The 470,725-nt window shown below is 30.8% G+C and overlaps 15 protein-coding genes and 5 long non-coding RNA genes across 55 annotated transcripts in view; 9 read left to right on the top strand and 11 right to left on the bottom strand.

The window, feature by feature from the left end:
• nAChRa7 (nicotinic acetylcholine receptor alpha7 subunit) overlaps positions 1–195,758 on the bottom strand; it is a 197,253-nt gene extending 1,495 nt beyond the window's left edge. Inside the window, exons 1-11 of one of the 2 annotated variants that reach the window (XM_086914715.1) lie at positions 194,720–195,758; positions 120,489–120,631; positions 53,643–53,687; positions 31,959–32,068; positions 11,886–12,066; positions 9,644–9,719; positions 6,613–6,807; positions 4,925–5,011; positions 3,691–3,800; positions 2,281–2,389; positions 1,150–1,547 (exon numbers count right to left, since the gene is read on the bottom strand). In XM_086914715.1, coding sequence (XP_086770841.1) covers positions 1,150–1,547; positions 2,281–2,389; positions 3,691–3,800; positions 4,925–5,011; positions 6,613–6,807; positions 9,644–9,719; positions 11,886–12,066; positions 31,959–32,068; positions 53,643–53,687; positions 120,489–120,631; positions 194,720–194,765 — 1,500 coding nt within the window. In that variant the 5' untranslated portion in view covers positions 194,766–195,758. The remainder of the gene's footprint in view (positions 1–1,149; positions 1,548–2,280; positions 2,390–3,690; positions 3,801–4,924; positions 5,012–6,612; positions 6,808–9,643; positions 9,720–11,885; positions 12,067–31,958; positions 32,069–53,642; positions 53,688–120,488; positions 120,632–194,719) is intronic. The other variant, XM_086914717.1, reaches the window with a different exon arrangement.
• LOC147656537 (uncharacterized) lies at positions 47,990–189,550 on the top strand. Its single transcript, XR_015294285.1, has 3 exons — positions 47,990–48,478; positions 73,879–73,948; positions 188,953–189,550. It is a non-coding gene; the product is annotated as an uncharacterized LOC147656537 (long non-coding RNA).
• A 5,374-nt stretch (positions 195,759–201,132) lies between the features above and the next one.
• LOC147656536 (uncharacterized) lies at positions 201,133–202,147 on the bottom strand. The gene is made up of 2 exons (XR_015294284.1): positions 201,750–202,147; positions 201,133–201,639 (listed from the first exon to the last, which is right to left on the bottom strand). It is a non-coding gene; the product is annotated as an uncharacterized LOC147656536 (long non-coding RNA).
• A 10,156-nt stretch (positions 202,148–212,303) lies between these two features.
• On the bottom strand, positions 212,304–214,356 carry ND-B16.6 (NADH dehydrogenase (ubiquinone) B16.6 subunit). The gene is made up of 3 exons (XM_003697478.4): positions 214,126–214,356; positions 213,447–213,597; positions 212,304–212,655 (listed from the first exon to the last, which is right to left on the bottom strand). Exons 1-3 carry the CDS (start codon positions 214,223–214,225, stop codon positions 212,448–212,450), a joined length of 459 nt encoding a protein of 152 aa, XP_003697526.3. The 5' UTR covers positions 214,226–214,356; the 3' UTR covers positions 212,304–212,447.
• A 571-nt stretch (positions 214,357–214,927) lies between these two features.
• Positions 214,928–216,934, bottom strand: LOC100868025 (B-cell receptor-associated protein 31). Its single transcript, XM_012491779.3, has 3 exons — positions 216,481–216,934; positions 215,714–216,019; positions 214,928–215,623 (listed from the first exon to the last, which is right to left on the bottom strand). The coding sequence occupies exons 2-3, from the start codon at positions 215,979–215,981 to the stop codon at positions 215,199–215,201; spliced, it is 693 nt and encodes a 230-aa protein (XP_012347233.3). The 5' UTR covers positions 215,982–216,019; positions 216,481–216,934; the 3' UTR covers positions 214,928–215,198.
• On the top strand, positions 216,612–221,266 carry Chchd3 (Coiled-coil-helix-coiled-coil-helix domain containing 3). 9 transcript variants are annotated; one of them, XM_086914709.1, is made up of 4 exons: positions 216,612–216,938; positions 217,030–217,107; positions 218,054–218,562; positions 220,995–221,266. In XM_086914709.1, exons 3-4 carry the CDS (start codon positions 218,163–218,165, stop codon positions 221,165–221,167), a joined length of 573 nt encoding a protein of 190 aa, XP_086770835.1. In that variant the 5' UTR covers positions 216,612–216,938; positions 217,030–217,107; positions 218,054–218,162; the 3' UTR covers positions 221,168–221,266. The 9 variants fall into 9 exon arrangements, with proteins under 9 accessions (XP_086770835.1, XP_031774922.2, XP_086770832.1 ...); XM_086914714.1 differs by having other exon boundaries at positions 216,901–216,938; positions 217,030–217,120; XM_031919062.2 differs by lacking the exon at positions 217,030–217,107 and having other exon boundaries at positions 216,645–216,938.
• Positions 221,267–223,096: 1,830 nt separating this feature from the next.
• Positions 223,097–226,443, top strand: LOC100867786 (B-cell receptor-associated protein 31). The gene is made up of 3 exons (XM_031919061.2): positions 223,097–223,226; positions 224,263–224,549; positions 224,705–226,443. Exons 2-3 carry the CDS (start codon positions 224,282–224,284, stop codon positions 225,127–225,129), a joined length of 693 nt encoding a protein of 230 aa, XP_031774921.2. The 5' UTR covers positions 223,097–223,226; positions 224,263–224,281; the 3' UTR covers positions 225,130–226,443.
• Positions 226,444–227,366: 923 nt separating this feature from the next.
• LOC100872436 (uncharacterized) lies at positions 227,367–231,067 on the top strand. Of its 6 annotated transcripts, none has more exons than XM_086914700.1 (5): positions 227,367–227,665; positions 227,986–228,331; positions 228,646–228,685; positions 228,754–229,504; positions 229,598–231,067. In XM_086914700.1, the coding sequence occupies exons 3-5, from the start codon at positions 228,662–228,664 to the stop codon at positions 230,788–230,790; spliced, it is 1,968 nt and encodes a 655-aa protein (XP_086770826.1). In that variant the 5' UTR covers positions 227,367–227,665; positions 227,986–228,331; positions 228,646–228,661; the 3' UTR covers positions 230,791–231,067. The 6 variants fall into 6 exon arrangements, with proteins under 6 accessions (XP_086770826.1, XP_086770829.1, XP_086770831.1 ...); XM_086914703.1 differs by having other exon boundaries at positions 227,374–227,665; positions 228,096–228,331; XM_031919122.2 differs by having other exon boundaries at positions 227,560–227,665; positions 228,224–228,331.
• Liprin-gamma (liprin protein kazrin) lies at positions 229,549–386,613 on the bottom strand. 8 transcript variants are annotated; one of them, XR_015294281.1, is made up of 18 exons: positions 386,225–386,613; positions 375,463–375,601; positions 299,811–299,959; positions 290,765–290,877; positions 265,594–266,011; positions 263,717–264,079; positions 262,564–262,952; positions 255,120–255,326; positions 253,246–253,606; positions 250,942–251,031; positions 248,898–249,114; positions 248,153–248,420; positions 246,986–247,333; positions 246,543–246,666; positions 246,252–246,396; positions 242,502–242,691; positions 240,426–240,629; positions 235,372–235,510 (listed from the first exon to the last, which is right to left on the bottom strand). XR_015294281.1 is itself a non-coding variant. In XM_086914691.1 (17 exons), the coding sequence occupies exons 3-17, from the start codon at positions 299,902–299,904 to the stop codon at positions 235,277–235,279; spliced, it is 3,561 nt and encodes a 1,186-aa protein (XP_086770817.1). In that variant the 5' UTR covers positions 299,905–299,959; positions 375,463–375,601; positions 386,225–386,613; the 3' UTR covers positions 229,549–235,276. The 8 variants fall into 8 exon arrangements, 7 of the variants coding, with proteins under 7 accessions (XP_086770817.1, XP_086770821.1, XP_086770824.1 ...); XM_086914691.1 differs by lacking the exon at positions 240,426–240,629 and having other exon boundaries at positions 229,549–235,510; XM_086914695.1 differs by lacking the exons at positions 240,426–240,629; positions 250,942–251,031 and having other exon boundaries at positions 229,549–235,510.
• Positions 316,978–319,917, top strand: LOC116415068 (uncharacterized). 2 transcript variants are annotated; one of them, XR_015294282.1, is made up of 3 exons: positions 316,978–317,026; positions 318,241–318,410; positions 319,199–319,792. It is a non-coding gene; the product is annotated as an uncharacterized LOC116415068 (long non-coding RNA). The 2 variants fall into 2 exon arrangements; XR_015294283.1 differs by lacking the exon at positions 316,978–317,026 and adding an exon at positions 317,581–318,136 and having other exon boundaries at positions 319,199–319,917.
• LOC147656535 (uncharacterized) lies at positions 331,245–336,246 on the top strand. The gene is made up of 3 exons (XR_015294286.1): positions 331,245–331,455; positions 331,567–331,721; positions 335,614–336,246. It is a non-coding gene; the product is annotated as an uncharacterized LOC147656535 (long non-coding RNA).
• Positions 386,614–388,382: 1,769 nt separating the features above from the next.
• GatA (glutamyl-tRNA(Gln) amidotransferase subunit A, mitochondrial) lies at positions 388,383–390,483 on the bottom strand. Its single transcript, XM_003697473.4, has 3 exons — positions 390,278–390,483; positions 389,485–390,057; positions 388,383–389,431 (listed from the first exon to the last, which is right to left on the bottom strand). The coding sequence occupies exons 2-3, from the start codon at positions 390,008–390,010 to the stop codon at positions 388,401–388,403; spliced, it is 1,557 nt and encodes a 518-aa protein (XP_003697521.2). The 5' UTR covers positions 390,011–390,057; positions 390,278–390,483; the 3' UTR covers positions 388,383–388,400.
• Positions 390,484–391,165: 682 nt separating this feature from the next.
• eIF3b (eukaryotic translation initiation factor 3 subunit B) lies at positions 391,166–395,006 on the top strand. Its single transcript, XM_086914685.1, has 11 exons — positions 391,166–391,677; positions 391,899–392,094; positions 392,174–392,486; positions 392,665–393,021; positions 393,109–393,251; positions 393,327–393,462; positions 393,534–393,729; positions 393,830–394,010; positions 394,083–394,323; positions 394,394–394,502; positions 394,585–395,006. The coding sequence occupies exons 1-11, from the start codon at positions 391,542–391,544 to the stop codon at positions 394,683–394,685; spliced, it is 2,109 nt and encodes a 702-aa protein (XP_086770811.1). The 5' UTR covers positions 391,166–391,541; the 3' UTR covers positions 394,686–395,006.
• A 163-nt stretch (positions 395,007–395,169) lies between these two features.
• Positions 395,170–398,715, bottom strand: PGS1 (Phosphatidylglycerophosphate synthase 1). 4 transcript variants are annotated; one of them, XM_086914687.1, is made up of 8 exons: positions 398,350–398,715; positions 397,095–397,290; positions 396,904–397,026; positions 396,547–396,824; positions 396,191–396,462; positions 395,883–396,119; positions 395,601–395,810; positions 395,170–395,517 (listed from the first exon to the last, which is right to left on the bottom strand). In XM_086914687.1, coding segments are annotated over exons 1-8 (1,521 nt in total). In that variant the 5' UTR covers positions 398,352–398,715; the 3' UTR covers positions 395,170–395,314. The 4 variants fall into 4 exon arrangements, with proteins under 4 accessions (XP_086770813.1, XP_086770814.1, XP_086770815.1 ...); XM_086914688.1 differs by having other exon boundaries at positions 398,493–398,592; XM_086914689.1 differs by having other exon boundaries at positions 398,489–398,588.
• Positions 398,716–398,731: 16 nt separating this feature from the next.
• On the top strand, positions 398,732–404,238 carry EndoB (SH3 domain containing GRB2 like, endophilin-B). Of its 4 annotated transcripts, XM_012491770.2 has the most exons (9): positions 398,732–398,926; positions 399,717–399,858; positions 399,971–400,099; positions 400,192–400,354; positions 400,428–400,491; positions 400,581–400,616; positions 400,964–401,154; positions 402,610–402,745; positions 403,739–404,238. In XM_012491770.2, exons 1-9 carry the CDS (start codon positions 398,864–398,866, stop codon positions 403,850–403,852), a joined length of 1,038 nt encoding a protein of 345 aa, XP_012347224.1. In that variant the 5' UTR covers positions 398,732–398,863; the 3' UTR covers positions 403,853–404,238. The 4 variants fall into 4 exon arrangements, with proteins under 4 accessions (XP_012347224.1, XP_012347226.1, XP_012347225.1 ...); XM_012491772.3 differs by lacking the exon at positions 403,739–404,238 and having other exon boundaries at positions 398,740–398,926; positions 401,597–403,576; XM_012491771.2 differs by lacking the exon at positions 400,581–400,616 and having other exon boundaries at positions 398,766–398,926.
• Positions 404,239–404,263: 25 nt separating this feature from the next.
• Positions 404,264–405,947, bottom strand: RpS18 (ribosomal protein S18). The gene is made up of 4 exons (XM_003697469.4): positions 405,568–405,947; positions 405,009–405,194; positions 404,773–404,874; positions 404,264–404,472 (listed from the first exon to the last, which is right to left on the bottom strand). The coding sequence occupies exons 1-4, from the start codon at positions 405,568–405,570 to the stop codon at positions 404,305–404,307; spliced, it is 459 nt and encodes a 152-aa protein (XP_003697517.1). The 5' UTR covers positions 405,571–405,947; the 3' UTR covers positions 404,264–404,304.
• LOC147656534 (uncharacterized) lies at positions 405,649–458,961 on the top strand. The gene is made up of 3 exons (XR_015294280.1): positions 405,649–406,544; positions 406,947–407,077; positions 458,495–458,961. It is a non-coding gene; the product is annotated as an uncharacterized LOC147656534 (long non-coding RNA).
• On the bottom strand, positions 432,672–436,763 carry eve (segmentation protein even-skipped). Its single transcript, XM_086914728.1, has 3 exons — positions 436,548–436,763; positions 434,474–434,655; positions 432,672–433,442 (listed from the first exon to the last, which is right to left on the bottom strand). The coding sequence occupies exons 1-3, from the start codon at positions 436,693–436,695 to the stop codon at positions 432,672–432,674; spliced, it is 1,101 nt and encodes a 366-aa protein (XP_086770854.1). The 5' UTR covers positions 436,696–436,763.
• Positions 458,962–464,400: 5,439 nt separating the features above from the next.
• zetaCOP (COPI coat complex subunit zeta) lies at positions 464,401–465,934 on the bottom strand. 7 transcript variants are annotated; one of them, XM_012491805.3, is made up of 7 exons: positions 465,816–465,902; positions 465,616–465,725; positions 465,158–465,403; positions 464,936–465,069; positions 464,766–464,856; positions 464,623–464,631; positions 464,401–464,532 (listed from the first exon to the last, which is right to left on the bottom strand). In XM_012491805.3, the coding sequence occupies exons 2-7, from the start codon at positions 465,700–465,702 to the stop codon at positions 464,485–464,487; spliced, it is 615 nt and encodes a 204-aa protein (XP_012347259.1). In that variant the 5' UTR covers positions 465,703–465,725; positions 465,816–465,902; the 3' UTR covers positions 464,401–464,484. The 7 variants fall into 7 exon arrangements, 5 of the variants coding, with proteins under 5 accessions (XP_012347259.1, XP_012347260.1, XP_012347261.1 ...); XR_015294279.1 differs by having other exon boundaries at positions 464,456–464,532; positions 464,924–465,069; positions 465,816–465,897; XR_015294278.1 differs by lacking the exon at positions 464,623–464,631 and having other exon boundaries at positions 464,924–465,069; positions 465,816–465,897.
• A 295-nt stretch (positions 465,935–466,229) lies between these two features.
• Positions 466,230–469,315, bottom strand: Sqor (Sulfide quinone oxidoreductase). 2 transcript variants are annotated; one of them, XM_086914681.1, is made up of 9 exons: positions 469,062–469,315; positions 468,224–468,338; positions 468,002–468,110; positions 467,692–467,916; positions 467,421–467,621; positions 467,112–467,321; positions 466,834–467,020; positions 466,529–466,775; positions 466,230–466,422 (listed from the first exon to the last, which is right to left on the bottom strand). In XM_086914681.1, exons 2-9 carry the CDS (start codon positions 468,334–468,336, stop codon positions 466,350–466,352), a joined length of 1,365 nt encoding a protein of 454 aa, XP_086770807.1. In that variant the 5' UTR covers positions 468,337–468,338; positions 469,062–469,315; the 3' UTR covers positions 466,230–466,349. The 2 variants fall into 2 exon arrangements, with proteins under 2 accessions (XP_086770807.1, XP_031774942.2); XM_031919082.2 differs by having other exon boundaries at positions 469,206–469,308.
• Between the last annotated feature and the right edge of the window lie 1,410 nt (positions 469,316–470,725).

Below are 470,725 nucleotides of genomic sequence, written 5' to 3'. Positions count from 1 at the left end.
TTGCCTAATGCTTAAAATATTCCAAAAAATAAAAAGAAAATATTAAATATTAACATTTTAATTAAAAGCTTCAATATTGAAATACTTGAATGCTTCCATCTTGGTATCCACCAAGTATTAACAACGAACATTTCCCATTGAAATGCTGTTTAGTCGTTTTTAGATAGAAGAAGCAAATGTACAAGAGAATTCTCGAAACTTGTTCGAATATGACCAAATCCAATTGTCTACAATTGTCCCTATCGAATAGCGTCACCATCGTATAAGAAGTTTCCATCTAAATGCTTTTGCATAATTATAAGCAACGATAGATCTTGTATGTTTGACTTTCTCGTGTAAGTCTCGACCCGAGGTATAGACTGGCTTTAACAATCCTGCACAAACACTGGTCCAAGAGAGAGAAATGGTTTCATGTTCGTCGACACGCCACGATATACGTGTCCCTCCTATTATGATACTTACACATAATACTTACAAGAAAGTTTCCGCACTTACAAGTAAATTAAAACGAGTGTACACTTGGTAATTAGTCGGAGACCGTGTATATTTCGCAAGAGAACTCGCTAATTGTCATCCTTGTTATTATTAAATGGACGACACTTCTTTCTATTGAAAATAAAGCAGCGAGTCTCAAGTCTGTAAACGTTCAAGTGTTTAAGAGCGCATACGTTTCCTTATGAAAGAGGAGAACGAATTAGTGGCCTAACGAGTTCCTAATTCCTTTCAAAGTTCACCGTGCTATGCCGTGCTAGTTTCTAAGCGTGAATAAAGCTCCACTTGAAAGTTTGAATAAAAATTCGTTAAAAATTCTAAATAATCTTCAAGTAAAAATAAGAAGTGAGAATTTTAGTGTTGTTGAAAAGATTCAGTCGCCTGAAATGTGTTAGAGATTACAAAAATTCACTTCCCACTGTTCTTTTGTAATTTACCCTTAAAATTATATGATTGTACAAATATGATATCAATTCTCGTTTATCCATCGAATCATCTTAGCATCTTTTTTAATCTCCATACGTTAAAAAATAAAAACAGTAAACCCATAGTACTTCTATCTGACACAAAATAGAAATAGATACGCTATTTTTTTGAAAAAAAAAAAAAAAATATATACAATCGTCAGATGACAAAATTGATTGGATTGCGACGTACCTTAATCTCTTTGAGGATCATCATGAGCTCGTTTCGGGCGCAGAAACACGCGTTTTGAAGTATCGTTTCGACCTGAGGGCCAGGCGTCTCTGGCGGATGCGGATGATGATGCGGCGTGTGACCAATCTGAATCGCTGCCGGATAAGAGGAGTGTGCCAGTGGCGTTGAGTGTTGATGATGCGGCGTTGCAGCGTGGCTGTGATGATGATGGGGGGTCGCGTGTATGTGACTGTGCCCGTGGCCCATCGTGTGATGGTGGGGGCCAGGGGTACTGTACACGTTGTTCAACAGATTATTGTGGGACGCCAGAGCGTTGTCCTCGAGGTCCAGGACATTCGCTAGGAGGGACTTGCTGCTCCTTTGACGAAGCTCCAGATCACCGTGACTCTTGCCAGCACCTGCGCCCGTGAATTGGTATGATAAATGGCCGGCAAGAATGATGGCCAATCAACTTTGATGTTATTATATAAATTTGGAAATGTGATAGAAGATTGAAAAGAAGAATAAATTGATGAACACTGTATTATCTTAAATATTAATTAGCTTAATTTTTGAAAATTCTTTTGATTTTATAGATATAATAGGAAGATTATATGACTAATTTGATAAAATTAATAATAAAGAAATTGATGATTAATGGGAGATGTATGGATATAGCAATTTACAATAAGGAAATATTTTGAATACAATAATAGTGTATGTACAGCATTATCTGTTATAAGAATAGTTAAAGTAAAATAAACAAGGGAAAGGATTTCTTAATTTTGTATATAAATATGAGAATAAGAAATAAATAAAAAGAGAGAATATCTTGTGTATATACAATAAATATACAATCTGTAAAAGAATGGATAGGGATGGTGAATTAAGAAGAAATGGATGATTGATTTCTGGCAACATTTCACTTTCTTCTTAATCTCTTATTGCTTGTACACACATGCACACGACTTGGAAACAAGTCAGGCGTGTTTTCAGGAGTATTATTCTGTGATTCACGTTTTTCAGTGAGAGTGGCTGAGAACTTGGTGTTCGTGTGACGCATTAAAACACATTGAAACACTTATACAAATATAAATAAGTAGTAAATGTTGTCAGTACTTGTGTCGATGCTTTTTCGTGTCACTAAATTACCGGTGACTGGAGACGGTTTTTGAGATTTTTGCGCCTCCCTCTCTTCCTTATCACTTGGTCGTGACATACGAAGTATACAAGGCAGCCAATAAAGGAATACCACTTTCACCTGAAAGTTTGAAGCGAAGATCTATAATAAATAAATTGCTGTACGTTGCTCGCTTCCAAATAATTACTTTAATTACTTTTATTTGGATGAAGATGAAATATAATATAAGAGAAAATAACAAATTGATTTTCTGATGTTATAGAAGAGAGAGAGAAAAAAAAAAATTAAGGATTTAATAGCGCATGGCGTTTATGAGATTCTCAAAATCCAAAGGATATGGTAGACAATAAAATAGGTGGACGAGGTGGAAGCTTAGTATCCAGTTAACGACCAAAGTAAACCTGAAGTGTACTTGGAAGCACATGAGCTCACGCTAATTGAAGTCACATATACGGGATGGGATCATCCAAGAAACCACTTCGCACAGTGAGGATAGAGAAAACGAGGAAAATCCTCGAATTTTAGTCATAAGAAATAAAATGAAATGTATTTCATTAAACTTTCATTATAATTTCATATATATATATATATACGCATATTTTCTAGATATAAATAATTCATAAATTTATTTGAATAATTTGTTAAAAAAAGAAATTCTTTGAAATATATTTTTGAGCATGGTCAATTGACACATTCGCATTTGTCGAGGAAAATTTATGTTATTTCAAATGCTGTTTTTGCTGATATTTTGCCGCTGACGTAATTTTATATCATTTGTTCCTTTGATCTTTCTCATGTGTTTAAAATTTAATACTTTCTCTCTTCGAATTTATAACGAGAAAATCTTTTAATTTATTCTTAATTTATCGTATATTGTTAATGATTAATCTAAAATTTATTAACAATAAATATTGTAATTCTTAGTGGCAGAAGAATGCAACAACTGTTAACAATCCCATTCGAGCAAGTTTAAAAGTCAAATTTAATTTAAAACCAATAATGTATTTGAAAATACAAATAATCAATTCTTTTTTAAAATAATACATTTTTTAAATTCCAAATTATTCAAATAAAAAGTTATTCCGAATAATTGTGAATTAAATAACACATGTTACAAACAATATTTCAAACAACAATGTTATTTTAAACATTGTATTCACGTTTTTGAATCTTTTTTTCTAACATAAAAAAAAAAAAAAGAATTGACCTTGTTTTCGAGTCACAATTTTACAATATGATCACAATCAATCGATATCACAGCTTTGAAGATAACTTAAATAATTCAAAAATCTTTGTTTTACTCGAAAAACAAACAACTGGAAAACAAAGCAAATTTTCTCATCATTTTCTTATGCAGAATCTACGTTCGAGTCAATTCTTTTAAATTTCCACCAACAAAGTAAATTAATAACTCAACTTACCCATTCAGACATTTCGTGAGTGTCAGCATTCCGGTGATGGTAATTTAAAATAAGAATGGTGCTGACAACACTGCTGGCCACCATAAACATAATACAGTTGAAGTACGTTCCTGTGGAAACATGAGATGAGATTCAAAAAAACTATGACCGATTCGAAAACGATTCGTTCATCGATCATTCAGAGACCACACACAGATCGATTCGGATCAATTCTGAATCGAAATATCAATCAATAGCAATTTCGCCCTTCCCAATCAAGATGTCAATGGACGTTTGTCGTCCGATCTCTTACCACTGTCAACCAACTAATACTACTACTACTACTACTACTACTACAACTGTCACTCGAATCGAGCTCTGACTGCAATAGACGACGGTCGGGGATAAAGGACTGCGTACAATAAGCCTCACATTACGATGTGCCGGCCAGATGTACGTCTGATCCAAGACGTCTCTGTATAGATCTCTACGAGGAGGGGGTTGTACACGAAACACGGAAGAATTTTCATAGGAATATAGCCTCGACTCGATTCTCCTCGACAACAATGTGGAATTTTTTTTTCCCACATTGAAAGGTAACGACTTGTAAATGGAGATGAAATCGGATGGAGAGATCGACTTTGCTTTTTCTTTAAGTTGCGCTATCGTTCCGAAGTTTGGGATTATATGTAACTGGAATTGAAAAAGTTTGAGTCAGAATTATCCTCGATGAAAGAAAATTCAAACGTAAAAAATGATTCTTATTATAGGTATACAAGTTTTTCTCGTTGAAATATACTCTGATGTTAAAGTATTCAATCGAGATACCAGGTCATTAAAAAACGGTAATTTTCAAAAAGTATATACCTTCTAAGAGCCATTTTCGCCGAGTTATAAGTTATTTAGGGACAAAGACGAACGAGAAGATACAATTTTCTGACAAAGAAACGTTGAAATGTTCGAGGGAATGACGGACAAAGGGAGATCGTGCGCGTATATTTCATTCCTCAGCGGGCTCCAATCCAAATTTTCAACGAGAAACCGCACGTTGAGAAACCGTACGAAACTGAAAAGACCGAATCCGCTGAATCATCTCCCAAAAGAATTCCATTTTTCCAAACTTTTATCTTACATCCGTCTCGTCTCTCAAATATTTGAAATACTTTCTTCTTTCTATTTGTTATTAATCATCGAGTGAACCGAAGAAAAATCTTGACCCTATCTCGGTTGAAAGGACGAAAATTGACAGGCTTACCCAGCAGAGGCACGGCGTCCGAAGTCGCTGGCATTGTCTCGGCCACCATATTCAGGAACACAGTGAGGGACAAGAGGATGGTTACCCCTGCAAAAGAGGTTCGTTCGACCAATTAATTATCACCAACGAGATTAATCAACAACAAGGAGGAGAGACTGATCATGAGAGCTCTAATTAAAAATATTATAAAAGATCTTTTGATCTCTCGTAACTTTTTTACTTGGCTTGAAACATTCGAAATTTAAACGTTCCAGTATCGACAAGATATTTTAAATATAGTGGACAGATTGCTGAATAAATGGGAAACTAAAGTGTAACGGATACGTTCGTTAAAAGATGAAACTAAATTTTGAAAAAAATTATACAATCTCTCGTATTATTAATTTCTCTCGTTTAACTGTTGAAACAGTTTGATGTTTACGGCCGTATTTATAAAGGAAAATTTCACGTATTCGGGCGTAAAACCACGAAGGGTCGATCGATAAACCGGTGTATTTCATGAATATCTATGATCGACATCGACGCGGCGGCAATCTCCCATACAATTCAATACGTTACGAGAACTTGGACTGAATCTAATCACGTGAGCTGTTATAGCGTGCTCCCCAAGCCTGCAAGGAATTGCAATTATGCTAGCAAGCGATTTCAACTTGCTGGAAGTGAGTAATCATCGGAATCTCGGCTTGGACTTATAATGAAATAATGCGATGGCTTTGTGAACGCATCGATATCAACATTCTTCGACTTTTCGTCCCGATTTTTTATTAATGATTTATTTAAGAAACGTTTACAATTTGGCTTTAAATTTAAAAGTTTATCAAAATTATTTTTATCTTTTTTACTCTATCTATTTCATTGATATTATATTATAAGAATTATAATAGAATTCATAGTTAATAATTTAATTTCAAATGAATTCTTGATTATTTTTAATTTATTTTTTTTCTGTTTGTGTATTAGAATTATCTTTAGTTGTTAGAATAAATTATAAATTTGATCATCAGAGCTTAAATATAATAGATTTAATTAATTTATAGAAAACATAAGTAGATAAATAATATTTTTTCATTTACATATTTTTAATGATAATAATATTAATTTTGTATGTATTATTTTTTTTCTTTTCTTTTTTGTTAAAAGTAAAAATTTAAATATAATTATTGGTAATTTAATTATATTTATTTTTATTCTTATGGATTAATTTTATTAACTTTATGAATTTTTGGATTAACTTTTTATTCTTTAAATTTTTTATTCATAATTTTTAAATTTATTAGTATCTTATTTATTTTATGAACTAGGATTATTATTATTATTTTTTTTTTTTTATAGTAGTAGAATGAGGATAGAGGAGAGAAAATCGATGATTACCTGGATTTTATTTAATATTTTTTTCAGCAATAGTTTTTTCTTTACCAATATTATATATAATATTTATTGAACGTAGATCAATATTTTTTTTTTTATTAATATAAATAAGCTCAATATAACATAATAAAGCTCATGTCGAAGCTCCTTATTATGGGTCAATTTGACAATAGTATCAAATTATTATTTTAAAATTTTTTAAAAACGGATCGACTAAAAACATCCTCGCCACTCTTTCTTATTAGAAATTGTTTGACCAGCAACAATAATCGTTTCAACAAATGGAAATGGAACCTTTAACAATGGTTTACCCAACTCACCTAGAGATAGTTTCTCGCCGGAATCGGGTGGCAAGGTGAATCCCAGAACGGCCATGCTGGCAATCAGGACACATGGCACGATCAGGTTGAAGAAATAGTAAAGAGTCCGCCTTCTGATGATCACCACGAACGTTATATCTATATACGGTTCTGGGCAGCAATTGTAATAAATTTCGTTTCTTTTGCCGGGCACCCCTGTAAACGAAAAGACGAAGAGATATTTAAAAGGCAAATCACTACGGTGAAGAAGAACGAACGAACTTGGACAGACTCTGATAACTCGAATAGAATAGAATCAAAACGATCTCGAATAAAAGAGATTCGAGGATTAATATTTTTCAGTTTCTGTATTGGCATCCACCAAAATTAAATTTGACGTTCAATTTTTGCGTTTAAGAGAAAGGGAAGAGGCGAATGTACGTAAGAAGTTAAATTTTGTTCTATCAGTTTTTAACGATGAGTGGATGGATAAAGCAGGCGGCGTCGTATAATTGCTCCGAGATATCGTTGATTGTAGATGTAAATTTCGACTCGATCTTCTTTGAATAAAGGGGTATAGGAATAATGCATTCAAATATATGCTGAATATATTCGATTCACGATATAAGATTTCGCTTCTATTCCATATAAACACGAGGGGAAAAAATAAATGAAATAAACGAACAAAATTATAATTTCACTGAATTCGAAATTCTCTGAAACTCGAATTATAAAATAATTCATCTAAACGCGTGATAAATAATTCACACAGATTTTCACACGGATTATCCAGATTCTCCGAATTCGAAGGTAAAATAATTCATGGGTGAAAAACGATGATAAACCATTCGCACTCGAGCCACGAATAATTTAAACCTGTTCAAAGTTCGAGCACAGGCTCAATTTTAAATTTGGTGGAAAACAGAGAGCTCGTGGAAAAAAATAATAATAAAGAGAAAGAAAAAAAGGGTAGATCGAATAGCGATGACTCGACTGTTTCACCCAACAGCTTGCGCTATTGTGAAGTGAAGTGAAGCGAGGCGGTGACTTCATTTTCGAGTGTTCCTTCGATTATAGCCACACACTCTGCTCGCCTCACTTAAGATGATACGTTTCTGCCTTTCTTTCATAAGCTATCTATGCATGCCGCGTATGCATGTACGTGCATTACGCGAATACGTGCATCCCGGAAATACACAAGCTACGTGGCCGTGCACAACGTGACATTTTTATTCTACAATTTGCATTTTCCGCTGTCTACTAGGTGTTATCTACCTGGAAGATGTATTATTCGCGGGGAACGCACGTTTCACTTCTTTCTTTATTTTTTTTATTTTGTTGTATTAGAATGTCGCGTGTGCTCTCTGGACGCTCTGGAAAATTGATATCCCTCGGCAGGATATCGCGAATGTGGATAGATTTGTCCTGGAATTCGAAAGAATCCGTGTGCGATTCTCCAGAGCCACTCTGGAGAATTGATATTCTTCAAGAAATTGAAATTGTAAGAAGTTGTAAGAAGAATTAAACAGACGATTGTGACTTTGCAATGATGACATCATTTTATGATCAACGTTACAAATACATTACTTTTTTAGTATCAAGCAATCTTATTAAAAATATTTTTATTCTTATTTAACGCGACAAAAAACATTTAAAAAGTTGCTTGGATGATGAAAGCAGAACATATTTTTTTCTTGTACATTTTGAAATGGAATACTCTCTGTATTAATTTAATTAAATTAGAAAAATTCGATCAATTAGATACGCTTCTTCACAGAAATTTGTAATAATTTTTTGATTAATTCGACTTTAATTTTCAAGTCACTGTCATCAAAATATCGAAATGAATTTTGGATTATTTATTCATTGATATAAAAAAAAAAAAAAAAAAGAATTAATCGTGAAACACTCGTAAAATTTACATTCCTTTCGACGAAAGCAAATTAAACGTTTCTGAAAGTCAGTTGACAATTTTCCAGTTTTCCAATCGGGAAATATGCAGTGTTCGCTTCCATTGAAGGAAGATTCTGTTCAAGGCAAACATTGCGCAGTATGGAAGTAAATAATTCAGCATGCGACTACGCTAATGATGCATTATTAAGGAACCTTATTCTGTCATTATTTGTCGAAATCCTATTAAAAATTCCGGTCAAATATTCCCTTCTTCGTTCGCGGTTAAAAATTTGTAATTTTCCAAAATTTAAAATCACGCATCTTAAAAGTATGAAGAAGAATTAAAATATATATTGGATAATAAATCTAGACGGATATGTATTTGAATAATATTTTCTTGAAAAAAGAAAAGCTTTATCTTATCATTGAATTCGACGAATTATCATTGAAATTAACAAACGATTAACAAATAAGATCAGAAATAATCACTTCTTTATTTTATTTAAGTATTATAAGCTAATTTATATTTCTAATTATCTACTTTGCTAATAAACAAAAGTTCTTAAACTACTTTTCTTGCATTTATTTCTGCGAGAAAGAACTCTCCACTTTTCTAATAAGCTATCCCTCTGGCTAGCGCCCTCTGGCGACAAAATACATTAATTTACACGCGCCAATTCAGAAAGAGCGTGGTTACACCTCCAACAATTTCGCGCTTCCAAAAACATTTTTCAACCGAACATCATCGATCTCATTCGCTCGAGAAAGTTTTCTTTTTTCAGCAATTAAGAACACGTTCCATTCAGACGAATCTTATATTAAAATAAGATTCGCTCGAGCATTTGTGATCGAAATAAATTTGGAATCCAGAGAGAACACGGGGAATTAATTTCCCGAGTGTGAATTCGAAAACGTTACGAATCACCCTGTAACTCCTCCCCTTCCTCGATGAAAATCTGGATTAGACAAAGCCAATGGTAGTAAGATGCAGAAGCCTGTGTCGGCCGTGAAATGAAAACGATTGATCGCGCGTGAATGGAGAACTCTGTGCACAAGAGGGGAGGAGGGGGATTTTAGAATTGCTAATCGTTCGAGGAAGCCGCCTTCAAGCCGTGTGTGGAGACGAATACCTACCCGATAAGGGGTTGTAAAAACTCACCCAACAGATCCCACTCGCCGTTGGTGATGAAACTGCTGATGTCACCTCCGGCCTCGTCTTGCAGTTGCAGATCCAACTGTTGAAAATTTATTACCGCCGATTAGGGGAGAGTTATTATCGCCGCAGTGCGCAACAGTTAGCGTGTTTCTTTTTTTTTCAGAAAATTGGAATTAGAAATTTGTATTTTAATCTTAAAGTAGCGATGAAATATATTAATAATAAAAGTGTTCTTAATTTAAATATACAATGTTTGAAAATATTTTCGCACGAATTTTCATTATTTTACGTTAAAGATAGATAAAATATAGATGTATTAGGCAAGACGTGGCGAAATTAATTGCCTGTCGAATGCGATACGCTGTATAAAGTTGCCTCGATATCGAGTTGCGATCGACGTCCCGTGTCGGAAAAAGTAAAGGGGAAATGATCGATAGGGACCCCTCGAATGCGTTGCACACCAAATCGAAGGAGAGCGTTCTACGTTCTCTCCCCCTTCGCTACTTCGTTCTGCTTATTGTCCTCCTTAATGAACCCTCAGGCATTCTCGAATTCCGTGTAATTCGCATCCTCAATTTTAATTATTCAGAATGATCGCGCGGGCGACAAATGAAGACGACGAATCTTCCATTCCGCCTTCGGTTTCAAATTTTATTTTTAAACACGGATGTATTATCGATAATAATTTTTAACGAAACAAATCTCTCATCGAGAGATCGAATAAATTAGTTTGATTTGTTTCAAAAAAAAAAAAAAAAAAAGAATCGCATTAACATTGACATAATTTTTAAAAAAATCAAAAATAACAAAGAAATGTAATGATAATTTGAAAGGTAAACGATTATGTAAAAGTTATCGAAAAATATTTAAAAATCGATAAGTGAGAAGAATAAGTGGGTGTCCGTTCCATAAGTTGTCACGTGATGTTGAAACGTCGAAGAAAATTTGGCTGAAACAGCAAGAGGCGAGAAACTGCATTTACCAGAGAATTCTCATTGCGCGTTTATTGTTACGCGAAATCCACGAATCACGAAATTTTCAACGACTTCTCTCGAAATAATGTTTTCCGGAAACGTCCCCCTTCCCTCCCCCACCCCACATTTACATTACTCCGACCGAAAAAGGCTGCGCGGACACTTTAACGAAATTAACGGTTTATGAGATTAAACGGAGGAGAGTGCTCCCCTTGAAAAGGTACATTTCGATTCTTTAAATCCCATTCACTTCGTATTACGCATAATTGCCGCATAAATTTCGTAGCCCAGAAGTCGATGAAAGTTTATGTAACCGGGGTAAATTAAATCGGGGACTCGGCTCCTCTTCATAAATTGAAACAAAGGGGATAATCTGTTCGAAACAATTTTATTTAAATCTTCTCCCTTCTTCCTTTTACCTACGATCGCGCACGCGTTGATTTGAAACCGGAAGAGTGACTCTTTTTAAAAAAGAATTAGAAACAACAAAGAAATAATGATAATTTGGAATAATTTATATTGGAAAATAGTTATGTTTTTTTATTAAAAGTTATCGAAAAATACTTGGATAAATAAGCCGAATCTTGGCTGGGATAGCCAATATTCTCCGGCAAACAGAGTGTAATCGAAAGGTTTAACAAACCTTTTGAAAAGATGGTTAAAGAATATTCTCAAATTTTCTCGAAATGACCGATATAAAATGCGTTGATCGTAAGAATTACACTTCTCAATACTTGAAAAATATAAATAACAACTCGAATAATTCAAAAAACTTTCGTACAAATGAAACTAATAAAATATCAACGAAAAACCGTAAGGCGGGAAATTCAAATAAATCACCAATGGTGTGGTACAATTTCTATGTAACAAAATATTATTCACAATTTTCGAGATGCATCTCTCCTCTCGAACCATTCAAAGAGCAAATAGATTCATCGAATTTCTCCTTCCTTAACAACATCCTTAACATCCTTTCCTACCAAAGACACGACTAAATCATCAGTCATGAATTAAATAACCAGTTTTAAAAACTCGGCATTAAAGACTCACACGATACATATATATATATATATATAGATATATATATTTAATTTCCATTAAATCGACTGCTCTTTCAACGTTTCAAAGTGAAAACCATCCGAGTTAAAGCGAGATACTTGGAAAAGCGTGGCATCTCGACCGTAGCCGAGGGAATTTTTAAACGCATGGCAAACGGAATGGCAGAAGAAACGGATCTGTGCCGACCCATTTACCAGTGTTGCCGCCCCTACCTGAAAGCCGTCGTACGTCCAGGAGCCGAATTTCATCTCGCAGCGTTGATCGTCAAAGGGGAACCAGGTAATGTCTATCTTGCAAGTGCTCTTGAATATGCCGGGCGGCACGTATAAGCAGGTCCCATTGTTCTTCACAACGACGTTCGTCGGATAAGTGCCGTCGAACCCTTCGTCCGCGCTGTAACCAACCATTATTTCACGTTAAACGAGGGTTTGATTGGTTTCTCGACAACGAACGACAAATAGACCGCCGTTCCTCCACCCATATCGATTCTCAAGTTTTACGAATTTAATTCATTCCGTTTCTTTTTTTTGAAGATGTTTTCAAGACTTTTTTAAATTCTCTCGAAAAGTTTGTTCAAGACGATTTTTTTTTCTTTTGTTGTACGCTCTCTTTACGGATAAATGGTAATTTTCCAAAGGCTGTTCCAATTATCGAATAAAGTAGCGACTATATCCGGTGTTAAAATTTGTCGCGTGAGTTTGCAGAGAGATGTTTATGCGGCATCTTTTCACCAGTTGTTGAATGCAAGAAGATATAGGAGGAAGGGCCTATTTTGACTCTTTTGTCTCTAACGATCCTTTGTTCTCGGGCCAGGTGTTTCCGAAAATTAAAATATCGAATTACGCCACATCGCAGTTGCCAATTTTCTTCCCTCGCGCGATCGATCGATGTGGCGCTTAATTCGACGTTTCCTCTTAAACAACGTGTTAAAGCGATATTTGATCGCCAAGATTGAATCGAATTCAATCGAAAACGAACAATTTTCTTCGTAACAAATATTTGAAATATATTATTTAGAAAGGAATTCATCGTCGTAAAAATTTTATTCAAGAATAATTAATCCAAACGTTTCGTGTAAAATTAATATAATATAATTTGAATAGAAACGTCATGAAAATTATTTTTGTTAATTCACAGCTGGGCCTCGTTCATCAAAAACAAATCGATTCTCCCCCGAAGAATTTTACAATCGATGGAATAAAATGTTCGATATTATTACCTTTTTATCATCGCTGTCCATCACGCTATACGTTATAAATTGATAAATCTCTTTGCCTACTTATCTTTCCATTTGCGGAAGAGAAATTTAACAATAAAGAAACGTCTGCCTCGAAACGATAAATTCTAATTGCCAGACAGCCGCAATGATTTATTCCTCCCGTGGCATGCGCCACGTGAATCGTAGTTATCGAAAGTAATAAATTTATTATCCATTTAGAAACGTTTTGCAATCATCGAGGTTCTTTTTGCACGCGAGCGAGAGAGAGAGAGAGAGAGAGGGTGTAATTAAAAATCCCTCCCCCTCCCCCCCTGTGTAAAGAGAGGATGTCAGAGAAATTTTATTCTTCGTTTAGAATTGATCAATCTTGAATATTAACGAGGACGAAGGAATCACGTAGAAGCAATAATTTAAAAGTTAAGAGGAATGTCGAAGAGGAAATATTATAATTTCGACGGATTAGTCAGATATTGGCTAACTTTTGAAAGGAAAAAGTGGATTCTTTTTTTTTAACGAATAATAAAATTATGACAGATTATACTGGAAATAAATTATGGTGGATGATCGAAAATTGTTCGATTAATGGATAAATTTTATTATACTTAATCAATTAATTACTTTTAGTTATATAAATTAAGAAATTTCTCTTCGAAACGAGCAAATCCTCCTTCTTCCCTTTCCTTTATTAAAATAATTATTAAACGTTAAATAAAATTTAAATTGATACTCGAGTAATTGATATGATTAATTATTGTTTATGATTTTCTATGGATTATTCGTGTCACTGTCAGGTATCAAATCATTGTCGGTCACTTTGTAGATCCACAACTCCGAGTTGACAAGTTAATTAGAGAAAATTTCAACCAACTCCTTTGTAATATCATTTCTATAAGCAAAACTATGTTTCAAACTTATTGTTATATGTAATAAAATTATAATGCCATTCTATTCATCGTGATCGTGATCATTTTTCCATACACAAGTTGCTCCATGTTTCCACTTTCAATGACGTGTAACACGGATAGAACCATCAAGTAAGCTGTGACGTTGATCTATCGGCGAAAAACTCCTTCAAGTGTCTACATCGAAGCTTCCTCTCGTCATAACTTTTTTCTTATATTTTCTTACTAATGTCACATTTATATGATAAAGTCTATCATACTCTAAGATTAATTTTCAAAATGATAAGTTTTCAAACAAAAAATTTCATAAATTTATAATACTGAAATCAAAGTATGAAATGTTTCAGTGCAACGAAATACATTCAAAATTTATACCTGATTTCCATCTTTCAAGTAAAATTTTAAACATACGAATTTTGAGATTTTTGTGAATGAAAATTTGTGAAATTTTTATAACCGTTTTTTTATAACGAATATAGGCATATTGTTGATCTATACTACTTGACTCATAAACTAATATCAATATAAAATTAAACTAATTGTTTCTCATTACATATAATACACGAAAATGATCGGAGGATCGAAAAAACGTTACGTATCACTAAGCTTCTCATTTGTTCCATCATTGATTTAATCAATTAGATAAACACAAAAACATACTTTCTTCTGCTATATTTTCTATGTTTCTCTTTGTTAATTTATTTTGTTCTTACCAAGCGATACATCTATATTTATTCAGACATAACAGACAATTGACTTAGAAACAATTTTTTCCACAATAAGAAAAGAGATCCCTCGTTTGGAGGGTAAAATTACAAAAAATACATTACCAAAATTTAATTGAATTAACAACGCATCGTATTTTAAACGGAAGAATATCTACGTCTGAAAGCGTATAACTGACGAATTGGATGAAAGTAAACGGGGCAAAGCCAGAGGTATGCAGTTTTGTAACATTCGGATTAACAGGGGGAATCGTGTGTGTGTGTCGAATATTGGCAAATTCTCTTCCCCCCCACTTCAGTCGAGGGTAATTCAAAACTTCAAACCAAAGCAATCATTAGAGGGAACGGTGAGCATTGAACCGAGAACCATCTAACTTACAGGTTTGATCTCCTTCGCCCTTTCAGCCTGCTTCATTTAACCACAGTGGAGGCAACAAATCGGGAATTATTGGAAAGTCAGAGGAAAGATAGATTGCTCGACTCGCTATCTTTCTGCATCCCAACTCATCCGATCTCGCGAATTTCGTCCGAATTGATTTGGAAAAGTCGCGTCTTTGTGCTGCGCGAAACTATCTCTGTCGGCTAATTAATTCTTCTCCAAAGGGAATTTAAATCTTCACAAACGAACGGATTCCCCATAAATTGTCCTCCTCCGATAAATTCGTTTCAATTAATTACGTTAATTCATAATATTCCCTCCGAAGGAAACCGTTATATATTTTCAAATCGAACTTTCCTTTCGTGCGCCTTAACGTTTCGCAACAAACAGATCACAAAGTGTCTCATCGTGAATCAAATCTTTCAGAATCGAAAGTCGACACAACTTACGAATACATTCACGAATATGCACAAACAAACAACCCCCGCCTAACCGTCAAGAGTTCCGTTCGAAATAAAATCTTGCATTCGATCGATCCAACTCTCCCCAAAAGAGGATTCCTTCCTCCTTTCCTCCCCCCTTCCAAAAAAAAAATCACACCAGCATTCTCTCGTCTCTATTTATCCGCGTAATTGCGAGGAATTCGCACGGAAAATTCGCCAAGGAAGGGGTGGTGGTGGCGAGATGACCCGCTCGAGTACCGTTGATGAACACACGGCGAAACTGCTCCACCTAGGAGCCACCGACAGAGTTCTCTTCTCGATCATTGTTTCTACCCCCTATCTCCTTCCCTCTCTTTGTGTGCGCGCACAGGGAAATATGATTTTGAATGGGGGGATGCATCGGTACGATTCCACGGATATAAGGCGAGGGGGAGTATATACGTAATACACTCCCGCATCCACAGCCCGGCTAAGGATTGGTTGGAAGCTGGCCAGTTGGCCGCAACCCAATCCGTTATTTCATTCTTTTTGAATCCACCCTCGTGCCTCACCCTTTGCCACACCCACGGCCCTACCCTTTCACACTACCCTCCTCCCCCAGCGAGCCACAAGCGGCCGCCCTTTGACGAAAATTAAATTCCCATCTTTGGCGACCGTTCCTCGCCTCGCACGACGATAATGCACGTTGTGGATGGATGGGCGAGGGATTAGTATCGATTCAACGTTTAAACGGAGGCCTAAAGCGTTGGTGACACGCTCGAAACAGGTGTAAGGAGGGAGGGGCGATTTGTAATTTTAATGGGGAGCCCGGAGCCTGATTCGGAAAGTGCGATGAATACGACGATTGGATTTCTGGTGGTGGATGTGATTAGCGGTCAAAAATTAATTTTAATCGTTGAATATGTTGAGAATAAAACTTAAGAAATAATACTTCTCTCCAACGAAAGTTGGAAGTTAGTTAATTAAACAATTGCTAATAATTGTTGATAATTTTCATTCAACGCTGTTAAATGAACACGTGATTTCGACGGGGAAAAAGAAATAAACATTTCAATTCCTCTGATTGCTCGAGTTTTCCGGCCGGTTGGCGGGAAACAATCCGGGATGTTGCCCGTGAAACCCCCGCCTCAGTCAAGTCCGTTTTCGATTATTAGGTCACCGACGTCGATCGATCACGTCTTCGTTTTCATTTTTAAACGCCGCCAATCATATTTGGCGTACATTAAGGGGCGCATTAACAATTCACCACCGACAAGCCTCGACTCGATGCTCTCTCTCTCTCTCTCTCTCTCTCTCTCCCCCAAACAAGAAGAGAGAGAGAGTGGAAAGAGAAAAAAATTTCATTTCATAAAGTTCGTGCCTTTCGACGATCGACAGCCATCGCTCGATGAATATACACGCGGTGGATGCACGACTGGATCCCAGACCCGTTATTTGTACGAGCCAAGTCCGTCCAGGTAAATAGTTTCGGTTCATCGACCTTCAAACCCTTTCCGACCGGCACTCGAACTGCTTCGTGTATTCGTGGGTGCACACAGGAAGCCGGAAAATCGAAAGGCAAGAGGGGGATACGTGATCGGGATATATAGCCCCTGGAATGGAGGGGGAAAAGGGGTTGCAATTGGGTTTCTTTGTGTCGCGCTATTTCCATCCGCGAGTTTTTCGAAAAAAAAGTAAAAAAGAGAGAGAGAGAAGTAAGATTAACCCTTGATCAAGGGGGAGGTGAAAATTTTTCCAAATTAGAAAAATTGGATCTTTCAATTTCTCTCGATATTTTTTTCCACGACCGTGAACGTCTTTCCAAACTCTAAGAGAGGGAACGAGTGCAGTTTACACGAATCGAATTTGATTCCGTTCATTTGGTGAGAACGAACTTTCATCGAGAGGGGAATAAAGGAGAGAGACAGAGGCGGTTGGGGATTTCTTTCGCGAATTAAATTACTGGGAATGATATTAAAGGGGCGATGATGCGGAAAAACGGATAAAGAGGAAAGTGAAGCTTTTTCACGTTGTTACGAAATATTAATCGTGTTGTGTTGTGAAGAGAAGGGGACAAAGAACGAAGACGATATTTTTATTTTTCTCTTAAAAAAAGTCGCATATTTTATGAATATTAGAAAACGAATCAGACACGAGGATAGATAAATCTTCGATTTGCTCTTTGTAATTACTACGTATATTGAAATTCGAATCGAATTATTCTTGCAATTAATGTCAAGACTGGTGTTGAATTCTCGTTAATGAAGATCTATGTCATTTCAATAGAATCCATCACGTTTCGTAAGAATGGTTTATTTCAGATTCCAATTGATCAGAGAATTTCGAGAAGGAATCATCTAATTTTATTATACGTGTGACATTTACGCAAATGAAATTTGTCTCTCTTCTTTAAAAGAAACTTCTTTGAAAAGGATAATTTTTAAATATCACTTTTAAGAGATACACGGCGTCAAGCGGACGAGATAAGGAAAAGAGTGTTTTCGCGCCAGCTGGTGAAGTGAAATGCAAATTGAGCGTAAGGTGCTTAAGCTTCCCGTGGGCAAGTTCGAGAAATAGAATGCCATGTGTTAAAACGATCGCCTCTTACGATAGCGTGACGTTTAAAAATCACTACGTCGGATTTTCTCTCGTTTCGGAATATCGCCGTTGTGAAATGTAACTGTGAATTAAATAAAACTGTTTGGGCCAAGACACCATTGCCGATCTCGAAACTCTTCGTAGTAACTGGCTGCGCAGATATAACTCCATTATTGCACGACATTTGGCAAAGCTGCAAGATAGTTCTCGAAAATGTTCTCGTATCAACCGAGATTTTTCCCCGCCCGTGAAAAATCGCTTCGAAAAAAGATCAAACTGTTCTCCCCTCGTTGTTCAACCCTTCTCGACGTTTCGTCGGAGGCGAACTTTTATTTCTCTTATCTTTTATGCTTGTCCAGGCTGAACGTATTAAAAAAATTTTATATCCATCTAAATATTCTTTTTTTTTTTTTTTTTTTAAGTAATATAAGAAGAATTGAACGCGGTTTATATATATTTTTTAATCATTTCGATTTGTAGATATTTGATAAATAAAAACTGATAAATACATGGATCTTTTAATCGACTCGAAATTTGAGGTTTGACTAAATTTATTTTTATTACTTTTTCCGCGATAGATATTCCACGGCTATCGATTTTGTGTCCCAGAAATCCATTGGTCCGAAAGTTATGCATGTTTAAAATTTGGCACTCTTGAACCACTGTGGTTCAAACCACTAGGTTAAGTCATATTAAGTAAGGTTACGTTAGATTAATTTGTTGCAGTCACGTTAACGTGATCCTGCAAAAGATTGGATAAAAGATAGAGGTCGTTTTGACGATAATAAATTTGATAATATTTCTTATCTCCATTTTTATTCTATCTTCTCACGATACTTGAGAAAAAAAAAAAGATTCTGTCGAAAATAAGAGGTAAATGGTAGAAAGGGAAATTCCAATCGATAATTTGCCAATATGCTTCCTTGTACTTTACAAGTTGCCAGAATCAAGAATCGTTCTAAAAGTGATGCATTACAGTTTGAAGAGTATAAAGTTGAGGAACAAGCTGTTGCAACTTTCTCGGCTGAAATAAATAAGCCGGGAAGAGTGGAGAGAGCTCAGGACGGAAATATTATCCGAAAACTGATAGTTGACGATAAAGTATGCAGAATCTTATGAAAAGAATATTTCTGAAAGGTTGGACAAATCGAGACACCGTATTCGATATCACTCTCAAATATTTAGTACACCATCGCTCGTTTATCTATCTGGCTTTTATGACGAAACATCGTGCGAAATTATAGCAATACGAGCCGATCGCATTTTTCACGATCCGAGCAACCATTATCTATTTATATTGAAAACAGTATCTGTTTAAATATTTCTAAACTATTGTTTCCTCGTTTTCCATCTATTTTTTCCACTCGTTATTGTCTTCTATTATTATCTTTTCATCGATATACGTAATAGTTTTAATTAAAAGTGTTTCGATGCTCGATCTTAATAAAACTAAATAGAAAGTGTCGACACTAAAGATATCAGTTCTGAAAGTACTTTACAAAAGTACTATGGAGATTGAATACATATGAATTTTCAATCGGATGTTGTTGGATTATCTCGAGTGCGTGTATACTGTGAGAGCAAACATGAATCGATACGCTAAGAAAAGTAAACAAAGTTAGGAGAGTATACAGTAGTCATTTATTTGGCAATACTTTTTTCTTTGTTGTTAAAAGTTCATTTAAATAATGCCTTTCGTTTAAATAAAACTTGATTTTGAATAGATAAGTTTTATTACAAGTTTTTACTTGTCCATATTTAATAGATATAAAAAAATATAGAACTTTGTATAAAATGTTTCATCTACTTGTAAAACATATTCAAATATTCGAACGAAATTGTATGGAAAACATAAAACTTTAATGATAACAGAGATTTCACTGTTTTAAAGACATCTATCAAAAAAATTACAATTAATGATCACACAATTTTATTGAAAATAATTAGATAAATAATAGTGTTCAAAAAAAAAAATCCGGAAATTTATAAAACGATTAAAGTTCGTTTCGAAATATAGTATTTTTTTCTTTTTTTTTTTTTCATTTTTAAATCAATTACTCGAATCGAATCCCGTGAGAAATATTCAGATTTTCAGGATTCGAAAGCAATTTGGATGCAATCGTGACTGCATAAATTAGTACCCATTCCCCGAATGTTCGTTAAAGGAAGGATCAATTAAACGTTCGCGTTCACTCGGAACAAATCTTGTACTCGTTTTACAAGGAACCGTGTCGAAAGTTACAAGTAGATACGTTCATAAGTACTTCGAGAAAAAATATTTTCAAAATCTGAACAGACTCGAAATTTCCTTACTTTTTATTGAAATTTCTACAAGAAGTAATATACAGTGGATTTTTCACGAGACAGTCGATACTAACCCAATGCTATTTATTTTTCTACATTGTCATTAAACAAATTAATACAATCTTTAAGATACCAAGAAAGAAAGAAATTCTGCGATTTCCTTACCTACACAATTATAACTATTTACAAATTGCAAAAATATATATTCGAATCACCCTATTATTCCAAATCGAAGCGAGAATTTTCTTAGACAAGCATCCACCTCGAAACCACCGTATATATATCCGTCACCCTGACGAATTCCACCTGCTCGATCGTATGCGCGATATCTCTGCGCCACTGTTCGCGTTCACGAGTCTGAAAACCACTTAATCTTCGTCGGGGAGAGCGATGGACAGAGGCCGCTAGAATTCGGAATTGCACGAATCCTAACCCGATATATATACGTATATATATATATATATCGCCTGGAAACGTCCTGGAAACGATCTCTCAATACCTAATTACTGGAAAGTCATGCGGCCATGCCTAGCCAAACTGATTTAGGCCTCAATAAGCCGTGGTCGAGAGACCTGGCCGCCCTCTTTCCTCCTCCTTTGGATCCGGTTGGCCGCATTCCACCACTTTGAAAACGGTAATTGAAGTGCTTCTGGATCCCTTCTTCCCCCCCTCCACGCCGATGGCGAAACACTATTTACAGTTCGGCACACGTTTGTCAGACGTTTGACGAGGGGAAATTTATGGAAGGCCTGCGGGAATCTCCCCGATCTCGAGGAGGTATATATATATATATATGTATATACGAGGCCTCGGCGAAATACGTGTAATCAAATTTATGGCGGTATCCAAGGTTCTGGCATTGGGCGGATTCGGTTCTGATTATGAACGTGTTTTAAAGGTTTTGGAGGTTTAACAATATATATTATTGTACGTTGTAATTTTTATTCGAAGAGAAGAAGAATAATTCGTTTTGCGAGGCATCGAGTCTGTAGACTCTATGTGAAGATTGAAATTTATTCGTTAATTGTTTCTTTTATGATAGAATGATGGAAACGATGGTGTTTCGATTAGAGCTAATAAAAATAATTCTTAAACGAAGAATTACTCACATTAGCCCTTTAAAATTGTAAACAAAAAGAAATTCTTGAAGTAATTGGAATTAATTAAACCGGTTAAATCAACCATGATCGTCCAAATCGTTCGATATCACTTAGTATAAACTAAATTCTCCAATCTGACAAAATAAATTAAGCTTAACCTCCAAATACGATACACGCAAAGAATAATTGCGAAGCTTAAGCTTTCGGAAAGCAGCAAGAAAAAAATAAGAGGAGGGAGCGCGAAATTTAAAAAAAAAAAAAAAAAAAAAAAAAACACAACAACGACGGAAAATATCAACGTTGGCCGGCCGGGATTAAACTTTTCGTCGACCGCACGACACGGAGGGATACACGGCCCAGATGCACGTGTGGCGGCGATTAACAGGACGAAATTTCGGCCCCCCTTTCGGCCGGGAGATTTGGGTGACCGCATATCGATTAGCACGGCAATCGAAACGCTGTAAAAGTTGAGGCATCGGGCGGTTCATTACGTGGCCGCAAACAGGACAGTAGGACATGACGGTTTTCCAAGGAAGGAAACGAGAATATATATATATATATACATACGAGGCAAAAGAGGGGGTCCAGGGGATAGGATAGGATTTAATCTGCTTTGGCTTGAATTTCAAAATACGCGATGGCTAATGCATATTGCCTTTGGCTCCGTTCCAACTTCCCTATGCGGTCGAACCTCCGCTACTACTTTTCCTTCCCCCCTCCCTCCCCCCACGCCCTTCCTCTCGCCCGATCTCTCGCTCTCACCTCTCCTCCTCTCTGTTCCTCGTCTGACGGACGTAAACTCATTTTGTCATCGCATCAACTCACGGCCGCACACACAACTCACTCCCCTCCCCCTTTTCTCTTTTCCCCGAGTTATTCGGTTCAAACGATATTTATGCCGCGTTAATCGGACGCGTCTCCTTCACGTGTGCATCCACGGTTGTCATCCAACGGCCGGTGTTCCTGACGCTCGGCCCAATATCGAGTCCCCCCTCCCCGGAAGTCGGTCGTGCGGCACGAAATCCCCACCTAAATGGATAACTTGTTCACGGTTACTTCCCCTACAGACCTGGCGAGAGGCAACCGATAGATGGATCGTGATGGCTTGCTCGAACGTACGTGGAAGCGCACGGCGCGTGTCATTGGATCCGGATTAGGCGATTTGTTTTAAAAAAATTATACCATTGGAAAAAGAAACAAAATGTATTTTGTAAGGAAGATATAAGAATTTTAATTACGCAGAATACGTGATCACGATGAATCTTTAATATATCTTCATAACATTTTTGCATAAATGAATATGTGTATTTTAGGAAATTTTGATTCATAATTTATTCATAATTTTTTTAATTGTGTTAATACCGCAAATGAAATGTAATAGAAATATTGGTATAATTGATTGTCTGGTTAACATGCGGACTAGTGATTCATAGAGATCGAGGAAAAATTCGATTAACAGCGATTGAATTGTCCTACCGGGAACAAGCTTAATGCGTTTAGGATCATTTGTTCCGGCCGGAAAATGGCCGGTAATAGTCTCATCAGGGACCATTCTCATCCGGAAAATGCTATGATTGCGTTTTTGCACCCTATGCGTTCTGCATGCAGAAATACGTCGTTGGAAATAACGCGACTTTTAAATTCCGCGGGGAATTTATTTAATTTAAATTTAAGAAAAAAAAAAAAAAAGGAGAAAGAGAAAATTCTAATCGTTTAATCGAGGATGAAATTAATTATTCGAAAATCTTACAAATGAATTATTTTTCGACATCCTTTCTCAATCTTTCAACCTTAACTTACTTAATTTATTTAATCAAGTTTATCTCGATTATTGTCACTCCCCTTTATCCATATAACGGCTTAATAAATTAAACCACGATTGTCGAGCACGGTATTTATTATATAACATCCACCCGAAAACGAGTTGAAAAGTTTCTCTTTGAGATAACTTCGTAATTATCTGGTCACCAAGCTTTTAATCCCCTTCAACGAGTTCAAGTTTTTAACGCGTTTGTCCAAAGATTAAAAACTTTTCCATCCACCACCACTTTCTAATCTCTTGATCTCTCGATAAATATATTCCATCGATATATAAGAAAAAAATCGCTTGCACAGAATTCGAGAAATCGAAAGATAAGACGACAAGTGGAGTGGAAACGTGGAATTTGAAAATCCATCCACGCGAGCGAGATCGTTTCGAAAAAATGATAGCCTACGTAACGAAGCCCCCGAGGTCAATAAATCCTGTCGCTCATTAATTCTTTTTTTCTCTCCACTCGTGTTTACCAAAGTTGCTCGTGGCCTAATTAGCGAATTTCGCGCCGCGCGCTGAGCACAAAAGACACAACGTCGCGAAACATTGGTTTGCTGACGATGGAAAGTGGAACAAAAGTCGTTTAACGCTCGCTATGCGGGCTGACCAATTAACGAATAATTGATGGACGAAACGAAATTTTTGACCAACGCAACGTTCTTCCGTCGAATCGTTGCCGCGATCATTCATCACGAAGATCGTTCTCGAATTTGCAAGTTCTTTCTGTGAGATGTATAGGCACCATTCAAGGTATTAATTATGTGAACTTTAATATTTACGATAATAATTTTAGATTATTAAGTTTTCAGTGAAAACTCTCGGAAATTACGCAATTTTTCCAATAGAAAATTCACAAATTATAAATTGATCGGATCATAAATTATTCTCCCACGATTAAACGGCGAGTCGGATTCAATAATCGGATTTTTGATTAACATTAAACAACATCTCGAACAACATTTCGTGAATAAATCATTTCGGAGGAATACAATGAAATACAAAAGTGTCGAAATATAAATTAAATTATGCACGATTCGATGATTACGTGCAAAAAATATTTATTTTTCTGCCGAAATAAATTCATACGAAACAATTTTTACTCGTCATTTGATTCAGATCGAACTTTAAAGCACGATCCAATTATCAAATCATCCTACGACTCGTGTTAATTCGTTAACAGAAGGAACAATTTTGCTTCAAGCCCCGCTATTAAACGAGCGCTAATCCGTGTGCACAGATTCCGGCGCAAACAATGAAGAATAATCGAATCTAAAACAGCATTGCGCGAACGTTAAACACGATTAAATTGGAAGAAGCGTGTCCTAATAAATTTTAAAGCGACTACAAATATTTAAATACATATATATATATATTATATTTTAGTTTAATTAATTTAATTTAATTTACACCATTATAATACTCAAACTTCGACTGTTCGAAACTTTTCAATTGAAATCCATCACGATTTACCATAAATTGATCATGCATATAATTCGTACTAAACATCCGTATTCTCGAGTAATCCATCACCTGGTATTCCGGTATAATATATTTTGAGAAAGGAAGAAGGGAGAAATCGCAACGATAAACAGGAGAAAGAAGAAAGAGTGGCAAAATATGGTAATTAAATTGGAAGGAATTTTTAGGAGCGATTAAATGTGTAAACGTTGGTGGTAAGTTGGATGTAAGGAAGAAATTGCAATTGGTGGAAAGATGGAAAAAGGCTCGAATCGTGCCAAGATCGAAGGTGGTAATTAACCGAGAAGAGAATTTATGAAAATCGTGTTACAGAATATATATATATATATGTAATTTGGAAAGCATGTTGGATGCAGGCGAGAAATATAGCGACGGTAAATATTCGTTTATTTGTCGGGACAAGCCGGTTGCGAATGAAAAGTCATCGATTGGCAATGTTTATTTGTATGGAAATTAGGGGAAGCGCATTATGCAAATTGTTCGTTTGTATCGACCAATATTATGTTGTATCGTGTAATTTAATTTTTGTTTCGAGAAGTAAACGAGTATTGCAAAAAGAAAAAAAAAAGAAAAAAACGGGGCAAAAGTCGAATTTATGGATAGATAATTTAAACTAATTTCGAGGAAATGTAATTTAAAATTATTGTAATCGTTGCGAATTGCAACAATGGTCAAAATTTAAATTATGACCAGAACAATTATTTTAGATTAGATTATTATTATTATTAAACTTGAAAATAAAACTTGCTATACAAAATGTCGATCGAGATGTTTTCATCGAGTTGTATGTCAGTAAGAGAGAGATAAAATTATTAGATCTCGCTCTATCTTCATCCCATTTCTAAATTAATAAACTTAAATTGCTCATAATTTAATAAATAAACTTCCTCCAACATTTTGTACCAACTTTTGTTTCGATCTCTAAAATCGATCCTCCAAAAGATGATGGATCAGGAATGTGTTGAACATTTTAGGTTAGGTTTAACCTCGATTAAAGTTTAAAGTTATTTTTTATCCCATTCACTAAGGAAAATTTAAATTAGAATTAATCTGGAATGAAATATAAATTTCTATCTTGGAAAATCAATAAAATGACATGACTGTATATATTTCTTATTGCTATAATCCATGCACTATTATATTATCCCATTCTTCCATATGAATTGATAATGGAAATAGTTTAACGCGACAGCATGGTAGACGTTATGCGATAAAATGGAAAATTAACACACAAATTAAATTACTATTTCACACGTGGCTTGTAAAAATATGACCACGTTTGCGTTAATAAATAAAACTTGAGTAAATTCGGTAAATATTCTACGTTTATAAAAATGAAAAATTATATAATTATCTTTCTCTTCTCATCCGATACATTTATCATTTTGATCGCGTAAAATTTATCCATCAATTAATTTTGCAGATCAACAATAATTGTGGAAATGTAAAACCGTAAAATTATTTTAAAACTTTCCACGTTAGAAAGAAACTATGCTTATTTTCGTTAGTAATGTTCAGCAATTACACTAAAATGGATGAAATTTCATCTCTTACGTTCCTTCCATTCATTTGGATAAAACATTCATACATATAAATTACGAATCGTTGTAGATACACACAACGTATATTTCAAACATCGTTATCTTACAATGCCTGGCACATTATAATTCAACTGTGTTATTTATTATGGACGAGCAAGCTAAGTTTATGCAACGTTCTTACCAAAGAGCTGCGAAACTAGATAAATTCTACGTCAATTTTTAGTGGCATCCGGTAAGTTTATACCTCGCGTCACATCATTCTTCTAATTTTAAAGAATTTTTGTCCCACCATTTAATTTCATTTTCTCGTTCGTATCTTTTCAAATAAATTTTTGCATTCCTCTCTTTCTTTTAAAATAAATAACATTAAATCGTCTTGTAAGTAAATTGTCGAAAGAATCATCAACTATAGAAATCAAAATCAAATTGTCACGTAAACAAAAGATTATCTTTACGACAACTGCAATGACGGAAAAAATTAAATGTAATATAATATAAATTTGTCAATATTCTGTTAAATCTGGCAAACTTTTAAAGAGATCGGATCACAAAAAGTAAATAAGTTAAACTTTTTCAATTTGCAAAAAAAGGAAAACTCTTTCCATTTCCTTCATAGGATATTATATCTCCCTTAATAATTAATCGATTCTCCCGAGTATACCGATTTATTCAACAAAATTACCGATTGTAGCAGATTCTCGAAACCACGAACGTATACGTGGGCCACGTACGTGCCGATCAGTGTAGGATACGTGAGGTAACAGTCGATTCCAGCTAAAATACCCTCGCGTGAAATTCGATCACGTTGCGATCGAGCAAAACGATGACAATTTTATTTTCGTTTTACCTATAAATTGCTCGTCGCTTAAATGAAAATACCAATATGTGAAATAGAGTTATGGGCTCGTCCACTCGTTTCTTCCAACAATCGGTTGAATATCGATCGATGCGAAGAACGCGCATCTCTGTTTTACAAGCGATTTAGATTAAAATTTGATAGAAAAATCTTTCGCATAATTTCGCAGAATTTTAATTGGATATAATAATAATCCAATACAGGATTCTGTATTTTTACGAATTGCATAACAACTCTATTTACAGTGATAATTCACAGTAAATAAACAGAATTATCCAATTATATTATCGAGAAGAAATGTTACCTTGCACTTGGCGAAATTATGTTGGGACAATGGATCGTATTTGTAAATACATACGGCAGGTAATCCGTCTGGAACGAGGATTCACTGCAAATTGTGTCTCATTCTCGCCAACTTACTTTATTATACCACACGGTCCAAGCTTATCTCCCCGTTACTTTTAACGACACGATGCCGTAATTGCCGTGTTTCAAATTTACTTTAATTAATTACGGGAATTTAGAAATTTATTTAACGCCGCGTTTCCAAGGAATATAAAACTACCAACAGTTATTAAGTCGAAATAATTCATTTGTGTCCTGTATATATTTTCATACATCCACAATTATAACGTGCAATTATATATATATACACACCCATTGAATAGATAAAAACTAACTAAATAAACGTTATATCGTTCATCGTAAGGAAAAACTGTTTGTCCAAAGATGGATCTTCCATCCCGTTCCAAATTTTATTATATCCTTTTCCGTTAAACTGTTTACGGTTTACGAGCTATTATCTTCTGTCGCGCAAAAGAAACTCGACACTCGGCGGAACGGTTTACAAAACTCCGGGGCAGAGAAGTTAATAACAGAGCGGTGTACGATTTCTAGTTGTCAAGATGCCAAAACCGTTTCAAAAGCTGTCTGAGAAGCGCGAAAAAGCGTGGCGGAACATCCACGCACACGCAGACTGAAAAATCAACGTTTTAATCATTTTAAAATATCTCTTAACGATAATAAATGAAATTATAATGATATAAAAAAATTTCTCGCTTCCAAGCCCTCCTCCCTCTGTGATCTATTCTCAACTTCGACCGTTGAGAAGTCTGTTCCCCCACGTTTCCGCTTCTCGCCGGAAGTGAATCGGCGACGCCTCTTGAAACCGAACTTTTTAATTCGACAAATAGATCGGGCCGATACATTACCTACTTAAAAACAATAGGGGGGCCGCGAGCGTTTCCCGACAATATATTTTCCCGCGCAACGAGGGGAGGAGGAGGAGGAGGATACTTTTCCTGATTCTCTTTAAATGGTGGCGGTGGCTTTGTTTTTAATGCGACTGACCCACTTGGCCCGGCGTCCCACTTTTGCCCCGCACCACTTCTGATAGTTCAGGAATTTAGATCGTTCTTAACGGATCGGCTGTCTCGATAAACTTTTTCGTTTTTTTTAACTCTATCTTCGTCGAAAAAGCGTAAAACAGATCGAGGAGAAATGATTTTTTTTAATCTCCTTCTTCGGATTACGACAGTTTTGATTGGTGTTTTGGAATTTTAGGGGCGAGCGAAAATTCGTGTCTGTTCATCGACGAAAATGTCGATACTTGTCTTTACGGACAGCGACACTTTTCTATTAATGATTGCGCAAAGTTTTACAAATTATGAAAGTTGTACGATGAAGTTTGTCAAAGTTGCAAGAACATAGAAAGAAAAAAATGATGTATTCTCTTGTAACGAAGGAGACTCGCTCTTCATCCTTTCAATTCTAATCTGGAAAATTAATAATTTTCTTCTGTTTCTCTTTTCCAACCTCTTACTTAACGTATAATCCCAACACTTACAAACAAGAAGAATATACATAAGCACACCGATCGATATTTCACACGAGCATGCATTAAAACGCGTATATATGCAGCACCTACCGAACGGAATGGATCAACATTGTTCAAGTCGTTTACGAGCAACTTTGCCATCCGCTCAATTGCAAAACAGGATTACAAAGGAGCGTACACGTGGAACAAAATCGCGAGAAAATATATATATATATATCGTTCGAACGTGGCGCAACGTAATAAACGAGAACGTCTGGTTCTTGGTCGGTTGAAAAGTGGAGCGCACGAGGAACGCGGCGACAAAGCGGCTAATTGATCGATCCTCCATTCACCCGCGCGACCATCCTCGAGAACGATCGGTGTTTAGCGCCAAGATTAATATTGGCCCCTGCGTTTCACGCCAATTGTACGGCGGAAGTTGGCCAACGACCACTCGCTTTTAATCTATGGCACCACGTATATGGAATAACGTTGCGATATCGTTGTGAAATTAACAGAAGGACCGGGAGAAATTTTGGAAATAAACTCGAAGCCGCGGTGAAACACGCGTATCAATACACGCGGGTTTGGAGGAGGTAGCGATGGACTCGAGTGTATCGCGAGCGTTGTTCAAGGATCGATTCGAATCTTTCTTAATTGCAACTAGTTTCATATATTCGAACTATATCGTAAATTAAACAATGAGGAGATTAAAATAAAATTCGTTCGTTTCAATATTTGTAGATATTGTTTTGAAATTGTTAAGCATTTAAACAATTTATTCATAATATATTTTAAATTACCTATTGTGAAACTGTTTATCTGAATTTATCAGGATAAATTCCATTCGTTTCCACGCGTACGAACTTTCTGCAAGTTGTGGAAGCAAACATTGTTCATTGAACGATTAAATATTAATAAATAATTGCCATTGTTTTAACAAAAAGTTGTTCAATTTTCATTTTAATTGCAATTAAAATCTCAAAAAAAAGAAAAAATTACTAATAATTCGACATTATCTAAAAAACTATATATACAACGCGTTCAAGGATGAATGAACAAGACAATGATCTTCTCGAGTCACTACGTGATTGTATGCAAATAATGTGGTAATTGTGAACGAGGTTGGATTTTCATTTGCAATTAGTTACGTGTTCCTTGTGCACGATCGATTAAAGCAACGGATTTGATAGGTTCTCAGGAACGTTTAACAGAGACAGAGGTTTCTAAAAGTGAATCTGGCACGATATTACGTAGCTACGCGTTAATATCGGTTCTGCCGTGTATACACGTAATTACGCATCGGTGTCTGGTAAACATGTGGTCGTGCGTTAAATAATGCAGGGAAAATAGTAGCCACCGTTGCAATTAAAGTGGCGTTTGTATTAATGAGACCGATTAACAATTATCAGTATGTTATTAATCAATGTTAATATGTGTACAATCAATGCCGTGTCCTCGAAATAATCATAACACTGCTCACTGTTGATTAAATAATTTATATTACCATTTCGATCTAAATTGATCTATCTTCTGGAAATTATTTGGAATAACAGCTCGTAGCTTTTTTTTTTTAGTTTTTAAGATTATTTCGTACGAGAATAATGTACGTAATATGTAAATGATTGCAAGTAAAATATAACGAGTAGGAATAAAGATTAATTTTATAATTTTAATGGTCGATTTGTTGGTAGAGTGATTGATTATAATTAAAATAATGTCTAGAATCTAGATATCTTTTTAATTTCTAATATTATTTGATACAAGAATAATCGACCAGTTATATTTATTTAAATTGTATTAGATAATAGAATTTATTTCTAGTTTCCTTGGTTCAATTTTGAGAATGCTCAAGCTATATATATAAATACTACATTTGTAATACAAGTTTGTTTATACAAAAAGATAGTATATATTCGATATATCAGATGACTAAAATTATGTAAAATAAATCAATTTTAAATCGAAATCGCGTAATTAATCAGACGATGATTCATTTTCAAGGAAGCTTTTCTCAAAGATGAATAGAGAGGATTAACAATTAGGCAAATCGATTAGTTAATCTACCGACATGTTCCACGATCCTATCCTAATTCTGTATTGATGCTAGATAGGATCAATTACGAAAACATGCTTACGTAATCCATACTTCCAATTTACATACACTAGCATCTGGTGCAACTTGCTAAATATGCTAAGAAATTTGGCGACAGTATATCAGCAAGTAAACGTGTATATGCAAAACACTATCCATTTTACGTGGATAGGAAGAGAACTTACTCCATCTATATCACTAGTAGTCTCTTTTGTGTGTTAAAGAAGAAGAATCATTGCCAGTTCCATAAAATGCTATACATATAGATTTTAAGAAGAAAATTTTGGAAAATTTTCATTTTAGTAGATCAATTCTTCTTATTCCTAACATTTCATTATTTATTTATTACTTGAAATTTTTTGATCTTATCTTATTTGTATTATTACGTAGAATTCGTGTAAAAGCTATGTAACAACTTATATGACTGACTATATGTTTAAGAAAACCTTAATATTATTTCTTTCTATTCAATATATTCAATTTTTTAATAAAGAAAATATAGATAAACTTGTGGTGTTGATACTGAAAGAAAAATCCTATCTAAAATTATTTAAGAAAATTCTATTTTATTGCTCTTGCTGTATAAACGAAGTTGATACCAATGAAGTTTGAATGAAGTTTGAATGAAGTTTATCCTAGAGAAAGGAATTTTTATTTCTACAACTCGAGAGACCAGAAATGAAATTTCTTTCTTTATTTATAGAAAGATTTCATTGAAAACAAGTTTTTACAAGTTATCGTAAAATCAATAAGTATTATATAGACAGTAATGCATTTCTTTTTATGTCGAGATATTTAAATTATTTTCAATTTCTTAAAAAATGTAATGTATAATTCCAACAAAATCACGTTAATTATTAAAAAAAGAAAAGAGCGAGAGAGAGAGAAATACACATATTAGATTTATTTCAAGAAAAACTTATGTAAGCTTTGTGAAAGATATTGCAATGTCCGAAATACCTTTACTTATGAGCATGCACGATATAAAACAGATTGCACTATGAATATTAAACAGATGAAGGCAGCGTTAAATTACCTGTTATACATGAGTACGTCAGGCTTCCAAAGTCTGTGTGGTGGGATCCTGAGGTCTCTCACTCCCCCATAATCTGACACATTCCATCTCATGTTCACATCATTCCATTCCTGTAATTGAAAAAAGCTTATTTTAAAACATCTCTTAAGAATTTTTCATCAAATCATTATATCTCACTCTATTGATTCAATAATAAAATTGCACGTATAAAGAATAATAATCTCAATTTCAATATTAGAATATTAGAATTTATAAAGCATCCATATTTGCCCTTTTATTTTATTTTTTACTTTACAGTATTTTATCTTCATATTTTCATTATTTCTTTAACACATCACGTTGAATGGATAGAAAAGATTCTAATTTTAAATGCAAAAATAATTATTCAAGTGATTAACTAATCACTGATTATTAAATTTAAAAATTGGGTAAAGCATTTATTCTTTTTTTAATACTATTCTAATTTGATAAAATTTCGATGTTTCATCACTCTTTTCCAATTTTTCACGGATTTATTTAAAGGAGAAATAGAGAAACGGGGGCGACGTTACATAAAATTCATTTTAAGAAATGTACTTTCTACTTGTTAAACTCTGTTAAACAACTTGTACACTTGCCCTTTTTCGCATAGACCATGCACTGTCGATTCCACGGTGCTAATATCTTTTACAGGCAAGCTTTCGTGAAAATTTTCCCGACTTTCGCTCAGAGTTTGCGCAACTTTGCGGAAAATACGAGGCGATTTGGCAAGTTGCAAAGTTTTGGCGGTATTCTTTACTTTGTTACTTCGACCTTTACTAGCCAAGACAAGTAAAGATACGAACAGTTAACCGGCAAAGCTGTATTATAGCATGCTATCGATCCATTAGGGTGTTTTTGCGAAACAGCGAATTTAACGCTCAAATGAAATCAAGTTTATATACTCGACGTGATTTTTAGCCAACGTGATTTATTTGCGTGTTTAAATACATTTTTATCATTCAGAATTTGAAATAATCAATTTTAAAGTTTATTACTTTCAATCTTTGATTCTTAAATTTGTACCATTAATCATTGCAGGGATATATCACTTTTAATTTAATATAATTATATATATTATTTTTATCAAGGATTGAAATATTTTGATTAAATGAATATTATATTTCTAATCTAGAATGTAAAATGTAAATATAAAAAGATTCTTCATCTTTTCACGAATCAAAAAAATCAATTACTCTTGGCAAATAATTTTTCTTTTCCGTCCAATCGAGTGATAAAAATGTTGGAATTATTTCGACGATTATCAAACGAAGAAAAGAAATATTTTCATCGGATGGAGTGAAATCGACACTCGTCCAGTATTTGTCCGCAGGAATGCCCGATCTGTTTCGTGCACGCCATTAGATTCACACCCATTAGTCACCAACTCCCGATTGATTAGCCACTGATGGAGTACACCGGCGGATAATTAATAATGGCCACTGTGCTCGATGGTTTACGTGGCACGCATAGGCCGTTTATTATATATCCATTTCCACGCATCGACACAGAGAACCTCGACACTCCTATTATGTAACGAAATTGGTTCACAGTTGATAGCTCAAAGCCGACACGAAGGAAAGAGAAGAAGTAACAAAGAAGAGGATCGTCGATTATACCAGCATTAATTCGATGTTATACGAATCTTTCGTGTAACGTAAGGAGAAATCAAAAATTTTATCGTCATATATATATATATAGAGAGAGAGAATTGAAGCGTAATTGAAATCAATTTTTGTTTCATCCGGATATCTCGATCGATTGCCCAGATATGACGATTCGAAAGTTTTCACACCGCTCAACATGGCGCGGGGATTATGAATGGGCCCGTGACCCACTGACCTACATTGTTTCCTAGGGAAACGCGTACTACGTTTTTTCAGGGACCACGTCTGTCGCTCGTCTGCAGTTTGGGATAGGTCGGTGAAAGGAGGCGCGAGAGGTCCGAGCGAGCGATTAAAAATTACGCTTTTGTTCGAACGACGATATCTCGGGAACCGGAAGTCGTATCGAGACAAGGAGGGAGGCGTTTTAAAGAGTAAGGCCTCGCGTTTCTAACGATCGTTCGCTCGTTGTCCGGAAATCATTATCTTCCGAGTTATAGCGGTTCGAGTTTTTCTTAATTTTAATCGGCAAAATGGTTGAAAATATTATCGTTCCCTCTACACGACGATACCCCAGGAAGTTGTATCGAGAAACAGGCGATTATTTAATTCATTCTTTCATTCCGAAGAGCGAGGAATCGTTATTCTCGCTCGAATCGGTTTAATGTTTCTGAAAGAATGTTATCTCTTACTTTAACGATTACATTATTTTCGAATATAAATTTTTGTGTATTCTATGTGTTATTATTATTATTATTATTATTATTGTTGTTATTATGTACGCATAATATAAAGTGAATAATATGCACCAAAGTCTACTTTTAATAATATTTCCTGTATAATAAATTGACTAAACGTAAATTATTTTAAGAAGAGACGACACATTCCCTCCTCTCTGTTTTACTTAGGGAATGGATTACAAAGCATGGATTAGATTATTTGCGAGAAAACTGAGAAATGTTCGTCCCTTTGAAATGGAGACGAACAACGTCAATGTATGCGGAGGAAAGGTCGAAATAAAAGTAGAATCGAATGAGAAGGGGATCGTAAAAGAAAAACTGGAGAAAATTTCCAGCAAAATGCTTTTTCATCGATTCACTTAATGCAAGTGAGAGATCTACCTATTCTCGCGGGGCCTGGCCCGGACATTTTTCCAGTTTTCAAGTTGAACGATCAATCTTGCAACCCCGAACTTTCTTCAACAAATAATCAATTTCTTTGAATACGATTTAAATTGAGTTCAACTTGTTATCAAAAGATTTCTTTCATTTTTTCAATTATATAAGAGAGAAGTGAATTTTTGTGTTTCGTTACATTGTAATATCACAAATATTACAATAAAATATATATGAATAATTTGTCGATTTGATAAAAATTTTCCCTTCCCTTCATTTTTAAAACAACAAGTTTACACCAGGACGAAGAGAGATTTTCATTTTCTCATACATGTCTGATGTATTACATATATTATTCAACGTGTAGAGCATGAAAACACGAAATTATACGAAATACGTTTTTACGATAGCCAAGAAAAAGATACCCGAGGATAAGCTTGGGTGAATCAAGAGCTCTCTCTCTCTCTCTCTCTCTCTTCTCCCCCCGAATATCATACAGGTTCTTGCACAAAATCGCAAATTTTCAGAGGCGTCCACATCTCACCTATATTTGCAGACAATTCGAAATGTAAATTGAACGGGGCGATAAGGAAACGAATTCAAAGCGCACGAATTAGGTGATATAAATGCGGCCGGGCAAGCGAAAATCCCGAGTTTAATGATTTTCATGCCCTGCCCAACCATAATTCCAAAACTTTGCCCCAATTTTCGCCGGAGGAAGGACCGGTCACGATTTCAACCCTTGCAATATTAATAAACATAAAACTCGGAGTGGCTCCTCGGATTCAATGTCGATCGGCCACCTAATCAAAAACGCTCGACCGATTTTCCTGGGTGGAAAATCGAAGAAAGAGCTTGGAGGATAAAAGCTTCGGAAATTACGATATTAATCGTGACTCGTCTCAAAAATGATTTGTCTCTCGTTTGGGAATGGATTTGTAAATTCGCTAAAAAACGAAGAAATTTCGAATTATTCGAGACCTGTTTACCAACAACTTTGTATCATCGACTCCGACCCCGTTGAAATTTCCTCTTCGAATTCGGATTTTCATCTGCTGGCACAGATTCCAACGTTGAGCGAAAAGAAAAAATCTCGGCGAGGCACGTCCGCGTGAATTCGCCCCTGGCAGGGCTGGGAATCTTGGCAATTTCGATTATCGCCGCTTCGAATCCCAACTATTCCGATCGTTCGTTCCGTGGAACGCGAATAAGATCAACAGATTTGTCATTTGGATCCATCGGCATACCGATTCGTCGTCCTCCATCTTTTGAAAGAAAGATTGGATCGAGAACAGTGCGAGTTATGCTCCTCGTTATTCAAAAGATAAATAAGGCCGAGGAAAAAGAGAAAAGAAGAAGAGTAATAACGGAAGAAAAAAATATAAATATATTATACTGTAATTATATTTTGATTCTATCACGATTGCGTTAATCCAATTCCACATATCTCGATTTTTCATCTCATTCTGATGTATTCTTGTTTAATCATTCGAATTAAGAAAAAATTGCAACAGACACATACTATGCTCTGTAAATATTCTGTGCGATTATGATGAAAAAGAAATGAATTTAAATTAGATAAAAAAATTAAAAGAAGAAGAAAACGAATATGTAAAAAATAAACAACGATGCGTTGCAATCTGAATGATACAAAAATTGGATACATGTTACAGTTACTTTTAAAAAATTTATTTATTATTCTGAAAATAAAATCAGAAGAAAAATATATCTCTTTATTATTACGTTTGATGTAATTTTTAATATCATTTAAAAAATATATATGTATACATAGATACATAACATGTTAACAATTAATAATTATTATTAATCTAACATAATTTTTTTAATTTATTCGCCCGAAGTTCGAATTCATTCTACTCGTCGGTCAATCTTTTTCTAATCATCTCGTTTTATCCACTTGTGTCTGATAGATCTGTTATCCCCTTTATTTCAATGTAACCTAACCTATTCGACTCGTTATCGACACACGTTCTACTTGTCTATCATAATTGTATCGTTCTACTTAACCGATCGTAGCCACAATTGTCTTAATCCACTTGCTGATGACTCTTTCATTCCACCCGCGTGTGAACACATAACTCGTTTAACTTGTCTCTTAACATTTGGGTCACGTAGATTTTTACGTTTTTCCTTGAATTTTTATTATCCCGCGTTAATTTTTCATTTTTAAGCGTTGCAGCACGCTATCTGTCCGTTGAACTCTCGTTGGGCAACATTTTTCTGGTAATTTTGAGAGAGAATGGCAAGCACGAAAGTGGTGAAGAAGTGGTGATATTTCTAATGAAATTGAAAGCTCCCGGAAAAGATATCCTCAAAAACAGAGCGAAATAAGATATACGTGTCAATTCTGCCAAGGGTGAATGTTTTGCAAAATATCACACTCGTGAGAAACACAGTTTGTAAAATTTTATCAAGATAAATGAAATAGCTATCCTTTTTTTGATTTTGAAATAAATGAAAATTTTATTACACTCGTTATTAACATGAAAATAATTTTGATGGTTAAATTCAAGAAACAAATGACAAAGTATTAAAAGCAAGAAGGTAGGGGCTTGCTAATGCCAAGACGCGATTAACGATAACAGTCAATTTCAAGGATGACGCCAATTATAAAATTCACGGGACATTAAACGCTTGTTCCCTCTAATCTGCGTAACCTTCTCTCGAATCCATGACCTTAAGACTCGTCCAATAAAAAGCTCGTCGAAAATCGACGAACTGTGACTAACCAGTTGTACTACATTTTCGCGTGATTTAACTTCTGATTGGTAATACTGGTCCTCCCCCAAACTGGTCGAAAATCGAAAAGTGTGTTTGGACTCGAATTTTTCCAAACTGTCACAAGTGTTATTATTTTTATTCGAATCAGCAAACGTGTTGGAATGTAGAAGAATATTATTCTCGAACTTTAACCCTTTTGAAGAAAACTTGAAAAATACATATAACGTTTATAAATAAGTGATCTCTGGAGCCAAAGTCAATTAGCCAGAACAAAAGTGGAAAAATCCTTTGCTATTTTTAACATTTATAACATTTGAACAGAAACATAGGAAAGAAAACATTGTGACAAGAATATACGCATAATAATAAAATACAGGTGCAAAGTTTATTTTGATATAAGATTCGCTACAACACGGTTAATTAATTTTGTATCGAAATCGTGTTATTAAAGCATCACAAGAGAATTAATTACTTTTTCAACTTTTTCTTACTTCTCTCTCAGTTCACTCCCTCCATTCGTAAGTTTTCACGTTTGCGTTGAGATATCACTCGATCAAGGAGCAATGTTGCAGCGAAAAGAGAAGGAAAAAAGCCGGCAAATTCGAAAACCGTGTCAACGAAAAATTTTTAATCAAACTTCACCCGCTCCACAAACATTCGCATCGATAATCCTTCTTAAACGGCCTCTCAATCGCTTAAAATCCTCGCCAGGCCTTCAGGTTCGAACCTTTGGCAGAGTGTACACACAAACTAGAGAGAGCCTGATTATTCGGATTCACCCCCGGAATTGGGGCACCAGTTTCGAACTATCCAAGAACTTCGTTTAAAGTGCTGCGGGCAAGATTCTTTTGCATCTTCCTCTTCGAGAACTCTTTATATTACCTTCCCTGAATTACCTTCGAAAGCATTAACTGTTTAATGACATGGTCTATTTCCCTCTGGTGTATTAAAAAAAAGAAAGGAAAAAAAAAAAAAAAAAAAAGAAACATTTTGAATTTCGTTTTAATGGCTCTTAATACTCCAACTTTTTCCCCTCCTCCTCCCTCTTTCCTCTTTTTCCCTTCTTACTTCAAGCACCGCGGGGATGTTGAAGCCATAATTTACAACATTCGAGGATATTAAAGGAAGATAAAATGTCGTGAGAATATCTGAGCTCTAGTCTCTTCAGAAGGTAACCGGATCGCTGGTTTCGCAACTAATTTTAAGTCTCCATTCTCCCCGTTGAAGGACGTAATTAGAGCGTTTCCCAAAGTTCGTCGAAACGACGATGAGGGGATTATGTTGGAATGTTAAGCCGTTGGGATACTTCAACCCTTTTCTTCCCTCCCCGATTGGATTTTCTTCCGTAAAAAAAAAAAAAAAAAAAAAAAAGAAAAATGACGAAACGATCCTCCGCTCGAAAATTTTCGATCGTACGAATAAATCGTTTGGACGATGAGAATTCGATCGAGACTCGACGAATAAATTTTAAAAATCGTGTTATTTTTATTTTATCGATACGAAGGCATGAATTTATATCGTTTTAATAATTAAAAAAAAAAAAAAATTAAGCGATCTGTATTTTGAAAAATGTTTCTATTAAAAAAAAAAAAAAAAAAAAAAAAAAAAGATACGAAATAATCGATGTATCAATTAAATTGTTTACTCTTCCTTGTCATTATTTTTGTTGTGTATATAATCAACAGCCGCTGTTGTAATAAAAGAAAACGGTTTATCGATCGTTTGTTTATCAAAGTTGCGTGTTATTTATTTAATCTTCTTTCATTATAAACCGCAACTGTGATAATTTAATTTTAAATCTCGCGACTTTTAAAATTATATTATTTATAAAATGAATTTGTAATAACCGATATTATTAATTATGATAAATTATTGGAAAGAAGAGTATCTTAGAGAGAGAGGAAAAAGATATTATATGTCACGCATCAATAATATTAATATCGACGAGATATATAAAAATCGAGAATTAAACGAAATATCTCAGAAATTTTCAACGAACAAATTTCTTTCAACGCGACGACGAAAGAATCTACGAATTTTTTCAAAGATTCGTTCAAAGTTTATATTCAACAGCCTATATTTTTCGTGTAAACTGATTATTTCCAAGATATTCCACGTTCTGAGAAAACGTTTGCCCTGGAAATATCATCGATTTCAAAGCCACGCTTCTCCTTTCCTCGGATGACTGACCCAATTAAACCATGCGACGAACTTCGTCATGGATCGAGGGTGGCGACACCGCCTCAGAGATCGTTAAACCCTCGTTGTGTTTATTCTTTCGTAAAGGAAAAAAGGAGAAAAAAGAAAGGGGAATTAGAACAGAGAGATCGACTCGACGCGGCCTTTCTCAAAATATTAATGCTTTAAATCCATTATGGATAGCTCGTTGTGAACGCTTTTATGCTCGCCTCAATGAAGCGGAGAACACGTATGTATACAACAACTGGGACGAAAAGAATGATGAGAAGATGGGTTCGAGTATAATCGCGATCGTACAAATCGCATAGTTTCGCCAAGTTTAGCGAAAGTTTGAAGGGGAAGGAATGATAAATAAATAAGTACGGAGTTGTCATCTTTGGATGAAAAATTAATAATAAGAAGATTGTGAAATTTTACATACGAAAGATTGACAAAGAATTAAAAACGTATTATTTTATCAGATATTCGTAATCATCCGTACAATGGCGAAAGATTAATGAATGAAATAGTCTTTAACGAGTTGATTAACGTTTCTGGAGCGTGGTGAATACGTGGCATGAACACTCTCATCAATATGTACATTCGGCTCAATATGTATAATCATTCGTCAAAACGATCGTTTAAACCATCGGTTCTTGATAAGCACAAATGCACATATGCATCCCCTATCGGTTTAATCGTACTTTACGAGCAGATTGCATACACGCGATTGATCGTTCAGAATTGGAACCGTAACGATCCTTGATTCTGCCCGAAATAACGAAATCCATCGTTAATTGAAAAACCATCGAACCACCCTTTATATATTTTTAATACGCGACTCGGCCGAGGCTTAATCGAACCACGACACCGAGCCACGAAAAATCTCTTCATTGTTATCTCGAGAAACGGGTCGGATCCAGCAATCGACGAGATGGAAAAAAGTGAGAGATAAACGAGCGAGGGATGTATTTATGATAATAAATCGAGACTTTTCGACTGTTGGGAAATTTTTTTTCAAATAAAAACCCTGAGATGTGATAATCATTGTAAAAATTCTTCTGTGATCGGTCAGTAATTAGAAAATTTTTTTATAAAGAAATATGAAGTTGATCGGATGGAAAAATTATTAATAATTACGAGACGTTGTAATTTGAAAATAAAAAAAATTTTTGTTGAAAATAAAAAAAAACTTGTGAAAAAATATTTCTCGACAGATTTCGCGAAATAATTTAATATGTTTAACACTTTATTAACAATAATACAATTTAATGACGAAACTGAAATAAAGGATTTTCAATTCTTAAAGAATAAGATAAAGGTAAAAAGTTCAGAGATAATGCGGACGATGAATATTAATCTTAGTGTAACTGTATAATACTTTATAATTCCGACGAAGATAAAAGTATCATCACTTGCTATATGTTTCTATCTCTTTAACGAATTGTAATTTTTAATATGCGCGGTGGTGCTCTTTGAAAATTCATGTTCCGCTTTGACTTTGTTTCTTGGATTCGTTGATAATTACACGTCTCTCTTTCTTTATCATCATTTTTGTATTTTCTCGAAAATGCGCGCACGAATATTTCATCTTATTTCGTTCTACTAATTCATTTCATTTTTTTTTTTTTCCATTTTAGCTAGAAATATTCTCGTATGTAAATATTTTATGATTAACTTTTCGTGCCACTTACAAATTTAATATGATTTATAACGAACAATGAATAATTCGTATTAATCTACGCGTGATATTTATTTACCAAAAAAAAAAAAAAAAAAAAAATCATGCAATTTTTGTTTTCATTTTAACTAGATAAATATCTTTGTTGCAAAAGTATTAAACATTTGTCTTATTAATTTAATAGTATAAATAAATTTCTGTCAATAAAACTTTAATCTATGAAAATAACGTAGCGTATAAGATTTTAATTTATTTTATTAACAAATAATGTGAGAAAAATTTTTCAGAGAAATCAAATTTTTAAATTATATTATATTCTAATTCTTGCTTTTAACAATATATACATTAGAATACTTAAAAAATCAATTTTAAATATTGATATACAAAAATATCACTTGAATTTTATTTATTAAAAACTATAAACAATTAAATTTTGGAATTTTTCAAAAATTTCTCACGAATATATTAGCATCCTACTTTCACTATCCTGTTTCAAAAAACTTTCAAACTTTTATTTGACATTACAATAAATTTCAATTTCTCATCCTTATCCAGTTTCTATCTATCTCTTTCGATTAAAAAATTGACTGTATTAAAAACACATTGTAGACACGATGATGCGCGTGTGAAAATATATTCAATTTGCACGGTGGTATTCTGTGCAATTTCTATCATGTTCGTGCACGTGTGGCGCAGAAAAAAGGAAACGGAAATGGCGGTACGTAAAACCGCTGAGTAACTTTGCGCCAATATAAACCACGTCAAAGTGAAATTGAGCCGGGCACGTAAAGATAGGTTGTTTCGCGCCCTCTCCAAGTTTCACAACCGCTCCACGATTTCTTATCTTGACGAATACCTCGATCGAACGAGGAATTCAACGAGGATTCCCCGTGTTTTCTAATTCGAATTATGGATGATGGAACGTTATTCGAATTAAATTAAATTAATATCAGACGTTAATTACTCGATATCTTTTTCTTGTTTAGCGTAATTACAGTTCGATGGGATATCGTACGAATGACTTTTCGATAATAGGAAAAAAAGGAGAGTGGGGAGAATATGGAAATGAAGTAATTAATACCGCTCGTTAATTATCGGAATTTTATCGAAATTCGTGTATATTTGAGGTTTGAAAAAAATTGAAATATTGGAAAATTTTATCATCTGAGAAATCTCTAATTTATCATTTGATGGATCTTATAGTTTCTAGAATGTCTTTTTTAATTTTCGTCAATCTGCATTGACGAACTACGTTTATTTTACATCAAATATATTGGATGAAGTTTTTCTGAATAGTTTCCTATTTTTGAGAAAAATCCTTGCTACTTTTACATAACTAGAATGCGGATATTTATACATTTGTGAGAAATTTTAATAGTATAAAAGAGCCCACAATATGCAAATATACGCGGAAAGATGATGATATTTAGAGAATGATCAATATTTCCATTTTTATAATTCAATCTCTGGGAAATGAATTATACGAATTTGCATAAATATTCGCAGTTCTACTTAAAATGTATCAAAACACCGAGTGAAATTAAAATTTTCGTTTTTATTAAAAAAAAAAAAAAAAAATCCATTAGAAAATTAACACTCGAAATACCACAGTCAGTGTGGTTATTTTCTAGCCTGGAATTTACATTTTTGCCTCATATATAAAAAATCGTAAAAAAAAGCCTTAATTTTAAAATTATGAACGAAAGGAAATCGACTTTTCTTTTTTGGATCCAAAAGCAATCATGCAATCATGTTAAACGAGTGTATCACCGGACGGATCGAAGACGATCCACGGGGTTCGAATTTTGCACCTTCGCTTTACAATGCGTTACTGGCTTTTGATCAGGGAAGGACGAGCTCGTGGCATAACTCAATTCTCGTCGAGAGCTAGTTAATACACTCTCGATTGCTTGTGTGACCCGAATTTACCCCCAAAGTGCCACCTATACGTATAAGGAATATTTGCTCGCTTCTCTGCGGATGCCAAATCGTTTGAGGAGGAAACATGCTTCTCCTAAATAAATATTAGTAATAGGACCCCTTGTATTTTCCCCAGCGGATAAAATTAGTATACTGACGCATCATCGATCGATCTTCCAATTCAAAATTTTTATTTAAAAATTCCAACACGATATCTTATGATACTTTAGTCTTTTTAATTCAATAGATTTGAGTTTAACAGATTCTCGTAGGAATCAACGTAACTTTTTATTAGATAAACATCTTGTGTGCTAAATATATATTATATATATGAGATTAAAGATACCTAATTAGATTTATTTAAAAGTTTCTTTCATATATTTTGCATAAAAGTTAACTTAAGAGAGAACTTCGATAAATTTGAAATTTTTTTAAAACTTTGAAGGATCGTAAAGCGTCTCAGCGAGAGCTATAAATTAAAATTATTTGAACATCACATTTGTTCGACTTTAACTGAGCGCACGTATCTAAAAATTTAAAAGTTATTAAATAATCCTTTTTATTGGATTTTATAAAGCGTAGAACAATAATTTTCATTTTTTCATATTTTTATAATATAACTGTACGAAAAAATAATAAAGAGACCTGAAATCCTTTTTTCTAAAAATTTTATTTTCATTCTGAAAAACTGAATTGCAGCCAAGAAATTGCCCGGTAATTATTTAATGAGTGTCTCTACAAATCTGCAAAGATTCGAATAAATTGGAATTTTTATCGAAATTCTCCTGTATCTAAAAATAAAAAATAAAAAGAGGATAATTATTTTTGATCGAAATATTAATTTAATTTTCATTCTTTCTTAGAAGAAGAAGAAGAAGAAGAAGAAGAAGAAATGGATACGATAATTTCGAGCTGCAGAAAATTATTATAATAAAGAAAGAAGAGGTTTATAATTAACGCTATGATCGAAGAAAGAACGAAGAAAGACAGATGATCGTAAATTTAACCTTATCAGAAAATTGCAGTTAAACGAATCACGGTTCTAAAATGATCAAGGACTATGCAGAAGCAGAAATTGAGAATTGAGTTTAATTTAACTTTCATTTAAACGAAATTCTAAGGATAAAACTTTCTGGAATTTATCTTTGATCTCCATTTACTGATAATCCTTTTAAACTGAGAATCCTTTTAAATCAAGAAAATCACTCATACTACACAGTCACCATGAATTAAAGTGATTTTGGTTTTATCTCAATTCTATTTGTGAATTTCCTTGATTAAGATAAACAGTCTAATCAATTTTTATTCATCTTACGAATCATTGCAATAATTTTTTTTTTCAAAATAATTAGTTAATCAAAAACCTAATCTTTGAAATTTTATCGAATCACTATGCATACAATTACAAATATTAAAAGCATTAAGTTATTATATTGTGAAAAATTAAAAACAGAATACATAAACGAAAAAACAATTTATTAATGACAAAGATTTTCTTCTGTATTCCCTTCGATATTTTCGATTTCATCTTTTAAAAATTGATGCAAGAAAGAAAAAGATAAAACCAAAAGAATATTTAATTATCAAATCTCTTTCCAAATCCCAATCTTGAGGAACAAAATTAAAAGATATCTTCAAATTATTTAATAAGTTTCAAATCGTCGCTTGTATCGTTTGCATTCGTTTCATAAATACTATTTGACACAAATTGGATACACATTTTGCATTTCGTGTGGCGACGCGACACCAATTAAAACGTAATAGGCGTGTTATGCCAATCAAACGACAGTATTTCTTTAATCGTACACGCACTACATAAGATGACTACTCGTTGATTTGAGCCGATAACATATCAAACTGATAAAGTGCCCTCGATCCTCTATAGAATATCAGTCTATCTCAATTGACAGTGGCAGGTACATTAACGAACCTAATCAAACGAGGATTCTAGACGTCTGCGGTGCTTCTGACTCATCTTGTCCTGTCGTTGATAGCCGATAGTTGGCAGTCGCAATTGCACATTCGTGAACGTGACACGAAACGAACTAATTGACAATTTGGAAACGAATAGAAAAAAACAGGAAACGACGGATATATAAATTCGTTGTAAAAATCAACTATTTCGAAAATCAAATAAGAAAAAAATCGATAACCAGTTCGTCGTAACGCTAATCTAAACAAAAGTTTAATCCATTCGCAAGCTGCGAACAATAAAACGCGAGGAACAATAAAAATCTTTAATGAAATACGCCTAATGAAAGCCGATACGATAAAATGCCAAGATTTTGCAAACGTAAAACCGAGTACTATTTACGTTTCGTTCGTCTTGAAAAAAGGGGGTTACTCATTGCGGAAAAAACAGAAAAGGAGGAGAAAAAGGGGAGGGGAAATGTTGTGTTAAGAGAGACCTATTAGAGATACTCCTTTCTCTCCCCAATCCCTCTTTCTTACTCCCCTCAATCCATCTTTCTTACCCGTCTCCTCTTTAGGGTGAACGCACAAAACTGGGGTGAGAAACGGAAATAGAAACGCGATGGGGGCTAACAGAAGGGTGGGGCGAGGGAGGGTAATAGCGAGATGGTAAAGAGGAAAAGAGAGTGCACCTAGCGCTGACTTGGCTCATAATACCATAGAACCGTTAAAGCTCACAGACACGCGAGTCTACTCCGCCTACTCGAGACTGTGCTCCACTCTTTTCTCCACTGGAGGCCAAGAAGTTACACCCCACCACGAGAAGTTCGTTTCTGCGATCGTGGATTTTCACGTAACTACGACTACGCGAATGCACTTCAGCCTATCTCGAAACTACTTGGTTGATGCGCCCTCCCGATCGAACCGCTTCTGAATTCTGAATTTCGCCAAAGTAGGCTAGTACCTCGTGAAACTAATTTTGACCGGAAAAACATTTTTCTTACCATTGACAGGATAAGAACCGGGGATGGTGAAAGGTTTCGTGACGGTGAAAGGTTAATCTTCCGCCTCGAATAAAAGTCGAGATACCGTTCCCTTTGATCCAACGTGAGGAATCGGATTTGTTTTTACGAGATGGTTAATTTTGTATGAATATTAGGATTTTTTGCGATATGTGTAGATGTAAATAATTGCTTTTCAAGAGGTTATAAATTTTTATAAATACGGATGGAAAATAAGTAGTACTATTAAACATGAAATATGATACACGATCAACAATTAAAAATTATCGTTACGATTAAATATAAATGTTTTGAATATGTATTTCTTTTTTAAATAAATGGTAAACTATACTCAAAATGTATTATCGTTTCGAACAAATAAAAAATTTATATCATCTAACAATAGGCGTTAATCTAGATCTTTTAAAATATATTGCTAAGTCAAAAAATTTAAAAGAATTCGAGAAATGATGCATTGGAAAATAAAAATACATGAAATGAAATGATAATTAAATTATACAGTAATAATGAATTATACAATCGAATGAAAATATGTCGATTAACAAATGAGAAGATCGTTTTATCGTTCGTAAATTGAAATCACGTGAAATTGAGGGACGAATGAAATAACTTCGAAATAATGAAACGAATCTGCCGAATCTGTTCTCCCGATATTCAATCTTTCCAAACAAAACTAAAGGATCGGATATATAATATTAAAATTTCAATTACGAAGGAAATTACAAGACGAGTTCTTCAAATTCAATAGCCGATAAATTCGATATCAATTTGGTGATAGAACATCCTTGAACGTTAATTGAATCACGTGTCAATGTATTGTCTACAAGTATATTTATTCACCGAAATAACTGTACTTCAATTATTTGAACATATTGGAATAATTGGAATTAAATCCTTTTATATCTTATATTATTTTGATTATTAAAAATATCGAATATCTTTGTGTCGAATTTTATTTCAAGTTTGATAAAATATTTGTAAAACGATGAAATCACTAGACGAATATATAAATCTCAATTAAATATATAAATATATTTTTTATTAATTTTGCGTTATATATATTATTTGAATAACTAAAAAATATTTCAGCAAAATACATTATACATAATTATATTAATTGGTTTTATATTTTTCTTTCATGTATTGATTGTAATTTTTATGCTTCACACGAAATAAAGTTCTCAGAAAGCTTCCATCTTATACGTATATTATTTTCGCTTCAAGTGATTTATAAACTCCATTACAGAAGTAATGGAAAATTGTAAAACTTTCTTTAAGAACAAGAAATCACTTTTCCCTTGAAAACCGAATAAGAAATACTTGAAAGAAATTATTTTATACTGTCGTAATGAAAATATTGTTGAAATATGAATAAAATAATTTCCTAATAATCAACAAGAAGACATCTTTTGTTTCATATAAATTTCTATTTGTATCGTACCCTTAAAAAATAAGAATTTTAAAGATTGAAAAGTCTTACCATATTGTATCTGCATGTCGATCTGCTGTCGAAAGTAGTTCATTTATCCTTATTGAAATCACACAATTAAATACACTAATAATATAAAAATTTTAACAGAAAGACACAAACACCACACTTTCACTGGCAATTATTTCAAACAACTAAGAAGTCCTTCTTCACGGAAGTTCTTCTTGCTACGAAAGTCAAATGAGTGACTGAATATATACAAATCAATTAAATATATATAATTATATATCTCCATATATACATATTTTCAATTTAAAAAACTATTACATATTTTTAAAAAATATATAAATAATTTAATTTATAAATTATAATTTAATAATAAATATATAATTTAAATAAATTGTATCTTACATGATTAACGTATTAAGTTCAAACAAGATACAGGTGGCGTTCTATGGCGTCTAAATTGGCTGAGTGTAGTGTAGTTTGTCGTGCTTCGAGTGATACAAATTCAGATATATTGTGAATATCGTTCAAAACAAAGACGAAAATAAAGTGAACGTAATTAGGCAAAAATTCCAAGAACATAAGTATATACTTCCTTATCGAGAATTCGGTATCAACAAAACAAATGCTGTTTGTATTCTTTTCTTTCGAAGTGTTCAATTAGACATTCTTTCCGGTCGTTGCGCAGTAATATAAAACGTGGCGTCGAATATGTCTTTCTGGCGTCTAACATTTATTTTATAAATTTGATACAAAATATTTCGTGAAAAAAAGTGTTTGTAAATTGGTTTTGTGAACAACTTTGAGTGAAAATGATGGAGAAAAAACGTGGAAAGTATGAAGAATGAATACCTGATGATTCTTGTAACCTGATTGATAAAACATCTTATCTTGGTGAGTACATCATAATTATATATATTCATAAACTTGCAAATTCATAAATCATTTAAATAATTTTTTTATATATTCTTTTATAATATAAGATATAAAAGCATAAGTAATATACATTTATATTGAAATAATTTATATGTTTGGTTAGAAATTCGATTACGTCATAAATTCTGAGTTTAGCGAATTATATATCAAATACATTTAAAAAGAAAAAATTAAACATAGCTATGAATATGATATGTGCATATATATAGAAGTACGTATTATATTCATGAAATATTTTAAAATTGGCATTTCGAATGTCTGCCATTGTATATATGTTTCATCAGATTATGATACAAAGATAATATATGTAATATATTAAAAAATTTTTATAAATTCTAAGCATTAGAATAATATAGAGAAATACAGAAAAATTTATAAACCAATTTTTTTATATTGTAATTACAACTATTATTTAGCATTTATAAAAGAGTGAATAATTTGTTCATTCTTTTTTTTTTTTATTAATTTATTTTCGTCAAAATTAAATTCTAAAAGTCTTCAACTGTTATTTATATTATCTTATACTTTTCTAAACTTGACGGTACTTTTCGTTTAAATCTTCTTTTTCATTTTTCATTGAAATCTAATACTTTCGAAATACATAACCTTACCTACAATGTATACTATATATATATATATATATATATATATATATATATATATATACTATATATATTATTTAAGAGTTCATTTTTTTCGCTATATAATTTTATCTTTTAAGATTATCAAATTAAAAAGATTATCTAAAAAAAAAAAAAAAAAGAAAAGAAATAAAATGAAATTCTATTTCTTCATCGATTAAATCGAATTAAATTATTTTATATATATTTGTATAATATATTCTTTGATATAAATATAGTTAAAATTACGAAGTAAAATATATATATTTTTTATGTTTGTGTCAGATCTCTTAGAAAAATATGTTCTTATTAACAAGATTTTCTCGCTTAATTTGCTTGCTGCATATAATCGATACAATAAAAAACTTTGAAAAAAAACTTACGGGTAAAATATTACAAAAAAAAAAAAAAAACTGAAAAATTCTTTTTATTCTAAATTAATCAAATAACGATAGAATAATTTCAGAAGAAAATCTTGTTTAAATTAAATAGTAGAATATTTAAAATCATTTTTCAAATTAAAATATTCGATATAAAATATCATATATTTTAAATAATAAATAATTTAATTCGAATATTGATAAGAATTTTAAATTTGATGTAGAATATTTAAATTTGTCATCTGAAATTTTCAACAACCTAATATTTCGATTACTATGCAGAATAAATTAAGATTGATGTTTATAAACCGATTAAAGCTTCTTCCAAAGGATGATGTCCACCTTCTGTCAGAACTTGTATAGTATATAGTCGTCCAACTTGGTAATTACGGTATAAATATAGCATAGTTTATATGCTGTAACATATTAGAATCTTTAATAAGTAATCAATGTATGACCAGCTGACATGGAATCTCTTGCACATATGCAAATTATGCGACGTTTCGTCGCATGTCGCTTACTACGTATTTCTCGTATGTCAATGTGTTGGTATGCCGTGAAGGGGATATGCAGAAATATGCTATGTATCTTTGCATTCTCTACCCCATGACCTCAATGAAAACTATGCAAATGCAGCGTAACAGTAGTTGATATAGTTGATTCAATGAAAGCGAAGCAATCTTGGATACGAGGTGCATAATATCTATTGCATTTCAAATTTTCCGTATTAATCCGCAAATATCATCAAGTTAAAATGTAACTTTTTTTCTTTGTTTATAAGATTCTTTTTCTTGATTTTTAAAAAAATTTTTTTTTACATTTTTATTCAAATAGTTCTTCACTGTTGTTAAATTAAATTATTATTACCTACGATAGGATAGATTATTTATTGTCAAAATATATATTTATTTTATTTTTATATTGAAAATTATGTCGATAACATTTCGAATTGAAAATTGTAATTTATTTTAATTTGAAGTTGACCCAAAGAAAATTAATATTATGTCATCTATCACAAAGACTCGTTTTCCTTATTAAAGTATCTGTTTATTTAATTTTGTATATTGGAAGTGTTTAATGAATTACACGTGTACTTGATGTTTGATACATGATTACGGTTTTCAATCTTCCATATTGATTCTTTCTGGAAAATAGCAATTCAAATAAATAATTTTAAATTTTACATTCTCGATTTTAATATTAACATAAATTTTGCAATATCGTATACCAAAATTTTAAACATATTATTTCTTTTAAAATTAGAATGGAATACATAACTTACAAAATATATATAATTCCACACATTTATATTCTCTTTTGAAACAATTATTCGTTCAATTCTTTTTCGCTAAAGTCATTCTTTATGAATAATCGAAACAGTTTTCAATTCAATTCAACGTGTTCTATATATATGAAATTCTATATCACAATTTTCATATTTTTATAAAAATATTTCGTAACTTTAATTCTAATCGTACGATTAATATTACTTCATGCCTTGCTGAGTTATTGCGGAGGAACATTTGATTCCGATTGTCCCCTTCTTCTTGGCTGAGACACAAATGTATTTGATAGAAATGCTATCAGAAAAATATGTAGGACGTGGTTTCGATACGTGAAAACGTCAAACATATCTTGAATATCTCCAAGTCTTATCTCGAAGTTGTTGAATATCTCAGCGACTTATATTCAAAAAGATATCAGGCGGTGCAAGTCAAGTGCAGCTGTGCGTTAAGTTCACTCCCTTACTACTCGTGCACTTGACATCCAAGGGTAGACGAAAAAAGAGACGAAACTTTTTTTTTTTTTATTTGTTCATACCGTACACTATCGCGAAAAAGTTTGGAAGCATTTGGAATTTTTTTTTTTTTTTCTTAAATAATCGATAATATATTTTTATTATACGAAAGAAATATCGAACAAAAATAATATTTATTTCGCGAATTTTGAAAATTTTTTTTCTTCTAGATTTTTTATCGTTCTAATAATTTCTCTTTTAACTTTTACATCGAAAAATATGTGTGTTTTTTTCGTGAAGATAAAAGTGAGCGTAATAAAATCGAAGTATTCATAAAATCGAAGGAGATAAAGAAAATTGTAGAAATTTATACGGATTTAATTTTCAAAAGATCTTGCATTATTTGTTTGCATTACTCGATCACGTGATTGATCACGTTGATGCAGTAATGGTATTTTATATAATGGAGTTAATGAACAATTACGACGTTTCTCTCTCTTCTTTGATTATTCGTTATGGTGTATTATTGATTTCTTCTTCATTATAATTACTGTTCAAGAATAATCGATACTACTACTACTTTTATTTTTAAGGAAATTTTTAAGTATTGAATATTTCTATACTTATGTTAAGACTTTGGAGTTTCTAATGATATTTTAATAAAAATATGAAAAAATAACTCCATCTGTTGAAGCTAAATTAAAATAACAAGCTTTTTATTCGTTTCCTGAAAAATTTTACTTTTCTGCGGATATTAAAACAAAATTGTACACTTTAAAAAGTGAAAGTTGATCTTATTCGAATTTTGTATACATTTTTTAAAATTTTTTAAAACAAAACATTTGTTTTCAAATTCGATTTAAAAAAACAAAACAAAATAAATGAATAAAATTGCACATTAACGATACAAGAGAGAAAGAAAAAAAAAAATCTCTCGATTGAACATACATTAGCGCTCATATTCATTTCGAATCCCTTCGTCTCGATGATCTCGAAATCATCGTCCCATTTGTTCGTACAATTTATCAACGTCGGTGATCATCCCAAATATTAATCTCGGATCAGGGAAGGGGCTCGAGCGTGTTTCTACATTCCCGTTTTTAATTGTTAATATAGATCGGGGCGAAATGGCCGATTCGTCGATCGAGCCAAAAACATCATCGGCGAATCGTTAACTGCGAATTTGGGTCATCGCAAAGCTTCATGACGCAGGCATTGATAGAGGTTGTGGATGAGGGCGAGGATTGACGAGGCATAAGCCGTTGGAAATGAGCAACGACAAGCGTTTTAAAGTGCGGTTCGAAACCTCCTGAAAGGAAATATTACGGCGGGTCTACCCTAATAAGGGTGCGCCACTTCACCCTCTCCAACAGGGAGTACCTGTTGCCCGTGCCTCTATTAATAGTTCTAGTTGATAAGAATCTGTTGTGACCACGATTCCAACTTCCAAAATAATACCACGTGATGTTTTCTCGAACTTGATTTTCTCGAATTATTGGAATTCGTATCGTAGAAGTCTTCTGTGGAAATCTCAAGTAAAAAAATAGCGTCGGTTCAATGTTGGAAGAATTTGGACAATCTGCGATCTTTAGTTATTATTATTAAGTTTTGTGATTAGGAATTTTATTTCGTAAAATTGAAAATTCCACGACGAACTTTATTTGGTTGTTAAAAATTTTTCTCGAAAAGCAAATAGGAATTTGTGTGATCATGGTTGATTCGAGTATTTTTCTTTCAAGTTTTGTATTATAAATATTCGAAACAGTTCTTAATAGTAAGAATTTGTATAATCTACGATCAGTCAGGATAGTAATTATTGTTAATTGGAATATTGGGTTCGATCTAATATTATCGTTAGAAACTATACTGAATTGCTAGAAATTTGTATGGTCAACAATTATCGAAGATGGTAATCGTAGTTAATTCGAATATTGGCTATTGTAATCCGTAATTAGAAATCGAAATATCACACGCTTCTCTTATGTTATGTTAAAGATTCACTAGTTGAAAAAATTTTAATTTCGAAAGAAATTTACGTAATTTTATTTCTTCTTCTTCTTTTTGTTTTTTACATTTGAAATATAAATTAATGGATTTACATTATTCGATTCTTTTATTATCAAAAATTCTTTATTCGATAATTTTCATCTTTCAATTAATTCGTTAAACGGTGGTTTTATTATATTTCTCTCTCAATAATACAATTTTTTCATGGTCTCGTTCTTTTTTTTTTTTTTTTTTTTTTTTAATTAATCAGTCAATGAGAATTATTCAACATCGATATTAAATTTTGATTGCAATTGCCGCGTAAAATTAGCTCGTATTTTTCCTACTACAGGTTCGCAAAGCTTTTCGTTATATTCGTGATACATTAAATAACTCACCAATTTTAACCAGAGATTCGTGATGAGCAATTGGTTCTTTTCGTCCTGAAACAAAAAAAAAAAAAGATCATCAATTATACGACGACGTTTGAAAATCCTACTCGTGCCTAAAGTTATTTATATTCGAGAAATGGTAATTAAAATATTAGTAATTAAAAAATTATAATAGAGTCGTACATACGTAAACGAACTTTCTTCCTTCGTGTCCCCGATAATTCAATTAATTAGTCAATTCGGATGTATCTAGTTAAATTCACTCATCATGAACAAAGATTATTATTTCAAAAATTTTGGTTGATTCGAAAATATAGTTTTATCCCCGTCTCACATCTCTCTCACTTTATCCAACGTAAACTTCAATCGTTCATAAACGAATCTCAATAGTCATTTTTCCATGGCAAACTTTCGTGTTCATCTTCCATTGTGTAAAATATATCTTCCGCACGATCGAAATTATCACGTTCCCTTTTTCGATTTTTAAATGATCTATCTACACTTCTCCTGAGGATTCGAAATAAAATCGAAGATTTCGTGGGATAAAGTTTTTCACGAATAAAGCTCGTCTTCTCGGCTTGCTCGTTAACTTATTTATTGGGATTACCAACTGGGTCGAGGCAATTAATAAAACGCAATAAGCTGCGTCTTTGCTCCGACCGGTCAGGTTGGGGAGGAAAGGAAAATAACGAAAGCGAAAAATATCCCGACCTCGATAATTACCTCGTAATCGTTTACCGAATTACACACGCGATTTATGATATCCCCGTGGATTTTTCGTGGTTCGATCGATCAAGGGAAGCAATTACCCCCGATACAATCGGCTCGTAAAATCGACGCTAAGTTCTGAGGAATATTCTTCTCTCCCTTTCTTCCCAACTTTCGTTATATCGTTTCTTCTAATTTAGAATCATTGGCAACACGATTGAAAAGCTGACGTGGCAAGCTCGTTTTCCACTCTTCTCGTTTTCTTCTTCTTTTTTTTAACTACGTATTTTTACTCGATTCAATAGGAAATTTTTGATATTTATTTTCAATTGGAATCTGATTCTTTCGTCATCGATTATCTTTTTTCCCTCGAAATAAATTCCTTTTTTTTTTCTTCTTCTTCCCCCTCAGAGACACACTTTTTGCCCCGCCCTTTTTTTTTTAATATCGCAATTTCTCCTCGGACATTCTCGCCACCCGAAAACCCCTTTCCGGATATTTCTTTTCACCGCGGTATCTTTTTCTACGCTGCTCTTCAACCCCTTCTTGCGTTCCTCTTTTTTTTTTTTCTATTGTTCGAATTCCTCCCCCGAGAAGGTCGCTGTAATTTCGTTTACAATCCACAACCAGTAATCCTCCATAGTAGGATTACAAATGTAGAAGCTTTTCTAAGTCTCCTATTTCATCACGATGGGTTTGGTATTACCCAGGGGAAATCCAGAATAGATTATTTCCTATTATCTGGGGGGAGGAGGGGGGTGTTTTGTTCACGGAAATGGCCGAGACTCGGAAGGAAGGAACATTCGCACTGCGCGAGGATAGATGATTTTGGAAAAATTAATTTACTCGAATCGACAACTTCAGACGATCTCTCGATGAATTTTTGAAAGAAGGTTAAGGTTTATAATATGTCGAATATTAAAATCTGCATTGCTGCTCTATGCTAATATTCTTATTTTTCTTGTACTGCATCCTCTATTTTTATCACTATTTTCCTTCTCTCTGTCGTCAATTTCTTAACGAATAGAAATAAAACTTGGAAGAAACTTGGAAAATAATATTTCGACTGTCAAACTCAAATGTGACGCTCTAATTTGAGATAAAAGAATCTAATCATTCGATATGTATATTGTTACACATTTTATGAGATTGTACATAAATAAATATTGTTCGAATCGATCCAAATGGAGAGTCATCAAAGGGTTAAGAGAAAAGGCGAAGGATCGATTTAAACCTTGATCATAAAAATAAATTTTTTTACTTTAACACAAGCATTCTATATTAATTACACATTTGACAGAATTCGAGAATCCATTTGATTAATTTTTAACTTCGAGAAAGTAAAATTCTTTTGGACGAAATTTCTAATGTAATTTTTTTCCTTTACCTCTACCTGATTATTCATTAATCGGCACAGAATATATTTATTATAATGCGAATTTGCGCAACATATGTTAATTGCAGATAAAGCATAACTGGTTGTGTTCCTTCATTTCTGAAATAGCATCACACGAATGATTGGATCGGGACAAACATTGTCTATTAGGGCGGATTATGGAATGGTCGAACAAAACTTAAGCTTGGTTTAGCATTTGGTTTACCGCCGGATCGGCGCCCTGATAATGTTAGGCTAGATTTAAATTGACCCGAACCCCTTTCCTGTATAACAACATCAGAGAAAATTAAGGATCGCACTTTGCAACGAAAATAAGAGAGAATAAGAACGTTACGAATAATTGTCAAAAAAAATTCTTGCCTTTGATTATCGTCTCACTTTGTTCCATGACTTATTAATTATTCTCTGTGAGAAGACAGTGGATTAGATCAGCTTCCATATTTCATGAGATTTAATTCTTTATTAAGACTTAATACTAATTTTTTATAATATAATTTTAATTTTTAAAAATAAATAAATAAGATAAAAGATTTTAGAAGTTAAATTTAAACTTCTTTCGAATTATTCGTTTATAAACAATCCTCGATGATATAATAATTTAATAAAGAATGATAAAAAAAAATGATTCACCCTTTTTTTGGATTAAACGAGTCTTAAATATTTTACAAGCGTTATTATCCCCATCCATCTCGCATCGCAACGGTTAACAATCGATGCTCCATCTTGTTTCTGTCGCAGTAGGACAGTTTCTCGGGTCCATTTTGAAGGAAAGTATCGGGTCGGTACCCGGCTTATCCCTTTCCTCGCCTCTGTGATAAACTGTTTTTCGATAATTGGATCTTATCGTTTCGCTCTCCAAAACCTCTTCCAAACAGCCCGCCAAATCATTCTAAATCTTTCGTGGCCGGGCATTCGTTTCGTGTATATTTAACATCCGGTTAAAACTTTTCATCGCTGTTAATTCGACCGCCCGTGAAACAGATCTTCTTATCGCTTCAATTCCCATTCGAAGGGAAAATTGGTTTTTGTATATTTTGATACTCGACTTTAATATCCAATCCAAATTAATTAAAAGTAGTTCTCTTCCTTTCATTCAGACTTTTAATGAAGAAAATCGAGATTTCGTGTAAAACGTAAGTTTTCTTTCACCAGAATCGCGACGAAAAAGATATAAAACTTGTTGATTTGAAAATGATTGCGCGAATGCAAAAAAAAAAAAAAAAAAGATATAAAAAAATGATTTATATGACACGTAAAAAATATTGGCCAAATTGATTTCTGACAAGCGAATGAGTTACGAGTTAATAGAATGAGATATAATTCAACAACTACGTCTAAAAATTATAGAAAAATTCGCGTACAAAAATATTAAATTAATAACTTCGTTAGTGAAGTTACAAGAATGCTTACTGAATGCTAGAAAGGAGAAGGAACGAAGATAAAATCGTCCAGGATCCTCGAAATCCTCCAAAAAATGTACATTTCCATCGCGTAATACCGTTTATCGAGGGGCAAAATTATTTTCCGATTTGCATTCACAATTTGAAAATTGATTGTAAACGAAATTTCTCTTTATCTCTCGTTCTCATTCTCCTGCAAAAGAGTCCAAAAGGTGGCTTTTCCCTCTCTCCAATTTTTCCCCAAATTTCCAAAAGCTTGCCGAGTCCAAAGTCTGTGGAAGAAAGTTTAAACGAGAGGCGGTGGTGAGTTCAACAACGTCGTTGCACGTTCGTCTTTAACGAGGGGGAGGAGAGTGGGGGGAGGGGATGTGTGGAAGAAGAAGAAGAAGAAGAAGTAAATAGAAAGAATTTTGACCACGAGAGGGGAGGAATAGCCTCGGCTGCCAAGAAAGAGACTCTGACGGACGAAAAACTCGTTTGTCTTTCTTCTGTCCGCTTCCTGCGCTTTTTCCCCCGGTTTCTTGGCATCGTCGTTCAACCGTCGTCCGAGGATGTAAATGAACAGCGGGCTCTTTTCCGCTCGCGAATAAGCGGGGGGAGACAAACGTTATTTATGCCGACGTAATATCGCGGAATTTATTCGCGAACTCTCACAAAGGATCCTTTAACGCGATATATATTTTGTTCAGGTTTCGGCGAGAGATGGAATAAATCTGTCTGGGGAGATTCTCCAATGCTTTAAAATGTTTCTGCGCGTCGCACCTCGACGGGGAACGGTTTCGTGTGGATGTAAGGGACACGCCAGTGAATATGACGTGAATATAATAGAAAACGAATAATTCTTAACTTTTGTATATTGTGAATACGAAAGGAGAGATAACAAGATAGCGGTTGCAAGAAGTTATTTGACAGGAATGAAAATATAATGCACAGTGAATATTATCAATTGTACAACATTATTTAATTTTATTTAATTTCTCATTTCAATAATTTTCTGATAAAAGAAGGAATAGGAAACTATTTGATAGGCAGAAGAAAGGAAATAGTATTAGTTGTTGCATATGAATAGATTTCACAATTATAATCATTTAGAATTTATAGAGTGAATATATCATCAATAGCTTTATTATATGAGATATTCAATTCATTATTTAATTTCTCATTTCAATAATTTTCTGATAAAAGAAGGAATAAGAAACTATTTGATAGATAGAAGAAAGGAAATAATATTAGTTGTTGCATATGATATAGATTTCACAAGTATGTATAATAATTAAGAATTTAGAATGACTAAATGTATTATGAATTGCTTTATCACATAAGATATTCAATTCATTATTTATTTTCTGATAAAAGAAAGAATAAAATAGTTGTAAGAAGCTATTTGATAGGCAGAAGAAATTGCATCATCAATTTATCATATAAGATATTCAATTCATTATTTAATTTTTAATTTCAATAATTTTCTGATAAAAGAAGGAATAGGAAACTATTTGATAGGCAGAAGAAAGGAAATAGTATTAGTTGTTGCATATGAATAGATTTCACAAGTATAATCATTTAGAATTTATAGAGTGAATATATCATCAATAGCTTTATTATATGAGATATTCAATTCATTATTTAATTTCTCATTTCAATAATTTTCTGATAAAAGAAGGAATAAGAAACTATTTGATAGATAGAAGAAAGGAAATAATATTAGTTGTTGCATATGATATAGATTTCACAAGTATGTATAATAATTTAGAATGACTAAATGTATTATGAATTGCTTTATCACATAAGATATTCAATTCATTATTTATTTTCTGATAAAAGAAAGAATAAAATAGTTGTAAGAAGCTATTTGATAGGCAGAAGAAATTGTATCATCAATTTATCATATAAGATATTCAATTCATTATTTAATTTCTCATTTCAATAATTTTCTGATAAAAGAAGGAATAAGAAACTATTTGATAGATAGAAGAAAGGAAATAATATTAGTTGTTGCATATGATATAGATTTCACAAGTATGTATAATAATTTAGAATGACTAAATGTATTATGAATTGCTTTATCACATAAGATTATTTAATTTTATTTAATTTCTGATTTCAATAATTTTCTAATAAAAGAAAGAATAAGAAGTTATTTGATAGGCAGAAAAAAAGAAATAATATTAGTTGTTGCATATGAATAGATTTCACAAGTATATATAATCATTTAGAATTTAGAATGAGTAAATGTATCATGAATTGCTTTATCATATAAGATATTCAATTCATTATTTAATTTTTAAAAGAGAGAATAAGAAACTATTTGATAGACAGAAGGAAGGAAATAATATCAGTTGTTGCATATGAAATGATAGATTTCACAAGTATGTATAATCTTTTGGAATTTAGAGTGAGTAAATGTATAGATGTTTAATTCATTATTTAATTTCTGATTTCAATAATTTTCTGATAACAATTTTCTAAACTTGAAGTACAATATTCAAATATTAATTAATATATATATATATATATATACAATTTATAGTTATATCAACTATTCAATTTCAAATTTGGAGAATCACATGCATGCATCAATCTAATATAATCATATCAATTTAATATTCCTATATGTTAACATTTGGATTGAGGATCACAATGATATAATTCAAATCTTATGATTATGCTATAATTTCAACCTTATTTTAACTGATACTTCAATATATATTAATTACAAATTAAAGCCACTATTGAAAACAATAAAAATATAAACTTCTCTTAAAATTTGACTCCATGATTCTAATCGTATTATAAAAAATATGCAATACAAACAACGAACTCTCGAAAAGTCTCGAAATTTACATTTAATTTCGATTATAATTTAACCTGCTTTTTTTTTCTTTATTTTTTTATTTGTTTACCAAGTAAGCAAAAATAGGCCTCGCGATAACGTTGCGCGATAACGTTGTAAATTTATTCAAGAAAGAAGTTCTCTGTTGTACGATTTTGTTATCGGTTATTCGATTCGATTTGAATATATATTCAAGGGGCCACTTGAAAGTTTGATTTATGCCCCGATCTCCCCCTACAATTTATTCAGATTATTCCGATTTTATGGAACGGTCAGAATCTGTTCTGGCGGAGAGCGAACATCGCCGCGGAGCATTGCGGTCATTTCAATCACCGCCCACAAACTCTGTAACGTGTACAAGAGAATCTTGATATCGCTGCTACTCGAAACTCTGTCCGCTCCTTCCCAGATTCCCCCTGACCTAAATTATTATCCTTTAATAAGGAATTTATTTCTGATTTGGGCATCGATCTTTCTGAACGCGTTTTCGCTCGCCAAACTGTTATTATTTTGGATATATAGAGATTTGCAAAGGTATATTTGAATATACATTGACGAGAATTTATAAAATAAATTTTCATTTCAAATATTTATCACAATTACACGGTTACTTTCTTCAAGCTATTCTTTACAAACGAGAAAATTGATTAATCATCCAATTTGCAATTTTCTCAAGGATATTATAATTATAATATAACCGATCGTAAGCAAATATGAAAGTTGAAAAGTTTTGTTTCTGAAATCGATTCCTGATAACGAATCAATAAATTTTACAAGAGAACACAAAACCATTGAGAAACTTCCTGAAACATTGGATAAAATTAAAAATCCGCCCCGATTAAAAATTTAAATAAAATCGAGACGTCGCGGTGGTCGAATTTGAAGGCGAAGTGGCGTGTAATTTCCAAATCAATGGGCGCCCCTTGACAAAGCCGGGGGGAGACGACTTTGCGAGGAATTTGCGACTCGAATCCAGCCCGAAAACTCCTCTGGGAACATGAATCGCAAATTCGTCTTTACCGCCTCGCATCCCTAAGTTATAGCACGCCTGATACATATATACACGTAACGAAATCGTCTCTGAGGATATCTTTTTACCCCGTGCAACGCAATACCCCTCTCCCCTTCGTGGAAAGTGAAAATCCCTCTTCGAAAATGCGTGCTGAAAATTTCAAAGGTTTGGAAGTCTGTTCGAGAATTACACGCTATTCGTGTGTTATATATTTTTGCCTCGATATTATTCCCGTCATGAAACTTTTTCCTCGATGGTGCACCAACGTCTTTTCATTTCAGTAGGGAAATATTCGAGAGATGTTAAAAATTCAAAAAGCAGGAGACAGAGAGAGAGAGAGAGAGAGAGAGAGAGAGAGGAACGTGTGTGCAAATTCTTGGAAAATTACCGATCCCATTCTCTGAAAACGATTTTCTCCATTTTATCGATGGGATAAGGGGGGATGGAGGCACACGAAAGATTGACAAATTGTAGAGAACACGCGTAGACGCTTCTTAAAGCTTTGTAGGTCAGGATGCATTGTTTGTCAGGATGGATGAAATGGTATGCGTGTAACAGGGTAACGTGTTGTAGTAGTCATTTGGGGAATGCCATAACGTCGCGTGGTCAATTTGCGTGTTCAGTGCTATGATCAGGGGCGGATGATCAAAGGGCGGAGCGACCTCCATTCTCCCGGATACCGATCATCCTATTCTCGATCGTTCGTTAAAATAGTTTAAGCCCAGCGTTGATTTATCGCCCCGTGGAAATATGGGCGAGTTATGCGAGTATAATTTAAAATAAGGAGGGGGGGGGGGAGGGATCCCGATTTTGGGATTAATTCCTTCTATAAAATGCCGTTGTTATTCGTTACTTTCAACTTTCGTTTCGTTAAAATCGAGTGAAGGAGGAAAATATGAGTTATATTTGGTTAAATTTCTAAATAATCTGAGGAATTCTCGTTAAAAAAATTCTTTTTCCTCATCGCACGCGAAGAGAGAATTTAAGGTATTTGAACTCGACCTTATTTTTTTCGCGTGGTGACTGAAAAAGAAATAAATTTAACAAGTTTAATTTTCTATTGTTATATCATATTGTAATTCTTTTCTCCTTTTCTTGGTTACTGCAATTTTGATGATACGTAATTTTGTAACGAGTATGTACAATATATCTTGCAATCTTCACTCTTGAATTATTTCAACTGAAAAAATTCCACGAATGTTCACTTCAGAGAAAAGAACTTGCGAAATGACATTTATAAACGCGAGGGATGAAATTCTTTGGATTTGCTCGAAGTTTGATTGAAATCTTCGACAGATGTATCGATCCTGGGAGTGGGAGTAATTCCGCCTTGAGACTCGATGAAGATGCCCTGTCAATAGTCGATGTCACTATCAAATTAGAGCTGGCGAACTGCATTTCACTCACTGTCATCGCGGACATTTCTACGTCTTGGCGATAATTGATGAAGAGTTAGCCAGATAAACGAACGGCGATTATCACGATTGTGATAACGAATTCATTCTCTCTTATTTGTTGTATCCTCTCTTCGATAATTTTCGAAATGCAAAAGTTTATCAATGATGATGGATATGATTCACCAAACAAATGGTTCGATTTTTACAAAAAAAGCTATTTCATTCTTTCACGCGATAATGAAGAAAATTATATATTTGATGCTCGAAAACGAGGCAAGGATATCGAATTTACGATCGAAAATAAATAAATCTGATGAAACGTTGCTTAAAATCGTGTGTAAAATGATATTTTACAGTAACATGATACATCTTGACAACAAGACAAAACAACTTGTGAAAATTTCACTGTACAGATTCATTCAATCCCGGAAATCCGTAAAACGTAGTTTAAATCTGGGCTGCGTAAATCACGTTTGTGATTCAAATCCGTGCGTGCGGAATCGTGGATATTTGAATTTCAATTTATCACGGCGGTGGAGCCTTCTCCCCTGCTCGAGTCTCAAGTTCTGGTCACCGGATACAATAGGAATGCCAACTGATTTACAGTTTTAATAGGTTCCCGAAGTTGGGAAATGCAGGCGGTGTTTGCCAGCAACGTGGCAGACTGTTGCGAATTATATTTGTGAGGGGGGGGAGTCGATTTCGTCAAAGTGGGATCTCGAATTCCGTGAAACATCGCGAATAATGCGAAATTAGTCCACGTTTTTGCTCGAAAATAAGTCTGTTGTTGAGTTTAATTGCCTCTATCGTTTCGTGTTTTCGTGTTCGTTTATTTCTCATATTTGAAGACGTGTATCTTTCAGTAAAAAAAAAATTTGTATTCCAAAGTCAAATTTGGATTACTGTTGTTATTATGAATAAAAAATTTTTGCTTCTATATCTCTTTTGAGAGGGGAAAAGAAAGTTACGCTCAATCTGGATCCCCTTTGATATCCATCCATGAATTGATAAATAATTAAATGTCATCACAATAAGTCAAGAGTGATTTCTTGGCTGGGTAATTTTATATGAGAAATATTTTCTTCATCCTTATCGATTTTGAATTTAAAATTTTTAAGGAAACCGTCTCGAGTTAGTATTGCTTTGACTGTTAAACAGAATTTACTCCGACTCCAAACTCGGGCTGTGAAACCACCGTCTCTCGTGTCTAACTAGAAGTTACACTTGTTCTACCGAGAATGTGTTCGTGTTCCATCGCCTTCTATTCGCGCCCCCCTTTTTCTTGTAAACCACGGCTTTGTTACTTGTGGTTTTGGTTAACACCTGTAGATTTGCGCGTGACAATTATTCTGTCTTCACTTTTGTCTTCGCAGAAAGGAAGAGTTTGGGATGAAACTTTCTTTCTTTCTTTTTTCAATAAAAGAAGAGAAGAGAAAAAGATTTATTTGATCCGATCCACGTGAGCTTGTTTGTTGAAACTTCAAGCAATGTTTTTATACGAAATTTGTGGTAAACAGACTTGCAAACGATAAACTTGATGACGTCGGTTAATACAACAAATTTTAACAGATCTTTATTCTAGAAATGGCGAAGGGATATATCGAAGATTGAATTTGTGCTTTTACAAATTTGTTTTGAGGGTTGACACGTTGTATGATGAGATTTTTCTTTAATTTGGTAAATGCAAGTCCTAGTGCAATAGCAGTAAACTACAATTTAACGGATCATAGTCTCTTATACTCTAGTAAATCCTAATCTAGTAAATCCTTGTCTACTAAATTCCAGTCAGATCCTAAATCTGCTAATCTTCCACCAAATGTAGATTCTAATCTAGATCTACTCTAGATTCTAGATCTAATAAAATCTAAGATAATTCAAAAGAGTCTGATTTAACGCTGTAATTAAAAATTGGACGAAAAATAAATATTAACCAAAATTGATCAATAACTTAAATCTGATCTAAGTAAACTCTATGCTATTCAGATCCGCCCCTTTGATAAATCTTCAATTAAAAGATTAAAATCCTAATCTAAACGGTATGAATTTTTCATTTCTTTGAAATGAACGTTGAAGCAATCTAAGCCACTAGTAACTTAAATCCGAACACTAGCCATCTAGTGAACTCTAGATCTTAATCTAGTAAATTTTTGTTTAAAGAGCCCTAATCTAACACGCATCGCTGGATCAAGTTTCCCCTTCGTCTTTCGTGTGCATACCATATCCTTTCCATTTATTTTTTCCCCAAGATACGTCAAAGGAGTGCGCGAATATGCGAAAATTGTAAAGTAAGCACGGAAATGTTCCCCGGCCTTGCATTTCTGGTAGATGGGCCGAATGTTAATTTTTGTTTTAGAGAACTCTCGGACAAAGAGGATGGAATTACCATGGCAATTTCCCCGGGGCAACGTAAAAGTCTTGTAACTGTGCCACCGTGTGCTTTCCCTTCCGAGTCCCTGCCTCTCGTTTTTTTTTTTTTTTTTTTTCCTTTCTTTTTTTCTTTCTTTTTTTTTTTTCCTTCTCCCCTCTTCCTTGCCAGGCTTCATACTTGAAAAAAGCTGAAGCGTCGTGTATAAGTGAGCAACAAGTTGAACAATTAATGCTCGAGAAGTAAATAAGTACGAAATAAGCGTGTCGGGTATTCCATGAGCAGAGCCGATGAAATAACGTTCACACCTCTCTTCGAAAATTAATTTTCTCTTCTCGGATCATTAAGAATCCGATCTGAAATTTTGTTTACGTCGTTTCTCTAAATCTCTATAAATCCTTTCTTGGATTCCCCATTTTTCAATCTCCATTTTCATTTCTCGAATAATCTTCGTACATCTTGAACTCGCATAAGGAGCCAGATTACCAGCAATGTCTGGGATTATTATTACACCATCGGATTACTTTTCATTTTTGTTCGCGCAAGAAATTTTTACAATGCGAATTTTTGTCGATTGCCTGTTTTTTTTTTCCCAAGATTGGCGAGAGTTTTCAATTATTCCATTCCGCTAATAATTTCTCCTCTTTGCAAACTTTCCTTTTGTTCTAAATTTACTTTCCGCCACTTAACTCGTTTCCGGTGGAACGGTTCAATTATAAATCAGGATCCCGTATTTGAGTTTCGAGATCTCTTTCGAGGAAGAGGTCCCACGATCGCTTTTAAATCGTGGCAACGATAAAGGGAAAGGATCCCGCATATTTTTCCCCCTTTCAGACATTTCCTGTGACCCGTTTTCCGCCTTCTAACCTTGAGCGAAAATTTCAAATTCCCGCTCAACGAATTTCTCCCACTTTGGCCGGCCACTATTTCACCCCGTGTCGGCCATTCCGCAAGATTAACCCCGCGAGTTTAAATCCAACGCCCAACTTGAGATCCGTGCATCGTTCTCGAGAAGTGATTTCGTGAAAATTAAACGGTGTCGCGGTTAAAAATATCGCGCTTTCGTTCCGCGTTCGAGGATGGAAAGTTCGAAAACTGCCAAGATTTTTATTATCTCGCCGATTTGTAAATGTAAAATTATCGTTGAATTTTTATGCTTGCGAAATCTATAATATCACGATACAGTACAACAAAAAGTATAAATATTAAATTTTTAAAGTGTTGTAACAAATTCAATTCAAAGTTTGGAAGCAAGTTTAACGTAACAAATTCTTTGTTGTGGCTTTGTTTAATTATTTCAGTAATATAAAGTATCATTATCTCGAAATTACAAGAATTCGTTTTTTTCTTTTTTTTTTTATTTTACTTTCTCCGAGAGATGTAATCCATGCAACAGAAAAAAGAAAGAAGATTAAGATCGATTAAAAAGATAACAAGGATTATTATCATTATTATCATCATAATACGGATGTGCAAAATAAAAATATTACGTTGGTATATAAAAAGGAAAAAAATTTATCTCAATCTCGCCCTCAACCCTTTCGAGTGATTCACCCCGAAAGAGGAGGAAACGAATCGCGGAGATCGAACGGATGAACTGCAATCAATTCGTTAAGAAGTCGCTTGCAACGGGGCACTGTTTTCGAAAGAGAGAAGAGGGCGGCGCGTCCGATGCAGGAGGTTGATTCAAGTTCACACAATCACAGCTCTTCACCCGCCGCTGTATCGCGCTCAAAGTTCCTCTTAAACTCTAAACATAAGTTTGGAAACAAGTTGGAAGTAGAGGCGGTGTGTCCCTAGCCGAATCGAGGTGGCTGCCGTGAGCAGACTTCGTTTTCCAGAATTAAACTCTCCACTCTCTCGGACGAGGATGGAACGAGATAAGATTTATTCCCGTTCGAAATTTATCGCGATAAACGAGAGAAAGCACGTCATTTCGAATTGGAATGCAAATTGTTGCACAGAATGTTATTATATTAATATAATGAGATTAATTCAGTGTGGATCGCTCGTGATTTTGAAGACTGTTTCTGAATGAACGACGAAAATTTTTCTCTCAACTCCGAGAAGCAACATTTGTGAATATTGAGAAAAGAAATCACGGTTACGTCAGATAAATGTTCAGAAATTCGAGGATGATAACGCGAGGTGAATAACAACAGCTCGAAATTATTCGCAGAGATTATCCTTGGCCGCGGTTGAATTAACGGATGGAAAACTCGTCGTGGACGACGCCAGCTGTGCATACCCAATTTTGATTTTCCTTTCTTTCTTTTTTTTTTTTTTTTTGTATCAACGCGAGATCGTTGACAATGGCTCGCTTTACGTAAATTCACGATCGAAATTTTGATCGAAAGTTAGTTGGCCCGCAGCTGTTGCAATAATTTGGAAAGTTGCTTCTGCTTGGTCAAACGTGCAATCAGTATCACTGGCGAAACTGGTATTCTGTTAACGATCGGGCAAATGAATTACGGGCGATGCTTGCGCGGAATACGAAAATTCAAGGCGTTGAAAAAGATAATTGCATCGTGATAATTTGTTAGAAATTACCCCCGAAAACACACGCTCTTTGCAAAAAGGCGATTCCAGCATTTTCATTAGCACACAAAATTAAATTTCGTTTCTATCGTTGCGATAATGATAGAAAATAATAGAAAGCTCGAATGTCGAATTTATGCAGAAATTTTTAAATTTTATCGAAGAAAATATTAATTATTTATTCTGGTTAATTACGTTGTCCAGTCTTTATAGCCGTTCGAAATAGCGCGAGTTAATTTATATTTCAAGTATGCCGTGGCCAAACTCACAGAGATTCCGCTCTCTATCGTAAGCATTCACGGTATCTTTGTAATCTCATCGCCGGAACGAAGACGTGCCTCCTATTTCGCTTGATGTAAAGATGAAATTTTGCTCACGTTCCTTTGATCGTTCTCGCGCTTTTCCAGGTATTAACGTCGTCTGTATTACTTATGGAACAATAATTCCTTTGTTTCAATCCGTGCGGGATCGTCTGCGATTGCGCCTTAATTGCTATGAAAATTTCACCCATGTTTCCGCCCATCATCCGTATCCGGCTGATTGTTAATACGCGCGTTCTGTGCACAATTTTTGTCTTAACCTTTTTGGAAATTGGAATTTTTCCTGTCAATGTCGAGGTGAACATTTAGGTGATTCTTCTTTCCAGATTTTTCTCTCCTTTTCTCCCTTATCGTTTAAAGGTGGAGCGTATCTTTATTTTATTTTATTATACGTAGAAGAGCACGTTTCCGTTATTAAACGATTTCTAAGAACTTAATTTCGAAGGTATTATCTATATTTTATGTATCTGCGATTAGATACAATATTTTACAAATATCGAACTTTATACCAAACACGGATTTGAATTGAACAACAAAGAAAGCGATGATAAAATTTGAAAAAGATTGAATCTATCGTACGATTACACGAGAAATTCAAGAAGATTGCACGTGCCAATAATTAATATATGAATAAGAAAAAGAAACACCGCTCGATTTTCGATAACAGAATACTTGGAAATCCTGTTAGCATTTCCAAACTTTCACTTATCCATAAGAGATTGTGCGTTAAAATAATCGATATCTGAGTGATAGATCATTTTAACGGTCACTCTTCTAAGTTGAAAAAATACTTAACGTTATTTAAAAAAAAATTCCACTTTCTATTCGCAATAAATGTTATATGAGTTCATAAACAATATGTTTATGAAATAAAAAATTGTAACGTTATTTTTCACAAAGTATGATATCTTATAATATTTTATTATCGATCCAGTTGTGTTGTGGAAGTCTTTTGTTTGATGAAACTAGATGATATTAGATTCGCACAAATGCGGATGATAATGATGGCCCAATCCTTATTTAGAAACAGAAGCTTTCTAAAAAGCTTGGAAAAGAAGAGAGAAAAGTGGATGAATACGGTTCACCTCCCCCCTGATGGATTTCATCGATCGCGTGGAGGGCAATAAGATTAATCACGGGTATTCGGTATTCACAGGGTTGGCCGGCTATACGAGGGAAGACAAAATTTTCGACCGATTAATTATTCGAAAGTTTTGCCGGCCAATACTTGGGATTGCGGTCCAAATATTCGCGTTCGATCGTCGCTTGGTATTCCATGAAATTCAGTTTTTCTCCTCCCCTTTGGAGAATTTTCCTTTTAATTAGACCCATCCGCTGAACTGTCCGCTGAACTGTTCTTGCAATTTCGTGGAACTGGAAGGAGCGTGTGAATTTTTTATAATTGGAACGTTTGTATCTTTAATTTTTAAATCGATGCGAACGGATTTGTGTTTGTGACGTGACGGCGGCATTCGTTGAAAGAAACTAAAGACAAGGAACTTGTTTTTTTACACAACTTTTGGAGGAAAATGTCGCGTAAGACGTGGATAACGAAATCAATGATAATCGTTGTATAACTTTTTTTTTTTTTTTTTCATAAAACTATAAAACTCTTGATTAATCCACGTAAACGCTTATTATTTAATATAATTTCTTGTGGTATTTTAAGAAAAAAGTGTACTTTCGAATTGATGAAACAAAAGCGTGAGCTTTGTGATAAAAAGTTTGTTAACAGTGTAATTCTATTTTAGGAATATTTTTCTGCGAATGTGTTCAAAATTATAAGAGTTGAGGATTGTACTGGTTAAATTCAGAATAAACATGGTATGCAGTAAAATTAAATTAATAACGAAATAGCTTTAATGTTGTTCTCGAAAACTCAAAAATAATAAGGAAAAATAACAAAATAATGATAAATGAAATGGAACAAAATAATAAAATTTAATCCGTGGAATGTATAATTTTTCCAAATGAGTTTATATTATTTCTTCGTTTCTTTATTTTACACTTTGCTATTTTATTTTGCTATTCTCTCAGAATATCCTCAAGTTTTAATGTTTTTAAAATTTTTATTTCTTCGTGACGATGAGCATTATTTAAAGTTTCGAGAATTCGAGAATGATAAATAGTTATTCCATTGAGAATTAATTACGAAGAATTTAAAATATAAGAAATAATTGCAACTTAATCTTCATTCTATTGAATTAATAATTTTGTATAAAGAAAAAAAAATTACGTGAGCATACGGAATGTGTTGCCTGGAATCCTGACGAATTAAGTGAAATCCGACCATCATTAGTCGGACAAAAACTCTTCGAACGAATCAATAAATAAATCATTCGAATAAAATTTATCTCTCGGATCAATCATTTCTTTTTTTTTAATCTCAGAGAAAAATTTCACATTCACGTACGTAGAATTAATTTTATTATTGCAAACAATTTTATCGATCGTATTTAAACACACAAGATCAATTTCTTGTTTTATTTTCTTTCCTTTTTCTCTTTTTAACACTACCTTCTTACACACACACACACACGCATTTCATTCTATATTATATGTAACCATTAATAAAAATTATTAATACGATCGAAATTGTATTCAAATCAAACGATAAAAGTATCCTTTCCAGAAGAAAATAGCCGGGGGATGGTTAATCCATTTTTTCTTTCCTATTTTCCCCCTCCTCTCCCCCTCTTTTTCCTCCGGATATTAGTTATTCTTTAAACTTTAATTAAAATGTTTATATAGGACGAGTTACGAAGGCACGTTTTTAGGGAAATACAGAAGTTGCAACAACAATGTAAAGAAACTTTAATCTGTGGCGTACACGTCAGATAAGGGGAAGAAGAAGAAGAAGGAAAAAAGGAAGAAAAATGAAAAAAAAAGAAAAGCATTTTATTACCTTGTTTTAGAGGACGGTTCTGACGGAAAATCGAAACGCTCGTTACGAACAAATAGAGCATTCTGCCATCACGCGGAAAAAAGTTTTCCATTAGGATGGGGATGATAATTAGCAAAGGTGGCGTCCCACTTTTTCTTTTTTTTTTTTTTTTTTTTTTTTTCAGTCGAAATATCGAATGCGAATTATTAAAATCGATGACACGATTCAAGTAAACGGAGAAATGGTTTAACTAATTCAATTTAATCCCGTTGGATGGCCAGAATCGAGTGAACTTTCTAATTTTCTGAACGAATTTTTATAACAACGCCACGTGTTATCCCGGTTCTTCTTTCGATTTCGGTCAATGGATAGTTAATTTCTCTAATAGAATTTTTCAACGCTCTTCCCGCCTAAAGATATTTTCATTCTAATATCCGATTAAAGAACTGACGGATAAGGAATTTTGATTTTTCAGATTTTAACAGATAAGCTTAAAATATCAGTTTATCGCAGTTGAAACGCAGATAATTTAATAAACGAAATATTAATCGATCGAAGGGATAAAATATTCGAACGTGCGTTGGAAATGTTCGAAAGTTTCCTTAAAAATTTTGGACGTAGTAGCGGAGAAAAAAAGAAAAAATTGAAAAAGAAGAAAGGATAACGACAGTAATCCCGGATAAAATTTAATCCATAATACACCGAATTTCGATCGGTGTTGATTCAACGATATTTGTTACGCCAGTTTTTAAGTGTCAAATTCGTCAATTTCGTTTTGCTCGTTCGGGAAAAGACAATCATGAGAATAATAAAATCGTGCGCGCATATCTCTGATATCTCCACCGATATCGTCCACCATCGTTTCGTTGTTTTAAAGTCTGTCAATCAATGTCGGCGAATTTTTCTCTCGATCATAGATATACGGAAAAAAAAAAAAAAAAGAAAATCTTGTGACGGATATTAGAAAGAAGAAAAAGAAGATGAAATAAAATAGAAAATATATCGCTAAATTTTTCGAACAATATGTAAAATATTTATTTGGCAAAGTCAATGTACGATTCTTTTATTTTTCTTTCTATCCTTGGACTGCGATATTACTTTTTTTCGAAAGTGTAGCGATTTTCTTCCAATCAAATCTTATATTATATTGTGATAAATAATTTAGACTTGCAATTTTAATCTTCTAACGTTAATTGTTGAATAATCTCGGAAAAGGGCCCAGGCTATTTACCTGTCTGAAAATCATCAAGCGCAACAACAAATTTATCCTATTAACAAACACGTATACACGAATATCGTATGTGCATCTTTACGTATCATTTGCATATATGTATATTAATAAAAATTATTATAAATATTTGCACGCGCGAAAAGAATTTAACTCCGCGTCAAACACCACTTTCGCAAACATTTCTCCTGTTTTCCCGAATAAAAAAAGAAGCAGAACGTAAAACCCGTGTTTATCCGCACCACAACAACAACAACAACAATTTACAAACACTTCTTCAACAAAACGCAAAGGAAATAATAACAATTCGAAATCCACGTGCTCGACTCGATTCCCTCCTCCAAGAATTAAATCAGCAGAGATGGAACGTTCCGTGGTGGAATTAACTTTAAAGACGTTGGAAAATCAATTCCGCCGCTAAAACCAGGCGAAGAAATTTCCTCGTGGCGAAATTCCAATCACGTGTCCGAGTGCTCGCCAAACGGGAAGATCTCGAAGTCATTTCTTCGGGATCTTTCGAAGGCCCACCAAGTTTCGAATGGACGGGAGAGAAAACCGCGTTAAATCCTCGAAGGAGAGGAGGAGGACGAGTCTCGTTGCCTTGGATCAGATGTGTCTTTCTCCTCGACGAAAGGAAAAATTAATCGCATACTTCGTCAAACGTTTCGGGGAGCAAGTTTTCATCAACTGGACCAGCCCTTTTCTTAATTAAAAATTCGCTATCAAAACCGGCGGTACGTGCCTTGAGCCGGTTCTTCACACTCCCCCTTTCGAGCGCGATGCCTCGTCAAGTGTTGGTGGGATTATAGATGCGCGGAGAATCGAGAAGTGAGACATTGGGGTTATTTTCTTATGATGATCTGAATTTTACATTGTACTTTTTGATGAGTTAAGAAAGATACTCTTATTCACGAGATTTTAATATAAAAATTTACTACTATTTTTCATCTTCTTTGCATTTCTTAACGAATAGAAATAATTTCATTTCACAATACAGCAAAATAATATTTCTATTGTCAGAATGTAGCTCGATCTAATTTCACGTAAAAAAACCATTCTACGAGATCACACGTAAAGAGGTTAGGAAGAATCGAGCAGGAATAAATATTGAAATCGAATTGGTTACACTCGTTACTGCTTGGAAAGTGTGTGTCACCGTGGCTTGCAACTTTTCGTTTTAATCGACTTAGCCGGGCAATTTCGTTTCAACAGGTCTTGTGCGTTAATCAAAACTTTCTTAGAATTAGCCAGCGTAATTGGTAGATATGCGGCGACTGTGATAAGCTTCGCTCGGTGTTTCCGCCGCCCTTGTTCTGCTTTACCCCAACCGGCCATATTTCAACCCCTCCACCCCCTCGTACACGTTATTTACCCCGAACAAGGACGGTGCCGCGTTGTACGGTAAATATAATTAGCGCCACTACCTATGGGTGCACGTTTCAGGTGATACGAGCGAAACGAAGTTGCTTCTCGATCTGCTCCTTATTACGCTTGCAGTTCGAAAAATCCAGAGAGAGAGAGAGAGAGAGAAGGAAAATATTAAATAAGGAGGATGATGGAGGAGCAGGAGAGGGGATTTTTTATTCTTATTTTAACACGTTCGTCGGCCAGCGTGATTTCCTGAGTAGTAGTTTTAATATTTTATATATTTTAAAATATTAAAATTTAGTCGGGATATATTTGTATATATTAGTTCTTATTAGTCTCTTAGTTTTCATTAACTAATTCTGAATTAGTTGTTTTCAGTGCCTCTATTTCTAATTCTTCGCTCCCTACTTCGTTCGTTTCCAAAGTCGATTTTAAATATTTTGAATATAAGCAACTCTAATTGGCAACTCAGTTCTATGTTATCGATGGAAATTTGTAAAAAAAAAAGAATTGTCCCTCTTTTCTATTTTTCTTAAATTTTGAATTATGCGATTCCAAAGTATATTTTATATTTACATTTCAGTGCTTATTAAATTTCTTTTAAAATTCTGTTTCAACTTACATTCCATTCACTTACATTACACATTAGTAAATGTGTGTATAATATAATTACATTTTATATGTATACATAAATCTATATATGTGTGTTAATGAGTTTCTTGTTGTTTGAAAAATCGGAGAGAAATAAGTACGATTTTTTAAATATGATTTTTTAAATATGATTCGTTTCTTTCAGATGGTTCAGTTCCATCGAGGAGCTTCTTCACGTCGATTCATAGATGAAGTAACTACAATCGACAGTTTGAGTGAGTAGTATCAATTTATAACTTGTATCCTAGCGAAGTTTATTCGTCGAGAACCAATACACTCTGCTCCGTTCAATCGGTCATATTCCTCATTTTAAACCTCTTTTATCTCTGATCCATCCCCGCAGGCATAAAATATGTACGCAGATTTGACATTTTATTCGCGTCTGTTACGATAAGTTGTTGCGTACCTTCCATTTTCGAACGGTAAATAAAAAATATATAGTGAGAATTATCAAGATCAACGTTTAAAGAAATTAATTCAGTGTATCAGTTATTTTATTAATCCTGATTTAAACGTTTAATATTCCTCGAGATATAGTGAAATTTATTTATATACGAGCGAAATTCGTTTCCTTTTTTCAATACGAATGGAATAATCGTATTTATAATTCAATCATTCGAGTAAAAAATTAATTTACGAAATTGTTTCTGAATTACACATCTCGAAGAAAATATTGAAAAAGTTGAGTTAAGCTCGCAGTGAAAAGGTTGAATAAATGGTGAGATGATTTTTAAAAAGGCACTGAATTAATATTTAAATCTAATCAATCGTGAATAATCGATGAAGAAAATTCACGAAAATTGGTAAGAAAAGGATCATCAATATCTTTCCTTTCTGTTTTCCGCCTCTCATTTTAGAGTAGCACTTTATTTTCCGCTGGAAAAGAGGTATACGCCGATTGGTTCTCAGTCTAATACTATCTTCCGCCCCTTTTTCTTCTTTTCTTTCTTCCTTTCCGTGTAAAGGGAATAAGGTTTCGGTTCCAATCTGATATTTTGTTGCGACGTGGATGGATTTACACGAGGATTCTGTCTTTTTCGGATAGAAAAAAAAAAAAAAAAAAGAAAGAAAAAAGATTAAATATAACTATAAAAATATATAATTCGTGATGTTGACATGCAATTTTGTTCAATCGTCTTTTGAATAATTTTTTACCTAATTAATTCTAATCCACCGATTTTTCTTGGTGGATATTTGTTCAACAAAGAAAGAAAATTTTTTTCAGCGATTCTTTCAGCTTTTATGACGAATGGAACGAAGGTAAGGACGCTTTTTAATACATAATTTTTCACGATCGAAATGCATTTAAGCCATTCTATTATTTCATAATCTGATCATTATTCGATACTTTTCGATATTTTTTATTTTTACGAAAAGAAATCTGATTAAAAATTCGAGATATTTTGCGCCCTTCCAGCAAGTGAAAAATTATTCTTCCACTCCAATCTTCCACACACTTGATAATCATTACCTCGATCGAATCAACTTCGTTAATTGCAAATTTGCATAACGTGTTTACATCTCCTATATTTCGACGAGTAAATGCTATTATTTCCCCTATATCGGGCGAGTCTCGTTCACGTTCGACTTACGTAGAACGAAAGATATAAATGCGCGAAATTTAACGCATTTCTGCACACAGGTGCATTGAGAGTCGATGTAGTATCAGGTGGCGAGCTCGAAAGTAAACTGATTTTATATCGAATTACGAGTAACAACGTTCCGCCACGCCGCAGTTGTACGTGAAAAATTACCCGGATTATACTCAGAAACATCGAAACACGTAGCATCCATCCCCCGGCGGGAATTCGACGGGGCTTATTGAATCTTTCAATGCATTCGCCCGTTACCCGTATCTGTCTCTAACAGCCTCTTTTCCAGCTTTTATATTGATTATCCGTTTCAATGAAATCCGGTACGTGGAAGAATTTAATAAACCACCGTTATCATCGGTCGATAACTACGAAATATTTTTTCCCTCCTCTGCGATTTCCCTCCCCCTCCTCGAAAAGACAGAGGAGACGTGGACAAATTGGAAAACTTTCTGGAAAAATGAACCGTGAATCGTGGTAATATGCTTTGAAAGTTTTGGTTCCCTTTTTTTCTTTTTTTTTTTGGAAATAGAGAGAAGAATAGAGTGGATGAAGATGCATTGTATGCTTGAGCAGAATTTAGATTAGAACTAATAGTTTGGTGTATACACGAAATAATATGAGAAACGATCTTAGATGTTATAATTTATCGAAGTTGTATTATTTTTCGAATGAAAAGGCATATATGTTTGTCATTGCTGTTTCGTCAAGTTTTCGAAACAAGTTTTTTTTTTTTTTTTAAATTTTATTCCGTGTCTACTTAATTTCTGCATGTAGAATAACCTCATTTTCCAAGCAGGAAAAATAATTAAAGAAACGTTGCGAAAAAGAAGCCATAAATCTATTAGATTTAATAACCTAACCTATAAAACTTTAGAAAGCTTCTTTATCATTACTTCCAACGTTCCATAATTTGACAAGTCTCTCTCGTTAAAAATCTTGTGGAAAATAACGAAGTCTTTCGCAAATCTGCAAGGATCTCTTTAGAAAGAGATCGTCTTTATTTATTTATTTCGATCGTTCAGAATTGAATACAAGCCTCTCGTTGAAGACAAAATGGGAGGGAAAATATTCAAATTTCTTCGAAAACGAATCAACCTCGAATCTTATGGCTGGAATGAAAGCCCGTTGATAAAACGTCGCTTATTTGCCGGACCATTCGAACAGAGTTTACCGCATGGCGTAGATACGACGTTTGTAACGTTGCAAACGGCCCACAATAGCGTCACGTGTATCAGAAATAGAACCGGTGTTTGCATGCAGCTATTTTGTATTCCATTGAAAATTTCGCGCGACCGTAGCACTCTTGCTCGTTGTTCAGATTCAAAAGAACTGTACTACAGAACTAAATCGGTTAAACGTATTTCTCGCGTTGCTAACCCAGACTGCGCTCTCTACCGAGTGTTTTTTAAATCCTCTGCAAGAGAACAGGCGAGTATTAAGTATTTTCAATCACTATTTATTTTTCGATCGTTTCATCCCAGTGATTCTCAACTTTAAAAATTATTTTATTACATTTTCTTTTTACATTTCTTATAAAATTAGCCTCTTCCTAAAAAAAAAAAAAAAAAAAAAAAAAATCCTTGCCACTGAACGCTCATACATATGCTAATTTTACGAAATATATTATAGATCGATAAATAAAATTTTTTTAATTCATCTTATTAGCGTTAGTGTGCCGCCAAATTCTTCAAGTTTTATTTTAAAAGAAGGATGAGAACCACTGCTTTAGTCTTATATACAGCTTATGTTTTTCTATACACAGGAGATTTAGATTTAAACTGTTAGACTGATTTCGTTTACAAATTAATATCACGACGATGTTAATCGCTATATATTTCTATGTATTTTTCTTCCCTCGATGAAAAATTCCAAATATCCATCTTCCCATTTTTACGTACGGTCATACGTACACAGAACGTGTTAAATTAGCCATAGTTTATTTCCCGGTTGTCGGGTACACGCGAGACCACAGTTTGGCCGTGCATATTCAGATATCCCTCGATCACGGTTTGAAAATGTCGCAGCGTGGTGCCAAGCACCATCGACACGGTGTAACACGGTTTGAATGTGGCTTCCGTCACGCGGGGGGAGGGGGTGGAAAACGACGAGAAAGACAGGGCCCCCTGATTTTCAAACGGAGTCGAGATATTTCTGAATTTGGACGCAATCGATAATTCGCATCATTGGCGGAATGCCAATCGACATAATTTATGGAACGGGTCGTGGCTCGATGCGGAACCCCAGCTCTCCTCCCCTCCCCGTTTAATGAAATTATTGATTTATTTACACTCGCGTTGTTAACGTGCGATTAATTTGGCCAACTCGACTCGACGTTGGATTTATGCAGATCTCGCGCGAGGAGATTTCACTCGAGTATCCCCCGCGCGGCGATTTTGAATTGTGCATTGCTCGATTCATTGGTCACAGAGAAAGAAATTGTATGGTTATTTTATTTAACGAAGAAAGAAGAAGCTTACTTCATAATCTTCCATCTGCTTTTGTACGTGAAATATAAATAGTATTAGTTTATATTGTAAGAATTCATGGTTTTTGTAATAGTAATAGTGGTGGATGATTATTGTTCTGTTGTTTTATTATTTTTCTTTGGTCTAATATGTTATTTCCGGACGACTCGACGATTGTTAAGTATTATCAGTTGGTACAAATGGACGTGTCACAATAGCATCTAATTATCTATAAATGTAACAGTTTAATGCGAAGTTTTCAAGCGAAATGGGTGTTATTTATTCGCTAATGATGTTGAAGTAACGCGTTAAAAATGTACGGTGAATGGCCTATTTTCCATTCTTTTGAAGATTTTTGAATAGTCAATTGCCATAATTGTATCATCTAACATTTTATTAATTTGTTTAACGAGTTCAAAAGTACGAATTCTTATATAATAAAAACTTGGTAGCTTTGTATACAAAAACCTGGAAGAGTTAAAAAGTAAATGAAATTGTTTAATTAACTACTTAAATTTCAACTTAGAAATATCATTATCATTGAATTTCCTTTCTAATTTTCAAAACAATTAATCGATTCATCTCATACAAATCTTCCGTCCATCCATCTTTCAATCGTGTTAAAGATTAAACGAGTAATTTAACGAGTTGACTCGAGTGACGAATCAATTACCGGTTGCCTCCACTTTGGCCATTTAACCCTCTGGACGCTTAACTACAAAGGGTACAAAGTCATCGAGAGGTGCACGAGAGATAATCCTGTGTTAACGAGTCGAGGATTCAGAAAAGAATATCTAACTACCTTTATTTGACTGTACAATAATTGCAACCTTTCCTCCTCTCTTTTCCTCGACGCGTGAAATTTTAAATAATAAATCTACGAAATTTATGAATACCTCCGTAAAAATGATAATCACATCCGCTCAAAAATTGGGATCTTAAATCACCCAATGGAATATCGTCAAGCTGTTCCTCTTTGAACGTTGATTCGTATATTTTTAACTTTATTCTCGTTTCCTTTCGTTTTCATACGTTTTCATACGCGCGTTAGGGCGATCGATTTCCAATATCGAAATAAGAATCTTCGGGATTAGCAAGCTTTATTAAATATTTGGCATTCCCTGATTTTAATATTCCACATTCCTCCTCCTGTATCTGATGTCACAGTATATTAATTTACATTTCCAACTTGTTCATCTTTTCACGGCCGATATTTTTGAAATTTCTGGCAGGGAAGTGGAGCAATAAAAAAAGGAAAGGAAAGGAAAGGAAAGAGAAGAAAAGAATATGGAACATCCCGTACGTACAATGGCGGTTTCTTTTCTTTTTATTTCATATCTCGTGCGCTTTTTTTCAAACTTCCTTCCCACGCTGTTTACAAACTTTCGCGAGTATCAAAAAAGAAAAAAAAAAAAAAAAATTACGTTTCCCACATGGAATACTCGTTTTCATGAAAAAAAATTTCTGCCTCGTTTTAACGTCTCTCTAAAATGGATGGAATGGATGGAACAAAAATGGAATCTCGTTACGAGATATCGAACGATTCCTGATTTCGACGAAAACACGTTGTTTTTGATCTTACAACGATTGTTCTGCCCATTTTTGCAGAAGAGAAAAAGACTCATTGATGCCTTTAGATGTCTCACTTTTCAAAATTTTCACTAACGAATATACTCGATCGATTCGAATATTCACGTTTGGAACCGCGAATAAATTTATAGCTCGGGTTGGAGGAATGGCGTCGGTCGTGCAGACGGTGGTTTGCGGTTCAACAGAGTTAAGAATACGTGATTGTTCTGCGTGTGATACGACAATTTTCCTGATTTTAATTGTTTCGTGTGAATAATTCCCTTGATTGATTCTGTTTCCATTCGGATAAAAATTAAACTTAAATAAATAAACGTATCATCATTTTTCTACGTTCTTTTCATTCTCCTCAAAAGAGTTGTGATTAAACTTTGATCTTGTTGTCGAAATTTTCACGGGGCTGTTTACCCCCGTTGATAACCCCGGCGGACATTAAATTGCATTAAATAGCATGCGCGTCTCAAAGGATTCCGTGATCCAGATCATTAGCTCAGGTTGCATGAAGTTTCACAGGAGCAGCAGGGTATTTCACGCTTCCCTGACGCTTCCAAATTAATGATTACGGCTAAATTGGCCTTTGACACGTTTCAAATTTTAAAAGACAACGATGTGGAACAGGCGAGCAATAGTCGTGCCACGTGGCTCGTATCTCGTCATTAAAGAATGTGATCTTTCGTAGAATTATTTTTAAGTTATTCATCCTGATCTACAATTGAGACGATATTAGGGTGTCCCAATGTTCAAAATTGCTTCAAAATTTTGCTTGCTTGCAAAATATTCCTCGAGATGCGTTTTTACTTTGAACCATTGTTTATTGTGACGCTATTTTTTAATAAATGACAAATAACAGTTTCAAAACTTCGCAAATAACAATACTTTAATTACAATGTTGTGACCGCCTAAAAGTAAATTTAATCATAAGAAACCCTCATCTTGAATCAATATCTAATAGGAAAATACTTACTCTAAAAATTAATTAAAAAATTCTGCATGGTTTAGACGCTTTCTTATTGGTACAAACACGTCACTATCACACGTTATCACAAAATTATTAAATCTTACTTCAAAAACTAAAGTACAAAATCACTAGCAGTTAGTTTGTTTTGCAACGTAGAATCGTGATTGGAATTGACAAAAATTCATTCTAATTCGTAACGTTTAGCTTTGGCCAAGATTTTCACTTCACGAATTTTCACTTCGTTGTAGTACAGAGAGGGGTTAACAGCATAGTTAAAAGTCATTCTTCTAACGTGTTGCAAAAGAAACTTACGAGACATACTCTAATAATATTAACTCTTTGCATGAAGTAATATGAACAAAATTTATTAATTCTTTTTTAAACTTTAACACAAAATTGGTAAAATATTATTTCGAATTCTACGTGTCTCCTTAAACTTGATCTTCAGAAGGAATGTGCATTTTGCAAATCATTTGCAAATTCCCACGATCCATTCCAATCGTATTGTTCGAACATTGCGTTAAGTCTTATCTCCGCGTGACAAGGAAAAATGTTATTATCGCGAGGAATGAGGAATAGCCTTTCCCCCTCCCCTCGTTGCTCAACCTTTTCGCGTTTGGCGGCAGAGGTTAAACGGAAATATTAAATTTTCGAGGGGGTATTGTCTCGAACGGGCAAATGGTTTCAATTAAACGGGAGGCAACGAAGGAAATTTTTCTCTCATGCATATTAACGAACCCATTGTAAAAGGGTTTACAGCATGTTAGATCTGAAATGGAACGGAGTAATCAAAGAGAGTTCTGATAGTATATTATTCATGAGAGAATCGGGAGAATTTATGCAAAGTTATACTACACCGTTTTTCACCGTTTGAAAATCAAAAAAAAAAAAAAAAGAAGAAGAAGAAGAAAAAAATGGTACAAAAAGGGAAACGCAACACATTTCCGATCTGAGCGGGTCGTGTGACGTGTTGTGAAATATTCAAATTTTCGAAAACGATTATAAAACGTGGATCCAAAGTGTGTCGAATAATTTTTGAAAGGATCCTATTAATTGTCGCGATATTAATTAGAACAAGTACAAGAATCGAGAGGAGGCTCCGTCTCTTCTGTCCATTAGTTTAATCCACTGTTCGTGAGTGTTTTCTTGTATAACTCGCGGGCAGATCACAATAGGCGCTGTTTCGATAATGGACCGTGTAAAAACGGTGGAGCAAAAAAGTTGGGAAGCGAGACAAGTTTCGAACTTTTCCAACGGAAGAAGGAACGCACACTTTTCCAATCTCCTGCCTTTTCAATGTCCTCTCCCCCCATTTTCGATCCCCGCTCAAATCGAACTGAGTTAATTTTTTATTAATCGATTCTTCGATTTTTTACTACAATTTTGCTATACAAGCATACTTTTATAAAGAATAAATTCTTCACGAATGGAAATCTTCGAAGAAGAGGGAGCAAATATATCGAAGAGTTTTAATTTCGGCGCGAGATGTCTTATCGGAAATTCTTATGGAAAAGTCAGCAGCTGGAATTTCAGGAAGGAAGAATTGCGCGTTGCAGTTGTCCCGGGATTGTCGCGTCGAACGCAAGTTCGAAGGGGTTGATTTCGCATTGGGGGCACGTAGCATTCCTTGCTTCTCCCCGTTTTGGCCCCGTTTCGACGAAGGCGGCGAAATCTTGCATCCCGAAAACGGGTGTTTAGCCGAATGCCAACTTCATATTTTTCTTTGCCCGATGTTTGCGTCCCGCTTTTCCGTCCTGGCGTGGCGCAGTGTGACGGGGCAAAGGGGTACGATCACACATGAGCAATCAAAGTGGCGGAGATGGTGAAATGGAAATCTCGAAGGGAGGATGGAATATTTCGCCCTTTCTAAATAATAATAATAATAATAATAATAGTGTTTCCATTGTTTAAATTGTGATTGGAGCTATTATCGCTATTGGTGATCAAGTAGAAAATTTGAGCTCTTTTAGTGAAAGCTATTAAAATTAAATTTCATCTACCAAAACAAGTTACAAAACGTATTATTATCGATAAATCACCAACTCGATTTAAAATAATTGTTCAACTCTATTCCTGATCTGAAAGATTTTATTTTTATATAATAAATTATTGAACAATAAGAAATTAACCCATCCTAATATTATTAGGACTTAAAATTAATAAATACATGGAAGCCAGAAATAAAATTATTAAATAAGAAAAAATCGAATAAAGATGACAAGTTTTTAATTATTTATTGTTCGTGTAAATAATATAAATTATTTAACGAGTTTATATGCAACTATTTCGTTTCATCTTGCTTGGTTTGGTTTGGATATCTTGTCATAATTAATACAATACTATGTTTAATTAAATAACACAATTCTTGTGTTTAATTCTGATCAAATCGTTTATATTTTATTTGTGAAATTGAAACTCATTAAAGAAAAATGAATGAATGATTGGAGAATAATAATAATTTGATAGAATTTGCAAGGAATTTTATTTTTATTCGTCAAGGAAATATTTAGAAATTTCTAAATGTAGACGTATGAAACAAAAAAGAAGAATTATGATTTACGTTGTGTAAAATATTACATTTGAATTATCAAGATTTATTAAAAAGAAACTTTTTCGCTTATTATTACCTCAAATTAAATCGTGGTTTTATTTTTAATCGCAATTGATGTTGTTAAGTAATCGAATTAATATCGAGTTAAATTCGCTTTTCATCGCGAAAAATAAATCTTACTCGACAATTGGCGGTTTCGTGCCAGTACAGAACATCGTGTTACAAACGTAGAACATGAAATTTTATTTTTATTAGTTGGTCATAGCAAGATTAATCGAATCCCATAACAAATTTTCCTCCCTCGCGTTTAACCACACCTTTTTCCGTGCTATGGAGTTGTTGAGAAAATAATTCATCGCGATTGCGCAGTGTTCATGGAAGAAAATATAATATTCTTAATATAATTCATCGGTGCGAGTTCGTTAAAAATTCTGAAAATGTTCATGGACAAATGGAAGATTCGTGTATGAAATTTTACAATTGACTGGTTGAAAAATAAAGATTGACGAGATATTTTTGTTTTGCGAAAAATCAAAAAAAATCTCGCCCCTCTCTCCTTGGATTGGCAAAAAAGGAAAATGCATAGAATAAATTTTCAAATATTCACGTTGATTTTTACATTATGAATATCGATTCTTCGATAATGAAAAAGGAAAAATTGCTGAGAAAAATATTTCAAGAAGAAATTTTCGTTCCTTACTTTACGATTCTTTTTCTATTATCTTTATCTTTGCTTACTTGGTACTCAAATTTCTAAAAATGTATGATTCTCGACGTCGTAAAATATAAATTCTGCATACTTCGTAACACACGTAGAGTAATCAACAGTATCCTTTTTCGCTGAAAAATCTTCTTTCTTTTGCACGACGTGGCTCTCCTTTTCCATTAATGACCAAGCAAAAACGAAACTCATCGAGCTTCCTTCCCTCTCTTTCGAGACTTTTAGTCAGGAAATTTTGCCAGAATTGCCGCATGAGGGCAAATAGCCTTTCTCTTGGTCTGCACGCGGTAAACATAAAGGTGATTATCAAGCAGATTGTCCGAGTTAATAGTTTTTTCAATTACGAGTAGATTTTTAGTGACTCTTTGGCTCTTTTATATTCCTTTTCTATATCGTTAAAATTCGTTTTTGAAACTTTGTAGACAGTGCACGAAATGACTGCACTGGAATTAACATTCTTAGAAATATAAATATTATTCCTTAACAATCGTTACTCTTCAATTTGTTAATTTTAAATAACGATTAAAGAGTTTTACTTACAATACAAATTCTATTTTAACTATTAATCGAATTGTACTTTTTATATTTGCTTCCAATTCTTCGAGTTTCACAAAATATTAAACGAAATATGGTATAAAATTTATGATAACTTTGACAATTTTTCAATTTCATAATTGATCCCAAAAATCAGATATTTTATTGGAAAATTGTCAACACAATTAAAAATTAATCTTTTTCCACTCTTAAATACACGAATTTGGAGACTGTTAATATCAACATCGTGTGATAATTAATCAAATATATTCCTCTGGGTTCTCAACTTTGAGAAGATTGACATTGGAGATAGATACAAATCCCCCCAAAAAATAACGATAAATAAAAAGAAAAGTAATTGTCGCTACATCATTCGTGAATTCAGTTGGCGATAATTCGATCTGATTTCGAGGATTACGAGGCTGCAAAAAAAAAAAAAAAAAAAAAGATACACGCGTATATATATCCTGTGGTATAAAGTGTGCGCAGAGTGTATTGCGATAGAAGTTTTATACACCGCGAAATCCGCAACTCGTGCAATCATGAAATTAAATTTTGACCAGGGATATTTAACATTCCCTGTTATCACGCTCTGTTTTGCGTGTGGCGGGCTGATTGAAAGAGTTTGATGGAGAAAAAGGAGAGAGGAGCGGAGGCTGGTGGGCATTTGCATATCACTGGCCAGTTTCGAGATTTTTTCCCCCCGCTGCCATTTGCATTCTAATTGAACGAAGGATATGAAATAACGATGGAACGATTTAATCATCAAATTGTGCGATCATAGTTGGAAAAATTCTTCTAATGCGAAATTATTGTGGAATCGACACTTTTGAAAATTTTAACGAGCAAAGATTCATCGAGTCGCAAAATAAGTCTTCTGAATTTTAATGCAGTTAGAAACATGAAAGATATTACGAGATAGGTTCACCGATATTTTTATTTGACATGCCGTTGAATATTAAGTTTCAAAGGCATTTAAAAATTAATCGACACATCCACGAAGTTGTGTGAAATAATTTAAAAGTATAAATACAGTTTTTTCAATATATATATATATAGCACAGATCGATGTCGAATTTTAAAAGTTTCTCCTTCTCAATAAAACGCGAGAAACGCGATTTATTATGTTTTTCTTCCCCTCTTTTTTATTCGAACAGGCAGAAATAACAAAACTGTGAAATATTCAATTCGATCGTGACTTTTATATAATACAAACTTCGACGAAAATATCCACGTGTATTCCTATATAATCAGACAATTGATTTCTCATTAAGAGATAGTATATTTTCACAATTGTTGGAAATAGAATTTATTTCTGCACCGATTTCCAAAAAAAAAAAAAAATCTCTCTTTCAACGACAATGATTTACGAATAAAGATGCGTGAAGATGTTGCGCGAAACAAAGGCCCCATCACCAGGCGTGTTCCCAGGTTATTAAATTCTATGTAATCAAAAACGCGGCGTGTCGCTGTCTTCCACGTTTCAAAACGTGAAAGAATGGGTGACAGGGCCTGTGGGGAATACCCGCGTTGAGTAATGAGAACTCAAGAAGGCATCAATTGCACACCAGAAATTTTTCGATAATGCTTTTCCGCGCTACGCGTTCATAAACGTGTCATAATTTTTCAACAATTCATCGGAGGACTCGTTCCTCCTTTTGTCCCCTTTTGCCCCATTTCCACGCTGTTCCTCGATTCTTCCTCATCCTTTTTCGCGCGCGAATTAAATAATTCGAGTCGTTTAATCATCTCTTCGAAAAACAATTTCTCACGAGAAGAGATTTCTTTATTTTTATTTCGAAATATTTCTGCGTAATCTAAACGTCTATATTCATAAGAGGTTTAAAAATATGATTGGAATGTCTTAATATTCCTTCTGAAACAGTTAAAGTTTTATTGAACCAAAAAATCGCCAAAACTTTATATTTGGCGTATTAAATGATACTAAACTCGTATATGAGAAACAATCCAACTTAAGAGATTTTACTTCTTGCTTTCTTTTTAAGTTTATATTCTCTACTTTCAATTGTTACAAGAACAAAAAAAAAAAAAAAGAACTAACAGTAAATACTGAAGAATATGTTGTAGAAAAGTTTGAAAACGGTCGATTTAATTGTTAAAAGAATGCGACATAGCCGATCGATATCCACTCCCCGATTTAAATTAATATCAAACAAGTTCCGCTGAGTTTCGAAAGGGACGTAAGAGGAGGAGGAGGAGGGAGAGACAGGGAGGAGAGAAACGGCGAGGACAGGCCTGTAGGGAGTTGGTCGAGGTAATAAGAATTCAAGCCAGTAATTACACACTGGAGACTTTTCCACCCCTTTGTTACGCTCTTCCAGCTCTCCGCAGGGAGAAAGGAGGGGGTTAACGAATAGGTGTCCGCCGCTGTTCTAAGAAACAAGGAGGTCGCCCGTTCGAGGGGATCCCTTCTTCACGCACCACCCCCTCCCCAACGAGCCTCGCGCTCCAAAAACCCCGACCAAGCTTCCCCTTGATTTCAAGAGATCGTGGCCGGCTTGGTCCACGAAATGGCCTCCCCCTTTCTTTTCTTCCTCTCTCTCGAGCCATCGATTTTTACTTTTCGATATAAAAGAATCGCGAAAAAAATACAGTGATATGATTCGATGGAAAAATCGATCGATCTTTGAAAAATTCGAATTCCACGCATCTGTAATCAAATATCATCGGAGGGGAACGTTAAACTCGTACACTTTATCTAACATTCCATTCCCCTCTCTCCTCTATCCTTATTTCCCCCTTGATCCCTGGATACAGGTGGATCAAAATTGCATCGGTCCTCGCTCTCCCTCTCTCTCTCTCTCTCTCTCTCTCTCTGGGAATTGGAAACCGCATTCAATCCCAAATAACAACCGTCCATCGATCGTCGGCCACCCGGTTTAATGAGATCAATGAGCATGCGTCACTGTCTACCTGTCTACAGGAGGCGTTTCCAGCCCCTCTTCTCGTCTTTTTTTTTTCTCTCTTCGCGCGAGATCAGCAGAGTTTCGTTTCAAATTAGAGCCGGGAACAGAGAGAGGGATCATCCCTCTCCTCTTCTCATTTGCATGCCCCCGCTGCCTCAGCAATACAACCAGCCACCCCTCTCAAGGACACGCTCTCTCTCTCTCTCTCTCAGGCTTTAATACGACGATGAATAAATGGTTTGACCATCGCTTGGTGTCCCTACGCGCGATACACACGTTTATTTGTTAAATTATGAGTAAGAAGAAATTGGAGACGAATGCAGGCAGATCGAATATTAATGTATCCTGCGTATATACATCGCCCCTTTTGTTGTAATATTTATTTTCCAAGCTTAAATCTAAAGAATCGAACGTGCGATATTTGCCTTCATCGAAAAATCGCGCACATTGAGAAATCGTAAATTAAATTGCCAGAATCAGATGGATATTAGAGTTTCGAAAGCAGTTGCAGGTGGAAACTTGGATTTGCATCGAGGCACGAGAATAATTAAATGTAATGCCTATACTCGATTGATCCGTCGTCGAAAAGTTTCGAATTAGGCGAAGCAAGTAAATAAGATATCCTCGATGAATGCAGTTTTCCAAGTTCTGGTTCCGTGGTGGACGTGGAATATATTTACGTCCCCTTTACTGCTTCGTGATTTATATTAGCTGTCGCGAATTTTGGAATTTTTGAATTTTCGAGAAGGTAGAACGTTCACCCCCCCTAGAAGGGTGTATGGGAAAGAAGATAAAGGAAATGTAGGTCGAAGCTTATTTTTCAAGTTAAATTTCTTCTGTCTTGACTCGAGTTTTTCGCTGGAGGATTTCGTGCGTCTTTTCGTAAATAAATAAATAAAAGGTTGCTCGAACGCAAACGCGCGCCGTCGAATCATCGAAATGTTGACTTGCTTAAACTTTGTTCTCTCGTCGCATATTCGATGATGTAATGTTGCAATTGTTACTAGATCAAAATTAAAGTATAATTTGCAGATATTTATTTGTTATGATAAATGTTGAGAACGAGAAATAAGGTCAGGTGCAAGATAATGGATATTTTGAAGAAAATCAAATTTTACATAGGGATATTTATTGTATAAATTAAAATTACTCGTTGATTGATAATTAAATAATTTCAAAGAAAGATTTAATTTCTCGCAATCTCACCGCAGTTGTGTATTCTTTCTCTTTTACTTGAAGACATTTTCAAGACAATTTCCTCTATCTAAAATCTTGGATAACCACGTGTCTACTTTTCTTCCATCCTAATCTCGAGCATTCCAGCTTCTCTAACGCTCAATCATTCCCTACAAATATTTACACAGAATGTTCTTGCTCTCGTAAGTGTCTACACGACAAAAATAGAGAGTTTTACTTTTTCTAATAACTAATTAAAATTTGAATTTTTGCCTATTTTGAAATATCAACGAAATATCAAAAAAATCCAAGATGAAAAATTATTTCCAACTCCTTTTTCAATTCGAATAGAATCTTCGTTTCCAACCACCCCTCCAATTTATCCAGAAATTTAAGAGAACGAGCGAAACATTGGAAACAGTACACCGAATATCAAAAGCTTGTGGAAATCCGAAGTTTTAAACAGCGGATCATAACCGCAATTAAATATTATTGCGCTGGTAAATTAAGCACCGAGAGAAAGAGAATTAAAAGATCCGGAATAGGATTTCTTCCCTTTGTCCATTCATTGTTGCGTTACTGGCTCGCGAAGGTGCTTGTTTTCGAGGCTTGTTAACCACGTGTATCGCACTGAAAAAGAATTCGTGACGCGGTGTTAATAGCGTAGCGAAGAATTCACAGCTTGAACACGCACAGAAGATGGCTACTTCGTAAGAGGGACACGAGTCGGCTCGAGGAGGACAGCGTTGTGGAAGAGAGAGAGAGAGAGAGAGAGAGAGAGAAAAGAAAATAAAGCTTTCGTCGAGCTTTTCACGATATGTTTTCGTACAGTATCTTGAGTACTTTCTTTGGGGAATAGGATTTTCTTTGTGACATTTTGTCCTATAATTTGGAAAATTCCATAAGAAAGTTTGATTAGACTTATTCTTTTAATTCGAGTTGGATGTAAAAATTTCTTATTAGCAATTTCAAGATTATAAATGATTTTTGTGCATTTAAAAATACGAGGCTGGTCGAAGTAGAAGAAAACAGATGATCGTGCATGAATAACTTGATTCCAGATTAACGATATTACGATTATTTTAAAAATCCATTCTATCATATTGAGCATTGCATACGCTCCGATAACATTGTATTATAAGCAAGAACTTCCATTAATTATAGTTTAATGTGAAGAAAAAGTGATTCATCTCTTGTGCAAGTAGCCTAAGTGAAAGAAGAAGAGAGAAAAAAGAAATGGTGGCATTGTTATTATACGTGGTGTACAGAAGAAAATTGACCCTCGAGGATCTTATGACTCTGAGCCATTTTTCATCCGGTTCACTTAACGGTTCACCGTTAATTAGTTGATAAAAATTAATTGAATTTAAATTGATCGCTTTCCATTATGCTCGAGCAAATACAATTGCACGAGAGAGGAAGAGGAAGGATCTTATGAAATAAAAACTTGTTATACAATAAATGTTCACAACAAAGTTATATTAATTGAAAATTAACTTCAATTGCTCTCAGAAATTGTTCTCGGAAAAATTCTCGTTCAGCACACGTGTTCCTTGTCGACCATCTAACGAAGTTTCGCGTTGATACCAGATTTGCCGCGCACAAACATTCTTTTCGTTCCAAGCAAAACTGGATCGTTCAAATCTGATAGGTGCACCACACATCTATAAATACAGACAGGGCTCGGTGAACTTGCGCCGGTGAAACTTTAATGACTTTTTGTACCCTCCAGCCAACCGCTTTATTTTAAGGGAACTGTAAATAACTGTAGGCTCTCTGTCTCAAAAGTTTCTCCTCTTTTTTTTTTTTTTTTTTATTTCGTCAAATCTAATTTTCTATTCGTCATTTGGTAGAGGTCGTTGGAAAAAAGCGGCTGTGAATAAATAATCGCGAATCTGGTCGATCGATCATCGAGCCGTGGAAATATGTTGTATGTAGGAAATGATTTAATGGAGGATATTTTAGCAATGGCGATTACATTGTTACGTCGTAGGATTTTGATGTTTCATTTTTTGCAGTCGTGTTAATTGGAAACTTGAAATTTTCCAATAGAAAGATATTTGTATAGTTTACATAGATATTTATTAATTGAATCAAAGTACGTGTATTAAATTTCTTATCATTTAATACCACTTTTGTGCAGCTATTAAAATATAAAATACTTGAAAAAAATCTTAGTTCCAAAATAACTTATTTAAAACTAAATTATAAAAACTAAATGATATTATAATTATCTTATAATTATTAAATCAGAAATTGGATTTATGACTTTCTCTTTGTGGCTCTTATATTAGATTCTACTTGTCATATAATGAATATTTGCATATATTCTTTCCAATAGTCATAATCTTTCATTTTCATATCAAATTTTAATATGAAAGTACTATTAAATAATAAGAAACTTAATATATATATATATATACTTTGATTCGATTATTATTTATGTAAATGATACAATACAAAAAAAATTATTTTCATTGAATAAAGTATTCAAAATTCTATTACTATTTGTCCAACCATTTGTATTGTAATAAATACGAGAAATATGTGAAAAAAAAAAGAAATGACATTTGAATACTTAATTTAGCGACTATCTTGCTCGTGATGTGATTTTAATTCTCTAAATCTCGATAATTCAATTTTTGATCGATTCGAGTTACATAAGTTGCGTTATCGAGAGTTGCAAGAAAAGTTGCAAACTGCTTTGAAACTACTGCTCCCGTGCAATTTATTTTTTTCCTTTGGCTATAAATTATCGAGCAGAACCTTGCTCTTGTTGTGAAATATCTCCTCGATTAAAATATAAAAAATTATCGCAACTTTCGCGTCTCCCCTGATCTCGAATGAAAAATTGTTACGAGTTCGATGCAACTCTGAACGCGCAATATTAAAATTTTAACGACAAAAACGTGAGAAAATTAAACATTCTTCTTTATAAAATCTGCATATCCACAAGATCGAAATATTCTTGATACGCAAGAATATGCAAGAATAAATAATCCCATTCGAGGAGAAATGAAATTTTTCGCCATGTTTATTCCCCTCCATGCTGCAACGAACAGTAACAACAGCGCCACAATCCCTTAATCACGGTTCATGAAAGAAAGATCAGCACGAAGTCGCATTAAAAGTACATTAAGAAGAATTACTCGCGCCCTTTAAATTATGGAACACGTCTGAATTTTCCATCGTTCGATTATCCAAAAAAAAAAAAAAAAAAAAGAAGGAATGGCCGAATCCAAAAACGATCGAGAGAGAGAGAGAGAGCGAGAAATTAACGAACTTTCGTCGAAGGAGGAACACTTTCGTTGCTTCTCTCTCATTTTCCAGACGATTATTCGGCCAGGTCGGTCTCCATGACCCACTTGAAATTTACGCTTTTAAGGAGGAAGTTTCGAAGGTCTCGACCGCGGCGAATATTCAACGGGACCAACTGTTAAGCGCCCAAAGACACGATTCCACGTCCGTGTAACTGTGCAATTCACTCGATTCCAGAATGTGTTTCACCTTGCCATTACATATCGTTACACTTGGAGAGACTTGGTGTGTTCTCTTCGATTTTTTTAACCGATTTTTCGAATACAATTATTCGTCCAATTCTTCGAAAGAAATTTGTCAAATCGTTTCTGGAGCAACGATTGTTACACAGTTACGTTGTTTAAATAAATAGAATGGTGAGCTTGGCAACGTGGTTCGATACGAATGAAGAACTTTCACAAAATTTCGTCCGCATTTATTTTTGTATAATTTTAATAATAAACTTGAAAAATCAAAACTTCATTTTCATATAATATATTTCTGAAAGATTAGATATTTAAAATTTAATTTTTATTTGTATAGAGAGACATATCTTGTTTAGCTTTTTTTTTTTTTTTTTTTTTTGCCGCATCGTTATGTTTCTCGCATCTCGAACAGTTTCTCGTAGTTTTCTAACCTTTGCAATTTATTTTACTTGACAAATTTTTCGCACGTACGAAAATATCTGAATTTGTTGATAGCGTTGCATGGTTTTCTCCTTTCCAGTACGTGATTTCTCGTTCAATAAAATCGTACAATTTTAAAAATTATCCATCTCGAATTTCATTCTATTCCGAATATTTTCTTTTAGAATTTATATACATAATATTCCTTCGTGTTCGTGGAATTTTATTTTCCTCTCCCTCGATTAAATCGCGAGGGTTAAAGGCTTAACAAATAGCCTAGCTCGTTCATCGATCGGCGATCAATGTCGACCAGATCGTAAATAGATTTAAACTTACTTGGTTGGAATGCAGCTTATCCTTTCCCTTCGTTTCTTCAGCCCTTTAATCCTCGTAAATTAGTTTGTCGTGAAATCAAGCGGATTTCTAACTTCTACTTTTACCTTGGACCAGATCGTCCGATTTAAATGTTCAATCCAGCGTTTCCCAATTTTTTTCACGGAGTGAAAAAAAAATTTCCTGGACAGCCAATATGGAAACTGGTTATGGAGATGAATTACGAGAGGAAATTTTGTTTTTTTTTTTTTTTTTTTTTTTTGTCGAAGAGAAACGAAGAGAGCGAATTTGTAAAATATTCGAAATTTACGATATTCGATATTTTAATCCGATTGGATTATGGTCGATGAGATAGATTTGAATTATCATTCGCAATTTTTTTTTTTTTTTGTAAATTCGTTATATTTTTATTACATTACGAAGAAATAAGCCTTTTTTTAATTTATATTTTAAAAATTGTGGAAATAAACTTTATTACGATTTAATATTTGTAGACTTGTGTGTGAAAAAAAAAATTACAGTTTTGGAAAAACTGCAGGGGAAGGTGGATAAAAAGTTTCGTATTTAAAAACGTATTTTAAAATTTGCGTAAAATAAATAAATTACATCAATAATTTTATACAAAATTTTTGTATATCGATAAATATTCGATCATTTCCCACCAGAAGAATTTCATCCATCGTTGTAATTTCGACGACACGCAATTTGAACGCGCAAAGAAATCGTCAATCAAGTGGCAACTTTCCCGGATAACTCTGCGGAACAGGAGTTCTTCGGTGTTCGACAATTTCGTCTTCTGTTGAAGCTCGTTAAACTCGTTAAATGATTTTTAAATGGAAATAAACTTGGTGGCACATTTCTGGTGGTTATGGACCGACCATCTCTCCCTTGCCCGAGTCAATTATAAAAGTTCCACCCGATTGTATCGTAAAACTGATAACTTCGTTTCAGCCTGGAAGGTGATTTAAACATTCGTCTAATTGACGAGTTTCGCCGCTTTTTTCTCCCTTTTAGAAAATAATTTTGAATATTCAACGATCCTAACGATTATTAATTATCGATCTCGAAAGTTGACCGAGAAAAAGTAATAATTCACGCAAATCATCGATTGTCCATCGATTTTCCAATACGTTCCAAAAAGTGGCGATAAGACAAATATGATATTTGCTTCAATGAAATTAATCTTCATAAATGTTCAATTAAAAATTGAAAAAAAAAAAAAAAGAAAAAACATTTCACACGAGATAAATATTATATTCTTAAAATATATCGATATCCAGGTAAAAATCCATCTCTTCGATTCAGAGAAGAGAGAGAGAGAGAGAGAGCCTGTTTAAGAGATACAATTGTTTGTAGACGACGATGGAATGATATTCCGCGCGTCAAAGCTTTTACACGGGGGAGGGGAGAGCCTTGTTTGAGGACGTGGAGTGACAGGGAGCAAACAGCGTGACGATACCACGATAAAAGATGATTAAGTGCTATTCCAGCAAAAACTTGCTCTATATATATATAAATATATATATTGCATATTTTAATTGCATCGCGGTTAATTAATCGCCAAACGCAAAGAGACAAAAGGCTTTTAAAAGACGGGAGGGGGGGAATGTCCTTTGTTCCTAAAAAAACGTTTCTTGTTAACGTTTACACAAGTAAAAGTTTTCTTTAATAAGCTTGGCCAAACGACAGTCGTGTTACGAATTATTTAAATACAATTTCTTCCTCCCCTTCCCTCAGTCATTTCTTGCGCATCTTTCACGAGAATTGTTTAATCTTTTATACATATGTTTTTCTTCGTCGAGAATTCGAGTCGTGTACGAATATAAAATCGAGAGATTCTTCTGAGAATTTAATCAAGATCAAGGTGTGAAGCATCCATCGTTATTATTATATAAGGAGAATTATTAACGAGGAGAAGGAATTTTCTAGAAATGTTACGAAAATTGTGATCTTAACTTTTTGGCCGAGGAATTTTGGAGATGGGAAACGATTTCAACGGGTGTACGTGTTCAAGGAAGGAACAATTAAACGCGTAACACCGGTGATCAGATTTAATTAGATCACGTCAGAATTGAGGGTATTCCGGCGAAACATAGCAATGGACACACGTTTGTTGCTTTTCACGCGATTATGATTCGGAATAGATTAACCGTTATATGTATAGGCGCGTATAATGCAACGCTACTTGTATTTCCAGGTGTATGTCATCTATTTGCTAATTACTAATGGTAGACAGCGAGTTGGTCCATACATATACACGTTGGATAAGCCTGAAACTCGACCAGAGTAAACTCCTATTTCACTTATACCGTGGATATGTTTATTAAGCAACGTTGATGAATGTAAAGTTGGTTGGATTAAAACTGCTGTAATTTGTCCAACTTTTCCTGTCTATTCGATAGGGAAAATTTCAAAAATTAACGTTACCATTATTGTTTGAATAAATAATAATGGAATATTCGTAGAAGGTTGATTCTGTAGGAACCGAAACAAAAGTATAGCGTTTTATTTATTAAATTGTAAGCAACGAAGAATTTTAACCTGTTGTTTCACGAACGTTGTTATTAACCTTTTATATGGCTAGTATTTCGTTTATATTTACCCAAAATAAAAGTTCGTCAAACTGTATTAATTATTGATTAGTACACTTTTATTAGTGCTTTTAACGTATCGCGAAAAATTTGCAAAACTTGGTCGATTAAATGCAGGGAGCAACTCGTTATTTATCTCACATCCAGATTTAATTCCATCTCCGCGGGATATCTCGCTTATTAATTTTTCTTTTTTTCGAATTGGGACGAACTTTCGCAATTGGGTTCGCGATCTGAAAATTATTCGTTAACAACCAAACTTTTGTTAATATTACAACGAAATTTTTCAAATTCGCTGTTCCTCTCGCGAAACTTGCATTCGATGTTAGAATACTCGTTTCCACGATTAATCAGAAGCGAATTTTCATCCTGTCCTGACTCGTGCCTCGCCAATTTATGCAAATATCGCGTGGATATGCACTTTCTCACTTCTGAGCACAGCCTGAACGAAACTCTCCCTCTCTCTCTCTCTCTGATGATCGTGTGGATACACGAGTATACTACTACCTGTCTACTAATTACTGGCGCTGGAACAGTGCCTTGGTCCAGATCCTGAGGTAAGATATCCCCTCGTATGAAACCATACGTCAAACCAGCCGATTGTAATAACACTTCGACGCTATAACGCGCGCATATCTGAACGCATACACGCGTAATATTCGCGGTTACGCGTGTATGCGTGTGAACAGAAATGGAACGCGATTGTTAATTGCGCGGTTCTCGAACAATTTCCAAACGGTTTTCACCTGCGTGGAAAAAGTCTCTGTGCGTATAGTTCTCCATTGTGTCGTATTTTCCACGGGGAATCGATTGAATTTTTATTCATTCGGATTAATTCAAGAATGAAGAGGCCGGGGTTTTTCATGCATCGAGATATCTTTGGAGAGACTTTTTTTTTTTTTTTTTTCGATTGGAGCAGAATTTTTCGATGACGAGTAAATAATAATAATAATAATAAATAATAGTGGGGGTTAAATAAGCTTTAAGTTTGTTCTGGAATAGAATCGATAATATGGTATGATATTCGGTTAGTTAGAGGTAGATTGTTTAGAAGTTTCTCTTGGTATATGAAATTTGATACGCATTCTTCAATTTCCAAGTATCTTTATTCTATTTCTAACAAATGAAATTCAGAAATAGAATATTATATTTAATAGTGGAGTATTAATAAATTTGAGATAGATTTTGAATTTTTTGAATTTAAAGTATCTTTATTCCGTATAACAAAAGAAATTCAAAATCAGAAATAGAATGTTATATTTAATAATCTCTAATGGTAGAGTATTTAAATATTAGACGTTAAATTTGAGATAAGATTTGACGTTTTTGAATTTAAAGTATCTTTATTCCATAAGACATAACAAAAGAAATTGAAAATCAAAAATAATAGATAAACAGAGATAAATTTTGAATTTTCTTTTAAAGTATCTCTCCTCTACTCGTAATAAAAGACAAATTCAAAATCAGATCTCTAATAGCAGAGTGTACATTTAAACATTAGACGTTAAATTTGTGATAATTTTTTCCAAAAAAAAAAGACGAAAGATTCAAACTTGGAATTCAAATATAAAAATCGATCATTATTCGATCGATTCTTTGTTATGCTATAAATTCTCTTCAACAATCTTAATAAACATAATATTTCGAAATTTTCGAAAAAGTGAAACGAGGTAAATAAAATTATCGTACGTTTTAATCATTCTTAACGAAACACTTACGAAGAGATAATCGATCGATCGATTTGTAGTAAATGAAACGTCGGGATAAGAGTTGGTCCAAGGATTAAAACGTAATCTAGGAGGGGGCTTGAAATTGAAATCCGGTAAATCAGATCCAGAGAATGAATCGTATATACTATCATTTCCTAGGAATTCAAGCAGCGATCCTTCAGCTCCTATCAGTTTGAGCGAATCGCTCTGTAAAGGTAATCGGCGTATTTGGTATTCCTTTCATTGCGTGGATTGGAAGATCATGATTCAAAGCTTGTGTGGATACACGTCGAACTCGATTCGACGAAACAGCCAGAGCATCGTCGTGGATCGAAATTTTAATCCCGATCTCTGATCGATTTCTTCGATAATTTTATTTATGCTTTTAAGATATCAGCTCAAAGAAAGATTCATTTTTCATAAAGTTTCTACGAAAGATTGATGTTGTTGCAAATATTGAAAAGTATATATATATATATATATAAGAAAGAAAAATGTGGAGACGATGCAATTTTTTAATCACGAACTTTTTGTTAATTTACTCGAATTTTATAAATTGATGGATTTCCCGGTAAATTTACAGTTGTACTTCGCGACTTCTCTGTCCATTGTCAATTAACGACGAGGTTCTTGCAATTTTAAAAAGGGTTTATCGACTGCGGTCGATGTACCTGGCTCGTAATAAGGGAAAAAATACGAGATACTCTGGTTCTGGAATCAACGCGTTTTAATTTAAGTAAAATTTCGTGAGACCGTTCTAATTAAATATTTCGTTCGTTTTGTTTCGCAATTGTTCCTCTCGCTTCCTGTACATCTTAAATTCTGGTTCTGGTTTTCCATTCGAGAAAGATGGGTTAAGTTTGTGGTGGATAAAGTCTATAAATCGTCCAACTTTAACTTGGGCCGGTCGGTGTAATTAAAGACAGCATTCCAGGATCAAACTATCTCGAAGTACTGCTTCAAGTTGAACAGGAAAGAATCCGTGATAAATCGTGATCGTTTTGAGAAGAAGAACGGATGAATCGTTGTCACAATCTCGCTTACTTCGAACGAAATGGCGATAATTTGCCAATCTTTTTTCTCAGAGATGAGAGAATCGATTCTATATTTAAAAAAATCATCGAACGATGGAAGAGGAAAACGTTGTTTTAAACAATTTTAAATAATAATAAGAAAAGAAAGGGATCTCAAGATTTTACAATCAACACAAGTTCTATAACAAGTAATATCTTTGACATTCGCAAGTTAATTCAAGATTGCCAACAAAACGATATCTAATCAACAGAGATTGTTTTAAACAAATTTTCAATGTTTGTATCAATTATTAAAATCGTTATTCGTAAGAATTCTGATAAATAATAGTCGGAGAGAGAGAGAGAGAAATAATTTTTCAAATCTTTCTTCCCTTCTACTCTTCCTTTCATAAAACTGAAATTCCTCTCTTCTCTTCCTTTCTTTTTTTTTTTACAAACCATTTACAAACGCGTCTCATAAAATTTTCTTACCATCTCGTAAACTATTCTCTCAGTGTCTGGTGGGAATTAGATTTTTGGCAAGCAGTAAAAAGTATAACGTCGTCGGAATGTACATACTCGAGCGTGAAGATCCTCGAAATCCTCTCGCACTTGAAAGTGAAGAATTCGTTTCAATGCGCTCTGCGATCCTTGTTTAAACTGGCAAAATCAAATTTGCAAAGAGACGTTTGTTTCTACCACCGCGTGTAATTTCACATTTTCGTGTTTCATTTGTCACGACATGACACGAGTGGGATAATAATTTCATCGTAATTTTCATTCTGGACAACGAAATTGAAGAAAATTCGAAGAGAGAGAATTTCCAAGAAATTTCCTCCGCCTCTTTTCGAATTTTCAATCGAGAACGTTGTTTCTCGTTTCGTTTCGTGAACGTGCAACGATTAATTAAGGGATTAATAAGGAAATCGCATCGATAGAAATCGATTGGCCAAAAATTGTCGATCGCCCAGGAGGAAAGTGAATTCTCTCGGACGATTAGTCAAAGAAAATTAGAAAATTCGGAAATTCGAGGAAGGAAATAATTTATTATCGTGGCGAGATTCCAGAGAAATGGAGGGGGGGGGGACTTTTTAAGGAGAGGAGAAAAATGGACGCGGTGACGCAATTAGTCTTCCATATCATTTGTTTTATCGCCTTTCCCTCTGTCGATTTTCCGTTTTTGCTCGACACAAATTTTCGTCAAATTATTTCCACGCGTTCTGCTCGAACGAAATTATTCTTCGCTTGCAATTTCTCATTTCGATCTTATGGAAATTATTTTTTAATTTTAATTATTAATTTTAACGATACAATGAAATAAATGGATATGGATATATATTTTTGAAGAATCAGTAACTTTATCGCGTATCTATATTTATTTATCGATACTTTCCCATTTCAATGTTACGTGAGAACAATTTTTTGTTTCGATATTCAAATTCGTATTGGAATTTCTTTTCAAGTTTTATTTGGAAATTCGATATCGATTTATTTAATTATTACGAAAGAAGATATTTCACGAATTCCTAAAAATTCCTTTATTTTCAAAAGTGTGTACGTACAAACTTCCTTACCATAAATTTACCACAAATTCGTCGATCGTTTCGTTGACAAAAGTTTCTTTTCAATTAACTCTATCTGTGTCAAAGACGATACGAAAGTGGCACGCGTCAGAAGAAATGTTCCTCTTCGATCAACTTTTTTATCCGCAATATCCTTCTTGAAATTTCCTAGCAAGCTTCGAATCCCACGAATTCTAACCCCGTCTTAGACTTGAAGTCTAAGAAAAGTGTAAGATGTATCAATTCCAATTTCTTCGAATTCGGCGGTTATTTTTACAAAATGTTTGTTGAAGATGATAAAATAAACGAGAGGATGCGAAAAACTTTCTCGCGGATAAAAAGAGTGCAGGAAATAAATCCGTGGCGGTATAAACCGAAGTAAAACAGCACGAAGGCCGTAAAGAGGGCTTCTTAAAATTTTAACGACCACTTAGAACTAATAGAAATTTCTATCTCCACCAGTTCCACCTAATTCGTCGTCCTTCGTGTGTTTTAAAGGGAGGGAAGAAAATTTCGAATCCTGACAAAAATAACATATTTTTCAACTGACTCGTTCAAACTTCACTCGATTTCCATTCGTAATATTTCGAAAAATGTGGATTTCTCAAATTTATTTTCTTAATTGAGAACATTTTTCAATTAAAAAATGCACAAGGAAATAATATACTTTTTTAATAAAAATTTTAATTTCTTCATTCAGAGCCGAGCATTTGCTTTTTACCCTGAGTTTATAAAATATATATGTACAAGATGTAACTTATCTTTTTGCCTTTTCTTGGACGGATTGTTCGTCGCTGGATGTTATTCGTTGCTGCTCACGACGTATAATGGATAAACAGTTTCCATATCGCGGAAACCAGGTTAATGGTGGACGACTTAGTCATATTCAGCTCGAACGGTATCGCGTTTATCTGGGATGGCTACTTAATGCCCGATAATATCTCTACATATGTGTCGACATACACGACGACACGTTGTAACGTAATTCTTGCAGAGGATATAGCAGTAAATAACTCGTGTTATTGAAAATGGAGCGCGCGAAAAAAAAATCGGAAAATTTTTTAAACGAATAATTACTTGCGATATAAGTAAAAAAATTCGATGATAAAATTTTTCCCCTCTAAAGAATTTTATTTTATTCATTAATCTCGCTTCCTTATTAAAGCAAGCTCTCTCTCTCTCTCTTTCTCTCTCCTTTATTAAACTTCTTCTTTTATAGAGTCTGCGACAGTGGTTCTCAACTCTTTTCTTCGTACACTGTTAATAAATTTAAAAAAATTTGGCGGCTCATTAAGATAAATTAAAAGAATTTTCTTTGATTCATTGATCGATTTTACCTATTATAATATATTTCCAAGCAAAATTAGCCAAGAAGGGTTAAATTTTATAGAAAGCATAAGAAGAATAAATTACCACCATTCCGCATCCTGTAAGATGTCACTGCCTCTTCAAAATGATCGAATGTAGCGTCGATCGATAAAGGAATGTAAGAAAAATAAATAATCTTCGTTTCAGAGAATAAAAAAATAAATCCACCACCACAATCATTTTTCGTACTCAGCTCAACCCTTTATCGAACGTTCCATCCACCTGAACGATCATCCTCCATCTATCCCAACACACGCTTTCGAGCGGGAATTCCGAAAAATCATCGTTATTGTCGTATTCACGTAACTCGTTTCGATCAACTGGCATTTATCGATCGCCGTGAAGTGAAATTGCCCTCGTCTCCTTAAACGTCGACGCCGCTGGCTGGCGTCCCTGCATTCTTGCCCGAAGATAAACAGTTCCAAAGTTAACGTCCTCCCCCCTCCCCTCCCCCTATCTATCTGATCTCGTCGCCTCTCCGCTCATATCGAGTTTTCACATCGAAATGGGAAGCACGGAGATCCGAAGTTGGAGGGGGAGGGGGGTTCGAGTTCACCGACTTCCCTTTGATCCGGGAGGCGGGAAGTTTAAGAGCGGGATTATTTCCCGTGGGAACAATTTGTGGGGGGCTGGAACCGGCCTCGAATAATTTTGACGCGATGCTAAAAATCTGCGGCCAGCTAAGAGGAGGAGGAGGAGGTTCAAAGCAGATGCAGGTTCTCTCTTTTCTCTTTTGATCATTCGTTTTAAATCTTGAAATTAAAAGTGTGTATGGTTTTATTTGTTGCAAATTGAAAAATCGAGTATGATCCTTTCATTGGTGAACACATGAAAATTGTTACAATTTTTAATCATGCGTGAACGAGTGTGTAATGAAACCTTGTTATAAAGTTTTCGAGGGATTAGATGTTGAACGATATCGGGGAAGTTAAAATTGAATTTCTCTCCAATGTATGTCTCGCCGCGATACTTTCATGGCATGGAAAAATTTGAACTTTCTCCGAGTTAAACGGATATTCAAATTATGCTCGACGTGACAAAGGAGAATTTAACCGAGAATTTCGAGTATTGGGATTAAATTTGCCTGTATTTGAATTGATAGAACTTGTTTCTATCCGTATGGATTTATCTTTTTTAATTAGGTTTCGCGTCGATCCAGTTCGCGCATTTTAAATCGAAGTACGAAATCATGTTCTTTCTCTTTCTCTCTCTCTCTATATATATATATATATTTTTCTCTCCCTCGTCGTGCTCTCATTTGGAGACAGGTTAAGCAACACCAGCGTAGGGAAACCAATGTCCAATCGCTTGTGACCGAGCCGTATTTCATTGATTAGAACGTACAAGGCTGTGTTTCATCAGGAAATCCGGCTCCCTATAACGTTTAAATGCGATTCCATCACGAGTGGAACGAGTGGAAGCGTTATTTGGTGTTTTTCAATTTCGCGCTGCCGTACATCCGGCGAGTTGTGCAGATCGATCGATCCCCCCCTCAACGTGATTATTGCTCCAAGGTGGTGGATACACACGCTCTCCCTTCGTTTCGTCAATTAGAATTCTTCTTTTTTTTTTTCACCGCGCTTCGAACTCTTCGAGGCAAAGAAATTTAAAAAAAGAGGGGAACGAAGCTTGAACTTTCGTCGAAAAATTATCCCCCCTTTTCTTGCACGTACAATATTTTTAATAATAAATTTTATAGTTATTATATTGAATTAATTAGATTAATTATTCGACGATTATCAGCAAATTTAATTTTAACACCATCAGGAATTTTCAACGTGTGTGATAAATGGTGTGACAAAGAAGAGAAACAAAGTTCAGCCTTTTCGCTCGATTCCTGTCTCGACAAATTTTCCTTCAAGACATTTATCAATATAAAATAACCGCAATATTCTTTGGCAAATTATTTTATCCTCGACATGCACAAGAATATTTCCATATTCTTCGTCGAAATTAACGTCAAATATGAAGCTATATATTGTGTCAGCAACATAGTCTAATAGTTTCCGAAATCTGAAAACTTGCTCGTTATCTCGCACCTCCCCCCTTTATAAAAGCCCCCCTCCCCTTCCATATATATATATAGCTTGGCTACAAGTTCGCCCAACAACATGTTGAAGTAATTCGCACGCCGGGAACGTATATAACTTGCGATACAAGGGGTAATTATAGTCTTGCTCGTTGGTCACGTTGGTTCGATGCGGAACCAATTTGATAAAGGATGCGGCATTCACGCGTTTTAAGGATCCAAAAAGAGAGGTGTGTGCGAGGATTGTCACGTATTTCACGAGAAGCGAGGGGTGAAAAAGAAGTTTTGCCAGCTATTTCGACACGGATATTGTGCAGTGAACAAAATATCGCGCGCGTGACGATAACATTAGTGGTAAATGGGTCAACGGGGTAGTTTTATATATATATTTCGAAAATTCGAAAGGAAGCTACCTCGATAGAAATTGGGAAAGAAACGAGACTTGAGAACTTGTTTTCGAGTTGAAATACAAAAGATGTTATTGCAATCTTTGTATAAAGCGACTCGATTAACGGCGTGTTTGTTTTAAATTAATTAATTAAAATTAAGAGACAAAATTTCTTTTATTCTTGTCTACTTTTCTCTGCATTTAACGCGATTTTTACGAAATTTATATAATCAGCATCTCCATTAAATTAAAGCCAATCAATTCGTTCGTACGAAGTCGATGTTCTCGAAAGGAGAAGAGAATTGATTAAGGTGGAAGAAGAAGGGATCATTAGATCGCGATTGGCGTGCGGATTGCATCGGTTTCGATCGATGATTGATGGCAGAGCCTCCTCTGCATTGCACGTGCATCGACGTGCCGAGACAAACGACCTTGTTCGTGGATCGTGTCCGTGGAGGGGGAGAAGCGTTCCTCGAGCGTAGGAAATTGAAGTTGCCTTCGTGGACTCTCTCATTCGAGCGGCCATTCGATGATGGAACGTGTTATTTGCATGTAGAGCGGAGATTTTGAGATTTTTCTTTTTTTTTGGAACGAAATAAAACGATTGATGGATAGGGGAATGATTTGGGGCAAAACTTTTGTAAGAATTGGAGTAGAATTGTAATTCTCTCGAATGTTACATCGCTCGATCTTTCATTTTATCGCGCTATTATTATTCATTGTTAAAAAATTTGAATGGGTGGAAAAGAGGAAAGAACGAAAAGTTTGGCCATAAATAATGAGGAAATGTTGTAAAAATTAAACTTAATAGTAACAATTATAATAATAAAAAGTTTTTCTTCAAATTATGATCAAATTTCATTATTTCCATGGTCAGTATACATTACAGCTAATTTTATTAATTATATCATTATCATTATTACACCATTACATTTCTTGCTGGAGCTATTATTATATTATTATTTGATCGAAATTTTAACACACCATTTTTTTCATCCAATATGGAAATGACGATCCTATTTATATCAACATCTTTATTCCGGTCATCTTTTTTGATCATCCAGAAGTTGATATTTTAATTTTACCAGATTTTGGATTAATTTCTCAAATTGTAATAAATGAAAGAGGAAAAAAATTAATTTTTGAAAATTTTGGAATAATTTATGCAATATTAGGTTTTTAGGTTTTATTATTTCAGCTAATCGTATATTTATTGTTGGACTAGTACTACTGTTGTCGATACACGAGCTTATTTTACTTTTCAGCAACGATAATTATTGCTGTTTTTAGGTGATTAGCAACATATCGTGGAGAAGAATTAAAATTAAACATTTCTGTTCTATGATCATTTATTTTATTATTATTGGTGTAAATTTTACCTTCTTCCCTCGACACTTTTTAGAACTAATGTCTGTATCTCGACGTTATTCAGATTACCCTGATTCATATATTATTGTTGAAATTCAATTTCTTCAATTGGATCTTCAATTATGTCAGTAAATAGATTGATTTTTTTAAATTTTTATTATTTTAGAAAGGATAACATCAAAACGATTAATATTATTTAAATTTAATCAGATTACGTTTTTTTTTTTTTTTTTTTACCAACAAAAGAAGAATAAAAATAGATTTTTAAAAATAGAGAATCGAGTATGAAAATTATGCACACTCGTTATTAAAAAGAGAATTATAATCGAATGATAATTTCGAGAAGATACGAAGTGTTTCTATTTTTCTTGTTTTTAAATTGTTCCAATACCAATGTTGGTAAAATTACCAGAACACCGGCCAGTTTTAGCCCGGCCTTCATATTACAGGTGTTTAATCAAATGTAGCGTTCAGTCTTTCGTACGAAAAAGGTCGGCAGGGGATTGCACGCGTGAAAAATTTATTTATACACGGTAAAGTCTCGTTATTCTGCGATTTTAATTGATTTGAGGAACGATCTGAGGATCGAATTCTTAAATCAATAATTATGGAAATTTATTTCCTATTTTACACTCCAGAAGAGACTGTCCTTTAATTTATATCGTTTTATATCGTTTAAATTTTATTTAAAAAAAAAACAATCGATGTTCGCAAATAAATTTTCTATTTTTAAATTTTTGTAAATGTCGTTTACGCAATTATCCACGCGAATCCAATGATTTTCGAGATATAATATTCAAGATCTGTTGTCGCAAGCTGTTAAAAAAATAAAAGAGTTTTTTACAAAACTTACGAACGAAGAATTCAAAATGAAATCGCTCGTTTTCGTTCACCTTCAGCGAAGGTTCTTAGAATTTTCTTCTTTCTGCAACATTCTCGATTGAAAAATCTTATCTACGAAGGAATCGTAGAAAAGAAGGAGAGTAAAAGTTGATGTCTGTATGTGTTGTTTCTTTGTCTATTTCCGCGATACGTTTGAATACAAGATTGCAGATAAGTTTGTACATCAAACGCAACAAGTGGCCACGTATCACGTGGCAACGTGAAATGTCGATAAAATGGCACCTCCCCCTGTACGCGATTTTGATATAGATTGGAAAACCACTTAAACTCAATGATTATTAAACATCGCTATAATTTATGCCCGTTCATTTCTGTTTTCAAACCGACCAATTATCACTTCGATCCATCGATAATCTGCCTGTTGTGACCTGAATGAATATCCTTTTCATTCGTTTCTCCCATATTTGTGTCACAAACTTTTCTATATGATAGTAGCATAAAAATTAATTTCACCTTGTGTTTATTTCGACAGATGCAATTAAGACAAATAATAATAAATTGTCGCTTGTATAAAGTGTGAAATACAATTTAAACAAATTTTAACATTGTTTACAATATATTAGAAAGAAAAATTCAAGAAAATTTCAAGATACGTGATATAATTTGAATATATGAAGCTCGTGCAATAACAATGCAAATTTTTTGATATCTCGATATATCAAATGTTGGGCCATTTATGACTGTTACACTCTCTTCAAAAGAATTTTTGAACATTTCGTTGCTTGTTGTATATGCTTTTGTATTGTTGGCTCGTACCCCGTTGAATTTTTCATTAAGTTTGAATGCAGCATGCGCCAGTTGCACAAATGCAGTTTGCTTCAATAAACCATTCTACGCACCATTCTCCTTACATCATTATTATTATTCCTACTCTCGTTACTTCTTCGAATGATTCTTAAAAAATAATTATCGTTTAAAAGAAACATGGCGTGTGTAAGAAGGAAATTTCGAGACACGATATCCCCTTAAGAATAACAGCAATTCCGGCCAAGAAGTCAAACGAAGATCGGAAGATCGATTGGCCGAGCGGAGATAAACTTGACTTGACAAGTTTGCACGAATACACAAAACTTTCCACCCTCCCAACTTGTCGAAGACGGTTTGCCTCCTGAACCTGGCGGCTCAGCCATCCTCAGTGCCACCGAATTTCTCCTCGACTTTGTCAATTAATTAAGTGATTTTTCTTCAAAAATAAATCCGATGTATTATTTTTCTATATTCCATCGAAGAAGGATGTTCTCGAAATTTCCACAACGAATTTTTCTTAATCGTAATAGAGAAAGGAGTAGTTCGAATTAATGGTTACAATCGCTTGCAAGCTTTTGCTTTTGCACAATGATATTAATTTTTGCTAATAGATTTGATTGAATTAGAATGTATTTATTTTCATTTTGAATCTGCTATTCGAAGCGTATTTTTTGTGAACAGATTCTGCTTCTTCCAGTTCCTCAAGGAAAAGGCGCGTTGAAAAATATATATAGCGATAAAATTTTGAGATTTTAGATTTCTGCGATAATTGTACCGTCCAACATTTGATTTTAGCGAAATATTTTTTCTTAGAGCTGTTCTAAAGGTAGAGTCAAAGGGTTAAATGTCTGGAGAGAATGATAAAATTGAATCGGCAAGACCTAGAGCGTCTATTTTCCATCGATTGTTTAATGGAACAGTTGCAGGAAACAGAGCATTAAGCTGATTACCTACGCGAATACGAGCTGATACATTAAACCTAATTTCATTCGAGTATAACCGAGCGTGAGCACAAAATGGCCGCGTGTTTTTCCACTTCCGATTTTTCGATATTAACTTGGCTCGAAAACTTTTGGAACGGAACGTTTGAAAATGGCCGAGCTCGGTGAAGTTGATTCAACTAAACCTCGAGAAGATTAATAGATTGTCCTCTCAGTTTAACCAAATATACAGGATTATATCAACCTTTCTGACGGATTAACGAGTGTTGATTTTATCAAAATTCGATTGAATCGGTAGAAAAGGAATGTGTGGCTGCAGGATTTGAGATTAAGAGAATAAGAGAAATTGATTGTTCGAGAATTATTTTAAAAAAGTTAAATGCGAATGGTATTCAGACAAATGGAAATATCCAAATTTGATATTGAAATTGGTGAAAAATCGAAGAAAAATAGCGCGCGATCTTTCTCAAATCGAAAACGAGTCGAAGCGTTTTCCATCGACGTGGTCGTAATAATGGAAGAGAATAATATAGAAAATTGTTCCATTTAAGGGGAACTGACCCCTGTTCTTCGAAAGGGCGAAGCGAAAACCGGCGCAAAGGATAATTCAGAAGGGCGCCTCGTTGACGTTTAATCCATGTTTTTGCCTTTCTTCCTTGATATTAACCCCACTCCACGGTATTGAATCCCTTTGTCAGCTTCTTCCAGTTTGTTTTCTTCCCGGTTATCCACCGTATTTTTTTGTTTCTTTTCGAAGAACATCGCCATCTTCTCGAATCTTTTCTTTCAACAATTCAACAATTCCAATTCCATTCTTCGATTCGATTCGGATAATAATTTGCGTGAAATTTGTGTTGAAAATTGTTGCTTCGTTATATTCGATGAATTGTCAAGACAAACGGTGGAGGGCATTCATAGGATATTGGATCGAAGAGACGAATTTTCGTAATTGAATTATTCCTTTTGAAATCGTACAATCATCTAACGGGAAAAGATTAACATTCTTCTCTGCTTTGCTTCGAATGTCCAAGTTGCAAGTTTCACGAATAAATTTAAAGAGAAAATTCTATGATTAACCTTATATATAAGAAGTATACGTTTAAATATTTTCGAACACATCTGAAGCATTGTTAAACGTTGGAAAATGTATATAAAATTCGCTTCAATTAATTCACGAAACAAATTATTCAAGTTACGTTAATTAAAATATCTACACGATGGAGAAAGAAACGAAGGAGAAGAAGATAGAAGGATAAAACGTCTTTCCTTTAAGAAATTTCCAAATGGTTCTCGAGCGTTTCTCCCTCCACACACTCTCTCTCTCTCTCTCTCTCGACCGCCACTTTATTTCCGATTATCGTTCAACAGCCGGGAAAATACAGGCACTAATCGATTAGCATCGAATAGTAATATCACTCGAGAGAGGCCTCCCTCGGGTATCGCTGACGTGTAATTAGGCACGCTTTCGAGAACTCGAGGCTCGATACCTCGACGCCAACAATGCGTTTCTTACGAGGCATTCAGATCTTTCTCCCCAACAGCACACCCGTGCTCGCCCGTGCAAAACACGTACGTATTTTCACGATGACCCGGTGCAACCAGCTGCATCGATTTCTTGTCCCATTGAATTTTTTCTTTTTTTTTTTTTTTTCTTCTCTACGCATCACTTTCTCTCTTCCTTCCTCTTTTTTTAGAAGAAACAATCGTGCTATAAGTGGAATTATATTGATCGATACGATTCGATTCCTCGTTCGATCACTGTTGGATTTAATAGCTGGATGATGGGTTTTGAGAGTGTTGACGAACTTGCTGAATTTTGGAATTCGATAACCGGGTTATAATTAATTTAATCCCAGTGTTCTTGTCGGACGCGCGTATCGAACGAAACGAGGAAATAGGGAGAGAAGGAGGGGGGGTATTAGGAAAAAGGAAGTAATTAAGGATTAAATTGGTTAACTCGAATCGAGTGCGAGTTTAAACTAGGTAGTTTAAATTCCAATAATACTGGTCTGGGCTATTAATTTTCTTGATACTCGGGTGAAATATCGAAATATCGTCATTATATATCATGATTTGTAAATTGGATGGAATTGATAAAAAATATTAGGCTTTTTTTTTGTATTCTCGTCCGATTCCTGCCTCGACAAATTTTTCTTTAAGACATTTACCAATAACTATAATATTTGCGTGCGTAATAAAAGTAACATTCTTCCACAAATATTCTTTCTTCCTCGTTTATTGCGAATTTAAAATGGAAAGAAAATTACTACTCGCAAGAATCCTTGCATTTCTCTTCGAAAATTTATCGAAATGCAGATAAAACTTATCTCACGACACATTATTTAATTGCCAGACACGGCAAATTATCTCCCCCGAATTATTTTATCCTCGATAAAATTCGGAGCCAGAGTGCAATTTCCCACGAAATCGTGGAAAATGGCGCAGATATCGTGGATAACTGAGCCACGAAATTTGATACAGCTCAACCCTGCGCAACTTATCCCTTATTGCGACCCAGGGTTCCAGTGATCTCCGGCTGGTACGTGTCGGTCACGCGCCAACGCCTTTCGAATCTGAGACACGTGTGTGTAGGTGCGTGTGTGTGTGTGTGCGTTTATACGGGACGTGGAAGGAAGGATCCGCATTGCCAGCCATAAATTCAGCAGCCAGCGACAGCCTCGATTCTTGGTTTTAATCTTTAAAGCTCACGCGGCTATATATTATTCGACAACTGCGTATTTGCATATTTTCGTCGCCATTTCAGGGAGTGGTTGCTCCCTGTTTGCCTCGATTCGAATATTATTTGAACTCGCGTGATTTACCACGCGTTGTACAACATATAATTTTATCTTGCGACAGAAGAGAGGATTCGAGATTTACATGGATGGAAATGAAAATAATCTTTCTTTTCTTTTCGAAAAATTTGATTTTGAAAAATCTGCCCGATTGCAATTGTGAAATTAATTATCAAATTTCTATCATTATTCCTCTTTCCCACATAATTTCAATCAGAAATCTGTACAGTTTACAATTTTATTTATCGATATATTTTGAAAAGTAATATTGAAATTTTATATTCATATATAATCCATTATTTAGTTTACATACTTGCGAACATATCATATGAAATTATTGTTGTTCGTTTGTAATGCAAAAGTTAGAATTTCTAGAAAATTCAATTACAAATATATGGAAAATCAATTTTAATCTCTTTTATATCCGTTAAAAAATATTTAATTTTTCGATCTACCTTTTTTTTTTTTTTTTTTTTTTTCCATCACTCTATATTATAGCGGCTATAAAAAGTATTTGCACATACCCCTATTTTCCAATGAAGCATTTTCCATCCCGTTCTACATTTCATTTTCACACTATTTCAAACTTTAATAAAACTAACGTTCTAAATCGATACCGAAACGAAACTACGGAAATACACGATATAATAGCTACTTAAAAAAATTCAATCAATCGAATCTAAAAATTATTATCGAACAAATATACAACTTGACTTTTTTTTTTTTTTAACTCTCTCCTCACTTTTCCTTACATTCGATAATTTAACAATCGTTGTTAAATTATCAACGAAACGTCCGATTAAATTGATATTTCACGGCCGTCCATTATATAAAAAAAGAAAAGAAAAAAAAAAAAATACGACGCTAATATAAAATCGTTACAACGTTGCCGTTGTACCGGCAAGACACGCGAGGTACGATGATATTTTATTTCGAATCGTTAGCCACGAAATCGATTAGCAGCCGGCGGACGTCGTGGTTTCGTTTCTCCGCGCTAAATAATTTTCGAGCGTTGCACGGCGAGGGAAATAGGGGAGGGGGAGGGGGAGGGGAGGAGGAGGCGAGGGGCGGAGAATAAATTTCCGGGGACGGCCACACGGGTCACACGCTCGCAGCCTTCGTGATGTGGGATAACTTACAGACGCAGTGGATGGCGGAGGAGGAGGGGGTCGGTTTATACAGATCACGTACGGCCTCGAATGGACGAGTAAAGTTTCGGGATTCACTTTCCATTCTCCTATCCCGGTTTTAAGCCAATTTCTGCTATAACAAATATTGCAAGTTAGTCGCACACCGCTGAGTTTATCGTGCGAGGTGGAGGGGGATGTAGTTAACGAAAACCGACACGATTTTCGAGCGCGAGGGAGGGAGGGAGGTCCATCGTTGTTACCTACCTGAATTTCGAATTCCGAGCGAAAGGACGAATTGTTTGAAAGAGAGGAGGAGGAGAATAAGTAGAACGAAGCGATCATAAGGCGGGCGGGCATAAATGACACGAGAGGGGATAAGGTGGCTATAAGAGTTGTTGTCGGAGCGAATGGATAATATCGAGAATAAGTGTATTACGAATATCGTTCGATCGATGTCGAATGAATTGGAGGAAGATTTGTTCGAAATAAGTGAAATGGCACGCTTTATGGTCGGACGATACGAATGTATTTTTATAATATTTCCCTTTCTTTTTGATCCTTACCGAGATATATACCGATGATATAACCGTTATATATATATATATACGTGGTGGTGGAGGATGGGTGATGAAGATTGTCCGTAGAGAGGAGCCAAAACCGCCGTAAGCATACGGAAAATTAGATATCACGGGGCGCAGCCAGTTAATTCGACGTATGGCATGGCCCGAAAACTTTTTGCGGTACGTGACGGGGCATAGCAAGCAGAGCTGCGAATGCAGTTCGCCATCGCCGCTATTGCCGGTGCACGTTGCGCATTTCCTACTCGAACAAATCCACTTTGCAACCTCGTTTCTGTGCTGGCGCATCCTTGACGCTATGCGTCATCCGTACGTATCCGCCATGGAAATGAGAAACCGATATCAAGAAGAATCTTCTTCGCTACTTCTCCTACTTCGTCCACCGTTAACAGGATCCCTTTCATGCGAAATTAGATTCTATTCCAGAGCCCCTACTCTGGCTGGCTTCTTCCTCCTCGAGTGTGTATATATATATATATTTACGTGGAATTTCATCCTGTGCGCTCGATCGTATTGGACGTCGAGCTTGGACGATTTTTGCAAAATTTCGGAACCGATTTTTGTTGCCGGACCGAACGTTTTGTTTGTATCCATATTCCTTGTAATTTAATTTCATCGTTTCGAATGAAATGAAATTTGGTTTGAATGTTAATTTTGTAATATGGTATCATGGGAATGTAGTTTATATCTAATAGCATTGGTCTACTTATTATTACTTTCTATGTAGAATTGAAATTGCAAAATTTTGCATTTTATCTTCGTTATTCAAATATCGAATACGAATATAGTCAGTAGAATTGGTCAACGATTTATCGGACGTGCTTTTATTACGGATTTGTAATTTTCGAGAACGATTTTCAAAAAATTTGTTTCTATTGATTAATGAATTGATTGTATTTATAATTTATATTTTAGTAGAATTGGTCTATGATTAGCGACACATTGGCAAGTTTATTTCATAAGATTTTGTTATTATTGATTTACTTTCTATATGCAGAATTGAAATTATAAAAAGTAGCTTCTATAGAAGGGATAGGATGATCATTTTATTTTACTTTCGTTATTCAAATATCTCTAATATCGAACACGAATATGTCAGTAGAATTGGTCAACGATTTATCGGACGTGCTTTTATTACGGATTTGTAATTTTCGAGAACGATTTTCAAAAAACTTGTTTCTATTGATTAATGAATTGATTGCATTTATAATTTAGTAGTAACTAGTAGAATTGGTCTATGATTGGCGAGACATTGGCAAGTTTATTTCATAAAATTTTGTTATTATTGGATAGGATGATCGCTTTATTTTATTTTCGTTATTCGAATAACTTTCTAACATCGAATATGTTATACATCAGTAGAATTGGTCAACGATTTATCAGGCGTGCCTTCATTCTTCGTTACGGATTATTAGTAATTTTCGAGAACGATTTTCAAAAAATTTGTTTCTATTGATTAATGAATTGATTGTATTTATAATTTATATTTTAGTAGAATTGGTCTATGATTGGCGAGACATTGCCAAGTTTATTTCATAAGATTTTGTTATTATTGATTTACTTTCTATATGCAGAATTGAAATTATAAAAAGTAGCTTCTATAAAAGGGGTAGATCATTTTATTTTATTTTCTTTATTCAAATATCTCTAATATCGAACACGAATATACTAGTAAAATTAGTCAATGATTTATCAGCCATGCTTTTATTATTCGTTAACGGATTTGTAATTTTCGATTTTCAAAAAATTTGTATCTATTAATTAGTGAATTAATTATATTTACATTTACGCATAAAATCAATCTCACAGCGTCCAGATATCAAAAAACTATAGTAAAACTATTAATTCTCTCTCCCTTCGAAAGCAATAATTTCTCGAGAAAGAATTTTTCGATTCAATTTAAGTCGCTTCTACTTCTGTCTCCTTCCATTTCTGTTTCTTTGACTGCAAAGCAAGTCTCGCGGAATTCATTCGCGGCTGTTACTTTGACGCGTTCCTTTTTCTCTCTCTCTCTCTCTCTCTCTCTCTCTCTCTTCGAAAGTCCACCCGAGGAATTTATCTTTCATAAAAAGACGTTGCACGCGTAATCCTCGACAAAGGTCCCAACAGGGTCCTTAGCCGAGTGCCAAAACCAAAAATTCTTCAAAGGGGAATGCTTGAAGGTATCGTCAGAATTTCGCCCAACCCCGAGGATTTTTTCGTGAGATTTCAAAGATTGCTGCTCGAGGATGCTAGTTTTCGTCAAAGCGCACTTGAAATTTTCCCTTCCCCTTTTCCCTTCATCCACGCACATCCTCCTTTCAACGTTTCTTTGAAAAATAACACGGACCAGTCCCTTATTCGAGGTTGAATGCAAAAACATTGCAAAACATCGTCTCTTTCTTTCTTTCTTTCTTTTTTTTTTATGAGGTTGGATCGCGAAGAATTATACTTCTTGTTTCACTAGCTTTTCGCCACGGTTGGAGTGGCGAGAACCGTTTTGAGAAAAGCGCGGGAAACTTAAAGTGTCTGTGTTGCAGAACTTTTGCTCGCTTCTGTCGCACTTCCTTTTGTGCGCGAAAAAGAAGCAGCAAAGAGATGTAAAGACGCCATGAAAGGATTGTACGGAACAAAAGTATTGATGCATCAAACAAGGAAGGGGTAATTAACGCTCAAATTTTTTTTAAACTCTTTTTTTTTTTTCTCTTGCGGATCTTTTGAACAATTGAATAAGATTCAATTCGGATAACACTTATTAAAAAACACTTATTTTCTTTGAAAAAATAAGGTGAAGAATAGATTAATTCCTCTTTTTATCCCTCTTTTGTATTTGCTTTTCAAAATGAAATGCTAGCTTTTTGATTGATTAAATTTAGATTATGTGAAGTTTAGGATGGTAGGCTACCCTTATTTTTTATAAAAAGAATTTATTACTTCATACGAGAAAAAAATGATTATGCTCATATTCGAAAGATAGTCAAAACCATCTGACTGTCGTAATACTTTTTGAGCTTAAATAGATATGGAAAATACGTTTTTGAAAAAAAAAAAAAATATAGAGCGGATAAATTTATAAATTTGCGAAAAGAGACCGATCTTGACCGATTTCTAAAGATTTTTCGACTACTATGACTCACACCCATAAGATATTTTCGTAATTTTGCAAAAGAAAAGATTACAAAAATTTTTTTAATTAATCGCGTGTTTATACTAAAAGAGCTTTCTCTCTCTCTCTCTCTCTCTCTCTCTCTCTCTCTCTCTCTTTCTTCTTGCGCTTAAACGCTATTATTTGCTACAAACTACGCCAAGTATCCCTGGTTACCATGGATTTCCATACCATAAATATTTCAGTATTCAGAAGTTGAGTCCGAATACATTTAAACTTATACAAAGTGATGCATGGTTAATTCGTATTCATTGAGTATATCGTTACAATAGCTTCAATTTGTTCAGTATAATACGAGCGTAATTAGAATACACAGAGGTATAAATTATTCAGATCCCTTAATGCTGGTATCAGTAATGATAAGGAGCAGCGATCAAAATTATTGTGAAATTTCCTCGAGATGCAAATATTAATACAATAAATACGAAATGTGCGAGTAATAAGTATTGGAGTATTGCACGAATCAACGCTTATCCTTTTTATTCTACACGAACGTTATTGTTTATAAAATATTAATTTTACCGGAAACACGTTTTCTTCTTTTTTATATTTTACAACATCAAGTAAAGTAACAATGTTTGAGGATTTATTTCAAGTATTATCCCCCAATATCTAGTAGAAAAATAAGCACGTTTGAAAGAAGAACAAAAATATATTTATTCATACTTATTTGTAAACTCGCTTATTCAATTATAATAAAAAAATTGAAATAATTTCTTTCTTATTTTCTTCTCGTCAAATCGCAGCTCCAATCATTTCCAATATTTATTATACACAATATACCCGAAAAAATATTTCAAATTCGAATTTATTCGATTTTAATTATCACGATTATCTAAGCGTCTTCTTACATGGAAAGCGGAATCGGTTTACGACGATGCATTTATCCGTGAGCCAAACTCATTGTCAGATAAGCTAAGCCTGAGGAAATGTTCTAAAACACACATATATATATAGCAGGCATCGACAATAACGACTTAAGTTTCTCTTGCTTGAGAGAGAGAGAGGTTGGTAAAGCGTGCACAGCCTAGGAATAGTTGAAACTTGGCTAATCTTCGGACCTGAGTATTGTCCCTATCGCAGAAAGGGAAACTCGCGTTCCCTCGACAATAAACCGTGGTTTAACCGTGGTGTTACGGTGCGTCATGCATTCGACGCGCTCGATTAACAGAACTTTGTCTCTCGGACATTTCTAAATAACATATGAAAAAAAAAAAACAAACAAACAAACGAGTTTAATCGTTTAATTGTACGATATATATAATTACTCGTAAAAAAGAAACTCCAACAAAGAAACTGTAACCGTCTGTAAAAGATTAAGAAGATCGAAAGGTGAAATTCGACGAATCGCAAGCGGGATCAGACAGAGCGAAATAATTTTCTGGAGCAATTAAATAAAAAGAAGAGAAGGGGGGAGGAAAAATCTCGAGTCGAATCGCGATTGTTGTAATGCTCCCGCTGGAGAAAGGTCACGAGGGGGTGGAACAAAAGGGACGGCCACGCTGTGGACGGACACGATAAACGAGGAGGGGGAGGGGGGGGAACAATGCACGCGTGCGCTTCGAAAATTCGCGATATTGCCTTTCGACCTCCGCCAGGAGGAGGAGGAAGCCTCGTTTCCGCGTTGCCACGGTTCACGGAAATGAAAAGTTTCCTGGATCGCGGTGGACACCCGTTAAATATCGCGCCAGGAGGGGGTGGATCATTTTCAGGGGGAGCAGGAAGGTGAGTGGATTACCGGTGCAATTCGATTCGACGTGTGTCGCGCATTTACAAGTGTTCAGGAGTAATAATAATCGAAGTGGATATTTCGAAGGGAGAGCTTCTGTTTTATTAAATTTAATTCATTTATAGTGTAGGATTTAAGTGAATAATCAATGATTAAGGAATAAGAAAGGGATCAGAAGTTTACTTTCAGTGTAATTTGTACGTTTATGTAAAATATAAAATATCGGGTGTTCATTAAAGGATTATTTGCCTGAGGTACTACGAGTTTCTTTGTCGTTGCACGTATTTTCAATTCTTGGTAGTTGGAAGTAATTAGAAGTAGTTGAAATTAACGAACGAGAAGAACGAATGATACTTGATTCCCTCAATTTTCCAATAAAATTTGATAATACTTACTTAATATAATCCGATTAAACTTTTACCCCCCTCCCCTTGTTATTACGTCAACGCTATTCATCCGTATTACTCATAGTTGAACGCATTATATACTAATTTCTCTAATCTATTAGTTTCCCAAGTCCGTGTATACAATTCTGCAGCGATACGGTTCCTCTATTAATATATTAACCGGATACGTCTAAACTCGTCGTAAACTACTCGACATTTTGATACTTCGGAGAGCCATCAACTGGATGGAGAACATTGAAGCCGAGAGCTTGATTTTCAGTAATAATCGACGCGATTAACGATGAAATTCCCTCGTGATGATTAAAATATTATTATTACATTTACACTACTTTATGTAAGTCGAGTTTTATCAATCAAAAACGAACGTTCAAAACCTTGCTCGATCAACGACAAAAATATATTGGATTCGAATATAAGATGTCAAAATTAATTCAACGTGCGAGATGAAGCAAAGTGTATTGTGTGTATAAATAATTTTACTGCTTACAACTTTAAAGGTGAGTTTCATCTCCTCATTTCCCGTCGAAAAATCAATTATATTCCATATTATATATCCGCATAAATTTTTATTGAAATCAGAATCGATTAAATTTTCTTAAGCTGCTGTACATATGTATACAGGGTGTTAATATATATTCATGGAACATCTTTAGAGGATCGATTCTAGAGAGCGAAACAAACGTTCGGTGTACACCAAAATTAATAGTTCCTCGATATTTTCGTTCGTCTAGAATATCGTCTCGATATCTTTTCCTTTTTCCTAATAAAGAAAACTCACCATTTCGAGCCAATTAATATTGAGCAATAATTGGCCCGGGAAAATTGATTTTCTCCGCGTGATATCCGGTTTTAAGGGTTACAACCATGCTCGGCCATTACCAAAATCTACGAAGCAATTACATGGCGCACGACGAATCTGGGCACAATAGACGACACTGTTAACCCAGCTTCTAATTACACGTAAAACCGGCAGTGCTGTCTCTACTCTGAAATCCTCCCCCCAATCCTCCCTTTGACGCTGTTCTCAACGTCACAACGGTTTTCTTTTTTCTTAGACATATCCACCGATCAATTGCTGGACAAGGAAACAAAATTGTTATCCTCGATCTCTTGCAGGAAAATTCTGCATATAACGCCGTGTCGGAATTGGAGATTCTCGAATTACGGGAGAGGAAAATCGAATTGGCCAAACTAGCAGGGCCTTCGTTCGATAATTTACAAGGATTAACCGGTGAAACCGGCGGCGCATCCGAACGATGATTGATGAGGGGGCGTAAGTGCGTCCCGTGTACCGGCAATGAACACTTCCGTTCCGTCAATTTCGTCGCGCCCATCATCGTGTGTACAACACACGAATATCCGTAATATCGCTCTTTGTTCCTTTTTAACGTCGTTCGTGCATTGGAAATCGAGGGATGCACGATGTTCGAAAGCGTTGTATACGGCTCTGTTCGCGAGGTGTGCTATTTTTTTCCTTTTCTCTCTCTCTCTCTCTCTCTCTCTGTGTGTGTGCACGCGTTTATCGAAGCCCCGGTTTCGTTTGGAAAAAAGGACGCGATACGTTTCTAATTACGAGAGCCGCGTTTGGGTACATCGATCTTTGGCCATTGACACGCGACTTTTTATTACTTTTTTCTCTTTTTTTTTCCCCAGCGATATCCTGTTTTTAGATTTAGAATTGTGGGAATGGAAAGGAATTTTCGATCGATTGTTAACCCTTTCGAGATTAAATATTTCGAACTTCGAAAGTAAGTGGTTTGTAGAGGATTTTGTAGAGACAAGAGAAAGTGAGATTATTATTGGAAACGATATGTTATGTGATTTTTCCAGGAGCTAAAAATATGAGAAGATGATTTATCGAAGAAATGAAGTGTATGTTAAAAAAGGACAGAGAGATAGAGACTTGAATTCGTTTTGAACGAAATGATTGCATTCATTGTTAAGGAAAATCTTGAAAGGGTTATTAAGATATTAAGTTAACTTATTTACTTTCGTAATTTGGTTGATTTAATTAGGTTCGATCGTTTTCTTTGGAAATTATAGAATCTTTTTCGTCAAAAATGCACAAAGACGAAACGAAACTTTTCGAGGTTAAAATTTTTAACTTTTCCCCGATATATGAAATATATTTGCTTATTTTACTTTGTTTTTCACGTCTATCAAGATGTTTCTATTCATATATCGTTTCGTGTTTATATTATATTTGATCTACAACAATTTGAAAAATTTTGCACGATGAAAAAAAAGATTAAGTAACAATATAAAAAAAAAAAAAATGTACTTCTTATTCATTTCATTAACTTTTATATACGTTTTCGAGTAATTTTGTTTATAAATACGTTGATCATTGTTTGATTTTATTATATACAATGATACTTTTAATATTACATATCGTATATATTATCAAGATTTGAGATATTTTTAGGTTATGTTCTGGATTACGATAGCGTTATATCGGTCACGTTATGGCAGCTAGAACTTCAATTAGAATTAATCCAGTCCACGTTATTCTTTAATACCGATTAAATTTTAATGAAAATTTGGTCGTCGTAAGATTATCAACGCCTTGACAGCCACGTCTTTATCCGAACATAACCTAAATTTACCTCGAACCTCAGAAACCGTACTGCTCGTGCGTATAATGTGAAAAAATTTGTTTGTACACAAATCTCTAAAACTAAAAATATGATTATATAATACGTTTCCAAAGAAAATTACTCAAAGCATTGATCTCGACATACGTTTCAAGATTAATCGAAATCTACGATACGTTGTAATATATTATACTAATATATTTGTGGACAATTTTTTTAAGAAATCGATTCTCGAAACAAACGTTGATACGCGAAAATATCGATCGGATATTATTATTGTATCGGATAGAGGATACGATATTAAAATTCACTTAATCAAATTAAATTGCTCGTAACGATCATTCTCGCGTATCAATATTTTTCACATTTTACGTTTCGACTCTCGAAAAAATCGTTCACAAATATTGTATTCGAAAAAGAAGGACCAAAAAAAAAAAAAAAAGAAAGAAAACAGCCTATAATAAGTATAACAAACCTAATCGATTAATCTAAAGTAATACCTTCGTTTCAATTACAAAACTCATCATGCAGGGTGTATGTATAATAATAATAATAATAATAATAATAATCTTTATTATTAATCATTACTTGTATAAACAAAATTACGGTAAAAGGTAAAAACATGCAGATAGGAGTGTCAAGAAAACTGATCGTGCTACTCGATATAATAAAGCAGAAAGCAAATGCAAAAAGGACGTTCTGTCTATTGCAACTCACTTAACTCGCACCTCGATTAAAAGAACGAAACCCAAAAAATGTTTGGGGTCTCATCACACGTTTTTTTTTTTTTTTTTTTTTTTTTTTTTTTTTTTTTTTTTTACATCTTGCATCATTGGATAGTATACTCTATCGGTAATCACATGTGTGCGGTGTGCGTGTTACGTTAGAGAGAAGGTCTTTTTTTTTTTTTTTCTTTTTCTTTTTCTTTTTTTTTTTTTTTCTTTTCTGTACAGAGGAAAGTTTTTTAAGTGGCTGTTTGAAAACTTACAACGTCGATTATTTGCATTAGTGTAAGGCCAAAGCTCAACACGAGGGGCTCGGACTCATTGCCAACCGGACGCTCCAGCACGTTGTATGTATCCAGCAGGTCGTTTAGCAGCCGTTTCTCGTGAGAACCGCCGTTTACCAGCCCTGACCAATTATCATTTTTTCAGTCAACTTTGTGCATACCACGATTTTCAACCACTTTGAGCAACCCTCGACTAGCCTCGTCGACTTCTCGAGTCCTTCCGCGGTCCACGCTTCCACTCTTTTCAAAAGAATTACCAAGTTCTCCCTTTGTTCCGAAATTCGCGAAAGAAGAGAAGAAGACGGAATTTTTCTTTTTTTTTTTTTTTTCTTTTTCATATGCAAGAAGAATAGAGGGATCGATTCGATTTTTGCTTCGAAGATTATAGATTTCATTCGGATCGTAGTGACATTGTATTCGGTTTTTCTTTTTTTTTTTTTTTTTTCTTCTTCTTTTTGGAATTGAATGTGTGATTCAGAATTTTGTAGAGAGCTTGCTTGTTATATATATATATACGTGGAACACGGAATGTTAGTCAGCGTGGTTCAAAGTGTGCATGTTCAGAATGTTACATAGGCCCCTTTTAACAAGAATGTAGATATCGTTTCTTCGAGAATGGAGAAATCTTGTGTAAGCGTGTATATGGAAAAATTATATAAATACATTTTTGCTAGAAAGGGGCAGAGAGTAATTGTCTCGAGGATATGCTTGCTTGCATGGATAGATTCTACCTGTGAATCATAGAAAGAATCATTGGCTCCGCTCCGAAAAAAAAAAATAATTATGATCCTCCTCCTGTATAAATAATGATCACGTGTAATCGAGGAAAAAAAAAAAAAGAAAAAAAGGAATAGAAATAAAAGATAATCAAGAAAAATTGATTGTCCAGAGGAGCTGTATAATTTATGTAGTTTTTTTCATCGACTGGGCCCTCGTCCTATCATCGACGTCGTATCGCTTCGTTATCGACGGAAAGAAACAAAAGAAAAGGAAAAAAATAACGACGTCTTAAAGAACGTTTGTCTTCCTTCGAGTTACCCCTCTCTCTCTCTCTCTCTCTCTGTTCAGTCGCTTTTAAGAGTCACCCCACGGTGAAGTTGTGGACTACTTTTCGCGAATATACAACTTCGTAATCTCTCTCTCTCTCTCTCATCCCCTTTGTTCCTCTCTCAATCCCTTTGCACTTTTGTCTCTCTTTCTCCTGTTCGTCCTGTTGCAGGAGAAACTGTTCGATATCGCGTCCTGTGAGACGAATCGTATTAAGGAGTTGGCTGAATCAACTCTAATATTGCCTTCCTTCGATGCGGAAGTATTTTGTAAAAAAAAAAAGGTCGCTAAGAGAATTCGAAGAAGAAATTCTTTTCAAACAATATTTCCATCGGGTAGGTGTTTTTTATTCGATATTTATTCTCGAAACAGATAAATCGAGGAAATTGTTGAGCGTGCATGAATTTCAAATCTCGTTGCGTTTGTTATTCGAGAAATGGAATTATAATTTTATGTTATTTGTCAAATTTATTTGTTAGAAATCAAAGCCAGTCGGAGAATATAAAAAAAATTATTCGTTTCTTGATTTTTATTTTTGCGAAAATTTGGAAATATTTGTACATTTCGTGTCCATCGTATCCAGAATTTTCAAGAGTAATTATATTTATTTATATCGCGAAAAGAAATCGCTTGCAGAACATCGTGTGTACACAACTCAATTTATTCTCTATTACGCTTTCTTTTTCCTCAAAAATCTCGTTAATTATACTTTATTTAAATTTCAATAAACCGACGAGGAGGAGGAATAAATTTCAAATGTAAAAAAAAAAAAGAAAAATCCACTTTAAAACCATTTTTCCTTAAAATTGGCGTTCTCAAGTTTTGCCGCTAAATTCTCACAAACTGCCTCTTCCTCTCAGCTCATTCCAAATCTCAATCTAGACCCAATCTACACTAAACTCTCGGCCAACTTCTCGGCGCACGAATTTCCTCCTCCTCGTTTCTGAAAATACACACGTATGCGTTCAAAATTCCCTTTTCAATCTCCCAGACGTGGATGAATTCGAATTTGTGAGAAAAAAGAACTTTGAAAAAAAAAAATAATTAAAATACATATAAATAATAAATAATTCAGAATATTCCAGCCTACCCAACATATATATATATTAGACATAATCGAGTAGAACGAGGTACATCTTCGATTATAACATCTTCGCATCTCGAAGTTCTTTCAAAAGCAATTCGAATCGCGAGAATTCCATTCACGGAGGAGGAGGATACGTCGCATTTGGCACGCTGCAAATCGCAACGTGGAACGATCGACGTTGGGAGGAGCTAGTCGCACGCATATTCGTGTCGCGATACGAAATATTGGAGTGGAAAGGAGAAGTCGGTAAATTTCGAAATGTTCGTGGAAAGATTTGATTGTTTCTGGTTTTTTTTTTCTCTTTTTTTCGATACGCGTATAGACATTCGATGTAATTGATGGTACAAAAAAAAAAAAGACAAAATTTTGCTGATTTTTCGAGTGTAGAACGAGATCTATTCGAAATTTTGAGAAAATCGTGTTCAAAGATTCCTGGAATAAATTTTTTTTAAAAAGAAAGAAATTTGTTTACACAAATTTTTTGCACACATTGAACTATATCTCTGTATATGTATATGTATTTTTAGAAAGAAAAAAAAAATTATCTATCTCACGAGCAATTATTTTGCAACGCGTATAATAAATTCGATATTATTATTTACATGAGTGACGAAACTTTTTAACTTTCGAACGATAAATTTATATAAATTCATGCAAACAGAGCGGAATGGAAAAGAAAGAATAACCGTTTGTTTGCAAATATACGAAGGAAAAATAAATATTTCTCTTTACGTTCTTTTCATAATGGAACATTTGGTCTTTTTTCCCCGACAGCGCAAACAAGATACAACGAAACATTTGCCGTTCATTGTTTCGAGAGGACGTGCTCGGTAATTGGATTCACGAATGCGAATTGAATATGTAAAGCTGGTTAAAGAGGGAAAGCTTGCTTTCGAGAGTTTCGAGAGATTGTTCGAGAAGACGTCGAGAAGATTTTCCAAATCGACGATACTTCTTCTTCTTCTTGTGGGGAGGTTAAGGAAAATATGCCTTGTTCTTTCGTAAATTCATCTCCTCCTTTTTTTTTTCTAATTTTTCACAAAGAAAAGTTTTCACAAACGAAAGTTGCAATACCACTTTTAGATAGATATCTTGTACTGGATCATTTCATAGTAAATAATTTCGCTTTAAAGGGATAAAGTTTCGAAATATAATTTCGATATGTTAATCATTATTTTCTATGAGAGAATCCTTGTTTGATATACTTGATTCAATTTTTTTAATTTCTAATTAAAAAACTTGTTTAACATTCCGTATTTATTTAAGGAATTTATATTATATTTTCCTTTAATTTTATATTTTAAATTTTTAATTTCGGCGTGATTATCGTAAATGGAAATGGAAATTTGACATAATTTTTTTTTTTTGATCGTTCTCACATTATGAGAAGTGAGAAATATAAAGAGATGTTAATGGTGGCATACGAATGATGCCATGGTTCCTGCATTTCTCTGAGAAGGGAGGGAGAGAAAGGAAGAAAGAAGAAGGAAGAAAAAAATGCCATTATCGGAATCGAACCATTTTCACGCCGATAATTTTACCGCAGAATGAAGTCCGTTCTCGGTGAATGCGCCGTTCCACTGGACGAAACAATAGGGTGCAATCGACCCATTTTCATTAACACGATCATATTTCATAAGACGCATTTCATAAATGCGGCATTAGTAAACAGGAAATGAACGGCAGACAAATTTTTTTTTTTTCTCTCCTCGACTATATGTGGAGCAGAAAATCAGATCGTTTAAAAAATTAATCAAAAATAATTTTTTCCAACGATTGAGGGGAGGGGGGGAGAAAAAATTCTTTCCCCACGTTCGAACGAATATTTATATAAGAATAATATGAATTTATCTTTCGAAGAGATCGTTGTTTACAGAATATCGAATAAAAACAGAGATTTGAACAAACACATTTTTATTTTGGAAATATAGAAAATTAGGAGAGAGAAATGTCTTTTTCCTTTTTTTTTTTTTTTTTTATAAACGCAAAGAAGGACGAATCTTGCTCTTAAATGCGTGTCTAAAAAATTCCTCAATTAACATAAACATTTTACCTTAATATTTTTTTCTTAAACATCTCTTGAAATCTATTACTTTTATTTTTATCTTAAATCATATACTTTACTGCAAAAATTGTTTCCACTTCTCCTCGATCGAAATCAAAGTTTATTTCCGTAATTCATCGAAATGGAATGAAAATGATTTTTCTTCAAAGTGTTCAATTTCTTCCCTTATAAAGCATAAATTTAAATCGAAATTTACACGCACAATTTATCATACGAAACTTTCCTTGGCATTTCTTTGCACCCACCCCCGAAACTTTCGAACCCTTCGATCAAAAGTTGCATTGCATTGGAAATTGGGCCTGCCCTCTCGTCACGTCTCGCCAAACGATGTTTGCACAGGCTCGATTAATGGAGAGGTTCAGCTCCCCGGATAGAGAAGGTTCAGGAATTCATACACGCGACTCGCGCACAGTCTGTGAGATTTATGGCCTCCCTGGGGATCGAAGAGAGGGCCTTTATCTCGTGAAAAGGATCAGATGGAGGAGTAACCTTATGAACGAGGATCGAAAGACGTCCCCGTGATTTCTTTATCACAGAATTATTTCGAAAGTTTCTTTCTTTCGAGAAAATGCCAGCTTATGCCACTTATCTGCTTTCAACTCACATTTTCTTCGAAGCTTATTTAAAAATAATATTCGTTCAACATTGTCACAGCCAACTTCGTAAGAAAAATTTCATTGGTTGTCGTTCACGTTCAATGAATAATCAACCTCTTGAAGTCATTTTGAAGGACGAAACGACGAATGTTTCAAAGTTTGCATGATTTTTCTTTCCTTTCCGAATAAACAAGAGACTCGATAAAACGAGACTGATGGATCGTTTGGCACACGTAACACAGAGAGCAACCCCCCCTCCCCTCGTCTACAAATTGTATAATAATTTTTTCACGGTGAGCTGAAAAATCGCGACGCTTTATACGGCAACTTGTGAGGGGGGGCCGTGATTTTTCTGCAACACGCCCCGTGAATTCTTGCGAGGATTTGAGTTATGGGGCCGGCCGGGACGTAACGTTCCATATTTTTTCGCCGCCCGCGTAAATAAAGATCAAGCGGGGAAGTTGCGCTGCTCTAAGCATATCGAGGGAAGAGAAATGGATTCGGTGATGCGCGAGAAGATTTATGGATCCGTTTTCGGATTATACGCGCACTTTATACGAAACGTTAACTTTCGTGTCGATGTGCGTGATCCTTTAATTTTATTAATGGTGTCAGCGTTATGGGAATTTTTATATTTAAAAATAATAATCTCTTCATTGAGGAGTATCTCATGAATGTGCAGATATCGGTGTTTTGATCGAGAAGTATTTTTATGTTGAATTTAAAATTTAATGGTTGTAATAATTAATAGTATTAATAATAATTTCGTTCAAAAAGAAAGTGGAAAGGAGGAGAAAAGAAGATTCTTAACGATATTTATTGGTTCTCTTTTTTTATCTATTTGTAACCGTTCTGAGAAATTAAAGAAGCAAAAAGAATGTTTCGAAGATGAAACGAATTACTTTAGTGATACATCATATCTTAAGTGGAATATACAATTTTCCATAGGATACACGTGCTCTTCAAAGTATCTCTCGTGAGATTTAACAGAGTCTAATACCTTCTTTGAACCGTTCTCTGCTTGTGAACAGAATAAGAACGTTTTCTTTTCTTATTATCTTCGTCTGATAATATTTCTACGGAAGGATAGTTTCTTTCAAGCGAAATAAATGCGAACACATTATGTCAAACGATAGCTATTATGAGTCGGAGAAATATTGTTCTTGTATCCGATCTTGTATGTAAGGAGAAATATAAACGCTCTTTGCCCGAACAAGATGCATTTTTCGAATCGAAGAGATGATGAATGTTAAAATTTGTGATGAGATTTCAACGATAAAATTTTAATAATTTTTTACATTAGATTCGACACGAGATTTGATTAATAAGTTTGAGCTTTCAATTAATTTGTGATGAATAAATATTGGAATAAATACAACGGTGTTTGCTTACCTAAAATATTAATTTCCAATTAAAATGAGCTTTTAAATTCACCAAAGTGCAACGTAATGTTTCGTATAGTACGACGTTTTAAATCGTGTGAAATAAAAAGCCACGTCATTATAACGCCTCCAGAATCGCGTTGTTACGTTTCATCCCTGTTAAAAATTTCAAGGATCCACCAAAAGGACCTGGTGGGGTAGGTTAACGAGCTGTAAAGACAATAGATGCTAATTGAAACTTTCCATATAATTTTAACCGATATACACATTTTATAATTATACTTGGTGTATTCAATGTTTATAATCGAGTCCATAATTGTAAATTGCTCGAAACGAAATTTACAAATATGCGATTGTTATTAAAGATATTAAGCATTAATGCTCTGCAAGCTGACAGTTTGATAGAAAAATAATTTTCCAACATTTTCACGAGGCGATTACAATTTTTTTCACGAAACATGTATAGAAAAGAATAATTGTATTTTTGTTTCAAACTTCATCCTATAATTTCTTTTATCTCGTTTTAACCTCGTTTGTTAAGATTACATCTCTTTAATTGAAAAATAAGCATCGAACTTGATACAGTGTTTTTCTTTTTTTGGCAAATCTCTCTCCAATATCGCGAGTTGAAATTCACGATAACCGAATTTTCACAAGGAATAATAGGCCGATGGTTGGATCGATAATATCCCTATATCACGATGATTTATCGATATGAGTTCGCGAAAGGGTAAAAACATTCGAACGAAAATTAATTTCCCATAACACGTTCAAAAGGATATTGACCGATCCGAGATAAAAGCAATTTGGAGCAAATGTTATTAAGGAGTGGTAAATGATACAAGAGCTACAAGATTTTAGCGAGAGAATATTTTTTCCTTTTATTCCAACGGTTATATCACTTTTCACTCAAACAAAAAAATCTCCACGAATTAAACGAATTTCAAATATTAGATTTTGATTATTACCTCCATCATTGATTCTTCTATTAATAAGAAATCTATTTTATCCAGGAACTGTTTATCCACCATTATCTGCTTATTTATATCACCATCTGTAGATTTTGCAATTTTTTCGTTACGCGTGTCAGGAATTTCATCAATTATAGGTTCATTAAATTTAACAGTAACAATTATAATAATAAAAAATTTTTCTTTAAATTATGATCAGATCTCATTATTTCCATGATCGGTGTTTATTACAGCTATTTTACTTGTTATATCATTACCAGTTCTTGCTGGAGGATCCTATTTTTATTTATATCAACATTTATTTTGATTTCTTGGTCATCCAGAGGTTTATATTTCAATTTTACCAGGATTTCGTCTAATTTCTCAGATTGTAATAAACGAAAGAGGGGAAAAAAGGAATTTTTGGTAATTTAGGAATAATTTGTGCAATATCAGGAATTGGATTTTTTCATTGCTTGAGCTCATCGTATATTTACAGCTTATTAATGCTGTACCAACAGGAATTAAAGTTTTCAGATGATTAGCAACATAGAAAAGATACACCCAAAATAAATTTCAAATAAAAATTAATTTTCCAAGACGAGCATTCCTCCGTTTTTTCGCGGATTGTTTGAAACCTCGCTGGAGAGATTTTTTTTTTTTTTTCGACCAAAGGCCGATTAAAAATTTTTCAAGCCTTTGAACATACGTGGCACCGGTTAATACCCGCACACGGAGGAGGCCGGCCGACTCTTCCACGGTACAAGAGGCCGAGAGTGGTAATATTTCATGTCCGGTTGGACACAAAGTAACGATCCATGGAAACGTGTAGCGGTTCTGTCAAGGCTACGTGTCCCCAACAGCGGGGGCCAGCCTGTCAGGATTATCAGGAGGGGGACGATTTCCGCAGAGATCGGTTTCGCCAGCCTCGAGTAGTTTTCTGCAGGAAATGTGTTGGACTCGTGTCGTCAACATCGAGAATTTTGTTGCAAGAGGAGGAGATTCGAACGAAGATATAAGATTTGATATTCAATTATTTCAATTGTAATCGCGTCGCCGCCATTATCGAAATGTAATAATCGATCTCGCGTTTGAAATCGTTTGAAAAAATTGTTGGAGAAAATAAAATTGTTTCTTTTCCTGTGTGCGTGTGTGTGTGGGATTTCGTTGCACGAAATGATGGAAATCAATATTAATGGCGTTACAAGCGTACAAATGGTAGCTTCGAATGGAAATGGTGGCTCGGTCTTGAACTTGTTGTCTCCTTAAATTAAAATTAACGACGATAATATCTTATATTTAACACGTTTTCGTTTGCAATTAGTGCACTGGCTCGGCATGATTAAACGCAGAAACCATCACGTCCCTTCTTTATTTCAATTAATTCGTAATCGTAAACAACCGGTTACGAGCAATTTTCTCGTTATTAAATCGTGCTTATTCATAATCTGCACTTGGCTTCTATTTAAAATTAAAAATTCCTTCCTTCCTTTAGAAATTCAATTTTTAAATTTAGTTGTATATTGTCGTCGTATACGTTATTTCGTACATTTGTTTCGATCTCAAAAATTATTATGTATCGTCGATACAATTAAAATATTAATTCATAAATAAACCTTAACGATTCCTATTATAAATAAGCCCAACTGTCTTAAACAACTGTCGAATAATAATAAAATTCATCGGAATTTTCAGTCGAAAGGGCCAGAAGAAACTCGGTTTTCGAATTTTGTGCCGAAATTACGGGATAATCGGGGCGCGGATTTGTTTATTAAACCACGTTTCACGGAGGCGGAAAAATTAATCGACTGTATTATCGCGTTTTTGTTATTCTGCAAGCGGTGTATAACACGCTAATTGAACACGGCGCAAACAGTTTTCGCGACGGAACCGACCTGACGGAACCGTTTATTCACGCCAGTTTGCCACGTGTTAAACGTGGCAACCTTGTCACGCAACGTCACGGCACCTCGTCACGCCGACCGAAATTGTGTGTGTACTGGGTGTTTTGGGACGAGAAGTAATTCGAAATTTTTGCCCGGTGAAGCGAACGATTTTTAATATTGAGAAAAAAATTTTTTCTACAACGAAATTTGGTAAAAGTCTCGTCCTGTTTCTTTGTCCTTTCTTTTTTTTTTTTCAATAAATTCTGAATATTTAAATAATTCGTAGAAAATAATCGATACGAATTGTTATATTCGTGATAATCCGAAATTTAATAACCTCTATTAAACACATCGCTCGAAAGCTTCTATATTTACCGTCGGTTCCTAGACCAACAATTTACCGTTTCAATTAACTCTATAATTACAAATCACCGTTCTTGACGTACGAATCGCCGAGGCAAGAACACTTGATGGCCGAAATTCGCTCTCGCGTCAACCAACTCGAAATTCTTCCATCGAAATATCGTGATTTCCCGTGATCGTGATTTATCGATTTTACGAATAAAATGTAAGATTTTATTAGGAAAAAGAAATTGTTGAAATTTGGTTGCTCGAAAATTTGCTTCCACCATTTTAATTACAGTCGACAAAGAAAATGGAGATAGAAAATTTTATTCTTCCAATTTATTTATATCGCGAAAAATAGAATCTTATGTTATTTAATTTTTTAAATAAAAATGTTAAATTTCTGAATTTCTTCTCAACTTGCATTCGCTATTTGCATTCGTGAATAAGGAATTCGTCGGGCAATTTCGAAATCCAGTCAACAACTCGACGCTTCACATTTGGCATATACCCTGTGGGTTTCTTCACACGTTTGCTCTTCCAACTTGCTCTCCATAGGAGACTCTCTCTAGAGAAGCGTTTGAAGAGCAGTAATGGAAGAGCAGACAAGAATTATGAAATGAATTGATACGCGAATTGCGACGTATATTTTCTTTTTTTTTAAATCCAAAATAAATATCGCGTAATCAAGTATCTTTCTTATTGAATCCCAATATTTTATTTTTCGCCCCAAAAATCCGACTTTTCTCATATTTCGAACACGTCGAAAGAAAAGTTTTATCACGTGATTATTCACATCCAACTATAAATAACGGGCTTGCGTTGTTCTCCAGTTTCGTTTGCTGGATAAAAGAGAAAAGTTTAAAAAAAAGAGTTACGTAAGTGAGATAAACGTACCTAGTTTCTGCCACTTTGTCGCATTGCAAAGTTGACTTTCATAAATCTCGAGATTCGGTTTATTAAAGAATGATATCGGTTGATTATTGTTATATCGTGTTCGAGATTAGATCATTCCTCGAAAATTGGAATGATGTTTGAATGATGCATTGTATACATTGATCGCAAAATTTAAAATAGAGGAAAAAAGGAAGAGAGGAAAGGATGGAAGAGTAAAAACTGATTGCATAACAATATTGTAACGATTCTTATAATTGAGATGAAAAAAAAGAAAAAAGATAATTTAAGAGAGAGAACAGACTTGTATAATGTGCATCTTGTTAACATGTTGCGTATGATTAAATTTTAATGAAAATTTACATTTACATATATAACTTTTTGATCTTGTCATGGAAAATATTATGAGTTGTATCAAAATTTCAAGTTACAAGATTTGTCATTCCGTTATGAAAACAGTTCGGTTGCAAAAAAGTTTTATTTCCTTAAAGAAATCGAGTTTTTTTGCTCCATGTGCAACTACATTATGCTCGTGTAATAAACTTTAATTAAAATCAAACTTTTTGAATTAATCGAATTTTCTCACTATAAATTAAACAATTATTAAAAAAAAATTGAACGTCCATGCGAGATAATTTATTTTTCACGAAGAAAGTTTTTAACAAAAATATTTACTGTACCCTCGAAATTATCATTAGAGTGTCGAGCAACGATATGACAAATTAATAAAATCAATATATCTGCTCGAACGTGAAAGATATTTACACGGAATTGAAATAATTGAAAAAAAGTTGGATGCACTGTGGTGAATCAATTTGCTCCTGACCTCGAAGAAGCATTAACGCTAACCCAATATACTGGATAAATATAAATGTCAATTAAAATTGTAACTTCTTGTTTAAAAGCTTCCCCCAACATCTTATCGTACCAAAGTAAGAATTAGCAGTGTCAAGGAGAATAAAGAAACATGTATACATATATATATATATATACACCATTCGAGGAAACGAATCGTGGAAACCGTGAATGTGCCGCAAAGTGTTCTCTAGGACGCCTTTAAAGTGATTACAAGGCCGCAAAACTCGTTACGGGAGGAGTTGCAGCGTGAAAACCGCACTCCAAAGAAAGAAATTGATTTAAAACTTCTGTTACTCTTGGTATATAGCAAGCCACGATGGCTAGTTGTCTGCGACGTACTTTGCTGTAATTGTGAGCTCAATTAAGGAACAGGTGAAAGAACTCGATTACTTCCCCGACCGAAAAGAATCTTCCCGGCCAAGTCGTTTCATCGAATATCGCCCACGATTTAACCTAATCTAATCTAATCTGGATCGTTTGTGCCCAAAATTTCATTCTCGTTTCGAGTTCCAATTCAAGGAGATGTTTAACTTTGGATATTTTGCGAACGATTGTCTAACAAATCGTTTGTTTCAAACTTTTAAAATAGTTGTGTATTTTGCTTTGAATAATTTGCGTCTGTTTCTACATCTGTAGATCTGTATGTACGTTTACATAATTGCAAATTAAACATCTTCGATCTGAGTAATGGAATAAAGAACAGTGACGAGTATTTCAACATTTTTTAGATTTTTGAAGAGAAGTTATGACAGTAAAAAAAAATAATATGCATAAATAATTCAGAGTGCCTACAAAGAAAATTGATAGGATGAATTATAGTGCCTTTGGGGACGTCATTTTTTCCAGGGAGATGTCACGTGATCGAGTGAATATAGACGAAAAAAAAATAATATCTGGTTTAATTTTCGCATAATAATTTTACACGATAATTTTTTCATCAATATATCCTTTGTTCTTTTATTCCTTTGCGAAAGATTGAATTCTTTTTCGAAAGAATTTGAAACGTGGCATCGGTTATAATGGCTTAATTGCATCCAATTTTCCTTTGGAAATTGTGCGCGGAAGATATCGTCTAACGACATTTCCATGACGAACAATGCTCGTACGCGGTGTTGTTATGGCGTGTAATATCGCGAATTAAATCCTTTGTTAAGAACTCGTGAAAGCTTGCACGCATCTCCTTTGCTTCTGGTCAAATGGATTACAACGTGTAATTAGATATCGCGGCAAAATTTTTTTCCCCTTCCTAATCTTCCATCTCAAATTTCCTCTGTGAAAATTCACTTAGCCGCAAATTATCCGTCAGCGTCTATTTTCAAATACGAAAGGATCCTTTGGATATCTCTATATAGATATTTCCCATCGAAATCGATGTTTCTCGTTTTCATTGAATGCATCTTTGTTCGAATAGGAGAATAGTTTTTTCCCCACAAATGTACAAATTGAATTGTACACAAGTTTTTCGATAAAACGAAATTCTTTAATTTAACTCGCAATCGATAAATTTCAAACGATTTTGATAATTCGATCAACTTAAATATATTTTTGATATTTTGAAAAATAAGTTTATCACTCTCATATTAAATTAAATAATTCAAGAATTTAAGAATTTATGATACATTTGGACGAACTTTTATTATTTCTTTGGGATTTTTGTTGATTTTTTGACATAAAATTTATCCATATTCTAATTAAAATGTTGGAAATCAGCCTTTTGCTGCGATTTATATGCGATCGATGCGCACTCTTGCGTCCTTTTTAATTTACTAAGTTACTGCTTTTAAAATTCACTTCAAAGTAAAATTCGTTCAAAAATTTACAATTATGAGAAATTGTTGAAATCTAATTTTTCCTTTTTTCTGCAAAATTCCAATATGTCGATGCTTTGAAATAAATTCGCAAAAATTTTGCACACGATACATTTATCGAGAAACGTCAAAGCGAAATATGGGGAGAAAATTTTTTTCAAAATAAAAAGTGTCTTACGCGGTAGAATATCTTCGTCTCGTAACAAATATATAGCAAATAGACGCCGTCGTGTTATCGTAAACTTGAGTAGTCTGACGTGACCGTGTTATCTTGAACACATCCAATGCCATGCTCTCGTGGGAGCGGGAAGAATTTTCGCCAAGGCATCGCGTACATCTCTTGAAATCTGAAGGATATTTCAAACTTTGCCCGAACCTGTATTTCACCTTTTCATTCGGTAATAATATATCGAAAAGGAGTTGTGAATATTAAAATAGCTTGGCACATCCATCTTTGATTAAAACAATTCCATCAATTCCAACGAAACCAATCTTTGACATTAAATATTCTTAAACGAAAATAAAAAAAATTTTCACAATCTGTTTTATCTAAATACGAGAGAAATATATTTTAAGAAGGAAAGAATATTCTCACAAATGTTTGCGTAAAAAGACGCAATTATTCGGGTATAATTTATTGTCGAATCTTCGTTCTTTTAAACGAAATTATTTAATTCTGTGTAATGCAATCAATCGATTTCGCAATTCATTTCGAAACATCATTATTTTAGATTTTTATACTTAGTTTGCTTCACTTCGAATTAAAATCAGATCATCAATCTATGAAAAATTATTAATATTGCACAATGTATCTCCTTGTACCAAATAATTTTTGTCAAGAAATTGTTTTTATAATATTGTTTAAAATTATTTCAATCTATTTAGATAAAATAGATACTTTGTATGTCTGAAAATAATTTATTTCATCCCCTTGAATCCCTTTGAATATTTTTTTTCTTTTTTAATTTATTGTTATTAAATAAAATGAAACGAGAACTTTATTTTTATTAAAGAGATTAATTTGATTCGTTGATTGTAATCTTTTGGAATCTTTAAATCGTATTATGTATTCAAAGGATATCTTCTTTGCTCTTACTTCGAAATAAAATGGAGGATAAAGAATTCGAATCCAAATGAAGTAACACATGCGTTACCAAGTACTTTGAAACAAGTAGTTTCCATTAGAAACATTCATAGGGGAAGAGAATCTCTTGTTATGCATCGTGGAAAATTTAATTTTTGAGAAAAACCAAGTTTTATTGTTTGTGTTCTTTCTGAGAAAAGAGACTTCATTTTTGAAAAACTTGTTGCGAAAAAAATACAACATTTATCCTGTTATTTATATTTCTTCGCGTTTAAAAATTTCGAGCAAAAGATTTGTGGAAATCTTGAGAATCGTATTAAACGTTTCATTTGGTCAGATATTAATTTCGAATAAATTTAATCGGTTTATTTCATTTCATTTTCTGAAATTATATCCTGTCAAAATTGACTTTATAATAATACATTATAATACAGATTTTTCTCTCGATGAGCAATCATAAAACCACGATAATCCAGCATAAGTGTTCAGTAATCACCTCCACTATTGTTTCTATAGCTTCTCTTGATACACAAAACGAGTGATACGTTTATTCAACTCTCAGCCCCGTTTCACTCACTTCTCTTCTATATATGTGAAAAAAATACAAAAAAAAAAAAAAAACTCCCAGCTGTGAATGAACAATATCACGATTAGCCTTTAAACGCTGTCATACATGAAATTTTATCCCAAACAAATAATTGGTTTCATATAAAATCTTTTGATGATAAGAATTAAATTTTGATTACTCGCTACACAAATATCCGAATAGAGTGTCGATTTGTTTATTATCCGTTGCTTATTTTATGGACAATTATAACGAACAAGTAGTGCAAAGTACGCGTGATCAGGCAAGTGTGCATGCATCACAGTTTCTTTGCTCGTTCGAAAAATTCGAAAAGAGAATGAAAGTAGATGAATTGAGTGTATATTTTATCTGAATTTCAATTGTTTATATTTATGATCTTGTCAATCAAACTTGTAATCATTGTAATCAAACTTGAAAATTTTTAACAATATTAGCATTGAAACTTTAATTGTTAACACGATATTTTTTTTTTTACTTTTAAAACTTCGTTCTTTGTACATCCATGGAATTTTCACGAAGCTTCAGTTTCACTGTTGAACTATTTTAAACTATACTATATAAAGAATAATTTAATTATTGGCAAATGCATTTTGTGTTCATAAAGTTGCAGCAGCTTATGAACATGCTTTGCCATTTTAAAAATTCCAATATTAAAAAAAAAAGAAAAAAAACTATCTGCATACGTGTACACATAACTGTCTGCGTATAGACAACACAATTTTCATGAACTTTCGCACAGTCCTATAATAAATCACGAGACTTAAAATAATTAAAAGTATCCATCAAGAAGATTTAAGATGATCGTGATTTTATCGGATAGCAGAAGTAGAAGTACAAGTAGACGAAAAAAAACGTGTTATAATAATTCAATTGATCTTATCAGGGACTTAAAAATCGAATTTTTGAAATTCCTCGAATAATATTCATTTTTTTTTTTTTTCATCGATTCAAATGAGAAATTAAAAACGAATTCACACCACATTCTTCTTAATTACCTATATACAAATTCCTAATTTTATTTATTTTCTTTACTTAATTACTTTTAATTGCTCGTTTATCTCGTTAATAAATCCATTTTTAATTAAATTTGATCTTAAATTTAAAAAAAAAACTTCGAAAACATTAAGAAAATGAAGTTAGTCATCATTTCTTCCTATTATCGTAATTTTCAATTTTCATGATCGTTTTACTTTCCACCACGCGGGTTTAAATTTATCGATCATCTAAACACGAGATCGAACAGAAATGCTGAATATTCGGAAATAAGCGGAAGAGTTCATTTGGCGCGTTCACGTCGAAGAAGGGAAAAATACAGTTATAGAGCGATCCATTCGGTATAAATCCCGCCTGTTTCAAATGTAAATTCGCACGAGGTGAAAGCGACTCGTGTCTACGGCCAGGTGCTACGTAAATGTGACAGCGGAGAGCATAAAATTTCCCCCGTGCGATCGCGATAGGGGAGCACGTTCCTCGTGAAAACTTTGCTACGCCCATACGGTGATACATCTTTCTCCAATGCTAAAATATATTGTCCTCCCGAGATAAATATTTGCGTGGAAAGGTCTGCCTTTGGATAAATCTCGATGATCTGAGTGGGATTATACGCGTCGATGTTGCAAATTTTTCAGCAGATAAATTTAATCTTGAAAAAGAATCGTGCAGTTCCAGTTTTTCACTCTGGTGTATTATTTATTTATTTATTTACTTTTTATATTTATAAACGTTGTCGTTTCATTCTGAGGGAAACTTTCTATTTTGTAAATTGCGGCAAATAAGTAAGATATGTCGCCATTGCGAATTGAACTAGGAAACTTAACCCTTTTGCATTAACACTTTTACTTGTTCGATTTTTACTTTTATCTATTCAGATCGACGACGCAACGCAATTCAGAATTTTTCATTTCGAAAGGAATAAAAGATCGAAGGAATACGATTTTTACGTCGTTCATAAATTCGCAAGAAGAGGAGAGTTATGTTGAGAAAAGAGAGAGAGAGAGAGAGAGAGAATATTCCGTTGAAAGTGATTCCTTTCCCATTATTTAATCGAGCAATGATAAATTGTTAAAAAGCCAGTTAACTTAAACCCGTGGATTGCGCATCGATCGCGCATTATGAATTTAATGCCGAGGAAAATAAGAAATGGAGGAACAAAAGTGAATCAACGTGGTTTTTTTTTCCAGTCGAGCGAAGAGCATCGATCGATTTTTCTAGTATAATTGTGAGAGCAGTTCAATTAACATGAATTTTAACGTTAATCGATTTACCTTAAAATTTATACTTTAATTTCAACGATTTTGGCGGCCACTTTGGTGACACTTTTAAAACGAGGAATGGAATGGAAGTATAGTCTGAAACAAAAATACATATGAAAGGGAGAATGACGATGACAGCAGTAATTAAGGAGATAAAAATCATATTGCTTAAAAAAGATATTCTTGTTAACTGTAGATTTTCGTTGAATAAATTTTGAGCAGTTCTATTAATTTTTCCTTGCTTAAAATAATATTGTTAATAATACCAACATTATTTGACTTGTTGCAAATTCGTAGAAATAAATAATAGCTCGAACAATTTGTAATCTTGAATCTTCGTTTCACATTTTTGTGGGTGTAATCTTTCAGAAGAAGAAGAAGAAGAAGAAGAGGATAAAAAATCTCCGGAATCTTCGATCGACGAAACGAATCGGAGAAAATTTACGCGATAAATTCAGGATCTTCTGTTTATTTAAAACTATTTATCAAATCGACGAGGTAAACCAAGTTGGCTGTTTCAGCCTCTGGAAATCGCATCACGATTCTCGAGAAGATTTATCCGTAATCTCTTTTGAAAATCAAGAAAGTGCAGGTCTCTGATCAATCGAAATCCTCTTATATTTGATATTTGACTAATCCGAGTGGTTAGAAAATTTAATTGCTTTCGACAAGTCAATCTTGTGATGCAAGTTTAATCATATCTTCAATTTTATTCTCTAATTGCTCCAATTTCCCCATTATATTTGACTTTTCATACGTATTCTCACGAAGTACGTATTTGGATAACTTTTTTTCTCGAGAGGAATTTTTCGAAAATTATTAAAAGATAAACGAGAATCTTGAATCTTTCTATATTATCTTATATGATAAAAAAAAAATATATAAAAGAATTCATTGAACTTGGACAATATTTCAAAATTTAGGCAAGAAGGAAATTGGTTAAAAATTGGTTGTCAATCGATCGTGATATCGTTAAAATCCAATTGAAATTTCGAAAAGTTCGGGATAGGAAGAGGAACAGTATTCAATTCCCTTCTGAATCGAGTAAAAAGAGGAATCTTCCTGCGAAAGGATCGAATTGACGTGAGTGCTCGTCTATCGCGATGCACTCTCGCGGCAGCAGATTTCTCGTTTTATTATCCGCAAGTTTTCCACTCCTCCAGCGAATCTTGTTGATACGTTGCTTGGAAAAAAAAAAAAAAAGAAAGAAAGAAAACTGACTTCCTCGGCTGTGAAAACGGATTAAACCGTCTTTACAGTTGTAACAAAACACCTCCTCTTTTCCATTTCTTCTCTATCCTCGAATTCGTTGAACGAGATCTCTCAATAGAAGCATATTTACACGAAAGTTTCGTTTAAAATGATCTTGATTGTTGTGATGCAGAAAATTTTATCTCTTATTCGTCAATATCAAAAGTTTGTATATCGTTGTTGAAAATGAAAAATGTTAACAATCTGCTCGAAATATATTCCAATGCGTTTCTACTCGAAAACTTTTATGTAAATTTTCTAATTCTTCCAAATCATTATCAAAGAAACGAATAATATCACTTATCAATAAATTGTAGAAAATATTTGTACAATTATTACGGTTAATTGTCATTCTCATCTAAGATTCTTATCGATCGTTAAACAGGGATTAAGATCTCCGTTGATCAAAAGTTACACGGTTAGACGGAAGTGGAAGTTTGTGGCAGGGTATGGCCACACTCGAAGCTAAACGGTTTTCCATTTACTTTGGCTGTTGACAGCAACATATTACTCAGCCGATCCCTCTCTCCACCCATACGACGAAATTTCTTCTCCCGATGACTTCCTATCGCTGTCCTAGACAGGAGTCTATCTCCGTGGCAATAAATCATCGAACGCTTTTCAACCTCGTCGCACGAGATTTTCAGCCCGCGGATATTACTTTAGAATTTTGCGGTCCCACTTGGCTGCAATCGTGTCAAAGTTTGCAAATTGCATCTTTTCAAGCGGTGATCATTTAATGCAGCAGCGAGATTTCGATATTTTACTTCATGTTGATTTGTTCTACAAGTTTTTCTTTTTTTTTTTTTTCAAATTATATGTCGAAGAGCTTTTTTTGGTTAAAAGTTTCGATAAAAATGGTTTGTTTGGCAATCTCGATTACTTTGAAAGTATTGTGGCTTTGAAAAACTTAGGTGAACTTCAATGATAATAAGATATTACGCATCAATATACATCAAACGTTTGAATTTTATTAAAAAAAAAAAAAATGTCGAAAAGTATTGCGAATGAAAATCGCTTGACGACAATTTTTCACAAGGAAAAAAAGATGAAATTTATGTCAACAAATGCTTTGAGAATTATAAATAGTTAAAAAAAGAGAGCTTGAAATAATTTTAATGTAAATATCCCTTAAGCGAAAAATAATTGGATGAATTTTTGAAAATTGAAATTTCACGCTCGTGTAAATTTTATATAAGTAATATCTGTATAAAAAATATTTATTTATATATATATGTATATGTTGTTGCATGAAAACAGTTCTTCCATAATGTATTTTTATTCGCACAATAGTTATTTAATTATATTTACACGATTATTTACACGAGACTAATTAATTTATTAAACGATACGAATATTCTTGCGAGGAGCGGAGAGCAACACGTCCGTTCTGCTCCGCGTCCCGAACACGACTCCGTTAAATCGATATTTTGAATATCAATGTCGCCGTTTTCTGTGCGTCCCCTGTTCGTCGAAGCTCGATTTAATAATCGAAATAATAATCTTTCTAAAATATAATGGAAATAATTATTTATATATTTTGTCTCGTTATTATTATTATTATATTAAAGTATCTTTTTCAAGTATCTTTTTTCTATTTTAAATATTAAATATATTTTTAGATATTTTTAGAGGTTTTTTTGATAAATTCACCGATATTTTCGATTAAAAAAAAAGTTTTGTTTGGCGATGGAATTAAAAGGGATTAATAACGAATTAAAGCAATATATTAAAAATTATTGTGATTTGATTAAGATATTATTTCATTGCATAGAGTTTCTTTTTATTTTACAGAGTTTTCTTAATGAAGGACCAGTCAAAGAAAAGAATACGTTTAAATTTTATCAACAACGTTAATATTTAGATGGATAATTAATTAGATAAATTCCTTATAAAATTGTCATTATTCAAATTTTGCCTGTTTACAAATTATATAAAATTTATTTTTTTAAATGACAAGAACGGAAATAACTCTATATCTTAATGAGTTTTCGATTAAAGAATTAAATATTATTTCACCAAAACGATCAAGTTTCAATTTTCCAAAATATTTTACATTTTCCTTCGATCGAACAAAGATACGACATGTATAAAAATGTTCAATCAGTTTGCCAAACAATAATTAATTAAGACCCGAGATAAATAGTCTTTTAAATTACAAAGAAACAGTCTTATTTTTATCACGACCTGATAAAATAATAAAACACACCCGGTTTCAGCGGCGTCAAACAAATCCCCTCCCCTCTGAAACAAAATCGTCCCCAATTTCAATTACAGCCCACTGTCAATAGATCTCTCCCCCAAAATCGATCCGGATATTTGCAACAGGGTTTGCGTAACATTCGGTTGAATCGATGGCCGAGGTTCAATAGGAAGCGTCATCGATGTAATCGCTCGACAAATCCCGCGTCGAAAATTCTAATTCATGAATGGTGGCTGTAATACGAATAACATTACGCAATTTAAAATGAAATCAATCCATCATGCATGATGATCACTCTCCATCGTCGTCGCCTTAAGCCCCTCGTGTCTCAAAAATTTCATTTTCATCGAATATTGAATACGACAATTGCACCGTTTTCAACATTTTTCAATCTTGCTCGGGTCGAGCAAGATGAGCGAGTTACGACGATCGAACAAATGGATGGAACGAGTAGAATGGAAACGTAACTGGAATATGTAGAGTGTGACAACCGTGATAAGTAGATTGAGACGGTCTTGGTCAAACAAGAGAGGAGAGGCGCGACTTACATAAATGGAAGGAAAGGGAATCGTTGTCGAATACAGCAATCATAATCAGACTTAATTCTTAGTTATTAATTAGATGAGAGGATAGAATGATCAAATAAGCGAGATGTAACAGAAAATAGAAGGAGTGGATAAAGGCGATGGTGGCGCCGAAAGAACGAATACGACGTTTCCATACGGCCGCTCCCATACACAAGTGGAATAAAATAATTTTAGGCAAACGTGATCAATTAGTGAAGCAGAGCGAAACGATCAAAAATAAAACTGAGACGAATCGTACGATAATCGACAAAACAAATTGAATTCATCGTAATTTTCCTTTTTTTGCACACCGACGTGCAATTCATCTTTCTTCGAAATTTTTCTCGCCTTTGACTCTTAGCGAGTGAATCCTCGCAGAGGGATTGAAAGTGGACGAAGGAAAGTTTTGGTGAAAATCGTGCTCTAATTTATGTTGGATTAAGATCATCGGCTTTGCATTGAATTAAGAGTGGGAAGGTATTAAATATCTTGATTCTTTTTTTTTTTTTCCTTTCTTTTTTAGAATATTAAATTTTAAAAATCGACTTTGATGGTTATATTTCAACAATATTTCGGTTCTGTTCTGTATTTGTAATTAAAGTTAGTTGGCTAAAATTAGCATTCTAGGTACTCAAAATTCGTCAAGATCAGAACAATTCTTATTAAATATGCTTTCTGCAATATTGAAGCAATTTTTTAATTATTACATCGAAATCGTCTCTCTCGTAGATCCCTTAATTCCATCGAGAGAAAGTTTATTAATTTTCTCGATTTTAATTTTCGAATTTTCAACTTTGTAATCCGTGAAATCGAACAGCCTAACTTTTAACCCCATCCTTTAACTTGTAACCAAACACGCAAAAGTTCAAGTTTCTAATCTCGTTACGTGGTATAAATATCGTCTAACAACAGTGGATTGTGCCGTAACACGATTAAAAAAGTATCGTGCGCATAATTTAACGAATTAAAACAATTGCATTGTTCCTTTGTTGCTCAGAGTGTTATAAATCGCGACAGAAATCTTCGCTCATGAATGAAACGTTATTAGAACAAGGGTTAGGCCAGGAGCAGGTTTTCTCCAGAGGAGAAATTACGTGTATATTGGGTAATCAGAATCTTCATATACGTTTCAGAAACGCGTGTTTTTAATAAATAATAATTTGACAACCCGAGAATCGAGATATTTTCGATAAGATAATAGATAAGCTTGATTTAAAATCGTAAAAAGTATTGGAAATAATTATTTATATGATAATTGTGTAAATATTAATTTTAACACAATAGAAAACATTTGCTTGAAAATTGTAATTTAATAATTGTTTAAAACAATATTTTATAAATTATACGGATTATTTATTCGATAAACAAATTATAAGAAATTATAAGAAAATAGAGATTAAATAAAATAAAAGCGTCGAAACGGTGAAAGGTCAGATCAAGATCGTTTCTTGAAGGGTTCATTTGAAAACTTGGAACAGTAACGGCTGAAGATAGTTAAACACGGAAGACTATATTGCCGTCCAAGTGTATCGCTAAGGGCAGTAAACTGAGCAGAGAGGAGGAGGGATTGCATGTTTGCAAAGAGTGGCCGACTAGCTAACACTGGATGGCAGAATTTGAGTCAAACAAAGTTTCACTTCTAACTTAACAAACAAAAATGTCTTCGTACACAGGGTTGCGGCTTCCATTCACGCGATTATTTACAAACGCGGCCTCCAAATTAATTTTCCGCTTTGAAAGAGATTGATTTTATTCCGGACGATGAAATTGGATGAAAAATAAATTTCAGACAGAGAAAGATAATTCTATTCGAATTTTTTGACAATCGTGGCGAAGCTTATCGTAATCGATTTCACAGAATTTCATTGAAAAATGATAATCGTTTGTTTCACATCGCGATAGAAATTTTTAATTTTCGTTCGATCGATTGGAATTATTAAAGATTGATATTTATTATCTTCTATCTAGAAAAATGAGGTTGGACACGAGCGAATGAGTACTCGTTCAACCACTGATTTAATTTTTTCACTTAAAAATTTGTCCAACATCTTTGACAATCATCGTCAAACCTGAAAAAATTAAATTCGCTTCACTGTTATATATAATAATCTCATAGTCGAAAAAGTTACCAGATACAATAGGCGATAAAGTAGGGATACCGTTTACGGGCCAAGATTGCAATCTGCCGAGCTTTAACCCTCTTCCATTCCTTGCTTTTTTCTCCCCCCCACGAGGCAGCTTGTACCGCCTCGTAAATCCCTTATGACTCACTGTCAACGACCATCAACCACCGCATCATAATGGCTATTGATCCTCCCCGTAATCAATATCTAAAATTATCAAGATAATAATAGCTTGTCATCAAGTTTAACGCGTAGAAGCCTCCTTGGAAGTTGATAGTTATCGACAATATAATATTCGAAACCGCAACGCAACGTGGTTCAGGTTCAGCGCGATAACTTCAGTGCTGCAGTGTTAACGACACGAGATGGCTTCTTCTTCTTCTTTTTTTGTTTCTCGTGAAAGGCAAAAAAGTCCCTAGGGGGAACTAGCGACTTTATCGAATGTTTCTCAACAAATTATACTCGATAGATTCGTATCGAACACGTTTCATACTTAATTAATCGCTGAAAGCTTGTAAAAATCGTTAGAGCCTCAGTTCTATATATATAATATATTGCAATTTATCGAAACGACAAGTTACAATATCATATAGTAAAAGATAAAAATATTTCGATATCACGATTTTAAATTCGTTCGAAATGAAAATCACTCGAATAATTTTTCCAGAAAAAAAAAAAAAAAAAAGAAATCCATTCTCTACGTTCCCCTTGCCTCGTGGAGGGAGAGACAGAAGAAAGCTCCCTTCCCCCCGATCCGAGCAATATCTTCGACAAACGGAGTGAAAAGACAGAGGCAACGGGACAGATAGCCGAGGCATCTTCCTCGATCAGGCCTTCGGAACAGTTATTGGCTTTCCCCCCCTCGTTACACCGCCTCTTTTCGACCAATAACACGGAAACGTCCGGCGCAGCTACGGACGTTACGCGGGGAAAAATTGATCTCTCGACGTTGCTGGGCAGCCCGGTGGAAAAAATAAGGGGGAGGTGGAAAAACAGAGTACGCGATCCTCGATGGAGCAGAACGTTTAATGCCATATTTCACCGTTGCTCCGAAACAGTCGCCAAGAGACGCGAAACGACTGGATCGATATCCGCCTTATTCCTTTCGCTGTTTCCACGTTTCATCCTTCCTCTTTCTTTTCTTCTTCTTCTTTTTCCCTTCTGCTTTTGAGGAACCGCGCGACATCGAACGTGCTTATGCAAACGGATCGGCTGCCGGTGTTCGTGACGTTAATGCAAGGAAGTTGAACGCCTGTGGCTCTTTATCTTGGAGAGAATGGCACGCCAGGTGGCTAGGAATCGAGGGGGAAAAATTAGCGCGATTAACTGGTACTTCGATCGTATTTTTCTTCTCCACTTCTTTGGAGAATTCTGCCCATCCATGTGATTGATAAATTTGAAATTGAAGGTTATCAAGGAGGTTATATTAAGGGATTTTTAGATGAAAGAATTATCCAAGTTTCGCGAGATTTATTATTAGCTTGTTTATTAATTGTCTGTATGGATTATAGTGTATCAACTATTCGATCGTAGTAATAGTTTTTGCATGTATGAAATGTATGGATTTATAATTAAAAGTATATACATACTCGTTCATACGTTTTAAGCATACGAATTAATAATATTCGCATTGTTAAAAGTTGTTTCCTCGATCGCGTGATTCCGTGTCTGTCATCACGCAACATCGACGAAAGTATAATCTGCTCGTAGATACGATTGTGCGATTTCAATTTTGATTTAATTTCTAGTTCCATTGCCAACCTCCGCTGTCTTGTTGTCCTCATTCTCTAATGTCACGGCTCGATATCGTCCCGATAACCGACGCAATAATTGTCCTCGCAACGATTTGATTCGACCATTGTATATAATTTCTACGAATTTGCCGGCACATTGTGAACGAAAACAGATTGAATTTCAAATTCTTCAACAAACGATGTACTTGTGTAAATTCTAATTCTAACTAGTTTTTTAAGCTTTATTTGCTTGTAGAAGTTTAAATTAAGTATTTTTGTACTTATATCTCTTAACTCACGTTGCAACGTAACATTAAACATTTATTTCGATATTGATTTAGATCTTCGAGCAGTTTTTGGAATTAATATTAATATATTAATGCTTTCAACAAAATTTTATAATGATAATAACGATATGTGTCTCGTAAAACGTGTAAAATTGTTCCTATTTTAAAGACGATATTTTTAAAAAAAAAAAATAGCTAGATCAGACAGATTGAAAGTATTTTTTGCCAATCTTCGTCCCTTCACTTTGATTTTCAACCTTGGCCGAGGAAAAAACTGGGAAGAAGATTCGCCGTATAATAATATTCCCGAGTTTTTTCCTCGGTCAGAATTAAATTATCGAAGAAATAACCGGAAAGTTTCTTCTCAATTTACACAGTTATTCGTTTCGTAGAAATTTTATACGAATATATGGAGATCTGGCATAAAATTCCATCGATTAGCCTAAATAAAGTGCACCTTCTTAAGGTGGAAATTGGTGGAAGGTGTATCAGACATCGAATGTGGTTTCAAGCAACGAAGGATCGACTTTACCGTGAATTACAGGGCGTGGAAAACGTTTTCGATTCTTTATATAAATTCCACCGCTGCAATGAAACTTCACCGGGGCGAAATATATTTTATCCGGGGTTTTATCCGCTGGAAAACATTATCCCTTTCTTAACAGTTTCGTGTTGCAACGAGCGAACTTCAACTTTTCGTTCGATCCAAGTAGAAGGAATTTTATTTTTAGAGGTGAAAAATTTATTTTTGTGCTACGTAGAAGAGAATTTTTTCTTAATGGATTTTTCTTGCAAATTTATTTAATTTAATTTATGCCTAAACGATATTAATTTTGGTAATGAAAATTATTGGAATTGTGAGTATTATTATTAAACAGATTTTAATGTTAATGTTACGTTTGATAATGAATAAGATTTCACATTTAAAAACAAAAATTGAGTGAAAGAGAAGTCTATGATTCATAACTCGGATCATTAATGTTGTTAATAACAGTTGAGAGGTTTTTACAGAAGTAATAAAGTATTTCTTTAAATGTAATCTATTCCAATTCTATTCTAAAATATGAAATAAATTTAAACAAATAATATTTCAAGATATTTTTCATTTCTTCTTCCTTAGCTCTCGAGCATCAAAAATTGAAAAATTGAATTGAATTTTTGTAATAACCTAAAAGTTAATGATTTAAAGTATTGTTATTCGAAATATTTTTCACATTTCACAATTTCTTCTACTTTATTCTCCTTTATATTTCTTATATATCAATAAAATTTCAAAATACTATTTCTATTATTATCTCAAATTGAAAGCTTGAAATTTATCATTTATCAAAATCCCTGTAGAAAATAAAAATATTTATTTCTATTTATCCGTTTCAAAAATCCATTTTCCCCTGAAAAGATTGTCGCAAAAGTGAAACCACGTAACATACGATGATACTTGGAACTCGTACGTCATCGATACCATTTAGTATCACGGCACAGATCTCTAAAGGATTTGCCATAGCCAAATCCAAAAGAGCATTTGATCCTCTTTGTTATACCGTGCCTCCAATCCCGGGGAAAAAAAATCGCCATGGAATATCCTCCCCCCTTTCTTCACTCTCGAATTCCAATTGTTCATCTACCGCGAGCAAACTGTGAACACGAGCGAAAATTCCATCTACAATGTGTTGCGTTTAAACGAGGAACGAGAGCGAGATATCTCTCGAGAAGATTGAGGTTAGGAAGAAAGAGATGGAAATAATGTTCGATGAACGTTATTTAAATGACAAAAGATTAGATTCACGTTAGATTTTTATTTTATCGATAATTTTTCCATATTATTATTATTATTATTATTATTATGGATAAGTTAGAATTAGATCTCTTTTGCCTAACGTGTTTTTCGATCACAAACATTAATCGAAACATTAATGATTTTCAACAATAAACTTAATACTTCTTCGTAACTGAAACAATAAGCTACATAAATGCATTACATCGTTAAAAAGAAAAAAAAAATGGTACCTTTTATATAACCGGTGATGGGCAAAATTTAATAGTCGAAGTTACTTCGATAATTCATTGTCCAAAACGGAAATAATAATAACGGATCTACTGTAATAGCTGCGGCTCGTTATTCAAGCATTTTAATAAGTAATTACTTAAAGTAACTGTGTAAATGTTCACCAACATTTTTAATACCACCAACCTGTCTGTATACAACCAATTTTTTCCTTTTTCTCACACAATCTCTCGAGACGTTGAACCGAGCATCGACAACAGGAGTACCGTTAACGAGGCGGCGAATTTTCGCGGTGAAAAACTGCGTGTGACCTGTGAGAAAATCGGGAGGGTAACAAGCCGAGGAAAAATTATCTCGTCGGGGGGCCATTTACATTTTTATCTCCTCGTAGACTCTCCACCAAGATTTATCTTGAAGGAGAGTCCTAGATTCGCGGACAATTTAGGCGGAAGGGGAGAAAATTCCTTTCTCTCCCCCGTTTTTTCTTCTCATCCTCGGTCGTGGAACACTGTTACGCGCTAGTGTTGGCAAACAGGGTTGGGCCGATAAAATTCTGGTAATAGCGTGGATTAGAGCCGCTTCTACTACGAGCAAGAATAATATCCACTCTCTCCGAGCGACAATTACGGGAAAGTGGCTGAAAGCCCACGGTGGCCTCCTCCGTTCCGATGAATATTGGATTCCCCCAGATTTGGTAACTTTTACGCGCCTAGGGTGGCAGCTCTAACGGGTGAAGTAACTCGGATAAAACGATCTCGCTGAAAATCGCGCGAATCATCGGTAACGTCGCGATTTTTCTTACCGGATGAGTAGTCCGATGGCGTTCGTTTAATCATCGAGGAAGGAAAATTTTCGATTTTCTTTAATGAGGTAAGATTGAGATGGTTTATTTGGAGATGGGAGGATTAAAGTTTTTACGTATATGCAAAAGTATTTGAAATGAGTAGATTCGAATTTGGTTTTCATTGTATTTGGTTCAAGTTTATTCCCTGTCGGATGTATCACAATTTCGAAACATTTCGTATACTTTTCAGTCTTTCGGTTTGTGTTAATTAACTCTTCCTGTAACGTAGAATTACTTTGCAAAGATAGATTGTATCCGTAAGAAAATTTACTTTGAAACTTGGCTTTAGTTCGATTCTAGATTGTGTTGCAGCTCTCAGTTAAATGTAAAATTGTAATAATATCAGGTTTGAATTTGAATTCTATTCTTTGATAGGTACAATTCTTTTTTCGTAATATATTGTATAGTTATACGAGTATCAAACGATAAACTTAATTAAAAGTATCTTCATCCTTGTGTTTGCGACACATTAATAAATTAAATCCTCTATTAATTTTTGCTCGATAATCTTCAATCTTTCTAAATACTTCCAAACCCTTCGATATATAATTAATTTCAAAAGAAACAAAGTTTCAACTTAACAAACTTCCCTCCCAAAATTCATCCTTGTCCATATAATTTTTACTTTCATCTCGTTGAGAATTTTCGAAACGCATGAAAGACTTGAAAGAAAAGCTTCGAGCAAGAATCCACGAAAAATTACCGACATAACGTATTCTGCCGGTGGAAAAATCCAGGACGCCAAGTGATCTTGTAATAATCGCACGGTTTTACTCCGCTGGCTCGCGATTCCTGGCCGCAACAATGCTACAAGAAACACTAATCCATGCTATTACGTTGGTGGAAAGATATCATGGAAGTGGTGAGACCGCAATCATTCCTTCAGGTTGGAAGAGGAAATGGCAACGAGTACAAAGAACGGTAAAGTTTTCGTGTCGTGAGAGGATCTGGGTCAGTCCAGGCAAATATTTCAGAGATGTGTGACGAAATAAAGATGTCGGGAAGAAAGTTTTCTCCGCTTCTCCGTGTTTTTTGCCGGCCGTTGAACCGGAATTTCGCCGGTTTTTCGAGATATGTATATACACACACACACACACACACACACACACACACAGCCATTTCCCATTTTCTCGAGGATCATTCTAAAGCTCACTCGGCCACGTTTTATTTCCGCTAAAAGCTTAATTAACTGTACAATAATATATCATCGAGTAATCAAATTTTACATTGCTTGTTAAGCTCTTCGAGAAGCTTTTGCGGATATTTCGTTTATACGAATTAACGAAAATAATAATCCTTTTGATATTTATATAATACAGTTCCAAATTCGAAAAAAATTGAAACAAAGATTTATCCGTGCAATTAACTATAATTAATCGATATACTTTTTTTTTAATTTTAAATAAAGTTAATAATTTCGTAAGCAGTTTTTTTTTTACTTTCGTTATAAATCTGGATCTGCCTCTCCTCTCAGGTTACAAATCGAACCTCGATTGATTGATTTCGAACGTTTATAAAAATATTAAAAATTTTAGAAAATTATTTCGTCTATTTCGAAATTGACACGTTTTATAAATATTGAAGCGTATCACGTTTTATCAACATTAAACATATTTTTCGTCGCGCCCACGTGTGATATTTGAAAAAAAAAAAAAAAAAAAAACGCGAAGCGAAACGGCATAAAATGAGCACATAAATCTAGAAATATCTGAAAGTGGATCGACATATATTTTCTTGTTATCTGTTGGCATTTTTAAATTTGTTACATTTACTTTTGCCGACAATTCCTCAACATGGACAAAATATTCTTTAAAAAAAAAAAAAAAAGGGAAGAAGAAAAAACTCATATTCTCCATATTTTATTCAGTAATTCGTTCCAAAATTTCAGCTTTAAATAACGTAATAATGGCATAACTATTAAAAAAAAGAAATAATGAAAACTGAAACGTATTAAAAATATTATTTCGCTAAATGTTAAATACATGTTTAACTTGAAATATTTTTTTGTAATTTGATCAATTTATTTTTTTAAAATATCTTGCTTCAGTTGTGATGGAATGAGCTAAAATTGTCATTGACTATATTAAATCATAAAATAAAATAAACATAAGAGATTATAGAAAATTACCAAACGTTCCATTTTCCTTAGACGCCAAAAATAGATCGAGAATCTTTTACATTTTATGCTGTATAAAATAAACTTCGGATATATCGTGTTATAAATGTTAAAATATTTGCTTGTTCCAAGTACTATCATATAGAATTGCTACTATTCCATATAATACACTTTGAATACGGATCGAAAAATAAAAATATTCCTTCGTCCAATTGCCATCCCAAAAATTGTATTTCCTGAATAAACTCATCCGAATATGATACGCGATAAATTTAAGAATTTTCCAAGAAAACGTTCGCAATTCGTTCCCAGACGCCTTTATCACCTCACCTTCGCTCCATAAACGCGAGACAATATGCGAGAAAGCAGGGAGGAAGCTTTTGTTAGATAGCACTCGTTCAAAACCGCGATGGTCATCCTAAAATTAGAGCGCGCCACTCGTTCCTAATAAAACCTTTCTCACACTCTAGCGAGAAACAAGCAAAAACGAAACAAACTAATCCCTCTCGACGCACAAATAACCCTTTAATCCGACAAGTTCGAAATTTCCTTGATATCCTTTGCTTCCTTCGATGCGAGAGTACGTAGAAGATTGAGAAAAATAGCATGGATGGAAAGCACGTGGTGGAAACGAGAGAGAGAGAGGATAACCGGTGGGGTGAGAGAGATAACCGCTCGTCTATCTCACTTCGCAGTTTCTCTCGCGTCATTGCGCCAGATCGAATCAATTTTCCTTGTCGACTTCCGTTCTCGTTCGCGACCCCGTTACCACGGCCACGAGATCTTTCGTGGAAAATCCGCGATAGTTCATGGTTTTTCCCCCCTTTCTCTCTCTCTCTCTCTCTGTCTGAGAAGATGAGAATATTTTCTCTCTTTTTCTCGCCACGTCTATTTCTAAGGGGAGTCTATATTCAAGTTCACGATCTTTTTATCACCTATTCTTCGCCGTAAAAGTTATTATTTTTTAATCGAAAAGAAGAAGAAGGAATTAACAAAGTTTCTCTCCATTTATTCCTCTCTTTTCTTTCTCTCCTTCTCCTTTCTCCATCCGTCATAATACCACTTTTCGAGAAGACGATTGCGAGAAGATGATTGAAAAGAAACTCACGACCTTCTCCTTCTCTCCTTCCCTACCCCGCCCCCCTCCCCTATTTTCTGTCTACCGTATAATATCCCTCTCTATCTTTCCAACCCCCTGAAAAGTGAAGGAAAAGGGGGAGAAGACTCAGCAAGTTTTTCTCCACCTATTCTTCTCTCTCTCTCTCTCTCTCTCTCTATCCATCACTATAATATCACGCTCTATCTTTTCAACCCCTTACGAAAAAACGAACGAAAGGAGAGAAAGAGGCTCAGCAGAAATTTACTTTCTCTCTCTTCCATCACGCTCTATCCTTATCCACGCTCTCCAGAGAAGAATCTGTGTGAGAAGAATCAAAGAAAAAAAAAAAAAAAAGAAAGAAACAGATATTTTTTTTCCATTCCTATTCTCCTTATTTTCTCTCTCTCTCTCTCCCTCCCTCCATCCTTCACAATATCACGAGAGAAAGGTAACGAAAGGGAGAGGAGAGAGAGAGAGGGATCGCCAAATCTGGCCTGCTACGATAAGAGCAAACGGGGACATAAGGGGGTGAGAAGTGGGTGAAGAAGGGTGAGCGTACGAGAGAGAGGACGCTGCGAAATGGTTTCGTCTGACTTGACAAGGTTTTGTACATTTGTTAATTAGACCTCCTTGTTACGCGCGATGCTTTTTTTTCTGCTCGTTTGCTAGCCCGTCCTTTTTCTTTAACCCCTTCGTTGCAGCACGATGAACTACTTTTTCTTTTATTTCTTTTTTTTTTCTTTCTTTCTTTCTTCCTTTCTGCCCTTTTTTTTATTTTTTCGCTCGTACACGATCCGGAATTTTTTTTTCGGGAACGCGAGACAAGAAACTTTTAATCCATGATTATTTTCATCGTAGGGGGTAGTGGTCGACGCTCTGATTTGGAGAATTTTTAATTCGTACGGGGTGGAATAATGGATGGAGGATTGTAAGTATTTGTGTAAATCCTTTGTTTCAAATTGAATGAAAAAGTTTTAGATGAAGGTTTTACATATAAAAAAAATGTAACTTTTGATGATACATTATGGTTGTTAATTGCTATTAATATCATTAATATCTTATTAATTATAAGTTAATTATTATAATTACACGTGAATAATAAATTGAATTTAGAAAAAAGTTCTTTTATTTATGTATAAATTTTTTTTCTTTTTAAAGTGAGCTTAATATACGTAAATACACATATAAAATATCTTGTGTTAATTGTTGCAAATATGTGAAGATAATATTGTATTGTAATAATAAAAATAAATAAGCATTTTTTTATTTGTATCATGGATATATGTAAAAATTTAGTAGATTTGTTATTAATAATCATAATTAAAAATTTGATGATATCTTAAGAGAGCTCGACAATGTTGGATGATGACTATCAAACTGAAGTTGAATTATTTCTCGAAATAAACCATAAACGTTTGGTAAAAATATTTGTCAATGTTATAATTTTATTTATATAATTACTTTAAAATGTTATAAATAAATTTATTTGAATACTTACAACATTACAACAGAATAACATTATTGATCTATCTATCTTTCGAGATTCTAGTAAATGTTTCTTGCATCCCGTGCAGCTGGTAAAACATTGACTTATATCGAACTTATGCAGTACCAGGTGCAACATTCTCCAAACAAACACGAATACGAAGAATGGGAAAAGGCGCGTGCTATGCATTGTTCCGACACGTAAGATCGCAAAGTGCATTACTTCGAAGCAACCATAAGGTGCTCCATCTTGAAGCCGAAGGTGTTTCTAAGCAATTTACATGATATATAGAAGCAAGTGGATGCACTTCGTGTTTCTGCATATACGAAATTTGTTTTTGCAATTGCGAACCCCTCCGAATAACCGAGATATTCCTACTAGAATTTGGGAACGCCATCAAATAATAAAATCGTTCCATAACTAATATTATTTTCAACGGAAGAAACGATCGATATTTATTTACTTTATCCGTCCCCTCCATTCTTCCTCCATTTTTAACTTTTATCTTTTTAATCAACTTCGATTTCTATACAATTATCACATTGGTAAAGGAAAATTTTGGCGATTTGCCAATCCTTTATTTTTTTTTTTTTTTTCCAATCTTTCTTCTACGAATTATACAATTGTGACAAAACTCTCTATTAAAACGAGACTGAAATTTTTACATTTCGGGAAAACAACGGGAAAAGCAACCGTAATTCCTCTCTGTTTCATTCCTCGAGAATCGAAGAAATCCTCTTTGCCTCCTCAACCTCCTCCTTATCCTGAAATTCGCTTAAGAAGACACTAGAAGTAACCACAAAACTCGTTCGATCGATTGAACGTGTCGTTCAAAAGGGAAACCTGGTGTTTGATATTCCACCCTCCGCGTGTATAAACGCGCGATTCAACCGACTTGGTATAATTTCCCTTCGCTGAAATCCGCCATCGTGCACGCGATCCCCAGGAGAAATTACTTTTAAAAATTACACCTGAGCACCGTTTTGCACCCTCACCACGATTCTTGCTTCGAGGAGAAAAGCGATCGCTTCAATCGAGACCGGTTGCACCGCTCCCACCTCGGGCTGGGTAACGAGCATCGATTTGATCGATTGTGAAAATTCTACGAGGTGGAAAATTAGTTATAAAGGAGGCCGGATCAAATCTCGAGCCGGCGAGATGTCGATTCATTTCAATTTTAAAACGACGTCTCTAAGTATAATTAAATAAAACACGTTTATTATTTTTGCCAAGTTCAATTGTATCATGATCATGCATATGATATGATAATGAGACAGACAAAAAACGAATATCATACTATCTGATTATAAAATAATCTTTGTTACGATCGATAACATATTGAGGTAATTTTCTCATTCCCGTTCTTAAATGTTGGAAATATATCGTTTCACTTCGTAATCTCCTCCTTCCTTTAAAAGTAATGAAAATAAGAAGAAGAGATTCTGCAAAAATTAAGTGCAAACGAAAGAACACGCGTAACGAAAGTAAGATAGTAATAGAAATCTACACGAAACTCGAGAACTTCTTTAAACGTTCCGTATAATGGAGATCGACTTTCGTATTGATTCTCTACTTGACTCGAAAGATCTTCTAATCTACTTCAATACTTCAAACACATAGTCGATGCGTACATCTTTTAATTAAAATTGATCTTTAAATATAAATTTCTCCAAAGAACCGAAGAATGGAAATTGAACTTAAGCAAATTTCGAGTTGTAAAGAATTATAAAATTCCTTTTGCACCGCGATCAAAATTACATCACGGAGCTTCAATAAATCGAAGAGCTTTATAAAAGATTCCGAGATCCCAGGAGGGAAAGAAGAGAGAGAAAAGAAAAAGCAGCGACGAAAATTCAATTTATTTCGTTTTCTTACATCGAATAGTAATTCCAGATTCCACGTGCAAGCCAATATATCTCACGTCGTTGCGTCTTCCGCGTCATTGGATCCGGTCGAATGATTCCCCTCTTGAACCATGCTCGCTTCCTCCAAGCAACCGGAAGCATGGAATTCCGCGAGAAACCATACTTTATATATATATATATAACATAACGTTTCCTCTTCGCGAATTTTCGAGAATGCGACTCGTGCTCGCCGGCCCGGGAAATCGAATTCGTACTTTCCGTTCCATCATGCGGATCCCGCATATTTATTTCTAATTCCACCGAATTAGCCACGTTTCAGCATAGTAAATCCTCGGCTAAATCCTGTTACACTGATAACAGAGACGTATCTCGAAGTAATTTTTTTCTTGGAGAGATATTTGTTTGGAGTTGTGACGTATTTTGGATATATCGTTGTTGTCTCGAATATTTCGAAGTTCGTGGTTCGATTGTAAGGTTTTTGTGAAATTGAAAATCGCATCGAGTGGAAAGTTTTTTAGAAGTTGTTAATTCTTAAAATTTTTTGCTCGAATTTTCTTCTGCGAAGAAAAATTAATACGACACGAAATTTCTTTTTAAATTAAAAGAGCTTTTCGAGGATCTTTTATCGAATATCTTTGAGATTGTTGTTAAGCTTTCTTCGTGTAAAACTTGGATGAAATTTATTTCAAATAAATGCTGATTATTGTACAGTGATTTGGTCAATCAACGAAATTTGTGGAAAATCGAATATTTGGAAATTCATGGTAAAACTGTGAATAAGTAATATTGAAAATTTTGATTCAAAGAAATAATAATAAATACGAATAACAAGCAATGCGATAAATAATTTTCGTGAATTGATTAATAAATCACTTAATTGTGAACGCAATGATTTATTATTCTGAATCATTGAATAACACGAAAATATATTATTAACTTTTTAAAAACTACTGATTGATTATTTTTTAAAAATGATTAAAAAATTCTTTAAATTCTTACATTTTCATCTTGTTCTTGTTCATCGCTTCTAAGTTTCGTTCTAAAAACTTGGTACGAATTTTTTCCATAAAGAAGCGAAATAAAGAGATAAGAATTCTCTGGAACTAAATAAAATGTAATTCGGTGGGAAACACGGAATTTGAAATTTAAATAATTTAAATAAAAATCAAATGTAATGAAAACAAATTACGATTTCATTTTATTATATCCCCAAAAATTCAAAGGGAGAAAAATGTATTCGTGGGCAAATATTATTTGAAATATAATGTTAATAAAAATGCAATTCCCTCTTTTTTGTTTAAATATTCAACGCAAAGTGAGGATAACCTTTAGCCCTACAATGAAGAATTAACATACCTCTGCTTGATGAATCATATGCATTGTTTTATATATATACGAAGAAAATAAACCGCAACGAAATGCCGTGTCATGCATATGCAAAATTCGGTGCAATTTAAATTGTAATATATTACCATATAAGAAGTGTTGCACAATATCCAAATATTGGCCATCTGCGTGACTTTACATTTTTTTTCATTTTAACGTTATAAATTTCATTCCATCCATTCATAAAGGATTAAAATTAAGATCGAGGCAATTATCCAATTAAGTTGTTCGTAACAAACAATTTCTTTGTACTACAGATCGTAAATATTTGAGGAAAAGGGAAAGAAAATATGATTACAAAAGAAAATAATATACGAGACACATAATATAGATAAGATGAAAATAATTAATTCATCCGAATCTTGTTCGAAGAAATCAGATACTATTAATCCGTCTTTGATGGATTATCAAATTAATTTCAACTTCAAACGAGATTTCAATTTACTTCGGAAAATAGATTCAAATCCGATTTCACAAAATCAAATTTTTCTTCGCGAGGAGATTCATCGTTACTTCTAAATTAATAACGTAACTATATAAATGTTACTATCAGACAGATGATTATAAATAGAACACTACTCTCGAATTTTTGCGTGTTGAACAAAAAAAAAAAAAGAAGAATATTCAAAATGAAATTTTAAATCCCACCATCCTCCTCCTCCTCCTCCTCTCGAATCATGGTCGTCAAACCATGAGCAAAAATCCACCGATCTGTCCCCGTCCCTCTTATACGTAAGAACAACTCCCGATACAAATCACCGATTCTTTACGACCTCGTTGAATCCATGTAAACACGCTCGTTTCGATCCATCCTCTTGGCCGTGCCGTATGTTCCAACCAGTGGGACCACGCTCAGAGCATACATACATATACGCGCGCACACACACACACGAAACGAAGGAGGAACAGAAACGGGGAAGCAATAACCCTCTCCTCCTCGAGAGTGCATCGACTTCCAACCACCGAAATATATCCCTTCACAGCGGTCTGTCTCGCCCGCCCGCCTTACCGAGGGGATCAAAAGACGACGACTGGGCGGATGCGCGAGGAGACAGAGAGAGAGAAAGAGAGAGACGAGGAAAGGAGAAGGAGAGAGAGAGAGAGAGAGAGAGAAAAGAGAAAGAAGAGGGAGGGAGAGGAGGGAGTGTAACACGGAGGAGAGGAAGATACGGTTGGAGATCTCGTCTGGGGCCCATTGTTGGCCCTTTGTTTCGCGTAGCCAGGGGACGCGGATATCGCGAAACAATGCCCGAGCCTTCGAGCAACGCCGTGGAAGGGACCGGGCAAAGGGGCGGGGAGAAAAAAGGCGGACATGGGCGGTTGGAGGGGGAGGGGGCAGCGGAGTAGACGCGAAACACACGGATGGACAGTCGACGGGGGAGGGAGGAGGTATAAGTAGGGGAATAGGAGAGGGAATGTATCGTTGGCACGATGCAAACGAGCGGAAAAATGCCGGGTTGCGAGATGCGGTCTCGCTTCTGGTACGAATTCAATAAGAAAAAGAGGTGGACGCGGTGTGTGTGGGACGGCATTCAGTTTCGAAATCAAGCGGCGCTTCCTCTTGCCAAAACCTTCACGGCGAATCGATAGTCCAGTAGGTCACGTCGGCATGGAAAAACTGTGCCAAAACCTTTTCTTTCCCGTCCAGCTTGTATCTTTGTCGTTACGTATCTCTATCCGCCCCTCTTTGCGCCGTTCCACTCCCTTCTCCCTCTTTCACGTCGTTTAGCGCGTCTTTTCACCTTGATGTTCCTCCTTTTTTCTTTTTTTTTTTTTTTCTTCTTCTTCTTTGCTTCTTTTTTTTTTTTTTTTTTGCTTTTAAGACACGTTTTGGAGTTGGTTCCTTTTTTTTTTTTTTTTTTTTTTTGGTTTATGATCTCGAAACTCTCTTGAATGGCGAGAAACGGCGAGACATTTCGTGAATTGGGGAAGAGTGTAGTAGAAATTCAACATCGGTTTCGATTTGGTGATGTATCTGTCATTGTGTTTCTTCTTTTTTTTTTTTTTTTTTTTCTTCTTTTTACTCTCTTTTGGCGCAGTGCATTTTGCTGCGTTCCATTTTTTGTTCTATTTAATCACGACGCGTGAATGTTTTAAAATCGTTCGTGTTATATCGTTGTGAATAATAGAGGGGGATAGAAAAATATACAGGGTATGGTAGAAAAGTATGTTTTTTTCTTTTCTTTTCTTTTTATGATTTGAAAATACTATAATTTTTGTTCGCATGCAATTCTCCTTTTACACGAAAGGAATTTTAAAAATTCTAAAATTATTTTCTCAACATTGTTATTGTTATTCTCGCCACGAATCCCAGTTTAATTTACGAAGAAGATATTCTTAATGATGCAAAGTTGGTAACGATAAAGCTGTACGTTTCCCTTTACAGAGCTTAACAAACCTCTTATCCGTGGTTCTATTTGCTAAGGTTGCCAAGGCGCCACAAATATCTCGAGTGTCTTTGATCTTCCGATATCGATTAGTCGAAAAAAATAAAGTGAAAAAATGAAGCTACACCTTGTTAAGAAATTCGCGCGTTGTGTTGATTGATCCACAAAGTTACAAAAGAAGTTGTTGATAGCACTTCAGTTGTTGCAGCACGGAAGATACTTACGGATGCAAACGATATTTATTAACTTGAGGAAGACTTAATCGTTTTTCAAATTCTTCCTTAGATATTTATCTTAAATCTATTCCGCCAAGTTCAATTACACATATTTTTAAATCCAAATTTAAAAAGATTTGTACAAGATTCGTTCATTTTGTCTAATTCAATACTTTCAATTGATAGAATTGCAAGCAGAAAATATTCTTATATAGTTTATATCGTTATCCACATTTATTAATGTTCAAATCTACTTGCGATACACTTAAACCCATCACTACTTTATTTATTATTCGAGATTTATCACCTTCTGCTAAATTTGTCAATTTACAATATCACGCTGTTGTAGAGAAATATTATTGCGCCTTCGTAATTGGTAGAAGCTGTAATGGAACGTTGATTACACGTTCCTGTTCTCGAAGGCATATTTTACTATGCAAATTTTTAATTGTTGGAAATTCATATTCCAGCACGATCTCGATCTCTCTCGTTCTTCATTATGATTCAACTTTTTTTATTTGAATTTAAATAAATAATTATGTGTATTCTCGTGTAAATTTTATTATTTATCATAATTGTTCGTAAATTTATAGTGATTCATTACATTTTAATCTCGCATATTTATGATTTATCCAATAATTAAATTGTACAGTATTTGTAAATTATAAACTACACGACTTTAACTAAACTGGTCGGGATATATCATTATACAATTTTTCGAATAATAGAGACTCACTTGCTACCTCTAATTATTGCCACGAGTTTCGATAATAAAGGTTCGTATACGATCGATTCATAAACATTTAATTGTATCGCGTGTTCGTATAAACTGAAAATATGCTCGAATAATAGATAGTTCATTTATGCGTTCATTGTAACTGATGAACAAAAATTTTCTATTATTCCAATATATAAATGCAAAATTGATTCAGAAAGATAAAATTTGCTAAAAATTAAATTAAATATTTCAAATATAAATTTACATTCATCTCATAGAACGATATGTACTGTTGATAACTTATTTTATATTTCGAATAAAAAAAAAGAAATAATTCGCATCGTCATCGACAGATGCCAATATTTATTTTCACACCTCCAATTTTTATAAAAATATTAATTTACATTAATTTTTCTCCAAAAAAGGATGATACTTTGTAAGAGAAATACATTTGTAAGAAATAAATTAATTATTTTTAAATCCATAAATTCATCCGTTCGAATAATTCGTTCTACTGCAATAATTTTAAATAAACATCGAAAGTATCCTAAAAATTACCAGATCGAGATACGAAAACATTCGAAGAATCCCCTAAAAACGTCTAAGAACAAGAATTGCGATAAAAGAATTTCATTCGTTCATATTAGACCAAGAGTTCGTCGACCATAAAAACTTCGAGATATTTGTCCATTTTATTATATTTCGAAATAAGTTACTGCAGTGAGAGGAGCACGGACGCCAGGGGAAAAAAAGAACAGAATAAGTTACATATATAGAAAGAGAGAGAGAGAGAGAGAGAAGGATGCGTGCGAACGAGAAAGAAAGGGAAATAATGAGCGAAACTCTTTTCTTCGCTTGAGTTCAATGCGAGAAACATGGAATAATTCCAGTTCTCGTATCCATTCGATAATTGTAAAAATTAGCAGGGTAAACGACCGTTACGAGCGAAAGAATTGGGGCAAATAATTGGATTAGGAGTCGTTCCACGTTTATTGTTATGTACTCCGTGAAGGGGGGACGGAAGTCGAGTTGAAGAATATCTTTACGTGTGATTTCGTTAACCCGAATTGAGACCGAACGTTTGTCATTTCTCTCGGAAAGATAATTTCGAAATTAATATTTTTTCCAATGGAATGGAAAAATAAAAATTATTGATTATTTCATAATAGCGAAAGAAACTTGATTTTGATCCTCTAGATATTGTTGGAAAGTTTCTATAAATTCAAAAATTATTTTTAATTGAATTTATTGATTGAAATTTATTAGTACTTCAAAGTGATTCAAGTTCTTTTCTAAGAAGAAAGATAAAAGAAAATTAATAGAATTATTGACATGGTAAAATTTTAATTTTTGAGTTAAAAAAGTTAGTTTTTTAAATCTTTCGTGTAATGATTATAATATTAAACGTAAGAAATTTATTATATTATATTGAAATACGTAAAATAAAAATACATTTAATTTATAATTTTTAAATAAATTTGAAAATTTTGGATGCAACGACTTCAGGTCATTCCGATGAATCATAAAAATCAATCATGTTTGATGGAATTTCGAAAACAGACATAATTGCGATGAAAAATGAAAGAGGTTTTATCCTTGCGAAATTCATGTTCGCGGATAAATCGAAAGCGCGTGAGGAGTGGAGATAAGAAAATTGATTTTCACGGTGGTTGAATTCGATTGAAAATCGTAAATCGTAATTTGTAAACAGAAATTCTCGCGATACTTTGATCTATCGAGATGATTTCGGTTAGAAAATTCAATTTCAATATGAATCCGATACAAGAAAGAATCTAAAAGTCATCTGGGTAGTTGAGAGAAGACAGAGAATAGAGAATAATAAAGTTAGAAGAGGAAATAAAAGTTTAAGCGCTGTCGTGCTATTGCTTCGAAATAAACTTTTAGAAAAACTTGCTCGTAAAAGTGATCCGAAGAACTTTTAAATATTATCTAATTATTAATAATTACTTTTTATCTTATTTTAATTTTACTATATTGCTAATTTTACTCTGTTACAATTATTATATATCAACCTCCCTCGCCGAACTTTTAAATAGGAAAAACTTTTATAACGAAAAAAAAAATTTTTTGAAAATTAATAGATTTTATATTGCAGAAGATGAAAAATTCTATTTCAAGGAAGAAAGACTTTATAAAAGAGATCTAAAGTAACTATTTAATTATAATTAATATATTTCAAATAAGAATTAATTAATAAAGATTAATTATCCTTTAAATCAGATCTTTTGTTATTAAGAGGGAAGAAGAGAAATCAAGTTAGGTATTGAAAAAAATTCAATTTTAAAATTAAAAGAGATCTAAAGAATCTTTGTCAGTATCATTTATTGTGAATTATTTTTATTTTACGTTGTTTAAACTCGTGCAATATTAATTTCACTTTATTCTTTGGTTGATTATTTGGAAGAATATTTATACCGATAGATAGAATTTTTCAAAGTTTAGTGGATCATTTGTTGCGTAAAAAAAAAAAAAAAAAAAAGATGACGACAAATGGTAAAAAAAAAACTTAATTTCAAGAAATGCTGAAAGCTCGTGATAGAATGGCAGAGAAGAGAAAGAGGGGAGGAATAAAGCGAGGAAAATATATGGATCTTCTTCTTCTTCGAAAGAAGGTCTGTTCTTGAACGCCACTTTGGGGTATGTCGCTGGTTCACCCTCGATTGTCTTGTTTTTGTGTGTGCTTACGAGCGATATCTTTGCTCTTTCGACAACAGCCCTATCCTGTCCACAGAGTCGAACTGATTCTTCAATCTCGAGAAGAAGTCAAGCGTTTTTCCTCGAATTTTTCCCGAATTCTTTGATACTTTTTTCGCTCATTGAAGAGAATATACAGCGCCAGTAATAATAAATTGATTTTATTCCGCGAGATGTAATCGATTTTTTCTGTATAAACTCTTCACGAAACAAATGCAACAGAAGTTGGTGGGTTCAATATTTGTGATCACACAACTTTAAATTTTTAACAAGAATTAGAATAGAATTTAATATCCGTAATTTTATTTATTCATGTATTATTATCGACTGACAAGTGTGTATCGTGTAAAAACTTGATCGTTTAAAAATTGATGAAAGCACTCTCTCAATTTTCGATCCGAACAATGAGTCCAAATAAAGAAAAATTCTTCGATCAATTGACCAGAGGGAGGCCTTCGATCTCTTAACGTGCAATATTATGTGGTCATTTAACCTTTTAATGTGCAACAAATTTTTTTAAAAGCTGTTAGAGGGAAAAGAGTCGACCTCTTGACATTTCAAATCCCTATATCCGCATTCAAGATATTTATCTCGAGATATAACGCCAATAATCTAAATAGAATTCTCGAAATATTATTATAAACAATTAAATTCCACGTACAATCACGAAAGATCAGATTATATTAGAATATTTTAAACATAAAGTTAAAAGCAAAAAAAAAAAAAAATATTTCTTTCGTGGTAATATCGACGCAAGATGCATCCCAAACGAAACATTATTTCCTCCTTCTATTCGCAGCTTTCCATCAATCCACGTGTCATCGTTCGAATAAAACATATTTATTTATAACGCAATCAATCGCCGTCAATGCCCGTTCCAACATGAAACGAAGACACAGACATCGAAAGAGAGAGAGAGAGAGAAAGAGAATTTTCCAAACTCTGGAACACGACTATGGGAACAGCTGCTGTTTATGATGGCTATATATATATATATATATAACGTATGCATGTACGTTTGCCCTGTAAATTTAGTTCCATCTGGCGAATATACCTATATATATATAATATACACGCATACACAAGTCGAGGACAAAAGAATCTCTCATCCTTGAAAGGAACTGATCGAGTGTGATGCAAAGAAGGGAGGGAGAAAGAGAGAGAGAGAGAGTGGAAACATCCGCGTCTCTCGAGTTTATACCCCCGTTGAGCTTATCGGATAACCATAAGTTTCACACAGATCAAAGCCCCGACCCGTTCATCGCCAGTGTTGGCACGCTCCGGACACGTGAATCTAATGATGGCTCGTCATAAAGTCTGGAGAAGCTGACTGAAAGAGGAAACTTTCCCTCCTGAAAGAGGGAAAAATGATGCGCTCGACGTTGCATCTTTCCGCCCCCTCCGCCTGTTTTCGATCGCCACTTCAACCTGTATTTTACGATCCGTTTCCTCCTTCTTCTTTGGCGGTATTAATATACCAAACGCCGCGCTCCCTTCAATTTGCATTCCTCGAACAATGTCGTAAGTACAACGTTCCTTGGAATCGATATAAAAATGGATATAAAGTGGTTGGTGTATAAAGTGCGCGGAGAGTTTACTTTGCGGCGACGAAGGGGATCGTAAACATTTTTCCTGTCCCTGGGAGTGGAATAGTAGATCGAATTGATCGGATGAATCAATTTAAAGATTAAACAATTTCATATTCGTATTATAATTTGTATCGAATCGAAAACAAACAGCAAAATGATCACTTAAACTTTGTATAACTCGATACTACAGTATAATAAGTTTGAAATTTAACATGTGAAATAATAAAACGCACGGAACATCGTTCTACGTTCATGGAGTTACGATATTTACTATATAAATTTCGGCATAATTGGAATTAACTAGAATATACGCTAGCGTGTATATATAATTCGAGGCACAAATATTATATTCGTTCAATGTGCTACGCGAGTGCATTTTTGATAAGGGAAAAAAATTTCATTCGCGGGGTTGGAAAGAAAGTATCAGTAACCTTTTGGGGAGAAAGCTGAAAGCAGATAAGGAATGGTTATTAAATATTGACGAGAAGATGGAGAATGTGGGGCATACCTTTAACAGAAATTGCGCTCTTTTTAAAAGCGAAACCTCGTTTCGACCGCGAAAACGGTTAATACGCGCGATATTGCATACAAACGAACGGTTCCAACTTTTTTTTTTTTTTCTTTTTTTCTTTGAAGCAACGTTTCATCTCGGTTGATTGACTACGAAGTACTTCCCGTAGACCCGATCTACACTATCGATCGGCCCTCGAACGGCGAAAGATGGTCGAGCTTTCTTTCTTACGATGAACAGCAGAAAATTCATTCGCCGCTGATTCGGGAACCGACCTCGTTTCCCACGCGAATAAATTGTAATCGTCGTTGTCGTCGGCGCGATCGGTGCGAATCAGACGCTTGGGAATCGGTCGGTAAGGAAGAGTGCAAGAGACCTAAATCGATGTTAGTCTCGAGTTTCGATGTTCGAGGCTGGGTGATGAGTCGCGTTACTCGGTCGATGACACTAGACCGTCTTCGAAAGGTCTGAATGGCAGAAACTTTTCACCGGTTAATGACACTTGGTTGAGATCGATCCACGTCCCACCCGTTGGATGGAACATCGTCACGAAGTTAATAAGGAAATTGATAAAGGGGATTCTTTCTCGAACGTGATTACCTTATCAATTGGGTAACGATACTTAAGATTTGAATTGATATTTAAATCGAGTGACGATAAAAGTTAGTAAGAAATTTTTCCCTTCCACGTGTAATTAATTAGCAACCGATATTAGATATTATTATTCAATTGATAACTAATAAAAAAAATTACGCAAAATTTTTAAATATATATTTTTATAAACTAGTTACTAAAGAAATTAAATAAATCTTATAGTAAAATTGTGTAAAATTCTTTTTCTAATCCTTAAAATGCAAACAAACTATAATCCCAATGGATGGAACAAGTCCAATCATTCAGAAGTTTTCACCCTCAAAGTTTAATTGAACAAAAATAACTATCTCGTTGATGAAACAGAAGCAAATGGAGATTTACATGATAAATAAGGCAAGAACAAAGATTTCTTCTAATCTGATCTTTTGATGGAATTTCAATGATATACACTTGAATACACTTTTAATCGAATTGATAACAGCAGAGACATGAAACAAAAGGAATCGTTGCCAAACTTTCTTTTTCAGTTTTACAGGCATCTACCATTAGAAACCTTTCGATAAATCGAGACGAATAGCGATGGGATTAAACATATCGCGAGTATTCAAACATTAACAAATTAGATTGTAAAAATAGAGTAACAGATTCATTTCAATATCGAAATATTTATAAATAGATAGTTTCAAAATTATTATTACTATTATTCTAATAAAATATTCTTACCGGACAAACTTTTGAATTTCGATTTGAATTTATAAATACATTTATTCCCATATACCGAATCAGGATACATGAATTTTATTAACAGATTGCGAGTATTAAAATCAAATTTTGATGAGCACGATTAAAGAAATGAAACTTAAGCAGAGATTTGTATAAATCTTCAAATATCATAATGCATACTATATTTTGTAAATGCATTCGCAATTTAGGATCAAAAGGATCATTATATGTAGAAATGTAGAAATGTAGAGAATGAATAATTAATCATTTTATAATTAATAATTTTTAGTAGCTAATATTTAGCAATGGCTATAATAATGAACGTATTTTATTCAATATTATACCTAATATTATTTATTAGATACATGAATAATTAATTGTATTGTATTTCAATTATAATATTCGAGTCCTATGAATCTTTCGCATCGAATTCAACCTTGAATTTATTATCTACGTATGATCCCATTATTAATTGAAACGTACGTTTCATTAGGTCGATCGAAAGGATTAAAGTATTGAACGTGTTCTCACATTATACCATGGAAGTATAGAGAGAATAAACACAGATAGATAATTTTAAAACTTGATGAATAAAGTTTTCACATTTGTTCTAATTTTATACACAACTCGATCCCATCACTAGCAACGAGAACACATCCTCGTTGACAAGATAGGTGGAGGTTTGATGCAGAAGGCAGAAGCAAATGGAGAAAAATAAAATATGTCTTTCGTGTTTCCTTTCAAGAATTCTCGTCCTTTGCTCTCCCGCATTGTGAAATTCAATCGATCGATTCGATGATGAAGAAGATGGCTGGAGGAGAAAGAGAAAAGGGACGCAATGAGGCAATCGAGAGGATGATAATATCGATATCGATCCTTGTGATTCCTTCCCTCTAAAATCTCTCCTACCCTTACTTTGAAAAATTACTGCTACGCTTTGAAAAATTACCCCTCTTTTCCTTCGAGAATCGATATATAATTGGGGAAGAGGGTTCTTTCCCCTCCTGGTAATTTCTCTGATAAAATTTGCTATCAATCCGTGTAATACGTATTTGAAGGCCTGGTAACTTCGTTTTGATTTTGCTCCTCGAATCATATTGTTCTCACATTCTTTTTCACTGATTTATTTCTAGTTTTTTTTTTTTTTGTTTATTGTTTCTTTTTTTCTTCTTTGCCTCAGCGATTCGGAATCAATATGAATTTATTCATCGATGGTGTACCATAATTAAAGAGTGTCTACTCCATTCTTTCTCGAAATTATATTCACTGAGCTAATGAAATATTTCATAAAATTACAACAATAGTTCTTTATCAGTGGATTCGATCTTTCTTTGTTTCGCTTTTTACATCGTAAACTATTTAAACTTTTTCATAATTCCATCATTTTATTCGCATTGCTTTTAAAAAAAAAGCAGTAATTTCTTTTAAATCATTTTTCTACGTTAATAAAATAGTTTAGATATTGATTAAATTAATATTAAAAAATATTTGAAATTGTTCAAATATTGATTGTCTGTGTTTGAAATATTTCGAATGTACTCAAAATTTTCGAAAAATTCATCACTTCTCTTATAAGTCTATTTATCTTAATTAACATTAGATAACTTATATTTAAATTATACGTCTAATTTCAAAATGAATTTATGTAAAAATGAATGAGACTATAATTTTTTTTCCAAGCTTTCCCTAAAATCGTTATTTTAATGAAGAAATAATTTTTAAAAAATTAGAATGACACTTATTATTTCTCTTTTCAATAAATATCAATAATATACTTTGATGAAGTAAAAATAACATCGTAGGAACATCTACAATTTCGAATAACTTTATTGAATCTTCCATTTTCGAATGAAATTAAAAAAACAAAATCTCATTACTCACATATTGTTCGTTTACACCAAAAACCACTAACAAATCGCATCTTTGATGAAAAGCTTCTTTCAAAAAATCAAAATTTCGAGTTTCTTTCGAAAAAATTGTTCGTGCAGCAAGTAAGTCGTTCAAACTCGTTAAATTAGAAAATCTCATTCTGGAGCAAAATATCAAATACCATTTCTCTCCCCTTCCCTTATACTCGCAACACGAGTTCTTACTCTAACCTCAGCGACCTCCCCGATTCTGCAATATTCAGTAGCTGTCTTCGACGTCGCCCTAATTTGTGGCGTCGGTCTTGTTGCTCGATGCTTGTTGATCAGTCGTGGAAAACACGTGAGAGCTTTGCTTCTCAAGTCTAAGAAGCCTTTCAGGCTTCACCTGAACCCCCTTCGATTGATCCTAGATATCAGACATAAGTTGCAACGAACTATCCGTTAACAAATGTTTCTTCGTTACTATTTTAAGACTTAAAATCGACGAAAAATAATAATCAATTTGTAAGAAAGTTCCAACTACTATTGCAAAAATTTGAATGTAAACGAATTTAAACAACTTTTGTGATGCAAAAATATAGTATAAAATATTCTAGTTGCGGCGTTGAAGTTGAAGGGAACCGAGTTCGTCTTTGAGCCGAAATCGTTACATCTCGTAGAATTTTTTCATAGAGTTTATTGTTGCATCAAATCGTTTTCAACAGGCGATAGATTTAAGGAATTTCAAATTCGAATAAGCCAATAACTAACGATGCATTAAATTTGAGGACACAACGAAATATCGATATAGGATTCAGCTGCGAATATCGTATCGTTTTTCTATAGGCAAAGAGGCAAAAGGAAAACGAGAGAGAAATAGAATGAGACGGCTCTATCTCTCTGTCACTCGGCCGCCTTCATTCATTCCTGTCTGTTTCTGTTTCACTTTGTCCAACTTCGATTGCTCGTAACTTAATAAATAACGCTAGATCGATCGATTTTCATTTGAAATTTCTCTATATCAAACACGTATAATATTATTAATCCTGAAATATTCTCCAAGTTGAGAGAACTTTCTCTACTTTCTGCGTCCTCCCCCCCCTTTTTATTTCAAATTATTTTAAATATAAGTTAATTAAAGCGAAACATTCGCATCTCATCAAACTGCTCGTACCAAGATTTTCCAAACAGGCATTGAACCTGGAAAATAACACATCTCGTTAAAATATATGCAACAACGTTTCAAAAAAAAAAACTTTTGCCATCGATACCACAATGACACGCTCGAACAGAAAGGAAAGAGAAGGAGGGAGGATGTTTTGTCTAGCCACATTCGACGACCCACCTTCGACGTCCTCTCGTGTGTTTCCGCCTCGCGATTCCCGCGATGTGCACACACACACACACACACACACACACATGCGCGGAGGGGAATCGATCCGCGCGACGAGGCTAGGTTTCTTTCAAGGGAGTTAGAAAAGAACGGTCACCGACCCTTGACATTCCTGGAGACAGGAGTGGCTGCAAGTTTTATGCGCTCGCCGCCTTTTCCTTTTCAACCGTGCGTGCACCACACGGCTGCTCTATCGAAGGCCGTGCATTATCGACCACCTAACCAGCCTTTCGAACTCGTTCACCTTCCCCTCAACTCGCACGCACTAATTTTTTTTTTTTTTTTTTTTTTTTTAAGGTCATCGAGCCCCGCCCTCCATCGCGAGAAAATCAATGGAAAATGGTAATTTTTGATTAGTTGGGAATCCATTTCGAGGGTGAAATTGATGATTATTATTCGATCAGAAAATACGTTGGAGAGTCGCTCTTCGGAGGTGATCTTTTTTCCTTTAGAAAAATAATTGTTGAAAGTTTTATGGTGAATTAGGAAGTACTTTTTTCTTTTTTTTTTTTTGGAAATGGACTCGAGAGTGAAAAGTAAAAAGTGGAAACAAAGCGGAGGAATGTAATTTTAGAATTCAGAATTTTAGGATTCGATTGATAAAATTAATAAAATGAATAAGATATGAATATAGATATATATATATATATATATTGTTTAAATATCGAAAGTGAAAATTACATACAATATCCATCGTTTCGCGAATTTTAACGGATAGCAGCGAGGTATTGAAAGCGAAATTTGAAAGTAAAATTCTCGACAGTTGCTCTCCAGAGTTAATTTTCGCAAGTGAATTATGGAATGGGGGATAATTCGCGAGAATTTTACTCTTCTCTCCCTTAGGATACAAGGTATTATCTGTTTGATAGTGAAACTTTCGAGAGGGATACATTGAAAAGTTTCCTTTCCCCCTGAAATTATTCTCGATTCAATGTTCGAAAAAAGTCGAGAATAATTCTCAAAATCCTTCCACGAATATATCACTTCGAATATATATTTTCGAATATTGCCGAAGATATACGGTCGATATAATTTTTTTAAATCATTTTCAAGCGTGCAAAACATTTCGTTCCTCTTATTTTCCGTATAAATATACAAAGATAAAACATTTTGCGGAGAGAGAGAGAGAGAGAGAGAGGAAAAAAACAATACAGGAATTCCATTATTTCCGTAGATACATTTTTAATGGAATATATTTCAACGACGTTGGTAAAATTTTTTATCCCGTTGAACACAGATAACACGAATTGTTCGCTAAAAAACGTAGCCATTCCTCGTCGAAACGATTAAATGACCGATACGAAATGCTAATAGCGTATCGAGACGCTGTAGTAAGCTTTTTGAATTACTCGTCGGGGTGACCCCGTTTTTACCGTTCTACTTTTCCCTCTCCTCGCTGTAGAATCCGCTGTACATATTCAACCATTGTTGCGTATAGAATAGTAATCCTTCCACATTCGAACGTGTTCGAACGTTTTTTCCAAAAGAATTTTTCAAAGACTCTATCGTGTCATCTGAATTATTCATTGTGATTACGAAAAGGTCTATCGATCATGATGATTTTCCTAATATATCTTTGAACGTTGATTCGTCGCGAAAATTTTATTTGCGATCGTCGTTGTGAGTTCGTGCAAACCGGTTAAATGAATTTTTATGTATAATTTCGATCTTTGGTGTTAAAGAAATTATTTTATGTTCATTAAAAAGTCATCGAGTTGGATTTATTTTTCCTTTTTCTTTCTTTCTTTTTTTTTTTCACTCGAAATATACGCGTGTAAATGGAATACAAGGATTTTTTTACAATTCTCAAATATTATCTCTCGCCGCGTTTCACTTTCGATTCATATTCGTTACAAAAAAAAAAAAAAAAAAAAAAAGGAAAAGAATGGGGAAAAAAATCACGAGGCACAGAAAACGGTATATCCAATGTTCCCATACATAACTCACGAACGATGGAAAGTGATATAGATCGTTTCAGAACCGAGCCACAGATTTAATCTTCTATGAATCTAGATTAGTTTCGAGATAGAAAAAAAAAAAAAAAAAAAAAAAATTATACATCCTCGCGAAAACTTTCGAGTTTGTACTATCTCGTGTATATACTTGATGTATCCTCTAATAATAGAATTTTTTTTTTTTGTTATTTTTTTTTTCTTCAATAAGCCTGAAAGGCAAGCATCGTAATTTTACGAATAAGAAAATTAAAGCCCCGCTTCAACGTGGGATGCTAATGAATTAATTCACGTTACACGTCGATAAACATATTAACGAGATTGCGCTGCGACGAAATGCAAACGGACTATTAAATAATCATCCATAATGATCATAATAAAAATAAAAAAAAAAAACAAAGATAATTGCACAAAAGAATATGATAAGAGAGAATTTTATAACGGGCAATCGTTTGATGAGAATTTCATTTTGATTTGGTTTTTTTAAATTAATTTAAAAATTCTACAAAAAAGAAAAGTGTATAAAGTCTGAATTACTCCTCTCTAATTACGTTGGAAAATATTTGGAAATGTTTTTTACGATGAGTTCCAAATGCTTGGAAACATTTAGTTTTTAATTTATCAAATATATATATTTTACCATATCATGGTAAATTACCCACCGAGTTTCGTTTTTTTTTTTTTTATAAAAATATGAAATTTTATATTTTTGAGATTACAAAGAGAATTGAGAGAGAGTGAGAGAGAGAGAGAGAGAGAAATTAGCGGAAAAACGATGACGAGAGGATTTAAGAGGTTAGTACTCATCGAATCAACCGTTTTGCGAGTTGCAAATTGGAAAAGCTGAGTCAACCGTGTCCAATATTTTTTACCAAGCGCGTCGGATGCAATTCTCGAAGCCGGTTCGAATATGCATCGGTCGTGCATAGGATCCAATTCCCCGGGAACGAGAGGAGGAAGCTTTGGAGTCTTTTGTTTTGCCCCGGCGGAGTGGAACTTCTGTAACAAGTGCCCTCCCACGAGGAACTTTTGATAAAATCTTCAGGAACCGGGTCCCTGTTATTATATTACGGTTATCCTCTCCCGGCGTCCGTGTATCCGACATTGGCCACTGTTATCAACATTGTCGTAGTGCAGTCGTCGAACGAATCTCGCCGAGGCCACGTTAGATTTACATACAGAGTCAATATGGAGGAGCAAGAGAAATATGTGTATCGTGCATGTTTGACGTGAAAGACGTTTCAACTTCTCTGTGTGAAATTCATTGTTTTATACGCGTTCTATTGCTCTGTGAATATTGGAAAAGGTTTGGAAAAGCTTTTTTGTGATCCAAATACTTGCAAGGTTTTTTTTTTTTTTTTTTTTTTTATTTTATTTTCTTTTCTTCCCATTGAAGGTATATAGAAAGAAAAACATATGATGCTTTGGAGAATTTTGTAATAGTCATTTAACATGTTAATAATTAATTTTTGATGAGAATTTAAAAACTCTGTATTCTAATCTCATTGCTCTGTGAATATTGGAAAAGGTTTGAAAATGTTGATTTTTTATTTTTATGTAATAAAAATTACCCTGCATCAGATATGAAATATCATCTACAAGATATTATGATCCAAATATATCTTGTCTTCGATAACAAGTTTAATAAAATAATGTCAATATTCTGCAAATTGTGAATGTGAAATGTAAATGAATAATTAATTCGACTTAATATAAAAATTTAAAAATAATTAGCCTTGTTGTTAGTTTCTAATATTATTCTTCTATATTTTCATTCTACAAAGACTATCACTTTTTCTCAAGTAATAAGAGATTAAAGGAAAACTTTTCTTTTCGCTAATGGGCTAATTTTTCAAACTACACACCTTTTGCTCCGTTTGCCTCGACGAAACGAAAATCCTTGTCTCGTCGTCGTAACTAAAATGCATGGCAGTGAACGATTCTAATGTCCTCTTTCTTCAAACGGCTGAGGGACATCCTTAATGCAAAGATGCGACGATGATAAATTGAAAGTGAAGTATATACACAGGGAAGGAGAAAGGGGAATACCTTAATCGTGAATGGCGTTATACAGCAAGTTGTGCTGTATAATTTTCCTCGGTTATAAAAATGGAATTGGAATTTGCATAAGGTGACACGTTTAAACTTTTGTGTTGTGAACATCGAAGGTGGCATCAATTAATATTAATTTTTCCAAGTGAAAATTTTAACAGTTATCGACAAGCTGCTTTAAAAAAATCTTACAGTAACTCGTGGATCACGTGTCATTTCATTTTAAAAAATACACCTGTCTCTCACATCTATACAAATCCTATAAATGAATATTGACATTTAATTAATTCATTTTGATTTACCTTTTTTTTTTATTCGCGCCAAAAGAAATAATAAAAATAAGTATCGATTTATTGGCTCCATACTCAAGTGGATCTCTCTCCAAGAGTAGTCAGTGTGTACTATTAACGCAAACCAAAATGATAAATTAAAATGGCTCACCCTATATATAATTCGTATCGTTTTCGCAACTAATTACAACTTTGGCAACATATTATTCCATTCAGACTTCAAAGAGCTTGAAAATGACCAGGACGCAATCAGAGGATGATCTGACCGACACTTCAATCAAAGACAATCAACTAATGACTACAATCGCCGTTGGCGAAAATATTAAAGATCCTTTATCTCGGTTCGCGGAGAGCTGATCACGGAACGAAACAGTATCTTTCATCGTGCCAGGCTACATTCATTTTCTTTTCCCCTTCTTTTTTTTTTTTTCTCTCCTTTTTTTCCTCCTCGAGAAATTCCTCCTCCTTTGGCATGGAGCTACGTATTTCTTCGCCGACTAAAAAGTAAGCCCCGCTCAACAATCGATATCTTCCCTCTTTCCTTCCCGGAAACTTCGCGGCACTTTTTTCCGCTTCTTCGTTTTCACATTTTTCCTCTCCCATTCCTCTTTTTTTTCTCATTATTCCTTTTTTCTTCTTCTTCTTCTTCTTCGAATCGGTCATCACTTGCAAAAAACGATACAAATTCCTCGTCGATTTCAGTGATCTTGAAACGTGTGTGTTGTCAAGGTCGTTATTCTGAACAACTTTTCCCCATCGCGTGTTACCATCGGTCGGTATTAGTTCACGAGATATATTTGGAAACAACTTTCGTCGAATCTACTTTACAAATACACCCATCGTGGCACAGACAGTTTAACTTAACGCTTATATTTCTTATATAACCTGGCTCCGTAGAAAGAAAAGAATTAATGAATCATAGATTAGATTAGGTTACTCTTTTTTATTTATATGTATGAAATAATTGAATTATAGGTTAAGTTAGGTTAATGAATATAATCGCACGAGCATTTTTACGTATTTATTTTAATTAGCAGTGAAATTTTTACTATTCTTTAGTAAGTAATTTTTAAAATAATACTTCCATAAAGAAAAATCCATTTATATAAATTATAATCTCTTCACTTTAAATGTGTACAATAAAATGCTTATCCCACACCCTCTTGTTCTCTCTTACTCTGACTAGAATACTCCTCCCAGAATAAAAATCTTCAATCTTTGCTGGATTTCGTGGCGTTCAATCGTTCCCTCTTGTAAATAATTACCCCGGCCGACACAATGCACTCATCCTAATTTCTGGTGCGCGGGCGTGCATCCGATCGTTTCGAGGCAGATTGCTTCCATTACGAGGTATGTCGCCTATGCCGACAGAAACAAGATGGAAAACACGAGATTACGCGATACCCACGAGCCGAAGGAGCCGACGTCGTCTATCTTGCCCGGCCTGATATCGAGTCAGCTATCGATTACCGAGATCTTCCGGCCAGGTTTATAAGCGGTTTCCACGAGGGATGGGGGAGTCGAGGGGGAGGGAGGAATTGAGAAATTGCCGGAACGATCGCGACCAATCTGCATATTTAGAAACAATACAGTATTTCGAGGGCCTGTGAATATTTAATGTGGATTGGTAATTGCCCGCTTTGCGATTAATTCAGCTCGTGAGGTAAGGGTGGAGAGATAATTTTAAGTAAGTGTCGATAAGTAATTTTAATCATTGGCTCATGGATTTTTATTACGTAAATAAAAGTGAATTTAACGCAATTGGTTGATTAATTATATTTTTTGAGTAGTGAATGAATAAAATTCGAAATGATAATGGGATTTTTTTTATGCAGAAAAATGTGTTTAAATATTCAATACGTAAAAATGATTGATGATGTGTGTAAAAATTATGTTAAAAATATTGAGTTTAAATATCAGTTTAAATTACGTACATCGTACACAAGTTTCTCTTTATCTATTAAATTCTACGCATAAAAATAAAATATGTCGTGTCGAACGATATTTATATATACAAATACACACGATGAAAAATATTTATTTTGAAACGTAACAAATGAGAATAATAATAATAATTGAAATAACATTTTTTTCTTATAAATAAATAAATAAATAAATATTATCGTTAGACTACGGATGTTTAAATACAATACGCAAAAATATATCCAAGATGAATATTATTCTCGACAATATATTCATTTCAGACACGAGTTTACGTAAATATCCATAATCCAGTTATTATTTTTTCCACTTGAAAATTGTCCTCTTGGACAAGAGCGAACGATTACTTATCCAACAACACACGTATCATTTTTAAACCGCTTAAAAACCGTCATATTGCAAAACGTCTCGTATCTTGGTGTAGATTCGAAAGGGTTGTGTGTCTGGCTGTCACCGAGGGGAGAAAAAAAACACGGACGTATAACCGCGAGAGAAAGGAAGCGAGTCACAGTGGGCTGCCGTCACTGGAGAAGAGAGACATTGACGTGGAATCGATAAACGTCTATCTCGCTCCCGTCCGCATGGCTGACAATTAAATTCTCGTATGAATGGTCAGCCCGGTGTTCTCATAACGTACAATGGGACAGGGGATCAATTTCCAGCCAGCCAAAAGTGAAGAGGTTCGGAGGTAGGGGGGTTTTAAAACATTTCTTAAACGGTTTCCAAAAAAAGGGAGAAGATCTGACGTGTACAGAATAATCGAGGATACGTAATCCTCCTCTTTGTTTCCATTTTACCATTCTCTATTTCGTCTTATTATTGCTTGCTATGAGATATAGTCGAAGAAAAAGATAATCGAGAACAATAGTACAAATAATTTTCCGTATCTGTTAATCCGAGTTATCTATCTGAGTCGTGTTAAAATTTACGAAAAGAAAAAAAAAAAAAACGATCTGGAAATGATTTTGATGAAAAAAAAACTTTCTAAACTACCGAACCAAAAATCCTCGGCGACGATTCAGCCGCATAAAAATCGATCCATGCGCCAATTCAAATGGGATCATCTGCATCCGCATCGTACCATTTTGTTGGCGGCAATTATTCGAAACAAAGGACACAAAACGTGTAGAGGCATGGCGTGTAACCGCCGATAAAGTAGAGAGAGAGAGAGAGTGAGAGGGATAAAAAAAAATGGGGAGGAAAGAAGGGGAGTGGATGAAATGACAGAGTGCGACACTCGATCGGTAAACCGCAGAAAGGGATTTGCGTGTGTCTCGTGTGGGCTGTCACGCCGTTCGAAAAATCGAACTCGGTTCACGTATGTGTGTGTGTGTGTGTGTGTGAACAAACGTGTATGAATTCAACATCGAGACATCAGCCGATATTTAACTATGTCAGATTGTAAGCTGTTGCACCGGAAACCCGGTGATAAAGCTTCCTCTCCCTTCCCCTCCCTGAAACTCACTTCGAAACTAACTATTTGCTCATATTGGGTCCCATTACGATCTGCATGGAACTTGGACAAGCAAAGCGGGCGGGAAGTTATAGGGCTGCGTGTTCGCGTTTCATGGGGTACCACGTTAATGGCGAGGCGTGTCGTTGATAGAGGCCTTTCTTGATATTACACCAGGCCTGCGTTCTCGATAAGCAAGCTGTGCATTCGATTGGAAAATACGAGTAACGTTTTTGAAATTTATTCTTGAAAATTATCGTCGATTCGTTGAAAGAATACTTTCCCTCCCCCCCTCCTTTATGTATAAGTAAAAGGATCGTATAAACTTTCTCTAATGAAATGTTATATTAGATTATGTAACAGAGAGGAATTATATTTAATCGCAAGTTGTAAAAAATTAACGAACGAATTAGATCTCTCGTTTTCTTTTTTTTAAATTACGACAATAAGCTACTTTACTTAATTAATTTAACATTATTAACACGGTTCACGGGCGAAGGTTCAATTTTTTTTTTTTTCTCAAAATATCAATTTGTCGAAAGTTAAAAATTCGATCGAAAATAAGGAATACTTGTTCGTACGTTATACGCGAGAGATTCATGATATGTAATAAAATCTAATCGAATCCTCTAATCAATGGTTAATAATCGTAATGTTAACCGTTAATTCAGAAATTTTCTCGTGAATCCGTGTGGATCAATAAATACGCATAAAGGGGAGCTATTCGGCTCGGGTTCGCGTATCATGGGGCATTTAATATCAAGGATATTACTCCTTGGAAGGATATCAGCGTTCGAAAATGGGGGTTGGGCGTATTAGAAATGTGAATGAGTCGGATAAATTGATAAGAACCGATGGAAAATAATCTTTCGGATACGTTGTATCGTTCCCGGAGAAGCGAAACGGTTTTCAGTTGGAATCCGTCTTCATGGATCAATAATACCTTTCTTGAAAGCCAGCTATGAGTGGTAAATGGGACGATCTTCCGATCCTTCGAAGTACCTTTCCCTGTAAAGCCATCCAAGCTTTGTAATACATCATTGGCGTAAAGTTTCATGCCCTTTAACACGAAATATACGTGTAACTATTAAAGGGTGAAGAGATTCTTGCTGATCACGCGAGCCTGTCGTTTCTGTAATAACTTCTTGTCTTTTGTTCCCTCTTTATTTATTGGACGATTGGCACGTTACAAATGTTTTAATAAAAAAAAAAAACTACCGAATATTAATAAATTTTGACGTGCGATTAGATTCGTTTAAAGTTTAAATTCAATTATTAAATGAAAAATTTGAATTGTCTTGTTTGAATTATTATGTTGCATTTTACTTTGGTAAAAAGTCGTAAAAATGAACTGAATTTCTAATATTATAAATTTTTAACAATCGCTAATGGAAATTAATTTGAATTTTGAGATTGGTATCGAATGAATTAAAATAAGAGATAGAATTTAAAATTATCGAATATGTACACTGTTGTATTTATAAAGAGATACGACTGGTCAGACAATATAATCAAGGAAATAGTATAAATTAGTTGTTAATAATTTATGGTTTAAATAGAATTAAATAATTAATATAGTTATATAGGTCAATCGTTGGTCGGATAACAAAACAAATATCGAACAAGTTATGGAGAGACAAGTAGTATAAATCAATCCTTTGTCAGCCAAATAAAATACGACCAGTCATTGGCAAGTAGTAATGTAAACCATTCATGAATTGGCTTAGTGATACAAGTCAATCCTTTGTCACTCGAGTAGTCTTACATGAGACAATATCATTGGCAGAGAAAAGGCAATAGATCGATGATAGATCGTTAGATAATTCAAATAAGATAAATCGCACAACTAAACAAATAGTATAAATTAATTTTCTTGTTATTTAAATAAAATAAAACAGTCATTGTCATGTAAATACTAATATATCAATCCAAGACAATAGACAATGATAAAAATAAGATAGTTATTTATAACAATTTATAGTCGAGCTACTATTGTTTATTAATACGAAGAAAATAAAATTTCAACAACTTGCAACGCTAATCTGTGAACAATTGATTTAAATGTGATCGATTTGTAATCGAATTCAATTCGCGATAATAATTCACGGGGAACCAATTCATGACCAGGGAAATTTCCATGGGCTTTCCAAGATATTCGTCGACGAGGCTGATTTATCGGCGGAAGATAAAAATGCGCGTTTAATGGCAACCGAATTTATGAATACTGATCGCTAAATTAAGCGTTTTCGGTATCAAATATCGCGGTTAAGGAAAATTTAATTAACGTCCGTGTCCCCGCTGACGAACTCCTCCTCTCTCTAAAAAACCAGAGGGACAAAACCAAAATTGCAAAAACACTCTCCTCCGACATTATCTCCTCTGAACTTTTCCAAGAGATTTTTTTCTCCATGCATATTTACCCCAATTCGATCGCTTTTTTAATGCGCCTTTGACATTTCGCGCATCATGGATATTTTCACCGCGAGGTGAAATAAAAGAGAAAAGAAAACAGGATATTTTTTCTTCGACCAATCGAAATATTTCGTCGTCATTCGTTTTCATTATTGAGAAGGATTATTTTCGCGGTTCAATTTGACACGATTTTCAAAATTAACCGTTCGATGGGCGACAGAGGATCGGATCGAATTGTCTGACGCTTTTTTCGGCCGGTTTTTATCAGACGGCGGGCGAGTTCTTCAGACGATAGCAGTAAATATTCAGTTGTGTCGCGGCTAAAAAAAGACTCGATTCTTTCTTTAAAGCAAACCCCGTCCTGCCATTCAAGATGATGAATCAAGTTGGAATTATGCTTGGAGAAATTCGAGGAACGAATGAGCCGTTTCGTTTTCTCAAGCGAAATCGGAAGTTAAACTTTCGCATCTTCGATTTTCGAATCTTAATTTTGTGATCGATAATGAAACGAGTATACAAATCTCTGAATTTCTAAGAAAGAAGTCTTATTATTATACTGATGAAAAATCAGGAAAAAAATATAATTCAAATAAGTTTTTAATCGAGGAATGTAGGTTTCGAAATTAAAATAGAATTTTTAAAAAGTGAAAATTGACAAATGACAAGTCAAAAAAATTTATTAAATGTATGTTTTCCTAAGTTAATTTAATGTTGTAACAAAAATTAAATACAATGGAAAGAAGATGAATACTTTTTAATTTCCAAGAAAAGTTTTCGCGCGATTTCCAAAAAAAGGAAAAATTATAACTATAAACGAGCTTTTTTTTAAAATATTCGAAGTGAAACGGTGCGTGAGAAAAATTGAAACAGAATTTTTGAAAAGAATTAAACGGGTAATTAATCATTTTTAAATATCTGGCTGGTAGATTTAAACGATTTGCGGAAAAATAAGGTTTTTTCAGTAATAACCCCCTCAAAACAGAATCAATCAAGATATCCTTAGCCTGCTTCGATCCAACGACGCCGTAACTGTCGATAAAATTACAGGGATCCCAGGGCTCGTTCTACGGAGTAAAAAAGCTGTGTACATGGCATAAACGATGTCGATAAAGTAATATTAGCATTTAGCGCGATCCGATAACTCACCCCTGGCAATTTCAGCGAATTTCTTCCGTTCATGGTAATTTACTGATGGGATCAGTTGATCTAACGGTAAATATTTTCACAAACAATTTTTATTTGCGGTGAAATTATATATACGGACATTTATTTTTGGAAATTTAATGAAAACCACCTCATCTTTTCTCCATCTTTCGAAATTCCTTGAAAAAGATTATATCTTCGTGTTTTCTTCGAAGCAAAATAATCTTCTTTCGCCAAGAAAAGGATAATTAAGCTTAATTTTTAATGCAACTTTTTTGAAACGTGTGATTAAATTGTCCGTTTGTAATTATTTTGGTTGAAGAACACGTTTGCAATAGAATGCAATAGAACGAAATTTATTAAAAGTAATTTTTGTATATGAAATACAAAATGGAAATGTTAAATTGATGAGTACAAAACGTGCGGAATGAAAGTAATAAAAATACAGTTCATCAAACTTTTACATTTATTATGAAGAGCGATAGCGGTGAAAAATCAAAAAGTGACAGTTGGAAGAAATTATTTGGCCGACAAAAGTTCCGGGGGGAAAAAATTCGTTATTGCGAATTCATAAAGAAATAAAGATTATCTTTTTTTTTTTTTTTTTTTTTTTTTTAATATTTCCTATCTAATATTTGTTGTGATGTTTTCACGTTTCATATCTGCAATTGCTTTTATGAATGTTGACATTAAAATTATTAATTGTATATCCAACAAAGATTTTCCCTGTTTTCTCTTTGATAAAAAAAAAATTTTTAATCATTCCTTTTTTTTTTTTTTGTTTCATATCAAAGCAATTGTAATGTTTGCGTTTGATATTTTATCATAACATTTTTTAATCTACAATTTATATTTTTTCTATAATGAATTTCATATATTGTTTCTTTCAGCCAGAGACTTCTTTTTAAAAATGATTATACAATTTTTCTTATAAAATATTGTTCCTTTTTGATTATGTTTCAGTTACAAGTCGAATATTTAAATATCTTGAGGACAAAAAAAAATATTTCCAACAAAAGTTAATCAATTATCAATCCGATCTAAAAACTGCATCATTATAAATTAGGAAAAAAGTAATCATTGAAGACAAATTTCAACATCTTTGAATCGAGAAATTAACATTTAAACGGTAATTTTCTTATAAAGAAAATGAAATCATTCTTAAAAGAAAGAAAAGGAAACATAATATCATTTTACTTTTGCCATAATTCCATTTCATTCAAATGAGAATCAAAACAACACAAAATTTATCAAAAAAGTCATATTCAATATCACGAAGAGCATATTTTCATAATTAAATTCTATCCCAATAAGTAATTATTCCACTACTACTATCATTATAATTATTAATTATTACCCGCGCGTGAAACGCATTAATATAATGATTAATACAATTTGCGAATAAATTTCGTTCCAAGACTTTTAAATTTTAAAAATTATGATTCCATTTTTTTTTTCAAATAAATTGCAAATAATATACAGTGAAATCTATCGTTACAAATTTCTTTCGTATTCGTATATATATTTTCCCCCTCCCCCCCCCAAAAAACAACCATTCTCGTTCGAACAACCATTTCTCTCTAAACTCTAAGGTATTCACGTAACGAAATAGTTTGGGTAACCCGAGAAGCCATGAACCGCTCACCTTTCTATCGCGATCGCAACGACATCCCAATCGACGACGAAATTACAGCGATCGTAACGAGAGCTGGAGGGGGGAGGTGGGTCATAGTTCGTGGTAAGACACAATGGCGGATCGGTGTGCTCGCTCGAATGCTCGAGGAGAAATAGCTTGGAACATTGTTAATCCGAAGTTGATGTATATACGCGCAGGATTTGAAACGTCGTTGCAGACCAAGGGAAGAAGAAAAAGAAGAGGAGGAGGAGGTGGAGGAGGAGGAATGATGGCTCTGAAGAAAACGGCTGATGGAATGGATAAACTGTTTTCCTGTTTCAAATAAATGTGATTGCATTTGGACGAGTGAACAAAAAGAAATTATGTGAAAAAATATCGAGAAAAAATATTTTCAGATCGTTTGACGATGAACTTTCTAACTTGATCGATTGAAAATTATCGATTAAGAATTAATTTTAATCGAGAAATTATTCCTGTTAATATTTGCTCTTTTAAAATATAAACATCTTCTTGTGCAACAATTTTGTAAATAAATTGTATATCAAAAGTAAATTGCAGATTAATTATTGATTACAATATATTTTATTAAGTTCTAAGTTTTGGATTGGGTGTAAAATAATATTGTATTCATTTTGTATTTTGTTCAAGAATTTTAAAATCTATTTTAAATTTAAAAAAATACAAAAATTGACAATATAGATACTTTATTAAATATAGAAGTTTTTGATACAATAATACAATATCGAACAAATTTTAATTTTTGTTAACGCAATAATTAATATAATATTTAATTAATTTGAACTGAAATACTTTACAAAATTATTCGTACATTACATTGACACATTATCAAGAATTCGAAACTTTTAATTAAAATAGAAAAGAATAATCTTTCTCCAACGCGCTTCGATTTTTCAGTTCGTGACACCTACAAGTAATTAACCCAATCTATTTTTATAATAAAAATATTATCACACGACGAGTATTATACTCGATGAAATGAGGAAATGTCAACGTTTTTACTTCACCCTTAAACTGATATAACATTTCCAGGTATTATTATTATAATACTATTATTATTATTATAATCCCTATTACTATGTTCTTAAATAACCAAGACACGTTTCGTATTAAAATTCCAATATCTATTTCTGTTAATTAAATAATAATCGAATGGAAAATTTTACTTTCGACCACACTTTTAATGTATAAAATATAATTATTCCTCGACAATTTCCAATTTCTTTTACCCATTCATCGCGATCATAAGATCTCGGGTAGAAGATATTCACACCAAATTTCAATACCAAACTTTGCACTTCGGATAATGAGTTTCGTTACATGTATAAAAGAGATCTAATTTTAAAGCCTCAAAAAAAAAAAAAAAAAAAAAATAAGGAATCGAGACGCAACACAACGCAATAAAACCTTTATTTTCCTTTTGCAAAATGGAGACGGATCAGCCACGATGAAAAAGAATAAAAAAATAGGAGAAATTAGGGAAACGAAATATTTTCGCGGATAAAGGAGAACGAAAAATTGCGACGTAGAGGAAAAACATTGAGGAAATCCGATTGAACGGCGAGTGAAGTGAAAGTTTAACGCAAAATCGGAAGGGACAAAGGTGAAAAGATCGTGGAAAAATTGGTTGAATTACAGAGGAACGATAGATACAGAGGGAAGACACGAAAAAGGAGATGAAAAGAATCGGTGAGGCAGAGAAGAAGAGGAGGAGGAGGAAGATGGTATAAGAGGAAAGGAAAAATAAAGGAAAAATAAACTGAGAGTATGCACGCCGTGTAGTAGTTAAAATGCAACGTTTGAAATTTTAACGACTCCCATTTCAAAAAAGGAACGGCCAGAAATCTCAGAGCTCGTTTCCTCCCCTAACATGACGATATTTTGCCAAGGGATTTGACCAATGCTCCTCTATGTATCTCCATCTTATTTCTTCATGATTAGATGTGAAAAATCACCATGGGGAAATCTTTGCCCCTTTACATCGACAACAATTTCACGCCACGTTTCATTCTCGTTGACACTTGGACAATTTTACAGTTTTAAAGCGAAAGGATGTGACGTGCAAAACTTTCAAAGCAACACTTGGTTAAAAAGGGACAGCTTGATAAATTAAGATGTGGAATTTTGTGAAATTTAGTTTTATTAAAGAGAAAAATTAGATTATTTTTCATGTTTCTCGGGAAAATAATATAAATCCGTCAAAGAAGTAGAAGGGGACAATCATTTGTCAACGAACAAGTAGTATAGATCAATCATTCTATTCTTAAGACAAGTAGAATGGGCTGGTTATTTCTTTGACAAGTAAGAATGAATTAATTATGGTCAAATAGTAGTGTGAGTTTATTATTCGTGTCTTAAGTAGTACAAATGAATTATTTATTGGGCAAGAAATTTCTTTTAAAAATAAGACAAAATAGATAGATTTTGAACGATTATTTATCGAACTAACGTTTGAAATAATAACAAAAAATAGAAATTCGAATTATTTTTAATATTTTGAACGTTTAATTGCTTTCACTCCTTTCGAATTTTACATCGAAGAATCTTAAGTAAATAATTTCACAGATTTATGCTAAAAGCTAAAAGCTCCAAATTAAAAATAATGATAATAAGAATCGCATTTTCTTCGATCGATAAATTGATGCTACTTATTTTACAATTTAAAAAATGCTGAAAAGTCGAATTTCATTTTTAAATTAATCAAAAATTTTGATATTTTTATCTCTTCCTTAAATAAGATTTTTTTTGGCACGAACGTTCAATGTGTTAAGCTGTTCTTGTGCCCGCAAAAAGCCACAATAGGCCGGAAAAAAGCTCGTGGTATTCCCAGACGCAACAGGGAAAGGAGCGTGGGAGTTCACGTGATTTATTTACAGCTTCCTCGAGGTATGTTAATGATACTTATATACTACAAAAAAAAAAAAAGAAAAAAAAAGAAAAAAAAATTACATTTCCTGATCGAAAAAAATTAACATACACGTAAAACATCTCATTTCCAGATGTCCATAAATGTTTGATATAAAAAATATATATATATATATTTGTGGCGTTTAAAAAATTTAATTCCTCTCGAAAAGCTGGTCGAAAAAAAAGAAAAGAAAAGAAAAAAAAGAAATAAAATCTCGTGGAAATTAACTTTGGAATATCAAGGGGATGTTTTTTAACGTTACCTACCCCAGGCTCGTTTTTTTCTTTTTTATTTTCATTATCCTTTCCCGTTCCTTTGAATAATTAAAACACGATATTTCCACGCCGCGAATCTATCCACGTCGTGTTGTTTTTCACTGTTATAAAAAATGTATTTACAAAACCAATTTAGACAACCGAAAAGCTCGTCGTCATGATTTTCGGCCATCTCGTCAACACAGGTCTTTCAAATTTTCATCAAAGCCTCGAAACGGATCGTTGATCGTTTCGACGTTTTAACGAGGTAAAACCTCATATAAAGCCTTCCTGTTAACGGATCGAGGACGAAACTAAGATGTATAAAAATCACGGAGCCCGATAAAATTTTTATTATCTTGGAATAAAACTCGAATGCTGGTGAGGATAATAACAGGATAACAGTTCTCTTCTTCGAAAGGAACGCAGGAACGACCGAAAGATACATAAATGAATGAAAAATAGGGTAATGTCCTGGCGGTATTATTGCTTGCAATAGTCAAATAATTTTTCGAGATCCTCGTTCTCTTGTCGATGGGGACAGAAATTCTCCATTCTCGTATAAATGACATGGTTTTTCGAATATTAATTGATCATTCAATGTTCAAGGCTTTTAGCAAAAATTGATGATTGATCACGCAGAAAATCGATTTATTTTGTTATTTAATAAGTATCGAGTTTGTAGAAATGATGAATTTATAATATTTATTGAGATAAATATCTTAATTATATATTCTAATCAGTTATTTATAATATATTTAAGAATACATTGTTAAACAAAGAATTAATTAAAAAAACAATTAATTTCTTACTTGTAAAAAAAAGAAAAAAAAATATATATCGAAGTTATAAAAAAAAATCACTGTTCAATTATTGTAAGTTTCATTGATCATTTTCATTGAGAATAAGAATAAGATAGTCATGATGGAACAAGTAGGCTAAGACAGTCAACAAGTAGTATAAATCAATCATATACTCGAGAAGTAAAATAAGAGAATCATGATCAAAGAAGAAAATAAATAAAAACTTGGGTAACTTGCCGAAGTAGTATAGAGTTGTTTATTTGCTATTCAAGTGATATAGATCAATCATTCATAAGAGAAGAAGAATAGATCGGGTTATTTCTTTGAGAAGCGAAATAAGACAGTCGTGATAAAACAAGTAGATCAAGACACAAGAAAAAGTTCTTTTATTCAGACAAATGGTATAAATCAATCATTACTGTTATAAAGTAAAATAGGTCAATCACTTTTGTTCGAGTTATCAAATCGTATTTGTCTGATTGTATTTATGTTTATACGTTTGTTGCTTGATTTTTTTCTCAACGAGAAAAAATAATAAATGAAAATATCTGCTTTGAAGTAATTGACATTATGAAATTATTCCTTCAAATTAAGCTATTAAGAACGTATTTTAATTAAAAAGAACTTTTTCGTTTAGCAATGGAGACAGCTAAAAATAAATTAAAATTATTTCTGTTGTTTTAAATTAATCCAATTTTATACGTTGTATATGTTACATAAAATAGAGATTAAAATTAGTTATATGAAAATATGATTTTACAGAAATAAATGTATCTAAAACACTTTTTTGACATCTTTATTCTTTTTGTAATTTAGATATTAAATAACAATCATTTTTTTTTTAACAAAAATAAAAGACTACATATAGATTCATAAAACGTGGCGTACATTAATGAAAAAATAATGGTATTAAAACAAAATATTTAAAACATTCTGTTCCCAGAATAAACATCGAAATTACATTTTTTATAGATTTGTAAAACACATAAAATGAAAATTTTACATTACAATGCAATGTTTATAAGTTATCTATCATCACGAATTGTACCATTTTGTTATTAAAGTTAAATTGATAAACAACAAAATAACAAAATGATTTATTCTTTTACAACTTTTTTATAAATAATTAGAATAAAGATCATAACGTTTAAATGAAAATTGCTACTAATCACTGAAAAAAAAAACGAAATTAATAAATGTTGTAGAGATGAAAGCCTTGAGCATCACTTATATCCCTATTTGTTACACTTAATCGTATTTGATAAAAAATTAAGCAAAAATTTCGGACATCAAAGGAGGAAAATTTCATCTAATTTCTCCATATATCTGATTTAAAAAAAAATATAAGAAAAAGGGAAAACCTTAAATCACAAATAAATTCATCAAAGAGAGCTAAATATTAAAAATTCTCCCTATTGTGTAAAAATTCTATCGGGTGTGTCTATAATTCGTTCAAATAAATATGGGGAAAAAACAGTTGAAATCCATTTAAAAATAGCAATCATGGGATACAAACTACCAAAAATATTTTTATTTTTCGTGTCTAAAATGTACTCGATAAAAAATTCGGCCATCAAAAAAGCGCAACCGCATTTAACCTCGACGAGGAAATGAAATTCCTTTTTATACGTATACACATATATCTCGTCTAAAAATATTAAAGAAACGAAAAGCAATTAATCAATTTGATAAATCTACCAAAGGTATTGGAATCAAATTAACTCGAATGTATCAATAATAAAACATACATATTGCACATTAATTCCAATTGATATAAAATATAGTCGACTAAAAATTATTCGAAATTTAATTCAAATTTATACCCTCGAAAACACAAATTTCATCGATTCACGATCCATTACGATCAAAACCTTGTTACCATCCTACAACCTTTCTATTCTAAACTTCCCCTCCCTCTCCTTGACGAACAAAAAGATCATTAACATCCTCAGAATTAATTTAACGTGTAACAAAATCGATTAATAAAAAATTAAGATCGATACGTGTTAAACGATTGTCCCACATTTTCTCAATGACAAAACTGTGCAATTGGGTCGCAAAAAAAAGTAACGCAAAAAGAAAAACAGCAGAATTGAATAACCGCGATAACAAATCGGCAAAATTCCCTCGTCTACCTGTAAAAATCCGATTTGGGAGGGGAGAAAGGAAGGGCAAAAAAAATATCGAAAAAAAAAAAAAAAAAAGAAGTTGGTCAACGATGGAACCCGTTAAAGGCAGCGGTTGCGGTAGGGAAAACGGGCAGCGGCTGAAAGCTTGTTTTCCCGGAGCTTCTCGCAGCGTTTGGCACAGTTTTCACTCTTGACGTGCATGATCGCGCCTGTCGAAAGAGCCACGCGCGCGACAAACGAGGCAGAAAGAGAGGGTGAAAGACTCCGTCGCTGTGAGCGTGATTCTCTCGCTTCGGCATATACATTCACCTTGTTTCTCTTTTTATATGTGTGTCTACATATAATAAATATATATATATATATTGCAGTCGTGCGTGTGCTCGATGCATCAGCACGAGTGTTAAGGCCACCTCTCTCGTGCAGTGTCCTCCGCTTTTCGAGCTGTGGTAGGCGCGCGCGCTCGATACTCGGCTGTTCTACACCCACACAAGTGTATCCACCCACACGCGTGCACGATTACGCACGGAAGATAGACCAGGCGCGTACTGGCAACGTCTGGATGCTGAATGCTGGGCCAGAATGGGGCAAAAATTTCAAGAGTGAAGTTAACTCGATTGATAATTAATTATTCATAATAACTGCAGTTAACTGCAGTGTCTGAGGGTTAATATGTAATAGTAGATATGAATAAATGTTAATTGCTGTGATTTCTTTTCAATTTTTGTCGAATTGGAAAACAAATAATAAGTAAGTATTTCCATTTCCAAAAAAAAAGGGAAGAAATGAAAAGTATAAGTTATTTTTGGAAATAACGTTCAAATGATTTTTATACGAATAGAAAGAGTTAATCGTTATTTACATTTAAAATATTAATTTTATTTGCTACTTCTCGTCGTATAAGTAAAAATTTCTTCCTCTTTATTCAAAATTTTAATTAATTAATTTTTTTTTTTCAGCTCGTCCAATTCCATCGTACACACGCGGAATATAAGGAGGTGAAAAGCGATACACCACGAGGAGGCCACGAACCGCGCTCCAATCATCGACGTTTGCGGGGAGCTAGCTGCCGCTCTTACCGCGTGATGCAACGTCGTGACAGACAGTGGATATATGCGATTCAGTAGTATGAGTAGACGATTGCAGATCCGATGCTCGGAAACAGTCCCCCCAGAGTGGTCTGGAGCATCGACTCTCGTGATCGTCGAGGCTTCGATTGGTCAGCCGGGTGGTACTCGATGTCCCCGGTGCCGTTTGAAATAAAGCGGGAGAGACCTCGAGTATAATGATGGAGGAATGAGAAGTATTATGATAAACAGTGAGGCAATCATTTTTTTTTTCTTTCCTTTTCTTTTTGTTTTGTTTTGTGTTTCTAGTACGATTGAGCATCATACGATTGCGTATATTGTCGAATTAATCAATTTGGATAAAATTGATATAATTGTTTTTAAGTAAATTTACATGATATATATTTTGAAATGTAAATCAAAACACTATTTTGTATTTAGATAATTTGATCGAAATTTCGATAATGAAGACGTTTTGTTATATCTTTAATTTTGTTTTTTTTTATAATTTGAGATGATCTTAAATTAGTTCGTGATTAATTAAGGAATAATTTTTATTTGAATGAGTTGAGAAAGAAGAGGGAAATTATATTTTATGATGTATAATTTTTGTATATTTAAAATTAATTATATTAATTAGTAAATATCTTTCTTTAATGGATGAGAAATTTTATGGAAAATGCAAGGCAATAATTTTTCCTTTCCTTTTCTTTTTTCTCTTTTTTATATTTTTTAGATTTTTAATATTTTTAATTCTATTGAGAAATCTCTAGTCGGCGGCACAGCAGGTCAAACAAATTTTAATGAATCAAACTTTTAATCTAGATTTCATTTATTTAGATATGGAGATTATTTAAATATGCAGACATGAATTAAATTAGAATTTTTTCTCTCATAAATATAAAATTCATCCATATTATGTTTCGTAACTTTTAAACAGTTTTGTGTAAGCAAATACACTGTCTTTGAAAGAATTCAGAATACTTTCCCTATATGAATTTAAATTAGGTTATAACAAACATGAAACACGCTGAATTGTTACGTACATCTGTTTCTAAAATATTAAAATTAATACGAATTACTATAAATATATATATATCTTACATAAAATTTGCAATATTGCGAATTGTCATTTATCAATTTATTAAAAAAAGAGCTTAAAAACAATTTTAAATAATAAATTAGTCGACATTTTCATTATTTTAAAATTAAAGAGGAAACGGTTATTAATTTAATTATTCATTAAATAAAATATTATATATTATATATATATATATAATAACAAATAGTATATTATTGCTAAGTAAATTACTTTCAAGTTAGATAAGATAAAAACAATCAACTTATCCCTTCGAAAATATTGCATTACTTTTCTATTGTCAGGGAATTAGAAAAAAACTTTTAAAAAAATATGACATATACGAAAACGAGTATCGTCCAATGTATCTTGCAACTTTTACCGAACGTTTAACCATCCAATGTATCTTTCTACTTTTACCAATGTTCCGTGCAAATAATGGGTCAGCTTTTATACACCCGTTACGAATGTTAACTTCGTTCCTATCGTTGCGCCGAACGTATCGTCGCCTCTTGGTCTCGCTATTTAATCGCCGGACGATAAAGCCGTCTCGAAATTTATGTTTCATTGTTGCCCTCCCCATTTTTACCGACTGATCGCGCCACGCTCGTATTTCGCGCCACGAGGAATTGACACATCTACGTGTACGTGTAGAAGCGTACGTGATGAAACGATTTTTCCATTTCTTTTTTTTTTTTTTCTCTCTCTCGAAAGATGAAAAGCGATTTCTCACGTTAAGTTTATGCTTGCCCCGTGTACAGGGGAGGAGTTTTACATAGATCGTGAAAAAGCACCGCGTGTCTTCGGTTTCCATTGCCGGTTATTTGCGGTAGGAAAACGACGAATCTGACTGATAATGGAATGTTTAATATCGTTAACGTAGCCAACACTCGATCTTCGTTTCTTTGTGTTTCTCGTCGGAATGTTTGTCGAGGGGGTCGTTTAATTTTTTGTATCTTCCGTGAAAGATCGATTGGGGAGTGTATCTCGTGAAAATTGAGGATGATTTATCGCGTAGAATGTATCGATAGTGAAATTGCGTTATCTTGTTGGAATTGGAGGTTGGTCTTGTAGAAATACGAAATACATGAAGGAAAATGTGTGTTGTGTATTATGATATTTATTAGTGTATAAGAATTAATGTGAACAAACTTTCTTGTTGAAAGATTTTAATATTGATTTGATTGAAAAAGATTTGATATTGATTGAAAAGAATAATTGCGAGGGAAAATTGAAAGTATGGGGTTAAAAAACTCGAAAAAAGAAACACGAGGAGAGAAATTAAAAAGGAAAGATAAATCTTTTTGATAAAAGATTTTAATATTAATTAATTAAGCGATGAAAAAAGATTCGGAATAATTAATTAGTTAATATAAAAATATGTTTAAAAGGAAATATTGAAAATATCCGGAAAAAAGAAAGATATATATATATATAATTAAGAAATATGGAGTGAAAAAATTCGAAGAACAAAAAATTCAAAGGATTAAAAAATGAATTTATAATTAGCTTTTATTATTAAATTCATTATTTTATATTTCAGATATATTTTGCAAAACGAAAGTAATGAACGAGAATATATGAACTTGAATCATATTTCTTTTATTTCTTAATTTTACCTACTTTTTTTTTTTTTTCAAATAGCAACCTTGAGTCATTCTCAATTTATACCATAAGTATAAAACCAAGAAATTTATATTCCTATACCTATTTGTTAAGAAGTTTGTTTTTTTGTCAGTGTCAAAGGTCGAATTCTAATGATCATAGTATCGCTATAATTGGTATGTTTAGCATTCAATTGGGCAACTCGTGTTTCATACGTACGTAATATGCGTACGAACGTGTTTAATACGTATACATATGTATACACAATGTTTAGTATATGCATTGTACATGATCCATATATATATATATGGATGAATTTGAAACCTTGTTAGGAAATTTACAGATACGATTGCAAATCGAAATTTCGTAAATATAAATTTTTTTTCTCAAAAGGGAAGAAATTCTTCATTTTCGTTCCCTTTGTTACGTCTATTTATATTTTAAGATATAAAAATTTGCAAACATTTGCAAATTCTTCTTACATAATAACATTATATAAAAAAAACTTTTATCATTGTTTTTCTTTATGACAATATTAAAACAACTAGAATTCTAGTGAATTTTGAGGAACACGAGTCAGCTGATTTTCCTTTTCAATGTAAAATTAAAGGATTCACAACGAAAATGATCTTTGTCAAGAATTTTTATTTTTCTCTCAGAGGGATAGAAAAATACTCTCTCTTTTATTAAAATATTCGTTACGGATTATTACAAAATTGAGGGACTAAGTGAAAAACAGGCGTATACTGCGTTTTCATAATCATTTAAAAGAAAGAAAAACAAGGAAAATTTTACTTTTACAAGAAATACTGTACAAAATCATATTTCTTTTGAGCGCACGATTCACAATTCAATTGTGAATTGTAGAAATCATTGTAGAAATATTGTAGAATAGACAAATAAAAAATGGAATGAAATAATAGTAGAAAAAAAAAAAAAAAAAAGAAAATGAAATTGATACATGTGCCCTCGATTCTTTGAAATTTCAACATAACAGCAAAACACTAGAAAGTTTGAAATTGAACAAATAAAACAATGTTTAAAAAAAGGGCAAAATCGATACGTATCTCTCAATTTTTATATCAAAATATAACAAAAATTACTTCCGTGTAAACTTATGAGACTTAATCACAAAATTTGTCTTCAATTGTCATTTTCGTGGCAAAACTTCAATTCTATTATCTATCGTCAACTTGTCACAACGATCACGAGATAATTACCAATAACATGATATCGGTCAATCGATGCAAAAATTTCGCCCCGAAATTTCCTGACAACATTCCAAATGCGCATCAAGGAGCAAGAATAAAATATCCTTTCGTAATTCCTCCCTCGATTTCGTTCATAATCGAGCAGGCCCGAGCACAGTGACAGGTCTCTGGTAAACCGCGTGGGCGAGTCGTACACGGGAAAATCCTTTTCTACGCCCACGCCGTGGCGATTGTACACGCAAGAGAGAATGAGAAAGAGGAATGGAAAGAGGAGAGAAGACGATAGGGGATGGATCATGGTATCCCAATTAATCAAACGGTTCTGTGTATCGCGTCAAATTAAAATCTACCTCGTTGGACACCCTTTGTCCATCTTCTTTTTTCTTTTTTTTTTTTTTTTTTTTTTAACAAAGAAAAGACAATCGTGAGCTACGTTCAGAGGGGGGGAGAAAAGAGAAATCAAGGAGAGATCGAGATTGGTCGAGAGAAAAATTTAACAAAAATATCGGCCGTGTTGGGTGTGCAAATATTTATACAGAGCGGTGATTTCGGTGCCGTAGTATGTACGTTCAGTCTGCTGCGTGCTAACGAGAGTGTGGGTGCGCGCACGTCACGCAGAAAGTGCCGCGAATGACGTCAGGATGCCAACACGTTACGTACGTGGTAAAGCAACACCTTCAACCCGGGCTCATTTGAAAATCGCTACGCGTCTTGAACACTGGCGACGATAACGAACTCGAAACGGGCCGAACATTGAACCTGTCCGCTATAATGCTCAAAGTGACGCACACGTTTCGTTCGCGCAGACGTTCAAATAGAATTTTCGTCGACGATATAACGCGTTGACACGAGCCGAATGTCTAATCGAAACGAGCTGTCATCCACGACGGTGTATATACGAGACGAGGAAGAAGTGATTTTATGTATAATAAACGATTCTCACAGATATCTCCTCCTTGCGGAGTGGCTTTCCTCTCGATATTGACACGTATCACTGAAAATATCTATTTCTTTTTTTTTTTTATTGTAATCAATAAAAGAGAGATTGCGGCTCGTAAATATTAGAGAGCCGTGTTATAAATCAGCCTCTCGTTCCAATCCGCCCGATTGTAGGAAATTGGTTGACACAACAACGCGCGCGCAAATCGTTCAGATCGGACGTGTAAAGATTGCCTTGACAAACTATTCACTATTTCCACGAGGAAGGAATACATGGTTCCAGCTCGATATCGTCGCGGTTTAAAGAGTTCGAGAGTTTAGTTTATGAGTTTTGTTGATGTGGAAGATAAAAACTTGTGTCCTACGGTGAGAAGCTCGTGGCATACAGAGACCCGTCTCGTGCGTTTCGCGTCGTGCTTCGAAGAGACCGAGGGAGAAGAAAAAATAACAAGTTAGACGAATGCGAAGTAGTAGGCAGACAGAAAGAGAGACAGACAGAAACGAGAGCAGGAAACGGTGAAAGTAAACCGGCGCCAAAGAGAAAAGAAAAAAAAGAGAGAGAGAGAGAGAGAGAGAAAAGAAAAACACGGAGAAAGAGGAATCAAAGAAAATATGATCAGAATTTAAGTGGAAAAGCACCCGGTTTTTACCGTACGCGTCGCGAGAAAAGCGATCGTCTCTAGGACGAGAGCACGATGAAAAATAGGTATATATATTTCCCTGGTGTCGCGACGAAGATTTCATCTTATATAAATATTTATATTTACGTACGTGTGCGTGTATTCAGAATAGAAACACGGATGGATCGTTGTCCGATCCAACTCACCCGATGCAGCCAGGGCTATAGCCGCCATGAGAGTCCAACGTCTCATGTTTGCGCGATAGAGGAATCGGAGCAGCTCGCTCCTTCCTCGATCACCACCACCTCCGCCACCACCGGCTTCTTCTCCGCCTCCTCCACCTCCTCACTGTTCGGTTGTCCTCGCACGTGGCTGCAAACGCGTTGAACAGGAACGGTACCAGCTGGATCCCGTGTTGCGTAGGCACTGAGATGATTATTTACGTTTACGCGAATGAAATTTCGACCGTGGAGGCCTTCAGTTTTCTCTCAGGGTCCACCTGAACGTACGTGCCTCGAGCACGGCAATGGCATCGTTTTCGCTCTATCAGGGGCACGTGACAGCCTCCGTGCACCTGCGGCGTGTCCCCGCGCGTACACCTTGCACGCACTAAGCTTCGCCTCGGTTGTGCCTTCGTGCGGCATCGTTGGGCATCGAGGACATCTCTTCTCCTCTCTTACCCACTCGTTGCGCTCGTTCTCTCTTTTGCCTCGGCTCGATTTTCACACAACTCCTTTCTTTCCAACCCCCTTTTCCTCTCACCCAACCCTTCACGCCTTCACCCACCAGATGAATATTCTCTCTCCCTCCCCGAATTCGAGAGAAGCAACAGACCGCACCAAGTCGCGGAGACGCGATGGTTATACACGAGAAAACGAGTCGCCACGGCTCACGGACGCGTCCGTCTGTCGGTGAGCCAGCTCATTCGACCGAGTTTCCCGATAACCGAGCTTTTCCGCGCCGCCGTCCGATCCCCGCCGATTCTCAGAGCGCGTCTGACTGTCAGCACCGTGACGCTGAAACCACGGTTAACATCCTTCTGTGATCCGCACGGGATCGATGATGGTTATCACGAACGAACGGATGTTGCCGACCGTTTCCCCCAAATGTCCTCGAGCGTCCCCGTATCTGTTGTCACAGGGTTGTCAGATGCGCCCTCGCCGGCGACCAACGCTGGACTGATTCTCATTTGGCTGCAGCGCCGCGCGGTATCGCCGCCTCGGCTCTCTTTGGCGCTAGCGCTCTGTGTGGCCTACCGCCACCGATGTCGCTCCTCTCGCTTCAACCGCGGCCTATCCTCTCGCTCTCGTCTTCCCTCTCTGTCCGCCCAACGCCGCCTCTCTCTTTCTCTCTCTCTCTCTCTCTCTCTCTCCGCCCTTTCCCTTTCCCTCTCCTTCCCGCCGTTCTCGCTCACCCTGCCCCCTCCTCGAGCGGCCCACATCCGCGCATCGTGGGGTGGCATGGTATACCATGCGGTACAATCCCCTTCCGCCGTTCTCTCGTCGGGAGTTTCCCTCTTCGTCCCGCTGCTATAGTGCATGCCAACATCGCCGGAGAAGAGAGAATCGTTACTATGGCGAGATCAATATGATAGGACGGCGCATGCCTCGGTATCCTTATACTTGAACCCTTCGCTTTCTCCGTCTCGCTCGCTCCACCGTGTACCACGAGCGGCTACTCGTCCCGCTCCTTGCTCGTCTTTCTCCTTCTTCATCCTTCGCTCTCCCCTCCAATTGGCGCAGCTCTCGCACGCTCCATCGTCCCCTCTCGCTCTGCACAACGATGCGCGACGAGGAGAGGTTGAGTGTGCTAGACCATAGGTAAGCGCGGCGTTGACTTAAGTCGCTTCAGTCAACAGAGGACCGTATGCGGGAGGATACCGTTTTCTCTCCTCAGAGTCCTCTTAACGCCCCGATGCCTCGATTCCTTTTTGTGCCTATCTCGAATATCGTTTATGTTTCGGATCCTTTCTCTTCATACGTGAACCTTCTCGATATATGGACGCCCTTGTTGGAGAAAGAGCAACAACGAGATCTAGAAATGATTCCCTCGAACTAGGCATCCCTCTATCCCGAGTGATTGATCTCGATCCCCGATACTGTTTCATCCGCCTCTGATCTGTCGATGACTGCTATTGCTGTTGTTTTCTGTACCGAATGTCTCTTGCATCGAAATCGTTCCGCAAAACTGGCTGATTGATCGATCGGATTGAATTTTGGTTTTGCCATTCGACTCGTAGATATCGGGATTAATTTAGGGAGATTGCTTTATTTGAATCGAGTGTAGGATATAGTGGAGCGTGATCTAGAGGGTATAATAAAATTTTTGAGATGTTAGATTGTCTTATAAACAATATCGTTTTAACAGGGCAGTTTTAATTAATGTAAATAATCGTTTATTGTTAATTCTGCAATGGTATAACGAAATTATTGGATATTCCTAATGGGATATTCAAATATCGCTTGATTATTTTTCGATATCTAATTATGTAGAAATAGTTATTTGAAAATATACTAATGAATTTTTTTCGAATTTTTTCCATGCAAAGATATTAAAGATCCAAATCTAAAAAAACTATTCGATGGATTGAAAAAATAATGTATTATTGTAAAATTAACTTTTAAAATAAAATTAAATCGTCAGATTGAAATATTGTAACATGATTTTTATAACATGTAATCTTGATAAAGAATGAATAATTAACAAACTGTAAACAAAATTTTGTCCACAATAAAAGAAAATTTATTTGACATTTGATCATATCCCACCCAATGTTCTATTATTTTTTAGTATAAAATTTTTTAAATGGCTAAATTCTTCATTTTTAAAATGAAGATTATATTAATTAACATTAAATTTGTGACAAATCTTTAAAACTTAGATTTTTAATTTTATTTCTTACGAGATAAAATACTTTATAAAATAATCGAAAGTTGAAATTAGAATGAACAGAAATTAGAATTGATGGTGGATATCCATTTTATTTATTAAAAAATTATTTCTAAAATTGCAATTGCTTTCAACGTAAAATTAAGTTTCAATTGTGAAAATCATTATTTTTCCTTTTTAAAAACGCTAATTATTTCCTCAAATGTTCCTGTTGAAAATATAAAATAACATATAATATTAAAAATAATTAAAAATATTTTATTGCAATTATTCGCTGAATTATTACACGATTTCAGCTTCGATTGGTTCACAATATTTTTCTCATTAATTGTAAAATATGTAAAACATATATTGTATACTTATAGTATATATATGTAAATGCAAGTACAAATACATGTATATTATATTTTATATAAAATTTTTATATAAAATATAAAACAAAAGTCGTTCAAAATAATTGTGATAGAACGATTCTCTTCGAGAGTTCATCTTTAGAAAATTTGCGCCATAAAGGAGTGCCGCATCTGCGGTAAATTGCAGCATTTTTGTTATTAATTTTTCAAGCTTTACAGTGCTCCAATTTGGTTTCGAGCCACTTCCCTCTCGACCGGTATATTTTATATTCCTTCAGTGTTCGAAGGTGAACACAGTGTTCATATTATCCAATTGTTCGCAATATACTTATATTAAGCGGAATTTCTTCGGAATTAATATTATTTAAAACGTTGCAAAATTTATACCATAACATTTTTTCAAGTAATCTTCTGCAATTTTAATAACAACTCAATACTCAATAATCCCATTTTTAGCTTAAAATCGCAGTATCTTGGTTACTTTTACACACCTTCTAGTTTTTCCAAGTTTTTCCTTTTCGTTTTCACTCTTACACTTGATTTTGTTATTCAAAAAAGATTCTGCTTTAATCTTAATTAGACGTATCTCTGTCATCATTTACATTTAAAATTTTACAAGTTTTGGAATTTTTTAGTGATTTACAATTAAATCTTTCGAAAATATAAATATAATTTCATGTAGCTATACATAGCTACATATCTCAGTTTTTATTATTGAAAAAATAATATCATGGATCATTAAAGTAAATCTAATATAACAAGATTCGCATTGATCAATTTCTTATTATTTATATAAACATGACAAATATCGTAATATTGAATAAAATTATAATAAAATACTCGAACAGCAAAAAGAAATTCTTCCACAGTGAAAATCTTCGAAATTAAAATTGAACTGGTTCTACTGGTTATATTCTAGCATTCGTTAACAAATCGGCATACTTGATTCCACCATTACTGATGCGCCATGAAAGAATCAACGGTCCCAGAAACCAGCTTTGTGGTTAACAGCTTCCGAGTGGCGTGCTTAGCACTTGTCAATACTCCTTAACGCTACGCTGCTCAAACTCCCTTTTGTTCCTTTTCCCCCTGTCGATCTTTCTACTTCGTTCGTACGATTTGTGCACGAGTGGCTGACGACCTGTTCTTCAACGTAGATGGCGCTCGATGGACACGATTGCAAGAGAAATCGAGCATCGATCGATCGAATGACGATGGTATGTAGTTAAAGATTTTTACAGCGATTTTTCGAGAACAGGATCCCGAGGCATTCCAATTATATCCACCTTTGAATATAGAAGTGGATATGAATGGAAAATAGCAATGTAAAATTAATCGAATTGAAGATATTATATTGTTATATCAATATTCACAATATAAATAAGAATTCCAAATTCAAATTTCTATATCCAAAATTATTTTTACAATGGAAAGAAAACAAAAATTTAATTAATATACTATAATTTAATCAAACAGCTTAAAATATAATCTATTTTAAAAGGTAATTTTTATTAAATTTTAAAAATAGAAAAGAGGAATTTTCGTTTCTTCATATTAAACAGATATATTTCAATTATGTGCAACTATGTGTTAATGTGATATTGAAATTTTATATCGAGAAATCGATCTAAATGTTAAAGAATGTTAAAAGAATTCTCTTTGGGATTCTTTTTGAGATATTTGAATTCTTCGCATCTCTTTTCAATCCAATCATTTCATTCGCGTAATAATTTGGTCAATAATTTGACTAAAATCTTTAAATTCATCCAAAAAACGTATTTTTTTTTTCAAGGATTAATCCTTGAATAGGATAGGAATAAAAGGAAAAAACCGACAGGACTTTCTGACTGACCTAACATGGTAGTACGCTTCTGAATACACCTCGAATAGAGAATCTTCCTTTTATTGTTTGGGATGAAATTTGTTCTATTTTTTTCCTACCGATGAAAAATATGAGTGGAGAGATGGTTTCGTTTTGTTTTAATGCGCGGCTTGAGCCCTTATTGTTCGCTGACGTTTAGATGTTGCGTCAATACATGTTTTACGTAGATTTTGATGTTTGCACGAAATATTGATGCGTGCTACTTACCAAGTATTTGAACATCATTTTATATCTAAGAGATAATGGTGATTGCGGATTCCTCTTGATTATTAAAATTCTCGTTCAATAAAATTTAATTTCTCAATTTTTATTTATCACAAAATTAATTCGGCAAAATTCGTGATTTTACTTATCTTTGGAATCAAAATTGTGGAACAGTGGTGGCTCGATCAAAAAATATCTTGTCTCAGAAGATTCAAAGTTGATTCAAAATTTTTCTTATCTAATTAATATCATCGTTATTGTGTCAAATGATCCAGCCATGATTAATATAAACAAAATTTGGTTATATTTATATTTATATCGTTTCATTTAAGAATAATATACAAAGAAAAATTAATATGTTTTGATTCAGTAAAATAATATTAAATTAAACAAGTGGGATTACGAAATAAAAATTAAAAAATAAAGATTAAAATTACTAAACTTGATAGATATTCATATTAAATATAAATGTTAAATAAATTTTTCATTTCATTTTTAAAATACGTAAGATGAAAATATTTATTATCAATCAATACTTGTTCGATTATAACATAATTAAAACAATCATGTGGATATAATTCATTATACGATATATATCTTTAGTATCTTCTTTATCAAGTATTTGTTATCTATTTTATAAGTGATGCTAATGCGGTAATAAATAGACACATGTGCAAACTGTTTATCATAAATATTGAAATTTTAGAGGGGTTCACGATTAGTAATTCTCATCATTGATATTATTACGTATTCATTGTGCAATGAATAAACATTGCATCATTTAGCAATAAACATTAATGAAACAAAATAATGGAGGATTATCTCTACGTTTTTAATCAAGTAATTAACAAACGTATAAAATATTTCTTTGTTATACAATTTTTTCTCAATAATTATTTCACTATTTGCACGTTATACATTTGCTCTTTTTTTTTTTTTTATAAAAATAAATTAATTTCATACAATCAAAGTCTGAATTTTATTCGTTTGAAAGTAATTGATAATGTTTTATATATTTATTTCGTTGATATTTATATTTGTCTCCAATTTTTATCGAAATTATTAATACTCGTCGTTTATTCCACACTTCGTCGGATCATGATTGACAAACAAACGTTTGTTTCTTTCAACAGACACACGCTATCAACGATTATTACCTGAATATTCTCGATATTATCGATTATCAGATATTGCCAGTATCCTCGTGGTTGAGACGTTGGAGCAGTATAACACTAACAGAACGCTAATTAACGTGAATGCTGATAAAGGATGTAAATCATCGAATAAAAACGAAAATCGAATTTTTATTTATTATTTTTATGTATCTCTTAATTATATGATTATTTTTTAATAGGAAGAAAATATATACAAATGTGAAAATATTTTTTTAAAAATATTTAAAAATTGTTGTAAAAGAATTTTGTCGATAAAGATAAACTTTATTAATTCTTGAAATAAATTTGGATGAAGAATGGTAACAGAATATATTGACGTTTAATTAATTCCTTTCAATTTCAATTTTGTTTAATTCTTTCGTTTAAATGTTGTAGACTTATCTTTTCCAAAATATTATTTCTTTTGAAAAATAAATTATCTATATAACATAGACGGTCGATGTATCAATTTTACGAACCATTTTTAAAATTAACCATTTTTCAAACTTTTTTCTTTAATATGATCTTAAAAGAATTTTATATCCATTGTTATGAATGCAAATTTAAACATTCATATTGAAAAATCATGATACTTCGACTGTGAGCCAGTGCATTTACGCGCCATCTTGCAATCCTGTTATGAACTATATTCAAAAGAAAAGAGTTATCGCTATTGTACAATTTCTTTAAGTGACAAATTTTATAATAATATTTATATCAAATTATATTATTTCTTATCGCAATTATTACTTACTTAGAATATTGTTGATATTTGATATTTTATATTTTGTACGAGTTTCATCAAATTTTTTGTATCTAAAATTTTTAGTTTCACATGGCCAATTATTATTAAAGCAGAAACTAAGAAGATTGGAGATAACTATACTTGGAAAATTATAGCTGCAATTTGGTATTAATAGTTAACAACTCTGTTGAAGTTGGCCACAGTTTTCACGATGGTGTTTAAAAGTTGCAATATCTTTTCATGTTTGCAAAAAGAATTTCTTTTTTGCCAAAATCATAGATCGTAAAATGAGATTGTATCAAATTATCTTCATAATCTTGAATGCTTTTGCAAAAATTCTGCTGTAAACTGCTTTTTTTTATTTCTTTTCATTAAGTTGATTTCGTAATTTTGCATATTTTTTATGTCTAAAAAATGAGAAAAATTTCTTTATGAGATATTCTTAATGCAATGATAGTAAATTGTGATAAGTAGATCTACTAAAATTTCAGATCTTTTATTCGTAAATTATTAAACTTTTTATTCGTTCCACTTTTTTTAATTTTTAAAAATTCTTTATTTCTTCATTAATTTTATAAATTATTGTTCTCAGAAAATAATGATTCTTTTCTAGAAGTAATTTTGAAAATTTTAAACTAAATTTAAAAAATGTATAAATTAAAAAAATTTATCACTTTGCAAGAATTAATTTAATTTACTCGTCATGAACATCGTTAAAATATAAAATTAAAAAAAGACAGGAAGAAAGTATTATAATTAATAATAGAATAAAAATTAAACAGTTAAAAAAAAAATTAAAACTTCAAAGCTGTTGTAATGCATAAATTAAAAATGAATCTTACAGAACTAATTTTTAAAATGTAAAAATGACCATACAAAATATTAAAACATTTTAAAAGCGATCTATCAAGATAAAAAAATATCCAATATAAGCAAGAAATTAAATTTTATCGCATACTCACATCAAACAACAAATCATTTTCCTTCGTTAAAAAAAATTTAAAAAAAAAAAGTATCTTTTAAAAATCATCTTATTACCTAACGAAACAAAGTTTCTCCACTCGTCTCGCGAAAATAACGAAACTGACTTCACTCCCCAAAAAAGGAATCACAAGCTGAGTACGCGTCAACTAGATACCTTCCTCCTTCGTTCGCTATATAAATCAAAATTACTTTCAATCGTTCGGACAGTTTCATTAAAAACACTCTGAACCAGGTCATCGATGAGCTTCGACACCCAAGTTTACCGCTTTGCCTTTCAACTTCCTGCCGGTGTGTCACGCGCACGACGACATAGCACTTAAAAATGAGCGCTATATGCGCTGGCCTTTTATTTTAGTTTCACGAAAGAGGGGAGGAAAAAAAGAAAGAGAGAGAGAGAGAGTAAAAAAGGAAGGGAAAGACATCTGACACCGTGAATTCGGGTCGTTCCTGTGTAATTTGACAGTATCCGGCCTAAAAGGCTTTGCAACGTCTTCGATGATCCGTTTTCCGCGGTGTTGAATCACGGAGGACGTACCTTCTTCTTCGTAACATTGCCAGAGACCTTGATATTTAGGTGAAACGGGAGGATAAACCAAAGGATTTGAAAGGAAGTGGCAAAATTACTTAACTTCGACTTATTCGAGACTTGATTTTACAGTTTCACGAGTAGTTGAGAAGCTTTTGGTACGCATAGATACACGTGGTTCATTAAGGGAATGTAGATAAAATTGAATATTTCGACACGAGTGACGAATTTAATTACTCGAATGACGTGAATTGTATCGTGAAAATTTTCCGTTAGTTATTTTTTTGTAGAAGAAATTTTTCAAATGCTTTTTGAATAAATATTTTTGTGTGTATTTATTATCCAAGATACGTTTTTAAATTATCGCACTTTTTTTCATTGAATTATTCATCTTCGTTTAATTGCTTAAATTTATTTTCGCTTTCTGTATTCACGCTAGAACTACTAAAATAAAACTACTGTAATAAAATCGTTTACACACGTCGTTTGAATATTCATGAAAAAAAGAAAAAAAAAAAAAAACAGAATTTTTAGAACGCGCGATATCTTGGCGAGGTAAAAAAAAAAAAGTGTTTAATCGTAATCTGGAAAATAAGTGTATTATAAATATTAGATTAGATCAGTCCCTTTCCATTATTCATTATTATTTGAAAATCTTTGAGTATCATAAAATAATATCTTATAATGCATTGCTATCTGAAGAAAAACGATAAGTCTTTAGTTATGTTATCCGGAAACGAATGCCTTCTTAAATATAATATCGAATGAATTTTTAAAGCTCGTACAATTTAAAAAAATATTCGACCGAATTTCCATATCGACGATCGTCACGACATCGAATAAAATAGCATTTGTATCCAGTAAGAGTTTTATAATTCATACTCGTAAATCAAACTTTATCACACCCTTGTCTCACTCGCTTTTGAAGATCAACTACGTGTCTCTGGTACACGAGGAGCATATGAATCTTGAACTAAGAATCTTTTCCTCTTTTTCCTGTATCCCATGTTTTATCATTTCCATCATATGATTTTTTATATTTTAATATTTTCCTGTCCAATTGTTAATACATATAACTTGAATTGAAATTTTATTTATTTTTAATAAAAACAATTTTGCAAACATATTAATATCAATTATCTATTACAATAAAATAAATATCGAATATACTTGTAATTATCATATTTATTTTTAACTTAAAATAGTTTAAGAATGGCTTAAGAATTTTATTGTAAATTAAAATTTTTTATCGTGGTCATTGTATTGTATATAAAAAAAAAAAAAAAGACAATAAAATTTTTCCTTCTTCATTCTATTCCTTTCTAAAATCTACCACTTACGAAAAAAAACATTAAGCGCGAAGATCTTATATATTTCAAGAAATACAAGCAATCGATAAAAACGGAGTTCAATATTAAAAAAAGAATATTTAACTTTCTAAAAATTCTAAAAATTTCACCTAGAATTACCCTGGTATTCAATCAACGGTTATCCACGTGTCGACACAGAATTCACGAAAAAAATTGCTACGTACCCACTAACTTATGGACAAGAGTGTACACAGACATTCCATCTTACGAATCGATCATTCTAAAATGAAATTTTCCGAGATCAAAGAAAGGCAATATCCAACCCGATAAATTTTTACCAACGAATAACTTTCAGCTTGCAATTCTGAAATATATATTGCATCGTAAAGTAAAACTATTTCTCTTATTTTTATTGTCGGCCTAACAAAGCGCCAAAGGTGCAGGAAAATTCGTCGAGTGTCGAGGAAACGTATCACCCTAATAGGTGAAATTTTCTGGAAGAGGATAGAGTGTTAGAAGCCGAGGGATGAGGGAGAGAGTGAGCGTTCTTTGCCATTCGTCGAGCACATTTATCAGAAAAAGTCACTTGGATAAGAAACGACTAGTGTTTGCACGTTGCACACAAAGCAACGATGCCCTGGTGTGTTAGATGACGAATGAACTGAAATAGATGACTTTCGCGGTCGGATTCCGCAAAAAGTTGGCGCGAAGACATTAATAACGGATCATTTTCACGAAAATTTTAATCGCTGTTTCAAAATCCGAGAATTTATCAATGTACAGCAAAATTTATGGTTTTTGGTGTATCAAGTGTCTGCCATAGCTTCCGGGCAATAGACATAAGTGTTCAAGAAGACTTTGGAATACTTTAGAATATTTATTCTATTTTTCTTTTTTTCTGTTTTTGAATATATAATCGTATTAATATAAAATTTTAAATGTGTGAAACAATCGAATTTTATGACTTATTTTAATTTAAAAATTTAATTAAAACAATACTTGATCAAGCATTCGTGTTATTTCAGCTATTAAAACAAGAAAAATGAGATGTATTTTTCAATCCATAATTATGGAATTGTATTGTATTTAAATTATTTTTTCAATATTATGAACATTCGTCTAATCTAACCTAACCTAATCATATAATAATATGATTAAAAAAATGAATATCGAATTTGTCTCTTTATCTTATTCACAATTAATCTTTCAAGGAAATAAATGAAATATAATAACATTTTTTTTAAATATCTACTTGTTGCGACAATTGTCGAGCGTTGCAATCCATAATACATACATTATAACAGATAATTTAATAAACTGTTATAAAACTCGAGATTGAGATTATTAACATTCATTTCTTTTCACATTATTAGACGATATTTTCTCTTTACTTTCTCATTCCATCCGTTTACGAAATACTTTATTCCGTTTTTCAAGCGGATCGAAGCGGGCACGTTTCACAATGAATTGTTGAAAATGCAATTTTGAGATCGTTCTGGCCGTGTGACAAGTCACACAGGGATTGAAAAGGATCAGCGGGTAAGGCAGTAAAGGCGTGTTTCTTTTAAAACGCGGCGAAAAAGTAGTAGGTCGAGCGAAACGAAGTAATATGGTAGCACTTCGTGCCTGCACGATGGCGATGTTACACGGCCAATCGGAGAAAAGAGATACCGGAACGATTTATCATGTCCCGCATGGTCCGTGTCGTACATTTTCTTCCCTCCTCTTTCCTTCTTACATCTATCGATACTACCTTTCCGTTTTATGGGATCATATCGAGCGCTTCGAAGCGGAAAATTTCATCGCAAGTTTGCCAAAAATAGGATGACATTTTTTTCATAATAATTTGGAAAAAATATTTTTAAAATATAATAATGGATTTACGTGTACGTAACCTGTGATATAACGAAAAATTCGAAAGAGAGAAAAAAAAAAATGAACGAAAAGCGAAATAAAAATAAAAATGATGATGATAATAATAATAATAATAATAATAATGAAAATATAAAAATTATACAACATTATATTGGCACAGTAAAAAAAAGAAGATATAATGTTAGGATTATAAAAATTGATTTTTCATGAAGCTTAGAATGAGTTAAGAATTTCATTTCAAATGTGACTCAAAGTTATGTATTTTAGATTTCTATAATACAATATGTGTATAATTTCTATGTTATTTTCTTATTATAGAAATAGATAAATCCAGTGAGTGAAATGATTCTACATGTTACATGTATTCTAGAATATATATTTAATGTTACAATTAGTAATTTAAGTACTCACAAATAGAAATTTATTCAATTAAACCTATATAATTATGTATTTTCATTTTTTCAATATGAATGGGCTGTAAAAATTCCTTGCTTACTATAATCCCTTGCGTATGATTTAATTAGACCAATATTGCAATTTTTTGAATATTTATTTTTATAAAAAAATTATTTAAAAATCTTTTCTTTATTAAGTATAACTTAAAAAAAAAAATAAATCATTATTCGCAGAATTAATCTATAATAAACAAATATGGTTTATTATTAATTATCTGTTATATTTAAAATATAAAGTAGAAATAATTTTAAAATTTTCTCAAATCTTCATTTAAATAGTAGATATAATAATAATAATATTAAAAATATTAATTCTTTTTAATGTAAGATAATTAAGATAATATATAATTATGATATAAGAAGTGAAAAATACGTATATATTTTCATACTTCATGATATAATAAATTTTATGGATTATTATAATCAACAAAATGATAAAAAGTTATAACACGTACTTTTCTTTCCTCATCATAATTTTTAACGCAAGATGAGAATTATGAAAGTTTCTGATAAACGATAAGCAAGACGAGAATTCGTGTAATATAATAGTTCATTGCTATAACGCATTTATCTCGACTAATGAAGTTTAAAGGTGACGACGTAACGTGTTTTTTAACGAATATCTTTAAATTATTTTTCTCTATCCTGATATTTAACACGAGCTGCATAATAATTAAATACATTATATCTGATAATCTTGAATGATCTTGCTACTTTTGTAAATCTTGCTTTATAAACATTTTGAAATAATAAATGAATAAATTTATTTTAAAATTTATATGACAAATAATGATTATTATAGAAATTGTAGAAATTTTGCAATAATTTATAAATTTTCGTTTTAAATATCATATCAAGATCAGATTTTTTAAAATTATTTCGCAGATTTCTCATGGAATATCAGTCAATTATACATATAAGAGAATATAATACAATTTAAAATTAAATGGCTACTTAATTTAATAATTTTTTTTCTAGTTAAGAAACAATTAAAATTGTATTGCTGAAACATTTCTGTTTAAAAAAGATGGAAAGGTTTATATTATTAAATTTCTTGTAATTGCCTATACATCAACTGATGTCCATGTGAAATTTCATTTTCATTTTTAAAGGATAGAGATATATGTTTGTTTCACTTTTCAATGACGACTGCTTTTTATTTTATACGAAAAAGTAATTTCTTTCGTGATAAAAAGAAGAATTAAATGTGTTCAGAAAATTGAAGTTCTTTATATTCTTCTCATAATAATAATTTTCTACAACGATAATTGAAGATACAAGGGTGAAATTAATTAATTTTTAAAAAAAATTAAAATTTTGTAAAAATATCCAGTTAAATTATAACAATCATAATCGAATTTATAATAATTTTCTTACTGATATTAGAAAATATTTTCACTGCAAAATTTAAATTTATATTTTTTTCAGTTTACAATCAATTTATAGACCTTCACAATTAAAATTATGTGATTATGTGGTATGTATATTTGAAGAGTGTGAAGGATTTCTATTTAATAGAATTGACGGAAATTAACATTGAAAGATAAAGGAACAGAAATAGTGAATATTCAGCATCTAGGAAAACTGTCGAATATCTTTTGGAGGCTATTAAACTTTTCCAATTTGAGGGGAAAATTCGCGCGGAAACTTTTCTTCAAGTGCTCATTCTAAACTCTCGCCTGGCGAGCATTTATGATGTCTGTAATTACTCCGTATTGAATGGGAGCAACAAATACAACCTTCTGTGCAGCTCATTTTCAGCTAGAATTACTCATTGCATTAATATTTAACCGATACTCAAAAAAAATTTTATATTTTCATAAAAATCATATTTAAGTTTTATATTTTAATAAAAGTCATCTATGGATATACGAAAAACATTTTTTGACAACTAGAAAAATTTAATATTGAGAATTAAATTATAGAACCACTAAATAATATAAATAAAAAATTGCACACATAGATGGAAGACAAATATATTGAATACTAATCAATAAAAATTTATATTCAAACAATTAATTTCCTTTCTTTTTTTTTTTTTTCAGAAAAAAAGACAAAATGATGATAAACTTAATAATGTAACAAAATGAAATATTTTTTTTGAAGTTTTAAAAATAAAATTCAAAATTTATTCTTTGAACTATCATTTTTAACAAAATGTAATCAAAGTGTTTGTTGTAATCTATCAAAATTAAATTTTAATAATGATTACATCTTGTCAAAAAAATTATTATTGAATTTATGTGTATTATATTTTGTTACAAATATCTGAGAATATTATATTTAGTAAGAAAAAGAAATAATTTTATAATTTTCGTTTAAAATATAAAACATAAAAATGAAGTTATTAGATGATTTCATAGATGATGAAATGAAAATTTGAATTGAAAATGATAGATAGAAATGATTATTTAATAATTCGTAAATGAATATTGAAAATTGTAATTCCAAAAATCTAATAAATATAATACTAATAATTCATAAAATTGTTCAAAAATCATTAATGATGTAGAAATCACCTTTGAAAGTTAGAAAAAACTATTTAACTATTAAAATCGTAATTAAATTCTATACCACTTCTCAAAATCATACAATCTAAAACATTTTCAAAAAAAAAATAAAAAAAAATTAATTCACAAACGAAAACGAAAAGATTTTTTTCTCCTTTTTATTATAAAATACATGATTATATATAGTGAAAAAATTTTAAATTGATATAATTTATAAAATAACAAAATTTTGAATAAATGATAATAACTTAGAACGAAATTATTTTGTATACTAAAAAAAAATACCAAAGGAAAATAAGAAAAATTTCTATTTTAAGAAATTTTTAAAAACGATATAATTCAATTCTTATAAAAGAAAATATAAGAAAACTTCTATTTTGAGAAATTAACAATAAAAAATAATTGCCATTTGTTTAATCAAATTAGGATAGAAATTGTTTATGAAAACTAGTTTTTCAAGATTCTCATTTTTCGTATTCATTTGTCGAGGAAAAGAATCATCGACATTGTAATTTAGAAATTGTTATATATTTCAAAGAATGATCTTTCCTTCTTTCTAAGACTTTTTATTATTTCTCTGATTAATTTATTTCTTATGACTAATCATTCTTGTTACATCCAAAGTTCATAAACTTATGATAATCCTTAAATGACCCATAAAAATATTGTGACACATTTATTTAGTTATTAAATTATTGTATTTAGAATATTGTAATCAATTTTACATTTATTTCATTATAATATTTTTCTGTATAAATATTGTTTCAGTATTTCTACATTATTCTTCATATTTTTCATATATTTTTCATATATTTATTTATATTTTTTTGTATTAATTTTTTTTAACAACTGATTATTTAATATAATTCTATCAGTTATATAGATTTCTTAGATATTTTATTTGTATTTTGTATAAAAGTTTTATAAAAACATGAGCTAATAGGATCATTCAAAATCAGGAAAATATAAAAAAAGAAACTATAGAATATCAGTAATCTAAAAAATGTAGATTAATATGAAATATAAAGGACACATGTCTGCAAACTAAAATAAACGCGTTGTTTAAAGCCCACGAGCCATCAATTTATATTATTTCAATATTATTTATTTTACGATATATATACGATTGGAATTAATAAATATATATTTGGAAAAATTTGCAAAATCAAAAAATTGTTAAAATTATAATAAACATTAGATATTCAAAAATCATACTTATATAATAATATTGAAATTTAATTTCGATATGGTTCAGAACTTAAAGTTCTTTTTCTTAAATTTTCTTAAACAAGCAATTGACAATATAAAAAGTATGAAAGAGAGATAATCTAAAATAAATTTCCACAAATTAATTTCCACAAGTTTCATGAAGAAATGAAATCAAGGACATATTCTTAATTTCTCAACAATGAAAATAATTGTTGGATATTTATATTATAGATTATTTCAAGTATTTATCTTTGAGAATATAACATTTGAAAAAATGAAAAAATTCTAGAATAAATACATGTGAAAATGGATAATATAAAATCAAGAAGAAATTTTATAAATGAACTCGATGTAAAATTAAGAATAAAATCACTATGAAATTAATAATGATTATATCTTAATACTTAATACTTAATACTTAATATATATCTAATACAGTTCTTTTTTTTCCCTACTTTGGAGAATACTTTGAAAAAAAATGGTAAAAGTAATAAATTATTGGTAAAATTAATGAATTAGTTCAATTTCTCATCCGTTATTTGTTTTCTCACATCTACTTACGTATCATATGAATTATAATGTCAGTTCACTAATTATATTATTTTTTCTCACTTTTTCTCACTAAAAAGAAAATTTTAGTTTAATAACTGTACTATTTTCTTTTCACAGAAAAAAAGAATTTTCCTTTTCATGAATTCTACTAAGAACGATGTTATAGATAAATTTGATGCGAAATTGCAAAGTTATTGGAAATTTTTGAAATTGCGCAGATGAAATAATGTTACTAGAAAATAAAAAAAATTATAAATGAAACTCAAAACAAGTTGTAAGAAAAGTTAATTTTTAGATGAACTTGAAAAATAAAAATGAAGAGATACAGAATTGGCATTTATTATATATTATAATTCATTTATAGATATTGAAATCCAGTGAATCTGATATAAAATCGTAGTAAAATTAGTAAAATTGTCTTATAAAATTGTTTAACTATAATTAAAATTGCTTGTATTAAATGTTAGAGTTCGATTTAATTTAATTTATTCAGTAACATGTATTCAGTAATATATATGATTCGATTCGATTTAGTAATATTTGTATATATATATTGTTTATTAAAAATTTTTTTAGTGTAAGTTCGATCTATTATATTCTAATCTATTACTATTTAATTTTTATTATTAATTAATTATCTTATCTTTTTTTTTTTTACTATTTTTACATTTCAAGTATTATTAAATATATAAAATTATAAATTTTGATCAAATTTTATTGCTTGATCGTAAATATTTCAATTTCTCTAAAAAATAATTTTTTCAATCAATCTATCCATTAACTAATTTTAAAATAAGTTAATTAATATTTAATTATTATAATTAAATATTATTATAATTAATTATTATAATTAAATATTATTATAATTAATTATTATAATAATAAAATATTTAATATAATAAAATATTTAAAATATTTAACATATCATTTTAAGCAATTTTTTTCATTATATCAATGATCAATTTTAATTTTCGAGTTATATATTAATAACATTTCAATTATTAGAATTAGATAAAAAAAATTAATTAATAAATTTATAATTTTTTTCTTTTTAATTTTTCATAAACATCTCACTGAATTCAATATATAATATTGAAATAATTATAATATGCAACATAAAAAATATACAATAAAATCAATTATTATATTTACTGTTATTTTATTATTTATTGTTATATATATAATATATTATATATATATATATTTGTTATATTTATAATAATATGATTTTATTAATTATTTAATATAGGAAACTACTTTTTACAAATTCTTAATAAATAATTTATTTATCCTAACAAATAAGAATAAGTTTGTATTGGATAATCTTTAGGAGATATATAAGTATATATCTCTATAGGTAAAGGCTCAATATACGTATCTTCTGGTAATGATTCATATATTGGTGTTCCAAAGAATGTACCTACTTCCCAATATGGAAAATCCTTCATTACATCGGTTTCTATCTCTCGCAATCGCTTCATATGTTTTAATATTCTGTAATTAGATAAAGAATTATATATATGATTTTTAAAAATTTTTAAAAACAAACTATAATTATATAATACATATTATGTCAAAAATATATATGAAATATCAAAATAATATTAAAATAAATATCAAAATAATTTTAAAATAAAAATAATTTTAAAATTAATGTTTAGATATTAATTGAATGATTCAAAATATTTTTGAAACTAAAACAATAGTAATAAATAAGAATAATCTAATAATAGTTTAATTTTAAATAAAATTGCTTTCCAAAACACTTAAATATAAATAAAAGAAATTTAATAAACAAAAATTCAAGATAAAGATATTTTATATAAGAATAAATATTTTTCTGAATATCAAGATATAAAAAATAAAAATTTATAAATGTTATCTCTTATTTCTTTTTTTAAGCATTTAAAATAATAGTTTAATAATTGAAAAAAAGAAAAAAATATTGAATTATAATCAGAATATGACACATAATTATTTATTGTAAATATTTAAAAAAAACAATGATAAAAGTTCAATTTATAGAAATAAATTTCAGGTTCCTATGAATTCAAATTGAAAAGATAAAATAATTCAAAATGATTAATATATAATTTGAATTAAAGTTTATATTTTAGCATATGGAAATTTTTACAATAAAATGAAAAAATTTACAAAATTATACTAATGAGTTATAAAAATAAAATATTAATAATACACATAATTACAATAATAAATATAACAAATAATATAATTTCTATAAAATATTTTCTAAAAATAAATTATACAAAAATAATTATACTTACGCTCTATCTCTTTCTGCATATAAAATAGGAATTGTAGCTAATTCTTGACTTTTTGCTTCAATATTATTTTGTCTAACTTCTTTCCAATTTTGATAGTAAAGAGGAAATCCAAATACATTAACAGCCACAAATATTCCCATACTCAAACGACCTAAAATTTTTTAAAAAATAATTTACCAACAAATCATTATTAGTCATAATATTATTTTTAATAAATATATATTAAAAAATAAATAAAACTAACTTTAATATTAAATATTTTATTGAATATTTATTTCTTTTTTCTATCAAAATCACTATTATTAGCTTTTTCGTATTCTATTATTATGTAAAAACTCATTGAAAGAACAATATTAAAATTTTTCTTATAAATAAATTTTTATAAAAAAATATATAAAATATGAAAATATTATAAAATTGATGCAAAAATTATTTTTTAAAATTTTCAAATTTATTGAATATTTTATAATTATTATAATCAAAATATATAAAATACATCGTACATATACATATATGTGGTAAATATATAAATTTTTAAAAGAATTATTTATATATTTTTAACAAATTAAATGGCTTATATATAATGGCTTATAATTTTAACAATTTTAACATATTACTAAAAAAACATTGCATAGAAATAATATGTTAGATAATGAACGATATAGATTGTAGGTTATACCTGTGAATAAAGTACGTAGTTTAGTTCGTGTTATTTGAAAAGGAGCATATCCTCCCTTAGGAGGTAAATCTTGAGTAAATCCTTCTTTAGGTGCAGACATTTCTGATAATTTAAATTTTTGGACAAATAAAAAACGATAAATTCACAAAAATGAATGGCATAACTTTCACCCTAAACGATCTCACATAAGACTAAGACACTAGCATCACTAGTGATTATTTTAAAAATTATTTTATATTATCAGTAAGTATTTATTTAAATAGATTTTTTCTTTTCTTATACTTAAAATTCAAAATCATTATTTCGTAAATTATAAATTTATATAAATATTTATATATAATTAATTATATGAAAAAATAAAATATTAAATTAATGATTTTTAAACTAATTTCAACTAATTTATATAATTTCAATTTTTTTTAATTTTTCTTTCTTATTTTTATTCTATTCTTATTAATTATTTATATAATTATGATTTTTAAATTACTAATTATATTTTATTTAATATTTTATTATATATTATATTTATTTAATATATTATTATATATAAAATATTAATATATTATATCATAAAATTTTAATTAATATATTTTTAAACTAAATATCCAATTAAATAATAAATATATATTAAAATATTATACTTATTTAACATAATCTAGTTTTATATATAGTTTTAGATAAAATTATGTTTATATATATATATATATATTAATTTAAAATTAATAATATATTATACATAAATAATACATTTATAATAATATATAGTATAGATATCTAGATAAAATGTATTCATTAAGGATAATTTTATTATATTTTCAAAAAAATATATTTAAATATATATTTCATACAAATTATACATAATCTTATAACATAGAATAATTTAAAGATAAATGTTTAATAATTTATTTATCTTATTATCTACTGAGTATATTATATAATATTAAACCTAATTATAACATAATTATAACAGTATTATATAATATTATATATGAATTGCAACATTTTATATAATAAAATAATAAATGACAAAAAATTAAGAGAAAAACAAAAAATTAAATATCATTTAATATCATTTAATCACTTTTCTTATCACCGCTTGATTGAAGACATTTACTATGTTCATCATTTAATCGATCATATTCTTTAGCAAGCGATTCAGCTTGAGATTTAATAGTTTCTTTATCTTTCTTTTCTTTTATAATCTGATCTTCTAATTCTTTATTTTTTGTTTGTAATTCTTTAATTTGATTTTTCCATTCTGCTATTTCTTCATTGTGAGCTTCATTAAAGTCATTCTGTGCATTTTCTGCTTTTTGTGATAGTAAATGTTTTGCTGTTGTAGTTGCAGATTGAGCTTGTCGCATAGCTGCTTCATTTTGGGCTAATAAAATAGCTTGTGCAGAAATTAAAGTAACAAGACGTCGTATAACAAGACTTAAAAACAATGCAAAACCACATATATAAAAGTTTCGTTGTGCTCTAAATAATCTCATATTACCTATATAAAATAATGTAATAACATTATAATTAAATTCTTAAAATAAATAAAATATTATGTATTATATAGTGAAAATATAAATATACATACCTTGCATTTCAGTGTCCAAATGATATTCTTTATGTTCAGTACTTGTAGAATATTTTCGCATTTCTCTAATAGCATCCAATAAAAACAAAACTAATATTCCAAGTAAAAGTAAAAAAAAAAACGATGCTTGGTTACTTAATCTTTTTAAAAATTTAGATTTAAAAAATCTTTGCCATGTTAAAGGTGAAATAATTGGTAATAATAATAATAAAACTACTAAAATTTCAACATATAAAAATCCAGCTATTAAAGTCCATTGCAAACTCATGTTTTTTAGTTATTTTAATATCTAATCTACTTTAATATCTAAAAAAAACCACAAAAACATTATTTCATTTTTATTTTTATTTTATTAAATATCATGCATAATATAAAAATCATAAAATAGTAAAAATATACAATTTAATATATATACATATAGATATATATATGTAATATTAAAATTTTTTTGCTTTAAATAAAAATTATATATTTAAATAAAATTCAATGAAATTATATATTTATTTTTCTCTTTTTTTACAATATAATTATACTACATTCAAATGACTATATATAGCAATAAAAAATAAAATTAAAGTTAAAAATAAATTTTATCTATTTAAAACAATTATTGCATCTATAAATACTATCTAAATCATAAGTAATATTTATACATTTATTGTTATTATTATATATTTATATTTATATTTATATTTTATTTTTTTATATTTATATTTAATATAATAGAACTTAAAAATAATTTTAATATATTTTAAAAATTAACTGACCTTTAATTGTAGATATATATCTTGATTTATGCCTAGGATTATCAAAATAATTTAGTAATTTATATAAAGAACTGTGACAAGGACCTTTAAATTTTTTAATCAAAAAATCAATATATTGTGAATTTAGTAAACATTTAAGATTTACTTCATGTGAATTGGTGTTCATGAAATGTTAAACCATCTGCTTATTAAAGTGCGCGAGAAATTGAAAACAACTATTTTTCTTTGTGCTGTGACAATTCTCATTATTATTTTATGAACACTGATATTAACGTGGACTGTCATTAGGCAACATTTTTTTGGAAAGCAAAAAACTTACGATACTTTCAAAATGTGATAAGATTTTATTATCTAAATTTAGATCGCTAGCACTGCTCGTTATACATTTTGGGTACTAGCGTGTTTATAGAAACAGTAGACAAGCAGTGATCGCAATTAATACATGTGTTATCATGGATGTATGTATATGAACAAAATTCAATGTAACCACAATTTTTATTAATATTTCGGAAACTAATAAATAGCTAAAGTCAAAAGTTTATATTACAGTCTATCTCCCCTCCCTATCACCCTTCTTAAATTTCAAGTCCATCAGTTACCAGTGCTTCGGAAATAAAGCGAATCTGCGTAATTATTTTTTGTAATAAATAATTATATTATTAAGTATTCTATCTTTCTATTTAAAACTATTTAAACTATATGTTTAAAGAGAAATTGATATTTATGTTTGCAATTCATATATTTATAACAAAAAATTTTAATATTACGAGAGAAATTGTAAACTTACCTTTATAACAAAATTTTTATCACCATACGATATGTATAGAAGTTATATATTTTCTACTTTAGAATACATTTAAATATTGTAGTGTATAATAACATAATAGAAAAGTAATCTTTGATATGTAAGTGTAATATTTTTTATTACATGTTTAAAAATAATTATTTTTTTAAATATTTTAAATGTTCTAATCATAATAAATAAAACACTAAATTTAATTGATATTGTTCTAAAATATAAAAATTTTCATATTATAATAACCTTATTAATTAGATTAATCTTATTAACAAAAACTTTTAGTTCCTACATTCGTATAGTAATCAAACAAGAATATAGAAATAAAATGATATATATATATATATATATATATTTGCTGTCATATATAGTTACTAACATTAATTTTAATTCTGTTAATATTCAATTATTGAAACAAAGAAAGAATGTATAAATATTTACATATCATATATATCATTACATAAAATTTGGAAAAAATAACAATAAATTCTAAAAAAGTAACAAAAAAAATTATGTTGATATTTACAAAAATCTTTTAACAAGTATATAACAATGCAGTTTTACAACTATGATTGAAAAATATTGTATAAGTATATAAACATTTAAATAATTTCTAAAAATATAATTCTATATCAATGTATATTAATATTATATGTATAAAATTATATTTATAAAAATATACTTTTGAAGTTCAAATATTAATATATTTTAAAAATATTAAATAAAATATATTATTCATATTTTTTAGGTAATAAATATATTTTCTATATTTTTCAGGTAATTAATTTTATATTTCATTCAATGAAAACAAAACTTGTCTTATTAAAGATAAAAATTTAAAAAACATCAGGTGTGAATTTATTAAAAATAAGTTTAAACTGTTAATATGGGTTCTGGACAAAGTGCACGCAAACTTACTATAAATAATGAAGAAATAGATGTTATAGAAATATCAGAGTCTGTTGTGGAGCGATTAACTCAAAAAATGAATGAAGAAAAACCTAATGTAGCAAATGAAGTAAGATCTGCTACTTTAACAGATTCTAAAAAGACTGCATCTTCACAATTATCTCAGAGTGATATACCGGTAAATGCTGGATATCCTGTATATCAGCCACAATTAACTTTAACTGCTCTTCAAATACAGCAACAGAAAGAAAAAGAATTTCGAAATCAGGATAATTATTGGCAAAAACGTTTGCAGGATTTGGAACAAAAACATTCAGAAATTAATAATATTATTAATGCAGAATATAAAAAAGCTGCAGAGCAATTAAATGCCAGTGGTATGTATAAAGTTATTTATTATTTTTTAAAATATAAATAATTTATAAATAATCCTTTTTTTTAGTTTATAACAATTAAAACATAAACTTTTTAATTTTTTAAATGTTATAAATATTTTAATTATTAAATTTATTCACTAAATTTTAAATTATTTTTGTTGTATGTATGTGTGTCTATTTTTTAATCAAGTTTCATAATTTATTAAATTAAAAATAAAATATTTAATTATATATTTAATTATAAATTATTAATTATAAACCATTTGTTCTCAAAAATAAACAAAAACAAAATTTAAATTTCTATATATTTTAAGTGAATATTAATTATTATATAATAGTAAGTTGTTATATAAAAAATATTTTAAAATATTAAACAGTATAAGTATAATATTTTTTATAATTAAAATCATTTGAATTGTATTTTACAATTATACAAGTTTTTTAATTTCAGTTTTGTAAAGCTGATATTCTTGGTATTTTATTCATAAAGATGAAAATTGTATTTTTATACACTATATTAAAAAAAGAAGAACTTAATTATTTTAAAAATGTTAGCAAATCAGTGAAAGGATTTGAAATAAACTAAAGTTATAAAATAATATAATGATATAATGATATAATATAATAATATAATGAAAATCATAAAATTTTTTAAGATTTTAAATAATTGAAACAAGATTTTCTCAGAAAATAAGTCTAATGTGATAATTCAATATAATTTTTTGATTATAAAAAAATTTATATATTATTAATCTCATCTTTATTTTTTATATTTTTGGTTTTCTTCTCCCTTTTTCACTTTCTTCTTCGAATTTATCACTTTCTTACTCTATTTCCTCTGTCATTTATTATTCTAGTATTTTGCATATCTTCATTCTATATCAACATCATTTTCTAGATACCTAATTCATATAATTCATATTTTTTTTTCTTCTATTTCTATCCATATCCAATCTATTTATTATATTTTTAGATATTCTGAAAAGTTTATACTTCCAATTGTCATGAAATTTAAAGAGAAAAAGAAGAAAAGGAAGATGGATAGATATATGTATCTTCTATATGTATCTTCTCTTCTTATTTTAAATTCTCTATTTTTAATTGGTTGTATTTGTTTAATCATTCATTCTTTTTTTTAAATATTATTTCTTATTTTATCTGTTTTCTCTTGTTTGCTCATTAATTTTATCTGTTTCAATCTTTCTTCATATTTCTAATTTGAATTTCTTTTCTTTTTTTTGCATTTTGTTTAGTATTATATCTGGGTATATATCTATCCAAATTAGACATCATCTTATATATTTTAATTATCTTTTTCAGTTTGCTTTTTTCCTTCTACCCGTACTGTTCCATCCCATAAATCATCATGTTCCTTACAAGATAATTGAATATGATCATTCTTCTTAAATTTGTACTTAAAGTACTTTTTCCTTATGCTCCACACTTGTATGGCTGCCAAATTTTTTTCTACCTCAGAAGATGTAAGTCTACTTCAATTTTATCCCCAGGTATACAAATTCGTTTACTATTTCTAATTCTAACTCTTTGCATCTCCTTACATTACTTTTTCTTATTTACTTTTAACTTTTATCTTTACTAAAAACTACATATTATTTTTAATTTCCTCATAATATCACACTCTACAACATTCTAACAAAAATAATTCAATAAATATTATTGATATAATTTATAATAGAATAATCTTTATAAATTTAAATATGTTTCAAGAAAGTTTTTAAAAATATAAAATTTAAATTATAGAAAAAAATAAATTTTTTTCAGGAAAAATAAAAAGGTTTAAATAGAAATAATTCATAAAAATAAAATTATTAATAGAATATTTAATTATTAAATTTTTTTTAAGAATATAATAAGTATATATCATTATATAATTTATGAAACTTTAATGAAACAATTAAACAATTGCTTCATTAGATTGAATTAATAAAATTCAGTATTTTAATTATAATTTTTTCATATTTTAATATTTATAATAGTTATATAATCATACATTTATTTATATTTATTTATATTTATTATATATTATTATTAATATATATATAATATTTTTCATATGGTATATTTTATAAATTAAATAATTATTAAATAATATATATATAAATAATATATATTAAATAATTATTTATTATATATACACATGCATACATATATAGATAAATTATATATTATTATTATTATTATTATTATTATTATTATTATTATTATTATTATTTATTAATATATTCATGAGACAACTTTTGAAGTTGATTCTGAAAATTAAATAAATATAAAAATATCAATTGAAACTTATTTATTAAATTATAAGCAATTTAAGTTTATGTTTAAAAGATAATAAATGTAAATATAAGAAACTTATATTAACATTATATATTATAAAAATTAAATTAATTTCTTTATTGTTTTTTTTACAGATAAGGATGGCATAAATGCTCAAGATTCTATTCAACCATGTAAAAGCAATTCTGATAAAGTGTTCAAATGTTATCAAGATTATCCTAAAGAAATTTTAAACTGTTCTAATTTAGTTGAAGAATTTTCTAATTGTGTAGATCAACGCCGAGCACAAGTGATTGCAGCACGTTAACGTATTTTAATATTAAATCATTGATAGTCTAACCAAATGTAATGTAATTTAATAATAAATTTTAGTTTTTGAAAATAAATTATACAATATATAATCAGATTTTGAAAAATTATTTTTACAATATTACTAATAATAAATATTTTAAAAAATTTAAACAATATAATACTAAGTTTAATCAATAAAAATTACTTAATTAAAATTAAGAAAAGAAAAAAACAACTGTGAAGTGTTTAATATCAATAATTTTAAAATTATTAATGTTAAAATATTATAGAATATTTCTTTTAACTGTAAATAATGGAATATTATAATTTTGTATTAACAAAATATTATTTTATGTTAAAATTTAATAACCAGAAATATAATACAATTATGTTAATAATTATATATTACTATTATACTATATTTAATATTCATCTTATAGATATATACATATTTATAAAATTTAATGTAATTGCATTATATTTTTGTAAATATTTTAAAAATTAAAATTAACGATTAAACAACAATTATATATAGAGAGACAAAAATTATTTAAAATATATAAAATATTTATATATTTAAAAATAATCAAAATTCATGACGTCACATATTCATAGATTAACTGAGTTTTGTTTGAAATCGGTCATTATTTATCGAGTTACATACATAACAATTTAAAGAACTTAATAACTTAATAACAATTAAAGAATTTAAATAGTTTCGAGAAAAATATATTTCAATGAAGTTTTAAAATATTTATAATCTGAATTTTTTTAATTTTCTCATAATAATTATTAAAATTCATATATCTTACAAGGATTATTCCAATCTTTGAAGATAAACAACAATATATAATAGAGATTCCCGTATCCGAACTAATATATTATATAAGAGAGACAAAAGGAATCGGATAATAGAACAATTACTTTTTTTTGCATTAAATTTCATTTATTTAAATAGAAATGAACAAAATTAACAATTTTTTTCAACATTTAAGAGTCCCATATTATTTGAGCCACTAAGTCATTTCACTAAGTCATCATAAATTTTTTATTGTAAACAACTACATAGAATTACATTCCCGTTACACCTTAAACCATCGAACCATCCACCATTCTTTGCACTTTCACCATTTTCAAGATCTTTAATTATTTTATATTTTTCTTCAATAGTTAAAACTATATGTTTTTGTTTACTTTATACTTTGCCATTATGATATCGTTTTTTGCTTCAGATTAAATTGATATGATTACATTTAATCGGCCGAATACAAGAAAATATTTATTGTATTTATGTTATAATCTAAATATACTGTATATAAACATCGCTACGAAACGTTCTGTAGACAGACATACGGATAATAAAACGTCTTTATATTAGAGTATTTGAATAATGGGAAATCTTTACTGTATATCAATATATATAAATTATTGTGCTGTTCATGCATCTCATGAATATTGCAAATATATTATTGTAACATTATATTCACATTTATTACTGATTGATACATGTACTTGTTTTATGTTTTAAAAATATTAAGTTTATCAAAATCAACTAATAATATCTACATTTTGTTCAAATATCTTTTTTTACATATAGCAAATCTGGAAAATTTATATTTATCCCTATAAATGATTTGCTAACACTCTATGGTTTTTTTTTTAGATTTTCTTGAATTGAATATTATAAATGTTTTATTTTCTAAAGCATAATACTGATAAAAGAATTTGCTAAAACAAATCTATAGAGAAGTTTATCACTTTTGCCCTACATATACTAGTAATTAGTATAGTTACTAGTATATTAAATATTTACTACTTACGTCCATTATAATGACAAAGCAATTTTATTATATTTAATTATATGTACATACACACACACACACACACACACACACACACACATATATATATTAGAGTCCAGATAATCCAATCATTTATATCTTATGTACAGTTTAGATCACATATGAAAGAGCCGGTGATAGAAACATACATTCCAAGTCTGACGTCTGTCTTACATTAGTTTTAATTACGTTATTTTATTCAGAATTTTAGAATAATATTTGAATTAATTGCCGGTATGTATCTTTTAATATTATTTTTACTAAAATAATATAATTTTTAAAATTACTCAAAATATAATACAATAATTATTGTTAAATTTACTATATCATTGCAATTTTTATCAGTTTAGTACTTTAAGACTAAATGTATTACAAATATTAAAATTATCAATGTATTACTTAGGTAATATTTTAACTTGAAATATTTTCATGAAATATTATAAATTAATAAAAATTCATTTTATTTTTTTAAAATATAAATAATTAAATATAAATGTATTATATAATTTTTAATAAATTAAAAGATTAGATAAAATATATAATTCAAATAAATTTATAATATTGGCTATTCTGATGATAAATCAATATTTTTTTCACAGATATTTAGTTAAAATATTTATATATATAGTTAAAATATAGGTTAGGTTAGATTTTGAATGTAAAATAGTTTTGATTATAAATATCATTTCTAATATATATATATTTAAAGATATTCAAAATAATTTTAATAGATAATGTTTATCCTTTCAAGTTTTATTAATATTTATACTAAGAGTTTGAAAATAATTTTTATTATAATTATTTAAAATAAAAAATTGATTAAAGTTAAATAGTTATAATAAAAGTTAAATAATAAATAGTTGAATAATTAATATTTTATCAGAATAATAAAATAGAGATTATATTTTAAAAAAATATTTCATTAAAGTCAGTAGAACTTTTATTAAAAAATTTCATTGTTACATAAAAAAATTTTAACATTGCATTATGCTATAAATTTGATCATTAAATTTTTATTCAAATTTAATGATTTAATTTATTTAATATTAAAATATTAAAGAAAATATAAAATTACTAAATTTTTTTATAAATAAATTTTAATGAAATTACTCAATAATATTTATTCAAATTAAAAAATATAGAAAATGAATATTTAATTTAATATTTACTAAATTAGTTTAAGTTTTATTTATTATAAATATTTGTATTTATTTTTGTAATTTATAATCTTTTTTCGTATTTATAATAATTTTTTCTTGGAATTTTTTAGATGTGTTTAAATTAAAACAATGAGTTTGCAATGGACTTTAGTTGCTGCATTTCTTTATATTGAAATTGCAGTAGTATTATTATTGGTTTTGCCAATAATTTCTGCACCAAGATGGCAAAAGTTTTTTAAATCTAAATTTTTAAAAAGATTAAGTAATCAAGCATCAATTTATTTTTTAATTTTAATTGCAATATTAGTTTTGTTTTTATTAGATGCCATTAGAGAAATACGAAAATATTCTATAATTGATGAACATAAAGAACATCATTTAGATGCTGAAATGCAAGGTATATTTATATTTTTATTATATTATTACATTATATTAGTACATTATTACATATTATTATAATATTACATAAATTATATACATATATTATATATATTTTATCTATTTTAAAAATTTAATTTAATTATAATGTTGTCATATTATTTTATATTTTAGGTAACATGAGATTATTCAGAGCAGAACGGAATTTTTATATATCTGGTTTTGCATTGTTTTTATGTCTTGTTATACAAAGGCTTGTGATTTTAATTTCTACACAAGCTACTTTATTAGCACAAAATGAAGCAGCTATACGACAAGCACAATCTGCAACTACCACAGCAAAGCAATTATTGTCACAAAAAACAGAAAGTACACAGAATGACTTAAATGAAGTTCACAATGAAGAGATAGTAGAATGGAAAAATCAAATTAAAAACTTACAAACAAAAAATAGAGAATTGGAAGATCAGCTTATAAAAGAAAAGAAAGATAAAGAAGCTTTGAAATCTCAAGCTGAATCACTTGCTAAAGAATATGATCGATTAAATGATGAATATAATAATCGTCTTCAATCAAATGGTGATAAGAAAAGTGATTAAATATTTTATTTTATTATTTTTTTATTTTTAATTTTAGTTATATTTTTCAATTTTAAATTTTATTATTATATTTTGAGGTGATAACTTTTATTGTAGGGGAAAATAATTGTTCTAAACTATTATATATATATGGAAAATTCTAACCGAAATAGTTTTAAAAAATTAAAATAATTTTAAAGCATATTATTTTGATTCTAATAGTTCAAAATTTATTATATATTATTTATAATATATATATTGTTTATATAAAATATTGTACTAATTTATATGTATTAAATATACACTTGTATATTGATACAATATTTAGTATACAATATAAGTTATAATATATAATTATTGTTAATTTCTTTCATGAATTATAAGTCGAAGACTTATAATATAAGAATATTATAACTATTTAAAATTTATTTTTTTATAATTAGTATATAGAAAAGAATATTTATTTTTAAAAAGTTTGTCGAAAGGGATTAAACGATATTTTATTTTATTTTTCTTTTTGTTAATTATTTATTCAGTTTTTATATAAAATTTTTTGTTAGTGATGATTTTAGCAGATATCGGAGCTGATGACCATCAAGAGTTTGAATTTGAAAAGATCACTAATTGAAAAACTATTATAATTATTATAAATAACAATTAAAAATATATGTGTCTATATATAATATCAACAATTTTAGAATATTTCATGTTTTAAATTTGCCAGATACAAAAGAAAATTCTATTATATAAAATTTGGTTAGCGGTGGATTTAGTAGCTTAAAATTGATAATCATGACAGATTATTATGCGTGCTAATTATGAATTAATGTAGTTTTTATTATTTTTTGAAAAAAATATGTTGTTATAGAATTATACAAAGCTGTGTGCAAAGAGAAATCCTTAATATTTTCAAATATAAAAATTATTTTTTTTGAACTTATTAGCAGAATAATTTTTCTTTTAAAACATAAAAAAAACTATTTTAGAAATACATTATCAAAAATTAAATAATGGCATTATTACGTAAAGTTAAAAGTATAATTAACAATATATAAAATAAGAAAAAAAATTCATGAAACAAAAAAAAATTTGTTTAATATAATAACTGTTTGTAAAAAATATAATTAGTGTTTTTAATAACTTTGCTTATTTTTATGCTCTAATATATAATATATAATATTTTTGTACATCTATTGTTGTTTTTATGTTATTATATTTAAATTATATGCAGTCTTATTTCATATGCATATTTATTATATTTCATATTTTATATAATATTAAATTTTTTTGATTTTATATATTTAAAATATATAAAAATATATAAAACTAATTGAATTCTTGTATGAATATTTTGTGTTTCTATCCCAAAATCCCAAAAACTATATTGCTTAAGAACTTTTTTAAATTCACCGCTTAATAATTCATTGATTATATTGAAATTGAATATTTTATATTATTTTATATTATATATGTATATTATAGATATTATATATATATTATATATTATATATATAATAAAAAATATGAAATAAATTGAACAAGTTGTAAAGAAGTATATGTTATATTTTGAGCGATGTGATTCTATAAATAAAACCATAGATGCAAAATAAACAATTCTTTTGAAAATGTCATTTATTACGGATCAAATACTATTCGATTGGCTCTATTTTTGAATAACATAGAGACAAGTTTTTTTTTTAGAGAAAACACGATGTGCGAAAGACTTAAAATAGCGGAAAATCATAAAGTGATTGATCAAGCAACAATATTTAAAAAAAAAAAATAAAATATGATATGTCTTATTTTGGCATTAAGCTATTGTGAACACATCTAGAATCATATAAAATATGCTTTAATTTACTATTATTATAGTTATAATTTACTATAATTATATATACTATATTTAATTATTTTAATATTACATGTATGTATTTATTTTAAAATTACTAATATAAAGTAATATGCGATTCATTATTTCGATTAATATTTAAATTTAAATTTAAATTTTGTTATTGTTAAATCACTGTCACTATTTAAAATATTTATAAAATCACTTTTTGCGATGTTAGCAAAATTTTCACTATCATCAACAACGTTTAATATTTTTTTTTGACATTTTTAAAAGTATTTTTTTAATATTTTTTAAAAAAATATATCTATATCTATATCCAAATGCCAAGAAAATTAGTCGCGCGTAGCCCGATCGTCGTATCATGTCTCTCACATAGGTTGTCTAGGGTTGTCTAGGTTTGTTTAGGGTTTGGCCTGATCGTACATCGTATTATGTTTCTCACATGATATTATAAGTTAAGAGATTAGTCATTTTAATTATCATGTTTAATATTATAGAAAAAATAAATAATTGTAAATAATAATATTGTATATTCTATTTAATCTTAAAAATATTTTAAGATTAATTTAAATATGATTATTTTTAAATCGTCGAAAGAGCATTTTATGAATATATAATTTATGACTACAAGATTTGTTTTGTTTTGTCCAAGAGGATGGCAGGTTATGACATCAAGATTTGGTGTAAATTTGGTGTCAAAAATTGGTATAAGATTTATTATTTATTTTGGTACAGAGATATATACCCATACCTCGCTTTACGATCTAAATACGTTCCGGAAAAGTTAAGCGAAAAGCCATATAACTCGTACAAATTCAATTGGATTTGTTCAAATTTTTTATAAAATAATATAGTTTTTAATTCATAAAATATTTTTTTGGCCATATAACGAAATTATGGAGCGTAAATCGAAAAAATGCCATAATTAAAAAAGGGAGTTCTAGCGAAATACTATATAAAGAGTGGCCGTATAACGAGGTATAGGTATATTTGAATTTATAATGAAATTTGACGTTAATTTGTAGATATTGGGTATTAATTTGATGCTATGTTGTAACCAAATTTTTTGAATAAAAAATACTCGATTTTTAAAAACATGTTAGCTAATAAAAATTTCATTTCTTATATTTGATAGTATTTGTAAATGAAAATGAGATTCTATTACTTATTTTTATGGTTTTATTACATTTAATAACTAAAAAAAAAAAAATATTTGCAATAAGTTTTCATGTAATGAAATATTTGTAAAATGCAATTATGCAGATATATAATATAATATTAATATATATCCTATTAATCACTATAAAAATCATTAAAAAGGAGATTTATCCTTTTTCATGAGCTCTAATGGAATTTAAAATATAACTAAAAGTAAGTATTTTCACATGAAAAAATATATATTTAAATGTATATTATATATATCTAAAAATTGATTTTAATTTGAAAGTGATATTTTATTATTATTTATATGTTTAAACAATAGTCATTGACATTGGTATATATTTGTTGCTCATAAATATAATTGTACTTATTATTAACTATAATTATGATATAAAAAATATTATTTTTAATGATAATTTATATTTACATAATTATATATTTTCTTTAATATATTATAATTAGAGATTATTTATTTATAAGAGATATTATTTAAATTAGTTTATATAAAAATTTATTCTGTTTAGATTTTTTAAAATAAATATGGCTACTTCAAATGATGAAAAGGTAAATTTGCATATTTCTTGTTATTAATTTATTATTATATTGTCAAAATTATATTTTCATTTTATTAGATAGAAGCAATAAAATTTGCTAAAGAATATCATCAAAATTATTATGAACTTCTTCCTGATTGGTTTCAATATGATTTTGAAAATTATGAACTTATAAGACATAAAATTGGATATGCTTTATTTGGTCTTCCTAAAATAGATATAGACACTGACATTTCAAATATTTCTATAAGTACAAATGATAATAATCAATCAGATTATATATTTAAAAAAATAATATATGACAAAACAATGTGCAAAGTTATAAATACAATATATGAGAAGATAATAAAATATGGAAAAGACAACAATAATAGTTCTATATATATTGGAATTATATTTAATATAATATTTTTACAAACAAAAGTTTCACAGAAATCTAATGAAAAAGATAATATATCAAGTAAAGAGAATAATAACATATGTGTTTTACCAATATTTAAATTAAAAACATTACAATATGGTACATGGTATATTGATAATGAGGGCAGAATTTATAAAACTTGGAAAGATTACATATCAAACAATACATTACCTCCGTGTACTATGATTTTACCAAAAAATGGTTTATATCAATGTAATCCAAATTATAAAGTAACAGAATATTTTTCAAGTGTATGGATTGAAATATTAGATTCTCCTGCTTGTACTTTTAAAAATAAAGTTCTTAAGGGCGTTGATGTTGCTGTAAATGCAATGTCCATAGTTACTAGTATCGGACTTAGTGCTGCTAGCTTTTTAACACCTATTGGACCAACTATTCTTACTGCAGGTACGAGTTATTTTATTTATGAATAAATAAAATAATTTATCATATACTTTTTATATTCATATATTTTTATTTGATTGATATTTTGATTGCTAGGTATAATTCATGGTGGAATTTGTGGAACATGGATTATTGCTAGAAATTCACAAAAATTAATAGATCTTGCTACACATAAACAATCCATCAATCCTATAAATAAAAATGCATTCTCTGCTTGGTTTGAAGTAAGTAGTACAGCTTTAACATTAGGAGCAAATAGTGGAAGTATGCTTATCTCAAAAGCTCTTTCAAGAGGCTGTACTATAAGTGCTGCAGCTAAAGTAGCTTATAATTCTGTGATATTGAGCAATTTAACTGTGAATGGTGCTGGTATAATTTACCAGGGATATCGTTTAATTGAAAAATATCAGATGGAAAAAAATGTTGATTTTTTGGATATAGCTATCTTTACTTCACAAATTTTATTCTTTAGTAATGTTTTAATAAAAACCAAATTAGCTAGTGAACTCATAATATCATCTAAAGGTACTATTCTTGAAAGACTCAAAAATGTTTTACGAGTTAATCGTTTAAAACAGGAATTTAATAAAATAAATGCATACAGTACTAAAGACATGCAAAATAAATCTGAAAGTATTATATATAAGATAAAAGAATTTGCTAACAAAGAAGATTTCTTAAATAGTTTAAGTAAAATGAATTGGAACAATAAATTTTCAATAAAATATCAGAATGGCAATATTGTTATAAATAATAAAATATTTATACATCCTATTCAGTTTACGACTCACTTATTGACGATTGGTGCAGTCGCATTTAATTTAATAGATCCACATTCATCGATAGTATCTAAGGAAAGAAATTATATAATGATTAATTTAAAAATTCTAATAAAACAATTGTTAAAAAATTTTTATGTAGAAAAACAATATTCAGATGAAATAATTCCCGATGTTAATTATTTTAACGAAATATTACAAGAAATAAAATACATGGATAACCCGGTTGATGTATTAACTAAGTGTTTCAAAATTGCTGTAACTATAGTAGAACATTGCAATGATCCCCGGCAATTCTTATGTGATGCTGTTTATTTCTTATGGACATATTGTAAAGGAAATTTAAAAGAATATGGTATAAACACCAATACTACTTCTAAGAACAAAATATTTAATGAATTAGCAAGAATTGTTATGTTTTTATATGAATGTATTGAGGTAATAGCCAATGAATTATTTTCAGCTTTTTATGCGTATATATCAACCACAAAACCCGAAATTAATAATTAAAATAGTCATGTTAAGTGATAATTAGATGCAGATATATGCATATATATATGCATCTATACAAAATTTAAATATATAAAAATCTATAGAATACATATTACATGTAAAAAAAATACATAAATGTACAAAATATGCACTATGATATTTGGAATATGATATTTATGAAACAAATTATTGTATTTAAATAAAATGATTTATTTATTTTATTTTTAATTTTTATACGATTCATATGATGATCTGAAAATAAATAAAAAAAAAAAATTTTATTTTTTGCACAGAAGTGAAGGCATTCGTTTATTTCATTTCTCCCAAATATTTAAATACAACTCACACAAATATATACAGACGATACTGAGCACATTTACAATTGATTCATCTGATCATTGGTCACATTATCATTTAAGAGATATTCATAAAGCAAATGTTACAATTGTTATCAATTTAAAAAATATGGATCGTATCGTAATATCGTATAAGTGCAAGTTAATAATAAATTAAAAACTGACAAAATACTCGAATACAGCTTGTATCACGTAATATTAAAAATCATCGTCGAATGAATAGGACTGCATTCTTGGCCTTCTGAACTTAAAAAATTCGTAATAAAATTAGTCGAAGAAATTTATGACATTTTACGAATTATCAAATTTTCATCACATATATAACATTTGAAGAACGTGTACTGTCCCGCGAATAAATTCATGAAACATCGTTGCCCATCGAATCTTATTTAATTATGTATTGACGAGATATGTGACGTTATAACCTAAATTAATTTATTCAAATAAATTACTTAGGTATATAACAGACAAACGAATAAATTACACCTTTAAAGTATTAATTCGTCATTTATCGATCACTAAATGACGATAATACTGATCCACGGATTAAACGAATTTTCGGATCGAGAAAAATTTAATCTAATCGTATAATTTATAACCGAATATAAATATATAATATAAAAAATTCTACGAATAAATATTAATTATTGAAATTTTTTTTTATCTACAAAATATATCGTTTCGTTACACAAGCGTAATTAAGAATAAATCTTGACGTGCGATTCGATTCCGGCAATTTTCTTTAAACATGAGTCAAAATATTTGACGTTGATATTAATTATTATAATTGTTTTATAATAATTAATACCGTATACACACGGCGTATATAAATACATCGTTGATTATAATCGGCACATGCACGCTTTTTCTTTTTTTTTTTTTGTTTTTAACAATTATATAATTAATTACATCATAACACGTATTTTTTAAACGATGATCACCATTCGAACTCTGGTGTTATACACTTCTGTAAATAATATTACTTAATTCGCTTATCTATCGTTTATTCGCAAACATCATTTACCTATGTGCGTTGGAAGAGATAAAAGAAAAAAATATTTTATCTCTTTCTCTCGCATATATCTGCACTATTTCGTTTCGTTATATATTATGTACAAGTATCACGGAAACGAGAGTGCAAAAAAAAATAGGTTTCTTGAATAAGATTATGCACGATTTGTATTCGCAAAAATGCAGAAATGTATATGTGTATATCATATTTCGATTATTTTCTTTTCTTATTTCTTTTTCTTTTTTTTCCTTTTTTTTCTTTTTTTTTTTGTCTTTTTTTTTTACATTAAAACTGACTGCAGCTTGGTCATCGATTTATTTTTAGCTAACTATTCTAAATTTTTTCGTCGATAAATAAAATAGGTTTTTACCTATTCTGCTTTGTGATTTCTCCTGAGAAACAGCGATTGGAATGTATATATATATATATATATATATATATATATACGTGTGTTCATTGAATCTGTATTGAACGTGTTCGAATGTAATAAATTTGATGGAAGCCCCTGCATGCTTCTATTTCTTTGATTTTTGCAATTTTAGTAAATAGGGGTAAGTAGATTTTACTTGCAATCGAATCATTAAATATTGTTACTATCAATATTATCAATATTAAATAATATTTATATATTATATTTAATATGTATATTATTTATATTAATATTAATTAGAATAATTATTATTAATATTGATAATATTAATTATCAACATTTTTATAGGAATAATATATCAATTAGGATGTACAGAGTATCTTAATTACTTGATGAATTTTTTTTTAATCCTTTGAGCTTTTATTTCAAAAGATCGAGAGCTTCCAAATTCGAACAACAGTCTTATAATTAATTCCAGAATTCAATGCTGATTAAATAACTTTCTAATATTATGTGAAAAGATGATTGATATTATGTGCACGAACGCGGCTATTGATTATATTATTATACAAATGAAAATTTTGAAATGGAATGAGGAATAAAATTCGAACTCGAAAAATCGCACAATTGATGTACAAAGTATAATTCTTTTTTCTAATTGGTCGTATAAAACTTCGTTAAAATATGTGTTTAAAAAAAATAGAATAGAAGATAAAGCAAAGAGTAAAAATATAATTAAAATATACTATTACAATAAAAATATAATAAAATATTGTAAATATATTGTAAATATATTCTCAAATAAACATTATATTTAAACAAAGTAATTTTTTTCATTTTTCTCAATGAATAATTTTATTATTTGATATATTTATGAGAATTTTTTTTTTTAAAATTCAACAAATTGTAACTTTTTTTCTGTCTATAAAATAAAACAAAAAATCAATCAAATATTCAAATATTTAATTCAAATATTCTGATTATTCATAATAACTTTTTCAACTTTTAAATTTTGTTTAATTTTGAAATTTTGTTTATTTTTTCTTTTTTAAATGAGAATTCTTTTTCTCTCAAATGAACAAATTTTTTTCTTTAAATATTTATTTATGACAATTGACTATAAAATGAAACTCAATGAACATTAATCTATTATTAAATTAAAACTTTAAACATTTAATATGCATCAATCTAATACTTTTAGTGCTTATACACGCAATAAAAATGTAAAACAATATATTAAAAATCGGGAATTCCCAAGTAAATAAATTTATTATTAATTAATAATTTATACCAAGATATTCATATCATTATATTATATCAACATATTCGTAAATGAGATGACGAATTAACTCGTTTAATGGATTAAATACTATAAAACTGGTTTTAGATATACATATTTTGGAGTGCATTTAATTAATTTATAGGATAATTCGTGATATTAAAATTAATCGAAATTAGATGGAAATTAGATGTCTCTTCGTGACAATGTTTCAAATCCTTCGAGAGTTTTAATACTTAATAAACGACCCGAGTCGAGGTTTTTTGTTAAAGTCTCTTTCATACGATAGATCGAGTTTCTTTTCGACTAATCATACTTTCGAACGTTCGAAATAGATGATTATTATTCTTATGTCCCCATATAGGCACAACAGGTTCTTTCATTCAAGTTTGCCGATTGTTACACAATTATTTTGATCGTATTATTTTTCGATGCCACGATATGATACTATTAAAATTAATTAACCCTTTCACCTTTATCGAAATTATTTTAATAATGTTAATCTGTAATACAATATAATCGATAATTTGAATTATTATTTATGTTAATTTTATTATTATTAACAAAAATATAATTTGTGTTTTTACATCTACTTATATTCTATAACAGAATATAAATTATTTGTACGAAATAAGGATGATAATATAGGATTAACAATATGCTTTATGATCTTTTAAATAGGTTATATATACTATAAACATTATGTATTTGGAATTTGTTTTATAATAAAAAATATGAAATTCTCTTTTAATTGAATTAAAGATTTCGAATGATTTAAAAGGATTGTTGCGATCATCCTCTCAGATGATATATAATTTAATATTAAAGTACATTATAAATAATAAATGTATCATACAAAGTCAAGCACGAGTCAAATTACAAATATAATAACACAATAACAAGACAAATCATCTCGAAAAATCATCTCGAAAATGTACATCGATTCAAATCATAAACCATCGATTTCATTGGTGAAAGAGTTAAGGTTCATCATCAATCATCCAGCGATCCCAGTTCCAAGCTAAATCACAGCTCGAGTAACACCCGATTTCTCACCAACGAAGAATACACGATATAATAAATAATCCGCCGTTGGAAAAAAACGCGAGATCGAATCGATTCGTCACGAATCGTCATCGTATATAATAACACGCCACCGTGTACATTCTCGAAGCCAGCTAAGCTAGATAAGTCCTCGGCTTTGGATTGCCGGAATCGTCTTTCGTGGTGCACGACCAGGCTTCCTCGGCCAAGCTTCCGTATCTTTGAACACCAGGAAACGGCGGCCCGGTGCTTTGCGGCGAGTAATAGCCGCCCTTCAACTGATAATAGTTACCAGCAGTAGCCTGTTGATATTGGTACTGGTCGCCGTGTAGAACGTTGCTGTAGCCTGAATACGAGCCATACTGGGAGGAAGAATACGATGAGGAGTATCCCCGCTCGCTCAGGCTTCTGTAAGGCCCCGAATGTTGGGGCCTACCCTCCTGTCAAACGGGGGTGCTCACCGCAGCGCTCGTTATATAGTCGATGTCGCCTATGCTCTTCACCCTACGGTGTCTCTTGTTGCCTGTGATGGGTCTGGGTGGCAGTTGCGGGGGTGGCGGTGAGTTGCTCCTGGCGCTGCTCATGTACTGGCTGGCGAGGCTTCCGGTGTCCGACGAAGACGATGGCGAGGCCTTTTCGCTCCTCGGTCGTAGACCAAACGCTCTGCTCAACGATCCCTGTTGAGGATTGAATTGAATTAGTTAGTTGAACATGAGTGGAATTTTTCAACATGGTGGCCTCCATTTTTAACATGGGAAATACGGTAGGTCTCATATTGAAATATATATTTGGAGGGGAGAGGGGAGAAATATTTTTTCCATTTGAGACATTTTTGTGGGGCTATCGAAGAAAAATTTACTGTAATTCCTGGATAATATTGAACATTTTTTTAATATATAATGATTTCCATTCCATGTATTCCAATTTTACGAACGACCATTTAACAGAAACTTTATTCGTTTCTAAGAAATGATCAAATTTAATTCAATTTAAAAGATACATCATTTGATGTAATAATGATATCGTGATAAAATACGAATGGAAAGATTTTAATATTTTTTAGATTAAAAGAGAATAGAGGATTAAATTTTTCTTACGATGATAAATACATTGAAATGTTTAGAAAATTTCATTTATAAATGGAAATCATTATTTCTTCAAAATTTTTCCTTTCGATTATTCTATTAAATATATATATATATATTATTGTTCAATTATGTCTAGGATACTACAGAAATTTTTCAACTGTGCTGGTATAGAGGCCTACTATATTTCGAAAGATCAGTGGATCTCGACTTCCTCGAGGGGACGATGCTACGAGCAAACGAGCTATTGAGGTGTTCAAGATGCTGGATCTGTGAAATTTGAGAATATGTATGGAAAAATGATTGTTTGTAGCTGAATTGGTTGAGTCTGCAGTTTCGAAATGTTTCGAAACTAAATTTTTTTTCATAACGTTCGTTCCCTTTGTTTTTTTTCAAAAGAGGTTCGAGAATTCCTGTTACTTATGTAAGTTTCGAAACAGTTTCGTTGGAAAAAGGTAAAGGGGACAATGAGGGATGATTGAGTGCGATCAGAAGCTAAGGATGCATGTGCAACGACAAAGTAAACAAAAAAGTTTCTACTTTTTATTATTCTAATTTTTTTTTTTTTTAAATTGCTCGACTAATTTATCGAATAACATAGGTCACGATCTTGCAAGATTGAAAGGCTAATAATAATTCATCACACTAAAAAATTCATTTCGACAATCGGTCATTCATTCATTGAAAAAAGGATAACTAGAGAAAGATTAAGAGAACTAAAGAAATGATTACAATTTTCCAAAAAGGGAGAGAAAAGAAAACAAGCAATGGAAATTAAAGTATCTTGCATGTAATGAAAAAGAAGAATTAATCAAAAATTGGCTAATGTAATTATTGTGCAAAAATTTTCTATCTATCTTATTGATTTTATAATAGTAATTAAATAGATGGATATATTTTTTGGAAGTTTCTTTATATGTTATGTACAAATTTATTTTGGAAACTATAATGAAGAAATTAATAAAAAAAAAAAGAACTTAAAAATTACTTTTTTGATTACTAAGAAATTAAAATCATTAAGAAAGAAAAGAAGCAAAATCATATAATATACTTATTTTAGAAAATATTTCAATACATAAAATTAAATAACATTATGCGTGTCTTCCATTCATTTAAAAATAAGATATAGAAATAAATACTTTTTATTATAGTAATACATAATAATCAAAAATGTTTATATTCATACAAAAATACATTGTACATTTTTTTATTCCATGGAACTTTATAAAATTATTCCTTATACAATCGACTAAATTAATTTAACAAAAATCTTTCTACTTATTATTAATAATAAAATAATTTTATTATTGATAATAAAATTTCAATAATTTATATCATATTTATTAAATTCTGATTAGCCAATTTTGATGTGATTATATTTATATAAAAAATTCTAAAAAAAAAAAAAAAAGGACACAATTTAAAATCGATAATCACAACTACTATGAAATAATTCATAAAGGGAAAGATTGCAAGAAAAGAATCAAATGTATCAGTCATATACGCAAGTAGATTATGACAGGCATACCTGTGAGCTCTTCCACGACAACTAGTAAAGGACGAAACAAGGCGGATTAAGAACCCACATCGTGAATTCCACATTGAAATCATCAATTTATATTTACACAATAGCTCGTCATTGTTATAATCGGTTATCTTTAAATTGCTAAAAATTCGAGCGTTCGTACGTTTTTGCCTTTTATATCCTGTTCTCTCTCTCTCTCTCTCTCTCTCTCTCTCTCTCTCTCTCTCTCTCTCTCTCTCTTTACCCCTTTCTTATTCACTACAATAATCAACTCTTAAAAACAGGACACTCTCAGGTTAACATACATGAAAAAGGAGAATGTGATAATCGATAATCGTTGCTTTTGTATGTACAGAGTATACAATGTGGCGGCGATGCATCAGCCTTTTAAAAGAAAATTTATCACGTAATTGTTAATTGATAATTAAAAATCGGCGACACTTTCGTATCGTAGTTCATCGAACATTCTAATTAAAAATTAAAATTATAAATGATAATTATTTAAATAAAAATGGAAGAAAAAAAAATTGAATTCAAATTTTCGCCTCAATTCTATCTTTACTTTTATACAAAATTATACTAATTGATGAATTATTTTTAATTGAGATTGTTGAGTCGTAAATAAACTAAAAAAAATAATGTTAAATTATACCATAAATTATTATTATATGGTTTTTATCATAAAAATAATTATCATAGAATATGATAATTAAAATAAAATATTTAAAAATCAATTGATTTGATCTTATGGATCATTCGCGATCGAATTGAAATATAGATTGAATTATTATTTTTGATCGATCAATTTTCCAAAAAAAAAAAAAAGAAAATGAGAGATTGAAATTAAAAAAAAAAAAAAAATTGCATTTCTATAAGATTCGATGAATTACGATAAAAATATATTCAATAGTTCGTATAGCTCATTAAATTTGACTAGATTAAGCTCATCTTTTGCGAATTTCCACGATGACGTGCTATAATATATTAATTCGCTGCATTCGTATTCGAGGAGAATCGTCAACGATGGTTTACAAGTTTTACAAAGATAGATAATTAAAAGATAGATAATTACAAGGGTCGACTGTTTGCGTAATTCCTACAAATGCAGGCGATACGATTACGCTCGTACCCTGAATCTCAGTCTTTTTCTTTTCTTTTTTCTTTGATTTTTTTTTTGAAGAACAATTCCAAATTATATCGAAATCGAAAAAAGAAACGAGGTTTATCTCTCAGGCTCGTCGGACTGACGACGAAAATTTTCCACGAATTTTCACTCGATCTTTTCGTATATCACATCCCCGCAAGAAAAATGTTACGAAAATATTTATTGTTTTTCGGAAAAGCAAAAATAATAACATATTTTTTAGAGATCATTCTGAACAATATATGTTATACAAGGTGTTAATATATTCATGGGAAACTTGATCCATCTCGCTTCTAATATAAACTTCGTAAACTTATAACTTAATTAATAAGCCTCAATTGGAATTTTTATTTGTTTGTTTTGAGTTTTCTGAGAATTGACATTCTAAAAAAATTATCTCACGAATACTACACATATCATGAATTAATTCTTCTTTCTATGAGAAATATGGAAGTGATATAAATTATAAATAATCAAATATATTCAAGCTGTTTAATTTTTAATTATATTTATTTATTTTTATGTTTTATATTGATGTTATAGTATACATTAGACACGTAAAATTTAAGATTTTTTCTTTTTGTACACTTCTTTAAATTTTTTTGTATGGATCGTCATCAATCAGTGTAAAATATTCCAGAATATCTTGAAAATGAATTAAACCATGATAATATATTTTTTACTCAAAATGATCTCTTGAATATACTGGTAAAATTTACTGATTTTATCCGAATATCCTGTGAATATGAAACATGCATTATATCAACTCCATTCAGCTTTCTAATTATTTAATTCTTAAACGATTAAGAAATTAAATTGAATAAAGCGTTAAATTTTTTTCTTAGAAAATAGAATAGAATCAATTCGAGTGATTTATATCACTATAGATATTATTAAACAAAATTAAAATAATAATTATCTTAAATATCGATTAATTTAGATTAAGTTAAATCGTACTTTAATGGATGAGAAGATATTTCACGCAATGAAATGAAATGAGAATTGAAAATTCGTTTATCCAGTGACAATTCTCTTGTGGAAGTGTGATATGGGATTACGACCATCACGTCAAATTGTTGTAAACGTCGTGTACACTCATTTCGACTCGTATTTTCGAAGTCCGTACGATCGAGGTCGAGATCCATGAGAATCGTCTGCATCTCAGCCGAGTGTCCAATTAATTATAACATCGAAACGAACATTAAAACACACTTGAATGAATTAATCGAACATTTTTTCAGACACTTCGCTAAAATCCAGACATTTGAAATTTACGAGGGGACATCCGAGAGGGCGCGAAGGATGTCCCCCCGTTTTGAAGAATGCTCTAAGACATGTGCATGAATATCTACTATGCTTTCAATAAAAGATCGCGATGAATTGCTCCCGTGAAAAGTATTTATTCGAAACGATCAGGATATTTTTGAATTTTCAAAAATTAATATACGTTGAAATTCTATTTATGAATGTATATTTAAATACATAACCCGCACAGTAGCAATCATCGTTTCCTTTATTCATTCCTTCACAACTGTTCTCTCGAAGCTTCCTCGCGCATATTAATTTCATTTCATAATTTCAAACTTGAAAATTCAATTGTAAGAAAAAATAATAAATAATAATAATAAAAAAGGAAAAAGGATTGAAAACGTAATTTCTTATAACTCGGGCAGAGGAAACTTCGAAGGGAAACGCAACCTGAATCAGGTCAAAACTCATCATTAGGGGCCCCTATATGACGATATATTGATGTACACGCGTGGCGAAAGGAACGATGAATTGATACAGATCTAGATACACATATACGTATATAATGAATATATACATATATACCGAACCTTTTTCAAGTAAAGAAGACTGCAGGTCTGCGACGATCCACAGGATGCAGGGACAATGATTAACGTTAGGTTAAGCACATAGCTCACAGCTTTTTAACCCTTATCGCGTTTAAGAATCGGTCACACTTGTAGCTATAGAATAGTCTCTATTTTCTGCATCCTTCATTTCGAAATCGTTAATCCTTGGTTCACGTGGAAGAACGACTAGAAATTTAATATACATATTTTCCTTTTTTATTTCCCCCATTTTCTCACTGGATCTCTTCGTGTTTCGTAACGACGAGCTTCGTGATGTTTTTGATTATAGCCAATAATGAATAAAGCTTGATGCTTGCGTGATATTTAGCCGTTAATAAAATAGTGATGTTCTTGGCCAGCTTTGTTGGTATAGCTATTCCAGATATATATATATATATATACGTATATATATATATTCTCTTGCGTCTATATCTACAAAGTGTACGCTACTTTCGATAAGGATTAAAGTTATTATTCGAGGTGATATCAAGAAAGGGAACTTTTTTTTTTTTCTTTTTTTTATCTGGTGGAAAATACTGCGCGAGCGTCCTTAACTAAGCGATGCCATGCAATCGTGCCAATGAGAAAATCAAACGAATAAAGAAATCGATATATGTATATACTATACATATATATATATATATATACACAAACGAAACGATGAGAAGAAATTAACGATGAATGATAATTTAGAAACGTGTATGAAAATTCTTAATCAGCAGTGGCTCGACTTGTTGTGAATGATGGAAAAGAAAAATATTAATGTTTTGAATAATAAACACATGATTGATCGATCGAACAACTGCTGTAAAAATGATCATTACTTGGCTATGCAATATTTGTCAATGATGGCTCTCAAAATTTGTAATTTGTTTCACTACTTTTTCAAAATATTTTATTATACGTAACGATTTCATTAATATAATCGAACATTGTCGAAAGTCATCTATGACTGTAATGATGATGATGATGATGATGATGATAATAATAATGATAATAATAATAATAATGATAATGATAATAATAATAATAATAACAATAATAATGATGATGATGATGATGATGATGATTACGATGCCTTTCAAAGCAGATCGCTTTTGATCGAATTTACTTTTTTTGTAATATCAAAGTATGAATATTCTCTAATTAATATTATTCAATATCATATAAAATTTTTATAACATTAATAACACTTGGAAATATCATCAGGAATAATATTATTTTTAAATAAATGCATTTATCAAGACTGAAAATCTTTCTCATTAAAATATTCTTTGTTTCATCTCGATACGACTTTTCGTTTCCGAGATATCATCGTTCAAAGCGAATAGTATTTTTTGGCAATTCGTTATCGCTGTCTTACTCGCGCGATCGGATTTCTCGCTCTTATACACGGCGCTGACCTATCCCAAGCTCCGCGAGCATATAGCGGTTAAATGCAAACAGTTGAGTCAGCGTTTTCTTTTACTATTACTACTAGTTGCACGTATTTCTAGGAAGAAATGTAGGTTATCGCCGCCGTTCATTACATTTCACAACGATTCTTTAAAAATTAAATAACTCAAGAACGAATTGAGTTATCAACATGAAACAAAATTTTGCCAAAATAATAATTCTAATAATGTAATCGGTTTTAAACATAATCTACGAACGAAACGAAAAGATATTTCGTGTTTTCTTACTACTGTTATCAGCGAATCTATATTTAAATTAAAATCAAGCAAAATAAAAATTATGAAAAAAAAAAAGAAGAAGAAAGAATCTAAACGATCAATGATTAGCGAAGAAATTTGTTTCGATTTAAAAATTTAAATCGATCAATAATTCACAACGTATCTACTACTTTTCTAATCGCAATATTAGAAAGAAAACGAGAAATAAATAAAGGAAAAGACGAATTAAAAACCAAGGGAAAAAACGAGCGATCTGCAGAGAAGGAATCGTGTCCTGCATGAGGAAGAATAACAAGGAGGAAAATAAACGATAATAAAAATACCACCGAGTCCCCGGTGCAGTGGTGAATGGACCAGGTGTCTTTGAATCTATACGGTACGTTACCCTGAGGCTGGATCTGCGTCTATCGACCGTGCCCGAGTGATTGGCCGTCATGTGTAGGGCGGACAGGGAGCTCTGATGATGCTGGAGATGCAGCGCCCTGCTTCCACGACCGAGGCTACCACCCGCGCTCACTGTGCTCATAGGACGGCCACCTCCGGTGCTGTTCCTCGGGACCACCTCCAGCTGACTTCTACGCACACGCACACCACGCGTTCATGCACGCCTTTCTGCGCGTACGCACACGCATCCTGACCGCTTATATCCACACACCTTGGCGACACCGCGGACACACACACGTTCGTTCGGCACGTTTTGCAGCGAACCTCTCTCCCATGTTTCAATTTTATCCTTTATTCTCTTTCTTTTCTATCTACATTGCTTTGCTTAACCTTCAACTTTCCCCTTATCTTTTTTTCCATTTCTTGTTTCTCTGAGCACAAAGGAGTGTGAAGCTATGAAGGAAGAAGTGAAATTTGCGATTGTGATCCGTTTAACACGTTCCACTGAGTTACGTTTTATTAGCAACGAAGTAAGAGGTAATTTTCAATAAAGTAACTTTGCATATTTGCTTATATAGCTTTTATGTAGGATGTTTGGTAAGATAGAAAATTTAAGGAGAGATTGAAACAAACGCAAAAATTGATATTGCAAAAAGCTTATTCGAGTTATAAGTATAATTTTGTATCAGATGAAGGGATAGAAAATTAGAGATAGATCTTTGAAATTACTTTTCAAATTTTGTATCTACTTCATCCAGATAATCTGTATGATCCGTAAATGCATTTTACAAAAGTTTGAATGTATAAAAATTGTATAAAAATCTGTGTGAATATGAAATATATAAAATATTCAAAATATAGTGTGATTTTAAAATTCTTCCTTTTTTAAACGTGAAACGTGTTAATATTCGGCAAGAACAAGTTATAAAATTTTAAAAATAAAAATTTCTATTGTATAAATTTGAGAATAATAGATAGATGTATAATAAAAATATTCTAAAAAAAAGTATGGGACTGTTGTATACAAAAGTTTTTAGCAGATGTGAAGAACATTTGGAGAAATTTCGTATTTCTCTGATTGTGAAAAGGGCGGAACTTGATGGAAATTCAGAAGGAAATTGCGAGATTGAGTTTAAAGTTTGCTATCCAATAATAATAAATCCTTTTTAAAGTGAAAAATTTTACTAAGGAACAGTGCGAGGGATAAATACGTAAAAGGATACGTTTGGATGCAGATAAAGTTACTTTGAAACTCTGTGTCTTGGCACACAAAATATATCAACGTGATCAACGTGGATGGTACTTGGCAATTGAACAGTGGCTCGCTGCAAGTGCTCGACAATAGAGAACGAGATATGTATCATAATGAATATCTAGTTACAACATAAATATACATACACAAGCATTTTGTGCACCATCGATATATAAGAATGTATCATATGTTTACTGGATACGCAGGGCCGTTCACGAGGGATCGACCGAGGCGCATCGAGCGTTGCTGGTCAGTCGATTGGAATAAAACACCGAACAGTCAAAAAAATGTAAATATCAAATTAGAAAAAGATGAAAGGAGCCATAATGCATACTGGTGTAATCCGTGACAATTCTATCGCCCCTTCAAGCCTTACACTTTAATCTCTCCCCATCCCCTTTTTAATCTCAACTTGAAAAGAAACTGGATTATCCAATTTATCTCTACCCGTTAAATATATTCATACACGCTCTGAAATCTTTTCACTATTAATATTATCTAATCGAATTCCAAGTAATTGACAGAGATCGGACACACAGAGATTGGAAGAAGAACAAGAAAGTCCAATTTAAGAAAGCTCAATCTTTAATCCCTAAGAATTAGTCTTAAGAATAGCTTCGCCATGAATTACACCAGGATTACTAATATTAAACGTGTGCTGTACATAGCGCAGTGCAGTGCAGGCAGCAGCTGTGGGCTACGGCTCAGCTATGAGAGACATTACCGATGGATCCGCGATCGAGTGGACTGCAGACCCAGCGAATCGCTGCGGTGCCGAGTACAATGTTATATTCAATAAGAAGAATTCCATCGAGTATATTGCATATGTTTGTATATGTACATTATGTCGAGATTGTACTGTACTGTATATACGTGTGTGTATTCCCGATATATCCAAGTATGGCGTGTGTATTACGGATGAGTACTTACATACTAGGCACCGGTCCCGGTTAAGCGATCCCGACCGTTCATTTTATACGGGCTGTTTCGCCAAAGCGGTCGAGATTGCTTGGACAGGCAATGCACATTTACCTCTTTATTTTATTAGCTCTTTTTCTTTCTCTTTTATCTTTTAAACTCAACTGTGTTTTCAGCATCGTCATGTCAGTGCTCGTCTCCTACTCCTAACATCTTTATGATATGTATGTATAACGTCAAGTCTGTCGAAATGAACAGTTACCATATCTTATTCTAACCTGTGCAGAATGATTCTAAAAATTGGAGCAAGCAACTCGAGTTTTCTTTTCTTTTTTTTCTTTTTTATTATATCGTGTCTCAGCATTGGAAACATTGTATTCGAAGGATCGATAAAATGCTCGATGACCCCAATTTTTAAAATATATCTCTGTATATAAAGTAAAGTATCTTTTTTGAAGAAACTGAATATTGAGTTTTATAAGGGGTAATCGTGATTTAATCTTACTTTATCTTGTGCACACCGCTGCGTTACTGTGATCCTTAAAACACTTGATTATTTACAATAATCTCGATAATTTTATTTAAAAAAAATGCTTCGACTGGAAGCATGAAATTCTTAATATCAACCCTAATGATATTAATGCAAATTACTTTTTTTTTTTTTTTTTAAGCTCGCCCGTTACTATGTACAATCCTCGAAGATAGGAAGTATCATTTATATCGATTAAACTATCAATAATATCCTTTCGAACGTGAACATCAACGAATTTAAATATCAAATCGGTAGAAACCCTGAAAATGTGAGGCCTATCGAGTCGTATATGTATAATAACAACAGTTTTCTTTAAAGCTAAATCGTTACTTTGCAAAACACATAAATGTTATTATTCGAGCGATTATTTCAATGTTCTTCGTTTCCTCACTCTTTAATTATCCATTGTAAAATTTGCGAAGATTAGAGAAATAACGTTACGTAGGTACTCGCGTTTTGATCGTCTCTATGCGTATAAACTAACTAACTAACTATTTCGTATAGATAATTGACAATATTTCAGCGACAATTCCTAAAGTATCTTATTTTTCCGTTAAATCGCGGTAGAAAATGATCCACGAGATTCTCTATCCTATTCTTTACCAAGCGAAATTTCGATTTAATCGATGCACTTATCGCTACGAAGCGACTTCCTCTCTAAAATGTACTGGCATGCTGCGATATTAGATTGTCAAAAGTTAGATGTCTGCTCGATTCTGAAAGAGGGAGGGTCGCAGCATCTCTCGAGAATTTCTACAATTTTACACGTTTCCCTAAATTGAATTAAATTAATTATTGTTCCACTGTCAAAGTCGTCCGGTTTATTTTGATTCGTTTAATGTGATTAACGACACAGTGAAATATTTGTTAGCGTGAGTTGGATAGCAACCTGTCGAGGAAAAGAAAGAATTAATTGAAATGTGAGCACGAAGACGAAGGATGAATCGTGTTTATCGACGTCGATCTCGTTTTGCCGAACGAGGAACGACGTTTATGTCGATTAGTGAGCGTTGTCCAATGTGGCCTCTGGATGATAGTAGACTGAGTACCTTGCTGGAACGACGAGGGCTTCCAACTCGGCGGTGAGGTGTCGTCTGATCATCTGTTTAGCTGGCGGTATACCCAGAGCTGTGGCCATCGTATCGCCGGTGAAGGATGGTTCTAGCACGACCAGGGCACCATGCACACCTGAATCTGTATTAAAACAGATTAAACATGTTTTTAACCAAAATTTCTTTATTGCTTAACATATAATAAAGATGAAACTTTTTTGAGAAATCGACGATTTTATATTCTATTCTTGTGATATTTGTAAGGATTAGTTAGTAGAAGGCTACTACCTTTTAAATTCTCTGCATATTCGGTCAGATCGATGTTCCTCGCCCACCGAATGAACCTTTGGTTCGTCCAAACTAGAGGATCCGTATCCACTTGTTCGCACTGGTGTCTTCTGACTGCGAGTGCCTATTAATAAAATACGAATCGAAGCGTTTCTCATTATATTATCCGTTTAAACAGAACACACTCCTAACGCTGAATTAATTTCGAATAAATAATCTTGAATTAATAATTCTAAATCAATTTATAATATAAAAGATTTGTAACTATATAGTACATTTCTTAAAAAATTAACATCAATATTATTATTTTGCAATTTACTTTTCACAAAATAAAAATTAGTTATTTTCTATAGAATTAAAGAAGAAAAAGAAAATATATAGCTTTTAAAATGTAACTTGTACTTGATTCAACTTAATATAACATTAAATATATGTGTTCTCACCTGACGATCGTAGTTCAACATTCGCAACAGATGAATTCCGTGCACGATACTGGCCTGATGAAATTTCCTGGTCACCCCGAGCAACTTCTCAAGTTCCTTTTTACTCAGATGATCGAGCATCCGTGCGTCCACCATGTTAGTCGCGAAACTTTCGGAATATTGAGCGAGTCCAAGGTCAGGCAACCATTCCGAGCTGACCCAAGTGTGACCCAATTGAGCAATGCACGGGTATCGAACGAGGCTCGGATGTCGATGCTCTTCGATGGCTAAACGAAGTTTCTTCCTGTGAAGGGGATGTGTCACTCCGAGCCCGGCTTCTAATTCTGCGTCACTCAGCTCCAGTAAAACCTGGAAAAAGTATTATAATCGAATAACGTAGAATTTAGTTTATTCTAAAGGGTTATATATAGGAAATTATCAATATTATAATTAATTTTTAATGATTTTATTTAATTGGTTTTATGTTAGTTTTTCAGGTAAAGTTAAGTTAGAGTTTTGTGAAAAGTTTAAATGACATTTTTATTATTAGATTGTGGATTTTTATGCAAGATATATATATATATATTATTACAAATTATGTATTTTTATTTATCAATACAATGATTTTTTGACAAATTATTTATCTAAAAATGAATACAAAACTTCAATCATATTGATTCAAAAATCCTGTCTCAAAATTCGATACATTTAAATCACTATTTCATTTTACTTTATTTTTTATATATATTTTGATAAAAGAGAAAAATTCGATTAGAGAAAAGAAATATCTGATATAGTTGTTTATATTCTGTTTGTTTAAAATGTATAAAAGATATGATATGAGAGATAAATATTTGGATAAAAATCCTAAACAATCTATTGTTTAATTCATTGAAGAATCATTAAAAAGACCACAAGTTCTCCAACATTGGATATTCGATTCAAAATTAATTCAAATTAAATAATTCAACAATATCTATTACAAACTCTGATATTATTAAAATTTAATTGTTTTACAAGTTCTAAATATACCAATCTTATAATAAACTCCAAAGTTTTATCGATTTTCAATTATACAGACATGTTATTCTTGGAGCAACAGTATCTTATTTATATCTTCCAGAACACAAGAGACGAAAGAAACGTCTCATTCAATATACAGAATTGCGTTCAATTTTTCATTCTCACCTTCCCGGATTTAACGTTTTCAGCGCATCGTGGACCATACTGTGGCATACCAAGGGCAACCTCCAACCACGCCAACACAGTCGGTGCCCTCCATCGTTCCATGGGCACGGATGCGGCTTCTCTTAGCAAACGGAGCTTCTCCGCGTAGCCCTCCTCCGTGAGCGGTGACCATGATCTGTAGGGGTCGAAGCCGTCAGAGCCCTCGTTACTTCCGCTTCCGCCGCTCGAGTTGTTCGCTGCCTTTCGATGCCGCGTACGGGCGAACACTCTGAAAATCGAGACGAAGAAACTGTCCTTGAGCTAAGAAGATGCTACACACTTCTGTGAAAGCACTAAGACTCGAAACTCGATATTTCATTCGTTCTAATCGAATCGAAGAGAAATTGTAAAGAATGAGCGTTTAGAATGAGTCTTATAACTAGTCTATTGGAGAGTTGAGAAAGGAGAAGTACGAAATGTCTTCCATATATATATTTTGATAGATAGAATTTAAGAAAGATTGTAAATCGCGTCAACCGATTTTATAACGATATTAATTGGATAAAATCTTTTATAAAATAATTTCAAAAGTAAAAAGAAAATTCGTAGCCTTCGTTGTATTTAATAAAACAATATTAAACAGACAAAATCGCCATTTCCTTCGAGTTAATTTATGTAAATTCAAAGATGATCCAAATACATGACGATTGGCAAGATGTTAATCCTGTCGAATCGATGGGTTATTATATAAATGCGGTGCCCTCACCTCGAAATAGAGCCCCAAGTGCCTCCACGAGTAGCAGAGGAGCGTGAATGGGCGGCAGGTGCCGCGACAGGTGTGTTTTGCTTGTTTCTTCTCGGTTCTGATTCCAACGGGCTTGACAATTGTTCCACCGATCGCGATAACGAGGAATTGTCCATAGACCTCGAGAAAGCGTTCAGAGGTGACAACGTCGGGCTGCAATCCTTCGGCGTTGTCGCTGCTAAAAAATACAAAATCAACGACAGATGTGAATTTTTAGATCAAATTGATGAATTCTTTTCTACATGGTTCGAACGTTACGTGTATTAAAAATTTCCTATTTAATTCGACATGATAATGTATCACGAATGCGCAGAATTTTAATGTATTTGTGAGGATCCATACACTTGTGAAGGGTCTAAAGACCAAAGTAAACGCAAAAGTTGGTAGAGGTTCATTTATTAAATTACGAGTAATTGAAGTTGAGAAAGATAGAGTGAAATACTTCTCGTTCCCCCTTCGTTTAAGGCAAATTGCTTAATTGATAATTTAATTAATAAACCTCGATCGATATTTTAATATACATGTTTCTACTTTGGATCACTTAATTATATATTAAGATACCACTTTTTTAAAAAAACTTTTATTATATTTTCTGATTGTGCTCGAAGAATAAAGACAAAAAAATATCTTTTTGAATACATCTTTAATTTGAATCCTTTATACTTCGTCTCTATTCCTCGAATATTATCAGAATGTAGAAAAAAATATCCTTTCTTCGTTTTTATTCTCTTCAATTTCTCCTGGTGAAATGAAAATACACAAGATACGTCATATGATTCAATGATTTTCGTTGCCTAAATGAACGAATGATCAAAAATGACCGAGACAATAAGAATTAACAAGCATACTTGTAGCTTGTCTTTTCCTTTGACGAATTTTCCTTTCATCATACGCGCTTCACAACACTCGATGCAACATAAAGAACACGCACAGCTGTGTTGCTGCATAATATTTCTGCACGAAAGGAGAATCAAAATTTCGTTGGCATTTGGCTGGTATTTCGCTTCATCATCGAGGCAGACCGTTTTCAGAGCTTAGATATTCGTCGAGGCAGGACGAAGGATCTGATGAGATTACGATGAAAGTTCAGAGGAGGAGTTTCAGGAGACGGAGTGAAATGAAAATAAATTTGTAATCGAATTAACGGAAAGCGAGACTGCAATTTTCCGGAATTAAATACAAGTGGAGAATACAAATGTATATCGTTAGCAATATAACGCGTTGCATTTTGATTTTGCAATGAATATTCTTGGCCGGTAAGCGCATCCGGATATTATGAAATATTTCTCACTGTTCCAACACGTGCATGCGCATGCATCGCATCATACAACGCACAATTAACTGATTGTTAGAGCGAAACCACGACATAAATGGACCTTTAATATTAATTGTTTGCCGGATTGAATGGATAAATAAACGAATAACGGCAGAGATTGCAACTCTTACGATCAATGACCACCGATTGCTTTCAAAGCAACCATGAACATTACTATCTTAAAGAATTTCGCAATTTTCTTTAAGGGAAATTATTTTCCTTTAAATGATCGATAACAGTTTTTATAATATAATTTTTCATTAAATTTTATATATATATATATATAATAGTAAAATATTGATCAAATTTTTATAATGTCAATATTTAAATCCATCTCGTACATTATTCGATCCTGCCCCCTATCACGAATTTCAAGCAACGATCGTTTCCAGACGAAGGAAGAAGCGTACATTCAAATCGTAAAAAACAGAGCCGAATAAATAATCGAGAAGAAGAAGAAGAAGAAAGAAACACAGTTTGCAGGATGCTAGATAGTATTAACAGACAAAGAGAGAAACACACAGAAACAGAGAAAAAGAGAGAAAAGAGAAGCAAAGGAGTTGTTCGGTTCAAAGGGAAAAGAAAGAGAGAAAAAATACAAAAAAGAGAGAGAGAGAGATAAAAGGAGGACGACGATGAAGATACGGACAGGAAGAGACGACGATCAACGATTTATGTTTGGACACTTACACTGGTACATGTGGGATGGTGCAATGGAGGAAACCACGGAGATGCTGTCCATGTCGAGGCCGCTTCCCTCGACCGTAATTGTCGGTGTGCCTGCGCGGAAATATATAAGTAAAAAAAAAAAGTATTGCGTTCGAGATCGACGTCACTTCTCCGCCTCTGTATTTATTCTTCTGGAGTATATGGGGTGTAGAAAAAGGGAAATTGGAGAGGAACGATTTCAACTTTCAATCTCTATTATTCATAACACGCCTCTTGTTTTTTTGAATTCGAATAGGAAACGGTTCGTCATTTAAAATCGAAATTGCCTAAACTAAGATTGGATAGAAAATTAGAATGATTGTATATTGGATAAATAGACGAGGTTATGGATTATTTTTTTAAATTGGAAAATTTGTTTATTGGAAAAATAGGTTAAGAAAATTTGTGTAATGTAAATTTGTTAAGATTTCAGAAAACGATCTCTCGTTTAAAATTGCTTGTTTGTTTTTTATGTTGCATATTTCGATCGCAGCGAGTGCATGTACCTTACAATTTTTAATAAATAACATTTAAAATGCAATAATGCAATAATGTTTGATCGAAATAATTATTTAGCTTATATATCTACAGCTTTTTGATTTTATCAAAGCTACGTCAAAAGCTGTTTCGATGTTGTAAAGGGACTCAATCTGTCGATGGTTTAATAAACAAATAAATCTTTTTGTCAGACGCAGAAATTTCAAAATATCAAAAAATATCCACTTTAAAATTTTATATTAATTTTATATCAACACACAAGAAAAAATTATGATAAACTTATTTTCCTTGATCTTTGTTAATTTTTATGCTATCTGGACTTAAGGAATAATTTTTCAACTACAAAAATATAAATTTTTAAAAAAATAAATGAAATAAAGTTTATTTGAAATTTGGTAAAGATTCAATGAAACGCATCAAAATTATATGAAAACATATATTTTGATAATAAAAGATAGCTTCGCAATATTTTCAAATTAAGATCTGAAAAGTTTTTAATTTTAAATCTGAAACGAAAGAATTACGAGATTTATAATATCTAAATAATAATAAATCCTTTTATTATCCCCTTGCTCTATAATTTAATACAAAAACGTTGGATTATAAATTACTATATCATTCAAACTCTCGTTTATAATTTACATCTTTCAAAATTCTCTCTCTTTGAAAATCCACGAGTTGACATCTCGAAGACATCGTAATAAGTGTTAAGATATTGAACACAAAATATTAAACAAGAAACCACATCGTAAAGTAATTATAAAAGTAAAAAAGAAAATTTTATTCATCATATAAAAATATATAGATCTCCTCTCTGACAAACACGGAAAGATTTACACGATGGATTGGGATTAAATATTTTGTGTAACGTCTAATTCAGGATCCGTGCACATGCATCACAATCACAGCACGTACTGTGCGTTTGTTCTAAACCAAATCGATCAATCGTGCGCTTTAATGCACAGCCACGAGGATTGGTTGAATAATATACGAAGTAAATGCACTCGATTAACCGGCCACCTTCGATTAGCATTCGTGGCTGGTCCTTTTCTTCTCTCTCTCTCTCTCTCTCTCTCTCTTCCTCGACGAATCGACGGATGCGCCGTAATGCGCTTTAACAAGACGATTAATCTCGCCGATCGTTGCACCTTAAGCGCAAGAAATCATCGTGATCTAACCGCTCGACACTCTGATGAATAATAATGGCGATTGTATTATACACGGGATAGCTTAGCGACAGGAATGCTACCTCATTTCCTCGAGGAAGAGGGTGGATCACAATGGCTCAGATTCTTGATGAATAATGCGGAAACATATAAAAACACGATTCTTATTACGTCGATGCATATTAAATTGAATCGAATTATAATTATCAACCCTTAAATCTATATCGAAAATTTTTCTCGATTTCAATATTAAAATCTTGGAATCCAAATTAATAACTGATACGTTTAAAAACGCTGTCTAGTTGAATTCGAAAATCTTAAATTTGATTTAAGAAGATATTTAATCGGTATTAAAAACCTATTTCTAACTAGTTAATACAATCGAATGGACATCGAACAATATGCACAGATATTAACGCAAATTTACAATGAAATAAAATAATTTCAAATTATAATTATTCTTGAAGTTAAAAAAAAATAAATAAATAAATAATATTGAATTAAATATTTTTCTTGCAATTATTAAATAAATTAATATCCGTTTCAACGTACGAATTTTTACCCAACTTTCGTTAGAATTCATACACACGCAACGAATAAAATAAAAGATATAACGCCTTACCATCTGTGGTGGAGTCGGAAAGATTTCCACCCACGCTGGTCGCGCCGCCGCTCTCCCTGTCGCTGGATCCACGAACTCCGCTATCCGCGCTGCAGCTTCCTCGATCGCCCGCCTGCCCGCCGGAAGAGCCCGCACCTGCCGCATTGCCGACGTTCCCAACGGTCACCCCCAGCTCTGTGCTGCCCAACGGCGGCTGAGAATTCATATGAGGGATGATGCCACAGCCACCGCCACCGCTGCTGCTTCCTGCGCCCGGTGTCGCGGCCCCATTCACGCTGCCCCTCGGGAACGAGACCAAGGATTCCTGGTCGCTCAAGCAGATACCACCGCCACCACCTCTTTCCGCCAATTGACGCTGCAACTGTACGTAACAGTGTTGTAATTGTGCTCGAGACGATATATCAGACAATTCTTTGGATTGTGTAAATTGAACGAGGGGAAAAATATAATTTTGTGAATGGAAAAAATGGAAAGAATCACGTGTGAAAAAAATTATTAGTTTAGATAGAGATATTTTAATTTTAATTTTGTAAAATCTTATTTAAGACGAGGAAAACATGAACGAAAAAGAGTATCGTTTCACATAATACTTTTTGAAAATTTATAAAGTCGAAGTATTTTTTAGTAATCATTTTTTAGTCATATAATTATTCGAAGGGATCGTGCTACACGATTCATCTTTCAATACTTGAATATCAAAATTTAATAATTGAAGGAATATAGTTAAAATTTAACAATTTATAAGTTTGTTATAAAAATTAACTCAAGTTGCTAAATGGATATACGTTATAGAAAAGTAAATAAATCTGTTAATCAATCCATCCGTATTGACTTTTGCTCGGTTCAATTTACCATCGCGTATCGATCGCGGTATAGTTAAACCGAAACTCTAAACTAGAAATTTTCGGCTCGTGCGTGACTTTCAGTCGACATCCCATCAGTTTTAAACTCGTTACTCGTCAGACCGTTTATGCACAGCGTGAAGAAGAACAATTTCAGGAGCCTCAAAGCGGGCTCACCCCTCGTTTAATTGCATGTGAAGAGATGCTTCTTACCTAACTGCACGTAATAATATTAACATCAATCGTATTTCGAATAAAAATAGCATGATTCAGTAGTAACAATTATTTTTAGGAATATTTAGATGGGAAAGTGAAAGGTTTTTTTTTATATAGATCGTCAATGATGTAAACGATGAATCGAAGCGTGAATTGCTTGTGTAACATGTAAATTTACATTAACCTTTCTCGTTCAACTATTCGAGAATCTAGCGGCGAAAGAAACAAGGGAAAATGCATTTAGCAGTTTCCACGTGGTGGAAAAATTTCTTTGATGCTTCTAGGAGGAAAAGTGTGTTAATAATGAGATTTCGATTTTTTTTTTTATTATCGAAATTATTATAAATAGAATTATTATAACAATTTTAATACACGTGACACATTGCGATTAAACGAATTTAAATTTATCATTCGTAAATAATACTTCTCCTTTCATGCATGAAACGAAAGAACAAAAAAAGAAAAAGACAATTTAAAGAAAAATCCCCCTCAAAATTTAGCCGAATTAGCAGTTCAGGCCCGTTTCTCCCGAAAGCTGAGTCAACGAAATTCGAGCAAATAATCCAAAGTAAGCTAAGCGACCGTCATTGCGTAAACACGAGAAAAAAATGTTACTGCTGACTCGAGGGAATCGCCGTTTTTTTTCTCTCTTTGCAAAACACTTGAACACACAACCCGGTAAAAGAGATTAAATTCATCAACCCGACTCCCCATGGCGCGCAATAATGCGCATGTAGGGGGACACGTAACCGGCTCGAGAAAGAAAGAAAGAAAGGAGAAAAGAAGAAAAGAGGAGGAGAGGAAAAAAGGGCTCACCTCTTTTATAGTCGCGTGTGCGTGCGAAAGGGCGGCCTCTTTGTCGGCCAAACTAGCCGCGAGGCTGAGACTTCGATCGGCCTCGTCCCTTGCAGCCCTCAGAAGGCTCCAACGTTCCCTCTCCCTCTCGCGCTCGCGCTCCTCCGAAGGTATGCCGACTCCTTGCTGTTGAAGGCGTCCTAAAGTCGCCTCGTTCTCTCGCATCCGCTGTAATCAACGGTCAAAGAGACCCATATCCGGGCAGTAATTCCACCCGAGAACCACCACCGTTTAACAATGCATGCAGCACGCGCACAAAGTGTCAAAGAGTCCCTTTGAAACAGTCGGAAACAACAGTGCGCAATGTGTGATTAAAAGTTGAGAGCCGGAGAGCGAGTAATTATAGCGAGGAGGTCGCCGCGAAATCGTTCTGCGTTCGTTTCTTGATTAATTGGGTTTGAGTGTGGCAGATATGCTTTCGAGAAATACGTTCTTTTTTTTTTTTTTGAGTAAGTTTGTTCAGTATTATCTAAGAATTTGTTAAGGCTTGGAAAGACAATTAAAGAGCATTGAAAACAAGTTTGATATCCTAGTTTCAAACGAGATGAGAATAACATGAATATCTAGAGATTTTAAAAGTCCTAGGGTTAGTAAAATATCTAACGAGTTTCCCCTAGATCTTACGCCGTTAAATCTTTTAAATCGAGCGTAGCGACATCTTTACATAGATTTCTGAAACTAGTGATTAATCACAAAGATTAATATTAAAATATTACTTGATATCACTGAATATTCCTGAGAATATGTTTCCTTAAATGATTCTTAATTGTTTATTTTTTACAATATTTTCGAAAAGTTGAACCTAACCTAAAAGAATCAATAAAGAATCTCCCGTACGTTAGAATTACCAACTTTTCCGACAGAGAATTTCCCCTAGATCTTTTTTCAACACGGTTGATCGACAACACGGTAACACGATACAGGTGCAACTTGTCGCTTATTTACAGGTGTCGTGTAGCTTCGCCTATTAGCCGCTAGGATATCGGCTACGGAGAACTTAATCCACTTATCTCTCCCTCGGGCGCAAGGAAGTTCACGGTACGTATAACAGGTGTTGCTGCTGGTTTATCGGTTAAAGTTTGGGACAACGCGATTACTGCCACTCCAACGGGTCGGTCAGGTGTTGCCCGTTGGCGGGTCAACATTTTCGAGTTAAAAACTATCGATGCATCGCTGGTCACACAGCTTTGCCGGCTGTCGCGTGGAAAATTGTTTGCGTGCGCGTGTGAAAGTTACGAAAAGTTTCGTGTATGCCCAAAATCTCGAATTTTAATCCATTTAACGGCTACAATATTCACGATATTAATATATTCGTGGGACACCTTTCGAAGATTGGATTACAGACGTGAAAGTTAACACGAGGCTTGTTTTATTAATCTAATCTAATTTCACTGAAATTTAAAATTGAGATTATGCTTCGAAGTATATAAAATACATGTGTAAGGTTTATCAAAATAAATGGTGTTTGCCAAAAGAAAAAGTGAAATTGAAATTTTGTAGAAATAAAGTTTTCCATTTTTCAAAATTATTTCAAATCTCATCCAAGTTGTTTCAAAATTGGATTTTTAAATCAATTGCTAGACAAATTCATTGATTTCAAATATATGGATGTCTTCTATAGTTCACTCTATTTCTGAATGATAGTTCTATTTTGAAAATTACATTAGTAGACACGAATATAAATCGCATCATTTCTAAGAATTCACATTTATGACCGTTTTGGCAGGATTCTACGACAAAGAAATTCTTGTAGACGATTAACGATGTAAAAAGAATCTTGGAAGATTGCCTTTTATAAAAGGTTCTATCGCTGTTATTTTAACCTTTGCAAAGATTGCTGGATCGTTATATTTTTTTCTATCGTTATTAATTGTAAAAAAAATTTATAAGAAGTTGTTCATATTGGAAATTTTGTTCTCAAAATTAAATTCTTTTTTAAATTTAGTAACAAGTATTAGTTATTATTATACAAGATGTTGTTTACTTATGAAAGTTACTTAAATTTCTAAGTGATCTTTAAAGCAAAAGAAATGTTATTTTAATAAAATTTAAATTAAACTCTTTTAAATTACAAACTGACTTAAATCTCATATTCAAGTCATAAAATTCGTGATAGCATTTATATTTCATGACTTGCGGATTTTTATGCGAGTACATACTTTTTTTTTTTATCAAGATTATGTATTTTTCATAGTTTATACGTTACATATTTTTCTTCTCATATCAATTCTGTTTGCTGATAATTTATAATATTCCAAATGGTTGCACGAATCAATATTTGCAAATATTTTGTGAGTGGCATCTCTATAGCAAGATCAGAACAAATATTGGTACTCAAGCAAATTTAAATTATTAAATTATTCCATTTCATCTTGTGATGCAGCATTTTACAAATGAATTTTCACAAATAAAATTATACGAATTTATCAATGAAAATTTTTTGTAATGCCAATTTGCCACATATAATATATATCTATTGCTCGAAATGCTATTGTCTCCCATAATTTTGTTTAATTTTTAATATATTAATTATAATTACAAAACAATCATTACACTTTACACCTTCATCCACAGTCTCTAATTTTTCTTTAAAAAAATTTCTTCGTACATCTGCAAACAAACTTTATATTTATAATTTAACATATCAAGATTAATTTAATTAAAAACTAAATCCATTTCAAAAGTGTCGAACGAATATAAAATTAATCATTCAATCCGACGCAACCTCCAAAATTTAATCAATCTTCGACAACTTATTCCAATTTCGAAGATTTTACGTTCGTTCTAAAACGTGTTCCTAATTCATTATGCAAATGTTGCACGTTTATCACCAAGGCGTCTCCGCAATAATCAATTCCGCTTAAATGCAAGGGGAAAACAGGGTGTATACATCGAGGATAAAAGAGCACAACGAAGATTTCCACGCGCGGAACGGTGTCACGTCGTCGCTGATGAAGTGGATTATGCACGATGCGACAAGACGCGGAAGAGGATAAAACGGGGGAAAATTGAAGAACCGTGGCCAGGGGCCGGGGGGGGGGGGGATCCGTCCTAAGATCTCGAAGCAACCAGCATTCCCTTTCATGTCTTATTATGCAGAGGCACGAACACACATTGGAAAATGTCTTACGACTCTTGTCGACCATGTTTAACGCGGGAATATTAAAATGCGACCGATGATTCTTTACAGCCTGGTTTCTCTCCTTATTAATTCAATCAAAGGCCTTTCTTATTCTAACGAATCAGTTGAGGGAAGAATTGATAAAAATTTAAAAATTTTAAGTTTCTTTTTTCATGATTTTACTTATCACTCATGTTTGAAACAATTGTTGTTTGAGTTTGAATATTTTTATTTGAAAATCAAAGATGAAATTGTTATAAGTAACTTTTAAATGTCTATTGTAACATTTATTATAGCAATAATTTTTGAATAAAACAAAAAATTTTAAAAGAAAAATGTTATTATTCAAAGAATTAATCTTGTAGCTTAACAAAGATAAAGAATACATAAAGAATTACCATTCAACAAATTTTCTCACGGGGATTAATCAAATTGGTGTCTCGTTGGCTTCCGTAGTTTTGTTTTTCGAAACGACATCACTATGCTCTTTCGGCTTATAAAGGATATTTACGATCGTTAATATAAAACATGGATATTGGATATTAAAGTTTGTCTTTCTCCTTACAGAGGATCGTGCATGATGCATCGTCGTGTCCTTATGAAAATCCTTTCTCTCCGACCAACCGGAAACTCATCGACAGGCTGCCAGAGCTTTTTTGCAAAGAAACATTAAACGGTCGATCTCGCGATACGTGCCGTTATTAATCTTCTCTCTTCTCTTTTTCCCGTGTGCAAGAGGCCGTTCACGGGAGAGGAATGAAAAGAGAAAGGAGGAAGGAAGAGATTTTCAATTTTCCTACCAAATACTTTAAGCGGCATGTTTTGTACTTCGTTTTTCTTATCCTCATCGCTCGTTCTTACTTGGATAGATTATATTATATATACAGGATGACCCAAAAATAACTGGATTAATTGGAGATTCCCGAGGTGATTTTAAGCGAATATTTTCAAAAATATTTTTTTTTTTGCAAAAGTATTCGTTTCGACTTTGTTAACGAGTTATTAACAAAAAACACTGGAGCGTGTAATCTAGTCGAGTAGCGATGGCTACGTGCCGCCATTGAGCACGAACAAATCCAAGCAACGAGCACGTGACGAAGAAAGTGTTTGAATATAAGAAATGTTTTTTTATCGGTAAGAAAAATTATATCAAATTGTATTACGAACAGATATACAAATGTCTAAGTATAAATATATAAATTTCAAATATCATTCATAATGATCCTTTACAATGGTAATTTTTTTTAGAAATTAGGCAAAAAATTATAGAATTATCTTACAATCATAGTGAAAATTTTTACAATATTTTAGTGAATAGTAAATTTTGTAAGGTTTTCATTTTTTAATTGTCTTAAATTTGTCTTTAAATTCACAATCACTTTAAATTGTTACATTTCAATTTGCAATAAAATTTAAAGGTATTTCATATGGCCAGGTTCTTTCGATATTCAATTATTTTGAATTTATTTAAGGTTAAACAAAAAGATATTTTACACTGATAATACATAATATATAAATAAAAAGTGATTAATTAAAGGTGAACGATTAATAAATCCACTTTTAAATTTTAAAACACGAAAAATATTGAAAATCGTGATTGGTCCTAATTTTTTCTGGCTCTCCCCATCTACGTCACACGAAGAATTACGTCACAAGAACATCGTTTACAACCATTTTACACCCACGATCTCAAGAACGATCTTACCATTTATCCGTTTTATTATCCACCACTTGGAATTATCGAGAAAAAAAATACGAACACCGAAAAGGTGATGGCTACGTTCCAGGCTACGGATCCACGTTTATTTACGGCCGGAAATCGGCGCGGGTTGTTCATTTGCCGGAATTGGAATGAGCGACGACGTTGCGTCGGGTCGTCGCCATTGCAACGATAACGGTGTCGAGAAAATGAGAAATTCCAGCGAGTTTAATGAAAGTATTTAACAGGCAAAATTGCTGTACCGGTTTCCGTGTTTCCAACCCGCGAACCGGAAGTCGACGTGGGCCACGGATGAAAATTGAAAATTGCGTTTTCGCCGGGTATTCGTTAAATAAATTCTTTTTTTTTTCTTTCTTTCTTTTTTTTTTTTTTTTTTTTGCGCGCGCGCGCGTTAAACTCGAGAGAGTTATTTTTCTCTTCGACTAATAACGTCGGGTCATAACGCGGCCGCGTCGAGATATTTAAAAAAATACTTGGAGCGTTAAACATCCTATTAGTTCTGTTTAATTATACTTTCTTTTTTTTTTTTTTTTAACGAAGTTTACGGACGGTGGGGGCTCGAATCTTTTGAATCGAATGGAATTTAAATTGAAAGGATGTTGCTTTTGTTCGGACGATATTTTTGTTGGTAAAAAAAAAACTCTGTTCGAGTATTGTATGGATTGGATGAACGATTGTTTTTAAATATAAATCTTTTCTATCTTTTTTAAGATATCTCATTCTTTCTTCAAAATAGTAATCGAAGTTTTTGTGAAAGAAATGTGCAATAACGATCTGTCGTCCCATCTTCCTTGATTTTTTTTAGTATTCTATTTTTCAAAATGATTTGTATGCAAAATATTTAAGATGAAATTCAATTTTTAGGGAGAAAGTTATTTAATTATTCGATGCATAATTGTAAAAATATATTTTGTATATATAAAAGAAATCAATAAAAATTATCAAATAAATTTTAACATCATAAATAAAAGAATTTTTGTGACGATTTAATATAATGAAGATATTCTAGAATTTTTTCAGATTTCTTAAGATTCAAGAACAATTAAAAAGTTGTAGATATGAATAATCCAGATTAGTGTAAAAAATATATTTTCTAATAAAAATTTTAATTATGATCATTGTTATAATAATTGAGTAAAATGAAAAAATTAAATTTTAAAGAAAAGAATTTTAAATTGTTATAGGAATATCACATCAAATTGTTAAATTGAATTTTTACAATTTGAAAATTAGACAAAATTGCAAATTTTGAGTTATTATTTTATTCTTGTGACATACAAAATGTTTGAAGAAAGAGATGATTCTAGAAAATAACTAAGTTGATGTGCAAAAAATATTGGTTTAAATTATATTATAATTTAATGAAGAAATTTCATCTTCTATTAGATGGAGCAATGCATCTAGTATAAAATTGAATTTATTTATAATTTAATAAATAAGCTTCTAGCATCTTCACCATCAATTTTCAATTTTTATAACTCTTAGTATTTTTTTCTGCTTCATTCAAATATTCTATAAATATTTTTTATATCAAAATATGTATATCAAACACATTGGTGGATAGAATATCATAGTAAGTCACATAGAAAAAATTTTGAAAGATAATATTTAAAAAAATAACAATTTTCTTTATATATTTTTCAATTTTATTGTATTGTATTGATTTTAGAATTTAAAAAAATTTTTAAATTTATATTCTCAGCCTTCCAATTATGCGAGTATAATTATATTCAATAAAAAACAACATTAATTTTATCAAAAACATTTATATATTTTTAATTTTATATATATATATATATATAGAAATGAATATCAAAATCCATAATTTTGATAAGTTTGACTTCTACTGTCAAATAAATATTGTAAATGTTTTTAAAAATACAAAATATAATTCAGAATTAAAATATGAAATATTAGTTAAAACTAGTATTTTCCAGTTTTTTTAAGTTAAAACTCTCTTATATAATACTCAAATGACTCATAATTCTCTTTCTTTCTTCATATAAGACAAAGAAAATTAAAAAAAGTTAATATTTATTAACTTTATTCAGAGAATGATTAGCAGCATTGCTTTTTGAGTTAATTGGCGAAAAGATCGTTTCTATAGAACACATGGTAAAAAATAATTACATTAATTCTTTCTTATGCGTCATACACATGTGACACCAGTTTCTTTTCTCATATTGCGTTTTTTAATTTTCTTTAGGATTGCATGATAAGAAACACTTTTGTATATTTTAGACAACGAAAAATTGTGTTGTAACACATCGCTTTTGATTATTTTAAAATTACTTTCTTTCTTGATTAACAAAAATTATTCCACCATTAATTAAAAATTAACTGTTCAAAAATCAATTTGCGACTTGCAAGAAAAAACTCACTCGCAGATATAAAAGTAAGAACCAAATTAAAAATAAGATTCTACGAATTTATTTATCTAACGATTCTCTTATTTCCGGATTATTTTCTTTTTTTTTCTCACGCATCATGAAAGAGCAACCACGTTTCTCAGCACAGCGTTGCACGCATGCAAAAGCAAATTTTTCTACGAGAAAGAGTATTACCTGTTCGTAGTTCCTGATAAAGTCCCGTAATTCTCGCTCCTTGTCCTCGAGGGTGCCGTAGAGTGCTTTCATTTGATTAAGAAGATCGAACTTTTCAGCCTTGAGCCTCTTGCGATCGGCCTTAAGTGCCTGGAGGGCTTCTTTGGCGTGTTGCAGTTCCATTTCAAGAGCAACAAATCGTGCCTCGTCCTCGAGTGCCGCATCCTCGGAGCCAACCTCGCCGCGTGCCGCTCCGCTGAATAGCAATCTTCTCAATCTGGCTACCTCAGCTACCAAACGTTCGTTCTCGAGCCGTAGCCGCCTCGTGCTGGCCAATTCCACCGAACCGGTGCTACCTCCCCCGCCATGAATGTTTGATAATCTCGATGCTACCAATGGATCACCGATTCCTGAATGAAATATCGATATTTATTACGCCCCCAAATATAAAAATCGTGTATTTAAATTTAAAATGTGAAACGTGGCTTTCTGACGAATCAAACAAGCAAGTAGTAGGAATATAAAATCTTGGCCACTTGAGTAGAATTTAAACAAAATATAAAAGTTTGTGAAAGTTTGCTTGATCGATTTTATTGACAAATCAATTTGCTAGTTATGGGCAAAGATGAATATCTTGTACATTTTCGAAAAAAAAACGAAGGAGGAATAAATGCTTATAAACGATATAAAGTAAAATAAAAAAAAAAAAATACAGATTCCCAATAAAACAAACAAAAATTCGCAAGTTGAGAGGAACCAGCCGAGGGGCGGGGCAAGATTCAAAGAAAACAAATTCCCAATAAAAGAAGCAAGAAAGCTTCTTCCCCCTCAAAGAACTCTCAACCCGTTTCCCATCTCGCACCTTTGTTTGTTAAAAAAAAACAAAACGAAAGCAAGCATCCTGCACACCTCAAGAATGCGTTCAAAGAATCTTTCGATCAACTCATATCGTTTCATTTCGATAATCCATCGAAATCTCGAAAAAGCCCTTTTCCTCTCCCTCGTTCCTTTCCACCGTCGAAAAAAGAAAAAAAGAACGTGGTGACAGACAAACGTTTATCTCAAGTTCAGCTCCGTTTAATTCCGTCGGAGAAGCGTTCGTTGGAACAATCAACGAGCGCAGCCAAGGGGCTGAAAGGGAAGGGTTTCCATAATTAAATGCAGGGTTACCCACCCAGGGAATTAGCCGGCGACGAGGGTCTGCTGCCCGGGGCTGGTCCAGGTGGTTCATTGTCCTCCTCGGCCCTCGCATCGCCGTCCACGAGATCCTTGTCGATGTCCTTCTCGTGCTCGTTCATCTCCTTGGATCGCAGCGAGTCGCGATTCGTCGATATCCGAAGCCTCTCCACGCTGGATCGATCGGTGGCGCCGCGGTGAAAGAACGCCCTGTTGCTGGATCCTCGGTCGGGGCTCGCGCTTCCGGAACGGGAGTCCACGCTTCCGCCGGAACCCCCGAGTCGGGTCTTCTCCAGCGCGGGGGCGTACGGCCGCCGAGCCTTCTCGCTCGGGCTGCGACTCGGCGAGCCATTCCGTTTCTCTGGAAAATTGGTCAATGGTCTTTGAAAATTCGTTTTTGATGATTCAATAGGTTTTGGATAGTTTGTGGGAATAACGAAGTTTATGTGGGTTATTGGAAATTTATTTAGGTTTGCTGGAAATAGGTGTTTGTTAAATGATTACTTATTTTATTTTGATTATATTGTCAGTGATTATATTGGACTGGAATTGGAATAATTTGAAATGAAAATTTTCTTTCTCAGTGCTTTAATATTATAGAGGTATTTATTTTTTCTTTAGGAATTTTTTGAGATATGTTTGTGAATTGAATTTATTTTAATAATTTGAATATTAATCCGTATTTGTGGAAGTGAATTAATTGATAAGAATTTTGGAAATATGAATGAATTTTCTATAAATAGTATATGTGAAAATTTTTCAAATTTAGAAATTGCGTGAAAATATAATAATTTTTAATATTTATATGTCTACTTTATAATCTCTTTCTTGGTCTTAGAATAAATGGATCGGAAAAGTTCCAAGTCTCGGGAAAATAGTGGCTCATGGGTGGTCATAAAAATGACATCAAGTAACTGTGTGATACATATAGAAAGTACAATATGTTCCAGAAATCGAGATAAAGTTTTAACCATGAACTATGCATGAACACTACTTTTGACTTATACTATGCAACTTTCAACAAAGAATTACGTATGTCGCCAACATTTATGGAAAAACTTTTGATACAAATATTTTCTTGTTATATTGAATTCTCTATGCTATTTCTGTATACTACATTTATCAAATAATATAATGTTCAGTAATCGAGAATATGTTAAAATGTATTAAAATTCTTGAATCTTATTTTATTTTTTTTTTCCAAAAGATTAATAAGATTAATAAGAGATGACTTTTAAAAATTTGATTTTTCTATGGAAAATATCTATTGTAAAATTTTAAAAGTGAACTCTACAGTTCAATTAATAATAATCTTTTAACTTTTTAATATTATTAACTGTTTAAATTTCATAAAAATACCAATATACATCTAACAAAAATACATATAGTAACATCTTAATATCAATAAAAAATAAACCTGACATTTCTAAAACATCAATCAAAACCACAAATTTCCTCGCACAAATAACTTTCACTTTCATCCAATATAATAAAAAAATCTCTCACCAATCAAAAACAATGAAATTCCAAAATTCAAATCTATAAGATTAATCCTTTTTTTCTATTCACATTAAGTTTGAAATCTTTTACCAATCATAAGCAACAGAACTCAAATTCCAAATGACAAACTTATACAATTAATCTTCTCCTTGCTAAAACCTAAAACCAATTCTTCTTTCAAAAATCAAATTTCTCATTAGAAGCAACAGAACTCAAATTTCAAATGACAAATCGAGAATCGATCCACAGGATTAGCTCTTAACAATCATAAGCAATAGAATTAAAATTCCAAATGATAAACTGATCCTTCCTTTTGTAGAGAACGATATAAAAAGCAATCAGAAGAAAATTATAACAAAATTCCAATCGAGAAACCTATAGGGCTTGCACGTCGATCGATGGGACTGGTCCTCTCCTTCCTGTCCACGGGGCTGGTTCTCTTATCGATGGGGCTGGCCGATTTGTCGCTGGCCGAGCTCCTCTTCTCCACGGGGCTGCTTCCGGCGCTCAGCCTTTTCCCTTCCTCCTGCGACTGTTGTTGCTGCGAATTGTCGCCACCCTCTTGTCCGGGGCTGCCGCCATTGTTCGCAGCGTTCACGTTGTTGTTGCTCGTGTTACCACCACCGTTGTTGTTCCCAGCTCCGTTGTTATTGTTCAACACGACCGGCAAAGCGCCACGGACGTCCCTCAGCTCGCCTCGAAGCGTGGCGCACTCGCCCCTCGCCCGTTCCAGCTCCCCGTCAAGCCGGGCGCCCGTCGCTGCGTTCTCCTCCACCATCACGCGAAATTTTGCCTGGAAACCGAGGGGACGTTAGACGCTGGCCGAAAGTGGGAAAGGGGCGAAGGTGAATGCTGGTCGAAAGGGGGTGAATGTTAATTCCTCGGTAATGAGCAGCAGCAGCAGGAGGAGGAGGAGGAGGAGGATCTTGTTATCCCCAGGAAAGAATTATTCGTTCTATTGTGCCGGGTGGATGCGAAATCTGAGTTTAAGTTGACGGGAGTATGAAGAATGGATTTTGTTCGTAATTAGGGATTTTGTAGGTAATGATAATTGATGTAAGGAATATTGCATATATTTGTAATGGTGATGTGATATGAAAATTGAATTTGATATTGGTATATATCTGAAGATAAAAAGTTTAAATGTATTGTAGAATAGAAGAAAACGATTATTTTTATATAATAACAATTTAAGAAATAAGATTTTTGAGTTATGAGATATCTATAATGTTACATGATATATCTAATGTATCGGTGATAGATCAATTTAATTCATTTCAACTTTGTGCAATAAAACTTATTATAATACTGTTGTCGTTAAATAATTATGTTCATTCATTATATGTTCATATAAAATTAAAAATTGTCTTGTTTTGTGTTCAACTGCTAATATTTTGAAATTATGTAAACATCGTGTATCATAAAATAAATTTATTATAAAAGTTGTATAAAAGCCATTTATCTTAGAGACTCCAAAGACCAACATAACTTTCCTATCAACTTATATATAATAATATACTGATATCATCCCTGTCAGAGACAAGAATCTAAGTCTTCTGGAGTAAGGACGTGAGATGAATTTCTTTATAATTTAATTGTTTCTAAGTTTTTAAAAGTATTCTAAAAAATACGTAAGATTTTTAATCTTAGTTTAAAAGGTGAAAGAATAGAGGTTCAAACATTTTAGATATATTGAAAAAAATGCTAGGACATTGTAACTAAAGAGTAAGTATTATATTATTATATGTGATACAATTTTTTATTTGAGAAAACTTTGATTAAAGTTAAATTTATACTGTACTTATATGAAATACAGCGAACGATGTAATATGGTATTCGACTAGTATCGATCTTTTGATGAATTTTAGACTTGGCAATAAAATTTTCTAGTTAATTCTTTGAACCATAAAATTTATAACTTCGAGTACGTAATAAAACAAGTAATAATAGAGTTTCACTACCATTGAAAGTATTGATTCCTCGATATCTATCCATGTGAGACATGGATAAAATAAATATTTACTATTTTATTATTTACTTTTTTTATTACTGATCTCTACTGTTATTATTTCAGAAATTATTGTATTTCACAAAATACGAGATTTATCTATTTTTTTTAAAACGAAGATTTTAAAAAATTGCAGTTTTAAAGAATCGCTAAAAATATTATATTAATTTTTCAAAAATAATAAAGGAAAACGCTTTCTTCTTTATTTGAAGTCCTTAGATAAAAGAGGAATACGGAGAATTAAATTAAAATCATTAATGCATCGAGTTTCGAAAAAAAAAAACAAAAATTGAAATTCGACATGACCCAAAAATCTTCTTCCTCCTCACAAAGAATCAAAAATCTTCTGGTAAAAATCAATCTGCTCGGCAAACGTCAACTTTCATCACTCAAGATCTTAATAAACATACATCATGAAGAACCTATCATCGAAAAACTTCCAATAAAATTTCGTCTAAACTTAATCAAAAGTTTTCTACGAATTTCCAGGTTTGTCCAGGTAAAATAATGGACGCAAATCCTTAGGTATTTGCTTAGGTATAATCAACGTGAAGGAAGAAAAAATGCAAAAAAAAAAAAAGAGGAACGAAGGAGACAAGAAGAAACGATTAAGCGAAAAAGAAAGAAAGAGAGAGAAAGAAAGTATTGAAAGTTCCATGAAGTTCCGACAGGGGTCTATAACGGTCCCTGGAAACTACGTTATGCACCGACGTTTTGCCAAGTTACGAAAACGTTAATGCCGGAATCGAAAATAAAACGAACAAACACCGATACAGAGATAAAAGTACAGAGTTAAAAGTTTACTACGACGCGGAGCCGTGCAATATTTAATAAGTCTACTGTGGTGACCGTGGAACACGAATCTCATTGTAAGCTCCCTATTATACCGGTCGTTCCAAAACCTCTTTGCGCATGGTTATATTAACTGTACGCAGAAGTTCGTGCCTGGTTTCCCTCGACACGTGATCCCAGTCACGGAACAAAAAATCGCACGTATGTTTAACGTGTGCTTGTCCTGTGAATCGACGATAATAGACGTGGACGAAAGGAAGAAAGTGAAATAAGGTATTGAAGCCAAATTTTTATAGATTAATTTATCGATGAATGAAGTTTTTGAGAATGAGAATTTCACGTATTATTGGTTGATCGATTAATATTGAAGTTTTCAATGTGAGAATTTATTTCGATTGGAGGTGGTGTAATATTCGATTGGTTTCTATCGAATAAATTTTGACATTTTTGTTTTATTTTGATTTATCAAAAATGAAATCTGTAACTCGAAAATTGAATTGAAATAAATAACAATAAATTCAATATATGAATATTCGATCGCTTTTTGGAAAAATCGTAATAGAAAAGTGAAATTATCGAAAGAATTTTTAGATTTTTATTAATTATTAGTTTTATAGTTTTTTTATAGTTTCATTCGATCAAAAAAGAAGATTTTAAAATAATTATTGAAAATAAATAATCGTTGATTAATATGATTGTATTTGATAAATATAAATATTCAATTAATTTTTGAAAAATAAGTGATTATAGAGACTATTATCTTTTTGCAAAATCTATTTTAATTGTCGAACGATATATTAATCTTTAAAGAGGGTATTCAATGACAATTGAAGTAAGGCAGTGATGTGACCAAGTCTCTAGATAAAGCCAATTCTCAGGAATTATCGTAGAAACTCTCGAATGGAATAATAGATAGGATCTCTCTTGTTCTGGCTAACTCGGCAGCTAGTCCATTGAGATAGGTCAATGATTATGGAATGTAGTTGGTGCGGTTAGATGGGAATATTGAAACGGCCATCATAGGGATGTCTGAAAGGCACGGTAACCGAAATCAATAAAGCATAGTATGATGCTTGACCTTCGAATATCGAGCATCTTCCATTGCACAAACAATTTTTATGCCTTTATATTATCATTGAAAACTTAATCTTGCAAATAAACTTACGAATTCTTAATGATAAATTTAATGCTAATTTGAAAAATGAAAAATATAGATCAAACATTAGATACAATAATTTTATAAACTTTTAATAATCGAAATATGAGACAAAACTTTTAAATAATTTAATAAATATCTCGAAACACACATTTTCTCTTTTACATATAAACTTTCTATCTTACTAACAATAAACTTCACAATAGTCCTCAATATAAATATGAGACAAAATTTGTAAACAATTTAAATTATCTAATTTTTTAAACGCCTACTTTCTCTTTACTATCTCGCTATTCAGACTTCACATTTATATTTTATAAATCCTCGATATAACTCAAATATGAGATAAAATTTTTAAATAAATATCATAACTCTCAACCCTCTCATTCCAATCGAATTTTTCATTGCGAATTCCTCGCAGGCAAAAGCAATTAATCATCACAGAGGGTGAAAGAAACAACTGTCTCGATCTCGTTACACGGTCAACGACGTTTGATCATAATCCTCGTAACAGGTTGATCAACCAGTCGAGATTGCATTTTCGATCAGATAAGAAGCAAAAAAGGGAAGAGAGAATAAAGGCAGAGAGAGAGAGAGAGAGAGAGATTTGATGGGCAGCGGTGAACCAGCACCGTTGGCCAAGTTCCAGAGACACAAAAGGGTAGCCGGTGAGGATAAAGGCATCGCGAACTTGTTGCGTTCCCAGAGGCGCCTTCCGTTTTCCTTTCGTCGCACCAAAGCCACCCTGACGACTGTATTCACGCCCTTTTCACACCCTTGAATCGTAGGATCGTCGATAAATTTCTGTTCAATGGAGCTAGCTTCGCGTAACTATCTCTACGACAGGTTTTCGCCACTGGTCTTTTGATCTTTAATCTCTTAATCCTTTATATCTCTCATTTTTATTTTTCAGAAATTGATAGTACTGGCTTGAGGATACGCGTAGATTAAATTAAAGATTCTATTTAATTTCTATTACTTTTTAACGAAGAATTAAGTTTGAATCTTTTTTATTTAATTTCCATCTCCTTTTCTTCCTTTTCAAAATCGATAATATATCGAGTTGAGGAATTTGAATATGGAAATGGATATATAAAGAGACACAAAATATTCATAATATGTATGTCATGATATTTAAGTAATGAAACGAATTTTTATTTAAATCTTTATTTTCATAAAAATTTGATTTTGCATAAAAATTCGTAACGTTTTAGTCGAGTTTAATAAATTACAGACATTCATAATATAACGACAAATAAATCAATTTCAATTTTAATTTTTCAAACGAAAAATGTAAATCACGAGACTCGTAAAAGTTAAAAATGATAATGTTGGGAAGAATTACAAAGAAGTTCTATTCCGTGTAATTCTAACAATTCGAGAATTTTTATCTCGCAAGAGAATAAATAATTCATACAAGCATTCTTCCGTATTACTTATCCTCGCTTTAATTCCAATTTAGATCAGACATGGAATACAAATTTTATGGAAAAATATCGGATAACCAATGCACCCTTGGGGATTATGGGGTAATTATGATCGAAGGGTCTGGAGTTACGTCTGCGACGACAACAGAGTTCAATCTGATTTCTACGAGAGATTTTCATCTCGTGGCGCAACGCGCCATGAAATATGCATTACATCCGCGATTTTACGCTCGTATTGAATTACATTGGTGTTGACTTTTCTATCCATCTTTATCACACAGATTTCCTGTCTACGAATATGTACTGTAATATTGAATCTCTGTGACCATTGCGTATTATAATTAAATAATTATAATAGTTTACGAGAATTTTAGGACAATATTCATTTTTAATAAAATTTTCCAAGGTCATTGCATCAGGACAAGTAAATTTCGATACAATTTCTATAGATATTCTACAATTTTATTCAATTAGTTGCACTATTGTATTTGTATAATTAAACATACTATTATACATATAAACAAATTTAATCATATTCTAAATAAAACTTTTAGTTATATGATGTAATACCTGTTGAGTTCAAAGTTTGAACAGTTTATGATAGTTTTTCAGATATAATAATTCATTGTGAAAATTGTGAAAAAAAACTTTTATATAATTATAATTCTGTGTAGATTAATTTACACTTTCAAAATACTATATTTGCATATATTTTACTAACATATTGCTGCTTGGCATCGACATTGTGCCAAAAACCATAATAATTAATTAATAAGATCCATTTAACGTTTTCAAAAAGTATAAATTTTAAAAATCCTCTTCTCGAGAGTTTACATTTTGAGTGTAATTGCCATTGCCAAGCAGAGAATATTAGTCGGACATCTATCGAATTTGTTTTTTTTAGCAAAATCTAGTTTTTTAACAATGACCACAATACCACAATGGACAAAGCACGAAGAAGACAAACTATGGTTATAGCTTGCCACACGACTTCGTCACAATGCTGCTTGTGCTCTACACGTTCAAGGAGCATACACACACGTACACACACGTTGCAGCATCCGCGGTTAAACGTTAGGTTGCCAAGGGTGGTTATCAGCAGTTTGCTTCGGTATATAGGTCAACGTTTCAGAGATTACACATCTTTCATGGGAAATAAAACCTTCGGTGGTTCTGCAATCGAGCCGATATGCGGTTGATGGTATCGACGTTATCGAGAAACCGAAGAATCGATATCGTTCCGCTGTGCTTTTCTTTCTAATTGATAAACTAACCGACGAGATGCAGTTTCTGGTATGGCCTGGTATTGTGACTTGAGCAAATCGAACTGTGAAATACACGTGTCGATTAAACTCTTCGATTAATATTTTGAAAAAAGGTTTGAATTGGGTTAAAATTGCACGGTAGAGGAGGTAAAAAAGAATATACGAGAGTCAAGCTTTTTAATTGGAATTGTTATACATATTAAATGTAGAAATGTAAAAATGATTGTTATTTCTTATGATAAAGAAACTTTTTTGAAACGTGCAATAAATGCGTAATTTATATCATGATATATTTTTTAATAATGAAAAAAGTTATTTTTATAAATACTTTAGATTTTTTTAAATTTTGTAAAAGATAGTTTTGAATTATTACAAGAGTGAAGTTTTAATATTTTTCTTTTTTTAATCTCAGTTTTATATTTCAAAATATAAATTGAGTAAGTTAAGAGATTTCTTGGAAAGTGATAATTTTCATTGTTCCATTTCAAATCTAGTTCAAATTTCTTCATCCATAATTATTTTGACTAAATAATATAATTTAATTAATTAAACAATTTATAAGAGTAATAATTTTAAGTATCTTGACAAATTTTTCGATCAAATTCTATTCGCTATAAAATATTATTTCTATGAATGAAATAATAATTTTATTTCATAATTTAGTAATTTTATCTTGTTGCACAATATTGAAGTGAAAAAGAGAAAAGATGAAAGAAATACGTAAAGCTTTTTAGCTTTTTAGTTATATTTTAGGTTTCAGGAGGTTAGGTCTTTTGAGAATTCTGTTGGCGTGAATCCTTCTGGGAAATGTAGGATAGTTGCCACAATTTATTACGTATGATGTAGAAAATTCAAGATCTTTCTGAATATAATTTTATCACATTATTTTTTTTGAACTGCTAAAATTGAAATCTATTCTGCATGCATTTTAATTCTTATTTTAAATTTTTATTAAATATCTTCTCGTTGCATAGTAAATATTACTTTTCAGATAATATTTCATTCAATAAATATCACTTGTTTTTTAAATATTTTTGTCAAAGTAATTTTAAACAACCAATTCATTCTCAAAATTTTCAATTAATTCTAAAGATAAATTTTTTAATATCGAAATACACGATAAATATTTAATCCTTTAGAAATCAAATTATCAAATTCATATATACACATATTTTTCAAAGATTTTTAATTAATAAACTTTGATTTTATTTCTTCATTTGAATTTCATTGTTTTTTAACAATACTTTATTATTTAAAATTCTATTTCTAATCGTGACGTCACGTTTCAAGTTATCAATTGACATTTTTCATCTCATTTCTTGACGATGGAGAAACACTTCACATTTTCTACATTTTAAAATTTTTCGTATAAAATATATTCGTATGCAATATATTGCCTTACTCAATTTTTACAAAATGTCATGTTAAAAAATGTTCTGCAATCGTCACAGCGAATACGAAATGATAAAAATTACGAATTTCATTTCCCTTATTTCAAATTTCTACATTTTTTCACGCCATTTTTCAATTGGCTGACATACTGAAAGGAAAATTCGTTCGAAAAGCATTCAGATACAAAAAATTTGCGCGAGAAATGTTCTACATATTACAACGTACGATGCGGTATAATTATCATGTTGCATAGAGCAAGGGAAATAAGGGTTGAACGAGCAAAAACTAAGAGGAGCTGTCGGATAAGGAAAGAGGGGGAACATTGCTGGAACCACTCGAATTTATGAAATTGCAATTTCAGCCACGAGTTTCATCGCACCCGAAGCAATTTATCTCGTAACGCGGCCAAGGAAACTAATCCTTTTCCTTATTCCCTTGGATTTTCTTTCTACTGACAATCTTAAGGATCCTTTGCGAAATTTAATTAGCGAATGTATCTTGGAGAGAGGAGAAAGAAGAAAGGAGGTACATGTACATTATGCATATTAAAAAAAAAAAAAAAAAAAATCTGGAAAAATTTTAAGAAAAAAGATAATAACGGTGGGAAGAAAAATATGAGGATTTTGTAATGTATACAATTTATTTTTAAATGATAAATGTAACCTCTGTATCTGTTATTTTTAAGCCTTGAATTTTACGAGAAGAGGAAAAGTTTAGAGTAAAAAGAAGATAAACAAGAAACGTGTATTTCTACGTTTAATAAAATTAAAATTACTCAAACATTATTTTTCATTAATTGTACTTCATTAATTAAATTCATTGCATTACTGTTTCGTCTCTAATGTTGTCTTTTCTCTTTACCATTCAGATGATCTTCTTGGAGATTATTGATTGAACGTGAATCTAAATTATATACTATATAAATATTTGAAATCATTTTCTTAGTTAGCTATATTTCATTTTATTTATTTTAATAATGATAATAATAGATTTTACTCGAAAAAAAATTTCTGGGCTAACAAATTTCTAATCTGAACTTTTTTTTTTATAGTTTTGGATTATATAGTAATCTATAAATATATTCTAGATTCTTTATTCCTAAGATTTTTGGAAATAAGTGATAATCGATATAATTTCTCTTAAGTAGATAATTTAGATTAAGTAAATATATCATACTTAATTAATAATTTATTATTTAAACAACAATTTATTATTCAAAAACTTTATTATATTACACAAATGACGTGTGAATTTACAGAACAGATATCCAATACTTAGTTTCTTAGAAGAAACTTTTTATCATAAAAATATATATTTCTGAGAATCTAACAAATAAAATAAAATTCCTACAAGATCTAAATAGTTTCGATTATTTTGCTTATAGTTCTTCACAACAATAGTCACTGAAATTGTCATTGTTCCAACAGTTACGCAATAAGTATTCATTTCGCTGTGTGGTGCCAAGACACATTTAATTCCGGGCAGAATACACGAAAAGCATAGTTGTACGTATAAAGTACGGAAGAATTATGGCCATTCATAACCGCGGGAGCTTAGAGAATTAACAGGAACGAGGCTGCGTGACACGAAACAACAGGAAACGTGGACCGCCATGCTATTTAAATCATACGTCCCTTGACGAGGCTCTAATCTAGGTCAAACTCAAATTACACGCGACAAAGTATCTCGTGGTGTAATTTCCACAAACATTATCATGTATCCCGATGCATCGGTTAGGAAATGTTAAATTCGAGAAAAGGTCGAAAGAAGATTTGATAATACTTGATAAAAAGTATCGCAGTGTGATTTAATTTTTTTTCTTAAAAATTAGATAAATAGAGGAAATAATATGTGAGATCTCTATATATGAAAAAAATTTCCATTAGAAATTTCCAATGTGTTTTAATATTTAATACAATTTTTCTGTTAATTTTTTGAGAGGCGCATGTGCATATAGGTTTAATTTTCTTTTTAATTTTTTAAAAGTATTTCAAAATATGTTCATTGTTATATTTTAAATAAACTTTATAACTGTATATTTGTTCTTCATCGTCGTAATTAATTATAATCGAATCTGATGAAACGTATTGAAATTAATTTGCATTCATGAGTGAATGCAAGTAATTAAAATGTAACATTATCTATAATTTTCTTAAATTAATAATTTTTTTCATTCGTTACATTTCCTCAATGAAATAAGATATTTTCCAGACAAAATATCCTCTTGAATCCTTTCCTTTCATCCCTTGTATTTAATTAACCTTCACGAATCATTCTGTCTCTTCGACATTTTATTGTTTTATTATTTTTTTTTTCTATTTATTATCTTTTTTCAATATAATTAAAAAACTGCTCTCATAATTAACATCACAGTTTTTAATAATAAAATATTAATATCAATGTACTACAATGCATAAGATAGTGAGAAAATATAGATAATAATATAAAAAGTAGGTAAATACAGTTAATATTATATATAGATTATATAACATAAAAATTGAAATTATATTTATTTTAATTATTACGTTGATTGAATTATAGCCTTTATCTTTTTTTAATGTATAATATATTGGTTAGCTAGTTACATATATAAATAGCATCGACAGCTAAAATTAATTACTAATTTGAGATTACATTGGTATTTGAATTTGTTTTCATAGTTTAACAGCTGATATTAATATTAATTTAACTAAAATTAATTATATAATTTGAAATTGCGTTAACATTTAATGTATTTCTTTTTTATTTATATTTATTTATTTGAATTTTATCAATGTAATTATAATATTAAATATTAAAATTATTAAACTGGTATCATTTAAATTTATAATAATAATACTTTTCTCAATGCCAACAACATTATTCATTGTTAACGTTATAAATATATTATATAAGTAAATAATATTTATTGTTTCTAGCTACTTTCTGCTAAACAAAGATACAAGAAAAACAAAAAAAGTTGAAAGATTTGAAAGAAATCTAAAATATTCAAAATTAGAAAAGAGTAATTATATGGTATCCTCATAATTTTATAAAAATATTATTTAGTGGTTAAAAATACCACTTGTTGCATCTAAATTTATATATAAAAATAACACATTTGCATCGAATCATGTATTGTTATAACAAAATATAATTGGTATAATTTGAAAAACAAAAAATTTATTGGCTATTTAAAGAATAAATATTTTTCAAATTGATGAAATTAATTTGATAAAAAATATGTAGAATCATTATTTACAAGTGAAATTATTTAATTGATATTTCTAATTATAAAATCAAACTTTAAAGCTTGAAATTATATTTCTATAAATTGATACATTGGAGGAATGAAGTTGACAATCTCCTTATCATACTAACATTATTTATTCTTGATTATCTATTATAATCACACATAATCACAATTTAAAACAAAACAAAGAAATTAATTTATAAAGATTAAGTAATATCTCTCTAAAAATTTCAAGAAATGATTTCTTTTCATAATACCTATTAAATTCAACTCAATTGTTTTCCCTTCACTTTCCACCTTCCAATTTTCACAAATAATTTAATTAATCTAAATTACACATCACATGGGTAAGTTCGAAAACAATTTACGAGTCAAATAAAGAAACATAAACTGGAATCTTCCCCTCTGCCAAAAGTGAACAGAGCCAAGGAAGAGTAAACGCCACGATCAATCCAATTAATTCCTCCCGACTAAATCCCTCGCTTAGAAGGCCATCGTCAAAGGCCATCTTCTCGCAACGATTCTTGTAATTCCAGAAATTACTTTTCCTTATTCCGGATATTCGGCTGGATTTCCGCATTCTCGCGATTCATCGGCGCAATTAAGAAGGGCGGGGGTGGAAATTAACGCGTATAACCGGATGTGCCAGTTTAATGCCGAATCGACGGGGGTTGGGAATCTCGGCGAAGACACGATGACATTTGCGCTTCTCGAAAACAATTGAATCGGTGGCCGCCGTTAATTGGAGGAGGTTGGCTCCCGCATTTATTACAGAAAACGTCGTAATCATTGCGAAACGACGTGCTCTCTGCACTCTTGGCCGTCTTCTCAGCCACGTTCCCGTTTCTCCCCAACCCTCCTCCTCTTCAACCCTTCAAGTGTACGCCTCTTTTGCGCTCGTTTCATCCTCTACTTTCGACCTCTGGGTTAAACCATACCTCCTCCACATTGTGGTTTCAATGGGCGCGGTCTCAATGGGGTTTTTTACCCTTTCGTTGTGTTTTAAATTGGGCGTACGAGAAATTGGGAGAGTAATGCGATCTGATGAGTTTCTTTCTCGCCAAGATGGAAACACGTTGCGGTTCCCTAAGTATTTGGGGTAATTTGATAAGGATGTGTGCATGTGTAAGGGAACAGGTCTTGTGCAGGATCTGGGGCGTTGATATATGTGTGTGTGTGAAGCGATTAAAGTAACGAGGTTGATTGAAAAATTTTTGTTACGATGTTTTTCATCTTTTAAACGTTCTAACGTTGTGACTATTTTATGTATCGTATAATGTGATATAATAATGAGAAGATAGGAATAGTATGGTTGGTATTAAGACACAAAGAAAACAAAATAATGATGAAGTATAAATTTATTATGAAGAAAAAAAAGAATTAGTTCTCATAAAAGTCTTAAATTATTTCATGCAATTTTGAAAGCTGCTTCTTGCAAATTTTATTGTATCCTACAAAACTATTAATAATTGTGAATAATTGTTAAATAGTATATCTTGGTCGTTGATTCTTTTTAATAACTTAAAGAGTTAAGAAGTTAAGTATGTTTTTTAAATAGTTTTTTGTATAAAAAATAAAGTAGTATTATTTAATCTCATTTATATTCATTATTAATGTATCAATTTTGTTTACATAAACTAGATAAAAAATGCTTTTTGAAAATCTCATTTCTTTTGTATTTAGTTTACGCAATAAAATTGACATAATTTTCGAATGATTAATGAACCATATTATTAACGAAAATATTGGACAAAAAATATGAATATATTTTAAAATATAAACTGTAAATTATTTAAATAAAAATCTAATACTAAATATAATTTATTCGTCTCCCCAATTTTTATTAAAAATAAATTTTCTCATTTATTCACCGTTTTATAAATGATCCATATGATATTACAAAAATATATACAAATTAACAAACAGGAAGATTAAAAAGATATTGCAAAGAGCACAGAAAAATATAAAAAAAAAAACATTATAAAAAAACATAATAATACTACAACAGTAAAAACAATGAACTTAACATATTCAACATGAATAAATAAAAAGACATACATTATTTTCTTGTTTTTCGCATTTATCAAACAGTATTCCATATTTACTCTTTGAAATATTTTTCTCAATATTTTATCTCAACATTTCATCATCCCCATAATATACACGTCATATTTCATTTCTTGTTTAATATTATCCGTTATTTCGTGCACGAATGCAGAAAATTCGATAAATCTAACTCGAAGAAATTCTTCAGTATACCTAAAATACATTTTAATATCAAGCTTTAATATCTTTTCTCATCCATGCGACACGAATTAAATCCGAAAACTCTGGTGACCTCGTTTCCTGAATGGATCTTCCACCTATTTTTCACGATTGTATCGACCATAAAGGGATTTTGCAAGTACTTTTTGCAAGCTACGTGGTGAACAGTAATGATGGATTCAAATTCAAAGAAATTTACTTCAGAGGATTATTATTTAGAAATAGTAAAATATAATTGTTCCTTTTGGTAAGTTATTGATAAGTATTTGATCCTTGTAAAATGTTAGAATAAGTTTCGAAAGTATAAATAAAATTTTGAATATCAATAGATGACCTTGAATGACTTTAGAATATTTAGATTGATGAACTCGTATTGTTAGAAATCTATTTAAATAAAAATAAAAATATTGAAAAATAAAACAATTTTAATAATTTAGAAAATAATGGATCGCTTCAAATGGAACATTTTATATTATACTCATTTATACTCATACTTATAAAGCAGTTATTGTTATAAAATAAATCGAATTATAAGAAATCAAAAAGAAAAAAAAAAATTATAAACAATAAATAGAATTACTGTAATTTTATTTTAATTCTCGAACTTATGTTCTCAAAAATAATATTCGATTTACAATATAATTTCATTAAAGAAAAATAAAAATATTATTTCATGAAACAGATGTGTAATATCATTTATTAATATACAATCAAATTACAATATGGAAGACCTAACTATGTTAAACCTATGTTAACCTAACCTAACCTAACTAATTTACGCTCGTTCCCATCACTACCGAACAAGAACGCGCTACTTTTACATTTATTAATATACAATCAAATTACACTATGGAAGACAATATAAAAAAAATTGGTTTTAAATAAATCGAGAATTTCTAATAAAACTCCACCAATGTTCGATCCCAATCGAAAGTATCCCTATTTCACGTTTCGAAGTGAAACCATCTGTTAACCTAACCTAACTTATTTACGCTCGCTCCCATCACTACCGAACAAGAACAAGTGCTACTTTTACAAGAATGCAACGCGATTCGAAACGAATGTGTAACGAGATGGAGGAATCGAGGATTCGTCGTTGGCAGTGGGAGTTAATTATAGACATCGGGCGCATAATTTCGGCCCGCGTTAAGTTTATACTCATCTGTCACGCTCTGAAAAGGTTCATTGCACCCGGGGGTTAGACCGTGCGCCGACTGATACGGCCACAGTTTGCGAATTTGCAATTAAATGTTTCGCCCTTCGTAACTCGTTGCAGAGAATTATGCTAGCACGCCTTTGCTTGCTATAACTAAGAGGGAGGGGGAGAAGAGGGGGTGGGGTGTGCACGCTTTGATCTCCTTTCCCGCGCTTAACGCTTTGCCTGGCGAAGTTATATTGCGACAATAACGCGAAATTTTGCTTTGTTATTTTAACTGCCAATTATTCTTATGAAGTTTAATAACAAATATGTTATTTTGTCTCTTTATCTTGGGCATGTAGTTTTTTTACATTTCTTTGAATGCGAGAAAAATGTTGTTTTAGATTATATAATTTGATTATGTAATTTATTAAAGGAGCAATAATTAATTTGAGATTAAAACTATTGAATGAAATGTTTGAATTGATCAGGGAGAAAGTTTTGAAAGTTTAATAACGAGTATGTTGGTAACTTTATATCTTTTCATTCTGTCAATAGATTTGGGTATAAACAAAATTTTTAATAAATAAGGATGATTTAAAAGATGAAATAAAAAGAAATTATTGATTATTCGATCGGAATATAGAATTTTGGAGATTTAATAATGAATATAACTATTATATATAATTTTGTGTCTTTTAATCTTCCATAAAAGTTGAATTCTTTTGAAATATAAGAGAAATATTAATTTTAAATATTGAAGAAAAGATGCTATTAAGCGAAAATGTTAGGAATTTTTATTTGAATTTTGGAATATTGGAAGAATTTTATATGAATCTGAATTTTATGATGTTGATAAAAAAAATTTAATAAAGAACATATTACAACTAATTTTATGCTTTTTCATTCTTTCAAAAAATTTATCATGAATGAAATACCTGAGAATCTACAAAAATATCTCTTATTAATCATTGCAAGACTCACAGTATACACTGAAGAATTTAACCATTAAACTGATTCTTAATTATCCTAAAATTAATTCTCTTAAACTATTATACCATTAATCATTATTCGATAAAAATAATTTAACTTCACTATTGATAATTCTCAACTAAATTAAAAATATAAATTCTGTAAAATTACAATTTGCAATTTACAATAAATCAATATTTCTTATATCAAAACATTTTAAATAAAATAATTACAATACTTCAACAATTGATAAACTTTGTCATCAACTTTATTAAAATAAGAGAACGAAAAAGTGAAAAGATGAAAGAGTATATTTTGACAGATCTTAATTTGATGGCTAGAAGATTCGATCCAAGCATTTTTGCCCATTACTCCACACCATATGCACGACGTGTATATGGCCCATATGAAATGCATTATACCGAACGATCGATTCCGTTGCATATTCAACGGCGCTCGAGAGAGAGAGAGAGAGAGAGAGAGAGAGAGAGAGAGAGAGAGAGAGAAGCGGAGAAAGCTAAAGGTGTATTGTTAACGCGCGTATAAAGTGCCGCGTGCTCGGTAAACATATCGGGAAAAGACTACTGGGTCACGATGTCTACTGCCTTTTTAATCAGGTGCATTATCACCGTCGTAATTTCCACGCGAAATGCGTTCTAATGTATTAGCGCGATGATTTCCGTTTCCGTTGCGAACCCGTGCTAAAATTCCCCGGGGAAGTGGCCTCCTCGAACACGAAGACGTGTGAGATGTAAGGAAGAAATTTGCGGTGCGGATCGGGAAAGTGCTGGTTATACGGAAGCGGGTAAATGGAAACCGATGGAGTAAAATTTTTCACCAGCGAAACTGGTGCTTTTTGAGAGCGAAAATTATACGTGTAGTTGGATGGTAAAAAGACTTTTTCTTTTATTTTTAATGGAAATTTTGATGTAGATGTATAATTGTTACATTATTCGATGGAATAAAATTTTAAATTAAATAGTTTTTAAAGTTAAACTATCCTATAGATAGGTATAAATTTTGTAGATAAAATCGTAAGAATAATCATAAAATTTCAATAGCTAGAATATCGAAGTATGAATCTTGAATCAAGATATAATATGAATTTTATTAATATCTCACAAGGATCTCGTTGGAGATATATTTTGCTGCGAATTCCAATAAATTTGCATATTAAGTATTAATGATTAGAGAAAAAGATTTTATGAATGAGAATATGAAAATTATATTGATTTTCAATACGAAAAGTATCTCTTTTGATCTCTTGAATTAATTCTGAATTGACGTAACAAAAATTGAATTTTTTTATAGAAATATTTTGTAACGATATGTAATATCAATAAATTTACAATTTCAAAGTTAAAAATATATAGGATATTAACGATATAAATTATATCTTCATAAATTATATTATAATATTATGTTAAATTTTAATATAAAAAAAAATGTATTTTTCATATAACGATTCGTATTAATATTTGAACATCAATATATGATATATGAAATTATTACTCTGTATATTATCTGTAAATATACTCTGTATATTTGTTCATAACTTTATTAAATTAAATAATAGCGGACATTTAATATCACAAAAATATTTGAATACAACAGTTTATTTGTGTAATGTACAACATTTATAAAAATAAATACGAAATTTGTATGTTTTGTATATATATATTAATTTTCATTATTATTTAATTTTTTTTTATTGTTCAAAAAGACTATACGTATCATACAAATTAAATATATATTTTTAATAGCAATATATTAAAAAACAATCAATAAAACTATTACAGAATAATAATCTCACATACATATCTAAATATTAATTCGAGCCATTTTTGATAAATTAATCTAGTTTTGAAATGTAATATATATATTTAAATGTTATCATTATAAATGTTATCGACAAATTATTAAATCAAGTAAAACTTTTACAAACGATACATCAAAAGCCAATTAAACGAATTGCACAAAGAAGTAATATAAGCAGAGATATCTTTCGAGAAGAAGAAATAGAAGAAAAAAATATAAAAGAGATAAAAGACGAAGAAAAATGCTCCTGGTAAACAATATTCTGCTTGAACGTGCCAGAAATGTTAATTTTCTCGCGGATCATGCACACCATTAAATGAGCAATTCTCTGTTTCGTTTTAGGGAAAGAGGAATCCAGAAAGAGAGTCCACGTTTCAAATGCAAATAGAAACACGCCTTACTTTCGAGCTTAGCACTTTTCAGAGGAACTTTCGCGTTCGATAAAGAGTTCCGAAAAGCAATTTGACGAGTTGCAGCGACGCGGTGTGGCGCGTCTTGCAAACAGAAAGGAATAAGTATGACGCGAATGATGAAGACGAGCCACAAATTATATGTAAAAGGGAATTTCACACTTTACAAGTTCCACGGGACAAATTGTGATTAAAGTTGTGTATGCTACGAATTATATTTGTGTCTTGGGCTAAATTTCTTGCTTGCTTTGAAGACAATTGTCGTGATGGAAATTATTTCTTCTTTGAAATATTTTAACGAGATAATTAATAGGTTAAGTTAATAGATTATATACAGAATATATTTGTGAGTTACTTTTGTATGTATCTTTTGAAATATTGATTTTACAAACAAATACAAAAATTGTTATACAAAAATGTCGATTAAAGTTTATTTATTAAGTTATAAACAATTTAATTTTGTGTTAGATAAAGTTAATAGAGATAGTATCACATCTAATTAATTTCATCCTTATAATAATTCTTAACCGACATTTTTATATATCAATTTTTATTTATTCTATAAAATTAACACCTTATATTATTATTATAGCATCATTATTTATTGATTGATCACATTAAATTAATATAAAAATTAATAAAAATTGGAATACATTATTTAAGATATAAAGCTACAAGAAAAGTTAATAAATTTATTTAAGCGTTATGTAATATTATTTATCGATATTAGATATTTAATGTAAAAGTAAAAAAGAGATTTATATATTTTTGATAAATATTCATTTTTCATTAGATAGTTTAAATTTTTGAATAATTCATTAAATAGTAGAATAGTAGTTGAATAGGCAATTTGTGTAGAACAACTGGATCACACTTGTGATCATCTATAAGGAAACAATTCCCTTTTCTTGATGATTACTGATTACAATTAGCAGCTTAAAGAACGTAGAATGTAAGGTTTTTATACTTCGTATTTCCCGTAGCTATTCACGAAAGGGATAGAGAAGGATGTATACACAGATAGACAGGTAGATAAAGAAGAGATGAATGTGCATATAGAGGAGAGTTTCGAGTGGTCTTTTTCCTTCGTGGCCTGATTCAACTCGCTTCACCGTTGCAAAAATAAAAGAATGCAAATTTAATTACCGGAGTACTCGACAGGGATACCATTTCACCGGTACATATACCCATGACATTTCCCGAAATTTTAATTGAAATTAATCTTGTCACCATATTTCACCGTGTTCATCCCTTTTTGCAAGATATCCCAACGTTGGCCCGCGTGTAATGTTATTATATAATATTACGGTGAACAAGAATGCCAAAGTGATTCGCGTTAATTGACACGACAGCCACGATATAAATGGATAAATTACCCCTTTTAGTAACGCTTTAATTTTTTTCGCCCTCTGAACATCGATTTAATTATTCCTTCGTTCTTCACATTTAAAGGTGGTGCAAATACATAGTAAAATGAACGAAATTCAATTTAATTTTGATAATATTTTCGTAATTTTTAAAAAAAAAAAAAAACTTTATTTCATATGTAATTAATAAGTAATACAAATATATTTTTGTCTCGTTCGTTCTTAAAAGAATATCGTCAAAATTGAAAGAAATCCATTAAACTAGATCCGGATTATCAATTTTGTAATTGTAATTTTAAAATAAAAAATAAATATAAAATACAAGAAAAAAAAAAAGAAAAGAGAAAATTCTCTCTAATTTTTTCAATTATACACTAAATAGTTGTTATTTCCGCTCGAATAATCACGAATGTACGAAAAAAGAGAGAAAGAAAAATCAAATTAATGCGTTACAGTTTGCGGGGCTCGATTCTTCGCGTGCGTGAATTCACGCGTCATGCGAGTATTATGCGTGCCCTAACATTGGCCGTAATGGATTAACCCCCTTTCGGATGAGCCTTTCATACAGAATCGTATTCCGAACGCGATTCTCTGTTGCATGGAAGAAAATGTCATCCATCACTGGGTCTCGAAACTGCTCGCTCCAATGTGTTCGAGAAAAGGCTTGACAGACGAACAGGATTCGTGTTCAACATAAGCCGATTTGATAGGGAAAAGAAGTGTCTGTATCCGTTTCGCAGCACGTACAGTTAGAGATACGGTTACTGGAACGAAATTGTACAGAGTGATTCAGAAATGCACGTCTATACTTTAAGTGAATTTTACATTAAGTTAGGATGAATAATTGTACATAAGATAAAACGAATCATATAAACATATATGTCAATTTAATTTTTTAATTATGTATGTCTTCAAAAAATATAAATATTCAAAATGCCCGCCTTATGCTTTAATAGAGCCATTTTTTAAATAATATTAGCGAATCGATCGGTTACATTTATAAGTAATAAATCTCTTTTTTTTTTTAATTTTATAATTTTGCGTAAAATAGAAACAATCAGATGATTTTGAAATTTCTCTATTTCATTAAAATTTTAAAATTTTTATCATTGTGTAAGAGAATTTATTAATACTGATCATATTTTGATAATTACAAAGATTTGATAATATTAATTACATTGTCTAAATAATCTTCAAATAATCACATTGTTTATTTGTATATAATAAAAATCTAATGGTTGAAATCAGATTACTATATCAAAATTTTCTTTAATCATTCATGATTCGTACAGAACATACGTACGAACGTATGTCGTTCTTTATTCATTTTAATGTATTTCATTCTTTGAAATATGGACATGTATTTATGAATCACCTTGTATATATATTCGGTTCTTCAAGGATAAGTAGTATTAGGCTGTCACTGAACAGACAACGTCGATTCTACTAGAAATGCTAATATAAACATCTGCATCTGTTGACTTTTAAATTTTTATTTATTAGCTTTTATTAGCATTTAGAAAATTTTTGTGTCAATTATTCTTTATAACTTTTTATTTTTATTTAACGAAATTAATACGTATTTAACGAATTATCACGAGTTTGAAAAACATATAGAATTAAAGAAAATCGAATAATCTGATCCCATATATTTTTAGAATAATAACAAATAACAAGAGAATTAAAATTAAAGGAAAATTCTTGCATAAAAATGATTAAAAAGATAAATTTAAATTGTGAATTCTTTAGATTTTCTTTAGATTTCTTTTTTGTTTATGCCAATTATTTATAATACGAATTTAAATTCATCTTTACGAATTTTTAATTTCTATATTTTTTTTTTTTTTTTTGAAAATAATTCTTTACTCTATCAAAAATGGACGATACGTGGAAGATCAGATCTCAAGATTTTCTAGAGAAATTTTATAACATCGTTACACCACCACCAAAATCCATTTACTCCACGATCAATTGCAATTCCATTATCAAAAAATAATTTCTCGAATCGCAATTGAAGCGCTGTCGCGAATTCCAAGCAGCAATAATTAAAATAAATTCCCAAGATTGTTCGAGAAATTTTCAAGCAAATTGTGAAGCGTCCTCGTATCCATAAAATCGGGAAATGTATACGGTGAAAAATGGGAAGGAAAGAGAAGAAAAAGAAGGGACGATTCACCGAGAAGCAGTGGTAGGATACCACTTAGCAGCTCGATGAATACGCGCCACACGAGGAAAAGGTTGGGAAAGAGTGGAAACGGGGATGGAACGGAAGAGCGTCTCCTGATTTTGCATTTTTCATTTCAGGTTCCCTTCGGATGAAAACGCATTAACTGGTACACGAATAGAGCGTGAATCATGCTTACATTCCACGCGGACCAACGGTGCATGCAGGAAGCAGTGGACTCGAAATAATAATAACAATACAAACGGCAATTTGTGTACACGGTTAAGCAAGAATGTGGAAAGAGGGGCAAAAGATATATGATTAAATTTTTTTATTCCCCTTTTCAACATTACTCCATTTGCCTGATGTTCTATATATTGCATCGTATATTGGTGACTTTTGATGTTCAGTGAAAATAGAAAATAGAATTTTAATCAAAATATATCTTTAAAATAATAGTATTCTTTTGGTATTAATACGTGTTATTAAGTAATTAGAATTTTTAAATATAACTATAAATTTTTGAAATTACAATATAATATAGAGTAGAACGATTGAATATTTATAATAATAAAATATGTATAATATCCTTAAATTTATTCCTAATTTATAAAATATAACAATTTGAAGAAAGAAAGAAAACAATCGATCGTTCACAATCAACCACAACGAATAAATATTTATAATAAAAGCGGTACATCGATATCCTTAGTTTAATATAAATAAAAAATGAAGCAAATAAGATTATTTGAACAGAGAAAACAAAGGGATTAAATTTCTCGATCTTTCTTCGACTTTCTTTTACTCCAATACAACGAGATGTGAATTTAAGTTAATTAAAAAAAAATCGATTGTCACGATTTTAAATTCGAGTGTAGTTTCACTCCCTTTCTCCACCTCAATATTTCTCATCTGTGCTATTGATCATTCCGCCGGCAAGATTGAAAATGTGTCTTCCCCTCGTACAATTTCCGCCACGTCCTCGTTTTCGTCTGGGACATCTTTTTGTTAATTTCAGAAAGAATTGTCCCGCGAATTTTTACAGGGAGAATCGTGACCAGAAAGCAAGGCGATAGCTCTGTTGACCGGAATAAAGCAGAAGAGGAGGCGAAGAAGGAACGGTAATGGTATTAAAGATCGCGCTTGGCTGGGCATCGATGTCTGATTAGTTATTGACTTGTACCACTTCTTCTTAGTTTCCAACGGGAAATCACCGCTGTGAGAAAATCTCTGTCCGTGCAACAAATTATTATCTAATTTTGGAATTATTTCTGCCACTGTAGCGTCCAGCATTCGTTTCTTTGCCAAGATTTTGTTCTTCGAACAAATAAATCGATGGATAATAGTGGTTGTTGAGCAATTAAAAGAATTAAAATTCAAAATTGTTTTTTTCGGTCAGACAGTTAAATTGTTTTATTGAAATTATTTTATATAATTTCGAAATATTTTATATTGTTATTTTCTTCCTTTTGTAATTTGTAATTTCATATTAATTCTCTATTTCATGTATTATTTAAATGTTTATTCTACTGTGTGTTAAAATACGTTATTGGATTATTCGGATAAAGATGGTATAATGTGTTAATATATCTTTAAAATTAAAAATATATTATAAAAATATGTTGAGGCTTATTTATTAAATTATAAGCAATTTAATCAGCAATAACGATTAATGATAAATAACTAACAAAAGAGAAATATTAATTTCCAAAAAACGAAGGAAAAAGCAGAAGTGAAAACACTTCAAAAAGAAATTAGGCACACACTTTCGAAATGAATATTACACACGCTCGTGCGATACACCGTTAAATTCTAAAGACTCGATTTACCTGATAAATTAATTTACCTGAACACTCCAGAAAGAAAAAAGAACACTATCATCGTTTTCCACGTGTCAACAACGATCCTAACAGATCCTATCCCACATCCTATCGAACAATGGGCCGAGACCCGATTTGATTTTCGAACAAAGAACGCATCCCCCCGAATCGAAACATCAACAACCCACGATCCCACAATCCAATGGAACTAATTACTAATCACGTGTCCGCCGTTTAATCGTGTTAATTTCGGACTAACCGCAACGGCCAGACAAGATTCGTCGGATAACCGTGTTTAACCGTGCGAATGTGATCCGCGACGTTTCGTTAATTGCCTCCGCCTTCATTTCCTTCAATTTTTATCATTTTTCCCGGCCACGGGATGCAATTCGCAGCCGAATGCCCGTGGGCAAAGGGTGGAGGAGGGAGGGGAGGGTGAAAACGTTGGAGAGTCAAATGGGGGAATGTTGAGGGGAGGAAAAAAAAAAAAAGAAGAGGGAGGAAAAGGAAAACAAACGAGAGGAAAAAATTCACGAATTCGTGAGACGTGTTGGTTTATTTCATTTTGGGTGGAAAATTTATAGGCACAGAGTGTTTGGATCGATCCTTTGGAAGATTTTGAAAAGTATCGAGAAATTATTATTATTTGGTTGGTTTCTTTTTTTTTTTTTGGTAATTAAACGATATAAGTTTTCTAAATTTCGAATTGTCTGACGGAATAACGCGTTTTGATTTATGTGTATTACATTGTGCATTAGTCGATTTAAAATAAAGTCTGGTCAGAGAAGTGATTCATAAATATATTTCTTATTCTTCGGAGGAAATGATATTTCTTGCTTTTCTTGCAGAGTGCATGCTTCACCATGTTCCACGACCAGTTTTTTCCCTTCGAATTCATTACTCTGAATATCGGAGCAAATAACATATTACACTCTTCTTATGAAACGAGATGTAACAAATATTTGAATCAAAGTTGTAAATCATTCAATGGATATGGATATCATTTGATAGAAGAGATATTTAAAATAAAGTTATATAAAAGACATATATATGTATATATAAGGTCAACGTGGTAGGTAGCTTTTTTTTATCTTTTCAAATATATCGTAATGATTTTATATTATATTTTGAATTTACAATTTTATCTTTATTTTATGTTAGCTCAATTAATCAAGATTATTTTATCACGTTGTATCGCAATGAACGATTCATTTTAAAAATTTTATTCATTTCCTTTCAAACTTTCGTGAATATTTTTCATTAATTAATTTCCAAGATATTCGGCTGGATCGATTCAAATTGGACGGGCCGTGTCAATCGAGGGAGGGGGAGGGGGCAATGGTTGAATTGGCCGTTTTAATTAAATCAATAATAAAAGGATAAATAAACTGCGTGATTCCGCGCGGACGAGTCCCCCTCCTACCTCCTCCTCCTCCTCCTCCCCCCCCTCCGCCCCCGATTTTCGCGCGATGGAACTCGTTACACGAGTCGATGATGATGATTAAACGGGAACGGCGTTGAAGTGTATCCGATATACCTATATAAATTTTTCATATATCAACCCCCGATGGATTATTGATTCGATGATTCGCGAGTGATTATTAAAAGCACGGGGGAGGGTGGGGGGAGGGGAGGGGGGAAGAGGAAAAATATCATCGGGATCCGCTCGATTTATGCATATTAATATTAATATTCGTAATTCACGAAATGTGGAGGGACACACTCGAGATCCGATTTATTAATATTTGAATATTTCCACCATTCGTTGATAATTCACATCGGTGAAAACGATCGGTATTAATTTCGATATTTATGTAATGTTTAATTAAGAGTGAAGATATTTGATTCTTTCATTCGGTTCAAAGTGTGTTTTATCGAATGCTCGGAAGTTTAATTTATTAATATTTGTAATCTGTGAACGGGGAACATTTTGAGTAGGTATTTAATTGTTCATCGTATCATTATATTTCACGGTTAATTTATCGGTGTCTATTTATGATTATTCGTTATAAGACTTTAATTTTATAGTTATATACACATTTTAAAAATAAATTGTTCTATCAACAATAAATGTATTTGATCCTTTAGTTTCAATTAAAAGTATATATTTAAATATTAATATTTAAATACGATAAAAATCATCATCAATCGGATAATTACTAAAATTCAAAAATTGTTATTTAAAATAAGCTGGTTATTTAAAATTTGTAATTTGTAATTATGAAAAAATTGTTATTAATAAATTTGGAAAATTTTTTCTTTTTTCACTGTATAAAATATATACACTGTGTGAAATATCGAAAGTAAATGAGGGACTCACCTGTGCATCTGCGAGGATGCGTCGCATCAAAGCCAAGGTGGGGTGCGTTGTGAGGTCATCCTGGAGGGCAAGTGCTTCACCTTCTTTGTTTAAGCGGTTTAAAGTATTGAGGGCTGAAACAGAATACAAACAACCTCATAACGTCATCTGGCGCAATGGATATAAATAAAAGAGTATATCAGAATAAAAGATACATATCGCACACTTGTTCCAACATAATTTAAAATTTACAATTTTTGATTTATTGAGATATAGAAAAAAAGAAGGAGGAAAAAAAAATATTGTTGCCTTTTTAATATACTTTTTCAATATGATTTTATTATGAGATATTTTTATAACGGATCAAATTATTTGAAGTCGTTTTCTTTTAAAATTAAGTAAGTCTTTTCAGTTTTTATCGTTGCAGCATGTGTGCACAATACGAAAGAGATGAGAAATACAAAGAATGAAGAAAGCAAAAGCGAAATTCTACGTACAAATTTTACTATTTTCTCGCTACTTTTATTTGAAATGTAATAAATTATAAGTTTTACAAATTTCATGGTAAGATTCGTAATAATAAAAAAATTGGTCTTTTAATTCTGATTTTGAAATTTATTATATATTTCAATATTTTATTTCGATTTAAATGAATTTTACGAATCATTTTTTTTTCAAATTAATAGAGGAGAGGAGAAATTTTTCTGAAATTTAAAAATAATTTACGCTGTTTTATAAGAATTTAAACAAGCGAAAAATTCAAACTTGGAACTTCTTCAACCCTTAAGTGAACTTCACAATAACCTCAATCTAACGTCCCAATTTCCAGCATTAAGAGACTTTAATTATTTTCCTACATTTTTTTTAACCTTTAAACGATTGCAAAAAAGCATCGCCATTCTTCTTTTTATCGCATATAGCGTTATATCGAGAGTTCATTTCACAGATTCTTTCGTTTCTTAACTTCAAAATAATTAATTTTTGTAACATTATTGCATATTTTACATTCGTGTTAACTTATGGAAAATAAATTATTGTATATCTTTAAATATAATAGCTAATATCAATAAAGAATTAATAAAATAATTAATATCTAGAAAATGTTGCAAGTATATATGATAACAAAGTAATTTTTTTCTTGTCTTCCTAAAAAATATTTTCATTTAAAGTAATAGAGATATTTTTTTTATCTCAATATTAATTCACCATGGAGCAATAAGTCTTCTTCCTTTATGGCGAAGCCACAGATGTATTTTCATATTTTATGCTGATTCAAGCCATTGAATTGAATCAAAATAAATAATAATATCTAAGGATACTAAACTTTTATTTATCTTTTTTTATGTTAAAGCTTTGAATATTAATTGGGTTTCTAAAGCAAAGGAAAAAGGCTTCTAATTTGTCAAATTATTATATTATTAAGACTTATGAAAATTAATTTTTATTCGAAAAATTTGAAAAAAATTTCCTTCATCCTATAATTGCGAAAAATATTTATTAATTTCTCATAAAATCGATCAAACCGCTTTAATCAACCGTATCTATCGAGTTTGTTAGTCAAAGGTTACCACGAAAAACTCGATACTAACTACAAAGTCTTATGAATGTTCAATAAAGCAAAACTTTACTGAAAGTTTAAACGATCATAAATAATTTCAAACACTTATAGATCAATGAATTTCACTCAACATGTTGTGCCCGTTTAATTAATAAAGTTTATACAGGCTTTTGTCGAACAATGATTTATAATATAGTCCATTCTCAAGAGATTTTCAATAGATTAAAATAGATGCCTTATTCATATTTTATATAATGATATATTTATAATATTCGTAAAATTTACTCGTAAATTTTTGTTTGTTTCATTTCAAATTTATTATTTCTATTATATTTACACTTATAAAATTTCATTAATTCAATAATTCAATAAAAACAGTCTAGATATTTAATACAACATAATTATTGATTGAACAATTGTTAGAATCTTTTATTTTGTATGTATGTAATAATAGTTTGTTCTATAATTTATGTTTTGAATTATAACATTTATAATTATAATGACACTAATAACATAACAAAAAGTTTTCATGGAATTTTACCATTAAATTATATGAAAATTGCCTGTATTTAAATTTAATTTATAAAAACGTACGAACATAAATTACCTTACAACCAGATATTTTCCAATCTTTTTTTCAAACAACTTTTTTTCCTCGTTCATTCTCATAATTACACAGCAATGTATTTTTAGCAGAGCGAAATAAATATAACATTTCACGTTTTAATAAAAGTTTTTAATAAATACGAAACATTTAATGAATCTTTAATATTTTCTCAATATTCGATCCAATAAATTACAAGTTATTTTCATTGAAATAAGTTGGTAAGTGTTGAAAATTTTATCACTACAAAACTTAATATATAATCTTTAAAGTTCTTTTTAGAAACGAGAACAAATATTATTTTACCAACCAATTTATAACAAATTACATCGAGATTTATTTATGCATCTACATAAAAATTTGAACGTATAAGTAAATCTAGAGAATGCGTATCTTTCTCAAAAACATTGGATGAAAAATGGACGAATTTGCTCCCTCCTCGCGCAAATTTGAAATCATAATCGAGCCAAGGGCATGGGATCCCTGCCAGCAAGATGGCCGTCGTCTCGTTCATCTCGCATTACCTTTACCGAAGTCGTTGCTGCGACGGGATAATTGAATTCTCGAAGCATGGTGCTCGTGGCGCGAAGGTGGAAAGGCCCGAGGGGCTGCCAAACTGTTATCGACAAGTTCGTGAGAGAAGCTCGTTTCGGGTACAAGGGCAGAGGACGTGGCATCCTTTTCTCACACGTGCCCTCGTATATCGGCGTCCGACTTTCTCTCGAATGCGCTTTGATGTGGAAGTCGTGCGAGGGAGAAACTTCCGGTTCGAAATCGTTCGAGACCGTTTGACTCGTTTCGAAAGGATTTCCAAAGCGTTCAAAGTGATCACGACCGTTTGTGATTTTCCATCCTACCCGTTCGTGGTGGAAAGTTGCAAACGCGTGATACTTCGTCGTATAAACTCGTAGAGAACTCGATTTCGTCGTTTCAGATCCCGCGATTCTAAAATGATCTTTCTGCGATTTTCGAAGGAAATTCGAGGCAATTGAGATTGCGAGGAGAAGACTGGAAATTGATATGAATATTGGAAATACTCAAAAAATCGATCGAAATAAGGTTTAGTCGGTGATGATTTCAACTTTTCCATTTGTGAAAATTTTCCTCTTGGCTTTGTTAACGTGTTTGTTAGCGAAAAACGCTGGCCAATCACAGGGCGTGTACTTGAACGAACAATCGAAGTAACATGTGTCGAGTTCGACGATTCGCCAACGGTTCATATTCGACATAATTGGCGTGACAAATCTATGTGCTTTGTGTTTCTTTTTTTTTTTATTAACAATTGGTTGGAGATGAAAATTTTTGTAAAAATGAAAAAGTTGCTTGAAATGATCTCAGGAAATTTATTTATATAATTTTTATTTTAATGAAACTTTATCTGTATATTTGGAGCATTATGAATTATATATAAAGTGTTTTTCTTTTCAAGTTTCAACATCTTTTCGTATTTTGAATACTGAAACTTTGGTAAAATTTTAGTGAAAAATTAGAAAATTGAAATAGATTAGGTATATAACATTAAATTAGAACGCTGAAATCGAGTTAAAAAGTTAAAAGTTAGGTGGAAGTTCGAAATTTTGGATCGAGATGAATAAGGCATTTGAAGAATTTGATATTCAAATAAGTTAGAAACTTAGAAATTGAAATTGATTGGAAATATGATGCCAAGCTAGAATATTAAAATCTGTTGGGAGTATATGGGAATATGGGAATTGAAATTATAAGAGAGTTCGAAGTTTTGGTAATAGAGATGAATTTGAAGAGTTAGATATTGAAACGAAATTTGAAGGTAGAAATGAATCGAAAATTTACAGTTTTGAAAGTTGAAATGAATTAGAAATGTAATATCAAACTGAAACATTAAATTTAGAATTGAAGTGAATTAAAAATATAATAATAAGCATGGACGTTAATTGCATAAACGCGAAAGGAATGGGAATGGAAATTATGAAAGAGTTTAAAATTTTGAAAATAGAGACAAATAGTGCATTTATGATGGATTACACTATTAAAATAAATTGTAAATTCAGAATTTATAATTTTAAAATTTAAATATGTAATTATGCGAGAGTTTATAAATAGAATTTTAAATATTGAAACAAGTTAAGAGTTTAGAAATAAATTAGAAATAAATTGAAAATTTACAATTCTGGGAATTGAAGTGGATTGGAAATATGATATCAAGCTAGAAATAGCTTGGATATGTAATGTTATGAAAAATTGAAATTATTGAAGAGTTTGAAATTTTAGAAATTAAAGTGTAATAGGGCATTTGAAGGGTGAAACATTGAGTCGGAAATTTAGACTAAATTGAAAATTCAAAATTTTGGAAGTTTAAAATGAAAATAGGATATTAAACCAGAACACAGAAATCGGTTGAATGCGTAGGATTATGGTAATAGAAATTACGAGATAGTTTGAAGTTTCGAAATTGGACATTCAGAGGTGAGTTAGATATGAGTTAGAAAATTTTGAGAAATACATTGAGAATTTGAAATTGAAATTGGTTGGAAATTACAATTATTTGAGAATTTAAACTTTTGGAAGAGTGAAATTCGGTGGATTTGAAAATTGGAAAATTGTTAAAATTTGGTGAATACGGTGAAATGGGTGAAATTTTTGAAAATTAAGTAACTTTTTTATCATTTATGTTTCGAGAAGTTATTGCAATAATATTATTGGATTCATTATTTTGTAATACAATAAAGTATTCATTGTAATTAGAAATACAAATTTTATTTATTTATTTTTTGTATAATAAACGAGAAACTAAAATAATATCAAAATTAAAATATTTGGATAGTTATCGTACTTCATTAACACGTAATTGTATTTTAGAATTATTGAAATTACTTGGAAGTTTAATATATTTGTGGAAAATTGGAAATTTAGAGAATCAGATATTGAAATGAACTCGAAATTACTGTAAATCCAAAGCTAGAAACCAATTCTAGTTATAAACGTAGAAACTTGGAAATTTGCAGGGCTTGCAGAAAGTAGAATGTATAGAATATATATATATATATAGGGCTTCGGTTGAATAAAAAATAAGTTGGAAATATCTATTTTTGATTGAAATTGGAAAACTAAAAAAAAAAAAACGAATATTGAAAGCAATTAAATATTTCAAAAGTCAAGTCAATAAAAAAAAAATTGTATAAATTGAAAAAGATAGAAAAAGACACAAATGTAATAATGTGTAACAATGTGTATAAAATTTAATTGTAAATTCTATGTGTTTCACTATGAAGTTTCTTATTAATATTATATGTAACAAGTATATATTCTTTGTAATTTGACGTATAAAATTTTGTTAATAATTTACATAGAGATTAATAATAAAGTAAATTTGGGAACATTGAAAATCCAAATTTCATTAAAAATTTTCATACATGATATTGAAATGAAGACAATGATATGACATACATATATATAAAACTGAGAATTCATGAATAAAATAAGGTGATGAATGATAAAAGCAGTTCATAAAACAATAAAATAACAATTACTTATGCAAATAATAATCGACATAATCGTATGATCAAAGATATTTTGCAAATATCTGAAGGAAATTGAGTATAAAAATATAAAATAAATATAAAAAACAAAGATACAATTTATTCCGATTCATTTTGTGATTTTTTTAAAAACCGGAGAATTTATATTATTATAAAAATTTGAAAATATTAATAATAATTTAAACTATATTATATTTTTAATTGCAATATAATGATAAAAAGTAAAATAGTATCATAAAGATACTTGATATTTATTATTGAATAATAAAATAGATTTTAATCTGTATAGAAATCTGTAGCAATGTATCTGTTGCTAAGGGAAACAGTAAAAATATAAAATATCCTTATTTTTCTTCCTCAACTCCAATCTCAAATATAATTATCAAGTATTCAAGTATCATAAAATTTCTCGATCGATCATCCAATTACATTCTATGAATATTTTTCGGGCAAAGTTTCATCCCGTGGAAAGATTCTGACCTCTGGTAATTTCATTTTCCACCTTGTCGGACGAAACAAATAATTCACAAGGTAATTGCATTAAGTTTATCCCGCTCGCACCTACGCCCTAGATGTAACATCCTTTCATCAAGAAGTTGCTCGTACCGAGTAATTAAGCGACGAGATAAGAAATTCGTTTCGTTGCGTGGAGCGCAACGAACCTTTAACATTCTGGCTTAATTAATTTTCAAATTCGAGCAATTACAGTATGGCCGAAAGCGAACAGCCGCCAATTACACGTGCAACGAAGTTACTCGAGAATTTTCTCTCGCGTGAAAAAGATTGTCGTTTTTGACAAGATTGAAAATCAAATGTTTATTAATATCTTGACTTTTATTCCTGTTTTTTTTTTCTTTAAGCACGATAATATTTTTACCCGTTATTAAATAATAAGATTTGGAGGATATTTTTGGATTTAAATATTAATATCGTTTCTCAGGAAATTAAATTTCGTATTTTCAGGACAGCTTGGAGTAAGTTTTAAAAAAGGAAACTGTAACGTTTTATTCTATGGATTCGAAGATGCTTGGATCGTTAATATTGCATGGAAGTATCAAATAGGAGAATATTTGTTGTACGATATTTTGGTTAGATCACGTTTGCATCGAGATTTATAAGAAATTTTATATTTTAATTTCGTTAAAGTATGAATTAAAGTTTGCCGAAACTACGGCAAATTTTATTCTCTAATATTTTGCCACAGCAAACTTTATCTTTTTTATTTGCAGCGAGATTTACGTGATAATTCTACGTTTTTAAATAATATTGACTTTGCCATCGTATGGATTCAAAAATTTCTACGTTTTAAATATTAACATATTAACATTAAATATTATACGAACTATTCAAAGATTGACAGCACATTTTCATATGATATTTCATTTTATCGTTGTATCTGAATTTAAAAATACATTATTACATTTTCTTATATTTTCATAAAAATATTAGAATATTTGGATTAGACTTATCCAAAATATGCAAAAATTTTTTTTCGGTCACATTTTCCCCAATTTAACCGATTAATTCCAGTTACTCGTCTATTATTGAGTTTACATTCCACAAATAATAAATAGAAAATTTTAAATTTTAACAAAAAACGACTATTAAATCGAATTGTCCACCCATGTGAACAATGTCACGTGTTATACGTGAGATATACATTAAGAAAATGAATCGTCAATTAAATTAGTAATAAATTATTTTTGCCCATAGAAAACTTGGAACAAGTTTAAAAATCATGATCCTTTATTTTTATTTTCCATCTATATTCCTTTATAACAGTTTCTCGTTTGCACTTAAGTAAGACGGCGAAGTACACGCATCGGGTTACGGTCAGGCATTAAAGCACATAAAGGACTTACGTAGGCAACCCTCCCAGTCGGTATATAGGTCTACGTGCAAACACGCGAGCACGTTAAGTGCGCTTGCAGCACGAGGTCGGTATGAGACCAGCAGGGAACCGCGAAGGGGTTAGTCTGATATATGGGATAGCCCGATATTATACGGCTGTGCACAGCCGGAGGAATATTCTTTACGATCTTTCATGGAAAATGAAACCTATTCAATACTTCAAGATATGACGAAAGGTGAATGGTGAACTTTTGGCGCGCGATTCAAACGGTGCACGTTGATGGAAGCTGTATTCTGATAGTATCTGACAGTAATTTCAGCGTTTGTTAATATTTAGTATGCAAATGTTTAATGTTTCGTTTGATACGAAAACAGAATTATTGTTTGTAAGAGAAATACGATATTTTTTTTTTGTAGATTCCAGTTAAATAAGTGAAGGAATGTTTAACGTGACCATTTAAATATTTGCGAATATTTATGCAATTTTGGTTATGCGATTCAATGGTTTTTTCTTACATGAAAATTACTAAATTAATAAATATTCGTATGGAATGTATATTTTGTTTGATTCGAAAACAGAAATGGTTTATAAAAGAAACAAAATGAATGTTTTTTTGGAGAATAAAATTAAAGGATGGATCATCTAATTTGAAAATATTTTTTATTACAGGAAAAGAGGAGAATCTATTTATTAAATCGAAATATATAAATAGTGAAATATTAATTAGATTATTATTATTCTTAAATAGAATAAAGTTTTTATAGATTTAAATTAAGAAATTAAGGCAATTACAACTTAATTATTTCAATTATTTTTACTATATTAATACATCGATTAAGATCCTTTTTTATTATACAAGGATCTTCAAGAGATGACATTGAAGTTTTTCTACATTATTCTTTTCCTTTTTTAAATAAACCTCTTCGAGGTTATCTATTTACGTGTACGCTTGTGTACATCTTTTATCCATTTTCTCCTTAAGCTTAACAAAATAGTGATGCGAAAAATAAATTGAAAATTAATTAAAAATAAACAAGAAGGCAAGAAGAAATGAACGTTACTTTTTCAAAATCGTATCGAAAATAATTAAAAATCTCCATCAATCTCGATGATCCATCTTATACAACTCCATTCCATCTCTGATAGAAACAAACAACATTAATCATGAATATAAATAAAAAAAATACGATGATAGCGACAATATTAAAGTGAAATGAATTAAAAAGAAAAAAAAAAAAGGAACAAGAAGAAAAATTAGAAAACATAATAAATCAACAAAGCGACAATTACATATTCTTTCCTCCCAACAAAGAACGCGATTCTCTCGATTTCTCGCAAGCGATTCACCCCTTTTCTTTTTTTTTTTTTTTAGAAAAGCCACTTATTAGAACAACTCCTCGCAGTTTCACCACTGCGTCCACTACCAAGTTTATCGTGCTTTATGAGGTAGCAACGGCCAATCACCAAAAAAGCCCCATGTGCACCGCGTATGTAATGTAATCCCTGTGCCAATTTATTTTCCCCGCAAAACTCACCTTCCTCGAAGGGTTGCGCCCGTTTAGCGAACGCCCTCGAGAAAACGCCGCGCGGCTTCGAGGCATCCACGCCGTTTTCTACGGCTGCGCTCATTTTTCTGAGTGGTCCTTCACGGAGCTTGTATTGCCGGGATGGATAAAGGGACCATCTGAAATTGACGTGACACTCTACATCTTTGTCTAGAAAAACCGCGAGGTATACGAAGCGAGAGCTTTAAATAGGAATCTCCATTCGGCCCTGTAATCATTTTCTCACTCAATTAATTAATTGATCGTATAAATTCTGAGAGAGAGACAGAGAGAGAGAGAGAGAGAGAGAGAGAGAGAGAGAGAGAGGAAATTTCTTTGTAGACTATTTATTCAAAGAAAGAGGAATGAAAAACTTATAATTCGAAAGTCATTTGAATGGTAAACGTAATATGAAATTATTTTCTATACAATTCGAAAGAACGTTGGAATGATTAATTATGATTTATTAGTTTATTACGAATAATGAGGCATGTTTTCTCTTATTTATTATTCCTTTTTGCATCATTTACCATTTGAATTTCCTAATTCGTTTCATAACAATGGAAAAGCAACATTTCCTAAGCACGATTTCCAGTTAATGTCCAGGAAATGAAAAAATTAATTTCGTTTCACATATATTATTTTCAATTACACGTGTAATCTATTCTTCTCGTAACAATGACTGCAATCTATTGCTCTGCTACGTGTCATCTTGCCAGACAAACAATGCGTTACATTACATCACGATGGATATTCGCACAATATACCCGTTAATTGCCATTCTTCAATTAAGAATTTCTACTTTAATTAAATGCAGATCATCTGATTATGGGGAAGGGATTACAACGAAGAACCGTCAAAGATGGAAAGTAACAAAGGGTGAAATCATTGCGTTCTATGTTCTCTTCTTTACGTCATTTAAGTTAAATAAGTCGCCTTCATAAATTTTCATACTGCAAATATTCTACGATTAATGAAATATCCTTGCAAAGGTAAAACTTGCTTACAAAGATATCGCTTTGTAACGATAAAAATTAATAACTTTAATATTACTTTTACTTAAGGGACAAAATGTTAAATACAGTTAAGAACACTAATAAGAATTTTATCACTAATAAGAAATATGATTATTGATTGATAAAAGAGATTTAATTTAACGAATATATAATCCTATATAAGAAAGATTCTTCAGAAAAGGAGATCAATGGGTAATTGTAATTAACAGATAGCCTATGATACTCAATGATTTAAATAAGATTATCACTTTAATTATATTTCAACATATATTGTAGTTAAATTTTCATTTTATTATTTATAGTTCTTTTTTTATTGCTATGTTGATGGATTAAAACAAAATTATAACTGAATTATAATAAAATATTTAAAACCGATATATCACACAATAAACATAAAGTCGAATAGATGTCTGAAATAGTTATACGAATCTCTAAAATTGGAATTATGTCAGAAACCACATCTACTTCTAAATAATCTGATACAAAAATTTGTAATATATAAAGTTATAAAAAATATATCAAGTATTTAGACTTAAAATTTTCCAATAAAAAATTAAATTGAAAATATTTAATCGATCCTGTATTTAATTGCTTAACAATTACGTGAAACTGACTAATATTTACGTATAGGCTGAAAGCCTGATAAGTCTTATTTATCGACTAGTCGTAATCATTATAATACAAGCTTTGACAATTTATAGCTATAGCTAGGAGGGGACAACATCCCCTAAAAAGGAAGCTTATACCTCCCCTACATTACGAGGGCACTGTGTGCATTTCGCTCCCCCCTTCGAGGAGAAACACGATATTCGATCGTCATAATTTATGATTCTCGATATTCGATCGTTCGATAAATCTTCGTTGCGTACGGTCAAATTTGCTCATTGATTTATATTTAGCATTTGGAAGTCACAGGAAGAATAGCTTAGAATCTAAGGAAAGAAAAATTATTTATTTTCTCTTTTGAATTGATAAATAATGCATAAGCATTTTTATAAATTTTTAACTATTAAATTATTTAACGTTTTGTAATCAATACGTTTTATGCATTTAATTTATATTTCAAATTTGCCGAGACTTATTAAAAGAAATTTTAAGTTTTATATCATGTTTGCATTTTCGTTTCTTCATATAGTATGCATAGTAATTTAACAAATTTTAAAATGCTTTATTGCACAATATTAATATTATTTTATGTAACAATCTGTTTAATTAATATTTACAGTTAGACATTCATTAGTGATTCACGAAATCACATGATCATTTAATTATTCAAACAATCATAAAATAGCCATACATTATATGTATATATAATAGTAATAAACATAGTATAATAGGATAAAAATTGTTCAGATGATTATAAACAGTTATCATCAATAATAAATGAATGAGTTATATTAATATGGCAATAAATAAGTCATAAATAAGAGAACACGAATTTAATGATAATTTAAAGAGCCACGAATAGATTAGAATTAAGGTGAATGGAAATAAACGTTAGAGCAAATATACAAACATGTTACAAAATGGGCGAGTAATTTCGATTATTACGGACAAACGGCTGCTGTTGTCACGTTTATTCAAGCCGTAGCTATTTCTAATGTGCCACGACCCCCCGGAGTTCAATTCTGAAATGGACATATACTGGTTTGCCGATCCCTTTTGTCAAACGGAGGGAGCGCTCGGTGGATGACAGTTTCATCTACAGAATCGAGACCAAAGCTTGTACGAAATACCGATTTCTCTTCTTTTTACCCGATAAAAATTTTGTCTGGTATTTATCCATAAAATATTATATGTTAAATGTACATATAATATAACAAAAATCTAATTTTTAAATGTTTCATAATTACGAATATTACATTATAAAATATAAACCGAATACTTAAAAACTTTATAACAAAAGTTTTTTAATTTTTATTCAAAAAATGTTTTTACTCTTCTTTATTGTTATTTCTATGAAGATGCATTACATTATGCTATTTAACCTTGTATTCTTGTTATTATTATTTACTTTAACATATACAATTAACAAATAAAATAATTTACAAGAATTTTCATAATATGCATAAGTATATCTAGACAACATAACCTCAAAGTGTACACAACTCAAGATATTAACATATTAAATATAATTTCGATTGAAGCAGGTAGCATTTCTACGTGTATACAAGAAGAAAAGAGTTTACGTTAATAAAATTTAAGAAACTTTCCTCTCTCGTTTAACGAAAAAGCACAAAATTCAAAGTTCGAACCGAACGAAAGGAAATATATATTCGATTCTCGAGGACGAAACAAATAATCTCGACCGCGAGGTAAAGGAAGGAAAATCTCGTTAGAAAATTCCATTTTTGCGCAAACAGCGAAAAGCTCACGCGTATATATACGATTCCACCGGTATCCATGCTATTCCATCGACTTGTGTGGAATGCAAGTTGCGACGTCGGATCCTTTCTCTGTCAAAACTTTCAGAATGGATGATAATTCTTGAAACAGAAGCACCTGATATACGTGAACGCGAGGCGAAAACTCGCGAGACGTAAATTTCGTGGATTGGCTTTATACCAGTTCGCTTGTACTTCGTTGCCGGGGGATTTGAAGTGTAAAGTTGCTTCTTTGTCAATTCATCTGGATATACAGATATACAGTACGTGCGAAGGGTATGAAGGAAAGATTAACGAGATTTCCCCTAGGAATCGATGTACGTATTGCATTTCGAATAAGAAATCGTGAGTTTATTATTAATTTTTAAACGATTTATTTATTTCGTTAATCCTTTCGTCGTAGATATATATATATATATATATAGATGTACTTTAATGCATCAATATTAAAAGTTTTTTCTATCGTTTTTCTGTTATTAAATTAATTATATTAAATTTTTATACTCATAAGAGAGTACTACGAAATGATATAAAGTTTAATGTATAAACTTGTATACCTAATTAAGTAGCATGGAATTAGTATGTAAATAATATACAATGTTATTATTATCTAATATTATTGTAGTTATAAATACACACATATATGAAAGTGTAATAATATTATATTGAAATTATGTAACATTAACAGCAAGTAATTAATATTAAAATAACGCAATAAATACAATGATTTACATTATTCTTCCTTTGTGTGTAAATAAATTGCATACAATAGACTATATACCATTATTATTCTTCAGATAGATAAAGTTTTACGTATAATTAAAAGGCAAGAAACGAAAAGTTAATTTTAGTTAAACTTATTTCTATCTCTTTTTCACAAATAGAAAATATAAATACGTATAAAGCAACTTAATATGTATAGAAAAACTTAACGATGCATTAAAAATAGGAAATTGCTAAAGGATAAATAAATTATCAAGTTTAAATTATTGACAAGTTAAATGATGAGTTAATACTGTTATTTTTATTTATCCTTGAACTTTTTATAGTAAAAATATCAATATTTTTAAATAGGTTAACAAACAATTATTGATATGGATTATCGAAGCAAGGAAGTGAACTTTAAAAAGAAAATACTACTAAAATAAGATAAATGTATATTCTATTTGTGTAAAATATCAAGTTTCTATTTTCTCACATAATACATTCTTAAACACAAAAAAAAGAACAACCATGCTGTACAGAAGTTTGTTATTACAATAATTAAAATAGAAGAAAACTTCAAAAACTAAAAGCAAACTATTAATTATTATTGCTTTAATAAATATAACGAACACATTGTTACACGTATTCGCATTCTAAATTTATTAATCTTATTACAGAGTAAAAAATTAGATGAAAGTTACTTGATTTCATTAATAATCTAATCATTTTTTTTCTACACATAGAAAAAGTATTAAGATGAACTTTATTTATTTTTTTTTTCTTTTTAATGGAATGTTTTATCATTTCCTTAACTTATAAAGAAATTTCAAGTTTATATCCAATTTCAAACGTCATGAAATATCACCTTGCAACGAAGGTTTTAACTTTTTAATCGTATTAAAACGAAATTATAAAAGTATCTCGTAATACTTTATAAATTATACGACGTAATACAACTATACTTACAATTACAATTACAATTTACCGCCCATTACATTCCAAAGATAACAAAGAATCAAAGATGAATAAATTTTATTTCAAAGTATTATTTCCGTTTAAAAGAAAAAGTACGTATTCTCAGATCTTGGTACGTACAAATACGATAAAGACAAATCACAATCGCCTGTGGAACATTAATTCTGAAATATACATCGCAGATTCCCACTATCTCAACAAGAATAGGGTGGATAATGCCTATGTAATTTGTATTTACGAGCCTCTGCAGAGCCATTGCATCGCATTGCTCAATGGACCACACATCCTTTTAAAAGAATTATATCGATCGGTCGGACAAAAGGCGAAGGGAAGGGAATGATCCATGATTTTCTCCAGTGACACGAGAAATTCCTCGTTGGAAAATCTTCACTGCGATTTTCTTCCTTTCTTTCTTTCTTTCTTTTTTTTTTTATTCCTTTCCTTTTATTCGAATCTCATTAACAGAAATAGGTTTGCCAGGTATGGATCAGCCAGAGAGCATGATTTGCACTAAGGTTTCGCGACATAAGTGCAATATCTAGGCCGACCAATCCTTGAGGAAAGTCAAATTAGAATTAATACGATTAAGAAATGGTAAACGGCCGTCGTTTCTCTTATTCAGTTATGTTATATAAATATTTTTCTCCTTGTTTATAATAGAAAAGTCAGATTAAATATTAATAATAGCATAATGCAATGTGATATGAGTGGTTAAATGCGTTTATCAATACATATTTGCGTGGAGATTAGTTTTAGAAGTCTACGAAAATATTGAAACTTATTTACCATTGTTTATTTAATTTAATTTTTGTTAGCCTCTAGAATCGATTCCACAAAATAATGTAAATTTAAAGAGTTAAAAAATTGGATATTACAATTTTTATTTATTGTTTTCAGAAGAACAAGAAGATACTTTGTTCAATAGAATATTTAAATTCTTTTTTCACAAATTTTGTATCGTACAAAATATTTCTTTTTTACATTCGTGCGAATCTAGATCTCATCATTGTTTTAAAATTGAAAACGGATATTTCTTTTTATTAGCCATGAATTTATCTCGCTATAGACGAGAAACTAGATTTATTATCCCGAATAAATTATTTTATCTTCTTTAAATATCTGGGTTAATTATTTTTCGAGTTGTATAATTACATCTGTACACTGCAGAAGCTCAACAGACGAGAATAAAGCCCTTCGAAATAGGTAGGAAACGCTCGAGTCCTCAAACTTAATCCCAGTACACCATTAACAATTAATTAGCGACCTCTATAGCATATTCCCTTGTATTACGTTCGCTAAATAGAAATAGGTCGTGCAAAGAAAGTTTTCCGTTCAATCTTTTTCCAACCTTTTCGAGAAAGACCCTTTCTTTTATTCAAGGAATCCTCGCTCCAATATCTGGATTCGGGTTAGATTTGGGTTACAAGTCTGCACTTGTACTCGTAAAAGGTACAAAGGATTAAATTTTTGAACGGAATTTATATCGATCATTATGCTCCTCTATCTCGTATTCATCGAAGGAAATGTTTTAATTCAAAGAGAAATGGTAGTGAGATAAAAAAAAGTATAAGAATATCAATAAAGTATTAGCAAAAAAAAAAAAAAGATAATAAAATTTGTAAATATCAATCTTAAATTTGTAAAAATTTTAAAGATACTTTCAACTTCAATTGTAAATATACTTTCGAAAGAGTGGAATGTCGATTTGTCTTAATTTTATTTATTTGTACAATTATCGTATAATTCAATAATTGTATGAATATCGAGAATATTCTTCATTTGATTTGATAGAAAGGGAATTAAATAAAAATAGATTGATTGTTACAAAAAAGAAATCTCAGATAAACAGATCGATAAAAGATAACTCATTGATAGATTTATTTCTTGTACGTGTTCGAGGAATGCTGTTATCGTATTCCGTGCTACACGCGTAATCTCATTTAATATTCATGAGATTCTGTTTAATTATCAGAGCTGTAGACCGTTCTTGCAATCTTGCGAGTGTAAAGTTACATTTAAATAAACAGAAAAAAGCTTTTCCCCAACATTTCTTTTTCTTTTTCACGTGTTTCAATCGTTTAAGTAGTTGAAAGCTACCATGATAAGAAAATTACTCGTTACAGTGTCTTTTAAATAATCGAGATCTTATGAAGAAGATCTGTCATTAAAATATCCAATGACGATTTGTTCCTTTTTATATAGAGATATCTTATTTTATAAATATTTTCAATGATAGGTTATTTACATGTGAATATATATTATTTATTATTATTTTGATTTTAAACTAATTATAAATTAATTGATTCATGAAATATAGAATATCAATGTATATATGTTTATCTTCAATTTTGTAACAAAGATTCGTTGAGAGATTTTATCAAAATGTACCAATTATTATCGATATTATTTTCAAAAAGATTTCTTCCTTTGTTCTTCTTAACGTTTTAAAAAATTCTTTATAACATTAATTTAGACTTTAATAGCAATAATAATTGCTACAATATTCACTCTTTAATATATTCTACGATGAGGAAATTAAGAAACTTCACTTTCCTTAAGAAAAGTGAAACGAGGAATTTTAATTAAAAATTATAACGACTTTCTTTCCGCGAAAAAATCACGAATATTTTGTTTAGTTTATTCTTGATAAAAAAAATGAAAAATATAAAATATACAGTAGATATAAGCTAACATATTCAAAGAATTAATAAACTTAACGAACTTAAGTTAGGTTAGAATTTATATAACCTCGAAAAGTTCTTTCGCGAAATTATTATAATATCTATAGCATTAATATTCAATCAGAATTAGCAAAAGTCAGATTCTACAATTGGAAAAACTTTAAATTTTTAATCGCTAGTTATAATATATTTAACGTAATAATTTTAAGCACCACCCATTACAAGGTTGAAATTATCACACGTTTACAACTAACAATGTCGTATAACCTCAAACTGAGAAAAAGAAAAAAGAATATATAAGGATCCTCTTAAAGAGTTTTCTTTGCGTTTTAGAAGAACATTTCATCTTTGTGCCTTCTCTTTCATTTCTGTTTGAGCAAAAACACGAGATGGAAGAGAGAATGAAATTTGAAAAAGGAGATGGAAGAAAGAATTCGGATGGAGCGTGTAAGAGAATCACGTCGTGGATTCCGCCTAATGCAAAAGTAACGTAATAATTAGCGGGTGGGTAGCTCGCTAATTAAGGAGAAAGCAGAAGGAATAAAAGACTGCCTCGTTTTACCGGGGATAGTTAAAACGCCGCTTTCGTTCGCGCCTATTTTCCTCAACTTTTCCTATGTTTGTTCTTTCCACGCCTATTCGGGTGCATCCGACACCTATTCCTTTGACAACTCGACGCCATTGAATCATCATAATTGTCGTTGAAAAGGAAAAATACAACGGACAATTCGACAGCTGTACAAAAACTATATATTTATGAATTTTATAATGTGAAAAAATTGGCATTGTGTTCTAAATCACAAAAAGGTAAAGATATTAGGAAAAATTCGACAATTAAATTTAGAAAATAAAAAATTTACAAATTTTAACTTGGTAATAACTTTTAAAATAAAATACAAGATTCAAGGAATTAGATTTTAAAAAATAGCAAAAATAAAAAGTTATGAAAATATTACAACAAAAAATATATATTTCTTAAATTTTCAATTTAATACTTTCAGAGTATACCGTTTTTAAACATAATCCTTGAAAATAAGATCAAAATTTCATAAAAATCGATTCCATTAATCAAAACGAGTTTTAGTCGCGAGATTAAATTTTTCTACTATTCTAAATTTCAATTAATTTTTCCATTTCGAAGCAAAGATAAATTCAAACTTATCAAATTAAATTTAATGTAATAATAATAATAATTACAATACTTATCGATGTTTTAAATTTGAACTTAACTTAATTGATACAAAAGAATAATGGAGGAATAAATTGTCCAGGAAATGAAGATCAAGAGATCAAATATGGAACAGGAAATTAGAATCAGAGTGAAGAAGGACAAAGATGTCTGCATAGAGGAACAGTGCACTTAAGCTCGAAGAAGGAATTCACGATCAGAGTGGTGTTCTCGATCAACCTGCTTGATTTATGTCGCACGAGAACAATAAGCGTTGGAACAATCTGTCTCGCTCGAAAGAGCATTCAGGATGAGCCTTAACGGTGAAAGCCGGACCGGAAGGATCGACGATCCGTGACCACCGACACGACAATGCAAACGGTACCTAAATCTTTTCCTAGCAGAAAATGCACACCGATACTTTCAACGCGACATTATCATTTCGATGGGGAGAAGATTTGTAGGATAATAACGATTACAAAGTGATATAAATAAAATTGTGAATTATTTTATCTATTATGCAATTATTTATTTGTTCGGATTTTTAAACTTCTGATTTTAGAATTTTTGCCATTTTTAAACTCCCAATTTTGAAACTTTTAAATTTTTAGGTTAGGTTAGATTATTTTTCTGATTCTTTAGATTCTTCTTCTGTTAAAAAAAATTGTTAAATCAATTATTTTAGATTATTATAATCTTCCATAATATAAATATATATATATTGACACATTTTCGAATCTATTAATTAATAAAAACCTCGTAATTTGTTATCTTCAATCATACCTGTTTTAATAAAACATATCGTATTTTCCAAAATCTTAAATTAAACTTCCTCCTCTCTTTATCTTTTTCTCCAATATTATCCATTACATTATTACATCGAGTCAAAAATAAAATGTACTCTGATACGATCATTGATCGAGTAAGGCAATTATCTGCAAACTGTATCTGCAAAAACTCTTTATAGCTATAATATAAAGTCCGTTGGTGTGACACGAGATGAGAGAAAGGTAAGAGGAAAAAAAAAAAAAAAAAGAAAGAAAAAAAGAAGAGAAATGGAAAGGTGCAGAGATACTGGCGCACATTTAACGGATGAGAGAAAAATGACATGGACGTGAAACAGAGATGAGTGAGGGAGAGCGCAGCCACAAAATTCATGAATATTTATACCGTGGTTATATCGTAGGCAGTAGCATGCGCTGAAATAAAAAAAAAAAAAAAAAAGAAGAAACGAGTTGAACGAAGCGCAAACGCAGAAACTAGTTGGCACACCTTATAAAATGATTTTAAATTTAAATATTTATAAATTCTAGATAAAACGAAAATAATTAGTTATTTATTACTTTATGTTTCTCTTTATTAAATTTACGTGCGTATAAAATTTAGAAAAACTTGTGATCCTCTCCTAAAGAAATTATTGTTATAGACTAATATTATATCCTAGTATTCTATTTCGGATTTGTTTGATTCAATAAAATTTATTCTATCATTTACGAAATAATACCAATATTTATTAATTATATCTATTAACATTTTAATATTTGCAAGTTAATTATTATCAAGATTAATTATAATCAAGATAGTTAAATTTGTAAAATCATCCAATTTAATTTCGAAAATTTTTTTAATGTTGTAATTGTATTTGAACAATTGACTTTCTAATTTACAATTTATGTATTATTTGTACAATTTATATATTATCTATAGTTACAACAAATCGTTTAACCAAAAATAGACGAATAAATGATTTCCAAAACGATCAAAAGTCGTTCAAATTTGATTGTTATCGTATTTACAATTTTGACCAATTTGAGATCAATCAACTCGATTTCAAAATTTGGTTAATGTAAACAATGGTTTTATAATGATGAAAACAAACAATTTATCACCCTCGAATCGATAACTTGATTTAGTATTCATAATATATAACGAATCGAACACTTCTCTAATTATTACAATTATTAGCTTTTATTAAGGTAATTATTATTAAATCTAAATTCGTTGCAATGATTGAATTAATAGTTGATTATAATACTGATTACGAGTCGTTATCGATAATAGAACCTTTTCATAATTTTAAGAACAATTACAATAAAATACGTAAAGAAAAATTAGCCAAAAGTTTCAAGTATATCTTTGACAAATAACATATTTATATTTCTTCTAATCTTCTTCTAAACCTCTATTTTAAATTTACACATTGTCATAACCTAACAATTACTTTTCACACCATATTTATTTCCCATATAAAGAGAACATGTTATAATAATACAAAAGAAAAATAAGAAAAATTATAAAATTATATATATTAAAAATTAGCCAAATTCAAGTATACGTTTGGCAAATAACATATTTTAAATTACACATTGCCATAACCTAATAATTTCCTATCCTACGTTATTTCCCACATAATAATAGCCAACCACTAAAAAACAACTTAAATCACACACACTTCAAATATCGACGAATATCGAAAATAATTAGCCTCCTTAAATCAAAGCTGATCGATCGTCATCAATTTTTCATCATCCGTATCATCGTCACCACGTTTTCCTCTCCAGGATAAATTTAATACATAGTTCGAGTTCACACACGGATGATGCTTTATCACGATGCATCGTGAAAGCTCGTTCCCTGGAAGATGCACTAAATTGCTTCTTAATTGCTCGCCACCAACTTGCCTCTCTACGTGTATACACGTGTTTGCCCCTTCCTCCCCGTGTACACCGTATGCACAAGCGAATGAACGAGGGACGACGAGGACGGCACGAAGAGGAAGAAAGGAAGAAAGAGAGAGAAAAAGGGAAGAAAGCTTGTATGCAAATACGTTGCATCGTTCGGCGCACGAAAGGTATACGGCGTATATACGAAGTTTGATCGTGTTTATGTGATTGGTCGCTTCAAAAGGCGTGGGAGACGAAGCAATTACGATGTCGGGATCCAATCTGATTATATTGTTCATTTCCTTAATGAAACTGGCATTATCTTAGAAATTATAGATTAAGGCTTGCTCACAATTAGTTTAACATTCAGCTCAATCGTTAACTGATTGTCGAGCCTTGTTTTATGGGCTGTGATATTTATTTGTACGAATACGTGTGAGAATGCTAAAGGATGCGCGAGGAATCATTTTCTTGTATCGTATTTGAATAGTAATTGACTTTTCTTCATCGTTGCCTTTGTCTTGCAAAATTCGTTAAAAATATAGGATAATGTCATTCCTATTTTTTTTTTTTCATATCACAAATATATTTAATGCTTGTATTTCGTGCATTCTCTAAGAATCCTCATACACGCCATTTTTTTCATCGCACATTCAATTTGCGTGTGTGATAAATATATCTATATTTATAATATTTATTTTTTTCCAAGAATTATTTGATCTAGAAAGATGTAATTTGTAAACATTGAGAGAAAATTGGATACGATATTTAATTTAATTTAATTATAACACTAATTAACAATATTAAATCTTTATAGAAACTTTGATCACAATATAAATTCTCAGGAAATTATATGTACATATCTATTGATAAACCTCTTCCTGGAAGTCAGAAAGTTCGCCAGTACATAGCGGAAGTACGGTTCGTGAGTTCATTAATAAACATATGGGCCTAATTATACGGAACACAAATTGAACGAGTGATATAGATGCGTTCGTATAAAATTCTCTTCTAATTTCACTTGTATATTCATTGTTATATTCATCCTCGTATATAATCGATAACCAAAATTATTCATAATCGAACGAAGAATGAAAAGATTTATCATAACATTATTAATTGATCTCTCTTAATTTGAATTAAATTAAAACGAAAAATAGTAATAGCGAATAATAAATGTTAACCATTGATAACTGCCAAGTGTAAAATATATCGTTTTTCAAAAAAAATTTCGACTTGAATTCTTTCACGAATCAACTTTCATAAAATATTAATCTTTCCTCCTCCAAAAAAAAGTTCGATGGTATCTGTCAGATCGATAAAAATATTCATTTCCACTATCAAAAAAAAAAAAAAAAAAAAAAAAAAGGATTAAAATTTCATAAAACCTCCATTCCCAATTTTCACAACAACAAATTCCACGTATGTACGTTTTAATCGTACGACCATCCACTTTCGCATCCGGCATCAATTCTCTTGTATACGTGTACACGAAATATGATACCCCTGATACGACACATGTATTAAATGTCGGCGGTGGTTCGATCAGTGTACAACGCGACACGAACGATTTCCGGTCTCCGTAAATCCGAAACGGAAGATTAGTGCCCATCTGGGGATGTTAAACTGCGCAAAACGTGCACCGTGATTGCAGGAAGCGAACGCACGTGACGCACAATGACAGGCGATACAGTTCGTACGCTGTGCCTTCGCTGAATGTGTGAATATTGTATGAACCTGTTGTGTATAGGAAGTTCATCATGCTGTCACAGCGTGTTTCGATTTTTTTTTTTTTTTTTTTTTTTACGAAGCACGCCTCGTATCGAGAAATTTTCGTAAAATTTCTCGAAAACGAGTAAGATTAATCGGTTGGAATTTTGTATATACGAGTTTTTCCTTTTTGAATAATATTAAAATTATAATCGAAAACACTTTCAAACCACAAATTAGAGCAATTGATTGCTAATAAATTCATTGATAATGAAATCATCTTAGATTCCAATATGAATTTGAGCGATTTTGAAATAAGCATATATAATTTAATTGAGTATTAGATTGAAAATACTTTCTCTCTCTCTTTTCGTATTATGCAAAATTATTGCAATCAAACTTTCTTCCCTAAACGTGTTCTAAAAAAATTACCATGTAAAAATTAGAAATTCTAATTAAGAATCAAGAATTATACGTCATATTCCTCGAAGAAATTACATTTCATCAACCTATTATTTCATTTCATTATTCCATACCACTGTATACACATAATTTCCATTTTAATACTTGTTCATCGACTTGAACAAGTAACATTTCCGAGGCCCCAATTTTACAAGCAACGAACAACCAAAGTTGCCGATCGTTTTCGAAAACGTGGAAACATATGATAAACTAACTGATTTAACGCGATAAATCTTGCGCAAGTCTTCTCGACAAAGAGAAGTTTTCCAAAATTCCATCTCGTGTTTCATCCATTAGCGCTCTCACGTTCGAAACTCAGGTGTTCGAGTTGGAAAATATGCAAATGAGCACAAGACACATCGCAAGAGTAAAAGCAGCATGGTGTGGAAATTGAAGGGGGAACGGGTTGCGTCATATCCTCGTCGCGGCATTGAAAACGAGCAAAAGTACCGCGGGCCATTTAAGGTACTTGTCCCGTCGTGTTCCCGTTTTACGGTAAAGGTTGCGCTCTCGCAACACCTGGTGAAGGTTTCCAGGGTGAACAAACGTACGCGGCGTGATCGAAACGTGATCTTTGATTTTTTTTTTTTTTTTTTGAAGGTCTTCGCGACAAGGTTGACACGATTCCGTTTTCCTTTTTTTGATTGGGAATTAACGTAAAAAGAAGATCGATTAAATAAATATATCGAAGATGGAGTCGAAAATTTTGTTCGATCGTTATTTAAGGCAAATCGAAACGAAATGAAACTGAGATTGAGAGGTTGACGATTCAGTTTGACGATAGTCTGTTAAATAACGGAGAAGAAAGTCTAAGACAATCTAGTATTTTATATTGGAATGGAAAAAGAGTGTTTGCAGACGAATGATGAAGATACATTAAATTGGTAAATGAACTTTTCTTGTGCTTTTAGATATTCGGTGTCAGGATTAATCTTATGGAACGAAAATTGCTGCATGAAAATTAAATGAAAGTATACAAAATATTTAAATTCAATAATTATTTAAGTTTAGCTCCCTAGAAGAAGATTGTTTCCATAAAAATCTATATCTATTTTAAATTGAAATATGCTATTGTAAGATTTCAGAAATCAAAAAAATTGAATTTTTCTTTGCCACTTTGCAAAGACAAAGTGAAACTTCCAGTTCACTTCTAGTTCTCTCGAGTTTCGAGTTATATATTTGACGAAGCTTCGATTAAACTTTAACTTTTCATTTCCTGACTGGATATTTCATCGATAAAAATGAAACACAGACTTTTTGAATCTTATGAAATATATATCTAAATTAACAATTTCTCCAATAATTCTCTTCTCTCTTTGGAAAATAATCAATCCACTGAAATAAAACCGACGATCTGTCGAAACTCTCGTGAATTTATTCGAATTATAAAAGATGTATATACCAAAATTCAACCACGATCGAACGCGCCTTACCCTTACACGTCATCTTAAGTTCCCGATACACACTCCTTGTGTGGAGAAGTTACACGCGTTTCACCCCTAATTTATACCGATGGCGAAATTCAGACAGCCCCCGTTCCTCGAAAGATCGCAGAGACACAACGAAGAGAATAAGTAATGGATGTAAATACAACGAGAAATCCCTACGGGCGGTGACGTTCCCCGGGATCGATATGCAGATACCCGATTCTCATAAATATTAATCAAAGCTTCTGTACATTCCGGCCCATCTCGATTTTCCACTCGGTCGTTTCTTTATTATTACCTTTATTGTCGTATCTTGCCATCTCCTCTCTCTCTCTCTTTCTTTCTCATCGATTAACATGGAGGAAATTGAAGAAAAAAAAAAAAAAAAAAAAAAAAGGAAAGAAGAGACGTAATGTTGCATCTTATCGCGCGGAGGAAGTGTCGACCGAGATTCCACTTCCGAGCATATCGATTTTTCGGTGACACGTAGCTGGAGAGGAGCCGTGACACCGGTAAATTCTAATAAATATTTATCGCCCTGTAAAGCGGCATGCAAATACGCACATGCACGGTGGAATCTCGATTATCGAAATACGTGTTAACTTCCGGTTATCTGAACATTCGACAACGTGAAATCCCGAGGATTTCTTTCGTTTCGATCAAGTTTACACTCGAGGGAAGATTGATTGGTAATTAAAGTGGATGAAATAATGATGAGTAAGTTGAATGAGGGTATATTTGATCGAATAGGCTGGGGATTAATTAAATGGTATTCTGATATTGATGGATGTCGAAGGTGAAATGTGTTTGGAGGACGCAAAAAAAAAAAAAGAAAATATATATATATATGAATCGATTGAGGTTCATTTGTTGAATATCATGAGCAATCGGATTAGATGAGAGGAGAGAGGGTGGTTCAAATATTTCAATTGCTTGCAATTTGATAAAATAATTATTTTAATCTTTTTAAAATTGATCTCCTCAAAGATGTTCCACGAACGTTGATATTAATATATTTTATTATATTACTGTCTACGAGCAAATTCCAATTGATTATTATCACGATTTAAAATTGAGAATAGTGAAAACATTTCTGAGAAGGTTGCGAGCAAGCAAGAGCGAAGATGTGAACATGTTTAATCCTCATTCATCTCGGGTATATAATTAATCTGAGGACGACGATGAGCGAAGTCGAGGGATAAAAATAAATGTACTCTTATATAAAATACAGTTTTGTATATAATGTAAACTAGATTAAGAAATAATGCACAGCCTGAAAGGAATTTTAAATTTATATAAGTGCATTGACCCACTTCCACATTTATATAGACGCGCCATGAATTTTATTATAATTTTAAATTTTATTACAATCTCTTTCACTCGAGAAAAGTGCATTCGATTAACTTTCTGTACGGGATTTTAAATTTTCCTCTTTTTATAAAAAGTAAAATTATATAATCCCCTGTTAATATTTTTATTGGCGTTAATACGATGAGAAATTATTATTATTAATAATAATAATATCGTAACAGATTATCGATTATTATTATGACAAGTTTAATTTATAAAAAAGGAATTAAAAGATCAGGTTAAAAATCAAAAGCAAGAGGAATTGCGATTTTCATATTAAATAATAATAAACGAATAGGATTAAAGGGCAATTATATACGTAGATCGAATAAATTCAATTTGCAACTACTCATTGTAAATGCAATTCAACCAATTTCATTTTCTCGCCAAAACAATAAAACTAATCTAAGAAAGGGACAGGAAGACATTTGAATATAAGAACAAAAATAAGAGAATCTATACATAAAACCTGTACATAAAACTAAAAGTAAGAAACACGCAATAAGAGTGGCACAAAGCCATCCAATAAAGAACGAGAAAGACGTCACACGACTCGTAAACGAACGAGACGTACCCAACAGGAGGACGTTTCGCGACGTTTATCAGTTCGAACTTGACGACCAGATAAAACGAGCAAACGCGTCGACGCGAGGATATATATACCGGGTGGGTAGTAAATAAAAGCATATCCGTGTCGTACTTCAGCGTAGAACACATGGGAAGAAATACTATTTAACCGAGGATAGAATTTCACATAGATTGGATTAAAAGATTACATATTACAAGGATTATAAAAATATTGTATTAAAAGTGCTGTTAAAATTTAATCTGATTTAATCTAGAGAGATTAACGAAGAAAGAAAGAAAAATAGAGAAAATCATCTGTTCATTTGTATTGTTATTTTTATTATAAACAAAAGAACAAACTAATAATTTTTTAAGTACCACCAAATTTTATCAACTTCCAAGTATCATTTTTAATTTGTATTTCTATAATCTTATTAACAATTCATGCGATTTCATCATGATCTTAAAATATCGATACGTATTTACAAATCATCTATATATATAAAAAGAAAAAAAAGATTGGAAGAAAGAAGTAAACATTCTCTAACACTATCTTTTTTAATTTATATTTTCACGATCTTTGTGATTTCATCATCAATTGAACAGTGTTCTTAAAGCACCGATACGCACTTACGAATCACCCTGTATAGAAAAAAAATAGAGAAGCAAAGTTGGAAGGAAGAAACGAACGTTCCACAAAGACACGATCTTTTTTAATTTATATTTTCATGACACGTATTTCATTATCGATTGAACAGTGTTCTTAAAATATCGATACTTACGAATCACTCTATATAAAAAAAAAAAAATAAAGAAGTAAGATTAAAAGTCACATTCCAGAAAGACTTTTTTTAATTCATATTTTCGTGATCTTCGTGACACGTATCTCCCGATTTCATCATCAATTAAAGTACGCACTTACGAATCACCCTGTATAAAAAGAAGAAAGATAGAGAAGGAAGAAGTCACCGGTGAACATTCCACGAAGGCACGGCTCATCCAGAGCAGAATCGTTCCCACGGTTCGCGAATCCGCTTGGAACACCACGCCGCTCCTCCTCCAATCGCGTTTCCACTTCCGTTCATCTTAGTAATTATTCATTGATGCGGAAACACAATTTAAAAGCGCGACACTTTCCTCTCCGCTCGAGAAGGGGGGAACGGATTAGGCTGTAAATCGTTTAGCCGATGAATGGAGGCACGGTGTCGGGTACGTTGATTGGTGTTTATCAATTCACGTGTCACGATTTTGGTTAGCGGGTCTGGGACAATGATAAACGTATATTCTTTCATGGATTGTTATTATTATTATAGTTGGTGGTGATGATAACCTTGGTCATGCATTGACGGGTATGGTAGGAGATGGTAGAAGAACGTTCTGTGACATGCGTGATGCAAACGATGTGGAATGGATGATATAATTGCACAGATAATGATATCTTGTGTTACAATGTTCGTACATCGTGATGCGTAAGAGATTATTGGTACGTATATTCATTTCTATTGATAAATTTATTGTTTTTCCTTTATATCTGATTTATTCAACGTAGACAATTATTCCTAAGTTGAATAATATTTGCAAAAATATTTATAAATAGCGATCAACTGTTTTCTTTGTCTTTCAGAATTCCATATTTTCCTTCAATCTCCATTATTTTATTTTTCAAAATTACTTTGCAAATCCGTCAATTAACACATAATCTAATTTTCTAATAATTTTCAATCGATAAATTTTACAGAAACTGTAAGAAGGAAGATATAAAATAAAAAATAAATAAGACTACATATTTCTTAATGTTTGACCACTACAATCGCAATAACAAAAAGCATTTATTGTGCATAAAAGTAGCTTATTGTGATTAAACTGTGTTTGAATATTTACGATATAAATAATCAATTCGATCGAGGTATAGAGTAATAATTTCTGATGTATAAATGATGGCCGAATATCAATGCAAATCATTGTACTATAAAGAGGAAAGATGAACATGAATTCGATTGACAGATTTGAATATAGGATCGTTCGTGATAAATACATTCATTCATTCATCGTTGTTATTATTAACCTTATCTATATCGAAGATAATAGAAGAATACTTTGTGAAAAAATTATAAGTGTGAATTTTTTGAAAACTAAAAATTTCTATTACGATTTAATTAATTTTAATCATTTCCAACTTATTATTGTTATTTCCATTTTTTTTAATTGGCCAAAAGAAGATCGTGACGTAGATAAATAAGTTCCCTTTGTATGAAATGTTTTTACTTTCAGAAGGAAATAAGAATCTATGGAAAATGAAGAGATTAAAAAGTCAGGTAAAAGGATTTTAATGTGTATCTGAAACTGGATGGAAGTACTGGATGGAAATATAGAAGTTTAATTTAAGGAAAAGTGAGAATAAGAAGTAATAAAAGGAAGACATTAAAGTCAAATCGAAGAAAAGGAAAATTGCAACGCAACAGGGCAAATAAATGAATTTCTTTTCCGCGAAGTTTAATTTCTTGCAAAACAGAAATAGGTAATAGGAAAAATAAATAATTAAAAAGTCGAAGAAGGTAAAAGATTGTACCGTAAAAGATGGGGGAGTAAAGTTAGTAAAGTAAATGAATCGAGACGAGAAAAGTAAGTTGGAAATATGGAATAATATCTTTTCATACAAAGATTATTTTTCTAGAAAATAATAATGAAACATAAGAAAATAAAGGAAATTAAATTCAGATATCCAGTCACGAAAAATCTAATATAATATTCTATCTTCTTATTTTTTCAACCTAGTTTACATAATGAATTGAAAAAATATTCCTTCTTCATTATGGATACCTAGAACTGTTACACGATTTTTTAATAAAATTTTCTAAAAAGACATATCACAATCATACCTTCTATCTAATTTGCATAAAATAATTATCAAATATTTGTTATAAAATAAAAGTAATAGTAGATAGAAATCTATTAATATGCAATAAAGATATCAGTTTATCTGAAAGCTTTTATTATATTCATTATCTTCATCTTTCCAATTTTGCACAAACGGAAAATCTGATAGGAAATAAATTGTTTTACTTTTGTGAAATAAATCAACTTAAAATCAATTGTAAGTATTACAAACGAAACAATCAAGGTATAAAGTTGTGAATAGATTTTATATCTCAATTACACAGACATAAATCACGTTTGTTTCATAAATATACACGCATAAAGATCTAAATCAGACATTCCATATCGTAGATTTATTTCTGATATTGCAACAACTGATAATCGTACGATGACAAGATATATTTAAAGTGAAAAGTATTTTTCAATTATTTTCATATTCTAAAAATTACTAAAAAGCATCTTGATTAGAGAAATAAATTCTAAGTAAAATCAATTATCCTTTGAACAAATATATCTATAATTGATTCCAATAATGATAAATTCACAATACATTTTCGTATTTGTTATCATAAATTAAAAATATTCCCTATTCTAGTTTATCGAAGAAAAAACTTTTGGTAATAATTTTTACTTTGGTAATAACAGATATATATATATGCACACTGTAAAATATAACAAACCATTATTATAATTTCCAAATTTTTTCCATATAATAGTTTTTCAAAACGAACATTATTTGCATAAATAATTTTTCCAATTTTTCTCTTTATTAATTAAAATATAATTTCAATTTAAAAGAGTAGCAAGATTGGTAATCCCGTTGCTCTCAGGCAATTACCAGTTCCATCGAAGGGAATGCAATTTAAGGACGCGTTTTTCTCGTAATCCAGGGACAAAGATGCGCTATTTGCTGGAGCAAATAGAAATGGAAAAAGTAGACGAAGCAGTCGTAGTACATTTATCAGCAGAGTCACATTTACGATGCCCAGAAGTCTGAAACTCGATTGACGAGAAACAAAGTGGTGGCGATTCTTATATCCACCTCTTCCTTTTTTCGTTTTCGCCACCTCCTCTCGCAATTTCATCCCACTTCTCACACGTTTTTAATATCTTAGTCTCCATCAACTTCCTCGTATCTTCTCACTGTCATCCTTTCTACAATCTTTTGTAATCTCGTAATCTACTTTCTACGATTGTGTCCACCCACGTCTCTTGTTCTTCTTCTCATCTCTTCATTTCTTCCCGTATTTTTTATTCCGAATTTTTTTTATTTTAAGAAAAAGAATTATATTATTGTCGTCCTTTTGGAAATTTTTCTGTGCTTTTAACAATTGATAATTTCTGATCTTTTCTTGTTTTCGTGTTTTTGATTTTCCCAATCAAAATTTCTACTATTTTTTTTAAATCTTCCTTTTATCATTACACCCAATATTTTTCTTCCACTTTTCTTTCCCACTCGATATTCCACTCGTTTTCTTCGCCATCGACTCGTTCTAAAATTTCGCCCCGTTTAACTCTTCCACCAATTTTTCTCTCCAACGTCTCTTTATTCTCCCTTTTACTCGATTCCCAATATTCTACAATATTCCGTTTATATTTTATACGTTTCTGATACTCTTTTTCTTACTTTCCCTTATCTACACGATCCCAGTTCCATTATTTCGACGATATATTTTCCACCATTCCTTCCTTTTTTTTTACTTTATATTTCCCGCCTTTCGCGGGAAATCCTTCCCCAATTTCATTTCTTATCTTCTTTTTCCTTCATTTCTATCCCTTTCTCTCTTTCCACTCGATGTTCTCTCTTAATTTCTCCCTCTCTCTCTCTCTCTCTCCCTTATACGTAATATTGTTTATTCTCTCCCGTTCACCAGATCCACTTGTAACCCATTGAAACAACCACGACACGATGAGAGAGCAGTGACACACACGAGTTTAAATCGAATCTTTCCCTACGGATGTGGCGAGCAAGATACGTGGTATCGATCGAATTGCGAGGAGGGGACGATACGATCGAGACAAATAACATAGAATTGTACGTGTATTTAAAATTCTTCGCGCCTCGAGCGAAGTGGGTAGAGATAAAGGAAATTATCGTGGAACGAGCGAAGGCGATGGAAATTAGATCGATATCGTGTAGATGGATGCGTGAAATTTATTTCTGTGACACGTGTTTTTTCTTCCTCCCCAATATTTTCCACAAATTTAATATATTTAACGCATAGTGTTATAAAATATTTTTGGATTAAAATGCATCGTTCAGTTATTGTTGGACTCTTTCAAGAAATGAAACAACAATTTGTCTTATGTTACTTTATATACGTACGTAGAATTTCAATACTTTCGTGGAACATTTTTGGAGAATAAAAAATTTAAAATATGATAATAATAAAGTACTTGTAATTTATTAAATTTGTTTCGCTTTTTCTTGAGCAATAAAATCTAGATGTGTAATTATCGACGAGTGATATCGTTGCGGAATTAATTAAATGAAAAAATGTCCTTGTATTAACTCGCTTCCGTTTTGTGAATCCACTTGTGTCCCATCGAGAACTGGCGGAGGGGAATCTTGCCACGCAAAAGATAATGATGAAACAAGAGGGTGACATTTGGCTAAACGAAAGTATCTGAATGCTATTATTTTACAAAGAAATTCGTTTGATTGGAAAGTTGTATTTGCAATTTCATGATTCCCAAAATTTCAGAATTGTTCAAAATTCTGTTTAATAAGAAATTTCGATAAAAAATTAATAAATTTCATTAACAAGTAAAAATATGTTTAAATTTACTTTCCACAAAAATTTCAACGACTCGAATTTTTTTTCGAGAGGGATATGCTTGCACAAAGTTCTCTTTAATTTCCACGTAACATGTTTACTTTCCAACTTACGTTTCAAACAATTCAAAGGAATGAATTAAAATTTCTTTCCCCTCAAAGAATATTTCATCATTCGCTTGATAATTGAAATATCATGATTGAAAAAAAAAAAAAAAAAAGGAACATCTATAACTCACGAATTATATACCATCATTTCTTTTTTGTCATCCCACAGCCTCGACTGTTCCAAGAAGAAGATTTCTTGAAGTGGATGGACCGTAAATAATAACGTTTCACTTGAAAGCCACGATTCGTGCCACGCTGTTAAAACGTATCGGGGCGTAACCGAATCCTGCAGCCAGTTTCGATGAGATTACACCATGGTACACCGTTTTCATTGATTAAAAAGAAAAAAGGAAGAAGAAGAAAAAAGAAAAAAAAAAAAAATCACGAGATGCATTGTTAATCCCGGTAACAAGATTGAAATCGATCGAGATAAAGCAAACATCCCGAGCCGTTTCATTCCGTGTGCGCATTAAAAAGAAGAAAGGGAGGGGAGAAAAACGAGAAAAATACCAATATTTACGTATAACATTCACGTTGCGACGACGATTGTCAATTTATAAAACGATTACATCTTTTTGCAATAAATTTTTCTCGATCGATCGATATTTTCATTTAAATATGAAACGGAATGGGAGGTTCGATCAAATGTTATGAACACGCCAATGCCAATTGCACACAGTATCTTCTTTTTCAAATGCGTACCCATCCTCAAACAAATCCGCCGTTGTGTTTTGTCGCAACGTATATAAGACTGCAAACATGCTCATATTCGACTAATATTTGCCCCGGGCAAATAAAAAACTCAGCATTTCCGATACGTCTTCTTTGTAACACGGATAAAGCGAGACAAGGTATCTCTGCCACGTCGATTTTATATGAAACGCGATACGAAATATTTAATTTTCATTGTAAACGTTGGAATCGACGAAGCGTACAGTCGAACGCTCTGGATTTAATTTGAAGAGGGAGAACGATGTAATGTGTGTTTTACATTAAGAACGAGATAAATACAACGAAAAGGAGGATGTAAAAATTTGTATTATAAATTATTTTGTCACTTTTTTTACAGTAGAGAAAATTAAATTTCTATTCTATTCCGATCGAAACTGGAAAAGGTTTAAATATTTCTTCTTTGCCGATTTCTTCACAAACACCGTGCGTACAATTTTAATTTTCGTTTGATTCAAACGAATGATTTCGCAAGATATGAAAACAATGGCCAGATACATTTACTCTTTTCAGATATTTCAAAATGTTTTTCGACATCGTCCGTTTAATATTTATGATATAACTTTTTTCTCTTAGCTTCAATAAATTCGTCGAATTTAAAAATTTCATCACCCGTGCAACATTTTCTCCGATTTCCTCAATCGTTTTCTCATGAAAGATCACAAACGCGAATAACAGAATTTCAGTTTCACTTTTTAAAGGAAAAGAAAAATGGCACGCAATAGGTGTAAAATTGCACGATAAATTTAGAAATACCACCACTTTACACTATCTTCCAATCTATGGAATTGATCGAAGTAACTTCTCTTCATTTTTTCACGTGAAATATCTTTCGAAGCAATATCTTCTTCCAAGAACTTTTTAAAAGGAAGCTTCAATCCGTTAACGCTATAATAAAACTTCAAAAATTATTATTATTTCGATTCTTTTAAAATATGAAAATGTATAATAATAAGTGTTCACACAAGGTTCTGTAATTTAATAAAATTCATTTCATCAATTTTTCATCAATTAAACGTAGAACGATTGCAATTATCTTCTAACTAACGTTTGAATAAGATTATTCGAAAGATCGACTTTAGGGAGAGCCATTTCGCTGAAGATTCTCGTTCCCGATATACACAATTCGAAACGAGTTTAAGACACATGAGTAGGACGCCTACGTTTGCACTTGGACTATACGATCCTACACACGTCGAGAAGGAAACTCGACGACTTGTAACGAAATGCAGTTTGTACGTTGTATAGGAAATTTTCACGCTCGAAGAAAATTGCCCTTGAAACATCTCTAGGATTAAAACGATATTATTATTATACACGACACAGTTTCTGAAAATCGTAAAAATGGGATATTAAAAAAAAAAAAAAAAAAAAGAAGAGAGAGAAGAAAAATTATTTCAAGCAGCTCATTTCGAATTCAAAGCGAGATTCGAAAATATTTTTTAGGATTGTTACAATTGTACATTTCATTTTACGTATTTTATTTTTTAATCTATCTTATTATTAGATTTAATTCCTAACTCTTACATTTATATTTGACATTTTTAAGATCGACTCAAAATTCTTTATCCTTTCGTCGAAAGATTGTCGCGCGAAAATAAAAAATCCTCAAACATAAGGCTATTTTAAAGACTATTTAGAAAATCGTTTCCCGGAAGATAAAAAAAAAACCGATACTATTTATCCAATTTGCTAAAGGACAAAAGAAGAAAAAAGAAAAAAAACGCATATTCAATCTCTGAAAAACCAAAACGACATCGTAATCTTCGAATCGAGGGAAATTAAACGTCAAAACCAAAAAACCAAACACGCCAGATTCGAAAACACGAGGGTGGACAACGAGAAAGACTCGAGGATTTGGAGAAAATTTCATCGAACACGTATTTCATTACATTCACCGTTGTAGGAAGGCAATTTTCGACGAAGAAAATTCGAGCAAACGAACCATGGAAAAATTCCATGTACACGATACGTTGCCCCGAGCCGAATTCCGTTAGGAAGATTAATTGGATATCTCTCTCTCTCTCTCTCTCTCTCTTTTCTCCTCCGTTAAAATACACGCCAAGGAGACCTTTTCAAAGCTCTCGAACCTTCATCGGTTTCTCCATCGGTTGATGCCATATATTCGCCTCACGTACCTTTTTCACGATCGTAGGGAGATCGATCCGCACTGTTAAACCGCACTCTACGAATCGTCACCGTGTAAATATCGACAAAGGGATACGCAAACCATGGACGAAAAGGAAACAGTGCCGCGATAGAAAGAGTGGCGCACGACACGAGCACCGGTTCGTCGACGACTGAGGACAGCGGAGGCGAGATGATGTCGGCCGACCTGACTGGGCCCTACATCGGGCCCTCCGCGTGGTGGGGGAGTCCCCTCGTTTCCAGAAGCGCCACGATCGTGGCAGGGTTACCTGCTGTCGGGGAGTTAAGGAACGGCCGAGGTACGCCGAGTTATTATTAAGGTTATTATCGTCATTATTCGACCCGGTTTTCGCCTGCCTCTCGTCCACCATTCGGATAGAATTCGATGAATTGGCTTTTCTCTTTACGGGGATACGAATGATAAGCAAGGGGATTTTAAATATTTGATGGTTAGTAAGTTGTGCAATAAGAATTCGTTTGGGTTTATTTAAAATTGTTTGGACGTTCAATATGTTTTTCCTTGGAAGGAAATGTATTATCAAGGAATTTTAAGAATGTGAATATCTGAGATAAGAGTTTACGATGACAGAATATTAATGCTTGAGAAATTATCATTAAAATGATAATATGCAGATTGAAATGATTTGTTCTTACGAAATTATTATTAGAATAACAATTAAAAGATTAAAATTCGTAGTACTAAAATAATTAAGGAATCATTATCGAAATGAAAAGGAAAAAATGAAACCTTGGAATTGAAAAATTTTTATTCATCACAGAAAATATCTATATTCCTTCGAAAGTATAACAATCACGTATAGAATCGATAATCGACGGAAATTGAATCTGCAAAACATCGGATCGTTTGGAGAAAAAGGGTCGCAAACAAAAGACTCGTTCGCAGATATTGACAATGAGGCATTAACAAGCGGTCGTATTATTTGATTAACTTGGCGTGCAATTGGGAAAAGCTAGAGAATGCGTATCCTTGATATTAAAAGCCAGGATAAATCCTCGCGGCTTTTAATTAAACTGAATCGCCTTTCGAGGCGCAGATGTTTCGATTTTAAAACGAAGGCGAATATACATGTCTTGTGACAAAGCAAAAAGAGGAAGAAAAAAATAAATAAATAAAACAAAATAAGATAAAAGAAAGTGAGAGAGAGAGAAGGAAAATAATAGAAAAGAGAGAAAAAAAGAAGGGAGAGTAACATTGCAAACACCTGAGCCGAGACCGGTTCACGATATCCACTACCTGACGCCAAACAATACATTATTGTGGGTGCACACCCGTGTCAGCTTGCATTCACGAATGTACACACACGGAACATTTCATTCGCGCCTCTGCTATACATTTTTCCAGTGTTAATGTAACGACGATACCGCGGATCGAATGGCGGCCATTGTCTCTCTTGATCATTCTCTCCACGACGTGCATTATGTTTCCACGCGTTACAAGTTGCGTTACCATCGTACGAATTCACGTATTTATGATGCTTTTTTTTCTTTTTTTTTTTTTTTCCATTTCATCTCGTATCTTCTTCAATCCAGGTCACTCCCTAGCCCAGTGATTTCTTTTTTTATTCCTCGAGGAATTTAAAAGTATAGCGATTTAGTATTTGTAAAATTGTACTTGTTTACGATTAATTTATTCTAGAACTTATTCATGGATATATTCTCGGTTCCAAGCGTGTTGTGTCATTTAATAGTGTTTTAGCGGTGTCGTGAATATTTGATACTATAAAATGAAAATGTAGAATATAATGGAGGAGCAATCATCGTGAGAGTTTCTTTAGAAAAATATTTTTGCTCTGGTGTTGGCGAAGGAAAAGAAATTTTCGTATTAATAATTGAAACATTTAGAATTTCATCGCGTGTCGTTATACTCGAAAAGGTGTATAATAATTGTAGAATTAGCAGGAAAAATAAATTCATCATTTGGATAGGGATACGATTGTCTTGTAATTCATTTAAGTAATTACCCAATTAAAAAACTTTCTTTTAAAAGAAAGTAAGGAAATTAGAAAGCTAAGGAAACTAGAGAAACTTTTAATAAAGAATTGCATTCTAAGATTTTTTCTTTTTTTTTTTCGACTTCTTGAACTGATAATTCTTATGGATTTGAAGTGATGAATGAAATAGTGCTATAAAGAGAAAAATTGTTTTAATGAATATCGGTGTTTCGAAGAAACTACCAAACCAAACTTCCTATGTCATCAACCCTCCATTTTGATTATTCAATTAAGATCCTTTTAAATTTCTTCAGTTTCAAAATTCAAAGAATCACTTGTTTACTCTTTACACTTTCTTATATCAAAATTAATTCAATTTCTAAATTATTAATTATTAAAAAAAATTTCTTCATAATAAGAATCAAGATAGAAAGGCATACGTTTAAGAGAAACCTCCCTGATTTTTGTTATTTATGTAATATTAAAGGCCATTCTGTTTGTTCGGTTCTTGCTGTGATTTAGAGCGATTCCTATTATACCTTTCAATCTCTTACCTTACCTGGGATACGAGAATACGTATGAATTGAAAAATAAGAGGAAAAGCTGAAGAATTTTTTTTTTTCATTGAAATGAAACTTCTTGAATGGATCACACTCACCATATGTGTCCATATATCTAGAGCTTACCAACTTCTTAGAACTTAAAATTCTAGCTTTCTTCAAAGAGATTGGCGTACATACATACCTGAAACATAAAGGAATAATTAGTCAGTTTTTTTATTTTATTTAAAATATTTATTCGAAGATATTATCTTTCACGTGTTACTGCGACAACAAAATGTGACGTGTATCTTTTTATCACAGAGTAAATATTTTTATCGAAACAAGATGTGAATCGAGCTTGATAAAGAAAATAATAAATTATAAAATACAAATAGCTGCTTATATTATGAATTAATGACTTTTTTTTTTTTGAGAATACTTTTTTGCTCTAATATTTTCTAAAAAAAAAAAAAGATTCAACAGATATTTATAGAAAATAATGATTTTTTTTGTTGGAAGCTAATTTTATCTAATTTTATCTTCTCCTGAACTTTTCTGAAATAATTAACTAACAGAATAACAGAAATAAAATTTTTTTTGAAATTTGGACACTCTTCAACAATTTCTAAAAAGAAGAATCTTAGAATCTTTGATGAAGATCTTTTCGAAGAAGAATTCAGGTTACAATCAAATAAATTATACAACCCATCTAATTATAAGTCTTAACAACCATTTGTAAATATCCATATCCAACAACAGATTTGTATAAGAATAATTCTTCACTTTATTCACGTTACTTATTTTTCTATCATAGCCCATGGCCATCCAATCGAACAGTTCGCGGCGAACAAATTGGGCAAATATCCCGGTAAAACTAATTCCTCCGTCAATAAGATTTGCGTTATCGGCACTGCAAGACTCTCCGCTAATTCTCAAGCTGCTCGAGCCCTCTCGACTTCCTCGATCTTCTCTCCTCAACCCTTATCTCAAGTAGAAAGTGGCAACGAGGCGCGGTGCCAGCTCGAGCCAATGCTTTTCCAATAAGCTTGCTGAAATTCTGTACGAACGAGAGGTTTGAACCGTCGAAAACGGAGAATTCGAGAGAGGAGAATGTTGGGGAGGGGGAGAAAGGAAAGGAGAAAAGGATGGATCTGACTTGAATAATGCACCGCGCGTATATCCTTCGTCGGACTCCTCTTGTGTCTCTTTGGACTTTCGACAACAGCGTGAATCAGCTTTCGCGAATTTCTTATCCCCTTTGTCTGTTCTAACCCTCGTGGCTGTCAGAAAGAGCAGGTTGATTTTTAAAAGGTGGAAGGAAGGAAATTGCTGGCCAACTTTTTGGTCCATACGCTCTTTGGAATTAAATTTGGCTCGTTACTTTTTTATCAAGGTTGTTTGATGGATGAGAAGGATAAATTGTACGTTTGAAAGATGATGAAAAGGTGAAAAATATGCGATAAGGTAAAAGAGAAGAGGTATACATTTTTTGTGAAATATCTTTCGAAGGTTCGTTCTAGAATTATAATTAAAGAATCTAAATGAAATAATGATCTTAAACACGATATAAAAATAATATTAAAAATGAAAATAAAGTGTCTGAAATATATTCTAAATTTTTAACTCTTCTTATCTTCTTAATTCTAACAACAATATGATGATAAATAAATATATAAAAGAATTCTATATGTTCATGGTAAGCAAATTGGATTTGCTCGTTGAAATCCTCTGACAAAGAAGTCGATGACTGCCATTAAAGAAAAATATGAACTATTTAGCTATCATATTTTCGAGTGATAATTACTTATTCTTAATTCTTTTTACAAAGATAAGATATAAGAACGATCAAACATTCACGTTTGTGAAATTTTAATATCACGTCAAGATGGACTTCCTTGCCAAAAAAGCAACCAAGTTAACGTGTTAAAAGATGAATAATATAATGGCGTCAGTTCTTGACACTTATTGGCGCAAAATTCAAGCGTCTTCCCTCGGTAATAGTGGGCTGACAAGGGGTAATAAAGTTTATGAGAAACATGTGTAGTGGTATAGTAAATATCGACATAGGAGAAAAGAACACAGCAGCGCATCGATGGCTTTGTGAATTTAAGTGCACTCGTATTTATGTACCTACAAATTATACAGGACACTGTGAAATGTTCGAAACCACCCATACATAAATCGATATGTCCATTCTCCGGGGAGAAGCTGTAAATTTAGAGCACATTATCGATTGATCTTAACATCAGGATCACAGTCACCCTCGCCATTATGCTAATAACGCAATTCATTTTCATGGAATTAAATGTTTAATCTCTAATAAAAGAACAGTTGTTAATAAGAATAAAAACGTATTAAAAATTAAATAATATCATCACCTATAAAATATAGAGAAAGAAATAAGTGATACACAGTTAATATGAAAAAAAGTTATAATAATGTGTTTGGATATTATTATAAATTATTGAAGATATGATTATAATGAATTTATTCGAGTTACTCAAGTTAATAGAATCAATTTCATTTACGATATTCATCTCTCTTCAAACTTTTAATTAATAGAGAACTAATTATATTAATAAAAACTAAGAAATTTCATTCATCATTGACTTATATTAAAGCCAAAAAAGAAGATTCTTTTGCATGCAAGATATTTCATGTATCCTTTTATTTAAAAAAAAAAAAAAAAAAAAAAAACAACTTTGAAAAAAGAAATTTACAAATAAATTCTGCAATTACATTAATCACAGAAAATAAAACAACTAAAACAACGTCCACGAAATCCAATAACAAATTTCACCCATCATCATCTTATCGAAACCGAAACAGAAGCACCCAAGGTCCCGTTGCCTTTCTCCAAAAAGAAGGAGACCAAGAACCGATACGTATTTTTAAGGGCTATCAGTGTCTCGGAACGTGGCTTCCTCCCTTCCCTTTTCGAAAAGAGCCTGGCGATCTCCAGATGGGCTCGTTAAACATTGCCCACGGAAAACAAGCCCACCCCTCTTGTCCCTCGTAGCAAATGGTACAAGGTTTCGAGGAGCAGCTGTCGTTCCACGGTAAAAACCACGGAGGCAACCAAGAACGTTCTCCTCATGCTCCTTGCGAGCATCTGTATAGACTTACATACACAGCTTGTATCCGGAGGACGATGTGCGCGCGCATCCTATTGGCGAGGTCGGTACGGAAGGTAACTTCACCACCTATGAATAACATGGAGGTGTTTAACGAGATCCGACACGTTTCACGTACTTGTGAACTACCCACGCTCGATTTTCTCGTCACTGAGAGATAACGTTTGCACCTATATGCACGAGACATCCTAGAATATAGAGTTGGTCGTGAATCGTGAATGAAACGAAGCGACATTTTCCTTCGACGTTGTACTCGTGAAATGTAAGTAGTAGATACTACGTAATTCAAGCGTGAGAAATATTTATATACTGTATGTACATGTGAATTGATGTTTGCGAGAAAAGTTCTTAACGAATTTCCAATATTTGATAGGTATGTAGAACGAGTAAAGATATAATAGACTAGGTATATGCATGCAGAGGGGATTTAAGTTAGATTGCAAATGGAATATAGAGATTCTGTGAAACGGAAAGTATATATCAATGGGATATATAATACCATCTGGAAGAATCAGAACATAAGGATCTGTACGTATTTTGTAGAATAATTTTACTAAAATGTTATATGTTATTCAGAATTCAATTTGATTTTATTCGATATTTAATAAATTTTATATCAACTTATTTACCAACAAGATACTTTAAAATCTTTTAATTTACAATTATAATACGTGCAAATAACATAGCGCAATTTAATAATATAATATTTCACTGTGAAACTAGTTTTTGAAATGTTATATTCTAGTTCCATATAGTGATATAGCTTGAATAAATTTACAAACAAGTTTGATAATCAATGTATTAATACATTAATTATGATTAGGCATCAGATTTATAATTAAGTATTTATAAGTTTCTAATAATTAGTTTAATTCAAATACCACGCGTGAAAAAATGAATCCATATTCGCATATTAATATTGTAGAAAGTAAGTACCTACATTGAATAATATAATGATATAGATCGGGATTATATTGGCAATTATAAATTGACGAGGAGATTTTAATTAAGATTTATTATTGGATTTTAATCATAATTTCATTATTCAAATAGTACATAAAGGCGTAGATAATAATTAATTAAATTTAAAATTAACAAATGAATAAATACGAAAACAATGTATAGAATATAAAACAAATTTATATGTTTATTTAAATACTTTCAAAGATTGATATAATCTTAAATATTAATGCATATTTATATAACGTATCAATGTGCATTTGTCGTTAATTGATTTTACAAATTTTTTTAAAAATTATAATGACGATTTCCCGTAAAATTTCATTTTTCTTAAATAATATTTAAAATTATATTGATATTCTAACTGAATCACAGTTAAATTATGTGCACCGTATTTTTCATTGATCCATAAATGGAAGAATAATCTTTTGTTTTCACTTGTACGATTCTTCGAAATAATGGTATCACATGAAAATAATTGCAAACATACGCGTATCACACAAATGCAGTATTGTATTATTTTTCAATAGACGTTGAATCAAAGCTAACAGTCATATCTACTTTTATACATATTATGGATTAGTGAATAGAAAGACGTTCTTTTGTCTTTCCTAAATACATGCAAAATGCACACATGTTTGAAATAATAACGTGCCTTGAGAATACTTGCAAATTTTGAGGTTAACACATTCTATATTCACTGCAACCAAACTGGATTAAGGTTAAGATATGATGTAATTTTGTCACTCATCCGTGGATAGAATAATAGTTAACGTTTTCGCCTTCCGTGTTTAATACATAATGATACTCCATGGGAATACTGGTAAACGTTAAGATTAAGTGCAATATTTCAGGTTTTCTAAAGGGAATCGTATATCTGGAAACTGCCTTTTGTCCTCGTTGAACGTATATAATATATCTGTAAAGTTTTGTTTGACTATTTCTCGATAGAATACTCGCACATTTTTGAGATTAAACACAAGATTCTAATAGAGAATAAATCGAAATTAACATTTCTCGTTGATCCATGAGAGATCTAACTTTTACGACAGAGAAAGATTAGCGTACAATGCATTATCTTTTATTGGAAAATTTACTGAATTTTCAGTAATTTTGTGAAGAGACAAATTTGTTGTTGAACTTTTCAGAAAAATAACTTTTTATTGGAAAAATCTGTTTGGAAATTTTAAATTCCAGCGTTTCTAGTAATAATATTTGAAAAATTAATTTTCAACTCGTGAACTTTCAATTTTCAAATTTTCAAATATACGATAGACTAAAAACTAAATCATATAAAAGAAAATAAATATCTTCTCCATGATAATTGACCGTTTATCCAAGAGATAAATTACACGTCATATAATGGTCGAAGCAGAATAACGAGAAATAAGATACGAAGGAACGTTTCGATTCCTATTTCGTTAAATCCTTCTGGAACGGATTAAACGGAGAGCCATGAGATTCAATTTGAAATGAGGGGGAAAAAGAAAAAAAAAAATGGTTCCCGTGGGAAACTGGGAGGAAAAACATAACAATAATCCATCGGCGGGAGTCGAAAAGTAGCTTCGCGTGTCGTTAATTCTCATTGTGCCGTTCCGAGGCGATTAACGAGTTCGATAAATTGGAACGAGAATGTGTGTGGCAAATGGATTAATACCGGTTGCAATTTCGAGGCGGATATACGAGAAGACGACCATTCGAGGGAAATTCGTTATTTATGAATTCGGAAACGCCTGAAATCCGAAAGGTCCAGGTGAAGCTACGAGGCACCACCTGCTGCCTTCAGGGACGGTCTACGCGGGCCACTACGTGGGTCCCTTGTCCAAGATTCGTGAAAAACTGCCCCTCGTTCCGGGCCTCGAACACCTGCACGCCGAAAATTACTTGGCAAATATCGCAACCATTCACGAGGACGGAATATTTCTAAAAACGTTCTTCTCGAAACACTTTTGCGTCTTCGATTGATAATGTTTCGCGTATTAAACAATGCAAATATTGAAAACGTAAATTTTGAAAGATTGTTAATTAATTATCGTGGCTTTGAAATTTGAAATTGTTTCGAATTAATGGTTCATGAACGATACAACAGTATTTTTGAAGAATTCTAAATTCTAGAAATGAAAATTTGATGTAGCAGTTGAAACTTATTTATTAAACATTTGAAGTTGGACTTTCTATCTCCGTTTCGTTTAATACAATATAAACTTAAAACGCTTAATAATAATTTGATAATTAAGTTTAATTACAATTTTCATTTCGATTTGATAAATATAAAAGTTAATAATATATTATTCTAAAGTAAACATTAAAATAAGGATTGATTGGAATTGTTTGCTTTACATCTATTTATTTGCGGAAGTATTAAATGGTAAAAAATGAGGAGGATAAAATCTGATCTTTCGAAGAGTCTGATTATTCTTCTAGATTCTTTATAACAATTGTAAATAATTAATCGAGGAGGGGAAGGAAAAAGATAGAAGATGAAGTTTCGTAATTGAGCAAAAGCTCGATTACGAAGCTTCAAATACTTTCTCGGGTTAAAGACAAATTTAATCGTTCAGTAGTGAATTAATTTATCCCGAGACAGAAGCAAAATAAATTCCTTGGAGCGAGCTAAGCTCGATCGTAATGAAGATATCGATCGCTTTGTGACCGTCTTTTCTTCCCTTATCGTCAACTCGAATACTCTTGTTTTAATTACGCGTGATTTATTCCTGTAATTATGGATTCCAAGTCCCTGTCAAAGTTTCGATAAACGATAAACAATTTATTAATTATAATAACAATTATCACACTTCTATAGAAACGATACAAATCGTGAAATTTCTATTTTTTAAATAATAATGTTATATAATAATGTTGAAATGCCGTATTGCTTATAAGTGTAATATTTCGATAAAAGATGTCGCATATTTAATTAAAACGTAATTAAATTAAATTGTTGTATTCAATTTAAAATAATGAATGTCTAATAATCTATTTAGACGGTTAATTAATATACTAAAATTGCATTAATCATGAATTAAAGTTGCTGATAATAATTAAATTGGATCGATGATATAATTTGAAAAGCAATCGATCTCGTAATAAATCTACATAAACACATACATTTTTTAACAGTTAGAAAATAATTATTGGAATTTCAAAATTCCATCAATTATCAAAGAACAATTATTAAAGAAACAAACAAATCACCAAAAATTTCCTATTAAATATAAATAAATTTTTGCTTTTTCGCTGTATATTTCAAAAGTTCAAAAATTATTTTTAACGAATTTTCCCTTGTTACACATTACTTGTACCAAACGACTTGAAAAAAAAGGATCCGAACAAACCGATCTCCGTAAGACCGATCACCTTTTCGACTAATTCGAAAAGAAAGCAATAAACGCTGCGTATTTGCGTAACAACGAAAGCATTCGAGCTTTCCCCGTGTACACGTCACGTTTATTACTTTCAGACTCGTCAGACGCAATATCCTCTGTTCCATCGCTTTGCGTAACTTCACGAGGCGATGGCAAAAGGTCGGCGTTACTCTTGAACGAAATGAAACGAAGGAAAAGCTGGAAGAAAGGAAAATGGAGAGGAGGAAAACTGGGGAATCCACCGGATATCGTATTTTCTCGCAATGCATTACACCAGACTCTCTCTTTCTCGCCCTCTCGTCTCTCTTTGTTTCACCCTCGAACGACGCCCTTTTCGTTGGATCCTGTACCTCTGGCACGAGTGGAAATGAGGTTAGGGGAGAATGACTAAGTGCGCGCGAGGGGTTAGGTCATGTGAAGAAGGCTGATCGAGGGGTGGGATCGAGCTTTCCTGAAATTTCCCTAAGACTCGTTTAACCTCCTTCTAAGGCCTTCGAACGACGTGTTCTCCGGTAAAAGGGAGAGAGAAAAAAGAATTTGCATGGAAAGAAGAGAATTGACGATAATAAGTATGCAAAGGAGTCGTAGATTTTCATATGAAACACAACTATTTGTTATTGCAATTCGAAGTTGAATGTATCATGATCATTTAAAAATTAATTAAATTTAACAATTTGTTTGCAAGTTTTTTAACGTGACAATTTAATAAATTATTTTGATTATAATGATTTGAATTTTGAAAATTTTTCACTCTCCTTGTCTTCCATACGATAAAATTAATCTGTACATTTGTATACGAATTAATAATAATAATAATTAAATTATCCCATTCTACGGAATGGTATGCAATTTTAATATGAAACATTTTTTCAAATAATAATTTTCAATTTAAATATCCGTATATTTTATTCTTTCTATTTATCGCTGCTATTAATTTTAATGAAATATATCGTAATTACAATTTAATTACAATTTTAGTATGACGTTTTAAATTAATAAAGTTAATATTTCAAGTTTAATCGAGGGGAATTTATTTAATTAAAATGAAATCCATCATAATTTACACGACATTCTAACGAAGTACAAACCCTTCTTCCTCGTTAGTTTTACAAAACTTATAACCAATATTTTAAATAACTTATAAAACAATCTTTTTCTCTTCTCTTTTCTGTCAATAAGTTACATCGACGTTCTCTCTACTGTCATATATAATAAACATAAATCAATATTTGTCGTTCGAAATTAAAGTATTCGTCATAAATAGATTGCAGATGTTCTACTAAACTAATATAACTCGTCAAACGATCAAATTTTCACGTAGATTCCATTTTCCATTTTAACGATGAAAATATAAATTTACCAAAACCAATATGATCATAAATAAATAAATATTCTTATCAAGAATCTTGTTTACGCGTGAGAAAGCATTGACGATTGATTACGCAATTATGACCAAACGTTTAATCCTTTTTCCGATTTTTTTTTTTGCCTCGTTTCCAATCTCGTCGCAATCACCGTCGAATTTCCGGCAAAATCAGCCTGCTTTTCCGACTCGACGCCCGTTTCCATCGACGTGTTTTCGAGCCACCCTATATTCGATGGCGAGGGTGGTTGGAAAATCGAGGGGTGGAACAGGGTGACTAACTGCACGAGCATGGAGGAGGGTGGCTAAGAGTACTTGCCGCGAATACCAAGTGTCTCTAATACAGGGTGTCCCCACGAAATATTTGTGGCACACAGCTCCACTATCGCGAATCCTCCCCTTCTCACTCATGTTTTTAATGGGTTCGTGTTTCTGGTCTTCTTACACCCCGGATCGAAGGAATCGTAATATAAATTACACTCGAAGAATAACAAGGGTCCAATATTGGCGCAATATCCAATTAAATATTAACTTTATCGAGAAAATTCACCCTAAAATTTATATAACGATATTTATCTTCGAATACAACATATCTTTTCGCTAGTATAATTGCATTTATTAATTATTATATTTTCTAAATTTATTGTTGAAATGTTTTATACTTCTTCTTTTGAAAAATCTTTCTATATTTCTTACTTGGCCAGTTACACAATTACATTGTAAACATATGCAAAATTATGAGATAAAATGAAAAATATAGTTTATTATTTACAGAAAATTATTCTTAAAATTCATAATATCGAGTTAAAATAAGAAAATGATAATAAATTATAATCTTCTTTTCGTAAAGGTAAGAGGAAATCAATTACAGCGACAGAGTTAATCTCAAGTCGAAGAAATTTATCTTTCGGTTAACGGTCCAGCAATATGGATCTGAAAGCATAATCCATCAGGGACGTATGTATCAACAGCGTTGAATGGAGCCACGTAACACTCGGCACGTGAAGAACACACGACCCTCGCACCCTCCATTCTTCCCCCGTGTCGATTCGCTTCTCATTCGTCCCTTTGTCTATCAGCTTCCTCTCACTCGGATTCCGGATACCTTTCTGTTATTCTATTACTGTTTTAAGGCCACGTATAAGATTTCACGTATGAAAATGATTATTTCAAACTCTTCAAATTCACTAGCCTGTTTCAATTATTAGAATTTACTTATTTGAATTGAAATGAAATGGAAAAAATATTATTTCTTTTAGAAATCTATTCTTGATTTAAATAAAAAAAAAAATTCTTAATTTTTGATCGATATTATTGCGAATTGTTCGTAAGCTATAAAAAAAAAAAAAAAAAAATTGAACGATTTAAAGAAGTTACATATGATGTTACAATAATTTTTATTTCATAAATGGATACTTGGAAAATAATTATCGTTGCAATTTTTGTTTTAACATCGACGAAGAGAATTTTATAAAATTGAATCACTACATTCTTACTCTACACATTGTGCAATATATCTCGTTAAAAAATAAAGTTCTTCAATATCAATTAATATTCACGAAGATTCATCATCGGCGAAACGTCACTTACATTCATTCCTTTGTGGATAAACGCGTAATACAAACGCGTGAAATTGATTTATTAGACAGAAACTGATGAACGACTCGTTCCCTGCATTACTTTGCAGAAACTGGTCTGCCGTTAACAACGCGACACAAGGGACAGTTCCATGACTCACCCTGAATGTCCCCCTCATTCTCATAGAAATGTGACTTTCGAAAACTCTGACACATCGAAAAATTATAGGATACAATAACAAATACACGCGTATTATCGAATAGTAAAGTGATTGCACTAATAGTCGAGTCATTTCATCAAAGAAGAAATTTCCATTGAATCTTCAGATGAATTGAAATAGAAATCTGTTTATTCAAATGATAAATTGATAAATACATATATCTGTGTATTAATCTTGAAATGATTGCAATAGAAGTTTTCTTCATTCAAGATGATTATATAAATAATGAATTGATAAATAAATATATTTGTAGAGTAATAATTAAAAACGATTGAAATCAGTTTTTCAAAGGTATATGATGAATCGAATGATTATAATAGAAACTTTTCTTATTTAGGTAATAAATTATTGGTTAACAAACTTTCTAAAGCAACATAATTCTATTCATTTCTGTTTTGAATTGAACACGTGGTGATTTTAAGCATTTTTTAGCAATAATGCATGTAATAAATAATTTAGAAAATAGAGAAATTTGTGTACATATATTTACTTTATTATAATATAAGCAATTATCTGGATATAAATTGAGAGAAATCTTCTTCTTTTATTTTTTTTTTTTTTCTTTTTTTTTTTCATGAAATGTAAATCATAAACACATATTTCTCACAGAGATTTTCTACGTAAAGAATTTATATAGAGTAGAAATAATGCTAAATATTTCCAATCTTTTCAATATATTTCTATCGATTTTGATTTGATTTTTCAATTATTCACATTATGCACATAACATTCGTCGTAATATTATTTCTAATATTTACCAAAGATATCAATATCTGGCACAAATTTGTTTTGCCACTTGATTGACATTCAATATCTCCATTTAATTCTTCAATTATTCGAAATTAATTTTTTTCCAAAGTTCATCACGCATTGTATTTACTTTTTGAATTTTTACTCGTCATTTTGATAAAATCATACCAATATTGATACATTTAATATTTTTAACTGCATTTCTTTCTATTATATAACAATTGTACATCCTACAACTCGTCATTTTTTTTTTTTTTTTTTTCGATATTTATAAAACAAATTTCAATAGTCGTTCACAACGCAAGATTCGTCGCTTACGCGTTATATCAATGCATTCAATATTTCCAACCCTTTAATTACAAATCTCTTTTGGACGATAAACAATCGTACCGCCGTTTCATATTTACCCTTCGAATTTTCGGGATTCGTGAAACGAAATGTCAATGATCGTGTTCGATACGTGTTACTCCGCTTGCTTTCGAAACACCCTATAGACCAAGCCACCCCACCGCCAGATATTGATTTAGTATTAGCAGAAAGAGAGAGAGAGAGAGAGAGAGAGAGAGAATGAGAGCCCTCCACCATACAACAGAACCATTCTGTCGGTCTCATTTCTGCCATTCAACCGGCGTGTTCGCCGCTTTTTTCGAAAATGAATTCGACAAAGCGTGCATCGATCACAATTCCACGTGTTTGTAGGCTTACTTCCGGCTAACCACTTTCCTCCACTTTTCCCTCCCCCCCCCCCATTTCTTCTCTCTCCGTCTCCACAGGATTTGTCTGCGTTTACTTTCCTCCATCCAATCCACTTTTAAATACTTTTGGACTTTAATGTTCCATCCAGACTATCTGACGATGAAACTTCAATTTTTGACTGGTTTTTGTTTCGAAAGTATGTATTATTCGGGGAAGAGTTTCAAGTTCCTTATGATTTTGAAATTAATATCGGTTTTATGAGTGCAAAAGTGAATCAATTTGTTATAATATAGTATGAATGCAACGTTTATTTCAAAAATATATCAAATCCTGATTGATTTTCTATTTTGATTGTCTTTAATATAAAAAAATAGTTTCTTTGTTTCCTAAATGTATGCATATATATATATATATAAAATTGCAAATTTGATGGCTATAATCATCATCATTTGCATCAATTGGCTAAATAAAAATCAAAATAAAATTATACAAAAGACTCCTCGGATATCAATACTCTCTTTTTTGATAAAATATTAAGAAATTGATCCATCTTCTCTTGATACAATCCACTAAATTTAAATCAAAATTGCATCGAGCCTGTTCCATCACTGCTACAAGAAAATTTTTCACAAACTTCTTGTATCGATGCTTCTTCACAAGTGTCTATTTGTACCCGATTCCATCATAATTTCGTGGAAGAAGAAATCTTAGAAGAAAAATTTAATTCAATTTCTCTTCTCCGCGTTACGATCGTGTGATCCAGGGGAGGAACGTGGCAATAATGATAAAAATAATCGAGAATGTAGAGGCGGCCAACGCGATGCCTCCCGGCTATGGTCACGTATCCACTCGGTTCACAAGAACGAAAACTCGGGCCATATCGGAGCGCAGATTCCTACGTTCTTTGAGAACGATGGACTTTTACAAGTGAGTACGGTCACAGGGAAGGGATAACTTTTCCAATCGCTGTGGAGATTCAATTTACCAAAGGACAGCGATATCGAGGCGTTTTAATCGAAATGAAGGGAGACTCGAAATCCTTGGAAAGTTTTGATGATCGATCGAATTACGAATTTTCGAAATTCTTATTTATTCGATGTTTTAAGTTATTAAATTGACGAAAATTGTATCTGCAGATATTGTACGTGAGATTTTTTATTTAATTTATTCTAAATTTTCTCTAATAGATTGGAATTTTAGATCAATTATTTATATTAAAAAACACACTCACGTATATTAATGTAATTTTTGGAAAATAATTATTCGAAAATCTGCATATATAATTTAAGGTCAGTGATTTCGTAGATCTGTCTTTTATGATCAAATTATTAGTATTTTCGCAGAAAAGAATTATATTTATCATTTAGTTATTTAATAAAGCTAACTAACTAGTACTGTTGCAAACGTAGAAAGATTAATAAAAACTTTTCGATTTTAACAAAAAAAGTAATGACTTAAATATATGAAAATTTGTAGAAATTGTTTTCAAAAGTTAAAGAATGAAACAATGAGTAAGAGAAAATTTTGAACGTTCGTGTAGTGAAATATCATATTTATCGTATATTACTAATATTTACCATACTTGTGTAATAGAAGGAAAAATCAAAAAGTGAAGAGATCTTTTGATCTTCTAATTAAACGAGAACGAGAGCATTAATTGCGCTGCAATTAATTATACCCTTCAAAAGCATCATTGTGTGTTCAGATTAAATGTAAATCCTTTTTCTTTTTTTTTGCTTTGCCTTCTTTTCTTGTGATTTATTATCCCTAATTCCCTAAAAAAATACTTCTTTGTTTTAATTATCTAATTTTAATTACTTAAAAGGGAAATCAAAACAAATTTCTTTCAAAGTTTCCAGCTTAATGAAAAATTAAAAAATTCTCGTTACATATTATTATAATGATAAACATAATGGTGCAAGAAAATCGAAAATGGATGTGTAGAAAAGAAAAACCAATTATGTGGAAAATTTTTTTTTCTTGGAAAAATACATCGATCCCAAATATTACCCCTCGATTATCATTCTAACTTGAAAAACGTTCCAAGATTTCTTTGCTCGAGGAAAAAACAGTATATCTTCGAGAGGAATTAAGAAATTTCTTCGATCACGATAATTTTTCATCCCTAGAGACATTCCAAAATCTTTTCCATTCGATATCATTGTTATTTCTTAAGAAAAAAGAAGCATTTGAATTAAATCTAAATGACTCCATCAACGTGACAATACGAGATTTAAAAATACCGTGGCAAAGGATTGAAGGATCAAAGGAAATGCAATCTTAAAAAAAAAAAAAAAAACCAATTATTTTCCTCATAATTCAACCTGAATGTTGATCGATGTTTGCATTGCAAGAACAACGTTTTTTCGTGTTCTTAACATCGGTATAGAATAGCCAGGTGATGGCAATCCACGGAGCAGAAAGGCACGCGAAATTGAAAAGATTCTCCTCGATTTTTCCTCCCTGCATTCCTCGTGAACAGGGCGCAGGGAATCCGAGGATTTTCAATCCTCTTCGGGATGCACGATTTCACCTGACGAAGCGGAACGATTATCCTTACTACGGAGAAAATATATGCCGAGGAGAGGCACAAGCTTATGCTTGTGTGTGGCACAACTATTTTCTCTACAAGTGGATTCGTTCTAAAAATTCTTTCTTGAAAGATGAAAGAAAGCTTGTCGAAAAATCGTAATAGATGATGGCAATATCATTGGTGTAATACTTTATACGGTCGATTTAATACACTTGTTCGAAAGTCACAGGGTAGATTGTAGATTATTCAACTCGTGGAAAATAGAATTTTTGTAAATATGATTAAAGAAATGGAGAGATTTAGAGATTTGTCTCTATTCTTCAAATAGAATGTTATATTTTATGCGTGCATTTTATATATATATTTTCTATAAACGCATAAGATATTGCATAAAATGAAATGTATTTAATTAACATTTTATTCAAAACATGAAGTACTTCTTGGTCTTGATAAAACTTTAGCTTGTATAACTTGAAATATCAGATTGAGTAATTTCTTTTCATAATTTTTGTTTTTTGTATTTGTTATAAGACTTTTAAATGTAGGTAAGATTTGTAATGTGATTTAATTTTCTCTGATATGAAAAATTCTGCTGAGATAAATAATGATGATTCAATTAGTAAAAGCTTCTTCAAAATTATTAATAATTTTTAATAATATCCGTGGCAGCAAATTTCTAATATTATATTCTTCTTTGAAAATATTTTAAAACTTTAGAAAATTACAGAAATATTGTATAATTTTACAATAAGTACATATTCCATCTCTAATATATCATATACTATAAATAGAATTTTTCCTTAAATTCTTGTAATAAATCGTGAAACATGATAAACATTTTCTTTGAATATTCTTAAAATTCAAATAAATTTTCCATTACTCTTTCGAACATAAAATACAAATTTATTCAACACAAGTATCTAGAATAAACAGAATTATAATTTTTAATTATAAACTTAAACTATTATTTTTCATGGACAAAGAAAAAAGAAACGAAAGTCTAACAGACTAACCTTCCAATATTTCCAAATAAAAGAATAAGAAGAAACACAATACATGGCAATCATAAATCACACATATATGACATTTTTCGATATCATTCACGAAATTGAGATGAATTTTCATTCGTTTCCACGTAAAATTGATTATTTAAACCATCATTTAATCCTGCATGGCTCCAAACCGCAAACCCGATTAATATTTCAATCCTGCTATTAGACAATATTAAATACGATATTCCATTACGTTGCACGCGTAGTATTCGAGAAACACTTGTTTGTGTTCGAGGCTGTATCCCCATTTATCGGGGAAATCTCTCCGTTTTCGTTTGTTCTGCTCGAAACAACGGTTCGCGATACATGGATTTCCGTGCACGAATGATACTTTCGTTTCAGTCAATAACAGTGTTTATGCCACGAATTCATTTCATCTATGTATCACCGTTCATTCAACACGACGTTATTTCCCTGGACGATCTTTCCCTTCGATTGAGATGATTCTCGTCGAGTAAAAGAGTTCTTTCTTTCTTTCATTGAAAGAGATCGAATTGTTTTAATAACGTGAATAACGTGATATTTGTTTTCGATAGATTTTAAATTTTTGTGGAGGTATAGAATATTGCTTGTGATGGAATTTTTCTTTTGAAGGAGAGGAATGAAGAAGGAAGAATTGAAAATTTAAATTTGAAAAATGGTTTTTAAAAAACTGTTGATAATTTAATTCTGATGATGATTGATCATTCATTTTAGTTTTTCTTTTAAAAATAAAATTAAAAATGTAACAAAAAGTTCATTCATCCAAAGTAAATTTATTTATCCAAAAAGTATTGAATGTATTCGATGAAAGCAATTATATTTTTTTTTTAATATAAATAAGTATAATATGAGTCGTGAATTTAATAAATTTAGAAGGTATTTTTGAAATAATGATAATAATAAAATTTTGGAAATTTATAAATGTTACTAAACATTGAACGAAATGGAGAAAAAAGTATCTATATTACTCGACTATTTACTGATTTTGACTTATTTTTTATTATCATAAAAATAAATTAAATTTAAAGTTTAAATTATTAAATCTAAATTTGTGTGTGATTATAACACGCATTAAAGATAACGATAAATTTCAAAAAAATTTGAAAACATTAAAACTGAAGAAAAATATAACTATTAGTCTAGAAAATACGCGTTTTACCAGGAAAGGTAATCAAATTTGTAGCTGAACGAGAAATTTTTTTCGTATTTTCCCTTTTTGTTAATTTTCAAAATATACATTTCAAGAGAGAAACCGCTGAAGAATTTAAATTTAGATTTTTCTTCTTCTCTAAAAATCGTTATGGCATATGACTTCGTTTCACATGCCATTAGAAGTCGTTAATAAATTTTGAAAATCTTCTATCTATAAAATATAAGCTAATTTAATTAATATCTACCTAATTTTTTGATAATCTCGCAAACTTGGATTTATATACAAAAAAAAAAAATCTATAACCAATTTGTTTATCAATCACTCGTAGCAATAGAATTTCAATTAGAAACCATGGCCGTGCGTTGAAAGTGAAAAAATGGAAACGAGAGTTCTGATTTATTTTCATCCCTCCTTTTCCCTGTCCAATTTCACACGAACAAGTGCTTTTTCCTCAGAAGCATCATATGGAACTAATTTAGATATAAAGAGAAAAATGGTATTGCGCAGCAAGTCAATTTCCTTGCTATGGACTTATCTTTTTTAAAGAAGAAAAAGAAAAGAAAAAGAGAAAAGAAGAAGAAGATGAAGAGAAGAAAAAATAACAGTAACAGATTCGCGTGGAGGATGAAAATCCTCGTGAATTTACGAGCTCGGTGGAACAACGAAATTCACAGCCGTGAAATGGAAGAAGAAGACGAAACGTTTCGAATGGCAATCGCGTTTGTTTCCTGAGAAGAAGGAACAGATGGAGAAAGAGGGTAATCCTTGGATAATCCTAATCGACGGATTACCACCTCGGAGGGTGCGAATGGTTCATTCAACTTTCCATAACAATTTAATGGCGATCTACTTCCATTATTTATATTTCGACGTAACGTATTCAAGGGTGAATTTTAATCCTTTGGATAAAATATATAATGATAAGAAATTTGTAATAATAATAAATTTCATTATATACTTTAGTTATCCATATATGTATAATATTTTAATAACAATTTTACTTTCATGATTTGTAGCTTTATAAATTTTATTAATGTTTACAAATGCAAGGGTGAATTTTAATTCTTTGACTGTATGAAGAAATAACGTAATGATATAATAAGTAATTTGTAATAACGATAAACTTTATTTAATTATTTTAATTTTCTATACATAATGTTTTAACGACGGTTTCAATGACTTTCATGATTTGTATCTTTATAAATTTATTTTGCAAATGCAAAGATGAATTTTAATCTTTTGACTGTATGAAGAAATAATATGATATGACGTAATAATTAATGAATATATCATGAAAGTTACAAATTTCAGTTAATATTAATATAGTAATAAAGTTTCGTTTAGTTGTATGATTCATTATTTTCCATAATGTTTTAATGATAATTTAATTCTGTAATTTATATTTCTGCACGTGAGAGATATAATGAAAAACAAACACACGTGTATTACAATTTATTTTCTACCATTATTTTGTTTGTCATTGTAAACTGAATTTTGCAAATAAAATTTTATGAAAATTTGTTACTCACTATTTAATTTATGAATCAATTAAAATAAATAAAAAGTCTATTTAATTATAATTCTAATTAAACTTTCTATAAAAACATACGTTGGCTTAAATTCTGATAATCTGTTCTGTTTTCCATTGGATTTTTCAAATACATTTGAATTTTAATCAATTAATATTAATAATAAATTTTCGTTATATATATTTATACAGTTGGTACAAAAATTATTATAATTAGATTATGCAAATTCATATTTTCATTAGCACAATAAGAAAAAAAGAACATGAAAGAAGATTTCATTTATCCTCTGAACGTCATAATAATATTTTATCTAAGGAAATGAAGGAGAGAAGGGAAAAATATATTACATACATATATTAAATTTCATTGAATTTCGCTTAAAAAAATACTTTCGTATAATTGATTCGATGTTATCAAAACAAAATTTGATAAAAACTTTTCGTTCAAAAAAAAATAACAAATGTGTACAAATGCTTTTTGCAACCATTGTAGATACAATATTAAATGTTATACAATCCAGAGAGAGAAACCAAACCAAAAAAATATATTCTCAATTTTTCATTCAGTCGAAAAAATATTTTCGTTTATCGAGAAATTTTTTTCCCGCAAGATCGAAAAAAAGAGAGAAAAAGTAGAAAATTTATTTCCACGAGAAATTTTCATCTCGCAAAATCGAAAAAAACTTTTTCGCTTTACAAAAGACGAAACAACAAACATTTCAAACGCAATCAACGTCACTCGAAAATTCCTTTCCACCTAAAAGAACGTCTCCTAAAAATTACATTCCTCTTCCTATCTATATATATGGCATTCTTTAAATTATTCTAATAAGCCAGGATAGGTGAACACGTCGGAAAACATTTCCAGGTCATGGCGTAGAGACATGGAGACGTAAAAATATTCGCGACAGAGGGAGAGATTCTTTTGCATTTTTCAACGAAACAACGTGGAGGAGAGGAAAATTAGTTGAAGGGAGAAGAATCATTTTCACGCTACATTTTGAAATATTCAAAGGATAAGTAATGGAGAATTTCTTTCAATGGCCTACGATTAACGATGATCAATAATATTGGTGATATTATTATCAATATAATCAAATAATTGTCAATATTGTTATTATTGTTATTATTGTTAGGATAAACATCGGTATTATAACATTATTGTATTATAATTAATATTGTAATGTTATTATTAATATTATCAATCGATCATTGGGAATAATGATCTTTTCGTTAAAAAAAATCTTGTCCAATGTAAGAGCAGAGTAAAAAATACTTTTATTTCTTTTGTACGTGAAATAATTCAAAACATAATGCAACATAATGCACAATTCTTGGGAAAATAATTCTTCTCTTTAACTGGTATTCAGTACAAAGTGCACAAGTTGTATCTTACGAATTAACTTTTATCCAATGGACTTTTGTCCAATTTTTCCTTTGGATTTTTGAACGAGATAGATATTTTAAGAAAGACATTGCATACCTCGCTCTTCGTAACGGATATAATGCGTATTTGTGTTTTTTTATAAACAAAAAATTTTAAACCGAAAGATATTCGCGTTTTGTCAAAATTCGGAATGTCTACTGATTTTAAACAATGCCAGAATCACAATACCTGCGAGATTTCAAGCAAAACAGACAGAACAAACACGGTGTGGTAGACAAAAGCGTAGCTGGCGGCCTTAAAGCCAGTCTATATATAACTGACAGAGAAAATTTTGTTTTTATTTCTATTTCATTTGATGTTGCGTTAACCGCTTGCCTCAATTATTAGACAATATTCAGAAGAACGCTCACCTTTTCATAGTTTTGATTGGTGTGCAGAGTAAGAAACCTCTTAACCTATTTCTTTAGCTCCATTTAATTGTACATAATACAATAATATTCATAATTTGATTGTACATTGAGTTAATTCCAAGGTATCTTTTCTTATATATATATAAATGATAATACTGTAAGGATACAATGCTCTTAATTCTTCAGTATCATCTTCTGTAAACTCTGTTTTTTGTATTACTTTCTCTAATAAAATTTACTCTTTTCATCAAACTAATAGCAATCTGAAATAAGCATGAAATTCTGTTTCAGAAATAAACTGTATGAAAAAGTTATTGTTTCTACAGTTTCTACTATTGTTTCTAATTAAATAATACATGAAGAATGTATATGTGTACGTTCTGTAAGCAAAAAAGAAAAAAAATTCCAACTCAATCACAATCAATCTTCATGGTTAATGAAGTTAAGTGTTTAATATATTTGGCATTAAGAATGCAAAAGTTTAAAGATTTTTTCTTACTGCTGTTAAGAACTGTTGTAAATATATTAATATTAATATATTAAAATTTTATCTGCTTATCTGCTCACAAGTTGCATCAATAAAGATAGAATATTTCTATTTTCTTCATGCTGGTTCAGAACCATTGTATTGCAATAGTTCAGCTATTGTTTCTCTAGCTATTGGCTCTATGGATTATTTATTAACGTGGCTTTCATATTGAATTGAATCTATAAGATGAATATACAGGCTAAAGAGGTCAAATGTCACCGCTCTGTTACACGATTTGCAAAAATGGAAGATCTCGTTTGTCGAGCAAATATTGATAGATTAATTTCATATACATATACGTCCAATTCTTGATCTTTTAATTCATCTCTCTAAGAATAAGTAAAGCACGATCTTTTGAATAAATTGTACCCGTGCCACAATTTGAAAATAATGAAAAATAAAATACAATTTTTGGTGCAGTTCATGGATAATTCGTTGGCCCATATTTCAGTTCAGATTAGATGTGGAGGAACGATACATAGTCTGCACTTACATAGACTACGTGCATAATCTACTGGCATTGCTCGACTGACAGACAATGTACGCGAGCAATGTCTCAGAGGATGAGCACCTTAACTGCAGCAGAGGATTAATATCTAATCTATAAAACTTAAACCCAATACAAACAGCCGTTTATATTAGCGCAAACTAATTTCCTTTTGACGTAGACTGCGATGGATCATTGATAAAATTTTGAACAACAATAATAATAATAACGACATACGAATATTATTCGTATTGGTAAAATTGATTCATTAAAACAAATTGTTCAAATATTTAAATTCAAATTGTTTAAATGTAATGTAATTTGATTAATAATTTATTACATAAACGATACATTTTCACATAGATAAATGTTAAAAATACATAATATTATAAAAGCCAATATTTCTTTATTAATTATAACATAAGATCATCATACGATTGTTCAATTATCATTATACGTAGAACCAAGAAGCAAATATAGATGTTTCCTTGTCACATATTTACAACGAAAATTAGAAATTATCTTGTTGCCCCGTTTGTAACAATTACAACCACACAGCGTTAATTGATGCAAATGAGAGGCGTCGAAGAGGATTTATTATGGCGACAGGGCATTCGTTATTCACCGTTCGCGGTGAAACCAGGCCGAACGTCCGTTATCCGTCGTTCCGATTTTACTCTCAGGATCTATCGATCGAAACCGGGCTACGCTTCGATCTCCGGCTGACTTAGCTCTTCCTTCGACATACCGATCAAACTGGTTCAACCAGGCGTATAGACGTATCTTCGTGACGAGCAACCGTGTACGCGATTAGGCTCGCGATGAGATAAAGCTCGCCGATTTAACCTACAACGCGATCCATTCGTGTTTATCGATCTGCGTATAGGGAAACTTTGGGTGTGCTCAAGTAGGTTATAAACGGAGAATCAGATTCTACTAGTGGAATAAGATTAAGATGAAGAACGAGATTCTTTTTTTTTTTTTTTTTTTTTTTTGGAATCTTGTTAATAAACTATTTAAATTATTCAAATTAATTATTTAAATTTAACGAGAAAAAGATTGTTGAGATGAAAGAGGAAAGGATAACAGCTTCCGCTACCGTCCAGCAAAAGTAAAAAAATTTTGTCACTTTAATCGCTGAACGTTGCCTCGTAATCTCGTCAACCAAAAGAAATACTTCGAACGTGTTACGTTTTACTCCAGTTTTTCTCTGCAAGTATACAACCTTCTCGACTCGAGTCGAGTACTGGTTCGTCGTGATTATCGAGAAGCCAGAGTTGCCTCGTATCCTGGTGATACATTGACATACGGAGAAGAGGGGAAATGTGGAAAAAATCCTGCGGAGAGAGAGAGAGAGAGAGAGTCGCTCGAGTATCCTTTGGTATGCGTTTAACCCTCGAAAAAAAAAAGGGAAAGAAAAAGGATGGGGGAGAGAAAGAAATTCATCGTGAATCCACTTTTAGAGAAAACGACTTCCGGGGAGAGGGGGTAAGGCAGGTTCAAAAGGCTCGAGTATTGTTTACCCTGACGTGGGGTGGCCTCGGGGAGAGGAAAAAAGGAGGAAAGAGAGAGGAGAAAAATTCGACTCGTGCGATAAAGGGATGACAAGGAAGGGCTGCCTCGAGTGCCTGACTTTTCCCCCCCTCCTCCTTTTCTTCCTATTCCGCGAATGAAAGGCGTGTAAACGAATGAAAATGAGAGGGGGTATTGGACCTCGTTCCTCGCGATTCTTGTCCGTTTTTCCTGGGGCGACGTGGAGGATCGAGCGATTCCAAGAAGGTTAAGATCGATTACTCGTTCGACGGGTAATTGAAGGTAGAGATGGATCCAGTGAGTGTTAATAATGTTCTCTTGTAAAGGGAATCATTCTAAAAAAACAAATTGTTAAATTTGAGGAAGATACGGGATGAATTATTTTAATACTTTAATAATTTAGAAAGAAGAAAATTCAAGAATAAATAAGAGCGTGACAAACACCGCTCAAACGTTTCATTCTCGAAATATGAAAAGCTCGTCTATGTAATCACATCTCGATCGACCACGAAACTTTCTCGAAACGCGATTTCACCCTTGAACGGGGAGCGCCTTGTATCCTCGCGCGCACGAGGCGAAAGTTAGGGGCCGTGCCCTATGCCCCTGGCTTCCGCCTGGACACGGAGAGAAGAAAAAAGGAAAGGAAAAGCATGACTACAGAACTATTCACACTGGATCCCGCAACCACCACCACCACCAAAGCCAACTCTCTCTCTCTCTCTCTCCTCCTCGAGTCACCTCCTCTACTTCCGCATATTGCATATACAAGCAAACGCAGCGTGTCCATAAAGCGACTCCCACGCAAACGTTTTTCCACGTCTGCACGCGTGGGTGTCTGCATGCACGAGGAAAAGGATGCGGGGTGGTGGTTCACAAACCAGGTAGGGGTTTAGTTTAGGAGGAGGGGCTGTTGGTTCGGGTCCCTCCACAGCTGCACCACCACCACAATCCTACTCCCGCAGGGGCGGAACTCGATAGACTGAGGGGGATGGGGGGTTGCCTGTGCTCGTGGATCAATACCAGGGCGGGTTGCAGGGCGTGCAGGGGTTGCTTGTGGCACGCGCATACGCTGCTGTTGGTGGGACAAGGACAGCGATTGCCCCGTTCGATGGAAGAGAGAGGGAGAGAGGGCGAAGAGAAGGAAGGAGGATCGGACGAGTGTGGAACTGTTGATTCGCGTTTGAAATACTCGGCTCGGTTTTAAAGCGATTTCGCTAGTTTATTAAGGATCGGGGGATGATATCCTCGCGTGCCTCCCAACCTTCCGAGCCTCCTTCGGAATCGGCTAGTGCCTGGCACTGCCATCACGCTATCGAGAGCGGATTACGGCGAGGGTTGGTTCGAACGACGCTTGCTGACGTATGCTCGCTTCATGATCACACTTCGAAATGCTGGGTATTTTTTGAGTTACGGGGATATTTAGGAAACCTAAAAATTTGTATTTTCCTATAAATTTATAAATTTACGATTTTCCAAGGATTTAAGCGATTTGATCGATTTTACGGCCTCGTTAACACTCGACATTTCCGTTAATTAATCCGTGCTCAATAAGCTACTTTCGAAAATTGCTCGCACGTATATTCAGATTTTCGGCAACTAACGACGTGTTTATCTACGTCGAAACGTTTTTTAATAAATTAAGTTATAACGGTGAAATATGTTGAACAAGGAGGTGGGTAACGAAAAAAAGAGAATATAACATTCAATTCAACAAATTAAATCAATAAATTTAATTGAAAACGAAATTTTCAGACGATCAATCGATTTATCTGGGAAATGTCGAGGAAAATCGATTTTGATTTTGAAATTCTAACGATACACGTTCACAATTTAATTTTGGCAGCGAATATGTTTGACGATGTTCGACAAGAGTGCAATATTTTTCGAGGAGAAGGAGAGAAAGAAGGAGAGATTTTTATCGACGTCAATTTCTGAAACGAGGTGTATCCTTGTTAGGGGGAGACCATTCAAAAGAACGTTCGTGTGTAATGAGACATGTGCCCTTTAGCCGTGCAGCGCATAGAAGTGCAGTACACCCTTGTCAGTATCAATAGACACGTTTTCCCTCTAACAGAGCCAACTGTGTTCCTCTTACCTCAATTTTCCTTTGCCTACTATATTTTCATTTCAGAATCTCGGTACAGGCAAAGAAGGCAAAGTACGTAGAAATTTTACAACGTGACAATTTTCCTACTCCCTTTGTAAACAATATCTTGAGCGAGTAAAATGACATTTGTAGTATTATATTGTATAGTATTATATCCTATTTGTTAAAGTTTTGTTGTATAAAAAAATATATATATTACAGTGATTAAAATTATTATTGATACGTCTGTGGCGTTGATTTCGAATTAGTAATAAAAATTGAAAAGGAAAAATTTTATTCGATGCGAAAGGTGATTCGGTTTTAAGATAAATGATTTTTCGCAACGTAGCCTAGATTTAAATTTAGCGCGAATGAACTTGTTATGAGTGCAATTCTATGCTCTATAGGGAGGAAAATAAACGTAGCGGTGGAGAGACAATAACGAAATTGTCCATAGTCCAACTTAACTTCGTTTCAACTTCGAAGTACATTGAACAAATCGTAACAACGACTATTCCCTGCTTATCGAACCGAAATTTCGCCGAAACTTGTCCCGAAAACAAGCTCTTTAATTCCAACCGATTGTCAACTTGAATCAGGCAAAACTATGCGTGCTCACAATATGATTATATAGCTATGTGTAGACAGATTTGCTGTATAGAATTATTTCAATTCAAACACGATATTTTCTTTTAAAGAAATTTAATAAATTTCCCAGCTACGCTTTAAATTCGTTTTTGAATTATTATATATTATTATATAATTTTTAAATATAGTTTTATCTAAAAAAATGTGATTAATATTACTGAAAATAATGTAACGAATATTTATTGTAAAATGTTTCGAAAATTGATTTTAACAAGTTTGTTGATACAATTTTTTTGATAATTCAAACGATTTATTAAAGATCATATACATTTTTTATATTTATTTATATCTTACGTTAAATCAAAACGAAATCTTTAGCTAAAAATTTTCAACATTAAAGATCGACCTTACAATTCACTACACCGTAATTTACAAATAAATTACTTTTCCATTTCAACAATAACTCATTAAAACTTTTAATAAACGCTCCTCCTTAATCCCTAATCCCACCTTACCCTCTTACCACCACCAATTTAAACGGACCACCGCGAAACAAGGGAAAGGAGAAACATCCCCCATTAAACAAACGTAAACGCGCGTAAAAAAACGCGAGAAGATGTTAAAACTCGCGGGTCGGCCTCGACCCCGTGCCCACCCAGCATAACGTTCAGGTGACCATAAAATCGTGGCCATACCCTTCTTTTCACCACGCTGATCCACGCTCAGGTATTAGCTCTAAGCCGCTTTACGAGCCGCGCGACAGTGAAAGAAGAAGGCAAAGCACGGGGAACGAGCACGATTCGACACTAACGCGGAAGCAAAGGAGGGGAAAAAAAAAGGAGGGGAAAGGGAACACGACGACGAATGGGAACAAGGAAGGAGGGTGAGGTCCGCTGAAACGACCTGTAGGGTACGCGGTCTTGGGATACCTGTGGCTCCACGCGACCATCGCATCGATGCCTCTTTTTCTCTCTCTCTCTCTCTCTGCCTTTGTCCGTCTTTCCTCTTTTTTTTGCTTCCTTTCGCTACCCTTTCCATCGAACAGCTCCTCTTTCACCGCGTCACACAAGTCGACGCGAGCATTATCGTATAATGCGAATATCGACCGCAGATATTCGAACACGAGTTTTTTTGGCCGGTGAGGATGGCCTTTTCTTTTTTTGTATTTTTTTTTTTTTTTTTTTGGATATTTGAAAGGTGCGCAATTTTGATTGGAGAAAAATTAAATTTGCGAAGGATGTGTGGGTAGAACTTTGCCCTGGAGGAAATTAAAGTTTCGAATGGGTTTCAAATTTTTCTATTTTTCTAATATTCTTGAATACCTTTTTCTCCTTTTTTTAATTTTCAAAGGCCAAAATATCGAATAAGTTGTTAAATTCTTCTATTTTCTAAACTAAAATGTAAAAATGTTCTTTCCTTTATTTTTTTACGATGAATTCATTTTTCGATTGTATTAAGTTAATTTTCATGATTTTTTTTTTTTTAAATATGTTATATTTATTAGAGGATGTTTGTACCTATTTTTATTTTTTAACAAAGCATTTTTTTTAAATAAACGCAAATTTTTTTATATCAAATATCGATGTGAAAATGTAATATGAAATGTAATATTTAATAAATAGTATGTAAATGGTATGATATATTTTTTATATTTAGCCTCTATATACATCTACATAAAGTTCAATAAAAAATCTAATTTTGTATTAAAATTGTTTTATAATATAGGCAATAAAAGTATTTTTAAATTTTCAAATTGAAGTTCTCTTTTTTTTTTTTTTATTATGGTGTGGTGTCGATATTTTTCCGTTCTTTGATCTATTTATAAACGATTGTACGTGTCTATCTAAAAACATTGGACCCGCGTGAATAAATAAACGGATAAATTCAACAATCAAAACATGAAATGTGAAACATGAAAAACTATACATCGAGATTTATTAATCAAAGTGAAGTATTTACGAGGCACGACTGAAATTTCGCGGTCGAAATTCGATCGCTTCATTCATTTTGGTGATTGCGATTGACCAAATTGTTAATATTCTTTCGATCGTGATTGTTAGCAAAACAAATGTTACAAACAATGTCGCGCAATCCTCGTTTTCATTTTTTTCCCAGTAAATGAATGAATAAGAATTGCGTATTTTCTTTGTATACGTATTTCCATGTGCGTTTATTATCCTATAATTGCCCACGAGAAAGTAATGATTTCTTGTTACTTAAATCGTACATTAATTTTATATAATACACTTTCGAGGCCGATCGTAAATTCTTGAGGTAAGATCGAAATAAAAATTGAATTTTTTATTTATTTAGATCAAAAAATATATGTCAACGATTCATATTACTTATATTAAACAATTAAAATTAAAAAATTACGATTACATATGTGGATGGAAGATAATTAATGAAGAAAATGGATTTTAGAATTTAATAAGAGAAATTGAGAAATTGAAATTATAAAATATAAAAAAGTTTTCGAATCTTGAAATCTGTCCGCTATTTTTATGATTTAAAATTTTTGAAATACACAAATAACTTACGAGAATATTTTAACCATATGAATTTATTCTTATTTAATTAACAATAGTTAATAATTCAATTGTAAACTTTATATTTATTTTAAATAATACAATTTTATCATTCCATTACAGCGTGGAGAATAAAATAAAGATTCTTAAAAGATAAATTTCTTGTGCAAAAAACCAAAGGAAGAATTTCAAAAATTTTTAAATTCCAAGAATTTCAAGAGATCGTGAAATCTTAAATTCGAATTTTATGAATTTAAAAATCCAATTTTGATTCATCTTTGAAAAAGAATATCGAAAGAAATTATATAACTAATAAAATTTAAAATCTTTAATACAAAATGCAAGCGCAACAAAATTTTCGTCATGAGAATTATAAATAAATAAAATAATATAGAAACAAAATCGGAAAGAATAGATGAATTTCGTAGAAAAGAAAGTAATCGGTCCGAAATCGAACTCAATATTTCAAAAGAACAAAGGCCTATCGAGTGCAACGACGACCTCGATATCGCCATAAATGGGGTAGTTTCCAATCAGGTCGTCTTACGTCGAATTTCCAAGTTTTAATCAGGCTAGATTACGTTTCTATCAATCTGGAAGATCCTCGACGTGAAAATCGTTTGGAAAAGTTGCATAGAAATTTCATTAAGATCGCATTTCATGGCAAAATGAAGTACAGCAATTAACGATTGTTTCATCGAATATCTGATAAGGCAAAAGTTATTATTTAAGCTTTTACTATTCAACAGCGTGATCGAAAATTAAAAGCAATTTTTACGATATTCTAATATTGATCTATTAAACTGTAATAAAATTCCTTATGAAAATAAAACTTTTACATTTTCTGGAATAAAATTTAAAATTATTGTAAACGATATATATCTGTGACAAAGAGTGACAAATTTTACTCGAAATTAAAATAAAAAATAACTATTCATTTCGAATTGTTATTTCCAATATTGTCTATTCATTTATTTTAAAAGAAATAAAAGTCAAAGTAATTCAAAATAAAAGTTATAACATTGTATGCAATATAAATATATGGTGATTATCCAAATATAGTGGTTAAACAAGTTTAAATTAAATATTTGGTAATATTCATTTTTATTTTTTAGTCAAATTCTAAACATATAAAATAAAATTATTTAAAATACCATCTCAAATTATCTAATTATTTATTAATGTTTCAAGAAATATAATTTTCGAATATCTGGTCTGCTGTAATATCATAGTTATTCTTTTGATCGAAGTATAAATACGGTGATAAAAAAAATTACAATTCTATTACGTGTCAACGTCTTTACGAGGAATAATTTAATACGGAAAAGAGGGACTTTGATGAATAACAAAATAGCAGAGGTTAATGGGACGATAAAGATATACTTTTTTTCCCTGGGAATTTACTAGCGAAAAGAAAAATGAAAATTTTTTACTATGGTTGAATTATTAATACTAATTAATTTCTTACAACAAGAAGATGAAAGTAGTTTCATCACGCGTTCATTATTTTTCTTTTCGAATTTATGAAGTTTTAATGATGTCAAAGTTGTCACATTCTTTATATAAATTGAACCATTTCTTTTAGGGACGATTTTAACGATCAAAAAGCTTAATTATATCGATAATAAAACGAACATTTTTAGAAATTAGGAGAAAGACATGATCTGTAAACATTTTACTTTATTATAAATTGGTTGTTGTTATTATTTTGTTATCTATATTCTTCCTATATTTATATCGTTATTTTCTAATATTTGTATAGCAATACGAAAAATTATATTTTTGATCTGCAAGCATTTAGATAAAAATTCAAAAATATTCATGATATTTTTTTTAATAAAAAATATCTTTATGAATATTGTTAATTTTCATATTAAGAAACAAAAATTAATTTCTTCAGTTTCATATGAAATAAAAAATTTATATCGCAGTATTATTTATATGTTGTGACACTGGAAAAAATCGTACTATCTATCTTTATTTCTTTCAGAGGCAAAAATTTTCTCATTTTTATAATAAAAAATATGCATATCAAATTCGCTCTTTTCCATGTATTAGTCCATTTTGTAGTCCAAATATCAATATATTTTCATTTTTATTCATTTTTCACACTATAAAATATTCATACCAATATTACAAGCTTGATCCAAACTTTCAAAATTTTAAATTCTCAAATTTATTCCAGATTCATGTTAAATTTAAAATCGTAATTCTGAAAATTACATCAAAAATTTAAAATTCTGATTTCAAAAATTTTATACTCTCAACTTCGTCCCAAAATTCACTTTAAATTTAAAATAGTAATTCTCTAAAAATTACCTCAAATTTAAAATTTAAAATTCATACGAAGCAAAATCATACAAATTTGCAACTAAACACTACTTTGACCAAGAAGGATTCTTAGTCGGAATACTTTCTGATCTCGACTAGTTCTGGTCTCTGGACTTTAGAACCGACAGGGTCAATTATCGTGCAATTTATAACATCCTTTGAGAGCAACATCAATGCATAGCACTGTGAATCCAAGCATGTGCTTGCGGAAAGCCTTCGAATAACATCGTGGATGCATATGTGATCGGGCTGAGTGCATCTTTCGGTTCCTCGCCTCGAACGAACCAACACTGTCTGACTGGAAACACATTTTCCCGATCGAGATTTCCTCGAGTCATCCACCATCTTAAATATTTGCACGCGTTCGAATATGAGCGTTTCAAAGAGTTTTTCTGATCTCTCGATCATGCGAAATATTCACGATGATTTTTGGTTGACAGGGTAAGAGATCGATTACAATATATTTTGAATTTCGTTGTTATTTTCAATAGTTGTTTCATATCAAATTTTTGATTTGCAATATAATTATATTTGTATAATAATTTTTGAATAAGTATCGATAATAAAATTTAAAAATTTCAATGTCACCAAGATACCATACGAAAATTTAATTGGTCAAGCTTTTACAATCATTCCTTAAAATTTGTTGCATGCGAAAAATTGAATCTTTCTATAATGTAGAAAGTTATAAGTCGAATGAATTAATCCATTAATAATTTTTTTAAATTATACAATTATAAAAATTAAAATTAAAAATAAATAAATTTATAAATTGATTTTATTGTTATACATATGCATTGTCTTTTCTTATAACATTTACTTCTAATAATATTATAAGATATATTTTCTTTCATTTAAAATACCATTGCTATTTCTTTCATTCATTAATTTTATATTTTAACCTATCCACTTACAATTTATTCACATTTTTTTAAATCATATTAATATGCATAGAATAAAATTTCATTCATCAGTAACGACGAAAAATATAAATCTACTTTTTTTTTTTTTTTTTAATATCTTAATGAGATTGTTTCGATGCAGAGAAAATCCAAAATAAAATTATAATTGTAAAAATCAGATGTGACTTAACAAATTCTTCTTCTATTTCATTAATAATATTAATCGTTAAAATTCTTCTTTTCACAAAAATAGAAGCTTTCTCAGTTGTCAAAATATTTATGTATTATGTTCTCTAAAAATTATATCAAAAATTAAATTACGATATCCACGATTAAGTTCTTTTTTTAAATTGATAAAACATATTTACACGGATCGATAAAAAAACCTCAGAAAAAAAAAAGAAACAATAAAAAAAAAAAAGAAAATATCTCTTCCGTTAGCAAAACCAAGTTACGAAATTCGCACGATGAAGATTCGGACAAAAGACAGAACGTTCGATAAATTAATATCGAGTAATTAGTTTGAAACTCGTAATTAATAACTTAACTCTCGGCTCATCGGATCTGGGTCACCGTTGATGCAATTACATTTAATTTCGTTACAACTTCGGAAACATTAACGCTTCACCTAGCGCGAACTCGAGAGAGTAAGCGGCAGTCGTTCGCAATCGGCTGAAATCTTCGATTCTTTTGCCTCTTTAACGATTAATAATTCCAACGTCTTGCAATTTCATACGTTTGACATTCGTCACAAGTCACAGTGATAATAATACTACGACAGAACTTTCATCATGCAATATTTTAATATATCAATGTTTTGTCAACCAAACATTCAATTATCCGCGCTATTTTTACTTATTTACTATTTCATAATAATGCAAATAGATATCTATATCTTAGACCAATGTAGAAAATAATATTTAATTTAAAATCATGTATGAATTGAAACTACTATATAACGTTTATCAATTATTGAAACATTAATATAACTCAAATTAATATAAAATGTTTTAAATAAAAATCGAAAATACTTATTTCAATAGTAAGTACGTTTTATTTTAATTCTATATTCTATTTCTACTCATAACAAATTTTACGTTAAACATAACGTATCGAAATTAGAAATTAAAGAGCGATGGGGATACACGCAGATATCGGAAGATCCACTGATCGTTAAAAACGGACAGGGATGGAGAATTGCTTGCAAGATGAATACACCTCATCTGTACATTGAAAAATTCCGGTAAGCTTAGCATAAAATGAACCGAGAAGCAAATTCAAAAATCGAAAACTCTAAAATACCTTCCTCCTTCGACAATTTCAATTCTGGAATATCCACAATTCCCGGTTTTGTTTGATAAGAAAACAAAACAAATGAAAAACGTGCGCGATGAATAAATAAAGCGTCTGAAATTTCGTTGCGTTTCGAAATTATCCATACATGTGCACCACCCATACACACGCGTCTTTGCATCACGCATCAACGGATGGACGGGCAAGAAATTAATTACTTTTTTTGCCGGCGACCACGGATCCGCTCGCGTGTCGTTTTACAGTCGGCGATCAAAAACCACCGAAAACCGCCCGCCTCTCTTTATTCGACCATCGAAATTACGGTGTACTCTATCCGGGCACAAAAATTCACCGCACCTCCCCCTCCCCCAATCCTTCCCGCGATTAAGTCAGCCGATGCGCTTTGACATTCGAGCACACTGCCAATAAACTTGATCCTTCATCGATACAGGCTTCCGTTTTACAGGTATTTTACGATTTTTTTTTTTTCCTTTTTTTCTTTTAAGGACGACGATCGTCGCGTCTCTCCGCTTTAATTTTTGAAGTGGATTTTCCCTTCCCTTTGAATTATTAATATTTTTTAACTCCTGTCTTATCTAGGATTAGGTATTAAAAATATATTTTTATTAAGAAATTTTTGTAACGCTTAAGACAATTAGTTTTAAATTTTAAAATTCTCAGGTTAAAGTTTATTCGTTATATTTTGACGGCAACTTTCTTCTATATACAGTACATTTCAGATTATTGCACATATAAAGTGTATCTATTGGATGAATTCGATCGAAAATATTAAGAAGAATAATTTAAAAAGATAATTTAAAAATTAACTCAAACATGTAATGAAACATCTACATACAAACCGTTCGTATAAATTTCGATATTCTTTTCGCAAACGTTTCGAAGAAGAAAATTAGGTTTGACGAAGATTTACGCAAAAGTAAAACGATTCTTAGGTAAAAGCACCTGCCGTGATGCCCGGTAGTATCCTACGAGCCAATTTATCCAGGTGGAAGATCGGCGATCATCTTGGCTCGCGTGCATCAGCCGTTCATGATGCACGTGCGCGCGCTGGTATAAGCCGAGAGGGTGCAGGATGACTGCATCCCCCGCACGAAACGTAAACGAAACTTAAATGAATACCTAAATTCCCCGAGTCACGCGAAACACTGGATCGTTCTGAGCATTGACTTTTACGTTTTTAAATAACTTTGCTGTTCGTTAACAACTTAACTTTATTTTATTGCTACGTTCCGGAGGGAATTTTCTGGTTTGAATAAATATTACTGCGAAAATTTCTTGTTTCTGACGAAAACAGTTTAAAAGTTTATTTACGTTTAATTGTCGTAAGGAGATTTTGCAAATTCGAATGATGTAATTATAAAAATGCATCTTTGAAAGATTTTCTGTGAAAAAATGTTATTTTTCTGATGTTTTTTTTTTTTTTTTTTTTTCGAATAGATTGTTTTTGAGACGGCTTGAAAGTAAAGAATTTCATGGCTCTGTTCGTTCGAAATATGTGAATCGTTTCGTTCGATGCTTTCAAAATTAGAAGTCAATTGTATTAATTTTGGATGGTACGAAGTGTGTGAAAATGATTTGAATATTAAATTGCTCTAAATTTTGTTGCTTTCAAGGAACTTTCGTTAGAAATTCTGATTATGAAATATGGAAATAGAATGCACAGTATATCCTGAGTCTTAATTATTCAGAAGAATTTTAATAACGAATGAATTTTCATCTGGGAGAAGCAAGAGTTAAGTGGTAAATTTTCTTAATCTTTAAATTTTTAAATTTAATCTTCGTATATTTTCATAAAATTATCTTTAAGTTTCGAAAATTATTGAAAGATTTTTACGAAGAAAAATAAATAATTTTCATTTATACTTCAAATATCAATCATTATATAGAACAATACTCGAAAATGCTATTCAATTTAAAAAATTCTCTTTTATTCATTAATTGTACAAACAGCCAAACTAACAAATTAGAATTTTTCTCTTTCACCAAGCCAAATTTCTAAACAATTCCAAATACTATTTCAAATTGATAAAAATAAAAACATAAAAATAAAAAAAAAAAAACAAGGAGAAAGATATCTCTCGTGTAAAACGAAATAACCAAAAGATACTATCGAAACATAATTTCAATCTACACTTCATCAAGCAATGCCCTTTCGTCGGCTACACTCATTTAGATATTAATTCCCTTCACCATCTTTATCATCCTAATTGTCGATCCTCGCTACCGTGTCTCATAATTTAGATACAAAATGCCATTGTCTCGTGTATGACGTAATCGTTATCTTTTAAGAACGAAAGGGTTAAGGGCGGTGATTACAGCTGGCAGGAACAACGCTGATAGATCGTATGTCCCAAGGGTGTAAAACACTCCCTCCTCAAGAGGAGTGCAAGTACCTTCAACGGGTGAACAAGCATGATGCTGCAGCAAGTCTAAAGCGCTATCTAGATTCACCATCCCTTTAATTACACCTTCTACGAAAGAGGTGGCCTTTTTTATTTTTCCCTTCGAAAAAAGAAGGGGGAGGGAGGAGGAATATTGGGGCTTCCAAACCTTCCAAATCTCATGCGTATGATTTTATATTTTTTTTTTTCTGTATTTTAACGTAACTTCTGATGTATTCTTTTTTTTTAACGTAACGAATTTTTATTAGTCAAATCTCTTACTTTCTTAAAAATATTCGAAATCTCGTATGGAAAATTTCGTAGAAATATTAGAAAATTCAATTTTTAACGAATAAATGTAAGAAAAAAATGTTACAGATATTAATAAAGTTAATTTTTTGATTATTTAGACAGATATTCAATCAATTACTATATGAATACATGAATTTGAAATTGTTCGTTATTCAAATTACTTGATTTCAATTTGAAATCGCTCACAATTAATAGAACTGATTATCGTTAAAATTTTAACCCATTCTGTATCAATAAATATTCAAATTACAAAAATAAAATGTTATCTTGCAAAATGTAATTCTATATTCGCCATATTTATATCCCATTTCCTATTATAAAATCCTATAACAGGGATGATGATATAACACAGGATTAATATACAAATTGTAGAGAAGGAATGTTCCTGTCATCGACAGGATCGAAATGGATGCAATCGAGAAAATTGCCGGGTTATCGATTTCACCCTCGTATCAGTAGGGGATGCTGGATAGGAAATGCAAAGTTAACGTGAAGGAATCTTCCGGTCTAACGCCGGCTGGCGTAGTTGCACGCCACCAAAATAAATTTTCGCGATACCTGCCAGATAGCGACGTTATTGCAGATTTTTTCTGGAAGAAATACTGGTAGATTATTGAAATCCCACATTCTTTTTTCTCCGTCATTCATTCCATCGTTACTAACGTTCCTTTATTTTTATGTTAGATATGTTTGCTATTTATTCATTTTTAGACTTAGATTAAAAAGATGACAAAATCTTTGTTGTTCATTTTATTTTTATTTTTATGCTGCTTCTATGCTATTTAATTTAATATATTGATAAAGATACCGATGATAACGAGGTATGTACAAAAATCTTTTTATAGGAAAATTCATCTACCTTGGAGAATCTGATTTTAATGAAAATACGTGTATAATAGATTATGCATACAGCAATTTATTTTTTAAATTGAAAATCTATTTGAGCATGTGAAATCAATTTCACATTTTGTATATTGTCTTCCTAGAATTATTTTTATAACAGGATAAAATGGAGCATTAAAATCTAATTATTTTAAAGTTTAAAATTTCGTCTCGTTGTCATTACGAAGATAATACTTTGAGGTTTGATTTCCAAGTAACTCGAAATAATATTCCATGAATAAAAGAATTATATTGATATATAACTCGTTATGGTTTAAAATGTACGAAGATTTTTGTGATTGATTGTATAATTAATTAATTATGATATAAAAAATGTATATAACAATTTTTCTTGTTTAGAAAATTATTAACAAGAAATAACCGTGAACTGTTCAATTAATTTAGGATTTTAATTAGCAACAACAGTCCATCACTGGTGCAATATGTTAAGAGCAATCGTACAGATTCTCTGCTTCAAACTTTCTTCCATTCCGTTATCGCCGGTATTCCATCGGAAAACTTTGGCAATTCGCTGGATTTATCATCGAATCCCTATTCTTATTCTTACCCCAACCGACTTTAAAATTTACTACCACGATCGTTTCTCTTAAATAATCCCCCAAAGTGTTTCGTCTTGATTTCGTTTGAATATCGATCTTCTTCTCACAGGATTTATCAACGAGCGGAAACTTGATAAGAAGATAATGCCCCTCTGTCTCTGTCAATTATTTTACGAGTTATTAACTCTCTCCTCGACTGTGTGCTATCGATAATTCAACGTCTTAAATATTTGCAAATCGATATATCACGATCTATTCTATATCTTGAAGAATAATATCTAATTTTTCTAATTTAAGTGAAAATATTTTTGCGAATTTAATCATTTGATGCATGATTAACGAATAAACAAAGAAAGCAATTAATGATTTTCAAATATTCGTAAATTTTTTTCCGCGTTTGTCATATCAATTCTACGGAAGCCGTTGTGTGTTTGACAGATCGAGATCAAGCTTTTAAAAATTCGCGAAGCAACGAGAATTCTCACCGATTCTCTCCGTTATCGAAAATTCATCAACGAATGCGAAATTTCCAATATTTTTCCTATCGCATATCTCATTAAATCGTATCACAGATCGCACTGCATAAAAAAAAATATAGACATCAATTTAGGAAAGATACGATATTGTAAATCGAGAAATTTTATTCTGATTATCGTGTTATAGATAAAAGAAACTTTTTTTTTTTAGAAAATCTACCTTATCCACTTTCGATAAAAATACCAATTTAATAAATGCCTCATACATGGCGGATAAAAATAAATATTCTATAATTTTAAGATTTTTAAAATTTCGAGATATTATAAAAGAATCGGTTCGACGTATAAAAAATAATTTTTTTAAAAATTGCTATTGAATCTACAAATGAAAATTTCTACAAATAGCAATATTTGAAGTCCCTTTTTTTTTTTTTTTTTTTTTTTATATTTAAATGAACTAATAACTTCTAACTATTTCAAAAAGAAAAAAAAAACATTCGAATCGTTTGCAATTTTAGAAAAAATAAAAAAAAAATACTGTATTATTATTTAATGACATTGTATCCCGTGTTAAAACAACATTCGGTTCCTAATTCGGGTGGGAATCACTCGCCACTGTAATTAACCCGAAACTCACCATTACGAATGAGTAGGATATTCGTCGAACAAATGGGAGCGACACGGTCCGACGCGCTTCTGATTTACAGGGCCGCAATCAACGCGCGATTAGCGGGCGCATGAAACATCGGAGAGGATGCCGTTTCAACAACGATACGAAAACAATTGGCCACGATTCGAAGACTATTCGATCGAGTCGATCGAATGGAAGCCGCGAAAATCCCTTGGTTAAGAGGGGGGGGGAAACGGTGCGGTGCCCGATCGACCGAGAAGGGTGGTTATTTTCGACGCACCGTTTTAGACTCGATTTCAGGGGGTTCGAAATGAACGTGATCCGTGTAAACGGGGGGGTGAAGAAACTGTTCAATCTGTTGGCGACCCCGTAATTATCGAAGGGTTCCGTGTGTCGAGGGTGGAAGAGTATCGGTATGGGTCAAAAGTAAATTGAAACCGTGGATTAAAATTTTTTTACTTAACTGCCTTGTAATACTTTGTTGCACGAAAAGTGGGATTTTGTTCTTTTTATAATTAATTCAGGCGAATGAAAGGATTCTTTTTGCCTCTTTTTCTAGATAATGATGAGATGAGTACAATTGAAATGATGGAGTGAGAGAGAATATGAATTAATAGAAGAAATTTATTTTTTGTTCTTATTTATATATATATATTATGCTATATTTTATTATAGAAAGTCTTTTAATTTTTATTTTTCTCATTTTTTTTCAAAATATTCTTCTTCTTTTCTGAATCATTCGATGAAGGGATAATCAGAAACACTATCATTACGTTTCTTAACGCGGGCAATTACAAGGATGAATAGTGAAAACCGGGGAATAAAAGCGGAACATTTCACAAACAAGCTATTGAATTTCCCAATCGATGGCCAAGAAACCAACTACTTTTTCACCACACAGAGCCAATTGGGTATCAAGCCGTAAATTCACCTCTGGCCAAGTTTAAAAAGCATTCTGCGCCATTGGCACGATTCTCAATGAGGAAAGCTGCGTTTCTCCGGAATGATCGGCCCGCGAATCGTTAATTGGATAGGGCAGAATAGCTCGAGAGAACTCTTGATCCAACTTTGGAGAGATCGTTCGATAGGAAAAAGCAGACCGGTTTTACGATTCGAGGAAAGAAAGAAAGAAAGAATTGTCCAAGGAAATAACTGCCAAATAATTGTTTCAATTCAATTTCTTCATTGTCACTTCGGGAGATAAACATACATCTTTTTCTATTAAAAAAATATTTTTGAGTTTTTTTAGGCACGTTATTTGCCATTAGTATTTGGAAAATTATCGAAATGCAAAGATGAATATTTTATCTTTAATGATTGCGATTGAAGCGATGCAAATATTTGAATTTAGAATTCAAGAATTGGTACTTCGATTCAAAAGCTACTTTTTTTATTGTCGTTGATGGTTTTCAAATTTTTTTGTTTTTAAAAATGGAACGATTCAGACACTTAAAATTATATAATAAAATAAACAACAATTACAACATTTATATAATTTTTTTTAACATCCCAACCTTTCAACCTTTTCAAAATCACGAAGTACTATTAATTTTAAATTTACAAAATGTCATTAAGAATACAATAACGATAAAGATACGCATAATCATATTTCATCTTTGATTAAGAATTATACAAAATTCTAACTAGAAAATTCTTTTAAAAAATTATTAAATATAGATTATTAAAAAAACTGTAACCGGATATTATTTCTCCCATCCGTCCAAACTCCCATTATGTAATCTCGTTCCTCGTTAAGGGGTTCAAGGAGAAAAAAAATTGCAACCCTCAAACGGTGCAGCCTCCACCGCCCTCGTGACAAGAAAATATTTTCTCTATCCGGCTTGTAAACACCGACCAAGATTAAACCGTGGGTCTCTCTGTTCAAGGGTAACTTTTGGAGGATTGTTGGCACGGTGGAGAGGAGGACGACGAGTGAATCAATGGAGGTTGATTGGCCTGGTCGACCTTCCGCGCGTCGGAGGTTGGCCGATTACATGGTCCATCGTATAACTACAGGCCACAATGACACCCGTGATTTTCGACTTGAACGAGGCGGGGTGCACGTGCGTGGTGGCCGGTTTTTCAAGGGCCGAAAAGCGCCCTTCTATACGCCACGAATCTCTGTGTGCGCAATGCACAATGCCGCGATAAAATCTCGCATTGGAACAACCAACCAACCCCCTCGTCAAGGGAATGCTAATTCGTTTTGTAACGAAGAATTCGGTTCAGGTGTACGCGCACCTCATTCGATTACAGTTCGTTGCTATCATTGAATTTGTGGGGATTCAATCTGCCAGCCTTTCCACCATATATACGGATTCCTGATTCACCTGTTTCGAGTTCCGGTACTTCTATCAGTCTATCGTAAAAATTTTTCCTCTTGTTGGTTTTTGGATTATTTTTTTGTATAGAATTTTATTTCAGCATCGTTATATTTTTATTTTTTGAGCATTATTTTTCAATTATTAGGTTAAATTATTAGGTTCTTCTCATTGGGAAAGGGAAATACACGATGGATGATTTGCTCTAAATTTGTATGGCTGTAAAATAATATTTTTATGCTCTGTAAAACGATTTTATACTTTTCTTTCTGGATCGATTCGTTTATTGCACTTGCAATCTTGGAAAGACATTTGTACCACGCGAAAATATAAAACGTGTAGAACTACAGTTGCACGATTTCTATAAAACTTTCACCCCTTTTTCATCGTTTATTTTTTATCATTCTATTCGTAAGACTTATTATTATTGTAAATATTATTATTGTTTTTTTAATGGAATGACATAAAATTTTTAAAACTAACTCGTTCTTATTAACAAAAATAATTAATATTAATTAACTGCACTCAATTCAAATAATCTTATCGTCACGTGTCAAAAACTAACAAACGAAATTTTATACGACCAATCTTCATCAAAATTAAACCAACGATTTCAAAACGAGCTTGTCACGGTGCAACTTCAACGAAGTATTGATTAACATCTCGAGAATTGAAAAAATTTTTTCCCGAAATAAAACCGGTTTGCACCTCGAATGAATTTTTATTAAACAACAAAGATCGTATTAAAAATTTCGACACGGTTATCGTATGTACTAGAGACCAATATCCCATTTTGATCCAACGATGTACATGTAATATATGTACATACACGATGTTTTAGCTGAAACTAAGTACCTCAATGCTCGTTACCACATGCTTCGCGGTAATAGATGACCGCTCGTTTTGTGGTAACCCATTAAACTGTACACGATAATGAAATCACTTGCCGCTGCAACGTACCGTATCAAACGGAAGAATACATAGAAGAATACACAGAAGATGGAAATATTGTATTAACAAGAAATATCGAGCAATATAATTTATATTATATATGTGTTTTATATATGTTTCTTGATAAATCGATACGCACAGACGGAGAAGAGAACTGATTGATACTGAAGAAGAAATTCTTCTTCAGTGAAGAATCGAGTAAAGGCACGTTTGTATGAGTTGAATTCTTGACAGTGACCTAATTTAGACACGATATATCGATTCTCAATATGGGTTCCGTTCTTCAAGCTACAAATAACTTTTGCAATTCAATGATGTTGGTTTATCGGGAAACGTATATTTTATTAACACCATGTAATTAATTTGAAAGTCGAATACTCATTTATCTATTTATACTTTAAACATATCGTATATTAATATTAAATATACTTATTTTATTAAGCAACAAAAAACTGTTAATGAAACTGTTAACTGTTTGTCAAGTTTAAATTTTTCACATCACATAATAAATTTCATCGTTCATAACTGTTACTAATTTTTATATTTGATGAAATAAATTTTATAATATTAATGAAACAGTACTCAAGTTTATTCATTCGAGCTTCGTGTTAATATCTATTTAAATATTCTTTCGCGTTACTTAAATATTAAATTTTTAATCGGTTTTTTCCACATTTGTGAAATCAGCCATTTCATTTATGCGATAACTCACAACAACCGTGGAGTATTAATTAAAAAAATTAACTTATGATTCTAATTATCGATCGAGCATATTCAAAATCTAGTTTTCAATTACGTTTAAACGCGTAATGCGTTACGCGATAATGAATTAATCCAATTCTTTCGATTTTTTATTCTACGAACATTCCACAAGCATTTCCTGTCTACAAAAGGATCAGTTAACGAGATTACATTAAAATTACATTAAAAATTATCTTATTTCACACGCTTAAATGTCTTTGCAATTCATTTTAAAAGGATTAAATATATTTAATTGGATTGTTATAGGAGGAAATTCCGGGAACAAAAGGGGGCACGCGTCGATAAAATTTTATGGTAGAAAATTTCACGTTTAGAATTACAGAAGACCGCTTATTCTTGTTCGTGGAATTACACGGAAGAGTGAAAGCGGTTTTGAACGATGAATTTCAAGACGTGTAACGTAAAACCGTGAAAAATTCGTCCGTGCGGGCAGTGGCCACTTTCCACACACCGGAAACCTTTCATTGCCGACAATTCAGACAATTCGTCGGTGACAGGTCGGATTTGTTGCGGCCCGTTTATAATTCCTGGTGTTAGCGCACAATTTGATGACGTAATTGAATTTTCGTATTATCATTATCATGCGTCACGTGACGCTCGCTTTCCGATTTAGATGACCCAAAAAATTCGCTTTAACCGATTATTCCTATCGGGTTCAAGTGAAACTTCGCTATAATATAACCTAACCTATATCTTCAAATATAAACGACACGAGTATAATAATTAACGAAATAAAGAAACAGAATGTTATTAAATTTAGGAGCAATTCTTATGGAGTTCAAGCGGAACGACGTTATACAATAATTTAACCTGTATTTTAAATTAATAAACCTAACCTATATCATGACTCTTGAAAAAAAAGAGAATTTTTTTAAATTTAAATTAATTTGTTTTTTTTTTTTTTGAGAATTTGGAAATTTTGCTTTGGAATTTTTTTCTAAAATAAGAATATAATTCGTTTTATTTTAAGGTTTCTTTATTTATGTTTATTTTATCGTTAAGAAAAAAATTTGAGAAGAATTATTTAATCGATCTTATTATAATCTAACAATGAAATTGGCAATATTTTATTATATATAAATGTTTTGAAATGTAATAAGCATCGATGATTAAAATTACATTACTAGGTATGATGAAAATAATTAGATATGTATAATTACGTTTCTGTTTTAATGAAACCTTAATATTAATTCTGTCGAGAACATCTGTACACTTTAAATTACAAAAACAAATAATCTGAAACCTGTTAATTTGACTAGTTAATTGTAATAATAATGTTAATTACGCTATATTTTCTACTTCTCTCTCTCTCTATTATAATTTATTACACAAATAAAAAAGTATTAAAAAAAAAAAAAAAATATGAAATTTCATTTTGAAAAATTTCAAATTTTGCATTCTTAACCCTTCTTTTCCAATTATGGATTAGTATTATTAATAAAATTTTGCAAAATTTCACAAATTACGAGTCAATTATTCCATTTAATATAAAATTATAGAAATTACAAAAATCTATGATCCACAATGTTTGACGCGTCAAATTATAATTAAATCATACTCTTTAGAGAAATTGTGTATTATTTTTCACAGAAATTAAAAATTTAAAATAATGTTTTTTCATCCTCTTAATATTTTCACATTTTACTCCAACTAGTAACCCTATCCGTTTTCATTTCCATGAAATTATTATACTTCCGTGAACGATTCCGATGTAAATATTCATATTGAAATGCAGAGATTTTGTTTTGACTGTTAGCTTTGATATTTTTAATAGAAGGAAGAAATACAGTAATATAAATAACAGCAATAAATAAATGCTGTATAAAAGATATATACACACATAATATGAAACATATTATAAGGATAATAAAACATTCCGATAATGGAATATTCGAATGATAAAGAGTTCGAATAATGGATGTTGTAATGAGATCTGGTTTTACGTTTGTTTTTCGTTTGTAACTCGAAATGTTACGTTTCATTTTTCCTCTAACAAGAACATTTATACTATTATTAATACGAAATGAAGCTTATTACGAAGCTTTATTTTATCAGCAAAACTATACGATGCAATGACAATTAGCTGATAAAAAAAAACAGTTTTCTACATTTTGAAGATTATTAGATTATTAGATAAACTAAAAGTAATTCAATATTTTATTAAATAAATTACCATTGTATTATTATACTTGTTGTACATTATATATATTTTCTCTTAAAAATTCTAATTGCAATAATTTTATCTTGTTATTTTCTATCTCAATCTTGTTTTTTGTCAGAATATTATTAGAATATAATACTGAATAGACAAAGTATGTAGAAAAATTGTGGAATGTTTTTCATTTTTTCATATTAATAATACTACAATAATGTTCTCCGTTATTAATCCAAATTTTATAATTTTAATGAGAATTTATTCTTAATTGTCATCATCAAACAACTTATTAATTTCAAACGATAGTAACACTATTCATAATATATCTTCAGAATCTCTAAAAATCTTTTAATCAATTCATTTATTTTTTCAAAAGATTGTAAAGCATTCTGTTTTAACGATGACTAAAAACAAATATTCACTAAAATTATCGGCGCACACAAGCTATGAATCATGTAATCGTAAAATTTGAAGTAATAATAGAAGAATACTAACACTAATAGAAAAGAATAGTAGCCGCGATATCAGAAAACAAAAAACATTCCACAAACTTTTTGTCCCGTATCTCTATATCCTTTTTCAAATTCTTTCTCGTAAAACAAAACATTCTAACGTTTAACCCTAACAAACGACGACGAATTTCTCTTTCGCCTTAAATCTAATTTTCAAAATCCACCTTCAAAAATTACTCTCGAGAGTGAACTTCTTCACCATCAAAAAACATTGTCAAGTAAAATAAAATATCACCACCGAAGACAGATATTAATTTTCTTTTTCACTTAGATTTCAACTCAGACACGCATCTCAGAGGCGTTTCGATCGTGGAATCGGCACAAGTAGCGCGGTATAAAAAAATGGAACAAACGGAGACTCACCGAGGCCGAGCAGATTGTAGCAAAGGTGACACAATAGCCATCGACACCACAGGAAAACCCTCGGTTTGCCGCGTTTCGACGCGGCCACGGTCATTGTTTCGCGCTCGTTGTTTTTACTCGAGGATAGTTCCGCCTTAAAGTGTTCAGCCTATGCCTGTTCCACGCATAGAAGAACCACGCACTGAGATGGCCCACATATTAAACAGCGGCATATCGCCCGGCCTGATGCATAATGTTGAACCATTGGGAGAGAGCGGTGTAAAGAGAAAAGGAGGAAGAGCGTGTGCACGACGCGGAGGGACAGGGATGGAAGAGCGAAGGAACGAGCCCGTATGATTCCCCTACTTGCGAACGAATGAATGACGCCATTCGTTAAATTGCGACTAAGATCCGGATGTGTCGAATATCGAGTGTTCGTCAAGGCTTTGGGAAACGCTGGGATGTTTCACCCCCTCTCGCGTTAAGTGTCGCGACGATTCCGTAACGAATAATGCAAGATACGACGAGTCTGTGTGAATACGTCTTCCGTGGAAAGATTTCGAGAGATGTGCGTGTGTGCAGAACATTTTGAAAATGGATAGAAGAGGTAAATATTTTTGTTTAGTGGAACTTTTTAAACTTCTCGTTGAAATGGTAATTACAAATGTATGTTTCAAATTAAGTTATAATAAATAGTTGGTACTTCATACGAGAAATTTAGAGTATCTCGTTAAAATTAAAGGAGAGAATGGTATTTCAAATTATTAATTCAATTTAAAGAGTGCTCCTGTGCCAACAGGAAATAGCAACATATACGAATGGAAAAGAAGACTAGAGCAAACATCGCGTGACTTGTCGTTATAAGTTTATGACGCGGGAGCATGCACTTTATAGAACGTATTATCGTACTAATATCCTTGTCTCTAAAAGCAAAAAAAAAAAAAAAAAACTCGAATCCTCTGCGTGTTGAAGAAAATTTTCGCGGCCCCCATTCGAGAAATAGAAAGCAATACAGTCTCACTTAATGATGAAGAAAAATTGTTGAAGAAAAATTCTCCGATTTATAGATCGTTCTTAATTTCTTTCGAAATTAATATTGTTATAAGAGAAACGTTATTAAACGTTATAACGAGAATTGTAATTTTTGTTTTCTCTGGTACATATATTTGCACGATAAATCGTACAATTCTTTTTTTTTTGTTGAAATAGTGAAGAAACAATAAATGATAAATTAAAAAGGGAAATGATTCTAATTGTAATATATCAAGAAAATATATATATATATATAATTGACAAGTTCATGAAGTTTTGTAAAAAATTAAATGAAGAGTATTTTCGATATTTTTTTGACAAAACTACGTATTTAATTTGAAATGAAGATATCTTTTTAACAACACGATTTAAAGCATATTGAATGTTCCTAATCCTTTGAAATTTATACAATAGAAATAGAAATTTGAGAAAATAATTTTTAACACAAAGATATTTCACATTTTTCCAATATATATAAGGAAGATTTCATCTTGAAGAGTCAATCAATTAATTCTATTGTAAAAGTCATTTACCATCTGTTTCTCATCTGTTCAACCTTCGTTTGAAAGCAATAAACGAAAAGCTTGATTCGAAACTTGGACGAGAAAATCGATATTTAATAAGAATATTTTTAATATTAATTTCAATGCTATTTCAGATACTATATAATGATTATGACTAGATGGCTAATGCGTGTTTGAAACACGATATTACCGGAAGACATTTTATGCCAGATCGAACAAGTAATACTAGACTTGTGGTCTCACCGCGGATCTAAAGAAAAATTCTAAGTCAAAGATTGATTAATCCAGTTTTCACTAATGCAGAATCATTAATTTTAAGCGAAAAATTAAAATAGTTTCTTCGTCGAATATTTCTAACAGATTCTTTCCATCTACAAAAATATTTTACTTTCTTTCTTTTTAAAGAATAAAAATTTTTCTATTTTTTGTATTAAATGTTGATTATATAATCATTATCCTCATGGTTTTAATACGTTCAATATATTTCTCAAAATTATTTAACCCTTTTAAGACAGATATTTTTTTTTTTTTTTTAACAACGAATATTATAATAGTATGAATAAAAATTTTAATATACAATGCAAATAAATGCAAGCCGAATTTCAAAAATGGCCAATTTAAAAAATAAAAATAATTTATATTCTTTTAAAATTTTCTTAACTGCAAGAAATTATTCTGAAAAATTTATATTAATACAAATTTCCATGAATCATATTAAATTATAGACTTATTCATAATCTGTACAAGAATATATTTCTAATGTTTCTAGCATGCAGATAAGTAACAACTTAAAACCGATTTTGAGATGGGTATTAAATAATACATTTAAATAATTTATCGTGAATTTGAGTAATACTTTATAATAATTGAAAAAAAAAAGAGTTAAATTGTTAAGTCAAATTTTCAAAACTAAAAAATTATTAAACTTATGCCCCAATGTATGTTAATAATATCAGAAAAATTATAACAATTTTCTGATCTTTAAAAAAAAAAAAACTCATTTTATTGTTCTATTAATCTCAAAAGGGTTAAAATTACCGGGCATTATAATTACATCTTTCCGGTTCCAATTGCATGAAATCATATTGTTAGTGAAATATTAAGATTCTGACAGATTATTAGACAGATGATACAACGTCCTTAAAATACTTACCTAGTTATTATTTCGCAGAGCACAAAAATGTGGTGATTACTTCAGATGATTTCTACACGTTGCGATGAGTTCACAACCGCGAAACAAGACACTCTGGTACACAACTACACTGGCCACCGACATCAGAAGTGGTTTCTTCCTGGATAAAAATGCATTGTTAGTACAAAGTGTATCAGAATTCATCTTCGATAATATACAAAATAAATTAGAAAGATTTAAAAAAACGTTTTGCTTTTATGAATCTTTTATTTAATCTCAATACTTTTTTATTAAGTATTGTGTATAAAAAAGTGGTTATGAAATATTTACATTTATATTTAATTAGAATTTAAACTGATTAAATATAATTTTTTAAAAATCAGATAATTAATTTTGATTACATTTCTAATAAAAGTCAATTAATATTACCAAAGATATTTTCAGTTCTAATAAAAAATAAAATTATCTTAATGTATAATTTCTTAAAATTAACGAAATACTTTATCCAACATTTCTCGATACTATATCGTGACCAAAATTTTTATTCGAAATAATAATAATAATTAAATTTATTCGTAATACTTATATCTCTCGTGCAAAATATGAGAAGGAAAATATACAATTTCAAAATGAAACAAATTTTATTTAGAATACAATACTATAATATATATAATTTCTTATTACATCTTAATTTAATTTTCCACTACATCCGCACAATTTATTCACAACGATCATTAGCTTAGCAAGAAATTTAAAAATTATCATCAATTAAAACTCTTCCGTCTCGCGAGCGAGAAGAAAAAAAATTCAACGAAATTAAAGAAACACTCGAGGACCACTCGAGGCAACGATCGCTCCAATTTTTTTCCTACCAGGTGAAGCAATTTAACCGTACACGTAACAACGAGGAAGGGTCGTTGCACTATTAACTCGGTACGCCTTAGTTTTGTCTAGATACTCGGCTTCTTGACCCTACTTTGCATCACGTGCCAACCGGGATCGGGTACCATTTATCCACTCCAACCGGTTGCCGATGCTGTAATTCAAACCGCTTCGAGGGTTGCCATTGTTAGCGAACAGAGACATCAGTGTTGCCTTTGAAGTTAGCGTAAATAATAAACGTTTTACCAGGAACTAAAAATACTTTTCAATCTATCATCACTGGAGATTCTCTGTACAAATTATATATTCTACGATTGGTTATCGAACGATTGAAAATTATCGTGGAGATAGATTACTCAAGGAGTAATTACACGATCAGGCCTATTTATAAGTGGTGCAAGAAATATGGGCGGGAGATTGGTTTAAATGTCAATTAGTAGTACCGATTGATCTAATAACAAACAATTATTGTTAGGGTCTGTGGCAACGTTCTACTTACTACTAGGGAATGAATTTTTGATTTAAGTCTTTTTATATATTCTTAAAAATTGTAAATATATGTTTAATATATTCGTAGGTTTGAATCTAGAGGGGAAAATAAGTGGAAAAGTTGGTATGATGGTTGAGGCTTATTTAAGTTATATAATTGAAGTTAAATGAAGATGGAAATAGAGTAACTCTAAATTAAGGATTTTTAATTGTAATTTTTATGTTTTGATCTCTAAAATTGACTTTCCAAAGATATCCTTATAAATAATATATTAACATTCGTATAAATATATAATTTTATTTTATATATGACTGTTTTAATGTATACTTCTTATTTTAGAATGCTATATTATTATATGTTATATTCTTATTATGCATATCTTTATTAAAATCGTTTTTACGTTATAATTTATTAATACTTCATTTTATACGAATTTGTTAAACAGTGTAATTAGGTTGTTAATTTATTGCAACGATAATATAACAAAAATTATAATTATAGGAAAAATAATTCCAGTTTAAAATGTTTTAAAATTTAAAATATTTACGTTTAATTTTCCTATGATATACACGTCGCATTAAAATTCCGAATTAAAAATTTAATATTTGAAAACTCATTTAAATAATAATCTCGAATAAATATCATATTTTTAAAATTATTATAGAAAAAATTCCAAATATTTTATTATTAGAAATGCACAATAAAATGCATTGTAAAAAGTTAGCCTAATCTTTTTAATTCTTTCCACTTATTAATTAATAACTATTTCATGTTCATTCGAAAGAATTTCACAATTATAATATTATATGTATAATATATAATATAATATAAATTAATATAAAAACATTTATATTAATATATGATATGATCCAATTGAAATAATAAAAACAGCTAAACCAATAAATCAAACTATTAAAATTTTGTTTCATATAAAAGAACTTGCACTATGCATTCTTTATCCGCAAAAATTAATTTATGAGTTAAAAAAATTATTCTTTAAAACCAATATACGAAACATGTATTTTATGCATGGATAAAAAAATCCACGCCAAGTAAATTTTCGAAACTTATTGCAAACTTATTCATTTCAAAATTGAAAACGAACTTGATGACCAAATCTACCTACACAAATAAGCACAACGAATAAACCATATGTATCTTACGAAGTGATCCATTTAATTTGATCAAACTTGATCCTACCACTGTTCCCACCAGAACTTTTGAGAAAAGATTTTCCAAATCCAAGACTAATACACGAAAGTCTAACGCATCTGAGAATTATCTTTGCATATTTTCCCGCATTCAACCCGATCTCTTTTTTTTTTTTTTATCAGGACACGTGGGAAAAGGGGATGAAAGATCGGGTGGCATTTATCCGTTCTATCCATTCGCAACTTCGTAATTCAAGCGTCAGTGTGGAGGGTAAGCATTGTCAGCGGAGAAAGATATCAGTGACAGTGAGTTTAGGTACTTAGTAGCGAGCCTATCAAAAGGGCGAAGCCATTCCGAGCCACGGTGATACGTATTGTCCGTAAACGTGCCTTTTGTACTCCAATTGAACCACGAATGGATCATCTGCGTCAAGGTACGACGCATTCCAGATCCCTTCCCTTTTGTTTATCACGGATAAGGACGAGTAGGAAGAGGTGGATATATATATATGGATACAAGTTCTCGACTTTTCGCATGCTTGTTTCTATATTGTGCCTAATTTATTTTTTTTTTTTTTATTTTGGTTTCTTTCATCTCGATGAACTCTTTGGATTCGATCCAAAGATCGAGATGTTTTTGAAATTATAATAAAATTTTGAAAATGAAGTAATTAATGATTAATATTGGAATGTTTTTAATCGTGAAATATAAGTTTAATTCATTCTCTATTTTTATTATTAATTATTTAATCTTCCAATTTGACAATAAAAAGATTTCAAGATTAAGAAAAATTGAAAAAGATTTATTGTTTTTAACTTTTATATAATTTTAAATATTCTTATATGAACTTATTCATATTTTTGTTAAATATAAAAATTGAAAACGTTCAATGAGTGAAAAAGATAACTGGAACGTTATTTCTCTTTTAAACGAAGAAAAATCCTAATACCTCGGGTATTTTATAGATTATAAATCTTCATAGATTAATAGATCAATACATTTAATTTATGTTAAATTATATTAAATTTGTGCTAGATTTCAATCTTTCTGTATTTTATAGAAAAAATAAATAAAAATATATTTTTTTCAACTCATTTGATTGAAATTTGTTTTAATAATAAAAAAAAAATAAATAAAAAAATTGAAAAAAGTCACTAAACTAAATATTTACTTTAATTATTTTTCACTCCCTATTAATGATTTTAATGTCTTTTAACTGCAGTAAAATTTATAAAATTTTATTATACATATAGTTTCTATTCTCTTCTTTAATTGAGAAACTTGATCAGTTAATACAAAACTAATAGTGTATAATAGGAGTAGCAAGAAATCATATTTCTAATATTTCTAATTAAAAAGATAATACAAAAACATTAAAAAACTCAAATGTGAAAAAAGAATGAATAAAATAAATATAAATAGTATTGATAAAATTATAATCATAATGTTTCTTATGTTAAAAATATGTTATTGTACCTGAAAACACACATGATATTCATAAATTGAAATATGCCAATTGTTTTGATATTTAATGAATTTTTTTGAAATGAAATATGAAATAAGTTATTGTTTTATTATCTCAATTCTCATATCTCTCTATTAATATGAAAGATTCTACTGTATTGGTATTCGTTTCGTAACAAGTTAAATATTGGTTCTTCCTTATTTTCTTTCTCTCTTTCTTTTTATTTATTTATTTATTTTTCGTTTCTTTTATTTGATAGAAAGAAAAACGAATACCTCAATTTTTCAAACTGTAACAAACTAACATGAAAATATTTTACGTAACAATTTGTATTTTTTTTTTTTTTTTAGCACGCAATGCAAAAGAATTATTTTCTTTTCTATCTTTAATTTGAAAAAAGTAGAATGAATCGGTAACATTTTTCGAATTGCAGCGAAGATGAAAATATTTTTCATTAATATTTTTCAACAATACTTTTTTTTGATACGAAATACGAGAGATTTTCTTTTTCTGTTTCTTTTTTTTTTTTTTTTTTTTCTAAGATAGAATGAAAAATATTCAGAAATATTTTCTAAACTGCAGTATTTTCTCAAATAAAAATGTTCTTCCTATATACATCATGGAGTAATTTTTCACTCGAATAAAGTAGAATAAACGAGAATAATATTTTGGAAAATATAACAAAATTGAAAATATTCTTCGATAACAATTTAATAATTTTATCGGAATTTGTTATTGTTTTAATGTGCAATACAAGGAAATCATTTTTCACTCTCTTTTTTATTCGAACAAAACAAAACGAACGATTAATATTTTACAAACTAACACAACTGAAATCATTTTTCATAACAATATTTTTCGTCTTTTCGATAAAAGAAAATCTCTGTTCAAATAAAATAAAATGAACAAGTGATATTTTTCAATTCTCTCTTTCTGTTCTAAATTTAAAAATATTTATTTTTCGAAGTGTAACATAAAAGTATAACTTTTTGAAACTGTATAAAAATTGACGAATATTGTTGAAAGATTTATTTAAATATCAATGCTCGACGAAAAAGAGTGTATAAAAGGAATTATTCGACAAAATAAATCGCTCGGGGAAAATCTAATTTCAAGAAAAAGTGAATAGATACCAAATCTCTAAGTGAAATTTAATATTCAGTAGTAGACACAAGTCTACTCTGGTAGAACGTATAAAAATACACATGATACGAAATCGTGCGTTTTCAGGCCGCACATTCTGACCTCTCTAAATATATATTCTCATCGATAAAAGTGAATTTTAACTCAGTTGAAATTAATTTCGATAAATAACGTAACATGACCGTATAATATAAATTGAATAAAATAGAAACATCTTTCACGATGACTCAAATAAACACAAAAAAAAGTGACTCGTCCTGTAATAAAATCCCGAATTGAATGAGTACAGTGCTGAAAGTATCGACAATATTTTCTCAGACAACACATTCTGAGATGGAAAATAAACTTGAAACCAAAATGATTTTGCAAATAGTTTAATGGAAGAGGAATCAAACCACGAGTAAATTTATTAGTTTAATGATAATGTGATGTAATGAAATTCCTTTTTCTTAAATAAAATTATTTATACGTAGTATTCTTTTTTAATTATTTAATCGAAATAATTTATCGTTACTTATTTCTATACTATAGATAGATATCTAGTCTTTATAAAAATGATCAAATTCAAAATTCAAATGCATATTATTTACAGTTTGTTTTAAAACAATTTATGAATTACAAAATCTAAATGTAATATAATGAAAAAATATAATAATATAACTTTTCTAATATTATTTTCATTCTATTTTCAAATCAGTTTCAAAAATATAACTGTGAAATAATAAACGTTTATCAAAAATATAGATTTTGACTTGTTCTATTCTTTTGTAATTTCGAAATACTTAATATTTTTGACAGTACAACAGTAACAAAACAAGCATAAATGTGATGGCATTAACCCATTAAACTCTAACTCAAAAGACATTTCACCAGATATACCAATTTAATGTCTTACTACTCTCTTTTTCTCATTCCCTTCAATTTACTTCATACAGAGTGTTAAAATTTTACACACTCGTATAACAGTAATAAAAATACAACGTACTATAAAAAGGATGTTTCGACTTTATTTATTTTTCTTTTTTTTTTTTCACACACTCGCATAAAGGTAATAAAAATACAACCACATGAAAGAAAATTTTTCCCTCATTTTTTGCGCAACACTTTTCTCTCTGCGCAATTACATTAAAGTCGAGTCATGCTGGTGCATAAAATAACAAAAAAAAAAAAATAGAAATCTATCGTGCCCATCGTACTTTCGTGATAACGAAATTAGCCGATTACCAGCAATTTGACGGCCTGTTATCGTTAACTTGCTACCTTTATTTCTTTTCCACGTGCAAAGACACGGCTTCCACTCGTCGTAACGCAAGCTTTTCGAGTCGTAATGCACGTTTTTTTTTTTTTTGTCACGGCATATAAACCGAAGATTAGATTTAGCCTCTGTCTTTCCGTAAAAACAAGGTCGATGCAAGAACAAAAGTGCAAATAAAGACAGAAAGAACTAACTGGTTCAAATAACAATGCCTCTTGAATAAGTACTACTTTGTTCAGAACAAAGTTCAGAAACATTATTTTATATATTCTATAGAGTTTCAATTCTATAGTGTACGTCTATAATATACAAAGTTATTTTATACAGGATAGTATACATATTTATATATATATTCTCCATAGAATAATATAAGATATTTTACAAAAGAAGAAAATTTATTAATAATGCTATAATCTATTACTAATATTATTATTATTAATAAATTTTACAGATAGACATATATTGAATAAATTAGCACAAAGTTGTATAACACGATAGTTATATGTCATATAATTTGCATAAATCGATTAACTGGAAAAAGATTGTCCATTTGATTAAAACCTCCATGAGGAATTATTTTCATATTAAAAGTTATATTACACAAGTTACAAGTTGCAAAATTACGAAGTTATAAAGTTAAGTCAAAGTTCTAATGTATTCTCTCACGTAACAGTAACAACTTTGATAAGGAAACAAGTGAAATTCTACAAGTGGATAACTTGCAATAATAATAACTTACAAGTCAGCTGATTGTCTTGTTTAGCATTATCACGAAACGCGCGTGTTTTTTAATTCCTTTCCCTTAATTATCGATTTTTCTTTCTATTACAACAACGATCAAGAACTTCTTATAAAAATTATTCGTTTTCCAAGATTTGAGGGAATGTTTCGTTTAATTTTATACTCTGCGAAATCTCGATGAACATTTATGGAATCTTTTCTTACAACAGACAGCTTAAAACAATGATATTATTAATTATTAATCATCGTGTAATTGAATAATAAAAACGTGAATCCTAGATAAAAAATAATTAAAAAAATTCTATCGTTTTTTAAAAAATATATATGCCACAAATATTTTTTGAAATTTTAAAATTGATAAATTGTGATAAATTACACTTATAATTAGAATTATGCATTTCTGTACATCTTTTATGTTCAATTAAAATGAATTTACAAACAATGTTTCGAAGATGAAAATTTCTTCTTCAATTCTCATTCTCTTGAGAAGCTTTCTCTTCAGATTATTAATATATAACTCATTAAATATGAGTAATCATCACGAGAACGAAAAATAGACGGTATTGAAAAAAAGATTTTCTACACTTTCCAAAATCGTTATTTTCATCTTGACCAAACGAATTGACGTTTCTTTAAAAAATTAAAAGCATTAATTTACCAAAATTGCAAATTCACAAAAATCGTGAAGGAAATAATAAAAATCGCATTTTACAATTTTTTTATCCGAGACTATAATGAGAAATTAAACAGTATTAGTTTTATAAATTATATGCGTGCTTAAAATTTCATCAAAATCGATAGAAGATCAGAAACAGGCGACAGGCAAAAAAAAAAAAAGGATGTAAAAATGATAATCGAATAACGATTGTAACGATTCGAGCCGCTCAAAGTTATTGAAAATCTTCCAAAATCTTAATCTTTGTGTATCACTTTCTTCACTTGAGTGCGCGGGAACAAAAATCATCATCGAACGAGATCTAACATTCTCCCGAAAATGAATCGTTATCGTCAAATTTCTCTCATCTGAAGGAAAGCTGTCACTGATTTAGAATAGAAAGAACTTTGATACAACGTACGGTGTTGCACGAGAGTAATCGAGAGATGAGGACGCAGATTCTTGGGAAAGTTTATAGTGATCATGGTTAAAGATATTAAGGTCGAGCGTAAAGCAACGATGTAACTTTCCCTCGAAACCTTATATTCTCATATGGCATGAAAGCCGATCAATATCCTCAAAATAGAACGAATGAGCACACGCTTCATGTCGCGCAAATAGAAAGAGAAAGAGAGAAAGAAAGAGAAAGGGAGTGGAAAAGCAAAATTTTCCGAGCCTCTGTTCACTTAATGTCGACGGAACTCCATTATGGAGGGCGAGAGTCAGGAATACATGAATGGCAATAAGGGTGCATTGCAAATTGGCATTTCAAAAATGTATCAGAAATACGCGATTTTCTTCAAAATTCAATGATCTCTGCTTTTATCCTCCTTTTTTCTTTTTATGATTTTTAATCAATATATCGTGTGAATTATACTATTAGCTCTATGTAAGATGAAGGAAAATAAAGAAAAATACTACTGATCTTCTTAATGATGCGTCTTTGTGTTTACTTTTCGTCAGATTAAACTCTTGAATTAGATTATTAGCTACACGAAAGAATGAAGAAAAAAGATTATGTTAGCTCAGAGACTTGATTCAACTTGGATCGTTTTCGAACCAAACAATTTGTATTGCTAAACAAATTTTTTAATTTTGAAAAAAAAAATTTTTGTTAACGTTTAAGCTTCTTTTAAAAATAAAAAAAGAAAGTTATTATATTGTGTTAGAGATTAGATATATCAGAGATTTGATATATGATTTTGATTAAATGATTTTACTCGAGTCATTTTCAAACTCAAATATATATTTCTAAAAAATTTTATATCAATTTTTGAAAAAGTTTATATTTTTTAAGTTTAAGAAGTTTTTGAATGATTAAATCGTTATTAATGTTTAAATTTTTCTCAAAGATGAAGAAAGAATGTTATATTAAGTAAACTTAAAAATTTTGATGTACTTGAATTTTGAAATCGATCATTCAAACCTATTAAAAATATTCGTTATTAATTTAAATTTTTCTTAAAAAACAATGAAAGAAAATTATATATTATACGAATTCAAAAATTTTCTTATATTTGATTAATCAAGTTATCTTCAATCGAATTATGTTCTTTTAAATTTGAAAAGAATACGATTTTAATTTCAATTTTATGCTATAATTTTTCATAAAATGTTAAGAATGTTTTTATTTCAATAAGAACAAATTTAAATTATAAAAATTCGAATTGTTAAATAATATAATGTATTGAAAGCAAAGCATCTTAACATAAAATGATTCTCAAAAGTCGAGTTTATATTATACTTTGTTTATATTAATTTCTATAAAACAAAATAACAGTGGCTATTTTGAATAGATATTGAGTAATACAATTAATGTCGAATTATTAATATCAAAACTTGATAATTTAATTTAATTATAATAATAACTTAGCTAATAATTTAATATATAAATGTAAAAAAATGAAAATATTAATTTATTTTTTCAAAAGATATAAAAGATGAGAGAAATTAAATTAATTTTTCTACGATTAAATATTCTCTAATCATTTTTTTTTAATACCATTAATTTTTTAACTTATTTTTTACAATAATATTAAATTAAATAATATCTGTGGAAAATTCTTAAAATTTAAATTAATTCGAAAAATTAATTTAATGAGAATATTGTATATTATTAAAATTAATAATAATATATATATGTGATGTATATAGATTAAAAATTTTTAAATTCTATAATGCATTTATAAAAATTTATGAAATTTATGAAATAAAATTCTGTACAAAGATTGTTTGTATTCATCTGTGTAAAAAGTCAAAAGAATAATGCAAATATTTTAATTAATATATATTTTTTATAAGAATATTAATAATTATATTATTTATTATATTATTTATTATTATAATCATTAATTTATTTCATTCATTAACAATCCTATCTCTCTCTTCTAATCTCTCTAATATTTCTTATCAGAAATATTGCAATAAAATCGATTATTCCGTAAAATAAATTCGGAAAATTAAAATGTGAACTTGTAATTTAAAATTATTTATTATTCATAGATTATTCATTAAATTTGAAAAAAAAAAAACTGAACCGAAATGCGATTTGTACAATATTAAATTACTGAATCATTGTATTAAATTAATCGAATAAAATAATTATATATATATATTGATAGATGTTTCTATATGAAATTTTGATTTTCTAATTTTTTATTTTATTTTATTTTATTATTTTATTATTCACATATAATGATATTGTCATTTAGTTTCATACAATATATGAAAAATTTAATATTTAAGGATTTATATATTGTATTATCATAAAATTTAAAAAACTATTTATTGTAATAATTATGATATATTTGGAATTTATATTTATAAAATTTATTAAATTTTTTATAAATATAAAAAATTATGCATATATTTCAAATCACAAGCAATGCACGTTTGTATGCAATTACATGTAATTTTCACTTTATAATTCCTTTTATATCATTAAACAATTTTTATATAATAATATAAATTAATTTATTGCTATAATTATAAAATATTTACCTTCATATCTGACACGTTTAATTGGAATATTCTTATTTCCGCACACACCTGTTTAAATTCCCAATCGTCCGTATTCTGCGCAACAGAAACGCGCCTACACTATTCCAGAGAATCGCAAGAATTCGAGATCTCGATCTTCGACACTAACGACACAGCCGATACTACTTTATATTCAAATTACGACACTACCGATCTCGGCGCGAATGCGACTACGATTTAAACCGCGCCACTTCAACATTGTTCCGTATTCAACATATTCGGTCGAATAATCGAAAAAAAAACAAAAATTAAACAAGCAGAACCGAAGCAGAACGAGAACGAACGAGATAAACCGATTCAACGAAAACCACAATTCGCGACACTGACGGTTCGAGGTCGTCACGACGACTGGCGGAATCGTCGACAGAGAGCGACACGACAGCCCTCGGCCGGGTTAACGCATGCGCCCTTTACACCCTGTGCCCAACCCTATTTTTCTAAAGACCACCCTTATGCTATGAATGTGCTTTCAAATATCTGCTTTCTTATTTTTCATTGCTTTAATATTGAAACATTCTTGATACACATCAAACATAACAGAAACAATTTCTTTAATGCAACTTTTGTTCATTGTCTTTACTTGGGGTTGCTTTGTATAATGACATATCATTTGTGGGTAGCGTCACGATCGATTTAATTTGTGAGAGGCAATATCGATTAATTGAAATTCGAATCTCTATTTTGAGATTCTCTATTATATTATAAATATGTATTAAATAATTTATGTATATATTAATAAATTGTTTAAAAATGTGTTTGAATATTTATAGAAAATATTACTTAAAATATTTTTATAATACAAACTTTACATACATTTTTATTATTTTATTATTTATTTTATTATTTTATATATATGTACTATAATATATATTTATAAATTATACTTAATTATATTTATAAATTATAATAAATTATAATAAAATAAATAAAAAAACATAGTTGCAGAAATCAATTTTATTATTTTGATGCTATTTTATCAGTTAAGCAACATATAAAGTATATAACATAAAGTACAACATAAGTACAACAATTTTATTTTTTTATATTTAAATATATAAAATATGTTTAAATAGTTATATTTACGTATATTCGTAGATTTATGTATTTCATAAATTTTTATAATATTCTATAAAATTTATTTTCTAAACTTTATAAAATATTACCGACATAATTTTTTATTACCTAAAATTTCTGCACAAATGATAATGAAAATTGACTGATTTAAGAATTGTAGAAATTTCAATAAATAAAACATTTGATTTATTAAATCTCTCATGTACAAATCTCTTAATAATAGATTTCAAAATATCAAAATATTCAGAATATTCAAAATATTAAATATTCAAATACAAAAATATCACAAAATTATCTTTCAAATAAAAAAAATATTATTACTATATAATCAATAAACTTAATAAAATATAATTATTTAATAATTAATAATATATAAATATAATTAATAAATCAATAATATTTCTATAATAAAAAATAAAAAATTAATTTTTTTTCTAAATTATTGCAAAATTTCTATATATCATTAATATAAAACATAAAATAAAATATAATATATATATATAAATATTTATATATATATATATATATATAATGTAAATATAAATATAATATTAAATTTAATCAAATATTTATATTTATATTAAATAAATAATAAAGAAAAACCTAGATATTCATATTTCCATCTTTCGATTATAATGCTATCTACTTTACATTAAAATTTTATCGTTTTCATATTCCAAACCGGTATCAAACAATTTACAATCATTAACAGAATCCTCTAACATAGTAAGCAAACGCAATTTGATTATCTAATGAATTTCAAATACAACTGATATCTCATAGTGTATAATTTATATCTTACACAATTACAATCATTTTTTAAAAAATAATTATATTTATTAAAATTTCATTAATTATAATATTATTTGAAGTTGAACTATAAAATATCAAGTATTTTTAATACATGAAATATATCATGTAAAGCGTATTGTAATATAAATTAATTTCCAAATTAATAATTAATAATTATTGATCAAATAAAAAGAAGAATTAAGAATTAAATAATAAAAAGAAAATATGGAAAAATAAAAAGAATCAAACAATATTTATATATAAAAATATTTTATTTTAACAAATAAATATTCTTTAATTCGAGTTTTGGAAATTGTACTCTTTGTTCAATCCATTTTGCTACTGTAAGAAGTACCTTCTCATTAAAAGGAGATGCCATAAGTTGTAAAGATAAAGGTAAATTATTTTTAGAAAGTTTAATTGGTACATTAACAGCTGGTATACCTGCCATATTAGCAGGCTGTGTACAATAATCTTGAATTGAACATTGTGTCTGATTATCCATTAAAATAAAATCATTATATTTAGGAGCTTCTGTCAAAGTGGTAGGTGTAAGTAAAAGATCAATATTATTATTCCATACTGCATCGAAGTCTTCTGAAATTAATCTTCTTATTTTCATTGCTTTAATATAATACTCTTCATAATTTTCTTCCAATAAGAAATAATTTCCAACCAAAATACGTTCTTTAACTATTTTACCAAAACCTTCAGATCTCGTTTTTTTATACATATCATACACAGAATTCCACTCATTTGATCTGTAACCATATTCTACACCATCATAACAAGCAAGATTGCTAGCAATATCACAACGATTCAAAATTGTATAACACATTATAGAATAATTGGTATATGGCAATGATACTGTACAAAGTGATGCACCACCTTCTTTCAAATATTGAGAAACTTCATCCCAACATTTTTGTACTTCAGGACTTAAATTTTTCTCTTTATATTCTTTTGGTATTCCAATTCTAAGATTACTAATATTTATTGTATCTGCTATTTCAAATGGCACATATTCTTTTTGTAAACAAGTAGAATCAAATTTATCTGGACCAGCTATAGTATTTAGTATTAATACAGAATCATCAACATTCCTTGTAAGAATACCAGGTACATCCATTGAATTTACAAGAGGAATAAGTCCATAACGTGATATCAAACCATAAGTAGGTTTTAATCCAATTAAACCACAATAAGATGCTGGATTTCTTGTTGAACCTCCAGTATCAGAACCAATTGCTCCATAACAACTTCCACTTATAACAGCCACTGCAGAACCACCACTACTACCACCTAAAATTGGATTATTATATAAAATTTGAAAAAAAGAATTTTATAATATATACCTGCTATATGCCATGAATTTGCATCTGCATTTTGTTTTATACATTCTATGTGTTTATTACAGGAATAAAATTTTGTGAACACATCTGAATTCCATAAATTTTTGGTTGGTCCATAATATGAATCAATGGTTCCAGAACCCATAGCAAATTCATCAAGATTAGTTTTGCCAATTAACACTGCTCCAGCATCTTTTAAACGTTGATATACAGTAGCATTATATGGAGGAATAAACTTTGATAACATTTTTGATGCACAAGTTGTTAAATGTTCCTTCGTACAATAATTATCTTTAATTGCAATAGGAATTCCATCAAGTCTCCCCAATAAGTTATGATTTTTTTGTCGTAAATCTGAACTTTCAGCATGTTTCTTTGCTGTTTCATCAGTAATAGTAATATAAGCATTTAAAGGTTTAATGAACGATGTAACTTTAACAGATGCTTTTGTAATGTCAGACGGACGTACATCACCAATATTTATTTTTTGACTTACTTCTTTAATTGATGTAGTCAATAATTTATTCATTTTTTTATTAATAATAATAATAAAAGTAATATATTCGTAATAATAACCTATACATGAAATAACTTATATGACATAACCTTATTTTATTTTACCGGTAAAAGGTAGTTAAAAATATATTACTATACAAATATAATTTTGATTCTTAAAAAGTTAATAAAATTAAATTAAATTTTAAATTGTTGTAAAAATATATTATGATTATACTAAAAATAATATTAATTAAAATTATATTATAAATTGATTAAAAGATATTTTATACATAATTACCATAATAAATAATTTATAGCACAAATTAAGTCATTATTATATATATTATTATTATTATATAATTCATTATTATATTATATTCTTTATAAAAAATTATTTTTAATAATTTATAATAATAATTATAACATTTTTTCTAATAACAAAAAAAAGTATTAATCATTAAGATATGATAGATATATTTTCTTATTTATATATATATATATATAATTGTGAAAAAGAATTAATGAATTATTAATTTTTAAAAATTTATATATAATTGTATTATATTTGAAATATCAATATATAGCAATATTTACATATTTTTAAATACATTAATTACATTATTTTTAAATATTCTGATTTACAATAGCAACATTAATTTAATGATTTTATAATTACTTCTTTATGTTTTCGTTTTATTTTAAAAATATTATTTATGCATCCAAAAATATTACAATTATAAATTACTTTATAAATATTTTATCTATCTGTTTTAATTATTGATAATTAACAATAAAATTATTTAAAATTATTTATAATTAATATATGAAAAACAATAAAATCAATCTCAAATTATGTAAAAAGAAATAATTTTTCAATTATCATATGAAGATTAAATCTATCTATTCATTATTAAATGATTATAGTATTTTAATATTTTAATTGTATTATACAATTACTTATCATTAGTTTATAATTTTTATTTAAAATTATTTGATTTAATTTTCAAAACTAAAAAATTTTAATCTAAAAATTAACTACGTTTGATTTTATTATTTTAGAAACGTAAAAAAATTTAAAGAAAAATTATATCTCAATTAAATAATATATTTTATTAAATTATTATATGTAAAACTATAATTATATATAAAATTATAGTTCATGAAAAAAAGTTTTTATCATATGATAAAACAAACAAATTATGATATTTAAATTCATGAATCTCCTATAGTGATATTTTTAATATATTCCATTTTCCAAATATTTAATAATTTAATAGATATTTTATTATTAAATAATATAATTCATCATCACATGTTAATCTAATCAATTATTTTTTTATATGTGCAAAAATTTTTATAAAATATATATATTTTTATAAAATTTTTATAAAATTATTATTTATAATGAATATAGTAGATATGAAAATAGAAAAAAATTGGTTAGTTTCATTTATTAAGAAGTGGGTATATGTTTGACTTCCACTTTTCAAAAGTTGCATTGAATGCAGAAGGGCAATGCTGCCATTTTCATTTGATTCTCTATAAGTTCAGAGGTTTCCAAGATGGCGAAGAAAATGTTAGCAGATAAAACACCTCAAAATGAGGATAATATTAAAAATAATGATGATACATTTAACGAAGATGAAGAACCAAATTTTAGTGATCCTGAAGGATTTGTTGATGATATTACCGACGAAGGTAAATAAAATTTTTCTTCAACGACAAGACAATTAAAACTATGCTATGATGTCTGAAAGCATGGCTACGTATAATCGCAAATGTGGCATGCATACCTAACCTAAAAAACCATGAGTGTTTCATATTTTTCATTAAATATTGTTTTATAACTTATTTTAAATATAAATTTTTTAACATTTTAATATAATATTTATATACTTTTATTTATATATTTTTTTCAGAATTGCTTGGCGATATCTTAAAACAAAAACCCTCAGAGACAGATGGAGTAGAATCAGTAATTGTCATTGATGGAGTCCCTCAGGTTGAACCAGAAAGATTAGAAAAACTTCAATCTGTTATTAGCAAAGTATTGGGAAAGTTTGGAACAATAGTAAATCAATATTATCCCAAAAATGAAAATGGATATACAAAAGGGTACATATATTAATAATTTATGATATCCTTATATTTCAAAAATTATATATAATTTATATATAATTTTTTTTTTTTTCAGATACATATTTCTAGAATATAACAATCCTCTCAATGCCTTAGCAGCTGCACAATCTGTAAATAATTATAAAATTGACAAGCAACATACATTCAAAGTAAATTTATTCACTGATTTCAAGAAATTTGAAGAAATTCCAGATGAATGGGAACCTCCAAAACCACAAGAATTTAAAGCAGCAGCTGATCTTCATTATTATCTTTTAGAACCAGATGCTTATGATCAATTTTGTGTGCTTTGTGGTAATGGTCCTTCTGTTACTGTTCAAGTCTGGCAAAATTCTGCTCCTGAACCAACATTACTTGAAGAACGTTCTGTAAGTTATTATATATTATTTAATATATATATATGTATATATATATATATCAATTTTAATCAATAATTTATTTAATTTTTATTTATTTAATATAAAATTTAATTTATACTAAATATTTAATTAATTAATTTAATTAATTTAATTTATTTAGTATAAAATTTTTATATTTTTCACATAGCGCTGGACAGAGACATATGTTAAATGGTCTCCATTAGGAACATATTTAGCAACATTCCATAAATTGGGTGTTGCATTATGGGGTGGTCCTCAATTTTTGCAACAAGCTAGATTCAGTCAAAAAGGTGTTGAATGTATTGATTTTTCTCCTGGTGAACGTTATTTAGTAACATATACTCCAAGAACTGATCTTGGTTCTGAACAGAAACGTCTTGTAATTTGGGACATCCTTACTGGTCAAGAAAAACGTGCGTTTTTCGCAGATGGTTCTTCAGTATGGCCTATTTTCCGCTGGTCACATGATGATAAATATCTTGCTCGTATGGGAGAAGATATTTTGAGTGTTTATGAAACACCTGTATGTTCTTTTTCTTAATATTATGAATTAATTATTTGATAAATATTATTGAATATGTTCAATTTTTGATATTCATAAATATTGCAGTCATTTGGATTACTGGATAAAAAAAGTATAAAAATTCCTGGTATCAGAGATTTTAGTTGGTCTCCTACAGATAATGTTCTTGCTTACTGGGTACCCGAGGATAAAGATGTCCCAGCAAGAGTTACTCTTCTCGAAATTCCAAAGTAATAATTCTTAATATTATTATAATCCATATTTCATAAATTATATAAATAACTAAATATTATATATATTTCTAGTCGTAATGAAATTCGCAACAAAAATTTGTTTAATGTGGCTGATTGTAAAATTTATTGGCAAAAATCAGGAGATTATCTTTGTGTAAAAGTCGATCGTTTCGCCAAACGCAAAGAAAAGACGGAACAGAAATACACGGTATTTATAAAAGTATTAAAATTATATATTAAGATGTACAATTTAATGAAAATTTATATATTTATCTACAGGGTATGTCATATAATTTTGAAATTTTTCATATGAGAGAAAAACAAATACCTGTCGATAGTGTAGAAATAAAAGAACCAATCCATGCATTTGCTTGGGAACCTGTGGGAAGTAAATTTGCTATTATTCATGGAGAAATTCCAAGTGTTAACGTTAGTTTTTACGAAGTACGATATGGTCATCAACCAGCTCTTCTCAGTGAGTTTTTTTTAATAATTATTATTTTTTGATATTTATCAATATTTTATTATAGTATTATTGTAATATTATATATATAAATATTTATTCTATTCAATAGAAAAATTGGAAAAAAAAGCTTGCAATCATCTATTTTGGTCGCCATCTGGTCAGTTTATTGTTCTTGCTGGATTGACAACTATGGCAGGAGCTTTAGAATTCATTGATACTAATGATTTTACTATCATGAATTCAACTGATCATTATCAAACTTCAGATGTAGAATGGGATCCTACTGGACGGTAATTATTTTAATATTTATATCTAAAATCTTTAATATTATAAAAGTTACTTAAGTATGTATTTTTTTATAGATATGTGGTAACAGCTGTTTCTAGTTGGAAAACTAGTGTGGATAATGGATATTGGATATGGACGTTCCAAGGACGTATATTAAAAAGAGTTAATCTTAATCAATTTAATCAACTCTTATGGAGACCAAGACCACCAACATTATTGACACCAGAACAAATTAAAGAAATTAAGAAAAATTTGAAGAAATATTCTGCGCAATTTGAAAGTAAAGATCGTATGCGATTAACCCGTGCTTCAAAGGTATTTATATTATATTATATTAATATATATTTATTATAAATTGTGCATTTATTATAAAATTATTTTTTAGGAATTAATTGAGAAACGCTGTGCAGCGATGAAAGCATTCGAAGAATATCGTTCAAAACGCATACAAGAATGGAATAATCAAAAGAAGAGACGTTTAGAATTACGTAATGGTATGTAATGGTTTAGAATGAATTTTTTTCTAAAATTTAAAAGTATTTTACTTTTTTTTTACATCCTTTGATTCTTTTTCAGGTATTGATACAGACGAATTAGATTCTGATTCCAAAAATGTAGAAGAAGAAGTAATAGAATTTTTCGTCAAAGAAGAAACATTTATCATCGACGAGAAATAAAACTTTGTGGAAAAAGGTTTTATCTCTGCCATTTTTGGAAATCTCTAGTGCAAAACCAATACAGTCATTTGTGAAAAGTGATATCAGAAGTAATTATCTTCCAGAGTCACATAAATTGTGACTCTCCATAGTGAACTAAAATGACTATTTTAAGTGGTTATGAACAGTTTCTCTTATACTATTTCTGCATCTCAATTGGAATTGCTTCCACCTTTCCGACGTTGCGTATGAAACGTCGTAAACATAATACCATAAAGTTTTATCACGTTCCATACAGGATAGTATGTCATTCAACAAATAATTATTATCAGTATAAATATATACAATGTACTTTATTTATCAAACCCATATGGCATAATCTATTTAGTTTTATATATTTATAAATAGAAAAAAATTAAGATTTTTTTATTTATATCTTTTTACTAATTTTAAATGTGCTGTAAATGGTAATGAACAAATTGTAAATTAATAATCTAAATCGTTATTCTTTTTTATAGTTTTTATTTCATATAAAGAAATTGGAAAATAATTAGCATGAATAAATATTCATACATAGGTTTTATGACTTAGATTACATCCAATGATCATTCCATGGATATAATACTAATAAAGAATAGATAAATATAAAATTAAAAATAATATCGAAATAGAGCAACAATAGCACATACCCAAGTCGGAGGAATTCTATCTTGTTCAAAAAAGGTTTTATTCGTTACACGTGTCGCACACGAAAATAAGCGTTCATGCTCTTTTTGTAGTTCATGTTGTAAACTTTTATTTTTGGTTAAAATAGCAATTTGGGTTTCTAAATCTTTGTTAACTGATCTATAACCTAAAATCAATTTTTTTTTTTCATTCTAATTATTTTAAAATTAATTTGTTTTTAAATTTTTTAAAATTGTCTTTAGATTTTACCAAAATTAGGAGATCCAATAAGAGTAAGACAAGGTTTTTCTTGGTTTGGTAAGAAATACCAAAGTCCTTTGGCATGATAAGTCCATCCTGGTCTAATAAATTCCCATAAAGTTATTCTATTTTGTTGCCCTAATTTGTTGCAATTTTTAACAAATGATTCCTCTAATTTCGTGTATGCTGCTGGGATACTACCAGCAATACCCTTTGCAGCTGAATAACATAATTATATTAAATAAAAAATTAAATAATTTTCATTTGTTTATTTTTAAAATATAAACTTACAGAAGAAACCATTAGTAGATGGATGTGCTGTTAAAAGATGACATGTCGCTTGGCAATGTTTAAGTAATGCTTCACTATATTCTGAAGTTAAATTAAAATAACCAGTTGCTAATTTGAGAGTTGTACCTGGTGGAGCTGTCTGTAGAAGTTTCAATGTTATTTGACTATCGTGATAAATATTTAATTGGCCCATTTGTATTAAAGGAAAAATCCAAGTATCTACATCTAAATTTTTTTCTATGAAAATAATAGAAATTATATTTCAATTGGAATTTTTTTCATAAATATACATAGTTAAATATATATACCTATTTTTTCAAGATCAGAAGATTCTTCAAATTGCTTCTGAAACAAAATTCTTATACTATATGCTGCTTCTTCTATAAATGTGATAGGATCTTTAAGAGGATCAATTTTCATAGCAGAATTTAATATTGTACTTCCATCTGATTGAAGCACAAAACTAAATTCTCCTACTTTTTGAACTAACTCGTCATAAAAATCACAAAGTTCTTTACAATTCTCAATCACAAAATAACGATCTTGTCTATTTGTAAAATAATCATTGCTAAGATTAGCACTAAAAAATAAAATTAATTTAAATATTATAATTTTTTTATTTAATAATTAAATTTAATATAATTTTAAATAATTAAATATTTACCCACTAATTATTATATCATTATCTATCATATACAATTTCATATGCTGTAATCCTATTAATTCATTAAAGCGATCTGGAATAATCATTTTTAAGAATCCACGAAGTTTAGGAGTATGATATAAAAAAATCTGACAACTATGATTATATTTTCCATTAAGTAATGGTTCTAACATTTTACGAGAATTTAATTTACCTCTGGATCCTCTCATAAAATCTAATAAAATTTTAACTTCAACATTACCATTGCTTGAAATTAAAGCTTCATTAATAGCATTTACCTATATATAAAAAAAATTATTTATCATATTAAATCTTTAATTAAAATAAAAAATTATGTAGATTTTGAAATAAACTTACTAAATTAGATTCTAATTTTCCTGTGCCTAAATATAATGATGCAAATGTTATTCTTTTTCTTGCATTTTTACATTTTTGTACAAGAACAGAATAAAATACATTTGGTTCATGAATTATTTTGATCTGAAATAATTAATTCGTATTATATATTTTATGAATTCTTTTTTTATTAAATACATTTATATATTCACCTCAGATCCTCTTAAGGCAAAACAAGGTGCATTTTTATGCAACCATGTTAATGTATGCAATTCAGTGTGGACTGTTTCAAATTCTAAATCTTTTTCTTCAACTGTCATAGTAATTGAAGTAATATTTTTTATTATAGATGAACAAGAAAACTTTAACTCTATTTGATTTGATATTAATAGTTTCTTAGTATGAAACCTAAAAATTCATATAAAAATATTAGTTTTCATTAAGAATTATTAATAATCATAAAATTTGCAACACAAAATATAAAAGTATAGCAAATGAAATATTACATAATATAATAAAATTATTAAAAATGTATTAGTTTCATTCATAAAATCAATCAATTATTCTAACAAAATTTTCATAAAAATTAACGACACGTGCAGAAAATATAAATAACGCGTCAAAAATAATCGTTATTAAATTTATTTGTCAAAATAATTTTCTTTTAGAATTTCTTTTATCATCAAATAAAAACTTGTCAAGTCCATAAGATATGTCATAACATGTAGTTAATTCTTATGTCAAATTAACATATGTAGGTTAAGCTACTATTGTTTGCTTTAAAAAGAATTAAATTTGATAAGACATCTATATTGCTTGAATCTTTTCAATTCTACTCACCACTTTACAGTTTTAGGAATTAAATTATGCATGAGTAGATTCTTAAATAATAAATCATTAATAAATAAACTTCAAATTGTAAATAATTCTTCCCTCTTAACTTCTAACTAGAAATTACAACATGCGCAATCTTCTGGACTTTTATCGAATTATATGTATAAAAATATTTGCACGTTTTTCTTTTACTTTAGATTTAAATGCAAACATTTTTATGATAAATTATAATATACGTTCATATCAATTAATTCCATTAATATATTAAATATTCATAATAATTGAGATTTAAAATCTCTTAAAATATAAACATAAAAGATATATTATGTCAATATTTTCTAATAATTTGAATTTTAACAAAGTATTAAATTTGTCAAAAATAATTCATTTTTTTAGATTCTATTTTGTCTATTTTTAAAAATATAAAATATTTTTATAATTATAACTATTAGGTTAGTTAAAGTATTTTTATAGAACTTATAATAAATTATTAATATATTTAGTTCATATAAATTTTAATTTAAATAAAATTAAAAATTCTATTATCTATTATGCAACTTATTTAGTAGTAATTTATATATTTTCAATCACTAGGTTGTGAATTCTTATGCAAATATTTCTCATATTACATACATATATATCTCTTTCGAAGATGATATATAATTTCTATGTTGATCGTAAATCGCAAAGAGAATAAAAACACACTTTTTTTTGAAATCATTATTTGAAATATGAAATCTATAAAATGTAATATTCTTTTCTATGATAATACCTACAAACGTGTGATATGATGAAAAAGAGATGGAGTTATTTATATATTCTATTATGAGTACGAAAAAAAATTTTCAGTTATTGCATAATTCAGCATTCGCATTCGTAATAGAACATATAAATGGCTCCATCTTTCTTTCATTGGATATGTTTGTAGGTAATACTATTGTAACAAAAAATGTGCAGTAGATAGCGACCTGTCAACTATCGAAAAGTCACGTGACTATCCTATCTCTTAAATACTATATACATATATTCTTATATAAATTGCAAAGGAAGCGCCTCTTCACGGAGATACTTGGAATTAGTGATCGATAGAAAATAAAGAGTGTTAGAAGTGATTCTGAAGGATTTACATCGAAATAGATATAAAAAAATGGATTTAAATGTTAAAAAATTAGTAAAAGATGCTGGTGCTGCACTTAGTAGAGTTGTGCAGGTAAGAGGTACTTGATTTAATAATTGAACAGATTTTTGTTGATAAAAAAATATATTAGTTAAAATACTTGTAACTGAACGCTGTCACTTCTGACATTTTATATCTTTTTCAGCGAGAAAAACATTTAAATAAAATAAGCATCACTTGACAATTATTATTTTATTTATATTCTATAAAATAATTAACTTTTATTTGCAAAATATTGTATATTTGTTTATTATTTTTTGTCTATATATTAAAATTAATTTTTGAAATATAAGGTTAGTAAATATATTATTTTAATGATTGTTTGTGTTCTATATTTTTTATCTTTATTTCCTTATTTTTTGTGTTTATTATAGAATTTCATAATTTTAAATAATTTCAGAGAATAGATGTGCAATATATGTATATTAATTAATTAATTATTTAATGACTCAGAATATCAAATAAATGTAGATGACTAAGTAAAACTGTTATCTATTTTAAAATTAATGTCATCATAATTTAGTAAATGAATATATTTTAATGTTAAGAAAAATATTATAAAATATTATAAAAAATTAATATATGACAATGTAAAACATTATTTATGATATTAAAAAAAAATATTATTATAAATTATTATAATTTTCCAAATTAGAAATAAATTAAATTAACAAATAATGAAGATACTTAATATAATTATATTTTTATTTTTAATATTTTATATAATATAACATTATATGATTTTTTATTATAATTTATTATAATAATTTAATAATAAATTATAATAATAAAACATCATATAATGTTTAAAATCTTTTTTTAGTTAACAGAAGAAACATTAGGAACATCTGAAAAAACTGAATTAGATGCACATTTAGAACATCTTGCAGACAGAGCAAATGCAACTAAAACATGGACTGAAAAAATTCTTAGGAACATGGAAGCAGTACTTACTCCAAATCCAGGTAATATGAAAAAATTATATGATAAATTATAATATTTTACATATTTATAATAAATATAATATAATATAAATATAATAAATATAATATAGAATTTATGATAAATTTGTTGCAGGCAATAGAATTGAAGATTTTTTTTATGAAAAGATTGATAAGAAGAAACCTAACAGATTGAGTAATCTAGAATATGTAGGCATGGATATGATAGAAGCAGGAAACAATTTTGGTCCAGGAAATGCTTATGGTTTGTATAAATATTAATTTTATTTTTTGATTATTTTGTAATTTTATTTTTTCTGTATTTTATTGAAAACATTGTAAAAATTGTTATTTTAGGTAGTGCATTAAATAAAGTTGGACAATGTCAACAAAAGTTAGGACAAATTGAGAGAAGTTTCATTAAAGATGCAGCAATTTGTTATATACAACCTTTAAGAAAATTTTTAGAAAGTGAAATGAAAACTGTTACTAAAGAAATGTCAATATTGGAAAATAAGCGGTATATATTTTATTTTTTCTGCATATTTAAATGTTCAATATTAATTAATTAAATTATTATTTATTATTTTTAGATTAGATTTAGATGCATGTAAAAATCGAGTAAGAAAAGCAAGAAGTATGTTGGGTCAACAGAGTGTAAGTTTTACCATTTATTATTTTAATAAATTATATATGTTATATATGTTTACAATGTGCTTTGTCCTATATATTGCTGCATATCATAGGAGTCTGGGGTATCTCCTGAAGTATTACTTGATCAGGTATTAAAGGAGTTAATACCTTCAGTGATTGAAAATTTATAATAAAATTTATAATAAAATAATCTTTTTTAAATATATATTTGATATTATTATGATGAAACTTTTAAAATCTATATATATGTATATATATATTATTTTATTATTTATGTTATAAGAAAATTCATAATAATCATATATGTTTATTTGAAAAATTATTTCTATTTAATTTTATTTTATTTTAATTTTTTATTAATCATTTATTTTATATTTAAGTTATATATATATTATATATTAAGTTATATAAAAATTGTTGATATTCAAAAATGATACAGAAATAAAAAATAAAACTGTTTATTATATGTACTCAGGCAGAGAGGGAGTTGAGAGTAGCACAATCGGACTTCGATCGTCAAGCAGAGATTGTAAAATTATTATTGGAAGGAGTTTCAAGTTCTCAGGCAGGACACTTGCGTTGCTTACATGAATTTGTCGAAGCACAAGCGCGATATTATGCTCAATGTCATGCAACAATGCAAGATTTACAACGTGAACTTGCTGGGTAAGAAAGAAAATTTATTTTCAAAATTCGTTTTTTTTTCAAATATTATTTCATTGTCCTACACACTACTGTACAACTATCCTTATATAGCTATCCTACACTTTGGTGATCCGAGTGAGTAATGTTTAATAGTTATTGAATGCTATGTCATATATGACATGTAAAAGTATTTAGAATTAATTTAGCTTATAGAATCATTACTCATTCGCAAAGATCATCATGTATTAATTTGTATTGCCTAAAACTTTGCTTATTTTTATAAATGTGTATATATATAATGTTTATTTTTCTTTTTTTTAATAGTAATTGTTATCTTAATTGTAGATCCTAAAATAAAAATAATTATGTATTTGTTGCTCTAGTTCTGTGCTTATTATACTTATTTATTCTTTCAATATATTCTTTCTATTTTCTATCTTTGCCTGCATGATTGGGATTCCAGGACGCGTCAACCAAGTCCTTTGCTGCGAGTCAACAGCGAAGATGTGATCGAGTTAACACCTTCAAATTCACAATCCCAAAATTCCTCTATACATCCACCACTTGCTGGTTCTACCTATGTTACTGCTACCTTTGATACTGATATCTCGAAAGTTTAGCTTTAAATTTAAGACTAATTAATCGCGTTAATGAAAGGCAATAACTACTTCATTTATTTATGATCTGAAATCATAAATAAAAGCTTATAGGGCATTTCTCCCTTATATATATAGATATATATATATTCGTTAACTTATACAATTTTAAAAATATGTTGAATGATTCTTAGTCTATTATACTATTATTGCATTATGAACTTGTAATTATCAGAAATCAGTAAATAAATTATCTTTATGAAATGTTTATTTACTTTCACACAATAAAAAAAATAGACAATTACATTAGTTAATAAATAACAAGATCAGAAAAAAATTTTTATTAGATTTTTTTTTTTATTTATTTAATACTCTTTCTTGTTTAATACATATTTAAATCATGTTCTATTACATATTGTATAGTTGATTAATGTTTGTTTATAATGCATGATGCTAAACTTTTTTAATGTTAGCAAATTATTTGTTAAAAAAGATTAGGATTCTTTTTCCAAATCTTTTAATATGTTTTTAACATTATTTTTTGTGTTTTCCTATTTGCCAAATCGCTTATGCTTCTGTATGTGTACTAATATAATTTTACAATAATTTTAATATTTATTTATCTAGCATATAAATTATTAAAATATAGTAATAATTCAAAATAAGAATTTATATTTTTTTTATTTTTTTCTAAGTTCTTTGAAAACGAAATTAGAGTATTTTATCAATTTTTTAATTTAAAAAAAAAAAACACTATATTATGAATACAATCAAAATGTTAAAAATTACAAAAACAATTTTATATATTTGCACAAATAGTTAATTCATTATAAAACGCATGTTCACCAAACTCATCCAAATTGTAATTTATCCCACCCAGCTTATCTGGGGGTCCTTATCATCCGACTACCCTATCAACATCCAATGTATCAGAGAATGATGATGAACAACTTGCAAGGGTATTATGCGATTTTTCTGCAAGCAATTCTGAAGAATTAAGCGTCGTACAAAATGAGGTAACAAAATTCGTGATTTAGTTAAAAAGAAGCATGTTTGCAATATAGCTAAATAAATGCTACGAATTGTTGAAAATGAGTTCATTTATTAATTCAATTAAAAATAATTTTCTTCGTATAAAAATTTTGATATAATTAAATCAATTTTATAAATTTTATTCTTTCAAATTTAAATATATAACAATGAAATCTCATTAATAATGGATATTAAAATTTTATGTATTTATTAGAAATATATGAATAATTGTGCACTTTATATCTTAAATTCAATGCAATGCAAATATATTTTTGATCTATTATAAATATAATAGTGTTACTTACGTAAGAATTTTTTATGATATATTCTCATATATTTTAAAATTATTTTAAATAATATATAAATTTAAATTTTTGTTTCCATAATGTATAAAATAAAGATAGAATGCTTCAAATGAATAATGTAAATAAATTTTTGTAACAAAAATAAGACATGATGTTATAAAGTAAAAAACATATATATATTGGGATTGCATATAATACTCAATTAGTTTAAGTCTCTGTTTTAAAACAAATATTTTTATATATTTGACATTAAGTCTTTAAGAATTTTGCATGATATTTGTAATATTTAATTATAAGTTTTTAATAATGTATAATTCGTTTTCCTACTTTTGTTAAATTTTGTTTTTGATGCTTAATACATATGTTCTGATTTCATTTGTATATTTGTTTCTATATAAAAAATTAATATTATATATATACATATAAAATATATATATGCATATAAAAAAATACATATGTGCATTTATTCAAATTTTGCATGTAATAAATAAATTATCATTCATTCTGTTATGTGTACTTTATTTGTTCATAACCTTAAATACCTTTTTTTATAATTTTTTATAATTTTAATTATTTTTTTAATTCAATAAAATCTTTTAATGTATTGAGATTTATCAAATTAAAATTTTATGAACTTGTTTTAATATTTTATGAAATTCAACTATCTTATAGGTAATTACAGTTATTGAAATACCTGGTGATGAGGACTATGTAATGGGGATAAGTGGATCAAAACGAGGAAAAATACCCGCAGCATATTTAGAATTAATTAATATTTATAAATGAAAAACTTGTCAATAATTATTCTTAATGAATATTCCTTGTATTTACCTTTTGCTTCTACTTTCTATTTAAACACTGAACTATAAACATTCTATCTTGTATAAGTTTTAGAAATAACTGCTAAAGTGTGATTAATCAAAATCATATTTTAGATATTGTATATATATATATTTAACTTTTTAATATATAATGCAACATGTTATATAAACAGAAGAACTGAAAATCTTCAAAATTGCATATTAAATAAATAGTCAATTTTTAAATTATGAAAACTATTTTGAAAGTGTTTCTGCAATTATAATTCAGCTGTTATTTAAACAAAGAATTATGTTTCACAAATATGAAAACTGTAATATATTGTTTATAATAAATATATTATTTAAAACAAATGCTATTAAAATAAAACCATTAATGTTATTTTATTAATTTTATTGATAATCAAGAAAATATAAAAATTACTTCTTTTTCGATACACCTACTGTACGTCCACGACGACCTGTAGTTTTTGTATGCTGACCACGTACACGCAAACCCCAATAATGGCGCAAACCTCTATGAGCACGAATTTTCTTCATTCGTTCCAAATCTTCACGAAGTTTGGAATCCAAATAAGAACTAGTGAGCTATAAAATATAATGTAATTGAATTATATAATTTTCTTAAAATAATAATCTATAAATCTAATGGAATTTATATGTTGCATCATAATTAATTAAGTTTCAACATACTATTTAACTTATTAATGTTAAATAGCAAGTTATCATGCAGTTTCTTTAGCACGAGCTACCAATTAATCCATATATAAAGTACATATGATTAGTCGTGAAATCGTGCTTACAATGTTACGTTATTTAATTTTTTTCGTAAGTTTAAAATTAATAAGTCATATCAATATTTTGTAATAATTCTATAATTATACATACCTGCGAATATTTACCATCTACAATATCTTTTTGCCTATTCAAAAACCAATCAGGAATCTTGTATTGCCTAGGATTAGCCATGATTGTAACAATTTTTTCAACCTTATGACAAAAAATATCAGATAAATATATTATTTATTGTTAGTTATTGTGAAAATTTAATAAATTTTATTTATTTTTTATTTATTTATATGAAATTATTAAAAAAAATATAAATTATATAAATTAATTCTTACTTCTTCTTCTGAACATTCTCCAGCACGCTTATCTAAGTCAATGTCAGCTTTCTTTAAAACTATATTAGCATAACGACGGCCAACACCTTTAATTGCTGTCATAGCAAACATAACTTTTCTATTACCGTCAATATTCGTGCCCATGACACGAAGAATATGTTGGAATTTTTCCGGAATTACGAGAGACTGAAATATAACGATACATCTATTAAGTTTACTACGAAATAACCTATATACATGTATCAATATTTATAGTTTTAATTAATTGCTCTCATATTTATTTTCGGTGAAAAAAATTATATGAAGATACACAAAATACAGTATGAGAAACAATTAACTAAAGATGCGCATATTATAATTTTTGTATATAATAATCATAAATTATTATTTAATAAATAACCGATATGACATAATATAATTTTTGTTTAAAAGATCATAAAATATCTTTATATTCAGTTACATAAATAATTATTTTATAATTTCTTATTAAAAAAAAATATATTTTGTATAAGATTCTATTTATAATTAAGGATTTAAAATCTTGGCATATGATACTCACCATTTTGCAAAACTGCTTGTTACTGAAAGAGACAAAATCAGAACTGTACTTTTCTTCCTATAGAGGGCATTTATGACGTATAGTGAGCATTACAATACTTTAATAAAATTAAAATAAAAATATAATTGGAATAAAAATCTATATAATAAAATTATATGTATAACTATATATATATTTATATATATATATTATTTCATAAAATAGAAAATAAATAATAAATAATTTTAATAATAATTGTAAAATGATATTATAATTTTATTTTTTTAATATAAAATAATATATGAATATTTTGAAATTTAAAATAATATGATATATTTAAAAATAACGACATATTGAAAATAATATATTAAAAATTATAAATATAAAGTGATATATAATTCAAAAAAAGTGTAAAAAAAATTATTACTTTACAATAGCATAATATCATGAAATTATTGATTTTATGCACACTATTATAAAAAATAATTTAATATCTAAATTCATAATTTTTATTATATGATAATTATATATAATATTAAAAAATTCTTTAACAAATTATATATCCAATTATTTCGTATTATATGACGATAGATGGCGCACTGTGTACTGTATTTGAAAATTGGATATGCATATAGTATAAAATGAAACTAATATAATATTCATATATATATATATACTTTCTATCATTGGTTTTACAAATATTTAAAAATGAGTTTTTATAAACATCAATTATTTTTTATGTGCAAATTAAATAAATTATTAATAAAGTATTACAATATTTTTAAAGTTGTAAAAATCTATAATAATTAATATAATTAGTAGTAATAAAAATAATCTAGTGATAATATAGTGATAATCCAAATAGCAAACAGAATATCATGATTCCGAGTAACTAAATATTATTTCGTCGGATAAAAAGGATTATTTCTCTTTTCAACAACATAAAGAAATTCAAAGATAATTCATTAATAAGAAAAAGTTAAAAGCTTAAAAAAAATGTAAGTACTTTTCATATATTTTTTATGAAATAAAAATAATAAATATATTAATTTTAAAACAAAATAGGTTAACTTTAAAAACTAGAATCTTATATAGAAAAAATTTTAAAAATTTAAAAGACCAATAAAAAATTTAAAACTTAAAAATTTAACATCAAAATAAATAGATAAATATAAAATATGCATATAATATAAAAATGATATATGAATATTCGTGTTTGTTCAAATTTTTCGATAAAATTTCAATGAAATTGATCGTTACCAAAACTTAAATATTATCTAGTATCGAAAAGGGAACGTTTTAGAAAAATTTTCGAACGTAATATAATAAAATCTATCTCACGGGTATAGTTTCGATAACTCAATAAAAAACAAAAGAGTAAAAAGTAATCGTGTATGTAGGAGAATTGCCGTTTTCCATAGGATACGATTTCCTGCTTGGTTTTCCAACGTTTTCCTTCTTTCATCCTTGGATCCAAGAGGGTGAAGCAAAAACGAGCGTCGAGAGGATAATAGGAAGAAGAAATTCCGAGGTATGATACCCCTCTGATTCGTTTTACGATGGTCGTTTTCTCGAATTAGGGCGGAATAAGAAAGAATTCGTAAATCCGCTGATCTCGACTAACCCCCTTTTATCTTGTTCGTTGGAACGTGGAATATAAACGTATATACATCATATAAATATGCAAAAGTTCATGTATACAAATGTACGACTATATGCTGACTTAAAAAAAAGAGGTTAATACAAAATGTTTTTATAGAGATATCAATACATCTTCATTGATAAAGTCATAAATTAAATTAAGATTATATAATGTTTAATTTATTGTAAAGTGAATTTGCATCTTCTTTTCTTAACTTATTAATGCATCTTCTTTTTTTAACTCTTTTATTATCATATTATTTTCCAATTTATAATTTTGTACTATCTGTAAATAATCTAAAAAAAATATTATCTATAAAAAATATTTCAATGTTTAGAAAAAAATGAGTTCAAATAAAGTAAAAGTTAGTTTTCTAAAATTTTAGCTTTTTTTAAAGAGACATATTTGATAATTTTAAATATATATATATATTATAAATTATGAATTATATATATAATGGGAATAAAAATAATATAGAACAAATAATTTTTTTTAAATAGGTATCTTAGAATTTCTTTATATTTAATAAATGTATAAGTTAAAATAAAACATTCAGTAGAGATTTTTATATTTTACATTTTTAAAAGACTTTAAATCAATTTATCTTTAATCCAAAAAATAATAGAATTTTAACTATAGAGTAGTAGATAGATCATTCTTGCTTTTTTCTTTTTGTTATAATGATATAATCTTAGATATTAAGATGTTAATAGGTAATGGAAAATATATAAAGTATGGTAGAGAGAAATTTAGAGCTTAGAAATTCTCTCTTCATTTCTAGAAGATGAAAAAAATTTCAAAAATCATGATTCGAAAGTATTAATTTTACCATAATACGTGAGATCGTGATGTTTGTGACGAATAAACAGTAAGCTGACTATTCTAACAGAATGAACATTCAACAATACCGAACACCTATGGTCACTGGCACGTGCTGACATATGGGCTTTAGGGCTTTGTCGGTATCCAGTGGTCTCTTTGCGGGGGTGGTAAATGGGGTGTCATCGTGTTAAATGGCCCTGACACCCGCGAATCCATTCAAGGCGCGCCTTTAACCAAGACTCAAAACCAATTCTTGCGGCTAATTTCCACCGTTTATACATTTAATTGCCCTTTCAAGCCACCTGGACTACCGGCAATGCACGAGTCGATCTCGTTCAATAGAGTTTCAAATTGTCGCATTTATAGTTTCCTGAAATCTATTGATTTCTATTCCCTATTCGAAAGTAAGATGTTATTTGTCATACAATCATCTATCTTTTATTGATCCATGAATTGAATATTTTGTGAAATCTAATCTAAAATTTAAGGAATGGTATAACTGATATTCTACAAAATTTATATTATATTAGATATAGTTACATAATAAATAATGTTTTTAAAAATAAAAGATAGATATTAATAATTAAGTGCTTAACTTGATTCATTTTTAATCAAAATTAGATTATTGATTCCAACTTCTCTAAACTTCTAAAAATTTCTAAAAACTTAATTTTCTTTTTGTTTATAAAGAAAAATATAAAAATATATTCAAACATCGCATTTTTGAATATTAAACTTTGATAAAATGAAAATTATTTATTTTAATAGGTATTGATATAAGATATTATCAATCGGTGATAATAATAAACTAAATATATTAATAATTATATTATTCTGAACAGATGAAAGTTTTATATATTTAAAAAATTAGAACAAGTTCAAATGGAGAAAAAATATTTAGATACTTTACTAATAATCTAATTCTATCATTATATATTATTTTAAGTAATTATTTTATTAATTATTTTAAAAATAATTTTTAAATGATATAATATTTCATGGACAAGGTAATTATAGACAGATCAAATGGAGAAAAAATATTTAGATACTTTACTAATAATCTAATTCTATCATTATATATTATTTTAAGTAATTATTTTATTAATTATTTTAAAAATAATTTTTAAATGATATAATATTTCATGGACAAGGTAATTATAGACAGTAAAATCAAAATTGTAATTAAAAAAACTGAGATTGCTTTCATGTTTGGAAAAAGAGAAATCTGTAAACTTTGTCAAACACGTTGCAATGCGGTTTTATGACGTTGAATGAAAAAAGTCATTTCTGTAATGAACAAAGATCTCAGAATATACATCATCTTTTTGTACTTGCATCTTTGTTACCAAGGTCGTTCCTTTTTTTTTTTTTTTTTTTTTAAATCGACTTTCGAAACAGCTACTGAATGTTCTATTACCTGATGTTACTCTTCCTTTAGGTAATGTTACTCTTTAGGTAACAGTCGTAAATGAGGAAACGTCTGTTAGGTAAACGTGCATAAATCAATCGATTTAATGGCAATTATTATTTGAAGAATTCAGAGAAAATGTGAAATTAATATAAAATTTTTCAATATAAAAAATTTATTATTTTAATAAATATTTTAAGATAAAAGTTTTGTAAAAATCTTTGTGCTCCTAAATATTAAAACACTACATTTATCGACTATTAAAATAATTATCCATTTTTCTTTGGATGAACATAGATATGAATGTTTTATGTTTATTTTACGATCGCAATCATTTGCAAATTTCTTTATATTTGATACTTTTTTTTTTACTTGATCTTCATCTAAACATATTCGAAAAAAATTTGATGGACTTATCCAACGTATTCATCTCAGAGGACGAGAAATATAAGTAACAAACAACTACTTTATTGTCAATATGATTCGATCGATATATTCTTATTCATACGATATTCGTATTTCGAATATCCATATTGATCTTGTCTTGAGTAAGATATTTCTATTTTTCATCATTGATCAATTTTAATAATGATGAATTATCAGATAAAAAAGAAAACGCAGCTGCGAATCGATAGTTGTCGCAGCACGTACAGCAACTTTCTACTCCTCATGGAAGTATGATCGGCAATAATGCACGGTACGATCGTGTTCAAACGGTGACCGTGACGAAAGCTGGTTTCCCAGCACGATACCGTTTCCAGCAGCCTCTTCTGCTTTGCAAGAGCCACCCGCAATCTTTGTCGGCAAACAGGATCTCGTAAATTATGGTAGGGATGTCTCAATGTTGGCAGGACCCTCGTTTGGTATTGTCTACGAGGTACCGACGCGTTAGACACGCACCCTGAATCTCAGTTAGTTCAAACAGCTCTTTCAAACTGTGGAGACCGACGTAAGAACTGTGTTGCTATCAAATATTTATCAAAATTATATTCTTCAATCTAAGATTCAGACGATTCTTTCGAATTTTAAAAGTGATTTCATCTTTCGTAAGAAGTATTCTCTTTAAAAAAATTGGTCCAATTCAACTGGATTTGTCTTTCTTTCATCTTTTAGGTTAGGTTTCCTACTTTATTCGTTCATCTATTAGGTTAAGTTTCCTACTTCTTCCCTTTTTTCAAATTTATTTCAAATTTTTCTCATGTATGTATCTTGATAATAAAAATGTGTCTTGATAATAATAATAGATCAGAATAAATTCAAATTAAATAAGGAATATAATTTTAAAAAATATTAAATAAAAAGATTTTTAATGAAAGACAATAATTGTTGTTGAAATTCAAATTAATATTTAATTTTTTCAAAAGAATATTTAAAAGAATAATTTAAAAGAGTATTTCTTTATGAAATTTTTATAAAAAGAAGCTATTGTTAAAAAGTTTTTAAAAAGTTTTATTCTTATGAATAAATATTTTATAATCTATATAATAAAAGTTTCTTGAAAGTAATTTCTTTTAGAACATTAATTAAAGAAGATTCCATAAAATAAATAAACTATTACATAGATACTATAAACATATTTACATGTAATAAAGCATGATATTATTTAATATCATTATAATACTATTGAATAATATCTTGACAATACATTTTTATTATCAAGATCGTTGATGATGCTCTTTTTATATAATTTTTTACTAAGTTATTAGAATTCTAAATTCATAGAACTAATCGATTATACGTAATATATGTATAAATTTATTCTTTCTTAATCATTTATTTCACTTAATGTCAACATTTCCTTTAACGAATTAAGAAAATTCTTGCTTTTTATAAATATTATTACTTTTGAACAAAATTACTACAAATTTTATTATTTTCAAAATAAAATTTTAGATAAGAAAATCTATCAATCTAAATTTCTAACTCTCTCTCTCTCTCTTTTTCCTTCAAATTCTTCAAAAATCAATTCAAACTCAAATTTTGTTTTGTTCCTTATCTCGCAATCAAGGGATAATGAACGAAAATTTTTTTTCAAACGCATCATCCAAAACATTCCCGTCTTCCGCCCGATTCTCCGCTTCGATTTCATCCCCTCCGCGTTCCTTTATCGTTCTCCTCCGATAGATACGTTTCCACGCGCACACAGTGATAACGCTCATTGCCCGTATACTCTTGGACACAGAAGCACGTAAGGTTGTGGCGTAGGGACGCAGGTGGCGGCGTTCAAAGCCAATTATGCGAACGCGCCCCCGACGTCGGCGTCGTTCTCGCAAATCCCTATCCTCGCGTTTAAACCCGCGGGACGTGAGCCAGCAAGAGAGTGGGAGAGAAGTTTAACTTGTCTACGCTATAACGGATTAACGGCCGCGATTTATTCGCAAGTAATTGCTTTCGCCCTTTAATTAACTCGCATTTATTTCACGTAATGGCGACCGCTTGCCAGACGTACACGGACTTTTCAACGCGAAAGAAGTCTTTTCCCCGTGAAAACGCGCTTTCTAAATCCCTCTATCGTTTACGAATTTAACGGAGGAGACGTATCTTTGATCCTTCTTTAAAAAGAAAGAAAAAAGAAAAGGGGGATTTTGTCTTTTAAATGAAAATTATCGATACGATAGAATAATAATTCTAATATATTGGGTGTGTAATATATTTAGGTGTGATTACCATTTTTAAAAATTTTTACATAGATTTTCATAGATTTATAACGTAGATGATGAATTTTTTTTTTTAATAGAGAACTTCTTTGAATAGAACTTATAAAATGTAAAAGTAAAATTTTTTGTTTATCAATTTAAAACAATTCTCCATCGTTGCAACAAATATTGAATTATTCAATAGTATTATAATGATATTAAATAATATCATGCTTTATTATACGCAAATATATTTATAGTATCTATATAATAGTTTAATTTATTTATATGGAATCTTTTTTAATCAATGTTCTAAAAGAAATTACTTTCAAGAAACTTTTATTATATAGATTATAAAATATTTATTCATAAGGATAAAACTTTTTGAAAACTTTTCAACAATAGCTTCTTTTTATAAAAAGTTCATAAAGAAATATTCTTTTAAATTATTCTTTTAAATAAATTAAATATTAATTTGAATTTCAACAACAATTATTGTCTTTCGTTAAAAATCTTTTTATTTAATGTTTTTTAAAGTTACATTCCTTATTCAATGGAATTTATTCTGATCGATTATCAATAACAATATTTTTTATAAAGAGATACGTAAGAAATTTTACTTTCGAAGAAATTTGATTAAAATTTTCGTACACTAAAATAGTTGTTTCTACGAATTTATTATACTGCTATTATACTATTTATTATTCTTTTTTTAAATTAATAGCTTGTTCGAAATCTTTTTGTTTCTAAACTTTTTAATGAAAGAAAGAAAAAATGAAACAATCTATTTACTAAAAAAAAAAAAAACTAAAGAAATTCACGCTGTTTATATTTGGTTGGTGTAAAATTCCAGTAAAAAAAGAAGTTGCTCAATTTAAAATAAAATTCTAAAAATTACTTGTTTTCTTATCTTCTTATTTGTTTGAGATACATTCCATATATACTTACCTAGGATCCAGTGTTTTTTAAAAAGGTAGAAAAAATTTAATTATCAATATTTATACCCAACATTTCAAAGCAAAAAAAAATCTTATTGTAAATAATTATTCGTTTTGCTCTGAATGAACATTATTCGAACTCGAGAAACGTTCGTTCACAAATAATTCTGATTCTGTGTCACGTCACAGAAGATATATTGTAGAAATTATCAATGAATGAGAAGTGGAGTTCGATTGTGGCATCGTTTGAATCCAAAAAAAAAGAGAGAAAAAAGAAAAAAGATCAAATGTTGGACAAACTAGGGCCGCTCAGAGACTCACGGTCGCCATTTCCAGAACGATAAAGCTTTTTGAGGGTTGACTCTTATCTTTCCTATTATCGATAGTTGGCGAAGAACCAATATGGCCACAACACAGTCGCCATGGTTACTTCGGATATAGTTGCTTTAGGAAAGGGGATCCCATCATCCGTGTTATTATCATGCTTTGCTATAAATAAGAACAAGCTACTCTCTCATCTCGCTGCAAAGACCTTCCAATCTCCTTTATCTTCGACGATATCTTGCGAGAGAAATTATACTTCAATGTGATTATTGGAGAATGAATTGTGTTACTATCGTTCGAACAGATTTGTATAAATTAACAACGAAATTCAGTATATGGGTTTGATTGAATATTAAAATCTTGAAAATAATTTCATTTACATGACTCATTTAAAGTTATTTCATTTCTCGTCTGATGAAATTCTTTTCTCTTTTTTTTATCTTTTCGAATTTTCATTTTTGCATTCGAGTATTACTGTATTACTTTACTATTTTTAATTAGACACCTATGTAATTAACACTCTGAATTTTTAAGTTTTGTTGAGAATCATTATTCAAGCTTTCTGTAAAATTATAATTATTATTATTCTAAATAAGATATAGATAACACGATGAATGTAATATTAATATGCTCCAGTACATCTCTTGTTACTAATATCAAGAAAATTGTATTAATATCTTTGATCTAAATCATCTGAAATTTCGAAATATTCGAGAAATTTTACCTTCTTCAATTTTCTTTCACATATCCAAAATTTGAGATGATGATCAAACGTAACGTTCAATTTCCTCGTGAAAAATTTTTCAACTTGATTATCATTATAATCAAGCAATCAGTAATTAGAAATCACGAATAAATCGTGGTGGGGCGAAGGAAATAAAAATCTAGCGGTGTTCACGCGTCTGACAGACGATTCGGCCATCGCTATGGTAAATCGATTGCGGCAATCTTTTCCGGGAGGGTGCTCTTTCAGAAAATGAAAAGGCTGGAGGGCGATGATATCACTGACGAGAGCCGCCGTATTGGCTGCCACCCAATCCAATTGGGTTGGCATACTCCCTCTGAACGAGTGATAACAGTGCGTGCCGCCATCTTGGCCATTATGTGCTCACGAACGGACCTTCGTTTCACCCTCTAACAGGAGTTCATGAGAAAGATAAGGAAGCTGCATGCTATCGTAATAACGCTGACTCTGTATATACCCTGCCTGTCTTTTTTTAACATAATTCTGCGCACGTTCAAAATTTTCGAAATTGAAAATTTGATGTTCATTAGTAATGCATTTAAAAATATATAATTTTATCTGTTTTTTATATTTTTTTTTTTTTTGAGACATGCTTTAAGCAAGCTGCGATTCTCTTTTCTTCTCATAATTTAAATTTCACTTGTAAGAATGAATTGCTAATATACTTATATTTAGTCGAGAGTTGAAATTTTAATAAATATAAATATATTAAATATATTTCAGAGGGTGTTAATACATTCAAACACTTTTTGAGGATTCTAAAGATTGACAAATACAAAAATTGATATACAAAAATGTCGATTAAGCTTATAAAGAGAATGAGATCGTTAAACTTTTGTCACGCATCTTGCAACGTTAATGAGAATAAGTTTTGGTTATAATAAATTTGACGTACATCTCGTTTCTATAATTTTTTTTAAAATTTTATATAGTAAGTAGAAAAGAAAACTGTTCAATTTGATAATAATCTTTGATTATTATAGATTCTTTCTTAGATATCAATTCTATATTTTATAATGCATAAATTTTAAAAAGAGGTTTCCTCCAATTTTGGAAACACTTTAAAGATTCGAGCAATTCTGCGTCACGATGAAATGTGGAAGGTCCGGATAAACGAAGACACATAGCAATTGCAGCTCGATAAAGTCGATCCTGTTAGGATCGTGAATCACGAGAAGCAGGGTAGATGGTAGATTTATTATTGTCTACTCTCTCGTTTCTTTCCTGGACCAAAGACATGATATCTACCAATTGTCCCGTCTCTGTTCGTTCTTTACAACGCGAAAAATAATCTCGTGATCGAGCAATTTAAACGGCTACGATTATAATACTGTAAAAATGTTCTTAAAGAGAAGTATCCCTTTTGATTCTTTTCAATTTGTCTTCTTTTTCTTTCTTTTTATGGAAGAATTATAAAAATTGTATGCTGAATTTATTAAATTTAACAAGAAAACTCGCAAAATACGAAATTGCTCTGTCAGATTTATTAAAATTAGCGAGCACTTTTTGAATATTTTCTATTTAAGTTGCAGTTTATTAATATCTTGATCAATATTTTCGATGTACAATAAAATTTCATTTTGTCGAAAATTTTCTATTTCTATGTGAATAAATATATTTGAACATTTAATAGAAGAATAAAAAAATGAAATAATACTCACCCTATTTCTAGCACAAACTTTAATTGCTTAAACAAATAAAACTACTATACATTAATATACAGATTGTTATACAGATTGTATATTATTACATTGTAAAGTAATATTTATGGGAGGATTAAATCGAGTTTAGATGTCAAAACAAATATAATAATTAGTAAATCAATGGTTTGTCAATTGGTTTATTAAGTGAAATGAAAAAATCTTAATCGACATTTTTCTATATTCAACTTTCGTATTTACTTTGATTTAGATCTTTCAAAGATATTCCACGAATCATAATATCAATCCATTATAACCAAGACATTCACATAATCTATCGATTATCACTATTACTTGTAGCTTCATTCAAATAACTAAATGTTAAAGTAAATGGATATAGATTTAATTATATAGATAGATATCCAACCTGTTTTTCGAATCGTGTAATGCTTTAGTTACTTTATTCGTAGCAGATGTTCATATAATTAGATTTAATAGTTCAAACAATAGTTCATGTAATAATTTGAAATCCTGAGTAAAATTTCATTTCAAATTCGAATAAATGGAATTTTATTGTATTGTATTTGAAAACGAATTCTTGATAGAGAAATCACAAGCGAGTAGCGAAGGAGACGAACTACTGCTGGATATGAACAACAATGATTATAATATTATTCATATTTTCTCGATTCGCATTATGATGGCTTCATTGGAATAAAAATTCCCGACATTATCGCTACATCTCCTTTGCTACAATTCCTTAAAGAAAATAAAAATGTGTTTGTAATCGAAATTGCTTGTCCTGGGATAACGTCATGCACGTGTCGAAATCCAATTCTCTGTGTGCTGCGTTAACTGCGACAATGGCTCACGTGCCCTTGACACAATATTTTGACGTGCCATCCTTACTTAAGCATCCTCGCCCAGGAGGTGGGCGATGTTAATCCTAAAACGAGAGAATCTTAGCCGTTACACTCGATCCGGTGAAAGGACTCCTGGGAATTTTCACTTTCCGATTTTGCAGATTAGACCATGTCTCCTGGTGAGATTGTTGTGACTACTCTAAACACTGTTTTGTCAGCGAATATTCTACTGAGAAACTTTTCGCGATTTTATTAAAAGCCGATCGTTTCATTTTCTCATATCTCGAATAATTTCATTTCAAAATTTCTATTATTGTCTCGTTGGTTCGTTGGATGAACGTAATCGAAATTTACAAAGGATTTCCAGTATTTTTTTCAGTTAGAACAGATTGGAATTTATAAAGTCTGTTTTAGTAGATAGTAGAAATTTACTGCAACGATATATAAATAGTTAGCTGCTTCAATTTTGATATCGTTCTAATCTTTTTTCAAAAAAAAAAAAAAAAGAAGAAGCTTTATATCATTCTTAAATAAAATTTACATTTGGTAAAGTTGAAAATTTTTTTCAAATTTCCCTAATTAAAATTTATTTTAATGTTTTTCTGTAGAAACGAAATAAAGCTTTTAAAAAGAGAAGAACAATATTATTAAAATAAATCACTTAATTCAATTATCTTCTACATTCTTAGACTTTCATGAGCTTCTTCATTTTAGCAGAAAAAAAATAATAATAATAATAAATTTAAATGTTCTTTTTATTAAAATTTCAATTCAAAAGTTCAGCAATTGTATATTGCAAAAAATTCTTCGAACGAGCAAACCTTTCCAAATCGGATAGATAAGAGGAGAGGAGAGGAGGCAATGCTCATAGGATTCGTCCTTGGAGAGGTTGCAGTTCTCGATCTTCGTGAAAGAAAAGTTAAATAGTGAAACTGGGTTGGTGTGTCGAGAACATAAATCTTATTTTCTAGGGGACTCGGTCAATATTTCCAAAATATTTAACAGGCTTCCTGCGGTGTGGGCACGCGCCAGTTTTAAATCCAGCTTCCACTTTTCTTTCTCTCTCCTCTTTTTCCGGTGTTAAAGAATATTCTTGTCTTTTCGATTTGAAAACGACGGCCTTGGCCGAAAACTTGAAAAAGAAAGTTTTATTGGGGCATAAATACTGGTCGTTGCCCAGTTGAAGAAACATTTATGACCCTTTCATTTTCCTCTTTTGTCATTTGTTGCTTCCTATTTGACAATCTTGCTTCCGAATTTTTATTCGAAAATTAGGCTTCCGTTTCTTATTTCGAGCGAGATTTTCAAAATTTTGAAACGTCTCTTTTCTGACACAATTATGTATACAATTTCCTGTTACATTGACGATACATTCTTATTTTATGAAGATGTAACGAATAATAGCATTCTCATCGTTTGAAATTCTGTCGTGGTTGAAGAGAATAAGAATGATCATCGCATCTGTCAATTTGTTTTACAAAACAAATGAAAAGTATATTAAAAAGTATATTAGTCGAAGTGAACTGCTTTCCATCGTACAATTCGTTTTTCAAGAAACGATATTCTAATGACATACTTTTATATCCATAATGGTAGATAATAGCTTTCATTGATCAATTATAATGAGCATTATGTTAACACAAATCATCCTTAGAAAGCTGTAGACATTTGTCTCAACATTTCGTCATTGTTGAAGACTCTTTGAAAACCACAATGTTTGAAGAAATTTTAAATTTGCATAATTCCCTCGTTAAGTGAAACGAACTAACTAAGCCCCTTTCAATAAAAATAAAAATTCAAGGATGAAAATTTTTCTCCCTTATTAAGGATTAATATTTTTAACGATTTGTTTTACCATTTCATGGCTGTGTTGCTCGATTGATTATTTTCTAGATATTTTTCACAAGCGTTGACATTCTATTCTGATAAAAAAATTTCATTAAATGCGAAAGAGTGATCGATTTAATCCTGAATGGAATTATCAATTGGATTGTAACGAAAAAAGTGGCGAGTTTGAAAAATTGGAATTTCGAAGATTGATTCGTAGAAGCGCGTGATAACTTTTGCAGAACGGGTGACTGAACAGAGATGTAACTCGTAAATCTTGAAGTTGCACTTTCGATTTTAGCGCGCTCACTCACTGTTTCCGAAACTTTCATTCCTCAAATTTGGCCTCAAATTTATATCAAAAATTTTAGGAGACAGGTAATTAATTGGAAACATAAATGATTTCTCAAGCTATTGATATAAAATTAATAAATTTCACTAGGAAATATTTTCATCGTCAAAATCGAACAAAATCATTTGTGAAATAATATTTTTGTTAAACTTTTTAATAAAAAACTATTATCAGCGATTCTATTGGAATATTAAATTAATTAATTAAATTTTTTGATAAGATTTAAAGACTTGCATAAATTTATTGAAATGCAGCAGATCATTCAAGTGTGTTAACTCGTATAACTTTATTATATAAAAATATTTATAATTTTCAAATTATTAATCATTTTATCAAATTGTACGTATTACAGTACGTATTAATTAATTAGTTTAAATCTTTTTGCTGCAATATTTAAAAAAAAATTTTAATTTCCCATATTTTAATCCTTGCCTACCTTCGACCAATAGTGAAATTTCGGAGATTATTCCGACAATTTCGTTTAAAAAAAAAAGAATAACGAAGTGAAAATTAAATCTAGCATAATAATCTGCATAGAATTGTATATCATCGAAGTTAATATACTATTATACTTCTACAATGTGACTATTTCAACAGTCTCAAATCTCTTCACAATTCTTTGCAACTTTCTCCACAAGGTAAAGCCTTTTTCAAAATTCTCTTCCATTAATTAAACCAGGTATCTTATATTTTTCGACAATTCCATTAAAAGTTAAAGACGCTTTTAAAACTCTTTTCAATAGTCATTAAATTAAACAAGATTTTCCTTCGATGAATCTTTTCCTAATTCCTCAAGAACAATGAACGCTAATCTAGATACCAATCCTAAAAATCCGTTTGAACAATAGAATAATCTTCTTCATCATGTTCTACCTACATTCCACATTCTCCTCTCCTGTATCGTCTCTTGGTTAACTTTCGACATTTTTCTCAAGGATAATTCGCCGGCTGAAAGATGTAGCGGAATGCTGGAATGGGAAAATGGAAAATGGAGGGTACTCGAGGGTTGGTTTGCGTGAAAGCTACCGTGCGTTCAACATTTCGTTGATTTACGAAAGCTTCATAAAGCACAAGGTAGCCCCATAAAATAATAAACCATCTATTAGGCCGTTTCCTCAACGAAAGATTGTTAAGAAGGTTGCACTGTTACGGTTATAGGTATGGCGCATCTCACTTAGGTGCGACCAGTAGAACAGCTTCTTGTTATTTACAACGGGTGGAACTAATTCGTCGAACCGTCGGAAGATTTTTCTCTTCATTTCCTTGTAATATCTTCTCCGCCGTTGTGCCTTACACTTTTTTAATGCTAAACTCTCTTAATACACCTTAATTTCTGCTTGTATTAATCGTCATTAATCATATAACACGTTCGAATGATTGATTATGCGTTCTTCTTTCTCGATTTATATTTATCGTGCTATTTAAATCATTTACAAGCAATTTCCAAATGAAAATCCAATGGATAAATTATATTCGAAGTTTTAATAGTTGTTAGTAATGGTTATCACAATTTATCCGTATCATTAATAAAAGAGGCTAGAATTTTCTGTCTCGATAAGAAAACGGTAAGAAAGATGTATTTATGCAATTTCTATGAAACGCACTCAACCGAATATTTCGTTGAAACGAGGAATCACAGTTAAGAAACCGCAATTAGCGCGTGTACAGTGATACGAATGCACGTCGTTTGGGTAAAAAGGTTAAGTAAGCTAAAGCCGCAGATCTCATCAGGACATGCGTAGGTCGATCGTAAAACGAAACGAAGGGCTTCTCCCCCCTGGACCCTAATAAAGGTTAGAGGGGAGAGAGAGAGAGAGAGAGAGAGTAACGTACAGGGCTATAGGTGAGTTAATTCCATCAAGGGTGACCTGATTCATTATCCAATATCGGATCTCGTAAATCCTGGCTAGGCCAAATAAATTATCGCCCTGAAACCGTCGCTCACTCACCTCTCTCGCTTCCAAGGATTTCCACATCGGACATCTGTGGATGCTGTTCGAATCTCCCTGTCTCCGTTTGATCTCTTATTAACCGACCAAATTTTTCTTCATCCAAAGTTCTTTCGTAAAACTTTATTCGTAGATTTGTTTTAATCGAAGGATGATTAAACACCTGTAGATATATTTTGTTTTCTTCTCAAATTTATCGATTCCAATTCATAAATCGATTTGATATCAATTTTTAATAAAAAAAAAAAAATTCTCCTTAAAAGTATTATCATATTAAATCAATCTTAATTATATCGAATCGATAATTGATCGATCAAAATATCTATTCTTTCGTTTAATCGAGAGTTATTGGCTCAATAACCTTGAATTGATGTTCAGAAATGAAAGTTCAGGTATTAAAATACCTTTTGCATAAATGCTCAATGGTAGATAACTTAGGGATCTTCGTGTCCTAAGAGTTTTAATTTAAGAATATATAGTATTTTTAGAACTAGATCAAAGATAAATAAACAAATAAATAATTTTTATATTAAAAAAAATAATAATAATAAGAATATTTCCGAAGTATCCTTGAAATTGACAGAATGTCGTCAAAATTCGACGATTTTGGTCTACCACATTGGCCAGGAAGGCACACATCTGTTCGTCATCTTTGTGCATTTACGAATTGTTCCCAGAAATTAAAAAGAAAATGTAATTTCCCCATACGAGGTTACAAAAGTTATGGCACGAAAGTACAATCGAGGCAGTAAATTTTGTTCGAGAAATCCTGTCTATACGAGTTTATGCATTTTATATTTTCATTTATCGACACGACAGCTGTTTATCCACCAGGTTTTCTTGATTTTATATCATCTAATGGAAAACACATCGAACAGATCATCAAACGTTCTTCATTGATTTTTCACATTTAAAGTTAATATTTCTAAAAGTTTTCACGTAAATTCAAAAATATTAATAATGATTTCATTTATAATTTATATTTTGTTTTTAATAAAAGCAGAATTTTACACTAATGCTTACCTTAAAAGATTTTTCTTATCGACAAAATGAAAAGATAAATGGATATCTATTATATGTCATTTGAATATGTTTGCATAATCAATTGATTAATTTACAATTAATAAAAAAAATTATATAATTAAGGTAATATTATATTTTTATAAAGGAAACTTTTTCGATAAAATTATAAATTTGTTTTGTTAATAAATCTAAATGTAGCGTAAATATTTGATTTTAGAGTAAATAAAGTGAAACCATGTAAGGAGATGTATCTCTTGAGAGTTATCTCTTACTGTAGCAACATTGAATAAAACTACTATTAAATTTATATTAACATTTATAATGATTAATTCTAAATAATTAATTAAATAATTCTTAAAAATTTGAATAATCTTCTAATGATTTTCAATTTTTTGATCAAATAGTATAAAAGCGAAGAATTTATATCAGTTACATCGTTTTTAAATTATTTTTCACTTCTAATTAATATTTTTGATTATTAATTTTTTATTTATGGAATCTCTCTTTGTTTCTGACCAAACGACATCCAAACATTCGGCTAATTTTAGTAGAAAACATCATATTTTACAGTTATAAGAAAACTGTGCTGTAAGGAAACTTTAATGGTTTATATATAAATCTCTTAGTAATAAATCTTCAATTTATTTGGTTTATTATCTGTCATACCTTTTTCGCTCTTCCGCCGTTATTCTTTCCTTCCTATATATTCTTTCTTTTAATGATTTTCCAAGGAACCTAGCGACACTACAACATAATATTTTCTATAAAGGTAAAAGAAGAAATCAGTCACTCCAAGATTCGATTTTGCCCCTTTATATGGGGACATATATTTTCAATTCGTTTTTCAATTTTTCGAAATTTCATTTTCGAAATTTCATTGCTTTATGATGATTCTCCTATGTACAAGTGAATCTTTATGAATCTTTGTTTGCTAAACGAATAAAAAGTTATAATAATTTGGAGATACATACTGTATTAAATATATTATTAGAACAAAATATTGGAATCGAAGATTTTGTAAGATTCTATGTATTGTAAAATCTTAAATGATATGATCTCATAATATTTTCAAGCAACAAAATCCTTTTTAGAAAAAAAAATATGCGTTTATATTATATTTTAATCAACTCACAATCACCACTGAAATTGAAATTTTTCGCTTCAAAATTAAATTGTCTTGAAATTTTCGTTGTCGTGAAGTTTTTATTCGACATATTTTTCTAATCATTAGAAGAATTACTTAAAGAATGATTCTTTAAAAAAAAAAAAAAAATAAAAAATAAAAAAAACCATAGTAAAAAAATATTAATATAAAAATTTGGATAAATTTCGATTATTTTCAGAAATCAAGTCTATGTATATTATTATCAAATAATATATTATTATCAAATTCTATTATTACATAAACATTTTCCTTTTAAAAGATACAAAAATACATAAAATTCGCGTAACGTCGAAAGCGAGATAAAAATATAAAAGATTAGACGATATTCTTATTTCTTATTTCTCACACTAGACATTAATTCCAATTTTCCAGCGGGAAATACATAAGAAAGCGATCCTATCGATTAGGTTTTGAAATTAATTCCCACAGTGGACGATACCATTTTAATCGACAATCGATAAAAGTTGATCGAATCGGCATAAAGGAAGTTGAAAAGATAGGTCACGGTTCGTATCGAGGATCACGCTCGAGACTAATATGGCACAGTTATTTATTGGCACCCGTCACGCATTAGGATTCGGCATGCTTGCCGTTTATGAGAGAAATATTATGCTTATACCAGAGATCGAATTGCCGATTAGAAATGCAGATCTTCCGCGTGAAATTGATTCCAAGGATCGCCACGATCGAGGTGATCCTATTGATCATCATTATTTGTCACTTTTCGACGAATTCGACGCAGATTTTCTATTTATGACGTTAGATTACAAGAGTGAAACATTCGATCTGTCTTTCGATATGAATATGTTTGAGATTTTTCGTAAATTTTTCATTAATTTGGAATGAAAATATAAACTCTATTAGGCAAATATTTTTATTATATTCGAAATTCAAATGAAGAATAATTTATAAGTATTTAAGAAAATTTCAACCAAGATTTCCTTTAAAATTTTAATTTTGATTCCTTAGAGAGAGAGAGAGAGAGAGAGAAAAGAAACGAAAAGATAGGAAAAGAAATTTTGCGAATCTGAAAGTCAGATTTTGTATTATTTCTAGCTTTTACTCGATAATATCGTAAAATTTTGATTGTAATTCCATAATTATTGAATTAATTGACACAATTCGAAATAGATCATATACTCAAGTTTGAAGATATTTGAAATTTAAAATTTTCGTAATTATACAGAGTGTTAATATTTTTCCGTTTTATTTGCTTTCACTTCTAGAATTTCTTCAAAAAATATTAACAAATTTTTGATCTATTTTCGCGTCTCTCGTACAAAATATCTCCACGTTTCAAATTTCTTAAATTTTATTAACTAACTTTCTGTCGCGTGGACCGATAAAATTTACTCTACTCGTAATCTTACCCTTCTATAATCGTTTAATACAATATTTACTCGAAGCTGGACTCGCAAAAAGTCAGTTGTTTTCACAAAAAGTGACTGTTTTACCGGGAGAAAAATACAACTTGGACGAAACACGCCGTAAAATTGTGAGCTGTTCCTTTCTCAATTCTTCTTCAAAATTCTCGCGCGACCCTAAGCGGTACTATTTTTTCTGGGTCAAAAAACTGTGCATCGTGGATCTGTTGAGGAAAAAATGGTACAAAAACTGGAGCAAAAACTGTTTTGCTGCAATGGATTGGAGCTCCCGTGCTCGGTTTCTACGTGAAAAAAAAATTCGAAAAGGGTTAACTTTTTCGAATGAGCGCTAACAGGATGTTTTATAGCTCTCATAAAGGCGCTCCGTTTTTTTCTTCCGCCTGTTCTTCCTTCTTTTAGAGGAGAGACCGACCGAACACAGGTAAATCGTTTGGTTTGTACCATTTATGACTATAACCGGCTATATAACGTGCCTCATAGCTTCTGTTACTTAACAGGAGGGGTTTCTATGGGGTCGTCGTAGACCCTGACTCGAAATATCATTTAATTGAAAATAATTGTGTCGAAAAGTTTAATTTTATTGAAATGTAATACTTTCTTTTTTTATGAAAACTCTAACTTTATATTAGTAATTTTGTAACGTGACAATTATCAGATGATATAAAGATAAAAAATTAATGAAAAATGATATTAAATATACAAAGATGTATTTTAATTTTTATATCATGCAATAAATGGATGAAAATTATAAATCGAATGAAATCTAATTTTTAATCGGATTAATTTCTCTTGATTATTAAGAATTTTAAGAGATTAGAGAAAGGTAGGTACAGTAGGTAACAGATTTATCTCAATCTTAATATTCTTATTCACATTTTCTTTTATGCGATGCAATAAATTTCGAAATACTTTTATGGTGTTAATATATATAAATGGAATACTTACTATTAGAGGGATCGATTTTACCTAAATAAATACTGGTAAATAGAGAATTGTTTTGAAGTTTGTTTGTCAAGTTTTAACTCACGATACGCGTTAGTTGAAGTGAGACGAAGAAGATAGACATGCTTCACTTTGTTTACATCTCACTTCATTTGATAGAAATAAATTGTTAGAACAATTGTTCGTGACTTAATAAATAAGACTTAATTGATATTTTTTATATACCACCTTTTGTATTTTTATTTAACCTTCTTTCTTTGATCTATTGTATTATTATTTGACTTTTCGAAGGTGTCCCAAAAATACATTGTATATTTTGTATAGATTAGGAAAATTATCAAAGGAGGAATTTAATAAACTTTTCCTTGGCGATTGAAAGGAAAAGATGGAAGGAAAAGCTGTGCTTTTCATAACAGCTCGATCACAATAGACTAAGCATAGGCCATTTTATAGAAGACGCCACAGGAGATATATCCTATAGTGGGATATCCCGCCTCTACGCTTTCACGGCTAATAGGATGCTCCTTTCAGCAGTTTTGACTTTTCAATTACCCACAGGTTCGCCTTCACCCAAATATTGTGACTAATGTTCCTTCGTTACGGAACATTATTTTCTAAAATTTTTAAAAGACGTTGCTTCGAGTCGGGCAAGTTTCAACGCTTCGAATCGATGATTTTGGCGCGGATTCGTAATGCCGCCAAAAAATGTCAGAAACTTGAAAATTTCAATTCAAAATTGGACCCTATATCGACCCTAATTTTTAAAAGCAAAGTTTTCAAATTGCCAATTATTAAGATTAAATTTTTATCATGTAAAATGTATTTCTTTCAATAAAATTTGTTTGAAAAAATACAAATTGTTTATATATATATATATATTAATAATATAAAGCATCAAAAAACATTTTTGTAAAATTAACTAGACTGTAGTATTGAAATTGTCAAATATACTGATTGGTTATCTGGAACAGATATTACTTTAAAACGTTACACCTTGAGAAATGAAAACTTGTTTATAATTCAATATATATATCATATAATAAAAATTAATTTATAAAAGAATTATGCATATAAAATCAATAACATATTTAAATCATTCTTATATATCTCTAAACTATAAATAATTTCCAAATAAGACAACAAATCTTTATTCTGCAATATTTTCTTCGATTTATCTAGAAAAAAAAAAAAAAAAAATCTCATTCCCTGCCAAACTTTTCATCAGCATCCCATATTTGTGCAAACAGATCCTGCAACGACTTTCATCCGAGCTTTGTTAAACACTTTTCTCCCTTTAGCTCCCTGTCTGTGGGACGTGTAAAATTTGAAATTCGACTCGCAAGGGATACGTTCCTCTGCTCGGCTCGGCTCCCCTGTTTCAATGTAACTCGTGCTACACTGCAGCTTCGGTGTGGACATGTAACTTCGTGGATCTCGGGTCTACGGGAGGTCTATGGAGACGTGACCAAAAGCTGTCAACATTTCTTTACGCCAACGAGACAAACTCGATCACGGTTTAAAATTCGCCTCAGAAAGATCCCGGCCTCCCTTTTCTTCCGATAGGACAAAAAAAAAGATTCGGCTTGTGAAACGCTTCCTGCGGTCGGAACAAGACCCATCCAAGCCACTTACGATCTCCGATAACGAAACAGTTCGTAACACATTTGTCCGATTTGTTTCTTCATCTTCTATAAGGAACGAGAATTTACATATTCTTTATTCAATAAAACGTAGATCAAAAATGAATCACAGTCGATAAAATTGATTGATATTTGAAGACGTTTAAATGTCAAAACATTTGGCATCAGATTTTGAAATTATTTCGTTGATGTTTAACTTTAGAGGAAATTTATGTATTAAAATCAATATTAGAAAAATTGTAACTCGTAGTTGCATTAAATAAAATACTAACATTTGATCGTGAAAATCATAGAATTTATTTTACAAAGGTTTAAGTTTGTAATTATTTTATACATATATATCAATATGTCAAATCATATTGAAATATTAAAATAAATATTTATTTAGGTTAAGTTAATTCGATCAACCCATCGATGTGTAATGATTTTTAAATATGTTATAGAGAATAAAGTTTTAAATAAATTTTTCCTTAATCATTAATCCATATTAAGCCATAGTTTTCGAAATATTTGCAACAAAATTACAATGAATTTCGCCTGTGCGTATACCGTGAGAGCACGTGCGCCAGATATGACCAACTGACTTACTACTTACTATGCATTATGGCGGCAGCCAAAACATTGCTCGAATCACTTGGTTGTTGGAGATAAGTAACGAATCGTTATTATTCCATCGTAATTTCGATCTAAGGATTGTTTTATTTATTTTATTTTGTTCAAAGCATATTTTGTTCTCTAATAAAAATTATCGAAATCCATGAATTTACGAAATGGATAATTTTACCCTTAATATTTATTGTACAATCTCACGAGAGTCAATCGAGAATTATATTTGATTCTGTATAAAAAATATTTCCATACATGTTACGTAAAATATAGAAAATTCTATGCAGAGTGGATTTCCATAAATAATATTATGGAGGAGGATAAAAAGTATCGTATGCTTATTATCTTGACGCAAGAGGACTGTTCGCAATCTACCCTTCGTAACGCAACATTGCAAATAGATTGTTAGGAAATAGTCGTTTAAACGGCACCTAATGGCTCGTCAGATAAGATAATGCAATTCCACGATCGACTGTGATTCCTCGAAAAGATGGCAGCCATCTAAACTGGAGGGTGACGATCTATCGAAGGGAGGGTTCTCGACGTAATTTCGAAGGGACGAGCTTGTATATTGGGGGGATGATCCTTGTATCGAAGATATAAATTGGATATTAATATTCGATGAACTCGTGGGATAGGAAGAAAATGATCGATCTTGCGATAGGGATTCATTTTTATTCACGAATGTAATTTTTTATATATATATAATTCTAATTGCTTCGTAAAAATAATTTTCAAAATATATTTTATCTTAATAATTTTTGTTAAATGATATTTACTACAGAGAAAAGATAGATATAAATAAATAAAATTTAATTTTTATTTTTCTATTCTCTTACGATAATAATTATTTTAAGACAATTTACTTTAAGTGAATTAAACTATAATATTTGATACTTGTAAAATATTTAAGTTTAAAATCTTTTTCTTCATCGTAATTAAAAATTTTCTATACAATTTTTTTTTTATATCATATCAATTAAAATCAACTATTTCTTAAATAAAAGATGGGGAAAGTACAGCTCGAAGAAGTACAATAAAAGAAAAAAAAAAAAAAAAAAACTACGTATTTGTATACGTTTCTTAACGATGAGCCAGATGAAATAAAGTGTGGAGAAATGAAGTTAGAAAAAAAAAAAAATAATAAAAAAAATAAAAATAAAAAAGTTGGGTGAGAAAATTGAAGACACTAATAGTTACCTCTGTGACTATTTGACCATTGAAAAGGCTAATCGCTTTACGGCAATAAGTTTTCGCTTAGATAATATAACGCTTAAATATTTTATAATATTCTTAGACAAACCTTGGGTATCTCCTCTCGGTTGATAGTCTTTTTCTAAAATTTTTTCGATAATTTTTTTACAAGCGACCAACAAAACGGCTCGTTTTATATTTATGACGGTAGATTAGCGTGGCGATTTTTTTCCCTCCAGGTTAGAAATTTTATGTTTTTACGAGTGGCAGGTATCTTCCTCGTTCTTCCTCACTTTCCACCCCTCCTGTCATTTTTCCATCTTGCATCCACGCAATTAATATTTTTTTTTAGCTCTTAATATTTTTTAACCAATTGATTTTTCCAATTTTAAGATTAATTATTTTCTTCGAAATTTTTAATTCATTTTACGAATAATTAAAAATAAACGTATCTCTATTTACACGAAGATTGTATCCAATTGCACGTATACTTTTATTACGTCTATTTTATGTTTGAATCATTTTAGAAATGATGCAATTTTTTTGAAATTAAAAAAAAAGAAAAGAGCTAAAAGTATAAAAATAATCATTATGATAAGAGTTTCGCGAGAAATTGTTTCACGCATTCTATCCTACCCAGATATCCTATTCCAGTGCAGTTCCCCAAAATGTGTTTCAATTCGGCCATGTCAAATAAGGGGAAACGGGTGATAGTATACTCATAGTTAAACCCCGAATGGGTCGTTAAGCTGGTGGCGTTTATACAGAATTATCTTGTTTTCCCATCAGAATCGTTCGAAGAGTTAATTGTCTACGTACCCTCAAGTATAAATGATATCTCTGAGATCGTCTGAATTTTCACTATTTATATTCATGCAATGGCATCTATTTATTGCTATCATTGCTATTATATGCATAGATTCGATCTATATTGCACAATAATCATATTTTGGTATTGTTCATTACTTGTGTAATACATATTCATTTCGTAAATGAAGGCTTCGATTATTGCACAAAATGCTTTCTTTTTTTTTTTTTTAAGAAAAGAAAGAAGAGGAAAGATTTAGATGAAATAGGATAAATTATATTAATTTTATTACGATGTCGACGTCTCACAACAAATTCGTGATTAAGCAAAGACTTGATAATTTTTTTAGAAGAGAAAATTTCGATTTGGTGATTTGGAATTGAGAGATGATTTCATTTATAATGCTTCTAAAAATTTAATATGATTTTCTATAATTTTTAATCATTAAAAGAAATTTAATAAAAATAAATTTTTTATTTTATGTAAATTAAACAAAATCAGTAAGTAATATGAGATAATATAAAATTTTTGAGAATGAATTATGCAAACTGCAACTAAGCAATATCAATCATAATAGATCTATAATAATTTATGAAATTGAATCTATAATTCCAGTTTTATTAGGCACGTATTTCTCTTTTTCCAATTTAATTCTTTTGAATTAAACGTTTCAGATCGTTTAAGTGAAATCCATTTCATTCTTTATTCGTAAAAAATATTAATTGTCTATTAATTCATATTCTATTTTCATTTCCCGTCATTATATCTATTTTCAATTCATATTCTAAGAGTACGATTATTGTACAATATTTTCTTTGATTCTTGTGATATAAAATCAGAATCAGAATAAATGAAATATGCGCATACAGGAAACTTTCTGTTGCGGTAGAAACGAGGAATATCGATTAAAAGATGTTAATGGAAAACATACTTTAAACCGTCATCAATATCTTAAGAATACGATTATTATACAATAATATGTATTTCCTTGGTTCTTCTGGACATCGTCAAATGATTGGTAATAAATATCCTTGAAATATGCGCCCTTCTTGTTTTTGCAATTGAAACGATCCATTAAATGAAACGATACGAAAGACAATGCTAAAGTTCATTTTGAGATTTTTGTTCTATTTGAATTCTAATTATTATAAAAATTAAATATTACTTATTATTTTACACGAAAATTTAATTATTCCATCCATCGACAGTAAATTACTCGAGGATAAGAATATTTTCTTTTTTATTAAGTTTGTCAGGAAGACAATGTATATGTTATAATTATTTGATTACAGTGAATACAAGTTATTAAGTTCAACGATTAATTTTATTGTTGCTCACATAAAATATAAACAAAACATAACAATATAGAAATAATACAGAAATTATGTGAAATAAGTATAGAAACATATGTATATATATATATGATGCTAATAATATTTCTAAGACACGAAGACAAAAAAATAAATAATATAGAAATATTTTTCCTTGTAATGTATAATGATACAGCGCAATGTAGAAAATAAATACATAGAATTAAAATCGCTTTCTATAATAATATTTTTTATCATTATTATTATTATTATTATTTTCACTATGAATAAATTTATTCTATAATCGATTGTTGATTTTGCGAAACGTATGAATTTTTTTTTTTTTTATTACTGAAAATTTAAAATTGGATAATTATCTATTTATCTGTAAAATGACTTAGTGAAAGTTATTACTAGATTTGTATTTTTTTGTTTATTATTCATATACATTTATTGGTTATAAAATGGTCACGTTATTCGATATCTTTTGTACAAAATAGTCGAGGATGAAAAACGAAAGAAGCAAAAACTATCAGGTATATTTCTATTTTATTTTTTTTTTTTCTCTCTCTCGAAGATAGACTGTATAACTTAATGAATTAACAACTTAATAACTTAATGATTTTGTGACTTTTTGGCGTAACTATATATATATATATATATATATACACATATAATATTTCCTTTTTTTTTTTTTTCATACTTATCTTACATATATTTCTTATATATATTTGTATTTACTTTTTTTTTTTTGTTTTACGAATTATTACCTAATTGTATTTATTCGAACGGACACGAACACTTAATTTTAAATATTAACAATATGTAGCTTAAATACTTTGGTTGGAGACAAATCGCAGTATACTTACACTTATGCTCTAAATAATAAATGAATGGTACAATGTATTCTAATTGCAAAAACTTTCTACAAAATTTTATATATATATATATATATATGTATATATATATATATATATATAAATTGATAAATTAATTAAAATTTTTACATCTCCTTATCAAAAATTAGAAGTAAAAAATCACACGTTAAGCAATCTAATTATATCGAAACATTCAAGTACATACTTTTATATTCTAACTATATACAGATTTTAACTATATAAAATTCGGACGCTGAAATTGTCGTTTAAAATATTAACAGGTACAATTTTCATTTTACAATAAATTATTTACATTTGCATTTCAGTCTCGGTTATATTGGCAGTTCAACTCCCAAATGTTTTTATGTTTCACATAAAACCGTTTAATTATATTTCCATCAAATTAAAAAGTCCTCGATTCTCTATTACATTTCGACGGTTCAACTTTTGTTTCGAGAGTAATAATCTCGTTAACGTTCCATTCCTAATAAATAAGAAATTTCAACACGACCAGATTAAGAATAAAAAATTAAATTGTTCATTCTCAGATCTCGTCTAAGAAAATTCCAAATACGAACGAATTAATAAAAAAAATAAATTATTCTCCATCGAACATTAGCAGTTCAACTACCTTCGTTTACGCTTTTTTCTTTTTTTGCAGTCTTTTCATGTATATATATGTATATATATGTATATATATATATATATATTCCTTTTTTTTTTTTAAATTCTTTTTTTTTTCTTTTCCAATTCAAACTGTGACCAGATTAAGAATCAAACCTTACTTCTTGAATTCGTACTCTAAGTCCAATATCGATTCGATACGATACACTGATGAAAATACACCGATCATGTACAACACGACGATTATGTACACACATCTAACACAACCAGCTTTGACTTTTTCCAAAGAGGAAAAAAAAAAAAAAAAGAAAATCTAAAAAATTTCAACGGGAACCACAACAATTCCTGCTTCCACTTGCCTCGGATCAAAAGAGAATAGAAAAAACACAACGAGTCTCTCGTTCTTACGCCCTCTCGGATATATCGTTCTTGTAAGGCTGGAACAACTTGGGCGGCTCCATCTTCGTGGGCGACGAGGACATTATAGCGCTGTACGAATTCTTCCCGTCGAAAACGCCGATCGTCTGAATGCTGCCCGGCAAACCGCTGATACTGATCCCCGTTGGGGTCAGCTTGGACGGCACCAGTTGTTGTTGGCCGGCTGCGTGGATCATATTGGGCGACGGGCTCTTCCCATCCATGTGCTGCTGCTGCCCGTTGTGGTGTGGCTGCGCCCCGACGCAGTCGCAGTCGCTCGACGCGTCGGAGTGGACCGGGCTCATCTCGGGGTGCAAGCTCGGCCTGTAGACGGCGGAGGCGCTCGAGGGTGGGCTGTTCATCTGGAAGGCGGTGCTCCCCACCGTGGGAACGCCCAGGCCGGACAGATGTAGGGGTTGCAGCGACGGGTGAGGTTGGAGGATGTGGGGGTGCGCCGGGTAGGCGGCCGCCGTGCGCGGATGGGGCCTGTGAAGGGCCGACGAGCCCGTGCCCGTGACGGGGGACGGGTACGGCGTGTACCTGGCCGCGTAGTAGGCCGCGGCTGCGGCCGCAGGGTAGCTTGGGGCCAGGTGGGTCGGCGGTATACCCGGTGGCCCGTGGTACGGGGGCGGTGGCAGGGACGCCGTTGCCGCGGCCAGCAGTGTGGCCGCGAGGGCTGGGTCCGTGTACATGGCGTAGGGCCACGCCATCGCCATCCTTTGCCGCTTATCCTTCATCCGACGATTTTGAAACCAAACCTGGAAATTGGATGGAATCGGTCGTTTCGGGCTAGAATCGTAGTATTCGTGTCACGTTGGAGGATGAGTTTCTTTTCGAGAGAGAATCGTCGTTTTATGACACGTTCGGGGATTTGGAGAGCGGAAAGGGAGGTCGCGTTGGGGCTAACGTTTCTACCATTTAACACCTCGATCATTTCCGTCGGTAGATGGTTTTATAGCTGTTGTGCGGCCGAGATGAGAAATTAAGGGATCCATTAAAGTCAAAGGTAACCCGGGAAAACCGCTAATTAAAGTGCTTAACACCTCGAACCGGATCGACCGGTCCTGGTGTCGAAAGAAATTAAGAAGTCACGGAAAAAGGATCAAGGGGGATCGAAAGGCCAAGAAATTTTTGTTTCCCCTTCGTGATTGACTGTTTGAGAGAGAGAGAGAGAGAGAAATGAAAAAAGAAAGAAAAAGAATCGACAACGGACTTTTTACCGTTCTTCTTCGCTTCTTTTCGAATTATAATTCGCGAGCCAGTGGCCGCGAGTTCACGAAACTCGGCTCGATAATTAATTGTCTCGATAAATCCTTTCGTTTTAAAATTATTCAACTACTTGAAATTAATACACCCTAATTCGTAAAGTTATTTTTGCTTCCAATGAAATTAACATTTTTTTTTAATAATTCTACTATGTACAGTTTCATCGTTTCGAGCCTCTGATTTCACGTGAAGCTTTTCGTCGTTCGAAGTGAAAGAAATTTTATTCTTTCGACCGAGAAAGGTTCGTTTGACGAAATTGCGTAAAAAGAAACGAAAAAAAAAAAAAAAAAAGATTTATCCTGTGTATTTTCGCTACCGTCGATTACCGGTATTAATTAAACATGCCTAGGTGTTAATAAAACATTTTTCTATGTATAGGCCGGAAGATGAGCTCATTGTTTACTTCATACTTTACACTGAACTTCATTACGTTTACTTATCCTCGATAAATATTCTGTCGTGAGCGAACACGGTATGAAACGATTTGTCTAATTGATCGTTCAATAATTAAACTCTAAGCTACCTTGATTGTGGATTCCGGCAGGTGTAATTGTGCGGCTAATTCACACCTCCTTGGCCTGCTCACGTAATTCTCTCTGTGAAACTCTTTCTCTAATCTCGACAACTGTTCCCTAGTAAAAGCTGTCCTGTACCTTCTGATATTCGGGTCCATCGAGGACAACGATTGGTTCTGCGATGGCGAATCTGAGGAAATTGATAATAACACTTGTTAACACGTGGTCATATCAAACAAACATCTGTAAACATTATTAGAAAATTAAAAGAAATTTTTTTAAAATTCAAAACAATCTTCAAAGAATTTGCGCAACGATCTTCTACAACAAAAAATATGTATATCACAGAGAGATATTCAAACAGAAAGTTGAAAAATGAAATGAAATCTCGAGAGAGAAAAAAAGGAGATCTATAAAATTTGGAGAAAATCGAAAAATTTTCAGGAAATATCGCACGAATGTTGGATCGTGCGATCGTCGGACACGCTACAAATTTGTCTCGGAAGAAATGCGGTCACGGAGGAAGTTTTCGCGATGCGGTTACACGCTGAACGCCTCATAAAATAGCAGGGGGCCGTTTATTTAGAAACCGTCGTTGCGAGACGAGAGATTGAAAAGATTTCAGAGGGGCATTTGGACCTCACCTGAACTCATTTTCGGCAGTCCCACGTTCTTTTATCACAATTCTCTTCGGTTTGCATCTACTCGATCTTGCATCTACTCGTTTTCTTTTTCGTGGGATAAGAGGATAAATGTCCCTTCTTCCATTTCCACAACTAGGTATATACCTAAACAAATTTTTTAATAAATCGTCGAAAATAAAATTTAAAATGAAAATGACTGTTCGATAATATTCATCATTGCGATAATTGAAAGAATTTCGAAAATTGTTTAAATCTATTTGAATAGATTGAGAAAAGAGAGAGAGAGAGAGAGAGAGAATATTTTAGATTTCAACGTCTATTTAAGAAGTTATTACCTAAACAAACTTCTTGTAAATCTTTGAAAAAAAAAAAAAAAAAATTTGAAATAATGAATATCCAATGATACGATATTTGTCATCGTGACGTTCGAATAAGTTTCGAAAATTATCTAACGATTTAAATAGATTAAGACAAAAGCGAGAGAGAAAAAAAAAAGAAACGCAAATATTTTATATTTCAACACGTATTTAACGTGTTATTATTTAAATAAACTTCCATTATCGCGAATCTCCGAAAAAAAAAAAAAAAAATTTGAAATAATGAATATTCAATAATATTTGTCATCGTGTTGTTTGAATGATGTTTTCGAAAATTAACGATTTAAATGGTCGTGATAGGATAATCGATTAATAGAAATGGAAAAAGAAAAGAAATATTAATATATTTTAAATGTAAATCTCGATTAATCTCATCGAGAAAGTTGTGCTCGATGAAGGAGAAAAACAAAGACATCCGATAATCCGATGGAGATTTAACGTTTAAATGGCAGGCCAATTTTGGCATGGCAATAAACTAAAATTTTGAAAGGAACTTTCTATGATCAACCATAAAATGATAACTTACAATAAATCCTACTTTCGGACGAAGAGATTTGTAACAGTATTTGTTAACAATAATCCGTTTATTTATTTTCATGATCGTTCTATGGTGAACAAAAAGGCCACCAGAATCTTGAAAGTATATAGTCATAATGCCCATTAACGACAAATTGGATTAACTTTTGTGATTAATTAACGCTCTAATAAATATTTTATTACTTAAAATATTTATTTAAACGTGCCTACTTATTACAAGTATTATTATATAAATAAGAAGATAACTTTCTCTAAAATATCCTTCTACCTGTGTTTCCAAAGTGAAATATTTATTGTTCGTATACCTGACTTGGCATTTGTTATCGGAAATCGAGACATTTTTAGCGAGCCGACGAAAGGAGAGGCGATTCTTTTTTTTTTTTTTTTTTTTTTTTTTTCTTTTCTTCTCTAAAAAAACTCCGCGTGAATTATTCGCGAACGATGAAGGCACAAATCGATTTTCTCCTAAACTTTTTATCCAAAAAAAAAAAATTTTCGTGTCATGCGAAAATTCGTACACTCACCTTTCTCAGGTGTTTTTGGCATGTTTCCCGGCGGCGGACTTTCCGGAGGACTAAGTTGATACTGGGGGGGCACGAGGTCCACCACTATCGTCTCATCCTCCTTCTGATCCCTTTGCTCGTCCTCATAATTCCTTTGATAACCTTGCATTCTATCCTCGGAATCAAGTCTCACACACACCCCCCCCAAATGCAAATGTACGCACTCGTTTCTTGAGAGATCACTGTTTTTTTTTCTTCTTTTCTTGTCTTTTTTTTTTTTTTTTTTCAAACAAATAAATACACTACCGTTTCGAACGAAATGCTCGGCAATGTTATTGACCCGGGATTGTCATTTCACTACCGTGAATTTACCGTTGGTAGGAAAAAAAAAAAAACCGAAACCCTTTCGAACGATGGACTTTTAAACTTTTTAAAAACAGCAAGTATCGACGACGCGACGAACGATACTCCGAGAAGAGAACTAATATGAAATGAAGGGACCAACCAGAGAGCCACGCAAATTTATACAACCTTGCCATCGCCGAGGAGCCATCGTTTCGTCACGGTTCGTGATTGGCCGCTACCTTGTGCACCGACGCCTCATTGGTCGCGAGAGTCCGCGGCTCTGCCTATTTTCTCCCATTCAACCCTGCTCTCATCTCCCTCTCTTCGACCGAAGATGCATTTTTCTCGCGAGATGAGCCAACAGCATCGGCTTATGCATGCAAGCACACGGAAATTATCTGTCGTTATTTCCTCGCGCAAATTCGGTCGAATTGGCCCTCTGTGAACTTCCACCCGCTGATGAACTTCAATTTTGCAAAAGGGATATCGTATTGTATTTTCTCTCTATGTAAGTAAGTACACACTTATCTTGGGATTATATAGCCAGCCTTTTTCTTGTATTATACGAGAGGAAAATTGAAAATTGATGATGCTTGAATGGTACAGGTTTGATTCAAATAATAATAATTTAGGATTTTTAAAAGGAAAGTATCCGATCCCTTTTCCCTTTTCGCTTCAAATATTTTGGAATGGAAGATTGATTTTGAGAAAGGTTGACTCGAGAGACAGAATTGTATATAATAATGATTTACAATGTTATTAAGAGGAACGGGATATCAAAATATTTCATTATTCTTCTGGAGATTTATCTTTTTTTCTATTTTTTTTCCTTTTTTTGCGTGAAATTATTACAATTTATTGTTTATAATCTATAAATCAAGATATATATATATATATCTTAATTAGATCTAGCCTATGTCTAATTTTATTATTAAAGTTTGACACAACGCTTTAATAATGAATATCTTTTAGAAAAATTAATTGATGTTTATATTTCCAAAAATCTATAGATTAAATATACTTATTCTGTTATGTGTAAAGTATAATGGCACTTTATTAAAAAATTTATCAACCAACATGTGATTTTTTTTATTAATATTATTAAATCTAGATCTTTTATTTGTTTATACAAAATTAAATTATATTTTCAATTAACAATTCGAATTCGTTTTTTATCTAGAAGATAAAATAATAATTTTACAATGTGCTTGTATTTTTCTCAATTTTTAAGATTTTTTTTTTAAGATTCCTTCGGATGATAATTCTCTAATTTGAAAGCAATTTGACATTTTATACGGTATTTGTATAAATTATTGGTATGACTGTTAGCTTTAAATCATCTCAAAACAACAAACATCATATAAATATGTATAAAGTAAATATGATCGACCTTTTGTATTCTATAATGCAGAATCCGTTATTACATCAGTATTTCAGTCTGTCATGAAACTTTATTTCTACAAAATTTTTTCCTTTTTTTCATTTATGAATCATATTCTTTCCTTTATTAAACGTTAAATAAAACAAAAATATTTCCATATTTGTACTCGTACTTTTACGTATTTTTAACTAAGATTTGATTTATTTATCGTGTACGAATATGAATTTTAATAAATCAAAAATCTTTATAAAACTTACAATTTTGTTTATTTATTTTGAATCTATTGCTGTGACTTCTCTAAATCGAAATAAATTTAATTGAATTGAAGAAAATTTATGTTAATTCGAATTATTTGCCACGTATATTCAGATAGATTATTTTATCTTAAATTTAGAATAATTATCTTCTACGAATCAAAGTTTTTTTTCGAATTTCTATTCGACAATTCGAAATTTATAGCTATGTATCGCAAGATGTTATCACGAATCATTCGATCAATCAATTTTTTTCAATTATCTCAGACAGATGAGCACAGAAAATATAAAAAGACGACGAGCCATTATCCTTATTTTCACATGCACATCCAGTAGAAGCAATGGTTTTTCGTTAATTTCATGATCACATTTATATTTTTATGTAACATTTATGTAATTTAAAGATTGAACTTGCCTCTCTTGAAAAATTATTAATTTTCGTATGTTTCCATTTGTTAAATTCGAAAATTTCGATAAATTCTATATAACTCAAATTTTAGCTCTGTCTTTGAAATTCGAGATATCAATTGTAATTTTTCCCAATTTGAAATACACATTTTCGAATTAAACGTTAATTTAATTTATTCAAATATTTAAATAATTGAATTATTTATATTGATATTTGGAATGAAATATTTGTGTAATAAAAAAAATATCGACTTTGTATTAATAATTTAATATTTCAATGTAAAAATATGGATAAAAAATTGATAACTATTTTTTTATGAAAGTGTATTTTATTAAAAATCACGTATTGACGGTAAAAATTCGAAAAGTAATTATTTTCAATCCACAAAGACGGAAATGAAAATTGCTCGTTTGAAAAAGCATCGAACAGCTGTTTGCTATGTAGCAAAGAGATATCCTAAAGATCGTAAATTTTTCTTTAACAAACTCGTTGTGCAATAACGTCATAAAAAAGCAAAGAATTTCTGACTTCCTACCACTATTACGGCGTTTTCTTCAAGCACGATTGTCCTCGTAAAAACTTTGCTCTATTTTAAATGACCGTACGATTGTAAAAATTGCATCGTTTCGTTCCTCCGTTGCGTTTCCTTTTCCTTTTCCGGTGCATGCAAACGAACTTTCGTAAAACATTTATTTTGTCTACCAAAATTTTCCTGGAAATAACAGCGATGTTTGGTAAGACGAAATAAAAGGTTGATACTTTCAGTTGGAATAATTTCATTATGCAACTTACAATGGAAAATTGTTATTTATGATACTTGTACATATCTTGTCGATTGTTTATATTTAAAAATTGAAACTAGATTTTATAAAATCTAAAATAAAAATTCGTATTAGGAAAATTAATAAACTTCATAAAATGATATGTGATAAGATATTTATCGTTGATCGTATATTCATTCAGAATTAAATTGAAACAATTTTTTTTATTTTATTTTATTTAAATTTTTCTAAATATGTTTCATTTAAATAAATTTATTTAATATATAATGTTTTATTATTTTATTTTTATATTTATATAATAATATTTTAAAATTTAAATAAAATAAAAGATAAAATTTGAATAAACTTGTACAAATATATATAATAACAACTTGTAATTAATTCAAAAAATCTCGCCATTTTTTCATCACATTTCTATCATATATAGCCTTTATATAGCCTTTGTACAAGAATCTAGAAGTCAAATTTAAATAAAAATAATGAGAAAAATGTGACGTCGCAAAAGATAATTCAAAATACTGTTTCAAATGTATTAAAATAAATATTCTACAAATGAATATTATTAACATCATAATGAAAATTTAATTTCTTTGAAATTATAATTTTCAAGATGAACGAGTATTATTTAAATTATAAAAATTAAATAAAAGTTAATTGATAATAAAATAAAAAATATATTTAACAATTTAACAAGATTTAACAATTAATTAAATTAGATATTCGTTTATATATTGATTTGACAGTAGAAACTTTATTGTCATTGCATGTGTTTATGATTTAAATCATTAATAATGTTTTATTAAATAATACTACTTTCTAAAAAATATATATTCCAAAAAATTATTAAGTTTATTGTATTTTTAAGTGTTTTAGTTTTTTATTTGACTATTATAATTTTATAACAGTTTTTACAGTTATTATAATCCTTTGATAATTCTGAGTATAAATAAATTACACGATAATGTTTATTATTTATTAACGTTATATTTCAAAAATTTGTGCTATTCATTTCATATTTAATTATAAAAGTTATTCATGCGCGATTTATGATCAGTGTAGAATTATATAGAATTATATAGAATAGAGCCAGTTCTCTATAATTAAGGTAAAATAAGTACTTAGTCGAAGTTTATTAATAGGCCAAATTTCTATTAAATCCAAATTATTTATTATTATTATTAGCCTTTTAACGATTAACAATTATAACGATATTTATAATAAAAATTTTAGTAAAATTTTATTTTAATTCGAGCTAGTAAAGCTATTCGATTGCTACGCCGCATATCGGAATGCGTACGTATTAAAATCTATTTTCTTTTTCACGCGACATTCTGCAAGTGTAGAGCCATCGAGTAAACCTCGTTACTCACTATCACTATTTAATAAATTTAAAATTTTTTTCTGTTTTGTAACCTTTAAAAAATTTTTTATACAACAATTAATACATAATGTATTGAGTGCAAACGAATGTGCAAACTGTTTATCCCAGAATCTATATAGTTTTTGAAAAAGTTAATTCTAAAAGTAATTTTTTAAATTTGGAATTTAATATTTGTGTGCTTTTAGTGATATATAGTTATTCATTTATTTTTAACAAGAAATTGATTTCATGGAAGAACAAAGTGATATATGTAAGTAATTATTAAATTATATAACATGTAAATATGTCAGACATTTTTACTGATCATTTTCACTGTAGTCATAAAAATTAATACATGGAGGAAAATTTAGTTACATCGTGTATATAATAAAATAGATTTTTCTACTAAGAAAAACATTAAGAAAAATTATATAATTATTTTTATTTTCGTATAAAATATAGAATATATAAGTAAAATATTTTGGTGAAACACGTGGTGATAATAGCGTTGGAAACAGATGAATATCACTTAATACCACTGACGCTATCGTGTCATGTGTTTTTAAGTTATTTCTACCTCTTGTATAACAAAATTTATTATTGATTAATTATTATTTATTACTTATTATTGAAAATAAAAATTAATTAATTAAGAAAGTCTGTTCTATCGCATAATGATAAAATTTTCTTTTAGATTATTTATCTTACTTTTTAAAATAAATTGAAATATTAATAAAAATGAATATATTTTTTGCATGATTTTAACTTTAATTGTTATTTAAACATATATATAATTTTATAAATTCGAAACATTTTTAATATATGTGGATAATATGTGTATAACAAATGTATATTTCTTTTAATCTTTCATTAAAACTAAGAGAACGAAATTGGGTACACTTTTTTCGACTTCTGATAAAACGCACCCTTTTATATATATATATATATATATATATATTTTATTTTATCTGTATGAATTTTTATAAAAAAATTAATTACTCAATTATTAAGACTTCAAGATAATTATATAAATTTTTCTTAGATTAAAGAAATTTATTTGAATAAATATTAAAGAATCTTGATTTATTTGAAAACAAAATCTTAAAATACTTTTTTTCTTTTACTTTAATTTTACATAGAAACCACGATAATTTTTTTATATTATATTATATTCTATATATAAAATGAATTAAAAGAATTATTATTTTTTTTATTTTTATATTTTTCTTTATCCTTGTATTTAATAAATTAGACAATGATTTACTTATTTATGAATAATATTTACAATAAAATATCTTTCCATCAGACAGAATGGCATTACTTTTATTACCAAAATACAAGATATTACATATATATATATAGACACAATTATAAGAAATTAGATCAATCTTTATTTTCTATTCGTCTGTTCCGTTTTCAATGGAAAAAAAAAATAACATATGTCACATATGTGTCAATAAATCATCGATGAAAATTCAGATATGGAGTGGCAATTTCTAGGAAAACGAGCGCCATGTTCAAAATTGGATCAGAGATTGCTAATAATTTTTGCACGACCGGGACCGTTCGACGTTTACGACGACACCGAAAACTCTACTTCGCGTTAATCTTTAATCAGCCTCTTTCACCACCTACAAACTACAAAACACGATTTAATTCGGTTTTAATTCCCTGGTTGCAAGAGAAATGATACATCGTACTATTTCAATGGATGTGCAAATTAATTCCCTACTTCGTGAAATAATAAAAAATAAAAACATGCGATGATCTAAAAAGTAGAATCATCAAATTGTTATTTTTTTAATAAGAGTGATTGATAAAAGAATGTTTTTCTAACAGAATTTATCTTTAAGATTCTAATGCACACGAAATCTTTCATCTGAGAATATTTGAATAATTTTTAACGAAGAAGTTTCGAGTTTATATTAGTGTCAAAATAAATTATATTTTTATATTTAATATAAAATATAATGAAATATATATTTCTTATATATATATAAGGAAAAAATAGAAATATCTTTTAGTAGAATAGTTTATTTGTTTTTGTTTTTCTTTCAGACAACTTGAAACGAGTGTCTAAAGATTGAAACTTCAACAAACAAGAAGATGAATATCAGTCAGTTTTTAATTTAAAATTGGCAATTTTCTATCGCTTCGAGAAATTTTATTAATATCAAATTTTTTCAATTCCACTCCAATTTCATTTTTCAAAACATATATATATATATGATTTTCAAATATTTTTCTCATACTTCCACGCTTTATGCACAATAAGTATTTGTAGTAGATTTTAGTTGTATCCTTATTAGAATACCTGGTGATGTAACAAAATGGAAGAAGTCCATTTCAAATCGAATCTAGAGCAGCAGTAAGTACCATAATTCATTCTCTGGGTAAGAAAATTTATCGACCTTTAAAAAGAACGATCGATAGGTAAAATGGGATAGATCTTTTTTCCAAAAATGAGCATTATTTTCGTGCATATTTTACAACTACAATAACTTTTCGCTTTTAGTTGAAATACAGCCATACAATTAAATCTGTAGCATTTTTTCGTTGTTCTGTTTGGCTCGTTCAATTCCTCTCAATATTGGAAAAGGAACATTTCTGCTCTCGTTGGTCAAACTTGAAATGGACGACGACCATGAAAATAGAAATCGCGAAGCCATTAAAGTCACACATTTCATGAAACTTTTACGTCAGAATAAACTATGGATTTAATAGCTCTTTGTAGATGAAACGGTTGAATTATTAATGAAACTTTTGATGTTTACAGAGGTGAAGATGATAATACCAATTTGATTCTATAAAACTTATATTTAATTTATATAGTGTATTTTAATTGTAATACTTTATTGTATTATATATAAAAAAAAAAATAGGAATAAAATTTTTTGAGATATTAATTGATAGAGTTAAAAATCAATAATTGATTGGAGAATGTAAAAAAAGGAAACAATGATACATCAACGACTACTGAAATATTTCTAAACAAATATTCCTAGCAAATTCTCCATTACGTTATAAAAAAAAATAATGCAGCAACATTTTTAAAAGATATACAATATTTAAAGATGAAGAATGATTGATAAGAAAGATTAATTAATATAAACTATTTAATTTGCAAATCTTCATTATAGAAGTTAAAAGTTTCTTCCTTTTGGAAGATGTTTAAAGAATTAATTCAGCAATTTTAAAGCTAAACGCTAATGAAAAAACACCAAAGCGAATCAACTCCTTTCCAGTTTTTTAATCTTTTTTTATACAAGAAATAATTTTTTTTTATTTAAAGATTTCTTTATAGTTGAAAAGAAACCTAACTTAACCTAAAAATTTTAATGGTTGTTTTTGTACTGATAATTAATCATATCATTAAAAATAAAAATTATGAAAATTATACGTTATTATATATATATATAACAAATACATATTGAATCTGATATTTGTATTTGTATTGAAAAAACTTTATTTGCATAGATATATGTTTGCGAAATTTGTAAAACCAGCATGGATTTCAGAGCGTTTTATGTGTCAAACGATCAAATAAATGAATTGATCTTTTATAAGCGTCATAATCATTCGAAATTGACGACAAAACTGGATGCTGCATGTGAAAAGTCAAGATATTTCCCTTCATTGTAGATTATCGTGGAAATTATGAAATAAATTATTGGAAACAATATTTTTATCTTAATTTTAACAAAAATACGAACGTTGATCCTTTTCTCTCCATTTTCACAAATCTAATCTATATAAACCTCTGTATAAAATATTTACATTAATATATTTTTTTAAATGTAAATTTGAAAGAAGAAATTAAATCATTATCTCATAATAAAGTACAAAAAGTGAAGTGATAATAAATTAAAAAATTGATAATAGAAAGAAAAGAAGAATTTATGGAAAAAGATTCGTTGTTAAATAACCTAACATTCTTACATAATTTAAAATAATAATACACTTATAATGACGATTAAAATATCATCTATATTTTCCATAAATATTATCCATAAAAATCTCATTCAAAATTAGCTAAATCATTGTCCATCGTAGATAAATTACAAGGATATATGGTGTAATAAGAGTAATCACAGAAAGAAATCGAATCCAATAGGAATATTCGATATTTGGAAGCGACTGTAGTTTCGCCAATCCGTAGTAGATAATTGGTGTGAACAGCCGGTGCAGCAGATGCGGTCGCAATCATGCCGCTGATTAAACGGTTTGATTAAGCGCCTAATTTACTTGCGTGTGCGGTGTAACGTTGGTTTATGCGAAATCTATACACCACCACCCCCTCCATCCCCCCCTCGTGTGAAAATTACGTCCACAACGGAGATCTACAGCCATCGAGCATCGATGTGACGAGCTCGTTCCCACGTGTTTTACGTTCTATCGAATAATGTTACCGTATTCCACGATCTATCTCCTGATCATTGTAGTCAACCCCCCCCTCCCTCCCCCCCAATCCAGTATTGCATTTGCTTCCAAAACGAAATCCATGCAAGTGTATGCAGATATTAATCGAAAATATTTGTTTAAGAAAAAAATATTTATCGAAGAAATATAATTATTTTTAATTTTATTAAATTTATGTTGCAAAAGGAAAAGTTGTACATCTTAAATTATGATTTATAATTGAATTTATATATGATGTAATTCTTTTGAATCACAATCACACATAAGATCTTCTTGCTAGAACATATCCAAAATTGGAATGGCCTCCTTTTGGAAATGATTAGAAGAATGATGCTGTGAATGATTATGCACTGCTCTACTCGAAACGAGTTTTTACATGAATTGACAAATTAGAAAAAAACATATATGATATTTAAAGGAATAATTATTGGAGAAGGGGAAGCCTAAATACTTTGAAGACACGTATATGTATGTAACTTTTAGTATTGGAAATTTAGTATTATAGATAAAACGTACAAACGGAAATTACTTAATGAAGATGTTTTTTTATAAAGAATTTTTTTGTTCGAACATTTTTTCCTTTATTTACTCAAATAGAAATAAATGATCAACCATTAAAAGTTGCACCTGCTAGTTCAGGTATATTTTCTAAGGTCAAACTTAGGTAATATTAGGTACTAATTACGAGTCAGTAATATCTATAAAATTGGTCAGTCTCGAAATTGCCTTTATTCGACAAATCGGATTAGCTAACATCGTTTACAAACACAATAAAAAATGAAAAAATTGTATACGAATCTATTCTTTTAACTCGTGTTTTAACATTTAATCGGATAATAGCCCGAATTATCAGCCGAAATTGCTCTTACAACAAAAGGAACATCCTGGAACAAAATTCAAAATCAATATAATATTTAAGGCCCTTAAAAATACTTAGAAAAGGAAGAATCTTCGCTTACCTATCTTTGAACATTTTCGATACTTAAATAGTTTCTAATAGATTGAAAATAAAGCTGGTTGAAAATTACTTTTTACTTTAAAACGCTTCAAAAAAAAATGAAAAAAAATTATTCACAATTGTGAACTTGAATACCCTACAATTAAAATATGGTCGATCCGAAAATATCCGTAAATTTAATCTTTTTAATCTTCATTTCAATTGCATCAAGAAGCAACTGGAGCAATCAGAAAAAAAGAAATAGAAATAGAAATAGATATATAGGATTCTAGATTTTCAGAGTTTGACACCAGACATAATACGTATAATGTTACATATGTAACATTTTTAACATAAATGTCATGATTTTTGTCGTCATAGCATTGAATTTAATATTGCGACAGTTTCATCAACGAAACGCACATAATACACGCATCCTGATAGATGACATAATAATTATTTTTATTGAAACAAATTATTTCTATTATTAAAAATCTAAACTTTTTTTTTTATATATCCTTTATCCAATCATTTAACGAAAAGAAAATCGTTGCTTATTTTGAAAAAGTATCGTTAATAATTTAATACAATAATTTTTCATACTTATTTTCATAAAGAGGAACAACAAGAACCAAGCAACAATAACGTAAATTTAAATTGTAAATCGCGTACGAAATTAAGAACGTTTTAATCAAAAGTTCGATTAAATCGACGGGTGGCCGAAAATGGGAAAAGGAAGAAAAATACGCGAGCAATTGAGAAAGGACAGGACAATTTGAGCAGAGTGAAAAAAAGGCCGATAACATTCACAGAGAACAGTTTTCGAATTAGCCGCGCAAACAACGCCTGATATATGTATATATCACGGGATATCACGGTGAAAGCGGGTACGGCGGGCATCAGTTGTTCCAGATTATTGGCTGGGCACGTGGTGCACAGTTGAATTAAGCCAATTATCGGCGAATATCGAGAAATTAGCGTATCACGTGGCGGAGGGAGGTTTATTGGACCAATGAAATGCGGCTTTATGAGCTTGCTAATGGCTTTGTAAATGTCGGGCAGGTGGAGTACATCGGACACAAGTCAGCTGTTCCCCCGATAAACGCTCGAATTAACATGTTTCACGAGCAATCGGCGCGCATCCCCCGTAGAGAAACTCTTTCTCTACGAACTCAATCTATGGCCGATCTATGTGTCCACTCCAGTTGCTTAGGCTTAGTTTTCAGCCCCAAGTTGCCCGTTTAAAATTTAAATTTCATAGTTGCATCGTGTATTATTTGTATTATTTTTCAAAATTCTTTTTATCATTTGGTATTTATAATGTGGGTATTGTTGAATTACATGGAGAAGTGAATTTTGTTAAAATTAAGATAAAGTAAGAATAATAATAATTGTACGTGTTGCAATGACTAATTTTTTCAATGTATCGCTGTAAATCTTTTATACAAAAATACTAACAATGTGTGCTTAAAAATTATTAATTTAGAAGATAATTTGAACAAGAAAGAAGACGTTCAAAGTGATACTGACGTTCGTTCTCGTCTTTCCTCGCATTTCGTGCAGCAAGATTTTACAAAATTGAAATCAAAATATTTGTTGAACTATAACAAATTTACTAAATATAATAATTTGTTTAATTAGATTAAATTTTTTCATAAAAAATGTCGAGATGTAATCCATTGATGCAAGTGTTAAGAAATATGTATAATTCCATTAAAAAAGAAAAAAAAAAAAAAGGAAATCCGATATTTACTATTACCCTCCTCACGAAAGGATTAATAACGAATAAAAATATCGATCGTAATAATATTATGAAGATCAAGGTGTGAGAGCTTGCCAAGGCTAATACCGAGAAAGTTTGTCAAAAATGATTTACGATCCACCAACTCGTTTATAGCAATAACAATCATTGTTGCTTTTACGGTTGCCGCGCTTTCTCCACCTAAACCTCGTCGTTTAGTTGATATTTGACGCAGTAATTCGAGGGGTCGAACCGTTTACGAGATTCAGACTAGCCATTATGAAGGATTTTTGAAAACGGACAATGAGTATTGCCAAATTTGAGAAGATTTCTTTTGTGCTTTTGATCAACCTACTTAACGATGCCCACGATTGCTTTGAACGGTGAAGTCCTTGCACAAACCTTGAACAGGTTGCATTTGAAATCAATATGAAATACGATTTCTTCCGAATCTTTCTAATCCTTGCTTTAACCAATGTCCAGAAATGTCCTGATTCGGAATAACATTCATCGAGTGAAACTTTTAAACTTATCAGTTTTATCATGTAATAATTTGTTAAGTGTGCTGTAATAAAATTTCAAGTAATTGTTTTATCGATATTTTTAAGGAAAGTATATATTATCAACATCATTTTTTATATATCTATATATACAAAGACTAGCTTATATTAATTAAATAAATAAAATATTCAATCTTGATTTCTATTTCTGAAAACATTTTCTAAAGAGATTCTATCTATATATATTATGGAGGGTTAAAAATAAATAAAAAATAATTAGACGCAGATGCTTCTTTGCAATTGAAGATATAATTTTTTCTTGTGACAGGAAAGTGTTAATTAAATGATTTTCAACAAGAAAAAGAAATTGTAAGAACGGTTCGTTCCCAAGGCTTTACCGAGTTTGAATGAAAGTAATTAAAAAAAGGAGGTGCCATTTTAACATTTGGGTAGGCACTTATATACGTTGATAAAGGGGAAAAAATCGAAGGAAACACTCGCATATGGATATACTTGAAAAGAGTCGTGGTGACTTCTTCGTATTTCTCATTTCTATCGTTGTCCTTTGCAGTTGTCTCTCACGGTTACGTGACTACTCGAAACTCTTGAAGCTAATCGTTTAGAAGAATCGTTTAGGAAAGGGTGAAATGAAATAAAAAGTATATATTTGTGTGCTACATTTACTGAAAATGTATCCTCAGTAATTTAATTTTTGTTGAAATTGTAGAATTTTAACTTTATATAACCAAAAAGGAAATATGTATTTTACTCTGATTACTTTATTTAGTTTGTTAAATTATATTGTTAATTTATTCTTTTAATTTAATTTTGTGCAAAAAAAGAGATAGAAAATAACAAGTTTCAACGAATTTAATATTTTTGCACTTAAATTAGTTGTAATTTGTTTTTATCCATTCCTAATAAGATTTATTTCTTGGCAGATATCAATTGTTCTCCCCCCCCCCTCCTCCCCCCTCCCCCCCTCCCCATAATTTATTGAGATTACGTAGTGAAGAATCGTGTTCACCTTGCAATCTTGTCTTTTTAACATCAGACTTAAAAACATGCCTGGAGTCTCCTCATCATTATCGAAAAATAAATATTTTTCTCGTCAATTTTAGATTTAAAAGTTCACATATCGAGTCATTTTGTCATCAACACATTAATATTCAACGATACTGCGTCGAATACATTACACATTAAACAATGAATTTTTACTCGAAGTATATATAAATAAACTATCACTTTCTAGAAAAAATACATCACAAATTAATCCCAACGATCAATCGAGATATTAAATCATTCTTAAATATTTGATATTTAAAATTAATGTAAGAACGCGAAAGAACAACAGTCCAATTAAAAAAATCTACTTTCAATAATTATCTTACTTAACTTCAACTTCGGCACGATAATAATATTAACATTTATTATTTTACACTCTTCGGTGTACACTTTATATTAAAACCGAGAGAAAAAAGGGGGAAGAGGAAAAAAAGTGATCAGCTCAGAACACGTGTACGTACCCCCCCCCCTCTCTCTCTCTCTCATCTCTCTCTCTCTCTCTATCTCTCTCTCTCTCTCTCCCTCTCTCTCCGTGGAAAGTATGGAGGAAGGTGGCAGAGTGTCGGCGGCAAGATGAAAAGGGGCCACTCGATCCGCGTTTTTCAGCCGCACGAGATCTCACTGTGACGTATTCGTCCACCACCACGCGTGTACATGTGTCGCATCCACGCGAAGGTTGGCCGTATTTAGTGTATCGTCGCTAATTGGGAGACGCCACAAGAGGATGAAACTGGAGAACACCCGGTAGCGAGCGGTAAAACGTTCGAATTTCGAAACTCGAGAATCCGGATGTCCGTTTTTTACTCCATCCTCTTCGTATATACTTGATTCCCACTTTCGATCATTTTCGAGTAGTGGAAACACGTTGAACAAGTTGAAAACAATTTTGTTTTGGCAATTACGATTAATTAATCGTTGCAAATTGTTTTAATTTTATGTATTATTTTTAGGAGAGAAAGAATATTTATTTAAACAAAAGATTAAACGCGTGTGTTGAAATAAACAGAGCAGCACACTGGGCGAAGAAAGGAAACGAAAGTAAAACTGTCTTTCTCTCGCGATGTGCCCGATGTAATGGCTTCGAGGTAACTGAAAGCGTTATCGGTCGGGTGCATGTTTATATATATATATATATATATATAAGGACAAATGGTAGATAGAATAACAATGTTAGAAAAGAATGATCTATGTCACTAAACAATGCCCATTGATCGTGAAGATTTATGCTTTCTCGCTCGTGAGTGAATCTCTCAATTTGCGGTCTCATTATTTCAAACAAGAAAGGGAAGGATAACAATGTACCTTTTTCAAGTTAACAGTAAAGAGAAAATTATTGAAAATGAAAGGTAAGTGGTGGTAAATAATGGACGAATGGACGAAGATCGAAGAAGAATTTTAAGTAAAATCGATCTAAATATTTTTTTTTTTCTTTTTTTCAATAAAAGTTGGTAGATAAGTAGTTGTACGAATAGACGAGATTACAAATTTGCAAAAGTAAAATTTTGTATATTATTCATAATTTGATTTATAGTTTTCCAATTAATGATTTTGTCATTTTCTTTTTCTGAAATTATAATTCGATTTGAATTTTTTTGAAAAAAAATTAATGTATTTGTATAACTGTTCTTACTTACTTACTTTTTAATATAGAGATAGATTATATACGTATTTTCAATAAAAGTTCATTATAGAATTCTATAAAAAAAAAAAAAAAAAAAAAAAACAAATAATTTGGTGAGATGATACAGGAAGAGAGAGGAGATAAAATTAGAACGAAATTAGGCAAGGCACTTAAAGATCTCAATTGAAAAGCACTTCTTCCTTTTTTAAGGGCCGAATATCCTGCTTCCCTATTTCCTGTCCTTCCTTTTTTTTTTTTCTTTCGGATGCGTTAACACTCGAAGAAAAAAATTTGTTCTCATCCAAGCAATCTCTTATCGCGGCAAACAGATGCATCAAAGTGCAAGATGCACATTATGAAGGAAACGACTTCCTACACGAAATCTCACTTTCGGCACTTTCAATAAGCGACACCATGTTTAATTATCCCTTTTTATGGGAAAAATCTTTATCTATTTTCCATTCTACATAATTGGTAATAGATGCAGCTATTATTTTTTAAAATTACTCGCAATGTTAAAGATATATATATATCTGAAAAACTCTTTGTTAATTTCCTTTGTTAAACCTTTTTTCGTTCCGTAAAAACAGTTTCTTATAAATTCTTTTCAATTTTGTCCAAAGATTTTTACACGATTCTCTGTCGTCGTTTTCCTTTTTACCTATTCCCCTTGATTTCTCGAATTCTTATCTGCGTTCAAATTTATACGATAAAGTAATAATCTTGATGTCGTAAAATTTTTCCACGATTATTTTTCAAAATTCACATCTATACAAATCTATATACTCGTGAAAATGATTTTTTCCCGATAAATGTACAAATCTATTTCCACGAATGTTCAACCACGTGTAAATTATATCGCGTAAAAGCAAAGGGTTGGAACTCGAAAATTTCGTTTCACAATACAATTTTCGACAATAATAACCTCTTGGTAACGAAGCTGTATCTCCTCATGGCTGCCATCATAACCGGCTATGGAGTGGAAGGCATATGAAAAGTGGGGGGAGGAGGAATTTATTCCCAGACATAATATCGAGTTTATAACCAAGTTAGCGAAATCGGCTTCGCACCCCGCTTATTCCATAGCCGGAAATAACGACGGTGCAAGGAGGGGGGGTGGAGGCGGTGAACGGTGGCTTGATTAAATTAGGGGATGATCGCGCGAAATTAGAGACATTAAATTCTATACTCTGGCACGGTCGATCTTGCGAACACGTTCCTCTGTTAAAACTTTTTCCATCCCCTGATTTTCCATATCCACTTTACGCCGAGGAAATCTTCCGTTTTCAATGCTGCTCTCCCAAATTCGATTTATCCCAAATTTGCTTGAAAAGGAATTCTCCATTTATTTTTTTGAAGATGGCCGTGAACATGGTTTGAAAATCTTTTTTATCAATCTTACTGTCACACGTATTCAATCACATTCAATATTTCAACTCGAATTTTTTGACTTGCACTTAAAAACTCTGGAAATTTTCAACAATTTTTATCAATTTTATTAATTTAATTTCATTGGTTGCATTTCCACTTCAGTTAAGAAGAGAATTTTGGAAGCGACCAATAAGATAAATTAAACTTAATTTAGAAGAAGAAAATAGATTTTTCTTATTTTGAAGGGTAAACGAAGACGTTTCACACAGTGAGAAGCGACGATTATGAAAATAAATCGTATCGAAGTAAAAAGTTGCACGAGTGGCATGCTGCATCTGGTCGAGAGGGATAATGCGAATCTCGAGACTTGAGATACTCGTGAAGTTTTCGTCGTATAAAACGAGTGAAGAGGTTACGATTGGCTGTTGAAATTGTGAAAGCTTTACGACGTACCGACGAGGGAGATTGACAGACTGTTTACTGTCAGACAGACATGCGACATCGCTATATAGGCTCGTTAATGGTACTTCGTCGCTTATTGCAGGTTTGCTTTTCCACTCGAATAGCTCGGCAGCCTGATAATGTTATCCGATCGCTCTGGGAACTATGCTATAATTGGGGATACGCTTTTGCAATGAAATACCTGTACCTATTTACTTTTGTTATTAAATTAAGACAAAAAAAATAATATTAAATTTATTTTTTAAGCGAATACTTCCCTTTTTATACCGATTTTAATAATGTCGTTCAGAGGCCATCATTCGTGGTAGCCATATTTTTTTTTGCAAAGAATATATCTTTTACGTATTCAGAATGTAATCGTTCAATTTTTATTCGAAATATTTTTTAATATTCAATCTCGAAGAGTTAAAAAAAATTGTTAAAAAGTGATTAATTTTTGGCAAAATTAAAATATTAAGATTAGACGAGATTAGAATAATCTTATTTTATCGATCACAATTTATTAATATTTTAGTATATAAATATATTACTTGTATCTACTTAAATCCAAGATTAAAAATTAAATTTCATCATTTTTCTATTTCCTAATTTTCTGGTTCTAGCTCGTATCAAAAATACAGCATAATAAAGTAAAGCAGTAGAGTAGATAGTAAGATCAGGAAGAAAGCTGGAAAGATAAAAACGAGGGGAGGGAGCGGATAATAAAATCGATCCTCCGTTCTTAAAAGTCTCGTGATTTTTGCGTTAATCTTTCGAATATTTCACTTTAATTATATACGCGAGGAACGAAGAAAAATGAGGGCAATGTAGAAAGAGAAAGGAAAGCATGGGTGGAATAGCCGAGTCGAAAGCGGAGCACTGGATTAAGTTACCCACCCAGCTTTGGGAATATAGGTAACAGATCGTTAAGGAGGAAGATCGAGGAGGTCTGGTGGTGAAATTACATTTTTTAATTATGGCCGGAGCAAGTTCATAATTGGTGCTCACTACGCGGGGGATGAAACTTATTAGCCGGCAAGGCTTTACCGCCCTGGGGGATGTAACACGGCCGGGTTGCGGAAGGATAACGCCTCTCTACTTCCAGGGACGCGTCAGGGCATCTAGGAGAGCTGCAAAATATGCACGAGGTTAATTAATTTCTTTCACTCGTTCTTCTTAATTTTTCTCCCCCGCTGTTCCTCTTTTCCATAAAATCTAACGAATGATAAAGAAATTTTTGTTCAACGATTTATATGCACAACTACTTATTATGTTGTAGCATTTCTATATTAATTAATTTAGTAATATCTACTTTTGATTATTAAAACTTCTCTCTTCTCTCTGTTCCTCTTTTGCATAAAATCTTTTTGTTTAATGATTTATAATGGACACTATATGCACAATATTTATTATATTCTATATATTTGTATATTAATTAATTTAGTAATATCTACTTTCGCGTGATTATTAAAATTTGTTATTAAGAATAGTAATAAAAAATATTACTTTATTGAAAATTGAGATTATGTGCAAATATATAATATTGTATGTATTACTCTTTTAGAAAATGAAATATTAAATTTATTACGATATTTATAAATTATATTTCTTTAATTAAAATAGATATTTTCTATAACATAAAATATTCCATTCTTCCGAAAACGTTAGCTTGAATGGGTTATACTTCGAATCTAATATTTATAAGTAAATGGTAATTCAATTTTCTTGTAGAAAAATGTTTTGATCCACTGCAATAAATAAACGTTGGAAATCGCGTATCTGCAACTCAAATATCCATCCTTTAATTTAATAACAAAAATATGTATCAAGGAATTAAAGAAACGTGAAAAAAAAAAAAAAAAAAGAAACGATGCAATTTATGAATCGTCCTGTTGTTTAAATCACAATTTCTCGCATAGTTAACAAAAGTTCCACGATATTTTGAAAAATGATGACAAACAGATCGAGCGAGGGAAAGGGTAGTAGCGGCAACCCTGACACTAATCCAGAGTTAGATGGCAACATTTCCTCGTAGACGAAGAATATACGAAGCCTGTAGTTGCATGCCTTCCTACATACTCGCGCGTACACGTGTAAAAGCCTTTACATATACATATTTAAACGTAGTACAGTGTTGTCCGTTACGAACACACGTTGGACAAGATACAGAGGGCGCTTTAAGGTTTCTGAAAACGCATTTCATTTTCGTTTTTTTTCCTTTTTTTTTTCTTATCTTTTTTTTTTTTTTCCGCCCAACGAACATTCGAAAAAGCACAGGATGAAGAGAAAACGAAAATGACTGTACCACTCGAATCCGCGATGACACGTGTTTGTTCACCGAAGAAACTGGTCTTCAAATCAAATTGTTGCTTTCCATTTTAAATATTAAACACGCGAGGTGTTAATTTCGTTGATTAACGCTAGCCAACTTAGTAACATAGAAAAGAATTCTTTGTGCGCTTCAGGAAGCCACGAAACACACTCGTGAAGGTAATCATTCTCGCGTTAATGCTGTAAAAACGTTTCGAAGAATTCTTTTTTTATTAGCCTGAAACCATCCTCGAATATATAGGGTGGATCGATAATTTTCATCCTCTTGATATAACATCGATTATTCCTCCGATCATTGAGAAAAAAGGATAAACTTGATATTATTCTAATAATATTTTTCTAAACACTTGAATGAAATTCCATCTTGAAACAAATATGACTTGTATCGATGATAATTTTCAAATAAATAATACTATTAAGTAATAATGGAAATTATCATTAGTGTCATACAGATATCTTCGAATCGTCGAATCCTCAACAAATTTCTCAAATTAAAGAAAATCGATCTCGTTGTTCCCATATCCCATATTTGATTTAAATATATTGATCTGAAGGAAAATCGTATATTCCATTCTGTTCCATTAATTATGAAAAAAAGGCGAAATTCTTTTTTTTTTCTTTCTTTCTTTCTCTCTTTCGTTATAACATTTCCTTTCCCAATCTCCCTTCCTCCTCTCCTCCACATTTCCACAACCACCGAGAAGTTAAATGGGGTTGAGGCTCGTTACGGCAGCGTTGTCCTTGTGTAAGTAAGGGGGTGCATGAAGAAGTAAATAGACAGGTGGCGTGCACATGTACACACAAGGGTATCGTTGGTGAAGGGTCGATGGCGTGGCGAGAGATTCACGGGGGTTGAAAGGGTAGCAAGGTGGTAGGTAGCAATAAGGTGCTGGGCACCGCGCTGTTACGACCCCTGATCTAGTGATGTCATGTATGAGGAAAGTAGCTTCGTGTACTTCCACCTTGAAAATTATACGAAACGCTGTTTCGTCCGACTTTTAATAGTTTAACGCTTTGATGAAATACGCAATAAATTTTGACGCGATTAATTTATAATTCTCGAGAAATAAAGAAGAAAAGAAAGGCAGTTATTAAAAGAAGGGAAATGTTTTTTTAAAAATTACGCGTTTTTAATTTTCTCGTGAAAATTAATTTTCTATTTCCATCCAACAACAAATTTCAGAATCAATGGGCAACGCTTACGATATTCTTTCTATTTTTAATTATTTAAATTCTAAGTATCTCTAAATGAAAATAATTTACAGATGATAATTTTAAAAGCATGATCAACAGTTGAGTTTGCAACTTGTAAAATTATGACTGGGAAATTAATTTTAAAAAAGAAAAAACTCTTTTAATGAATAGAAGGAAGAAATTGCAGTGATATTTTTCAAATGAAACTTTTTACGCGAGATAAAAAATTTGGTGGTTGAGGTATTTGGAATGGAATAAGCGGTAAGGTGTGAAAGATATTGTTATAGCATTCGAGGTGGTAGCACGGTTTATGTAAACTGCATTTATGCAGCTTCTGAATTTAATTATATACGCGGCGGACGAAACTATCGCGCAACCCCTGGTCCTAATTGCCGAAATGCTTACTAATTAACAAGCTCGCACAAGCCAGATCATTATATCGGTTACTGAACACTACGTTTTACCACCTGCTCCTATTATACTCGTCCAATCTTTATCTTATATTCTCTCATTAATAAACGTGATAGAAAATGCAAAAATCGATCGATACTCTTTCTGCTTAAAGAAGAATTTTCGTTGAATGCTTTAACGCCTTAATAAACGATAAACTATTATGAAAAAAATTGAAATATTCGAAACATAATGAAAATAAATTAATTTACAAAAAAAAAAAAGAGTAAATATCTAGCAACAGCAAAGGATGATAAAAGTGATAAAAAGTAGCTCGAAACCAAAAAGTTTTACTTTGAAAAAAGTGTTAATTATACGAAATATAATAATTGTACGAGCTGAGCGAAATTCTCAGAAAGATAAATTGATCGAAACTTGAAAATTTCTCCCTTCAAGAAAAGATTAAATTACACGATAAATATTATATGATAAAGATGAGAGTAAAAAAAAAAAAATCTCACGGATAAATTATTATTAAAACTTGGCATGGTTAAGAGAATAATCGAGGAAGAGATCAGCCAGTTTCGCAGAACGATTTCCAAGGCGTAAAATCTTGAAAGGAGCTTCAGGTAAAAAGGAACAGCCGCCGGGGGCCATGATGGCTCTGACCTTTCTCGCTTATCTGCGAGGCCAAAGAGAGAGAGATATCCCGGGTCAATACTTCTCGGGAGGGTTTCCACGAGAAAAGAGGGGATTGCTTCGCCACCCCTCGTTTCTCTGCTCGCCGACGATTGGCGGTGGCAGGAGGCGGGATGCTTCTACAAGGGTGGAAACAACAGATAGATATTTGATTGTACGAAACAACTTTACTCAACCATCGGACCCACGCTTACGTTTGCATACGATAAACTGGTAAATAATAGAAGGATATATCATTCTTGGAACACTGAATTTTCTAATATTATCATTCCTTTAATTTTATAATATTCGAACCTTATAATGATCAAGAATGATTGTTGAGATCCTGATTCCTATTGCTTAAGAAAAGATATTTTACATATCGATTCACGAAATAAAAGGTTTGCGTATAATATAACTTGTGCAGTTATAATTCTTCCTCTCTTAAAAAGAGAGATTTTTTTCTTTTAAATTTTACACAAGTTGTTTTAATTGTTGGAAGATTCTTCTCGGCATTGTTATTTACTATGACAAATTCTTACATTTTTCCTGTTTCAACTCGTTTATTTTCAGCACAATAATACACGTCAGACACGCTAATTTTAAAAAGTATTTTTAAAATTAACAAACGAAAAATCGTTTAAAACCTGACCTTAAAGTTTTATTATACATCCTTATTATTTCCGTCTCTATCGAGGAATATTTAAATTTAATTTCAATGATCGTGATTTATCTTTTCTCTGGTTAAGCTGGCAAGAGCGGGAAACGACTCACCACACCTCGTTTCAGTGCTCGACGACGATTGGTTCTGGCAGATCCCGGAGGATGGAGATAGAGAAGGTAGCGCAGAGATGAAAGCGGTAGAAAACGTTGCGGGGTGTCTTCGAGGAAAGAGAAAGGAAGGAGATGGAGGAGAGACGAGGACAATGATCCGCCCTTGAGATCGAGGGTTGAAACGCCATCATCAAGCATTCATAAGGTGTAGCAGCTTGTTTATTATACTTTATACCGGATTCCTTTGAAATAATTGGTGCATACGAACTTAACGCTAAAAGTGTGAATAATTTTAAAAATCCCCTAGAATTTACTATTTACTTTTTTGTTGTGAAGTTGGTGCGGTATGTTTTGAAAAATATCTCGTATTAATAACATATTTGGTTATTAGATATAATGGAATATAAGAAGTTAGAAGTAAATAGATATTGAAAATCGTTAATTTACAATTATTTACAATTAAATACTAAGGTCTAAGAATATTTTAATAGTATTTATATATTTAAAGAGAATAATTTTTAGTTATATTCGGTATCAATAAATAATGTTGCTTGATGTCCATTCTTTTTAGAGATATTATTTATAATATATAATGAATATAAAATTTTTCATTTTTTCATTTTTAAATTAATATATATATTTAAATACAAAAAAAAAAAAATATTTCTTTGCTAACTGAATATAAGCAAAGAAAAATAGTTCTTTGTATCATTAAAACTTTTCTTCTATTTAATTATTAAACAAATTACTTTATTTACTATCTATTATTTTGTATTTTAAATTAGATTCTTTTTTATTAAGGTACCTACCATACAGCTGTCTATAAAATTGATGGTTCTGCGAGATGACTCTTTTATCCTCTCTTTCAGTAACTAATGATGTGGGCTGAACGATGCTCCATCCTACAGACACAAGGAAAATGATCGTCATCCATCAACATCGAATCGATACCATGACGCCATTCGATTTTTCTTGCAGGGAGAATAATTCTAGTTCGAAGAAAAAATTATCTTTTTTTTTTTTTTTTCTATTCACTTATTTAATATTCGTTTAAATAACTGAAAACTATATTCTTCGATTATCTCTTCAATTTATCATTACTTCTTTAATTCATAAAAATGTAACGTTTTTTAAATAAGATCTTCTTGAACCTGAACTATATTAAAAAATTTACATTTTCCAAATTATATCATTCACCTATTTAACACGTTCACAAAAATTATCCAAAAAAAATCTCTCATTACGTCTTTTTCTACTAGATACTTGTCTCTCATTTAAAAGTTACTTAATATCCAGTCAATTTTATGAACGAAAGAGTTTCAATATCGTTCATTTAAAGCAGCCATCAAAACCGTATCGAATCCTATTCGTGAAATGATTAAATTCCATTTCGACGAGCGATAATCTCGATCGGTTTTAATCACGGTTTTTCGCTTACAGCCGTGTCGTTTCCGCTTGTCATCCACGGGCAAACGGCAATTTGGAATCTCTGGCTCGCATAAAACTCGCAAATGGTGTAGCATATGTGGGTATAACACTCCCCAACGTGTTGTATAAGGGTGTTGTCACCAGCCGGTGGCTGTGTCCGTTTTGTCATTGCAATTTGATGATCCAACGTCCCACTGGGGTTACATAAATATTTGTCTGGTAATCCCTTGTCTGAATCCACTTGCCTTCTCGACAGCGTAATCCCCTTTGTTCCAACTTTTATCCATCGCACCCTTTCGTTTCATTGCAGTCCTCGATCACGATACACGTTTTGGAATAAAAATGTTGGTCCTGTACTGTAACGAGGATGTGCGAGATTGTGTATGATGAATATCTAGTATTTTATTTTCTACGTACAATACGAAATGTTACACTTTTGTCTTTTGTATTCTTGATTTTCTTTTTTTTTTAAGTAAAGTTAGATGTAAAATTAGAATGTTATACTAAAATATTTTGGAAAAATTGTACAAATTGTATAAAATAATAAATAAGTTATAATAGTATAATTTCCTAAATAAAAAATTTGAAAAATTTCCAGTATTGATTTTTGAAGTGCAATAATGCTAAATTTTGAGTCAAAAAAATAGTTTAAAAAATAGTTATTATTCATCGAATGAAATTTAAGATTGTAGGTAATTAAATTACATTCATACAGTTATTCTTTTGCCTGTAATTCAATATATCATGATGATAAAAATTAATGATAGTAATAATAACTTTTTTAGAGTCATGGATAATAAAATCCGGGTCATAGATTTTACGCTAGATTAATTTCATTAACAAGATTCAACCCTTTCTACACCCTTGTTTTCCACAGACAACAGCAGGTATGGATTACCCTTTTGACAAGTGTAACAGATCCCCCCAAAATAATAAACAGGATTGTTACCATATGTAAAGAATATAGATGATGTCACGATGACAATGTGGATGAACAACTTATGTCGATCAATTTATCAATTTGATCATTTTTTCAATTTATCCATTATCCATTTATTATTAAAATTGTAAAATTGTATTTCTTGTGTATATATTAATATTTTCTAAAGATGTTACAATCAAGTTATCATATTTTCATCACATTTCTATAAAATATTTCTCTTCATTTTAAGATTTTCTGATATTTCATATTACCACTTTTTACTTTGTTTTCTTTTCTTCTATTTCAATGTTTTTCATATAAATATAATTTCAATATTATTTGCCAATAACAATAATATGATATAATACAGTGGCATATGTCAGTAAATTCTATAAATCCTCATCTAATCCCATTTAAAGCGATGATCATGTATAATGCAGTAACTTCATCTATCGGATACAGAGTCATTGAAACATGATTAATGGCTTTTATGTTTCTCTCGTCTTCTCTTAACGTTATGTATTCCCATAAGAGAATTATACCATGAGGATTTATATCGTATATCGACTCTATACAAATTCTGAATTTCATAGAATGAAATTATCTATCTAATATGAAATATTAAATACCATCAATATGTAGAAATATTGAATTTGAGAGGCTGAGAATTATAAAAGTATAAGCTCGACCATTAAAAAATTAAACTATGCTATAATAATTAAGTGCAAGAGATCGAAACTAGAGGATATAAAATTTTTCTTAAATCTTCAATTTATAAACTTCTCAAAACAATTTGCACGAATCACACCATTACTGTTCTCAATTCTCCATTTCTGAAAGACGGAGAGAAAAATTTAATATTGCATATTAAACCCGCCTAGACTTTAAAAATGCTACTATATGCACACCAGAATGAAATAAATAAAGCGAATCCATTATAAATCTTTCTGTTTCGGTCAAAGGATAAATCATTATCGTCAAATCAAAGAAGCAACGTTGGATCAAAAGTTTTTCGATAAATATTTCTTTTCACGACAAGTGGAAAAGTTGTAGAATTAATTTGATCGCGAGACCGGCACACGACTCTCCACGTCAAAGTGTCGTCGTTATCAACGTCCCGTTCACCTCTCAGCTGACATACAATAAATCGTGGATCGACATCCTGCCGCAAAAAAATCGCGCCAGAGCGAGAGAGAGAGTGGTCGTTCTCTCCTGCAATCTCCAGGAAAATGAACGCCATAAATAAGCACGGTCGGCCAATAATTCCGTCGCGATCGAGCAACAAGAGTTTTTCATCGGTGCAGTCAGAAAGGGGTGGCGGACACGAGTGGAACTAGCGATGGATGGAACCGACTCGATTCCTTCCTTGTTTCGTTTCCGTTTCAAACAATAGGTTCCTCTTAATTGCGATTAATATTATTGGTAAAATTTTAAAAATTTTAAATGGAAAAAAAATAAATCTTTCTTCGTAATAACAATAAAGAAATTTGAAACAAATGAAATTTCATAGATAAATCTCACAAATTAAAAGTTTATGTTAAGTTTGTCTCATACAATTTGTAAAATCGTAAAAATTGTTTATTGACCGATAATAATTGGCAGATTTATCGGTAAATTTATAAACATTATAATAGTAAATTAATTAATAAATATAATACAATATGAAGATAAATTATTTAAATGAAAACATAGTAAATTTTTTATTACATATATATTTATGAATAATATTTGGAGATTTGTCTAGTAAAATTTACTTATAATTTTAAAATTTTTAAATTAAATTTAACTATTAAAAAAGTAAAAAAAAGAAAACCTATAATTTATAATATTTTAGAAATAGAATTAAAATGAGTTAAATTAAAGATCGATGAATTTTTTTTTCATATGAATATAAAAAGTGAAAGCTTAGGACAAATGGGTGTTGATCCCATCGCTAGCAACAAGGGCAAAAGTGCGATTGTAGCAGAGGTGGAGATGCCAATGGTAGGAGGATAGTACGACGTGTATTGTAATCAAATCTAAAATTCCCAGCGCGGAGGAACCCAATGAAAGAGTAACCAACGGACACAATCGAATCGGGCTACTAGCTTGTCACCTGACTTCAAATAAGCGACCACTGTCCTGTGCTCTCTACGTGCAGTTATCTGCACACCTTTAGCCCTTCTTCCACTACCATTCGACCTCAGATTTCCCTCGGGATTGAGAATAAAAAAAATTATCGCACCCCTTTGCTTCCTTGAAACAACTCTCACTCCTCCAAAACTTCGAAAATTACAAAAAAGTTTATTTTCTTAATGATAAGAGAAAATATATTTTCGAAATTCGATCAAATATTTGTCCCAATTAAATTTTACTTATTTTTCTTTTTATTTTAAAAGATTGAATGGAACAACAAGAATATATATATATATATCTTGAAAAAATAATTTGTGAATTAATATTTTCTTTATAATCTTTCATTAAAACTATGATATTATATCAATGTTGTTTCATTTAATCACTTATATTGGATAACGGTTAAATAATTAATGCATGTTTAAATAATTAATTGCATGTTTTAGGAATACTTTAGAAGATTACAAATAATACTTTAGAAGATTACGAAATAATAGATTCAAGAATGACTCAAAATTTCTTTCCATTTTAAGGAATCAAATTTTCGTTAATTTCACTGTTGTCAAGAAATGTTTCAACATCAAAATATTCCGTCATATTAATATCAGAATATATATACCTTCTACTATGATATTAGTATGTAAGTATAAACAAGAAGAAGAAATAATGAAAGAAAGACAGAAATAAGAAATGAATTGGATAATCAGCGCTATCACAAAATTAATATAATATAAATAAAGAATATACAATAATATAAAGTAAGAAATAATTATAAGTGCTATCTTTTGAGTATCAAAAATATTTTTTTAAAAGCAGAATAATATAGATTAAGAAATAAGAATTAACGCCATCTTTTGAGATTTTAAAAAAACTTTTAGAAAAATGTCTTTGACATTCAAAAGATAACGTTGATAGTCAATTCTTATATGTTTCCTATTTGTTTTTTTTTATTTGTATTAATTTCATCTATAACATTTTAGATGGCGCAGATTTTATAATTCGTTTTTTAAACATATTTTTTAAACATAATTTGTTTTTAATGAATTTATAGATATAGCATAATATATTTTAATAAAAATACTATTAAATTATTTGACAAAAAATCAATAATTTCAGAGATATTTAATTATTATAAATAAATATTTCAAATTAATAATAATTTATATGTTTAAATATTTTTTTATAGAAAATGAAATATATCGATTTATGCAAAAATATATAACTCTATTTAAAAAAATAAAATTCTCTATGTATGATAAATATACGAAATATATGAAATATTCTAGATATAAAATTATGTGAAACAAACAAAAAATAATATCACTAAATAATTTTATAAAAAAATTAAAATTAAGTGATATTTATTATTTAGAAATATTAAATTTGTAAAATTTATATTAAAACTTTCAGAACATGTAATAAGCAATTTTTTACTTTTTTATATTTTAAAATAATATTTCGTACAATTGAATATTTTATACGATTTTTAATACATAAATCTTATTTTAGTAATGACCACTTGAGTTGTTCCTTTGCAGATTGCAAAACCTAGAACAAAAACAGAATATTTAATGACACAAATGAAAATCTTATAAAAAAGTGTTGATAATTCTGCCTTCTAGGATCACAAAAACTTACAATCAGAGACTGTGCGAAGAATGTAGAATGATGCATGAACACAAAGTAAAAAAATCGAAAATGTTTCTATGTGGTATAAATGGACATAAACTTTGCTATGCCATTAAATCAATAAATATACTATACCTAATACTAAATATTACCTGTGCAACTGTTTGTTCTCCAAGTGGAATGTCATCAGTTCTTAATGCCACCCTTTGAACTACACTTGTGGCATCAGCATCAAGAATTATTCTAAAAAAGATTATACATTTGTAATGCTCTTTTTATTAATGTTAATATTTCACTTCGATATATATACATTTTTATTTACCCTCCATCACAAATTTCATCCATTGCTAACATGACTATATCTAAGCTATCTAAAACAGCTTTTTTTTCAACATTTTTTCTTAAAATTTGACTTACTGAATCATATAAACAATTTAATACACTCATTAAAATCAACTAAAATAAAAATTAGAAATTACTTAGATAGAAATATTTAATCATTTAAATAGAAATATATTTTATCGTTAATATAAATAATATATACCTCATTTTCATGAGAACTTCCCATAACATAAAAATATAAGTCTACATTACTCCTATAAACACATGTTAAACCATCCAACATAATAATTTCTGCATTTGCTCTGTGTGTTTTGTTGAAAAGATTTTTTTCAAATGTCTTTTGCTCTTTTGATGTAGGAAATATATTTTTATCATAATATTTAGCTAATATTCTATTGCCATCATTGTCCAGAATGGCCATACCCTTGACAGTATAAAGTGTTGGTTCCTATAAATATAAATATTTTATATTAAAACAAAATTCATAAAAAAATCTTTCCCATGTATGCACCCATGTTGCACTCAAAATTTTGTTAATAATCACGCATGCTACAATGAATTAAAAGAGGTTAGGAAAACTTTCATTTAATCATTGTCTAAATAACAATAAGAAATGGGAACAAATATGGAAAATAAACTTAAAATCAATAGAAATCATACGCGTTGCCGAAAATCGCGATCCTGGTCACTCTGAAGCATTGAAGAGAGGTTATGTTGCACGACTTTCGATGATCCAGCACGATTCATGATTATGATTGCACGAGACAATACTTACATCAAGAATATATTATTAAGAAGTGGACTTTGCTATGCAATTTATGTAAAAAAAAAAAAATTTTAAATGCACATTAAAAACCTACCAATAACTGACCATCCATGTTTACATCAAACTTGACGTGTCAATATCCAGACAACTACATGAATTGGATTTTCCAATCGACTAATTCGATTATTTGATATATCGAAATAATTATAATATGATTTTTAATTTCTAAAGAATTATTATATTCAAATTAATCAAATATAGATTATTTAAATTATAAAATTAATAATTAAATATTCATTATTATTTAAATTTCATTATTATATAAAGAAACAATATTGTAATAAATTTGATATATCATTTATAAAATAAAATATAAAGTATTTAATTATATTTCAATTAAAAACATCATAAAAAGAATGATTAATGAAATAATAATTGTTTTGCAATAATTATATTTTTGGAGGAAAAATGGACATTTTTTATTTTATTTTTCAAATATATATATATATTTATTTTAATATATAATATATGAATTTATTAATAAATAAATTATTAATTATAATAGATCTTTAAATTTATATACAACTAAATTGAAAGACATTCACTTTCCATTTGATTAAAAATTATTTTAATTTTTGACTTCTTTCCTTTTTATTACATCTGAATATTTTCGTAGAAATTCAGGTCCATCCCATTTGCCACTATAAATTATAATAATATTATAAATTGATAAAATTATATTCGTCCTTTTGTATAAGAATCGTGAATTCATTTTTATAAAAATTTAAATATTAATAATAAATTTACCGAGTCATTAAAGTCCAATATAAAAGCGGAAATATATAAGCTTTAAGTATAAATGTAAAAAAATATTCTCGGCCTTGATTTACTGGAAAAGTTTCCAATGGTTGTAAATTATAATCAAATTCTGCTAATATGCACTTTCTATAACCAGTAACTAAAGGACAGGATGAATAACCATTATAAGTCATAGTCATTGGTTTACCAGCTAAATCGTCCGTAATATTTTTATATAGTATTTTTCCTTGAGCCGCTATAAATAAAAAAAATTTTAAATAATTTTTCATAATTATTAAAAAATTATATTATACCTATTGCTGCCATCGTCTTAGAATTTGGAGCGCTAATACAATCTCCGATTCCATATATATTCAAATACTTCGTGTGACGCAAAGTTTTAGGATCTACTGACAAAAATCCTACTTCATTCGTTAACGAAGGATGTTTTTTCAAAACATCAGGTGGACCCATTGGTGGGCATACATGAAGTAATGAATACTAAACAAAAATATGTCATGAGTTATAATTTATCTACTTATATATATATAATATATATATATATATGCATTTTGCAAATAATAAAAAATACCTTTTCAACAAATGTTTCATTTGATCCATCTAATTTTTGAAATACAGCTTCTTCAGTTATAGGATTTATTTTTACAAGGTTTGTTTGAACATTCACAATAATATTTCTTTTTTTGCAAACATCCCAAAGTGCATCAGCATATTTTTTAACTCCAAATATAACTGGTAAAGCAGTGTTATATACAACTTTTACATTATCACGTACTTTTTGCTTTAAAAAATAAATATGAATATAGTATACATACAATATAATATATATCCACTAAGAAATTTAAAGTAATTAACATAATCTAAACATAATTATATTTACATTTCGAAAATACTCTTCTGCAATATATGCAATTTTTTGAGGTGCTCCAGGACACTTAACAGGACTATTTGGAAAGGTAAATATTGCAGTACCATCCTTAATTTTTGTAATTTTTGGAAACACATTTGTAACAGTATCAGGTCCATAAATTGAACAAACTCCTGACATATTATCTTTAAGACTTTCTACTAAACCTGGTATCTATACATATATATAAAATAAAAAATGCATTTCTATTCGTTTTAATATAAAATAATTTGTCCAATCTCACTTTTTCCCAATGTAATTGTAAACCCATTGCAACAATCATGATTTCATATTGTACAGTGTCTCCATTGCTCATAGTCACTTGATTTTGTGTAGGTTCAAAACTCATTACATTTTCTTGAAACCATTTTGCATTTTTTGGTAAAGTATCTTTCATTGGTTTTTTTGAATCTTCAAAAGATCTTATGCCACCACCAATCAAAGTAAACATTGGTTGATAATAATGTATCTAAAAAAAACATTATTCTATTTAATACAAATATACATAAGAAAATATACAATAACTAAAAAACTAAAAAATATTAATTAAATACCTCATTTGGTTCTATTATAATAACTTGATTTTGGCCTTTAAATTTATTAACAAATTTTGCAGCCATGCTGCAACCTCCAGTACCACCTCCAACTACTAATAGTTTACACCTAAGATATTTTTCATTAACATTAATTCTCATATAGATGTGAAATTTTTTACATACAAATTTTTATATATATATTTATATATATATTTTTTTATATAATAGCATATTACTTACGAATGATGAACATCTCTATATCCATTTTTAATTAATATATGCCTTTCAAAAGGTTTCAAATTATAAATGTTTAAGCAAGACATAGTACAACGTAAACTTCTAATATGACTCATTCCTGAAAAAAATATATAAATTGAATAAATTATATTAATAATTTATATTAATATATTTATTTAAAGAAGTAAATTTATAAATTTTAGATTATAAATTATTGGACTATTTTTAAATCATTAATCGAAATTAGAAAATTATTTAATTAATTAAAATAATTGAAATTATTGAATAAATCAATTAATATTGTAAAAAATTTTGAAAGAAAATAATGATCATTACCATATAATTATAAAAATAATTAATGAAATAAAGATAGCCAGTAACAAAAATTCACGAAATAACTTTTTTTTACATTTTTTATCAATGCGGATTAACTTTATAAAAATCATTATATCATCTTTTTTTTTGATAGATCGAGATCAATGATTAGAATCGAAAATTCGCGAAACATTAAAAATTTCATTTATAAAAATTCATCAATCAAAGAATCACAGAATGTCCAATATTATCGCTTTCTTCCATTTATTTTCATATTAATTAAATAAATCTATCATATTATAGATTATCGAATTCATTTAGTAGAAAAAAAGAAATACATTATTGCTTCATGACCATTATTATAAGTTTTAAAAATTTGATCATCGTTTTACATATAAAAAACAGAAAAATTTTTGTCTTTTCCATTACTTTTTTCTAAAAACTAGCACTTGCAAGAAAAATATTAGAAATTAATAGTGTGAACATTCTGTATATTCCTAAAAACTTAAAAAATAAGTAAAAATACCTGCTTCTTTTTAAGAAATGTCAAACACTCAAAATTGAAATACGTTTGTCGAAATTAAAGTTGAAATCCCTTTGTTAAAATTTATAGATATGTTGTTTTATATCTTTTAAATAATAGCTTAATGCAATATTTAATTATACGTACTATTTTTAATCATAAACAGACAGCACACAGTTAAAATCTATGACAAGATGCTATTACACCGCTGATATATACATCTGCAATAATATCTATTTAATCTTAGAAGAACACGCATGCGTACTTTTGAATTTCGAATAAGCATTAACCTATTCTTTTCTTTTTTTTTAAATTAATATTTAAATATCATAACATAACTATTTTTTCCGATTTATAATCATAAAAGTAAAAAATTTCTTTTTTTAGAGATAAATTTTATTAAATTATCATTTGTTATTGATTAATTTACATATCTTACTTGCAATAAAAATTCAATAAATTAAAATATTGTAATATTTTCCGTTTCTAATATCAAAATATATTAATTGCTTTTGAATTGCTACTGAAAGGAAAAATTTATTTAAAGGAAAAAAGACAAAAAATCAATTTTTATAATACTTTCCTTCATTAATTTTTATATTGAAAAGTACAAAAAAAAGAAAATTTCGATAACTTAATGCTAATAAAGATTATAGTAAAAGATAAAAGTAAAAAGGTAAAATAATAAAGACATATAGATAATTCTTTTAGTCATTCTTTTGCTTCTCTCTTTATTAAGGATAACATTTTAACGCCGCCTAAAACTAGGCAAGCTTAACTCGGATCTTGAAAATCATCAGTCATGAGAGAGAACACAAAGATTTTTCATATTTTTTAAAAAATTTTTCTTAGAAAAGAAGAAAGAAAGAATATATATAAATATATATTCAAGATGAATGTTCATTATGAAATAACAATTGCACTCATAATTAAAAAAATGTATAAACCACTCATTAATTACAGAGTGAACTACTGACTTAAAGAAAACCGTACAATATTAACATCTATTCTATTTTGAAATTAACTTTTCAAAATTCATAGTTATTCATTTATTCTTTTTCCTTATTATTTCTTTAAATATAATTGTATAATTATATTTTTGAATAAAGAAATTTTCTCACGACCAAAGACTTCCAGATCGAGCGTGTATCCACAATACGCAGGCTTCGTGGCATGCATATGAAATACAAATGCATGACAAACGATGATGACAATAATAATAATAAGTATACACTCTTCACGAATCGTCGCTTCTGTTTAATTCCTTAAGAATAAATTTATTTACATCGCAGACACGGTATTTTTTCGGTTATTTTCTATTCGTCTTTTTAAAAAAACTTCTTAATCTTTTATACCGATCAAATTCGTGTATTTTTTTTTTCTTTTTTTTTTTTATTCTTCTCTTCCGAAGAAAGAAACGGAAGCGATTGTTTCCAAAGAAACATATTTTTTGTTCTAATCGAGAATTTATAACTAAATTTAGTCTAATGATCTCAAGCGATCCGTTTCGATCTACGAAAAATCGATCGATAAACGATTACTTATTCGACAAAATAATGCCGAGCATTCAACATTATTTCAATTGGAATTTTCTACATAATTATTTTTTCTTTCTTTCTTTCTTTTTTTTTTCTTTTTTTAATTTCACTTTCACCGTGTCGCTGAAC

The sequence above is a fragment of the Apis florea genome, unplaced genomic scaffold (assembly GCF_048593485.1).
Source record: "Apis florea isolate Af1SG1 unplaced genomic scaffold, ASM4859348v1 contig_3696_pilon, whole genome shotgun sequence".
Classification (NCBI taxonomy): domain Eukaryota; kingdom Metazoa; phylum Arthropoda; class Insecta; order Hymenoptera; family Apidae; genus Apis; species Apis florea.
The sequence above is the reverse complement of the archived record's forward strand: the minus strand, read 5'-3'. Positions and strand labels throughout refer to the sequence as shown.

Bases quoted from the DNA above. Each gene is read 5' to 3' on its own strand.
- ND-B16.6 (XM_003697478.4), bottom strand. From the start codon at position 214,225: ATGTCTGCACCTAAAGAAGGATTTACTCAAGATTTACCTCCTAAGGGA. The intron at 213,598-214,125 runs GTATAACCTACA...AAAAAATTTTAG, and splicing joins ACTACGTACTTTATTCACAG to GTCGTTTGAGTATGGGAATA. The intron at 212,656-213,446 runs GTAAGTATAATT...ATCTAATTACAG, and splicing joins TATGCAGAAAGAGATAGAGC to AATATTAAAACATATGAAGC.
- LOC100868025 (XM_012491779.3), bottom strand. From the start codon at position 215,981: ATGAGTTTGCAATGGACTTTAATAGCTGGATTTTTATATGTTGAAATT. The intron at 215,624-215,713 runs GTATGTATATTT...TATTTTATATAG, and splicing joins TTTGGACACTGAAATGCAAG to GTAATATGAGATTATTTAGA.
- Chchd3 (XM_086914709.1), top strand. From the start codon at position 218,163: ATGGGTTCTGGACAAAGTGCACGCAAACTTACTATAAATAATGAAGAA. The intron at 218,563-220,994 runs GTATGTATAAAG...TTTTTTTTACAG, and splicing joins AGAGCAATTAAATGCCAGTG to ATAAGGATGGCATAAATGCT.
- LOC100867786 (XM_031919061.2), top strand. From the start codon at position 224,282: ATGAGTTTGCAATGGACTTTAGTTGCTGCATTTCTTTATATTGAAATT. The intron at 224,550-224,704 runs GTATATTTATAT...TTTATATTTTAG, and splicing joins TTTAGATGCTGAAATGCAAG to GTAACATGAGATTATTCAGA.
- LOC100872436 (XM_086914700.1), top strand. From the start codon at position 228,662: ATGGCTACTTCAAATGATGAAAAG. The intron at 228,686-228,753 runs GTAAATTTGCAT...TCATTTTATTAG, and splicing joins CTACTTCAAATGATGAAAAG to ATAGAAGCAATAAAATTTGC. The intron at 229,505-229,597 runs GTACGAGTTATT...TTTGATTGCTAG, and splicing joins ACCAACTATTCTTACTGCAG to GTATAATTCATGGTGGAATT.
- Liprin-gamma (XM_086914691.1), bottom strand. From the start codon at position 299,904: ATGAGCGCAGCCGTAGAAAACGGCGTGGATGCCTCGAAGCCGCGCGGC. The intron at 246,667-246,985 runs GTGAGAACACAT...TTTTATTAATAG, and splicing joins TGTTGAACTACGATCGTCAG to GCACTCGCAGTCAGAAGACA. The intron at 246,397-246,542 runs GTAGTAGCCTTC...GTTTTAATACAG, and splicing joins ATATGCAGAGAATTTAAAAG to ATTCAGGTGTGCATGGTGCC.
- GatA (XM_003697473.4), bottom strand. From the start codon at position 390,010: ATGAATAAATTATTGACTACATCAATTAAAGAAGTAAGTCAAAAAATA. The intron at 389,432-389,484 runs GTATATATTATA...ATCCAATTTTAG, and splicing joins AAATTCATGGCATATAGCAG to GTGGTAGTAGTGGTGGTTCT.
- eIF3b (XM_086914685.1), top strand. From the start codon at position 391,542: ATGGCGAAGAAAATGTTAGCAGATAAAACACCTCAAAATGAGGATAAT. The intron at 392,487-392,664 runs GTAAGTTATTAT...TTTTTCACATAG, and splicing joins CATTACTTGAAGAACGTTCT to CGCTGGACAGAGACATATGT. The intron at 393,463-393,533 runs GTATTTATAAAA...ATTTATCTACAG, and splicing joins AGACGGAACAGAAATACACG to GGTATGTCATATAATTTTGA.
- PGS1 (XM_086914686.1), bottom strand. From the start codon at position 397,754: ATGCATAATTTAATTCCTAAAACTGTAAAGTG. The intron at 396,825-396,903 runs GTAAGTTTATTT...TTTTATATATAG, and splicing joins GAAAATTAGAATCTAATTTA to GTAAATGCTATTAATGAAGC. The intron at 396,120-396,190 runs GTATATATATTT...TTATTTTCATAG, and splicing joins TTCTGATCTTGAAAAAATAG to AAAAAAATTTAGATGTAGAT.
- EndoB (XM_012491770.2), top strand. From the start codon at position 398,864: ATGGATTTAAATGTTAAAAAATTAGTAAAAGATGCTGGTGCTGCACTT. The intron at 400,492-400,580 runs GTAAGTTTTACC...TGCATATCATAG, and splicing joins GTATGTTGGGTCAACAGAGT to GAGTCTGGGGTATCTCCTGA. The intron at 400,617-400,963 runs GTATTAAAGGAG...ATATGTACTCAG, and splicing joins CTGAAGTATTACTTGATCAG to GCAGAGAGGGAGTTGAGAGT.
- RpS18 (XM_003697469.4), bottom strand. The intron at 404,875-405,008 runs GTAAGAATTAAT...TTTTGTCATAAG, and splicing joins GAGAATGTTCAGAAGAAGAA to GTTGAAAAAATTGTTACAAT. The intron at 404,473-404,772 runs GTATGTATAATT...TATATTTTATAG, and splicing joins TAGATGGTAAATATTCGCAG to CTCACTAGTTCTTATTTGGA.
- eve (XM_086914728.1), bottom strand. From the start codon at position 436,695: ATGCAAGGTTATCAAAGGAATTATGAGGACGAGCAAAGGGATCAGAAG. The intron at 434,656-436,547 runs GTGAGTGTACGA...CAATTTCCTCAG, and splicing joins GCCAAAAACACCTGAGAAAG to ATTCGCCATCGCAGAACCAA. The intron at 433,443-434,473 runs GTAGCTTAGAGT...TCCAATTTCCAG, and splicing joins TGCCGGAATCCACAATCAAG to GTTTGGTTTCAAAATCGTCG.
- zetaCOP (XM_012491805.3), bottom strand. From the start codon at position 465,702: ATGAATCGTGCTGGATCATCGAAAGTCGTGCAACATAACCTCTCTTCA. The intron at 465,070-465,157 runs GTATATATTATT...TTTTTATTTTAG, and splicing joins GAAGTTCTCATGAAAATGAG to TTGATTTTAATGAGTGTATT. The intron at 464,857-464,935 runs GTAAATAAAAAT...AATCTTTTTTAG, and splicing joins GATGAAATTTGTGATGGAGG to AATAATTCTTGATGCTGATG.
- Sqor (XM_031919082.2), bottom strand. The intron at 467,322-467,420 runs GTAAATATAATT...TATTTTTTAAAG, and splicing joins CAGAAGAGTATTTTCGAAAT to CAAAAAGTACGTGATAATGT. The intron at 467,021-467,111 runs GTATTTTTTATT...ATTTTTGTTTAG, and splicing joins ATGAAACATTTGTTGAAAAG to TATTCATTACTTCATGTATG.